The 576716-nt window shown below is 35.8% G+C and overlaps 1 protein-coding gene, 1 long non-coding RNA gene and 1 pseudogene across 2 annotated transcripts, besides 7 other annotated features; 1 reads left to right on the top strand and 2 right to left on the bottom strand.

Moving 5' to 3' along the window:
- Positions 109465-109965: an enhancer, noted in NCBI's record as "H3K4me1 hESC enhancer chrX:34175554-34176054 (GRCh37/hg19 assembly coordinates)". NCBI's record gives its function as "activates a minimal SCP1, AML or CMV promoter by ChIP-STARR-seq in primed H9 embryonic stem cells {active_cell/tissue: H9 hESC(primed)}" and the evidence as "EXISTENCE:reporter gene assay evidence [ECO:0000049][PMID:30033119]".
- Positions 119649-120362, bottom strand: FTH1P14 (ferritin heavy chain 1 pseudogene 14; annotated as a pseudogene).
- Positions 119724-119887: a silencer, noted in NCBI's record as "fragment chrX:34165632-34165795 (GRCh37/hg19 assembly coordinates)". NCBI's record gives its function as "represses an EF-1alpha promoter that drives an FKBP-Casp9 reporter gene in an ReSE screen in K562 erythroleukemia cells {active_cell/tissue: K562}" and the evidence as "EXISTENCE:reporter gene assay evidence [ECO:0000049][PMID:32094911]".
- Positions 119901-120441: an enhancer, noted in NCBI's record as "H3K4me1 hESC enhancer chrX:34165078-34165618 (GRCh37/hg19 assembly coordinates)". NCBI's record gives its function as "activates a minimal SCP1, AML or CMV promoter by ChIP-STARR-seq in naive H9 embryonic stem cells {active_cell/tissue: H9 hESC(naive)}" and the evidence as "EXISTENCE:reporter gene assay evidence [ECO:0000049][PMID:30033119]".
- On the top strand, positions 135088-137650 carry FAM47A (family with sequence similarity 47 member A). Its single transcript, NM_203408.4, has one exon. The coding sequence runs from the start codon at positions 135124-135126 to the stop codon at positions 137497-137499; it is 2376 nt and encodes a 791-aa protein (NP_981953.2). The 5' UTR covers positions 135088-135123; the 3' UTR covers positions 137500-137650.
- LOC105373153 (uncharacterized) lies at positions 190288-541036 on the bottom strand. The gene is made up of 3 exons (XR_950542.4): positions 540767-541036; positions 413687-413787; positions 190288-190936 (listed from the first exon to the last, which is right to left on the bottom strand). It is a non-coding gene; the product is annotated as an uncharacterized LOC105373153 (long non-coding RNA).
- Positions 297927-298426: an enhancer, noted in NCBI's record as "H3K4me1 hESC enhancer chrX:33987093-33987592 (GRCh37/hg19 assembly coordinates)". NCBI's record gives its function as "activates a minimal SCP1, AML or CMV promoter by ChIP-STARR-seq in naive H9 embryonic stem cells {active_cell/tissue: H9 hESC(naive)}" and the evidence as "EXISTENCE:reporter gene assay evidence [ECO:0000049][PMID:30033119]".
- Positions 358804-359356: an enhancer, noted in NCBI's record as "OCT4-NANOG hESC enhancer chrX:33926163-33926715 (GRCh37/hg19 assembly coordinates)". NCBI's record gives its function as "activates a minimal SCP1, AML or CMV promoter by ChIP-STARR-seq in naive H9 embryonic stem cells {active_cell/tissue: H9 hESC(naive)}" and the evidence as "EXISTENCE:reporter gene assay evidence [ECO:0000049][PMID:30033119]".
- Positions 437483-437984: an enhancer, noted in NCBI's record as "H3K4me1 hESC enhancer chrX:33847535-33848036 (GRCh37/hg19 assembly coordinates)". NCBI's record gives its function as "activates a minimal SCP1, AML or CMV promoter by ChIP-STARR-seq in primed H9 embryonic stem cells {active_cell/tissue: H9 hESC(primed)}" and the evidence as "EXISTENCE:reporter gene assay evidence [ECO:0000049][PMID:30033119]".
- Positions 449515-450014: an enhancer, noted in NCBI's record as "H3K4me1 hESC enhancer chrX:33835505-33836004 (GRCh37/hg19 assembly coordinates)". NCBI's record gives its function as "activates a minimal SCP1, AML or CMV promoter by ChIP-STARR-seq in primed H9 embryonic stem cells {active_cell/tissue: H9 hESC(primed)}" and the evidence as "EXISTENCE:reporter gene assay evidence [ECO:0000049][PMID:30033119]".
- Positions 541037-576716: the final 35680 nt, after the last annotated feature.

Here is a 576716-nt window from a genome sequence, read left to right as displayed (position 1 = left end):
CATGTATCTCTTACATGAATATTGCGTGTATCATGCCTACTAATTGTCTCGACATTGTGATATTTCTGCTGGGATATTCAAGGCACTATTCCACCTTTTTGGGTAGGAACATATCCCTCTAATATGCAAGGGTATCTCTGATGCCAGTAATTCAAGAAAGAGAAGAATTCTTAGATAGGAAATCAGAATTCTGAGATAGGAAATAGAGAAGTACAAATTACTAGTTTGTAAAACTAGTTTGTGACCAAATTGTTAACTTTGCATTAAAATACTTTATGCCAAAAAGGAATGCTGTCTTACATACAGATAAAACATGAGGGAAAAAAATGGTAACAAATAACTGAAACTGAGCCACTTCTTTCTCCTAATTACATTTTAGCATATTTATTTTAGTCATCCTCACATGTAATTTTCACAAAGTACTCCCTTTTTTCACTTTTATCTTGTTTTAAGAGCATTATTCTTAGACTTCAAGGTTTAAGGTTCAACCCTGAAAGTGCTCATACTTCCAACACCTTTGGTTTACATTCCAGCCACAATCTGAAACACTGGAGAGGTTGTAAGCCCTTAATAAGCTAACTGTGCAATGGCAGGTACAAGAACTTCTGAATCTGAGAAGCTCCTTACTACTTCTTACCGTGAAACGGGATAGTGATGCTTTCTTTCTCAGATTTTACATGACCTGAATGAGACAGTGTCTTTATAGTTTCTGACACATAAGTGCAACATCAAAATATTGCTTCTCTACTCCAATCCGCCTTTCACTCATGATCCATCTAAATAATTGTCCATTCAGAACACTGTGATTAGTAAGATAGCATATTTCTCTTTGTGTTTGTAACACATATGATTCAACTGCAGGTACTAAAAGTGAAGAAAATGCCAAAAATCGTATCACATTATGTTGTTTTCCCTCTCCAGTGTCCCACTCAGGGGGCTCCAATAAAATATCTGATCCTAATCTTTTCCTGTAGATGTTTGGATAGTGTAAATTTAGACAGCCTGGGTTTGTATTTTAAATGAGAAACATGTGTGCTCAGCCTATTCTGACACCCTAACCAATTTCTCTAATAAAGTCCATAAAGGATATCTTCATAATAAAGATCTGGTATAACATCTACTCTTTAAATATTTAGCTTAATGTATTTGTTAATGGGAATGCTTATGCACAGTTTGCCACAATACTTCACAGCAGTGGATATAAGCTACATTTTCCTTCTACCTTTCAGTAAACATGCTCTAAGGTAAAGAAATAATAAAATAATATATAAAAGATACTTACTGACCACATATCACCAGGAACACACCTGTAGAAAAATGAGATGAGGTTTATCATGCTTGCTGCAGCCAATTGGACCATATTGCAGGAAATCCGAGGAGTCCTTCAGAAATAGGACTTGGGAGGAACTCCTTACAGGATTAGAGCTTGTGCTTTGCGCTCAGGAGGGTTCAAGAGATCAGCGTCCTATTCTGGATATGATGTCATTAACAGGGATAGTTGAGTCATTGGATATCATATACAAGTATATGATATATTTCTAGGAGATGAGAGGTTTAAAGCTGGACTGCAGCTAACATTGGTTAAAAAAAAAAGTAGCAGTCAGTCATGTCTGTCACAAAAAGGAGATGTCTAGTTCCTTTTGCGTTTGCAGAGTGCGCTTGTCTCCTTTATCTTATTCCAGATAAGGTCACTGAGTGGCTTTATTTGAGGTTTTTTAAGATTCTATAAGTGTTGTGTATGTTCAACATTATGGGCTAGTAGTCACTGTTTTATTTTCTTATTATCCAATTTATACCTGAGTTATTACTGTCCCCAAACTTTCGCCATAAATAAATACTGGGAGCCCTGAAAGGCTAGTGCTCAGGGAAAGAGTGATGAAGATGAAAATGGTAATACAAAATAAGTTAAAAGAATAAGTTAAACAACAAGTTAAAACAATAAGTTAAATAATACAAAATAAGTTTAAAAAATTTGAACACCAGACTTGGTCCTCTTAGGAGAACAGCTGAGATAGGACTGAAGCAGAGTTTACATCTCTCCCCTGGGTTTCTCACAAAATAAGCCCACATGTATTTTTAAAAATTTATTTTACTTTTAATTGACAAATAATAATTGCATATATGTGTGGGTTATAATATGATGTTTTGATATATATTTACATTCCAAAATGCTTAAATCAAGCTAGTTACCATATCCATCACCTGACATATTCATTATTTTTTATAGTGAGAACATTTAAGATCTACCTTTAGTAATTTTGAAATATGCGAAACATTACTAGCAATTATAGTCACCATTCTCTGCAATAGGTCACTAAAGCTCATTACTTCTGTCTAACTAAAACTTTGTACCCTTTAACTGACATCTCCCCTTTCCTCATCCTTCTCCTGTCCCCCAGCCCTTGATAACCACTATTCGACTCTCAATTTCTATGAGTTCAACTTTTCCAGATTCCTCATATAAGTGAGATCATGAGGTATTTGTGCTTCTAGACACACATGTATTTTTTAAATTCAGACACTGAATTTTGTTTAAAATGTTTTCAATTCATTAAAGCAAATATTTAGAAAGTGTAGGAAATTTGTAATTAAACTTTCTAATGATAATAATCTTCAGTGAGGACAGAGAATGTATCAACTACCAACAGCATAAATTCTCTAAGGTCGTACATTTCTATACAAGTCAGTTAAGCACAGAATAGAATGGTGGTTGTCAGGTGCTGGGAGGATGAGAAAATAGGGAGGTATTAGTCAAAGGGTACAAAGTTTAGACAATACAAGATGACTAGGTCTTAGAGATCTACTGTACAGCATAGTGTCTACCATTAAAAATACTGTATTGTATACTTAAAAATTTGCTAATTGAGTACATCTTATATTGTGTTTGTATCACCATAATAATAAGAACAAATAAGAGGGCAGGAGGAAACTTTTGAAAGTGATGGACAGGTTTATGACATAGATTGTGGTGATGGTTTCATGCATATATACTTATTTCTGAACTCAAATTGTATACATTAAATTTGTGCAGCTTTTGTATTTTAGTTTACCTCAATGAAGTGGTTTAAACAAAGAACCTCCAGTATCTTGTAAATGTAATACGTATTCTCTATTAATGGATCTTACTGGTAGCAAACCAAATAAATAAAAGCAATTACTGTCTCATTTAGTTTAAGAGAGAAAATGATGTTCCATACCAGGTTTTTGTAAAGGTCTTACTGCTTCAGTTGAAGTCGAAATCACCATGAAAATCTATCTTGAAATAACATCAAACATGGTGAGCAATCAATAAATATGAGTAATTATTAAATGATCTTTTTTTGGAGAAGAGTTTAGTGCCTTTTGAAGCACTGTCCTGATTTAAACCAAAGTTTTAAAGAAAAAAATAATTTTTAAAAATCCTGGTTGATAACTGAAGGCTAAAACTATAAGGTTGACAAATAAGAGTAAGAATATTGGAAACATCCCCACCCAGTAAGGCAATTTCTCAACCTGTTTAGAAATATTAGATACATAAGAAGGAGGTGCCTATTGAAGCACTGTCTTGATTTCAACTGTTTTATTTATTTATTTATTATTAATTTATTTTTTGGGGGATCGAGTCTCACTCTGTCGCCCAGGCTGGAGTGCAGTGGCTCCATCCCGGCTCACTGCAACCCTCCATCTCCCAGGCTCAAGCGATTCTCCTGCCTCAGCCTCCGGAGTAGCTGGGATTACAGGCTCCCGCCACCACGCTCAGCTAAGTTTTGTAATTTTAGAAGAGATGGGGTTTCACCATGTTGGCTACGCTGGTCTCCAACTCCTGACCTCAAGTGATCCGCCCACCTTGGCCTCCCAAAGTGCTGGGATTATAGGTGTGAGCCACCGCACCCGGCCCTCAGCTAATGTTTTAAAGAAAAAAAAAAAGAAGGAAGTTTCAGCTTATGTGACTCACTAAAAGTGAGAAAAAATTATGGCTTTATTAAGTTTATTCACACACACTGACACTTTCTAAACTAATTATTTCTAATATCTATAATACATAAAGAAAAAATAGTGAAATGCCCTCGAAAATGGAAACAACATGTGAAGGTAATAGCTTAGTCATAGTTACAATTAGCAGGTCCAGTAATGCCCAGGAAGCAGAACTGAGAGGTGTTAGTGCACAAATCCAGCGAAGAGAATAATCTTTTGGCATCAAACACCTTTAAAAATATTTTTTAGTGAAAGGAAGAAAGTGTGCCTAGGAGAGTAGGCACAGCGATGGGTTGGAGTAGGGGGACAGAAAGAGGAAAGTACTGAGTAGTATTCAAAAGAAAGTATTTTGAGGCAGTTAGATCTGAATTTTTCTCACTATCTCTATCACCTTTGTAAGAAATACAACCTTCTTTAAACTCAGATTCCTCAACTGTCATGTGACAATAATACATTTTTAGAATTAAAAAATTTTGTAGAATTAAATATGTTATATATAAAGTTGTGAGTCTAGTTACTGACATTTGTTTGTGTTCAATAAGGAACAATTATGATAATGTCAATATTCCTTTGTGAATTTGTAATTATGATGATAGCCTTATATTTACAAATCTTTGTATATATATGTGTGTAAATATAGAAAAATATATACTTTCTGAAACTTACTACCTCAAGGAAACTTCAATTAAAGTTTTAATAACCATCCTTAACCATCATTCCATATATCTCTTTGTGCATATACATCATATATTACACACCTATAACTGAGATTACATAATACATAATTTCTTTTTTAACAAGGACACTGTTAAAAACAATTATCTTTCTTTCACTGGTTTTTTTTTTGTGCTCTCTCTTCTTTCTTCCTGCTACTCCCCACAAGAGGGTAACCAATATTAACAGACCAGTGTTTATAATTTCAAATTCTTCTCAATGCTCATGTAATTATGTACATGGGTGTACACACATACTCAAACATATAAGGGATTTATTTTATATATGCAACTCTGCACATTGTCTTTTCATTAAACAACAAATGTTGTAAATCTATCCAAAACAATTGGGATACCTTCTATTTATTATTTTTAATGGTCACATAATGTTCATGGTGTCTGTACTATGATTTATTAAAATCATTAGTTCTGTTTTCATTTTATAAATAGTGCTGAAATAAACATATCTGTACCAAGTGTCATTAAAGACCTTTTACTTTTACTAGCCTTCTCTTCTAACTCTAGGTTTGGGTTTATTAATTAAACATTTTTAATCTACACTATTACTTGTATTTTCTGCATTATGATTCTTTAATTTAAATATTCCATATTGTTCACTAATAGTCACTGTATCATGCATTATTTATATTCATATGTGCATGGCTGTATATATTATGTATCATATATTATATATCATGTATTATAAATGTATAGAGTCAAAATGAGTGAAAAAATTTAGATTTTCTCTTATTTCCTCTTCTATTTATCTTTTTCTGTCTTACATTTTCTGTTTGATTCAATAATTATTTGGTTAGATGGTAATTTTCTTCATAAAATGTGTATGCTATATTCTCTTCATTTTAAAAAATATTTTGACAGGTGAGCTATTTCTTTGGGTTCAGAATTTAAAAATTGTATCTTTTCTCTCATTAGCTTATAGATTGCTCCTCTAGTTTCAAGTATCTAATGCCTGATTCTTTTCCTTTGTATATACCTTTCCGTTTTTCACCCTCTTTCAGATTTTGTAAGGTTCTTCTCTTTATCTTGGAGTACAGAAATTTTATCAGGATATGCCTAAGGATCATTTCTCATCAAGCCTAAATAGGCTTAAATGAATATATTCAATATTCAGACTGAAGTCTTTTTTTTAACCTTAGGGGACTATTCTGTTATTATTTGTTTAGGGGAATATTCTGTTATTATTTGGTTAATCTTCCCCTCTTCTCTAATATCCCTGCTCTCTCATTCTGGAACTCTTTACATTTGTATCTTGGATCTTCAGATCCAATACGTAGCGCTGCTATTTTTTTCTCCTGAAATTACCACCTGTTTTTTATTATATCTGTATTTTGAAATATAGTTTATCTTGACTTTTCAGTTCACTAATTCATTTATCAATAATGAAGCTCTTCTCAGTTAAAAATTCTTTGCTGAATTGTTAAGTTTAAAAACCTTTTTCTGGTTTTTGCTTGTTTTGGTTTCAGAATTATATGTTGCAAATAAAAGTTCTTTAAACTATTAATCTATGCCTACTTGCCTACCTCCTGTCTTGGCTGTCCTACTTTTTTTTTTCTCTCTCCCCGGTTTCAGAATCTCTTATTGGTTTTGTTATTTGTCTTTTCTCTTGGCTCCATTCATCCTTGGGGGTAGCGTTTGATGTCTAGGGTACTTCAAGCAGAACGGTGAAGAATGAGTAGTCGCTGGCTATCTGGGCTGTCAATAAATACCCTAGGTCACAAAGTGTCAGTTCCCCATAGAAACATCAGAAGGAAGCCTCTCTGCTGCCTATTTATTCAGTTACAAAGACCGATGTTCTCTAAATTCAGGAGCAATGAGAATTCAGATAAACTCATCTGCAATCCTGAGATGCTTTTCAGCATTCATGGAGACCAGTAGGTCTGCCAGACACAATCCCAGCAGCCAGCATCACCATTCTGCTTGGACATCCATGGATACTGATGGCAAGTTCTCCCTAGGAATTGTGGTGTCCTAAGTCTCTTCCTAAAGCTTTCTGCAGCTGGTTACAGACTTTGGTCTCACCCAAATAGGAAAAGTCCATTGCCAGTTCTGTAGGATCAGATCCCAACAAAACAAGTGGCTGATTTTTCACCTTGTGGTGTCCACCTGCCTCTGAATCTAGCAACTCTTTCACACATAGGTGCTAGTTTGAAGTTGGATCAAAGTTGAAAGAGAGGGCTACAGCGACTGTCTAGGTTTACATCCTCCCCGGAAAGTCCTATAATCCTTTGCACTTTAATTGTTCACTTCCCTTCTCATAAAGCACTTATCACAGTGAATTGCAAATACGTGATTACTTTTCTGATTACCAGGTAATCAGAGCTCCATCAGGGTAGGGAGCATGAACATCTAATTCACTGTTTTATCCATAGCGTATAACATAAGGCCAGCACATACAGGGTGTTCAATAAATATTTGAGTCTAGGTTTCTGAATACGGAAATGATTATTTTTTCATCAGTTTAAAGAGACTAAAATGTGGCACATTCAGACAGAAACGTACGAAGTAGAATCCAGGTTGGGGATAGTTGTGGTTATTATCATTAAGTTTTTTCATACACATTCTCCTTTTCCTCTTTTCATTTTTCCTGGATAATTTCTTTTTAGCAGTAAAGGGCCTTATTTCAATGATACAGATGTACTATGGAGCTAAATACAACACTTTTGTTAAGAGGATTGAAACATTTTGACAACTTGATACTTTGGAAAAGCCTATTCTTTTCATATAATGCTCTGATGTGAGACAGGTGGATGGTGCCAAATTTGACAAAAATATAATAGACACATCACTCACACCAGCTGGGATGGTATTTGAAACTTCTCCCAGAGTGCATATTACTCTGTATCTCCCAACAATCTCATAGACTGAATTTGAACTTTTAGTTCTGACCTTCAAAGTTCTATTCTACTTGGCTGCTGATCCCAACAAATCTTTTACCCCTTCAAATTCAGTGACAGTTTCTTTGACTCTAATAAAAAATACGTCTTTGGAAAACAACAGTGAGTCCGATTACTGTTTCGTCTTCACTACCAGTTATTTTGAAATTTTAGACTCCTACTCTTCCTCTTCCTCTTGTCAGCTATGGCATATTTAATACCTATTATATGGAGGTACTATATTATGTATGTTAAATATTTTAGATTATTTAATCCTTAAAATAACAGCTCTTTGAACAAATATGCTTATCAAATTTTACATATGAGGTCATTAGACTAAACTAAAATTTAAAAGTTTTTAAACCAGTAAATGAAAGAGCTAGGTTTAAAATTCCAAGGGCTATGATAGTCCTATCATTCTGGTTTTCAAAGATTGCTGAAAAAGTGAAAACATGTTCAGGACTGGAAAAGTGAAAATCCATATTGGACTAAAAAAGAACAAAAGTCCTGTAATTAACCAGACCAGGAAGATAGACACATACAAAGCCAGGCATGTAGTTTACTGTAATCATTGTTGCTCCCAAAATCACAACGAAAGTGTAAAACGTTGTAGCATCCTTCTCTTTAAGTGATTTCTTATCAATGATCCCACCCTAGAAACAGTATCCAATCCAGAAATGATCCCCTCATAATGCTTCAGCAAACCTAACCTTTAGGAAGGATGCTTCCATCCTCTGGAATAATATTCCTCTGGCATATCCTCCCTTGTTGCACTGAGTGAATAAATCTGATTATTTTTCTGACTACAGTCTTGTTCCTGGTGGTCTTTGGCTGACTAAACTTTTAATTTAAATGTTAGTGTCAGGTATGTGCAGGGTTATTCACTGGAGTAGTAGGAAATTATGCCTATAATTTGACTGCATATTCATTGCCAAAAGTACATGGGAAGGTGAATTGATTTTTATGATACTGCTCAAACATTTGTGTTGATAATATGGATGTTTTAAATTATTTTGTGGCAATGTGGGTCATTTAGGGGTTAAAAACCAATGTTTGTTAGTTGTTGAATTAGGTTAGCTCTGACTTTCCAGTGTGTCACATACTTTGTTAGGGATTGGTGATACGAAGCTCAAAATTTACAAAAGAGTTTAATAAGTTCTTTGATGGAGTTGTACATAGAGTGTTGTGAAAGCTTGCAGAGAGAGAATAATCAAAGTAGGAACCGGAAAGAAAATCAGAGAGGGCAATGAGGCAGGATTCCTGGGGAAGATGTCTCTTGAGTGGAGATTCAAAGGGCGAATAGGATTTAGGTAAATGGAAGAGTGGGAGATTAGAGGAACAAATTTCCCTGTAGACATAATAGCATCTATAAAGGCATGGAAGGGTGAAATGAGAATTTCTCTTAAAGGGAGTGAAGGGAGATTATACAAGTGAGGTAAACAAAGCTTTCAGCTTGCTGGGTTTTGTGTGAAAAGATAAGGGGTTGGGACAGTATAATGAAAACTGTTTGCGACTATTCTAAATATTGTCAACAACTCTCCCATTACGTCTGTTTCAATGTATACTTTACCCACAATGTATAGACGGCCCCTGACATATGATGGTTCAAGTTATGAGTTTTTTTGACTTTTTGATGGCATGAAGGTGATGTACATTCATTATGCTTCTTGACTTACAATAGGGTTATGTCTAACTAAACCCATCGTGAATCAAGGAGCATTTGTTTATGAATGTCTCTTTTACACAGACTCGTATACAGACTACAATATCAAATTTTGGATTTTTGCCAATCCGTTCAGATGAAAAATGGTACGCCAGTGTAATTTTCATATGTGGTTGTCAATTGTCTTTTGACTGTGCCTACGGTATTTGTATCCAATATATTTTTGAAAATTATTTTTGCTTCAATTATCAGTCTTTCCTTTAACACGTGCAGATTCATGGTCGCAATGAGGAAGGCCTTATCAATTTCAAGGCCATACGGACATTCTTTATTCTAGTACTGTATGGTTTCATTCTTTATATTTAGGCCTTTGATACATTTGAAAATTATCCTTTTATCTCATAGCATGCAATATAGACATTTATTAATTTATAACATCTAGTTGTATAGATGTTATTCAACTAATTGAATAATCAAAATGTTTTTTTTCATGATCAAAGGTTCAAACTTCATCACATATTAAATGAATTGTCTGGGCCAATACCACACCATTATAATTGCTTAGACTTGATTTATTTATTTGTTTGTTTGTTTGTTTGTTTTTGAGACAGTGTCTGGTTCTGTCACTCAAGGTGGAGTTCAGTGGCATGATCCTGGCTCACTGCGACCTCTGCCTACCAGGCTCAAGTGATCCTCCCACCTCAGCCTCCCGAGTAGCTGAGACTACAAGAGTGTGCTGTCACACCCAGCTGATTTTTGTATTTTTTTGTAGAGATGGGGTTTTGCTATGTTGCCCAGGCTAGTCTTGAACTCAGTTATCTTCCCACCTCAGCCTCCCAAAGTGAGACTCATTTTATTTTCATTTATTTTCTCCTTGTTTTTATTTTATATATTTTCTCGGTTATTTTAAAACTGATGTTAACTAACTTAAGGATCAAGTTTTCAACAAAAACCTCTTAATAAGTTTAACTTGGATTATAGTAAAGTGTAAAATTACGTAGTGAAAAATAGATCTTTTTATGTAGAGCTTTCTTACCTAAGAACACAGGCTTTCTTTTGTTCGGGGTGTTTGCCCTTCACCTGAATTTTATAGTTTTCTTCATATAAGTCTTACATTATATGTCAATTTAGTTTTAATTTTTGTTGCCATTATAATTGGGGACTATTCTTCTATTAGATCTCCCACCTGTTTATTTTTGTATACAGAAAATCTACTGGAATCTACATGTAATTCTATTATGCAGCTATATTACTGAATTCACATATTTTTGTAGTGTTTTTAGTTGATTTTCATAGGCAATCTAAATATACAATTGTACCATCTGCGTGTGGTAATAATTTCACATTAGGAGTTATTAAATAAATTCATGAAAGACGGAAGTGGTGGGGATCTAAAGATGTTAGATATAGAGAAAAGAGACAAAGAAGGCTCTGGTTGCATTTAACTGGGTAGCTGGACATTACATTCTCTGAGATAAGTAAGACAAACAAATAAATGTCAGGCTTGTAGGGGAAGAAAAAGGTTGAAAAATGATGGAGTTGATTGTGGATATATTTTGTTCGAAGTATCCATGGAATATCCAACAGGCAATTGACTTTTTAGTCTGGTCTTGGCTGCAAAAAGAAAAGGTAAAAACAAAGTATTGGGGACGAATTGCAATGTAGGAAATGGTAAAATAATAGGATACTGTGGCAGACAGTTTTTAAGGTGAATTCTGTGGTCCTTGCCTTCTGGTATTCATGTCCTTGGGTACTACTCTCCCCTTGAGTATGGGCAAGTCCTGTGACTTGCTTCCAACCAAAGGTGACTGGATGCATATGATTACATTACACAAGATTGTTACATAAAATTGTAATTCCCAATCTTGCTAAGAGACTCTTCCTGGATTTGAAAAAGTTTTCAGACTGGGAGAATTTCTGGCCTACATAGCCAAAAATTGAGGGCAGTCTCTGACCAGCAAAAAAACTGAGAACATGAGTTTCACATACTGTAGAGAACTGAATTCTACCCATAATCACGTGAGCTTGGAAGCAAATCCTCCAGTGAAGCCTCAGATGAGACGATAGATCTGGCCAACATCTTGAGTACAGCTTTTTGAGATCATAAAGTAGAAGGCACAGCTAAGCTGTGCTCAGACTCCTGACCCACAGAAACTCTGAGATAACAATTGTGTGCTGTTTTAAGTTGCTAAGTGTGTGGTAATATTATTATGTAGCAATGGATAACTAATACTGCAACAATAAAAGAGAATGATAAAGAGTTTGTATGAGGTAGAGTGAAAACAAGTGTGGTGTTCCAAATGTCAAAGGAGGAGAGGATATCAAGATGAAAAAAAAAATAGTGAACTATGTTACAAATCACACAGTGCACCCAAGTAAGATAAGCCTATGTGGTATCAAGAGGGAATAAGAAATATTAATTTAAAAAATGAACATTAGCAAGGAACAGTATTATTAATGTGGTTTGGGAAAAAGCCAGAAGAGAATATGTTGAAAGTCAGAAAGTACAAATGGTATAAAGACCAAGTCAAATGATTATTTTTATAGTGTTTTCTCAACCCTTGGCCTTATTTACAGCTAAGATTGCAAGTGATTAATTTTAGGCCAGTTGCATTCAAATAATACCGTTCCAGCTAATTTTATGTAAATATTTAAAACTATCACAAATGTTATATTTTATTATATTTAGATATTATGTAATATTAAATAATTATTGTGAGATAAATGAAACAGTAATTATTACAGTAAATTATTACTGTAATATTTATTATAGCAAATATAACCAAATTGGTAAGATATTGAAAATGCAATTTCTAGCTGTGTTTATACATCTAAACAACTTGATAAAAGTGAACAGATCACAACCCCTGATCATGGGGCATCATGTAAGAAGAGAGATAATGGTCATTTTATTGAATTAAATCACTGATATTGACCACATCAATTAATTGAGGGTTGCATTATGGAAAAAAATGGTCTGTGCTAGCAGGCCCAGGAGGCCCAGCATGAATAAAAATGCCAGATGATTATCTAAGTAATCAATTATTTCATAGATATCAACAATATGATTCTTTTTAAAATTATATTGTTAAGTTCTGGGATACATGTGCAGAACGTGCAGGTTTGTTACATAGGTATACACTTGCCATGGTGGTTTGCTGCACCCATCAACCCATCATCTATATTAGGTATTTCTCCTAATGCTATCCCTCCCCTAGCCCCCCACCCCCTAACAGGCCCCGGTATGTTCCCCTCCCTGTGTCCATGTGTTCTCATTGTTCAACTCCCACTTATGAGTGAGAACATGCGGTGTTTGGTTTTCTGTTCCTGTGTCAGTTTGCTGAGAATGACGGTTTCCAGCTTCATTCATGTTCCTGCAAAGGACATGAACTCATCCTTTTTTATGGCTGCATAGTATTCCATGGTGTACATGTGCCACATTTTCTTTATCCAGTCTGTCACTGATGGGCATTTGGGTTGGTTCCAAGTCTTTGCTATTGTGAGTAGTGCTGCAGTAAACATACATGTGCATGTGTCTTTATAGTAGAATGATTTATAATCCTTTGGGTATATGCCCAGTAATGGGATTGCTGCGTCAAATGCTATTTCTGGTTCTAGATCCTTGAGGAATTGCCACACTGTCTTCCAAGATGGTAGAACTAATATCCAGAATCTACAAGGAACTTAAACAAATTTACAAGAAAAAAACAAACAACCCCATTAAAAATTGGGTGAAGGATATGAACAGACACTTCTCAAAAGAAGACATTTATGCGGCCAACAAACATGAAAAAAAGCTCATCATCACTGGTCATTAGAGACATGCAAATCGACACCACAATGAGATACCATCTCATGCCAGTTAGAATGGCGATCATTAAAAAGTCAGGAAGCAACAGATGCTGGAGAGGATGTGGAGAAATACGAAAGCTTTCATAGGATTCATTTTTTAAAATCTTACTTTGGAATTGGAAAAATGCAATTAGGTAATACATAGTGAGATATAGTCATAAAGTAACAAAATTGCCAGTGTATATTGGCCCAGAACTAATAGAATATTAATGTAACTAAATGAAATATGAAATTGCATGAGGTAGTAACATGAATAATCAATTTTGAGGGAAATATAAACATTATTTGGAGGTTGAAAGGAGTTAATTATTATGATTAAATATGTATTGGATATTTGGAAGTCTGTATTTCACAATAGCACACTTATGGTTTCAGAGGGCTATCAGTTAACAATTGAAAATATCTGGATTTAGGGGGAGGAGCCAAGATGGCCGAATAGGAACAGCTCCAGTCTACAGCTCCCAGCGTGAGCGACGCAGAAGACGGGTGATTTCTGCATTTCCATCTGAGGTACCGGGTTCATCTCACTAGGGAGTGCCAGACAGTGGGCGCAGGCCAGTGGGTGTGCGCACCGTGCACGAGCCGAAGCAGGGCGAGGCACTGCCTCACCTGGGAAGCGCAAGGGGTCAGGGAGTTCCCTTTCCGAGTCAAAGAAAGGGGTGACGGACACACCTGGAAAATCGGGTCACTCCCACCAGAATATTGCGCTTTTCAGACCGGCTTAAAAAAACGGCGCACCACGAGACTATATCCCACACCTGGCTCGGAGGGTCCTACGCCCACGGAATCTTGCTGATTGCTAGCACAGCAGTCTGAGATCAAACTGCAAGGCGGCAGCGAGGCTGGGGGAGTGGCGCCCGCCATTGCCCAGGCTTGCTTAGGTAAACAAAGCAGCCGGGAAGCTCGAACTGGGTGGAGCCCACCACAGTTCAAGGAGGCCTGCCTGCCTCTGTAGGCTCCACCTCTGCGGGCAGGGCACAGACAAACAAAAAGACAGCAGTAACCTCTGCAGACTTAAATGTCCCTGTCTGACAGCTTTGAAGAGAGCAGTGGTTCTCCCAGCACGTAGCTAGAGATCTGAGAACGGGCAGACTGCCTCCTCAAGTGGGTCCCTGACCCCTGACCCCCGAGCAGCCTAACTGGGAGGCACCCCCCAGCAGGGGCACACTGACACCTCACACTGCAGGGTATTCCAACAGACCTGCAGCTGAGGGTCCTGTCTGTTAGAAGGAAAACTAACAAACAGAAAGGACATCCACACCGAACACCCATCTGTACATCACCATCATCAAAGACCAAAAGTAGATAAAACCACAAAGATGGGGAAAAAACAGAACAGAAAAACTGGAAACTCTAAAACGCAGAGCGCCTCTCCTCCTCCAAAGGAACGCAGTTCCTCACCAGCAACGGAACAAAGCTGGATGGAGAATGATTTTGACGAGCTGAGAGAAGAAGGCTTCAGACGATCAAATTACTCTGAGCTACGGGAGGGCATTCAAACCAAAGGCAAAGAAGTTGAAAACTTTGAAAAAAATTTAGAAGAATGTATAACTAGAATAACCAATACAGAGAAGTGCTTAAAGGAGCTGATGGAGCTGAAAACCAAGGCTCGAGAAGTACGTGAAGAATGCAGAAGCCTCAGGAGCCGATGCGATCAACTAGAAGAAAGGGTATCAGCAATGGAAGATGAAATGAATGAAATGAAGCGAGAAGGGAAGTTTAGAGAAAAAAGAATAAAAAGAAATGAACAAAGCCTCCAAGAAATATGGGACTATGTGAAAAGACCAAATCTACGTCTGATTGGTGTACCTGAAAGTGATGCGGAGAATGGAACCAAGTTGGAAAACACTCTGCACGATATTATCCAGGAGAACTTCCCCAATCTAGCAAGGCAGGCCAACGTTCAGATTCAGGAAATACAGAGAACGCCACAAAGATACTCCTCGAGAAGAGCAACTCCAAGACACATAATTGTCAAATTCACCAAAGTTGAAATGAAGGAAAAAATGTTAAGGGCAGCCAGAGAGAAAGGTCGGGTTACCCTCAAAGGGAAGCCCATCAGACTAACAGCGGCTCTCTCGGCAGAAACCCTACAAGCCAGAAGAGAGTGGGGGCCAATATTCAACATTCTTAAGGAAAAGAATTTTCAACCCAGAATTTCATATCCAGCCAAACTAAGCTTCATAAGTGAAGGAGAAATAAAATACTTTACAGACAAGCAAATGCTGAGAGATGTTGTCACCACCAAGCCAGCCCTAAAAGAGCTCCTGAAGGAAGCGCTAAACATGGAAAGGAACAACCGGTACCAGCCGCTGCAAAATCATGCCAAAATGTAAAGACCATTGAGACTAGGAAGAAACTGCATCAACTAACGAGCAAAATCACCAGCTAACATCATAATGACAGGATCAAATTCACACATAACAATATTAACTTTAAATGTAAATGGACTAAATGCTCCAATTAAAAGACACAGACTGGCAAGTTGGATAAAGAGTCAAGACCCATCAGTGTGCTGTATTCAGGAAACCCATCTCACGTGCAGAGACACACATAGGCTCAAAATAAAAGGATGGAGGAAGATCTACCAAGCAAATGGAAAACAAAAGAAGGCAGGGGTTGCAATCCTAGTCTCTGATAAAACAGACTTCAAACCAACAAAGATCAAAACAGACAAAGAAGGCCATTACATAATGGTAAAGGGATCAATTCAACAAGAGGAGCTAACTATCCTAAATATATATGCACCCAATACAGGAGCACCCAGATTCATAAAGCAAGTCCTGAGTGACCTACAAAGAGACTTAGACTCCCACACATTAATAATGGGAGACTTTAACACCCCACTGTCAACATTAGACAGATCAACGAGACAGAAAGTCAACAAGGATACCCAGGAATTGAACTCAGCTCTGCACCAAGCAGACCTAATAGACATCTACAGAACTCTCCACCCCAAATCAACAGAATATACATTTTTTTCAGCACCACACCACACCTATTCCAAAATTGACCACATAGTTGGAAGTAAAACTCTCCTCAGCAAATGTAAAAGAACAGAAATTATACCAAACTATCTCTCAGACCACAGTGCGATCAAACTAGAACTCAGGATTAAGAATCTCACTCAAAGCCGCTCAACTACATGGAAACTGAACAACCTGCTCCTGAATGACTACTGGGTACATAACGAAATGAAGGCAGAAATAAAGATGTTCTTTGAAACCAACAAGAACAAAGACACAACATACCAGAATCTCTGGGACGCATTCAAAGCAGTGTGTAGAGGGAAATTTATAGCACTAAATGCCCACAAGAGAAAGCAGGAAAGATCCAAAATTGACACCCTAACATCACAATTAAAAGAACTAGAAAAGCAAGAGCAAACACATTCAAAAGCTAGCAGAAGGCAAGAAATAACTAAAATCAGAGCAGAACTGAAGGAAATAGAGACACAAAAAACCCTTCAAAAAATCAATGAATCTAGGAGCTGGTTTTTTGAGAGGATCAACAAAATTGATAGACCACTAGCAAGACTAATAAAGAAAAAAAGAGAGAAGAATCAAATAGACACAATAAAAAATGATAAAGGGGACATCACCACCGATACCACAGAAATACAAACTACCATCAGAGAATACTACAAACACCTCTACACAAATAAACTAGAAAATCTAGAAGAAATGGATACATTCCTCGACACATACACTCTCCCAAGACTAAACCAGGAAGAAGTTGAATCTCTGAATAGACCAATAACAGGAGCTGAAATTGTGGCAATAATCAATAGTTTACCAACCAAAAAGAGTCCAGGACCAGATGGATTCACAGCCGAATTCTACCAGAGGTACAAGGAGGAACTGGTACCATTCCTTCTGAAACTATTCCAATCAATAGAAAAAGAGGGAATCCTCCCTAACTCATTTTATGAGGCCAGCATCATCCTGATACCAAAGCCGGGCAGAGACACAACCAAAAAAGAGAATTTTAGACCAATATCCTTGATGAACATTGATGCAAAACTCCTCAATAAAATACTGGCAAACCGAATCCAGCAGCACATCAAAAAGCTTATCCACCATGATCAAGTGGGCTTCATCCCTGGGATGCAAGGCTGGTTCAATATACGCAAATCAATAAATGTAATCCAGCATATAAACAGAGCCAAAGACAAAAACCACATGATTATCTCAATAGATGCAGAAAAGGCCTTTGACAAAATTCAACAACCCTTCATGCTAAAAACTCTCAATAAATTAGGTATTGATGGGACGTATTTCAAAATAATAAGAGCTATCTATGACAAACCCACAGCCAATATCATACTGAATGGGCAAAAACTGGAAGCATTCCCTTTGAAAACTGGCACAAGACAGGGATGCCCTCTCTCACCGCTCCTATTCAACATAGTGTTGGAAGTTCTGGCCAGGGCAATCATGCAGGAGAAGGAAATAAAAGGTATTCAATTAGGAAAAGAGGAAGTCAAATTGTCCCTGTTTGCAGACGACATGATTGTTTATCTAGAAAACCCCATCATCTCAGCCCAAAATCTCCTTAAGCTGATAAGCAACTTCAGCAAAGTCTCAGGATACAAAATCAATGTACAAAAATCACAAGCATTCTTATACACCAACAACAGACAAACAGAGAGCCAAATCATGAGTGAACTCCCATTCACAATTGCTTCAAAGAGAATAAAATACCTAGGAATCCAACTTACAAGGGATGTGAAGGACCTCTTTGAGGAGAACTACAAACCACTGCTCAAGGAAATAAAAGAGGATACAAACAAATGGAAGAACATTCCATGCTCATGGGTAGGAAGAATCAATATCGTGAAAATGGCCCTACTGCCCAAGGTAATTTACAGATTCAATGCCATCCCCATCAAGCTACCAATGACTTTCTTCACAGAATTGGAAAAAACTGCTTTAAAGTTCACATGGAACCAAAAAAGAGCCCGCATCGCCAAGTCAATCCTAAGCCAAAAGAACAAAGCTGGAGGCATCACACTACCTGACTTCAAACTATACTACAAGGCTACAGTAACCAAAACAGCATGGTACTGGTACCAAAACAGAGATATAGATCAATGGAACAGAACAGAGCCCTCAGAAATTTTTGCAATCTACTCATCTGACAAAGGGCTAATATCCAGAATCTACAATGAACTCAAACAAATTTACAAGAAAAAAACAAACAACCCCATCAAAAAGTGGGCGAAGGACATGAACAGACACTTCTCAAAAGAAGACATTTATGCAGCCAAAAAACACATGAAAAAATGCTCATCATCACTGGCCATCAGAGAAATGCAAATCAAAACCACTATGAGATATCATCTCACACCAGTTAGAATGGCAATCATTAAAAAGTCAGGAAACAACAGGTGCTGGAGAGGATGTGGAGAAATAGGAACACTTTTACACTGTTGGTGGGACTGTAAACTAGTTCAACCATTGTGGAAGTCAGTGTGGCGATTCCTCAGGGATGTAGAACTAGAAATACCATTTGACCCAGCCATCCCATTACTGGGTATATACCCAAATGACTATAAATCATGCTGCTATAAAGACACATGCACACGTATGTTTATTGCGGCATTATTCACAATAGCAAAGACTTGGAACCAACCCAAATGTCCAACAATGATAGACTGGATTAAGAAAATGTGGCACATATACACCATGGAATACTATGCAGCCATAAAAAAGGATGAGTTCATGTCCTTTGTAGGGACATGGATGAGACTGGAAACCATCATTCTCAGTAAACTATCGCAAGAACAAAAAACCAAACACCGCATATTCTCACTCATAGGTGGGAACTGAACAATGAGATCACATGGACACAGGAAGGGGAATATCACACTCTGGGGACTGTGGTGGGGTGGGGGGAGGGGGGAGGGATAGCATTGGGAGATATACCTAATGCTAGATGACGAGTTAGTGGGTGCAGCGCACCAGCATGGCACATGTATACATATGTAACTAACCTGCACAATGTGCACATGTACCCTAAAACTTAAAGTATAATATAAAAAAAAAAAAAAAGTAGAAACAGGTGAGATTTATTATAATAAAACATTTTATTTAACCAGATAGAGCCGAAGTATGACCATTTCAATTCCTAGTCAATAGAAGAATAAATTGTTAAAGAGAAAAAAAAAAAAAAGAAAATATCTGGATTTATTATAAACTTTATTTGTTCTATTCATATCTTCAAAAGCAAGAAACACAAGAAAGAAAATGTCCTTGGAATTTCAATGGCTCTTTCTAAATATATTTGACTTCTTTCATCTAGAAAGCCATTCCTTTATACTAAAATTCATTGCAGACACAAAAAGATGGTAGGATTAAGGAATCCATAGAGATTGAGAGAAATAAGAATTTTCAAACAAGCATCTTCTAAAAAGTTGAATGACCTTTTGACATGGTATTTGCCAGCAATTTTTTCCCAGTAATATGGGAAGCTGAGAAATAGCAATAGCTTTGAAAACTTTCATTCTGCTTTTTAAAGCCTGCTCTGATGTTCAAGCAAATTAAATTTCTTTTTGGTGGTTTCTCTGCAGTCATTTTTCTTCATTGATAAAATATGTAAGACTTGAGCACTGGACATTAAATAGCATCCATTTATACAACGATGTTCCCATTATTCTTTTTGGTTTGCTGACATGCATTAAGGGAAGGGGGCTTTTTATTTCCTGCACTAAACTTGACTGTCACTTTTGAATAGTTCTATCTGTCCTTCTATGGTGTCTTATCTGATGTTTCTTTTAGATGGTATGTGAAGCATATTTGCATTTCATCCAGCTATAACATCAGAGAATAAGGGGTTTCACTGGGAAAATATGTATCACATAATTGCTTTTAAGATCAGAACACTAGAGACATGCAAAGACAAGGGCAGAAATAACTAGAAAACATGAAGACAATTTCCTGCAGATTGAGTTGGAGTAAATGATTCAACTGTACTGTTTCCTCCACAATGCCTGGTATGTGGGCTTGATTATAAGGCTGCTAATATGGTGGCCAATACATTTATGTGTCCAGTTTAAAGTCTAGAGTCTGGCTGAATGAAGGAACCTTGTTCGGATAGCCACATATAAGACTAGGATTAATTGGAGTTCAGTTTTGCAGGTATTTGTGCTTCAAAGTAATACATTTAAGTGATGATTCCTCTCATAAGTTCCAAAGCTGTAGTCCAACGGAGGCAGGCTAATCAGAATTGGTAGAAGTTATTCAGTTTCATACATGCTTATACTTCAAAGGCTATAAGCAACAGAGCTACTTGCTCTACAGTTTCTGAGAGTTCTGGTTAAGATAAAAGGCCAAGTTATATGTAGATAGGCACCACTTGCTAAATTCCGGGCACCAGCTACAGTCCTTGAACCTCATGAATCATAAAGATTGAGGCCCACTACCATTGACATTTCTTGAATGTTAAAATTGACTTCTTCTTAGTTAAGGCCATGTACTTCATAAAATGCTAACTAGGAATTTCACCAGCTTCCCAAGTCATCATGGCCTGGGCTCTAGGTTTTGATGATGCAGAGGTAAAGCCCATTTGGGAAACAGGTACTTGTAAAGATTTTACAATATAAGAGGTACCTTGATTCTGTGGGCCACCCCAATAACTTACTGGAAGTTAAAAAGATTAATTTCAAATTGGAAGCTCTTCAAGCCTTTTATCTGTGCCCTTTTGATAGAAACAGCATAGATTAATAATTAAGGGGAATACGGATAGTGTTTCCCATTTGGTCAGAATGAATGATATGCAAAATGTACCTAGGACTAGCTTGATTAATTAGGAGAAATACTACTTCTTAGTTCAGACTAGCAGTCTAATTTAATCCAAAACAAACACTATAGAAGTTTGTCTGAAATGACCCTCTTCACCTCACGTTCTCCTCCAAGCATACATACCTGAGCTCATTCATGAACACATGGTCACACACACGCACACACAGAACCAGACATACATCCTAGAATTATTTTCAATTTAGCAGAGAATCTACCCTGCATAAATTCAGCTTAACTTCACAATTACTAAAAGGTTTGTGTCGTATACAATTTGCTCAATGAACTGGAAAGAATGTTAGTATTTCAAATTTAAAATAACTGAATTTAGTGAATAATTTCAGTGAATTATGCCAGCTCTATGCCAGTAAGAAAAAAAAGGAAGAATTAAATATAGAAAATGAAAACCAGCTGACATACTTTAAAACTTCATGGGCTATAAGACACAAGGAATAAAAATATATGCATTTCTGTTACCAAGATTTTAATAAAACTGCAAAAAAACTTTACAAAGATCCTTAAGTAGTTGTGAAAGTAGTTTTTATTTTTTGTCTTCTGATTAAAAATGAAAATAAAAATAAAACACCTTATGTTGTCACAGGAAAGTTTATCTTCAATTTTTTTCCTGGCATTGGGCTGCTGCTTTTACAGGGAGTCAACACAGATACATATAAACAGGATGGAGTGATCGTTATATTATCAACATAACACATTACTCACTGTGTTCCCTGTGATTGGCTGACTTCTCTGTAGTCTCCAATCTATGCTACGTATTTTGGGCAGAAAGACCTATCAGAAGAATTAGTCACAGAAAATTAAACAGGACTAATAAGTACTGTGGATATTTATGTAAGGCCCAGGATATTGTCTGAAAATGAAAAAAAAAAAAGAAGGAAAGAGTGGAAGAACAATAGAATGAAGGAGAGAAATTCTCTTGTCTTGTTTTTATCCTGGTATTTCTGTATCACTGGAGAATGCTGCAGCTTAAATTTAAAGAAGAAGCATGGAGAAGAAGAGATACACAATTGATAGCTGTATTTACCATCATCTTAGTTTGGGTTCCTCCAAATGTGGACTCTTTGACAAGGATTTTGGTACAAGTGGTTTATTTGAGAGGTGATTTCAGAAAATATGGCATCAAAGTGGGAAAGTGAAACCAAGAAGGTAGTAAGGAATCTAAAGGGTGCATTAGTGATCAGGTTAAATCCATGGGAGAATAAACCTTCGAATTTCTACACTGAGGGGTCAGGGAGCTGGGACATAAACCCGCCGACTCCCATTCCTGATTGGTTGAAGATTGCATCTGGAGCATTCACTCTCCCTCATGGCATTTCTGGACTCTTATATCCAGAGAATAGGCAGAGGAATCCATAGACATGAATGGGAACTAAAGGTGACCTCAACAGCTTCTGCTATAACTATGTAATTTTCTTCTCAAAATTTTAAAAAGTTTTGCACTTTAAGGTGTATCTATGTCCTAGGACTGATTCCAAATTATGAATTTATTTCAAAATCACTATTATAAATCTTCATCAGGTAGAATGATTTCATTATAATCCAGTAGAATGTGGTCTCTATGAAGGTAGAAATTTTTAGCTTTTTTTCCCACTTCTTGTGTCACCCAACCCTTAGAACATTTCCTAGTTCATATTAATTGCACAGTAAATATTTGTCAGTGAATGAATGAATGTCTTCACAGAAAACAACAAAGCCAAAACCAAAATAGCTTAAACATGAAAATGTGTTGTCTCATAACACATAAGCAGTCTTCAGAGTTGGCAATTGTGTTCCTTTGCTCACAGATTCTCTTTGCTCTTTTCTCTACTGGTGGCTGGCTTCATTCATAGACTAGGAGCAAGATGGCTTACTCAAATTCAGACCCCATATCAAAAAAGGAACAGAGAAAAAAGAAAGGGGAGAGCTGCTTCTAAAATGCATAAATAAATAAATGAATAATAATTTCAGCCCTGATGTGGTGGCTCTGGTGACTGAGGCAGGAGGATTGCTTGAGGCCAGGATTTTGAGACCAGCCTGAGCAACATAGGGAGACCTTATATCTAAAGAAATATATATGTATAAAAAAATAGGCAGAAGTGATGACAGGAGCCTGTAGTCCCACTTACTGAGACAGGAGCACAGGAGTTTAAGGTTGCAGTGAGCTATGATTGTGCCACTGCACTTGAGCCTGGGTGACAAAGTGAGACTGTCTGTTAAAAAAAAAAATCAAAAGAATATAGAAGAGCTTTCCCAGAACCCCTGAGCAAAACCTTCCTTTGTGTCTCAATGTTCTAAATCACATTACACATCTATTTCTGAAACTAGCACTGGCAAAGAAGATGGGGTTACTCTTTCACCTATTGGGATGTAAATCTCTGAAAAAAAAAATAAAAGAAACCTTTGGTGTTTATTATTATTTATTTGTAGCCCTCATTCTAATTTCTAGGGGGTAAGTTTAGATAATTTGCCATCATTTCACAATGCAGCACATATATCTATAAATGCATGCTGGAGATGGACTTTTTTGCCATATGGAAAAGTGAAAATGGACTGAAAACAACTATCTTTCCCTTGACAAGTTAATTAAGCCTCCTGATCAGTCACAGTCATTTGAACAGCATGGTTGCTGGAATGAGAATTAGTAGGATAGCATGATGGACAAATGGGACACATTTTGTAGAAGGAAATACCTTTGACAAATACATAAATGTTATGGAGATATGATAAAAGGAAAGCCATGTTTTAAAACAGAAAAGGCAACTTAGTTATTAGGCAATGGGGCAGATATCAAGGAAATTTATTCAAAAATTCAAGAAATGGAACTGTGTGCTTGATATATTAATACTGTTCCACCCAATACATTATGATATATTATTTTATATCTATTTTCCCACTTGACTACAAATTTCTTGAGAGTAGATTGTTTTATCTTTTTCATTAGGCCCAATTACATTGTCATACAGATGTTTGTTGCATTAAATTAAATGAAATAATTTACTTTTATAAGCCACAGGCTAAATTACTTTATAGGATTCCACAATTTTTCAAAATTGTTTTAAAAGTTTAGCTACTGGTAATGACTAACATTAATATTTCCCTAATAGTTCTCACTATTTATCTTCATAAATTGTTTTTCTAGCTAATGAAATTGTGGAAGATGGAAGTGTTTTGTATTTTCCTAAGTTCATGTTTTACATATTTTGGCCTACAATAAATTAACTTATCATCCATATTTATTTCACAGATAAATATTATAATATTATGGGTAGAAAAGGTTGATTTTATAGCCATTTTCATACATTTCACAAACTAAAACTCAAGAGCAGACGACCTGATTTCTTCCATACTTATCCATACACATATAAATTTTACTAGGTTGCAAGACCTTTAATAAACACTTGTTTTCTGTTTTTAAGAACTAAACATTTTGTCCTAGAAATGTCAATATTGTTATGTAGTTTTGTAATAATCATTTAAAATGCCTGCATATAATGTAAAGGAAATGCTATACTATGATTTAAATAACTACTTCCTCACTTTTGTATATTTACTGTTTTCTCTCCAAGTTTTTGTGACCATATCAATATCCCAACATACATGTTCTCACAAGGTATACATTTTCCACAGAGTATATTTCTTGATATGAATTTATTGTATGAGTGACTGCATGGGTGCACATTCTTTTAGAATGATCTTGTCATTTCTGACTGGGGGCTGAGGAGTGGTTAAACCTCCTAGATACATGATCTTGGGTTAGAATTACTTAGAAGATACCTTGGTCTCAGTTTCCCCACCTCTTGAAAAGAATAACGGATTCTGAGCTTTCTTGTGAGGGGATCCTTTGGTTGCAAAAACAAAACAAAACAAAACTCCAGAAAATCACTGGAGTTAATTTGAAGGAAAAAATAAAGGAAATTTCAGGAAAAGCAAAGCGGCAAACAGCCTTACCTGAAACTCAACACAAAATATGAAAAGTCTTCCGTGACCAAGGTCGCTTCACCTTAACATCTCCTGTTTGCTTTATGGATTTTCCTTTTCTTTTTCTGCTTATGTCTGTGTTGCTCCCTTCTCTGCATCCTGCCTTCCTTTTCTTTTATTGACCACAATCCATAATGTTGAAATGCAAATGAGGTCACTTTCAACCCTTGAGGTTACATGACCTTCTATAACTAGTGTCCACAATAAGTTATAAATGAATCTGTCCTCCAAATTCCCAGAGGACAGAAACTATGTGTCTTGCCCTGGATAAGAGGTCTGTTTAGCCATAATCACAGGAAGAAGTTATGTATTGAAGCATTTTAGATTCCCACTTCTGTTAGTGTGCTAAAGATGGAAATTCTCTGAAAAAGGTACCCAGGCTTGCAGGCTTCCTAAAATGTATTATTTATAAATTTTGAAAGTACTTCACGTCTACTAAAGTGATAGATTCATTTTTTTATTCGGGAGTATTATTCATCAATAATATTATCAATATTATGTATTTTATCCACCAATGATCTTTTACTATATTTCATTTGTTGGTCATAGTAGTATTTATTGTGGAAAAGGAATGGTAAGGCAGAGTCCTCTACATCTCCATCCATTTAACTTGAGAACTTGTTAGAAATGTAGAATGTACTGAATAAGAATCTACATTTTGTCTAGATGCTCGATAGGTTCTATGAGTACAGTACCTACCTCATGTATCATTGCACTGGAAGTCAGGATACACAAAGTATTTAGTTCCTGGATCTGTCTCTAACCCAATTTGTTCAGTTCTATGTCTATTTCTAGTCCATATCAAACAGGTTCATCTCCGTGTTGCTAGACTATGGACTAATTTTCTTCTCTGTAATTACTCAGTGCTTTTAAAGTGTCAACTCGACTTGATTACCTAAAGTTCATCAATTTTATTTAGTGTATGTTATCCTACTGATGTTCTTAATTGCTCTGGTAAAAGTCTATGAAGTATAATAATGTCTAGAAATGTAGTTCACCCATATAATTATTTTTGTAAGTCTCTTCAATAAGAAACATGATGGAACTTTTATGTTTTCAGGTGGAGGAAAAATATATTTCTAGCTAAGTGTTTTTTAGAAATATTTCCCTCATAATTCAACTACCTTTCTCTTCATGGCATTTTCATTATTTTCATTATGAATGAAAATGTTTCCCTATTTGCTTGCTACAGTTAGAAATTTGCTGTTTAACTCTTCCCTAACTACCACATGTAGATTACACATATATAATTTCTTGTGGATTTTAAAGAAAAATAGGAGATTTCTTGAACTTTATATTTATTATGCTTAATTTTTTATTCTTCAATATTTTTGTTTCTCTTAGTTACTTGATGTAAACAAGTATATTTCTCAAGAATTTCTGTGTAATAAATAAGTTGGAATAAATATTATATTGAATTAATCTCAACCCTGACATTGATGTATTTATTCATTCCTTTTTTTTCAACAACATTGAACACCAATGGTAGGGAACAATGCCATTAGTTCTGGGATTTCAGAAAGTAAATGTAAGCTGCAAGTAACTGCAGCTACGAAGGCAAAATTTTTATACTGGTATTTATTTTATTAGCAGGAACAGCAAAGATATCTCTTCTTCTTTCCTGTTGCCTTCCAATCTTCTCTAGTGCCTTTGCTGGCCAAAGGTAAGCATTTTTTTTTTTTTTTACACAGGCCTATCATGTAAAATATTATTAAATGGTGGATTTGGAGTAGAGTATGCTACATAAGTGACTGACACAGTCCTCCCCTTTGGCTACGTTGCATTAAATTATAAACCACACCACATGTTTGAACTTCTACATAGCAGCAATAATGGCTTCTTCATGGTTCTGCTAACAAGATGTGCCAATGTTTTATACAAAGACATTCACCTCTTCTTTCCTAAAAGAGTCTTAACAAATAAAGTATGCGTCCCTGGGCAATGTGAAATCCATTTCTAGCTCTGTCACAAGCTATTCCAAATGCTCTGTAACCTAAACACTAAGTAGTAAAGTTAACTATACCCCAGATCCTCATATAAAATAGTAACTGGAAAGGATAAGGGATAAAAAAAATATCATTACATGTACATATATATACACACATAACAATCAAGAAAGAAAATATGCATATCTGATGTGTCTGTTATTTCTGTAGGTTAAAAAAGGCCTGAGTTGATATACGTTCCTTCTTTCAAACTATTCCGTATTATTTTTGTCCTCAGGAAAAGCTTTAATCAATCTGGATTCTTTACCTGTCAGGATAACCTAAAACTACATTACTAAAAGATTTGACTCCTCATTTTTTCTATGGGGGTGTTTTGGTTGCTAAACTTTTCTATTAGCATTTGCTATCGTACAATAAAGTAATAGAGAATCCTAAAGAATCTGCTGGGTTGCCAGCATAGCTTATTCTTTCCCATCATGTATCAGCAATACCATTTTTTTCTTGGCAGTCTCAAATAACCACTTCAGCCAGTGGAATAACCTCCTTGTCTGCCCATTGGCTCAGGGATATACACTAAATGCCCATGTATTTTACCAAAATATATCTTATTAATTGCTGTTCATCAGGTCCAGTCAATTTGATGTTATCAATATAGTGAACTATGGTATTCTGAGGCATATCATCATGAACATCCTGTTAACCTCCTTATGGCAGGAAGTAGGCACATTGACACAGCCCTGAAACAATGCAGTGAAAATGATCTTCTGCTACTGTGCCTCGCAAATCCATGTAGAGAAAAAAGCATTTGCCAGATCGATAATTATTTCTCCATGCTAGAGTTGTGTTGATTTGTTCCAGTAAAGGTACCACAGCTGTAACAGTGGCTGTAAATTAAATCAACATCTGTTAAGTTTACAATCAGATGTCAGTCAGTTACACAGTCAGTCTCCAAGATATGTGCAGGGCAAACAAATGAGTTAAATTGAATATATATATTTTTTCAAGTCTTTGACGGTAGGACTCAACTCAGCAGTTTTCTCTGGGAATCAGAAGCGCTTTTGGTTAATTTTCCTGGTGAAGAGAGGAAGTCAAAACAACTTGCATTTGGTCCTTTTTATTCTCACTGTCATCTATGGTTGAAGGAGGTAATTACACATTAAAGAACTGGGAAAAACATAGCCACAGAGTGAGTTTTTGCTCTACTGGCCCTATAAGAGACTGACTTAGGTCAATTCTACTCTTATCCCTAACCTCCATGTTTTTATTTAACTAATAGACCAGAGAGATAGTTTTGGTTCCCAGCAATTATTGTCAATTCATATGAGTGTCTAGTAATCTCTGAAACATCTGGATATTTCTCTTTCTCCAGTATGCAATAACCTTTGTAAATGACGTTAGATAATGTTGGAGATGGCTTCAAGAAATATTCACAGTCTTGCAGGGCTCTTCCTCAAGGGGGCCCGGACTCTCTATCAGTCCAAGGGCCTAAAGTTCATGAACTGGCTTAAGTCCAGAAACGTGGGAGTGAGTCACCATTTGACAACTCAAGTCCAGTTTCTGGCTAAAAGGCCTAGACATTTTTTTGTTATAGAGGTGAAGTAATATTTTTATAGACTGCTCATATATAAAATTTATTTGATGAATATCCTACTGCCAAAGATCCTATAGGTCAAAATATTGTAATTACCATTTTGTTTCTGCTGTCCGTTTTGTTAAATGTGTCCACCTTGTCTAAGATCATTAAACACTGTAACTTAGCCTTTGTCACTCTGAAATACTGTTAACCCCACTGAAATTGGTAGACTAATGGTGACATCTCCTACAATCTGCAGTACAAAAGAAAGATACCACAGAACATTTCCAAGAAGCTGAAGTTCCCACCTGAAGTTACAGTATGGGCCACTTACTGATGTTTCAGTCAGTAATGGACTGCATAAACCACAGTGGTTCCATAAGATTATACAGGAGCTAAAATATTTCTATCACCTAGTATTTACTATACTATATTTTACTGCTATTTTAGAGTATACTCCTACTTATAAAAAATGCTCATTGTAAACAGCCTCAGGCAGGTCCTTTAGGAGGTACCCAGAAAAAGGTATTGTTATATAGAAGATGACAGCTCCATGCATGTTATTGCCCCTGAAGCCCTTCCAGTGGGGGACAAGGTGTGGAGGTAGAAGACAGTGATATTGGTAATCCTGACCCTATGTAGGCCTAGGCTAAAGTGTGTGTCTGTGTCTTAGTTTTTAACAAAAAAGTTTCAAAAGTAAAAATAAATAAATAAAAAACACTAAACATGGAAAAAAGCATATAGAATAAGAAAATAAAGAAAGAAAATATTTTTGTACAGCTATACAATGTGTCTGTGTTTTAAGCTAAGTGTTATTACAAAAGAGTCAAGAAGTTAAAATGCTGGAATAAGTACTTAAGTACCCCTTTTAAGGTGTAAGCTCTCCTGTCAATCAAAAGTACTCGTTCTACCTTTATAAATTTAAAAGTTTATAAGGTAAAAACTTACAGTAAGCTAAGGTAAATTTATTATTGAAGGAAGAAAAATACGTTTTCATAAATTTAGTGTAGTCTAAGTGTACTGTGGTCATAGAGCCTAAAGTAGTATACAGTAATGTTCTAGGCATTCACATTCACTCACTATTCACTCACTCACTAAGAACAACTTCCGGTCATACAAGCTACATTCATGGTAACTGCACTATCCAGATACATCATTTTTAATCTATTATACTATATATTCACTGTACCTTTTCTATATTTTGATATGTTTAGATACACAACTACTTACGTTGTATTACAATTACCTACAGTATTTAGTACAGTAACATGCTGTACAGGTTCATAGTCTAGGAACAAATAGGTTTAGGTTAGGTGTATAGCTTAGGTGTATAGTAGGCTATACCACCTAGGTTTTTGTAAGTGCACTCTATGATGTTTGCATGACAACAAAACCCTCAAATGACATATTTGCGAGTATATATCCCCGTTGTTAAGCAATGCATGACTATATTTCACAGATCCTCAGTAAAGGGCATGGTTTCTGGGACTTATTGAAGATAGTGGTAGAGATAGATATTTAATATGTACATGACAAAGCCATTACAATATCCCTATCTCTCTAAATCTTTGTATTTCTTTCACTAATGTATGCCATAAAAGTTCTAGCATCTCAACATCATTGAATAAAAGCCTTCACAAGTCCAAGTTTCAATTAACCAATGAAATAAATTCTTAGAGTCATTTCCAATTCACTTTAATATATGTCATCTCAAATTTTTGCTTGGTGTATCCATATCAGTAAATTGAGCCTAGCCCAATAATTTATAATATCCTACTTGCTTCAAGACCAGAGATTCCCTCAGAATCTACTCTTGCAAATATTTCCCCAATTTCTGAAATACTTTTGGAATACACTGTATTTCTTTCTAGGTCTAACTTAGCACTTTTGCTTCAGAGCATACCCTTGTCTAAAGTTATTTATAGTTCTATAGCAAATAAGGAATGGTTGTGATGAGACTTGAGGAGAATATGTATCTACTTGCAAAACAGCTGCCTGAGTTGATGTTATTATATTGCCTTAACATAAGTAAAGCCTAGTCTCTTCAAGGGCAGAAGGAGAGTCAGCTTCCAGCAGCAAGGGAACATCAGGGAGACTTGAAAGTCTAAGTCTCTTATATCTTTTTCATCTTTAGATTTCTTTTTAAAAGATATTCACATTTAATTCCTAAAGTCCCACTACTTTCCAATGGATGCTATAAATTTTACATCTGAAACTTGACAATCTATGAATTAAATTTTCACTGCAATTTTACAAATATTGCAGTTAATTTGGGGTCCTATTTTTAGATATGTTGCTTCTGATGTTATAAGAAATAAGAGATGGTTTTTTAAGGCTGACATATAAACCCTCTGTTCATTTGACTGTCACTTGAGATAATTATTTAAAGTCCTGAATTTTAATTTTAATTTTCTTGTTGTAAACTCTCTTGTGCAATCAGAAGTACTTATTTCACCTTTCAAGTCCAGGGATCTTTAATATTAAAATACTTGTCAAGTTAGTCAGTGGTATCAAATGACAGACACTAGTCACATGTATCTATTTAAGTATAAAATTTAATCATAATGAAATGAAATAAAATTAAGACTTTGTTCCCTAGTTTCACTTGCTGTATTTAAAATGCTCAATAGCCACCAGCAGCTATTGGCTACTATATTGGACAGGACAAATAGATCATTTAAATCAATGCAGACAGTTATATTAGTGTTTCCCTGGAGACCTAAGTGCTTATATGTACCAGATACACATATCCAGTATATTCATAATATTGAATTTAATCGCCAAAAACCTGGAAACATCCCAATTACTCAGGACAGCAGAATGGATAAATAAAATTAGTGAAGATTGATGAACTATAGATACACACCACTTGATGAATTTTAGCAACAAAATAATGAACAAAAAAGGATGAGAAACAACATATACATTATACTTTATAACCATAGGAATAAAATATCAGTTAGTGATGCATCACTGGTGTTAAAATGACAGGGAAAAGAAGGAAATTATTACCAAAATATTAAGATAACTTAAGGAAGGTGCTCAAATTAATAAGGAATAAATTGAAATTTTCTGGCAGGTGGTTGATATTGTTTTTGACTTAAATGGAGGTTCCATGAGTGTTTGCTTAATAACTACTGGTAGAAATATCTTTTAAAATATGTGTATTATTTTTTGAAATAACTTATGCTGAAATAAAACCTAGAAAAAAGTATTTCAATGAGAGTTAAGGAATTATGGGCCCTGTTACACCCCTGGTAAGAGCACAGCAGCTCTTCTCTTGAATTGCTTTCCACTTAGAATGGAATAGAATAGAATTGAATCTGGGTATTTGTAGTCCTATATCATTCTCACTGGGTAGGAACCATAGAGGATTATCAAACACAGAATCTTAACTGGTATTCTTACTATATAACTTGCTTTAATATTAGCATGTGGAAGAGAATTACTGACAATATGATAATAATAAAATATTTTAAGACCCTTTTAACTTAAAAAACTCAGAAAACCTGATTAGTAGCAAAACTTCATAATACCTGACAATGATGGAATTTCTATATGGTTCTTTCACATATTCATTGTAGGTAAAATGATGAAAAAAATAGAATACATGTGTGCCCATTGTTCCTGAACTCCTGTGATTTTCTCTCTTTTCATTATTCTTTTTAATTGAGACAAGGTCTTTCCCTGTCACTCGGGCTGGAGTGCAGTGGCACCACCACAGCTCACTACAGCCTGGACCTCCTGGGATCAAGTGATCCTCCTGCCTCAGCCTCCTGAGTGAGACTACAGGCATGCACCACCATGCCTGGATAACTTCTTTATTTTTTATTTTTAGTTGAGACAAGGTCTTGATATGTTGTCCAGGATGGTATCGATTTCCTGGCCTTAAGTTATTTTCCTGCATCAGCCTCCCAAAGTGTTGAGATTACAGGCATGAGCTGCTGCACCTAGCACATATTTTTCTAATTACTAACAATTTGACATACATGTTCACATGTTAATATTATCTCTGAATCTGCAACTCAACATACGGTGTATGGTAAGTGTGGATTTTATATAATCATTATTAGAAATGTTTAATTCTTTATTTTGTGTGTGTTGGTATGTATATATATGTGTTGAAGAGAATTTTAAATTTACAACTTGACTATTTTATAAAACTTTAAATAACTTTATATATATATTCATATTAGTTGGACTATGGTATATAGAAAAAGGACATTCCAGCTTAAAAGAAATATTCGTTTTGCTCAATATATGTCTTACTCAAGAGCATATTTAAACAGATCATTCCTGGGAGGGAATAAAATATAGCTCCTATTTCTTTCTATGCTGTGCATTCTTCTCTGGGTTGTGTTAATGTTTAGTTTGGATATGCCAAAGAGCCAAAAATTAACAATAATTCTAAGAGATTAAGACTACTGGGACAGGAATTTAGATTTGGGTAAAGATTGACCAAAAAATGAAGGAGGGGGAGAGGCTGTTGGAATCATTCTCATCAGACACTTGAATCAGGAAGAGTTTTTATGGCTTTAAGAAGTCAGTAACAGAGCTGAAACCTTCAGTCCTTCAAATTCCTTCAGTCTGGTTAGGGTGGCATGGACAGTCCACCTGATGAAAAACTTGACTCTTCTGGGTTGAACAACTTCATTGTTTCATACGTTGGATTGGTTGTGAATCCAGTGAGATATTGTGCCATATTTACATATTAGTAGTTGGAAAAAATTGAAGAAACTATGTGATATAGCTAATTAATTTTATCAACTTGAATGATCCAATAAATTGTTGTACAGGGTTTGGAAGGGAGGGGATGTTGTAAATATCAGATGAGCCATGCATTTCTTCTTATGAAGGGGTTCTATGAAGATAAGGTTTGTGTTACTTTCTTGTGTATTAGAAGATGTCTTACAGAAATTAATAGATACCCTGTAGCTCCTCCAGTTTCTGATTGGTTAGGAGGACAGTACTGCTGTTGATATTGCAAAAAATATCAGGAGTGAAAGCCATAGGTCATGGGAAATTGTGGATTTGGGGTAGAGTACAAGTAGCATTTTTATGTATAAATTTCACAGGAATAATATAATATGAATTAGTCATGTTGTTTTCAAGAGAGACCTACGTAGTTTGGCCATTGTTACAATATAATGCAAGGAGGTTCACTAATGGATCTGGATAAGATGGGATTGGTAAGCAAGTTGTTTGGAATAAGGATATGGAATCTTTTATCATAGAGAATAGAAGTCTCAGTAGCTGACAAGGGAAAAGTACTTTTTGATGAATACACCAGAGTGGCATGGAAGAAAGGCAAGTGAAAGAGTTACTTGCCATATAGCTATCAAGTTGGGTTGTGATCAAACTCAGGAAAATCACTTCCCAAGGGTGATCAGGATTCCTGTATATATAACAAATATTAGAATACTTAGTCTGTAATCCCAGCACTTTGAAAGGCCAGGACAGGCAGATCACAAGGTCAAGAGATCGAGACCATCCTGGCTAACATGGTGAAACCCCATCTCTACTAAAAAAAAAAAAAAAAAAATACAAAAATCAGTTGGGCGTGGTGGTGCATGCCTGGAGTCTCAGCTACTCAAGAGGTTGAGGCAGGAGAATCGCTTGAACCTGGGAGGTGGAGGTGGCAGTGATGTAGGAACTTGTAGCTATAAACTTCTCTGTTAGTTCTGCTTTTGCTGTATCCTATAGGTTTTGAAATGTTGTGTTTCCATTATCATTTGTTTCAAGAAAATTTTTAATTCCTTTCTTAATTTCTTCATTGACCCACTGGTCATTCAGAAGCATATTGTTTAATTTGCACGTATTTGTAGGGGTTCCTAAATTCTTCTTGTTATTAATTTCTAGTTTTATTGCATTGTGGTCAGATAAGATGCTGATATTATTTCAATTTTTTGAATGTTTTAAGACTTGTTTTGTGGCCTAACATGTGGCCTATCCTTGAGAATGATTCACATGCTGAGGAAAGAATGTGTATTCTGTAGCTCTTAGATGAAATGTTCTGAAAACATCTATTAGATCCATTTTGTCTATATTGCAGATTACATCTGATGTTTCTTTGCTGATTTTCTGTCTGGAAGATCTGGTCAATGCTGCAAGTAGGGTATTAAAATCTCTGGCTATTGTTGCATTGGGGTCCATCTTTCTTTTAAGGTCTAATAGTATTTTCTTTATATATGGGCACTCCAGTGTTAGATGCATACATACATAAAATTGTTATCTCCTCTTGCTGAATTGAACTTTTATCATTACCTAATGATCTTCTTTGTTTCTTCTTATAGTTTTTGTCTGGCAATCTATTTTGTCTGATATAACTATAGCAAGTGATGCTCTTTTTTGGTTTCCATTGGCATGGAATAACTTTTTCCATTCCATTATTTTCAGTCTATATGTGTCTTTATAGGTGAAGTGGGTTTCTTTTAGGCAAAAGATAAATGGGTTCAAAGTTTATTTATTCATTTATTTATTTTTAAAATATGTCCTCCTGGTTAGTTCACTGAGGCCTATTAGAAACAGGCTGACATTCAGAATTAAAACTTAGGGAATGTGATAACAATCTTGCTACCTGAGTTTCCTCTGGCTCTGGCAGAAATCTGTGTAATATTTATCTGGAACACAAAAACAATATCTGTCTAATTTGTACTTGGAGTGGAATTAGATGGATCATAAGCCTAGAACCTACCTAGCTCAATGAAGATTCATTATTGAGATAACACATTGCTCTGAGCTGTCACACATCATAAAAATCCTAGTTTTCAAAGAACTGAGAGTGGGAACTCTATCTCACCACATTTGCTGAACTTCATCTGAGACTAGGCTATATTGGCAACACAAGGATAAATATGACTCCATTCTTGCTCTTTAATGTGGTTGAGGAAAGATTCTTATAACAAACAAAGTGGGAATAAGTAACAGAAGGAACAACAGTGTCATGCTTATGTGCATATTTGTGGAATAATGAGTAGGTTGACTCAGCAGAGTATAAGGATGAAGCAGAAAAGATCATTTGGCCTCAAATTAAACAGCATATGCAATTTGAGGCTATGGAATATAATCTTTATTCTGTAGTTTGTGGGAAGCCATTAAAAGTTTGTGGAACAATTAGCTACAAAATCTAAATTTGTCAGCAATATGTAGGATACACTAGAATGGGAAAAGATCAGAAAGAAAGAACCCTGATAAGAGACTATTATATCAACCAAGGACAATATGAGATATAACATGTGACAGTAAGAATGTGGAGACAAACATGGATTAAGGATATTCTATGAAGACAGAATTAATGGGATTCATCAATTATTTAAATGGAGGAGTGTTTCATTTCCCCCAGAAATAGCACCCTTTAAAAATGACACCAGATTTAAGTTTGAAAAAGCATACCATAAGTGCTACTGGCCCCTGATATTTATATATGCTAATTTATTCCATTCTTTGGCTGAAACATTGCTTATTATTGTATTCCTTGCTTTCTTATACCCAATAGTTTTTTTTTTTTTTTTTTTTTTTTTTTTTTTGAGACGGAGTCTCGCTCTGTCGCCCAGGCCGGACTGCGGACTGCGGTGGCGCAATCTCGGCTCACTGCAAGCTCCGCTTCCCGGGTTCACGCCATTCTCCTGCCTCAGCCTCCCGAGTAGCTGGGACTACAGGCGCCCGCCACCGCGCCCGGCTAATTTTTTGTATTTTTAGTAGAGACGGGGTTTCACCTTGTTAGCCAGGATGGTCTCGATCTCCTGACCTCATGATCCACCCGCCTCGGCCTCCCAAAGTGCTGGGATTACAGGCGTGAGCCACCGCGCCCGGCCTACCCAATAGTTTTATCATTAATTTTTCATAGCCATGTTGGTACCTACATTTTAATAACCTATCAGACTTAATTCACTGGCTTGCTGATATTAGCCTCCAATGTGTTTCTCTATGACACCCTTTGTGACTCAATTCCTCTAGGCATATGGTAAAGACACCAATTAATATTTTTAAAACATGGGCAGAGGAACTCATGTTAGTGTGTGTGAAAAGGAAAAGAATCAATGTGTAATTATATCTTCAGTTATTAAGAATTAGCCTGTTTGTAAATTTACTTCTATGAATCTTAGACTTGAACTAAAATATAAAAATTACTTTGAAAAATAAACCTAAACTTACACAAAAGATTCTAAATCTTTACCATTTTATTGGTGTCACCAGTTTACTCAAATATCTTTTTATTAAGACTCTAAAATAATTTATTAGGGAAGGTAGAAAGCCCAGTTAAAATAGACTTAATAGGAGTTTCACTTTGGCCATGGAGGAGAAGCTGATATTGTACTAACCCCCACAATAAAAAATATCAAATAACTTTGTTTAGATGTTTGACAATAAGTAGAATAAGACTGTGATCTTTGAGAGAAGAGAAACAAGATGATCTCTGCCATCTCTCCAACTTTCTGACAACAGATGTTTTCTTTTTCTAAAAAAAAAAGTATTTTTTTTTAAGTTCTGGGGCACATGTGCAGGATGTGCATGTTTGTTGCATGGGTAAACGTGTGCCATGGTGGTTTGCTGCACCTAACAACCCATCACCTAGGTATTAAGGGCAACATGCATTAGCTCTTTTCCCTAATGCTCTCACTCTGCCCTCCCGCAACAGGCCCCAGTGAGTGTTGCTCCCCTCCCTGCGTCCATTGTCAGGCCTCTGAGCCCAAGCCTGCACCTACACATCCAGATGGCCTGAAGCAAGTGAAGAATCACAAAAGAAGTGAAAATGGCCGGTTCCTGCCTTAACCGATGACATTACCTTGTGAAATTCCTTCTCCTGGCTCATAAGCTCCCCCACTGAGCACCTTGTGACCCCCACCCCTGCCGCCAGAGAACAACCCCCTTTGACTGTAATTTTCCATTACCTACCCAAATCCTATAAAACGGCCCCACCTCTATCTCCCTTCGTTGACTCTCTTTTCGGACTCAGCCTGCCTGCACCCAGGTGATTAAAAAGCTTTCTTGCTCACACAAAGCCAGTTTGGTGGTCTCTTCACATGGACGCACGTGATATCCATGTGTTCTCATTGTTCAGTTCCCACTTAGGAATGAGAACATGCGGTGTTTGGTTGTCTGTTCCTGTTAGTTTGCTGAGGATAATGATTTTCTAGACTGCAACCAAAGGAAGTGGAGTCCAAACAAATAAATATGGACTACTTGAGCAGAGCAGAAATAGATTATCATTCCAGGCTATTGTCATAACTCTAATTTTAGGGACTTGATACGGATGAGAAAGGAAAGTGTTCAGAGAGGAGCTTCAGAAAACTAGAGGGATGTTGCTGAACATCCTACAGTGCACAAGACAATCTCCACGACAAATATTAATAATTATCTATACTATAATAGCAGTAGTGCTGCTGTTATACTGAGCCAAAGAAAGCGGTACAAAAGTACTTTCTTCATTATCACACTTCAAGTTCTAGAAGTGTTGCAACACATTTTCTTAAAATGTTTCTTTTTTCTTAAAAAAGAAAAAATCAAAGCAGGATTTACCTCTTTAAAGGATGGGGCAGGGATTTACTGGGAAGGAAATGAGGAGTCTTCCTGGGGTAAAGAAAATGTTCTATGTTCTCAAATAAAAACAAATGTAGACCTAGGTTGCAGGGACTTTGGTTGAAAGGATTATTGCAATGAAGGAAGGGGACTATTGCAACAGGAAGATCACTGGAACCATGAGATCTGTAAATGTCTCAAAGTTTATTAGAAACAAAGCTTTTATTTAAAGAGAGAAGTAACAAAGGCTAGGGCTAGAGAGAAGCAGGCTGGCGAAAGTGGTATGAAAAAGGGTGTTGTGCTTGGATAGTAGACCAGAGAATGCTGTACCCTGAAGTCAGCTTATTTTCAGAAGGGGCTGATAAGGAGGGGCATTATACTGGCTCAGGGTAAAGGTAGGTCAAAGTTCAGGGATCTAGGAAAGGAGAGAAACTAAATCCAAGTTTGTTTAACAAGGATTTTGTTCCAATTGTTAAGTGGGGACAAGTGTTTGGTTAATCATTTATGAGACAAAGAATGGAAATTGGAAGGGTCTGTGACCAGCCTTGTAATAGGTAAAGAGGGGGCATATATGTGTCTTATCAAAGTCATATGAGGAATGGTGTTTCTTTGCAGTAAGCCAAATGGAACATAAATGATTAAAGAGATTTAATCGTAGCTGTTTACGGAATCATAGAGCCCTGGTGAAATTCAACATTGTCAATGTTTTGATAGCTGTATGGATTACATACATGTATGCTATTTTCGAAGTTCATCCATCTGTTCACTTAAGAAGTGTATTTTATTGTGTGCAAATTTTACGTCATTAAAAAACACTTATTTTCACACAGACACAACAAAGCAAAACATCAATTTTAGTAAATACATCTGTCCAGAAGAAATACTCCTTCTAAAATAAAATCTGAAATTTTAAAATGTATAATCTTCATGAATATTTTGCAAATTTTTATAATAACATTAGGATTACTTCTGGTTCTGGGTTTAGTTTTCTTCTTTAAGGCAGCACAACAGAGTAAGAGTATTGTATGTATGAATTTCTGTACATACATGTGTGTGTATATTTGTGTGTGTGAGTATAGGATTGTGAAAAAGAAATAGAATATTTCCCATTCCAATGATTTAAAAGAAAAATAAAATGATCAATCTTTACCTAAGACAAGTTAAGTTTTTTGACAGTCAATTTTTCTGGAAACTTCCAAGCTGTCTCTGTGTAAGAAAATCTTCATGAAGGATCATTGTACATTGACAAAGCAGGGTTAGTTGAAAGTTCTGTGAAAAGTAATAGTCTATATTCTGCATTTGTATTCAGGGATGAATTACTAATGCTGATTATATCTCTTTGATCTACATTTCTAGGTAATTTCTTTCATTGTGGCCAGCTTCTTTTGATTCCGATCATATTCACATTAAGCAGACTGATGGGCAACCCTCCTGACCTACATGATTATATTGGCTGTCTTTATGATCTGTGCAGCTTATTGCATGATTAGTCCAGCTGTGACCAACAAAGCAGAATTGAAGATGGAATTATTGACTCCGCTGTGTCACAGTCAGCACATAGATAGACTCAGTCCATGTGGTGTTCATTTTTTACCCTTGTATCCCATAGTATTTGCTTTTTCTATTTATTTTGATAAATGGACAGTTAATTCATAGTTCAATATATGCTACAGTAAGCATTTAAAGCTAAATGTTTCATTTGTTATTGTGTTTTATAAATAATAATGACCCAATTACATATTTTTGCATTAATAGAAACTTGAATCAGTATAATTTATATGCAGTTCATTTTTGACTATAATAATATAACATTTCAATTCCAGTTTCTCATTTTCATTAAAACTATGAACATTTTCTTCATGAAAACTTAAAAGATAAATATAATCATATGGTTTATAACCTGAATAAAGGGTTTTTTTCTTAGATTTTGTAAGCAATAGCTTTACTTTTCAAAGGAGCACTTCTTATATTAATTCACGATTTAAGGAATCTTTCCATGTTATTTGGTCACTAGATAAATAATGTTTTGGCAGTTCCTCTTAAGCCAACAGAGTTTCCTATATGTAGGAAGACAGGAAGACATATATCCCATTGTTTTAAAAAATGATTATTTTTAATATTATCTTCATGTTCATATATTTATATTCTTTCACATTTTATTTAATAGCAAAGTACCTAAAGGAAGGTGAAATCTGTACGAGTTAAATTTCTTTTAACAGTTCTCATTTTTCCACTATATTTTTCCATTACTCTAATACAGCTACTGTGTTGATGGCCAGAGTGAAGACTGATATGGGTTCGGGTACACTTATGATTACAGTTGAATATAACAAGTTTTCAAGTCACATGAGATTTCAGCCATCCTGTCAGTTCTTCCTTCCTATGAATATGAACATTCTCTTACTTTGTTGCGGGAAGTCAGGAACCCCGAATGGAGGCACCTGCTGAAGTTGTGACAGAAGAACATAAATTGTGAAGATTTCATGGACATTTATCACTTCCCCAATCAATACTCTTATAATTTCCTATGCCTGTCTTTACTTTAATCTCTTAATCCCGTCATCTTTGTACGCTGAGGATGTATGTCACCTCAGGACCCTGTGATGATTGCATTAACTGCACAAATTGTTTGTAGAGCATGTGTGTTTGAACAATATGAAATCTGGGCACCTTAAGAACAGGATAATAGCGATTTTCAGGAAACAAGGGAGATAACCTTAAAGTCTGGCTGCCTGTGGGCCGGGCAGGACAGAGCCATATTAATTAAGGAATATTAATAATTAACAGCCCTGGGAAAAGAATGCATTCCCGGGGGGGCCTCTAAAATGGCCGCCCTAGGAATGTTTGCCTTATGCAGTTGCAGGTAAGGGATGAAATGCGCCCTGGCCTCCTGCAGTGGCCCCAGGCTTGCTAGGATTAAGAAATTCCAGCCTGGTGAATTCTAGTCAGTCCGGTTCTCTGCTCTTGAACCCTGACAATGCGTGCACAGCAGGACATGGAAGTTCATTAGTGATTCTAGTTTCGCCCGGACCTTCTGCCTTGTGATCTTTTGTCGCCCTTGAAGCATGTGATCTCTGTGACCCACACCCTATTCATACATTCCCTCCCCTTTGAAAATTGCTAATAAAAACTTGCTGGTTTTACGGCTCAGGGGGCATCATGGAACCTGCTGACATGTGATGTCTCCCCCGGACACCCAGCTTTAAAATTTCTCTCTTTTGTACTCTTTCCCTTTATTTCTCAGACCGGCCAACATTTAGGGAAATAGAAAAGAACCTACATGAAATAACGATGAATTATCAAGGGCGGGTTCCCCTGATGAACTTTAAAGTTTGAGCTTCTAAACATAGGTGAATAATGTTCCAAACTATAAAGTTGTGATTAATTCATAACTTTTTATGGCTTTGCAAAATGAAACTGACCACAACTTTGTAGTAAGGTTCATTATTGCCTAGAATAAGAATGGACATGAGTCATCCTAGAGAAGGCTCCCACAGGAGAAAAGAAAAAAAAGATGGAGAAGGATTTATCATTTTATTTTTATTGCTGGCCTGTATTTGTAGGCCCCCTGGCTGAAGGACATCTAAGAATTAGAGATTCTTTCAATTCTAGAAATCAAAAAGGTAATAAAATAAGAAAATTATTTAAGAAGTACTCATTCAACATTATAAAATCAATCCCATATCAACATATAACAACTTAAACTTCCATATATACTGCAGGCATGAATCAGGGTTAAAAAAGTCAGACTACATGGTTGATACTTCTTATTTCTAATAGCCATGGCATAAGCTGTATCAATAGGAAGTATATATCTATTCTGCTCTCTTCAAATTACATACACTAATGGGGGAAAGAGAACAACATACGGAACTTTAGAAAATATATAGAATTTTATCATTTCTTCAAATTATTTTCAGATGCTTAAAGTAGAAACCTGGGTATTATGGTTTTTAAGTGTGCACAAAAATACATCCTTGGATATATTATTCAAATAAGTCTAATGGTAATTGATTCTGTGATAGTACACACAAAAAATTTCTGAAAATGAAGAAGCAGGGGTAGATGGGTTATCTAGAAGGACAGAATGAATTTAGTAAATTGTATTAGATCCTGAAAGTTACAGTTTCAAGAGTTCATAATCTTTTCTCACACAAATATAGAATGAGCACATGCCAAACATACTTTTAAATTTGCTAATTGATATGGGAACCAGTAACTAGTATGTTGCAACTAGTTCAAAGGACATTCAAAGAACCACACATATATAAGCATTAAATGATGCTGAAATATATTTATAATGAAATGTAACAGTGGTTTGTAGAGAGAGAGATTAATTGCATTTCTAATGGACAAAATATATTGGTATGATTATGGACAAGAATCATTCATATTGCTGTCAGTTTCTACAACTAACAGAGTTGTCAAAGAGCTCAAAAACTAGGAAAGGTAAAGTGACCCTATATGGGTCAGAAAGTCCAGAAGTATGTGCTTATACAATGCCTAGTTTTCTTTTAACGACACCCAGCAATCTTTTTAGAACATCTATTCTGAGAAAGCTTGCCAGTGGGAAAAATACCTGCGGAAGGGGTTTAAAAATCTTTTGCAAACATAAATTAATATGGAAATTTAAGATATTATTTGATAGAAATCTTCATGAATAAACACCCTTTAAAATATGCTACATACATTGATGATACAAACAAGTGCTTTTTTCAGTAATTAAGGAATACAGGCTGAGTTTCACATTTGCACATAACTTAGCAAAAGCAATAAGATATTAGATCTAAAGTTTGTTGGTGGAAAGTAGGAGGAACAAGAATTTACCATGAGAATAAAGATTCTATGCTGTTTGCATAAATCTGGGGAGGAAAGGGGATTTTCTATAGAATTAAAGGTATTAGGCTTGAAAAATTATGTATAAATATCAAAGAATAATCTTAATGGTCATATGAAGTTCAGCACTTCTGTTGTTAACTATTTGTATATTTCACCAGTGTACTGGCAAAACACTTAGTATTAAGTGACTAAGATTGTCTTTTTTTTCTGCCCGGTTTTATTTCACCATTCCGCTTGAGCATATCCAACAACATCTTTCTATTTGCATTTTTCTGTGGGTTGTGTAAAATGTATTATTCCAGGCTGAGAGCTTCTCTAGGTACAACTCTCCATCACTCATATTTCTTTACTTCTAGAGTTATTTCTTGTGTTTCAAATAGCCATGAAATTACTTGCCTGTGGTAATGAATTTATGCTCACCAATTGAACTGACACTTTGCTGTTTTGCATTTTTTTTACCAACTATATTTCTGTGTTTGGGGAATAGGGGTGGGTGGCTGGGTGTGTTTCTCATGTTATAAAGTACCTTGCAGAGCTGCTAGAGTTTAATAACATTTGACTCCCAGATTATATCTGCCTCATTTACTGCTACATACCCATTGCAGAACATAAAGCCTTATATTCAACATATGTTTAAAATGTACTACTTTTGTAAATGCTTGCAACAAAAGGTCAGAGACAGCAGTTGTTTACACAGTTAGCTCCAGGGAATCCACTGGAAGCTAGTGCCAAAGATATTGCTTTTTTCTCTTTCTGTTCGGACAATGGACGTACATGTGCTTGAGGAAAATAGGTAAATTAACAAATTTGAAGCAATCCTTCTTTATTACTTTCTCATATACGATTTGTTATATTTCAAGATGGTGTTGCAGAGGCATTCAATAAAATGTCCATGGTCAGCAGTTTTTTTCAGCACATGCAATGAATAGCAATCTATACCTCCCATGTCTGTATTTTGACAAATGGGACATGTTTACAAAATGGCCAGTAGTGTAAGAAGCATACTCAGCAAGAATGGATGAGCTTAAGGCTAATAGGCTGGGTTCTCTGGCACTGTAGATCATAACATCAACATAACATAAAAAAATATGAAGTCCTGAGTTTTAGTAGCTTAAGAGTAAGGACAGAGGAAAAAAATGATTTGATTCCTACTAGCACACACATCTAGCCTCTCAGAGTAACCTTCCCTTTCATTCTTAGATATTAGTGCATGCCATATTTGTCACATCTAAGAATGTAGAGTATTATTTTTAAACACTTGGCATACACATATTTATGTTGAAAATTAGCAACAAAATGTGAAGGATAAACTTGCATCTTGGCAATATAAGTTAAAATTCAATGAAGATTGTCATGTTAATCGCTTAAGTAGTCACTTTTTTAACAGAGCATAACTAGCCCCTTTTTTTCCAGAAAGATGACAAATATTTAGAAGTTTGAATTTTTCCGTGGCTAGTTCACCTCACTTGGGGTGAAAAACAATGTGGTATCTTAATATTGCCAAACAGAAAGGGCTTTGAGTTGTATATTCCCTTACATATAGCTTCCTAAGCTTTGATTTATACCTTATCACCTAAGAGATTGCAGCTCTGGTAATATCAGCCTATCTGCTGGCCTGTATATAGATCTAATAGTGTAGTGGGTGTTGATTTGAACTGACTGAACAGCATGATGTTGCATTCTGACTCTCTAAAGCCTACAAGCAATTATAGCAGTTTTCCATTAAAATTTGCCATCGGAGTCCCAAAATCAGTTTATGAGATCCGAGAAAAGATAGGGCAATGAAGGTCACTGAATCTACATTTCTATGTGATTAATATTTTCTGACACAAACACACAATTTTCTTCCTGGGTCAAGTTCCTGTCAGTGAGGTACACTTGAAAAGTCTAGTATAACAAGCAACTTCTCCATAAATAAATATGGTATTTTAAAATAACCAAGCTAAGAGAGTAAATAAGAATAAATAAGCAACAAGTGCTTTCTACAGCTCTTGTCCAATTTTAACAAAATGATGTTATTAACATAAACAGATGACGACAAAAAGTTTATACATGTCAAACCTCAAACAGATACATGCTAATTCTACTCACTTTGGGATTATCATATTTAAGGGCAAACTATTCTTAAATCTCAGAGCAGCAACATTTGATTGGAGTAAAATAGACTGAAATAAAATAACCAAGGTCCATTTTATGCAAAATGTTGAAGTCTGTGTCTTATATTTAGGGCAACTAGGCTACCTTTCACCACCATTATCATTTCTTCTCACATATAAACATTTTTCCTTTGCTGCCATATGAATACCAAATGATTCATTATAGTCCCCTTCGTATATAGGCCTTTTCTTTTCTCCTTTTCTCTGAAATATTAAGAAACAAGTACCAGATTTGTATTGCTCATTTGCCCTCCTTCATATGATGTCAACTTATTTCTTAATAGCTGATGACCAGATAATCTGATTAGTATATCTGTTATTCTGCATTTATGGATATGGAAATATTAATATTTTACCCTTCCTAGTTGACTGGCATGTGTTCTATAGAGATCTTCCCTGTACAATAACTGAAAAATTAAAGCATAATTTCTCTGAATTTAGACATTATTGCATCCAATGTGGGAGATGATCAAGAGAAAAATATGACCATAGGAAAACTTAATATACACCATATCATCAGTGTAGATGCAGAAGATTATATGCCCTATGCTCTACTTTAATCTCATTCTGGCCCTTTCTTTACCATGTTACAGAAGTTTACACTTTTCTTGCTGGCCTTCTTTCTTTTTAAATCCACTACTTGGCTTTAAAAACAAAAAGCTTTTTAGTTTTTCCGTAAAAGAAACCTCCACAAAATCAAGAGAAAATAGTCCCTTCTATAGGATACAAAATAGACACTCTTCTGCTGTCTTAAAGCTTTCCTTGCTTAAAACTTTCCTTACATGTGATAAAAATATTTAAGACACCCTGAACACAAGGTAGTTGCTATACCTTCTAAAAATAAACTTTAATTTTTAAAAAGCCTGGAATTCTGATAAAATATCTTACTTAATAACTATACTCCTAGCAATTCGTTTAAATTGATAGCACTCCCTGAAAGCTGCAAATTTATGTTTTCTTTGTTAGGCCAGAAGAGCATCATTTGTATGTCACTTTTCTCTCACATTCATGGGGAATTCAAGTCTGTAAATTTCCTATTGAAAAAGTGTGACTAAGATTTTTTTAATCACCCAAATTAATAACAGCTATAGTGGGGGACATTAGCTCAGTTCACCAATATTACCAGTTCTCCTTACAGACATACTGAAGGAGTGCAAGGACTGCATCTTACTGCCACCACTCCACACCCTGCAAAGACAGGAGTGGCCACATGACTTGCTTTGGCTAATACAAAGTAAATGGAAGTAATATGTACTAATTTCAGATCAAAGTAATGGATAACTTGAGTTTGACTCGTGAACCTGCTTTTGACTCTTTCATGACTTTCATGGAGGTATGATATAGTTTGGATATTTGTCCTTGCCCAAATCTCATGTTGAAACAAAATAACCCCGCATATTGGAGATGGGGCCTGGTTGGAGGTGTCTGGATCTTGGGGGAGGATCCTTCATGGCTTGGTGTTGTCATTGCGATAGCGAGTTCTCGGGAGGTCTGGTCATTTAAAAGTGTGTGGCATCTCCCGCCTCTCTCCGGTTCTTGCCATGTGAGATGCCTGCTCCCACTTCCTCTTCTGCCATGAGTAAAAGCTCCCTCAGGCATCCCCAGAAGCTGAGCAGATGCCAGTGCCATTCTTCCTACACATCCTACAGAATCGTGAGCCAATTAACTTTCTTTTCTTTATAAATTACCCAACATAAGGTATTTATTTATAGCAATGCAAGAACAGCCTAAAACAAGGTATCATAACATTTGTGCATCCTGGAAATTTGAGCCAACATAGCTGACCTGGAATGTCAGGGAGATGTACAATATACTTGGCATGAAATTATTTTATTGGATCAAGCCATTGAGATATTTGGGATGTCTATTAATGCAGCAAAACCCATCCTATACTACCTATTTCTTCTACACCTGTGAAATATTTATGGTGGTTTTTAGAATATATTTGGATATACTTGAATGTTCCCTATCAAATAATACATATTTAAGTATTCCAATGGGTGAAATTTGGAAATCTCTGAGTATTATGGATTTCCAAACCAATATAGTTATTTGAAGTATGTAGAATAATATATGAGCATGGCAGTAATATGCTAAATAATTTAGGAAGTCTCTCATAGTGTTTAAAATGCACATACAAAGTATTTTTATCTTCAAATGTTTAGTTTCATGAATATACTAGTAGCATTACACGAAAGAAAATATAGTGATTAGATAAGACGTAGTTATTCATTTTTTTTCTTATTTATGTATTCAACATAAAAGTTTCTTGTGTGTGTTCATTATTTGTAAACAGCTACTTGGTAACTAAGAGGCATTAAATTAAGAAATAAACTGATTTTGCCAGGTGATAACATTTTTATCTATAATGAACTTTATGTATGAATAAGAAACAGACCATTTCTTCCATCACAAAGTAGTTTGAATTTCTAAATCCAAGTAGTATGTCTCGATTTTCACTTCCTCTAGAATTTTTAAGTAAGTATATAAAGGTAAGTGCACAAATAGTCAAACATCTATAAGAGGGTATTGTGGATCATTTGCAATTGTGACTCCAGTTATTCCTGTTCTTCTACCCATGCACCTGTGAAATGTGACTTTGTCACTCATTCCACCAAAAGAAAGAGTCTATTTTCTACCACATGGATCTGTGGTGTTCTTGCGACTTATTTAACAAATAGAGTGCAGCAAGCATTACGTTGTGCCAGTTTTGAGGCTAGAACCAGAGACATTGTATGCTTCCACTCATTCTCTTGGAATCATTCATTATCAAGTGATCAAGCCCAGGCTAATGCCCAGGCTAATCTGTTGAATGATGAGATACCAGTCACCCTTATTGCCCCTGCCTACACCTATCCATCCAGTCATCAGACATATGAATGAGACCATCCTGTAAGAACCAGCCTCTGGCCAACTCACTGGCTCAATGCAGACATATGAGCAAGTCATTCCACATCAGTCATACCTGGCTCAGATCAGCAGAAGTTTCAGCTCAACCACAGACTAATATGTAATGGTAAATTTTTATTGTTTTAAGTTTTTTTTAATGCAGAATAGACCACTGATATAGAAAGTTAATTTATTTAATCATCCTTGTTTTTTTGTTTTTGTTTTCAGTTGTTTGTTTTAAGATTTGGAGTACTGGAACAGCATGCAAAAGTGTGGAAAACTTACGGGAACAAAAACAAAAAAAAGTGTATTGCTTGTATATATAATTATAAACATAATTACTTGATGATTGTGACCAACAGAAACATACAAATTAAAATTAGTCTGGTATACCGTATCATATGAAATAGATGTTCTTGGCCATAAAGAAGGTCAAAATTTTTCAAAATATTCAGATTAGAAAAGAATTACGTATTTTGTATAGGCCCCAGTGTTTTTTCAATTGTGGTTCTCTTGTCCAAATATTTACCTCAAAATATGTGAATGACTATGAAACTCTAAAGTAAAACAATAATTTGTTCTTTTTCTCCTCTTTATATAAATTTTTTTTCCAGAATGTAGGAATTCAAAATGCATTCAAAATGTAGGAATGCACTGATAGATAAAACAACATGACGGAAATATGGGAGCAGGGACCAGTGCAGATTTAAAGAGAAATTCAAAGCTATGGACTTTAGCAATAATGGTTTACAGAAAAATGTGCCAGTTACCCATAAGAAAATATAGCCCCAAAATAATATTAGTTATATTTTTGAAAGATAACAAATACCTTATTCCACTATCTCAATTTAGCAATGTTTTCATATAGTTAAAGCTTACATTTTAACTAAAAAAGTGCATTAATATTGGCCATCTTGCCAACATTAAATGTATTATACACACGCCAGCCTTTTTGTTGTTATTTTATTTAACATATTTTAACCTAGGAGAGAAAATCTGATTCATTTTACTGTCAAATCCCTTTACTTGGGGGTAATAAGAACAATTAATTAGAAAGACGTAAAGATTCAAAGCAATCCTTTGAAGTGGGTGCTATTATTATCTCCATATCACAGCAAAGGACAGTGGGGCACAGATATGTTAAGCAATAGAGGTAATAAGGACTCATATTAGAGACTGTGGTTCTAGACTCTGTGCTTCTAACACTAACACCCCAAAACAGATTCATGGAGTAATGTGTAAGAAATGACTACATGTCCTCATGTAGGTAAAGTGATGAATGTTGCAATTTACCAAGACTTTAATGGATGAAGGAGGAGGAAGTGGCAGTACTTGCTTAACATAATTGCTTCCCCTTTATATAATATAAAGCAGTATGGTCCTTACGCAAATCTATTCAACTCTTAGGTAAGTAGGTGAGTCATAGCCAGTTTTCTGTTGGCTTTTGAGGTTTTTGTTGTTTTGTTTTGGCCTTTCCCCTACTCCCTTGGTTTTTAAGTTATCAACAGAAACTGCTCTTAGAGTCATCTTCTGTTTTACTGACCACATTCTTTTACTTGCTAATTATACTTAAGAAAATTATTTAATTGGTTGAGCTTCAGTCTCCTAATCTATAAAATGATGAAAAAGAGAGGTTTTCTGTAAATTAGTTATGACTATCACTAATTAAATGAGATAACAGAAGCATATTTTGAAATGCAAGATTATATGTTGAAATGCTTATGATAATCAAGCATCTTGAAAGTTAAATATACACACACCCTATGTGTGTACACTATTCTGAGTGACTTACAGATGTTTGCTGTCTTATGATGGGATTATGTCTAGATAAACACATCATAAATTGAAAATACACATTAAAAATGCATTTAATACACCTAACCTATCAAACATCATAGGCTTTTTTTGTTTGAAAGGGAGTCTCGCTCTGTGGCCCAGGCTGGAGTGCATTGGTGCGATCTCAGCTCACTGCAACCTCCGCCTCCTGGGTTCAAGCAATTCTCCTGTCTCAGCCTCCCGAGTAGCTTGGATTACAGGCACCTGCAACCACGCCCAGCTAATTTTTGGATTTTAGTAGAGACGTGGTTTCACCATGTTGGCCAGGCTGGTCTCGAACTCTTGACCTCAAGTGATCCGCCCACCTCGGCCTCCCAAAGTGCTGGGATTACAGGCGTGAGCCACCGCACCAGGCCACCCTAGCCTATCCTAAACATGCTTAGAACACAACATTAGCCTACAGTTGGTAAAATCATCTAACAGAAAGCCTATCTTATAATAAAGTATTGAATATTTTATAAAATTTATTGAACACTGTACTAAAAGTGAAAAGCAGAATGCTTGTAAGGGCACTCGAAGTACAGTTCCTACCTATTGTGTATCGGTTTTACACCATTGTAAATTTCAAAAATCATTAGATGGAGCTATCAGAAGTTGTGTGCCATAGGTACATGTATTTATATGTAAATATGCTGCCATAGTTGACCAAGAGGATGCAGAGGAAGATGGGGTGTTTGGTAAATAGAATTGAAATGGTTGAGGAACTCAAAACTTGCAAAAGGTAATTTTAATTAAGCACAATAAAAAATTAATTTAGCTCCTTTTTTTTAGAGTTGGAATTTGGGAAAGCCGGGATATTAAGCCAGCTTTTAACCAACACCTTATACTGCCATTCAAGGTAAAAACAATTTCCTCTTGGAATATCATGCAAATATGCTGCATGCCTAGGATCCTTATATTCTTTTTTAAAAAAATACTTATTTTAGGTTCAGGTGCACATGTGCCAGTATGTTTCATAGAAAAACTGCATGTTGTAGTGGTTTGGTGTACAGATTATTTTGTTACCAAAGTAATAAGCATAGTACTCAATAGGCAGTTTTTCAATCCTTGCCCTCCTTCTACTCTCCACCCTCAAGTAGGCCCCAGTGTCTGTTGTACACTTCTTTGTGTCTTTATGTACTCTATGTTTAGCTCTCACTTGTAAGTGAGAACATGCAGTATTTGCTTTTCTTTTCCTGTGTTAGTTTGCTTAGGATAACGGCCTCCAGCTCCATTCATGTTGCTATAAAGAACGTGATCTCATTCTTTTTTTACGGCTGCAGAATATACCATGGTGTATACGTACCACATTTTCTTTATCCAGTCTGTTTATGGGCATTTAGGTTGATTCCATGTCTTTGCAATAGCAAATTGTACTACAATAAACATGCAAGTGCATGCGTCTTTATGGTGGAACAATTTATATTTCCTTGGTGTATTAGTCAAGTTTCTCCAGAGGGACAGAACCAATAGGATATATGTATATATAAAAGGAAGTTTATTAGGGAGAGTTATCTCACATGATTACAAAGTTCTACAATAGGCTGAATGCAACTGGGGAAGAAAGAAGCCGGTAGTGGCCCAGTCCAAGTCTGAAAGCCTCAAAACCAGGGAAGCTGGCAGTGCAGCCTTCAGTCTGCAGCCAAAGGCCTGAGAGCCCCTGGCAAGCTGCTGGTGCAAGCCTCAGAGGCCAAAGGCAGATGAACCTGGAGTCTGATGTCCAATGACAAGAGGAGCTGAAGCAAGCATCCACCAAGGGAAGAAGACAGCCAGTCACTGTGGCATGCATGCAGCCCCAGACATCTAAGAGCATCACAGACCTGTTACTGCTCAATCTGAAGTGGCTGAATGCCACTTTAGACAGGGTAATCCTGTCCATTACCCAGTTCCAAAGTTGCTTCCATATTTTCAGCTATCTTTATAGCAATGCCACACTCCTTATTATCAATTTTCTGTATTAGTCTGTTCTCACAGTGCTATAAAGAGATACCTGAGACTGGGTAATTTATAAAGAAAAGAGGTTTAATTGGCTCACGGTTCTGCATGCTGTACAGGAAGCATAGTGGATTCTGTTTCGGGGGAGACCTCAAAAAGCTTCCAATCATGGTGAAAGGCAAAGGGGAAGAAGGAGTCTTACATGGCAAGAGAAGGCATCTTACATTGCAGGAGCAAGTGATAGAGCAAGGGGTAAAGTGCTACACACTTTTAAACAACCAGATCTCATGAGAACTCACTCACTATCCAGAGGACAGCACCAAGGGGATGGTGCTAAACCACTCATGAAGAACACCTCCATGATCCAATCACCTCCCATCTACAGCACTGGGGATTACAATTTGATATGAAATCTGGTGGGGACACAGATCCAACCCATATCATTTGGGAATATACCCAATAGTGGGATGGCTGGGTTGAATAGTAATTCTGTTTCATGTTCTTTGAGAAATCAACAAACTGCTTTCCATAATGGCTGAACTAATTTGCATTCCCATCAACAGTATATGAGCATTCCCCTTTTCTCCACCACCTCACCAGTACCTTTATTTTTTAACTTTTTAATAATAGCTATTCTGTTTGATGTGAGATGCTATCTCATCATGGTGCTGATTTGTATTTCTCTTATGATTAATGATGTTGAGCATTTTTTCATATGCTTGTTGGTGGCATGTCGGTCTTCTTTTGAAAAGTGTTTGTTCATGTACTTTGCCCAATTTGTAATGGAGTTGTTTTTCGCTTGTAAATTTGCTTAAGTTCCTTATAGATTATGGACATTGGACCTTCATTGGATGCATAGTTTGGAAATGTTTTCTCCCATTCTGTAGGTTGTCTCTTTATTCTATTGATAGTTTCTTTTACTGTGCAGAAGCTCTTTAGTTTGATTAGGTCCTATTTCTCAATTTTTGCTTTTGTCTCAATTGCTTTTGGCATCTTCATCATGAAATCTTTGTCAGGCCCTATGTCCAGAATGGTATTTCCTAGGTTATCTTCCAGGGTTTTTATAGTTTTAGGTTTTACACTTAAGTATTCAATCCATCTTGAGTTGACTTTTGTATATGGTGCAAGGAAGGGGTCCAGTTCCTATCTTCTGCATATGCTTAGCCAGTTTTCCCAGCACCACTCATTGAATAGGGAATCCTCTCTCCATTGTTTGTTTCAGTTTATTTTGATGATGATCAAATGGTTTTTGGTGTATGGCACTATTTCTGGGCTCTCTATTGTGTTCCATAGGTTGATGTGTCTATCTTTGTACCAGTACCATGCTGTTTTGGTTACTGTAGCCTTGTAGTATAGTTTGAAGTTAAGTAATATGATGCTCCCAGTTTTGTTCTTTTTCTTAAGATTGCGTTGGCTATTCAGGCTGTTTTTCAGTTTCATACGAATTTTAAAGCACTTTTTTTCTACTTCTGTGAGGAATATCATTGGTAGTTTAATAGGAATAGCATTGAATCTATAAATTGGTTTGGTCACTATGGTCATTTTAATAATATTGATTCTTCCTATCCATGAGCATGAAATGTATTTTTTGTTTGTTTGTTTGTGTCATCTGTGATTTTGCTGAGCAGCGTTTTGTAATTCTCATTGTAGAGGTCCTTCACTTCCATGGTTAACTGTATTTATTATTTTTGTGGCTATTGTGAATGGGACTGCATTGTAGGTTTGGCTCTGAGATTCGATGTTGTTGTTGTATAGGAATGCTACTGATTTTTGTACATTGATTTCATATCCTGAAAATGTGCTGAAGATTTTTTATCAGATGAAGGAGCTTTTGGGCAGAGACTCTGGGGTTTTTTAGGTATAGAATCATATCATCTGCAAACAGGGATAGTTTGACCTCCTCTCTTTCATTTTGGACGCCTTTTATTTTTTTCTCTTGCCTTATTCTTCTGGCTAGGGCTTCCAGTGCTACAGGAGTAATGAGAGAGGGTATTCTTTTCTCAGTGTCGTTTTCAAGGGAAATGCTTCCAGCTTTTGCCCATTCAGTATGACGTTGGCTGAGTATGTTCCTTGAATGCCTAGTTTGTTGAGGATTTTTAACATGAAGGGATGTTGAATTTTTAACACAAAGGGATGTTTAATTTTTAACATGAAGGGATGTTGAATTTTATCAAATGCCTTCCCTGCATCTATTGAGATGATCATGTGGTTTTTGTTTTTAGTTCTATTTATCTGGTAAATAACATTTACTGATTTGCATATGTTGAACAAAGCCTGCTTAAGTAGATTGTGGTAGACTAGCTTTTCGATGCGCTGCTAGATTTGGTTTGCTAGTATTTTGTTGAGGATTTCCATCTATGTTCATGAAGGATATTGGCCTGAAATTCTCTTTTTCTGTTGTGTCTCTGCCAGGTTTTGGTAATAGGATAATTCTGAGCTCATAGAATGAGTTAGAGAAGAGTCCTCACCCCTCATTTTTTTGGAATAGTTTCAGTAGGAATGGAACCATCTCTTCTGTATAGAATTCAGCTGTGAATTAGTCTGATCCCGGGCTTTTTCTGGTTGGTAGGCTTTTTATTACTAAATCAAGTTCAGAACTCATTATTGGTCTGCTCAATTATTCAATTTCTTCCTGATTCAATCTTGAGAGGTTTTATATTTCCAGGAATTTGTACATTTCATTATATTCTAAATTCTTGCTTTGGGGCACCCCATTTTATAATTTGAAGGTGCCAAGATCTGATTTCTGAATAAATGAGGTGTAACTTTAATAACACCAGTTGTAACGTAACGGGTGTGAAAACTACCTTGTTCAATTTTGCATTGCTTAATTTTTTTATTTTTATTTTTTGTGGCTACATAGTAGGTGTATATATTTATGGGATACATGAGATATTTTGATACAGGCATGCAATGCATAAGAATTCTATTATGAAAAATTAGATATCTATCCCTTCAATGCATTGCATTTTTTAGCCAAAAAAAGATTTTAAAACAGAAATATTTGGAATCTATTTATGTCACATTTTCACAATGATAAAGAAATAGATTTTATCTAACATTTCGCTAAGCACAATGCCATACACGTAGTAGGCACTCAATGTTTGTTTTATTCATAGGACACATATGAACACTCTCATACGAACACACACATACAATTATTTTGTATTTTAAATTTGTGATACAAACAAGAGTTTTTTTCTGCAAATAAAAGCACTCAAACTTATGATTTATGAGTAAAGAAAAACTGTGCATAATAATGAAGGACGAAAAAATGCATTGATATCTGCTGAAAAAGCTACTACATACAGACTTACAAGTAATGTGCATAACCTATTTAAACAGACTGCCTAATGTCACGGACAAAAAAACAAATGAAATAAATTTTTAAAGTTTGATTCAATTAGATATAATACAGCTGGATGTGAAAGAGTGCCACAGTTGAAAACAATCTTACGCTTGTTAAAATGAACTAATGGTAGTAAAGAGAGTATACTCCAATCAGATGATGACTGGTAAATTTTAGAATGTAATGAATTCTCCTTTCAGTGGAATCAAGTGGAAAAACAATTATTAAAAAATTACTATGTATGTGATAATGATCCAGGACCAGAAATAATTCTTTATCATTTGTTCTTTTTAAGATAACAAAATTCTGTTCTTCATGGATGAAGTACAACTGGAAAAGTTCTATGGCATTTTGATTGATTTAATCTCTAGGTAATGAAAATGCTTATGAATTCAGTATCTAGTTCATATCTAAAAGCATATCTAATATTAGTATCTGCAAAAAGTCTATGCAAAGTTTGTCTGAATGAATATGTGGTAGTGACTTATTCACACATCCAGTTAATCCTTTTGGCATTTACAGCATTATAATTGTATTTATTAAAAAGAGGATAATAATGTTCATGTTTAATCTAGTGTAGTATCTAATGAGTGTCATTTCTAATATTTTTAAAATAATAGAATCCAATAAAATCTTAGAATTATAACATAGCTCTTTGATAACATCAGTACTACTTCTATTGTACATACGCTAATGGAATGTCAGATGTTAACGAATCCCTTTTTCATGTTGGATACATTGAACTGAATACCGACCAGCTAAATGATATTGATTAAAAAAAAAAAACCTATTTCCCCCATTTATTTATATACTCCTGTAAGATTTAGAAATGTTAGATATGGATCTACTATGTACAAAAAGAAACTGGAGTTTTATTGATTGTGGCTTCTTAAAGTCAATAGACAAAATCTAAAAAAGAGTATCTCAATTAGTTTTCCATGTAGCCACATTTAAATTTTTATTTGCAAGTTTTAAGTTAAGTTTCTCAATCATTTTAATTCTATTTACCAGGCATCCATACCTTTCTCTGCATCTTACCTCTTGGTTTTCATTCAGTCATGTCTTAACTCTTAAGAAAAACATCTAATTCTTCATCACGGAGCAAACACATGAGAATCCCAGAACCACCCATTGAAGCATGCATGGCCCGAGTCAAATCTGTTGAACATTCTATCCTGTTCACTACATAATAGGTTCATGTAATAATGTAATATGCAATACATAATAAAATATGTAATTTTTATTGAGTCAGTAAGTGGTGAATGAATGTGAAAGCCTAGGATATACAGTACACTCCTGTAGACTTTATAAACACTATACGTGCCAGCTTCACTAAATTTATACAAAATTTCTTTCTTCAATAATAAATTAGATTTTGCTTACTGAATGAATACCATTGTATACGTAGTCCATCACTGACCAAAACTTTGTTATGCAGTGCGTAACTGCATATATGTGTGAATGTGTCCGTGTGTATGTGTGTAATGTTGAAGAAGTAAGTGAATAGAGTCAAGGGACTAAAGCAGTACTAAGTATTTCCTATATGTAAGATGTTTTATATATTCTATGTTTTTAATCTTCAAAATACCTATGATAGGAACGTATTATTATCTCTTTTTTTTTTTTTTTTACAAGTAAGGGAACCTATGGGAAGTCCTAACCAGGCTACGTATCCACTTAACATTTGAACCAGCAGCCCAACTGGGGTATCTACTTTAAAGATGTACCTATAAGAACATGAAAACACATACACAGAAGGTTACTCATTGAAATTTTTTATAATAGCAAAATATTGGGAAAAATACTGAATGATCATACAGAGAAAATAACTGAATAAACTATGGCACATATACACAAATGAGTGTGAGGAGCCTATAAAATGAATACAGAATTTTGGTGATCCCTATGAACTGATATAGACTTATTTCCAGTATGTATTGGAAAGTGAAAAATGTCAAAGTGCAAAAGGTACCTATGGTAGGTATAGTACCTATAGTAGGCTACCATTCATGTAAGAATAAGGATATATATATATATATATATATATATATATATATATAGAGAGAGAGAGAGAGAGAGAGAGAGAGAGAGAGAGAGAGAGAGAGAGAGAGTACATACAATATACACTCAAAAATATTTTGGAAAGGAAAAGCCAGAATCTAACAAGATTGGTTACTAATAAGAGGTGAGTGGGAATAACGCAATAAGAATGGGGGCAGAGAACTGAGTACTAAGTATAGGGGGGTGACAATTTTCTCATAGAACATTTTCATATAGCTCTGATTTTGAAACTATGTTAAAGATTCACATACTCCCCAAGTAAATAAAAATTAAATTTCGAAATAATTAAAATAAAAAATATGGGAACCAAAAATACAATAAAAAGCAGTAATAAATAAACCAAACTATATTATGAATGAAAATTGTAACTACGCTAAAGAAAAAGGAGAAAAAAGAATTAACACAAATAAGTTTGAAAAACAGTAAATGTATCCTGTAAGGCAAAGCAAAATGAAAACAAAATAAAACAAAAACTGTACACAAATACTCTAGTTAGAAAATTTGCTTTCACAGGAGTGTGAATTAAAACTCTGAAGCTATTTTATCCTTATTTTATAAATGAGCAAATAAAGAAATACACTGTGGACCAGAGTCAGGTTTCTCCCCATTAGAGAAAATAGTTACAAATAAGAAAGAAAGAAAACTAGAATGAACACTTGGTGCTTTATTGCAATTGTAAGAGTCAGTATGAAGTCATGGATATTATTATGTATAGGAAACAATAGGTTTAGAAATAGAGATATTTGCGTGAGGATACACACACACACACACACACACACACACACACACACACACAATTTCTTAGCTCTCTCTGATGAAAGCTTTAGAAGCAATGACATCCCAGCAGCAGTAAATTGACAAACGTGGTACCTAGATCTTAGCTTGTAAATACTACTTTCCAAGTAAAAGAACTAGAGATCCTTGGATAAGCAGTTGATACCAGGATTGGGGTGGGGAAAAGATAACACGAACCAAGTTGATTTTGTGGTGCCAGAAAGTAACAAAGGGCTCAAAAATGATGGAGGTGTGATGAAAGGTACACAAGGGCCAACTTGTTGGAGCCACTAACAGCCAAATCTGGGAATAAATATCCATGACTCCATATTGACATAAATAAATAATTGTGTAAATAAATAAACAGAGATGGGGGAAAGGGCAGCTCTTCCTTACAGTAGAATTCCAGACAATAAATGTAAAAGGCATGACAGCAACAGAAAACGATAACTATTTAAACACCACAATAATAATTGTTACAGGCAGGAATCATGATAACGAAAATAAATGGGTAAAAGTATGAGAAATGTGATATTTACATAGTCTCATAGTATCTTCATAAATCATTAATGACAAAAGGGAAAATTGTAACTTCACAGAGAAAGAGACAAACAAACAAACAAACAAACCTTGGCCAATGCAAGCTTAACTAAGAGACTGAAGTTACTACCACCAGTAATAGTATATATTGACATCACATAGCTCCAGAAATGATATACTGGAAAGAGCATGACATTACTTCTGTTGTATTTGTGCCAAAAATGCTTAATCATAATCTTCTCATTTGGAGTAGTAGACTGGGGAGATGTTGGTAAAAGGACACATTTCAGTTAGACAGGAGAAATAACTTCAAGAGATCTATCATATATCATGGTGACTGCATTTAATAACAATGTATTGTCTACTTTAAAATTGCTAAGACAGTAGAATTTCAGTGTTCTTACCAAAAGAATATGATAAGTATATGAGATAATGCATATGTTAATAAGCTTGATTTAGCCATTTCACAATGCATACATATATTAAAACATCATGTCGTACACCATTGACATTATTTTGCCAATTAAAATAATAAATACATTTTTTAAAAAGAAAAAGGAATTCATAATTGTTAGCTGAAAACTATTTCGAATTTCACATTACGTAAACTGTCCTATGCAGGAGGGGCGATATTGGTATTTATTTCAAAACTATCAAATTATTTTCACTTTTTTAAAATAGATGGCATCTTGCTGTGTTTGTCAGGCTGGTCTTGAACTCTTGGCCTCAAACAATCCTCCCGCCTCAGCCTCCCCAAGTGCTAGGATTACAAGCGTAAGCCACTGTGCCTGCCCCACAACTATCAAATTTTTAATGCAAACTTTTACAAAGTCCTTGAAAACTTATTAGGAGGTTTTGGATTTTACTTGCTGATTTATCCCAATTTTGATATGAAATGCTAATATGACCTCCAAATCCTATTCAAAAAATCTTCCTGCTAAAGGTATTTCTTGAAGTAATATTTTGCCTCATAGCAAGAAGTAAAATAAGTCACACTTATATAACAACTTTCCTCCAGATACCTCAAAAAGTCTCCACAATTATTTTATATTTCTGAAATTTTGCTTATAAAAATAACATCTGGCCGGGCCTGGTGGCTCACGCCTGTAATCCCAGCACTTTGGGAGGCTGAGGCGGGTGGATCACGAGGTCAAGAGATTGAGACCATCCTGGCTAACACGGTGAAACCCCGTCTCTACTAAAAATACAAAAAATTAGCCAGGCGTAGTGGCGGGCGCCTGTAGTCCCAGCTACTCGGGAGGCTGAGGCAGGAGAATGGCGTGAACCCGGGAGGTGGAGCTTGCAGTGAGCTGAGATGGCGCCACTGCATTCCAGCCTGGGTGACAGAGCGAGACTCCGTCTCAAAACAAAAAACAAAAAACAAAAAAAAAACACATCTGCCTGAATGCTTTTTCCTAACACACATTTCCTAACTTACATTGTCTTCTCATTTAACTTAGTTACCATCACTTTGACTAGTATGCACCGCTTCACCTAATTCTCTTCTCTGTCATCTTTCACAATGTAAAACTTATTTCTCCTCCCTGTAATGTCTTCTCTCAGCCATATACTGAACCATTCTCCTGTGTAGCATGGCTTGCTAGAAACAAATTATTATTTTAGAAATCAGAAATCTACTTTCTTCTGTTCAGATGTGTTCCACTTATCCTGGAACTGCTGTCGATACTTGGAAAAGGACAACTATAAATGCAATTCATAGACCCTTTCAGGACTATGTATTCGTTTTATGTAGATTTGTCATTTTCCCATATGCTACATTAGATGTAAGTTTATAAACCCAAACAATTTTGGAAATTGATGTTTGTGTTAGAACAAACAGTTGGCTATAAATGTGGCATATCATAGCACCCACACTGCTGGGATCAAATCCTGCCCCTGCCACTTAATAGCTGTGTGGACTTGGGAAAGTTAGGTAAACATTACATGCTTCATTTGCCTCACTAATAAAATGAAGAAAATAACAGTACTTAACCTTGTATATTATTTTGAGTTAAAACAACAGTACTTAACCTTGTGTATTATTTTGAGTTAATACTTAAACAAAGTAACACATAATAAAAGGTATATGTGCTTGAAAAATGAATAAGGTCCACCACCCACCAAAAGTGGAGTAACTTGCAACATATCAATCCTGCCATACATAACTATAAAATCCAGACAAAAGTAAAACAAACAAATATAAACAAAACAAAATGAAACCGACAAAAGCACTAATTACAGGTACAAGGGAATAATCAAAAGCAGGCACAAACTCAGAAACTGGGGGGGTTTACGCTGGATAGAATCTAATTGTAAACAGTATTTTTTTTTCTAATAGGAGACACTCCAGTTCAAGGACAGCAAGGAGTGACTACAGATCAAAAAGAAAGCTAGAAGCAAGCAAGCAAGGAAGAAATGAGGAAAAAAGGCAAGCAAGTAGGCTTCATCAGGACTGCAAGAGCATCTAGAAAGTGATGGGGAAAATCAGGAAAAGAAGGGGAACACAGAATGGGGAACACCAAAAATGCACAGAAGCCTAGAAGCAAGCAAGAAATATAAGGTCGAAAGAACTGAGCTACTACCCACCACAAAGAAAACATATTTAACAACCTGTTAAAAGTAAAAATCAACACTCTTCAGTGGAAGAAAAAATTAGTAGTATCTACAATGTAATACCCACAAGACAAGGAAAAAAATGGGAAAACGTGACCTGTAATAAGGATTGAAAGCACTTAATAGACACAGGTTCTGAAATAACTCAGCTGTTTGAGTAAGCAGACTAGGACTTGAATATAATTATCATAAATGTGTTGAGATATTTTAAGAAAAAATGGGGAAAACGAATGAATGAATAGACAGAGAATCTCAACAGAGAAATTGAAACTATAAGAATGGAAATTCTAGAGCTAAAATTACATCATTTAAAAAAAATCTCTGCATATAACTTGAATAAGTTTGGAGTACATTAGTTAAGCAACATAAGTCAATCAGAGAAAGATAAATACCACATCATGTCACTCACATGGGGGAACTGAAAAAAAAAAATGAGCCCATGGAAGTAAATAGTTGAATTGTCGGTATTAGAGGCTGAGAAAGGTAGAGGGGAAGGGAGGATAGGGAGAGGTTGGTTAATTGATACAAATTTACAGCTAGACAGAAGGAATGAATTCTAGTGTTCTGCAGCACTGTTAAGGCAAATAAGGTAACTAATTTATTGTATATTTCCAAAAAGCTAGAAGAGAGGATTTTGAATGATCACAACATAAAGAAATAATAAATGTTTGAAGTGACAGATACTTTAAATACTCTGATTTGATCCCTACACATTGCATACACATATCAAAATACCACCTTGTATCCCATAAATATGTAAAATTTTAAATGCCAACTAAAACACGAGGAAAAATCTATGCATAGGATTAACAAGAAAAAGGAAAGGACAAAATAAAGCATCAGTGAATTTAAGGATAAATCAGCAAAAAGAATAAAATCTGAAGTAAATGAAGGATAAATATTGAAAATAAATGAGCATTGCTTTAGTGATATTTGGGAAAATATCAAACAGTTTAATATAAACACAATTGCATTTCTCAAAGGAGAAAAGAAAGAGAATGGGACAGAGAAATATTTGAAGAATTAATGGCTGATAATTTGCAAATTTTGTGAAAAACTGACTTACAAATCCTAGAGTCTCATCAAAACCCAAGAGGGATAAATATGATCAGACTTAGGTACAGCATGGCCAAGTGATAACAAGAAAAAAAGACAAAATCCTTATGGTAGCCATGAAAAGCAAACACACTGCATTCAAATGAACACAGAGTTATAGAATATTTGACTTATCATCAGAAACAACAGAGGCCATATATCAAAGGCACTGCATATTTAAAGTGCTGAAAGTCTTTTTTTCCTATACCCCATGATAATATCCTTCGAAATATATATTTTCAGATAAATGAAAGCTAAATGAATTGTTGCCAGCAGAACTGTAATATAACAATTTCAACAAAAAGTCCTTTAGACTATAAGGAAATGATACTAGGTACAAGTGGAATATACAGGACAAATAAAGAGCACTACAAATGATATACACATAAATATACAAAAGTATTTAGATTTTTTATTTTCTTAAGTTAATTTAAAAATGTACACAGTCAGCCCTCCGTATTCATGGTTTCCACATCTGTAGATTCTGCCAACTTCAGCTGCAAAATATTTCAGAAAGAAATTGCATTTATATTGAACATGTACAGCCTTTTTTCTTGTCATTATTTCCTAAACACTGTATAACAATTATCTGCATAGTACTTACATTGTAATAGTTATTACTGTAACTAATCTAGAGATTTATAGCATACAAAAATGTTATATGTAAATACTATGTTATATGTAAATACTATGCCACTTTAATATTAATATTAGAGACTTGAGATTCTAGGCAGTTTTGTATCCACAAGAGGTCCTGAAAACAATCCTCCATTGATACCAAAGGACGATTATAATTATTTGCAGGGGAAAACACAATATTGAGGGGTTTATAATATATATATATGTGTATATATATATGGATATAATATATACTGTAATAGCATATATACTAGATGGGGCATAATGGTTCTTAAATTTTATGTTATGTGGTAGACTATTAACTCTGAGAAACTATGTAACACAAGTTTGAATATTTCAGTCTATAGCAAACTACAATAAAGTAAGAGTACAAAGGGAATATTGCTAAAAGGCCAATAAATGAATCCCAAAGGGATTAGGAAAACATAAAAATAATCATAAGGAAGGCAGTTGAGTGGGAATGGAAGAACAAAAGTTGTTGGGATAGAAACTCAATAGCAAACAATAAATATAAATAAAAATATATTAAGAAGAGGAGTAACAGAAGAAACAATGTTAGATCAAAGAGTCATTTCATCAGAAAAACATAAAAATGACAAATGTGAATATGCTTAATAACAGAGCTTCAAAATGTATTGTAATGGTTTGAATTGCCTCCTTCCCAAAAGATTTGTTGAAGTCTTAATCTCAAGTACTTCAGAATGTGACCTTATTTGGAAATGGGGTCATTGCATATATAATTAGTTAATATTAGGTCATATTGGAGTAGGATAGTCCCTTAATCCAGTGTGACTGGTGTCTTTATAAGAATACAGCCATGTGAAGATACAGAGACAAACGAGGAACACCATGTGAAGATGGAGGCAGAGATTTGAGAGATGTGTCTACAAACTAGGGAGTACCAATGATTGCTGGCCATCACCAAATGCTAGGAGAGAAGTCTGGAACAATGTTTTCCTTAGATCTATCACAAAGAAGCAATACTGCTGATACTTTGATTTTTGACTTCTGGCATCCAGAACTATGAGACAATAACATTCTGTTTTAAGCCACCCAGTTTGTGGTGCTTTATTATGGCAGCACTCAGAAAGATACATGAAGAAAAAAGTAATGGAGTCAAAAAGAGAGGCAGACAAATCCATTATAAAATTTAGAGTTTTATATGACTTGTTCAGTGATTGACAAAAAAATAGTGAGAATATAGAAGAGGCATATACTATAAACCAACTTGACCATAATGCCATTCTGCTCAATAATGCTCAATAATTTTAGATTACACATTCTTTCAAGGTTCACATGGCATGTTCTACAAATTTAAAAATATTTAAATGTTATAGATTATGATTCATAGCCAAAAGGTAATGTAATTCAAACTAATAAGAAAAAGATAAATATAAAAGGTCAAAATTTAGAAATCAATCAAGACACTTTAAAATTACCATGTGTCAAAAAAAAATCATAATAGAAATAAAATATTTCAAGCTGAGTGATAATAAAATACAACATACCTCCTTTTGTATGTGATACAACTAAAGCAGAGATTACAGGGAAATTTGTAGCATTAAAAACTCATATTGAAAACAAAGAGATTATTAAAACTAGTGAGTTAATTTTCATTTAAGAAACTAGAAATGGGAAAACAAGCCTAAAACCAGAGAAAAGAGGAAACAATTTAAAAGTAGAAAAAATGATATAGAACACATGCAAAAATAGAGAAAATTTAACAAAACCAGAAGTTGGTTCTCTAAATATATAACCAATTTGTTAAATTGCTAGCAAGAATAATCAAAAGAAAGATGTTATAATTGGAAAATAAAGAAAGGTTATCACTACATATCCTACAGACATTAAAAGATAATTAATGGGATTTTTTTTACATTTTTAAGAGAATCATTTAAAAAAACAATCATGACAAGAAATTTGGTAACTCAGATAAAAAAAGACACATTTGTAAAAACCAAAATTTATCAAAGGTTACATAATTATTGAGAAAATATGGATAATCCTATATTTATTAAAGAAATTGAATATCTTGTTAAAAACCAAAGAAATCTACTGCAAATGGTTTAAGTGCAGGATTCTATGAATCACTTAAAAAGAAACTAATACCATTATTTGAAAACTATTTAAAATATTGAGACTGCAAGGAGACTTACTCACTTGCTTTATTTGGTCAGGAATACCTTGTAACAAAACCTGACAAAAATGCTATTACAATAAAAACTGTACATCAGTATTGTTCATGAACCTAAAATAAAAACTCTTAAAATAAGGAAATTAAATATAATATTATATGCCTTATGATGAACTGATATTTATCACAGGAAGGCAAGGTGTGTTTAACATTTAAAAATCAAGAATATATATCTCCATATTAGCAAAATAAAGCAGAAAACATTTGATCATTGAAGAGATACAGTAAAAAGCACTGGAAAATTCAGACCCGTTTATAATAAAAACTTGAAGAAAACTAGGAATAGAACACTCTAACTCTGATAGGAGGCATCTAAATATTATCTAAAATTATAGTGAATGATGAAATATTGAAAAAGTTTTCCCTAAGGTAAAAAAGAGAAAGAGTGTTCAGTGTAAACACTTCTATTGAACACTCTTCTGGAGGTTCAAGCCAGCACACTAATGAAAATAAATAAATATCTAAAGGTTGAATAAGAAGATGTAAAACTGAATCTATTAATAATATAATTATCTACATACAATATCCTTAGCAATCTACAAAGCAATGACTATAACTAAGTGAACTTAGCTTAGTCATAGTTTACTAGGTCAATATATAAAAATAAATTGTATTTTTTTATATCAGAGTGATAGCTCCAAATGGACTGCTATACTGCTTACTTACTGTTTCCAATACAAAAGCATTGCTAAAAATATTAAAGAAGATTTCATTATATGAAGTGATATATCCTTTTTAAAGATGGGAAAACTTATATTTGCAAGATGTCAATTCATCCCAAAGTGATATCAGTAACCCAATTCAATGACAATATGTGGTTTTATTTTTTTTAAAAAAAGGACGAACTGATGATGTTCAATTAATAGAAGAGAAAAACAAATATGCTTCCCCACAAAAATATGTTCTTTATTGCATAATTTCATTGATCTAATGTAATATAATATTTATATTTCTAAATGCAGTTTTAAAAAACAAATACATATCATATACAATTGATATTTTTCCCAATATTTTGTTGACTACCTGAGTAAGTTTGCATGCTGCATTAATGGTGAAAACATTAAACAGTTCCGTCTCCTAAAGGGAAAACTTTATAGAAAGTTTTCTTAAAGATGAGTAATTTGCAGCCCTGAGAGATATGTGTAACTAATATACTAATATTAAAAGAGCTTACATTGCCAAATAAGAGAACCGTAAAGGCTTAATAGGGATGCTCATTAGAAGGCTCCAAATTTATAACCACACAACTAAGCATGGATTTACATGTCTCATCAGATTTCTTCATGACTTGACATTCAGCCATTTCTAAAAAAACTAATCATCTTACCTGAGAGTATATCTTAAGAAAGGGGAAGTTAAATTTATCTAAAATCTTTTAATATTCTTACTAGACAAAAGCCTTCCAAAATGAATCAAGTCATTAATCAGTGTTCACTTCCTGTAGAACACAGGTCTCCTAACAACCATGTGACTAGATCATCCCATTTAATGATACAATTTATAATGTGACTTTTTTTTTTTTTTTTGCCTTCTTGGGTTTTTACAAATGCTGAATTGATAACTCCGTCAAATGAAGCTAGATAATCTCTTGTCACTGCCACATTTTCTGTTTGTCCTGTTCATCTCAACTTTCTACATTATGTGTGCACTGATGTCTGTAATTTGCACCAAAACTTCCTTTTGAGCATCATTAACACTCCGTTCTTCATAGCAAGACCTTTAAGGTATAACTCAGCAAATAACTGATTCTATTCTCCATGTTACCCTTATCCAGTCTATCGCATTGAAGGAAATACATATCTTTCAGATCTTAGTGGTCAGATATTTAAATACCTTGAATGTTTTGCTGCTCTATCAGACACTTAAGACTGTGAACTGAAGTGATGATATATAAACAGTGTTAATGTCACATCTCTTTTGTACTGAATTTTATCCTTCTTGTTTCCTACCTTCCAGTCAACTATTTTTGGCCAATGACAGTTTTAAATGCCATTGGATTAAACTTCTTTTTAATCTGTCACACCAAGAAAATGTGAATGTCTGCACCATAGGATGCTTCTAACATGTTTAACACTAACCTCTTTGCTCCACTTCTCTGAAGGAGTTTAGGCTGATTCTGCAAAATATATCTCACTGATAACATTTTGCTTGTAGGATGCCTCCTTGTTTTAATACTCCAGATTAATAGAATGTGTTTTTTATCTTCTACAATATTTCTAACTGGTGTTTATATAGAATGTTTTCCTCTACAAATAAATGTATTTGAAAAAAAAACCAGAAAGTCTTGAATTATACTCCCAATTCAATTGGTTCATTACCAAAATCATGAATAAATGAATAAACTTTTTTATTTTTACATCTTATAGATACATAATAGCTATATATATTTATGTAAGGTATGTGATATTTTGATTCAAGCATAAAAGGTGTAATAATCAAATCTGGGTAATTTTGGCACCCATCACCTCAAACATTTATCATTTCTTTGTCTTGGGAACATTCTAAATCTACTCTTCTAGTATTTTAAAATACATAATAAATTGCTAACTGTAGTCACCCCATTGTACTACTTGCTATCTATATTTTCGTGCCCATTAACCAACCCTTTTATTGCTCCCTCCCCACTACCCTTCCTAGAACCATTTTGAAATGCATACCAAATATCAACAAGGGCAAGGTCCTATCTGTTTTGTTCAACATCCCTAGATCATCAGTACCCAACTCAAAGTATGCACCCAGAATTGTTTCAAATTAATTAATCAGTTTAAAAGTAGTTATTAGGCTCAAAAAACTTTCACGTCCTCTTCACCCTGAAAAAGTAAATTCTTCCCATTTTGCTTATACTATAGGTTGATTATCTTGGCATTCCAACCTAGATACTCCTTTCATTTTAAGATGGCATTGCCCTTAGTACTACTGCATTGTAGGTCTCAAACTAATCTGTGAATCAACTTGCTGTTATCTGCATGAATTAATACTATAATTCAATTAACAGAGTTAGCGTACTCAGAATAAAATCTTAAATGAGGAAAATGTCCAAAAAAGGAACTGAAAATTTTATGAACGTGGTTCTCTGCAGTTAAGTACTTCATTCAGTACCATCAATATTGCTGCTTGGAACCATGTCTTCTAAGTCTCTCTGTCTCTTTTGAAAATTTCTCAATAATCGTTGAGAATCTCAGTATTCCATTTTGTGAACATTGCTCTTAATCTCTGGCATACCAAAACAGAGACTGAAACAATAAAGACCTAGATTATTAAAATAAATACTATGTAATTTAAAAAACGTATTTCAAATTTTATCATCTACTTCCATGTTGAAAGAAGTATGTTGTAATGTGAATGTGCAGTAAGCACTCACCCACAGCATCCTCTAGAACTCAAAACAAAATCAGCATTAGGTCTCATGATTTATTTTGTAAAAAATGATCAAGGCATCTCACTTTATCCCAGTCTTGCCTTGTGCCTCCATTTCTATTTCTCAATTTCACTCAATTCAAAATTCTTAGTTTTATTTCTGCTACTTGCTTGTTTGCAGCCACATAGGCGGATGACTAATTCAGCTCTTCTTGTTTTGACTCTCAATGCTTACTTGAACTTAGTACCTGGATCTTTCTCTCTTCAGCCACTAATCCTGGCAACCACTATGCTAAGAGAAGCTTGAGTCCCTAGTGGAGAGAGAACACGAACACACACACACACACACACACACACACACACACACACACACACTATACAATTTAAATTTTCTCTTTTAGGGCCGGGCACAGTGGCTCACGCCTGTAATCCCAGCACTTCGGGAGGCCGAGGCGGGCGGATCACAAGGTCAGGAGATCGAGACCATCCTGGCTAACATGGTGAAACCCCGTCTCTACTAAAAATACAAAAAATTAGCCAGGCGTGGTGGCGGGCGCCTGTAGTCCCAGCTACTCAGGAGGCTGAGGCAGGAGAATGGCATGAACCCGGGAGGCGGAGCTTGCAGTGAGCCGAGATCTCGCCACTGCACTCCAGCTTGGGCAACAGAGTGAGATTCCGTCAAAAAAAAAAAATTCTCCTTTATATAGCTACAGAGTTCTTTTTCAAAACAAATTATTATGCATAATTATAATACCTAAAAAATAAATAGTAAACTCAAAATGGTAATCTCTGTCAGTTCAGGTCCTCCCAGAAGCAGACACCTAGATAGATACAGAAGTACAAGAAATGTATTGAGGTAAATGCCTATGAAAGAATAATCTGCAAGGAACCAGGATAGAAAGGGAGAGACATAGACCATGAAGCATGTCTGACACCAATGAAGGGAGAGGGAGATGAAGATAGGTAAGAAAAGCCCTAGACTATATTTCATAGCTTCATGTTGTCCATTAATGAGGTCATATATTGGTCATGCTTCATTAACCTTGCTATGCTCAATCACTGACTAGGAGCAGTCATTGCTGCTCCTAGTCACTGACCAGGAACTTGCCACTAATGTAAATATTGCAGTGAATTCCAAAGGTTGCACCCGGAGGCTCTCAGTTAACCACTCCCTGCAGCTGTCACATATTTTAATGTTGAACTACTTATCAAATATTTTGGAAACCTAACAAATGAGGTTCTAGTCACTAGGGAAACAACAATGAACAAAAAAAGGTCTACAATTTTCTATACCCTCATTGAACTTTATTGTGAGATGACTAGATATTTAAAAACTGAAGGAGCGTATTTATAATATGACAAGTGATACAAAAAAGCATGAATCAGGTTAACAGAAATAAGGATATGATTTATCATTCTACATAGAATATTGAGGAAACCCATTTGTGATAAGGCTACATTTCAGCACTGACCTAAAAGTCTCTATGGTCAGTCACAGAAATATCTGAAGGAAGATCATTACTGGGAGTGGGGACAATTGCAAAGGCCCTGAGGCAACAATATGCAGAGTGAATTGAAGGATCAGAAAGGAAAACTCTGTGGCTGGATCCTGGTGAATGAATAAGGAAAAAAAATGTTAGATGAAGCACAGAGGTTGGGGAAGTTGGGGATGCAGATAATATAGAGCTTTATGTACGATAGTAAGAATGCTAGATTTTGCTCTGAGACAAGAAGACACTGAAAAATTTTGTGTAGAACAGTGGTATGATCAGAGTATGTTTTAAAATATCAGTGAAGAGGGGAGTAGATTGTGAAAAGTCAAGGTTAGAAAAGGAGTAACAGTTTTATCCAAAAGGGATAAGATGATATAAGACGGATAGATACCTTCAGCTAATATGGTAGCATTGATGATGGTGTCAATAACTGGTTGGATTTTTTTTTTTAATTTTGAAAGTAAAATCAACAGTTTGCTGATGGATGTGACAGGAGTTACGGGGAAAGAGAATAGTTAAGAAAACATCTAATATTCTGACTTGAGCAACGAGTAGATTAGAAATACACCAGTTTCTCCCACAGTCTTCCTCTGAGAATGACAAAGATTGTGCGAGGAACAGGTTTTAGTATTCAAAATCAATTAACTTTGAAATGTTAAATGTTTATTTACTTTATCACTTAATGAATAATATTTACTTGATATAAAGCCAAAAATGACAGCAAGAAGGCTGTTCTCATAAAGATAGATATTTTAAATAGACCTCTTTAGTTAATATTTTAGTATGATATTGGCCTCCTCATCAAATTTATTTTTGTATTTTTTCTACTTATACATAATCAAGAAAGTCTCAAATTACACAAATAAGTAGTTTTGTTTTTATCTCTACAAGTTTCAAGATGGAGATTTATCAAGGCCTAAACCTAAGAAAAGGAAATGGTGGATGCCATTTTCCTTGTCAACGGACATATTTTTAAGAAGTTTAATCTTATTATAGAGCACTGTTGTCCAATAGAACTTTATGTGATAATGATGGAAATATTCTATATCTGTGCTTTCCAGTATAGTAGCCATAAATATATGTGACTATAGCACTTGAAATGAGGCCAGTGCAACTGAAGAAGAACATTTTTAATTATGTTTAACTTTATTTTAAATTGCAAAAGTGAATGTGGCTAGCAGCTACCTATAGAAAAGCACTGGTGTAGAGAAACCAGAGGGTTATATATTTGAAAATAACAAAAGTTTCCTTAGTGATAAAGATAAATATTGGTGGTCTCCAGGCTGTTGAAATTAGAAAACAAAAGCTTTTAATGATGTGCTTGTAATTATAGTTTAAATTGCTTAAATACAGTTTAAAATTAATTTAAATTTTTTTAAGAACACACATGAAAGCCTCCCACTCCACGTTGGGGGCAGGAGCTAAAAGTAACACATTTAAAAAATTGAGTCATCTAAACTAAGTTTTAACATTTGCTTACCAATTCTGAAATGAAAATATGACTTGAATTTTCTTTGAGGTTCAAAAAAGATCTTCTCTTTAATTTTTCATTAAAAATATGCCAGGAAAATCATCCAAAGATATTTTATCTACCTATGCAATGTGGATAACAGATGCACTGATTGTTTATTGCCAGATTTGTAGCATTTACACTTTCTTGACATATTAAAATTGTAAGTCATTGAGTCAGGGAGTATCTGTTAATATTTACCCTTTATGATATGTATTCCAACTCATGATCATAATAGAGCAAGCATGGCTTAATGCTGAAATGGCACAATTATTGTGGTCAGTCTTTAGTGAAAAATGTAGGTCTTGGTTTATATATCATATCATATCATATCATATCATATCATATCATATCATAAATCTGAAGTGGGATAGTGAGCTCTGAGTCATTTCTAGGGATCTTACAATATTCCACTGAAATTTTAATTTTAAGGACCATATAGCTTGCTGGTCACTAGATTGTGATGTCCTTCAATACAGAACATGTACTTTGTCTCCTTTATTCTAGTACTTACCACAGAATTTTGCCTCCTTGAAGTTTAACGAAAATATTAACTCTTTAAATGTCACCTAATTTTATTGTAAATGAGCTAGCACTTATTTTTTATTTGCAATCATTTCATTTCCTGCCAGTTTGTTAACCCCTATTAGTTTATTTATATTATTTCTCTCTTCAGCAGTTGTTTGCACATTTTCTTAATTTCCATTCACTTCAAAGTTTAATTAAATGATACTATTATTTTCCAGATTGTTAACGAAAATATTAAATAAGATCAAGATAGCATTTCATCAGGACACCTACAAACAGACCCTTCAAAGGGAGCAGCTAATAGTTAGCAGTAATATGTTTATTTAGGTCATTCTGTTAGTTTCCATTTCAAGTTACCTTTGGCATATCTGGAGAAGACTTTTCATTTTAGACCAAGTTATTGATCTAATTATCATGTTAACATATGACTCTAAGCATTTATTTTAATGTCATAACCTGGCAATTTTTAACGACTATTGTCAGGGATCATAAAAGCACCCTGATTATGTTTGTCAAGTTGGTTACTATCAATTTTGGCAAAGTTCAGGGTAGGAAATAGATCCTGTAAGGAATAATTAAGGGAAAATATGACAGAATACGTAAAATAGCCAAGAAGTAAGCATTGCATAAATAATTTATGAAGAATACTGTACAGTTTTTTTGTTGTTGTTGTTTTGCCAAAGTGATAGTAAAACAGGAGAATGGCCTGAACCTACAGCTGTAAGAATTTAGGTTAGATATATAGTTTGCTTGTAAAAGTATTGTTAAAGAGAGTGAAATGGTTTAGTTAGGGGGGTTCTGGGGTGAGGGAGGGAGGGAGGGGGAGACAGGGATTGTGGAGATAAGTACATTAAGTAATAGAAGTATGAATGCAGAGAGGAGATATAAGCTCCATAAAGAGACAATAAACATGAGGGAAAACACATTGGGAATAAGAAAGGAGAAAAAATATGGACTTGAGTATAGTTTCGGTTCATAAAGATTAGTAGGCTGCTTTAAGCAACCCAACTCCTACATGAATGTGGAAGAGTCCAAGAAAAAAAATAAGAATGCAGAAAATGTTTCTGGAGGTTATTTAGTCAATAATACTTTGTTGTGTGTTTATTTTTATGTTTTGCTATGTGTCAATAATAAATGCTTGTATATTTATGAACCAGAATAGAGAGAAATATAAGTTAGGACATTCATGTAATATTTTTTGCTTAAAAGTATAATGAAATAAAAGGTAGATATATTAGCTGTCTATAACTTAACTAAAAAAACTTGATTTTTGTGAAAACAAAAAACATAGTATGAAACATTTTAGGATTAGTGTAGAAACAAACAACAAATTATCCACCTCACCAACTAACTAACAACAACAACAACAACAAAAAACCAGAAATCATAAAACATGAAATAAGTGAAGGTTTGTGGTAAGATATTATGATCACAGATAGGGTTATTTCAATTGTGTTTAGAAAATAGAAGTAAAGCAGGATTTGGAGAGAGAGAGGGTTTAATGTTACTAGAAAACTGAGATAAGAAAAAAGGAAAGTTAAAGCCCACAGTTCTTATGTGCTTCCTTCTTCTCTATCACAGAAAACAGAAGATACTAGTAAGAGGATTCTGACTTCCAAAACAATCAAGGTGATTGTGTAGATATGTCTAAAAGCTACCCATATTTTTTAATGCACTAAAGTACAGCTTAATAAGCTTGACATTAACCTAAAATATAAACATATGTGGTAGATTATTAAACATATTATTAATATTTAAAACTGTAGGAAGTCATATGTAGGGTGTAAGACACATTTAATAAGAACAATCAAAAGTACTGGAAGAAAACAAGACTGTGCCTGGTAATCCAGAAAATTCTCCTGGATCATATCCAAGACCATCAGGGTGATACCTCCACAAGTCAACTAGAACCACAGCATTACTGAAATGAAAGTGTCCCCTAAAGCAGTTACAGCACAGATAATAACAAGTAAGTCCTTTCAAACATAGGGAAAGCCCCTCTAAGAAGGATGGATACCAACAAGCACAGACAGGGAAGACTGTAATAAATAACTAACTCTTCAATGTCCAGACACCGAAGAAAATCTACTAGCATCAACACCATCCAGGAAAAGTTAACGTTACCAAATGAACTAAATAAGGTACCAAGGACCAATCCTGGAGAAATAGGGATCTGTGACCTTTCAGAAAAAGAATTCAAAAATAGCTGTGTTGAGGACACTCCAAGACATTCAAGATAACACAGATAAAGAATGCAAAATTCTATCATATACATTTAACAAAGAGATTGAAATAGTTACAAAGAATCAAGCTGAAATTCTGGAGCTGAAAATGCAATTGGCATACTGAAGAATGCATCAGAGTCCTTTACTATCAGAATTGATGAATCAGAAGAAAGAATCAGTGAGCTTGAATACAAGATACTTCAAAATACACAGTAAACAGAGACAAAAGTAAAAAGAATAAAAATCTATAAAGCACACCTACAGGACCTAGAAGATAGCCTCGAAAGCCAAATCTAAGAGTTACTGGACTTAAAGAAGTAAAGAAAAAGATAGGGGCAGAAAGTTTATTCAAAGGGATAATAACAGAGAACTTCCCAAATCTAAAGATATCAATATCCAAGTACGAGAAGGTAATAGAACACCAAGCAGGTTTAACCTAGAAAAGACTACCTCAGGGCATTTAATCGTCAATCTTCCAAAGGTCCAGGGTAAAGAAAGGATCCTAAAAGCAGCAAGAGAAAAAGAACAAATATCATACAATAAATCTTCAATACATCTGCCAGCAGACTTTTCAGTGGAACCCTTATAGCCATGAGAGAGTGGCATAGCCTATTTAAAGTACTGAAGGAAAAAAATCTTTCACCTACAATGGTATATCCAGCGAAAAATATCCTTCAAACATGAAGGAAAAATAAAGACTTTTCCAGACAAACAAAAGCTGGGAGATTTCATCAACACCAGACCTGTCCTATAAGAAATGCTAAAGGGAGTACTACAATGAGAAAGAAAATGATGTTAATGAGCAATAAGTCATAACTAGAAGGTATGAAACTCACTGGTAATAGTACACAGGTAAAAATAGTATAACTCTGTAACTATGGTGTGTAAACTACTCTTATTCTAAGTAGAACGAGTAAATAATGAAACAATAAGAAATAATAACAACAACAACTTTTCAAGACATAGGCAATACAAGAAGGAATAAATAGAATAAAAAGTTAAAGCACCTGGAGGATGAATTTAAGACTTAGTTTTTATCAGTTTTTTTTTCTTGTTTGTTTATGCAAAGAGTGTTATGTTGTTATTAGGTTAAAAATAATGGTAGTAAGATAGTATTTGCAAGCCTCATGGTAACCTCAAACCAAAAACTAAAAAATAAAAAGTGAGAAACTAAATGCTATCATGAGAGGTAATCACCTTCACTAAACGAAGGCAGGAAGTAAAGAAAGAAGACCACAAAACAACCAGAAAACAAATAACAAAATAGCAAAAGTCCTTACTTAACAATAATAACATTGACTGTAAATGGACTAAACTCCTCAATCAAAAGACAGAGTGGCTGAATGAAGTTTTAAAAGAGACTCATTGATCTGCGGCTCACCAGAGACACACTTCATCTGTAAAGATACCCATAAACTGAAAATAAAGGGATGTAAAAAAGATAATCCATGCCAATAGAAACTAAAAGAGAACAGGAGTAGGTATCCTTATGTCAGACAAAATAGATTTCAAGACAAAAACTATAAGAGGAGACAAAGAAGTTCACTATATAAAGATAAAGGAGTCACTTCACCAAGGGGATATAACAATTTAAAATATATATGCACCCAACACTGGAGCATCCAGATATATAAAGCAAGTATTATTAGAGTTAAAGAGAGAGATAGGCCCCAATACAATAATAGCTGGAGACTTTAATACCCCACTTTTAGCATTACACAGATCCAGACAGAATATCATCAAAGAGACATCAGACTTAATCTGCACTATAGACCAAGTGAATCTGATAGATATTTACAGAACGTTTCATCCAATGGCTGCAGAATACACATTGTTTATCTCAGCATACGGATTATCCTCAAGGATAGATCATATATTAGGTCACAAAACAAGTCTAAAAACATTCAAAAAATTGAAATGATATCAAGCACCTTACCTGACCACAAGAGAACAAAAATAAGTGAATAGCAAGAGGAATTTTGGAAACTCTGCAAATACATGAAAATTAAACAATATGTTCCTGAATGACCAGTGAATCAACGAAGAAATCAAGAAGAAAATATAAACTTTTTTTTTGAAAAAAATAATGGAAACACAACATAACAAAACCTATGGCATAGAGCAAAACCTGTACTAAGAGGGAAGTTTAGAGCTATTAGTGCCTGCATCAAAAAAGAGGAAAAACTTAAAAAAAATCTAAAATGCATCTTAACAAACTACGAAAGCAAGAGGAAACCAAATCCAAAATTAGTAGAATAAAATAAATGATAAAGATCAGACCAGAAATAAATAAAGCTGAAATGAAAAAGACAATACAAAAGAAACACAAAGTTAATTCTCTTTAAAGTTACCTTTAGCCAGACTAAGAAAACAGAGAAAATCAAAATTTAAAAAATCAGAAATGCAAAAAGAAACATTAGAATGATATTGCAGAAATTCAAAGGATCATTAATAGCTACTGTCAGCAACTGTATGATAATAAATTAGAAAAAATGATAAAAAATGGACAAATTCCTAAACAGATACTGCTATGGTCTGGCTATGTGTCCCCACCCAAATCTCATCTTGAATTGTAGTTCCCATAATCCCCATGTGTCATGGGAGGAAACTGGTGAGAGGTAACTGAATCATTGGGGCAGGTACTCCCATGCTGTTCTCGTGATAGTAAGTGAGTTCTCATGAGATCTTATGCTTTTATAAGGAGCTTTTCCTCTTTTTTCTGGGCAATTCTCTTTTCTACTGCCATGTTTAGAAGCACATATTTGCTTCCCCTTCTGCCACGACTGTAAGTTTCCTGAGGCCTCCCCAGCCATGTGGAACTGTGAGTCAATTAAAACTCTTTCCTGTAAAAATCAATTAAAAATTAAAAATTTCCTATAAAAATTGGACAGTTCTTTATAGCAGAATGAGAATGGACTAATACAGAAAATTGGTACCACAGAGAGTGGGGTGCTGCTGTAAACATACCTGAAAACGTGGAAGTGTCTTTAGAACTGGATAACAGGCAGAAGTATGTATAGTTTATAGGGCTCAGAAGAAGACAGGAAAAATGTGGGAAAGTTTCGAACATCCTAGAGACTTGGAGGGCTCAGAAGAAAGGAAGATGTGGGAAAATTTGGGACTTCCTATAGACTTGTTGAATAGCTTTCACCAAAATGCTGATAATGATATGGACAATTAAATCCAGGCTGAAGTGGTCTCAGATGGAGATAAGAAACTTGTTCAGAACTGGAGTAAAGGTCACTCTTGCTGTGCAAAGAGACTGGCAGCATTTTGCCCCTGCCTTAGAGATCCATGGAACTTTGAACTTGAGAGAAATGATTTAGGATATCTGGCAGAAGAAATTTCTAAGCAGCAAAGTGTTCAAGAGGAAGCAGAGCATAAAAGTTTGGAAAAATTTCAGCCTGACTATGCAATAGAAAAAAAAGAAAAACATTTTCTGGGGAGAAATTCAAGCTGGCTGCAGAAATTTGCATAAGTAGCAAGGAGCCGAATGTTAATCACCAAGACAATGGGGAAATGTCTCCAGGGCATGTCAAAGACCTACACGGCAGCCCCTCTCATCACAGGCCTCGAGGCCTAACAGAAAAAAATGGTTTTGTGGGCCACACCCAGGGACCCCTGCTGTGTTCAACCCAGGGACTTGGTGCCCTGTGTACTAGCCACTCCAACCGTGGCTAAAAGAGGCCAAGTTACAACTTGGGCCGTGGCTTCAGAGGGTGTAAGCCTCAAGCCTTGGTGGCTTTCACATCGTGTTGAGCCTGTGGGTACACAGAAGTCAATAATTGAGGTTTGGAAACCTCTGCCTAGATTTCAGAGGATGTATGGAAATGCCTGGATGTCCAGACCAAAGTTTGCTGCAGGGGTGGAGTCCTAATGGAGAATCTCTGCTAGGGCAGTGTGGAATGGAAATGTGGGTTCAGAGCCCCCACACAAAGTCCCCACTTGGGCACTGCCTAGTGGAGCTGTGAGAAGAGGGCCACCATCCACCAGACCCCAGAATGGTAGATCCTCCAACAGTTTACACTGTATGCCAGGGAAAGCCACAGACACTCAATGCCAGCCTGTAAAAGCAGCCAGGAGGGGGATTGTATCCTGCAAAGCCACAGGGGCAGAGCTGCCCATGGCCCTGGAAGCTCATCTCTTGCATCAGCGTGACCTGGATAAGAGACATGGAGTTAAAGGAGATTATGTGGGAGCTTTAAAATTTAATTACTACTTCTTTGGATTCTGAATTTGCATGGGATCTGTAGCCCCTCTGTTTTGGCCAATTTTTTCCTTTTGGAACAGGAGCATTTACCCAATGCCTGTACCCTAACTGTATCTAGGAAGTAACTAATTTGCTTTTGATTTTACAGGCTCATAGGCAGAAGGGACTTGCCTTGTCTCAGATGAGACTATGAACTTTTGGGTTAATGCTGAAGAGTTAAGACTTTGTGGAACAGTTCAGAAGGCATAATTGTGTTTTGAAATTTGACAAGGTGAAATCTTGGAGGGGCCAGCTGCTTGATAATATGGTTTGGCTCTGTGTCCCCACCCAAATCTCATCTTGAACTGTAGCTCCCATAATCCCCATGTGTCATGGGAGGGACTCAGTGAGAGGTAATTGCATCATAGGGGCAGTTACCCCTATGCTGTTCTCATGACACCAAGTGAGTTCTTACAAGATCTGATGGTTTTATAAGGAGGTTTTCCCCCTTTGCTTGGCATTTCTCTGTCCTGCCGCCACGTTTAGAAGGAGGTATTTGCTTCCCTTTCTGCCATGATTGTAAGTTCCTTGAAGCCTCCCCAGCCATGTGAAACTGTGAGTCAATTAATACTCTTTTCTTTATAAATCACCCAGTCTTGGACAGTTCTTTGTAGCAGCATGAGATGGATCTAATATACATACAAACTTACAATATTTAATGAGGGAGAAATCCAAAACCTGAACAGAAAAAAAAACAAGTAATCAGTTTAAAGTCATAATAAAAATAATCCTAGTAAAGGAAAGCCCTGGTCCTAGTGGCTTTACTGTTGAATTTTACTAAACATTTAAAGGACAACTAATACCAGTGCTACTCAAACAATTCCAAAAATAAAGGAGGAAGAAATACTTCCAGACTCATTCTATGAGGTATTAACCTGATTCCAAGCCAGATAATGACACATCAACAAAAGAAAACTATAGGCCAATATCTTTCATGAATATTCACATAAAAATCCTCAAGAAAATACTAGCAAACTGAACTCAACAGTACATTATCATTACCAAGTGGTATTTATCCCTGGGATGCAAGCACGGGTCAAAACATACAAATCAATCAACATGACTTATCATATCAACAGAATGAAGGATAAAAACCATATGATTGTTGTTTCAATTGATGCTGAAAAAGCATTTGATAAAATTTAACATCGCTTCATGATAAAAACCCTCAACGCTGTGGGGACAGAAGGAACATACCTCAACATAATAAAAGCCATATGCAACAGACCCACAACTCGTATCATACTAAGTGGTGAAAAACCTAGTCCTTCCTCTAAGATCTGGAACATGACAAGGATACCCACTGTCACCACTGTTATTCAACATAGTACTGGGAGTCCTAACTAGAGCAATCAGATAAGAGAAAGATATAAAGAGCATCTAAATTGGAAAGAAATAAGTCAAATTACCCTTGTATGCTGATGATGTGATTTTATATTTTATATTTTAAAGTTTCCACAGGCAAACTATTAGAACTAATAAACAAATTCAGTAAAGTTGCAGAATACAAAATCAACATACAAAAATCAGTAGCATTTCTATATACCAACAGTAAACTATGTAAAAAAATAAAATGTAAAAGTATTCCTATTTACAATAGCCACACATAAAATTAAATACCTAGGATTTAACTTAACCAAAAAAGTGAAAGCTCTCCATAATGAAAACTGTAAGAAACTGATGAAGGAAATTGAAGAGGACTCTAAAAAATGGATAAATATTCCACGTTCATGGGTGAGAAGAATCAATATTGTTAAAAGTTCCATACTACACTGAGCAATTTACAGATTCAATGCAATCCTTATCAAAATACCAATGACATTCTTCACTGAAATAGAAAAATCAATCCTAAAATTTGTATGGAGTAACGAGTGACCCAGAATAGCCAAAGCCATTCTAAGCAGAAAGAAGAAAACTGGAGGAATCACATTACCTGACTTCAAATTATACTGCAAATCTATAGTTATCAAAACAGCATGGTACTGGCATAAAATCAGACACATAGATGAATGGAACAGAATAGAGAACCCAGAGACAAATTCGTACACCTACAGTGAACTTATTTTCAAAAAAGTTGCCAAGAACCTACTCTGGATAAAAGACAGTCCCTTCAATAAATGGTGCTGAGGAAACTGAAAATCTATATGCACAGGAATGAAATTGGACCCCTTTCTCTCACTATATACAAAAATCAAATCAGAATGGATTAAATCTAAGACCTCAAACTATGAAACTACTAAAAGAAAACATTGGGGACATTCTCCAGGACATTGGTCTGGGCAAAAATGTCTTGAACTATACCCCACAAGTGCCAGCAACCAAAGAAAACATGAACAAATGGGATCACATCAAGTTAAAAAGCTTCTGCACAGCAAAAGATACAATCAACAAAGTGAAGACACAACCCACAGAATGGCAGAAAATATTTGCAAACTACCCATAATACAAGGGATCAATAACCAGAATATACAAGGAGCCCAAACAGCTCTATAGGTAAAAAATCCAATAATCCAATAAAAAATGGGCAAAATATATGAGTAGATATTTTTCAAAAGAAGACATTCAAGTGGCAAACAGGCATATGCAGTGGTAGTCAACATTACTGATCATCATAGAAATGCAAATCAAAACTATAATGAAATATCATCTCATCCCTGTTAAAAATGGCTTATATCGGAAAGACACACAAAAACAAATGCTAGTAACAAATGTGGAGAAAAGGGAACCTGTGTACACTGTTGGCGGGAGTGTAAATTAGAACACCCACTATGGAGAACAATGTGGAGGTTCCTCAAAAATCTAAAACTATTGCTACCATATAATCCAGAAATCCCACTGCTGGGTTATATCCCAAAGAAAGGAAATCAGTATATTGAAGAGGTATCTGCACTGCTATGTTTGTTGCAGCACTGCGTGCAATAGCTAATATTTGGAAGAAACTTCAGTGTCCCGCAATAGATGACTGGATAAAGAAAATGTAGTAAAATTTCCACAATGGAGTACTATTCAGCCATAGAAATGAATGAGATCCTGTTATTTGCACCAACGTTGATGGAACTGGAGTTCAGCATATTAAGTGAAATAAGCCAGGCACAGAAAGACTAACACTGCATGTTCTCACTTATATTTGGAATCTAAAAATCCAAACAATTTAACTCATGGACATAGAGAGTAGAAGGATGGTTACCGCAGGGTGGGAAGGGTAGTAGGGGCCTGGGGGGAATGTGGGGTGTCTAATGTGTACAAAAAGGTATTATAGTTAGAAAAAATGAATAAAATCTACTATATAATACCACAACAAGGTGCCTATAGTCAATAATAGATTGTACTTTTACAAATAACTAAAAGAGTGTAATTGAAATATTTGTATCAGAAAGATAAATTCTTGAGGGGACAGATATCCATTTTCCATGATGTGATTCTTTCACACTGCATGTGTGTATCAAAAGATCTTGTATACCCCATAAACATACACCTATGTTTCCAGAAAATTAAAATTAAAATTAAAATTTAATTTAAAATTTAATTTAAAATTAAATTTAAAAATGTAAATAAAATTAATAATTTTTTTGGAAAACCAATCAAACAGAGTGAACACATTGTTTATTTATTTTTTTCAGACGGAGTCTCACTCTATCACCCAGGCTGAAGTGCAGTGGCACAACCTCAGCTCACTGCAACCTCCACCTCCCAAGTTCAATAGATTCTCGTTCCTCAGCCTCACTAGTAACTGGGACTACAGTCCTAGGCCACCACGCCTGATTAATTTTTGGGTTTCACTGTGTTGGCCAGGCTGGTCTCGAACTCCTGACCTCAAGTGATCCGCCTGCCTAGTCTTCTCACAGTGCTGGGATTTCAGGTGTAAGCCATCGTGCCCAGCCGACATGGTTTATTTTTAAATATCATTGATAACAAGAGATATGGACTGAATATTTAAAATTGGGGTTCCAAATTTAGTTTTAATACAATATTTTAAAATGAAGGTCTATTAGTTAGAGGATAGTAAAACTAGATACATTAATAAGCAATTGAAATATGTTGTTGGTACATAAGTCTAATATGATACCTCAGTACCTGAGAATAGGATTTCTCACTTTTCGTAAAAGTATGGAATTAATAAATGTGACAAGTAATGATTAATATTTTCCATTTGTAAAAGTGTTAAAATTTAATAAATAATCATTTAACCAATTAAGCCCGTGTCAATGTATTAGTGATCTATTTTTTATAAAAAATTATCCCCAATTTGTTATTCTATGGCCTTAAAACAACAGATATTAATTATGTCATAATTCCTGTGTGTTAGGAATCTGGGAATGGCTTGGCTGGATGTATGATCCTTAAGTTCTCTCATAAGACTGTAGTCAAGGTGCTCACCAGGTCTGTGGTCTTATGTGAACACACGACTACGAAAGTAACTGCTTCTAAGCTCACTCAAATAGCTTTTGGCAGGCCTCAGGTGTTTAACCAGAGGGGTTACTAACAACAGGACAGCTTGCTTCTTCATAAAATAAGAACAGAGAGAGAGAGAGAAGAGCATATAGTCTTTTTGTAACCTAATCATGGATGTGATACTCCACCATTATCTATCACATTCTTTTTGCTAGTAGCAAGACACTCAACACAGCCCATTCTCAAGAGGGAGGTGATGTACAAGGGCACAAAGACAAAAATATCAGAAGGAGGAAATCACTGAAGGCCATCTTGGAGGTGCTCACTGGCTTCCAGTTATTCATATCCCTCCCACATGCAGAGTACACTTACTGCCTCCTAAGTTTCACGAAAGTCTTATCCCATTGCAGCATCATCTCAAAGTCCAAAATTATATCATCTATGTTAGGTTCAGAAATGAATTAGCCTTTTTGCATGTAGTTCCATAAGTATAGTTATTACTGTACAGTTTCTCTCAATTTGTAGACCTGTAAAACTAAAGAGATGAGCCACCTATCCATTACCCACCCAACATATAACAGTGAGACAAGCATGCAATAAGTGCTATAGGCACTCTTGATTAAAGAAAAGGAAAATGGGAGCCACAAAAAAAATCATTGTTCCATAGCAATTCTGAAATCTACCTGGCAAAGTTTCTGGATTAGATCTAAATTTCTGGAAATAATTGTCCATAGCTCTCAGCTCGGCCCTCTGAGGTCTACTTATGCAATTGTGGGAGTTTGTTAAGCAGTATCTGAAAGGCTGTTTACTTTGCATCTGATGCTGGTAGACCTGGAAGTGCACAGGGAAGGCTATCATGGAAAGAATATGGGTTCAAAGTGTAGAGAACAAGAATAAATTGTAGCCCACAAGCATGAAGTAGGGATGATGAAAACAAACCAAGAACTATGTTAGTTCTTGTTTCCTCTGACTTTGTGATGTGAATGTCCTGCTGAAGCTGCAATTCTTTGTCATGGAGGTAAAAATACACACGTGGTCCGGGAGCTGGAGAAGTTGAAGGAAGATCTACGGGGAAGTGGAGCCAGTGTAGGCTCAGTTACTGCTTCACGCAAGCAAGATAAGTCAGTCAATCAAAGGAAACATTGTGAGCTACAAAATGGGTGCTGATAAACTTCTGCCCTTCAAATCTTTCAGAAGACTCTGTCTTGGGGTTAATCCTTACCATAAACATACAGAAAATGGAATTCTTGGAAATTTAGTTCAGCCTATCCAAGTTGACATATTACAAAGTCACTAGAATCAGGATCATCCAAATTTTAATCAAGATGATTTGATTAAAACTGAAATTAATATGATTAGTATAGCTATAATAGGCACTTAGACAATTGTCTTCCCCAAATTTCCTTATGAAATGTTTGTTGTTCATGGAATACAGAATAAAAACACTCAAAGATAAAATAATTTGTCTTCTAAACTTCCACATGGAAAGACTATCCTGAATAACAAACTACAATTTCAGGTCACCCTGAGACTTACACAGCTTCAGTCAAGAACTCAGGCACAGATTTAAATGTTCAAATCTACCATTTAAAACTAAAAAAGTCACTATACTTGCTCAGATACTTCATATTTAAGGCTATATTATGTTCTTAATATGAGTTTTTATCTAAATTTCCTACAGGAATATCATGTACCAACTAAGTGAACTAGCTATTTTGGTATCTCTTATTATTATTATGTCCTCTTACAAAATTGGATAAGAGTATTATATTAACCTCTATATAAATGTATCTTATGAATTTGGTCTTTTTGGATCTGAATCAGTTGCTCTAAATTAAATAACCTCTGGATATATTCATTAAATCAAGCTTCTGAGCCTACTACCGTTCAAAGCAGATCTCAGAACATATTGATCCAACTCAGGGATTGAAGTCTTAGAATAATAGCTCTAACATATTATTTTCTAGCAGAACGATGTCATAACCAAAGGTGTGGGATAATTACACAGGAAATGAAAGTCTTCAGTCCTGCAACGCTTCAAGTTGTTCAACAGGGAGGAGGAATTACTAATGAGGTTGATTACATTCTATGGCATTAATTACACACTTTTTACTAAAATATAGAGTCACTGTATCCTAAAATGTTCCAGTTCCAAGTTCTATGATGAAAATACAATAAGTGATAAGGCAAAACGTGACTAGGAGGCTATAATGGTCTGAATGATGACCCACAAAGGGATATGTCTATTTCCTAATTCTAGAACCCGTGAATATTACCTTGTTTGAGAAAGGGTCTTTGCAAATGTAATTAAGTTAAGGATCTTAAGATGAAGAAATCATCCTGGATTATCTGGATAGGACAGACATCCAGTGACAAGTGTGCTTATAAGACAGGATAGGAGGAGTTGGACACACAAAGGAATAGAAGATATGAAGATGGAGGCAGAGATTAAAGTTATACAGCCACAAACTCAAGAATTCTGGGGTAGCCACCAGAAGTTGGAGGAGGCAAGGAATGGATTCTCCCAGAAGGCATGCAACCTTGCCATATTTCAGACTTCCAGCTACCAAAACTGTGATAGAATAAATTCGTGTTATTCTAAGTCACCACCAAATATGTGGTAATTTGTCATAGTAGCCTCAGGAAACAAATATAGAGGCCAGTGGTCCATAAAAGCAGCCTATCAGATTATATCACTATCTCTATTAGTGGTGTTCAGTATTGTCTTGTTCAATATACTTTTCAATGGTGTTAATGAGGATAAGATTTAACTTTTTAAATAATGAAAGCTGAGTGAGTTCATAATAATTTTAGATAATAGAAGGGATCTCAATTTCATCCATTACGCTATCAATTCTGTGTGCGTACTACTAATATTAGCAGATGTACTACTGACCTTATAGCAAATTATCTTGACTGGTGTTATCTGTTTTAGAAGAACTTCAGACAGAAATTTATGGTATTTTTCTGTCCTTACATCCAAGATTCAAATGGAAAGTATAATATGAAAAACATATGACCTAATAAAAGCAGTAAAGTTATTCAACTTATATGGTCTCAAACTAAGTATGAATCATCATTTTGACTGCATTAAATCACAATGGTGGTGATAAGAAGATGAGGTTTATGTTTTAGTGATCGGAATGCTTATATTTTCTATCCTTAGTATCTCCTTTCCACTAATAGGGCATTTGAGAAATCAAATAAATAATCACAAGTCTCTTGGTAAGCACTCAATTAGAAAAGCAGAAGGGTAGCCTCAAGAGACATCTCATCCAGGCCATTTCTGCATCCCAGATTCAATGTCCAGAACACTAGCAAATTCTTCACTTTCTTTTTAAAATGACATCCTGAATACTACCTTCAGTTAATACAAGTTTTGCTCACTTGGAATACCGTGTATTTATTTTTTTTTTCATTTTTATTAGTTTCAGTGATAGTTGTGTCATGCCTTCCTGAGATTTCATGGATAAAATATTAAAAGAGTGTGTGGGAAGTTAGCACCATTATCTTATTCTGCCTCAAAGTTCTGTTAATCACATAGTTGAGATTCTAACCTTACTTATATTTGGTTATTCCTAATTTTAACCTTATTAAGTGAAGTTTGAGATAATAAGGTACCCAATTTTCCACTCCTGTGTTTTAACTCTGTAGAGTAGAAAAAATAAACTCTTATTTGATCAAATAGCATGTGCACTTACTTTGGTTGCCACGTTTTAAGGACACTTTTAGAGAACATTCATAGGAGAGTGCTCAAAATTTTGAGGAATCTGAACATCAGGCTTTATGAAGATTGACTGAAGGTTTTAGGGACATTTGGCTTGAAGAAGAAGAAACCAAAGAAGGCTACTATAGCTATACTTTGAGTATTAAGGCTATCATGTGAAAGGGATTTACTCTGGGTAGCTAGAGACTTCAGAACTTCTGATTTCAGTTAAATAGTAAAATAAAAAGCAGAACTTAAAAAAAAAATTACAAGTATCAAAAAATCGAATATTTTTAAAATTAGTAATTTTTCTGGAACCAGAGGTATTTAATAAAGAACAGATTATCATTTATATATGTTATGAAGCCAAGAAATAGATTTTGTAGAATATAAGATCTGGCTATATCTAAGATAGGGATTTTTAACTTGGCATATACAATCTCTAAGAGATCTTCAGGTTTTCTACAAACTACCTAGAGTTAAGCAATTTTTTGTGTATTTCATGCATAGATTTTTCTAAAGAGAGGGTTCATAAGCATTCATTACATGCTCAAAAGAGTCTTGACTCTTCAAAAGGTTAAAAATGTTTTCTGTAAGTTTTCTTGGAACTCCAGGTTTCCAAGATTCTATTCAAAGTAAATGATGTGCTTTTAGATATACAGATTTATGGTAATTACTTTTCTTTGATCTTTTATGAGTTTAGAAAAATTTTAGCTTTTTCAACCCATATTGTTTTCAATTTATTCAGGTATTTTTTGGCCTCTGCCAAGCAAGTACTTATTTTGGTGTTAATTGGTTTGCTTGCCATAGAAAAGTATAGGGATTCTACTTACAATTACTTTAAGAATACAGGTTGTCTATTTTTGAGGTTATGAAAAGTCTAATGAATCTCAAATATGTATTAAATGAGCTGATATAATATACTCAATATCTCAGGAGTTTTAAGATTGTTAAATAAAAACGATTAATAATTGTCATGATTGGACTGAATCAGGGGACATAGATTGTTAAACTGTTAAATATAGCTGAGAGGCTACTAAAAATTACTACTAAAATGAATTCAAATTAAATGTAACATTTGTTTATGAATTTATATATGGAAGAAAATGTGTCTCCGAGGGCAAACATTTTCCCTACAGTACCCAATATCAAGAACATTATTGCATTTGTCCTTCTCTGTAATTATCGTTGGTATTTGAAGGGCTCTGTTTTTCTGTTAGCCACTGGGGAAATGAGATAAAAATGACCTTTAAATAAATAATTATAAACTAGGTTTCATTGCAATCTTCAATTGCTTCTCTCTTTTTGAATATATTTTTAATGTTTTTGTGAATATTCTGAAAAGTGGATTTTGAATAAATTTGGGCTTTGAAGTACTTTAGAAAGATTTCTATCTAGATTCCACAAATCTGTAAATAAGAGAAGAATATAAACCAATGCAGCAGCTTAAGTACATCTGGAATAACCAAGAAAGAAACACATTAAAGTTAATTAGGACAAAAAAATACAGCTTTTATCTCATACTTACATAGATGAAAATATGACTCTAAATTATAACTTTTCTTTAGCTAAATTGGCCAAATGCATATCCAGGGAGATACAGATTTTCGGCCTGTGATTTCTAGAACACTCAGCTAGATAAGCAGGTATACTGGGACTTACTGCTAACTGTGGGTTGTTACTTCTCTCTTCTTTCATCAAAAATGAGAACATCTGTAATCATCACAGCAGGATGCTGGCCTGTGCCTCTAAGTGGTGTCCAGAAAGACCTCTGTTGGGCTGAGTTTGGATAGTCCCACATGAGGAGAATAGTTATTTACTGAGGAATAGCTGGGAGGAAGCAACTTATGATTTTTGTAAAACAAAAGTAGCCTATACTATAAAATAAACTAGAATGCGCAATGTAAAATGTGACTTGGAAATGGGACGTACACAAACTTAGGAACATATTTTATGAGAAACAAATTTAAGAACTTCAAAAAGAAAATTTTCAGAATAATTGTCATTATTATCACATTAAAAACACACCACATAAAAATACATTGAAATCTTGAAATCTAAGTTGTGGCTTATTGTCTAGATACTGAGAAATGGTTTGTGAGAGAAGGGAGAGGGATGTGAGTGTGGGCTTAGTTTATATTTCACTTTGAAGATAAAGTGAGAAACATTAAGTGACTGCATTTGTGCTAAAGAACAGACAATGCTATTGTGTGATAGAGAATACAATGAAAGGCAAAACCAGGAGAGGAGAGATGAAGAAAGAGAAAAATTACGGAAGAGAATGATAATGAAAAGAGGTTTTCAGAAACAGAAGAGGACGAAAGAGGAGGTGGGAAATAAATGAGGGAGGTAGCAGAGATGTGAACAGAAAGAATGAAAAAGTAATATTTGTGTGTCTGGTTTGTATCTATACTAACACACGTCTCACACATGATATCTGCAGTCATAATGTTCTTATTAGATTATCTATAGTAGAGGTGACTATACCCTTTGTGAATAAAATGGGCAATAATGGCTTTTTCAAGGATTGTCCCAGCTAGACTTCCACAATTCTCTCAAATTACAACCATAAGCTGTAATTCAAATCAGATAAAACTTATATTTATATTAAAGTTCCAACAGAAAAAGCCTGCAGAAGGATAGAAAACCATATATTTTTCAACAATGACTATTTTCCATTTCCTGGAGATTTGACAATAATGGTTTCTCTTCTTGGAGAGTTCTTAAAATGCAAGGATAGATGACCTCTGAATTATTGCCTAGATCCCTTACCCTGAATGATTTTCCCCCTAAGCCTTCAGTATGCCTACCTGGATTCACCAAATTTATAGTTAAGGCACAGTCCGTCATCCTTTGTCCTGAGCTCTCTTTAGCTATATTTTATATGTGATATATCATAGAAGCAAAGATCTGAAGCTTAGAAAATGATGTGAATATTAATCCCACTTCTGCCTCTCATAGCTCCATGCACTTAGAAATGTATGCAATCTCTCTGTAAAATGGCAGTAATAAGAGGTACTTTAAGATATTGTTAAGATTTAAAAGTCAAAGAACATAAAATTAGCACAGTGTCAGAAACATAATAAGTGTTCAATTTATGTGAACCATTGTTGTTTTTATTCTTAAAGGCACTCTGCCTTCTTCTACTCCCCTTAATAGATTTCTCACTAAATTCTGCATGCTGGTCAAAATGATCACATTTTTTCAGACAGTGATCACATTTAAATTCTTGTAAAACTGGTGGCAGAAGGTAGGGATCAGTCTAATGAGTTGGGTACCTGGAGGAAATAGGCAAGAACTAAGCAGGTTTTCTAGATAATACTTTAACACTTCCAACAGCATTGATTTTAGTTGATTCCAAATTTATTGCAGTAGGTGATAATATGAACCCAAATGCAACATAATCTTTAAAAATACCCACTAGTAGTATGTTTGTAATTTTACATTGAAAGTTTCATTGAAATAATTATTACATAACTTACTGTAAGTAGGTAAATCACTTTATTATTGTAAGATATAATAAAAACATATTTGATGTATCTTCTACACAGTTTCCTACAATGATAACATGATATTTTAATTGTTTAATTTTTAAAAACTTTTGTGGATACACATCTTGCAAAAGCATAGTACAATATCAAACCAGGATATTGGCATTGATACAATCCACCCATTTTGCTTAGATTTTCTTAATTTTATTCATACTCCTGTGTGTGTTTGCACATGTGAGTGTGTTTAATTTTATCACATTTCATCAGATGTGTAGCTTTTTGTATCTGCCACTACAGTCAAGATGCTAAGCAGTTTCATCACCACAGGAATCCTGTCTCTTGCCCTTTGATAACCACAATACGCCTTCCCACTCTACCCTTCCCTGCCCTCTCCAGAAACCAGTATTCTCTCCATTTCTAAAATGTTCTTATTATACCCACTTTATATAGTTGTCAGACTTTCTTTTACAGAAAAGGAGAGACTGGGGACATATATGGATAAAGTAAGACTCTTTGCTTATAGTAATCTGGCCAAAAAAAGAAAGATCATGATACTCATGCATTAGTAAATTTAGTTCTGGTTACCATAAATAATATTTGACTCTACTACATATGTAAATTGCATGGCTTTTGACACATAGTTACCACTACTAACTGCTTTTTACTTTTGTCATCATCATCATATTATAATAATAGATATTATGTATCATTTCTACTCATGTTTCCTTCAGCCTATCATTACACTTCATGCTAATGTGTATTTGTTGTTGTTGGAGTATCTGACATTATTCAATGATATCATTTTTATCCCCAAGACCTAGTTCTTAGACACCCTCTCTGAAGCCTACCGCTTTCAGGCAGTGTCCAGATTGTCCCTTCAGGTGGAATCACTCATTCTTCTTGCTGCTGTTAAGTGTTGGTTGCTGACAGTCTGCCACTGTGTTTGTTTCAAGGCCTTTCCCTCTGCTACAGTGTACTGCTTTCCTGTGTGTCACATGCTCACCCTTCCAAGGATAACCCACATCCAATAACTGGGAAATGCAAGGGGGTAAAGCAGGTATAAAGTTCATGTCCCCTTTCCCCGATTCAAGCCAATTCTCAAGACTATTTCCAGCTCCAGGGCTTCCCCGGGCACAAGCTGAGGGCTTTATTGATGCTGTATCACATATTTTGCCTGTGTTCTTTATCCAGAAGTTACTCCAAACTAAACTGCAATCAAATACCAATTTAAGAGTTACCTCCCAGAAGCACAACCTATAAAAGCCATTCTCTTTCTCTCTTTTCCTTAGGTGTTTTTCCTCTGTGCTATCAAATGTTCATGTGAAAACATTTATGGGATTTTGTTTCCACCAAAGTAATATTTTCCTCTAAAGTATTAAGCTAGTCACATTTGCTTTGTCTTCAAAATTTTTGTTTAGATGACATTTATTCAATTATTCAACATATATTCATTGAAAAATTACTATGTACCAAGCACTTTTCCAAATTCTGGGGCTACGATAGTGAACAAAACCAATGCTGTCCATGTTTTCATGGAGCTTATTATCCAGTGGGAGAGACAAACATTTAAAAAGGGAAATATACAAATAACCTTGCTCTTTTTTGTGTGTTATATTTTCTAAGTTTGCTAGTTTGAACCATAATTTTTGTCCTTTATTCCCTGCCAAGAAGGAAGGGTCCTTTTATCCAAAGTTAGAAATCACCATTTTGCCAAGCAGAACAAGGCAATGAAGACTCACTTAACCATAGATTTTTTTTTTTTTTTTTTTTTGAGGCAGGGTCTCATTCTGTTGCCCTGACTGGAGTGCAGTGGCTCAAACTCAGCTCACTGCAGCCTCAGCCTCCTGGGCTCAAGCAATCCTCCCACCTCAGTCTCCCAAGTAGCTAGGACTACCAGCGTACCACCACACCCGGCTACTTTTTGTATTCTTTATAGAAATGGGGTTTTGCCATGTTGGCAAGGCTGGTGGTCTTGAACTCCCAAGCTCAAGCGATCCACTTGCCTTGGCCCCCCAGAGTGCTAGGGTTACAGGCATGAGCCACCATGCCCAGACTACCTAGCCATAAATTAATGAAGAAGTATGTCATCAATTTGAGACTTTGTCGGCTTCATATTCTTCATACTTGATATTCTTTAACTCCTAACTAAATGTTTGTGTCAGAGACCACTCCAGAATGAAGGAAGGCCCACCTGCTCTTTATACATAGTCTTCTCCATCTCTGTTCTGTCTCCCAGGTCATTTTAGCATTGGAGAGACTGGAACAGAAATTCCCTTACCTGTAATATGGATCCAGAGGGTAGAAAATGTCTCACAACTAAGCATGACATAGCCATCTTGGTCACAACGGATTATTCAACTCTAAGAATGGATTAAAGAGGAGATCAATAGGATACTTACAAGAGGTAGACATCAATAAGAGATACTAGAGAACAACATCACGGTTAATGTTGCAAGATGGGAAACTTTATATTTACCATTATTCTTTCAGGAAAAATCATATATATGGTTGAAAGGAAAATATAATAAAGTACTTGGGGTGGACACTTGACTTTCAGGGGTCATGGTCACATAACAATGCGTGGTCACTAACCTAGCCTTCCTAGGAGAGTAGGTATGGTCAACTGCATGAATTTATTTTATTGAATAGAGTCTGTAAATGTGAGACCAGGGTTGAATTTCTTTTTCTACTAGTCCTCCTTGTCAGCTCTTTTCCACATACCACTTTTGAGTTCTTTTATAACAAAATAAGCAATAGATATTAAAGAATAGTTACATGAAGGGACAACACAGTTTGGCTAGAATCTGCTCGGGACACCTACAAGCATCTGGTAGCAGCTCCTTTTGCATCTGAAGCACCTATACAGACCAGAGAGCAGGAGAGCAGATTCACTTTTGTCCCTGTTTACTTGGCAACCTTCAGAAACAGGAAACAGGATCTGTGATGGATGAAAAGCATTATTTCCCTCATAACAACTTCTAGTACAGTGAAAATGGTAGGGAGAGGAGAGAATATGGAGAAAACAATGAGCTTCACACATGCTACCTATAATAATCTCATTATCTTTCTAAGAGAAGGATGTGGTGATGATTTCACACATGAAAAATGAACATGGTGCTGTGCACGGTGGCTCATCCCTATAATCCCAGCACTTTGGGAGGCCAAGGCAGAAGGATCACTTGAGCCCACGGTTCAAGATGAGCCCAGTCAACATAGTGAGACCCCATCTCTACAAAAAAGACAAAAGTTAGCTGGGTGTGGTGGTGTGCACCTGTAGTCCCAGCTACTTGGAAGGCTGAGGTGGAAGGATTGCTTGAGCCAGGGAGGTTGAGGTTTCAGTGAGCTGTGATTCTGCCACTGCACTGCAGTCTGGGTAACAGAGTGAGAACTTGCGTCCAAAACAAATAAACAAACAAAAAAACAAAAATAAAGCAATATGGTGCCGAATAACACCCACCTCAGGTGAAAGGTATTATAGTATACCTCATATAAAAAAGATCCATCCTCAAATATTAAAATCATTTTTTTAAAATTATGAAATATTTTGATTTCATAAAATGCTTAAAAGTGTTTGTTATCCAGTTAAAGCTGAACATCCAGTGAAATAATCAGTCTTTAATTTCTTATTACATTTAAACATCTGAAGACTGTTGGTCTTATTTCTCCTCTTTATGTTCAACATCTATGGAATGAACATTTGACCTCTGTGCATTGAAAATTGTGTTTTATCTTATATTACTTTATATTCTGTTCTATGTCCAAATAGTGTGATTATAAAAAAATCATTGTGATGATTTACCAAATATAGCTTTTAAAAAGAAATGTATGATTATTATGGTCCAAAATTTAGAATCTACTATACCTAAAAACTTTAAAGGTTTTGAGCAGCCTTTTAGAATCTACCTTCTCTGTATTTTGCCACAGACTTTGATGAACCTGCCCCCTTATTTATTCAGTATTGTATTGTCTGAATTGCTAAATTAAAGGAAATCATTAAAATTTCTCAAAATAAATTTAGGTGGACGATAGAAAATAGGTTAATTTTGAACTATTAACAATGTAACTGTCTAGATTTTGAAAAGCTTCCTGAATACTTTGTAAATTTTCTTAATATCCTGGGTGAACATGTCAAGAAACTGTTATTAAAGTTGATAATTATATTACAGAGTGGTCAAGCTGGAAGTCAGCAGAGCCAAGGTAACCAGGTCTGATTTCAGGGCTTCTCAGAGACCTTGGAAGTTGGGTCAGGTAGGAGTCTCTTAGAACTTTCTACAACTACAGATGAGCTATTTTACTGTTCTTATATTTTATTCTTCATGCAAAGAGCAAGCAGAGAGGTTTCTTCTAGGTCCAATAGCCATGCTCAATCAAGCAGTTTTTATTATTTGCTTTTGGCTCTCCTACATTCAATAAGAGTCTACTCTCTCCATTCTTGAGGCTTTTTAATTTTCAGTTGAAATTATATCTTCAAATTCAATAACTTAAAAACAATGAGCTACAGAACTGTAAGAATCTTAGAGATTGCCATGAGAGGTTGATTTTTAAGCAGCTGCTTTTCCTTTTTAAATATCATAACATATTTTCGAACTATAATTATATCAAAGAGAGGCAAAATGTTTCTCAACATTAGCATCATATGGCAATGCATCTAGTGTATCCTGTGGCTTGTTATACTCGTGTATTTTTCTATCAGAGCACACCCTCACAATTTGTTTCTTCTTACTACATCCTTGAGTAATGTTATTGGAAACAAGGGGAATAAAATACAACCAATTCCACAATGATACACTATTCCAGTGATGATTAGGTTATGTAGAAGAGCATCAGAGTCAAAATCTATATACATTAGTCTCCCCTTATCCATGGTTTCCATTTATGCGGTTTCAGTTACCTGCAGCCAACTGCATTCTGAAAATATTAAATGAAAAATTTCATAAATAAACAATTCATACTTTTTAAGTTCGGTGCTGTTCTGTGTAGCATGATAAAATCTAGAATCTTGGAATGCGAATCATCCCCTTGTCCAGATTATCCATGTTGTATACACTATCCTCTGGCTAATGACTTAGTAGCTATCTCAGTAATAAGATTGAAAAAACAGAGGGCTTATAAGATTTGGTATCATCTGAGCTTTTGGACATTCACTGGGGGTCTTGGAATATATTCCTCACGAATAAGGATAGACTATTATAATGATGGAATACAGTCTATATATAAATACACAATTTTAATTTAGACCACATGTACTCACTTTTAAGTAGGCATAATATACCTGGGCATAATATACTCATGTAAGAAACCTGTGCATGTACCCCCCATATCTAAAACTTGAAATTTGCAAAGAAAAAAATATCGTACAGAATGTTGCGTATCTTATGTCTTTTTGATAAAATAACCCTTCCAAAATGTTCACCTCAGTTTTTCTTTTTCATAGTCAATCATTTTTGATATTCCACTCTCAGTGAAGCATTTCCTTAACAACTATCAGAAATGACATTATCAAGTTTCTGTGTCACTTGAACACACATATTCTTGAGATTACATTTCTCAACCACTGAATATGCTCTTGTCACGTTGTTTGTAGCTAACATAAATACTTTATTTTAGGTTTTACATCTCATATTTTCTAAATTGCTCTAATAGTGTAGCAGAAAGATTTGTTGGAATTGGAGTGGGAAGATCCATGGCAAATTCTACTTCTACAAGAATTTGCGACAAAATGTAGTCAATGTAAAAATATTCTTCTTTTAGGCCTTTGTTCTTTTGCTCATTTAAAACTGTCACTAATTTTGTGATGCTTTTTTACCATCAAAGGTGTCATAGTATCAAGTAATTAAATGTGTAGCTGAGAAAAATACTATTTAAAATCATAGCAGGCTACAGATATGTTTGCCTCCTAAGATTGTGGCATATTCTCATTCTGTGTATAGCCCTTTGTTACGGAAAATACCTTGATATAATGCTGTGAACATGATAGAAGAGATCTTTAGGGCACTCTCTGGGAGACTATAAAGATAACCGAATTACTATGTATAATGAAGCATCAATTTGGGCTGCCAAAATTGTCTAGGAAGCAGATACGTTTGGACGTCAGTATGTGGAAGGATGGCTTTAACAAAAGGTAAGATACAAATGAGACATGCAAGATAAAGGGGGCAAGAAAATAAAACCAGAGATGAGGAAGAAAAATGAGTTTTCCAAAGATCCTCAGAGATGCTATGGACACTGGATTTTATACAGCGTGATATGTGACTTGCTTTATTTCAATCTTAAAGCCCAAGGTGACTCCAGCAGGCTAGAGGACACAAGGCACCTTGGCAATAGACACTTGTGTCACAATGGACTTTATCAGTCAAGAGATTTATCAGTTTATTTCATTGATATACCATTACATTCAAATAGATACTAAGGAATATATTTCATAAACAGTGCAGTCATGTGTCACTTAAAGAAGTGGATACATTCTGAGAAATCCATTGTTAGGTAATTTTGTTGTTATGTAAACATCACAGAGTGCATTTACACAAACCTAAATGGTATAGTCCACTATACATCTAGGCTATATGGTATAGCCTATTGCTCACAGGCTACAAACCTGTACAGCTTGTGATTGTAGTACATACTGGAGGCAATCCTAATACAATGGTAAGTATTTGAATGTCTAAACATACCTAAACATAGAAAAGGTACAGTAAAAATATGCTATTAAAGATTTTTTAAAATGATACAACTGTATACTGTATAGGGCACTGATCATGAATGGAGCTTGGAGAACCGGAAGTCTCTCTGGGTGAATCAGTGACTGAATGGTGAGTGAAGGTGAAGGGCTAAGACATTACTGTACATTACTGAAGACCTTTAAAACACTTTAAACTTAAGCTACACTAAATTTATTAAAACATATTTTTCATTTTCAGTAATAAATCACATTAGGTTTCTGTAACATTTTTACTTTATAAAATTTTTAATTTTTTAAAAATTGATTCTTTGATAATAACAGTTAAAACACAAGCACGTTGTACAGCAGTACAAAAATATTTTCTTCCTTTATATTATTATTTTATAAGCTTTTTTATTTTGAAATTTTTTATGTACTTTTAATTTGTAAACTTTTCTATTGAAAATGAAGACACAAACATGCACATTAGCCTAGGTCTACACAAAGTCAAGGTCATCAAGACATCACCGGGTGATAGGAACTTCTCAGCCCCATTATAATCTTATGGGAACACCTTCAAATATGCAATTGACCCAAACGTTGTTATGCGGTTCATGGCTGTATTATGTGAAGATAAATATTTCAGTAAATAATGAAACAGTAAGTTATATGTGGGTAAATGAATGATAATTAATATAGGTAAATCACTAATGTCTAATACTAAAATTGGCAAAGAAGCCTTTGGAGAAATGGAAGAGATCTAATATTTTGATGGGAAGTCTTCCCTTGACATATTTAAGTCAATATATAATCTATTTTGTCTTAGAGATAGTTACAAATAAAAGTACATTGTCATTAACAAGTAATAATAAGAGTGACTTATATAGATATTTAAGAGAAGAGATTTCTTACTTATGTATTCTAAAATAGGTATGAGGAAGAGTCATATTTGTAAGAAATAACTTCCTTAATTTTATGGTTATTTTTACTTTTGTAATTTTTTCCCATTTATGATACCAATGAATTTTATAAAATTTTAAGAAAATACAACTGATGCTTAATATTTAATCTCAATATTTTAAAATTGAACGTCAGAGTGAGAAAGAATAGAAATATTTTTTCTCACATATATGTACTGCATATAACATATAAAATAATTTTTATTCATAGTATTAAAAATAAAAAGAACTATTAAATTTGCCTAATGTAAAATAATCTTTTTGTTTTAGATACAGAATCCAAATAGTAGATAGATTTTTGTGCCACTGTTCTCTTCTGTGTTAATATATTCCTTTGTGTCAATGTAATAACAATATACATTTGCTAACAGAACATCTTTAAAAATATTATGGTAGTCAAAAAAATTAGAAGATACTGCAAGATAACCTTACATTTCTATTTACACATTTGCATCTTAATCATACCATCATTAAAAGATTATAATCACCATCAGCAGAATTGTCTTTGAATAGGAAGCCCAGTAATAAATAGCTATAATATCATAAATATTACCTCATTTTTCAAATTCTAACAGTGATTTTAGTTCCCACTGTAGACTTTAGATTCTAATTTATATTTAATGTTAAATACATTACTCTGCTCTAACAAAAATGAGATAACCAAATATTTTATTATCAAGTAAGAACAATGATACACATTTACACATTTTATAATTACAATGTAAAAGTCAATGTATTTAGCTTGATAAGCATAGATGGATATTTTAAACCTCAATAAATACCGAATTTTATGTCCCATATTACAAAAATAAATCTCTGCATATGACTAGCCAGTTTTCTCAACACCATTTATTAAATAGGGAATCCTTTCCCCATTGCTTGTTTTCGTCAGGTTTGTCAAAGATCAGATGGTTGTAGATGTGTGGCATTATTTCTGAGGGCTGTGTTCTGTTCCATTGGTCTATATATCTGTTTTGGTACCAGTACCATGCTGTTTTGGTTACTGTAGCATTGTAGTATAGTTTGAAGTCAGGTAGTGTGATGCCTCCAGCTTTGTTCTTTTTGCTTAGGATTGCCTTGACTATACAGGCTCTTTTATGGTTCTATATGAAATTTAAAGTAGTTTTTTTCTAATTCTGTGAAGAAAGTCAATGGTATCTTGATGGGAATAGCATTGAATCTATAAATTACTTTGGGCAGTATGGCCATTTTCACAATACTGATTCTTCCTATACATGAGCATGGAATGTTTTTTCCATTTGTTTGTGTCCTCTCTTATTTCCTTGAGCATGGTTTGTAGTTCTCCTTGAAGAGGTTCTTCACATCCCTGGTAAGTTGTATTCCTAGGTATTTTATTCTCTGTAGCAATTGTGAATGGGAGTTCACTCATGATTTGGCTTTCTGTCTGTCCGCTATTGGTGTATAGGAATGCTTGTGATTTTTGCACATTGATTTTGTATCCTGAGACTTTGCTGAAGTTGCTTATCAGCTTAAGGAGCTTTTGGGCTGAGACGATGGGGTTTTCTAAATATGCAATCATGACATCTGCAAAGAGAGACAATTTGACTTCCTCTCTTCCTATTTGAATACGCTTTATTTCTTTATCTTGCCTGATTGCCTGGCCAGAACTTTCAATACTACGTTTAATAGGAGTGGTGAGGGAGGGCACCTTGACTTGTGCCGGTTTTCAAAGAGAATGCTTCCAGCTTTTGCCCATTCAGTATGATATTGGCTGTGGGTTTTTCATAAATAGTTCTCATTATTTTGAGATATTTCCATCAATACCTAGTTTATTGAGTGTTTTTTAGCATGAAGGTGTGTTGAATTTTATCGAAAGCCTTTTCTGCATCTATTGAGATAATCATGTGGTTTTTGTCATTGGTTCTGTTTATGTGATGGATTACGTTTATTAATTTGTGTAAGTTTAACCAGTCTTGCATCCCAGGGTTGAAGCTGACTTGATCGTGCTGGATAAGCTTTTCTATGTGCTGCTGGATTCGGTTTGCCAGTATTTTATTGAGGATTTTGGCATCGATGTTCATCAGGAATATTGGCCTGAAAGTTTCTTTTTTTGTTGTGTCTCTGCCAGGTTTTGGTATCAGGATACGCTGGCCTCATAAAATGAGTTAGGGAGGATTCCCTCTTTTTCCATTCTTTGGAATAGTTTCAGAAGGAATGGTACCAGCTCCTCTTTGTACCTCTGGTAGAATTCAGCTGTGAATCTGTCTGATCCTGGTTTTTTTTTTTTTTTTTTTTTTGGTTGGTAGGCTATTAATTACTGCCTCAATTTCAGAACTTGTTATTGGTCTATTAAGGGATTGGACTTCTTCCTGGTTTAGTTTTCAGAGTGTGTATGAGTCCAGAAATTTATCCATTTCTGCTAGATTTTTCTAGTTTATTTGTGCAGAGGTGTTTATAGTATTCTCTGATAGTAGTTTGTATTTCTGTGGGATCAGTGGTGGTATTCCCTTTATCATTTTTTATTGTGCCTATTTGATTTTTCTGTCTTCTTTATTAGTATGGCTAGAGGTCTATCTATTTTGTTAATCTTTACAAAAAGATAGCTCCTGGATTCATTGATTTTTTGAAGGGTATTTCATTTCTCTATCTCCTTCAATTCTGCTCTGATCTTAGTTATTTCTTGACTTCTTCTAGCTTTTGAATTTGTTTGCTCTTGCTTCTCTAGTTCTTTTAATTGTGATGATAGGGTGTCGATTTTAGATCTTTCCTGCATTCTCATGTGGGCATTTAGTGCTATAAATTTCCCTCTAGACACTGCTTTATTTGTGTCCTAGAGATTCTGGTACGTTGTGTCTTTGTTCTCATTAGTTTCAAATAACTTCTTTATTTCTGCCTTAATTTCGTTATTTAACCAGTAGTCATTCTGGACTCCTTCCTTACCCTTTATACAAAAATTAACTCAAGATGGATTAAATACTTAAACATAAAACCATAAAAACCCTAGAAGAAAAACTAGGCAATACCATTTGGAACATGGGCATGGGCAAAGACTTCATGACTAAAACACCAAAAGCAATTGCAACAAAAGCCAAAATTGACAAATGGGATCTAATTAAACTAAAGAGCTTCTGCATAGCCGAAGAAACTATCATCAGAGTGAACAGGCAACCTACAGAATGGGAGAGACTTTTTGCAATCTATCCATCTGACAAAGGGCTAATATCCAGAATCTACAAAGAACTCAAACAAATTTACAAGAAAAAAACGAACAACCCCATCAAAAATTGGGTGAAGGATATGAACAGACACTTCTCAAAAGAAGACATTTATGTGGCCAACAAACATACGAAAACAAGCTTATCATTACTGGTCATTAGAGAAATGCAAATCAAAACCACAATGAGAGAGCATCTTGCACATTTTAGAATGGTCATCATTAAAACGTCAGGAAACAACATGCTGGAGAGGATGTGGAGAAATAGGAAAGCTTTTACACTGTTGGTGGGAGTGTAAATTAGTTCAACCATTGTGGAAGATAGTGTGGTGACTCCTCAAGGATCTAGAACCAGAAATACCATTTGACCCAGTGATCCCATTACTGGGTATATACCCAAAGGATTATACATCATTCTACTATAAAGACACATGCACATGTATGTTTTTTGCAGCAATATTTACAATAGCAAAGACTTGGAACCAACCCAAATGCCCATCAATGATAGACTGGATAAAGAAAATGTGGCACATATACACCATGGAATACTACGCAGCCATAAAAAAGAATGAGTTCATGTCCTTTGCAGGGACATGGAGGAAGCTGGAAACCATCATTCTCAGCAAACTAACACAGGAACAGAAAACCAAACACCGCATGTTCTCACTCATAAGTGGTAGTTGAACAATGAGTACACATGGATACAGGGAGCAGAACATCACACACCGGGGCCTGTTCAGGAGTGGGGGGCAAGAGGAGGGATAGCATTAGTAGAAATACCTAATGTAGATCACGTGTTGGTGGGTGCAGCAAGCCACCATGGCACACGTATACCTATGTAACAAACCTGCACATTCTGGACATGTATCCCAGAACCTAAAGTATAATAAAATGCGTACACACATACATACATACATAAATCAGCAGTACTTGGGGATTTTATACAATTGGCAAATGAATTGCTGACTCAGGTAGCATTAAGAATGTAGTTCTGGAATCTCCATAAACACACTCATGTCATGTTCCTTTCACCACTCAGAGCCACTGAACTGCTGCTGCTTGGCCATGACAAACTGTTGGTGGCTGCTGTTCTATGGCTTGACGGACTTAGTTACCTAAGACTAAACATAAATATTTGTCTTCCAAATGAGTTCATGAAAATCATTTGAAGGAGTGAAGTCCAATCCCAGAACTCCTTGCTTTCTTTAAAAAACCCATTCATATATATTTTATGTTCCATTTATTCTTAATACCCTCAGGCCCCAAATCAGTGAGATGATGTATGTTTTCAACATGCCAATTTCAAAATGATTTTACTCAAACCCAAAAGATACTATCATACACAAATTTTCCAATGTTGCAAACGTCTTAATATTTTAATATCTAATATCTTGACTTCATCTTTCACAGTCTTAAGATGCTTTCACAGAGAAGAAGAGAAAACATCTGAATGAATGGGCTCCTGAGAAGAAAGAGATATTGTCCACTGTGACATCACATTATAAAGTGATATGGAAATGTAGTCAATTTATTATGTATCATATAATTATTATTTAAGGTCTTGGCATCTTGCAGGCATGGAATTCACAGCACAGAGCAGATTGCCTAGATACAGAAAGAAGAGTCCACATTGATGCTAATAACACTTTGGATAACCTCCTGACTTACTTCCTAGACCTTATTAGCTCTAGCAATCTCCACTTTTCTCCTTCTACTCATTATTAAGTTTCCACTTCTCTGACAGCAGAGCACCACCACCCAAATTTCAGAGTGAATATTTCCACCTTTCCATGTTTCTCACTCTTTGTGAACTTGTTCTTCACCTCCTTTGTTCTGTCTAGTCTATTAATCTTCATTACAATCCTATACACATGTACCTTCTATCCTGTATGAACCCCAAAATAGACAGTTTCAATATCTCTTCCTTGGTCTCCCAGATTTGCTCACCCCTTTCACCTACATTGTGAATTGCCTCTTCTTGGGTAAGCACAGAATTTAGTTGTCTCTGACAGAAAACAAAAGCCTTAGATTCATTTTTATAGAAAGTATTGGTAACCATGTGGATGTATCCTGTCACAAATTCATCCTTTCTAACTTCATTGGCTAACAGTAACATAATAACTGAATGATGACTAACATTATACAGTTGGCATTTCAACTGTATGATGTTTAGAACTAGAAAAAAGAAAAGCAAACTTTGGGAGAATGTAGCAAAAAGAAAAAAAAAACATGTTTCCTTGTACTCTCCTAGAGTCCTCTGGAGGAGTGAAGGAATTGAAAAGCTTTTCTCAAAATGTGAGTTTCAGATTGGTAGCAACATGTTAATTATACTCTGTTACTAATCACAGAATGTTGGATTGAAAAATCCATGTTCACTCATGTGCTGTTTATTTTTTATTAAGTATTATATTGACTGGTTAAAATATGTTTGATCTACTAGCCATCTAAAATAACCCCTTCTTATTTACATTTAATCTTTCTATCTTTATTGTATATCTCTAACGAAGTTCTTAAAAGGATCCCAGCAGCTTACTCCTGCTCAATCAAAGCCACAGTTCACCTTTTTAAGACCTGTGCAATTACTTTAGTACAAAGCAGAAGACGACATGCATTGGCTCTATGTTCAAATTAACTGCCCTTTTTAGACAAATCCCCCAAATCCTTGACTTTTCAGACTTTCGGTCATCTCAATCTGTGTTATTGGCACTTAACTGATTGAACCTGTTGTAGTTGTATCTCACTGGACTGAGATTTCTGTTAAATCAGCCTTCTAGGATCTCTCCCCTACTAACTTCTCACAACAGATCATGTCACATTGTCATAATCATAGGGCTTAGAAATTTCCGATTTACTCATTACCATATAGAACAATGGTTAAGTGTCCACGATCTCAGGTTAGATGGCATGTATTTAAATTCAAGCTCGAAGGGACAGATGTCAGCAAATAGGACTGTCTAGCACTTGTGCCCCTACGAAAGCACCAATAGGAACAATTATCATGTACAAATATATCTTCAGAAATGACAGGTGATAGATTATAGCGCCTTAGTATATCAAAGAAATAAGAAAAGTCACATTGATGAGAGTAGGAATAATAGCTTCACGTTACCCTCATTACCTCTCTACCAACTTGAGGTAGCACAGTATGGAAAGAGATACCCTCCATATGGGGGAAGGGGAAGGAAGTAAGCAATGGTCCTAGCTTTGGACCCCAACACTGAGAATTCCCCAGTAAAACCCAGTGCTAGGCAGAACCCCAGGGCCCCAGACTCTACACAGGTGCCTGTGTCTGAGCCTCCAGCCACCTCAGCTCGAGGCCAGATCCTGTAGCTTCAGGTTCTAGGCATACTAGATGGAGTCTGTCTCAGAGCCACCCCACTGCCAGCCTGAACCCAGTGGCCCCAGGCTCTGGACTATTCTCAGCACTGAGGTGGCCCTCATGGCCCCATGCTTCAGACCTGCCCTAGCACCAAGTCAGCAGCCCAACTTCAAATACAAGGTAGACACTCAGAGACATAGATTCCATGCCTTCCCAGTGCCAGGCTGGTCTCTGTGGCCCAACCCTCCAGACTGGCACCTGTGGCACTATGTTCTAGCAACCCAGGGATTAGGCCTGATCCAGCAGACCCAGCATCCAGGCCGGTCCCAGTAGATCACAATTCTGGACTGGCATGTGTGTACCCAGGTCCCTGGCCATCCCCCACAGGGCAAGCCTTCACAGACCTAGCCTCTAGGCTAGCACCTGCACAAGTCTCCAGACCAGCATCAGTGGACATAGGATCCAGGCTAACACCCACAGTCATACTCTCCAGGGCAGCCCCCATAGACACAGGCTCCATGCCAGCCCCAGCATCAGGTCATACCCAGGCTCCAGAAGACACAGGTCTAGGCCTGTTCCAGCAAACCCGAGGTCAGAACCACTCCAGGAAACTGCTTTGTCAGGTTGAATCCTATGAACTGAGACTGCATGAACACCCCTGAAAACCTAGACTCCAGTCTAGCCCTTATGGACTCAAGACCCACATGTACTATTGCAGACTTAGGGTACAGACACACCCCACTGCCAGGCCAGCAGTTGAGGACTAAAGTTAAGGGTTCACCCCCATGTCATATCAGCCCCTGTGGGCCCAGACTTCAGGCCAGCCTCCACACATACTGGGTTTTGGGCCATTCTCATGCTCTCAGGCTTTAGTCCCATCTCTACAGATGCAATTAACAGGTCCACCCCAATGAATCCAGGATTCAGGACCAACACTGCAGACCCAGGTGCCAGGCCTTCCCACCTGCTGACCAAGGCAGCAGGCCAGGCTGCACAATGACTCCAGCAGCAAGCCTACCTCCAGACATGCAGGCAGCTTGCTCAGAATCTCTGGATGGGCCGACTGGCAGAGGGCTGTCCCAGACAAAGCCAGTTTATAAAGACTAAAATAATTGCCCATGTTTTCGAAAGAGCAGGCATCAATGTAAGGAGAAAAGAAAAAGATGTACAAAGCTCATTTAAAGATATAATAGCAGAAAATTCTCCAAATTTGGAGAAATATATAAATATCCCACTAAAGAAAGACCAAAGGTTTCCAAACAGGTTCAATGTAAACAAGACGACACAAAGAAATATTATAATCAAACTGTCAAAAATCAAAGGAAAGAATCATGAAAGCAGCAAGGGAAAAGGACATAACATATAAGGAAGTTCAAGGTTAGCAGCAGATTTATAAGCAGAAAACTTATAGGCCAGGAGAGAGTGAGATGATACATTAAAAGTGCTAAATAAAAAAAAAAAAAACTGCCAACCAAGAAAACTGTATCTGTCAAAGATGTCCTCCAGAATGAAGGAGAAATGAAGAATTAACCAGACAAACAGAAACTGAGAGAGTTCATCACAATCAGGCCATTATTACAAGAAATGCTAAAGGGACTTCTACACACTGAAAGAACCTGATGCAAATTAGTAACACAAAAAAGCATGAAAATATAAAACTCACTGGAAAAAGAAAGTAGATGGTCAAATTTAATATACCATTATAATACTATAATGGTGGCATATAAATGACCACCATTATTCTTTAGTATGAAAGTTAAAAAATGAAACTATTAAAAATAAAAATAGCTATTATAATTTGTTAAGGGATACTATATCAGACAGGGTTCTCTGGAAGGACAGAACTAATAGGATATATATATATATATATATATATATATATATATATATATATATATATATATATATATGAAAGGGAGTTTATTAAGGAGACTTGACTCACACGATCACAAGGTGAAGTACCACAATAGGCCATCTGCAAGTTCAGGAGCAAGGAAGCCCGTAATGGCTCTGTCTGAGTCCCAAAACCTCTAAAGTAGAGAAGCCAACAATACAGCCTTCATTCTGTGGTTGAAGGCCCAAGAACCCCTGCAAACCACCAGTGTATGTCCAAGGGTCCAAAAGCCAAATAACATGGGTCTGATGCTTGAGGGCAGGAAGCATTCAGTATGAGAGAAAGATGAAGACCAGAAGATTCAGCAATTCAGGTTCTTCCACCTCCTTCTGCCTGCTTTTTCTAGCCATGCTGACAGCAGGTTGAATGGTGCCAACCCACATTGTGGGTGGGTCTTCCTGGGGAGGAGGGCAGACTTCCTCTCCCAGTCCACTGCCTCAAATGTTAATCTCTTCTGGCAACACCCATAAACACCCAGATACACCCAGAAACAATACTTCGTATCCTTCAACTCAATCAAGTTGACACTTAATATTAATCATCACAGATACACAATATACAAAGATATAAATTGTGATATCAAACTTCAAAAAATTTTTTATTATTATACTTCAAGTTCTGGGGTACATGTACAGAACATGCAGGTTTGTTACATAGGTATCCATGTGCCATGATAGTTTGCTGCACCAATCAACACGTCATCTACATTAGGTATTTCTCCTAATGCTATCCCTCCCCTAGCCCCCGACCCCCCAACAGGCCCAGGTGTGAGATGTTCCCCTCCCTGTGTCCATGTGTTCTCATTGTTCAAGTCCCACTTATGAGTGAGAACATGCAGTGTTTGGTTTTCTGTTCCTGTGTCAGTTGGCTGAGAATGATGGTTTCCAGCTTCCTCCATGTCCCTGCAAAGGACATGAACTCATCATTTTTATGGCTGCACAGTATTCCATGGTGTGTATGTGCCACATTTTCTTTATCCAGTCTATCATTGATGGGCATTTGGTTTGGTTCCGAGTCTTTGTTATTGTGAATAGTGCCACAATAAACATATATATGCATGTGTCTTTATAGTAGAACGATTTATAATCCTTTGAGTATATACCCAGTAATGGGATTGCTGGGTCAAATGGTATTTCTGGTTCTAGATCCTTGAGGAATCGCCACACTGTATTCCAAAATGGTTGAACTAATTTACACTCCCACCGAGAGTCAAGACCCATCGATGTGCTGTATTCAGGAGACCCACCTCATGTGCAAAGACACACATAGGCTCAAAATAAAGGGATGGAGGAATATTTACCAAGCAAATGGAAAGCAAAAGAAAAGCAGGGGTTGCAATCCTAGTCTCTGATAAAACAGACTTTAAACCAAAAAAGATGAAAAGACACAAAGATGGGCTTTACAAAATGGTAAAGGGATCAATGCAACAAGAAGAGCTAACTATCCTAAATATATATGCACCCAATACAGGAGCACTCAGATTCATAAAGCAAGTTTTTAGAGACCTACAAAGAGATTTAGACTCCCACACGATAATAGCAGGAGAGTTTAACACCCTACTGTCAATATTAGACAGATCAATGAGACAGAAAATTAACAAGGACATTCAGGGCTTGAACTCAGCTCTGGACCAAGAGGACCTAATTGACATCTACAGAACTCTCCACCTCAAATCCACATAATATACATTCTTCTCAGCACCACATTGCACTTATTCTAAAATTGACCACCTAATTGGAAGTAAAACACTCCTCAGCAAATGCAAAATAACATAAACCATAACATACAGTTTCTCAGACCACAGTGCAATCAAATTAGAACTCAGGATTAAGAAACTCACTCAAAACCGCACAACTACATGGAAACTAAAAAACCTGCTCCTGAATGACTACTGGGTAAATAACGAAATTAAGGCAGAAATAAAGAAGTTTTTTGAAACCAATGAGAACAAAGACACAACGTACCAGAATCTCTGGGACACATTTAAAGCAGTGTCTAGAGAGAAGTTTATAGCACTAAATGCCCACATGAGAATGCAGGAAAGATGTGAAATCGACACCCTAACATCACAATTAAAAGAACTAGAGAAAAAAGAGCAAATTCACAAGCTAGAAGAAGACAAGAAATAACTAAGATCAGAGCAGAATTGAAGGAGATAGAGAAATGAAACACCCTTCAAAAAATCAGTGAATCCAGGAGCTGTTCTTTGAAAAGATCAACAAAATAGATAGACCTCTAGCCAGACTAATAAAGGAGAAAACAGAGAAAAACCAAATAGATGCAATAAAAAGTGATAAAGGGGATATCACTACCGATCCCACAGAAATACAAACTACCATCAGAGAATACTATAAACACCTCTATGCAAATAAACTAGAAACTCTAGAAGAAATGGATAAATTCCTGGACACACACACCCTCCCAAGTCTAAACCAGGAAGAAGTCGAATCCCTTAATAGACCAATAACAAGTTCTGAAATTGAGGCAGTAATTAATAACCTACCAACCAAAAAAAGTCCAGGACCAGACGGATTCACAGCTGAATTCTACCAGAGGTACAAAGAGGAGCTGATACCAATCCTTCTGAAACTATTCCAAAGAATAGAAAAAGAGGGAATCCTCCCTAATTCATTTCATGAGGCCAGCATCATCCTGATACCAAAACCTGGCAGAGACACAACAAAAACAGAAAATTTCAGGCCACTATCCCTGATGAACATCGATGCCAAAATCCTCAATAAAATACTGGCAAACTGAATCCTCAGCACATCAAAAAACTTACCCAGCACAATCAAGTCGGCTTCATCCCTGGGATGCAAGGCTGGTTAAACTTACACAAATTAATAAATGTAATCCATCACATAAGCAGAACCAATGACAAAAACCACATGATTATCTCAATAGATGCAGAAAAGGCTTTCAGTAAAATTCAATACCGCTTCATGCTAAAAACACTCAATAAACTAGGTGTTGATGGAACATATCTCAAAATAATAAGAGCTATTTATAGCAAACATTTTTAATGTGTGAGAAAGTAAAAGTGTAAAGTTTTTGTATGCAATTAAAGTTAAGTTGTTATCAGATTAAAATATCCTTTTTTAGCAGGGAGCAACTCACTCTCACCAAGAGCCTCTGCAATCCTGACAGAAGGATAAATTATGACCACCATGGACACTTGAGTTGGCAGAGAGAGCTGCTTAGAGAAGGGGCGGGGCGGAACTCCAGCCAGTGTGAGCCCAGAGGGTTTGTTGCGGGAATGTCTGTAATGGAGTATAGGCAGGGACACCCATTTCCCTAGGCTCAACTTGCTGCCATAGGAGACTTTAGTCCTAGGGGAACTGACAGATCTCAACTCCACACGGTGGCCATGCTCATGAGATGGGGCTGGTCTGACTTGAGCACCCCTCAGTCTGCTGGCCTCTCCCAGGAGTCCTAGCCAGGCCATACCTGCTTGCTGTGCAGTCTCAGGTGCCCAGGGGAGGAGGACCTCCTGGGGTCCCACATCATAGCTCCTGTGCTGGTAGAATGCACCTCACAGACAGAGAGCTCCAACAGAGCAGCACCTGAGGACACACACCAGCCAGTCAGCACTTCCTGCACTGCAGCCTCCCCTGTGGCAATTTGCCTGTATGCACTTGCCCACAACCACCCCCAAATATCTTTGCCAGTGCACGTGTGTCCAAAAGGACCTGGCCTTCCCTTCCCTGCAAGCACATGTGTGCATGTGCACTCCGCTGTGCCACTGCTGCCAGTGTTAGTGCATTCTGCTCCCCACCCCCACTGCACTGTTATCGCTGTAGGAGCATTCTTGGGCATGGAATCCACCAGCCTCACCCTCGCCAGCACCTAACCCCTGTGCCAACACTGCCACTAGTGTAAAACTAGGCATGGAGACCAGCGGACCCACCCTCACCCTGAGCAACCACAGCCACAGCCACCCGTGTGATAGTGAACAGAGGGCGCACACAGCCCTGAGCCCACCAGAACCCTGCCCTCATGCTAACACCACCACAGGCGCAAATGCTCACACAGACACTAGTAGGGGGCACCACGCCCTGCTGTGCCATGCTAACACCAACCACTACTGTGAAAATCTGCACAGAGGCCAGTATCCTGCTGCACTGTCACTGGCATGAGCAAACAAAAACTGGTACTGCTGCCACCTCCCTACTAAGTGCTTTGGGTGGCACTACCCATTGGAGTGTTGTGACCAGCAGCCTGGGAGCACCTCAGCCCCTCTAGCACAGCTTCCCAACTTTGAGGGGCCAGAGAAGAAATCCAGGATTGGTAACATTCACCCAGGGTTAGGGCATGCAGCCCAGGATTCCTGAGTTGAGCCTCACCCCACAACTAAAATCTTTCGGAAATAAAGCCAGTTGACTGAACCCACATTATACCACTACCAAACTCCCAAGGGAATCAAATAGGATAAAGGAATAGAACAAAAACAAAAGGACAGCAACTTTAAAGACTGAAGGAACATCAGTCCACAAAGATGAGAAAGTACCAGTACAAGAACTCTAACAACTCGAAAAGTCAGAGTGCCTTCTATTCTCCAAACAACAACACTAGTTCTATAGGAAGGGTTCTTAACTGAGCTGAGATGCCTGAAATGACAGAAGTATAATTCAAATTATATACTGGACCAAATGGACCTGAGAGAGGTTTATGAAGATCTCCACCCCAAAACAACGAATATACATTATTCTCATTGCTACATGGTACATGCTCTAAAATCAACCACACAATCAGAGATAAAGCAATCCTCAGCAAATAAAAAAGAACTGAAATCATACCAAACACTCTCTTGGATGACAAACAATAAAAATAGAAATCCAGACTGAGAAAATTGCTGAAAACCTTACAATTAAATGGAAATTCAACAAGCATCTCATGAAACACTTTTGGGTAAATAATGAAATTAGGGCAGAAATTAAGAAGTTCTGTGAAACGAATGAGAACAAAGACACAACATAGCAGAATCTCTGAGACACAGCTAAGGCAGTGCTACGAAGGAAATATATTGCACTAAACACCCACATTAAAACATTAGAAAGATCTCAAATTAACAACCTAACATTACAACTGAAAGGAACAAGAGCAAAACAACCCCAAAGCTAGCAGAAGACAAGAAATAACCAGAATCAGAGCTGAACTGAAGGAGATTGAGAGACAGAAAACCATTAAAAAGATCAAAGAAGCCAGGAGCTGAATATTTGAAAAAAAATATGATAGGCTGCTACCTAGATTAATAAAGAAAAGATAGAAAATCCAAATAAACATGATTAGAAAAGACAAAAAGGATGTTACCACTGACTCCATAGAAATATGTTAATACAAATCATCATCAGATACTAGTTAGAACACCTCTATGTACACAAACTAGAAAATCTAGAAGAAATACACTCTCCCAAGACTGAACCAAGAAGAAATTGAATCCCTGAACACACCAAAAATGAGCAACAAGATTGAATCACTAATAAATATCCTACCAACCCCACAAAGCCCAGGACCAGATGGATTCATAGCCAATTCTACCAGATGTATGATGAAGAGATTGTACCATTCTTATGGAAACTATTCTGAAAAACTGAGTGGAAGGAATTCCTCCCCAACTCATTCTATGAGACCAGCATCATCGTGATACCAAAACCTGGCAGAGACACAATAAAGAAAGAAAACTTCAGGCCAATATCCTTGATGAACTTTTATGCTAAATCCTCAACAAAATACCGCAAACCAAACACAGCCGCACATCAAAAAGCACCACCATGATCAAGCAGGCTTTATCCCTGGGATTCAAGATTGTTACAACATATGTAAATCAATAAATGTGATTTATCACCTAAATAGAACAAAAGACAAAAAACATGTGATCATCTTAATAGAGGCAGAAAGGGCTTTCAACAAAATTCAAAATGTCTTCATGTTAAAGACTCTCAGAGAACTAGGCATTCAAGGAACAAACCTCAAAATAATAAGAGCCATCTATGACAAAACCATAGCCAACATCAGACTGAATGGTCAAAAGCTGGAAGCATTATCCTTGAGAACTGGCACAAGACAAGAATGCCCTCTCTCATCACTCTTATTCAATTGTAGTATTATAAGTTCTGTCCAGAGCAATCAGGCAAGAGAAAGAAATAAAAGTCATCCAAATAGGAAGACAGGAAGTCAAACTATCCCAGTTTAGAGATGACATGATTCTATATGTAAAAACCCCTTAGCCTTGGACCAAAAGTTCCTTAAGCTGATAAACAACTTCAGCAAAGTTTCAGGATACAAAATCAATGTACATAAATTACTAGCATTCCTACACACCAACAATAGCCAAGCTCAGAGCCAAATCAGGAATAAAATCCAATTCACAATTCCACAAAAAGAATAAAATACCTACAAATACAGCAAACAGTGGATGTGAAAGATCTCCACTCTGTGAATTACAAAACACTGCTCAAAGATATCAGGGGTGACAAAACCATGGAAAAACATTTGATGCTCATGGATAGGAAGAATAAATATTGTTAAAATGGCCATACTGCCCAAAGCAATTTACAGAATCTATGTTATTCCTAAAAGTACATTTATAAAACTATAAAAAAAATTTTAAAGTTCATATGGAACCACAAAAGAGCCCAATTAGCCAAAGCAATCCTAAGCAAAAGAAACAAAGCTGGAAATATCATGTTACCTTACTTCAAACTATACTCCAGGGCTACAGTAACTAAAAGAACATGGTACTGGTACAAACACAGACACACAGAACAAAGGAACAGAATAGAGAGCCCAGAAATAATGCTGCAAACCTACATACATCTGATCTTCCACAAAGCAGACAAAACAAACAATGAGGAAACAACACCCTATTTAATAAATGGTGCTGGGATAACGGGCTAGACCTATGCCGATGATTGACACTGGACCCGTTCCTTATGCTATATAAAAAAGAAATAATGCTGCAAACTTACATACATCTGATCTTCCACAAAGCAGACGAAACAAACAATGAGGAAAAACACCCTATTTAATAAACGGTGCTGGGATAACTGGCTAACAATATGCAGATGATTGACACTGAACCCATTCCTCACACACACACACACACACACACACACACACACACACACACACAAAATTCCTTACACTGTACACTATACTAAAAAACCCACAAGATGGATTAAAGACTTAAAGGAAATCCCCAAACTATAAAAACCCTGCAAGACAACCTATGCAATACCAGTCTGGAATTAGAAACTGGCAAAGATGTCATGATAAAGACACCAATACCAATTGCAACAAAAACAAATACTGATAAATCAGATCTTATTAGACTAAAGAGTTTCTTCACAGCAAAGGAAACTCTCAATAGAATAAACAGGCAACCTACGGAATACAAGAAAATATTTGCAAACTATGCATCTGGCAAAAGTGTAATATCTAGCATCTGCAAGGAACTTAAGCAAATTTACAAGAAAAAAATTAAACAACCCCATTAAAAATGGGCAAAGGACAAGAACAGACACTTTTCAAAAGAAGACATAAATGCAGCCAACAAGTACATACAAAGGAGCTCAATATCACTGATCATTACAGAAATGCAAATCAAAGCCATAATGAGATACTACCTCACACCGGTCAGAATGGCTATTACTAGAAAGTCAAAAAGTAACAGATGCTGGTGAAATTGTGGAGAAAAGGGAATGCTTATACACTGTTAGTGAGAGCATAAATGAGTTCAACCATTGTGGAAAGTAGTGTGGCGCTTCCTCAAAGAGCTGAAGACTGAACTACCATTCAACCCAGCTATCCCATTACTGGGTATATACCCAAAGGAATATAAATCGTTCTAACGTAAAGATGCATGCACGTAAATGTTGACTGCAGAACTATCTACAATAGGAAAGACATGGAATCAACCTAAATGTCTATCAACGGATGACTAGATAAAGAAAATATGCTAAATATACATCATGGTATACTATGCAGCCATAAAAAAGAATGAGATAATGTCCTTTGAAGGAACATGGATGGAGCTTGAGGCCATTATACTTTCACTTAGTGAGGGCTAAAGGATGAGAACACATGGACACCAAGAGGGGCACAACAAACACTGGGACCTACTTGAAGGCAGAGTGTGGGAAGAGGGAGAAGATCAGAAAAAATAACTACTGGGTACTAGTCTTAGTACTTTGGTGATGAAATAATCTGTACAACAAACTCCCATGACACAAGTTTGCCTATATAACAAACTTGCACATGTACCCCTGTACTTATAATAAAACTTTTTTTAATGTAGCCTTTTAAAACTATAAGATGTTTCTTGTAAGCCTTGTGGTAACCACAAAGCAAAGACAGCAATAGAGGAAGAAAAGAATGAAGTGTCTACAAATCAGCCAGAAAACAATAAACAAATGACAACAGTAAGTCCTCACATACTGATAATTACCTTGATTGTAAATGAGATTAAATTCTCCAATCAAAAGGCATAGAGTGGCTGAATGGCCAACAAAAATTACCGAGTCACACACTGCCTACAAGATACTAACTTCTCTTGTAAGGACTCACATAGAATAAAAGTGAAGGGATGGAAAAATATATTCATGTAAATAAAAACCAAAAGACAAAAACAGCTACATATATGTATAAAAAAATAGTTTTAAGTAAAAAACTCCCTCCAGAGAGAAAGAAGGTCATTCGTGATAAAGGGGTAAATTCATCAAGGGGCTATACCAATTGTAAATGTATATGCACCCAACATCAGACCACCTAAATATATAAAACAAATATTAGTAGATATGAAGAGAGAGATAGACTGTAATACAATAACAGTAGGAGAATTCAATATCCACTTTCAGCAATGGACAAATCTTTAAGAAAGAAAATAAATACCAAACACTGGACACATGCTACACCTTAGACCAAATGGACCTAGCAGATATACACAATGCAGTACATCCAATAGATGTACTGCATTGTGCAGAATACACATTCTTCTCAAGCACATAGAGAATACCTCCAGAATAAATAAAATGTTAAGCCATAAAGAAGTCTTAGCAAATTTAAGAAGGTGGAAATGGCATTAAATATCTTTTCTGACAATGGCATGAGTGTAGAAATAAATAACAATAGGAATTTTAGAAAATTCATAAATACATGGAAATTACACAGCATGCACCTGAACCACCAATGGAGAAACAGAGAAATTATAAATCAAATTTTAAAATGTCTTGAGATAAATTTCGCCTCTGCCACTTACTAGTTTTGAGACATGAGGAATTAATATAATTTCTCTGAGTTCACTGTCATCATCTGTAAAATGGGTATAACAATAGCACCACATTTTATGTTGCTGTGAGGCAGAAATGAGGTAATTTATATAAATGACTTAAGCTGGTGCCTTATACATGGCAAGCTCTCAATAACTGTGAGCTATTTTCATTAGTGAAAGCAAGTCATGATACTGTAAAAGACTTTAACTAGTACCTGTATTTTTTTCTGGTATAAAAAGCTGACATTTAGGAAGCCCTATTTTTTTTTTTAGATTACCTTTACCAATAGATTTCTTGCAGATTCATATCCACAGTAGAAATAACTTATTTCTAGTTTTGAAAACATATTTTTAAACCAGTCCCTTAGAAGACTCCTGTGTGATCCACACGAGGAAAACATACTTCCAAGTGCATTCTTTGTCTCAGGGCAAAAATATCATAAAATATGTAAACCAATTTGTAATCTCCTTATTTGCCAAAATCTCATCTATTACATTGTGTTGAGTTATTGCTCAAAATCTCCCTCTCCCTTAGGTAACATCCCCTCATTATCAGGAATAGGTAGTTCCTTCATACATTATTTCCATATTATAAATTACTCAGATAATTGTCATTACGATGATGCTTTAGATTTGTTTAGAGTCCACTGTTTTGATACGAAGAGTAACTGGCCTACGTTCTTCCACAAACCTTGTAAAAATTATTTCATTACTGTTTGTGAAAGTTCATTGAATGATTGTGTAGCATTATCTCTTTAATAAACATTGAATGGAAAATTATAAATGAAAACACTTCCTAAATTCACTCTTGATTTAATTGTTCATTAAAATAACCTCATATTGGATGTGTGTTTTACTCTTAAAAAATTGGCAAACTGCTAATACATCTCACTTAACTGGGCCAAGTCCATGTCTCATTTAACTTTGACTCCCTAGCACCAACTCATTTATTAAGAACAAATGTTTGTTGAATCGAATTAAACAGCCAAACAGCAGACAAATGAAAGTTGTGGTTAGTAAGATAGGCCAGACTCAAACGCTGCTCTTGTGAAAAAGCATTTTTAATCACCTTGTTATTTTCTAGGATAAAATAATCATTTATAAAAATGATTACATATTTTCCATATTTAGAAAATAATAGTTCTGTATTATGTTAATGTCTGCCTGGGAATAAAATAAGTACCTTATCAAATTCATTGGAATTATAAGAATATAAGTATACCCAAAAGTAGCTGTGAGGATACATTTAAATTAAAACAGCTACAAGAGTTTATGGTTAGGTGTTGCTTCATGTTCAATATTGTTTGGGAAAAATGCAGTTTCAATTTATAGAATTACAACATGTATTTTAGGGCTGGAGAGAAGCTTAACATGTCCTTTACTGAACCTAGAGAGGAATGCACTGCAACAGGATGTCCATTCAAAATTGAATAGTGACATAGAAAATGCTGATGATCTCTACTGGAGGAAAGAGGTGGACTATAAGATGCTGCACATTACTTGTATATTTATTTAACATTCCAGGACTTTATTATTAAAATACTGTAAGCCATATGTGCCTTTTTTTTTTCGCATAGCTCAGTGCCAGAATTTTGAGGAATTTCAGCATGCTTTGGTGAGAAAAGAAACAGGTATTTGTTTTCCAAAAGAGTTAAGGCACTGACTGCTTTTGTCCAAAGGATGTATTACTGACCAAAAATGAGCAATCTTGGAAAATCAAAAGGAAGAACTTTCCTGCTGATAAGATGAATATATAGGTAGAGAAAGGAAGGAGTATAAGCTATGTGGGAGCACTAAACCACCTCTCAACTTTAAGTATTAGATAAATATCAATGTCATCATTCTCAGAAACCATTCATTTAAAAATGAAAATTAGAGGATAACAGAAAAGAAATATAGTGTTAGGAGTAATCCATCAGGAAACAAAATGGTTCTGGGTGTTATCTACACACACTCATGCTGAGGGGCTTGAATTCCACTTTTTGCTTTGAAATTTACTGTGCTGGAATTTTCACAGCAAAAGCAAGTTTTGCATAATGACTTCTCAGTGAAAGAGCCGTTAAGCTGCCGGGTATATGCTTCTGGAATAACACGCCATGAGATTCTTTGATGTTGTTTACGGAGTTATTTTCTTTGGAGTATTGTTCTGTAAAATTTGGTAGAAAAAGCATCTCATGATTAGGAAGTTGGGAAAATGCTGAATATTTTATCCTCCTGTTGTAAATTCACAAAATATATTTTTATATTGAAGACTGAAAATTCCTAGAGTAAAAAATATAAACTGAAAACAAAGCAAAAAAATTTGCTAATTTAATAAACACAAATATGTTCTGCATATATATAATTTATATTTATATATAATATAAATATATATTAATAAATATTGATACATATTTATATATACAAAATATATAATTATGTATTATATATAAATACAAATATATTTAAAATATTGCCACAAATCCACTTTTTCACTGAACACCTATTGCTATTTTGTGTGATATGATGATAGGGAACAGAGTCTAATAAAACTGGTTTAAGGCCAGGCGCAGTGGCTAGTGCCTATAATGCTAGCATTTTGGGAGGTCGAGGCAGGAGGACCTCTTGAGCCAAGGAGTTTGAGACTAGCCTGGGCAACATGAGAAAACCACATCTCTACATATAATACACAGATTAGCCAAGTGTGATGGTGTGGGCCGGTAGTCCCAGGTACTCAGGAGGCTGAGGTGGGGCTGTAGTGAATAGTGATGGTGCCACTGCACTCCACCCTGGGTGGCAGGGTGAGACCTTGTCTCAAAAAAAAAAAAAAAAAAAAAAAGGAAAAGCTGGTTTAAGGAATTAAAACCCCATAAATTATGATAGAAACACATTTCCAGGTGATAAGGAGTGGCTGTGATAGCAGCATTCACTTCTATTTTCATGGAGACAATTTTTTCTATTTTTTCCTTTTCATTTTTCATGCTTTTTCCTTTCAGCATACTCTATTAGGAATAAAGTGAAAAATGTCATTTGCTACCCCAGAGGAGCCATTCACTTCACTATAAATAATTACAATAGAACCCGATAAAGGTGTATTGATAATGAGATTTATTAGCTAAGTTTCTCTTGGTAGCAAGCAAAGAAAACCAAATCGAAGTTAGATATATGAAACCTGAGCACAGAAATAAAACCAGGCTCAAAAAAGATCTAGAAAGCAGATGTATCATTTTCAATAACACAGTCACTGAACTGCTTTGAACAAAGGTGGCCTTCCTAAGCAAAAATTCAGAATCTTGTCTGGAGATTCAAAATGAAGCCCGCTGCTGGTAGAATGAATGCATATAAATAAATACATAAGAAATACATATAAACAAAATTTAAATCTATGCATATATAAGTATACTCGAATATCGTTCCTTCAACATTGATTTGTTCAACGTTGTTTCATTATAACGTTGATGAGGAAAAAAATCAATTTCCAGAGGGGCCACTGTCTGTGTGGAGTTTGCACGTTTTCCCCATGTCTGTATGCGTTTTCTCCGTGTACTCCCATTTCCTCCCACATCCTAAAGTTGTGCATGTTAGGTGAGTTGGGGTGTCTACATTGTCCCAGTGTAAGAGTGTGTGTGTGTGTGTGTGTGTGTGTGTGTGTGTGTGTGAGAGAGAGAGAGAGAGAGAGAGAGAGAGAGAGAGAGAGACCTGCTATGAGATGGCATCCTGGCCAGGACTGATTCCGGCCTTGCTCCCTGAGCTTCCCAGGTATGCACCAGCCACTCTCCCCCTGAACTGGAATACATGGATAAATAATTATTTTACTTGTTTCTATCAATCTTTTAAATGTACTTATAATTCAAATTTATTTCCATGTTTAATACTGGAAGTAATTTGGTCTTTCTTTACAAGTTTGGTGATGTTTTGTGATGGGAAATATGCCACAAAACTTAATTCTTGTTTATATCAATTAGCCTAGGGTAAAATGGGTTTCCTTACCAGTTCTTCTGTGTAAAGTTGCAGTTTCCAAAAACCTATCAACAACATTAACTGAGGACTTACTATAATATATATGTATATGTAACGACTTTATTGGAAGAAATAGTACAGATGCCCAGCAATGGTGACTATAGGGATTTACTACGAAGTCTATGGAGAAACCAGCCCATTCCCATTAAGTCACTGTCACTCAGCGTGAGTTTGTCAGAGAGTACTCTGTCATGCCATCTTCCAGGATCCCCAGCTTGCTACCTAGAATCAACAAATGTTAACATTTTCATATTTAAGAAACAAAAGTTTTCATGTCAAGATGAAGACCTCTTTGTGTATTTTAATCCCTGCCCAATCTCATTCCCCTCACTTCTTCCCCAGAGGTGGGGATGAATTCCGGACCGTGTTTCACACTTTACGATGCCCAAGCACCCCCAGACACCAGGGCCCAAGACTGCCCATCCCACCCCATCCCACTCCATATATCCACGTAGTTTATAAAGGGAAGACTAATGTGCTTTCCAGGGCCCCATGGAATACCTTCCTCCTCCAACCTTGGAGATCCTGAGCTGCATGCAGATGGGGCAGGGCTGGGTGGAGAGACTGCTGGATATCAACTTTAAACTTGTGTGAGGATGTGCCTTTATTCCTAAATAGTGAGAGTTTTGCAGGCACGCATCAACTGGACACCTTTATTGCTTTGAAAACCAGATAACTGTATTGCCAACAATGGTAAAACTGAAAGGAAAAAACTGAAGAGAACGTTCTGGAAGGGCAACATGCCCACCCTGTCTGGCGGCCCAACCCGGTGAAGGCACCCCGTGGCTGTGGGGCCCATCTGGGCTCAGGGCTCCTCCCCACTGCGGCCCAGGGTGAGCTTGTCACACAGGTACTCTGCCAGGCCGGTTTCCCGTGGCCCACATCTTGCGCAGGTTGCTCAGGTAGCCACTCAGCTCTTTGATGGCCTTGACCTGCTGGTTCAGGAAGTGGCTCTCCAGGAAGTCGCACAGCTGGGGGTCACCCTTCTCCATGGCCAGGTAGTGCAGCTCCAGGAGGCTGTAGTTGACACTCTCCTCCAGGTGGAAGGCACACTCCATGGCCTGGAGCCCACTCTCCCAGTATTCACGCTCTGGTTTCCAGATGTCAGGAAGGCAGATGCGGCCACCGCGCAGGTTCTGCAGCATTATCAGCTTCTGGGCGTGCTCCCTCTTCTCTTGCGACTGGCTCAGGAAGCAGCGGCTGAAACGCTCCAGGGTCACGTCGTCCCGGTCTAAGTAGAAGGCCATGGACAGGTACACACAGGAGGCGTGGAGCTCCAGGTTGACGTGGCTGTTGACGGCGGCGTCGCAGTCGGGGTGGTAGTTTTGGCGCACTTGCCATAGCGGGGCGGTCAGCGGTCGCTGGCAGTCGCTGAGTCTGTGACAGGACCGGAAGTGGGCAGTGGAACCGCTTCTGGGGGGTGGGTCGCGCTCCGCAGGGGCCGAGATATGTTCCATGTAGGACTTCAGTTGATTCAATGAAGCCCACCCACATTAGGGAGGGCTATCATCTTTACTCAGTCTGATTTAAATGCTAATCTCATCCTAATTCATCCTCAAAGGCACAGCCAGAATAGTGTTTGACCAAGTATTTGGGCACTCTGAGACCCAGTGAAGTTGAAACATAAAATTAACTCACAGTATTATTCATGATAAGTCCAGAGTGAACAGATACAATTTCTAGTATTATAATCTGTGAAAACTCTTTGTTTGGACTTTCACTTATCTTCATCATTTAAAAAACAGTTACACAATTGATAAGACAAAACACGTTCTGGCTCAGTGTCAGTGATTAGCTCTCATCTACGCATTCAATACATTTCTACTGAGTACCTATTAGTTACCAGATATTTTTACAGATACTAATATAAAAACTTGTTCTAAATATTCCTCGTACTTTCTTTTTTTTGTAGCTGAGCAATATTCAACGTTCTGCATCATCCCTTCTTGTGGTGCAAGTTTTCTTTTGAATGCGTCTATAGTAATACACGCAGTAGACGCCATGATGTACTCATAAGGAAGTGGACCATAAGTAGTTGGTGGCTTATCTCTTTCTCTTTCTCTCTCTGTGTGTGTGTGTGTGTGTGTGTGTGTGTGTGTGTGTATGTGTGTGCATATATTTACATATCTGTGTATATATGCATATGAATAAACAAAATCACTTTTTAATGAGAGTAGTGAAAGTGGTGCATCAATCCAAAACCAGTATTACCTGTCTCTGGGCTGTTCACTCTATATTAATTATTTCATTATCACAGAAACATTCTGAATTAATTTTTATTATTATCACCCATATCTTACAGATAAATAAATTGTGAATTAGAGCATTTGTAACATACTAAAACACACTTTTTAAAATTTTACTGGTATGAACACTTAACATGAGACCTACTCTAACATATTTTTTAGTGCACAGTAGAGTATGATAGACAGTAGAGTATGATAGTTGCAATGATGTGCTGCAGATTTTAAGAGTTCATTTTTTTTCTTTTTTCTTTGTTTCCCTCCCTTTGGTTTTTTGTTTGTTTGTTTCATTTTCTTCGTTTTTTGTTTTTGAGACAGAGTCTCACTCTGTTGCCCAGGCTGGAGTGCAGTGGCCCCATCTTGGCTCACTGCACCCTCCACCTCCCCAGGTTCAAGTGATTCTCGTGCCTCAGCCTCCCGAGTAGCTGGGTACCACCACACTGGTAAAGTTTATTCATCTTGATCAATGGAAACCTTGTAACCATGGATTAGTAACTCCCGTTGCCTTCTCCCCCAGCCCTTGGCAACCATCATTCTATTCCTTGATTCTATGAATTTGACTATTTTTGATACCCCATATAAGTGGAATCATGCAGTGTTTATCTTTTTCATTACTGGTTTATGTCGCTTAGCAATCCGTTGCAATCATTTGGCATAATGTCTTCCAGGTTCATCTATATGTGGAATTTTTTCTTTTTAAAGGCTGAATGGTAATTTATTGTATGTATATCCCACGTTTTCTTTTTCCGTGCCTCTGTTGATGGACATTTAGATTGTTTCCACATCTTTTGAGCTCACAACTTGTAAATAGCAGACAGTGACACTCTTAGTTGTATTCCTCCCTACGTAGTTTGGAAAGTTTTGCAGGACCATGAACTCCTCTAGGACAAAGACTGTGTGTAATTGGCTCAATGATCAATTCCACATAGTAAGGGTTCAAAAATATTATTTAAAGGATTGATCAGCCTGTTAAAAGTTTTAGTCTTATTATTTCTCCAAATTTAAACAATGAGTGGCAGTGGACGTTGATTATTTATTTAAACAGTGTTTCCTTTGGAAGAAAAAAGAATCAGTGACACTCAATGTTGAGAAATTCTTATAATTTTAATATTCACTGAGATAAAACTAGTATAAAAATGTGTATGCTTAAAGGTATGTTTTTATACCTGTAAAATAAACAATTTATAAGTATTAGAAATAAAACTGTAAAAGTAAAAACTAAGAAATTTCTATTGTATTTCACATTGTGTTTTTTGTCTTAAACACAATCACTTCTCGCTGAGAATAGACCTAGTTTCTGTGGTGCAAGTTTTCTTTTGAATGTGCCATGCCTATATACCCTGATATACTTGGAGTATCTTCATTCTTGAGCACTCTTTTTTACTGAAATGTTTGACACACCTTATTTTACATAATGATTCATAATGTAATTTTTCTTTCAGGAAATGTAAGCCATCCTTTAAATATTGTCCAGTCAAGTTCTTTTTTATGAAGTTGTGAAACGTAAAGTGATACTTTATTCTGATGAAGTTTGATTTCTTTCATAAATTACAATAAAGAGTCTCGAGAACTTCAATAACTGAAGGTGCTGCAGTTTCCTTCTGTTAATATATTATTCCTTTCCTAATCATCACTTTGCAGCTGGTAAAATAAGCCAACATGACCATATGGGTGAACATGAGACAACTTCATTTTTACACTAAGAAATGCCATCTGGCAGCAATCTCACTTAGCAGGATTGAAAACACACATCCAAATAAGAACACTGAATTTTTGTGGCTGTATTGAACTGTAAAGAGATCGAGATAATCCTGAAAATGCTTAGAGTAATTTTTCATTTAGATGTAACACAAGAAAAGATCTATGGGATTATCAAATACAGATATAGCATACTGAATTTTAATGGCATGAACACATCTGGTATTCAATAATTATTTTTTGAGGACTTAATGTATCTTAGTCTTTGTGCTAAATGCCAAATGATTGCAACAGACATTGGCTTTAATCTCATGGGCCCAGGAGCCTGTTTTGGTTCATTTTCTTTGCCAATAGAATATATATATATATATATATATATATATATATATATGACAGATATATATATTTATGTATGACAGATATATATATGACAGATATATATATATGACAGATATATATATATGACAGATATATATATGACATATATATGACAGATATATATATGACAGATATATATGTCAGATATATATATGACAGATATATATATATGACAGATATATATATATATATATATATATATATATATATATATATATATATACACATCTGACAAAAGCAATAGGGAAAGGATTCCCTATTTAATAAATGGTGCTGGGAAACCTGGCTACCCATACGCAAAAAACAGAAACTGGACCCCTTCCTTACACTTTACACAAAAATCAACTCAAGATGGATTAAAGACTTAAACATAAAATCTAAAACCATAAAAACCCTAGAATAAAAGCTAGGCAATACCATTCAGGACATAGGCATGGGCAAAGACTTCATGACTAAAACACCAAAAGCAATTGCTACAAAACCCAAAATTGACAAATGGGATCTAAATAACTAGAGAGCTTCTGCACAGCAAAAGAAATTATCACCAGAGTGAACAGGCAACCTACAGAATGGGAGAACATTTTTGCAATCAATCCATCTGACAAAGGGCTAATATCCAGAATTTATAAGGAACTTAAACAAATTTACAAGATAAAAACAACCCCATCGAAAAGTGGGCGAAGGATATGAACAGACACTTCTCAAAAGAAGACATTTATGCGGCCACCAAACATGAAAACAAGCTCATTATCACTGGTCATTAGAGAAATGCAAATCAAAACCACAATGAGATACCATCTCACGCCAGTTAGAATGGCGATCATTAAAAAGTCTGGAAACAACAGATGATGGCGAGGATGTGGAGAAATAAGAATGCTTTTACACTGCTGGTGGGAGTGTAAACTAGTTCAAACATTGTGGAAGACAGTGTGGTGATTCCTCAAGGATCTAGAACCAGAAATACCATTTGACACAGCAATCCCATTACTGGGTACATACCCAAAGGAATGTAAATAATTCTACTATAAAGACACATGCACATGTATGTTTATTGCAGCACTAGTTATGATAGCAAATACTTGGAACCAACCCAAATACCCATCAATGATAGACTGGATAAAGAAAATGTGGCACATATACATCATGGAACGCTATGCAGCCATAAAAAAGAATGAATTCATGTCCTTTGCAGGGGTATGGATGAAGATGGAAACCACTATCCTCAGCAAACTAACACAGGAACAGAAAACCAAACACTGCGTGTTCTCACTCATAAGTGGGAGTTGAACAATGAGAACACATGGACACAGGGAGGGGAACATCACACAACAGGGCCTGTCAGAGGGTAGGGGGAAAGGTGAGGGAGAGCATTAGGACAAATACCCAATGCATGCATAGCTTAAAACCTAGATGATGGGTTGATAGGTGCAGCAAACCACCGTGGCACATGTATACGTATGTAACAAACCTGCACGTTCAGCACATGTATTCCAGAACTTAAAGCAAATAAATAAAATTTAAAAAAAAGAAAATATATATGTCCATTGTCTCTCTCTCTCTCTCTCTCTCTCTCTCTCTCTCTCTCTCTCTCTCTCTCTATATATATATATATATATATATATAACTGATCCTATATATAGGATGAATAAATATGTTAGTTGCTAATAAATTGATAATCTATAAAATATGTGCTAATATATTTACTTTAAATTATTAAAATATATTCAATAATATTTTCTTTGCTATTTTTACTTCTATTGTCACAAACACAGAAATTGCTACAGAAGTTCTTATATCTTCTCCTACATATAGTGGTAAATTTTATGGAAAAATAGATTTGATGTAATTATGTTACTTAGCCTAAAGACCCGGAATATCTTGGTTGAAAGTATACATATTTTGCTTCACCAAAATCCAGTGTAAATTTTTCCTAACATGCTAGGAGAAAAGCATAATCCTTGCAAAACCTTTCCCTATGATTCCATAAGCTACTACGATATTAACCCAGTATGTTAAGAGAGTAAGTTATGTTTAATGTGATCATTATTTTTATAAGTTGACATGAGTAATGGCCTCTGAGTTTTTAATTTTCTGAACTTTTCTTCCACATTCTCAATGGTTTATTTGTTGACTTCACCTTTCATAAAAATATGATAAGGACTTTAACCAACTAATGTTAAAACTCAGTGAAACGCACAATTTACAAAAGTAAAAGTTTTGTAAAATGTTTCCTATGTATTATTTACATTTATTACCTTCCTTCTGAGCTTTTCATTCTTCAATTCTTGTTCATACATGAAAAATAAACAATATGATTTTGACTTGGTTTCTTGGAGTCTTTTGCCATTTTCCCAGTACGTCTTTTAATATTCAAGGACAGTTACATCTATTTAGGGAGTTTCAAATTTCTAGAAAGTATATTACTTTTAGTAGATTCCTGCCAATATGATTGTAAATCTCATTTATTTTAATATGAATTAATATGATACACTTTAGGTAGAAATATTATTAACATTTCACTTTTGCTTATGTGTACGGTGCTATTCAGTTATGCTTTCTTACATGACAAACAATCCATGAGGAAAGGCTTATTCATAATCTGCTAAGTGCTGGAGGCAGTAGGACTCCAGTCTCATTAGTAATCTTATCTATTGATTTTCTCCTGCCAGGAAAGAGGTGATTCTTGAAACGAATGGCAGTAATACAAATTTATACAGCATATGTATACTCAAGCAGTAATATGAATTTATACAGCATAGGTATACTCAAAGAGGAATTTGTGTGCAAAGACAAAGCCTAGCATTTCTTTATATAACCTAAGTTGAAGATGCATTGTAAAGGAACTGGTGGTTTGAGAAGGAAGGTGAGGCAAACGCAGACAATTTGAATGGGAAGAGGCTGTTGAAACTGAAAATTGAGAAGGGAACTATGAAAAATAATTCTTAAAAGGCAACCCTCTTCACTTTGACTGCCTGCAGGTATGGCAAATTCCTTGGCTTGGGGTGAAAGAGGAAAGCTGTGCTGAGAGCAGCTACTGGTAGCAGGGCATATGATTGTGCAGGGCATATGTACATGCAGGTGTTGCAACATTGCTTAGCATTCCTCAGACCTTAAATCACTGTCAAGGACTAAAAACTGCAATGATGACTGGAAATATCTGTTTCACATCCAAAATAATCTATTTAGAATTGCTTCCTTAGTTCACCAGGTCTCTATCAAATATCAGTGCTTTTAGTTCCTTCCAAATCATCACTCTGGCCTGTAATCCAATGTATCCCTGAATTATGCTATAGAGAAAAATGCAATTTCCTCCATGTGGGTCTCCTTCCTTAAGTTTTTCTTCCCCACATTAAACATCTCTAACATTTAGAAAAAGACAATAGTTTCTAAATGAATCCAGGTGCACAACTGTCCAAATCATGAAAATAACTTCCTAAATCCTTATTCATTGATAAATATGTTGATCAAATCAGTGTAAGTATTTCAGTTGATCAGTTTGTCTACAGAGATTGCAGCTACAAAATGAAAAATCACGTTCAGCTTATTCATTTGTTATAAATGTAAAAGGAGCAAAGGAAAGGATCAGAGGTAGCGAATATCTCTGGTTTTGCATAGAATATTGTGATTCCTATACCTTCTAAGAGGTAGAACATAAAAGGAAAGTCCACTTCCTTTTTTCCCGGAGACACCGGTTTTTAGACTATGGGGCTGATTTTCCTAGCCATGCTATTAAATATAATTGGTTAGATTACATTCTAAATTAAGCCAGTTCATTGGAGTAAACCTCTGTACAGGACACTTGGCATTATAAGGCTGTTACATAGCTGGCTGATGTAGCATACCCTTCAGACTCTTTGAAGGAGTACTGTTGTGTCAGATGAGCACAAAGGTAATAATATAATAGAACTATTTTTATAAAATCACAACTCAACACTTTGTTACAGGTTCAATAATATCTTAGAAAACTGTGGTGTGTTCACACGTGTATTGTGTACATACATTTGCCTATACATATTAGGCTTTGATCACTAACGTTAAAACTAGCTAAACTTTGGACCTTTATGTGAATTGTGGTATGAATATATGTGTGTATATGCATGTTATTTTTAAGAGCTGTGGTTTTAACATAGAATTAACAGCCCGTATTTCAAAATTGCGGTTAAAATTGTAACAATCTGTCTGTAAATAATACTAATATTGCATATTTTTGCCTGCTCGTCACACGTTGGACATTAGCCAGGTAAAGTGGACACTACTGAGAACATGGCTTTTAGCTGGTCATGTGTGTATGTGTACAATACTCTGTAAATTTTGAATTCTGTAAAAGACGCAAATGTTGCATTCGAAGCCAAAGAATAAGATTAAGACAGCACTCGTGGACAACCAAGATTATTGATTATTCTACATTATTCACACCCATGATATGAAGCGATTCTGGATTTTTTTTTTTTGCTAGCTACTAGGAAATAAGCTAAGATTTATGACAGCTTGTTGAATGCATCTACCAAAATTCCATCAATAGGAAAGTGAGACCAGTGTTTTTTGATTAAATCAGAGGATATGACACAGTAACATTTACCTGTCCTCAAAGTTTTATTACTTTAACCATAAACAAAATTGCGAAGATTTTAGCCATTTGTTGTCCTCTAATTATATACTAGATAATTTCATTTGTAGCTGAACCACCTTATAAAACAGAGCTGCGTCTGCTCGATTATTTTCTAAATATTACATTCTATTTATATTTGTGAATTGAATGGACCAGGTGATACATATGCATGCAAGGAGACAGGAATACTGTCATATTTTTGTATAATTGATCTATACAAGGAAATAGAGTGAATCTTCTAGAAATATAAAAATACTAGCCTGACATTGTTCATTTTTACTTTTTGAGAACTTGTGTAATTCATTTGTTCTCTTTTCGCCTCAAGTTCTTTATTAATATCAGTAGAGCTGGACTATATCCTGTCTGAGATACTGTGATCAAATTACTATGTATCCAGGGATTTCAGCCCTTGACTGTGAATCATTATCAATGGGAGGAATTTTGATTCAGCAAGCTCAGGGCAGAGCCTTGGCATATATACTTTTAAGATGTGCCACAAGTGATTCTGATAATTCAGCCAAGGTATGGAATAATTCTTCTATGCATTTTTATTCAAAGAACAAAATGGAAATCTTTAAGTCTATTATTTCTTAGGCCTTAACTATATTTTATACCTTGCTGAGAAAAACTATCAGTGGGTGTAGCAGTGGTAAAATTGCTGCAGTGTGTCTCATTATAAGACAAGTACATTGTTACTGGTAGAAAAATGATCAAAATGAATAGTGTATTCATCAGATTTCTCCAGAAAGATAAGAAAATAATAGGAGTTATACATATCTCCTATTATTTTACATATATGTAGAGAGAGCGAGCGAGCGGAGGGTGACATATAGGATAATAGGAAATAGTTGAATACATAGAATATAGAAATAATAGGATATATATATTATATATATCCTATATATTATATATAAATATATAATATATAATATATATCCTATATATTATATATAAATATCTAATATATAATATATATCCTATTATTTCCTATTATATAATATATATATCCTATTATGCATTATATATTATATATCCTATTACATATATTATATAATAGGAAATATATCCTATTATTTCTATATTCTATATATTCAACTATTTCCTATTATCCTATATATAAATATATATAATATATATAATTTATATATTATATATATATATACATAGAGAGAGAGAGAGAGAGAGGGAAATTTAAAGGAATTCATTCACGTGACTGCGGGGGTTGGCAAATCCGAAGTCTGTAGAGCTGGTTGTGGGTTAGAAATTCAGGCAAAAGTTGATGTTGCAGTCCTGATTCCGATGGCTGGAAACTCAAACAGATTCCTGTGTTTCAGTCTGGAGGGAGAATTCCATCTTCTTTGGAGAATTTTGTGTTTTTCCTGAAAGCCTTCAACTGATTGGATGATGCTCACGCCTCCTATGGAGGGTAAATCTGATTTACTCAAAATCTACTATATAAAATGTTAAATCACATCCAAAAAATACCTTCACAGCAACATCTAGACTGTTTGACCAAATATTTGGGCACCATAGCCTAGCCATGTTGACACAGAAAATCAACCATCACAGAAAGCAAACTTAGCAAGAGCTAATGAAAACAAAAGAATTCCAAAGACGGTTGGATCAGAGTGAACAAGATTGGGTATCTGAGAAAGGCTGGCAGGTGCCGCGTGTGGGTGGAAGAGACAGCAAGGTTGCAGATAACTGGAGTCTGCTGGAGCATGAAAATGGTGTCCTGAGTTAAGTATGCAGTAAAGGTTGTAGGTAACTAAGAGCAGTCAGAGGCACACAAAGATGTCAGAACTGGGAATACTTAGGCTCCATTAAACCAATGCACTTCATCGCATTGATTTTCATTGTTTGTTCTCATTCCCTTGTTTGCTTATTCATTACATGCTGCTCCACTCAGAGCATTTTGACTTGCTTGAACATTTCTTTATTAGCTTGTTGGTGTTGGTTTTGCTTGTCAGCTACACTATTCATTTCTGGAGTAACACTTCATACTAAGGCAGTTGGTGCTTCTTGACTGAACAGGCCAGTTGTAATTTCTCTGCACTCTACAGTGATGTCAGTTTTCTTCAACTCAAGAAGGGCAGTTTGCACGAGTAAGTTGCTTTCACTCCTAGTTTTTTTTTTTTTTTTTCACTGTCAGTCACCAAACTTTGTATCTTCTTTACTCTTCTATCATGACTTCATTAACCTGTGGGCCCACCAGGTATGTGCATGTTACCTAAGGGAATTATTCCGTTCTCAGGCTCCATCTAGTATATGCAGAAATTTCATTTTCCCCAAATTTGGTTACTTTGGATGATACCATTACTACTGTGGTTTTTAATCTCTTTGAAAGTCTTTGGGACCTATAAAAGGCAAAGGGCTTTAGAAAAGTAACTCTTACATATTGGTGTGTATAATTTAAAGACCATGTGAAATGTAGATTACTGGCTCCACTTAGAAAAAAAATATGATTTACTGTATATGCGGGGGGGACAACAAGTATGCATTTTAAAGAAGCTACAGCTTTCTCTCTTGTATGATTAATAGTGATTTGTTGATAATTCATCATGATGCAATCTATTGTTTAAAATGGAAACCTTTTATTTTAGAATAATTTCAGATTTATGAAACATTTGCAAAGGCTGTACAAAGCATTTTCATGCACATTTCACTCAGCTTCCCCTAAAATTAATATCTTACATTGTACATGCATTTAAACTAAAAAATTAACATTGAAATATTACTATTAACTAAACTTCAGACTTAATTCAGATTTGGAGATTTTTTACGCCCATGTCCTTTTTCAGTGCCAGGATCCAACCCAGCCTGCCACATTGAATTTAGTTTTCCTGTCTCTTTAATCTAAAGTCTATGACCGGTTCTCAGTCTTTACTTGTTTCCCATGACCTTTATGGTTTTGAGGAGTACTTGAGAACTTTGTAAAATGTCCCTGGACTTGAGTTTGTTAGATGTTTTCTCCTCATTAGACTAGGATTCCGGAATTTAGGGGAGAATACTACAGAAGTGAAGTGTCTTTCTCATCACATCCTATCAGAGAAGTGCATGATACCAATGCGACCTCTCACTGCTGATATTAACATTGATCACTTGCTTAAGGAGAGAACCGCCAGGCTTCTCCACTAAAAGGTCACTATTTTTTCCCATTCCATATTTTACTGTTTAGAATCCAGCTCACACCCTGGGGAGGACAATTAACTTCCACCTCCTGAAGGGAGGAGTATCCCTGTACATTTTCTGAAATTCTTTGTAAAAATATTTGTACCTTTTTCCTCATTTATTTATTTGTACAATTATTTATATCAGTATGGACTCATGGATATTTTATTTTATATTGTGTTATAATTTTTAAATTTTAATTCATTTTGTTGCCTAAATTGTTTTAACTTTGGCCATTGAGTGCCCTTTCAGTTTGGCTCCTGATCTGCTTCTATTCTTTTGTTTTCTGAGAACTTCCATATTTTCTGGCATTACATAATACTCCAGGCTAATCTTGTGTTTTCACTGCCCCAGGCCTAGAATTACTCATTTCTCCAAGGATATCTCTGTTTTGTTTTGCTTTTGTTATTTTAGAGAATGGTATTTAGAAACCAAGATTTGGGCACTGGATGTACTTGTTACTTGGGTGTCATTTTTTTCTAGTTTCTCAGCAGAGACAGAGCTATAAAACATAAGCATGTATACTAACCAATATGTACACACATCTATAATTATTTCTTTAGCTATATACCTCTATATGTTAAACTACTGTGTATTATACATTTTTTGTTTTCTGTTCTTTGTTTTCTTATTAAGTTTTAAGAATTATTTATGTATTCTAGATGTGAGTCCCTTGTATAATATTCTACTGTGAAAAGTGAAAAAAATGAAGTGGCTTTAAGGAACAAAAACTGTTTTAATGAACAGTCACATGAAAAATTTTATATAGGCGCAATTGAACTTTAGGAGATTAAATACATGTTTTTTTCTGGGATTATTTGGAATATAGAAGACTTTTTCAAACTCTCATGCATTTTAGATAAGTGAGTACTCACATGAGCTTGCTAGTTAGAGTATTGTTATAGAGAATTGTTGAAGCATTGGCTCTTGAATGTAACATACAGTCCATGGAATTTTTCTATTAAACTAAAGAGCTTCTGCACAGCAAAAGAAACTACCATCAGAGTGAACAGGCAACCTACAGAATGGGAGAAAATGTTTGCAATCTACTCATCTGACAAAGGGCTAATATCCAGAATCTACAAAGAACTCAAACAAATTTATAAGAAAAAAACAAACAACCCCATCAAAAAGTGGGCAAAGGATAGGAACAGACACTTCTCAAAGGAAGACATTTATGCAGCCAAAAGACACATGAAAAAATGCTCATCATCACTGGCCATCAGAGAAATGCAAATCAAAACCACAATGAGATACCATCTCACACCAGGTAGAATGGCGATCATTCAAAAGTCAGGAAACAACAGGTGCTGGAGAGGATGTGGAGAAATAGGAACACTTTTACATTGTTGGTGGGACTGTAAACTAGTTCAACCATTGTGGAAGACAGTGTGGTGATTCCTCAAGGATCTAGAACTAGAAATACCATTTGACCCAGCCATCTCATTGCTGGGTATATACCCAAAGGATTATAAATCATGCTGCTATAAAGACACATGCACACGTATGTTCATTGCGGCACTATTCACAATACCAAAGACTTGGAACCAACCCAAATGTCCATCAAAGATAGACTGGATTAAGAAAATGTGGCACATATACACCATAGAATACTATGCAGTCATAACAAAGGATGAGTTAATGTCCTTTGTAGGGACATGGATGAAGCTGGAAACCATCATTCTCAGCAAACTATCACAAGGACAAAAAACCAAACACCGCATGTTCTCACTCATAGATGGGAACTGAACAATGCAAACACTTGGACACAGGAAGGGAAACATCACACACGGTGGCCTGTCATGGAGTGGGGGGATGGGGGAGGGATAGCATTAGGAGATATACCTAATGTAAATGACGAGTTAATGGGTGCAGCACAGCAACATGGCACATGTATACATATGTAAGAAACCTGCACGTTGTGCACATGTACCCTAGAACTTAAAGTATAATAAAAATAAAAAAGGAAAAAAAAAAAGAAAGTTAAAAATAAATCCATATCAAATTTGGTCTTACCAACATCACATTATGAAATCTACTAAATACCTTGAGACTTTAACATAGATTCTTATAATCAATAAATGAAAATATTTGTGATATGTAAATGTACGATGTTGCTTTTCCTTTATATAGACATCAAATGTAGAATATTTTTATTTTCAAACTGTAGTAATACCATATAAATTAACAAGATTTTAGAGGATGCTTATTCTGTTCCAGACACTATACAAAGTCATGTTATATAGATTATTTTGATTTACACATAATCTAGTTCTTTGATTTAATGAGAAACCTAAGAGGAATATATATTGTGTCTATTTTACAGAGGAGGAGCCAAAACCAAGAGAGGCATTGATCGTACCTCATTTACAAGGAGGAACTAGGGTATACCTGCTTGTAATGGTAGAAAACATTGTTCAGCTGCACCTAACAAGGGAAGTAAGAAACCTTCTTTTAAAAATGAGTAAGAATGTACAGAAAAAATTATTATGTGATGAGAAAATGGTATGCTTAAGGAATAATGCAGGCTGAATTTGTCTATAATTAAAATTTTTTATAAAAATGCTTTTCATAGCGTTGTTTTAAGCACTATAAGAGAGATAAAAATTTAACTGATATTATTTAAAGGAAAATGAAGGGTTGCAACTGGACTGGTGGAGGTATAACGATATTCAGATTGGAAAGGAAGAAGGGAAACTGTCTTTATTCACAGATGACACTATCATATATATAGAAAATTCAATGAAATATACAAAAATGCTTCTGAACATAATGAGTGAATTTTCCAAGGTTGTATGATACCAATGGATATACAAACATCAATATTTATATATGCTAACAACAAAAAATTGGAAATTGCAACTAAAAATACTACATATAATAGTATGAAAAACAATATTTAGGAAAAATCTGGAGAGAAAAAGATGTGAAAGGCACATACACTAAAAAACACACAATATTCCTGAGAAAATGAAAAATCACGTAAACAAATAGAAAGCTGTACATTTCTCAGTGGTCAGATTTCCTATTGTTAACATGCCAATTATCCTCAAATTGATCTATAGATTCAACAAAATCCTAATCAAATTCCCAACAGGACTTTTTTTTTTTTTTGACGTTGACAAACTGACTTTAAAATTTCTATAGAAATTCAAAGGACCTAGGAAAAACTAACTTTGTAAAAGAACATTGTTAAAGGACTAATACAGCCTAATTTCTAGATTTATTATAAAGCTAAAGTAACCAACAGAATGGGAAATTTGTGTGAGAGAAAAATCAATGGAAGAGAAAAGAGTGTCCAGAAATTGACCTTCAAAAAACATACACAACTGATATTCTACCAATTTCCAAATGTAATTCAGCGGAGAAAAATTTAGTCTTTACAAAAATAGTTCTAAAATTATCAGATATATGTAAGCAATAGGTACATTTTTAAATAAAAACTTTGATCTATATCTTGTGCTGTTTACAAAAATTAAAACCTTGACCTTTGGATAGGCCAAGTTTTCATAGATACATCAAAAGAAGCACAATCCATAAAAGAACAAACTGATAAATTGGACTTCATCAAATTAAAAAAACTTCTCTTTGACACTGTTAAGACAATGAAAGGGAAAAGCCAAGGATGAAGTGAAAAATTTGCAAATCATATATCCGATAACCTATTTACATCTAGAACACAGCAAGTATTCTCAAAACTAAATATGATATCCAGAAACACAATTTAAAAATGGGGAAAAAATCCACAGAAACTTCAACCAAGGAGAGATAAGGATGGCAAATAAGCAAATATAGAGATGTTCAATATCAGTAGTCATTAGGAAACGCAAATGAAACCCGGAATGAGATTCCACTACACACCTGTTAGAATCTGGGCTGCGCAGGTGGCGTCAGCGCTGCTCCGCCTCCAGGAAGGAACCTGGGCTGCGCGTGGCTGGCGGTCTCCTAGCGACTAGAGCGGCAGGGATCTGGGACCTCAGAAGCTGGAGACGTGGCACCACAGCGAGGGCCACCATGGGGGACCAGAGGCTGCAGGACTGGCTGAGGTCCCCGGGCATGGACTCCAAGCCCTGGTACTGTAACAAACGGCCTTCCAAGTGCTTCGCGAAGTGCAAGCACAGGCGCCTGAGGTTCCCACCCATGGACACCCAGAACTGGGTATTTGTGAAGGAGGGCATGGACGACTTCCGCTACGGCTGTCCGTCTCCCGAAGATACTCTCGTTTGTCGCCGTGACGAGTTTTTACTCCCCAAAATATCTCTCAGAGGTCCCCAAGCTGACCCCAAAAGCGGGCAGAAAAAGCTGCTCAAGAAAGCGGCCCTATTTTCCAAGCTCTCTCCAGCCCAGCTAGCACGGAAGGCGTTCGTAGAGCAAGTGGAAGCCCAGCTAATGGCCAAGCATCCCTTGGCCATGTACCCCAATCTGGGAGAAGATATGCCTCCAGATCTCCTACTACAGGTGCTGAAACACCTGGATCCTGAGAGGGAGCTGGAGGACGCTTGGGCTTGTTGTGAGACCCAGGAGAAGACAACAGAGGTACCCACTGAGCCTGGTAAACATCCCTGTGGGGAATTCTGCCTGAAGCCTCCCGAGACTCCGGTGTCCCATCTCCTCCCAGAGCCTCCCGAGACTGGAGTGTCCCATCTAAGCCCGGAGCCTCCCAAGACTCCGGTGTCCAGTCTCCGCCCGGAGCCTCCTGAGACTGGAGTGTCCCATCTCCGCCCGGAGCCTCCAGAGACTGGAGTGTCCCATATCCGCCCGGGGCCTCCCATCACTCGTCGGAGATCCAGTCTCCTACGACAGCTGCTGAAACTGGATTCTGAGAGGAAGCTGGAAGACGCACGGGCTCCTTGTGAGGGCCGGGAGAAGACAACTGACGAACCCACAGAGCCTGGTAAATACCCTTGTGGGAAATTCTGTCCTCGGCCTTTCGAGACTCCACTGTCCCATCTCCGCCAGGAGCCTCCCAAGACTCCGGTGTCCAGTCTCCGCCCGGAGCCTCCGGAGACTGGAGAGTCCCATCTCCGCCTAGAGCATTCCAAGACTCGTCGGGGGTCCAGTCTCCGCTCGGAGCCTTCCGAGACTGGAGTGTCCCGTCTCCGCCTAGCGCCTCCCAAGACTCGTCGGGGGTCCAGTCTCCACGCGGAGCCTTCCAAGACTGGAGTGTCCCATCTCAGCCCGGAGCCTCCCAAGACTGAAGTGTCTCATCTCCACCCAGTGCCTCCCAAGACTGGAGTGTGCCATCTCCGCCTGGAACCTCCCGACACTAGTCAGGTGTCCAATCTCCTACTATACATACTGAAAGTGCTGGATTCTGGGAGGACGCTGAAGGACGTATGGGATCGTTGTGAGGCCCGGGTGAAGAAAACTAAGGAACCCACCGAGCCTCATAAATCCCCTTGTGGGGAACCCTGCCTGCAGCCTCCCGAGACTCAGGTGTCCCATCCCCACCCGGAACATCCCAAGACACGTCGGAGGTCCAGTCTCCACTCGCAGCCTCCCAAGACTCGTCGGACGTCCAGTCTCCGCTCGGAGCCTCCCAAGACTCGTCGGACGTCCAGTCTCCGCTCGGAGCCTCCCAAGACTCGTCGGACGTCCAGTCTCGGTCCGGAGCCTCCCAAGACTCGTCGAGTGTCCAGTCTCCGCCCGGAGCTTCCCAAGAGTCGTCGGGTGTCCAGTCTCCACCCGGAGCCTCCCAAAGCTCCAGAGTCCCATCAATTCTCGGAGCCTCCCAAGATTCGAGCATCCTACATAAAAGAACTGCTTCAGGAAGATACACCAAGCACAAAAGAGTGCGTTTCTGACTCTCTTCAATATAGATACACATCGGAAAAACTCCGTGAATTCTTCAAGTGGGCTGGAGACCTGGGAGCTGATGAAGAATCCATCAGGAATCTGTTTGACTTTACCCCCAAGTACAGAGCAACCCATGAGGACCAAAAGTTTAAGAAAGTAAAGGAGTGTTCCTCAGAGCTGAAGTACAGCATGGAGCTAGATGAAAAGGATGAGGACAAATTCTTCTCACAGGAAAAATACTGGGGCAGGAAATTCCACACGCCATCGAATTCTTATACCGCACAGCGTGTGAAGATGAAGTATGGAGCATGGTACCTCAAGCCTAAGTTGTGGAAAAAGCTAAGAAGTGATGAACCTTTGATTGACCCCAAGCTCTTACTTAAAAAGCCTGATGAACCTGACGTTCTTGACGATCTTTATGGACCAATTGCCTTTAAGGATTTCATTCTAAGCAAGGGCTATGAAATGCCTGGCATCATTCAAAGGCTGTTTGCCAGGAGGGGATGGACTTATGACTCTGTTAAGACTCCTATTCAACGTGCAATGATATTTTACAAGTACAAAGAAATCGTAGAGGCATCGGAAGAAGATTAGGCAGTTTTCAATTTACTACTCAATTGGGTATTTCTTGCTCTCATTTTAATCATCAATCATAATTTATGATGACTGGCCCCGTGGATGCACAACTTTGGCAACATCTGTAAATTCAATACCTAATGTTTATCAATATTTCTTAATGAACTGCTTTGGCTTCATTATTTCATATATTTTATCAATTATGTGATTAATATTCACATATACTTTTTCACATTGTTGAAGCATTGTGAATATTACATCATCATGTCAATTATTTGTAAAAATACATAAAACCAGAAATTATTATTATTAGAATTATTCTTTAAAAGAGAAATAGGGTCGGGCACATTTGCTCATGCCTGTAATCCTCCCCGCTTTGGGAGGCCCAGGTGGGTGGATTGCTTGAGCCCAGGAGTTCAAGACCAGCCTGGGAAACATAGTGAAACCTGGTCTCTATAAAAAAATCCAAAAATTAGCCAGGTGTGGTGGCATGTACCTTGTAGTCCCAGCTACCTGGGGGCTGAGGTGGGAGGATAGCTTCAGCCCAGGAGGTGGAGACTGCAATGAGCCGTGATCCTGCCACTGCACTCCAGTCTGGGTGACAGAGCAAGACCCTGTCTCAAAAAAAAAAAAAAAAATGTGCTGAGTAAAAGGAGAATTATATCCTTCTTATATTAAAATTGTAATGAAATAATTATGACAATTATTTTTTTAACCAAAATTGGAGTCCATAGCCAAAATAATGTTAACACTTGTTAATAGTAAAATTGTTATCTTCCCATTTGGGATTCCATCAAACCCCCAAAACAAGTTTGAAAACTACTTATCAAAATCATAGGTGAAACTTGAGTTATGCCATTTTATCATATCTCTCAATAGAATATATGTATTTCACCATGTTCATAAGCCTTCACTACAAAAGACTATTACCAAATCATATAAACAGGTGCAGAATAGGAGGTAGCTTCAATTCCCTGGCAAATCTCATGTGTAAAATAGGATCTGTATGAGAAAAGCTACCAAGCAACATCAAATATCCTTACATATCTGATAAAGTTCAAATAATTTTCATTTCATTCATAGCAATTTAAAATGCACTCATAAGTTTAAAATAATAAATCAAGTAACTTATTTACCTTACAAAAATAACATGTAACACTGGTGGAGGTAAATTTGTATCTAAATATATTTGTAGTGTAGATCTGAAGTGCACTTTTTCTTTCAGTGATGAAAGAGTCCATCTGTAAATGGAAGCACATATGCATATATTTCATCTAAGTAAGGAGTGATATATACATCTGTCTATGTACAAATTCTGTTTCTAGTGAAGTTTGTCTGTGGGCGTTGTGTTCCTGAAGAACGAGGTTTTTTATGTTGTTTTCTAAGGCAAGGCCTAGAATTTCTCTTCAAATTCATCATCATAAACTTAGGTTCATGGTTCATGTCACCACTATGTCTTATTGTATCTGCAACAATTTCCAACCCATGTCTCTTCTTCAGTGCATTTTTGTGAAATACAAGCATGACTTGTTAATTCTCCAGGCTCATCTAAACTTATCTAGTTACATAAACACAAACACATGCACACACACACATGCTCCTGCATTCCCGACTCCAGTCAATATTCCTTTTCTTACCTCTGTGTCTTTCTTGTTTGTAAGGACTTGACTCAGGCCATGTAATCCTGTTTCAGTGTCTCCCCACCAAGGTCAATTTTATGATTACTTTTATTAAGATCTTAAGTCTGTAGACAAGGACACTCATTTTCCAGTTGTCTTCCACTGGAGAACTCACTTCAATACCCTAGAGAAATGAGTCATTAATGCCTTCAAAATAAGGGAAATCTCCATACTTATTTATTCAGACTTCTGAGAGGCCAATGTCATGCCTCATGGCTCAGAGTTATCTGGTTTCTTTCTTTTTTTTTTTTTTTTTTTTTGAGATGGAGTCGTGCTCTTTTGCCCAGGCTGGAGTGCAGTGGCACGATCTCAGCTCACTGTGACCTCCGCCTCCCAGGTTCAAGTGATTCTTCTTCCTCAGCCTCCCGAGCAGCTGGGACTACAGGCACGTGCCACCACTCCTGGATAATTTTTGTATTTTTATTAGCGATGGGATTTCACCATATTGTCCAGGCTGGTCTTGAACTCCTGACCTCGTGATCCAACTGCCTCAGCCTCCCAAAGTACTGGGATTATAGGCGTGAGCCACCGCAACCGGCCAGCCGAGTTATCTGGTTTCTGAGGTTCTCCACTGAAGCCTTGGGCTTCATGCAGCAGCATTCAATGTTAAGGTCCTTTCAGCAAGAGACCCACCTACTTTTCCACATTTGGTTGTATGACCTTGCACTTCACGGAGGATGTATCCTCATCTACACAATGGACACCATATCATCAAACTAAAATTCGGGCAAGACTTAAAGGATTATTATTAAAGTGTCTAATGCCTCAAGCATCACAGAATTGATACTCAACATATATTTGTGGAAAAGGAGGGAGTAGGAAAGAAAGAAAGGTACTAAAAAAATCACAACAGAAAGACACCAATAAAATGACTTTTTGATGGTGTTTGTCTGGTAATAGCCTTCATCTATATTACACACAAACTTAGGCTTTGCTTAAGATGAAAAAGTGGTGCTTGCTTTGGCGGCACATATACTAACATCAAGATGAAAAAGTCTAATTGCAAAATAAGAGCCACTGGTTAGGGCTTCTATTGCTTATTGGCAATGACTTCTTCCAGTGAAATAAACTTTCCTCAGAGAAATTACGTGGGTTTCTCCACACTGTAATTACACACATTGGTATTACTTGTCACACAGATATAAAAAGAAACAATGTTTGATCTATTTGGATTTTTAACACCAGTTGGACTTCTGAAATCATCCTGACTTCAAATCCATAGGTTTTAGAAAGAGATGGAATTCAAGAGAGCTTGGTATATAATTGTCCCTGTGTAGCCTAAAGCTATGAATGGTATATTCCATAAATACTGTAGTAATCGATTGTATTGCAGCATCACATAGGTTTCATAAAAGCTTTGGAGAATTTGTCTGTAGGAACATGTGATTTAACGAAGATGAAGGGAATCATTTTTCATTTCTGAGAGTCTGCATGAATGAGCAAGGCCTTTGGAGCTAGGCAAAAATGAGTTCATATCCCAGTGCTGTCATGTTTTTATCCTGTAGCTTTAGTCAGAGGCAGAACAGACAGGGGGAAAACACAGAGGCTGGGCTGAAGGTGGACGAAGCTAGGAACACTTCCGAGGGCTACTGCACACTGGAACGTGTTCCTGGCCCCCAATGACTCCGACAAAGAGGATGCGTTTAACAGGCAACCCAAGGCAAGGAGCAACCCAAATTCACTGTGGGCCTTTGGAATCTCAGCAGGAGGAGACCCCTCAACTACCATGGACACTTGCATTGTCAGGGAAAGCTACTTAGAGAAGTGGTGGGGGCAGAACTCCAGCCGGGGGCAGAGCACAGAGGGTGTCCTGTGGGAGCAACTGTAGTGGAGCACTCTCAGAGACGTGCATCCCCCTAGGCTAGAATCGCTGCCACAGGAGAATTTAGCCCTAAGGGAACTTTTGGACCTGAACTCTATAGGACAATCTTATCCATGAAGCAGGACCAGTACAACCAGAGCACCTCTCATTCTGTTGGACTCCTGCAGGTCCCCAGCCTGGCCACGGCTGTTTGCAGCACAGTTGCCAGGTGCCTCCTGGGGCTCACATCACAGCTGGTGGACCACACCGGACTGGCAGAGTGCTTCAGCACAGTGATCTCTGCAGACACACAACAGCTCATTTGCACCCATGGTCGCCATCCAAATTGCTATGCCTGTGCATGTATGCCCAGGCAGACCTAGCCTTCCCTTCCCTGCCAGCACACTGGTACTGGAACTCCTGCACCCTGCCTTGACACTGCTGCTAGCGTGAGTGTGCCCCCTCACCCTTCCTCCCACCTCCCACACCGCCATTGTCTTCAGAACATTGGCGGGCTCAGAGCACCCCAGCCCTACCCCTGCCAGCACCCTGCCCCTGAGCCTGGGCCACCAGAGCAAAATTAGGCATGGAAAACAGTAGACTAGCCCCAGCCTTGAGCAGACTGCTGCCAGCATGAACATGCACAGAGGGTGCACACAGTCCTGCACCCACTGATGCCCCACCTCCACACTAAAACCTCCACCTGCAGGGACATGCACACAGTCCCAGTGGGGGCTCCTCACCCCACCAAGCCATACTGCCACCACTGCTGCCGCAAATATCCATATCGAGGCTAGCACCCCAGCACCCATGAGAACCCTGCTGCAGCAAATGGATAAGTGTGCACCCTCCAATGCTGCTGCTGCAGCTGCTGCTGATACATGGGAACAAGGACAGGTCCCACTGTCAAAGCCCTGTAAAGTGCTTTGGCTGGCACTACTCACTGGAATGTTGTGACCAGTGGTCTGGTAGCACCTCAGCCCCTCCAGTACAACAGGTTCCTAACCTCGAGGAGCCAGAGATCAAAGCTGGGGCCTGATACCAGTCTACCTGAGTTACAGCATACAATCCAGGCAGGAGTTCTGAGCTGAGCCTTGGCCCCCGGAAATCTTCCAGTCATGAAGCCAGTTGACCAAATCCACTTTATATCACAATCAATCCCCCAAGGTCATCAAATAGGATGAAAGTAAAAAAAAAAAAAAAAAATAGCCCATCCACAGTACAGAAACTTCAAAGATTTGAAAAACATCAGCCCACAAAGATGAGAAAGAACCAGCGCAAGAAGTCTGACATCTCAAAAAGCCAGAGTGTGTGTGTTTTGTCAAAAATGACAAAAGGGCTGTTACCACAGACCTCACAGAAATACAAATAACCATCAGAGACAATTATGAACACCTCTATGCAAACAAACTAGAAAATGTAAAAGAAATGGATAAATTCCTGGACACATATACTCTCCCAAGACTGAACCAGGAAGAAATTGAATACCCGAAAAAACCAATAATGAGTTCTGTAATTGAGGGAGTAATAAATAGTGTACCAACCAGAAAAATTTCAGGACAACACAGATTCACAGCTGAATTCTACCAGATTAACAAAGAAGAGCTGGTACCATTCCTACTGAAGCTATTCCAAAAAATTGAAAAGGAGGGACTCCTCCCTAACTCATTGTATGAGGCCAGCATCATCCTGATACCAAAACCTTGCAGAGATACAACAACAACAACAACAACAAATTTCAGACAAATATTCTTGATGAACATTGATGTAAAAATCCCCAACAACATACTGGCAAACCGAATCCAGCAGCACATCAAGAAGCTTATCCACCATGTTCAAGTCAGCTTAATCCCTGGGATGCAAGACTGGTTTGACATATGCAAATCAATAAATGTGATTCATCACGTAAACAGAACTAAGGACAAAAACCACATGATTATCTCAATGAATGCAGAAAAGGCTTTTGATAAAATTCAACATCCCTTCATATTAAAAACTGTCAATAAACTAGGTATTGAAGGAACATATCTCAAAATAACATGATCCATATATGTCAAACCCACAGCCAATATCATACTGAACAGGCAAAAGCTGAGAGTATTCCCCTTGAAAACAGGCACAAGACAAAGACGCCCTCTCTCACCACTCCTATTCAACATAGTATTGGAAGTTCTGGCCAGGAATGTCAGGCAAGAGAAAGAAATAAAGGGTATTCAAACAGGAAGAGAGAAAGTCAAACTATCTTTGTTTGCAGATGACATGACCCTATATCTAGAAAACCCCACAGTCTCAAGATACAAAATCAATGAGCAAAAATCGTTAGCCTTCCTATAAACCAACAACAGGCAAGCTGAGAACTAAATCATGAATGAATTACCATTCACAATTACCACAAAATGAATAAACTACCTAGGAATATAGCTGAAAAGGGAGCTAAAGGATCTCTACAAGGCGGTCTACAAACCAATCCTCAAAGAAATAAGAGATGACACAGACAAATGGAAAAACATTCCATACTCATGGAGAGGAAGAATAAATATTATTAAAATGGTCATTCAGCCCAAAGCAATTTATAGATTCAATGCTACTTCCATTAAGCCACCACTGACATTCTTCAAAGAACTAGAAAAAAATACTATTTTAAAATTCATATGTAACCACAGAAGAGCCCAAATAACCAAAGCACTGCTAAGCAAAAAGAATAAATCTGGGCCAGGCGCAGTGACTCATACCTGTAATCCCAGCAATTTGGGAGGCCAAGGCAGGCAGATCACCTGAGATCAGGAGTTCGAGACCAGCCTGGCCAACATGGTGAATCCCAAACTTTACTAAAAATACAAAAATTAGCTGGGCATGGTGGTGGGCAGCTGTAATCCCAGCTACTCGGGAGTTTGAGTCAGGAGAATTGCTTGAACCAAGGAGGTGGAGGTTGCAGTGAGCTGAGATTGAGCCATTGCACTCCAGCCTGGGTGACACGAGTGAAACTCTGTCACAATAAATAAATAAATAAATAAATAAATAAATAAATAATCTGGAGATATCATGCTACCTGACTTCAAACTATACTACAAGGCTACAGTAACCAAAACAGTGTGGTACTGGTACAAGGGCAGACATATAGATCAATGGAACAGAATAGAGAACCCAGAAATAAGAACACACACCTACCAGCATCTGATCTTCAACAAACCTGACAAAAACAAGCGATGGGGAAAGGATTTCCTTTTTAATATATGGTGCTGGGAGAATTGGCTAGCCATATGCAGAATATTGAAACTGGACCCTCTCCTTAAGCCATATACAAAAATGAAGATGGATTAAAGACTTAAATGTAATGTAAAACTATAAAAACCCTAGAAGAAAACCTAGGCAATACCATCAGGACATAGGCACAGGCAAAGATTTCATGACAAAGATGCCAAAAGCAATCGCAATGAAAGCAAAAATTGACAAATGGGATCTAATTAAACTACAAAGCTTCTGCACAGCAAAAGAAACTATCAACAGAATAAACAGAAAACCTACAGAATTTGATAAAATTTTTCAATCAATGCATCTGATAAAGGTCTAATATCCAGCATCTATAAAGAACTAACAAATTCACAAGGAAAAAACAAACAACCCCATTAAAAAGTGGGCAAAGGACATGAACAGACACTTCTCAAAAGAAAACATACATGATGAAACAAGCATATGAAAAAAGCTCTGCATCACTGATCATTAGAGAAATGCAAATCAAAACTGCAATGAGACACCATCTCACACCAGTCAGAATTGCCGAGACCAGCCCAGTCATGGAGATCCTAACCCAGCGGTGCTAGAGGAATTAAAGACACACATACAGAAATATTGAGTGTGGAGTGGGAAATCAGGGGATTCACAGACTTCAGAGCTGAGAGCCTCAAACAGAGATTTACCCACATATTTATTGACAGCAAGCCAGTGATAAGCATTGTTTCTATAGATTATAGATTAACTACAAGTATTCCTTATGGGAAACAAAGGGATGGGCTGAAACAAAGGGATGGGCTCTGGCTAGTTATCTGCAGCAGGAACAAGTCCTTAAGGCACAGATCGCTCATGTTATTGTTTGTGGTTTAGGAATGCCTTTAAGCAGTTTTCCGCCCTGGGTGGGCCAGGTGTTCCTTGCCCTCATTCTGGTAAACCAACGACTTTCAGCGTGGGCGTCATGGCCATCAGGAGCATGTAACAGTGTTGCAGAGATTTTGTTTATGGCCAGTTTGGGGGCCTGTTTACGGCCAGATTTGGCAGCCTGTTGCCAACACAGAATGTCTATTATTAAAAAGTAAAAACATAATAGATGCTGGCAAGATTGTGGAGAAAAAGGAACAGTTTCATGCTGTTGGTAGGAGTGTAAATTAGTTAAAACATTGTGGAAGACAGTGTGGCGGTTTCTCAAAAACCCAGAGAGAGAAATACTATTCAACCCAACAATCCTATTACAGGTTCTATACCCAAAGGAATATAAAGCTTTCTATTATAAAGTCACTTGCACATGTTTGTTCATTGCAGCACTATTCATAATAGCAAAGACATGGAATCAACCTAAATGCCCATCAATAATAGACTGGATAAAGAAAATGTGGTACATATGCAACACAGAATAATATGCAGCCATAAAAAGGAACAAGATCACATCCTTTGCAGGGACATGGATAGAGCTGGAGGCCATCATTTTTAGCAAGCTAACAAAGGAACAGAAAACTGAACACCACATGTTCTTACTTATCAGTGGGAGCTAAATGAAGAGAACACATGGACACAAAGACGGGAACTATAGACACAGGGGCCTACGAGAGGGTGGCGGTTAAAAGTAGGGAGAGTAGCAGAAAAAAAAACATTGGGTACCAGGCTTAGTATCTGGGTGACGAAATAATCTATACATCAAATCCCAGTGACATGAATTTCCCTATATAACAAACCTGCAAATGTACCCCTGAACCTATAATAAAAGTTAAAAAAAAAAAAACAAATCCTAACTGCCAATGTGACAGTAGAAGAGGTAGGGCCTTTGAGAGGTGATTAGCTAATGAGGACAGAGTTCTCACGAATGGGATTAGTGCCCTTATAAAAGACATGTTAGGAAGCAGGTCCTCACCAGACACTGAATCTACCAGTGCCTTGATCTTAGACTTAAGAGTCTGCAGAACTGTGAAAAATAAATCTGTTGTTTATAAGCCACCCAGTCTATGGTATGCTTGTTATAGCAGCCCAAATGAAGTAAGACATTGAGATAAGCATTCCTAAAATTTTATTTTTCCACAATATTTATTATTTATTTATTTATTTATTTTTGGGATGGAGTCTTGCTCTGTCACCCAGGCTGGAGTGCATTGGCACGATCTCGGCTCACTGCAAGTTTTGCCTCCCAGGTTCACGCCATTCTCCTGCCTCAGCCTCCAGAGTAGCTGGGGACTACAGCTACCTGCCACCACGCCTGGCTAATTTTTTGTATTTTTAGTAGAGACGGGGTTTCACCATGTTAGCCAGGATGGTCTCAATCTCCTGATCTCATGATCTGCCTGCCTCGGCCTCCCAAAGTGAATTTTAAAATATTTCATTGCTTATATCACAAAATATTTTCCCATCAGTGGCTCAGCAAATACTTATAAAAATAAATACAGCTTTTTATTACCATTTTCATTTTAGAGATGAGGAGTTGTAACTTAGAGAGATTAAGTGATTTTTTTCAAATGTTTGCTTTTCAAATATCATTTGATTTATGCCATAGAAACCTGAATTTCTGCCATTGTTTCTTATAAGGTGAAAATTACTAGTAGTTCTTACTTTAATGACCTCTAACCCTTTTTTTCACGCCCCTTCAACTCCACGGATCCTGGAAGCTCCTATTTCTTATCAATATCTTATAGATTCTAAGAAATCTGAATAAAATGATAATGATGTAGATTCTCCACCTACATATGGGTTTGACACATTCAATGCTGTTTATATTTTGAACTGACAATGTTAGAAACAGAGGCCATTTTCTCTTAAATAACAGGCTTGCAGTTAAGCTCTACTGCCCTGGGTGAGTAAAAATAAATATTAAATTAAGGCAAATATCAACATAAGCTATTTCCACTAAATTGCATACCAAAGACAATACTTTCATAAAATAGTGTTCTGTAACATCTGTTAGAATTATTTCAATCCTGAAAGTGGAAGATAGTGTTTGATAAATCCACCCTCATTTTAGTTGATGACTTTATTTGGTATGTATTAAAAAACTAAATTTTAAAATGTACTATATTTTAGTTTTTTGACTAGTATACTGTTATTTCTTAAATATAATCTCACTCCGATATTTTAATATAAGCATCTCAAAATTTACCAATATTTGATAACAGATATTTTACAAACAATCTTGAAACATAGTTACTCAAAATGTTGTCAAAACAATACCCATTTAGTCCATAGGAAAGTGGAAAGAAATCACAAAGTAAGCAAAGAATGAAATATGAATCTTCTAATTAATCAAGACACACATAAAATAACTCTAACACCTTTAATTTTTGTTTACTACCTGCAACTGTGTCATCTCTAAAATTCTGGTCATAATTATGAATTGCATACATTGACAACGAATTTAAAAACTTTTATAGTCATATTTTTCATGTAGGTCTCTTTATCTTTTTTTTTTTTTTTTTTACTGAAATTTGGCTTTTCTGTTTCGGCACTAATTCTGTTCTTCCATTTCAGCTCTTAAACGTGATGACTATTTCTCCAGTATCTTCCTAGAAGTATAACTAGAAGAAGGGTAAATGTCTTCTTTGCTTTTCTTTATGACTTCTGAAGCATTCCTTCACCCCTCTCTAAAAGGTTTCAGCTTTGAAGTTCCAATATCTTTATTAGAATATGAAACTTGATGTTGATGTTGCTTTGTCCTTGGGGAATTTTCCAATTCAAAATTAGCGGGCAATAGGCTTAGCAGTGAAGGGAATGTGACAGTTTCTTAATTGAGGATATAGCTTTCATAAGTTTTGCAGAGTTAAGGGAGAAAATGGCAGTTCTGAGACTTCAAATTAGAGGGACCTAGCTAACAACCTAAACTGTTGGTATCTCTAAGGGCTATTCTCTAAGAGTAAGAGAGAACTAGAAATAGCTCAATCTCAACAAGGACTGAAACCCAGTTTCTAATAATAAACTCATTACCACATGATTAAGGTGATCTTCTATTAGCACATCTGGTTGAGGGAAACAAAATGAAACCTCTTAGGAAGAAGTTAACATCAGATGGAGTTTTAAAGTATCTGTACATTTTCCGCACATACTATCCTGAATAAAAAATAACCAGACATAGGAAAAGACACAACTTAAGCAAACATTAATTGTAAGCATGACCATTGCAATTGACCCACAATATAGTCAGGTATTTGAGATATCAGGCAAAAACTAAAATTATCTGGAGTGATATTTCAAAAAACTGAATGGCAAGTTAGACAATTTTAGCAGAGAACTGAAGAAATTAAAAATGGACACTTTAGGACTAAGTATACAATAAGCAATTTTAGGAACTCAGTAAATAGATTTCATAGTACGTTAGACAGCTAAAGAGAAAATTAATGGCCTAGAAGATAAACCAGAAGAAAATATCCACATCCAGCTATTGGGAGAAAAATAGAACAGATAACAGAGAAGTAAGTGTAGGAGACATTTGGGACATGGTGAAAAGTATAAAAATGTATAATTCGAGTTACAGAAGAATAGAAGAGAAAGATGGCACAACAACAATATTTGAAAAACTAATGACTAAGAAACTCTTGAAGCTGGAAAATACCAGTGACAGATTTAGGAAATGCTACAAACCACAAGAATGATAAATATAAGGAAAACCACACCTAAACACATCATATTAAAATTTGTGAAAACCAAACATGAAAATAAATATATACTTTGGTTTGTTTTAAATTTTTTATTCCTAATTTTTGTGGGTACATAGTACGTGTATATATTTTAATATTGATACTTTAATATCAACAGAGAAATAATTTCACTGCCCTAATAATTCCTTGTGCTCCATCTACTCCTCCCTCCCTTAGAACCCTTAAATCTCTGAAAGTTACTGACCTTTTTACTGTCTCCATAGTTCACCCTTTTACAGAATGTCAAATAGTTGGAATCACACAGCATACAGCCTTTTCAGATTGGCTTTTTCCACCTAGTGAAATTAGTTCATCTATGTCTTTCTGTTTTTATCACTGAATAATATCCCACTGAATGGATGTGCCATACATAGTTCATCCATTCACCTATTCAAGGATGTCATGGTCACTTCCAAGTTGTGGAAATTATGAGTATGGCTGCTATAAACATGAGTTTTGTAAGAAAGTTTCAAGCTGTTTTCCAAAGTGGTGTACCATTTTGCATTTTCACCAGCAAAGAATGAGAGTTCTTGTTACTCAACTTCCTTGCCAGCATTAGGTGCTATCAGTGTTTTGGAATTTTCCATTTTAATTGTTATATAGTTGTTTCTTATTGTATCAATCAAGGTTCTTGAGAGTGACAGAGCCAATAGGATATATGTATACATAAAAGGGATTTATTAGGGAGAATTGGCTCACATGATTACAAAGGTGAATTCCCATGATAGGACTTCTGCCAGCTGGGGACTGAGAAAAGCTGATAGTGTGGCTCAGTCCAAGTGTGAAAGCCTCAAAACCAGTGAAGCTGACAGTGCTGCCCTCAGTCTGAGGCCAAAGGCCCAAGAGAACCCAGGAGCCTGTTGGTGCAAGTCCCAGAGTTCAGAGGCCAAAGAACCTGGAGTCCGATTACCAAGGGCATGAAGAGAGAAAGCTAACTTCTGGCAAGGGGAGGGACGGTCAGAGCAAGAGACCTCAGCAAGCTGAATACCTCCCTTCTTCTGCTCCCTTTGTTCTATCTCTGTTGGCAGCCAATTGGATAGTGCTTATCCACACTGAGGCTGGGTCTTCCTTTCCCAGTACTCTGACTCACATGTCAATCTCTGAAAACACCCCTTTGCACAAACCCAGAAACAATGCTTCAGCAGCCATCTAGGCATCCTTCAATCCAATGAAGTTGACACATAATATTAACCATCATAATGTTGTTTTAATTTACAATTCCCTAATTACATATGCTGTTGAGCATGTTTTCATTTGCTTATTTTCCATTTGCAGATCTTCTTTCATGAGGTGTCTGTTTAGATATTTTATCTGTTTTTAATATTGAGATGTTTCTTCTCTTACAGTTGAGTTTCTAGAATTCTTTATGTATTGTGAATACAAATTCTTCATTCTGTGTATGTTTTGAAAATATTTTGTCTCACTGTATGACTCGATTTTCATTCTCTGTAACAGGATGTTTCACAGAAAAACATTATAATTTTAAAGAATTCCAATGTATCTCCTTTTTTCCATAGATTATGCTAATGGTGCTGTATCTAAATAGTCTTGGCCAAACCGAAGGCCACCTATATTTTCTCTTATGTTATCATCTGGGAGTTTTATAGTTTAGCATTTACATTTAGGTCTACAATGCATTTGATGCTATTGCTTGTAAAATGTGCAAGGTCTGTGTCTACATTCATTTTTTTGCATATGAATGTCCAATTATTCTAGCACATTTTGTTGAAAAGAGCATTCTTTCTCCACTGAACTTTCTTGCTCATTTGTCAAATATAAATTGGTTATATTAATGTAGGTCTATTTTTGGACTTTCTATTCTGTTCCATTGATCTATTTTTCTGTTTCTTTACCAATACCACAATATGTTGATTATTGTAACAATATAGTCTTGAAGTCGGGTAGTATTAATCCTCTCATTTTGCTCTCCTTCAATGTTGTGTTGGCTATTTGGGGTCTTTTGCCTTTCCACATAAACTTTAGAATCAGTTTGCTGTAATCCACAAAACAATTTTGAATTTTGATTGGAAATGCATTGAATCTATGGACAATTTTGAAAAAGTTGACATCTTTAATTATTCATCAATGTTTTAGTTTCCCTTTATGTACATCTTATACATATTTTGTTAGATTGTACCTAAGTATTTCATGTTTTTGTTGTCAATATAAATGGCATTGTGTTTCTAATTTCAAATTCCAACTGTTCACTTCTAGTATATAAAAAAGAAAATGGGCCAAGCACGGTGGCTCATGCCTGTAATCCCAGCACTTTGGGAGGCTGAGGCAGGCAGATCATGAGGTCAGAAGATCAAGACCATCCTGGCCAACATGGGGAAACCCTGTCTCTACTAAAAATACAAAAATTAGCTGGGTGTGGTGGCATGTGCCTGTAGTAGTCCCAGCTACTCGGGAGGCCGAGGCAGGAGAATCACTTGAACCCGGGAGGCGGAGGTTGCAGTGTGCCAAGATAGTGCCACCGCACTCCAGCCTGGTGACAAAATAAAATAAAATAAGAAAAAAAAAAAGAAAAAAAGAGAAAGAAAAAGAAAATTGCTTTTGTATACTAACTTTGTAAACTGCAAACTTTCTGTAATCACATATTTGATCCAGAAGATTTTGTTGATTCTTTGAAATTTTCTACATAAGCAATCATCCCAACTAAAAAAAAAAAGAATTTTATTTTTTCCTTTTCAATCTGTATACCTTTACTTCCATTTCTAATTTTATTGCATTAACTAGGACTTCCAGTATGATGTTGATAGGAGCATTAAGAGTGGACTTTCTTACTTTGTTCCTCATCTTAGCATGATCTTGGTTTCTCAACTTTAAATATGACAGCTGTAGACATACAAACTCCAGGGGGACTCAGTTTTAGGACGCATGTTCACTCTTTTGTGAGCTTTACCTCCAGGAGCCCAACTATATTTTCACAGTGAAGATCGGAAAAAATTACTGTGTGCACCTTGGTAGGGGGAGGTAAAAAATAATCTCTTTGAAAAAATATGCCAGAAGAAGTAAAAGAACACCTTACCTATAAAATAACAAAGAAAAGAATTATATCTTATTTCTCCTCAGAAAGCATGCAAGAAGAGAGTGAAAATTTAAATTGTTGAGAAGAAAAAAAATACCCCTACCAGCCTAGAATTCTGCATCCTGAAAAACCATCCTTCAAAAATGAGAGAGAAATAAAGACTTTTGCAGATGAGATAAGTTGAGGGAATTTGCTGCCAGTAGATCCTCCTTGCAACAAATGTTAGAGGAATATATTCAAAGAGAAAGAAAATTATACAAGTCAGATGATCATATCTCCATAAAAAAAGATCTTTAGAGAAGGAATAAGTGATGATAAAATTGAAATGTTTAATTTTATTTTTTTAGTGACATGACAGATAGTTTTCTTTCAAAATGACCATAACAAAAATATATGATTATGCTTTATATATAAGTGAATGAATGACAGCAATGATGTAAGGGATGAGAGAAAAATTGGGAATATGTGTTATTATAAGGTGCTTGCATTACCTAGGAAGCACTATCAAGTTATTTTAAGGTGGACCTGGAACAAGTGCAAATGTATATTGCAAACCGTAGGGCAACCCATTTTAAAAAGTTGTAAAATAAGTATCACTGATATGCTAAAAAAAAGTAGATAAAATGGAATCTCAAAAAAAGCCGAATTAAGACGACAAAAGGCAGAAAAAAGAGTAGAAGAAAAAATAAGGATAAAGAACAGAAAAAATATGTACATATTAATTTAACTATATCAATAATCACGTTAATTGTCAATTGTTTACACCAATGAAAAGACAAAGATTGTTTTTTACAAGAAACTCACTTTAAATATAAATGTAGATATATAAGATAGAAGTAAAGTGATGCAACAAGATGTATCATGCTAACATCTATCAGAAGGAAAGTCAAGTAGCTATATTAATTTCAGCAGAGAAGACTTCAGAGCAAGAACAAGTATCAAGAATATAGACAGGTACTAATGTGATGCCCTACCTTGTTTTAACCTGATTGACTCTCCCTTAGCTGAGAGAGCCAGACAGACTCCATTTTGGCTCCTTCACTTGCAGCCCCTTACCCACCCCACTTCCTCAAGGTCTTAACTAGTGCAAGCTGACTCCAAGCACATCCAGGAATGCACTTACTAATAAGATATTGAGACAAGCTGCACCAGCAGCTCCTAGGGACGTGCTCGGTGGATGGTACCCAAAGCCCATGCATTATCTCTTTGTGATAGTTTCACCCCCTGCACCTGGAACTGTTTATTTTTCTGTTAACTATCTCTGTAACCATTAATTCCTTTAACTTTTTGCCTGTTCTGCTACTGTAAAAATTGCTTCAGCTAGGCTCCCCCTTCCCTTTTAGACCAAGGTACAAAAAAGAAATCTAGCCCCTTCTTTGTGGCCAAGAGAATTTTGAGTACTAGCCGTCTTTCGGTCGCCGGCAATAAAGGACTCCTGAATTAGTCTCAGAGTGTGGCATTTCTCTATAACTCGCTCGGTTACAACACTATGTAATGATAAAGGTTTCAAGATGAAGAAGAAATAACAAATCTTAATTTGTAAGCACCTAACAGCATCAAAATACACGAGGTCAAAGCAATTTATTTCCCTATTTCTGTTATTCACCATTTTCATTTCACCATTAAATTTTTTTTGGTCCACTGATCTTTCTGAATCACAGCTTTAATCAAGTTATTCTCTGTTTAAACCTTCAATGGCTCTTCATACCCAGAGAAATAAGAATAGTGCTTCAACCTGAATTTTAGGCCAATGCTCAGTGTGATAATTTATTTCATTTTTCACATTTATTTACTACTGGTTTACTTTATCCAAAATAAGGCCTGTGCTGTTCCCGTCTCCGGAGCTTTTATTTCTATTGCTTCATGCTGGACTAGCTACTTTTCTCTGTTTCCTAACCTTTCTTTTGAACACCATCCAAAATGCCATGTTTAAATACCATGTCGTTTTCCACAACTTCTCATTTATTTGTCATAACCACCTTCTTAGAACGTTGTTATACTTTTAATGTTTTTATTTGTACTATATAATATTCTGCCTTATATGAGAGTTATTTGTGAACCTGTCTCTTATCCTCCTGAATTATAAAATATTTGAGGACATGGTTTAATCATTTACATATATTCTGCACGATATAGCACACAATCACGCTCATAGTGATAAAATACATGGGTTAGATATTGTTTTAAAATTTACATCCATGACAGCAAAATTGACATCCTCTTTCATGAAGATTTCCTGATCATTCAAGTGCTTTTTAATTTATCTCTAGTCTGAAGTTCTATGGTACTCAATCTCTGCACCAGTTGTTAGCAGTTAAATAGTTATTTCATGGTTTCATGTGTCATCCTCAGTAGTTTAAAAGTTGCTTGAGGGCTGGGACCATTTTCATTATCTCTTTTGTGTTCCTTACAATAGCTTGAATATGTAAGTGATGCAATAAATACTTGTTGAATTAGATTAAACACAGTAGTCTTTTATACTTCTTCCAAAATGCCACCATTTGGCATGCAAATGAAGCATCAATAAATTAGTGGACAATTGTGAAAATATCATGAAAGTTACACATAAAATCCAGCTACTTGAGAGGGCAATTTCTCTGCATTAATCCATATCATTTGGCAACCACACTCCATCTTCATTTATATCACAGTTATCGAAATTACCCCCTAGAAGGCTACAGTTTGATATACAACTATAATTCTGAATAACCACCCATTTGTTCATCCTGTAAATCTTTATTACAAGAGGGCTTTTCTCCATTGCTCATTTATTTGCACTTTATAAAATATGTGCATTATATGTGCTCTCTTGCCTTCACATTCACTTTTGACAGGATTCCAGTCACAGTGAGATATGTTCAAAATAATAAGTACATTTGTCAATCAAGAGGAAAGAGAACTGTAAACACGTCTTCCTTCATATTACTCTTATTTACTAGTGTGAGGAATACATACTCATGAAGAAATATTGAGAATGGTTACAATGAAGAATATAATCCCCTGTCATTAAGCCTTCTTTTGCCTTTCATAGGTGCTTACAGGTTTATATAATATGCTACTTTGCAGAGATAACGGAGGGGTGGGGGGGTGCTATTTCTCCCACCTTGAAGTTTACAGTTATTGAAAGAATTAGAATTAACAAAATTCTATATTATTTTGCCATAGAAAAAGAATCAATTTAAAAATCTCCTTTATGGAATTTTGTCATATTGTCTTAATCAAACAAGTGAATATTGTATAAGTCCCAGAAGCTGTGGTGCTTTTATATCATTAGAAATTATGAAATCGTTGCATAATAATAATTTTAAATTTATGAATTACTTTTTAATTTGATATATCCTGGGTTTTGAATACCTGGCTTGGACCATAATAAAAATGCAAAAATATACATATATAACAGAAAATCATTGATTAAAAAAACCATATTTTTTGACACACATGTCACATTTGTAAATCATATCAGAATATCTGTCACAGACTCAAAGTTGCTTAAAATAATTATTCACCAATTAAAATTAGTCAATATACACAATTCTCTCATTGATATATATAAGTCAATATGCATATTAATATGTATAGATATATATTGATTTATATAACAATAAAATATCAATAATAATAGATATATAAATACAGATCAACATATATAAATATATATTAACAAAAGAATTTAGTAGAGACATAGATACATACAGAAACTCAAAGTTGCAAACAGAAAAAAACTATCAAGTTTTTTTTCAAGATTACAAGAGGAAGCAGGAAGAAAATTTGCCAAAAGTAATTTAAAATCTATATATATTTTAAGATATGTATATATATATCTTACATATATATATCTTACACACACACACACACACACACACACACACACACACACACATATATATATATATATATATATATATATATATATATATATATATATATATAAGTGGAGGTTAAGAGGAAGGAGAGGATCATGAAAAATAACTAATGGATATTATTAGGCTGAATACCTGTGTCAAAAAATAATATGTACAACAAATTCCTATAACAAAAGTTTATCTATATAACAAACCTGCATATGTTCCCCTGAACTTAAAATAAAAGTTAAATAAAAAAAAGAAAAATGCAAAAAAATCCAAACTAAATTACAAGTAGATAAGAGGAATAACTTCTAGTGTTCTATACCACTCTATTATGACAATAGTTAACAATAATACATCATTTCAAGTAGCTAGAATGACTATATTTAATTTTGGCAACATAAAGAAACGATAAATGTTTGAGATGATAATATGCTCTTCACCTTGATATGACTACTACACATTATATATATCAAAACATCACTGTGCACCTTATGAAAATGTACAGTTATTTGTCAATTAGAAAATATAAAATTAAAATAATAAAGTTTTAAATTTTAAAATGTGGTATTAAAAAAACACAATGAGATACCACCACATACCATTTGAATAGCTAAAATTTAAAAAATAGTGACAATAGGAAGTGTTGATGAGAATGAGGAGTAACAGAGTCTCATTTATTGCTGGTGGAAATGTAAAATGGTGTGGCTATTCTGGAAAATAGTTTGGCCATTTCTTATGAAGTTAAATGTATGCTTTCCATAAGATCCAGTAATCCCACTCCTAGTTATTTACCCAAGTGAAATAAAAACCCACAATTACACATACAAAAAAGAAAGAATTAGTGAGATTGAGGACAGGTTATTTGAAAATACAGTCACAGGACACAAAATAAAGAAGAATAAAAAACAATGAAGCATACCTAATATATTTACAAAATAACTTCTAAATGGAAAATTTAAGAGTTATTGACGTTAGAGAGGAAGCAGACAAAGAGATAGGAGCAGAAAGTTTATTCAAAGGGATAATAACAGAGAATTTCCCAAACCTAGAGAAAGATGTCAGTATTCACATGCAAGAAGGTTATAGAACACCAAGCAGATTTAACTCCCCACAAAGGCTATTTCAAGGCATTTAATAATCAAACTCCCAAAGGTCTATGATACAGAAAGGATCCTAAAAGCAGTTGAGAAAAGAAACAAATTGCACAAAAGGGAACTCCAATATGTCTGGCAGGAGACTTTTTAGTGTAAACCTTACAGGCCCCAAGAGAGCAGCATGTCATATTTAAAGTGTTGAAGGAAAAATGTTTTACCCTAGAATAGTATATCTAGCAAAAATATTCTTCAAACATGAAGGAGAAATAAAGTATTTTCCAGACAAACAAACCTGAGGGATTTCATCAACACCAGAAATGCTACAGGGAGTACTTCAATCAGAAAGAAAAGGATGTTAATGAGCAATGAGAAATCATCAGAAGGTAAAAGACTGACTGGTAATATTAAATACACAGACAAACACAGAATACTAGAACACTGTAATGGTGGTGTGTAAACTTCTCTTAAGTTCAAATAAATGATGAACCAATAAAAATAATAACTACAACAACTTTTCAAGACATATACAGTATAATAATATATAATTAGAAACAACAAAAGTTAAAAGGTAGAGTGATGAAGTTATGGTGTAGAGTTTTTATTACTTTTCTTTTTCCTTGTTTGTTTGTACAAAGAGTGTTAAGTTGTTATCAGCTTAAAATAATGGTTTAAAAGACAGCATTTGCAAGCTTCATAGTATCCTCAAATTAAAAAAAAAAATACAACAGACGCACAAAAAATAAAAAGCAAGGAACTAAATCATACCACCAGAGAAAATCAAATTCACTAAAAGGAAGACAGGAAGGAAGGAAAAATGGAAGAGAAGACCACAAAATAACCAGAAAACAACAAAAAGACTGGTTAAGTCCTTACTTATTAATAATAACATTGAATGAAAGTGAACTAAACTCTCCAACGCAAACACAGGATGGCTCAATGGATAAAAAAAAGACTCCATGATCAGTTGCCTATAAGAAACATATATCACCTATAAAGACACACACAACTAAAAATAAAGGAATGGAAAAAGTTATTCCTTGCCAATAGAAACCGATAAGGAGCAGGAATAGCCATACTTAGACAAAATAAATGTCAAGGCAAAAACTATAAAAAGAGACGAAGAAGGTTACCATATAGTGATAAAGTGGTCAACTCAACAAGAAGATATCATTAGGCAATTTTTGCACTGCTATAAAAAATACCTGAGAGTGGGTAATTTATTAGAAAAGAAGTTTAATTGGCTCACATTTCTGCATTCTATACAGTAAGCACAGAAGATTTGCTCTGGGGAGGCCTCAGGAAGCTTCCAATCATGGTGGAAGGCAAAGGGGAAGCAGGCACCTCACTTGGCAAAAGCAGGAGCAAGAAAGAGAGAACATGGGGAGAGGTTCCACATGCTTTTAAAATACCATATCTCATGGGAACTTACTGTCATGAGAACAGCACCAAGGGGATGCTAAACCACTCGTGAGAAATCTGCCCCCATGATTCAATCACCTCTCAACCGACCCCACTTTCAACGTTGGGGATTATAATTCAACATGAGATTTTGGCAGGGACAAATATATAAACTACATCAAAGATAAAACAATTGTAAATATGCACTCAAAAATGGAGCACCGAGATATATAAAGCAAATACAATTAGAGGTAAAGAAAGAGACAGATCTCAATACAGTAATAGCTTGGGACTTAAATACCCAGCTTTCATCATTGGAGAGATAAACTTGACAGCAAACCAACAAAGAAACACTTGTCTTAATCTGTGCTATAGACCCAATAGACCTAATAGACACTTACAGAATATGCACCCAAAGGTTTCAGATTACACATTCTTCTCCTCAGCACATGAAACATTCTCAAGGATAGACCATATGTTAGGCCACAAAAAAAAGATCTCAAAAATTGCAAAAATATTGTATTTATGTCAAATATTTTTCTGACCACAATAAAGCTAGAAATCAATAACCAAAGGAATTTTGGAAACTATAAAAACACATAGGAAATAAACAAAATGCTCCTGAATGATGATTGGGTCAATGAAGATGTTAAGAATAAAATTGTAAAATTTATTGGAAAAATAAAAATGAAAACACAACACACAACAACCTATGCAAAAGCTCTACCAAGAGGGAAATGTATGGCAATAAATGCCTACATCATAAAAGGAGAAAAATTTTAAATAAACAAATGAATTATGCATCTTAAAGAAATATACGAGAAAGAGCAAACCAAACCCAAAATTAAGTAGAAGAAAGTGAAAATCACAGTAGAAATACATAAAATTTGAGACTAAAAATTAGAAAAGATTAATGAAAGAAAAAGTTGGTTTCTTACAAAGATAAAGAAAATTGACACAACTTTAGCCAGACTAATAAAAAAGAGAGATCTAAATAAATAAAATTAGAGATGAAAAAGGAGACATTACAACTGATACCACAGAAACTAAACGGATTATTAGTGGCTACTATGAGTAACTATATGCCAATAAATTGGAAAACACAGAAGAAATGTATAAATTCCCAGATATTTACAACCTATCTTGATTGATCCAGGAAGAAATCCAAAACCTGAACAGACTAATAATAAATAATGAGATAGAAGTTGTAATAAAAGTTTTCCACACCAAACAAAAGCTAGGGACCCAATGGTTTCACTGCTGAATTTCACCAAACATTTAAAGAAGAACTATTACCAATACTACTTAGAGTATTCTGAAAAATGAAGGAGGAGGGAATACTCTCAAACTCATTCTGTGAGGTCAGTATTACCCTGATACTAAACCAGACAAGGACACATCAAAAAAAGAAAACTATAGGCCAATATCACTGATGTGTATTGATGCAGCGATCCTCAACAAAATACTAGCAAACTGAATTCAACAACACATTTAAAAAATCATTCAACACGATCAAGTGGGATTTAGCCCTGGGATGCAAGGATGGGTCAACATATGCAAATCAGTCAATGTGATACATCATATCAACAGAAAGAAGGATATAAACCATGTGATCATTTCAACTGATGCTGAAAAAGCATTTGATAAAATTCAACACCTATTCATGGTAAAAACCCTGCACTCCAGCCTGGGCAACAGAGCCAGACTCCGTCTCAAAAAAAAAAAAAAAAAAAAAAAAAAAAAACCCTAAAAAAATGGTGACAGAAGGAACATACCTCAACATAATAAAAGCCATATATGACAGACCCACAGTTAGTATCATGCCAAGTAGTGAAAAACTGAAACCCTTTCCTCTAAGATCTGGAATAAAACAAGGATGCCCACTTTTACCACTGTTATTCAACATATTACTGGAAGTCCGAACTAGCACAATCAGACAAGAGAAAGATTTAAAGAGCATCCACATAGGAAAGGAAGAAGCCAAATTACCCTGTTTGCTGATGACATAATCTTATATTTGGAAAAACCTCAAGACTCTACAGGAAAACTACGGGAACTTATAAACAAATTCAGTAAAGTTGCAGGATACAAAATCAACATACAAAAATCAGTATCATTTCTCTATGCCAACAGTTAACAATGTGAAAAAGAAATAAAAAAGTAATTCCATTTACAATAGCTGGAAGTAAAATAAAATACCTAGGAATTAAACTAGCCAAAGAAGTGAAACATCTCTACAATGAAAACTACAAAACTTTAATGCAAGAAATTGAAGAAGAAACAAAAAGGGAAAGGTATTCCATGTTCATAGAGTGGAAGAATCACTATTGTTAAAATATCCATATTATCCAATACAATCTACAGATTTAATGCAATCCCTACAACATTACAGATGGCATTCTTCACAGAAATAGAGAAAACAATCCTATAATTTAAATGTAACTACAAAAATTCCAGAATAGCCAAAGCTATCCTAAGCAAAAGAAATTAAACTGGAGGAATCTCATTACTTGTCTTTAAATTATGCTAGAGAGCTATAGTAACCAAAACAGCAGGGTACTGGCATAAAAACAGACACATAGACCAATGCGACAGAATGGAAAACCCGAGAACAAATCTACACACCTCAAACAACTCTACTGAAAAAAAAATCTCAAAAAAGATTAAAAATGGGGAAAATATGAGTAGATATTTCTCAAAAGAATACATACAAATGTCAAATAGATATATGAAAAGGTGCTCAACATTGTTGATCATCAGAGAAATGCAAATCAAAACTTCAATGAGATATCATTTCACCCCCGGTTAAAATGGCTTATATCCAAAAGACAGGCAATAACAAATACTGGCTAGGATGTGGAGAAATGAAAACCCTTGTACACTGTTGGTGAGAATGTAATTATTACAACCACTATGAAGAAAAGTTTGAAGTTTCCTCAATAAACTAATAATATAGCTGCCATTGATCCAGCGATCCCACTTCTCAGTATACTATGCAAAAGAAAGGAAATCATATATCTAAGAGATATCTGCACTCCCATGTTTACTGCAGCACTCTACACAATAGCCAAGACTTGGAATCAACCTTAGTGTACATCAATAGATGAACGATAAAGAAAATGTGTACATATACACAACGAAGTACTATTCAGCTATAATAAGGAACAAGATCCTGTCATTTGTAGCAATATGCATGGAACCGGAAGTCATATGTTAAGTGAAATAAGCCAGGCACAGAAAGACAAACTTTGCATGTTCTCATGTATTTGTGAGGTTGAAAATTAAAATGATTGAACTCATGGAGATAGAGTTTAGAAGCATGGTTACCATATTCCGGGAATGATAGTGGGGTACTGGGGGAAAATGGGATGGTTAATCAGTACAAAATGATAGCTAGAATGAATAAGAGCTAGTATTTGGCTGGGTGCAGTGTCTTGTGCCTGTACTCCCAGCATTCTGGGAAACTGAGGCGGGTGGATTACTTGAGCCCAGGAGGTGGAGACCAACTTGGACAACATGAGGAAACCCATCACTACAAAAAATACAAAATTAGCCAGGCATGGTGGTGTGCACCTATAGTCCCAGCTACTTAAGAATCTGAGGTGGGAGAATTGCTTGAGTCCAGGAGGTAGAGGTTGCGGTGAGTGGAGATCACGCCACTGCATTCCAGCCTGGGAGACAGAGAGAGGCTCTGCCCAAAAAAAAAAAAAAAAAAAAAAAAGAAGATCTAGTCTTTGATAGTATGACAGAATGACTACAGTCAACAATAATTTCTTGAACATTAAAAAAATAACTTAAAGAATATAATTGGATTGTTTATAGCACCAATAAAGAATAAATGCTTGAGGGAGATGGATGTCCCATTTACCCTGATGTGATTATTGAATGCCTGTATCAAAATATCTTATATACCCCATAAATATAAACACTATGTACTTACAAGAATTAAAAATTAAAAAAATATATATTTTTTTTAAATTTGAAAAGTACTGGTGGGAAAATAATAAAAAGTTACATTTGGGTCATTGGAGCACCAGAATAACACAGAAACAGTATTTGAAGAGATATAACAAATGAATAAGTTTGTCAAGTCACTGATTGGAAAATCTCTAAGAGCTCCAAGCCAAAAAACAAAAACAAACAAACAAAAACAAAACAAAGAAAAAACAAAAACACAAACAAACAAAAACAAGCAACCCCCAAACTAGACAATTTATAATAAAATCCTGAAAATCAAAGGTGAATAGAAACCTCTTAATGGCCAAAGTTAATCAACACGTGGCCTCCTAAGGCATAACAATCAAATTTAAAGATGACTTCTTATCAGAAAAATTGGATGCTAGAAGATAATAACTTGACAGCTTTAAAGTGGTAAGCATTAATAATTGGCAGCTTAGAATTATATAACCAATAAAAATATCCTCCAAAAATACAGGTGAAATAAATGTTTCTATGTGAAAAGGAAAAAAAAAATACTGAGATAATTCTCTCCAGTAACCTCTATGCAAAAAGCAATTCCAAAGTGAGATCATTAGATAAAACCAATAAAAAATTGTAGCAGTTCAAAACACAAAATTATGAAACGGAATAAAGAACCATGAAAAGGATAAATATGTGGGTGAATCTAAAAGTATATTAAATATGTAATGCAATAATATATATGGTACATAAGTTTTAAGTATATGCAGAATTAATATTCAGAAAAAACAATACAAAAATAAAGGAGCCTACATTACTTTTAAGTGTTGAAGGTCCTTGCATCATTTGGGAGGTGTTAAAATTAAAAATTTATGTTAGACATTAATAAATCTATAAGACCTGTTATAATCTCCAGCATAACTATTAAAAGTATTTTAAAATAATCTAATCAAAGATGAAATGATTCAATTATTGATTCACTAAAAATAAGTCAAGAAAATAGCAAAAAAAAGAGCATAGAAAATGGGACAAATAGAAAAGTTTGCTGGTGGATTCAAGTACAAATAAATCAATAATTACTTCAAATTAAAAAAGATCTAACTCTTCCAATTTAAAGACAAAGATATTAAGACTGAAGAAAATTCTAAGTGCATGCTGCTTAAAAGAGAAAAAAATTAAATATAAGGAAGATAATGTATTTTTAATTAAATGATAATGGATTTATATGATAAAAACAAAACAAGAAACAATGTAGCTATACAGATTTCAGAAAAAATTGTCTAACATCAATAATTATTACTAAGAATGAATAAGACCTACTATTGGATAGCACAACAGGGTGACTATAGTCAATGATAACTTAATTATACATGTTAAAGTAACTAAAAGAGTGAAATTGAATTCTTTATAACACAAAGGAGAAATGCTTGAGAGGATGGATACTTCACTCTCTATGATGTGATTATTATGCATTGCATGATTGTATCAAAGTATCTAATGTACACCATAAATATACTCACCTATTATGTACCCATAAAAATTAAAAATAAAAAACTATTAAAAAACAAGAATTAATACTAATTATAATGAAAAAAATCCCATAATGATAAAAGAGTCAATCAACTAGGAATATATAACTATCCTTAACTTGTATGCTCTGAATTACATATCCAAGCATGTATAAAGAAATAAAATGACATAAAAATAAAGATAAATTGAGAAGTTCACATTCAAATTGGAGGATTTTGATAGATGTCTCTTAGTGCTTGTCAGAAAAAAAGTCAGTAAAAATACACAAAATAACAATGATCAAACTTTAACTTTAAATGTATAAAACACAGTACAGGGAACCTGTAGAAAGTAAATGTTAATAAAGTGCACATTTCTAAAGTTGCAGCATTTATATGCTCGGCTATATAGCAAGTTTCAAAAAACTTCATAGGTTGGGAATCATACTGAGTGTATTATCTATCATCTGTGGGATTAAGAAACAAATTTTACAGAAATAAGTTAGAAGTGAGCCAAAATTAATAGAGTAGAAAACAATATGGAACAGAGAAAATCAACAAAAGTAAAAGTTGGTTTTTAAAATTCATAACTCCTTGGGGAAATTAATCAAGGTACAACAAAAAAAGTACAAACTTCCAATATCAGGAGTGAAAAGGGGGGAATAGTACATGTCATACAGATGTTAATGACACTAAAGGCTATAATTAAATTTATGGAATTTATTTTTAAATTTTGATGTAAAGAAACAAAATATGATATAAATTGTGCAATATCTATAATTAACCTTCTTACATAGAAGTTTCAAGTTCAAATGACTTGCTTTGATAATTCTATTACTTAATTAAGAAACACTTGACTCTTAAAGGAATTATTTTAAAAATAGAGAAAGCAGGAATATTTTCCAACTTACTTTACGATGCTAGCAAAGCTATGATTCCCAAATCTGACAAATTCATTGTAATAAATGAAAAATATCCAGCAAAATATTATCACCATCAATCAATATATGAAAGGGAAGAAGAAAGCTCATTATTAGCCAGTGTTTAGTGAAAGAACACGTAGTTAGTTTAACATTTGAATATCTGATGATATAATTCACCATATTAATTTTTGTTGTTCTACCTACCAATGTTGGGATATGCTCATTCATTTCAGCTTTAAAATGGTAGTCTTAAATTTACAGGCCTATATATTTTTCCACACTTTCCTTACCAACATTATTTATATAATCGTTTGTGTTCAATTCCTGCAGTCTGGCTTCCTCTATGGTATGTTTTTGAACCCACTTTTTTCCAAAGTAAAGAAATCCTGGGTTTTTTTTTCTGTTTTTTTGTTTGTTTTTGTTTTTGTTTTTGTTTTGTTTTGTTTTTTAAGACAGAGTTTCACTCTTGTTGCCCAGGAGTGCAGTGGCGCGATCTCGGCTCACCACAACCTCCACCTCCTGGGTTCAAGCGATTCTCCTGCTTCAGCCTCTCGAGTAGCTGGGATTACAGGCATGTGCCACCACACCCAGCTAATTTTGTATTTTTAGAAGAGACGGGTTTCTCCATGTTGGTCAGTCTGGTATCGAACTCCCGACCTCAGGTGATCCGCCTGCTTCAGCCTCCCAAAGTGCTGGGATTACAGGCATGAGCCACCGTGCCCGGCTGTTTTATGGTTTTGTTTGTTTTTTTGTTTTTGACAGTCTTGCTCTGTTGCCTAGGCTGGAGTGCAGTGGCATGATATCAGCTCACTGAAATTTCCACCTTCCAGGTTCAAGTGATCCTCCTGCCTCAGCTTGCCAAGTAGCTGGGACTACAGGCACATGCCACCACACCAGGCTAATTTTTGTATTTGGTTGGTGCAACAGTAATTGCGTTTTTTGCCAAATGGCACCAACCTAATATTTTTAGCAGAGACAGGGCTTCACCATGTTGGCCAGTCTGGTCTCAAACTCCTGACCGCAAGTGATCCACCTGCTTTGGCCTCCCAAATTTCTGGAATTACAGGCATAAGCCACCATGCCCAGCCAGAACTTCTTAAAGATAAACATTAAAAATAATTATCATTGTTTATCTTGTTGAAATCTCAGAAATATTTGACCGTTCAGATCAGTTATTTCTTAAAGTGTTTCAATTGCTACAAGTGTAGAAAAAAAACTATTTTTTTTTTGTTTTTTTGTTTTGTTTTGTTTTGTTTTTGTTTTTGTTTGTCTTTTGAGCAATGTAAACCCAACTGTTTACCCAAGGTTTTAGCAGGGCATGAACTCCCAACTAGAAGTTTCATGTCCTAGAATCCCATGAAGCTAGGTGTGGCCATTTGAATTTCTGCTACTGGAGGGTGAGTAGAAAGAATGTGTGCAACATTCTGCTCACATTATTTTAAAAATAAAATTGTTTTCTCTCCATTTTCCCTTTTTTAAAGGCTAGAATATCAATGTGGTCATAATGTTAATGCTGATCATGCTGATGAGGGCAACACCATTGCGGGTGGAGGTGGAGAGGTAGCAAAGAAATAAGATAGAATAAGCCTCGTTTCCTTCACGGCATTGTAGACCCAGCAGCCCACTCACCCTGAATAGCCCATGCATTGCTGAACTATTACATGTAGAGAAATAAAACCTCACCTGGTATGAGTTTCTATATTTTTAGTTCTCTTTGTTATAGCAGAGTAACTTATATCCTAATTTAAAAAAAGAGATAACAAAACTCCATAATAAAGGCATTTAATTAATATAATAAGAAAATTGAATGATTCCATATCTGGCAAAAAGCCTCAGCAATGACAACAAATAGCTAAGCTTTTTCTACATATCTTCAATGCCACACTTGGCTTATTTTTGTTAGTTTTATACGCTCATGATTTAAACATGACTGAAACATCTCCAAGTACCATCTTCTCTAAAATAAATTTTGGTTAAAGGAAAAAGGTGTGTTATTTTTTTCTAAATCCACTGTATCCTTGACCCTATGGCTCGAGACATAAGTGAGTTACTTATCCACCTCAAAGAAAAACAAAAACAAACAAACAAACAAACAAAACAGGCCCGGCATGGTGGCTCACACCTGTAATCCCAGCACTTTGGGAGGCCGAATCACGAGGTCAAGAGATCGAGACCATTCTGGCCAACATGGTGAAACCCCGTCTCTACTAAAAGTACAAAAATTAGCTGGGCGTGGTGATGCTCGCCTGCAGTCCCAGCTACTCAGGAGGCTGAGGCAGGAGAATTGCTTGAACCCGGGAGGCGGAGGTTGCAGTGAGCCGAGATCGCACCACTGCACTCCAGCCTAGCCACAGAGCGAGACTCTGTCTCAAAAGAAAAAAAAAAAAAAAAGCCCTCACAAAATAGTACTGGGATTATTTTGCTTGGTTTATATTAAATATGGCTTCCCTAAGGCTTGGAGAACGAACACACACACATTGCTACTTGAACAAATTGGATTTCTATAAATTGAGGAAGAAAGGAGGCTGATGGACTATTGGGAAGTCACCAAACGTGACATGCCTTTTTAATTCCTAGTTCAATATTCATACTGGTGCTTTCCCCAATATATACATATTAAATTTATTTACTTTTTTTCAGTGCATTTATATTCTTTCAAAGAGAGACATTCTCTTAGGCTCATCTAATTACCAAATCCAGCTTGAATTAAATGTTTGATCTATCCTCTTATTCATTAAGTCCAAATGTGGCGCCTTTATATCAAAAAGATAAATTACCTGCCCCCAATATATTCATTATAAAATGATGGAGAAGGAATGCAACAACTTTATTTAAGGGGAAGAGGAAGGAATTCACAGTAGCTTTTTCTCTGTAATATATAGCATAGCCTGCTAGAAAGGATTAGTATTGATTTTCTGCCTTCAGTGGAGAAGCCCTCTGGATAGCCAATCTATCAGAATGTAGTTCCATTTTATGGACTGAACTTTCTCATTCATTGTCTTCGATATCCATAATTAATATGGTCATTGGGGGAATGCCTTTTTGGGATATTGCAGAATATCTGCCATGAGATTCCTGGTGCCCAGGGTTTGGGCCTAAGAATACAAGAGTCAGCCAATGGGTTTCAATGTTTCTGGTCTCTATTGCAGTAAATTTTCTGAATCTTTTTGAGCTCCGGTTTCTTTGTTTTGATCTATTCTTTGTTTTAGTAACCATAGTTTAAAAAAATGTGTTAGGACATACCCTGTAAGCTTTAAAATGGCTATAAATTTGTCACTAGTCAATACAAATTTATCTAGTTTAATGTATCTTCCTTGATAATATACAGAAAAGTAGTTTATTAACTACTTAGTTTATTAACCTCGTATCCTGCAACCTTGCTAAAATTGCTCATTAGTTTAGGGCTTTTCTTGGTCTATTCTTAGGGGTTTTCTGAATAGAAGATCACACCAGCTGTGTAAATAACAGTTTTATTTCTTCTTCCCAATCTATGTATCTTTCATTTTCATTTTTTTGTCTTATTGCACTAGCTAGGACTTCCAATACCATGTTGAATAGTAGTTGTGAGCGAGGGTTTCACTGCCTTTTTCCCAGTAATATGAAGAAATAATATGGAGAATCTAGTTTCTCACCATTAACATTCCCTACATTATTATATAAATTTTATCTACAGTAACATTCCCGACATTATTTTTTGCAGGTTTCTTTATGAAGTTGAGGAATTTCTCCTGTATTCAGGTTTCTGAGAGTTTTTGTAATAAACCAGTGTTGGATATTGTTAAATTCTGTTTCTCTATCTATTGTTATGGTCATATGATTTTTCTTCTTACGCTGTTGATGGGATATGTTATTTACATTAATTTTTCAAATGTTGAACCAGCCTTGCATATCTGAAATAATTTCACTTAATGTACAATTACTTTATACATTGTTGGTGTTGATTTCCTAATAGTATATTGTGAGTTTTTGCAGCTATGTTCATTAGGGATATTGGTTTGTAGTTTTCCCTTCCTGTTATTTCTTTATCTAATTTCGGTATTAGGGAGGTGCTAGCCTTATAGGATGAGTTAAGAGTTAGGAAATATTCCCTTTTTTTTCTATTTTCTGGCACAGATTTTAGAAAATTGGTATAATTTCATCCTTAAACATTTGGTAGAAATCACCAGTAAACCTATCTAGATCTAGTTAGAAAAGTTATTATTATTTTTTTTCTATTTTCCGTCACAGATTGTAGAAAATTGGTATAATTTCATTCTTAAGTTTTCAAATATGCGGGCATAGACTTTTTCATAATATTTTTTGTTATCTTTTTAATGACTGTGGGATCAGCAATGATGTTCTCTTTTTCCTTTCTGGTATTTTCAATTCCTGCCTTTTTTTTCCTAATGGTTAGCCTGATTTGAGTTTAAAAAATTTTTTTTAATCTTTTCAAAGATCCAGCTTTTGTTTTCATTTGAATTTCTCCATTGATTTCCTGTTTAGTATTTCACTGATTTCTGCTCTAATTTCTTTTGTTATTTTCTTTTCTTCTGCTTGATTGAGGTTTATATTGCTCTTCTTTATATAGTTTCCTAAAATAGGAGTTTAGAATGTTGAATTTAGATATTCCTGTTTTCTAAAGTATGCATTCAATGCTACAAATGTCACCTTATTCTATATTCACTCTATCACACAAAGTTTGATAGGTAGTATTTTCATTTTCATTTAGTACCAAATGCTTTTAAATTCCTTTGAGACTTTTTTGAGACACATACTATTTAGAAGTATGTTGTTTAATCTCCAATGATTTTGGGATTTTACAGCTATCTTTCTGTTATTATTTAGCTTAATTCCATTATATTATTATTCAGCTTAATTCCATTATATTGTGACAGCATACTTTTATCATTTCTATTTTTTAAAATTATGGTGTGTTTTATATTACAGAATATTGTCTATTTTGTTGAACGTCCTATGTGAGCTCGAGAAGACTATGTCTTCTGCTGTTTTTGAATGAAGGTGTTCTATGTCAATTAGATCCAGTTAATGGCTTGGGCTGTCTATGTTTGTACTGATTTTCTGCCTGCTATATCTGTCAATTACTGATAGAGTGTTGCTGAAGTCTCTAATAGTGAATTAATCAATTTTAACTTGCAGTTTTTGTTTGTTTTTTATTAATTATATTTCAATAGCTTTGGGGGCACAAGTAGTTTCTAGTTACATGGATGAATTATCTAGTAGTAGATTCTGATATTTTCGTGCACCTGTCACCTGAGAAGCGTACATCACACCTAATGTGTAGTGTTTTTTCCCAAGCCCTCCTCCCACTCACCTTCTTCTAGTCTCTAAAGTTCATTATATCACTCTGTTTACCTTTGCATACTCATAGCTTAGCTTTTACTTATAAGTGACAACATACAATTTTTGATTTTTCACTCCTGTGTTATTTCACTTGGAATAATGCCCCCCAGCTCCATTCAAGTTGCTGCAAAATACATTGTTTCGTTCCTTTTTAATGGCTTAGCAGTATTCCATGGTGTATATATAACACATTTTCTTTATCAATTCATGAGTCAGTGGGTACTTAGATTGGTTCCACATCTTCGCAATTGTGAATTGTGCTGCTATAAACATACATGTTCAAGTGTCCTTTTCATATAGTGACTTTTTTTCTTTCTTTGTGTAGATACCCAGTAGTGAGATGGCTGGATCAAATCATCGATCTACTTTTAGCTCCTTAAGGAATCTCCATACCATTTTCCATAGAGGTTGTGCTAATTTACATTCCCACCAGCAGTGTATATAAGCATTCTCATTTCCCCACATCCATGCCAACATCTATTATTTTTTGACTTTTAAATAATGGCCATTCTTGTAGGAGTAAGGTGATGTCTTATTGTGGTTTTAAGTTTCAGCTCCCTTATGATTAGTGATGTTGAGCATTTTTTCATGTGTTTGTTGAACATTTGTGTCTCTTCTTTTGAGAAATGTCTGTTCATGTTCTTTGGCCATTTTTTGATAGGATTATTATTATTATTTTTTCTTGCTGATTTGAGTTCCTTGTAAATTCTGGGTAGTAGTTCTTTGCCAGATCTGTAATTTACAAATATTTTCTCCCACTCTGTGAATTGTGTGTTTACTTGATTATTGTTTCCTTTGCTATGAAGAGGCTTTTTTAGTTTAATTGGGTCTCATTTATTTATTTTTGTTTTTGTTGCATTTGCTTTTGGGGCCTTAGGCATGAATTCTTTGCCTAGGCTGATGTCTGGAAGAGTTTTTCGAATATTTTCTTCTAGAATTTTTATTGTTTCAGGTGTTATATTTAAGTCTTTGATCCATCCTGAACTGATTTTTGTATAAGGTGACAGATAGTGATCCAGTTTTATTCTTCTACATGTGACTTGCCAGCTTTTCCAGTACCATTTATTAAATAAGGTGTCCATTCCCCCAATTAATATTTTTGTATGCTTTGTCAAAGATGAGTTGGCTGTACATACTTCGATTTATTTCTGGGTAATCTATTCTGTTCCATTGGTCTATATGCCTACTTTTATATCATTACCCTGCTGTTTTGGAAAATATAACCTTGTAGTATAATTTGAAGTCCAGTAATGTGATGCCTCCAGATTTGTTATTTTTGCTCAGGATTGCTTTGGCTATTTGGCCTCTTTTTTGGTTCCATATGAACTTCAGGATTGTTCTTTATAATTCTGTGAAAAACGATGCTGGTATGTTGATGGGAATTGCATCAAATCTGTAGATTGCTTTGGATGGTTATGGTTGTTTTCACAATATTGATCCTGAGAGGTGAAGCTGGCTGGGCTTCTGGGTTGGGTGGGGACTTGGAGAACTTTTCTGTCTAGCTAAAGGTTTGTAAACGCACCAATCAGCACTCTGTAAAAACACACCAATCAGCGCTCTGTGCCTAGCTAAAAGTTTGTAAATGCACCAATCAGCACTCTGTAAAAACGGACCAATCAGCACTCTGTAAAATGGACCAATCAGCGCTCTGTAAAATGGACCAATCAGCAGGATGTGGATGGAGCCAAATAAGGGAATAAACGCTGGCCACCCCAGCCAGTAGCGGCAACCTCCTCGGGTCCCCTTCCAGTTCTTTTGCTCTTCAGAATAAGTCTTGCTGCTGCTCACTCTTTGGGTCCACACTACCTTTATGAGCTGTAACACTCACCGCGAAGGTCTGCAGCTTCACTCCTGAAGTCAGCGAGACCATAAACCCACAGGGAGGAACAAACAACTCCAGACGTGCCACCTTTAAGAGCTGTAACACTCACTGGGAAGGTCTGCGGCTTCACTCCTGAAGTCAAGCGAGACCACAAACCCACTGGAAGGAAGAAACTCCAGACACATCTGAACATCTGAAGGAACAAACTCCAGACACATCATCTTTAAGAACTGTAACACTCACCGCAAGGGTCCGCGGCTTCATTCTTGAAGTCAGCCAGACCAAGAACCCACCAGAAGGAACCAATTCCAGACACAATTCTTCCAATCCATGAGCATGGGATGCGTTTCCATTTGTTTGTGTTATCTATGATTTATTTCAGCAGTGTTTTGTAGTTCTCCTTGTAGAGCTCTTTCACATCCTTCATTTAGTGTATTACTAGGTATTTATTTATTTTATTTTATTTTAATTTAATTTAATTTTATTTTGCAGCTGTTGTAAAAGGGATTGTGTTCTTGCTTTGATTCTCAGGTTGGTCATTGCTGGTGCATAGCAGTGCTACTGATTTGTGTACATTCTTTTTGTAATCACAGACTTTGCTGAATTCATTTATCAAATCTAAGAGTCTTTTGGAGGAGTTTTTAGGATTTTCTAGGTAAATAAGCATATCATCTGCAAACAGAGATAGTTTGACTTTCTCTTTTCCAATTTGGATGCCGTTTATTTCTTTCCCTTGTCTAATTGCTCTGAGTCTAGATTCTTGGCAAGTTTGTCGAAAATGAGTTCACTGTCAATGTATGGATTTATTTCTGGGTTCTCTATTCTGTTCCATTGGTCTATGTGTCTCTTTTGATGCCAGTACCATGCTATTTGGGTTACTACAGCTTTGTAGCGTAACTTGAAGTCAGGTAATATTATTCCTCCAGCTTTGTTCTTTTTGATCAGGGTGGCTTTGGCTATTCTGAATTTTTTGTAGTTCCATATAAATTCTGGCATTTTTTTTTCCTATTTCTGTAGAAAATGTCATAGATATTTTCATAAGGATTTCATTGAATCTGAAGATTGCTTTGCGTAGTATGTACATTTTAACAGTGTTGATTCTTCTAATGTATGCAAACTGACTATCTTTTCATTTCCTTGTGTCCTCTTCAATTTCTTTCATTAACGTTTGACAGTTTTCACTATAGAGATCTTTCACTTCTTTGGCTAAGTTTATTCCTAGATATTTTATTTTATTTGTAGCTACCATAAATAGGATTACTCTCCTGGCTTCTTTTTCAGATTGTTCACTTTTGGCATATCACAATGCTACTGATTTCTGTACATTGGTTTTGTATTCTGCAACTTTCCTAAATTTATCAGTTCTAATAGTTTTTTTGGTGGAATTTTTAGTTTTCTCTAAATATAAGATTATAGCCTATGCAAACAAAGATAATTTAGCTTTTTCATTTCCAATATGGATCTCCTTTATTTCTTTCTCTTGTCTAATTTCTCTGGCTAGGACTTCTAGTACTATGTTGAATAAAAGTGGTAAAAATGGTCACCCTTATTGCATTCCAGAACTTACAGAATCACTTTCAAGTTTTCCTTTTTCATTATGAAACTAACTTTGGGTTTGTCATATATGGCTTTTCTCATATGTTGACGTATGTTCCTTCTATACCGAGTTTGTTGAGAGTTTTTATTATGAAAGGATATTGAAGTTGCTCAAATTGTTTTTCAGGATCTATTTAAATGATCATATGATGTTTGTCCTTCAGTTTGTTAATATGTTGTATCACATTTATTGATTTGTTCATGTTGAGCCACACTTGCATCCCTGGGATGAATCCCATTTGATAATGTTGATCTTTTTTATGTGTTACTGAATTTGGTTTTTTAGTATTTTGTTGAGGATTTCTGCATCTCTGTTCATGAGATATATTGGCCTTTCATTTTCCTTTGCCTGGTTTTGGTATCAGCATAACACTGGCCTTATGGAATAAGTTTAGAAATATTTCCTTCTCCTCACAGTTTTGAAATAGCTTGTGTAGGGGTTCGTATTAGTTCTTTAAATGTTTGGTAGAATTTAGTGTGAAGTCATCAGGTCCTGGGCTTATCTGTACTGGGAGACTTTTTATTGCTGTTTTATCTCATTACTTGTTATTTTTGTATTGAGGTTTTGGATTTCTTCATGGTTCAATTTTAGTAGGTTTTATGTGTCCAGTAATTTATTATTTCTTCTAGGTTTTCTGATCTATTGGCACATGGTTTCTCATAATATTCTTTAATAATCCTTTAAGTTTCTGTGCTGTCAGTTGTAATGTCTCTTTTTTTTATCTCTGATGTTATTTTTTTGGATCTTCTCTCTTTTTTCTTAATTAGGCTGGTTAATGGTGTGTTGATTTTATCTTTTAAAAAACTCTTCGTTTCATTAATCTTTCATATTTTTTTATTTTCAATCATATTTATTTCTGCTCTGTCCTTTACTTTTCTTCTACTAATTTTGAGCTTCGTTTGCTCTTTCTGGTATATGTCTTTAAGATGCATCAGTAGTTTATTTAAAATTTTTCTACTTTTTTGATGTGGGCATTGCTGTATGTTTCCCTTTTGGTACAGCTTTTGCATAGGTTTTTTTATGTGATATTTCCATTTTCATTTTTTGCAAGAACTTTTAAAATTTTCTTCTTAATATCACCTTTTACCCAATCATTGTTCAGGAGTATATTGTTTAATTTCTATGTGTTTTTATAGTTTCCAGAATTCTTCCTGTCGTTAATTTCTAGTTTTATTCCGTTTTAGTCAGTAAAAAACACTAGACATAATTAAATTTTTTTGAATCTTTAAGCCTTGTTTATGGCCTAAAATATGGTCTATCCTTGAGAATGTTCCATGTGCTGCTGAGGAGAAGAATGTGTATTCTGCGGTTTTTGGATGCATGTTCTGTAAATGTCTGTTAGGTCTATTTAGTCTATAGCACAGGTTAAGTCCAGTGTTTCTTTGTTAATTGTTTTGTCTATATTATGTGTCCAGTTCTGAAAGTGGGGTGTTGAAGTCCCCAGCTATTATTGTATTGGTGTCTATTTCTCTCTTTTGCTCTGATAATATTTGCTTCATATATCTCAGTCCCCCAGGGTTGGGTACACATATATTTACAACTGTTGTATCTTCTTGCTGAACTGACCACTTTGTCTTTATATAATGACCTTTTTGTCTGTTTATATAATTTTTGTCTTGGACTCCATTTTGGCTGATATAAATATAGCTATTCCTATTCTTTTTTGGTTTCCATTTTCATAGACTATCTTTTTTCATCATTTTATTTTCATTCTTCCTGGGTCTTTATAGGTGAAATTAGTTTCTTGTAGGAAGCACAGAATTAGGTCTTCTTTTTCAATCCATGCACCCACTCTGTCTTTTCACTGGAAATTTAGTACTTTTACATGCAATGTTAATTATTGGTAAGTAAGGACTTACTACTGCCATCTTGTTATTTGATTTCTGGTTGTTTTGTTGGTCCTCTCTTTACTTCTTTCCTGTCTTCCTTTGCATAAAAGTGATTGCCTCTGGTGATATGATATAATTTCTTACTCTTTATTTTTTGTGTATCTGTTATAGATTTTTGTTTTTTGGTTATGTGAGGATTGCAAATAACATCTGATAACTAATTAATGTAAACTAAGAAAAAAGAGAGAAGAGCTAAGTAAATAAAAATAGAGATGAAAAAGTAGACATTACAACTAATAGCACAGAAATTTAAAATATTATTACAGAATATTATGAAAAACTATATGTCAATTGATCTGAAAACCTATATTAAAGTCATTTATCCATTTTGAATTAAGTTTTATATATTGTGTAACACAGGTGTAAAAATCTATTCCTTTGAATGTAGATATGCATTAGCCTCAGTATTGTTTATTTTAAAAATTATTTTTCCCGACTGAATCATCTTGGCATCCCTGTTAAAATTTATTGACTATAGATGTAGGCCTTTGTTCTAGATTCCCGGTTCTTTTCCATTTTTCTACATGTCTGTCTTTCTGCTACTGTCACACTACTTTGATTACTAGCTTTGAAATTAGTTTTGAAATTGGGAAGTTTGAGTCCTCCAAATTTGTCCTTCTTTTTTAAAGACTGTTTTGACATTTGGGACCCCGTGTAATTTTATATGAATTTGAGAACTGGCTTCTTTGTTTCTCCCAAAAGTCACTGTACTTTGAATAGGGATTATCTTGAATGTATTGATCATTTTGGGTAGTGTTCTAATCCGTGAACATAGAATATTTTTTCACTTACTTAAGTCTTCTTTAATTTTTTAATCAATGTTTTGTAGATTTCAATGTACAAATCCATCACCTGTTTGTCTAACCTTTTCTCTAGGTTCTTTATTGTTTTAGATGATATTGTAAATTATTTGATTTCTTAACTTACTTTTTGCATTATTCATTGCTAGTGTATAGAGACACAATTGACTTTTCTGGGTTGCTGTTGTAAGCTACAACTTTGCCAAAGTTGTGTATTAACTCAAGGCGTTTTCTCTCTTTTTTGATGGACTCTGCAATATTCCATAGATAGGATTATATATTCTGTTAATATGATATTACTTATACCTTTACAAATTAGATGTCTTTTGTTTCTTTTAATTTTTTTTCTATTTGCTTTGGAAATTATCTTCCATACAAAGTATGTTATGAAAGCAGGCATTTTTTTTGTTCTTATCTAAGAAGAAAAGCTTTGTGTTTTTCACCATTGACTATGAGGTGTACTATAGGTTTTTCATTAATGCCCTCTCCCAATATTTCAGATTGTATTTGTGCTGAGATGCTCCTTCAATGTTTAGCCAGGACATTTACAACATGGCTTTTCCCTTCACTTCCTACTTACACTGAACCTATAGGTTAATGAGAGTTGAAAGTATAGGGCATTCTCAGGTCTTTTCTGAGTATGTACCCTGCCTTGGGCAAATTATCTCCTATACATGAGCACTTTTGAATGCCTAATTTCTCAAATAAACATCCTGTCTTTTCCTCTCAGTCTTTAGTTGCTCTATTGTATGCTTCAACCATAATATTTTGCCCCAGGGTTGTTCATTTGCCTTACAATGTTTTTGAGGAATGTCCACCATTTTCTACTGTTGTATGAGTTCTGAGTTAGGCAAAACAAAGGCAAGCACCTTGTGTCAATCCTGAAGGTAGATTCCAGACAGGTTACAGCACACAAAATTATTTGTGAAAAAAATAGAAAGAATGAATAAGATCTAATATTTGATAGCACAACAGGGTAACTATACTAAGTTATAATTTAATTGTACATATTAAAATAACTAAAACAGTAAAATTGGATTGTGTGTAACATAAAGGATAAAGGCTTGAGAGGATTAATAACCCATTTGTCATGATGTGATTATTATGCATTGCATACCTAATATCTCATTGTACCCTATAAATATATATGCCTACTATGTACCCGCAAAAATTAAAAATTAAAAAAAAATTGTAAATAAGTTCTATTCTGCTCTTTCTAGAACCAGGAACCATAATCTCACACTGGGATTATGGACTGCTGTCTTCTATATCACTGCTGAGCCATGGACGGAGTTGGACACAGGGCAAATAAAATGCCACAAAGTTTTCTACCATTATTGAGTTGTCTATTGATTGATAATATGTTAACTTGGTGGCTTTAAACTTTTGACTGTTTTCCAGAAGTGGCATGGGCATGGAGAACTAGGAAAGCATACTTAGAATTGGTATGAATGTTAACTGCTTTTCCTTTGCTGAATTCGAGTGCCCTTGTGAGGACAATTAGTTTGGCTAGTTGAGCACTCATGCCTGAGGAGAGAGATGCACTCTCAACAATATCATTCAGAGTAACTATTGCACGCCCTGCTTTATGGATTCCTTGTTTTACAAAAGAACTTCTGTTTATAAAAAGAATCCAGTCTGGGTTCTCTAACGGGGTTTCCTTGAGGTCCTCTCTGGCCACCTAGGTTCATACTACTATCTGTTTCTAGTCATGTTCAAGCTCCTCAGCTTCCTCTGGGAGGAAGGTGGCTGGATTTAGGGAGGGACAGGTTCTGAATGGGACTGCAGATCCCTCTAATAGCAGAGGTTGATACCTGAGGAGGTCATCATCTGTTAGCTAGAGACTCCCCTTAGAAGACAGCAGTCCTGCCACATTATGCAGAGTGTTAACAGTTAAGTTAGTCTCCATGGTTAACTTAGTAGTCTCTGGTACCAACAAGGCTACCGCTGCAACTGCCCGGAGGCATACTGGCCATCCTTTGGCTACCAACTCAAGCTCTTTAGGTAGCCTACAGGCTACCTTTTATACTCTACATAATGTGGCTGGACTGCTGTTTTCTAAGGGGAGTCTGTGGCTAACAGACAACTGCCTCCTCAGGTATCAATGGCCTGGGTTCGAACTCCCAGGGCCATTTCCTTCCTTTCTGATGCATAAAGATTAAATCTCTTCCCTATGGGGAAACTAAGGGCTGGTGCCTTAAGCAAGCCTTGTTTTAGTTGGTCCAAGGCCTTCTAGCCTCCAGTTCCCAAATTATCCAGTGAGTTTTAGCTGCCTGAGTCTCCTTTATTAGGTGATACGAGGGATGAGCTATTTCACTGTACCCAGCTATGCATAGTCTGCAGAATCCTGTAATGCCTAAGAATCCCCTCAGTTGCTTGAGAGTTTGGGGGAAGGGGAAAGAGGAGATGGGCTTAATCCTTTCTTTGCCCAATGCCCTGGTCCCCTCTGACAATACCAGGCCGAGGTGCTTCACTGAAGTCTTACAGAGTTGAGCTTTAGATTTTGAAACCTTACATCCTCTGTTAGCCAGAAAACTAAGAGTCTTACTGCCCTCCTGAGAGATTTCTTCAGTTGGAGCACTGAGGAGAATGTCATCTACATTTGTAAAACTTTAACCTCAGGATAAAGAAACTCGGAGAAGTCACTTGAAAATTCCTGCCCGAACAAGTGGGGGCTGTCTTGGAATCCCTGAGGTAACAACATCCAGGTTAACTGGGTGGTTTGGTTAGAGGGAACCTCAAATGCAAACAAATACTAGGAATAGGGGTATAGTGGTATGCAGAAGAAGGCATCCTTTAGGTCCAGGACTGTGAACCATTTAGTTCCCTCAGGTATCTGAGTTAGTAGGGTATATGGATTGGGAACCACCGGGTGAATTGGAACCACAGCCTCATTAATGAGGCAGAGGTCCTGAACTATTCTCCATTCCCAGTTGGGTTTTCGGACTCCCAGTATTGGGGTATTACAAGGGCTGTGGCAGGGTTTGAGGCCTTGCAACCTTAATTTATCAATGACAGCTTGTAGTCCTTTCCTAACTTCTGGTTTCAGAGGATATTGTTTCTGGTTAGAAAAGGAAGTGGAATCCTTAAGGTGGATCTGAACTGGTATGGAAGTTCTTGCTCAGCCAATTTTTCCTTGAATTGAACAAACTTCTGTTAATACCAGTCTCCACTAAAGGGAGACAAAGAGTTTGTCCTGGAGCCATCAGGGTGGTGGTCCTTATATGGGCCAGAATAACCCTGCCCAACAGAGGAGTTGGGCTTTCAGGCATAATTAGAAAGGCATGGGCGAACAAGAGATCTCCCCAACTACAACTAAAGGGTTGGGAAAAATATCAGGTTAAAGGCCTTCCTGAGATGCCCCTCTTGGTCATGCTAAGAGAGGAGAGGGAGCCTGGATTGGAAAGGAGAACTGAGAGACCAGCCCCAGTGTCCAGAAGGAGGTCCACTTTTCTTCCTTTGATTTCCAGAATTTCCCGTGCTCCTGGATGGTAATGGCTGCCTGTGATTGGCTGAAGCTTTCCTGTTTGTTATTGGCTAAAACCTGGCTATTTGGTACACAAAAATAATACACTTTTAAGTTAGGTTTTAGTTTGTTATGTAGAAACTCAAATTATGGAGACAGCTCAAGCTAATGGCCTCCTGCTTATTTAATTTATTACTACGTAGAGACAGACAGCATCTCTCTTACTTATTTCACACTCCTGTTTTAGACTACTCATATTTTACCCAAGTGCTACTCTTTCTTCTGTGAACTCTAAGAAAGGGACAACTCACGACAACACCCTGGAATTCCCCTACCACTTCTAATTTTATTTTATCATTTGAAATGTAGTCTACATCACAGAATACAACAAAAGAAAAATTGACCATGTGTTATGCTTTATATAAAAAGGGTAACAAATTCCCCAGCCTGAGATAATTGAGTCAGTGCTTGCCCCCAGTTTTCCTCTCTTACTCATCAAAAATCTACATTTTAAGAATTATAGCTTGTACCACCTAATTTTCTGTAGTCAAAGTGTTTATTAAGTATAAAATGTTTGGCTAAAAAAGAGAAGTGCCACTAGTACATGTCATAGAACATTGGTCTTTTCTCAGAATACCCAAGATTTTCCCTGACTTCTCATTGGCTAGCACTTTGTCATAAGCCAATATATAAAATAGCCACCAGCAAAGAAGTTGAGATTAGCATATTTTATTTAGGCCAATCATAATTCATACTCTGTGGGCTGAAGGTATTTTCTCCCCTCCCTGGGCATAAAGCTGATGGAATATGCTTTAGATTCTATAAATTATGTAGAAGGAGGGAATGACTTAGTTGAGCAATCAACTCTGTCCATCAGTCATATATTTCCTTTGTTTGTATTATATCACATTCTCCTCCTGAGCTTTCTCACATTTATCTAAGTGCTTATAGTCAGTCATTTTGTGATACTCTCTTCTATCTAACTCTTAAACGTTGATGTTTTTTAGAACTCTGGCTTTTGTTCTCTTTTCATGCCCCTACTCCACAGACTCCTCTATAACATTCTCACCTAGTCTCATGACTTCAATTATTTCACAAGTGAGATGAATGCCAAAGACATACATCCATAGAATATCTCCTGCTAATTAGGACTGTATACTCAATTGAGGACTATTTTTAATTTGAATAACAGGCACCTCAAACTCACTATGATCAAAGCTGAATAATTATTTTCTTACAAACCTGTTTTGTATGCTGTCATTCTAATAGGAATTAACTAAAATGTCCAATCAAGAATCTCAGGTGTCATCTTAACTCTCTATCCTTCCTTAACCTTTGTATCTACACAATCACCAAGTCCAGATAATTCTGGTTTTGAAAACATGGGAGAAGATAAGGCTAACCAAATAATATATATGGAGTAAGAAATAGATCTAGTGATAAGTTTAATAAATATTTATATGTAAGTAATAGCCACGGAAAGGAACTATAACAGAATACAGACGTGACAGAAAAACTTATAAAGAGGAAATATAACCTTGTGAAAAGCAAGTGAAGAAGGATTTTCAAGAAGGTGGAAATAGTTAACAATTCCAGATGAGGCCAAAAAAGTTCATTAACATAATCACAGAAAAATATCCATTGCGTTTAGCACAGGAAGTTGAGACAGAGCCTGATTTTGCTTGGATAAAGAGTAAATCTAGAAATGGGATTTTGGGATATGGTGGCATAAATACATGTACTACTTAATCTGTTTCTGTTCTCAACTCCTTGGCTCAAGAGTCTCAACAACCAAAATTTGCTTATTGTTAACGTTTATAGGAAATTGTTGTTGCACCCGGGGTCATGAGTGCAGATTCACACCTATTCCAGAGGCCCAGAGTTTCAATGTACAAGGATCCATAGGCAGTGATACTTGCTACATGCAATCCTTGAATATATCATTTTATCATAAAAATATAGGTAGCCCCACAAAAATTTAATCCTAATGAATTAAATGACCCTAGTGAGAACAGTTAGAAGGTGACTGTCTTTCTCTTGTATTAGTAAACAAAAAAATAGATGGAATACCTAAAATAAAATGAAGAAAATAAAATTAACTATATCAGTTATCACAATAAAGTAGAATAGACGAATTCCTCCTATCAAATACCGAATTTGAGGTGAAAAAAACCTCTGGCAAATATCTAGCCCAAAAAAAAATCACTTTAGAAAGTTAACACAGATGTTGAAAAATGAAAGGGTGAAATATGATTTACTTGACATACAAGAACAAATGTCAATCACAAGAGGCAATATTCATATCATATAAGACAGAATTCATTTCACAAAAGGCAACATTCAAGGTGAGAACCAAAATCATTGATTAGAACTCTAGGATGTGCATTTCCTAATCCCTGTAATCTGTGAATATGTCATATCACACTGTAAAGGAGACTTTGCAAATGTGACTGAAGTTAAGGACTGGAGAAGGAGAGATTATCTTGGATTATCCAATAAGTTTCAACCTAATTATGAACCTTTAAAAGCAGAGAACCCCTCCTGGCTGTGGTCAAAAGATATGATGGCAAAAGGATTAGAGACCTGCAATGATACTCATTTTGAAGATGGAGGCAAGGGCCATGAGTGAATGAATTTGTGAGTGGCTTCTGGAAGTTGTAAAAGTCAGAGAAACTTATTTTCCCTTAGGGTATCCAGGAAGGAAAACATTTGATTGAAGTCCAGTGACACTTGTGTAAGATTTCTAATCTACAGAAATATAGTATAATAAATGTGCATCATTTTTAGCCCCTGAGTTTTTGGTAATTTGTGAAAGCATCAATAGAACACTAATGAACATTTCTATAATAATAAAATTAATAACCAATGGATAATTTAAAAACTCATATTTTTTATGCACCAAACAAAAAAGCAAGAAAATACATATAGCAAAACTCCTAGACAATACCAAAATACTAGAATCATCACAGTAAAATATTTTAGTATTTTAAGTCAAAAGACTAATATGATTCCTTGGGATTTAAATAATATTACATAATTTTTTTTTTTCTGAGAGAGAAAGAGAAAAAGGCAGAAGAAGAGAGTGAGAAGAGAGATTGTCTGTAAGAATGAAAGTTTTTAACCTCTAATGGAGTATCCATTTGTATAGAACTCGCAACAAAACATTAAAGCATTCTACCTAAAGAGACATTTTTATAAGCCATATTTTCAGACCACAAAATATCAAATGTCAAAACAAAAGCAAAGCATCAAAAAATGTCATTATCCCCTGAAAACAATTATCTATTCATCTAAATAGCACACAGATCAAAGAGCAAATATATAAACTTTGAAACAAAATGATGTAATATAAAAATCTACTGTGTTAAAATGGAATTCTGTTTGGGTTTTCTAAGAGTGCATATTTTAACTATGTAACATTACCAGTTCGTGTGTGATTGATTGTGTCCTTTCAGGGTGATTGCTATTCTCATTTTATTGAATAGTCTTTGCTTCTTTTGAATGAGTATTAATTTTTTTTATTTCTAATAACTTATTTGTAAATTTTTCTAATTACATAAAACACTCTTTAGAAGTTATAGTTTAAAAGTTATTACCTCAAGAAAGATAATTACACTTTTTGCAAAATCCAAATCTATAACAAATGTTCAAATAAAAAGCAGATATATTTTAGTAAATTTCTCATGATTTAGAAATTATTTTTTACCAAAAGCTGGTTAATTATTAATTGCAAAAAGGACCCTAATATTTTTAACCTTATACTTCACAGAGACTGAAATTGTAATAAAACAGCCCCTTCTCCCATTTCCCAAATATCCAATGTCTGTTGGAAGGTATGTAATAATCTACACAATAGGTTAGTAGTGATTTTGTAGAATATCCTTAATTCACTCACAAAACACATTGTATGGAATATAATGCAAGTGTCAAAACAGGCTCACTTCCTCTATGGGCTTTAAAGAGATTTACACACTGCATAAAAAAATTATTGTCTAAACAGAAAAAAAATCATCAATTAGAGGTTTGAAATCATTGACAATTATACTATTTTCAGTAAAGAAACTAAGAACAGTAGCCTTAACACTTCTTAGACATCTGAATATCTTAAAATCTACATGCTTGGCCTTAATTTTAGACTTCCAAACATGGTTTTCTTATTATTATAAGAAAGAATAAAATAATTGGCGAGCTATATCTTACCATCTCTAGAAAGCTGAAGGTAGTGTTTTATGGTATTCTCCAGTAGGAACTCATTATCTTTTAAGATTTAAACATCATTTTAATATAAAGTGTATTACATATATAGCCTATAAATAGTATATCGAATTATTGACTTAATTCTTTACATTTAACAATTTATTTTAAAGAAAACTGCAAATATAAATACGGGCACATTCTTGCTCAGCTATGTGTCATTTTGCCCAGGCAATACAAGCTGGAAATCTTGGAGTCATTGTTGATTTATTTAATTTGTTCCATATATAGACATTGCTAAATATTGAAAGAATCTGTTCTTGAAGTTCCTCTTAATAATGTCTCTTCCTTTCTTTTTCCCTCGTCATTGCTGTCGTTCTGACCTGTATTTGCCCATATCTGGATTACTGTATCAGATTATTAGCTGAGCATTTCATATTGGTCTTCATTACCTTAAGGTCATCCCACATAGCCCCTGATTAATTGTCTTTACAACATAAAAATAACTTCAATACAAATGCTTCTCATGGAAGATAATTCCAGTAACATTCAAAAATATAAATTATTGGGTATCTTCATTTTACTTCCAAGTCTTAAGGGGCTCAGTACCTTTTCTCAGGCATCAGGGGCAGGCATTATTTCCAATCCACTGGAATATACAGGACTGTATCATCAAAGGCTTATACATAATGGTGCATTTGAATTCCTAGGCTAATGTGACCTTTCACATTTTCTGGTCAAGTTCCTAGAGATCTTTTTTTTCAATTGTATATTTATATATATATATGTCCTGCTACAGTCATAATTGCTTAATTTTTAGTTAAGTTATATATGTGTGGATGTGTCTGTATATACATATATCTATTTAAGCTTTTCACATATATGTGCTGCTAGAGCTATAATTACTTAATTACACTTGGATACAAAATACATAAACACACTCACCAGTTATAAACATGGAAATTTGGAAATTGTTCAAGAAACAGTTTATGGCTGTTTGGTATTAAGCATGGTGGCTGGGGTTCCTGCAGCCATCTTGTGATCATGAGTTTCACTTCTATGTAAAAAAGGGCAAAGGTAGAAAGATAGAAAAAGTCTAAGTCCTTGATGTCGTTTTGGAAAACAAGGGTAACCCTGGACTGACCACACTAGGCTTCTTTTCTGTGTTTAAGACATCACATTTGGGTTTCTGATAGAAGTCCTACTTCTCAAACAGCACAATCTACATTGTGTAAAATTAGAAACAGTCATTAACAGGCACATGATTTAGCATTAAGTCACATCTGCATAATATATTTTGGTTAAAAGATCTAGGAAAATTATTTTGCATGGGGTAATTGTCTCCCCATTCTTGAGTGTGACCCATACTCTGATCTCCCACCTAATCCACTGTTTCTATGCATCCTTTACAATAAGAATGGTGATGTATGTAGATACATACAAATATATTATACATATGGTATCTACACTATTATTAAAGTTATGCCAAATATCTATGTACATAGAAAAATACTGAGCACATATGTGCATAAAATGAAAATGGTTGTGTTTAGGTAGTGGGAACATGATTGATTTTCTTTTTTTACTACTTTTTAATTTTCCAAAATTGTCTTTACTATCGTTGCCTTCAAATTAAGCATTGAAAGATTTTTATAAAGAAGCAATTGATGGTTTCGACTCCTGGATTGTTTGACTGGGAAGATATAGTGGAAATCAGGAATTTTTTTTAAGCTGTATAATTATTTTAAGTTACTTTTATTTTTTGTTTTAAGACAGGGCCTTACTCTGTCACCCAGGCTGGACTGCAGTGGCATGATCTTGGCTCACTGCAGCCTCAACCTACCAGGCCCAGGTGTTACTCTCACCTTAGCCTCTCAGAGTAGCTGGGACTATAGGCTTGCACCACCATATGTGACTATTTTTTTTTTTTTTTTTGTATTTTTTGTAGAGACAAGGTTTCACCATGTTGCCCAGGCTGATCTTTAACTCCTGGACGCAAGCAATCTACCCTTCTCGGCCTCCCAAAGTGCTGAGATTACGGATGTGAGCCACCACACCCAGGCTACTTTATGCTATTTAATACTTAAATTTTAATTAAATGATGTGGTTTGGCTGTGTGCCCAGCCAAATCTCAAATTGAATTGTATCTCGCAGAATTCCCATGTGTTGTGGGAGGGACCCAGGGGGTGGTAATTAAATCATGGGGGCCGGTCTTTCCTGTGCTATTCTCATGATAGTGAATAAGTCTCGTGAGATCTAATGGGTTTATCAGGGGTTTCTGCTTTTGATTCTTTCTCATTTTCTCTTTCCACTGCCATGTAAGAAGTGCCTTTCACCTCCTGCCATGATTCTGAGGTCTCCCCAGCCATGTGGAACTGTAAGTCCAATTAAACCTCTTTTTCATCCCATTCTCAGGTATGTCTTTATTAGCAGCGTGAAAAAGGACTAATACAGTAAATTGGTACCACTAGAGTGGGTCGTTGCTGAAAAGATACCCAAAAATGTGGAAGTGACTTTGGAACTGGGTAACAGACACAGGCTGGAACAGTTTGGAGGGCTCAGAAGAAGACAGGAACATGTGGAAAAGTTTAAAACCTCCTAGATATTTGTTGAATGGCTTTGACAAAAATGCTGATAGTGATATGAACATTAAGGTCCAGGCTGAGGTGGTCTCAGATGGAGATGAGGAACTTGTTTGGAACTGGAGCAAAGGTGACTCTTACTATGTTTTAGCAAAGAGACTGGCCGCATTTTGTCCCTGCCCTAGAGATTTGTGGAACTTCGAACTTGAGAGAGATGACTTAGGGTATCTGGTGGAAGAAATTTCTAAGCAGAAAAGCATTCAAGAGGTGACTTGGGTGCTGTTAAAAGCATTCTGTCTTAAAAGGGAAAGAGCATAAAAGTTCAGAAAATTTGCAGCCTAATGATGCAGTAGAAAAGAAAAACCCATTTTTTGAGGAGAAATTCAAGCCAGCTGCATAAATTTGCATAAGTAGCAAGGGGCCTAATGTTAATCCCCAAGACCATGGGGAAAATGTCTCCAGGTCACATCAGAGACCTTCACAGCAGCCCCTCCCATCACAGGCCCAGAGGCCCAGGAGGAAAAAGTAGTTTCATGGTCTGGGCCGGGGTCCCCGTGCTGTGTGCAACCTAGGGACTTGGTGCCCTGTGTCCCAGCTGCTCCAGCCATGTCTGAAAGGGGCCAACATAGAGCCAACAGAGAGCTTTAGAGAGTGAAAGCCCCAAGCCTTGGCAGCTTCCATGGGGTGTTGAGGCTGTGGGTGCAGAGAAGCCAATAATTGAGGTTTGGGAACCTCCACCTAGATTTCAGAAGATGTATGGAAATGCCTGGATGCCCAGGCCAAAGTTTGCTGCAGGGGCAGGGCCCTCATGGAGAACCTCTGCTAGGGCAGCGTGGAAGAGAAATGTGGGGTCAGAGCCCTGACCAAGAATTCCTACTGGGGCATTGCCTAGTGTAGCTGTGAGAAGAGGGCCACCGTCCTCCAGACACCAGAATGGTAGATCCACCAACAGCTTGCACGTGTGCCTGGAAAAGCTGCAGACACTCAGCACCAGCCAATAGAAAGCAGCTGGGAGGAAGGCTGTAGCCTGCAAAGCCACAGGGGTGGAACTGCCAAGACCATGGGAACCTACCTCTTGCATCAGAATGATCTGGATGTGAGACCTGGAGTCAAAGGAGATCATTTTGGAGCTTTCAAATTTGATTGCCCTGCTAGATTTCGGACTTGCATGATCTTTGTAACCCCTTTGTTTTGGCCAATTTCTCCCATTTGGAACAGCTGTATGTACCCAATACCTGTACCTCTATTGTATCTAGGAGATAACTAGCTTGCTTTTGATTTTACAGGTTCATAGGTGGAAGGGACTTATCTTGTCTCAGATGAGACTTTTGGACTGTGGAGTTTTGGGTTAAAGCTGCAATGAGCTAAGACTTTGGGGGACTGTGGGGAAGTAGTGATTGGTTTTGAAATGTGAGGACATGAGATTTGGAGGGGCCAACTTGAATTCCCAGAATCCCTACCTGCTGTGGGAGGGACCCAGGGGGAGGTAATTGAATCATGGGAGCTGGTCTTTCCCATGCTATTCTCGTGATAGTGAATAAGTCTCACAAGATCTGATGGGTTTATCAGGGGTTTCCACTTTTACTTCTTTCTCATTTTCTCTTGCTGCTGCCATGTAAGAAGTGCCTTTCAACTCCCGCCATGATTTTGAGGTCTCTCCAGCCATGTGGAGCTGTAAAGTCTCTACTAAAAATACAAAAAAATTAGCCGGGCATGGTAGCCGGTGCCTGTGTAGTCCCAGCTACTCAGGAGGCTGAGGCAGGAGAATGGCGTGAACCCAGGAGGCAGAGCTTGCAGTGAGCCGAGATCATGCCACTGCACTCCAGCCTGGGCGACAGAGTGAGACTCCGTCTCAAAAAAAAAAAAAAAAAAAGAAATTATAAATGTTTGGGGTGATGAATATGCTAATTACCCTGGTTTTATTATATCATTGTATATATGCATAAAATACATGCATATTTATATAACCTCATAAATTTAAAGAATAAAATAAATGTGAACAGGAAAAAAATGATGTGGGGACAGTTGGACATGTAAATGAAAAAAAAAGTTAATTTGAACGTGAACCTCACAACCTATGCAAAAATCAATACAAAGTAGACTGCAGACCTACACATAAGAGCTAATACTGTAAACTTTAGGATAAACCATGGTATACATTTCTTTCTGATCTTGAGCTAGGCAATTATTTCTTAGAAATGACACCAAAAGCAGAGCAGTAAAAGAAAAAAAAATAGACTTATTCAAAATTAAATGTTTGCATTTCAAAAAAGTACAATCAAGAAAATAACAAGATGCAATTTTCCCATGTAACAAACCTGCACATGTACCCACTGAACACAAAATAAATGTCGGGAAAGAAAAATAATTAAGTAAATAAATGAAACAAAATCATTTTCTCTGAAAAAATAAAAGAAAAAAGTTTCCATTGTTCTACACAATCACCAAAACAAAAGAAAATGAAAAGACATCTCTCAGAAAGGGAGAAATATTTGTAAATTATATATTCAATAGGGACATACATTGAATATACAAAGAACTCTAACAACTGAATAATAAAAAGATTCATATTTTTAATGGGTGAAGAACTTGAATAAGTATTTCAAAAAAGAGTATATCCAAATGGCCATTAAGGACATGAAAAGATGCTTGATATTATTAGCCACTAAGGAAAAGCAAATCAAGACCACATGAAATACCACTTACTACCCACTGTAATGGCTATAATAAAAAGGACATGATAGCAAGTGTTGGCAAGAGTGTCATGAAAATGTAACCTTCATATGTTGCTGAGGATGGTGTAAAATGGTGCAGTCACATTGGAAAATAGTTTGGCAGTTCCTCAAAAATTTAAACATAGAGTTACCACGTGACCCAGCAATTTCACTCCAAAATATTCATCACAGACAAATTAAAACATATGTTCACACAAAGATTTTTATGTGAGTGTTTAGCGCAGCAATATTCACTGTAGCCAAGAAGTGGAAGTAACTCAAATGTCCATGAGTTGATGAATGATGGTTACACAAAATGCAGTAGATCTATATAACAAAATGACAGTAAAGATAAGTGAAATATTGGTGTATAGTACATAAGTGAACCTCAAAACATTATGCTCGGTGAAATAATGTAGATTCAAAAGAACACATACTGTATAAATCTGTTTATATGAAATATCTTGAATAGTTAAAACTGTAGAGATAGGAAGTAGATTAGGGGCTACCTAAAGCTGGAGCAAGGGAAGAATAAGGATTGACAGTTGTTGGGCAAATCTAATATTAGACTGTTGTAATGGCTGCACAATTCTGTGACTATAGTTAAAATCATTGAAATGCATTAATTTTATGATACATAAATTAAAACTGTTTAAAATAGGTAAAAAATAATACGATGGCAATAACTATTATTAAAATATATTATGTTAGATGATAAGTGGGTAAAAGAAGACAATACAACCATTGGTATATATTATATATACACACAAACATAATGAAATAAGACATCAAAATTTGTAATAATTACAATCTTCATTCCTGCAACTGATCACATGATCATAGCTAAGAGTTATAACTACTTTTTTCTACTATCCAATCCATATTTGCATTGTGCTCAGCAAGCCCCTAAACTGGTAATGGCTCTTTGCCTACTGGGATTCCCTAAATCTTTATTCATGAAGGGTTTGGGTCATTAGTAGTCCTTCCTGATTTGGGTTGTTATTGCTTTCCATTGAGTATAATCAGATGGTATGGTAGTACTAGGAGATATCCTAAGAGATTCTGTATGTCCTGTCTTCCAGACTTACATTTCTTTACCTCAATTGTGTAACTGCAGTCCAACATTCTCTCACTAATCAGGACAAATCAACCCAGCCAGCAAGGTAACTTCATTGCCTGTTGACTCAGAGGCATAAGTGTAATGTAGTAGGGTGACAGTCTTAGCTTCCAGTTCAGCAGAATCATTCTTATGTCTCTTAGTGGAAACATGTCTCCCTTTGAAATTGAGACCTATAGACCAGCAGAACTTAAGGTTTCAGGGACAGGAAGTAACATTTATTGCTAGTGCATCATTAGGGACACTAATAATGAGTGGTGCCACTACCATTTTCCCCCCTTGATTTTGGGGCCTGTGAAATCTGGCCATGAATGAAACACCAACATATATTTAACATTGATTCAGGGCATATACAGACTCCTGGTGAATGCTGCCCCAGTGCTGCAAGGAATTTTGTCTACCTGATCCTGTAGCTGGGTTTTCAAAAGGCCATTCCACCATTCTGTCAAGCCACTTGTTTTGAGATTATGGAAAACACAGTAATACTAGTGAATCCTATGAGTATGTTCCCCATTGCTGCACTTCATTTGCTCTAAAGGGAGATTTTGATCAAAAGCAACGCTTTGAGGAACACCATAGTGATGGATAAGGCATTATCTGTATTCCACAGATAGTAGTTTGGGTATAAGCATTGTGTAGAAATAAAGCAAATCTATATCCAGTGTAAGTATCTGTCTCAATTTGGCCTGCTATAAGAAAAATACTTTAGGATGGGTAATTTATAAAAAACAGAATTTTATCACTCACAATTCTGTAGATTAGGAAGTCCAAGATCAAGAGGCCTGCAGATTGGATGTCTGATGAAGGCCTATTCTTCATTGGTGATGCCTTCTTGTTGTGTCCTCACATGGCTGAAAGGATGAACAAGATACCTTAATCTTCTTTCATAAGGGCACTAATCCATTCGTGAAGGCTCTCTCTCATGACCTAATCAACCCCTAAAAGGGCCCCCTCCTAAATCATTACCTTGGGGGACAGGCTTGAGCCTGTAACTTTTGGGGAGACACAAACATTCAGACCATAGCAACATCTCTTCTAATAAGAAGAAAGTGCCTTCCCTTCCACGATGGAAGTGATCCATTGTAATTAGCCTGCCACAAGGTAGCTAGTGACCAACCCCAGAAAATGGTACCATATCATAGACCCATTGCTGGTACCTACAGTTGGTTTATTGCCTGCTCAGCAGTGGCTATAGCAAGTTTGGCCTTGGTTAGCGGAAATCCTTATTTCTAAGCTCATAGATAACCTCTATTCCTGCCAAACATGGCCACTTTGTTCATGAGGCCATGGGAGAATGACACAGGAGGTGGGATAAAGAGGCTGACTGGGATACACAGAGTAAGTAATCTTGTCCACTTAATTATTAAAAGCCATCTATGCTAAGGTTATCCTTTGGTGAACATTCACATGAAATGGACTTTTTAAAAACATTTTTCACCTGTTCAGAGAGGTCTGGATACATTCCTCTTCCCCAAATTTCTTAGTTCCCAATTTTTCAGTCATGCTCCTGCCAAGTCCCTGACCATCCAATAAAACCCTTGGCTACAGACCATGAATCAGTATGCAGTCACACATCTGGCCATTTCTCCTTCCATGAAACATAAAATGTTCCAAGCAAAATTTCCCCTCACTTTTTTTTTCTTCCCTGTCCTTCGGGAATGTCTTAGAGAGGGGCTGTAGTGCTGCAGCTGTCCACTTTCAGGTGATGCCTACTGTATTATGCAGAGCCATCTGTATACCAGGCTCAATTATTCTCTTCCTTTGTCACCTGATTGTAGAGAATTTACCATTAGGCCAGAGATGGAGATTGAGAGACAGAAGGCAGTGTAGCAAAAGGAAGACCATTAGCATATATGCAATTTCTTCATGTAAGTTACTTGTGCCTTCAGGACCTGCTCAGGCCCAATCTCATATATACCACTTCCATTTGCTTATGGAGTACTGCTGTATACACCCAACTTTACAGCTTGGTAGGTCAGACAACACTCAGTTCATGATGGGCAACTCAGGTCACATGGGAACTTGGTGGCCCATGGCTAGGTGTTCAGCCTCTACTAAGGCCAAAAACTGTTTCTCAGAAGAAAAGTAGCTATCCACAGAGGATGGCAAGGCTTTGCTTCAACTCACAGATGTCTGCAGTATGAGTTACCTATAGGACCTGCCAAAGGCTCTAGACAGCATCTCTACCTGTCACTGAAACTTCAAGCACCACTGGATCTGCTGAATCATATGGTCCAAGTGGCAGAGCAGCTTCCACAGCAGCTTGGAACCTGTTTCCAAACCTTCCCTTTTTCTGGGCTCCACTCAAAACTGCAACTTTTTTCATCATGCAATAAATGGGAGGTGGTAGCACAACCAAATGAAAAATGTGTTGCCCCCAAAATCCAAAGAAGCCCACTAGATGTTGGATCTCATTTTCCGGTGGTAGAACCAGACACAACCACTTAGAAATCTAGGATATATCAAAATTGTCACCACCACTAAGTACCTAGTAATTGAAGTGTAAGACCCATGAATTTTTGTTGGATGTATTTCCCACCATTTGACAAACAAATTCCCTATCAATAAGTCCATAGTAGCTGATAGTTCTTGCTTACTTGGTCCAATTAACATAATGTCATCAATTTAGTGAACCAGTCTGATGATGTCTTGTGGAAGGGAAAGGTAAGCAAGGTGGACTAAACTTTAACATAGATCCAGGGAGTTGATATACCCCTGCGTTAGGAGAGTGATGTATTGTTGGCTTGCCAAATGAAAGGAAACTGCTCTGGTGGGCTTTAGTAGCAAGTTTGGAGAAAAAAAGCATTTTTCAGGTTATTAGCTGTACACTAGATATCAGGTATGCGTTAATTTGCTCAAGCAACCAAACCGTATCTGGAACAGTAGCTGCAATTGGAGTCACCATCTGCCTATGTGTATGATAATCCACTGTCATTTTCCAAGATTCATCTGTTTTCTACATAGGCCAAATAGGTGAATTTAATGGGGTTGTTGTGGGAATCATCTCCCTTGCATCCTTCTAGTCCTGATTGGTGGCACTCATCTCTGCCAACTCTCCAGGAATGTGTTATTCCTTCTGACATACTGTTTTCCTCAGTAGAAGAAGTTCTAGTGGTTTCCACTTGGGCTTTCCTACCATAATACCCCTCACACCACAGTTCAGGAAACTTATATTTGTATTCTACCAGTTGCTGAGTATAACTACTCCAATTCTGTATTCTAGAAGTATGGAAATAACTACAGGATGTGGTTGGGGACCAACTAGACCCAGTGTGAAAAGGACCTGAGCTAAAATTCCATTACCTAACTTCTATGGGTCTTACTCTGATTGGCAGAACACAGTGACATTTTGAGTCTTGTAATTAGGGTCAGTTCAGTGTTCAGTAATCATCAAACATCTTATTATTTCTATTTCCTCTGTGTACAATCTCTCTGGTAAAATGCCATAGGTCCCTTTGGAGAAGGCTAGGAGACATAGTATAGGTTTAAATTTTTGGCAGCTTAGCAGGGTCTTTCCTCAAGGATACCCAGCTTCATCTTTAATCCAGGAGCTAAGCTGATGAGAAACTGAGGTTGACTGTACCAGAAAAATGTGGAATTAAAGAACTTTAAAAATTCTGCTCCTGTTGCTGACACTCATTGCCTTGGGAAAATTTTAACATGTTTCTTTGGCTGAGAAATGGCTCACATCAGTGGGGCCACTAGTGCTGCTGTCTGAGGTATAACATGGGCAATGAAAAAGACCTGCTGAGATAAGAAATTTACGAGCACAGGTAAAGGGGTTCCAGGGATGTTTTTTATCTCACCACTTTCCTAAAAACCAGGGAGTGTGCCTATTTCCAATGTCGATTCCTCTGAAGGCTGTAAAGGTGAATGTAATGACTATGTCTGTTTCCTGGGGGAGTGGTAGCCAAAAAAATTAATCAGAAGTGCCTTGATGGGAATTAAGCTCCTGACTATGATAAAGTATCTTGTGAAAAACCAATGTTACTGCTATAAAATTTAAAGAGCCAGATTAAGGAAAAAAATCTATCCAAACATATATGCCTTTAAAGGCATTCCATCAGATTAAAATTGAACCCCACAGAATTTAAGTAGTCAAATTTCTCAAAAGAAGTGAACTGCAAACAAGTGAGCAAATATTCTATGAGTTGAATTTTCCTAGGAACATTTGCCAATTCTTGGCATGGAGCAAGATGCTGCAAATCTAGTAAAATGCTACTGCTTAGAGGCAGAAAAGCCAACAGAGCTTTTTAGAAAACTCACAAAGCAGAAGGTACAAAAATTGAAGTATGTGGCTGCCAAGACAGACAGGACTTGAAAGACCAACATGAGAAAAAAGGGGCAGAGTGTGAAGTCAAGTTTCACTTGAAGGCATTTGCTAAATTATTAAACTGTTTCAGGGTAAAAAGCAGAAAAACTAAATTGAAAGCTTCTAAAAGACAAGTAGTAAAGGTTTCAACAATCTCTTTATTCTGAGGTGACACAACTGATGTCCAAAACACACCACGGAAAAAAGGATCTTAGTAAATGTCCTAATCTTTCATTTGGAAGTGGGAGGATGAATTTTGAAGAGCAGATAAGAACCAAAAGTAAAATGAACCTATAAGGCTTAGTTGGCTGAGTCCCTATTTGATTTAAGATCAACCGACCCTTAGTTTACCAAGGTATATGGAGTAAACGAACTCTAGAAAAAAATACCATTACTTAGAAACTTAACAGACTCAAAACAATGTCTTGGATTTAACAGAAACTTTACAAGTATAACAAAAGACCAAAAGAAAAATATGATCGACAATAGAAACAAACCAAGAGATGTCGCAGTTATTGACACTATCTTGCCAGTATTCAGACTGAAACACAGAGAGCAAACAGAAGTACAAAAAAAGACAACTACAAAAAAAGAGCATGAGAAACATATGGGGCACAGTGAAAATGACCAGTATAATGCAAATGAGAGCCATGAAGGAGAGAGGAGAGAAAAGTGCAGGGCAATATTGCAAAAGATAATGGCTAAGATTTTTTCCAAAACTGATTAATGATATCAAAACCCAAGTTCAAGAAATTCTACACTCCAAGTAGGGCAAACACAAAGAAAGCCACATCTAGGCATATTATAATAGAACTACTGAAAGTCAAAGTGAAAGAGAACAATCAGAAAAAATAAAAACATTGACTGCAAAGAGAGCTTTTTTTTCAACAAAACAAAAAAATAGAAGGAACAAAAATAATATCAGGAATGAAAAGGGGGTATAAATAAAGATTCTACAGATTTTAAAGATGAAATAAGAACATTTATAGACAACTTTATGTCAATAAAAAGAAAAACTATACTATTTCCTTGTATAAGGAAATAGTCCCAGAAACATAACTTGTTAAGACTGGCACAATAAAAAATACAAAATCAGAACAGCTTCATTCATATCTATTACATAATTTAAAACTGTAAATAAAGACTTTTGTACAAAGAAAACTCTAGGTCAAATGGCTTTGCTGGTTAATTCTCTCAAACATTTATGTAAGAACTAATATCAAACATTATTCATACCCATCCAGGTAATCAAAAGGTGGTAGAGGTGCATATCATCAAATCATTTTATGAGGTCTACATAACCCAAATAACAAACCCTCACAAAGGCACTGAAAGAAAATAAATCAACAGATACATTTCTCGCATGAATACATATGCTAAGTTCTAAATAAATCTCAACAAGTTAAAAATCAATCAATACAATTCACATTAAAAGAGAAATAGAAGGAATATCACATGATTAGCATAATGGATTCAGAAAAAAAAGCATTTAATGGAATTCAATATGAATTAATGATATCCATTCATGATAAAATCTATTGGCAAACGAAGAACAAAACAATTTTTTTTGACAAAACAATTTTTTTATTTTGAAAAAAGTTACTTGGGAAAACTAAAGCATATATCATATGTAATGAAATTAAGCTGAATTGTTTTCCTTGAAGAACAAAAACAAGAAGATATATTTTATATTTATTTCTATTCAGCATAGTTCTGGCAGTCTGATTAGGTATATTTAGAATGAAAATTTTAGCAATTAGAAAGGAAGAAACAAAATACTCATTAACTGAAGATGGCATAATTGTGAATGCATAAAATTCAAAATAGTGTACAAATATTTGAAATTAATTAGTGAACTTAGAAAGTTCACTGACACAATGTCAATATATAGTATTTAATTATATTTCTACATAGCAGCAACAGACAAATGAAAAAGGAATGCTAAAAAGGATATCGAGTGTAGCATAAACCACACCAATATATATTTATAAATTAAAAATAGTATGTGCAATGTCTATAAGACGAAAAATATAAAACACTATTTCAAATAATTGAGGAAGACCTAAGTAAGTGGAGGAATAGTCCAGGTTCAAGAATTAGAAGACGTATTATGGTAAGATGTAATTATCCCTAAATGTTCATCTGTAAATTCAATACCAGTCAAAATTATAGCAACTTGTTAAGTGAATGTGTGCACATATGTGTAAATTAAGAAGTATGTTATATATATGTATATTGACATGTATATATCTCAATGCAAAGGGCAAAAGTAGCTAAGACAATTTTAAAAATAAAAGTAAAGCTGGCACACTAACACTGTCAAATATCAAGATTTATTACACAGCTACAGTGATTAAAACAGTGTGTTATTTATATAAAGATAGAAAAACAGAACAGTGCAATATAATAGAAAATCCAGGAACAGATCTTTTTATATGTGGTTGCTTGAATTTTGACAAAGTTTACATTCTAAAATAGTTGAAAGAAGATGCTAACTTCAAAAGCTGCAATGACCTCTCCCATCATAAACTTGGTGTGCCCATTTCTTACTTTCATTTAAATGGAAGAATATATATGTATTATTTTGTGTCTAGCTTATTTGCCTTTCATTAGCCTTTCTACCTGGAAATTTTATACTCTCCTCTAATTAGACCAAATTGAATTAACAAAAATTAATTTCTCGTTTTTGGCATCTCCCTAGGGAATATTCCTTTATCTGTTTATGAAGCATTTATCTGATATCTTAAGGGGAACATTAACTCAAAAGCAAAACATCCAACATCATTTATATTTATTTTGAAGGAAAATCCAAAGTTAACAGCATACAACATCAATAGCAGAATTATTCCAACTAACAGTTAAGTAATTAAAAATAAACAGATAATGCTAGATTTAGATGATAATATATTAGTAATATACACATAAAAATATTTTTAGAAATTATAAAAATCAGGTAAGAAAATTATAATCATTAAAAGCAATAACCAAATAGATTAGATCACGTGTAGTGTAAAAAAAAACAGATGGAAAATGTAGTACAATGGAAGATCTGAATGAAGAATTTTTCCAAAAGTACCAAGAAATCATGCAAAAATAGAAGCTAGACTAAAAGAGAAAAAGAGGAATTTGAATAGCATTATCAATATTCAGATACTTATAGTCTTCAATAGAGCAGAAAATAATAACAGACAGAAGGATAATTTTTAAGTAATGGTCAAAATAAAACTCTTAGAAATAAAGAAAGATGAAATAACTCATGTCATGGATTGTTAAACAGAAAAGATATAAAATTAAAAATTATTAAAAGTTCAAAACTTTCAGACAGAAAAATACAAAATAAGAATGAGCCTTCTCAACACTATGTGAGATTCTAGCAGACAACAGAACAATATTTTTTTAACTGAAGGAAAATATTTTGTAACCAGAATTTTATATCCAACTAAACTGTCATTCAAATGCGAAAGTCAGGTATTGTAAGAGATGCTTCAGAAAGTTTTCTTAAAAAGACCCCAAATGTGTTGAAAACACCATTTTTTGAAATAATGAAATAGAGTTGTAAACACATTTAGAGGAGTTGCTTAGATAGGAGGATAAATAAATCTCAAAGTTGCAGCAAAAGATGCTAAATATAAGAGTTATACAATACATTGGTAAGGGCTTTGTTTTGTTTTTTTTAAAATCTAACACTGTTGAAAGCATTTATCCTCAACAATGAGGAACTATAATCATGGACAATATCCAAATTATAGGAGTAGACATGATGAAGAATGAAGAAACAGGAAGTTTAGGAAAACATTTGTGATTTTTGTAGGAAAATGTGAATTTTGTGGGTTTAAACTATCCATAGGGCTAATTATACATGAGATTGGTCTTAAGAAAGCAGCAAAGAGAAATACAACGTTTTACTTTCAAACTGGCAATGAAACATCTTACGTCTAGTTGAGATCGAGATATGAAAAAAACAAACAAACCAAAGAATGACACATGCCACTTATCACATTTCATCGGCCAAACAAGGTCCCCTAGTCAAGTCTGATATTAATGGAGAAGGGAAGTATACTCCTCCTACAGCAAAGGGCAGCAAATGCTTTGAACAATAATGCAATACATGATAACCAGTAAAAAACAGAATGAGATATATTATACAATAACAGTTTTGTATATTAAAACTACTTACACATAAAATATAAAGCACGTTTTTCAGGAAAACAAACAAAAGTGTATGTAACACATTATAAGTATTTCCTATGAATGGGAAAGAAGGTTGGAAATGGAAAATAAAAAAATTAAAATGGAGATAAAATTTTAAAACTGAAATTAAATAACATAAATTTCTCCAGAAAAACATTACTAAGGGAACATATTCCAGGAATTTGTTGCTTTGGCTATCAGGTAGATAAAGTCACCATGAAAATAGTTTGTCACTTTTTTCTCTAGAGAGATTATAAAGTATATTAAATAAAGAGGTCTGGGTGCGGTGGCTCATGCCTGTAATTCCAGCACTTTGGGAGGCCAAGGCAAACGAATCACCTGAGGTTGGGAGTTCGAGACCAGACAGACCAACATGGAGAAACCCCATCTCTACTAAAAATACAAAATTAGCCAGGCGTGGTGGCACATGCCTGTAATAGCTACTCGGGAGGCTAAGGCAGGAGAATCCCTTGAACCCAGGAGGTGGAGGTTGCAGTGAGCTGAAATTGCGTCATTGCACTGCAGCCTGGACAACAAGAATGAAACTCTGTCTCAAATAAATAAATAAAGAGAAATAATGCTGCTCCAAGGACAATTTCCCTTCAGAAGTAGAAACTGGAAACTACTAAATAGCTTGAGCTGAAGGAAGAAAGTAGATTATTTGTGGAAGATTTGTGGTCTTAGAAGCGGGCCTCAATAAACATGGGAATGCAGATATCTGAAATTCTAATCTCAATTCTTTGGATATATACCCAGAAGTAGTTTCACTGGATCATATGGTATTTCTATTTTAAAAAATTTCAGGGAATCTCCATACTATTTTTCATAGTGGCTAAACAATTTTACATTCCCACCGACAGTGTACAAGGGTTCCATTTTTTCCACATCTTTGCCAACAGCTATCTTTTTCATATATATAATAGCCAGCCTAAGAGGTCTGAGGTGATATTTCACTGTGATTTTGATTTTCATTTTCCTGATGATTAATGATGTTGAGTGTCTTGTCATATACTTGTTGGCCATTTGTATGTCTTCTTTGAAGAAATATCTGTTCCAGTAATTTGCCCAATAACCAAGATATGGAAACAACCTAAATACCCATCAATAGATAAATCAAATGTGATACATACATACAATGGAATAATATTCAGTCTTAAAAAAGGAATGAAATCCTGCCATATGTGACAATATGAATGGACCTGGAAAACATTATACTGAGTAAAATGAAGCAGTTACAGAAAGACAAGACTGCATGATTCTACTTACATGAGGCATCTAAAATAGTCAAATTCATGGAAACAGAGAGTAGAATGGTGGTTTCCAGGCAGAAATGGGAAGTTGTTCCTCAATGAGTATAAAGTTTCAGTTATACAAGATGAGTAAGTTATAGAGATCTACTGTATGACATTGTGCCTATAGTTAACAATACTCTATTGTACACTTAAAAGTTTTAAAGGAGGATAGATTTCATGTTAAGTGTCCTTACCACAATAATGAAAAAGAGAACAAAGCCTCTACATATAGGAAAGGGGAAATGAATACAGTATATCCTTGGCACAAGAGAAAAGTATTATTATGTTAGAGACGTTTGGTGAGGAGCTAGTATATTTAACCAAGAACAGAGAAATGCTCTAGATTTATAAATAAGTGCAATTACTGAAATTTACTAATAGGAGACAAACTAGAACATAAAACGAACACCCCCATTTTCCTTGATGACTATAAAATGGAATTAAAGAAATTATGAATATACTTGAAGGTAAGACAAGGAAATTCAGTACAAGATGCTTCAGGCATTAATTGAAAGTTTGAAAGTGTTGGAGCAATTTCAGATGATAGTAGTCCATGCTATGAGGAAAATGCTAGGGAAGTAATAACTCTAAGGTTGGTCACAGAGAAGATAAGGTTTATTAAAGTGTTAATGGGCAATATCATAATTAATTAACTCACTATGTGTTTGGAGATTGGAGTAAGAATGGTATAAGACATTGTGGATGCAATTACTCTACTGAGCCAGTTGACTGTTGGAAGACAAATGATCTGTGGGATACCTTTAGCAAACCCAACATTTATGTCTCTGTATTTCTCAGTACGAGAAATCCCACAAAGCAAAGTGTAGAGGAATACTAGAACAGCAAAATAAGCAGAGCGTGGGGGAATGTTGAGGGAATTACCAGGCTTTGAACAAGAAACAACTGGATTTCCCATCTGACACAAAGCAGAAATCTCATCTAGAACTCAGTATTCACAGATTCAAAGAAGTCTAAGGTAGAAAATAGAATCATCATCTACCCTGTCGTCATTGGCACCCTGGAATGCATAAGCCACACCTCTGATCAATTGTGAGTTTTATTGTGAAGTAAATTGAATTAGCAGAAGAAGCAAAAAGTAGGTACATATCTATAGGCAGTAGGATCTTAAGATTTAACTCCTCCTGACCCAGGGTTCTTTGTCTTTGGGTTTAGGCTCTAAGATAAGCCAAAAAAGAATAGCAGATTCTTTTCCTTGCCATTTATTTTGTTTTTCTGGGGAACATTGGAGGAGGAGTGCTGAGTGTGTAACATGGTGTAACGACATCAATAAATCACCAAGATTTTATTTAACAGAAAGCAACGAAGGACACCTTTTTAAGCACTTTTAGACTCTATATAGTTAAATCGTCTATTTCTGTTCTTTTCCAAAATCAAATTTTAAACACATTTGGCCTATCGAATATATTTAACATTGTGGTCAGTTACTGGAATATCAACAAAGGACATATTTTCTTTTTATCCACTCCTGTTGACTTTAAAGATATTGTTTCTCTAGGCACTAACAAATTCGTAACTGTGTATTTTCTTTCCAGTCTGAGTTATAAGAGATTATACTGAACATAAATCAAATTTGTGCTGCACCTTATGTGAGAAATTTCAGCTCTCTCCTCAGTCATGAGGTTAAAAATTACATCTCAAAATAAAGCATTTGGCAAAATTTATCTATCTTTTAGGCCTTTCAATTCAAGGAAAAGTGGCAATAACCAATAAAATATTAACAAATGCAGAATTTGTAATTGTTTTTACCAGCTAGAAGATTAACACCCTGGATCTTTTACTGCAATTTTAAAATGTATTTTATTACATGAATCAAAACTTCCACTATGGGCCAATACAATAAAATAGATTGTGGCAAGATGTGTACTAACTCTGTACTATGTTTCAGGTCAAAAAAGAAAAAAAACTATTGTACCTGTAGTTAACAATACTCTATTGTACACTTAAAAGTTTTTTTAAAAAATATATTTCATGTTAAGCGTCCTTACCACAATAGTGAAAAAGAGAATGAAGCCTCTACAAATAGGAAAGGGAAAATGAATACAGTATATGTTTGGCACAAGAGAAAGGTATTATTATGTTAGAGCAGTTTGGTGAGGATCTAGTACATTTAACCAACAACAAGAGAAATGTTCTAGATGTATAAATAAGAGAAATTACTACAATTTACTAATAGGAAACAAACTAATACATAAAATGAACACCCCCATTTTCCTTGATGACTATAAAATAGAATTAAAGAAATTATGAACATATTTCCAGTTTGAATCTGGAAACCAAGAAGACCAAATAAGTGTATATCCCTCAAAAAGAAAAATACTCTATAAATTGTAAAAACTAGCAAAAGATTTACAAAGAAAACTATTTAGCACAAAGTAGATTCATCATACATTCACCCATGATGATAATACCATTTATTTAAAAACCTTCATGAGTAAGTTTTAAGATCAAGCAGAATCCTAGGCACAAGTCTATAGATACAAGAGAAAGACATGCAAATGAATACGTAATTTAGGTAAGTGCTATAATAGAAACGTATAAAGCACACAAAAATGTAGTAGAAATGGAGAAAACATTACAGTCCATAAAATTGTTTGATTTTGTTATATATAAGAGTTCATAAATTAGTTTACTGTTTTTTTTACAAAATAATATCTACTCATGGGAAACATATTTTCATATTTATAACAAAAATTCAGACAAAAGAGCAATACTGAAACCTTCATGGAAATATCGGTAAAAAAATTAAATGACATCTGTTTCATTGTTTTTAAAAAGTCAGCTGAATGGTCTAAATGTTAATGTGTATAGATATCAGAATAAATAAAATATTAAAATGAATATATAAACACAGAAATATAGAAAAATAACTGCAAATGATTGAATAGTACTAGGATTGTCTGTGCAACTGTAATTTTAAGCATGAACAAATGAAACCTCCCAGAATCAATGGTCTGATGCCATAATTATATTATGTATTAACAATGTTTCTGTACTGAAACCTGAAAACATATTAGAATTGTTTTATTGAAGGTAAGCAGTTATATTCTGCTTACACATATCCTCCTGTCTTTATATCAAGAAGTAAAATGTACAAAATACTGTCTTATTTTGGGGGTAAAAAAATAAGTTTAGAGGAAAATAACAGTATCTGAGTATATTAACTCATCAGATTTAGCCAGCCATCTTCTATGCATCACAGCAAGGACTCTAGAGGATTATAAATGTGTGCCTCTGGATAATGAAGACACTAATTAAAGATCTACAGGTTGTAACTCTATGTGCTCTTTTGTTCAATTTGTCATGTGAATTAAACGGTGTAGTCAAGGAGTGATGAGGGAAAATCACTTCAAATCAGCCTAGACAGCTCTATAAAATTCCTAACAGTGTCAAATTGTACAATTTTGTGTAATATGAGAAAGAAATTTCAAAATGGGAAATAAAATTGCTGATGCATCTTCATGAAGTTTACATTCCATTAAAAATTGGGAAGGAATATTGTTTCAAATGAATAAAACATCATTACAAACAGAAACTAGATTTACCCAATAGGAAACCCAAAAGAAAGGAACAAAACATAATGTGGTAATCGTACATTTTCAACTAATTACTTGGATCCTTTTATAAGATTTTCACAGCAGTCAAGGCAGTGGTATACAGAAAAATATTGCTCAACACTGAATTCATTAATTGACTCAGCAACAAATATTTATTTTTTAAGCCACAAATATGTGCCAGGGGCAATTAAAATAGAGGGTTACAGCAATGAAAAAATCAAGCACAAATTCATGAGGAGCTTGCATTTCTGTGAAGACAACATAGCAAATAAAACATGTAAGTAAAATATAGAATGTGCTACAGTGAACAAGAAAACAAGAAGAAATAGAAGAGGTATTAAATTTAGAATAGGGTGATCAGAGAAACCTTCTGGAGGTGATATTTCAGCAAAATCCGAAGGAAATGAGGAAACAAACCGTTTTATAACTAAGCAGAGCGAGTTCATGACAGAGAACACTAAAAGTATAGAAGCCTGGGGGTTAGAACATCCTGGTTTGACAGAATTCAGCAAGGAAACCAGTGTGGCTGGAAAAAAGGTATGTAAGGGAGAGAGTGATACAAAATGAGGTAAAAGACATATAGGCTGTAAACTGTGAAAGCCGTGTAAAATCCTTGTAAGGCCTTAGTCTTTTATTCTGAGTGAGATTAAAGCTACGAGTAGGCTTTTAAGCAGAGATTTCACTTGCTTTTAAGGTTTCAACAGGATAACTCCGTACTGAGAGTAAATTGTAGAAGAAGTAAAAGTAACTACTTAAATTACTTTTCCTCAATTTTTATGTGGTGTTATACAATATAAATATCATATAATATAGAATCTAGAATCCTTCTATCTGGTTACATAAAATTTGAATGTTAGATGAAATAGAACAGATCATCTTCTTAGGGTGTTCCATGCAATTTGAATAACAATGTAACTGGCTGTAGGCAACTGGTTGCTGGTACAAACTGATTTAAAAATATGGAAAATATATATCATCATAGATACTGGTTATATGATTTGAACATAAACACATATATACATACTCTTTGGAGGCAATATACATGGTCCAGAATGATGGTGGCTCAGTCCAGGAATGGCAACAGGATTTACTGACAGGCTGTAAACAGTCATAAGTAGGAGTCAAGGATGACTCCAAGATTTTAAGGCTAAATAACTTAATGTGAAGTTGCTATTAACGGATATGGAAGGACTGTGAAAGAATCAGTTTAGAAGGGGGAAGATCAAGACCTCTATTTTGTACTTGTTGATTTAAAAATGCCCATTATCCAAATGTAGATGTTGAAGAGTCAGTTGAATACATAAGACTGGTGTTCATGAGAAAGGTCCAAAGTCTAAGCTAGAGGTATACATCTGAGATCAGGGTACAACTATGATACTAGAAAAGGTCAAAGATAACGAAGGGTGGAGAGTGCTCAATAGGAGAAAAGTTTCCAAAAATATAATCCTCAGTTCTACTGCAGTTAAACAAGCACATTTGATTTGGGGAAATCCTGAAATATATCTCATTATAATAATTTCAGGCAACCACAAATACCTTACTCTAATTATTATATGTGTACATATGTGGAATCATATTGAATATTCCTTGAAGTAGTTATTTGATAATTACCTGAGGATTGGAACTATGTTCTCCTACATGGGAAGCATTATGTTCAATGGTGACTAAGAATATCATTTTAACAATGCCAGTGTCTTATAAACTGACAAAATTAGAAAACTGATTTTCCTAAAAAATATAAATCTGTGAAATCACTCTGGTTTGCCGTGCTGACGTTAGTTTTGCATTTGAAAGTCATATTATTTTCTTGTATTTCCTTTCAATGGTATATGAAAAAGGCCCATGTCAACATTTCAATAGAGGCAGAGAGAGTATCCTTCTGCTTTGGAAAAAGAGCCAGTTGAGTGGTTGAACTTAAGCCAGTTATTGCTATACTTTTACACTTAACATTGATTTGGATTGTCACCTCCCAAACACTAAAGCAGCTGGAGTTATGTTACTGGTGGTCAGGCTGAGGAAATGTGAGGTCATATGGATATAGTGATTCCAAAAGCCACATGCATTTCCCAAAAGTTCAAGTTTATTCATTATGGGATTGATGACACCCTAAATGAAAGTTGTGACATTTTCTTTACTTCTTTACTCAATTTATATCTGGCCTTCACTGATTAGCATGAAATGGAGGCATTAGAAATGTTATGCAGGTTTTCCTGATTTTTCCAGGCTTCAAGATTCATAGCACCATGGAATGCCCAAATTGTAGCTGAGTCCTCATGCCACTTGACTGGAATTCCAGGCTTTTCCCAAATTCTCTTTGCAGTATTTTTCTAGGTATCTCAAAAGTATTGCATGTTCCACAAAAACATCCTGATTTTGGATCGTCACTTTAGCTCATTTTTTGGACTCCTCTTTCTCTATTTTTCATATTACTTCTTTCCTTCATACTGGTTTTCCCTGGTCTGTTATGACACCTATCCTATAACTTTTCTCCATCCATGGACACAAGTCCATATTTTTATTTCTCAGAGCAGAGCTATAAAATGCAACAGTATCTAAAACCTTATTGAATGCTCGGGGATATCAACACCACCACCACTACCACAAACAATGGGGATAAGTTAAAACTATATATTTGGTGTGATTCCTTCTCAAATACATAGAGCAAGGGATTCCACACATTTCCTAAATACATCTCTTTAACATTAACTTTTGGTTTGACACAGCACTATAGAAATCATTTGCTTCTGCCATATGAAAGAGAAGTCTTCAGTTCAAACCTTAGACAAGAACGAAGGAAAAAATATCACTTATATTTCAAAATGGAAATATAATTGCAAGGCTTTAGAAAACCTCCCTTTGCAAATAATGAAGAAAAAATATATTGGGATTTTTTTTCTTAGATGTTGACATGAATTTGAATCATCAGAGCAGGCTTTTCTGTTTTTAAATTCAGATGTCTGATGTCAATTCCTGTCTAATGAATCAGAATGCCAGGTGCCAGTATTTTTGACAAATTTTCCACGTGATTCTCACTCATGCCAAATTTGAGAGCTATTACAAATTATTTTGCAGAAGAGCACACTCTATTGCCTGGATCCTCACTATTTCAGAATACAATATTTGCCTTACATTTGTATAAATCAAATATTTTCTCCCCAACAAAGAAGTCTTCAAGTCTTCTTCTCTAAGTAGGTGCACACCTCTGGCAGCTTTTAACTGGATGTTTTTCTACCCTAGAACTGACTTTTTCAGGTGCACATATTCCTGTGCCATAATGGACATCACTTTTAGGATTTGTGTAATGGATAGAAGGTCGTAGTTGATCAGACAGAAGGATTGATTCACCTAGTCTACTATTGAATATAACCCATTCTTCCTCACAAGCTGAAGTAAACTTGGATTCCTTATTTCCATGCAGCGGAGTTAAAGAAATTGCTGTTCTTCCTGAGGGACACTTTCTCCCATCGAACCCTTTCCCGTGTTAGAAGATACACTGTGTGATTATTCACATCTTTATGACTCTCCTTTCAGAGAATTCTTGAGGGTCCTTGGACTCTTGCTAATTCCACACTCTGGAGCTCTACCTAGATTTCTCCTCTTTTCCCTTCAGGAGCTTTCAAACATTTGAGAGAGAAGTTAGCTGTGTTGTCTCTCTATTGGCTCAGGGAATTACAGCAGTTTATTTCTCCTCTTCTTTTAATTCTTGTTTCAGTCTCCAGGTTTTGTTTCACTGAACTTGCAAGATGGTCATAAAGTAGAGTCTTCAACATAATTAGTAAGATTTGTCTGACAACTCAATGTCATGACATACAAAATAGCATTGCTGATTTACATTTACATTATATAAAGAAAATATTTATTAAAAGATTTAGCTTTATGTCTTTAACAAAATTATGGAATAGTTGAGGACTGGATGCAGTGGCTTACACCTGTAATCCCAACACTTTGGGAGGCTGACGCAGGAGGATTGCTTGAGTCCAGGGGTTTGAAACCAGCCTGGGCAACATAGTGAGACCTTGTCTCTACAAAAACATCAAAAATTAGCTGGTGGTGCTGCATGGTGGTGCATGCCTGTAGTCCCAGCTACTCAGGAGGCTAAGCCAGGAGAATTGCTTGAGCCTGGGAGGTTGAGGCTGCAACAAACTATGATCATGCCACTGCACTGAGCTTGGGCAACAGAGTAAGATCCCATCTCAAAAGAAAAAAAAAAAAGAATAGTTGAACTTCAATCTCTAAAAACATAGAAGAAATATAGTAGTTTTTAAATCAACATGTACTTTTGTCATTTCCCCCCAAATATTACTATCTGAAATACATATACAATTTATATAAACATATACATAAATATATATTAGATTAATTAAAATACACATTTTCCTTTATTGAAACTAGAGCAATTCTTTACATAGACAATTATTGTTTTGTGTTTGCTTTTGCTTTTTTTTTCTGTAAAATGTCCTACACCCTTATTTTCTCTGACATTTTAAATCATACTCATTTAACAAGGTCTAAGTCTAGCTCAAGCAGATTTTTCATTCCCCAAATTGAAAATGCTCTTTCCCTAACATATAGTTTACAACATTATTGGGAAATTTTAAACTAGATAACCCTTACTGGCATTACTTCTCAATTATAATTTGAAATATTCAATAAATACAAGAATTTCCATATTAGCAAGAGGTTTGACTCTAGTATAGACTCCAAAGACAAGAGTGTAAGAGTAATAATTTTCTTCCACAGTAATAAATTATAAACTAGAAAAATTATTAAATCTTTCATAATAATTCCACTGGACATGTATATCACTTTTGCTTGATCCTATCTACTCTCTATTTGTCTTAAGTGAACATTTATCTTCATGGTCTAACATCTATTTTAAATGTTCTGAAATTTGGTGGCTAATATCCATTTTGTTATTCTAGCCACAACTCTGATGATTTTCTAAATCAAATCATTCTCAGATTTTAGCGTTCTAGAGTTGCTTTTTGCCTTTTCTCATTAGAAAAATCTCTCCGTTCAATTTATAATTTTAGTCACCCTACCTCAACAGTGTCAAACTGTTGTGACTTACAAGATCACCAACTGTAATTATGCAAGTTGGGTCCTAAAAAAGTATCTGGAAGATATCATTTTATGAACAATCAAGTGATTGGTAACACACAAGTTACTCAACCCTAAATGTTGTCCTTGAGGTTTTTGAACTAGAACTATGTGCTGCCTTACTGTAGTGTGTGAATAAAACTATCGAGAGTTAAAATGTATCTGAGTTACCAGTCTTTCACAGACTAGGTCTCTAAATTCAGTATGTTAACCAATATCTCCAATAAATGTATTTCTAATTTGTAGGACGTTTTCCTTTTTCAGCTAAGAGCCAGGTCCTTGTCACATGGCCATGAGAGATTAGGCTCGCAGACACTTTGAATGGTGAAAAAAATGGAATTATTTGGGCAAAAAGGGCAAAAAGGAAAAACAGGAATGTTCCACTAAGCCACAGTCCTGTTAGCGTGCTTCCTGCCTCACAGATTGAATCCCAGGTTAGACCCCGGAAGAGGAGGGGCCAGGCTCCTCCCCACTGCACACTTCTGTGGCTCCACCTGAGTGCACATTCCTCCCAGTGGGCAGGTCAGTCAGAGGTTCTGCCAGGGAGCCATTCCCACTTGACTGCCTCGTTCCCCCCTCTAAAGAAGTACATCTAACTCCTGTTAGAATAAGCATAGGAGTAAGGGTGAAGACTGATCTTAACTGCTTCCTACTGATAGGGGGTGCTGTTTTGAGGGAAAATGGCAATCAGATCTCCCTCAGAGGCCTATCTAAGGGTCCCTAGCAGAAAGGGCAATACTCCAAGGCTCCAGTTGCATGACTGTTTGAAGTTTGAGGGCATGAAGGCAAGAAGAGACAAACTGGGTTATTAGAAAACATTTATCAAAATGAAACAAGGGGAGGGGTAAGGAAAGCTCAAAAATCCCAAGGCCTTTTATGACTTTGCACAGGTAGAGGGAGGCCAAAAGCCCAACTCGTAATAAACTTTTCCGTTTTGCTGGTATGTTGGGTTTCTGAGTTACTTTACCCTGAGCCCAATCCTAAGCCAACCAGTTTAAAGTTTGGAAAATAAACTTTTGTCAGTTTGGAGGATGCATCTCAGGTGATTGTCCTGTAGTATGAAGACATAATTACCTATCAGTGAAGAGAGGACAGAGGAAGAGAAAGGAAAAAGAAGGCATTTTTTCAAAGGAGTCCCGGGAGTTCAGGATGCATTTGAAATGGGTACAGACTGAAGATGAATGGCTACCCATCTAGAAAGAGGGGAGCAGGCATCCCTGGTTCCCTTCTCTTCCTAGCAGATACCCAGAGTACGTGGGGGAGAGAAGGAAGAGCATCCTGTTTCCGTCTTTCATCCTTGTAACTCTGAGTCCTGGAGACCTTGGCAGGTGCCACCATGGATGCCAAAGTGGCTTGCACCTATGAAGCAGGGAGGGCCTGGAAAATAGAAATTATCCACTCTCACCTATGTCTCTATCCCACCTACTGTCAGTAGCCTTGGTGTTCCCTAGACCTCATTTATGCCATGGATACTAGCATAACCTTTATCCATGAAAGAGGAGGCTTGGCTTAATAGGCAGGAATTAGCCACGTTCACTTGCACTGTGCCTTTTTTCCTCTGTTATTGTTTGCCTCTGGATGCCTTAGATCAAGTTTTCCTTCCTAGGGCTTTGACCTGAAGCTTAGAATTGAGTTTGGGACAAAAATGTGTCTTGGCAGGGGTTGCCTGGACTCCTTATCATAAGACAAACGCTAAGGCGAAGCTGTGGAATTGAGACATCCTCCAACAAGGGAGAGAAAAGGGTGTCTTGTGACACACCCAGATAACTGGTGGCTATATTTATGCTCGCTACGATTTGGGTGCATGGTACTTGGCTTTGGTTAGCTCCCTTGGCCTTACTTTCCCAAAAAGGAAACCTCTGAGTGATTGGCACCCTATTTATTGTCATCACCTGGCAGCATTTGCGGGATAATTGCTCAAAACTAGAATATTGATCCAGATGTTTACATTACCCATCTCCCGTGTTCTTTCTGAGCTGCACCCAGAGATTGCTGGTTGGTTCACAAGAACAAGCAGGGCTAGTCTAAAAATGTAGGCAAAAACTTAAAAGCAACTAATGAGTCTAGAATTTAATGAAAAATGTATGATAACTTTTGAAACATAACTTATCTCTCTCCAGTGCTCATTTTTGTCAAAAGAAAACAAATCATCATAAGACTGAGTGGTTTGCAAAATAGACGTTAGTCTTAAACACTTGACCTGATTATTTGTATAAATTGCAGCACGAATAATTATTTCTACATAGGCCTTTTGGATTGTCTTTGAAGGAACTCTGTTCCACAAGGATTCTCAGATAAGACCTTTTAAGGCTGAGCCCAGTCATGGATATATACTCAGATACCTGTGAGTTGGGTGATCCTCTCCTCTTAAGGTCCCGAGATAAAGTTGGAGCTCCTGGACCTCTGAGAAAGTGACATTCTCTACTAAGCACAAGTCAGAACCCTATACAGGGATTGCATAGGTAAGGGTATGAGGCCAGTCTCCCCAAGGGGCTTTTATCAGCTCTGCAAGTCAAGACTGACCCCTTAAAGGGAAGCATACCCTTCCAGTCAAAGCCTTGGCAAAGTAAGCAGTTTCTCTAATTACATTCTGTTGCAAAAGAAAAATAGATTCTTATTGCACTGATGCAAACAACTATATTGCTATAAGTTATGAATACTCAGATAGTTTTCAAATTCTAGAGGAACTGGGCAGAGAGACACAAACATGCACCAAATTTGGTTCACAGGAGTATACCATACTCAATTATTAAAGGTCACAAATGGTTCAAAATAAGTTTTCTTGACTCTGAAAAAAAAAAAGACAAGGATCAGCAATATTCCAAGAAAACTCAAAAAGATTTGCTTTAGTTTCCTGAGTTCAGTCCTCTTAGTTAACTCTTGTTTTGCTTGATATTTGTGAACATTTCAGCTCTTCATGAGTCCTGTCCATTTTTCTTTATTTCAATGTCACAATCTCCAAAGTTATCAGAAGCCTGTAGTTGAGAGCACCTGTCAAAGTGCTATAGCTGATTATAAACCTTCCTTTTAAAAAGATTTAAACAAGACAATTGTCTGTGAATAGCAAAATGTCCAGGGTAGTTACAGTTACAAACACAATTGACAAAGAAGTTTGATTACCTCCGTGGTTTACGATAACTTAAACTAACAACCTTAATTATGATTGATAGTATATACTCAGACATTCGAATTTTAGAAATCCCATAAAATTTTGGAACATATATTACCATTATTCACAAAAATATAACCTAAAGAAGATTGAACATCATTTTGGCAATCCCATGTACCTAAACATGCCAAATAATCCTATTTGCCTCTTTTCTGGACATTCCAGGGGCCCTTCTGGAGCCTCCAAAAAACCAGGTGTCAAGAAAGACAATTTTGAAACTGAAGTTTGATTTTGGGAAGCCTGTTACATATGTTAAAGGTTTAAAACACTTGATTTATGAAATAGAATTCCGGGTTACCATAAATTATTTATTTTGCCTAAATGATGACTCAAATTTTAAAGAAGCAAAATCCTTTTACAGCCTTTTACAAATTTTGTTATAAGAGCAGATTAGTGCCTTAAGAAAACCTTGTTGTGCTTTTATTTCAATGTTCAATTTATAGAAAAACCATATAATAACCTCTTTAATTTAGTCAGTGTTCACACACAGAATTTCTTTTACAAGATTAGTTCTTACAATCCTTCCACCAGTTGTTTGAATTTTTACCTTTATCTTATCTAATTTAAAACAGTCCTTTAATAATAGGCAAGAATTTATATCTTTAGGCCTTTTTATAATCTTTTACTAAAAAAACACATTTTACTATTCCTACGCACCTCACGTGTAAATCTATTTCCAGTAGTTTCAATTACATGCTATAATGGTAACTCCTACCAATTTTTAACGTTAATGTAAAACCTGGTAAGTTGTGTTAATTGTGTGCTAAGTGCGACCAAGGTTTGACTCCTTTCAGCATAATTAAGGGTGTGGTTAATTCTGTATGTCCCCGTATGTACCAACTGTGAAACCAGCAAGTCAAATAGTTCTCAAAACCCAAAAAGCACTTTATAACCTTAAAACACTTAGCAAACCTTGCATCTGACCTGCAAAATTTAGTTGACCTGTTTACATTTTGATGGCATCTGCATTTTACCAATAATCTTTAAAGCTGTTTTTATTTCTGAAAGATTAAAGTCACGTGAACTGAAAAGTACTACAGCTTTTATATTCCCTTTAAAAAATATTTGATCCAAGTGCTTGTCTTCCTTTAGGCCAAATTAATTAAAGCTCTTTTTATAGACGTTACACACTCAACACATATACAGCTACACAGACAGACGGGAGAAAACCCAGTCCCCACAAGATCCCTTATCACAACCAAAACTTTACAGAGAATATAAACAGTGATCCTTATCATTCCTAGCTTAGTAAAACATCTTCCAAAAGGAAAACAAACCCATTTAAAAGTTAACTGCTGATGGGGTGAAGAAGAAAAAAGGATGCATGGGGGAAGAACCTCTTATTCTTATGCAAATGTTCCTCCACCAGGGAGAAAAACTTAATTGCTGTCCCAAAGAGCTGAACCCCTTGTCCAGGGTAGGGAAGATGCCAGGGACACATGATGTTCACCAGCCCCAGCCAGGAGGAGAGGGGGAGCGAGGAGCTGCCACTCGCCTGTCTGTCCCAAAAAAGGAAGGAAAAGGCCATGGAAAGGCCACCGACCCCTGGGAGCGACAGGGGTTTCCCCTACCCTCAGAAGTCTGAGGATGAAAAGGCTTACAAGTGACAGTGAGAGGTTTTGATCCCCCATTTCACCCACCCCTTCTCAAGCTTTAGCTTCTGGGCACCAAAGCTGTTGCAGGACTTTTTCCTTTGTTCAGCTAAGAGCTGGGTTCTTGTCACACAGTCATGAGAGATTAGGCTCACAGACACTTTGAAGGGTGAGAAAAGTTGAATTTATTTGGCAAAAAGGGGAAAAAAGGGAAACAGGGAACTTCAGCAAAGCCAGAGTCCTGCTAGTGTACTTCCCACCTTGCACTCTGAATCCCAGGTTCCACCCAGGAAGAGGAGGCCCTGGTTCCTTCCCGCTGCAAGCTTCTGTGGCTCTACCTGAGTGCACATTTCTTCCAGCATGCAGGACGGTTGGAGGTTCTGCCAGGGAGCACTTCCCACCTGGCTGTCTCATAATCAAATCAAACTTAACCATTGTTTGAGCTGTTAGTTGTTACCTACAAAGAAGCTAATTTTACTACTCAAAAGAGGTCTGCAAGATGGAAATATTCTTTTATCTTCTTTTTAAATTATTTTATGTTTTTACTTTTGAAGAGTTCTTTTATCCTCATTACTGCCTTGAATATGCTCATATCTATTTTGCCAGGTATTCTGTGAAATATGTTATGTCCTTAATTTACAACACAATATTTTGCATCACTTTCTGAGTGCCTGATATATGTAAGAAATAAAAATGAATTTTAAAAAGTAGACAAAACAATGTATTGTCTTCTGAGTAAACACAACGATGTGTTTAATTATCTCTATAGATCAACAGTCTAGCACAGGAATCAAGGCCTAGAAATTATTTATTATGTGATAATTCAGAGCTTGTGTTTGGTAGACAATTAGTTAATTAGCATAATTCTAACACTCAGACCTAGAGATACAACAGGGCTGACGGGAAATATATACTTATATTTACAAGTTAAAATTTCTAAGAGTTGTTTATTCTTGATTGTACGCCTTGTGGAAAATTTGATGAAAGATTCAATGAGCAATTGCTCTTACCATTCTAAAACAAAATAACACCCTGACCTAGGCATCATCTTTCTTTGAAGAAAGGCCCACCTTTGGCCTGATCTTCAGTGAGAGAAACAACTACCTAACAGTACATTGTTATGTAATCAATGATCTGAAAAAGCCAATATACTTGTTATTGAAAAAGAGTCTTTGAAAGCTCTTAGAGTATATTAAATAGTGAATTACCATAGACAGGATATGTGTAGTTTGAATATCTGGTTGTTAAAAAAATATTTTATATGTAAATCACATGAGACAAATTGTTCAAATAATATGAAAATATAAGGATAACGGATTACATGACATTTATGTAAATTTAATAGTAAATGATCTTTCTAGTTTTTTTTCTTATCTGTAAAATTATGGGGTAGGTTTATATGACTTCTAAGGTCCCTTGAAGCTCTAAAATTTAACGTTTCTTAAAAAATAGTTAAAAGTAAAGAAAAATAATCCAAATTAACAAGGAACTGTAATCACTTACATATGATGCTTTAAACTTAATAATGTGACCAAAGAGTCATCAAATGTATAGTTTTATTATAAATCATTTAAAATATCTTTGGTTATCCTGTCTAATGATTAATATTTATAAAGTAATAATAGTGCCCCAGTGCACTATTGAATAAAACATGCACCCCTTTTTCTGCACTAATTAAATAGAACTTAATTTCCTAGACTCACAATTTTGCCATTCCAATTCTTGCCCTTTTCAATCAGATTAAAAATTCTTTATACTTTTCTTGAAGATATTACCTAATGGACTTGTTTCAACTTGCATTTTTCTACAGCTAAAAATAAAGCAGTTTTTATGTCATATTTGCATTCATTGTGTTTCTTTTTACATTCTTTTAGTGGTATGTCAAATTCATTTATTCATTCATTCATGTGCTTTGACAAAATAAACAAACCAAGAAGCAAAAATATTAAATGCCTATCAGGGTCTTAGTTTGCATTCCTCAGAAGCATAGGCTGAGGCAGGGTCTCAGATGTATGTGTTTTACTGAAGGTGTGCTCTTGAGGAAAGACCTGTAAGAGAAGTTAAACAAGCAGGATAATGAAAAAGAAACAACCCATCAAGGATACAGTATTGCCTAGAAATCTTGGCTCAGCCAGATCTGCTGAAGTGGAGTGATGAGGTATCTCTGGGACATAAATCATACCAAATGGGTGGCCTGCCTTGAAGGAAGGAGGCCAGCTTTATGTATCTTTATATCAGTTAATCGTTGGCTATTTACAAAGGGGAGAAGGTAATGGAGAGGCATAACCTTTCAAAGGAAAGATGAGCTCCCACCAGCCCAGAACAATCCTCAAGCAAAGCTTGCAGGTGTAAGACATTAATTGGGAGCCAACATTCACAGCAGCTGAGGTGTACTAATCTAGGAAATTGGCTCTGGTAGGGCACCAAATGGCATCTACCAGACTCTACCCTTTGACACTGGTACTGCACAGATCCATTTGTTTTTCAATTCAAATTGACTCCTTCTAGGTATAGCTGTCCATATAGTCACTATTCCTGGATAAATTTATAAGAGGATGATTAGTGGGCTAAACTACATCCTTCACTGTTATTGTTGGTCCTGAATCCATAACTAATACATGTCTTCCCCTTCCACTATTTGTTCTACATTTTCCTCACCCTCACAGGCAATTCCGCTGGATGAGAAGGCTTGCCTGATTTGATCACCTAGACCCCTATCTACTGGTGGTGGGGATTGGGGACCGGGTTTGAACCACTCATTATTACACCATTCCCAGACCATCCTTATTGCACTTTTATAGTTAAAATTGGGCATGGAAACACAAGAGATCTCCAGTGAATCGCCTAAGCACTCAACTTATTATTTCCTACAAGTATTGTTGTAACAGCAACCTGTCTCCTCCTAATTTCAGGGTAATTACCCTTGCCAGTATGGTGGCTACCTTCTTTGCCCACTGCTCTTTTAGCAGAAGGAGCCAAAAATCTTCAAACAGGAGCCATAGCAAAAAGTTCAATGAAACTCTTATTGTGTCTTATGTTGGAAATACCCTCTGGGAATGAAGACCTTCACCACAACTATGGTTTTACTTTATCTACCTGCAGGACTTAAGCTATCACTACTATGAGGATTTATAAGGTATATTATTTCCAGGTATGATATATCAAATAACTTAACCTTTAACCAAGGAACCCATGGTACAGCAAATTAGGTACACCATGATCACATAACCATGGAACCCAATGTTCCTATCATGGATATCATCAACCAGAAACTACTGTCATAACAAAAGGTAGTGGAATGATGTATTCGAGATGAATCTGTGGTACCTGGGGGCAAATAATACCTAACACATTAGACTAATGCAATGATTTGCACAATGTTCAAATGTTCCAAGTCACTTCAGTTTAAGTATCATTACTTAAATTAAACCAGGGAATTCTGGTTAACCCAACCTCTGGGGCAAGATTGTTAATATATATTCATTCCAGCCCCAACTGAATATGAACTGTTTCTGATTTGCCTTTGTGATAGGAATGGTAAAAATGCATTTTTGGAAGCAGGAACCACATAACACACATTAGAATCCATGCTAATTTTCTCTAGCAAAAATGCCATGTCCAGTCCCAGAGCTGCAACTTAATTTCCTACTTGCTTAAGTTCATGAATCGTTCCTTGTTGTATGTGCTATGTTAATTAAATTGTATTTGAATGTGCCACTAATTTCTGCCATTTTTTCTGGGATGAGGTATTATTTTTGATTGGTTGTATTGGCTGATAGGTTGATTATATCATAGGTGCCTACTTGGCACCCTCTCAATAAAACAGATTTTACTTCACAAATCATGGAACTAATATGAGGGGTGTCCCTACTACAAAGTAAGTTCATTTCAGTTATATATTTTGAGACCAGGAAAATGACCACCAATTGAGTCTATGGACTCCATTTATTACCTAGCTCTCACCGTGCCCCATACTAAAAGGGCTGTGGCAGTTTTTAAATATGTCCACATACTACTTGACATTCTTCCCTTCAAAAAGTACAGCCTAATTTCTCTCCTTTGAATAGGGGTTCAATTTAGTGAATTGCATCTAACAAATAAAATATGGTGGAAGTGACGATGTGTGTCTTCTGAGGTTGAATCACAAAAGACATTGCCACTTCCACCTTGGCAACTTGGATCCCCCTCTCTGAGTAAAGCCAGCCAGTATGTTTTAAGGTCATTTAAGCAGTCCTGGAATAGATCCACCAGGGAAATGTTTGAGGCCTCCCACCAACACTTAGCACTAACTTACTAGTCATGTGAGTTAGTCACTGTATGGACTCCATGTTTGGGTACGCCCTCCCTAAAATTCATATGTTGAAACCATAACTCCCAATAGTATAATATTTGGACGTGGGGCCTTTGGGAAGCAATTAGATCATGAGGGTTAAGCCCCCATGATGAGATGAGTGCCCTTAGAAGAAGAGGCACACAAGAGAGCTTGTTCATGCTCTCTCTGTCTCTGTCTCTGTCTCTCTTTCTCTCTGTCTCTCTGCTATGTAAGGACACAGCAAAAAGGTGGCTCTCTACATGCCAGAAAGCCAGCCCTCAACAGACTGGATCTACTGGTGACTTGATTTTAGACTTCCTAGCTTCTAGGACTGGGAGAAATGAAATTTGGTATTTAAGCCATCTAGTCTAGGGATTTTTTGTTATAACAGACAGAATAGACTAATACAGTCACCACTAAGAAGTGAATTGTCCAGATCCAGTAATGTCTTGAAATAACGTGACCCCCAGCTAACCTCTTAACTGCAACCTCATAGTAAACCCTGAGCCAAACCACCTACCTGAGCTACTTGTGAATACCTAACCCACAGAAACCATAAGATAAATTAATATTATTGATTTAAGTCATTGAGTTTTTGGTGATTTCATTGGCAGCAATAAATAACTAATACAGATTAGTCCAATCTTGGCACTTTGGGTCCCTGTCTACTATCCTATATCCAATCATCCTTGAAAGATTTTGGCATCCCCTTTCCCCAATGTATAACTACCTTACTACATGATAACAGCTAACCTTAGGGAAAGACTGGGGAAATTGCTAATGAATACACTTATTAGGGTGCTTCAGGACGGACTACTTCACATATGGACACAGTATCTCCCTCAGCAGTGAGTATCATTTTGAGAATTGGTTCAGCTCCAGAAAAGTCACAAAGGACTGTGAATTTTTGGATGGACAACTGCCCTCAGACTCCTAATAATCCATTTTGGATTTCTTTCGATTGCATATATTTACCAATAATCTCATGGGCTATCTATCTATCTTCAGACTAGGACTATCATATTTTATTAAACATCTTCTTAGCTGTCTTGGAAGCCACTCTGATGTTGACATTTATTGCAATAATTGTGCCCACTTGTAACAGGTGAGGACCTCAAACTTGCCTCTGATGTTTTGTATTCCTATCTTCATCATTGCTATCAGAGAAGTGAGTTCTGTAACAGAATCTTCTACCATCAGCCCTGCCCAAAGAAGATGGCAAATACTGAATTTCTCAGTGATATCCTTGTTTATTTTTCCAGTACATTCTTTATCACTTTAGTCAATTGAAGATACTTCAGGCTTTCTTTTGAATCATGGTCATCTTATAAGTTTTCCAACATTAAAGATATTCATCTAGCATGTCCACTTCTCTGAGCTTTTTAATCATCTGCCTCACTGTCTGTCACAGCATTTCAGGTATTTTCACTTTGTTTAGTGTGGTCCTTCACTTTTCCCAAGATTCCAAGAGCCATCTCCAAAGCATGTTAATGCCTTCACTTGGAGTCCTTGCTATGGTGTTAAAATCCTGTATCATGAGAAAGAACTTACATATCTATACATCGTCCATTAACCAACTCTATTTTCTGCTCCTTTAATCTAGAACCCTCAGCATCCAGTTCCATACGCATTATCCTTGCTCCTTCCAGTACATACCAGCCACCTGCTTCCACATATAGTTCTTCTCTGCACCTATCAAGCTTAGCACATCTCCACACAAGTTACACTGGAATTTCACCCTTGTTCTTGTGTGCTTTCCAGGAAGAGAGGTGACAAGGGAGGTTGATGAGAGAGGCAGATTTCCTTTTCATTGCTTTTTCATGCCCTTAAAGGGTGACAAGGTGTGCAGTAATTTCTAACATAGGGGAGTGGAACTATATTCAAGTTCATCCAGAACCCATATAATTTCTACGAGGGCCCTGACTTTGACATAAGACACTTGTTGAGGCTGAGAAGTCTACACTCTCAGAAGCTCCATGACTCACAGAATTCAGTTTAGAGCCTGTTCCTCTGCTTTGTCTATTTTTGGGGGGCAGCAGATTAAGGTCTCATTAAATACTTCCAAGGATATCCTCTGACTTTCAGGTTTTGCCTTGAAATGGTGATTAATCTCTTTCAGACTGATATTATCTCTCTTCCAGGAATAGTTGATGCATAGCAGCAGCCATTCAATTCTATATTTATGGAATTTTTTCTTTACACCACTTAAACATCAGAGATATTTCACCTGCCAGAGGGTTCTTTTATACCAGTATCACGTTTATGTCCATCATTGGTGAATATTTTAACAAATGTACCACTCCAGCGTATGTCAGGAAGTAACCATACTCTACCTATTATCAGTGTCTGGATCTTTTCGCCTGCTGGCCAGCAGGTAACATATTCCTCAAATTCCTGTTTAACATTTGCTTCCAAGGACCACACCTGGTACAAATTGTCTTCGAGATAGTTCCTAGGAAACAGACTCTTACAAGGTTAATTATGAGCAGATTTATTAAGGCATACTTTAAGGAGATGCTCTTAGGAAGATTTTCCTGTGAGGCAATTGTGGAAGGAAGGACTAGGTAGAGAGGTAACGTGACCCATAATCCCATGGCAACAGAAGCCTCAGTCAATTTTATAAGGAGCTCTAAAGCTAGATGATACTTCAGCATTGTCATAAATTGAGGGAGGAAGGCCAGAACATTTTTTATCACTACATTAACCAGTCATTGGCCAAGGGTTGTTTCCTGAGCAGGGATCTAATTTTGCACAAGCCATTTCCCTAAAGTTGAGTACATTTTCCAGTGAGTTATGTAGCTGTGTGAGTTGGCAGCTGATGTTCTTAGCAGGTGGTAGAAGACAGCCTTGACCCAGAAGACACCACAGCATCCACTGCATATACTATTATTACTATAGTACATAACAACAATAATAACAACAGGAAAAATAATAATGGTAATTAAGTTATTACTATTATTGCTAACCATTTAAGGGTAAATTGCAAATATGCAGATGCTTTATTCCTGAAATCTTCATTATGAATGTCCTAATATCTAGGAGATTATATTGCATTACAACACCACAATGATCAATGTCAGGAAATTTGAAATTGATACAATATTATTATAAAATGTAGAGTCCATGTTCAAATTTTACAAATTGCCTCAACATTATAATTTTTAGCATTTTTTCCAATTCAGGACTGAATTCAAGATCATGCATTGCATTCAATTATCATATCTTTAACCACTTTAGCTTGCTAAATATCTCCTCAACTTTTCTGAAGGTAAATGCCAAAATTGCCTGGATTGAGGTATCATGAATCTCTCCATAACTTTGATATGGGATATAGAAGTGGAAACATGTCACATGATTTAGTATGACAATTCTGAATTTGAAACCCAAGAGATTATTCTAGATTTGTACCTATCTCCTGTGCTACTTTAAATCGGATATAAGAACACACACGCTTCACAATGATTGATGAGGAATTTAGGACATGATAACAGATTCATGTATGTGTTTGTATGTGTGTTTGTGTGTGTGCTCCCTGTTAACTGAGAGGCTTTATTATTTGAACTACATTACGTGTCTCTCACAATTGAAAAAAAGGAACAAAACTAGAATTATGGTCCAGTAGATGTCAACATATACATATGAAATCATTGAAGATTTCAAAGAAATTTAGTGTGCAACTTGGGAACTTGCTATTATAATATGTGCATTTGCAATTAGCAGGGAATGTTTATATGTCTGAGTAAGCTAATCTTAAAATTCTAGGAAGGTAATTTTCATCTCATAAGAATGTCTAAGCAATTTTCCAATTTATATATTGCTGCTCCCATATTTATTTTTAAACTTGACTAACTTTATTTTTTTATAGCTGAACAGCATATGAATATTTTCATAACCCCAGAAAAAGGCTGCCGTCTTTCTCCTTCTTTACTCTCCGCTCTTTGGAAGGCTTGTGTTGAGGCTGGCCTCCCCATAAATCCCAGTTGGTAGAAAGAAATTTGGTTTTGCTTAGCACTAAGAAGGACACTTTAGCCTGGATATTTAAAATTTGGGAAAATGCATTATTTTATGTATTTTTTAGCTTTATTTATACTTGATGAATAATAATTGTGTATGTTTATGGGTTAAAATGTGATGTTTTGATCTATGTATATACATTACAGAAAGACTCAAGCTACTTAACATATCCATCACCCTACAAAATTCATCTTTTTTTTTTCTGATGGGATGGTTAAAAATGTGTTCTTTTTGGCAGTTTTGAAGTATACAATTTACTGTTATTAACTGTGATCACAATGCAGTGCAAAAGGTCACTAAAATTAATCTCTCAAGTCTAACTGAAATGTTGTATACTTTCATCAACACCTTTCCTTTCCCCATCCCTCTTCCTAACCCAAGCCTCTGGTAACCTTTCTATTATCTGTTTCTACGAGATGGACAATTTTACATTCCATATAGAAGTGAGATCATGCAGTATTTGTCTTTCTGTGTCTGTCATATTTCACCTAGCATAATGTCTTCCAGTTCCATCCATATTGTTGCAGATGACAGAATTACTTTATTTTTAAAGGCTGTATAGTATTCCATTGTTTATATTTACCATATTTTTTTATTCCTCCATTCATCCACTGATGGACACTTAGGTTGTTTCCATAACTTGACTTCTGAGAATAATACCACAATGAACATGGGAATACAGACATCTTTTTTACATTTGGACTTCAATTACATTGGATACACATACAGAAGTGGGATTGCTGGCACATACGGTAATTCTATTTTTAGTTTTTTGAGAAACCTCCATACTATTTTCCTAAATGATTGTGGTTACTTGACATTTCCACTAAAAGAGCACAAGAGTTTCCTTTTATCCACATCCTCACCAACATGTGCTATCATTAATCTTTTGATAATAGCCACTTTAAACAAGTATGAGGCCATACTGTGGTTTTAATTTGCATTTCCTTGACAATTAGAGATGTTGAGCACTTTTTCATGTATCTCTAACCTATTCTTATCTCTTCTTTTGATAAATGTCTGTTCAGATAGTTCTCCAATTTTAAGTTTTGTTATTTGTTTTCTTGATATATTACATTGGTTGAGTTCCTTATATATTTTGGATATTAGCCCCTTATCAGACATATGGTTTGCAAATATTTTCTCCTAAGTTGTGGGTGGTCTCTTCATTCTGTTTACTTTTCTGGGCAGAAGGTTATTAGTTTGAGGCCATCAAACTATTTGTTTATTGTTAACTGCTTTTCAAGTCCTAGCCAAGAAATCATTGCCAGAACAATGTTGTGCAGTTTTGCCCTATGTTTTCTTCTACAAGCTTTAGAATTTCAGGTCTTAGGTTTAAGTCTTGTGTCCATTTTGAGTTGGGCTTTGTATAGAAAAGGGTTCAATTTCATTCTTCTTCATGTGGACTTCTAGTATTCCCAGCATGATTTATTGAAAAGACTGTTCTTTCCCCCTTGTGTGTTACTGGTGCCTTTGTGGAAAATCAATTGGCCATAAATACTTGGGCTTATTTTTGAGCTTTCTCTTATTTTGGATAACTAATAACCTATTATTTGTATAAATTTAAGGGGTACAAGTGCAATTTTTTAGTTTTTAATGTTTTAATTTTTAATTTTTGCAGGTACATAGAGTTAGATGGGTATATTGCATAGTAGTGAAATCTGGACTTTTAGTATACCCATCACCTGAATAATGTGCATTATATCCATTCAGCAATTTCTCATCCCTCACCTCCTCCCTCTGCCTCCCTTGAAAGTCTGCAATATCTATTATTCCATCCTCTACGTCCATGTGTAAACATTATTTAGCTTCCACTTTAAGTGAGCACATGCAGTATTTGACTTATTATTTCTGAAGTGTTTCACATGAGATAATAACCTCCAGTTCCATCCAGTTGCTGCAAAATACATGATTTCATTCTTTTTTATGGCTGAGTAGTATTCTGGTGTGTGTGTGTGTGTGTGTGTGCGTGTGCACATGCACGTGCGTACAACACATTCTCTTTATTCATCTGTTGATGGACACTTGGGTTGATTCCATATCTTTTTTATTGTAAATAGTGCTGCAATAAACATATGAATACAGTTTTTTTAATATAATAATTTCTTTTCCTTTGGCGTTATATGCAGTAGTGGGATTGTTAGGTGAAACGGTAGTTAAATTTTTAGTTATTTGTGAACCCTCCATAGAGGTTTTCCGTAGAGGTTATACTAATTTATATTTCCACCAACAGTGTCTAAGTGTTTCTTTTTCTCTGCAGTCTCACCATCATCTGTTACATTTGGACCTTTTAAATAACAGCCATTCTGACTGAGGTAAGATGATTTCTCATTGCGGTTCTAGTTTTCATTTCTCTGATGATTAGTGATGTTTATCACTTTTTCATATGTTTGATGACCATTTGCATATCTTCCTTTGAAAAATGTCTATTTATGTCATTTGCTTGCTTTATAATGAGGTTATTTGTTTGTTGTTGTTGTTGTTATTGAGTTCCCTGTAAATTAGGGATTATTAGTCCCCTGTGGGACATACAGTTTGTAAATATTTTCTCCCATTCTGTAGGTTGTCTGTTCACTCTGTTGATTATGTATTTTGTTGTTAGGGAGCTTTTTCATTTAAGTCCCAATTGCCTATTTTTTGTTGTTGCTCATGCTTTTGAGGTCTTAGTCACGAATTATTTGCCTAGACCAATGTCCACAAGAATTTTCCCTAGATTTTCTTCTAGTATTTGTATAGTTTCAGGTCTTATATTTAAGTCTTAAATCCATCTTGAGTAATTTTTTGTATGTGGTGACAGATCGGTATCCAGCTTCATTCTTCTGCATATAGATAGCCAATTTACCCAGCATCATTTATTGAAAAGGATGTCCTTCCTCCATGTTGGGGGGCTTTTATTGGCTTTGTCAAAGATTATTTGGCTATAAATATGTATCTCTATTTCTGGGTTCCTTCTTCTGTTCTATTGAAATGTGTGTCTATTTTCATCCCAGTACCATGCTGTTTCAGTCACTGTAGCTTTGTAGCATAATTTGAGGTAAGGGCCGGGCGCAGTGGCTCATGCCTATAATCCCAGCACTTTGGGAGGCCGAGACAGGTGGATCACAAGGTCAGGAGATCGAGACCATCCTGGCTAACACGGTGAAACCCTGTCTCTACTAAAAATGCAAAAAATGAGCCAGGTGTGGTGGCGGGGACCTATAGTCCCAGCTACTCGGGAGGCTGAGGCAGGAGAATGATTGGTGTGAACCTGGGAGGCGGAGCTTGCAGTACACCAATATTGCGCCACTGCACTCCAGCCTGGGTGACAGAGTGAGACTCCGTCTCAAAAAAAAAAAAAAAAAAAATTGAGGTAAGGTAATGTGATGCCTCCAGCTTGTTCTTATGCTTAGGACTGCTTTGGCTATTTAAGTTCTATTTTAGTTCCATATGAACTGTAGAACTCTTAAATTGAAATGTAATCAGAAGAGGGTGCCAAATTTTTCTTTTAAAGCCTTTTAACATTGTTATTGCCAATGAAAAACTTAGAATATTGGCATTATTTTCAAATTCTCTCATAGGCACTTGGTTAGAAATTTAAAAAATTTCTCCTGCTCAACATTTTCTAAATATTTACCTCTTTATTTCTATCTCACCCTAAGCCTTATTTTCTTTTTTAACATGGCTTAGTATAATTTCCTATTTATTAACTTTCTTACAGCCCTAGCATAATTTATAAATATTTGGTGATGATTTCTTATATCTCACTGTACATTAAAAAATAAGTTAAGTCCATAGAAATAACTAGAAACTTTACAACTCAATAACATATTTTATCTTGTCTTTTTATTTAGCTTCCTCAGGGCTAGTTACTTTAAATAGTATAAAAGGGGAAAAAACAGCTTTTCAACTACATTATGTGTAAGCTTGTGTCAAATTTTTTTCAAGCCAGCACTAAGGGGAGAGGTCTCAGGGTGGACTATTTCAAAAATTCCCTTTTTGGATGAACATATTACCGAAAAAGAGACTGTCTAAAGTAGAAACTTTTAGCCTTGGCATTTTGACATTTTGTACTGGGTAATTTTGTACTAGATAATTCTTTGTTTTGTGGGGGTGGGGTGGGCATCTGGTGCATTATAGTATTAGGTTGGTGCACAAGTAATTGCGGTTTTTGCCATTTGGCAAAAACCGCAATTACTTGTGCACCAACCTAATATATTAACAGATTCCTTAGCATCCAGCCATGAAATGCCAGTAGCACCCAACAGTTGTGACAACCAAAACTATTTCCAGATATGGTCAAATTTCCCTTGGGGGACAAAATCACCCCTTGTACTAGTCTGTTCTCACTGCTAATAAAGACATACCTGAGAATGGATAATTTACAAAGGAAAGAGGTTTAATTGACTCACAGCTCCACAGGACTGGGAGGCCTCAGGAAACTTACAATCATGGTGGAACAGGAAGTAAACATGTCCTTCTTCACATGGCAGCAGCAAGGAGAAATGCAGAGCAAAGGCGGGGGAAGCCCCTTCTAAAACCATTGGATCTCATGAGAACTCACTAAATATCATGAGAACAGTATGGAGGTAACTGTCTCCATGATTCAATTTCCTCCCACTGGGTCCCTCCCATGACACATGGGGGTTATGCAAAATACAGTTCAACATGAGATTTGGGTGGGGACACAGCCAAACCATATCACTCTTGATTGAGGCGATTTAAGCATTTGGTTAAATATAAGAAAAATCAATCTTTAGGCTATTCAGCCAGTAAATTGGGTAATCTTAGGCCTTATAAATTCTTAATCTCATTTAGAGGCAACAGAAAGATGCACAAACATTGTATCAGGAATCGAAAATCCTTTCTAGAAGGAAGTTTTGAAATTATCTTACAAAAAGTTCTGGCCTAGAATGGTCTAAGATAATTCTTTCTCAACATTTCTTATCTTTGTCACACCTAATATAATCTTTTTCATGAAAACATTTTGTAATATTTTCTTTATAATCCTTAATCCAAAAAATAAATGAGAAGTTAAAAAGCTTTAACTATAATATTAATGATAAATAAAAGGAAAGTAACTGATAATATTAATGACATGTATTTCAGTATGTTGATGCTCAGGCCTGATTACACCAGAAGATCTAATGAAGCATTTACAGGCTTTCACCTATGCATGGAATCACCATAAATGCAACAGCTACAAATGCAGCCTGAGAGAGGAGCACTGTATTGACAAATCAAATATGTGGGCAGCATTACCACAACTGATGCAGTTTTCAAAAATAGCAGACAACTTGATAAAATTCTAAACCAAACAATGCACAGCCTTCTTTAAATTTATACAGTAGTGATTCCAAAATAAAAACCTAGTGTATTAGAACCTTGCAAAGAAGTTTTGTTTATATCAAAAACAGAAGTGGTCTCTGTTATCAGATGATTGTAAATATGATTGTATTAGGGTTCTCCAGAGTGACAGAACTAATAGGATATATGTTTACATAAAAGGGAGTTTAGTAGTGAGAATGGGCTCACACGATCACAAGGCGAAGTCCCAGGATACGCCGTCTGCAAGCTGGGGAAGAAGCCAGTAGTGGCTCAATCTGAGTCCCAAAGCCTTAAAAGCAGGGAAGCCAACAATGCAGCCTTCAGTATGTGGCTGAAGGCCTGAGAGCACCTGGAAACCACTGGTGTGAGTCCAAGAATCCAAAGGCTGAAGAACCTGGAGTCTGAAAATACGTACACTTGAAAATATGTAAACCTCCTTTGTGAAAAGCATCCAGCACAGGAGAAAAATGAAAGCTAGAAGACCTAGTAAGCCACGTTATCTCACTTTCTTCCATCTGCTTTGTTTTTGCTGCACTGGAAGCTGATTGGATGGTGCCCACCCACACGGAACGTGGGTCTTGCTCTCCCAGTCCACTGACTCAAATGTCAATCTCCTCTGACACACCCGGAAACGATACTTTACCAGGTCTCTAGGCATCCTTCAATGCAATCAAGTAGACACCTAATATTAACCATCACAACAGTTTTCACTTTTACGAATGCCAAGTACAATAATCAAAAGTTGCGAGGATGTGGGATGGTTATGTATAGTGCAGGACTGTCCTGCTCTGTCCATCTCAATGCCAGTCATAGTGCACCCCAATCATTATGACAACCAAAATTTTCCTGAAAATTTCCAAAACTCTAGGTGGCAGAACTCCGCTCTAAATAAATCCACTCAGGATTTGGATTCTGCTCTGGTGTAAAATGCATGTTTCTTAGATTCCTATGAATACAGTTAACCACAGAAGATGGTTATAATTAAAGATCTTGTATTCTAACCTTCACAGAGTCTAACTTAGTAGGACTCAAGTGGGGTTTAAAAATCTCTGCTTTTTTAACAAGAGTTGAAGATGAATCTGATGCAGATCCTTTGTGGAGATACTTTGAGAAAACACTTGAAAATATGTAAACCTCCTTTGTGAAAAGTAGAAACTTCCATGGGAGTATTAGTTAAATACGTCATGCATTTGGCAAACGACAGTGGTCTTCATTTTCTCCTTATTTATCTTACAGTCTTACAATCTTTAATTTGTCTTTAAGTTATTCATCAAATTCTGTGAAATGGTCTCCTAATGAAGGTCTTTTCATTACTTGTCAAGTCAAAAGAATGAAGCACAGTGATGCTATTTTTTTAAAACTCACAATCTGGCAGATTTATTTACTGCCTATCACGTACAATTGTTTTGAATTAATTTTGTTATGATCCTGACAACTCAAAAAGATTTATCAAAAGGTTTTACACCTGGTACAGGATATAGTGATATTTAAATAAATGACAAATTTATAATTGACAAATATATTTCATATTGTCGTTTTCTTCTTGCACACCATGAATTAAAAAGTAGACAAACTTCATAGGGAACCTTCCGCAAAGAAAAAATATGGATTATGACAAGTGTAAAGACTTGAGGAAGGCTGATAAGAATCCATGCTTATGAGCTTAATGGTTTGCATGACAAAGAGTTAAAATATCAGCTACTTTAAAGAAATCTTACTATATAAATAATCTTATTGAATTGATATTTGTGACTGTAAAGTTATTTAAATCGGTATCATTATATCTTGTTTGGGAGGAGTATAACACATTTTGAGTATCTTTGTGTGTTTTTGTTAATTCTACAGAAATTGGTATCCATTCTTTTTTAAGCCATATTCACCTAAATGTAAAATGTATCATTAAATTTCAACTTCTAAGTCCACTTCTAGTTTCTTATTACTGTAAGTCAGTTCAGGAATGAACAGGATTTGTTTCACTTTCGACATGCATTGTTGAATTTGAGCGAGATAAATACAGGCTATTTTAAATACATCTAAAATATAATTACTTGTTGAAATAATTTTATACAGAGAATTAATCATCTATTACTTTTCAAATATGCCAGATTAGTTCTATGAGACTCAAAATATGAAGGTCGTTAATATGTGGAAATTTGCTACCGATTTTGGAAGTTCATTGATTATTTGCCTATACTATATACAATAAAGATTATTTTCAAAAAATCAATCTACTTTAAAAGTGAGTGAATGCTGTGAACTCATATCTAGACTACCTTAAAATTGGGATATGATAATAAAAAATTTAGATATGTGCAAAATACTTCAACAAATTAAAATGAAAACAGACTAGGTAAAATAACATGTAGAAAATTGTTTTATAATAAAATATATAAGTATCGACAGTTTTCTTTGGGTTAAATCATCACTTTATATTACGATGAAAATTGAATTTGTACTTTTCTTGTCTAAATAATATTTTACATTTGTATAGTATTTAACACTTTTCATATCATTTATCCTTTATCAGTTCTGTAATTTAGGTCCTCCTTTTATGTAGCCAACCTTATTTACAATCTTGGTCCTATCAATTTTTAATTTCAGCATTGGCAAGTTTATAAATCATGTTAAATGTGTATCTTTTTGTTATTGTGAAAATTAAATGAATTATTCTACTAAAGGGTTTAGCAAAGTAGGCACATGCATATTGTTTGCTGTTATTTTTATTTATATTATATAGATAAGAGATCTGAAGCTCCATGAGAGAAAAGAAATAGTTCAAATCAGTGTTTCTCACACTTTCAATTTTTTTTAAAAAAATTGATGTATAATACGTATACATATTTATGGATTAAATGTGATATTTTGATATATGCATATAATACGTAGTGATCATGTCAGGGTATTTGGGATAGCTATCACCTCAAACATTTATTATTTCTTACTATTGGGAATATTTCAAATATTATTTTCTAGCTATTTTGAAACACACAATATATTGTTGTTAACTTAGTTACTTTACGGTGCTGTTAAACACTAGAACTTATTCCTTCTCTCTGATTGTATGTTTGCATCCATTAACCAGACTCTCTTCATCATCTCGGAACCCCTACCCTTCTCAGCCTCGGGTAACCATCATTCTACTCTCTGCCTCCATGAGATTGACTTTTCTAGCCCCAACATATGAGTGAGAACATGCAATATCTGTCTTTCTGCGTAGCTTATTTCATTTAAATTAATGAGCTCCAGTTCCATTAATGTTGCTGCAAATTACAGAATTATATTCTTTTTAAGCCCTAATAGTATTTCTTTGTGTATATATACCACATTTCCTTTATCCATTTATCCATTGATGGACACTTCGATTGATCAGGACACTCAGGTTGACATGTAGGTTGATGTGATTGCAATGAAAAGTATAAAATACATTTTATTTCACTATCCAATATGTATATTCATATACTTTATATGTGAGACAAATGTTTCACAAAGCAAATTTACTTTTCCTGCATGCAATGAACTCAAGATTTTTTTTCTATTATATCACATTCTATCTGCTTATGTCCTGGTATTTTTTAAGTTGATCATGACCCAGTAAATTGACTTGCCAAAGTATAATTGACTCACAACAAACAGTTTGAAGAACACAACTGTATTCAGATAGGAAATTGCAGAGCTGGCCCTTGAACCCCTAGCTACTGTAGACTATGAGCACCTTGAGGGCAACAGCTATGTTTTAGCCCTGATTCTTCACAACACCAAGAATAGTGCTTTGAAGAGTTGAAGTTTAAAAGGCCTGCTGAGTCATTTGTAATTCTAAACCTTTCTGACATGAGAACTTTTTTGTGGGTGAATATAGCCTTTTTCACACATAAATGTTAATTTTTGTATTAGGCATAAAGGACAGGGAAGTTACATGAAAAGAAGTAAAAAGGACTACACTTGAGAAGCATTAATAAAACACATAAAAAGGTTTGGTTAGGAGGAAACATCCACAAAAAATAATTCTGCAAGAAAGTGAGGAACGGCTTTGAATCACAGACTAGACATGAATCGGCAATGTAACGTGGCAACAGATCAATACCCTTTTGTGCTTCAACACTTCACAAAACAAGGATGTTCCATTTGCTTTCTAACACTCCAGAGCTGATCAGTAAATGATTGGTGATCATGAACAATAATAAGGACTATGGTGATAAAGTGCATATCTGTGATAATCAGTGTTTAGCTGAGTTTACTAGGATGGGAGTATGAATCAATAAATTACTCAGCAATCCTAAAATAGCATTTCTATCCATATTTCCCTCTAATAAACTTTAATTGATATTGCTATAAAAGTTTATATGAACCCTCTATAAGGTTGACTCCATTTCTCTTCCTGTCCCTCAGTAACACTTTTTATTCTCCTTAAAACAAAAGAAAGAAATAAAATGAAAGGTATAAAAATCTAAAAAGTAATTGAAATAGCTTGGTATTATCGCAAGAAAAGAGTGCTTCAAATTCATATTGCTTGTTACAAGAAGTAAAATATCATAATCAAATACTGTATACATTATAATCACACACATGCACACACACAGATACAAGAAGCAAGAAGTCTGGATGATATAGAAATTTTGCAAGATGTTTTTCTATTATGATTTGTTTAAAATGTCTAACTTTTAAACAAATTACTTGAAGTACTTGAAATACACTTTTTAATGATTGAAATTCTCTGTTGTAAGTGAAAAAGTGGGTTAACCAATATAGATAGATACATAGATAGATAGATAGATAGATAGATAGATAGATAGATGATGGATAATATAGTAATCCATAAGAGTTGCATGTGTAGATGAAATATAAAAACTCTTTTTAACAATTTCACTCAATTTATGACCTCTTCTGAAATATTAAATAAAGCAGTTTTCCTATAACTTTTGACCCAGGCTGGGTGCAGTGGCTCGCACCTGTAATCCCAGCACTTTGGGAGGCCTAGGCAGGAGGATCACTTGAGCTCAGGAGTTCTAGACCAGCCTGGGCAACAGGGTGAAACCCTGTCTCTACAAAAAATACAAAAATTAGCTGGGCACTGCACTCCAGCCTAGGTGATGAGAGTGAAACCCTGTCTCCAAAAAACAAGCAAACAAACAAAAACTTTTGACCCAGCCACTAACTCACAGGGTCCCATGATCTCATAGAAAGTAGCTGAAAATAGTCAGACATTTAAAACTCACCAACCAACTTGTTTTAGTGCAATTTTCCAAGTGACATTAGATAGTTAGCACAAACACAGTCGTAATGGAAGTCCTCAATATCTACTTGCTTTATTTTCAAACTACTGAGAAATTAAGTCCGTTTCAATGAAAGTGTATTTCGGGCCATATTTCACAGCAATTGGTGAAACAATGAATTAAGAGGGTGCAATTTTATCAATGATTTAGTGAGAATATGAAGAATTTCCTCCATAGAAGACAAAGAAAATATTTGTCTTCATAAATTTTATTCTCTATTTAATCTAGCCTATTTTCAACAATATTTATTAAATGAGCTTTTCAACTGCAAGACCCATTAATAGAGTGGAGTAGAAGACAATATTAAAGTTCTTGGCCATAGTAAGGAAATCATTTATAATTTTTTTCCATTTAAAGAAATAAATGTATGTGTGTGAAAATCATTATGTATGAAGTATTTCTTACTGTAGGCCGTGCTCAAAATCTGTAAAATAATTCTGTATAGATAAAATAAAGAATGGCTGACAGTGATATCCTGAAATTTGAAACTTGAAATATTTGTATATTAAAAACACAAGAGGTTTACATTTCAGAATGCATGTTTTGGAATTTAATGTGTTGGAAGGAGAACCCACTGTAAGTTACAGTCTTTTTAAAATTGTTTTTATTGAATTCTAAAATGGATGTCCTAGTTTAACCCAATGTTTTATTAAAAAAGAATAAAAAGAAAGCTGAAAGTTTAAAGTTAGATTTCATACTGGTTCACATTTAAAGCCCTGAGCTTATTAGAACGTAGATTGACATATAATGACATACAAATAGGATGTAATGAATAATCAACAATATTCAACAAATGAAGAATGAAGACTGTAATCGATTCATAAAAATGTAGAACTGCGATGAAATTTCAACTATCCAATATTTTTCACTAGCAGTGAGATATGTACTTCACCATCCTTCAATATATTACTATATTTGAATACTGTTCAATTAAGTTTAACTTAAAGCTGCCTCCTTATAAGTTTGGCATAAAGTTTTCTCCACACATAGTGAACTGTAACCTAATTGGACGTGAATACAGACTGTAACCTACTTTTTGCCAATCATCATGTTTCAGCCAGTCAAAGGTGGCCAACTGCTCACACCATGTTCAAATAAGGCAAATGCCATGCCGAAACCAGTCCAGCTATTTTTGTACCTCACTTCAGTTTTCTGTAAGTCACTTTCCTTTTTCTGTCCATAAATTCTCTCCAAACACGTGGTAGCGCTGGAGTCTCTCTGAACCTATTTTGGTTCAGGGGAGTGCTCTACTTGTGAATCATTCTTTGCTTAATTAAACTCTGTTAAATTTAATTTGTATCAAGTTTTCCTTTTAATAATATCAATGTCTTAATATAATTGAGAAAACCTCAGTTAACATCATAGCATTTTTATTTTCATTCAACTTGTGTCTCGCGTGTCAATTCCCACCCCATCTAAGCTTGGAACTATATATTTAATTTATTGGCAGAGATTAATATTTCTAAGTTTTAACCTGCTTACAAGTGTAATTTAAAAACAATTAATGAGATTATTATTATTATTTTTGCTTGATGATTTGTTGAAGTTCCTTATAGATTCCAGATAGTAGGCCTGTGTCAGATGCATGGTTTGATAATATCTTCTCCCATTCTGTAGGTTATCTGTTTGCTCTGTCGATAGTTTATTTTGCTGTGCAGAAGCTCTTTAGTTTAATTAGGTCACACTTGCCTATTTTTGTTTTTCTTGCAATTGCTTTTGGGGACTTACCCAAAAATTCTTTACCAAGGTCAATGTCAAGAAGAATATTTCCTAGGTTGTGTTCTAGGCTTTTTATAGTTTGAGGTGTTATATTTAATTCTTTGACTCATTTTGAGTTAATTTTTGTGCACGATGAAAGGGAGGGTCCAGTTTCAATCTTCTGAATATGGCTAGCAGGTTATCCCAGCACCATTTATTGAATAGGGAGCCCTTTCACCATTGCTTGTTTTTCTCGACCTTGTTGAACATCAGATGGTTGCAGGTGTGAAGCTTTGTTTCTTTTTCTTCTTCTTTTTTTTTTTTTTTTTAGCTTTGTTTCTGGGCTATTCTGTTCCATTGGTTTACATGTCTGTTTTTGTACCAGTACCATGCTATTTTGGTTACTGTAGCCTTATATTGTAGTTTGAAGTTGGATAGTGTGATTCCTCCAGCTTTGTTCTTTTTCCTTAAGATTATTTTGGCTATTTGGGCTCATTTTCAGCTCCATAGGAATTTTAGAGTAGCTTTTGTTTTTTCTAATTCTGTGAAGAATGGCATTGGTAGTTTGATAGGAATAACACTGAATCTGTAAATTGCTTTGTGTAGTATGGCTATTTTTGATATTGATTCTTCCGATCCAAGAGCATGGCATGTTTTTTCATCTATTTTTACTGTCTCTGATTTATTTCAGCAGCGTTTTGTATTTCTCCTTGAACCCCACTAAAAATGAGCAAAAGACATGAACAAACACTTCTCAAAAGAAGACATACAAGCAGCCAAAAAAAAACATATGGAAACATGCTCTATATCACTAATCATTAGAGAAATACAATCAAAACCACAATGAGATACTATCTTACACTATTCAGAATGGCAATTATTAAAATGTCAAGAAACAAAAGATGTTGGTGAGGCTGTGGAGAAAAGTGAACACTTATACACTGTTGGTGGGAATGTAAATTGGCCCAGCCACTGTGGAAAGTAGTTGGGGGACTTCTCAAAGAATTTAAAATAGAGCTACCATTTGATGCAGCCATCCTGTTACTGGTTATGTACCAAAAGGAGAATAAATCATTCTACCAAAAAGACATTCACTGTTTATCACTGCACTATTCACAATAGCAAAGATATGGAGTCAACCCAGGTGCCTATCAGTGGAAGATTGGATAAAGAACATGTGGTACATATACAGCATGGAACTCTACACAGCCATAAAAAAGAATGAAATTATGTCCTTTGCAGCAACATAGATGCAACTGGAGGCCTTCATCTTAAACAAGTCAATGCAGGAACAGAAAACCAAATCCTGCACATTTTCACTTATAAGTGCCAGCTAAACATTGAACACACACACTCATAAACATGGGAACAATGAACAACAGCCACTACAGATTACTAGGGGGGAAAGGAAGGAGGGGGAATGGGTTGAAAAAACTACCTACTGAGTATCATGCTCATTACCTAGGTGACAGGATCCATACCTCAAACCTCAGTATCATGCAATATTCTCATGTAAAAAACCTACACATGTACCCCCTATATCTAAAAGTTGAAATAAAAAAAAATCCAAAAAATAAATAAATGAAAGCAATTAAATGAAATGATGGATATTGAAATTATCCTGATTTTATCATTATACACTCTCTACAGGTATTAAAATATCACATATACCCCCTAAATATGTAATACTCCTATTGATATATATCAATAAAAAAGCAATGAAAACCACTTTATGTTTTCCATTTCACCAGTTTTCATGGTAACTATAGTACAACTAGTCTGTAAGATACTTCCTAAGCTGAAAACTCTAGCCCAACCTCTAAATAGGTACTTACTATAGATATACTTTATTATCAGCAGAAAGCAAAAGCTTTTATAGTCAAACACATAGAAAATAAATGAAGGATCTCTAGAAACTAATCGTTTGTCCATTGTTAAATCTGTCAAGGCTAACTTAGAAAACAGAATCAACAGATGGTATTAATCTTTTGAGAATAAGATTTATGTAGACATTTAAGCATATGTTTAGTGCCTGTGTCTTATTAATTTTGAAGCTAAACTGTAGTTTAATAGAGGAGGTGGGCCAAACAAACCAACAAAAAAGCACAGAAATAACTTGTTGGGCACAGGCAAAAAGTGGCATTCTAATTTGACACACCAGCATGTATTTTTTTATTTAAATGCATTGTTGTGCCTTCAGTCCTATAAAGGAAATCTTTTGCATAGTGCTGTAAAGTGCAATTAAAGGGTATAATGAAATGCAACTATTTTGCATTTCTTATTCTGCCATTCCAGTGTCAGTAACATCCAGCATCTGTTGTAAAAATGGAAGATTAGAAGTGTAGTACCAATAACCTTGTGAAGAATAATATTAGCTCTTCTACATCCCCCTAGTATCACCCAGACCATTCTGGCACTAAAGAATCATCACTGAAAAAAAGGCAAAAGCCCCTCGAGGCGTATCACATGTGAGTCCACTGTTTTAATGGATGGAATGGGTTACTGCTTTTCCTCCTTTTCTTTCTACACATTGTACACTGAAATTGGCTTTTGTGTGGACTGATTTTGCTGCATAGCTTGATTAATCATGGACAGCAGGAAACAGTTGTTCAGAGCCCCCCACCCCTACCCCCATTGAGCTAGGGACAAAGAAAACACAGCATAATTCCTATTGAATGCCTGGACAGATAAGTGACAACCTGGAAATTGCAGGTTACTATTAATCAGAGAAAAAAAAATGTGGCATAACAGGAGATAGGGTGGCTCCCAAACTAGCACTAGCCCTAATACAGTGGAAATAAAACAGGAAGAACAGGGTTGGTATTGAAATATGGGTTCAAGTGAACAATTTATGATTTATTATCTTTAACTTATCACAGTCTATATTAATGTAATAATAGATATTTCACATACAGCATATTTTCTCCCAATATTTAGGTTGTCTTTTCACTTTCTTGATAGTGTCCTTTAATGCAAAAAAGTTATTTTTTAAATTTTATTGATGTTCAATTTATTTACTTTTTAAAGTTTGTTGTCGTTGCTTGAACTTTTCATATGTTATCTAACAATCTATTACCTAATTTAAAAAAATGAATTTTACCCATATGTTTTCTTCTAAGAGTTTTATAGTTTTACCACTTACATTTAGATTTTTCCTCTGTTTCAAATAAACTTTTATATATGGTGTGAGGAGACAGATGGTCTCACTTCAAATTTCTATATGTAGATACATAGTTGTCCCAGAAATATTTTTTGAAAAGACTATTTTCCCCATTAAATGATTTGGCACCCTTGCCAAATATCATATGACTGTAGATATAACTTAATTTCTGGACTTTCAACTCTATTTCATTAAGCTAAACGTCTATCCTTATTATAGTTACTAAACTGTTTTGATTACTATAGCTTTGTAGTAAGTTTTGAAATTTGGAATTGCAAGTCCTCTAATTTTGTTATTTTTCATGATGAATTTGGCTACCTGTGTCCCTTGGAATGCAATATAAATTTTAGGACAAGCTTGACAATTTTTTTCAAAAAAGGCCACTGTGATTTTGATAGTGATTGCATTGAATCTATAAATCACTTTGGAAAGTATTGTCATGTAAACAATATTAAGTCTTCTAATACATAAACGTGAAACGTCTTTTCATTTTTTAAATCTTCTTAGATTTCTTATAGTTAAATTTTATAGTTTCCAGTATGCAAGTTTTGTATTTCGTTGGTTAATTCTAAATATTTTATTCATTTTGATGTCATTGGCATTCGAATTATTTTCTTAGTTTCTTTTCAGATTGTTCCTTGCTAATGTACAGAAATATAACTGTTGTTTGCATATTAATTTTGTATCTTGTGCTACTCTGCTTAATTTACATATTAGCTCTAATAATTTTTTGTGAATTCTTTAGGGTTTTCTATGAAAATCAGGTGTTAATCTGAGGATAGCCTTAAACGGGACAAACCACTTCTCTTTTTCTGCTATCAAGAATCTCTCTGTCTTTTAACAGTTTGATTATAATGTGTCTTGGTGTGTATTTCTTTGTGTTTATCTTACTTGGAGACCATTGAGTGTCTTGGATGTGTTTATTTGTGTTTTTAACATCAAATTTGGTGAGTTTGGGGTCATTATTTCTTTAAAAATTCTTGCTTCCCTTTTCTCTCCCTCTTTTTTCATCTCAGACTCGTACTATCCCCATTTCTTTTATTCCTTAGTTCATGGTTTCCTTTTTCTTTTTAAGGATATGAAGACAGTTGATTTAAAGTATTTGTCTACTGAGTTCAATGTGTGAGCTTCCTTAGGGACAGTTTGCATTAATTTATTTTTTCCCGTCGTTTGGGCCATACTTTCGTGTGTGTGTGTATTTATTTAGGTTATTTTTTTGCATGTCCCATAATTTTGTTGTTGAAAACCGTAAATTTTCAATGTTATAACATAGTAATTATGGAGATCAGATTCTCTCCCTCTCCAGTGTTTGTTGTTGCTGCTTTTTGTGGTTGTTAGGTTGTGTTGTTGTTGTTCACTGACTTTTCCAAATGACTTTTGTTAAAAATACATTCTGTGTTGCCTGTGATCTCTGAAATCTCTCTCCTTTTAGCTTAGTGATAAGCTAGTGGCCTGATAAATTTCCTTGAACACCTGGAGCAAAGTAAATAAAATAAAGCACTTTCCTGGACTGTGCTAATTGGTTCTACGTTGAATAGCTTCTTTTACGCTTAGCTAGTCTGTTTACAACACTGCCTTATCTTTTGCTTCCTATTTTCCATGAGCCTAAAGATGAGCCAGATGGAAAAGCTTAGGATCTTATCAGGTCTTTTCTGAGCATACATCACGTGATGGGTATGTGTGGCTTCCTAGATTCAATGGTATAGGTAGGATATTTTAAAATTTTTATCTCCCACATTATCTCATTGCCCAGCTTATTTTCCCCAGGCTTTCAGTGTGTCTATTATTTGACAAAACTCTTATCTTTCGCCCAGATGGCAGGGACTTGTTTATTTGCCTTTTAATGTTTTCTAGGCATGCCCTCTGTGTAGCTGCTTTTCAACTCTGAGAAACGTCCTGGGTAGGTGAAACAAAGGCAAGCCTCTTACATCAATACTTCAGGAGGGAGCCTCCGGACAGATCCAAACAGACATAATTCCTTGAGAACAATTATATTCTAAATCTTCTAGATTTAGGGACCCATTCAAGAATGTGGGCTTCCACCTTCAAAATTGCCACCAAGCAAGAGAGAAGAATGGGAAAAAGGGTAATTAAAAACATCATAAAGTTCTTTATCAAGTTTCAATCACCTATGTTTTAATTGAGCATTTGCTTTGTTGTTGTAAGCACTTGACAATTTTCCAGAGCTCCAAGTTGATTTAGATTTTACTCCATTTTTTTTGGTGTTTCTGTAGAGGACTGGAACCTTGGCATTCCCTACTCTACTGTTTTCACTGATGCCACTCATTAATGGATAGGTTTTGATTGATTTATCTCTTTATCATGAGTTATGCTTTCCTGTTTCTTTGCATGCCTGATGAATTTTTATTGGATACCATACATTATGAATTTTATCTTACTGGGTACTGGATTTTTTGTATCTTTAGACATGTTCTTGAATTTTATTTTAGGACTCAATTATGATACTTGAAAATATTTTGATTCCTCCGGGTTTTGCTTTTAAGAAGTCTATGAACTGTAAATATGTAAAATTACCTTGTTTCAACTAAAAAATAAATAAGCAAATTTCTTGACATAAAAAACTCAAATTTTAAAAATAAAAATAAATAAGTAGCTAAATAAGTAAAAGGATGCTATTATTAAAAGGAAAAGAAGTCTAGATGAGTCCAGATCACTGCACAGTTTAGGGTTAAATATTCCCCACTGTTATGGGCTGAATTATGTCACCTCCCCACCCCCTTTCATATGTTGAAGCCTGTCTCAGCTTGGTCAGGCTGATATAACAAAATATCATAAGCCAGGTGGCTTGTAAACGGCAGAAATTTAGTTCTTAAAGTTCTGAAAGCTGAGACGTCCAAGATTAAGGTGCCAGCCGATCTACCATCTGGTGAAGGCCCACTTCCTGGCTCATAAACAAAAGTCTTCTTGCTGTGTCTACACATGGTGGATGGGGTAAGAGAGCTCTTTGGGACCCCTTCTATAAGGGAGTTAATTTCATTCATTAGGGCTCCACCTTCATGACCTAGTCACCTCCCAAAGGGTAAATTTCCAAACACTATCACATTGGGGATTAAATTTCAACATATGAATTTGATGGGGCTCAAAAATATTCAGTCTATAGAAAAGCTCTAATCCTCAATGGCCCTATAGTTGAAGATAGGGCCTTTAGGGAGGTAATTAAGGTTAAATGAGGACCTAAGGGTGGAGAGATCATCCAATAAAATTAGTGGAAAAGACAGAAAAAGAAAGAAGAAGAAGAAGGAGGAGGAGGAAAGAAGAAGAAAAAGAAGAAGAGGAAGAAGAAGAAGGAGAAGGAGGAGGAGGAGGAAAGAAGAAGAAGAATAAGAAGGAGGAGGAGGAGGAGGAAGAAAAAATAAGAAGGAGAAGAGTCACCAGAGATCTCTCTCTCTTCATGCAACTAAAGAGGCAAGGCCAGGTGAGGACACAGTGAGAAGGTGGCCATCTACCAGCCAGGAAGAAAGCCCTCACCAATAACCAAGTTTGCTGGCACCTTGATCATGGAATTGTATCCTCCAGACTGTGAGAAATTAAATGTCTCTTGTTTAAGCCACCCAGTCTGTGAATTTTTTTATGGTTGCCCTAGCATAAACCCACATTGATATAAGACACCTTTGGGTACTCTCTCAATATCCCATGAGTCATGGTGTTTTTCTATGTTGCTTATAGGAAAATGCAGTATTAAATAACTAATGGATACTAGGCTTAATACCTGGGTGATGGAATAATCTGTACAACAAAACCCCATGACAAACATTTACCTATGTAATGAACTTGCACATCTTGCACATGCACCCCTGAACTTAAAATAAAAGTTAAAAAGAAAATGGAAAAGGCACTATTCCAAGCCCTATTTGAGAAACAGTTTCTGTTTCTGTCAATACTGTTGGTGGTTTTTTTCTGAATCTCCAATTGTTTCCTCACACATATGTGCTAATCAGTACTCAGCTGAATACTTGAGTGTTCACTTGAGAATTCTTGTCTCAAATGAATACTGCAAATCTCTGGAGTTCTCTCTTACGAAGCTCCTCTCTTCTCTCTTACTCTGCACTGTGAACTATAGCTGCCTTCGTCTTGCCACTTTTCTGTTCACCTCAGCCAGTATGCTGAGCTCAGCCTGCATGCTGCCTCCATACACTGTGTTCATGAAACTCTTTTAAGGCAATAATCTGGGGTAATCACGGCTTACTGTGTTTGAGTCCTATTTCAGTGGGATCGATGTCTTTTTTTGCCTGATAATCAGTGTTGTGAAAATTGTCAGTTTATATAGTTTTCCATTTTGTATGTGCTTCAGAGAAGAAAGTAAAGCTGATCCCTGATAGTCCTTGGTTAAAAGTGGAAGTTCCTGCCATTTATTATCAACTTGATCTTAAGCAGTGATTCTCTGTTTCCACATATATTAAATAGGAGTAATGACTTCACAGGAGTATTGTAAACATTAAATATTATATTATACTTGTCAGTAGACGACCATAGTGAGAGAAAAATAAAATTTGACTCTGGAAAACATAGGTAAAATCACCAGAGATTCTAAATATTGAGATAAAAAGGAAACTAGAGATTAACTTAGTTATGGAAAATAATTTCAAATATAGTAGACCATTCTTGAAATATCTGTGACTACCTATGGTTTTGTAAAGAAAACATATATTGGCAATATATATTTTTCAATAGAGAACATACATTTTTCTTTTATTACAGTAAAAAAAAAAAAAAAGGGTCTCATTTTTGTTGTGGAGTGGCTGTTCCTTGTCAAGACTTTTAGTGATGCTGTAAACACATTCGTTGCCAGGTCTCTTTAGGAAGGAAGTAGTTCAGTGTTAGACTGATTATTTAAGTGACATTGGTTGTTCCAAGTTGATTCCTCCCACAGTTATTTTTCAGGTCTATTTCTACTTGTGATTAGGGAGTGACAGCTTATGTAATGTTCATTTGAGGCAGAGGTGAGGTTCCTTTCTTGTTTATGTCCCCAGGTGAAGTCCTTCTTTCTGACAAATAAAGACCTGGAACAAGAATCTGATTGTTTCTACTGTTCAATCTTACTTCAAACTTTAGTTCTCTGCTAGAATTTATGTTCTGTATAAGAGAGAAAGCACTATTTAACCAGACCCAACAGAATAATTCTCATGTAGGAAAATACTCTCTACTGGCTTCACTTCCATTGTTCCATATTGCCTTAAGCTTCATTTTCCATCATGGGCTTGGAAAACTTGCTGCTGACAAAGAATGAAAAAGTAATGCTAGTCTCGGAAAAGTTATCTAATTTTTGTTACCTTTATGACAGTTGCATTTCTATCCTTGTCACACGACTCTATTTCTCTTCCAACATGTCCCATATTTTAAACTCAGTCTAGGACTAACTTGATGAAGCTATTAGTATCAAGGATTTGGAATCCAAGTTTCTGTCCAGATTTTACACATGGGTTATTCCCACCTATGTTGACTCATAAAACCTCACAGTTACAGGGGATTGTAGAAGCTGCTTGCTGCATTGTCTGCTCTTGTAGGAATCTCTTGCACAAATTATTTCATTCATTGTAACTCAGTCATTACGTTAGTCATATGTTATTTTAGTAAGAAATATTTTTCACCCTTACTAAGTGATAGGCCATATGCAAAGTGATGGAGATAAATCAGTGAGCAAAAACCGGGAGTGTTTCAACTTCAGCGTCAAAATGCCCGGTGATGCCTATTCACCATGCCAAACAGCACTATCTCTCATTTTTCAATTCAAATTTTGAAATAAGTTTTATGTAAGTATAGCTAAAATGTCTCTTTTTAGAATTTCAACCATCATCTTCCACCACCATCCCTAGTGCTAGCCTCTGGAGAATAATTCTCCTTATTTTCTCAGTAGGCAATACTTTTATTTAACTATAATTATACCTTTTAGTGTCATGACACTTGGATCCTCTAAAAGCGGCCCAAGAGGCAAAGCTGGAATCATGCAGCAGGACAGTCAGAAATTCGGCGGAAGATATAAATAACACTGTAACAGCATCATTTTCTAATGTATGGAGAGTTTGTTAGTACAGCTGTTAAATAAAATGAGATGGCTTGGGATTAAAGTTATACTGCTCTATTTGTCTCCAGGAATTAGAATCTCCATGAATCGAATCCCTATGCTTCTGAAAAAAAAAAAACAACAAAAAAAAAAAACAATGTTTTTTCAACTTATTACCACCCAGCCTACTTTTACAAATATTTTATTTTGAAATAATTATAGATACACTGGAAGTTTTAAAGAAGTATACTCTAATGTTAATATCTTGCATAAATATAGTACAATATAAAACCCAGAAAATTTACAATTTACAGAACTGATTTAGATTTCATCAGTTTTATTACATACACACTTACAATTACTTGACATACTTTTATCTTCATAATGATTCTGTAAGGTAGGTTTTTATAATACCATTATACATGTGAGAGAACTGAAGCTCAGAGGCTTATTAACTTTGCTATGATCAATTAAGCCTATGATTTGCCTGCATCAAAAGTATGTATTCTTTCCTCTAAGGGATTAGTTTTACACTGAGAGATTCAAACTTTTTAATCTCACTTTTGTTCTTAGGTTTCTATCTCTATTTCTTGACTCTTATGTCTTTTTTGTTTTTCTTTTCATGTGTCTAACTCTGCGCCTCACTCTCTTAAATCTGTTTTATTCTTCCTTTCTTCAAACCCTTAGATCCTCACTTCTTTCTCGACCTTTGTAAAATAGCAATAGAAACATGAACTTCTTCATTGTCTCTAAGGAAATCATTGGCACATCCTTTAAATCACTTCCCTTTCCTCCTTCTCTAGGTATTACTTCCCTTTCCTCCTTCTCTAGACTCTTTCTTATTCTCACAGGAACTTGCTCCAGATTATTATAACTTTCCTTGTTCCTATTTGTTTCTGAGCAACAACTCTTTACCATGTTGCAAGATAAAATCTTGTCATTATGTGAAACTCTCTTTGTTAACACTTAACCCTAGAATAATTTTCTCTTCCATTTAATATAATTTCAAAATACTCCTTGAGGCAACCTTTAATATTATATGAGTTTATGTATTTTTTGTTAACCTAATATTTTGATTTATATATGCAACTTTGTTTTTAAAACACTTATGAATTTTGAGTTTTCATTTTATATAAAAATTAAACTACTTAAGATTAAAAAGGAAAGTGTGAATTCAGCCAGTGACTGTTTCATGTAATCCACTGTGGCTTTTCTAAAATAACAGTTAGAGGACATAAAACTATCCTACAGATCTTTATAATTTCTACTCTTAGAAATGAAATAGATATTTTACATTTAATTTTTTCATGTCAATATTTGTGGCCAGGTCACTATAGAATGATGCAACATTAAGATAACTTTGGGAAGTGGCTTTATTCATTTTATTTATTTATATTTTTATTTTTTGAGACACGGTATCACTCGTCTCCCAGGATGAAGTGCAGTGGCTCGATCTTGGCTCACTGGAGCCTCAACCTTCCAGGCTCAAGCAATCCTTGCACCTCAGCCTCCCGAGTAGCTGAGACTATCAGCGTGTCACCACACTCGGCTAATTTTTGTATTTTTTGTAGAGATAGGGTTTTGCCATGTTGCCCAGGCTGATCTCAAATTCCTGATCACAAAGGATCCACCTACCTCAGCCTCACAAAATGCTGGAATTACAGGCACACGCCATCATGGCAGGCCAGGAAGTGGCTTTAGGAAGTATCTTTATAGTGATTCATGAACTTAGGAAATATTTCACCATAGTCAGTGGCAGACTAGGAATATTAGTTAAAAATTGAAATGCCAATATATGCCCATTTTTGCAGACAATAAACACTCAGATAGATCATTGACAAAATGTGTAAGCCAGACGCTTCAGAGCATTAAGTTACAAAATGTCCAAAAGATAGTTTTTCATCATCCATTGACATTATCTTAGCATATGAGAATTGGGAGAATTGTAGAATAATTAGCATATCAGGGCATTCCTCCCACCATATATGTGGCATTGTTTTACATATGTGTGCTGGAAATTTACCTTTTCATATCCAATGGTAGTTTCTGTTTCTCGTATCTGTTGTTTCAACATCTATTTTTAAATTTGTCTATACATGTAACCTTATCATTAAAGACCTTTTTTTAAAAATGAGGCAAAAAGTTTTGGCATATTTTAAGAATCAATTGATTTTGTGACTGTAGGGATGATCAAACACTTAAAGATACAATGTTTCACTCTGTTTCTTTAAAAATAAGAAACACATTGGTAATAAAAAAATTAACAATTTAAAATTTAGCATAGAGATACTACATGCCCTGCATTCGGGTTCAGAAACCCAAAGTTTACAAGCACACATATTTTAAGAATTAACTTATCAGCTATTAACTTGAAAGAGATCCAGTGGTTTTATTTGTATGAAAATAGAACAGTGTGATGTTTGCCAAAAAAGTGATATAAACTGCATAAATATAAATAGCATCAAAAACAAGGTTTGTAAGTATTACATAGTCTGCTAGACCATATGTTCTACAATATAGTCATGGTTTCCTGAGCTTTAGATATAAATCTCCCTTTTCGTCTGACTAATGTTCATGTAGAGATTTATTTGGTCCATCAAACATTACTGGATCAGAGTATATCACCTTTTAAATCTCTGATGTCTTCCTACATTGACATCAATATTCATCTATTCATATTACCTTGAAAATCACAATTATTTTTTAAAGGTTTTCCTCTCTCAGAAGGCCCTAACTTCTTTCTCATAACCTTTCAGTAAGCAAACATGTTGATTTTACTCTTCTAGTATCTATTGCATCTAACCCATCAACTTTCATCCACAAATTTCATAGTATAGTGCAAAGAGCACTAAATTAGAAATCAGAAGAGTAGAATTTACTGTGATTCTTTAAGTGTATCTCCAAATCTACCCACTATTTTTAGGATATTTTGGAGATATGCATTATGCTATGATTTGAGTGTTGTTCCCCTTCAAAACTCATCTTGAAACTTAATTGCCATTGTAACAGTATTAAGAGGTGGTACCTTTGAGAAATTATTAGACCATAAGGGCACTACCCTGATAAATGAGTTTAATATATTAATAAAAGGACTTTCGTGAGTGGGCTCTCTCTCTTGCTCTTCTGCCTTCCACCATGGAATGACACAGCAAGACCTTTCCCAGATGCTAGCCTCTAAATCTTGGATTTTCCAGTCTTCAGAACTGTGAAAAATAAATTTCTGTTCATTATAAATTACCCAGTCTGTGGTATTCTGTAAGAGCAGCACAAACCAGAATAAGATACATTATATCCATAGCTCTCAGCAAAATATATTGCCCACAGGCTTCAGTGATTATGGGATTACACTGAGTTTCAATTTGAAAGGGTTATTGGAAAACCAGAAATGGGGTATTAGAATGCCTTATTAACTTGTCTTTTTATCCCTACATTCACTTTTCAGAAGAGTCTGTTAACTTCAAATTCAACAAGATCAAAATCCAACACTTTACCTTCCCTGAAAAAGACTATTTTTCCTACTAATTTTTCTTGTCTTGAAAAAATGTCTCACCATGTACTCAATATTTCAAGCTTAGGATCATGTCATATCCATAAGGTAAGGACTGACATAAAACCTCATCTCTTTTCCAATTATCAGTTAATTCTTTATAAAGACAACTAAAAACATGTCCGTATTACCTTATCTCTGTTTCGAATGCTCTAATTCACACTCATCAACTTTTTTGCAGTAACTTACTCTCTGATATGCTTACTCCAGTTTACCTCCAGTGCAATCAATTTTCCACATAGTCACCAGGATCATCCCTTGAAACTATAGATTTAATCGGTTTTTGTTTTCTGGCTGCAAACACCATAGCCTACATTTGTGATAGGACTGTACAATTCATTCATACTACAGTTACATGTGCCAAGTAAACAAAGATGGATTATTTCATCAAAAATTGATCTGAGAACAATGGTGAAAGAGGTTTTTCATATTAACCACACAACTGATAACTACTAGAAAACTTTAGACACTTTCTTTTTAATTTTGAAGAGAGTAGAAAGCTAGTAAAGTATAAGAATCTTCAGATCATTGTTCACATGACAAAGAAACCAAGACAAGTGAGCATAGTATATGGTGTCACTTTTCTCCTCAAGGAATTTTCTTTTTATTTTTCAACTGTACTACTTTTATTGACTTAATATTTGTGTTAATTTGACTTTAATTATTGAGATATTGAGAATATATAACCAGCAATATATTTTAATTTCAATGGATAAATTTGTTTTCAACTTTAATGGACAAATAGAAATTTTGTTTATGGTATATAATGTGATTTTTAAATTTCCATTTATAGATACAGGAGGTACATGTGCAGATTTGTTACACAGGAATATTGCATGATGCTCAGGTTTGGAATACAGATTCCTATCCCACAGGTAGTGAGGATAGTACCTAATAGGTAGTTTTTTAACTAACACCTCCTCCACTCTCTAGTAATCCACAGTGTCTATTGTTTCCGTATTTATGTCCATGTGTGCTCAATATCTAGCTCCCACTTATAAGTGACAAAATGCATTATTTGATCTTCTGTTTTTGCATTAATTTGCTTAAGATTATGGCCTGCAGTTTCATCCATGTTGCTGCAAAAGATATGATTTCACTTTTAATAGCTGCATTGTATTCCATCGTATATATGTACCACATGTTCTTTATTCAGTCTACCATTGATAAGCACCTGGGTTGATATCATGGCTTTGCTATTGTGAATAGTGTATTGATGAACATGTGAGTTTATGTGGGTTTCTTTTGGAGAATAATTTATTTTCTTTTGGGTATATACCCAGTACTTGGATTGCTGGATCAAATGGTAGCTCTGTTTTAAGTTCTTCGAGAAATGTCCAGACTGCTTTCCACAGTGGCTGAACTAATTTACATCCCCATCAACAGTATGTAAGTGTTCCCTTTTCTCCACAGCCTTGCCAGTATTTGCTGTTTTTTGACTTTTTAATAATCACCTGTCTTCTTCTGACTGAAAATTTAAGATAGCTATGACTTAAGTGGTCAGGAATTTAAAAGACAAGGAAGAAAATGACTCTACACTATAAGATCCGAAGGATGTTATGAACTACAAAATAATAATTAAAATCAAGACCTTCAATATGGTTTAATAGCAGATTAGGAAATGTTGAATAGAGGATTAATAAACTGGAAGATAGAGCAGAGGAAAGTATCTGTAGAGGAACAGAGAGAAAGGGGTTGGAAATATTTTTAAAAGGCACAGGGAGCAATGAAATGTTCTATTTTATAATTAATTGGATTCCAAGAGGCGATGAGAAAGAAGATAGACCAGAAGGAGTAATTGAAGAGATACAGTAGAACCCCCCTTATCAGTGGTTTTGCCTTCTTTAGTTTCCATTACCCACCATCCACCACAATGTGATAATATTAAATTCAAAATTCAAAAAATAAACAACTTATAATATTTGAATCACATGTCATTCTGAGGAACATGATAAAATCTCTTGCCATCCCACCTAGGATACGAATAATTTCTTTGTCCATTGTATGTACATTATATAAGCTACCTGCCTGTTAGTCACTTAGTAGCCTTATCAGTTATCAGATCAAAAAAATATATAGGCTTTGAAACTATCTGCAGTTTCAGACATCCACTCAGGGTCTTGAAATGTATCTTCCATAGATAAAGAAGAACTACTGTACTTGGTAATAGAAAATACATAAACTGGAAAGTAGAGCAGAAAAATATCTATAAGAGGAACACAATACTGCAAAACTGAAAATGCCATCAAATCCATTGATTCAACAAGTACTGTTACACCTAAGCAGGAATAATGAAAAGGTCACATCAAGCCATATGAGAGTTGAACTGCTGGAATCTAAAGACAGAGAAAAGTTTAAGAACTCATAGAGTAAACAGGACACCTTATGTTAATAGAGACATCAATTACTCTTTTAAGTAAAGCTCATATTTTCTGGTAATTTCTACTGTAGCCTCTGCTTCTCTCCAAGGGGGTGTGTAAATAAGTATATGGGACAGGATGGGCTTCATGTGGCTCATGTATACACAGATTAACTGGCCCTCACATCCTCATATTATCTTCTGGCTTCTCTGGGTTTAGTGACATCTTATGTCTTTGTGAACATTGTTTACTCAAGTTGGAGGATGATAAAAGTTATGGTGGTATACATTTTAAGTTAACTATAGCTCAGTTGTACTATATGCCTACCTTGTTTTCATTTTGGACTTCTGAATTTCTCCTATGGCTTCCATCTGGGCTCATGTACGATTTTTTAAATCTCTATTTCTATTCTAAATATTCTTTTTTTTATTTTTTATTTTTTATTATTATACTTTTAGTTTTAGGGTACATGTGCACATTGTGCAGGTTAGTTACATATGTATACATGTGCCATGCTGGTGTGCTGCACCCACTAACTCGTCATCTAGCATTAGGTATATCTCCCACTGCTATCCCTCCCCCCTCCCCCCCACCCCACAACAGTCCCCAGAGTGTGATGTTCCCCTTCCTGTGTCCATGTGATCTCATTGTTCAATTCCCACCTATGAGTGAGAATATGCGGTGTTTGGTTTTTTGTTCTTGCGATAGTTTACTGAGAATGATGATTTCCAATTTCATCCATGTCCCTACAAAGGACATGAACTCATCCTTTTTTTATGGCTGCATAGTATTCCATGGTGTGTATGTGCCACATTTTCTTAATCCAGTCTAAACTCTTCCATGCTCAAATCCACTCATACAATCAAGTCAATGCCTCTAACCTAGGAAAAACACCACGCATGAAGTCATGCATTCTTCAAAATAAAATTTATTTTGCACAGGATAGACTAAAAAAAATCCTACATGTTCTTTCAAAACTTGATTGCAGATTGTATTGGTAGTCACCACCTCAATTATACCCCATATGTTAAATACATTGAACTATTCCCTCCTTCCTGAAAACTAGAACTAATTTTATGGCTCCAAGCTTGGTTTATACTGTATCCTCTTCCTATAACGTCATTCTCCAGTTTTCTTTCTGAAAACCTTACTTCAATAGCATGATCTATCTGTAGTTAACACTTGATAATTTCAGACAGAAAAGTCTTTCCTACATGTTTTTCTAGTTTTTTGAATATAATACTAATTGAGTAACTGTCACATGGTATTAAACTTTTCTCATGGATTCTCTAAACTGTTTGTCTTTGGGAGAAAGTGTGCTTTATTTTTTGTGTCTTCATTATATAAAACACTATTAGACCCAAATTAATGCTTCATGAATGTCTATCAACTTTTAAATAGTGATAAGAAACCTCTGCTGTTTGGTTTCCCATAGTTTTTGTATTGTACTATAACTGAATTTAGTCAGATTTAAACACTTATGCATTGCAACAAATTTCAATGTGTTTAAAAATTGAAATTGTTAAATTTGCAGTGTATTTATCTGAATTTGTTTATATAGGGATGAATTTAAGAAATTCAGTAATGTTGGTAGCAATCAGATATGATAAGAAAATGCAACTGTTTAAATTAATGGAAAATGTGGACATTTCTTCAAAAGAATCACTCAACACTAACGTTTATTAATAAGGCAATGCATAAGTTATTATAGAAATGAAATAGTAGGAGACAGATTCTTATTTTTCAGTAACGTCTTATTATTAGGTTTCTGTCTTTCATGGGATCAGAAAATTCTAGGTAATTATGCTCCTTTTATCTTTCTAAATTTTTTTTCTGAAATGTGAATTACTTAGCTGTTGTCATGGGAATGTGGCTAAGAGGAAATGAACTGCATAGTAACATTATTGTTATTTGCTGCCACTAATACGTTCATAAAAATAGGGAAACACATGAAGTCTCTGAAGGACAAGCCTCTCACTAGAAATTTTTCTATTTATGCTTTCGAAAAATCTATCCCCAACAAAGTTGAAAACGATAACAACAACAACAAAGAGTCGGGTAAAACAATAGCTTTACCAGTATGCACCATAATATCATATCAGAACTACAAATGGGAATTGGAAGCACATTACATATGCAAGAAAAGTATGTATGTACTTATAAAGATTTCCATAAAATATTGCAGCACAAAAAGGCATTGTTAATTTATCTTCACATACTGTCATATATTATTTCAGAATTATTTTTAAGTGCTTCCAACTTAATAAAATATGCCATTTTTTCTATTCTTCTTCACTATTACTTAATTTCTTTATGATATTAACAAAAAATTGAGTTACCTACTTAATTAGCCATAACAATATTTCAGGAATTTGAGAGAACGTTTCTGGAGAAGTAGAACTACAAATGATGATTTAGAAACGCAAGCAAGAATGGCAAGATAAATTTTAGTACTGCATGCACACATTCTTATATACGCACCCTTATATTTATCTTTTATTGTGTACCTATCTCTGTATACATGAGGAATTTAAAACAGAATATTAAATTACATAGTATATATGTATACTAAGGATTTAAAGGGCACATATTAGATGGGCCCAGGAGTCCCTTTTCGTCCAAAGACTAATGAGGTCCCACTTTAGCCTCTTGGATGTCTGCCACAACCCCTTCTCAGTTTCAGGAATATTTGAATATCCACAATTCTGACAAATGCAACAACTCTAATAACTTCTAAGCTATGGTACATTTGTATTTAGAGATTTTGCATAAACACCTCTGTAGACATTCACTTAGTTTGCTAAAACAAAGAAACAACTACAGAAAGCAAGATACCATTTTAAAAACGCTAGCTTGTCTCCATTTAGACCTTTGAGTTCATCTTTCTCTACTCTACTATATTCCCTTTGAAGTTGAGTTGTGTGAATTCTATTATCTAGGTTCCTTTGCCATTGTATTTCTTTTTGAGATTGCAGTGGCAAAAGATCAGAAGATGGAAGAGAGAGAGCTTAAGGTATTCAGTCCCCTTTGTTACTTTCTTAAAAGGCCTTGGTGAATGTACTCTCGAGGCCTTGTACTCCTTTATCTGTGCTTCCAGCTCTTAGCAAGCAGTCAATTACCCACAATTACAAACTCTACAGGTTCTGATAAAAGTAAATTTATGTTGTCCCTTCTGGCTGACAGGTCGTATAAAAATTGAGATAAACTTTTCCTTCCACAAGATACCACACTAGTCCTTTACATTGATGACACTATGCTGACTGGAAGTAATAAGAACTAAGTAGCAGCCACTGTAGACTGATTGGGAAGATATTTGTGTGTCAGACCGTAGGAAGCAAATCTGACAAAATTCTGGGGTCTTTCACCTCAGTGAAATGTCTAGGGGTCCAGTGGTGTAAGGCATGTAGAAATATCCCTTCTAAGGTGAAGGATAAGTTGTTGTATCTAGCCCTTTCTACCACCAAAAAAGAGCCATGAAGTCCATTGAACCTCTTTGGATTCTAGAGGCATGATACTCCTCATTTGGGTGTGTTACTCTAGCCCATTTACTGACTCAAAAAGCTGTTAGTTTTGAAGGAATCTCAGAATGACAGAGGCTCTGTAACAGGTCCAGGTTTCTCTGCAAGCTGCTCTGCCAATTGTGCCCTATGATTCAGCAGATCCAATGGTGTTTGAATTGTTAGTAGCCTATAGGAATGCTGTTTGTACCTTTAGGCAGACCTGCATAGGTGAATCACAGTTCAGACCCTTAGTATTTTGAAGGAAGGCCCTGAAATCCTCTGTATGTAACTAACCTCCTTTTAAAAATCAGCTTTTTGCTTGCTACTGGGCCTTAGCAGAGACTGAACACTTAGCCATGGGTGACCAAGTTACCTCGTGACCTGAGGTAAACATCATGAACTGGGTATTATCTGATCTATCAAACCATGAAGTTGAGTGTGCACAGTAGTGCTCTATCACGAACTGAATGTGGTATATAGAAGATTGAGCCCAAACTGGCCCTGAAAGCACAGGTTGCATGAAGTGGTACAAATGCCCATGGTCTCCACTCATAATACACTACCTCCTATTTCCCAGCCTGCATCTATGGCCTCATGGGGAGTTTCCTATGATCAGTTGACAGAAGAAGCAAAGGCTTGGACCTGGTTTACAGATGATTCTGCATGATATGCAGGTACCATTCAAAAGTGGATAGTAGCAGCACTACAGTCTCTTTCTGGGACATCCCTGAAGGACAGTGGTGAAAAAAAATTTCTCCCAGTGGGCAAAACTTTGAGCATCCACTGGTTGTTCACTTTGCTTGGAAGGAGAAATGTGATTATGTACCATTTCATGGGTTGTGGCCAATGGTTTGCTGGACAGTCAGGAACTTGAAAGGAACTTGATTGGAAAACCGGTGACAGGGAAATTTGGGGAAGATGTATGCAGATAGAACTTTCTGAAGGAGCAAAAACCATAAAGATATTTGTGTCCCACATGAATACTGACCAAAGACCAACCTCATCAGAAGAAGATATCAATAATTAAGTGGATTGAATAACACATTTGTGGATACCAGCCAGCCTCCTTCCCAGATCACTCCCGTCATCACCCAATGGGCATATGAACTAAGTGTCCATGATCTCAGGGACAGAGGTTATTCATGGACTTTGAAAATGTGGATTTCTACTCGTCAAGGCTGAAATGGCTACAGCCACTGCTCGGTGCCCAATCTGCTACCAACAGAGATCAACACTGATTCTCCCATAGTGGACCATTCCCTGGGTTAGTCAGCCAGCCAATGTGGCAGGATAATTACATTGGACCACTTCCATTATGGAAGGGTTTCACAAAGGAAAATTTATTACATCAACATAGTCATCCTCATACCACCAATAAGAGAGTCTTCTGCACCCATATCTTGGAATCCATTTGACAGTTGCCTCCTAAACTAAAGTACTGATTTTACTCTCTCATTCATCCTCTAATTTTTCTCCTTCTATTTATTATTATAGGAATTTCCTTGACCAAATGCTTCATCAATAGAATCTCCCAATAACTATCAATCAAACTGCATGTCCAACAGAGGGTACAACTGCTCCTTCAGGAATGATATCACCAAGAAAAATCTGACTATGATGAATATTTCACTCAGTCATTCCCTACTTAGGATTTCCCTAATCCCTGAGTTTTTCAAAAACAATGTCTCTGAGCCTTTCTTAAACATGAAAAGGAATTTACAAGGCTGATCAAAGGCTGTGTTTCACATAAATTCAAGCTGGCTTGACAAAGGCAGTTGACCGTAAACTTTTTACATGAACTTTTTGCACTGTATATTAGTTGCTCCATTTCAGGCCCAAACTCCCTCCCATGCACCTCAACCTTCCCCTTATTACAATATTTGATACAGTTTGTTAAATTTCAAGGCATCATCCTAGCAGTTTTGGCAGCATACCCTTCTTTCCGCACTCATGGTCTCTGTATATAAAAGCTGTGCTCATGTACCCTTTACTTGAGACTTTTATGGCCTAGGCTTTGAACATCTCCCTATTGCAATAGTCCTCCTGAGTAAAGTATTTTATTATTAACATCTGGACTCATATGTTGATTTTGACAACAGATAATCTGCCTTAATCTGTAAAGACATTTTTTGCTCCCCAATTTAAATGCATTCTCAAATGCCTATTAATAATACAGTATGCATTTTTTTACAATCCAACTAAACTTTGTCCAGCTTTCAATCAGTTCTGAATCCAATACATGATTGCTGCTTTCTAGACTACCTTAGACCCGAGTGTGTCATAAAATCTGATAAGGCAGTGCCTGATACTTTCCTAGTATCTTGGAATATAAATGCAAATTGTAAGCAGTTTACAATTATGACTTCTATCCAGAAAAGCAAGAATAATTTATCCAATTTAGGTGTCATAATGAGAGCCAGCTAGAACTTGTGCTATGAGGGAATATTTATCACACTTTACATTAAAACTACTCAAAGTGAAAATTAAAACAAAAATAATTCTATTTTGAAAACTAAATGCACCTGTCAAAGAAACCTATACAATATAACTTACTCCTAAATAATTAGTTTTTATTGATAAATAAAGGCATACAACTATACTTGTATGACTCTTAAAATTTTATTAGATTATTCATATTTTCTGATTTTTTTCTCCTGGGTTTTTTCTTTGCACATTTTCTATGTTACTGATAATTAACTTAGGCATCAATATAGCTACAAGTTTCCAGGGAGATAGTCGTCATGTAATAAGACAGAAATAAATGTTGATTAGTCATACAAAAATTCTTTATTTCTTTATATAATAAGTGCTAAGGAACCTTGATTTCATTAGACGCACTATTATGAAAAAAAGAGATAATTATAATCTCATGGGCAATAAAAAAATAAAGATGTAAACTATTATTACTCCTCTTATTAAAGTGACAAGCGATGGTTTTTTAAGAAACCTATCAGGCCTTTGTTTAAAAAAGACAATATAGCTCTTGAAAATAAAGTAGCTCTGAAGATTCTTAAACATGTCTTTTTCTGTACATGTTCTTTCATTTCTCTTGACTAAATATATAGGAGTAGAATTGCTTGATCATATACCAGGTGTATGTTTAACCTTATGACAAACCGTGGAACTGATTTTCAAATTTTATACTCCAACCAACAATATATAAGAGTTCAGTTTGCACTAAATCCTTGACAACATTTGGTGGTGTCAGTCATATTTCAGTCATTTTATTAAAGCCATCCTAGTGTGTACTTAGTAGAAAATTCTGTTGAGCATGTTAGACGGTGTCTGTCTACAAGCTAGCTTTTCTAATGCCAGGTTCTATAGGTTAAACATTAGCTATAAGTTTAAGATTTTTAAAAAATGTAGATATAGGAGGGGCGTGGAACAAGATGGTGGAAAAGAAGGCTCCACCAATTCCAACTAGCAAGGACACCAGCTTAACAACTAACTACACACAGAAAAATATCTCCTTCATAAGAATAAAAAGTCAAGTTAGCGCTCATAGTACCTGCTTCTAACTTTGTATCATTGAAAAAGGCACTGAAGAGATAGGAAAAACAAGTCGTGAATTGTGGACACCACCCTTCACTCACTCGCCTGCAGCTGTGGCATGGTACAGAGAGGGCTTCCGTGTGCTGGAGGAGGAAGAGTACAATCCTAAGGCATTCCTAGGCTTAGGAAAAAATCAAATAATCCCATCAAAAAATGGGAAAAATATTTGAACAAACATTTCCCAAAAGAAGACATACAAATGGCAAACAGGCATATGAAAAAGTACTCAACATCACTGATCATCAGAGAAATGCAAATCCAAACTACAATGAGATATCTTCTCATCCCAGTTAAACTGGCTTTTTTCCCCAAAAGACAGGCAATAACAAATTCTCGCGCCAATGTGGAGAAAGGGAACCTTCCTAAACTGTTGGTGGGAATGTAAATTAGTACAATCACTATAGAGAACAGTTTGGAGCTTACACAAATATCTAAAAATAGAGCCACCAAATGATCTAGCAATCCCATGGCTGGATATATGCCCAAAAGAAAGGAAATCAATATATCAAAGAGCTATCTGCACTCCCTTGTTTCTTGCAGCACTGTTCACAGCAGCCAAGAAACCTAAGTGTGCATCAACAGATGAATAGATAAAGAAAATGTTTTACATATGCACAATGTACTATTCAGCCATAAAGAACAATGAGATCCAGTAATTTGCAACAACAGGGATGGAACTGGAGATCATTACGTTAAGTGAAATAAGCCAGACACAGAAAGACAAACATCTCATGTTCTCACTTATTTGGGGATCTAAAAATCGAAACAATTTAACTCGTGGGCATATAGGATAGGATGCTTACCAGAGGCTGGGAAGGGTAGTTGGGGGCTGCAGAGAGGGGAGAGATGGGGATGGTTAATAGATACAAAAAAATACCAAGAATGAATAAGACCTATTATTTTATATACAACAGGGTGAATATAGCCGATTATAACTTAATTGTACATTTTTAAATAACTAAGAGTATAATTGGGTTGTGTGTAAAACAACGAGTGAATGCTTAAGGGGATGGATCCCCATTCTCTATGATGTGAGTCTCATACATTGCATGCCTGTATCAAAACATCTCATATCCAATAATACATACACCTACTATGTACCCACACAAACTAAAAATTTAAAAACTTTAAAAATGTAGCTATATTTGTTTTACAGCTAAAATTTAAGGAGACCTTTAAATAACAACAAATATAGTACACCTTAAAAATAATCTAATGCATGTCATATTTATATGTATGTGTGTGTGTATATATATCCATTTGTAATTGCTATGCATGTACATGTATGTGTGTATACATATGCTTTCATTATATATACATAATATGCATTTTGTGTGTGTATATATGCATATCCAGTTGTAATTTCCTAGACAAAACTTATTAGAGTTTCCTAAAACATTTTAGATAGTAGCTTTCTTTAATCATGTTCTTCTCTGTGTGTCAATATCCTTGACTAAAATAGGAATCTCTGAAGATATTCTTGAGTTTTTCTTTCAGGAAGAATGTTCTGTGACTTTATTTTGTTTCTGTTCCAGACCTTCTATGATACCTCAAAAGTCTTTTCATTTCTGGCCATTCTCAATATAGATTATCTTTTACCCTCTTAGACCTATTTGTAGGCAAACAATTTTATATATTGATAAACAATCTTACAGATTAAGACAGCCATGGAATTTAAAAACTGAAGAAAATACATATGTTAATACAAAATCACTGCAGACAAAATGAAACAGAATTCAAAATATCAAAAAGAGAAATTACACAACCTGTATATCAGCAGATTTTATTTTGGTAAGCATCAGCAGCTAATAAAATCAGTTTGTTTTAAAATCTCTAAATTGATCTAACTAAATAGATGATTTTTAGGAGCCTCTTTATGTTAAAAAAAAAAAAAAAAAGAATGTGCTTTACTGCAGGATTATAAATGCTGCCATTTTTATCAAATTAATTTGCCAATCGTTTTAAATGATTTTTAACTTAATTAAAATGTAATATTATATTTAACTATGATACTAAATGTGATAACACATTACACTGCCATTTCTATTTTGTAGTTGTGCCATTTCCTTTGCAATGTGTCAGAATTCTTTCATATCAACAAATTAGCCTTGCAAAATACTTATAAAAATTATAATTTAAGATTTTTTGGGGGGGACAGAGTCTCACTCTGTTGCCCAGGATGAAGTGCAGTGGTGCTATCTCGGCTCACTGCAACCTCCGCCTCCCAGGTTCAAGCAATTCTCTGCCTCAGCCTCCCAAGTAGCTGGGATTACAGGCACCTGCCACCACGCCCTGCTAATTTCTGTATCTTTAGTAGAGATGGGGTTTCATCATCTTGGCCAGGCTGGTCTTGAACTTCTGACCTCGTGATCCACCCGCCTTGGCCTCCCAAGCCTTTTTTAAAGCATGATTTTTTTAAATCTGCAACTGGCTATCCTTTGGTTCTCCCAGTAATTCAACAAATCAAACACCTAATTTCAAATCTTATTTTAACTATTTTATTTTATTTAAAAATAATAAGGATATTTTCTTTTTCCATCAGAATTTTGTTTAGCTAAATATGAAGCAGATATGATATGGCTACAATATTATTAGGTACATTATATTCTGTATTGGTACAAATTGACAACACGAAAGTTGATTATTTTTTCTCATCAACCCAGTCACTCCCAGAGCTGAAATTGTGTGCAATAATTTTAGAAGTAAATGCAGAACCTGGGCACATGTCAAAGTGAGCCACCTATGTAGGGACTTGAAACAGAACAATGTCTATAAAAGTTGAAATTGAAAACACTGAGCAGAAACTGTTAGTGGACTGATTTTGTTTTAGTATAAGAAAGAACTTTCTATTGGCAATACCTGAAACTGAAGTTGAATGATCTAGCAGAATTTGTCACATCTGTCCTTCAAGTTGTTCAAACACAGTTTATGGCATTCTGTGGTTTGTGGAGGGCTTTTGCAGAAAAAAAAATTAAATATTCAAAATGTTCTTGGATTTGATGGATTCTCCTTCCTTTACAGATAAATTCCTTGGTTTAAAACACAATTTTCAGATATTTTTACTCTTTTACTCCTTCCATACAATATTTTCTAAATTAAGTGATCGTAATATCTTATAGGTTATGTACAGACACATTTTTTATTTTTTTGGCATAATTATAAAATCTAATATTTGTTGCTTTCAAGGGCTGCAACCACCTTTATAGATCTACACTACTTCCTAACAGGTGATAAACACACATCAGACTATTTTTCTTTAATTTTAAATTTTGTAACACTCTTCTCATAAAAAAAGTAGTGAGAATGTTTTGTCCTGAAAGAAAACTTTTAAAATTATGGTTTAGTCCATAACAAAATCCTACATTCACAAAAATTGCTTTGTCATTATAAGAATATGAGAAAATTTGGAGTGGCTTTATTATCAGAAATATTGGAGAAAATTTCAAGTAACTATTTTCACACACCAGTCTTTCTAGGTGCTATCTAACATTTCTCTAAATTAGGGAATCTCCCACAGATATACGTTAAATAGTAAGTATATGTGAAATTTTAAGAGGGAAATTAAAAAGCAATGAAAAGAAACTTATTAGCTTACATACTGGTTCATCATACTTATGTCTATGGCACGCAAGTTTAATTTATAAGTATACTGAATGTAATACATATTACACATTATATATACAGTCTATATTAACACACAATTATGTTCAATGTATGTGTATGCAGGAGTACATATGAATGTGAATAAAATATCACACATTATCCAGAGTTACAAAATGTGATTATATTTTACATTCCTATCATAAACTCCTACAGAATTCCTTAATGCTGAATTTTAAAATGGTTCTTTTGTTTTTTCACTGATAGAAAACATGAGTTTCATTACTATGAAATGAGAAGCTCTCAAAACAAATGGCAATTAAAATTTCTGGGTTTGGCTGAGAAAGTTCTAACATATAGAGATCCCACATTAGGTAAATAAAAGTACTCAGATACTCCCCAAGCAGGCTCATTTCTAAGGCCAAGGGTTCCTGTACAGAAACTGTAATACCTGTCTTGTCCTGTGAAGTACTCTAAACTAAAATCAATTTACCAAGCGATTATTGTTTGTTACAAGTTTTTCTGTAGTTTTAGACTCTAGAAACTTGGCCTTAGGTAACAAATATTCTTTGTGTGGTTATTTTACAGAAAATGAAATATGAAAGTCCTTTGGATCAATGTTACTGTCCTAGATACATATTTTAATTAAGCTATTGGTTGGTGTAATATACTGTACTATAAATGATTCCCAATTGAAACCCTCATAAGTTTACTTCCCCAGTTCCCCAGAGCTAATTTTCAAAGAATAACATGGCTCTTTCCTCCCTTCTTCATTCAACTATCATTTCAAAAAAAAAATTTAACAAATTTTCTAAATAATGTATCAATCCGTAATATTGGGGAATCTTGTATGACAAGCATCCCCCCCACACACCGGCAACATGTTGATACTTTATTTCTATTAGTTTCAATTGATTTACATTAAGCAATAGTTTCAACTGATGTATTCTAGCTTTAGAATGGATATTAATGTTACTATCCCAATGAATTTAAATAAAGAAAATAACTTGAATGTCTAGTCGGCTCTTCATTATAGGATTTTAGCTTGAGTTTTCATGTAAGGGCTCAGGAATTTAAAATAAAATAGCAGATGTAGCATAAGTGCAATATTACAGCTATCATAAAGCTCAAAGTTATTACAACTGTATTGTAAATGTAAAGGTTTCTTTGCCTAATTCTTGACCTAGCTTTAAAAACATTACTTCCCTGTGGTCTACAAGGTAGATAATTCCCTCTTGTTATTTTCATAGACACTTTCTGGTTGGCTAACTCCTTGATAGTCCCCTGCTGACTAAAAGAAAAATCACATGCCTTGTGAAATGTGGAATTTACAAAAAGCAAAGACTAGAGGGAATAAAATGCCAATTCTTACTTTTGCTGACCATTTTGTTTTGCTTTCATTCCATTGTCGTATTTAGTATATTTGAATGGAATCTACTCCAAATATCATAATAAAGGAATTAAAAATGACATTCTTCTTTTCTCAAGATGTACAAAGATATGAAGTATTTACACTATTTATTAACAGCAAGGATCACAGGCATCCAGAGGTCTGTATTTTAAAATAATTATAGCTGGTAGTATCATTATACTGCCATAAACTACAGAGTGTTAGTTTATCAATGTTCCAAAGTTTTCACAAATGAAGTAACATGGCCAGATTCAACTTTCACTAAAAAAATAAGAATTTCATTTTTTTTGAAGAACCATCGTATTAAATCATTTCCTTATTGCTTTTGATGTTTCAGACAGTAGAAATAGAAATAGAGAAAGTATGATTAATTCTCTTATGACACATCTAACAGGAAAATGTTTATGGTTTTCCTGTTTCCTCCAGGAGGAAAAGTGGTTTATTTCTTTGTTGACCCAAATACTTCAATTCCTTGTTTAATCTATGATTATTTTGAAATAAACATCAACTCCATAATTCTCTAGGGCAGAAGCACAAAGAGATAGTTGACTTTAATTTTGTTTTCCTTCAATATGTATGGAGCACACACCACTGTTAATCCATCATAAGTGAATGTTTAGGATTACTTCTAAAGGATAGGGGAAATTTTCTACCAGGTTATAGTTTTGAAGTTGAATCTATTTGATGTCAATGTGCTGAAAAGTCTTGAAAACTCTAAAAAGAAATCATGTCCCTTGCAGAAACATGGATGCAGCTGGAGGCCATTATCCTAAGCAAATTAACGCAGAAACAGAAAACCAAATACTGCACGTTCTAACTTATAAGTGGGAGCTAAAGAAGAGTACACATGGACATATAGAAGGGCACAACAGACATTGGGGACTACTAGTTGGGAGATAGTGGGAATGGGGCAAGGACTGACAAAATACCTATTGGGTACTATGCTCATTACCTGAGTGACAGGATTATTCGTACACCAAACCTCAGTAACATGCAATTTACCCATGTAACAAACCTGTACATATAACCCCTGAACCTAAAAGTTGAAGACTAAAAAATTAAAAATAATGAATTTTCATGGTCACAAAAATAATGATTTTTCTTCTCTGCAGGGAAAATCACCAGAAAATGGGCCTCATGGATTCAATATGTCTTTTATTCTAAAAAAACACCCACTTTACTGAGGAGTAGCATTGCTATTTTAGTCTGTATTCACATGCAAAGAGACACATGGACTAGCTACAATTTCTTTTAAAATCAGGCATCAATTGTCTACAATGTTTTAGGATGTTTGAAATAATTGATAGGGAAAATATGAATAATGTCCTTTAAGAAGTTACATAGGTTGTGGGAGGCTAAAATGGGAGGGTAGAAACATGAGGGGATGAAAGAGGAAATACATGCAAATTTAGCCATAATGCTTATTCAAATTCAATTACAATTCCAAGAAACAAACACAAATAAAGTGCCGTATGAGAAAGTCATTGAATACTCTATCATTTGCTACTGACAGAAAATCAACCAAAATGGATTAAGCAAAAGGCAAAGCTTAATGATGTACAAACCTGAACATTTAGAGATACTGCTGACTTTAGAAATGACTAAAGCCCAGATTATATCATCACTACTTGTTCTCATGTTCTCTAGCCCCAGGATCTGCTTTCCTCTGTGCTGGTTCTCTTTGCTTACATCTCAGACTTTCTACTTTCTCAGGGTGACAACATGACTGCTAGCAGGATCCGGCTAATATTTCATTCCCTCAGAAACCTGAACAGAAAGATTGAATATCTTTTCTAATCCTTGTCCCCGAATTTAATCTTATTAACATAAATTCACTCATGTACCCAAATAAGACATAATTGCTATGATCAGGATTATATCATGCTCTGATTTATCAGGTCTGGGAATCAATTGTCAAGCTGTGTAGAATCAGAGTGAGAAAAATGGCTTCTCATGATAAGTGGGAGTTCTCTCAGTAGGAGAAGGAAACATGGAGAGGAAAAGCAGTAGGCATCGACTAGAGGGAACTTGAAGAAGACACTATGTCCAAATTTAGGGAAAAAAGGAAATATTTCAGAGAGTCCATATCATTTAATGTATGCCTTCAAAGTACATCATGAGGTAGGTCAGTAAGAATTGCATCCCAATCAGAAATATACAGCAGGGTATCCCATGGTGTATATGTACCACATTTTCTTTAGTCTACCATTGATGGGAACCTAGGTTGATTCAATGTCCTTGCTGTTTTGAATAGCATGGCAATGAATATGTGAGTGCATGTGTCTTTTTGATAGAACGACATTCATTTGGATATATACCCGGTAATAGGATGCTGTGTTGAATTGTAGTTCTGTTTTTAGCTCTTTAAGAAATTGCCACACTGTCTTCCACGATGTCTGCTCACTACCTGGGTGACAGAATCTATACTCCAAACCTCAGCATCACACAATAAATGGTTGAATTAATTTATACTCCCACCAACAGAGGATAATCGTTCCCTTTTCTCCATAGCCTCGCCGGCATCTATTATTTTTTGACTTTTTAATAATAGTCATTCTAAATGGTGTGAGATGGTATTTCATTTTGGTTTTGTTTTGTATTTTCTGATTATTAGTGACACTGAGCACTTTTTCTTTTCTTTTTGCCATTTGTATGCCTTTTTTTGAGAAACGTCTGTTCATATAAATAAAAACAAATGAAGAAGTCGTTCTTTGCAGCAACATGGATACAGCTGGAGACCATAATCTTAAGTGAATTAATATAAAAACAGAAAACTAGATACTGAATGCTTTCACTTATAACTGGAAGCTAAATATTGAACACATATGAGCAGAGACTTGAGAACAATAGACACTGAGAACTACTAGAGCAGTGAGGGAGAGAGGGGGTGTGGGTTGATAAACTATCCATTGGGTTGTATGCTCACTACCTGGGTGACAGTATACGTACTCCAAACCATCACACAATATGCCCATGTAACAAACATGAACATGTATCCTCTGTATCTGAAATAAAATTATAATTAAAAAGAAGGTATAGCAGGAACAAAAATATGGACAAAGAGAAATACAGGGAGACTTTCACCAAACAAAGGGAGTCAACCTGACTGAGAATTTGGAAATTTACTTTTTGAAAGCCTTGAATGAGATATTGAGGATTTTGTATTCAAGTTTATAGATGATATGGAGCCACTGAAGGATTAGGTAAACGGGCCAAGAACTGTGCCTTGGGAAGTTTAGTCTCTGAGACTTTACAGGGTAGATGCAAAAGGGAGGAACTGACAATAGGGAGGACAGCTAAAATTCTATTATGAAATGAAAATGTTAAAAAATACTTTGAATTGAATACAGTTACCTAAATTGAAATACAGTATTTAAATGGTCTTGAGTAAGAAGGGAGAAAAAAGTTAATAAGTAAGGTCGGCATAGCCAATGCCTGACCTTCCCCCATCCCAAGTTATAAGAGGGAATGGCTTCTTTTGTTATCTGCATTGCATATAAAAATTTCACTACAATTTTATTTGGAAATATATTTTCTATTGCTTTTTAGCAAATCATTGGTTAGGCTAACTGATTGCTAATATTGTATGTACTAAGTCATCCTCCTGGCAGACCTCAATTTTTCATTGCCTGTTATGCAGATGTTTACTAAGGAATAAAAAGATACCTGTGGGTAGGTTTCTGTGATGACAGCACTTTAGTATCACTAAAATATTGTTGAAAATGTAAGAATATGGAGAATATTTAATTAATGGGATGACAAAGATTCTTTGCTTGATCAAACTTTAGTCAGGCTTCTAAACCTTCTCCTAGGCCTATCTGTGCATTTCATTGTAAAATCTAGATTTTGCAAGAAACTTGCTAAGTTAGTTTAGCAAGAATCTTCATCCTCAATATCTGATTAGGTCCCTCCTCTTGCACCATTCCCCAGGAGGTATCTGATCACCCTGGACTGTCTTCACAAGAATCCTGTTAGATTCCTTTAGCCAGAATACAGTCCCACTCCCGATGTTTCCTCCTAGTAACTTTCCATCCATCAACTTCTACTCTGCTCCTTGGCTATAAATTCTCACTTGCCCATGCTATATTTGGAATTGAGCCCAGTTCTATACTGTGGTCTCTTTTCTCCTATTGCTATAGGCCTGAAAACAGTCTGTTTTTACCACATTAACTACTGTCCAGCTTTAGTTTTCTTTGACACTGGCCATCCATCAGGCTGAATATATTATTGATAGGACATTTAGGATAGAGGTTGAAAAAAAGTAAACCCTCTTCAAGCTGTAAGTGCAAGGAAAAGTTGACAGTTCATAAATTGATTTTAGGGAAAACTGATTTCACTTGATTACTGGGCTTTTGTTTAGACGAGTGAACTACGAAAATTTGGAGACTGCAAAGAATTACTTAGGACAATAGTGAGGAGGCTGAATTATGCTTCCATGGTCCTATGTCTCTCATTTCTTCTACAATGACCACACTTGCGTCTGTATAGATACGTGCTAAGAATATATTTATATTGAGTATATATGAGAATATATTTATATGTGGAAGGTACACAAACATGGTGCCATATATCTTGATTATATCCTTAGCACATTATTTTAAGAATATAGCAGTCATATTGTAGGAGGAATAACAATATTCAAGAGAAGTCTAGCAAAGCATCACCAAAATATGACCTTCCTGGCAGAAAGTAGGTTAATTAGAAAAAGGAATACATGTGAACTTTTGTGTGCGTGTGTAACTACAAAAAACAAGTAGAGGAAGAAGTATTCATAATCATGCATTGTACCCTAGGAGAAACAGTTCCCATAAGTCAAGCCTTGGAGACAAGAGAAAATATAGAAATTTCTAATTAAAATGCATCCAATAAATGTTAATTTGTATATATTCTATCTCTCAAAGAGTTAGTGAATTAACTATCTGGAAGAAGAAACAAGCCCATCATAATTTATCAGAACAGCTTTAGTTGCAAATCCACTCAATATTGGAAACTCAGGGCTAGGTTTTGACCTGGAAGTAAGATTCTATAAGCAAAGTACAATTTAGATCTGTGTATCTGTATTAATCCTACCTTATACAAGGATGAGCAATGTAAGGGAAAAATTAACAAAATATATAGAAAAGAGAGATTTTTCTATAGAGATTTAGATGAAGAGTAAATATCTAAAAACACTTTTCTAAAGTGAATGGACTGAATTTAAAAAACATCTGGTTTGCATTTTCCTCAAGAAGAAATTCTCTATAAAATAATCATTGTAAGTATAAACACAGAAATAGGAAAAATAAAAGACTACAGAAATAGAAATGCATAACTTTCACAAACCTACTTGAATATAACTTGTAGTCAGAAAAATGAAAGGGTAAGCAACAAAGCCATGACAATTTTATGCAATAGATTCACACAATTTTAAAAGACTAAACATGTGTGGTGTTTGCAAAGATATAGAGAAGAATATGCTCTTTATATTTTGGATAGAAATGTAAATGGATAAAGCGTTTGAGGAAGGTGAACTGACAGAGTCTGTAAGTTTGGAATGTGAAAATCACTTGCAGCATTTTTACTTCAAGCAATCAATTTTACAAAAATACTCTGTTGTTCAAGTAGCTGGACTTTTGTCTATTAACACCTCAATCTTGGTGAAAGCACTTCTCCAGTCCACGTGTTTCTGGTAGGTATAGTGGTGATGGTAGCCTATACCTCTGGAAAACAAGTAGTATATATCCAAGTTTAAACAACATAAAGCCCTTCCATGAAATTCCATATATTTTTATTTCTAGTTGTATTGTGAAGGTAGACATTTCTATTTTGATGTACATATCTCCATATTGTCTATATTGTTTAAGCAAGAAATACATTTGTGAATTATTTCTATAATAATAAGTAATTAAAGAAAATGTCTTCAGAAATATCGAGATAAATGACAAAAATTATGTAAAGTCAAGAAATAAAAAGACAAACTGCAAAGCTCACTAAAATATATCATAACAAATGGAAATGATAATTAAAAATGTGTAATGGGGCCAGGCGGGGTGGCTCACGCCCGTAATCCCAGCACTTTGGGAGGCCGAGGCGGGCAGATCACTTGAGGTCAGGAGCTCAAGACTAGCTTGGCCAACATGGCAAAACCCCATCTCTACTAAAAATACAAAGATTAGCTGGGCATGGTGGCACATGCCTTTAGTCCCAGCTACTCAAGAGGTTGAGAAAGGAGAATTGCTTGAACCCAGGAGGCAGAGGTTGCAGTGAGCTGAGACTGTGACACTGCACTCCAGCCTGGGTGACAGAGTGAGACTCCATCTCAAAAAAAAAAAAAATGTGTAATGGAAGTACTAATAGGATTTGGAAAAATGTTGATAAATTACTCAATAACAAATTTCACTATACTACAAACAGACATGCTACAAGTCTCATTTTCTGAGCAAAATGAAAAAATAAATTCTAGAAGTTAAAAGAAAGGTTTAGGATCTTTCAGTTTCAGAAAAGATAGAATAGACAATTTTTTCCCTATCCCTCTTGGTATGTGCAGCTAAACCCTGTAGACATCATATAAAAACCAGGGAACAGGCTGGGTGTGGTGGCTCACACCTGAAATCCCAGCACTTTGGGAGGCAGGCAGAGGCAGGTGGATCACGAGGTCAGGAGTTCAAGATCAGCCTGGCCAAGATGGTGAAATCCCATCTCTACTAAAAATGCAAAAATTAGCCGGGCGTGGTGGCAGGTGCCTGTAATCCCAGCTACTCAGGAGGCTGAGTCTGGAGAATTGCTTGAACCTGGGAGGCGAAGGTTGCAGTGAGTGGAAATCACACCACTGCACTCCAGCCTGGGTGACAGAGTGAGACTCCATCTCAAAAAAAAAAAAAAAAAAAAAAAAAAGAAAAGAAAAGAAAAGAAAAAGAAAACAAACAAACACAAAAAAGGGAACATTTCTACACTGCTGGTGGGAATGATGTAAACTAGTAGTACAACCACTATGGAAAACAAGGTGGAGATTATTTTATTTTATTTTATTTTATTTTATTTTATTTTATTTTGAGACGGAGTCTCCCTCTGTCACCCAGACTGGAGTACAATGGTGTAATCTTGGCTCACTGCAACCTACTGCGGAGATTTCTTAAGAAAATAAAAGTAGAACTACCATTTAATCCAGCAATCCCACTACTGGGTATCTACCAGAGGAAAAGAAGTCATTATACAAAAAGATACTTGCACACACATCTTTATAGCAGCACAAATCGCAATTGCAAAACTGTGGAACCAACCAAAATGCCCATCTATCAATAAGCGGATAAAGAAACCATGGTATATATATATATATATATGATGGAATATTACACAGTCATAAAAATAAATTAATTAATGACATTCACAGCAACCTTGATGAAATTAGAGACTTTTATTCTAAGTAAAGTAACTCAGGAATGGAAAACCAAACATCATATGTTCTCATTCATAAGTGGGAGTTAAGCTATGAGGATGCAAAGGCATAAGAATGACACAGTGGACTTTGGGGACTCAGGGGAAGGGGGTGAGGGATAAAATACTACAAATTGGATGCAGTGTATACTGCTTGGGTAATGGGTGCACGAAAATCTGACAAATCACCACTAAAGAACTTACTCATGTAACCAAACACCACCTGTTCCCCAGTAACCTATGGAAATTAAAAAAAAATATTTCAGTAAGTTGAAGCAACTTGTATACAATCTCACTGTGTTCTGGTTTCTATAGTTTTTATTGGGAAGACAATTAGGATTCTATTTGTTGCATCATTGAAGGTAACACGTCTCTTTTCTCTGAAATTAGTATTTTCTCTTTTTTTCTATTTGTAGCAATTTTTTATTATGTACTATGATATAGTTTGGCTATGTTCCCCACCCAGATCTCATCTTGGATTCCCATGTGTTACGGGATGGACCCAGTGGGAGGTAATTGAATCATGGGGGCAAGTCTTTCTTGTGCTGTTCTTGTGATAGTGAATAAGTCTCACAAGATCTAATGGCTTTAAAAAATGAGAGTTTCTCTGCACAAGTTCTCTCTCTCTTTGCCTGCTGCCATCCATGTAAGACGTGATTTGCTCCTCCTTGCCTTCTGCCATGATTGTGAGGCCTCCCCAGCCATGTGGAACTGTAAGTCCATTGAATCTTTTTCTTTTGTAAATTGCCCAGTCTTGGTTCTTTATCAGCAGCATGAAAACAGATTAATATATACTGTATGCTGGGATTTGTTTTTACTTATCTCACCTGGGCTTTATAGAACTTCTTGAACCATTATTTGATGGTGTTTAATAAATATACCAAATTGAAAGTTTTAACATATGCAAGTTATCCATTTAGAAAATGTAATAGATAACTATTTTATTACACCAACAAAGCAGAGCAGAATTATGCTGCTTCTGAAAAGAAATACACATATCTTGCGTGCATAAAACTGTAAAAATGTATTGAGGTAACAAAATTATCTGAGCACACAAAAGTGGAATAAAGAGAGAAAATATACTCTTGGATGGAAATTGTGTCAGACCATTTGTGCTGCTATAAGAGAATACTTGCTTGAGACTGAGTAATTTATAAAGAAAAAAGTTATTTCTTGCAGTTCTGAAGGCTGGGAAGTGCAAGATCAAGGTACCAGCAGATTGTGTATGCAGTGAGGCTCTCTGATTCCATAAGAGTGCTTTGTCGCTACATCCTCCAAAAGGGAGAAATGCTGTGTTCTCACATGGTGAAAAGGGTGGAAAGGGCAAAAGAGTGCTCCTTTCAATCTCAAGCTCTTTTATAAGAGTGGTAATCTCATTTACGAAGGTAGAGTCCTCATGAATAAATCACTTCCCCATAAGGCACCACCTCTTAATACTACCAAATGGGGATTAATTTCCGTATAAATTTTAGAAGGGCATCATGATCCAAACCATAGCAGGAAGTATGCACAAGGAAATGACAGAATTTCTTTCAAAATTATTGTATACATTTAAATCATGTCTAATAAATGTAACAATGGAATCCATTTTTAGATTATCAACATATTTCTAAATTTTACTTGCAAAAAATAAGCAAGTAAAGTCAAGACTACTTTAGAGAAGAGTAAAAACATATGGTAAAACTAACACTACAAAATACTGTGAAGCTCAATGATTTGAAGCATGGTATCACTTGTGCAGGAGTCCCTAGCTAAATCAATCAGTCATAATATAGGGTCCAAAAAGGGATGCTGCTAAACATGTACAAAAACTGAATAATCTTAACACTATCAAAAAATTAAGTGAAATGTGGTTGTTAATAAATGATAAAAAATCGGGGAATATTTTGTAGAAACTCAATTTAGATCCTCAATTCCTAATACAGACTAAAGATAATTGTTAAATGTTTTATTTGTAGTAGATTAGTGGCTGTGTTGGGAAGAATTCTGAGTAGACATCTAGGTTAATTGAAAATAAAATGCCATATTTGATCACAATTTCTATAATTTGCATTGATGGGCAAAGAAAGTTTATTGTTTTGGTGTAACAAAAATCTACAAAATAACTCATACATTTTAACACTACTTCTATGTTTAAGACTGTCTCCCAAGAAAATGAGAGCATTGCTATTTATGTACAAAGACTTTATCAAAACATTATTTATAATAACAAAAATTGAAAACAAACTACATTTCCACAGATAAGGTAGTTGATAAGTTACATGTTTCTTTGAAATTATGGATCTTATATTAATATATACAAAAGTGATTTTGAGGAAATATAATGCCAAGAAGAAATGGTCAAATGTATTGGCATCATTTTAAATGGAGTGTAGTATTTTATTCAATTACAAATCACTGGTTATGGCTTTTAAATCATTTTGTGTTTTTTTTTTAACCATTCCAAGTTTTCCGAGTTTACAATAATGAGAATGCACTCCTCTGATCATCATGGAGAAAAGGAAAAAGGAAATCAGCAAAACTTGTTGAAACAATGAAAAATCATCCTTTCACATTTAAAGTCTCAAGAAAAGGCAGATACTAGGAGAGAGATACTCTCACAAAAATTGCTATATTCAAAAGCATACTATCCGAAGACTCCTTCATGTAATAACTCCCTCTTCACAGAAATTGACCTATGCAGAGTATCTGCTGTCACAGGAATCATTATCAGGAAACAAGATAAATTAGCACTCATGTTCTTTTTTTTAATTATTTTTCCAGATTTTTTTTGTGATTATGCAATCTAAAACATAAAAAATAGCCCAGAAGAGAATGTTTTGTTTCCCCTAAACTCACCAAGAGGGCCTCAGGTTAGGGCCTGTACTATCTAACTTCCCTGCAACTACTTATTACCAGACTAAGTAGCAATAGCGAAGAATATATATGTCCATGGGAAAAAACAAACAAACAAACAAAAGGAACGAGAAGAAGCTCATGTAAGGAGCCCAGAAATCATGAAAGAAAGACAACAAATAAATGGAAATACCAGATTCAACAGACCAGAGATAATAAGAGTTAAAATGAGTTTAACAAGTGAGTTCAAAATGACATGGAAGTATATGTGAAAGCTGAAAGAGAGAAAACAATTAAAATAACTGATCAAATAGGAAGAATCAATACTGTTAAAATGACCATATTCTCCAAAGAAATTTACAGATTCAATGCTATTCTTATCAAACTATCAATTACATTTTTCACAGAATTAGAAAAACTATGCTAAAATTTATATGCAACCATAAAAGAGCCTGAATAGCAAAGCAACCCTAAGCAAAAAGAAGAAAGCTGGAAACACCACATTACCAGACTTCAAACTATACCACAGGGCTACTGTAAACAAAACAGCATGGTAGTAGTACAAAAATAGACACATAGACCAAAGCAATCAAACAGAGAACCCAGAGATAGAGCCAAACACCTATAACCATTTGTATTGGCCCATTTTCATGCTGCCATAAAGAACTGCCCAAGACTGAATAACTTATAAAGAGAAGAGGTTTAATTGACTCACAGTTGCACACATGGCTGGGCAGGCCTCAGGAAACTTACAATCATGACGGAAGCCACCTCTTCACAGGGAGGCAGGAGAGAGTATGAGTGCAAGCAGAGGAAATGCCAGACACTTATACAACCATCAGATATGGGGAGACTAACTCATTATCACAAGAACAGCATGGAGAAAACTGCCTTCAAGCTTCAATTACCTCCACCTGGTCCCACCTTTGACATGTGGGGATTATGGGGATTACAATTCAAGGTAAGATTTCGGTGGGGACACAGAGCCAAACCACATCACCATCTGATCTTTGAAATAGTCAACAACAACAAACAATGAGGAAAGTGTTCCCTATGCAATAAATGGTGCTGGGATAACTGGCCAGCCATATGCAGAAGATTGAAACTGGACACCTTTCTTTCACCAAATACAAAAAATCAAGTCAACATGAATTAAAGACTTAAATGTAAAATCTAAAACTAAGAAAACCTAGATGGAAACTAAAGAAATACAGTTATGGACATAGGCCCTGGCAAAGGCTTCATGAGAAAGACTCCAAAAGCAAATGCAACAAAAATAAAAATTGACAAATGGGACCTAATTAAAGAGCTTCTGCACAGCAAAAGAAATAATCAACAGAGTAAACAGACAACCTACAGAATGGGAGGAAATATTTGCAAACTATGCATCTGAAAAGGTCTTATATCCAGAATCTATAAGGAACTTAAATTAACAAGCAAAATCAAACAACTCCATTAACAATGGGCACAGCATAGCTGAGTGTGGTAGTACACACCTGTAGTCCCAGCTATTCAGGAGGTTGAAGTGGAAAGATCCTTGAGCCCAGGAGGCAAAGTTTGCAGTGAGCTGAGATGGCACAACTGCACTCCAGCCTGCGTGACAGAGTGAGACAATGTCTCAAAATAAATAAATAAGTAAAATAAAAAATGGGCAAAGTATATGAACAAACACTTCTCAAAAGAAGACATACATGCAGCAAACAAGCATATGAAAGAAAGATAACATCACTAATAATTAAAGAAATGCAAATCAAAACCACAATAAGTACCATCTCACACCACTCAAAATGGCTATTATTAAAAAGTCAAAAAATAACAGATGCTGGTGAGGATACAGAGAAAAGGGAATGCTTATACACTGCTAATGGGAATGTAAATTAGTTCACCATTGTGGAAAACAGTTTGGTAATTTCTCAAGGAATTAAAAAAAAAAAACTACCATTTGATTAGCAATCTCGTCACTGGGTATATACCCAAAGAAATATAAATTGTTCTACCATATAGACACATGACATATAGTATGTTCATTGTAGCACTATTAATAATAGCAAAGACATGAAGTCAACCTAGATACCCATCAAGGTTGATTGGATAATGACAATGTGGTACATATACATGATGGAGTACTACACAGCCATACAAACCAATGAAATCATGTCCTTTGCAGCAACATGGATGCAGCTGGAGGCCATTATCCTAAGTGAAATAATGCAGGAACAATAAAACAAATACTGCATGTTCTCACTTGTAAGTGGGGGCTAAACACTGAGTGCACATAGACCCAAAGAAGGAAACAACAGACGCCAGGGTCTACTTGAAGGTGGAGTGAGAGGAGGGTGAGACTTGAAAACTACCTATTGGGTACTATGCTCGCTACCTGGGTGATGAAATTATTTGTACACCAAACCCCAGCAACATGCAATTTAACCATGTAACAAACATACACATGTAATCCCCTGAACCTAAAATAAAAGTTGGAAGAGAAGGATGAGAATAAAACAACCTATCGGTGATAATTAGCAATAAAAAAAACAGTGAAAAGTCTCCCAAATGAAAGACAAGACAGACATAAAAATCACTTTAAGAAATAGAAGAACAGTTTTAGGATACCTCTCAGAAGGCATAAAAGAGGATAAAAATGGGAAGTAGAGTATGTAAGATAACTAGAGGATAAGATTAAGAGCATTAATATCATCATATTTAAAGTCCAAGAAAGCGAAAAAAAATGATGACAGCAAGTTAACAAGTAGAACTTTTTGAAAAAATACTAATGGGAGCATCCTGGTAAAATAATACATTAAACAAATGCATGTAATTTTTCATTCTCCTGGCATTCTATTAAAAATGAGGAAATTTTTTCAAAGATATAAACAAAGAGAACAGCACAGAAGATTAAAAAAGGCAACAAAATTTTGAAAGGTGAGCAGCAGATGGATGAGTGGAAATTCAATTAGTTTTGTTACAATGGGTGAACCTGATAACCAATCTGACATACACATCTCTATTCTCCAAACTGGCATTGCTGGGTACTAGTGGAACTAAATGTTGGGAAGGTTTATAAAAACGGAGAATTATTTGAAAAATAGTAAAAAAAAAAAAAAAAAAAAAAAAAAAACAGTAGAGATGAGAAAGTAATCATGAATATATGCACACAATAACATGCCCTCAAATTAAGTAAAGCAACAACAGGGAAAATATGAAGAGAACGGATATATTAATAATTTTCCTTGAAATTTTTAATTTTTTTCTTAGAAACTGATACTCATCAGAAAAAGATAAGGTTAACATAAGATTAAAATGTTCAAACAAATAGATAAATGCTTATTACCTTAATGAAAACAAAAACCTCAATGTTCAATTCCTTAAATGACAACTATGACCAAAAGAGAATTTACCACAACAAAAGCTATCATTAAACAAAACCCATCTATATATTTAAAAATTATATTAAAACAAAGAAAGGGACATTAAAATCTTTAGACCTAATCAGTTTGAGATTTAAAACATAAAAATGGTTCCTGCTGCCACTTATTCTATTTGATATAGAACTGTAGATCCTGGTCGATGGAAGAAATAGGGAACAGAATTATGAAAAATAAACGAGGAAAAAAACTGTTAAATTCTCACATGATGTAATTATCCACACAGAAAATTGAACAGCATCAATAGGCAAACTATTGGCTCTAACAAGAGAGATTAGCAAAGTTGTCCAATCCACAATCTTCTTCCATTCTGTGTCTAACTAACACTAACAGCTGGAGTTTCAATGCACTTAAATATCTTATAGAATGTATCTGAAAATCAGGTGCATGTAAATACTATGTATGGAATAAATAAGAGGTTTCAAAGAACAGAGGCTCTCCGCTATATATTTCACAACAATCTACAGAGTCATAGCAAAACACAAAACGAAACAATCTGACATTGGTGCACTAAAGAATAAATAGAGCAATGGAGTGGAATACAAGTTTAAACACAGTGCTATATGTACATAGGAATGAATGTATTACAAATGGACCACCAAAAGTGGATATGGAAATGTTGTAATATTTAGTAGTTGGCTTTGGGAACCTGGATCAATATGTAAACAAAATAATAAAGGTAATCCTTTACTATTATTCCAAAGTGCACTTTAGATAATTAAATATTTTAATATGTAGTAAACAAACAGTCAACTTAATAATAAAATAAATTACAGAAAAATGACTTTGTTATTTTGGAATGGGGATACACTTCTTCAATAATATTCCACAAAGGAGAAAACTTAGGCCAAAATATTGATTAATTTGATTGAATGCATCAAAAGTTACAGATTTTTATTCAATAAAGGACATTATATACAATGTTAACAGATATATAACAGGCTAAGGAATGGTATTTATAATATCGAAAATTGAAAAGTGGTTAATATTTAGAATATAAGACAGAACATCCAATATAAAATGCACATAGGCAATAAGTAGTTAATTCACAAGTGGAAAACCTTAAAAGGCTAAAACTAAATAAATTAAAGTACCACCAAATCTCCGTAGCAATTAGAGAAACATGCAATTTAAAACTGCAAAGAGAGACTTCTTATAGCCATCAGAGTTGCAGAAATCTGAAAGTCAGTTACTGGTAAATCTTGATAGAATGTGTTGAAACAGGAATCCTCATGTTCCGAAAGAAGTATAAAGTATTAGATATAATCTAGAGACTGCTTAGCTAAATTAAATATACACACATCCCGTGTCTAGAATGATTCTATAATTTATCATACAAACTGTGACACTTCATAACTATCCTAGGATAATTGGCATAAACTGAGATTATTCTGAATAAACTGAGAAACATCATCATACAATCCATTACATCAATCCAATCTAAATATATCTGAGAAAAATTAGCATATAGATCAATATAATAACATATGTGTGTATGTACTATGCAGTGGTTAGGTTCAGTGAAATGAATCCACATTCAGCAACATTAACAACTATTTTTTAAGTGAAGTACTCAACTCTATTAATCTATCATCCATGACTATCAGGTGTGTGTGTATATATATATTTGTTGTGTACATACATATATATATATGTTGAGTATGAGTTGGGTGTGGACTAGAAAGGCAAAAATGTAATATATATTGAAGGAGAGAAGATAAATTAATCCAGGGAAAAGATTGGAGTTGAATTAGTGAATATTAACTCCTTCAGAAAATAAACTTTAGATAGAATTGTTTCCTCAGAGTTGTAATATATATGTAACCAAAACATCCACTTTTTCTGTCTAACACTGCTAATCGATGCATTACAACATATAATGTTGAAATGAACTCTCAATCTTTACAATATTTTGTTAAAAATCGTTAACAGGTGTCTCAGTGTTTGAGAAATCCTAGATGCAACATTATTGTGGATATCTTTTGGCTACAAAGTCACCTCTGGGTATTTATTGGTAAATTGATTGCAGAACACTTTTATTTTCTTGGCTGCTTCAGGGAAAAAAAAAGACAATGATGGCAAGAAGTAATCCTACAAGCATAAAAGGTTTTGATTCATTGGGATTTTCAATCTTCTGTCATCAACATACATAAGAAGTGAATACATTCTTTACAAATTTGTGCTTTTGATGGTAAACCTAGTCAGAAAAGAATGCAGATTTAAACTAACAGTTAACAAAGACTAAAAAAAATTAAATTTGTGTTCACAAATGTTACAAATTATTGATGAGATTCTTTGTTGGTCTTGAAAACACCAAATTCAAATAAAAATTTTACCGGGATTAGAAGGTCAAATTTGAAACATCAGTCAAGGTTTCACACATGCACAAATCCACATTTATATATTCAGGGAGTTGACTGTATAAACTTCATGACTCTCACCTTGCTGTACAGATTGTTTTTCCCTAAACTGAATAGTGTTTTGATGTCATGGAAACAAAGTCACTATAAAGGAGAAACTAATGTGTTTGGATTTGAATGTAGACAATGAACAAAGCAATAGAATCGAGTTTGCCAACGGGGCCTGCTTCAACAAATCTGTTCCATATGTCCGTTTTCCATTTGCTTTCCCTCCCTTGCATATTAACACAAAAAGCACTAAAAATGGTTATTTACTCTAACAACTTCCTGATTTTTTTTTTTGCCTATTTTACAAATAAACTGCAGATTTACTTAGGAAAAAAATGTTTGATTATGCTGCCCTGTCCTGTAATTGTTCCTTTATTTTCTTTAAGGAAGACCCTAAGATGTAAAGTAGTGCTCACAGAAATGCTTATATCTTTGTATTCATACAGCTGAAAGATACTGGTTTTTACTTCATCGTAAATTTATTCAGAAAAAAATTAAAAGATTACATGTCTTTGCCAAGTGCTTTTTGTTTTATTTTTGGTCTTTGTTTTTCCTTTTGGACTTTAGTTTCACAGTTTACTTGATATATATAATACCCCAGATGTTTACAATACATCATCATCTTTCCTGAGTGCTCGCTTTCCTTGTTTTGTTTTGTCTTATTTTATTTTACCTTATGTTATTTATTGCTTTATCCATAATACCACTTCACTTTCTCTCCATTCATGAACAGTCATTCTAATACTGAACAGGCATAAGGTCTTGAAAACATTATGGTGTTTACTTTGTGTGGTTCTTTGCCTCATTCAGAGGTGAATCGATAATTTATTCACACTTAAAAGGTTAATTTTACTACATGAAGGATTCAGAATACCATGGCTCTGGTATCTGACCATTTATTTGTTCTGACTTTATATATTCTCTTTAGATCCAGCTATTTGTATGATTTGCTATTGGTAATTCATCTAAAATACAATATATTAGAAAATAGTAACTATAGAAACACACAATCATCCTGCCTTAAATGTATAGTTTTAGTCCTCTGATGAATTATTTCCATATTAAAACTCTGCACTCTCTTACATAATCCAGGCACTCTTTGTCACAAATACTTCTAAATTTTTTTGGAAATAATTTTAGAATTCCAGGAAGTTTTGAAAATAATACAGAGAGGTCCATGTACCCTCGACCCATTTCCTATAATGGTAACATCTTATATAATACAAAATCAAAACCAGGAAATCAACTTGATACAATGTGAGTATATACTTCTATGTCATTTTGTCATACATGTAGATTTGTATAAACACCACCACAATCGAGACACAGAACATTCCATCACCACAATAATCTACCTTATCCTATCTTTTTACAGTCACATCCACCATTCTCTTTTCCACCATGGCTAATCCTTGACAACCACTGACCTGCTTTCCATCTCTATAGTTTCATCACTTATAAAATGTTATATAGAAAAATAATACAGTATGTGACCTCTTGAGGTTCTTTTATCATTCAGTATAATATCCTTGGTATTCACTAAAGTTGTTGAGTATAGCAATAATTTATTTTTATGTCTGAGTAGTATTCTGTGGCATGAATATACCATCATTTGTCAATCATTCAGGGACACTGTCGTTATTTCTAGTTTTTGAATATTGCAAATTAGCTCAATAGTAACAACCATGCACAGGTTTGTGTGTGGATAATCATTACTGTGGTATGAAACTCAGGAGTACAATTGATGGGTAATATAACAAATGTATGTTCTACATATAATATGTTTATTTTCCTCAGATTCATCTCATTCTTTCTTTATGTTTGGGTCTGTATAAATCTTTTTTTAAACAAGGATGAGCTATGCATGGGAAATACTATAACTTGGGGCCCAGGGAAAATAATAAAACATAAAGCAAAAAGAGCTTTATGATCCATGACCTGCTTATCCACCCAGCCCATCATTGCCCCTCGTTCTTTGGTTGACTATCTTGAAATTTTTCTTTCAGCCAGCTGATATACCACCACACTACATATTTATCAAAATATATACATGAGCTCAAAGTACCCAAAATGATCCATAGTTTCACTCTTCTATCTGAATTACACTCTCTACTCCCATCCAGTTTCTGAATCTTCGTTTAGTTTTTCACAAATTATTCTCCGACTTCCTTCCAGATTTGGCATTGCATCTGTTACTTTGGATTCTAAACTTAATCTGGCACTCAAAACTTTAGCTTGAGGAGAGGATTTCCAGTGTGGGGAAAGAGTAAGTGAGAAATCCCTAGTCATCTACATCCCCACCACAGACTCCCAAAATCCTAGCCCTGCAAGAGCCCCTCGACCTTTGCAGGCCCTGAGACTAACATAGAAACCTGCCTTGTTGACTGTGTAAACACACTGTTCCACAAAAGAGGCTCACACTGGGTCCTACACACTCCCAAGTCCTAAGCAGCTATAGAACAGGGCCATTTTGAGAGCCCAGCACCCACTAGACTAAATCCTGCCATGAGGCCCAGCAATGCCGGTATCTCCGCAATTCTGGAGCACTATTTGCATAGCCCACTTGTAGTCACTGTGATGGCCGGATGCTGCCACAAGGGCTGAAGCCTGAGCTACTGCCAGTGACCCCGCTGACCCCATAAAATGAGGTCATCTTGCATTTGCACATGCCTTAAGGCAAGGCTACCCTGCCCACTGCCACCTCTACCTCTGCTGCTGCTGGTATTAAAATATGAACCATTGACAATGACCTCATTGTCCCCAGAAGTGGGGCAACTGTTCATTTACATGTACTCTGAGGACAGGTTCCCCCATGCACAGCTGCTGTCTGGGGCTGAATGGCATGCTTCACAGTCATCAGTTTATGGCTGCTTCCACTGACAGCAGCCCTGTCCTCCCCAGCAGCAGGGCTGCAGAATACTTGCATGAAAATTGAAGGCAGGCTCCCCTCACCCATCACTAATACTGCAGCCTCCACCTGAGCCCACTACTGGAGGCCTGAGGATCACCTCACCCCTGGCACCATCATTGGCACATAAATACTCATCCCAGGGGCCTGAGAATGGACCCAACCAGCCAGTTACTACCTCACAGCTGACAACCACCCACATATGCCACCTGTGGGCCTGGAGACTGGCCCACCCAGCCTGTCTCAGCCACCAATGACACCAGTGTGAACCACTTCAGAGAAGTGTACCATCACTAGTGCTACCATTGCCTATGCCATGCCTACTGCCTAGGGGATCAATGAGCTGCTCACCCAACCAGCACATTACTGCCATTGTTTTCCCTTGAGCAAGCTGCTTGGGAGGCCCAAGAACTGGCCTGCCTGGATCCACTAACACTGGTGCCAGTGTATGCCATGGAGGACCCAAGAAAAGGCATGCTTGGCCCACCACTGGGGCCTGAGGACGGACTCACCTGGTGTCCTAATCACCAGGAAAACTTCACCATAGCCTCCTCTAATAACTGCACTCTAAGCCACTGAGGAAATCAAAGACACCACTGATGCTATTTGTACAAAATAAAACTACACAAAGACTACACTACTGCATGCACCTATAACCAAAGCAAAATTGCCCTACTCAGGCAACACCATATATACATCTTCAGGAAAAAGTCTTACCCTACAAAAGCAAGTCTAAAAAACTAGAAGAAAGAACTGTTACAGCAGATGGACTGTAACTATATGAAACATGAGAAAACAAGGAAATATCACAACTCCAAAGAAACATAATCATTCTCCAACAACAGATTCCAATAAAAATATGAAATCCTGGGAAAAATTCAATACAATGATATTAAAGAACCTGAGTGAGATAAAAAAAAGAACAAATACAAATAATACAAAGAACTAGAAAACAATTCAGGACACAAATGAGAAATTTACCAAATAGATATTAAAAAGAACCAAACAGAAATCATTGAACTAAATAACTGATTAATGAAATAAAAAGTTAAATTTGTGATCTTCAACAATTTACTAGGATGAAGCAGGAGAATTTCAGAACTTAAAGACAGGTCTTTTAAAATAACACAGTCAGACAAAAATAAAGAAAAAAAGAATTAAAAAGCATGAACAAATCATATGTGACATATGGAACACCATAAAGCAACAAAATATTTGAAGTTTAAGGGGCCCAGAAGGCAAAGAGAAGAGCAAAGGAAGAGAAAACTTATTTAGTGATATAATAGCTGAAAAGCTGAAAATCTTCCAACTCTAGCAAGAGATTTAGACCTCCAGATACAGAAAACTCAAGATCCTCAAATAGACACAACCCGTAAAGTTCTTCTACATGTACATTATAGTCAAGATATTAAAAGCCAAAGACAGATCATTTTAAAATCAGCAAAAGAAAAGCATCTAGTCGTTTATAAGGGAATTCTCATCAAACTAGCAACAAATTTATCAACAAAACCTTACAGGCCAGGAGGGAGTGAAATGACACATTGAAAGTGCAGACAAAAAAAAAACTGCCAGGCAAATTTACTAAACACAGTAAACTTAGCCATCATAAGTGAAAGATAAGTGAAATACTTCTCAGACAAGTAAAACCTGAGGGAATTCATAACCACTAGGCTGGTCCTATAAGAAATGTTTAAAGAGTCCTGCACAAGAAAGTGAAAGGATGATATTTACCATTATGAAAATACATGAATGTGTAAAACTGATTGGTAGAACAAACACACAAATAAGGAAGGGAAAGGACTCAAATGTTACCCCTACAGAAACTTCCAAACTACAATGATAAAAAATAACACAGAAAGAAAAGAACAAAGAATATCCAAAACAACCAGAAAACAATTAATAAAATGACAGGAATAAGCCCTCACATGCTAATAATAAACTTGAATTGAAACAAATTAAACTTTTCACTTAGAAGATATAGATTAGCTGAAAGGATCTGAAAAACATAAACTATATGCTGCTTACAGGAATCTCACCTTATCTATAAAGACATATAGACTGAAAGTAAAAGGGTTGGAAAAGGTATTCCACATAAACAGAAACCAAAAATGAGCAGAGGTACCAATACTTATATCAGATAAAACAGACTTTAAGTCAAAAACAGTAAAAAGAGACAAAGAAGGTCATTATATAATGATAAAGGGATCAATTCGGCAAGATGATATAACAATTCTAAGTATATATGCACCCAACATTGCACCCAGATATATAAAACAAATATAATTGGAGCTAAAGGGAGAGATAGACTTTAGTACAGTAATCGCTGGGAACAACAACATCCCACTCGCATCATTAGACAGATCATCTGGAAAAAAAATTAACAAAGAGATATTGGTTTTAAACTGCGCTTTAGAACAAGTGGACCTAACAGACATTTACAGAACATTTCATCCTACAGCTGTAGAATACTCATTCTTCTTATCAGCATATGGAAACTCCTCCAGGATAGACCATATGTTATGTCACAAAACAAGTATCAACAAATACAAGAAATTCAAAATCATATCAAGTACCTTCTTAGATCATAATGGAATAAAATTATAAATCAATAAGAAGATAAACTTTGGAAACTGTACAAATACATGGAAATTAAACAGCATGCTACTGAATGACCATTGGGTCAATAAAGAAATTAAGGAGAAAATTTTAAAAATTAAAAAAATAAAAATTCAAACAAAAAACCATAAATCTATGGAATACAGCAAAAGCAATGCTAGGAGGAAAGTGTATGGCAATAAACATCAAAAAAGTAGAAAGATTTTAAATAAACAATCTAACATTGAACCTCAAGGGACTAGAAAAGTAGTTCTTTAAAAGGACAAACAAGATCAATTGACCACCAGCTAAATCAACCGAGCAAAAAAGAGAGAAGATCCAAATAAGCACAATCAGAAACAACAAGACATTTCATCCAATCCCACAGAAATACAAAAGATCCTCGGAGACTACAATAAACACTCCTATGTAACAAACTAGAAAATCTAGAGGGAATGCATAAATTCCCAGGAACACATAACCTCCCCAGACTGAATTAGGAAGAAATTGAAACCCTGAACAGACCAATATCATGTGCTTAAATTGAATCAGTAATAAAAAACCTACTAACTAAAAAAAAGCCCAAGACCAGATGGATACCCAGTCAAATTCCATCAGATATAAAAAGAATAGCTGAAACCCATCCTACTGAAATTATTTCAAAAAGTCAAGGAGGAGAGACTCCTCCCTAACTCATTCTGTGAAGCCAGCATCACTCTAATACCAAAACCAGGAAAAGGCACAATGAAAAAAAAAAATATTTTAAAGAGTCTGCAGAAGTTGTTCTGAAGATTTAAATTAATTTGATTAAACAGCATTTCTGAATTGTAATACATTTTAATAAAGGTATACAAAATATTTGTGGGGATATTTGATAATGGTGCTAGGTTTAAAGACTTTGAAAGTTGGGAAGTCTTTGAAAGAATTTCTTCTGATTTCTCAAAGGAAAGCTCTTTGGGTGCCTTTAAAATGCAATTCCGCAGAGCCAGGGAAACACTTTTTGCATTCCATTAAAATAATCACTTTTGTATCTTAACCCATGCACCAGCATTTACCTACTCCTAAGTGTGCTGCACAGAATAAATTTGTTAAAAGAGGTGACCATCTCACAAATTGAATTCTAACTGTTCCATGTTGCCTAAATTGTCCTGGCACAGTCACAAAATAAATACAAGATAAACTTAGTGAAATAATTGCTAAGATTTATATGTATTTATAGTTTTAATACAATTGAAAATATTAAGGCATTTATTTAAATAGGACATTTTATGAGCAAAATCATATTTAGCTTATTACATAGGTGTATATGTCTGCAATCAAAATATTTTAAAATATAGTATTGTATGACACTATTATCTATAGTTTCTGTGCTTATTTTTTAAGTTTTATTTGACTTTCAATGGACAAATATTAACTTTATATATTAATAAGGTACAATTTGATCTTTTAATACTTGTATACATTATGGAATAATAAAATCAGGCTAATTAACCTATTCGTCACCTAAAATATTTCTTATTTCTTTGTGGCGGGAACATTTAAAATCCTGTCTTCTACCAATTTTGAGATCTACAATATAATATCATGAACTATAATCACCATGTTGTCCAATATATTACCAGATTTTTTTCTCTTGTGTAACTGAAAGTTTGTACCTTTTGACCAACATCTTCCTTTTTCCTGTGTACCCCCACCCTTCAGCCTCTGCTAACCACCATTCTACTCTCTACTTCTATGAATTTGACTTGTTAGGCTCTATATATAAGTGAGATCATGTGGTATTTGTACTTTGTGACTGGCTTATTTAACTTAGCATAATGTCCTCTAGGTTCATCCATGATGTCACATGTGACAGAATTTTTTTTTAAGGCTGAGTAGTATGCCATTGTATATATATACCACATTTTTCAAATCCATTTGTCTGCTGATGAACACTTACGTGGGTTTCCATTCATTGGCTCTTGTTAATAGTGCTACATTAAACATGGGAGTGTCAAAAAATATTTGTGCTTTCCAAGCAGCATATATATTTACATGGAAATTAATGTAAAAAAGCATTTTTTTTATTGTTACAACTAAATAAAAACAATATTAGAGTATAATTATGAAGAAATATTGATAAAATACATTCATAATTCATTCAAATACAGATTTAAAATATTTATTTTTCCATTCTTTATAGATATGTCATGATCCCTTCACTACCATGCCAAATAAATTTTTTAAAATTCAATGAAAAAATTGAGAAAAACAATCAAAGTGTACTTTAAAGCAAAAATTTGTATATAATATTGTAAGTCACCACGAATATATTTTTCTTCTTTTGTACTGTTAATATACATGACAATGAAATTGTATTATAGATCAGTCATTATGATTTTATTAATACTTTTCATAGAAAGTGATTTATTTTCATTTTTAGATGTGATTGTTATATAAATATACATTTACTTTCAATATCATATATTAGCTGACTTAAATAACTGCTATTTGCTTAACAACCATCTTCTGAAATTAAGAGAGTAATTAAAATAGTGAGACCTGGCTTGCAGGGATTAAGTTTATCCATTAAATTTTTAAGATGTCATAATTATAATGTATGTGATAGGTATGTCAAAATTTGCTTATGTTAAATATGTTAAAATATTTGCCTCTCACTAAAAGAATAAACTTTTACAATAATGGGAAGACTCTGATCAATTTGATGAGTTGCTTTGTATAAGACTTGTTTCCCAACAGAAAAGAACAGTGTGTTTACCTCAACATACCAAGAGAAATGAATCTCTGTAGAACTGGCATTAAGTCTTGTGGCTTGGCTTGTCTCAATTTGGATTGATGCCCTATCCCTATTGCCTATGTTCCCATAAGTGAAATAATTAAAATAAAATGGCTAAATTTGATGTTTTAAGGTTATCATGACATTAAATACTCTCTACTGTCACTAAAAAAGGTTGAACTAAATCTTAAACTATAATGATGCAAATTGACAATGAATGAAATAATTAAGCTAAGGAAATTTATTATTAACCCACCACTTCTAAGATTACTCAACATGTTTTAAACAGTTCTTAAAGTCAAGCAAAGAGAGTAGACTGCAGAACTTGCCTATTGAACAATTAATATTTGTTCACTTTCCTTAAACAACAGTGTTTTAAAAAATGGTCCATGAGTGCTTAGGACATCAAAAGGCCTCCGAGGAAATAATTATTCTAAATGCTCATTATTTCCTGTGGGATTCTCACTTCTAACATTAAAAATACGTACATTTAAAGAAAATATAGGCCCATTTTAGAAGAATTTTCACATACAGTAACTGGTCTGTAGCAAAAATTAGCATTGCCATTTGGATAAATAGACTAAAATGAGAAAACACAATTTTTCATTAAATATCTTGCTTCTTTTCAAACCTATACCTGGTGTTTGTGTATGTGTGCATGTGTGTGTCTTTGTGTGTATGTGTGTATTATGTGGCTTATGACGTTCTGAAGTTGAAGGGCTTGAAAGAGTAGTGGATATATTTTATTGTTTAAATACATTGTACTAGAATAAAGCATGGTTTATCATTTTTCAATAGTTATTGCTACTCTTTTTCAATATTCTTAAAGATATATTATTTTATGGAGAATTATTTCAAATTCGTTAAAAATAAAATGAATGGAGATTACCTGATTAGGAGCGAAACATCAAATATAGTTTTCATATTTCTAAAATAAGCTGAACAAATATAAAATGAAAAATATTCTATAGGGAAAATAAACTATGTTACATTACCTTGTATTTAGTAGCTACTAAACAAGTATTCATGAAAAGTAATTGAAAGCATTATAGTTCTAATTTAGCAGCTGATAGGAACCAAAGGATTTATTTTTCTGAAGTTGTAGTATAGGGATTATAAACTGTACATTAATCATTTGCCCACAAGCAGTAGTAAGAGTGCATTAACTAAAACTGAGCAGTATCTGTTTGTCACTAAAGAAACTGAGCAGAGTCACATGAGAAAATAAACCATCCAGGAAATGGACTGGGTCCAATTAAGAGGAAAAAAATCACAAAACATCACTATGTTTTTTGTTTGTTTGTTTTACTGGAGGAGGTGTGATCTACTTAAAGTGCTTGATTTTAAACTGGTCTACTTGAAACAATAATAGTGTGTGGAGCTCAGTCAAGAGATATTATAGTTTCAGAGGTTCCATTAAATGCTCTCATTCCCTATATTTTCAATAAAAGATTTTTAAATTGATTGGCTTTAAAGTTGATCAGACCAAAGGAAATGTGACAAAAAATAACCTTGTAAAACAGGGAGTTAAATGACAAATGCAAACACAAGTACACATGTATATAATTTTGCTAAACATTTTCCAATAAACCTAGAAACCACTGGTACCCCACAGAAGTTTTGGAAGCCTTGAGAAGCATGTAAAAATAATACAATAAAAGTTAAAATTTGGAGAAAGAGGTGTCTCTTATGTTTAAGCTATTATAGTCTGCTCTGAGATGATTTGTCCAAGCTTCCATTAGCGTTTGTTCAATGACAAATAAGCTCCACTCTGTCTGTGCCACATTTGACCATGAGAACCTTCTTTGGGTCCATTGATGGTTGGTATTCATACCTCAAGCATTCACCCACTATCACATTAGTGACCTGGCCACATACTGGGTTGTTGTGTGTAACCTGGGCAAAAATACCTTTCCACTAGAGACCACTTCCCAATGTGTATCACAGAAGCCACATCTACCTTTGAGCCCTTCAAGTCCATAAACTCAAGATTTTAGTCTTCTCTTCCACCTAAAAGCTGAAAGAATTTATTATCTCTTCATGTTTCTAAAATATAACATCTATTCACTGGTTGTTGGGAAGACTGGGAGTAAGGAAAGCCCAGATTTCTTAAGATTTCCATTCTCCTTTTTGGTATGTAGGTAGAAAACAGATTTGCTTTGTTTTCCCTCAATTAATCCACAGCAAGTGATATAAGCCAAGACTGAGTTCCTTGTCTCATTCTCTCTGCATATATAGTCAATCCTCATTACACATGGTGGTTATTGTCTACAAAGTCCTTTAAAAATGGATATAGGGAATCCTGAACCATTGCTCCTAGGCAAAATACAGAGTCAGGTTACTGCAATCCCCTGGTCACATTTTTGTCACATTTTTGGGATTCTGTATTATAACTCATGCCTGACTTCTGTAACACTTCAGCACTGTTCTTGGGGCCATTTTCAAAAGTGAAATCACCAACAAATATGTGAAAAAGGTGGCACCAAATCGAGCACAAAACGAGTTACAGTATCAAAGGTGAGAGAAGAAGGCAAAGTGGCAGCCTCAGCTGAGAATCTGCACATTGGGTGACACAATTCTTTTGTTGCTCTGTGCCAGTCCACAAATAACTGCTAGAGTATTACAGGTATTGATTTGCGGGTTACACAGAAATATAAGTGAGTTGGCAAATTTACAAATATGAATTCACAAATAATGAGGACTGACTGTATATATACACATACCAATGATTACATATAACATATACAACTTATAATTATTATATATAGATAGATAATTACATCTGTGTAAATGGCTTTGACCTCATCACTAGATTAAGCAGGAATAATTAAGGGGAAGAACTGAATTATATGTATTAAAATAATCTTTGATAACTATACTTATTTGCTTTTCGCCGCCAAAGAGTATTACCAAATCTCAAAAAAAGGAAGTATAGAGCTCAGTGAGCGAGAGAAATGAAGACTTGAATATAAATGGGAAATACAATTTTATAGCTCATAATAAAAACTAACTTAAAATAAACTCCAACAGAATTGAAATACCATTTGTTCAAATAAGAAATGACAGTTGGGTGAAGCTGAGATGTGTGAGAACTGACAATCAGAATTATAGAAAAGTACATGAATATTGCTGTTGTTGATGGAAAAGGTGATAACTGAATGTCAGTTCACAAAGAAGATAGAAAAATTAACCTAAAAATCCTCCAGTGTAATTTCAAAGTCTGTATCTTATGTGACATAAGCCAAAACAATTTATTTACTCATTCATTGATATATTTATTTTTTCAGTGATACAAATATCATCATTTCCAAGAGCTGTTGACTATAATTGAAAAAAAAATCGTGTGGGAAGAAGTTTTTAAAATTCAAAGAGGAAATGTAAACAAAAGAGAAAAATCCTTTCTATAATATTTGCTTCTTCTAGTTTATAGGAATGTCATGGATAAGTTTTCATCATTTCTTGCTACCCTGATTGCACTCTGCCAAAATTCAGCATTTTGTCCCATGGCAGAATAAGAGGCAGATTTTCAGGTAAACCTACTGTATAGAACAGGCAAAGCACTGGGACAGCTAGTACAGTACAAATCATGGTGATAAAAATTCATTATATCTGAAAAGTATGGTGACATTATAGGATCTAATATAACCAGTGAGATTTTTTGTGACAGATGCATGGAGTGGAAGGATGGTGAATTCTGGTGTATCAACACTCAGAATGTTGTTAGACAGGCCATTAACTGCATAGTCTACTGGGACATTCAGAAGAGTATGACACATTATCTGTACTATAAGGCCAACAAGGTAATAATTTCAAAACAGGCAGGACAGAGGGTGATCAGAAACAGGTTACCAGGATCAAATCCAAAACTTAATGACCTGATATTAAAGCAAAGCAAAATAACCTCCTAATTCAGACTCAGTTCTTTCAAGAAATGTGAAGAGTGTTACTTGAATAAAGAAGTACCATGGATATCATTACTCTGATGGGGTTAACAGCAGCAGTTTTGGGGAAAAAGTTCCAATAGATACTTCCTGTGCCAACCATCACCACTGAAAACCGCCCAGGAAAGGGAACAGTAATAAGCAAGACTTGCATATGTGTAGAACATTTGGATATCAGATATTTTCAATTCATAGACTAAATTATATTTAACTCATTTTTCCTGATGTTTTCTATATCCACTGATCTACATAATGAAAATAGATAATCATAATGTTAAATGTCAAGCCATCTAAGATTTTGGTAACTTAATGTTTTAAAAATTCACTTTCTTTGTTTCTAATCCTACATCATAACAAAAGCAGAAAAACAATAAATAGCAGTCAGAGCATAGTAAATTCCTATTGAGTACATAGACCTGAACTCTTCATACTTGTTGAAATAGATATTATTGATAGCAACAGGAGGCAGGCAAATTCCTAGGCAAACAGGAATGGGTTCTGGTGAAACTCAACCTTCAAGCCAAGGACCATCTAAAGCCTGAAAACCAAGCTACCAGCTCCAGATAAAATCCATGGACTGGAGTGAGAACTCCCATTCCCATTTGGCATGCTTCCTCCTGATTGGTCCTTATCTTTCACCTATTTTACTTATATCTACCCTCCCCCAATTGGCTCTATACCCTTTTGTGCCTCCTTCTGAATGGTGTTTTTTCCAAGCCTACCCACAAACCAGTCAGCACATATTTCCTCCATTCTAAGTCCATAAAAACCCCTAGACTCAGCCTCACAGCTGACAACCAACTTTCAGGTCCCCTCTCACTACCAAGAGCTTTTCTGTCATTCAATAAATTCTACTCTGCCTTACTCACTCTCTAGTGTCTGTGTACCTCATTCTTCTTGGTTATGGGACAAGAACTCAGAACTCACCAAACTATGGGAGTAAAAGAAGAGCTGTAACACTCCCACTCACCGAACTATGGGAGTGAAAAAGCAGCAACGTTATTATTTTACAAAATAAATGGTACTCTGCTTATGATCTGGGAGAGAAATATGTGACACATACTTTTATTAATTTCTGCCATATCAATAATTCAAATACTTGAAAACAAAACCAAATCTTATAACTTCATTTTAGAGTAATCATGATCTCTTGATAAATATTAACTACATCCTGGGGACATCCTGCTTTAACCAATTAAACAGTTTGTCCTCAAATTTCAAAGCTTTTTAGTATGATTTTGTAGTACCCTCATTTAAATATTTCTTGCCATCTTGCTGTACATTTTATACACATGAGATAGCTTTCCTTCAGCAGGCATATAAATTTCATTCGTAACTTGTAAATCTCATTATGCTCTCTGCAGATGAAAGTACTAATACCACAGAAGTGAGACTCAGATTCCAAAGGGAGGAAATATATATGAAGCCACTTAATAATCTACTCTATTATTTCTCTCATAAGATTAGCCATAACACTGAAAATGATGAAAGTGTATGACTGAATTTCAATGTTATTTCAAAATTTGCATGTGTGTTATATATGCTAATCAAATTAAATTTATTTAAAATTCCATAATAGTGTGTCAACTTTAAAAAAACTGAACTAGTATCAATATATTTTTGGATTTGAGAAATGTTTGCAATACAATTTTCAACTTAATTGCATTTGGTCTCATTGGTTCAAAGAATAAACATAAAAAGTCACCCTTGATTATTTAAATTTATAGAGAATATACATTAAAATCTTAATTTGCTTACATTGAATATTTTAAAATAGCATTTTACTCTTATATTTTTCTAATTTAATTTTTTTAACTTTTATTTTAGTTTCAGGAGTATGTGTTCAGGTTTGTATACAGGTAAATTGTATGTTGAGTGGGTTTGGTGTAGAGATTATTTTATCACCCAGATAAAAGTATAGTAATAAATAGGTAGCTTTTTGATATCCTCCTCCCATCCTCCACCCTCAAGTAGGCCCCAGTGTTTATTGTTCCTTCCTTTGTATCCATGTGTACTCAATGTTTAGCTGCCACTTAGAAGTGAGAACATGTGATATTTGGATTTCTGTTCTTTTGTTACTTCACTTAGGATAATGGCCTCTAGCTGCATCTACGTTGCTGTATAGAACATAATCTCATTTTTTATTATGACTGTGTAGTATTCCGTGGTATATATGAACCATTTTCTCATTATATAGTCTACCATTGATGGGCATTTAGGTTGATTCCATGCCTTTGCTATTGCAAATAGCACTGCAATGAACCTATGTGTGCATGTGTCTTTATAGTAGAACAATTTATATTCCTTGGAGTATACACCCAATAATGGGATTGCTGGCTCGAAAGGTAGTTCTTTTCTAAGTTCTTTGAGAAATTGACAAACGGCTTTCTTCACTGGTTGAACTAATTTACATTCTCACCAGCAGGGTATAAGCACTCCCTTTTCTCTGCAACCTTACCAGCATTTGTTATTTTAAATATGATAACAATAGCCATTTTGACTAGGGTGAGATGGTCTCATTGTGGTTTTAATTTGCATTTAATTCGCAAACAGGGAAAGCTGTTTCGAGATGTAGCAAAGACAGTACTCCAGCCTGCATGGAGCCCAGAAAGTTTGGCTTGAGAATGGCTAAAAGGGAGCATGGACAGAAAGGCCCAAACCCTAAGGTTCACCTTGCTCCTCTAGGTGGCTTTGGCTTTGCTTGACTATCAAAATTCAACAGAGCAGGGTGGTCATGTCCATGGAATGGGGCCAGTCTGATTTGAGCATTCCCTTGTCTATTGACTTCTCCTAGGGTCCCTGCATGGTTGCACCCATTTGCAGCACAACCTCAGATGACCAACCAGGGTACGTCTTGACAGTCACTGCCATAGCTCCTTCACTGACAGACTGAACCTGACCATCAGGGATTCAAGCAGATGGTTCCCTGTGGACATGCACCCAACCACCTGCAGCCTCCCCCTACTCCAGCCTTACCCAACCACTTTGCTGGTGCGCACTTGCCAACAGCCCCACCCTACTGCTTTGCCAGTGTGCATACAAGCACCTCACTGCTCCACTCGGCTGACACATACACCAAGCAAACAGCTGCCACTGGCACGTGCATACATGCGAATGCTGCCACCCCAAATTTGCTGAGGCCTGCACACCACACTGAGCTGACACTGCTGTTTATACACTCGCATTTGTGGACACCACAACCCCAACCCTGTATAAGCACCACCACCACCACCCCACCAGCACATGCATATATCCTGCTGTGCCACCACACCCACTGGGGTGGCACTCCCTATCAGAGTGTTGTGGCCAGCAGACAGAGAACTCATTGGCTCCTCCAGCACAGCAAGCGTTTAACCTCTAGGGGCCAGAGAACAAATATGGGGACCTGATACCAGTCATTCAAGGTTATAGCATGCAGCCCTGGAGTGTTGACCTGAGCTTTGGACCCCTGAAATAGTCCAGAAATGAAGCTAGTCAACTGAAGCCACCTTATACCATAGTCAAACCCCAAAGGGTATCCTATAATATAAAAACCCATACAAAGAACAGCAGCTTCAAAGATTAAAGGAACATCAGCCCACACAGATGAAAATGAACCAACACAAGAACTCCGGCAACTCAAAAATCCAGAGTGTCTTCTTACTTCCAAAGAAACAACTGCCCTAGTTTCCTAGTAATGGTTCTTAACCAGGCTGAAATGTCTGAAATGACAGACAGAATTTAGAATATAGATAGGAATGGTGATCATCGAGATTCAGGAGAAAGTCAAAACTCAATCCACAGAATACAAAATATTCAATAACATAATATAAGACCTTAAAGATGAAATATCCATTTTAAGAAAAAAAATCAAACTGAACTGATAGAGCTAAAAATACTCACTATAATGATTTTATAACACAATCACAAGTATTAACAGCAGAATAGATGAAGCTAAAGAAAGAATCTAAGGGCTTGTAGACTGGTTCTCTGAATTAACTCAGTTAGACAAAAGTACAGAAAAAAGAATAAAAGGAATAAAAAATACCTCTGACAAATATGGAATTATGGAGAGTCCAAACCTATGATTCATTGGCATCCATGAAAGAAAGGGAGAAAGAATAAGCAATGAAAACAAAACAATAAAATACAATACAGTACAACACAATACAAAAAAAACTTGAGGATATTGTCCATGAAAATTTCCACAACCTCACTAGAGAGACCAATATCAAAATCCAGAAAATGCATAAAACCCCTGGGAGATACTATACAAGACAACCATCACCAAGACATGTTTCCTTTCTTTCTTTTTTTTTTTTTTTTTTTTTTGAGATGGAGTTTCACTCTTCTTGCCCAGGCAGCTGGAGTGCAATGGCACAATCTCAGCTCACTGCAACCTCTGCCTCCCAGGTTCAAGTGATTCTCTTGCTTCAGCCTCCAGAGTAGCTGGGATTACAGGCAGGCACCACAGCACCTGGCTAATTTTTGTATTTTTAGTAGAAACGGTGTTTCACCATGTTGGTCAGGCTGGTCTCGAACTCCTGACCTCAGGTGATCCACCCACCTCAACCTCCCAAAGTGCTGGGATTACAGGCATGAGCCACCACCCCTGGCCACCAAGATACATTTTCATCAGATTCTCCAAGGTGGACACAAAAGAAAAAATATTAAAGAAAGCTACTTAGAAGAGGTGGGTTGACTACAAAGGGAATCCCATCAGGCTAGGAATGGACTTTTCAGCATAAACCCTACAAGCCAGAAGATATTAGGGGCCTATATTCAGCATTCTTAAAGAAGATATATTTCAACGAAGAATTGTGTATCCAGGCAAATTAAGCTTCATAAGTGAATGAGAAATGACATTCTTTTCAGACAACCAAATGCCAAGGGTATTAATTATCACCAGACTTGCTGTACAAGAAATCACAGGGAAGTGCTAAGTATGGAAATTAAAGATCACTACTGGCCACAACAAAAATACACTTAAGGACATAGACTACTGACACTGCAAACAAATACACAGTCAAATCTGCATAACAACCAGCTAATAGCACAATGATATGACCAAATCTACACAAATCAATATTAATCTTGAATGTAAATGAGCTAAATGCCCCACTTAAAATGCATAAAGTGGCAAGTTGGATAAAGAAGCAAGATCAAAATGTATCCTGTCTTAGACCCAACTCACATGCAATGATATTCCTAGTCTCAAAGTAAGGAAATAGGGAAAAATATCACAAACAAATGGAAAATAAACAGAGCAGAGGATGCTATTCTAATTTCAGACAAAAAAGATTTTAAAGCAACAATAATTCTAAAATGACAAGAGCATTACATAATAATAAAGAGTTCAAATCAACAAGAAGAATTAATTATCCTAAATATGTATGCATCCAACACTGGGGCACCCAGATTCATAAAACAAATTATTAGTGACCAATGAAGAAACTAAGATTACCATATAATAATAGTGGGAGACTTCAACACCCCACTGACAATAGTAGACAGATAATTGAGACAGAAAATAAACAAAGATATTCAGGATCTGAATGTGACACTAAACCAAATAGACATATAAAACATTTACAGAACACTTCACCCAGCAACAGCAGAATATACATTCTTCTCCTCTGCATGTGGTACATACTCAAAAATTGACCATATGATCAGCTAAAAACAACTCAACAATGTCAAAATAAACCCCCAAATTACACAAACCACATGCTCAGATGGTAGTGCAATAAAAGTAGAAATTAATACTAATAAGATCGCTCAAAACCATAAAATTACATAGAAATTAAACAACCCGTTCCTGAATGACTTTGGGGTAAACAATGAAATTAAGATTGAAATCAAGACATTTTTTGAAACTAATGATAACAAAGATACAATATACGAGAATTTCTGGAACACAACAAATGCAGTGTTAAGAAAAAAGTTTATAGTGCTAATTTTGATATTTTTAGTAGAGACGGGGTCTCACCATGTTGGCCAGGCTGGTCTCGAACTCCTGACCTCAAGTGATACACCTGCCTCGGCCTCCCACAGTGCTGGGATTACAGGCGTGAGCCACCGCATGTGGCCGTCTTTCAATTTTTGTAGTGTTTCATTTTCTATAAAGGCTACTCATAATTGTTTTTGAATTATTATATTTTCTTGGATGTTTTTGATGTTTAGATTACCAAGTTATATTGATTATCCTTTTTAGTCAGTTAAAAATGATATACATCATCCCAATTATTTAAATGAAAAATAAGGGGATTCAAGATTAAGCAACTAGTCCACAGAAATCCATCTAATAAGTAGGAGAGACAAGAAAACTCAGTTATATCTAATATCAAAGTCAATGTTATTAAATACTTCTATATACAATTCCAAGAATAATGAGGGAAAAATTCTAACAAAGCTATGGTTAAATGCTGATTATACACTTACTGACTTGAGAGAGTATTTGAAATATAAACTGAAACTGTAGTTATTTACATAAGTACATGTGCACTGACACTGAGAGACACTGACAAAACTTAAGTATTTTAGGGCTATCTATCACTATCTGTGCATTTCATAAATCAATGTGCACGTGTCTTAGAGAGAAACTTTCTCCACAGACACACAAAAACAGAAATATTTAAAACTAATGACCTCACTGTGAGTAACATACTTGAGTATCTTTCATTTAAGCGTGCTTTGGAGCATTTTGATTATTATGTTTTTCTATAGATAAGGAAGACTGAAAAATATATATATTTAATTAGTTCCAGAACAAATTTTGAGTAGGTGGACTTAAAGGTCACAAGTTCTCACATGAGAAGAATCCATCAATTTAATTCTAGAGTGAAGTAAGGATGCAATAATCTCAATTATTCCTGAAGAACTAGAAGTAATTAACAAAACTAATTATATTAGTCTGGCCTCAGGTTAACAGCTGGCAAAGAGGGACACTTGGATCTCTACAAGACAAGTAATTATAAATGTTTGCTTGAATTCATTGCAAATGGGTGTATAAAAATAAAATTTAACTTAATATGCACAAAGTTCCGAGTAAACATTTCAATGAGTAATATGTAAAATTTTAGCCTCAGAGTATCAGGTACATTATGGATTGATAGCAAAATTATACACTTGCACAGAGTAAAAGGTTATGCTAACTTTCCAAAATAATTTTCTTCAAGTACAAATTGTTATCAGATGTGAAGTGACAGCTTAGGGCAGAATTAGATGCATCAATTTTCTGCATAATTTATCTTGGTCCCCAGAGTCCCTAACAAGAGGAACACAGATGCTGGTGACATGTATTGTGCAAGGTAAGATCAACTGTTACTATCAAATTTCCTCTTTTGACTCACATCTTGAATCACCAGACAGAAATAACTTACACCAATAGTTGAAACACTTCTGTTTAAGGACATTTTTATTAACCTTGTGCTCTCCCTGTTCTTGGATAAAACTAAGCATCAGAAAGGGAATATCTTTTCATAAAGAAAAAAAGTAGACTTTCCTTAAGTGGTATTTCTCACTCTATCCTTCACACTTATACTTTAATTGTGATTAATTACCCTTGACCTTTCATTGTGTTACAGGATCCTTAGGGTGTTGCTTCACCAGCCAGAAACCTCTGTGGCCAGCAGAGCCTTTGCCCAAGTTTCTGCTCTGGCCCACTGGGCTCATTCCACACACTCGGCCTCACAGCCTGCACTCAGCTCCCACTGCTGGCCTGGATCCCATGCCTGACAAGGGCAAGCCAGGTACAGAGTGGCAAAGGGTGTGTGAATAAGTGTGGGGTCCAAGCACTGCACACAGCCAGGCATGCCAGCCGCAGCAGGGCAGGCAGGTCCAGGCATGGGCATGGGCGCTGGCTCCCTGCAAGGCTGTGGCTGACCAGGCATACTATAAGCAGCTTCCAAAGCTGATGGTGGGGATCACAATGTGGCACCCAGAAGCTTGGAGACACCAGGAACTGAAAAGTCCTAAAGAAGGTGTCACAGCCCTGGTTTGGGGAGCTCATAGGTCTGGGCTCCCTGAAGGGCCACAGCTCTTCTCTCATTCTCTCTTCTCTTTTTCTTGTCACCCACAACCTGGCAGACAAGGGGCATGTTTTAGCCCTGTTTGTGTTATAGCCCTTTTAGCCCTGCCATTCTGCAGGTCCCAAGTGCTTGTCCTGAATCCAGGAAGAATGAGGTACACAGACAAGTGGAGGGTGAGCGAGAAGAGGAGCTTTATTGAGCAATAGAACAGCTCAGAGGAGACGCTCAGTGGGCAGCTCCTCTCCATAGCCAGGGTGTCCCAATGAGTATTCAGCTCTCAGCAGAGAGGGTAGCACCTCTCTGCTAGGTAGATCATCCAAATGAGTGTCTAACTCTCAGCAGAGATGGTAGTTCCTCTCTGAAGCTGGTCGGCCATTGTCTCCTCAGCTCTCAGCAGAGGGGATAGCTCCTCTCTGTTGGACAGGTCATCCCAGTGAGGGTAGTTCCTCTCTGCAGCTGGTTGTCCCATCATCTCCTCGAGTCTGGCTGAGTCTGGGACTTTTATGGGCCTCAGAGGGGAAGAAGAGTGCACCAACTGGTCCATGGGCAGCCATGGGTAGGCCCAGAAAAGGCACCACAAGTTTCCCCTCTGGTCCATGGGACCAGAAGCACAGCCCCCAGACTTCAGGCTTTCCCCAGCTTGAAGGTGGGGCTTCACCAGGGACCCACCCCATTGCACCCAGGGTGCTGCCATCTGTGATGCCCAGGCTGTTTGTGCCAAGGGGCACCTGAAGGCCAGCGCTGAGCTGCCCTCAACCCCTCCTTAGGCTCCCCCCCATGCTCCTTGGTACCCAAAGTCTGGAGGGGGCCAAGATGGCAGGGGGCTGGCATATCAGCACTGCCCTGAGGATGTGCACATCTGGCCAGGTTGCAACAGCACCCAGGCTTGGCCTCAACTTTGCTCTGTGATCAGAGTGGGCACTGACAGTGGAGAGAGGCCAGGCAGCAGGAGCAGACATCTCCAAACCCACAGGGGCAAGAAGGGACCTTCCTGGGCCCCCAAGAGTGCAGAGATGCCTGGGTCCTCAGTTGCAACTTGGGCAGCTGCAGCCATGCCCAGGAGGGCAGGGCTCCTGCCTGCTCCCAGCTCCCACTGGCTCTGCAGAGCATGGCACCCTCTCAGGCCCAGCTCTACCTCAGGGCCCTGCTCTGCCTGCCCTTTTGTGAACAACTGCACTGCTCCCCCGCTGGTGGGTGACTTGGCTCAGCTCCATTGCTGCGGCTCCCAGGGCAGTGGGTGAGGTGCAAGTGTCTTGGTGGCCCCAGCCAACCCCATACAAATGAACCTGATGCTTCCAGGGGCAGCCCCACGAGTCCTGGCTGCACCTTTGGCCAGATGCTCGCAGGCCTCCAGGATGTGGTGGGGAGTGAGGTTGAGGCCATGGTGGAGGTTCCAGACCTGGGAATGGGTCCTGTCCAGCCATGAGAGGGTGGGGGTGGCACAGTCAGCTGCCTCAGGGATGCAGGGCACAGGGAACATCCCACCACCTAATAACACCATCCTTGCTCCTGCAGTCACTTCTGCCATCATCTCTCGCACCTCTCTGCTCCAGTCAGCATCATGGTAGTAGCTGCCCTGGACGGCCCATTGCTGTCATCAATTGTATCTTTTTGAAAAATCAATTGCCCCAGAAACAGCCACCTATTTCCATCATGCTTGTGACTATTATTGCCCCTAGACTAACCATATCCTTGATGCATTGCCCTAGCTAGTGCATACCCTTCTGTGGTACACCATTCTAATTCACCAGAAGTAAATGTTTTAACCATTGGCATACCACCATGTGTCATGTGCCCTCAGGGTTCCATCTACCATCAGTGATGGAGTTTTTATTGCTTGCTGGGTCACAAGTGATCAGTTCCAAAGTATCATGTTAGCATCTGCTTTCTGGTAGCAACCCAGGCACCAACTGTTGCAGTTCAAGTCCCATATGAAGGAGACTCGGAGATGGAGATTTGCATTCAGGAATTACTCTTAATATTATCACTAGCGCAGGGAGCAAGTAGCTGTGATGTGGTCATAACAAAGGCCTCAGTCAATTCCACAAGAAGCTCTGATGCTAGGATGGGCCCTGCAGAGTATACCCAAATTAAGACAAGGAATTCAAGCTTTTCTGCTTTTGCATTGACCAGTCATTGGTTGTGGGTGTGGATTCAGACAAGTCAACACTCTTCAGTTGAGGGCAATAATCAGGTGAATTCACCTGCAAGCTGTTTGCTACTAGTATTTCTAACAGGATGCTTAGTGCTTCAGCACTGAAGATGAAGGATCGTTGGCACACTCAGTATTTACTACAATATATATTCAGAATTGTGTTATTTTCCTGACAAGTTTTGCGTGTAAAAGTTGTTGTATCTATATCCCTACACCAGCATTCTTGGTTAGTATTGTCTCATTATATCTTTATTCTGTCCATATACAAATTTTTCATTCTCTTGGCTTTTATTTGCATCTCTTTTAAATAGCATACCTTAAAAGTGATCTATGTCATCCTCAAAAACCACAAATTTTATTATCTTTTCATGTCCGTATCCTAGGACTCACTCACCTTTCATACTGGTGCTATGTGAATATTTTATAGATATTAAGGCTGATTTGTTATGGAGACTCTCTCTTTTTTCTTTTCTCTTAGGTGTGTACCTACATATGTATGTATGCATTTTTAGATAGCCAATTTTGTCAAGATATTTGTTTAAACTTACTGACATAAGTTCATAAGTTACCTGGAGGTATTTTCCTCTTTGTATTTAAATAATTCACTCAAAAGGTTTTGCTTATGACTTTTATGTTTTATGTGGTAAATCTTCTGTGGTCTTTAATTCCTAAAAATATTTAAATTATGTGCTCATATTTTAATGACGATTTCATTAAAAATTAAATTTAAGTTTCAAATTTCCTATCCTTCAAATCATCAAAAATATGCCTCCATTTCATCTGGAAAGTGCTTTAGTTAAGAAGTCTAATGCTCTGTAGTAGTTCTGTTCTTTCTTATTGAATTATCTTTACACATTTTCCATTGTCTTCTGTATTCACTAAGTTTTAATAATAAGTTTTATTTTTCTTAATACTCTTTGGGACTTGTAAACAGAAAACATACCTTAGATGAGGGTTAAATTTTAACTGAGTTTGAGCAAAGGAAAACAATACAAACCAGAGCAAATCAAAGCAAACAAAACATAAACAATTCTTAAATGGGCAGTCCTCTGAATCAAAGCAAGTTCAGAGAACTCCAACCAATAACACGATCTGACAGCATTTATAGGAAATGAAAGTGTGGTGTAAATACAACTTAATTAGTTACAGCTTAATTGGGTACAAAGCCTCCTGCAATTAAGTAGAGCTCAGCTACTGTAGTTTAACTTTATATTGGTTTGGCCTTTTAGGCTTAGTGCAAAAGCCTAGTCCAAATCAACTGTATCCCATAAATTTTATTTAATAGCACTTGATAATTTTTTTCAATCAGACATTGTTTATTTTTTAATGTCTATACATTTATTTCTGAATTATATTTTATAAACTATATCTCCCATGTTTCTTCAAATATTTCTAACTCTTCATTCTTTGTTTTTATTTCTCCAGGATTTCTGTTATTTGAATTTTGGAATTTCTATCTTCCATATGTTTTAAACTCTTCTTTCATAAATATATATATATATATATATATATATATATATATATATATATATATATTTCTATCTTTACTTCTGTGGCTATTTCTCAGCCTGGTTTTTTAAATTGAAAAATAGTCTTTTTGCTTTATACATTCTACCATTTGTTTAGGCTCTGGTATCACTTACTATATCATTTTCATATTAATACTTGCCTTTTAATTATAAATTCTTATTCTCTCATATTGCTAATATATCCTATTGTTTCTGTTAGTACGTTTTTTGTTTATTTAAAAACTTGTTTTCTATCTGCATTCATTTTACAAGTTATTGGTTTTCTTTCCATGTAGTTTTACTTCCCAATTTTCATTGTTTTGGATCACGAACTAATATTACTATCTTAATCAGAAAGCTACTCAGTATAATTAAGTGTGTAGATAAAGAGGTGAAGGACCTACAGATGCAGAAAACTCAAGTATAAGGGAATGATGGAGAGCCTGATGCACCAGTAAACTATACCTGTCACTTCTCACATTGTCAATAAATTCACTAAGTCTGAGCTTCAACTCAAACCATGAAGAAGTTGCATTGGGAGGGTGCTGTCACCCTATAGTATAATCCACTCAACACCTGGAGAAAAATACTGTGAATTAGCATGAAAACTACAGATATATACTTATTCTATAAACTTAAAACTGGAAAGAAGATGGCCACAGATGCAGGATATTTAGCATAGTCTCTTTTGGTTACCAGGGGCCCTAAGAGAAGAAACCTGGTTTCCAGTGATGCAAATGTGCAAAATAGTGTCTCACCAGATCTAGAAAGATCAATTATGGTTTTTGTATCGCCTTTTTATATTTAGCATTTAGATATCCATTCAGGAAGGACTCACATAAATAATGCAGAAGATATGCTGATAATAATAAATGCTGGGCTCTCTGGTTCTTGAGTAAAATTCAGCATCAACAAGAAAACATCCTTATGTGAGAAAATTATTGGAGTCTATATTCAGATGTCCCTGAAAAACATGCTTGCACAATGCTATGGCCATTGAATGGTCATTGTCCCTCAGCAGCAGTTACTGGAAATTTTAGGTGTTTCAGATATTCTTAAAGTAATAACGTATTTTTAATTGATCTTTAAGAGTTTATATTTAAAATGGCAAGTTGCAGTCAGAATGACTATTATTAAAATGTAAAAAAATAACAGATGCTGGGAAGGTTACAGGAGAAAAAGGAACACTTATCCACTGCTGGTGGGAATGTAAATTAGTTCAGCCCCTGTGCAAAGTGGTTTGGAGCTTTCTCAAAGAACTTAAAACAACCCAGCAATCCTATTACTGAATATATACCCAAAGGAAAATAAGTCATTCTACGTTAAAGACACATGCACACGGAGGTTCATTACAGGACTATTCACAATAGCAAAGACATGAAATCAACCTAAATGTTCATCAATGGTGTACTGGATAAAGAAAATAAAGAAAGAGGTTATGTCCTTTGTAAGAACATAAATGGAGCTGGAGGCCACTATCCTTAGCAAACTAACACAGGAACAGAAAACCAAATACCACATGCATATTCTCACTTGTAAGTGGGAGCTAAATGACGAGAACACGTAGAGGGAAACAACACAGGCTGAGGTCTATTGGAGGCTGGAGCGTGGAAGGAGCACAAAGGTCAGGAAAAATAACTAATGGGTACTAGGCTTAATACCTGGGTGATGAAATAATCTGTACAACACACCCCCACAACACAAGTATACCTAGGTAACAAACCTGGACATGTACTCTTGAACTTAAAATAAAAGTTAAAAACAAGGGAATTTTAAATGGGGGAAAATAAGACAGTGTTGTACATATACACCATGAAACACTGTGCAGCCATAGAAAAGAATAAAATCATGTCCTTTGTAGAAACATGGATGCAGCTGGAGGCCATTATCCTAAGTAAATTAATGCAAGAGCAGAAAACCAAATAGCACATGTTCTCACTTGTAAGTGGGAGCTATATATTGAGTACACATGGACACAAAGAAGGAAACAATAGACACTGGGACCTACATGAGGGTGAAGAGTGGGAGGAGGGTGAGAATTGGAAAACTACCAGTGGAGTACTATGCTCATTACCTGGGTGATGAAATAATCTGTACCCCAAATCCCCAGGACATGCAATTTACCTAGGCAACAAACTATGCTCATTACCTGGGTGATGAAATAATCTGTACACCAAATCCCCGGGACATGCAATTTACCCATGTAACAAACTATGTTCACTACCTGGGTGATGAAATAATCTGTACACCAAATCCTAGGACATGCCATTTACCCATGTAACAAACATGCACATGTACCCCCGAACCTAAAATGAAAGTTGGAAAGAAAAAAAAATGATTTGCTCTATTCTTGCAAGTTTCTGTAAGTTAAAAATTATCATAAAATAAAAAGATTAAGAAGTATAAAATTAAAATGGCAAGTTGAATGTCATTACAGTCGATCTTAAAATGCAAAGCTTACTATTTATTCTTTTTATTTAATTTTTATTTTTATTTAAATGGCCTGGTACTGTTATTAATTTACTTCCTTAAAAACATTTTAAAATCTTTTTTAAAAGCTACTCTTAATTAATTATAAGACATTATATTTCTCATGTGGACTAATAATCGCTTGCTGAATGAAATAGAAGTATTTATTTTTATTCAACATCAAAATGTAAAGTTTGTAATTACAAAAAAACCCCAGCTTAAACAGAAAACCTTTCTAGAATAGTAGATATTTGTGGTTTGCTTGTTAGAGAATTTTTTAAGACAAATATATCAAAATTTTACACTTAAAGATCTTAAAATTATTGCCTTGCAAAATCTTCTATTTATTCTTTTTCTTTAATTTTTATTTTTATTTCAATAGTTTTGGGGATACAGGTGGTTTTCAGTTACATGGATAAGTTCCTTAGTGGTGACTTTTGAGATTTTGGTGCACCTGTCACCGGAACAGTGTACACTGTACACAAAAGATAGTCTTTTATCCTTCAACCTCTTCTTCCCTAGTCCCCAAAATCCATTATATCATTTTATAGCTTTGCATCCTTGTAGTTTAGCTCCCACTTATAAGTGAGAAAAATACTATTTACTTAAAAATAAAATTTCGTAAGTGATCTGTTTTGAAAATATTCTAAATAACTTTTAGTTAGAAAGAACACATGGCTTTTACATTTCTTTTAAACATTGATTTTTTTGTATAAGAAGGATTATTTATCTTTAATTATGAAAAAATGAGATATTTTCAAAATAAGGAATGCAAGTCTTCAATGAACAAATTAAATAACTTTATATGCTGAAGATTGAGACCAGATGCCTTTTATGACCTTAAATTACATGATTATGATCCTGTGTTTCCATATTTTGTGGGTAACAGACCCAATAATTTCCTGAATTTAATTTATATGTTATCCTATTAACATGGATAAAATCGCATTTTCAATTAGGTATTGCTCACTATATAATTCAGACTGTTTATACTGCTGTTTGATAAGGTATTGAAATGTGACTCAAAACATAAAAGGAAAAGACAATCCCAAATAAACAGAAAATGCCTTGTTTTTTCCTGATTTAGGATTTAATTATATACCCTCTATTTTATCACTGTCTTTCAAAAACCAAAAGCTGTATGTTATTGCGTACCCTACTCTAAAAGCTCATGGTGTGATTGTTGCTTTGTGTCCTTAATTTGCTTTTTCTTTTTCTTCATTGTTTTTCTAATTCAGTGTTTTGACTTTTCAAGTTCATAAATTGTTTTAGCCCTCCTACTGTGTAGCACTACGTGCCTTGAAGAAACTGAAAGTGTTTTGCATAGCATTGTTCTAAGGAATCACACTATAATGGCAACAAAAATTCAATAGCCAAATAAATGTAGATAGTATTATTTTATTTCTGAATGGATTTCAGAGACATTTTACAGGTTAAAATTTACTTCCAATATAAATGTCAACTAGAAATGTTATTGGAACAGATGATATGACAGAAGCAATATTTTTTTAAGTTATTTAAAAAATAAATCAGCCCCGATATGTTTATTTTTCATACTCTAAAAAACCTTCCATTATCTTTGTTATTGTTAGTTAAGATCAATAAAGCTGACAAAGATATTATATCTGTGAATAAGTCTTTTTTCTTGAAGGCTGATGCTATCGTTAAAGCAAACTTCACTTTTGTTTAAATTATCCAAATGTAACATTAGTATTTTCTTTCAGAAACACTTGTTAAAAAAAAAAGGAATAAACTGATTTTTATGGCTTTCCAGTTCACAAAGAACTCACACATACAATGCCTTTCACGCAACATTGAGCTTACTACTCGAAACAATGTGTCAACTCATAAAATATGCTACAAAATTTTATGCAGGAATTCAGTGTTCCCTTGAAGCATCCATTAGAGTTGTCGAATAGCAGTATAATAAATAAATAAATAAAAATCCTTTAGCCTATTTTCTTTAGCAACAAGCTAAATGTATACGTTAAAATAATAGTAGGCTATTAGAAGAGCAGTCTTGCTTTTTAACCCTGACACAAGATAAATCTCAGCAATTGAATAAATATTTACAGTTGTGAACAGATAGATTTATCATTCTTTGACCTTGTTTAAATAATTATTTAAACTTACTATTACCAACAAAACACAATAAGGCATTTGACACAGAATTGTCCTTACTAACTGAAGTGCATTATTGATTTCCTGAAGCTTTATTTTTAATTGTTTTTTAGAACACTGACAAATTTAGTAATGGGTAGGTATAAAGAAGTTAAAATAACAGTTAAATTTAAAAAGCCCATGTCTCTCCTCACTTGAGCAAGTGAAGAGAGACATATACTGAAAATGGGGGACAGGATCTTCCAAGGGAAATCCTTCCCAGCAAGTCACAAAGTCCAGGAAAGCTAACATTCAGAGTAAATAAGAGAATTCTTCAGGGGTAGAGGAGAGGGGGTGCAACAATAGTAGTATCTGGAAAATACCAGAAAATACCGAAGTTCTTTATTTGACACAAGGGTTTTCATTCAGAATTGCGGATTCCTTTATAAAGCTCTTGACTGAACTGAAGCTGACTGTATTAGTCTGTTCTCACGCTGCTAATAAAGACATACCTGAGGCTACATTATTTATAAAGGAAAGAGGTTTAATTGACTCACAGTTCCACATGGCTGAAGAGGCCTCACAGTCATGGCTGAAGGTGAATGAGGAGCAAAGTCATATCTTTTATGGCAGCAGGTAAGAGAGCGTGGGCAGGGGAACTCTCCTTTATAAAACCATCAGATCTCATGAGACTTACTATCATGAGAATAGCAAAGGCAAGACCCGCCGCCATTATTCAATTACCTCCATCCCAGTCTTTCACATGACACATAGGAATTATGGGAGCTAAAATTCAAGATGAGATTTGGGTGGAGACACAGCCAAACCAAATCACTGACCTGGGATTTTATCTTAGGTCTTAAAGGTGTCTATATCTTGGGGATGTTTATTTCCTAAAGATGTTTATCTCTAGAGGTCACTTATTAACAGCTATGAACAGTCTAAGGTTCATATAAAATCAGGCTGAGGACTATGTTAAGAGGTCACTCAACCACATCATGACTCCTCAGTCTATGAATATATGTAACATAGACTGCTTTAAGTTTGAAAAGACAAACTGGGAATTGGAAAGACTTCAGCTTCATATAGAGGCTAAACCAATACTAGTTCTGCCAGCTAGCAGAGTGGACACTGATAAGCTCAAGTTATAAAAGAGGTCAGTCCCTCCTGTCTGCCACAAATGAGATTCTCAGATGACCATGGCTTTTTCAGGATATGGTAAATGTATAATACATAGAGCATATTAAGTACAAAATTTTTTAAATCCTCAAATTTGACCCTTGTGACAGACAGCTCCCAGGTAGCTTAAGGTAAGTTCAGACAGGAGTCGTATGGCCCAAGCATAGCAGTTATCAAGTCAATTAAACAACACAAGGTGACCCACAGAACCAAACTGAAAGCATTAATTTGAATATCATAGGAACAGGTTAAGTTTGAGTAATCTAGACCATAAATGAAGTTTTCAGAAACTAGTTCAGGTTTTCTAAGGACAGTGTGGTCATGAATGTTCAACCAAAAGAGGACATGAATTACAGGAAATATTAGCAATAGGTAATAACCAAAACAGTGTTGTCATACATATGTATTTAGAGAGTTTTATAGATTTTGTTTTGGGGATCACTGGTCCTTCCCTCAGTGAGTGTCACTTGGCAATATACATTCCCACTGGAGAAGCCGTAAGCCAAGTAGAAATCCAGCTCTTCTAGACTAGGTCTCTCTACTAAGCTTCCTTACATTGTAAATTCATGGTATATCAGGGCCCAAATCCAATCCCTACTAAAGTTTATGAATGGCTGTTTTGTTCATTATGTTGTTGGACCATCAAAGATGTTACTTAGTTCTATATCAGTATGTTCACCATACTATATTATATTAAACACATCTGAAAATAAATGAGGGTCTATAAAGAGATTTTTTAATAAAAATTATCAGCAAGAAAATTTGTTTTATTATGTCAATGAACATATAAGATGTTTTATTCAAACAACTTTTCGAAGTTAAAACTTTCTAAAAATAACATATACAACACTGAGTAAATTAAAATATTTTGAAAGTATTCATATGAATTATTTGAATGCTACAATAATACAATTCAATACATTAAAAAATAATATTGGCATGTTTAATTCAGTTTCTTAGATTTCCTCTCTGATATTATACCACTAGTATGTTTCTAAAAATTTTATTTTTGTATAGATGTGTAATTTTAATTTTTTCATAACATTTGGCATCATAGTATTTAAAGCTGTATTTTATAATTAGCAAATTTACAATGTTTATATTTTTAATTGACTGTTCTTGTATGCCATAACATTCTTAAGAAAATATGGTAACTATAAATGTGGAAATATAAGCTTAGAGAAAATTCTGCTATATAGAGGATATTTGCAATTCTATTTCTGTAGTTAAATATATAAACACTTAAGCCCCAGTACTTTCATAGATTTTTGCCAGGATTCAAAAACTTTCTTAAAAATGTTTTTGCAACTAAAACTTGTCAAACAAATTGTGTATATTTACAACTATTTTGAAGGATTCTGGATTTAGATACTGCAAACTCCTGTGATCTCCTTCTAATGCAATACAGGGTATATAGGTGTACCCAAATGAAAATACATGGTTAATCAAAGGATTAATTCCACTGGTTAAGATGTTCCAAAGTAGCAATTTCAGAATTAACTCATGGACATTTGCACCTTCATTTTGTTTGCTTTTGCTTTTTTGTTACTTCCTACTTGCTTTAGTAGGAATCAGTACCACAAAGTGTATAAGCTCTGTTTACCATAATTTTTTATTTTATTTATAGCTTCAAGATATGAACTCCTTTGTGCTGAATTCCTTGAATGCTCTCATTAAAGATTTTCAAATAATTTTGAACAAAAGTCACCTAAAATTTAAGAATATGTTTATGTGTATACAAATAAGTTCAACAATCATTGTATGATACCTAAGATGATTTATAAAGTAGTTCTTTTAAAAATTCAAATATCATTACATTCTTATTGATAATAGGTAACAAAGATAGAAAATACTGTTATGCTGAATAATTTTAACTATTCAACCTCAATTTCATTACAAAAAACAAGTGTATTACATTAATCGTGTATATAAGCAGTTTCTAAATTTTGGTCACTTAACATTTGATTTTGAACAGTAGAATACTGCATCTTATTTTGACACAGTTATGAATTAGTTTTATGCTACAACCAATTCCAAGCATATTTCTGCTCCATAGATTTATATTGCCTATTATCCCCTTCTAATAACTAATATTACCTTTATTGCTGAATTTGTACTTAAATTTTATAAATTATTTATGATAACTTCAGATATTTCACCTTCAAGGAAATGAACTTTCAGGAATTTGACTTAGAATTCATCACTTAGAAAAAAAAAATTAAACTACTTATACGACAGGGAAGAACTTAACTGACTTTCTATTTGCAGATGTTTCATTTGATAATATCACTAATATACTGGTATCATTTAACTATTTGCAAAGTTGAATATGGAGCCATTAACAATGCTTGCTTCTGTTTTTATGTGCACAAGCAAACTTTTAGTAAAAAAAAAAAATAAGAGGCTGGAAAGGGAAGGATGAATGGGGGAGATGAAGAGAAGTTGCTTCAGTGGTACGAAAATACAATTAGATAGAAGGAATAAGTTTTAGTATTTGATAATACAGTAGGAAAATTATAGTTAACAATAACTTATTATATATTTATATATAGCTGGAATAGAAGAATTGTAACATTTCAAGATGAAGAATAAATGTTCAAGGTGATAGATATCCCAATTACTTTGACTTTGTTATTACACATTATAAACACATATCAAAATATTATGAGTAATTCATAAATATGTACAACTATGATATATCAAAAAAAATCCCACATCAGACCCAGAAAAATAATCTACGGTAAATGGTGTGTCACCTTTGAGTATCATTCGTTGTCATCTTCTCTCAAAAATCTATGAAAATTCAACACAAAATATATCATCCTTTCAGCAGATGATATAATTGATTTTCAAAATGATTCATCTATATTATAATTAAAACCTGAATATTTTTCCGTATTCTAGAATAAAAATAATTAGGTTGGTGGGATGCTCTGTGATCTCTAGTAATATTTGTTTAAGCTGGCTCTTACATGTAAAATTTCTCTCTGTTTATATTTTTCTAAATTTCTAAATAATGAGAAGTTCTCAGGGGATAAGGAGATGCTATTACAAGTAGAAAGATCAGCATATAATAAAGACTAAATAACAATAGGTAGAAAGTAAGATTGCAGTGTGTTAGCTCTTAAATATTTACCTAATGTTACTTTAAAGACTTTAATGCCTACCGCAGTACGTAGCACATCAAACCCTTGAGTAAACCTTATTCAGTAAGCGAATGAACTTTGAAAAAAATGAGTGAAATTAATTTAGAAGTATAAACATCTGATATAAGAAAAACTCATGATTCACAGAGGAGTATGTAATTGCACCTTCTGTATCTGCAGGTTAAATTAGGGCTTGCAAGAATACGTTTTTAAAATAACCATCAATTTTTAAAGTAGATGCTACTCCGTCTCACTTTCATCTGTCTTCTGTTTTGTGTTTTCAGTGATATTATAGCCCTCTTGGAGGATGATTATGTCAACAAAACTCTGTGCAAGATACTTTTTCTTTATTAAATTACTTGAGATATATGTTTAATATTTAATGCTTTATTAAATTTATACTTATTGTTAAAGTTGGGATTCTAAAAGGACTTATTATAAAAGATGTTTACCAACAATAGAGTAGATTATTGTAGATTTATATCATAAAACAAATAATAAAATAAACAGTAGAGGAATACAATTTATTCTGTTTTATACATACTCTATGGCAGGACTGCTTAGTTTCCATGTTTTCACACACATATTTCTTCTAAATTAAGGTATAATTTCCTATGTGTGTCTCTAATCCTGCTGATAGCTACCCTCACTTGCTTGTTTTATATTGGAGGCCAAAGCTTGTACCAGTGAGAGAGGGCAAAGGAAGAAACTGGTCAGTCAGACAGTTAGGGTGGGTCTTTGGTTTTACAGTGGGTCCTCAGTTAAATTCTTTCAAACAAAAGAACAGCCTGAAAAATAATGTTGTAGGCACAGATAAAGGACCTTGCCCAGGGGACTCGCCTAAGACATCCCCATGGCCATGTGGATAAGAAAGGCTACACAGGAGACTTGCCCAGACATGCCTGCAATGGAAAATTCTGTCCCCTGGCACATGTGTGGCACATGTGCAATAAGGGGAAACAAAGCAACATGGAGTAACTCAAGCTAAGGGCCCCTATGCACACTAGGATGGGGTGGAACTACCAGAAATGCATGCCTTATGCAAATGAGACACCCAGCCCCCTATTGGTTTCTTATAAAAGCCTCTGTATCCAAACTGTAAAAAGGCAACCCTTTTTTCTGGGACCCCTGTCTGTAGCAGAAAGATATTTTCTTTCTCTTACCTATTAAATTTCTGCTCTAAACCTCACCCTTTGGGTGTCCATGTCCTTAATCTCCGTGGCCATGAGACAACAAACCTCAGGTGTTACCCCACACAATGAGACCACTTCACCATATCACAGATGTCAAGTACTCCAAGAAACCCCTGCCACCCAAAAATGAAATAAATTTGACTTTTCTAGTTACCAGTAACTGAAAGACTCATCGTTGCTATTACTTTTTCAGATTTTGCCAATGGTTAGAATATTCTGATCACTACAGATTTGTCTTACACATTACCAAACAATAACAAGAAAGAAGTTAATGTGGAAGTGTATCATACTCATCCTAGGTTATCTTCATACAAATAATAATGTAATAATTATGACTACAATGATAATATACAACTAAAAATGAAAAAATCCAGGACATAGGAAAAATAGGCTATAAAAATCAGTGCAGAATCCTTAGACAATGTACTCCATGTGATGGCTACATTTAGGCCTCCATTGGTGAGTAGGGGGTAAGGAACATAATATGTACTTTCCTATCCCATGTAAGTTTAGAGCTTAGTGTCTTCTGATCTGCCCTCATCTAAAGAAAGAAGAATATCAAGACAATAGTCAGTGGTCAGTGCATAGGATTGAGTTGTAGCAGTAGGGCGGATCTCAGACCTGTAGGTTGAGTTGAATCTGAATGGAGGCAGACAAAACTGTTAACCCAAGGAAGGGAAAAGATGTTCTCCTCTAACTTCTGTGTCTCCATGAAGGGAGACTGGATGTGACTAAATACAAAAGTAAAAAGAAGGGTAATAGAATTTTGTAGCCTACCGCTTCACAGCTACTTTTGAGATAATTTTAGCAGAGTTCAGCTGAGGGTTTATTCATGATTTCATAAATGGTTGAGAAATAATCTTGGATAAATTGAACCTCATTTAAAAACAACTTTGAAGTGTAAGGAAAAATAATGCCCCCAACTCCAAATATGTCCATTTCTTAACCTCTAACATCATGCCAGTGAATATAATAATGGAAAAGGAAGTTAAAGCTAAAGATGAAATTACAGTTTCCAATGAACAGACCTCAAGATAGTGAGATCATTCTGGGTTATCTACGTAAACCCAATGTAGTCACATGGGCAATTAAAAGCAGAGAAAGAAGACAGAAACGTCAGTTAGAGAGATGTGATAATGGTATACGAGAGAGGAGACATTTGAAGCACGAGAGGGACTTGAAAATGGAGGAAAGGAGTTAAAACATGTAGACAACTTCTAGAAGCTGGGAATAACTCTCAGCTTACAGCCAGCAAGAACACCAGACCTTAGTCTCACAACTGCAGGAATTTAATTGTGTGAACAATCTAAGTGAGCAAGAAAAAATTTCCCCTCTAAAATCTACAGAAAGGAAGGCATCCTTGCCAACACCTTGATCATAGCCCAGTGAGACCTGTACAGGATTTGTGATATATAGAAATACAGAATAATAAATTAGTGGGTTTTTTCCAGGTGCTAAGTTTGTAGTAACTTATGAGAACAGCATTAGGAAACTAATTTTGATATTTTGATATTATAAATGAGGTGCTAGTTATCTAAAAATGTTTAAATAACTTAGGAATGTTTAAATGACTGGGAGGGGGTGGAAGCTGGAAAAACATTGAGGAGCATGTAGACAATGCTAGACTGACCTGAACACACAGCTTGTAGAAGTCTGCACTTGGAGAATGCTTCCAGTAAAGGCTCAGAAGAAAGGGATAAAATTATTACAGTAAGCTAGAGAACAGGGAATTCTTCTCACATAGAAGCAGAAATCTTATTGGAATTGTGCCCTGCATTTATGTGAAAAGCAGAAGGCACTAGGATACCTAGCTGAGGAGATTTCCAAAAAAGTGTTAAAGGTGCAGCTTGATTTGTTCTTGATTTGTTTATAGTAAAATGCAAAAGGAAGGAGATAAATTGAGAGAAGAACTAACTGTTAAGCAAAAAGGAAACAGGTCTTGATGACTAGGGATCTTTTTGGCCTGTCCTGATTGCAAAAGACACTAATATTAGGAGATCTACTTTGAGGAAAGTTGATTCTGGAAAGAAAGCCAATGGTGTGACCAGACAGCATTTTGCTTGATATGGTTTGGCTGTGTTCCCACCCAAATCTCATCTTGAATTGTAGCTCCCATAATCCCCATGTATTGTGGGAGAGACCTGGTGGGAGGTAATTGAACCATGGGGGTGGGTTTTTCCCATGCTGTTCTTGTGATAGTGAATAAGTCTCATGAGATCTGATGGTTTTATAAAGAGCAGTTCTGCACACACTCTCTTGCCTGCTGCTATGTGTGATGTGCCTTTGCTCTTCCTTTGTCTTCTGTCATTATTGTGAGGACTCCCCAGTCATGTGGAACTGTGACTCCATTAAACCTCTTTCTTTTATAAATTACACAGTCTCGGGTATGTCTTTATTAGCAGTAGAAGAACAGACTAATATAATAAATTGGTACCAGTAGACTGGGGTGCTGCCGTAAAGATACTCAAAAATGAGGAAGCAACTTTGGAACTGGGTAACAGGCAGAGGTTGGAACAGTTTGGAGGGCTCGGAAGAAGACAGAAAAACGTGGTAAAGTTCGGAACTTCCTAGAGACTCGTTGAATGTCTTTGACCAAAATGCTGACAGTGATATGGAAATAAAGTCCAGGCTGAGGTGGTCTCAGATTGAGATGAAGAACTTCTTGGAAATTGCAGTAAAGGTCACTCTTGCTATGCAAAGAGACTGACAGCATTTTGCCCCTGCCCTAGAGATTTGTGGAACTTTGAACTTCAGAGAGATGATTTAGGGTATCTGGCAGGAGAAATTTCAAAGTGGCAAAGCACTGAAGATGAAGCAGAGCATAAAAGTTTTGAAAATTTGCAGCCTGACTATGCAACAGAAAAGAAAAACCCATTTTCTGGGAAGAAATTCAAGCCAGCTGCAGAAATGTGCATAAGTAACGAGGAGATAAATGTTAATCACCATGACAATGGGGAAAATGTCTCCAGGGCATGTCAGAGACCTTCATGACAGCCCCTCCCATCACAGGCCCAGAGGCCCAGGAGGGAAAAGTGGTTTCCTGGGCCAGGTCCAGGGCCCCCCTGCTATGTGCAGCCTAGGGACTTGGTGTCCTGTGTTCCAGCTGCTCCAGCAGTGGCTAAAGGGGCCAAGGTACAGTTTTGGCCATGGCTTCATGGGGTGCAAGCCCCACACCTTGACAGCTTTCACATGGTGTTCAGCCTGTGGGTGACCATAAGCCAAGAACCGAGGTTTGGGAATCTCTGGCTAGATTTCATAGGATGTATGGAAATGTCTGGATGTGCAGGCAGAATTTTGCTACAGGGGCAGGGCCCTCATGGAGAATCTCTGTCAGGGCAGCGAGGAAGAGAAATGTGGGGTTAGAGTCCCCACACAGAGTCCCCACTGGGACACTGCCTAGTGGAGCTGTGAGAAGAGGGCCACTGTCTTCCAGAACCCAGAATGGTAGATTCACCGGCAGCCTGCACTGTGCACCTGGAAAAGCCACAGACACTCAATGCCAGCCCATGAAAGCAGCCAAGAGGGTGCTTTATTCTGCAAAGCCACAGGGGCGGAGCTGCCCAAGGCTGTGGGAGCCAACCTCTTGCATCAGCATGACCTGGATGTGAGACATGGAGTCAAAAAAGATCCTTTCGGAACTTTAAGTTTTAATGACTGCCCTATTGGATTTCAAACTTCTGTGTCCCCCCTCCCCCTTCATTTTCACCAATTTCTCTCATTTGGAACCAGTATATTTGCCCAATGTCTGTACCCCCATTGTATCTAGAAAGTAACTAACTCGCTTTTGACTTTACAGGCTCATAGGTGGAAGGGGCTTGTCTCAGATGAGACTTTGGACTTGGATTTTTGAGTTCATGCTGGAATGAGTTAAGGCTTTGGGGGACTGTTGGGAAGGCACAATCGATTTTGAAATGTGAGGATACAAGATTTGGGAGGGGGGAGGGGCAGAATGATATGGCTCAGCTGTGTACCCAAATCTCATCTTGAACTGTAGCTCCCATAATCCCCACATGTCATGGGAGGGCCCCAGTGGGAGGTAATTGAACCATGGGGTGGGTTTTTCCTATACTGTTTTCACAGTGAATAAGTCTCGTGAGATCTGATGATTTTACAAAGAGCAGTTCTTTTGCACAGGCTCTCTTGCCTACTGCAGTGTAAAACGTGTCTTTCCTCCTCCTTCACCTTCTGCCATGATTGTCAGGCCTCTGCAACCATATGAAACTGTGAGTCAATTAAACCTCTTTCCTTTAAAAATTACACAGTCTCAGGTATGTCTTTATTAGCAGCATGAAAACAGACTAACATACTGTTAATACCTTCATCAGTAAAATACAAGGTCACAATGTTTTGTTGTTATTACTCATGTATACTAAATTAATTCTTTTTATTGATACATAATAGTTGTAATATTTGGGGTACATGTGATACATGCATACATTGTCTAATGATCAAACCAGAATAATTGGAATATTCATGACTTCAAAGATTTATTTTTTCTTTATGTTGGGAACATTCCAGTTTTTCTCTGTTAGCTACTTTGAACTGCACAATAAATTATTGTTAACTATGGTTAAACTACTGTACTATCAAACTCAAGATCATATTCCTTCTAACTTCACTTGATACCCATTAACCAATTTCTTTTCATCGCCTTTTCACACACCCCCCTCAGTCACTGTTAACTATTATTCTACTCCCTATCTCCGTAAGACCCACTTTTGTAGCTCCCACATATGAGTGGGAACATGCAGTATTTGCTTTCCTGTGCATGGCTTATTTCACTTAACATAATGACCTCCAGGTTCATCCACAATGCTGTAAATGTCAGGATTTTATTCTTTATTGTGGCTGAATATATTTTTAGATTTTTTGAGGAACTTCAATACTTTTTTTCATAGTGATTGTACTAATTCACAATCACACTAAGAGTGTACAAGTATTTCCCTTTCTCTACATCTTCACCAGCCTCCGTTACTTTTTTATCTTTTTGATAAAAGCCATTTGAACAGAAGCAATGTAATATCTCATTGTGGTTTAATTTATACTTCTCTGATGATGATTAGTGACACTGAGCATTTTCCACATACCTATTGGCCCTTTGCATTCTTCTTTTGAGAAATGTCTATTCAAATTATTTGCCCATTGTTTAAGCAAATTTATTTAATTGTTTTTGCTATTGAGTTGTTTGCAGTCCTCATATATTCTGGTTATTAGCCCCTTGTCAGATGAGTAGTTTGCAATGTTTTTTCTACCATTCTGTAGGTTGTCTCTTTACTTTGTTGATTGTGTCCTTTGCTTTGCAGAAACTTTTCAGCATGATATAATCCCATTTGTCTTCTTTTGTTTTTGTTGCCTGTGCTTTTCAGGTCTTGCTCAAAAATCTTTGCTCAGATCAGTATCCCAAAGTGCTTCCTGAAGGTTTACTTTTAGTAGTTTCACAGTTTTTGGTCTTCAATTTAAGTTTTTCATCCAATTTGATTTGGTTTTGTATATGATGAGAAATAATGCCCTAACTTCATTCTTCTGCATGTTTATCCAGTTTTCCCAGCACAATTTAGTGAAGATATTACCTTTTCACAATGTATGCTCTTGGCAATTTGGTTAAAAATGAATTGGCTGGGCCAGGCATAGTGGCTCACACCTGTAATCCCAGCACTTTGGGAGGCCGAGGTGGGCAGATCACCTGAGGTTGGGAGTTTGAGACCAGCCTGACCAACATGGAGAAACCCTGTCTCTACTAAAAATACAAAATTAGCAGGGTGTGGTGGTGCATGCCTGTAATCCCAGCTACTTGGGAGGCTGAGGCAGGATAATGGCTTGAACCAGGGTGGCGGAGTTTGCAGTGAGCCGAGATCTGGCCATTGCACTCCAGCCTGGGCAACAAGGGTGAAACTCCATCCCAAAAAAAAAAAAAAAAAAAAGAATTGGCTGTAAATCTACGCATTTATTTCTGGGTTCTCTTTTCTGGTCTATTGATCCATGTTCTCTTTATATTATAGTACTGTGCTGTTTTTATTGCTATGGCTTTGTGGTATATTTTGAAATCAAGTAGTGTGATAACTCCAGCTTTATTCTTTTGGCTCAGGATGATTTTGGCTATTTGGAGACTCGTGGTTCTATATTAATTTTATGATTTTTTTCTATTTCTATAAGGAATATCATTGGTATTTTTATAATAATTGCATAATTGCCCTAAATCTGTAGATCACTGACCTTTTAAAAATATTAATTCTTCCAGTCCATGAGCATTTCCCTTTTTTGTGTGCCCCATTTAATTTTTTAATCAGTGTTTTATAGTTTTCCTTGTATAGCACTTTCACTTCTTCGGTTAAATTAATTCCTAGATATTTTATATATTGTGTCTGTTATAAATTGGATTAGTTCGTTGAGTTTTTTCATTCATTTGCTGTTGGCATCTATAAATGACAATTTTTGTATATTGGTTCTGTATCCTGCAATGTTACTAAATTCACTTTTCAATTCTAAAAGTTTTTTGTTGATGTCTTTAGGTTGTTGTAAATATAATATCATTTTACCTGTGAACAAGATCAATTTGACTTCTTCCTTCCCAATTTGGATTCCCTTTTTTTTTTCTCTTGCCTAATTGCTCTGGTCAGGATGTCTAGTACTATGTTGAAAAAAACTAATGAAAGTGGGCATCCATGTCTTGTTTTAGATCTTGGAGAAAAGGTATTTAATTTTCTCCCATTCAGTATGATGTTATCTGTGACACTGTCATATATGGTCTTTTTATTTATTTATTTATTTATTTATTTATTTATTTATTTATTTATTTATTTGAGACAGCATCTTACCCAGTCACTCAGATTAGAGTGCAGTGGCATAATTGTGGCTCACTGCAGCCACGATCTCCCAGGTACAGGTGATCCTCCCCAGGCTGGTCTCAAACTCCTGGGCTCGAGTGATCCACCCACCTCTGCCTCCCAAAGTGCTGAGATTACAGGTCTGAGCCACCACACCCGGCTCACATATGGTCTTCATTGTTTTGAGGTATATATTGAGTTTGTTGAGCGTTTTTATCATAAAGTGATGTTGAATTTTGTTGAATGTTTTTTCAGCACCTATTAAAATGACTGGATGGTTTTTACACTTTATTCTGTTGACGTGATGTATCTCTTTATTTATTTGTGTATGTGCAGCCAACTTTGCATCCCTAGAATGAATACCACTTCATCATGGTAAGTAATCTTTTAAATTTGTTATTTTGTTAAGGATTTTTCCATTTATGTTCATCAGGAATATTGTCCTGTAGTTTCATGTTTTTGTTGTTGGATCCATGTCTGATTCTGGTATCAAGAGTAATGTTGGCCTTATAAAATGAGCTTGGAAGTATTCACACCTCTTCAATTTTTTGGAAAATTTAGTAGAATTGGTATTAGCACTTCATTAAATAGTTGGTAGAATTCACCTGTGAAACTGTCAGGTCCTGGGTTTTCCTTTGTTGGGAGACATTTGATTACTGCTTTGATGTTGATACTTGTTACTGCTCTGTTCAGGTTTTTTATTTCTTCATGGTTCAATCTTGATATGTTGCATGTGTCTAGGAATTCATTCACTCCTTCTAGGTTTTCCAATTTCTTGGCATATGGTTGTTCATAAAGTTGCTAAAGATTCTTTGTATTTCTGTGGTATCAGTTGTTATGTCTCCTTTTTCATTTCTGTTTTCACATAGCTTGTCTTTGAGCTTACTGATTTTTTTCTTCTGCTTCATCCATTCCTCTTTTGAGAGACTCTAATGCATTTTTAGTTCAGCAGATATATTTCTCAGTTCCAAGATTTCTGCTGGATTTATTAAATTATTATTTCAATCTCTTTGTTGAATTTCTCTAATACATTTCTGAATTACTTTTTTGTTATCTTTTAGTTTGCTTGGTTTCTTTAGAACTGCTATTTTGAATTTTTGATCTAAGACCTTGCACATCACTATCTATCTCATTAGGGTTGGTCTTACTGTTTTTGTCTGTTTGGGGAGTTCATGGTTCCCTTGCTTCCTGTTGTTTCTTGTGAATATATGTCGATGGTTTCACAATGAAGTATTAGTTAAATTTTTTCCAGTCTTCACTGTCTTGCTTGTTTTAGTCTTTCTAGGGTATGTTTGCTTACAGGTTCTTTGTAATTGCCTCTGATTCTCCATAATCCTAAGCCGCTACCTCCTAAATGGCACCATAAACCCAGGTTTGCCTCTACTCTCACAAATGTTAAAGCACCACCTGTCTGAGATTGGTAGGTGGGGGGATACCAGAAGGAATATGTGTGGGAAGACTGGCTATGCATTCATGCCCAGAAGACCCATGGAGTGTGGCTGCTACAGCACGGTGCTGCTGAATAGCCATTCTGATTTGAATCCTCCTTTAGCTGAGATAAAGAGCAGAGTTTCAAAAACTTGGGTTTCCATTCCTGGTTCCTCTCTGTCTCCAGTTGTCTTCAGGGGATTTTTCCCCTACAGGTTGAATTACCATTCGATCCAGCAATTCCATTATTGAGTATATACCCAAAGGAATATAAATCCTTCTACCATAAAGACATTTGTACACGTAGGTTTATCACAGCAGTATTCACAATAACAAAGACATAGAATCAACCTAAATTCCCATCCACAGAAGACTAGATGAAGAAAATATGGTACATATACACCATGCAATACCACAGAGCCATAAAAAAGAATGAGATCATTTCCTTTGCAGCAACATGGATGAAGCTGGAGGCCATTTTCCTAATTGAACTAACACAGGAACAAACAACCAAATACAACATGTTCTCACCTAAAAGTGGGAGCTAAACATTGAGAACAAATAGACACAAAGAAGGGAACAACAGTCACCAGGGCCTACTTGAGGATAGAGGTAGGAGGAGGAAGGTGATCAAAAAACTGCCTGTGGTATCCGACACTTATTACCTGGGTGATGAAATAATCTGTACATGAAACCTCCATAATATGCAATTTAACTATATAACAAACCTGCACATGTATCCCTGAACCTCAACCAAAAATTTAAAAAAGCAAAAGTTAAAAAAAAAAAAAAAAGAAATTGTGAGTCCTAAAGCAATGATCAATATGCAATGCTGGCAGATTGGGAGAGGGGCCTCAAGGATGGAGAATTCCTTTTCTCTTTTCATCTGGTTGGAGTTTTTCCATTTTCTATGGCCCAGAAATCCTCTCATCCTCATATTTGAGCTCTGGAATACTGCTAGGGATGATCTTAGTGTTGAAGATCATTTTGGTTTTCTTTGAAGTACAGTGAAGCCAGATTGTATCTACTCTGCAATTTTGGTGACATCACTCCCCAAAGTCACAGTATTTTTACACAAAAGGCCCTTTTATGAGATTCTGGGTGTGACTCACAGAACTGTCCAATCAAAGTAGACAGTATCTAGGAAGCTCAAGAATACTGTCCCTCAGCCACCTCAGCAAAAGTTAAATATAAATTTGAGATTTTCTAGGAAAGATCAATGACAAGTCCAGAGAGTGGAGCTTTGAGCCCCAAGGTCAGAGGCAAAAAACACATAGGATAATTACAAGGCCTTGAAAGCTGATGGAGTTTGCCTAGATACATTTTAAATTTTGGGAATCCTTTCTCTTTTGTTTTCTCTGGTTTTAAAGCAGAATGTCTGTAACTATTACTTATGCTTTTTCTGTCATTGCATTTTGGGATAAGGTAACATGATTCTTTAATTATGCAAGTCCAGGGATGGAGAAGGATTGTTTCCCAAGTCAGATTACTCCTAGAGCCTCACCCATAGGTGATTTACATAAATTAAATTATGAGACGTGGGACTATTGAGCTGATGAGATTTCAATGAAATTTTGGACTTTGAGTTGATGCTGTAATAATGAGACTTTTGAGGAACTTAGGATGACATAAATCTATTTTGTAGATGTGCTCTACATGAATCTTCAAGGGACAGAATGTGGACTCTTTTATGCTAGTCTTCCACCAGGATACTTAAACTAAAAAAGAATGACTGTTTTAAATATTAATTGCCCTGATGAACAATGACATGGAGCATCTTTTCATGTTTATTGTCCAGTTGAATTCCCTGGTTTGTGAAGTACCTGTTCAAGTCTCTTGACCATTTTTACACAGTGCTATATGACTTTTTAACTGACTTGCAAGAATCTTCACATATTTTAAATACAAGTCCCTTATTTTAATGTGTGTTGCAAATATCTTTGTCCACCGTGTGACTTACTTTTTCATATTATTCGGAATACTAGAAATTTTTAATTTTAATATAGTTTAAATTATTCATACATTTTGTGTCATATATAAAAAAATCTTTCCTACTCCCAAATAATAGATACCTTTGAATATTTTTCACCTAGAAAACTTGTTTGCCCTTCACATTTAGATCGACACTTCACCTAATATTGATTTTTGTGAATGGTGTGATGTAGGTATGAGGTTTATTACGTTTTGTATATAGGCTTTCAAGTAAGCCACTGTCATTTATTTTAAAAACAAACAGAAAAGACATATATCACTCTCCTCATGCTCTGCATAAACCACTGTCATATAGCAAGTGTCCAAAAGTTTCCTGCCTCTCTATACTATTCCACTGGTGTATTTTTTGTCCTTGAACCAAGAACACACTGTATCAATTGCTGAGGTTTTACAATAAGTCTTGGGATCCTGTGGAATTAATCCTTCCGATTTCATTTTTCACCTACATTGTTTTTTGTTAGGCTTCATCACTCGAATTTTCATATAAAGTGAAGAATTAGCTTTTCAGTTTTCACTAAAAAGGGTCTTTGTAAATTTAATTAGGATTTCATGGAAAGTATACATGAAATTATAAAAAAAAAAATTTGACATTTTTACAATATTGGTCCTTCCAAACCATGAACATGATATCCTTAAAAAATTACATTGTTTAATCCTTAATAGTTTTCCATACTTGTCTAACACATTTTTGAAAAAACTTATTCATACTTGACATTGTTATGAGACCTGCCTCAAAACAACCCCACTGTATTCACAATATTTATGTATGCTATTATAAATGGTAGCTTTAAAAAGCACTGAAATGTTTATATTAACCTTACATTATGCAATGTCGCTTAAAGCTTTTAAAATAAATATCTGCCCTCTGTTCTCTAAGAAATGAGTACCAAGGCACCAACTCAAGCTTGGATTCTAAGAAATACTTAGCTAGTTTTATGCCTAGCCACTAGAAGTTCCTAAGATCACAACTTTAAAGCAGACAATGAAAGACATGTAATTATCTAAGAATTACCAGCTAGATCATTTGGCGCTGCTCTAGCCTTACACAAATTACCTGTACTTAGAATAAAATCCAAAATCTATAATGTCCTACAAAGCATTGCACAATCCAATTATTGCCCAACTCTTCACCTTCATCTCTATTTTCTCCTTTACTTGCTGTGATCTAGACACATTACCAATTTGTAGCATTTCCAACAAGTTTGTTCCTTCCAGAGTTTTCTCATGTGTTATTTTGTATGCCTAGATTTCTCCCCTTTTTTTTACTTCTTACTTGTGGCAAATTTGTATTACTTACAATTGGCTTTGCCTAAATATGGATTTTATGCTGAAGATTTTTCTGCCCTTTTAGATTTGATAATTTCCACAACATTATAATCTTAGTTCTATTGTTTTCCTTTATAGCACAAAGTATAATGGACATTAAAGTATTAGGTTTGTAATAATGATTAATGGTTGCTAAAGTGCCATGAAAGATAATGATTGTGCCCTATTCATCGATGTTTGTCTTCTTGACTTATACTGTATCTGATACATTATGAGAATCAATAAATAGATGTCGATAGAATGAAAATAATAATAGATCATGAATGAATGAATGAATAAATGAGCAAAACAACAACAGACAGTAAGGAACAAAACTGCAATGGAAATTCAGGAAGAATGATCATGTGAGGCATCAAAGTAAAGAATCAGAGCCAATTTATAATTCAATAAGAAGGTAATGGGAGGGTCATTAAAGAATGTGAGTCTAATTTGCAAATATTTTCTCATACCCTGAGACAGAGCCACAAATATTTTCGGTAAGATTCCTGCACTGCTAGTGGTAATAGGGAAAGTAATTAAAAGCCACCTATAGGGTAAAAGAAGCATTAAAAAAATGATCCATGAAAGGATGAAAAGAAAGTGAAAAAAAAATTCTAAAGAGAGAGATTTCCTCAAATTCATGAATTTCCACACACTTGATGAAGTTAATCGTTGTGTCTTTCAGTCAAGTAAAATTATACTGTACTCTTTCAAAGAAGAAAAATATAATATACAGCTAAAAATACTGCCAAAATGTTCCTTGTTGTTAAGTTGCTAGGTCTGTATAATTCTTTGGAGTTAGTAGTATTGGATCCATGCTTAAATTTATTGTCATCAGCAAATGTAATTAATGTGCTTTTTACCAGGGCCTCTAGACCTTAATGGAAATGTGTTGAACTTTTAATGTCATGATAGATCAAAAAGTCTGTTTTGGAAAATTATTGTCCATCAAATGTATGGTTTTTCCACATAAAGAGTATCAGTCAATTGTTTTTATTCAGAATAAAAATACAAATTCAAGTACAGTGATATACCTGGGCTTTTGTCTGTCTTTTAGTAGATTGTTGGGAGAGTAAGTACTGTGGTAATGAGAGTTATAGGCTTTATAAGGTAGAACTGAGAAAGCAGAGAAACAATATGTAAATGTTGAATCTTTAAAAACATTTTAATGAGTAAGCAATAGAAATATTTTGGCCTTTATAGTTTGTTTTCTCATCATAATTTTACTGAAATATACAAAAACATAATTCAAGCTTATTCTGATGAAATAATAATGAATGTGTTTCAGATGATTCTTATTTCACCTAGACAAAATTCTGGCATTTATATTATGACATAAATCTGGCAAGTTAAAAATACAAAATACTAAATGACAAGTAGTTTTTTTGTATCTTAAAGTCAAGGTATTTGTATTTATTTAATAGGAAAATGTTATTGACATCTATTCACAGATTAACCTTAATTTATACTAAAATATGTTTTGAGTGAGATTGAGAGAGTTGTCACCTAGTCCAAGCTTAGGAAAACTGTGAGCTGCTTAGAGGTGAAATCTTCAATGCCCCTTAATTTCTTCACTTAATTACAAAAATATAAAAATTAAAACCATATGCTTTCAAGCATAATTATGTGGATTTCACCTCTTTCATCTGGATAGTTCAGCCTTGAAACATCTTTCAAAATTAAAATATATAATAATTTTATTACAGAATTGTGAGTTTTTTATTAGGGATATTTATGCAATAGGCACACTGTTTTTACAATGGTCTCTGATCTATTAAATCCAAACAGATATATGTATTAGTTTATATATTGTATTTTAGAATTTACTTTATCAAAAATATCCTTTCTTTTCATTAATATGCAAGTTTTACTTGCCAAAAATATTCTTTTCTTCTGTCTTTCTGTATCTCTCTCTCTCTCTCTACACACACACACACACACACACACACACACACACACACTCCTATTGTTGCAGAACAACTTATCCCAAACTTTAGCATCTTACAACAACAAATACAGTTTATTTTAGATTCAGTGGGTACATGTGCAGGTTTGTTACATGGGTGCATTGCATAATGCTAGGGTTTGGGCTTCTACTGAATCTGTTACCCAAATAGTGAACATAGTACCCAACAGGTAGGTTTTCAACCGTTACTCCAGTTCTTTCCCCATTTCGGAGTCCTCATCATCTATTGTTTCCATCTTTATGTCCATGTATACCCAATGTTTAGCTCCCACTTATAAGTGAGAACAGGCAATATTTGCTTTTCTGTTCCTGTGTTAATTTGCTTAGGATTATGCTCTATAGCTGTAACTATGTTGCTGCAAAGGATGTGGTTTCATTCTTTTTTATGGTTGCATAGTATTCCATGCGTTATATGTGCACCTTTTTTATCCAATCCACTGTTGATGGGCACCTAGGTTGATTCCATGACTTTGCTATGGTGAATAATGAAAACAACAAATATTTATTATTTCACACAATTTCTGAAGGTCATAAAACCAGAATTTGCTTAGTTAGGTGTTTCTGGCTCAGTGTCCCTTATGAAGTTTAGTCAAGTTCTGGCCAGGCTGTAGCTACCTCAAGACTCAAAGGAAGCTGAAGAATTAACTTCCAAACTCATGTATGTGGTTGCTGGCAGGCCTCAGGTTCCCTCTGGCAGCCTCAGCTTCTTGCCACATGGCCTCTCCGTAGGGCTCATTATAAATGGCAGTCTGCTTTCCAGGGCAAGTGATGAGAGAGAGAGAGAGGGAGAGAGAGAGAGAATGAACCCAAGATGCAAGCTGTGTTTTTTTAATAAGTTAAATTCAGAAGTGACACGCAAACACTTCTAAAATTTAGAACAGTTACTAAGTGAGTCCACCCTCAAAAAGAGGGGAATTAAGCTCCCTCTCTTGAGGAGAGGAATGACAACACTGTGGATTTGCTTTTTAAAACTGCCACAATATACAATGGAAAGGGAGATAATATTCAAACCTTAGTACTTTCACTTACCTAATTGTTCGAAGTGGGAGCTATGAATGAGGCTTTTATATATGAAATAATTCTCAAGTTTCTTAATGTGATTTTTGTTATTTGATTTAGTGCCTTTCTTCACTGAGTGTAGTGCATAGTGCAAATATTAGTTCTGAGATCTAAATCAAGATATTTCTGCTCTTACAAAATAACGTTATTTTAGTATTTTGATGTCACCCTAAGATTCAATGAGGAAGCATGCTATTAAATTATTTTATTATCAAATATTTGGGGAGATAACTTGGTTCTCAGGAATACTGGAATTATGGAGATATATTATTTGAGGATTTCTGGACAATATCACCTGACATTTAGTTGGACAATATCACTGTGCATCTGGATATTTTGTTGTCTTCCTTCTTCCTAGGGAATGTAGCCTAGCTGATGCTAAGTTTGGCTGGAGAACAGAAACGTTCCAGTTCCTGAAAGTCTCTTAATATTTCAGATCATGGCTATTTTCTTCATTTCTGAATGATACAACAAAAAATAGCTACTCCAGTGAAGTAGGGCATAAGCCTCGGTGGGCATTATGTCACACAATCAAATGCCTTCTTTAGAGATTTTAGGAACCAAGGGCAATTGCAAAAAAGTAATACTTTACTTCTGCTATCTGTGGCTGCCTCAATGCTATAAAAGGCGGTAATCTTAGCTAACTACAATGCTATCTGTCTCTGTATGTGCATGGATGCTTCTGTGCATGTCTGTGTGTGTGCATGTATGTGTATGTGTATGTGTGTTTATGAGGGTCTTTATAATCAATCCAATGTTTTACCAAAAACATTGACATTGTTTTCTGAAAAGGTTAATAAATGTATTGGCAAAACCAAATAATCAACAATGATGATAATTCCAAAATCTAGACATTCTGAAAATCATCTCATACTTGGTGATTTTGAGGGACAAAAAAGAGAAATGTACCATTAAACTTGTTCATTGCTTTTCAGTTCTCACCACTAAAGCAATTAACAATTTGTTACTCCATAATGTGAAGGAAAAAATTACAGAATTATGACAATCTCGTCTAGATTCAAATTTTAAAAGCTTGATGGTCACTAGACTATTAGAAAATAAGTCTGTTAACTATACTGACACCAATATATACTAAGTAAAATTCATGATAAAACAATTGTGTTCACATGTAACTTCATCCAAAGAATTGTAGTGACTGAAAAATTAAAAGGCTATTGTTTATGATACATTTGTTTAACATTTGAATAATCCCTAAGGCATAGGGTGTGACAGAGGTTCCTGTAAAAAAACACTATTAACATATGATAGATAATTTTTTTTTGTTTTTATAAGATCAATATTGTATTTTAACTATTATATTTTACACACTATTTCCCAATTTCATTCATCCAAGGAAATGAAACATGAATACAAAAGTCTAGTACAAGAATGGCAATACAAGAACAGTAGATTTATTCATTTGAGCCTCCAACATGAGGTACATGACATGGTTTAATACAGGCATGCAATGTGAAATAAGCACATCATGGAAAATGAGGTATCTATCCCCTCAAGCATTTATCCTTTCAGTTACAAACAATCCAATTAAAGTCTTTAAGTTATTTTAAAATGTAAAATTCAGTTTTATTATTGACCAAACTTCAAACAGTCCAGTTTGCTCATCAACAAGAGCATGGTAAATAAACTGTAGTATGAATATAGAGAGAAATAATTTTGATTTGATTTTTGTATATGTTGAGAGACAGGGGTCTAGTTTCATTCTTCTGCATAATGATATCCAGTTTTCCCAGCAACATTTTTGAGTACAATGAAATACTACTCAGCAATAAAAAGGAAAAATAAGTTGATAAAATAACAATGTGGATGAATCTCAAAAGCATTATGCTGAGCAAAAGTAGTCAGATACTGTATTATTTCATCCATATAAAATTTTAAAAAGTGAACAATAATACATGCTGTTGAAAAAACAGATCAGTGGTTATGTAGGGATTAGAGAGAGGGAGGGATTTCAAAAAGATCTGAGAAATTTTTTTGTGGGTGAAACAAATTTTCCGTATGTTGATTGAAGTGTTGGATTCCTACATGTATACATACTTATGTCAAAACTTGTAAAATTGTGTGACTTGAATGTGTGTAGTTTATTGCATATAAATTATACCTCATTCATATTGTAAGAAAAATAACATAAATATGGATGTCAAGTAAATAATATGCATATTGAAGAGTTTAGGTGTAAGATTTACTGATGTATGTAACTTCTTTGGAACTGTAATGTAAAAATAAGATAAACTGACAAATTGATGGAAGTATAGATATATATATGGTAAAGAATGTAGAAAAAATTATAATTATAGAATCTAGATGGAAGGTATGTAGGTATCTTAGGCTCTTCCCGCATTGCTATAAAGGAATATCTGAGACTGGGTAATTTATTAAAAAAAGAGGTTTAATTGGCTCACAGTTTCGTGAGCTGTACAAGCATGGCACCGGTATCTGCTTGGCTTCTTGGAAAGCTTCAAGGAGCTTTTTACTCATGGTGAAAGGCAAAGTGGAAGCAAGCATGTCACATAGTGTAAGCAAAAGCAAGAGGTGGTGGGAGATGCCACAAACTTTTAAACAACCACATCTCCTAAGAATTCACTCACTTTGGTGAAGATAACACCAAGCCATGAAGGATCCACCGTTGTGACCCAAACTCCTCTTACCAGGCCCCACCTCCAACATTGGGGATTATAGTTCAACATGAGATTTGGGTGGGGACAAATATCCAAACTATATCAGTGGATTTACTATAAGAATATTTTAGATTTTTCTTTGTGATTGAAAAAAAAAATTTGTTGTAAATGGTTTAAAAACCTAGAATGCCTTATTATTTTTAAATGTTGAAAAAATGTAAAAATTATGGTAAATTTTATGTACGCTATTTCATTAGCTGAAAAAAATCTAGTTTCTTTCATGATGTCAGTTTTGTTAGGTATCGAAAGATTGTTTCTTGATTTACTTGGTAATTCATTTGGTCCAAAAAAAGCATTTAGAAAGATTAAGAATACATCACTGTATACTAAGAGATAACTGGAAAATGTTGACATTTCAAATCCTTACTTTCAAGCACCTCTATATTAACCTCTCTCAAAGAGAATGTATCCATTAATGAAAATGTGCAAAAGGTTAAATCTGGTTATTCCATCAAGATCTGTTCATTGTAATTTCTAGGAACCCAGTGTATTCTGACATCTCTTCAAGCACTACATCTCATTCTCATACAAAGGACTCTACATTTAATGTTCTCCAACACTCTTCTTGACAAATACCAACTACCTTACACAGAATACAACAGCCATTATCTCCAGAACAATCTCTTAGACTGAACTTGGCATACAATAGCCATTAAATACATATTTGTTGAATGGGTAAATAAAATAACATTTTCTTTTATCCTTAGTTATTCCATTGACACACCAATACCACTTGTAATTCAGTGAGAAATTTAATAGGACATTCACAGATATGATGCATATACAGATAAAATTCATTTGGCAAAAAAGATATGTGATTTTAAATAGCCAGTTTTATTAAAGACTTAAATAAAAGACCAGAAACTCTAAAAGTATTAAAAAAAACACAGGAGTAAAATGATACTACATTGATCTGGGCAATAATTTTTTTTGTTTTGATTCGACTCTAAAAGCACAGGCCACAAAAACATAGGCAACTGGGATTACATAATACTAAAAAGCTCTGCACAGCAGAGGAAACAATCAACACTATGCCAAGAAAATCTATTAATTGGGAGAGAATATTTGCAAGCCATACATATGATAATGGGGTAATATAAAAAATATATAAGGAGCTCAAACAACTCAATAGCAAGAAAACTGAAACTCACTTAAAAGTGGGCAAGGGGTACTGATATGGCTTGGCTGTGTCCCCACCCAAATCTCATCTTGAATTGTAGTTCCATAATCCCCATGTGTCAAGGGCAGGACCAGGTAGAAGTAACTGAACCATGGGCATGGTTCCCCACGTTGTTCTCATGATAGTGAGGAAGTTCTCATGAGATCTGATGGTTTTATAAGCATCTGGCATTTACCCTGCTGGCAATCAATCTTTCTCCTGCTGCCCTGTGAAGAGGTGCCTTTCTCCATGATTGTAAGAGCCCTGAGGTGTCCCTAGCCATGCAGAACTGTGAGTTAATTAAACCACTTTTCTTTATAAATTACCCAGTCTTGGGTATTTATTTTTAGCAGTGTGAGAACAGACTAATACAGGTACATATCAACATTTCTCAAATGAAGATATACAAATGGCCAACAGACATGAAAAATGATCAGCATCACTAATCATTAAGGAAATGCAAATTTAAAACACAATGGGATATTGATATGGTTTGGCTTTGTGTCCCCTTCCAAATCTCATCTTGTAGCTCCCATAATTTCGATGTGCTGTGGGAAGGAACTGGTGGGAGATGATTGAATTACAGTGGTGGGTCTTTCCTATGCTGTTCTTGTGATGGTGAATAAGTCTCACGAGATCTGATAGCTTTAAAAAGAGGAGTTCCCCTGTATAAGCTCTTTGTCTGTCTTTGCCTGTTGCCATCCATGTAAAATGTGACTTGCTCCTCCTTGTCTTCCACCATGATTGTGAGGTTTCCCCAGCCATGTGGAACTGTACATCCAATTAAATCTGTTTTTTTTTTTTTTTTTTTTGTAAATTGCCGGGTCTCAGGTGTGTCTTTATCAGCAGCATGAAAATGGACTAACACAGTAAATTGGTATTAGTAGAGTGGGGTGTTGCTGAAAAGATACCTGAAAATGTGGAAGCGACTTTGGAACTGGGTAACAGACAGACGTTGGAACAGTTTGGAGGGCTCAGAAGAAGGCAGGAAAATGTGGGAAAGTTTGGAACTTTCTAGAGACTTGTTGAATGGCTTCGACCAAAAGCTTGATAGCAATATGGACAATAAGATCCAGGTTGAAGTGGTCTCAGATAGAGATGAGGAACTTGTTGGGAACTGGAACACAGTTGACTCTTGTTATGTTTTAGCAAAGAGACTGGTGGCATTTTATCCCTGCCCTAGAGATTTGTGGAACTTTGAACTTAAGAGAGGTGATTTAGGGTATCTAGCAGAAGACAGTTCTAAGCAGCAAAGCATTCAAGAGGTGACTTGGTTGCTGTCAAAGGCATTCAGTTTTATAAGGGAAACAGAGCATAAAAGTTTGGAAAATATGCAGCCTGACAATTTGATAGAAAAGAAAAACCCATTTTCTGAGGAGTAATTCAAGCTGGCTGCAGAAATTTGCATAAGTAACCAGGAGCTGAATGTTAAACCCCAAAACAATAGGCAAAATGTCTCCAGGGTATGTCAGAGGTCTTCAGAGCAGCTCCTCCCATCACAGGCCTGAAGGCCTAGGAAAAAAAGTGGTTTCATGGGCCTGGCCCAGGGTCCCCCTTTTGTGTGCAGCCTAGGGACTTGGTGCCCTGTGCCCCAGCCACTCCACCTGTGGCTGAAAGGGGCCAACATAGAGCTCTGGCCATGGCTTCAGAGGGTTCAAGTCCCAAGCCTTGGCAGCTTCCCCATGGTGTTGAGCCTACAAGTGAACAGAAGTCAAGAACTGAGGCTTGGGAAGCTCCATCTAGATTTGAGAAGAAGTATCCAAATGCCTGGATGTCCAGGCAGAAGCTTGCTGCAGGGGTAGGCCCTCATGAAGAACCTCTGCTAGGGCAATGGCGAAGGGAATTGTGGGGTTGGAGCCCCCACACAGAGTCCCTACTGGGGCACCACCTAGTGGAGCTGTGAGAAGAGGGCCACCATCCTCCAGATCCCAGAATTGTAGATCCACCGACAGCTTGCATTGTGCTCCTGAAAAAGCCATAGACACTGAATGCCAGCCCATGAAGGCAGCCAGGAGGGAGGCTGTATCCTGCAAAGTCACAAATGCGGAGCTTCCAAAGACTATAGGAACCTACCTCTTGCAACAGTGTGACGTGGATGTGAGGCAGCGAGTCAAACCAGATTACTTTTGAGCTTTAAGATTTGACTGCCCCACTGGATTTTGAACTTGCTTAGGCTTGTAGCCCCTTTGTTTTGGCCAATTTATCCCATTTGGAATGGCTGTATTTACTCAATGCCTGTACCTCCATTGAATCTAGGAATTAACTAACTTCCTTTTGATTTTACAGGCTCATAGGTGGAAGGGACTTGCCTTGTCTCAGATGAGACTTTGGACTTTTTAGTTAATGCTGATATAAGCTGAGACTTTGGGGGACTGTTGGGAAGGCATGAGTGGTTTTGAAATGTGAAGATATGAGATTTGGGAGGTGCCAGGGGTGGAATAATATGGTTTGACTCTGCGTCCCCATCCAAATCTCATCTTGTAGCTCCCATAATTCCCATGTGTGGTGGGAGAGACCTGGTGGAAGATGATTAAATTATGGGGACAGGTCTTTCCTGTTCTGTTCTCATGATAGTGAATATGTCTCACAAGATCTGATGTTTTTTAAAAATGGAACTCCCCTGCATTAAGCTCCCTCTCTCTCTTTGCCTGCTGCCATACATGTAAGCTGCTGACTTGCTCTTCCTTTTCTTCCTCCATGATTGTGAGTCTTCCTTAGCCATGTGGAACTGTAAGTCCAGTTAAACCTCTTTCTTTTGTAAATTGCCCAGTCTCAGGTGTGTCTTTATCAGCAGCATGAAAACAGACTAATACAGATATCATCTCATGCCTGTGAGAATGTATATTATAAAAAACATGAATGATAATAAATGTTGGCGAGGATATGCAGAAAAGGGAACCCTTGTACACCATTGGTGGGAATGTAATTTAGTAAAGTCATTATGGAAAACTATAATAGTTTCTTAAAAAGTTAGAAATACAATTACCATATAATCCACCAGCCCCAGTTCTGGGTAATTACTCAAAAATATTTAAAAACAATTTGTCAAAGAGACATCTACACTACCATGTTCATTACAGCATTATTCACAATAGCTATGTTATAGAATCAACTTAATTGTTCATCAGCAGATGAATAAAGAAAATTTAGTATAAATACACAATGTAATACCATTCAGCCTTAAACATTAAAAACAAAATTGTCATTTGTAACAGCATGGAAGGAATTGGAGAACAATAGGTTAAGTGAAATAAGCCAGGCACAGAAATAAAAAAATACTGCATGTATGGAATCTAAAACAATAAAACTGACAGAGGCAGAGAATTGAATGGTTTACAGAAGCTGGGGTTGAGGGGAATAGGAAGATGATATCCAAAGGACATTGAATCTTAGTAGAACAGGAAGGATATAGGGTTCTTTTTGAGATTTATTGCACAGTATGGAGAATATAGTTAATAATACAGTATGGAGAATATAGTTAATTTTCAACATTGCTGAGAAAGTAAATTTCACATGTTCTTACAACAATAAAATTTAAGTATTTGAGGTAACGAGTATGTTAGCTAGCATGATTTCATTATTCCATACTGTGTTCATAAATTTTAACATCATTTTGTGCCCCCAAAATGTATACAATTATAAATTGTCAATTCCCAGGTTTTTAAAAGAACCAAATATTGAATTGACCACCATTTCATTTCTGTAATCAAGCTTCTGCCAAGTTAAATTGAGACAAGTAATATATGAGAAAGATAATCAAATAGCAAGACTAAAAAGTCATTGAACTATGTGTACTAAGCTCTTTTTCAATATCAAGTCACAAGACCTGTAATGATTTAAATTTCTATAATAATACTTAAATGGAATAATGGTTTAATAGTTTGATTTGTATCAAGAGTAAATATAAGAACATTTGAAGGTATCTATGATTAATTATGTACATTTATGCAACTCACATAAAACTACTGTTAAAAACATTAGCGGTTTGCTTTGTACAAAGATCATAATAAGAAGTCTTAGAATTAATTACAGGAAAAAATTTCTATCCTGAAAACATAAATATTCTCAGGTTTCTTTATCTGTTATTTCTTCAAGAAAGTTCAGACCTAAATTTAATTTCACAATGATGATTTTGATTCTAATTATAATCATAGGCTTCATATCTACATACACCTAAACATACACAAAAATACAGATATGTGTGGGTATTTTTATGTATGTATATGTTTATATATGTATGTATACACATATACTTTTTCCCTAGATGTTTCTGCTGAAAGACTAGAAGCAACATCTCCCCAATAACAATCAGCATACCTACTCCTCAAATCTTAGTTTGTAAAGGCATTTTCTACTAAAAGGAACTGGGGGTATTTAAAAAGGGTAGCTGATACCAAGGCTGGAGGAGGGACAATTACAAGAATCTAAAATATCTTTTTGCCAAAAAGTAAAAAAGTACTCAACTAATGATACTGACATGTTAAAATAACAAAGAACATATTAAAAACAGCATATTTTGTCCAAATCTGGGACAATAAGAACATCAAAATAAATAATAATATGAACTAACAATATTAAAACATTATAACCTATTAAATAATCCATCAGTCTACACAGAAACAAACAACAAGTTGGAATATCCTTACACATAGTAGAAAGCCAACTGATAAGAAGAAATGATAGAATTAAAAAGTACCCCTTAGCAACTGCCAAAGTTTGAATGCATCTCTAAATTTCATATGTTGGAAACTTAATCCCCTGTGCAACAGTGTTGCCAGATTGAACCTTTAAGAGAATTAGGTCATGAGGGCTCTGCTCTTGTGAATGGATTATTACCATTTACCGGGAAGTAGGTTGCTTACAAAAAAATGGGCTTGGTCCCCTTCCCTCTCCCTCACCCACTTGATACCTTTCACCATGGGATAACACAGGAAAAAAGTGGCCCCTCAACCTTGGACTTCCAGCCTCTAGAACACATGAGCCAAATAGATTTCTGCTTGTTGTAAATTACCCAGTCTGTGGTATTCTGGCATAGCTGCATACAATGGGCTATGACAGCAATCATCATGGTAATAAATAATTCAGGCAGGAATCATCAATGGATTCTAAATCTCTTAGGTAAAAACTTAAGAAATAACAATGTATTTACATGGTCTCAAATTATCACCTTACAAATACTTTTTAATTACTAAGGGGGAAAAATAGTAACTTTATAGTGGAGTAACCTGGAAGACAACATTTTACCAAGATGATCAAAGATAAGATTATCAGTAATGCATGTACCTCTGGATACAATAACTTAGCATAACTCCTGTGGTATTCCTGCCACAATTGTATGACCTGAATCTCATCCTATGGAAACATAAATAAAAAATTTGAAAAAAATATTTAAAAAAAACTCAAGTTGGATAGTCTATGCTATAGGCTAAATGTATGTCCTGATCCCAAATGTGATGATATTTGGAGGTGGGGCCTTTGATAAGTCATTAACTAGATCATGAGGGTAGTGTACTTACAAAAGAGATCCCAAAAGACTCTCTTTCCCTTTCCACCAAGTAAGGACACAGTGAGAAAACAGCCCTTTATGAACCAGAAAGCTAGCTTTCACCAGACACCAAATCTGTCGGTGCCTAGATTATGGAACTTTCCAGCATCCAGGACTGTGAGAAATAAATTTCTGTTTTTCATAAACCACCCAGTCTATGGCAGTTTCTTACAGAAGCTCAAGTGGACTAAGACAGTCTACAAAACAATTGGTCTGTGCAATTCAAAAACATCAATGTCAAGAAATACAATAAAGGATCCAGAAACTGTTCCAGTTTAAAAAATATTAAAAAGGCATGGCAACTGAAAATAAAACAAAATTACCCAATTTTATGTTTGTTTCTTGTATCTACTTCTTACTGGATATGTGGTCTTGATTAAGATGCATAATTCCTTCTGAACTTCAATTTTTCTGTAAAATGTGAATAAAATCTTATAGACTGGTTATGTGAATCAAGTAGAATATGTAATAATTAGCTTTATTAAGTAAAAACAAAAGTCTGTGAGGGATATGGTTCACCATGCTTCATTCTGGGAATCAAAATCTTGATTAAAAGTTAATAAAGGATCATCCAATCCAGTTATCTATTTCAAACAATATTTGGATGGCATGCTTAAGTAGGAGATTTATAAAGAAAAAAAGGTATTTGTTGGGACTAGCAGAACCTTCATCAAAGATTAATAGCATAATCTAGCCTTACAAATGGCAAGAGTGAACACCTTACAGTGAAGGTTTTATCTAACTTTGCCATTACCCCTCACTAAAGAGCAATGGAAAATCCTTGACCTAATATTACTACAAGTAGCGATTCTTTTATGATAGTCTTTATTCCTTTTTCTTCTGTTGATGAATCTACTTCAAGAATATTCTTGTTCTGGTCTATTCTGCCCTTTGTTAACAAGGGATTATTCTTGATGTGACTTTTCGTTTTGTGTGCCTCTATAAATGCTTTTCTATTTTAATAACTTGGTGGCTTATGTACGTGTGTTATATTTACTTACTCACTACAACAAAACACATTCTTCACATGTTGTGCCATCTGAAATAACTTTAACAATTATTTAATAAGAAAGGCTATTTCTTTATTGTGGTTGAAAATCAAACATATAGTCCCTTCAGGCTGAAAAACAAACACCATCACATATTTGCTAAAAAAGCAGTAACTCTATCCCTAGATATAGCAGCTAAACTTTTATTTCTGTTTAACTACTTCTCACTGAATATCATTTAGGTAGCTATAAATTAAAAGAACCTAGCAGAGTACATATTAAACAGAAAATGGTCAATAAATATTGTCTTTCTCTCCTTCTGCCTGCCACCACCGTGACTCAGTATACTAGATATAAAATAGGGCTTTATAGTCCACATGAAATAAAGGACAACAGACCTGTAATAAAAAATACATGCTCATAAAAACAAAATGTAGAAGATAAATTATTATGAAATATTAAAAATAGCAACAGCTGGGTGCAGTGGCTCAAGCCTATAATCCCAGTACTTTGGGAGGCAGAGGCAGGAGGATTGCTTGAGCCTAAGAGTTCAAAACCAGCTTGGGCAACATATTGAGACTTCGTCTCTACAAAAAAAAATCAAAAAATGAGGTGGGAGGATCACTTGAGCCCAGGAAGTGGAGGCTGCAGTGAGCCATGATCATGCCACTGCACTCCCACTTGGGTGACAGGGCGAGACCCTGCCACACACACACACACACACACACACACACACACACACACACACACACACAAAGCATAAATAAAATAAAAATAGCAATAGCAGAAGTTTCTTAATAATTACTTACAACTATATTCAAAAGAACCATGTATCTTAGTTCTAATTACACTTCAAGCAAGACTCAAGGTCTATAGCATTTCAAAGGTCTCTTTTCAGTCTGAACATCCTTGATCACGGCACAGAGTAATCTTTCTAAAATGCAAATCTTATCATTTCCTTCATCTCTTTGAAATTCCTCAATGGAGATTTAAAAATCTCTTTGGCCTAGAGCAGTCATCCCCACCCTTTTTGGAACCAGGAACTGGTTTCGTGGAAGACACTTTTTCCGTGGGACGGGAGGTGGGGGATTGTTTCAGGATGAAACTGTTCCACCTCAGATCATCAGGAATTAGTTACATTCTCTTAAGGGGCACAGAATCTAGATCCCTCACAAATGCAGTTCACAATAAGGTTCGCACTCCTTTGAAAATCGAATGCCGCTGCTGATCTGACAGGAGGCAGAGTGTAGGCGGTAATGCTAGCTTACCTACTGCTCACCTCCTGTTGTATGGCCCAGTTCCTAACAGGCCATGAACTGCTACTGGTCCGCAGCCCAGGGACTGGGGACCCTTGGCCTAGAGGATAAAATCTAATAGATTTCAAGTGAAAAGAATTCCTTGATGATATAGAAATTTCCTAATTCTCCAGCCTTATCTCATCATTGATCCTTCAAATTCATCTATAATGACTTATATTGTTCAGTATTTTCATGTTTAAAACAATTTTTTATTGCTAGATATATACACTCACACCAATATCCTGGCCCAAGCCTGGAATTTTTTTTACTCATCTTTCAAGACTCATGACTCCACCTGAAAACAATTTGTCACAGATGAGAGTCTATTCTCACCATTATACTTCCCATTTACAATATGAATTGTTCACCTTATAACATAACACAAAAACAGCTAATGGAATTGGTGTGGTAGCAAATTGTGACCACTGCTTTGGACTCATACAAGTATTGGGACTAAGAAGTTTAGAAGTGGTTTCCCTTCTAAACAGTTATAACCACCACCAACATGTGTAGTCTGGATATTCAAGATCCTGCCCTCTGTTTTAGGAGCCTCAAGACCATATATTACTGAAAGAGATTTGTCATTATAAGCAGATAAAGTGGACTGAACAAGTCAATCACAGGTAGTTCTGATTTAATCTGGAAAATCTTTTGGGGATTCAGAGAGCTGTCATGATTGCCTCTCAACAGTGACAAAAACAATGACAGCAGCTACTCATCATAGGCAAGCCTCACTCAAAGGCCTGTGATAACATATTATCTCTGTGTTAGTCTGTTTCTGCTGCTATAAGAAAATACCACAGATAAAATAATTCAAAAATAATAAAAATTTACTTCTCAATAATTACTTAAAAGTATATTCAAAGCTGGTACAAGATCAAGGTGCCAGAAGATTTGGTGTCTGTTAAGGGCTCACTCTCTACTTTCAAGTTGGCATCTTGTTGCTGTATCCTCCAATGAGGGTGGACACTATATCCTCATATGGTCAAAGAAGAAAAAAAGGGCAAAAAAGGACTAGGTCACTCCCTTCAGTCTCTTTTATGAGTTTACTAATCCCATTCATGAGGGCTCTTCACTCCTGACTTAATCACATCCTAATGGCCTTACTTTCTTAATACTATCACATTGGTAGTTAAGTTTCGACACTGTGAATGTTAGGGGACGCATTCAGACCAGAGCACTCTGTAGGCACCAACTCCCATTTATCCAACTTTCTGGTGCTATAAACAAGAGTGCTTAATAGTCTAAGCAAGAGTGTTCAACAGTCTCTTTGTACTGAATCTCCTATCCCACTCCTCCTCCATTAGATGCGATTCCTTCCTTGTCAGTTTCTATAGTCCTACTTACCCTTGCTGCATCAACTACTCCTGTCTTCCTCAGCCCAGGTACTCTCCTCCAGTCTTTCCTAAAGATTACCTAGTCTACGTGTCTATTGATTCTCTTCCCCAATTCTTTGAAATGGAATAAACTCAAAATTTTTCATGTACAGGCTTTTGATTGTCAAATACCTTTGATCTAAACAAACCTATATAAAAAAAGAAAATTTTGGCTTCCGAAACTGTTGTGTCTAATCAAGGTATATTTTGGAAAGTAAAAACTAATAAATTATGGAAATCTTAATTTTTTATGCAATTTATTTTTTCTAAGTAGGAGAGAAGTTCATACATCTGGAAGAGCAGGAATAAAAATGGGCCAAAAAATTAATATTTCAAGTTATCTTGCTAGTTGGCTGTTAGTTTACATATGTTATGAAGCAATCAACCAAATAATTACTGTATTTTCTTTTACAAAAACAAAACACCAATTTTTTAAAAGATATAATAAACACATTGTATTTTTCTTTTTTAATTTTTTAATTTTTGATTTTTTAATTCTTGTGGGTACATAAATGCAATGTGAAATAAGCAAAACATGGAGAATGGAGTATCCATCTCTAGGATTTATCCTTCGATTTACAAACAATCCAATTATACTCTCTGAATTATTTTAAAATGTACAATTAAGTTATTATTAATTTTAGTCACCCTGTTGTACTATCAAATACTAGGTCTTATTCATTCTTTCAATTTTTTTTTGTACCCATTAACCATCCCCACTTTCTCCCACAGCCCTCATTACCCTTCCCAGCCTCTGGTAACCATCCCTCTACTCTCTATGCTCATGAGTTCAGTTGTTTTGATTTTTACATCTCACAAATATGTGAGAACATGCGATGTTTATCTTTCTGTGCCTGGCTTATTTCACTTAACCTAATTATTTCCAGTTTCATCAATGTTGTATTTTTCTCTGATAAACTTCAAAGTGAAAATATCTACTTGGTAGTTCCATTTTTAGCTTTTTGAGAAAACTTCATATTTTTTCATAATGACTGTACTAATTTACATTAACACTAATAGTGCACAGGGTTTCCTTTTCTTCTCATCCTCACCAACGCTTGTTATCTTTCATCTTTCTATACTAGCCATTCTAACTGGGGTATGATTATATCTCATGGTGGTTTTCATTTGCATTTTCCTAATGCAAAGTGGTGTTGAGCACTTTTTTCCTTTTTATTTGAGACTGAGTCTTGCTGTCACTCAGGCTGGAGTGCAGTGGTGCAATAACAGCTCACTGCCACCTTGAATTCCTGGGCTCAAGGGATCCTCTTGCCGTAACTTCCTGAGTATCTGAGACTATAGGCATGTGCCACCATGCCTGACTAGTTTTCTAATTTTTGTAGAGACAGAGTCTCACCATGTTGCCCAGGCTGGTCTTGAACTCCTGGGCTCAAGTGATTCTCTCACTTTGGTCTCCCAAAGTGCTGGAATTGTAGGTGTGAGCCACTGTGCCTGGCACTGTTTCTTATACCTATTGGCCATATATATATGTCTTCTTTAGAAAAAAAATTGCTAAGATTGCATGTCCCAAGTATTCTCAACACAAGAAAAAAAATACAACCACGAATGTTAATTCACATTAACTGTACTGTAGTAATGAGTTCACCATGTATATGTATATCAAAATATCACACTGTACATTTTAAATATATACAATTTCATTTAAATTTAAAAAACTAAAAGATAAAAAGAATAAAACTCCACTCAGTTTCTTTCAACTTTTCCTTGTTATCAGGGGAACCAGCCCCCAATATTTCAAGGTAGGTTCTTTCCTATTTTCCCTAAGTGTTGGCTGGTCTGAGAAATAAAGGGAAAGAGTACAAAAGAGAGAAATTTTAAAGCTGGGTGTCCGGGGGAGACGTCACATGTCGGCAGGTTCCGTGATGCCCCCTGAGCCCCAAAACCAGCAAGTTTTTATTAGCGATTTTCAAAGGGGAGGGAGTGTACAAATAGGGTGTGGGTCACAGAGATCACATGCTTCAAAGGCAATAAAATATCACAAGGCAAATGGGCAGGGCGAGGTCACAAGGCCAGGGCGAAACTAGAACTACTGATGAAGTTTCATGTCCCACTGTGCACACACTGTCATTGATAAACATCTTAACAGGAAACAGGGTTCAAGAGCAGAGAACCAGTCTGACTAGAATTCGCCAGGCTGGAATTTCCTAATCCTAGCAAGCCTGGAGGTGCTGCAGGAGACCAGGGCGTGTTTCATCCCTATCTACCACTGCATAAGGCAGACACTCCCAGAGTGGCCATTTTAGAGGCCACCCCCTGGGAATGCATTCTTTTCCCAGGGCTGTTAATTATTAATATTCCTTACTGGGGAAAGAATTCAGCGATATTTCTCTTACCCATTTTCAGCAATAAGAGAAATATGACTCTGTCCTGCCCCGGCTCCCAGGCAGTCAGACCTAATAGTTATCTCCCTTGTTCCCTGAACATCGCTGTTATCCTGTTCTTTTTTCAAGGTGCCCAGATTTCACATTGTTCAAACACACATGCTTTATGAACAATTTGTGCAGTTAACGCAATCATCACAGGTTCCTGAGGGGACATACATCCGCAGCTTATGAAGATGACGGGATTAAGAGATTAAAGTAATCAGGCACAGGAAATTGTAAGAGTATTGATTGGGGAAGTGATAAATGTCCATGAAATCTTCACAATTTATGTTCAGAGACTGCAGTAAAGACAGGCATAAGAAATTATAAAAGTATTAATTTGGGGAACTAATAAATGTCCATGAAATCTTCACAATTTATGTTCTTCTGCCATGGCTTCAGCCAGTCCCTCCGTTCAGGGTCCCTGACTTCCCACAACATCTTGTGATTTTGTTAAACTTTATTTCAATGATACAGTGCGTGGATGGCTCCTCTTATTGTTACTCTCGCATAAAGTGATGCCTTCAAACCCCCTACTCGTCTCCATGTCTAGACAGGTCTTACATGTAGATGGGATCTATTAACATTACTCCTGTGGAGTAAACTCCTGGAGTTTATCTCCAGGAGTACAGACAGAGAGATAATTATCATCAGCAAAAATTTATTAAGTCCAATCACGTAATTCATTTTAGATAGAACTTTAAGGGGTTAAACAATGGAAAAAATGAAATATTTGGTGATAATTATGTTTGGATCCAAATAAATAGACAATAATTGAATAAAAGAAATAGAGCCTCTTAAACCCCTTAATATTATTGTAAAATTACTAATTTGTAATAAAACTGATCATTTTTAAACTGATGATTAAAAAAAACTAAGGCTGGGTGCAGTGGCTCATGCCTGTAATTGTGTATATCAATACACAATTTGCAACATTATAAAGATTCTAAAATTAGTCATGTTACCATTTATTTCATATTAACAAATGTAAATTTGTTTACAAAAGTTTATAGAACATGTCTAGTACATTGTTTTTATTTTATGCTAGCATTTAAAAGATGAAGACAAATAATATTTAAAACATCCTCATTTGCACAGAAAAAATTATAAGATTCTATTTATTACCCACCTTACATTTCCCAACTTTGCTATTAATAAAATTTTGAAAAAATCAATTAAACCTATACATTTTGCTTAAGTTAAAACTTCAGCTGCCACTAACATTGTTTTGCTTCAGAGTCACAGTGTTAATGTCAAGATAAATTACATATAATAGCTAAATTTTATGAAAGTAAACAATTTTTTAAATATTTCTTTTATACTAATTTCATAGGTTACAGGAAAATAGGTTTTTTTAACATTGATTTTTAGGTCTTTTGAAGAATCTCTCCATTTCTAAAATCATGATTGGGCTGACAATACTCAAATACATTTTGTTACAGGTAGTTAGACAGGAGAGGGCTCCACCCACCTACCAGGAATATCAGGTGATGATTTGACAATTATTACATTGGTTCTCTAAAAATGATAATTGGCATCTGGCTCCAAGGAGAGGCCATTTCCTGATGGTCCACACCTGTTGCCCTAAAGTGTTAATTGAATGTAGACTCCAGGAATAAGTAACTTCCTGGGCATGTGCATTAAGAGGCAAAATGGCAGAGAATCGTCTTCTGTTGGGCACTCCACTAGAAAAGGGAAAAAGCCTCAGATAGCCATGCACACAACTTCCTAAACACACAGTGCGTGCTGACTTTCAAACAGTAAGGAGGGCACTGAGCATGCAGACAGCCCACCCTACGTGAAGAATCATGGGAAAGGGGTGCAAAACACCAGAGATGGGTCAGCCTATAAAGTCCTAGGATCATGGTTCAACACTGCACTTGTCCTTCAAGTCACCTGCTTGGGTATCTTCCAAGCATACTTTCCTTTCTTTCCTGTTTGAAAGCCTTTTAAAATAAACTTTCACTCCTGCTCTGAAACTTGCTTTGGTCTCTTTTGGAGAATATGTTCCTCAAATTCTTTCTCCTGAGGAGGGAAGAATTGAGATTGCTGCTGACCTATACAGATTCACCACTGGTAACACAGATACCTTCCACTGGTAACATATTTGATGCCAAGTGACTCAGATATTGATATTTGCCACCACTAACATATTTGGTGCCACGTGACTCAGATATGTTCCTTAGTGGTAAGATATCTCTATGCCTCGTCTTCTTTGGCTGGAGGCATCCAACTCCGTGTGTGGTTTTTCCTCTCTCTCTCTCTCTCTCTCCTGCTTACTAACCAACCCCCAGAACAATTCCTCTTGGCCTTAGGTGACGATGCTTTCCCCAGCAAATTTCTCAGCTCACCCTTATAGGTGGCTCCTGTGGGTAGGAAAGACCTTAGGGTTCACAATGAGAAGATTAGAGGCACTAAATGGCCCTCTTAGACAGGAGGGTCCTGAGAGTGGTGAGGCTAAGGCTTACAAACTATGCAATGTCTGGGGATGCTTCTGCTTTTATTTCTTCCATCTAAAATCAGCTCTTTTCCAAAAACCTGAACTGCTCAATTTCCTGTTTTCTCTGTATGTGTGTTCTGAAATGGCTTTGGACATCCACTGGACCTTCCACCTTGGGGACAAGCCTGCTTCTTTGCTTTTACTTTGCATGCCATGTGACTTCTTAAATACACACTCCCTGTTATTGATGCCCCCATGGTTCTCTGCGTTTGTGCAGCAGCAAAGTCATGGACTCCCTTGCGAATACCTCTGGAGGTTTATATTTGTTTTTTGCCAGTTCAGATGACCTTCAATCCTTCCCATCCCTGCTGGCACATGGCCAGGACACTAACTGGAACCTCAGCTCTGCCAGCTTCTTAGAACTCACCAGGTGCTTTTCATTGCTGTTATGCCCAAGGGCTAAGTTTTCTGATAGCTATCATAACAAGCTTGTCTGGCTGCATGTGGCTTCACTCTGGCCCTTTAAGGATTCCACCCTCTTGCCTTTTTAGCCAGCACGACTTTGGGAAGAGGAGAAATTCTTACCCCAAGCCCCAAGTCCTCCGGAGGTTACTGCTTTATGTCCAGAGGGTGAATACACATGACCCTCTGGAATCCAAGAGCAGCTATTTTCAAGAGCATATGAAGCCTTTCCATGAATATTTCTCTCACTTCCTTCTACTTCCTCCTGCAGCCTCCATTTCTCTAATTACTTCCATGCCCTTCTCAACCTGTATCAAGATCTTCAAGGTCATATTCTAAGGGAGGAGGGAAAGAAGTCCAGTCCTTGCAGCAGTTAATGGAGAAACATTCTTCTAAGAAAAGGGATAATCATTTTATTCGTAAAATGCTCTGAGTGAGGGTCACTCTAAGGTTATGGAGACAAGGAGGCTGGCCCAAGGCCACAGATGCAAGAGACCCATAGAACAGAGATGAAGGGTGGTCCCAGGCTAACAGATTACCATGAGAACAGAGATGAAAGGCTGGGGGGTGGTACACAGTGAGGACCACTTAATTCTGAAACTCCAGGAATGAACAGGGACCAACTGTTCATTCCAATATCTCCTCTGTTCTCAAGTGGGTAATTGTGACAAGATGGGACCAATGGTACATGGTAAAGACTGCTTAAGTCCAGAACCCAGGATGATGGGGGACACCCCATTTGGGATAATAGGAAGAAAGGGGAGATGCCTTCTTTTTTCTTTTTCCTCTTTTTTTCCCCTCTGTTCCCTCTTCACAAATGGCAGATGAGTAACTGTGTCTTCATACCACAGGACACACCCCTTGGATGCATTCCCTAAAAATGGGAAAAGTTTAATTTTCCCTAACCTTAAACTGTTTGGCTTAAAAATGAACTGGTAGGAAATTACAAAAGTCAGCCTTGCAACACAGTGCTCCTGTGCAGGGGGTCTTCAGATTAGGTTCTTTAGTCTTTTATAACCGAGAGCAGAATAAGGAGGACAGGGATAAACCTGTTGGGTGAGGCAAATAGCATCCCCTCCCTCAAAAAGAGATTCACACCCCTTTATATCACTTAAGGGACCAATTACCATTCTCTCAACAGTGCCTTGTAAGGTCTGGCTACCCCTCACCTCTTTGGTGCAAAAATGTACCCTCCAAGATGGGTGTTCACTTAATATTTGTCCAATTCATCTTCCTCTCTAATAGCCCTAGCAAAAATCTAACCAAGTAATCACTTGAGGAGAGCTAAATTCTACAGTATGTAGATAATGTCTTTACTCTCCCTTCACAGGGCCTGCATAGCAATGTGCAGTACAAACTTTAATTTTTTAACAGAAGGAAAATGACTTTTGCCTAATTCAAAGGTTATAAAGGCAAAGAGGTATTTTTGGTAGAGAGGTTATAAAGAAAAGAGATTTTATATAAGAAGGAATCTTATTGTCCTAAAGTAAAATGACTGGTTGTTTAAAAAGAGGGATATTTAGGACAAATCAGAATGTCCGAGCATGTCAAAGATGGTCAGTGTAAGCCGTGAAAGGATTCATGAAAGGTAATTTATACAATAAATGTTATACAATTTAATTGTTATTAGACCTCCTCAATGCTTCACTATGAATCTTAACTATACAACTTGCCTGCTTTACAGGTAGGTAAGACCTGGGGATATGTGGAGTTAGCCACACCCCTAGCTATTCTCAAAAGAGTCAGATCTTATCTGTACCTCTTATCTGCTCCAAACCAAGCACATAATTAAAATTGCTTACTAACTAGGTTTTTCACCAAAAGTTGCTAAGAGTTCTTTCTCTGAGCTGTATTCATATAAATATGTTATTGGTATGTGCTCCAAAACTATGGAATTCTAATACAACTTAGTATATGTTATTAATAATTAAAATTGTTATGTAAAACTGTTGTGTGCCACAGAGGTAACACATTTCTTTGTCAATTGTTTCTTTAACTGTGGCTGCCCTAAGACTCTTGGTCATTCATAGACAATTGTTGTCTTGTTTTAATCCTCTTTAAATGGTGGTTTTATAATCAGCTATACAACATTAACAGGTGTTCTTAAATGCAGATTTCTGATAACTTTGGAGATTGTGACATTAGAATAAAAGAAAAATCCTTCATGACTCTCATGGAGAGCTAAAATGTTCATGAATATAAAGCAGAATAGCAGTTAACTGAATGAAGTGAATTAACAGAAGACTGAAGTAATCTTTTTTGACTTTTTGTTTAAAATGTTGCTGATCCTTTGCTTTGTTTTTCAGAGTCAAGGAAACTTTTCTTTTGAGCAATTGACAGATTGTAGCAATTGAGTACAGGATATTCCTGTGAACAAAATTTGTTGCATATTTGCTTCTCTCTACCTGATTTCTCTATAATTTGGAAACTATGTGTGAGTATTCTTAACTTACGGCAATATGGTTATTTGCATAAGTGCATGAGAATGTTTTCTTTTGTAACAGGACAATTGGAGAAAAGGGTTGTCTTACCAAGGCTTTCACTGGAATGGCATGCTTTCCTTTAAGGAATCAAATTTGACTTATAGAGCCAATAAAAACCCCTTGGGAAACCTGGCTTCATACCTTGTCTACACAGTCCTGTACAGAGTTGCTGACCTGTGGTAAGTAAAGAATGTCACTTTCTAACAGATCAGGAGGTCAAAGTTATTTTGGGACCTCAAGAGAAGAGAAATTTACCCCACTAGGTATTTGATGGTACAAATCCATGGCCGGCCTGGGGTTTAAAAAAGTCTTATCTGAGATTCCTTCTATGGAACAAAGTTCCATCAAAGCCAAGTTAAAAGCCTATGTGAAAAATAACTATTCTTGTTGCACTTTATGATAATAATGAGGCCAAGTATAATAAGACTAAAGTTTATTTTTTGGACAAATCAATCCTATCATGATTTGTTTTTAACAAAAATGAGGACTAGAGAGACAGAAATTATGTTTCAAAAGTTATGGTACACCTATCATTAGATTCTAGTCTCATCAGTTGTTTTTAAGTTTTTGTCTGCATTTTAGAACAACCCTGCTTATTCCTGTGAACCAACCAGTGATCTCTTGCTGCAGCTCAGAAGAAATAAACAGGATGGGTAATGTAAAAATCTAGATAATATTCTAATTACGGGCACACATTGGAATTGGCTAGCAGCTCAATGCATCCAAGTTTTAGCAGGCATGTCTATAGCTACCAGTTACCTTAGCATGTAGTGTTGACTGCCTCAGGATTTTTTGGAGCTGTTTTCACTACCTTATTTCATTTTAACATTCTTCTAATTATAATAACCTAATTTGTCTCCTCTGCTTTAGGCCATCATGCTCCAGAAGATTCTCAGTGAGGGATACTGTCCTCTAAATTTTCAAGAGGCACCCTTCTACAGGGGACCCCTAGGCTGCCCATCAGTGGGACAGGAAGGATGTGAAATCCTGCCCATCTCCCTTTGACCTGGCTATACACTGCTTTCACCAACACACAGAGTCACCCTCCTGCCCTCACAGCTAGCAAGAGGCCAAGACCCAGAGAATCACCACCACTTTGTCAGTGGGAGGTAGTTATAGAACACTGACCACCAAGTTTACCCCAAAGATGTGGGGTATTGGGCTCTTGACAGGGGGAATGTTACAGACAGTTAGATAGGCATGAGTAGGGCAGAGGAAGGCTTCCCCCACCCACCAGGAAAATCAGGTGATGGTTCGACAATTATCACATTGCCTCTCTGAAAATGATAATTGGCAGCTGGTGCCAGGGGAAGGCCAGTTCCTGATGGTCCACACCTGTTGCACTTAAGTGTTAATTGAATGCAGGCTCCAGGGAGAAACAACTTCCTGGGCATGTGCATTAAGAGACAAAATGGGCCAGGCGCAGTGGCTGGCGCCTGTAATCCCAGCACATTGGGAGGCTGAGGCGCGCAGATCATGAGGTCAGGAGATCGAGACCATCCTGGCCAACATGGTGAGACCCCCCCGTCTCCACTGAAAATACAAAAATTAGCTGGGTGTGATGGCACACACTTGTAATCCCAGATACTTGAGAGGCTGAGGCAGGAGAATCACTTGAAACCAGGAGGCAGAGATTGCAGTGAGCTAAGATCACGCCATTGCACTCCAGCCTGGCAACAGAGCGAGATTCTGTCTCAAAAAAAAAGAAAGAAAGAAAAGAAAAGAAAAGAAAAGAAAAGAAAGAAAGAAAGAAAGAAAGAAAGAAAGAAAGAAAGAAAGAAAGAAAGAAAGAAAGGAAAGAAAGAAAGAAAGAAAGAAAGAAAGAAAGAAAGAAAGAAAGAAAGAAAGAAAGAAAGAAAGAAAGAAAGAAAAGACAAAGAAAAAGAGAGAAAATGGTAGCGTATGATCTTCTGGTGGCACTCCCCTGGAAAAGGGAAGAAAGTCTCCGATGGGCATGTGCACAACTTCCTAAATACACTGTGTGTGCTCACTTCCAAAGGATAAGGAGGGCACTGCACGTGCAGGCAGCCCAGCCTAAGGAAAGAATCATGGGAAAGAGGCACAAAATGCCAGAGTTGGGCCACCCTATAAAGTCCTAGGATCAAGGTTCAGCACTGCGCTTGTCCTTCAAGTTGCCCACTTGGTTTTCTTCCCAGCATAATTTTTTTCTTTCCTGTTCTAAATCCTTTTTAAATAAACTTTCATTACTGCTCTGAAATTTGCCTTGGTCTCTTTTTCTGCCTTGTGCTCCTCAGTCAAATTCTTTCTTCTGAGGAGGCAAGAATTGTTGCTGTAGACTCGTACAGATTCACTGCCAGTAACTTGGATACCTTCTACCAGAAACAATTTGAGATATCATGTTTAATAACTATAATGCTTCTTTTCCTCCAGTCCATTAACTCTATGTAATTAATATTACTTATTATATAGGTATTTCAATTATTTTTTGTGTTTATTCTAGGAAAACTTTTAACACAGCAATTATGGCTCTATGATGCTTGTTTCTTCAGATAGTTCAGGTTATTGTGCTTTATCTTATCAAAAATGCAATACTGTCACTAAAAGGCAAATCATTTTATTAGAAAGACTAACATATCAAAATGGTAAAAAAAAAAAAAAAAAGTTGAGAGAACTTATAAAAGCCCAATATAAAAAAACATACTGTTTCTGGAACCCTACTCTTTTGACTCAAAACTTAGGTAACCTTTCATACCAGCACACGATGTGCTACCACTATGAACATATTTTTCATTCATTTTACAGGCCAACAATTTGAAATCCATTAAATTCCTCCAGATTTATAAAAATTTAGTCTAGCAATGATGCTTCTATCAGTCAGCTTAATATTGCTATAAAGCAAACTAACCCAAAACTCAGTGGAATGTAAGAATAATCATTTATATCTCACTTACGCATCTGCAGTTTTTCTGGGGGTCATCTGATCACCAACACGTGCCTTTTCTGTGTAAGGATTAAGCAAAGGGAACTCCATTATGCTGAGTGAAGATTTAAACTTGCCTGTTTGGAAAATTGGCTGTTATCTCTTTTTTTCCTGATTTCTCAGAAGGTCACATAAGAACTTAGTTTGGGTATGTTAACATAGAACTTTAGCACGGGTGGCTCTACTTTCATTTCTAGTCTGGTCTGTTAAGGCCTAGTGCAGAAGCTTAGTCCAAAATAATGGTCTCCTAAAATTTTTATTTTACAATTCCCTTCTTTCTGCCAGGTTCTCACCTAGGTGAGACATCACCATAGGACATCATTGCTACTCCTGGTTACCATAATTTTGTGTTTGTTGTCTTAGCATGTCATTTATGGGTTACAGTGTCCTCCTCATTATTATGCATTTCTTTGAGTTTTGTTGTTATAGCCAGAGAGAGAATATTTGATGTTTGACCGATGGCTATATAGAAACATTCAAAACTTTTTAGGTGGATACGGCACACCAGGAAGACTACTGTTATGACTACCAGGAAGATAATAACAAGAGTTTGGAGTATGCTTCTTAACCACCGTCCCCGTGAACCAAGCCAACTAAAATTAAATAACCAGACAAGGAGCTTACACATTTGAACCAAGTAGTCCACTCTATAATACCCACTGTATTTATCCATGTTGACAATAAAGGTCATCATCTGCATAGATTTCTCTCTATGAAAATAATAGGTAATCTAGCATCCCATGACTGGGTTAAATTAAAGCAGGAAGTACAAGTTACTTGCTAAATCTACTGAATGTGAAATTTTAACTACAGCATTTTCCTGCCAAGTGAAAGAGGCAGGCATAAGGAAATATTAAGAGGGGTAAGAGTCTCAACATGACAGAAAATCTTGTTCTGATGGTCTTGGAAATGCTGTCCACAGCATGAAGTCAGCAACTTCTTGTATTGGTTTGAAGTTTAAATGTCTCCAGTTGTGGCATAGGATATTCTGGTGAACTCTATGGAACCCACAGATCTGGCATGAGACTTGTTCCTTGTAATTTACATAAAATTTGTCCAATTTTGGCTTATAGGGCTTCAGTAACTGAGCAGTTTTCATTCTTCATTGGAAAGTTGTAGCCATATATTAGAGAAAAGTAGAAGAATTTAGAATTTAGAATCCAGTTACCTATAAGTAGACAGGAAAAACTAAAAAACAATGAACAGCACTGCAATCTAATAACAGGTGTACTGAGTTTTCTTTTGGAAAATAATTTTTATCTCTATAGTGACTCCCATTTCTACCAAAGATGATCATAGTAAGACGAAAGTGGTTGCAAAATAAATTTAGTGTCAAATTTAGCCTGATTATTTATGTATTTATGTGGCAAGAATAATTAAATACATCCCTTTAAAATTTGCCATGCTGGAAGTTTTGACAAGGAATTTCAGATTGAACTTTTAAAAATCTCTCAATGCTAATAAGCCAAACCAAGGCAGACATTCAATGTTTCATTCTGTATCTAATGTCTTGATGTTTCTGAGCCTTCCAGGAAGTGAAAACTTTTGCCCACTCACTCTAAGGCCAGAAATTTTTGAAGCCAGGCATTCTCAAATGGGAAATTTTCAAATATAACGTTCCAGTCAAAGCCTTGGCAATATAACAATGTTTTCAAGAGTATCTTGTTATAAAAAAACATATTTTGTATTGAACTTATACAAATAATCATATTGCCATAAAAATAAGAATACTCACAAATACTTTCTGAATTCTGAAGAGACCAAGGAGAGAGGAAAAGAAAATGTTTCAATTTTTGTTTAGAAAAGTATGTTTTTCCAAATTTTTGTAAGCTATAGAGAGATTAAAGGAAACAGCTTCTTAAATCTTGAAAAGAAAACACTAACAGAACCAGCAAGGTTTGAAATGAAGCCTTAAAAGCCCATTTTTTGGTCATCAGTTTATTGTCTCATGTAATTAATTCTAGCTCTGTTCTTGTTTAGCAGTTTAACAAACCCATCAGTTTCTTCATTAGAATTTTGAAAATTCAAGTAAACTTATTAGAAACTTGTACTTTTCAGAGGTTTTTTTATTCTTTCCATGAAGCTGCTTAAAGACAGAAAACTTCAGGATTATAATTGCTTGCAAGAAGCTTTCAGAAAAGCATAAGAATAAAGGAATTCACAGTAGACATCAAGAATTACAATGGACATGGCTAAAAACCTGATGAGAGTTCATTATAATAATAACACAATTGCCAAGACATTTTGTTATTTCTAAAGCAAAATTATGACTAATAGCATCTCTACCAAGTTATATTAGATTTCTAGGAACTTTATACAGTTTTAGAACACATATTAATAACATATTTATATTAATATAACTTGTAGAAGCTTAAACATCATTTTTTATTTTGTCAATGCTTCCCATGTAATTTAACGTATCACATTAAATCAACAGGTTTAATATCTCTCTTTTACAGATCCTTGGAGAAATTCCAGGTATCACTGGAATGTCCCAACTTTGCTTGGAGATTAAAATGATTTAACATTGATTTTTGAGAAGTTTGTCAAATATCAAAGATTTAAAACATTTGATCAAAATAGGATCATAGGTCACTAGGAAATCAAACCAAACTGCTAAAATATTTAAAGCCACAAAGCACAATAAATTATCTTAAAAAATAGAATCTCTGCCTCCTAGGCCAGTTATCTAAAAAGTAAAAATAGACCTCTCAAAATTTCCTCTTAAAGAGCGTTTCAATGCTCTGAAAAAATTCTGTTGTTCCAACACATGGGCTCAAACTTTATCCTTGCATTAGTGTATTTTGATATTAACATTCAATTTCTAGAAAGAAACATAAATAATTCCCTTCTCATTTTACCCATCTTGATCACACATAAAATTTCTTTCATGACATTTATCTTCCACAAATCTTCTACAACTTGCTTAAACGTTCGGTTTTGTCTTATACTTCTTTTATAAAAAACATCTTGGCATTCTACCTTATTGTTCCCAGACAGAATGGGGTCTGACTGCTTATTCTTGAAGTCCAATAACGAGATGCAGACAGACTGGGAAAGAAGGGAGTTCATTTCTGCAACCAGTTACAGGGAGAAGGTTGGAGTAACTCACCATACCAACTCAAAATTACAAGTTTTTCCTATGGTTTATATACATTCAGTGCACCTACAAGCTGAAAGCCAAAGTGTTTCACTCTGTGTAATCTTCATCTGGAGTCTGGGGTCTGTTTAGACAATTACTTCAGAGATTTGGAAAAATTACTTAAAGTGGGTCCTGGTACAAAGTGTGCAAGAATGCCTCCATTATTTTAATTAAACTCAAAGGTCTGAGAAAGCCCAGGTGGGGTCTTAACGGGCTTGTTTTTATATCCTAGCCTTTGTACTAATGCACCAGTTTCTCCATTTCTTTAATGTTTAACTTATACATTCATCAGAGTTACAGTAAGGTGTCAGTAAAGGCTGGCGGCTCTGGTTGCTGATGGAGACCCGGCCTGCCACAATCATCACTGTCAATTTGTGCATGATTTCCATCATGTTAGTTTCAAGCATTAATCTATTATGGGTTAGTACAGAGTATAAGCTATAATATAATAGCAGTAAGGGCAGGTGGATGACTTATTCTCTCTGGCTACTTCCTACTGAAGAGGGTCATCGTCAAGAGACATTGGAGTGTTAAATATCTACTTGCCATTGGTAGTGTTCTTGGTTTCGGGGACTCAAAGCCAGTGCCTGTTGAAACATGATTTTATGAGCTCAGGGAATGTTTTGGAACAGCGTACAACAACAATATAGTCCACAACATGGTGTTATGCCTATGCCTATGCCCAAGAGGGTGGCTAGGACAACCAGAATTTTCTGCCACCAAGAAGGTCCTTCACCCAACCAAGATGCTATTAATTTATTGAGAGACAGTGCAGAGCTATAGAGGGCTTCAATCTGTTGGTTCATATTCTTTAAAGCTAAATAAATGTTTTCTGAGTTATTGGGAATATACATACAACATTCAGTTTTACCTATAGCTCAAGAAGGAACCTGTGCCCTGGATTATTTAAAGTTTTATTTATAGGCCATTCAGAAATACTTTTTTTCTAGTTATCCCCCTCACCTGCGACCCTGCCCATTTTTTATGATTTTCTAGGAAGTAACCCAATTTTCCTTGTATGGGGGGAGACCCACCAAAGCAGTCCTGTGGTACTAGAGAGGGGTAATAGATCCAGCAAGAGTCTTGCTGTAGGCTATCTGCATATTCTTGTGCCCATTATAGGAAAAGGTTAGAGGTGTAAGCAGAAACAACAAGAGGAACAGTGAAGAAAAATATTATAAAAGAATAGCTTATCATCTTTTGAACAGAAACCTTAGGCCTTCCATGGGTTCCAACTCCCATTTGGGGGCCTTGGTGTCCTCTGTCATGGATGTTTCATCTAGTAGAAACTTCTTTACCCATATGTGGTGGCTTGATGCCCACCAGTTTCAGTGCCGAATTGGTGGTCAGCAACACGTTGTAGGGTCCTTCCCATTTCTCCTGTAGTTGTTGAGTTGGGCCCTCCATTCTTTAGCAGTACTTGATCACCAGACAATGCTCCAGATGGAAGCAAGCTTATGCAAAATGTTAAGAATTTGTCCCAAATGAGCAACATCCTGCTTAATAGTTGACTTTCTATTAAGGACCACCCTAGTAACCAGAGACAGATTAGCGGCAAAGGTTCTCGTAATATATAATTTCATAGGGACTTAACTTACTCCTACTTCTGAGGGTCACTTTTACCTGGAGCAGTGCAATGCCAACTACCTGAGCCTATCTTGGTTGAATTTCCTGGCGCAGTTTGGCAATAATTGTTTTTAGTGTTTGATTTATACTTTTAGTCTGTCCAGAAGATTGTGGTCTCCATGCTGACTGTAGTCTCCAATTTATTCCATGTGCCTTGTATACTTGGGACAACTGCAAGTCTCTCACAAGGATAATCAGTTCTGCCTTCTGTGCAGAGGTTCCCATTGGTACAATCTTTGCTTCTATTACCTCTGAAAAGGTTGCCATGGCATATGCAGCATTTCTTTTCCCATTGGCTACCAGGCTGTTCCCATCCACAAACAATATCCAGTCTGCATGCAGCAAGTCCGTATCCTTTAAATCAGGGCAGCTGGAAAACACTTGATAATGATTTCCAAACAATTACGCATGGGGTCCTCTGATTCCTTGGTAGGATGTAGTAATGTAGCTGGGTTTAGAGCTCTGGTGGTTTGTAATTTCATAGTGGGGTCATCTAAGAGTCTGCCCTGGTATTTGCCTAACCCATCAGCTGTCAGTCAATAGCCTCTCTTTTGCTAAAGTAGCACTAGTACCTGATGAGGCATGTAGATTGTAATAGGCTTTCTCAAGGTTAGCTTTTCAGCCTGCTTTAATAATAGGCAGTTGGTGGCAAGTGCTCTCAGACAGGGGGGCCAGCCTGTAGCCACTGTGTCCAGCTGTTTAGAAAAGTAGGCCACCAGCTGTCTTATTTCTCCTAACTTCTGCATAAGGACCCCGAGCACTAGACCCAGTCTCTCATGCATACACAGTTGAAATGGCTTATGAGGATTTGGGAGCCCCAGGGCTAGGGTGGGGGTTAACTTATGTTTCAGTTGTTTGAATGCATGCTGGTGTTTTGCTCCCAGTCAAAGATGTTATTGTTAGCTCCTTTAAACAGTTCAAACAGTGGCTTTACCAGTAGTCCATGGTTAGGAATCCATATCCAATAGACAAAACCCTGCCACATCTAGAAATCCTCTCAGCAACCTTCTGGTAGTGGGTGCTGCAATGGAAGTGATTGTATTTTACCTTTCCATTGTTAGAGCTCTGGTTCCCTTCTGTAAGAAAAAACTTAAGTATTGCACAGTTTGTTGGCATATTTGAGCCTTTTTACTTGAAACCTTATACCCACAGGTTGCTAGATGGTCCAAAGTTTTAATAGTATTATTGTGATATTCCCATTCACATGGGGTAGCTATTAGTAAATTATCCAAATATTGTAACAGTATTCCATTTCCCAATCTTAAACTCCTTAAATTTCAAACGAAGGCTTTTCCAAATGTAGTCGGAGAGTTTTTAAATCCTGGTGGGAGTACAGTCCAGCAATATTGAAACTGCATTGCGGCTTCAAGATCTGTCCATTCAAAGTTAAACAACAATTGACTTTCTGTGTCTATGAGAATGCAAAAGAAAGCATCTTTTAAATCCAATAGTATAAACCCTTTATGATCTCCAGGAAAATAAGGGAACTTAGTATACATGTTAGTTACACTGCGATGTACGTCCTCTACAATATCCCAATTTGGGTCCATGTGGTGAATCGCCCTGTCAGGATCTGGAGTGTCATTTGGATTTTCATTATGAAGATGTTGCGCCTCTTCCTTTGCTTTATTTAAAACCAGATACCTTAATGTTTAGGAGAGCCTGCACATCTTAGGTGGGACATTGTGTAGCAAATATAGTGGTATTATAGGCCCAATAACATCTGGCTGGAACTCCTTGCTGATTGACTCCTACTGGGTATTATCGTAGTGGGAATAGCCCTGCTTTGGACTCGGTGACTCCCCAGCCAAAATTAGTACCTTGGTTAGTCCGAGAAGAAGACAGTAGCTCTGCTACTTCCCTGTACTCTGGCAGTGACATTCCTTCTCTTTCCTGAGATGGGAGGGCAGCCACTATGGGGTTTAGAGTGTTCATTAACTGTTGGATTTCAGAGGTTTTTTCTCTCTCCCCTTGGGAGTCGGGACAGACTTTAGCAGTGTACTGCACCATTAGCTTATTTCCATTTTCTTTACCATCCTTATTAAGCAGTAACATAAATGCCTGGACATAATGTATTTTGCCTCATTTTCCTGACCTCTGGCAGAACAATTCTAATTGATAGAGGGTATGAAAATTTAGAGATCCAAAACTGGCCACCATTTCACAGACCCCAAAACATACATTGACCAAGCTCTGCTACAATAGATTATTTTTTTAGTCATGGGTGGATAACCAAAGTGCTTCCAATCTGACAAAATTCTCCCCAGAGGACTATTTGTAGGAATAGATGCAGTGTTGCCCATAGTGAGTACTCTAAACTTAACAAATATCAGACAAACAGAACAAATTTTCACAAACAAATGCAAATGAATCCTCAAACAAATGCAAAGCAGTTACACAAACAAGTCATATTGCTTTCTCAATGGTACCAAAACAAATGGCTACGTGAGCCCAAATAGAGGAAATAATAGTCTTCTGGCTTACAATCCACTTACAATCCAGTTTGAATGATCCTTCAAGCATGTTTGCTCCTAACCTCTGCCCTTACCCAGCAATAGAAGGATGGGCAGTCTTTGCATCAGGTAAGCTCAGGACAAACTGTACCTGGCAGGTGCTGGGAGTTTCCCAGTGACCATCTCGTTGCAAGAGGCTGGCCACTGAGGGCAGCTCCCTCCTGTCTGGCTTGCTAGATTTGTTCCTGGACAGAACAAGGTCCGGCTGCTTGCTCTCACGGTTCAATAACAAGATGCAGACAGACTGGGAAAGAAGGGAGTTCATTTCTGTAGCTGGTTACAGGGAGGAGGTTGGAGTAACCCACCAGACCAACTCAAAGTTACAAGTTTTTCCTAGTGCTTATATACATTCAGTGCACCTACAAGCCGAAAGCCAAAGTGTTTCACTCTATCTCATCTTTAACTAGGGTCCAGGGTCTGGACAATTACTTCAGAGACTTGGAAAAATTACTTAATCTAAAGTGGGTCCTGGTACATGGTGTGCAAGTATGTCTCCATTATTTTAATTAAATTCTAAGGTCTGAGAAAGCCCAGACAGTATCTTAATGGACTTGTTTTTACATTCTAGCCTCTGTACTAAGGCACCAGTTTCTCCAGTTCTTTAATGTTTAACTTATACATTCATCAGAGTGACACTAAGGTGCTGGTAAAGGCTGACGGCTCTGGTTGCTAATGGAGACCTGGCCTGGCATATTAGGACAAACACCTATTTTCCCTTCTTCCTCATCATTTTAACCATGCAAAGTTTTCTCTCATACAAAAGTAAATATTACTCTCACTTTTCATCCCTCTTTACCAATAATGCCTCCTCATACTTATAACTTCTTTTCACATCTCTCCTACTAACTAGTACCTTCCTGCCTTGTTTCTATTTCCTTCCCAATTCTGTATTTTGGAACAATCTGTAATAATCTCTGAATTAAAAAAATGCTCTTTCTAAACAAAAATATATCCTTCTATTTTTTACAATTTTTCTCAGCAAAAACACATCTTACTTTCCTTCTATACTTTGCATACAGAATTTTCCCCCTACTTCTAGTAGTTTTAATTACACATATAGTTAGAATTCTTAACTCTCAGTAACTTTAATTTTTTGTGACAACCTAGGAAATAAGCAATTTTGAACTCTATCAAACCAACATTTTTTAAATGCATATTTTACAATATTTAGAAACATGCACTTCCTCACAGAACAATTTTTAAAAAAATCTTTACTTATAGACTCAAATATTTAGCTGCTCTATACCATATAAAAACAAAATGCCAAAGTATATAAACTTTACACTTAGGCTTAATCAAAATGTTTTCGTATTTTAACTTTTTTAGAAAATGACCCAGACATTTAATGAGTACCTATTACTCAATTTCACTTTAACGTTTCATGGTACTGTGAAAGAAAAACAAATCTTGGGACCCAAAATTACTGAGCTAAAGGGAGAAGTCAAGCTGGGAACTGCTTAGGGCAAACCTGCCTTCCATTCTATTCAAAGTCATCCCTCTGCTCACTGAGATAAATGCGTACCTGTCTGCCTCCTTTGGAAAGACTAATTAGAACCTCAAAAGAATGCAACCCTTTTTCTCTTATCTACCTGTGATCTGGAAGCACCCTCCCCACTTCAAGTTGTCCCGCCTTTGCCTTTGCTTCCAGTTGTTCCACCTTTCCAGACTGAACCAATGTTCCTCTTACATATATTGATGTCTCATGTCTCCCTAAATGTATAAAACCAAGCTGTGCCCCTACGACCTTGGGCGCATGCTGTCAGGACCTCCTGAGATTGCATCCTTAACCTTGGCAAAATAAACTTTCTAAATTGACTGGGACCTGTCTCAGATATTTGGAGTTTACATTATCAAAAAAAAATTGCTTTTAAATTATGAAGAATTTATGAATGTTTATGCCATTGATACTTACCTAATATACTGATTTTTAACAATTATGTTAGAACTCTTTTGGCAAATTTTATGAGACGTGAAACAAAACTAGCCATTATTGTTGATTAAAAAAGACTCAAACTCTGTAAAATATTTGAAGAGATTTATCCTGAGCCAAATATGAGTGAGAAATGGCCCAAAACACAGCCCCAGGAGATTCTGAGAACACGTGCCCAAGGTGATTAGGCTACAGATTGGTTTTATACATTTTAGGGAGACATAAGACATCATTCAATACATGTAAGATGTACATTGGTTCACCCAGAATTCTGGAAAGGCAGAACAACTAGAAACAGGGAGTTGGGGGCTTCCAGGTCATAGGAAGATTCAAAGATTTTCTGATTGGCAATTAGTTGAAAGAGATATTATCTAAAGAGCTGGAATCAGTAGAAAGGGTTAAGATAAGGGTTTCTGGAGACCAAGGTTTTATCATGCAAATGAAACCTCCAGGTAGCAGTCTTCAGAGCTGTAATTAGACCTAAAAAGTTGCCTGAGTCTTAATTAATTCTCTCCTGGATCAGAGGAAAGACCTGGAAAGGAAAGGGGATTCTGTACAGAATGTAGGTTTTCTTCACAAGAAACAGCTTTGCAGGGCCATTTCAAAATATGTCAAATAAATATATTTAGGGGTAAAATACTTCTTTCAGGGCTTGCTTTCTGTTATGTGATGCTATACTAGATTCAGGCTTGAATTGGGTGTCTTATTGCTATAAAAAGTCTGTTTTGTCAGTCTTAAGATCTCAGTTTTAATGTTAATGCTGGTCAGTTGTTCCTGAATTCCAAAGAGAAGAGGGTATAATGAGGCATGTCAGATCCTGAACTAGATTTTCAATTTTACTTTCAAATGCCCTTGGACTAAAGGGGGTATCTATCTGTAGGTTGGGGGGAATCTTAGAATTTTATTTTTGGTTTACATCATCTTAACCTATTTCCCTCTTAGCCATTTTCTACAGCATGTAAAAGTTAGGCAGTCACCACCTCCTAAAGTCAAATATATGTTGTTTTCTGATCAGAAGACACAGCTCTTTTCCAGTCTTATTTACCAAAATTTTACCCAAGTCACACGAACCAAAGCATTTGAGTTAGGTTCTTTTTTTATGGTAAAACATGTTATTTAAGCACTTACTTTTTTCTTTAAGTAAATTAATTAGAGCTCTCTCACACATTTTGGCAGAAAAGTATCACATATACATAACACATGTAGACATACAGACACTCAGGCAGAAGTGTAACCGCCCAACACAATCACCTTGCCCGCTGCAGAGACAGAGCTGATTTATTAAAACAGGGGAATTGCAAGGGAGAAAGAGTAATTCACACAGAGCCAGCTGTGTAGGAGACAGGAATTTTATTATTCCTCATATCAGTCTCCTTGAACATTTAGGTAACAGAGTTTTTAAAGATAATTTGGCAGGTAGGGGCTTGGGAAGTGGGGAGTGCTGATTGGTCAGGTTGGAGATGGAATCATAGGGGGTTGAAGTGAGTTTTTCTTGCCGTCCTCTGTTCTTGGGTAGGATGGCAGAACTGGTTGAGCCAGATTACTGACCTGGGTGGTGTCAGATAATCCATCCAGTGCAGGGTCTGCAAAATAGCTCAAGCACTGTTCTTAGGTTTTACAAGACTCTTGGAGCCAGAGGCTGCATTACCCCTAAACTGTAATTTCTAATCTCGTAGCCAATTTGTTAGTCCTGAGAAGGCAGACTAGTCCCCAAGACAAAAGGAGCTCTTTTCAGGAAAGGGCTATCATCAATTTTGTTTCAAACTATGAACTGAATTCCTTTCCAAAGTTAGTTCTGCCTACACCCAGGAATGAACAAGGAAAGCTTAAAGGTTAGAAGCAAGATATAGTTGGTTAGGTCTGATCTCTTTCACTGTCATAATTTCCTCAGTTATAATTTTTTCAAAGGCAGTTTCAGATGCACATCTTATAGCTCCAATAAGATTCTTTGTCATTTTTCAAACAGTTTCCCTCCTTTAGACAAACATCCCGGATGAAACCATGTAGTCAAATTTACAGAACATAGATCTAAACACTATTAGTTGCAGAAAAAAGAAAGGTGTAGATAAAGGCCCAATTAAGACAAGCCGACTAGGAAATGTACCTTAAAGAAAGGTAAGGTTTGTTGTATAAATTTTAAACCAATGTATTTTCCATTGTAAAAGTTTCTAGTGTTTTAGGTGCAGAGAGTGAAATGCCCTTATAAATGGAGATTGCCTTTATAGGTGTAAATATCTTCTACAAAGAGTTTCAAAATAGCTAGATAAATGTCAGAAAGTTGTATTTTGGAGACCATTCAGTTTAATAGTGGTCACTTTAATGTTGCTTATTTTTACATTAAATTACCAACTTCAAGGCTGAGCCCTTTAACAAGCAGGGCAAAGCATAACCAATAGAAACTTGCAGGAGCTTCCCTTGGAGGCCACTCAGTCCTGGTGTTTATCACGGAGATTATCAGAGGGTAGTAGCCTGTTTTCAGGGGCTTTCTTTGAAAACTTTGGGGTAGTCCCTTTTCCAATTTACTGGTTGTTTGCACAAATGGCAAAAATTCTTTAGAAACTGTTGTTTTATGGGTTGCTTATTGGACAAGCGGCCTAGGGCAGGCCTAAAAGTCATTCTCAGTTGTTAATTGCCATGGAGCTGAAACACTTTGGGAATGGCTTTCTTTTTTTTTTTTTTTTTTTTTTTGAGATGGAGTCTTGCTCTTATTGCACAGGTTGGAGTACAATGGCACGATCTTGGCTCACTGCAACTTCTGCTTCCTGGGTTCAAGCAATTCTCCTGCCTCAGCCTCCTGAGTAGCTGGAATTACAGGCGCCCACCACCACGCCTGGCTAATTTTTTTTTTTTGTATTTTCAGTAGAGACGGGGTTTCGCCATGTTGGTCAGGCTGGTCTCGAACTCCCGACCTTGTGATCCGCCCGCCTCGGCCTCACAAAGTGCTGGGATTACAGGTATGAGCCACCGTGCCCGGCCGGGAATGGCTTTCAAAAAATCATTTGCAATTGGGTCCTTAATACTATTCTCAGGAGAACACTATTCTGCCTTTTTTATCCTTTTTGGAACTCCCCAGTTCTCACCAACATGTTGTATGGTTAGCAGAGGTCAGGTATTTCAGGTTGAAAAGTTACAATTAAGGCCCTCAATTCTTTAGAAAACTTTTGAAGGTTTTCTGTAAGTTTAAGAAAATTTTTAACTATGGCTTTGAACTCAGTTTTTTTCTAGGGAGGGTAAGTCACTTGGGGATTACCTCCTGAATTTTTGTGTGGTTCTATCATAAGGAGAGTGTTTAACATTTCTTTTCAGGGGAAAAAATGTAATTCAGACAGAGAGTGAATAGACTGTTGTATTAGTTCATTCTCACACTGCCATAAAATTACTGAGACTGGGTAATTTATAAAGAAAGGGGTTTTAATTGACTCACAGTTCCACATGCCTGGGGACACCTCAGGAAACTTAAAATCATGGCATAAGGTGAAGGGGAAGCAAGGTGCATCTTACTTGGTGGAAGAAGAGAGAGAGAGTGTGCAGGGAAAACTGCCACTTTTAAACCATCAGATCTCATGAGAACTCCCTCACTATTGCATAGATAACATCACTATTTTAGAACCTAAGATTGATCTTTTGGAGATGTTTTTAAGACTTTTGAATTCTGGCAACAGACTGACCCCAACTAGACTTGTGATTCATGACTCAACTGGTCCTGTGCACCCCGACCCCGACCCCCGCCCCAACTCAGAGGCAGACTTAGCGCATGAAGACTGTTTCCCACACCCCTATGATTCCATCTCCAACCAATCAGCAGCACCCATTTCCTAGCCCCCTGCTCACCAAATTATTCATCAAAAACCCTAACTTCTGAGCCTTCGGGGAGACTGATTTAAGTAATAACTTCATCTGCCATGTGGCTGGCATAATGTTAATTAAATTCTTTTCTTACTGCAATAGCATTGTCTCAGTGAATTGGTTTTGTCTGTTCAGTGGGCAGGAAGAACCTGTTAGATGATTACAAAAAGATCAGAGGGTTCAAACGCAAAAAACAGCAGAGCTCACACCTGAGAGGCATTTGGGGCTCTCTGGGCCCCATGAGGAAGAAAAAATACCATCACCCACAACAAAGGGGATTAGTGGTGCCTTTATGTGTGTTCCTCAAGGGGTCTCAGGGCTATCAGAAGTCTTTATCAAGTCCCTTGATTGGTCATCAATTCTGTCACAAGACAAAATTACAACAAATTTAGTTTAAAAATCTTAATTGGCTTTTTTAGCAATTCTAGAATCAGGCAACACTTCATTCCATACATTTCAGAATAAGTGTTCTGATGAGTTGAGCACAAGAAGTGACTTTATAGACAGAGAAGGGTTGAAGAAAGCAGAAACAAGTAACACATAGTGTTATTAGTCCTACTAAAGCTACTTTTCTTGTAAGGCAGGGAAGGGGAGACATAACAACGCAAAAAATTAGGTAACATCAGGTTACACTAGGCTACCTTTTTTGTGTAAGGATTAAAGTAGAGGAAATTTTATTATCATGACAATTGAAGATTTAAACTGCCCTGTTTGGGAAATTGGCTATTATCTCATTCTGACTGGTATGAGATGATACCTCATTGTGGTTTTGATTTGCATCTCTCTAATGATCACTGATGTTAAGCTTTCTTCACACGCTTGTTGGCCACACGTATGCCTTCTTCTGAAAAGTGTCTGTTCATGTTCTTTACCCACTTTTTTAATGGGAGTGTTTGGTTTTTTTCTTGTATATTTGTTTAAATTGTATATAGATGCTGGACATTAAACCTTTGTCAGATGCATACTTTGCACAATTTTTTTCCCATTCTGTGTGTTGCTTGTTTACAATGTTGATAGGTTCCCTTGCTGTTCAGAAGCTCTTTAGTTTAATTAGATCCCATTTGTCAGTTGTTGCTTTTGTTGCAATTGCTTTTGGCATCTTCATCATGATATCTTTGCCCGTGCCTATGTCCTGAATGATATTGCCTAGGTTTTCTTCGAGAGTTTTTATAGTTTTGGGTTTTATATTTTAGTCTTTAATCCATCTTGAGTTGATTTTTCGTATACAGTGTAAGGTAGGGGTCTAGTTCCAATTTTCTACATATGGCTAACCAGTTGTCCCAGCACCATTTATTGAATAGGGAATTCTTTCCCCATTGCTTGTTTTTGTCAGGTTTGTCAACAATCAAATAGTTGTAGTTGTGTGGTCTTATTTCTGGGTTCTCTGTTCTGTTCCACTGATCTATGTGTTCTTGTACCACTATCATGCTGTTTTGTTTACTATAGCCCTGCTGTATAGTTTGAAGTCAGTTTGGATGATGCTTGCAGCTTTGTTCTTTTTGCTTAGGATTGCCTTGGCTATTTTGGCTCTTTTTTGGTTCCATATGAATCTTAAAATAGTTTTTTCTAGTTCTCTGAAGAATGTCAAAGGTAGTTTAGTGGGAATAGCATTGAATCTATAAATTGCTTTGGGCAGTATGGCCATTTTAATGATATTGATTCTTCCTATCCATGAGCATGGAATGTTTTTACATTTGTTTTTGTCACCTCGGATTTATTTGAGCAGTGTTTTGTAGTTCTCCTTGTAAAGATCTTTCACTTCCCTTGTTAGTTGTATTCCCAGGTATTTTATTCTTTTTGTGGCAATTGTAAATGGGAGTTTGTTCATGATTGGGCTCTCAGCTTGCCTGTTGTTGGTGTATAGGAATGCTAGCGATTTTTTCACATTGATTTTGTATCCTGAGACTTTGCTGAAGTTGTTTATCAGCTTAAGAAGCTTTTGGGCTGAGACAGTGGGATTTTCTCTATATAGGATGTCATCTGCAAACATCTGATTTCTTGAAAGGTCAGATAACAACTTACTTTGGGATTGGGGATATGGAACTTAAGCATGGGTGACCCCATTTTGATTTTTAGTCTAGTCTGTAGGTGCCTAATGTGGGAGTTTAGTCCAAAACCATGGCCTCCTATAATTTGTATTCAATGCTTGCCAGTTGAAATTTAGATTTTCTGTAATCTTTTAAAATCTGTAAGAGTGTATATTTTTTGAATTTTCTATGTACTGGCTTTAAACACAGGATTGCCATGTTCTAAAGCCACACATCTACATGCCTCTCTCTCAAGACTTAATTATACATACCTTGGACCCATAAAGTTTTATTTTGTTCGCTATGTCTTATGGGCATTAGTCTAAATTTGTTTGATTTTTAACCTGAAGCTGTGTCATAACATCATTTTTTGTTTGTATATCACCCAGTTTTCCACTTTCTCATCTTTCTCTTTTAGTGCCTTATTATACGTAACTGGCAGCAATCAGTTTATGCTTTTAGCCATCTGCCTAGAAAATTCCCTCACCCAGTGTAAATGGTCATTCTGTTCATTTCATATCTTACACATTATGTCAAGCAACTCTTTTACCAAAACGCATTGCCTCTAAATAATACAAATTGCCTTTATCCCAGTCTTCTAAGTGAGCTTCCTTATTGCCTGCTACCTGGTTCCAAAACAAACAAACAAACAAACAAACAAACACAATAATTAAGTTTCTGTGATGGCACTCTCCTGCCTCTAGTATGCATTTCTGTATGAGTAATATATACTCACCATAATTTTGCCTAACAAGTCATTCCACTCTGTGGCTTATAGTAAGAAACATTAATTTTACATTCTCACATCTGTGAATTGTTTGGCATTCAGATGATTTAGGCTGGTTTAATCTGGGCTTTATCTCCAGGGCTCAGATTGGTTGAGGTCTGCTTCACATGCCCCTAATTCTTCTGAGACCCGCAGGCTATCTGGGCTAGCTGGACCAGCTTTTATCATGGTGATGGCAGAACATCAAGAGGGCAAGACTAATGCAAAAGAACATTTCAATCCTCTGCTTTCGTCATGCCTACTCATATCAGATATGCCAAAGCAAGTCACATATCCAAGCCCAGAAGGGGTTTGAGAGAAGCTAATCAAAAGGTAGGGATCATGATAGAAGCATTTAGCAAAAAGTAATAATGCCTCGAGTATATTTAATCGATACCTAATTATTTGACTTAACAAGTTGAAAATTACTAAGATTCAATATTGGGAAAAGCTTCGTGCAGAATAATAATTCCTCATATTTTTATAGCAATTTATAATGTTCAAGGAATTTGCATAAAGTACATGTCATTTGATCCTTATAACAATTTATTAAGGTAGATGGGACAGGTATAATTTTACAAATAGGTAACAGGCATGACATGACCTAAATGTGGCAAAGCCAAGACTCAAGTATTCTGAGACCCTGCATGTCTACCATAGCATGTCGCTTTTTCCATAGCCACTTCCAGAAGAGAAATGTCCTAAGAAAACAAAAATAATGAGAACATATGGGAAAGTTGCCATGGAAAAGCAGGCATGCTTCTTCTTTAGTCTGTATCATCATGGACAGTTGAACTTGAAGCTGCCTTTTCTTGGTAGGTTTATTCATAATGATTGGTAGAGTCCTAGAATTTCTGTTCTATTTCTTGAAGTTATCATAATTTTTTGATTCCTGTCTACCAATTTGTGCAATTAAATAGCTTTCCATTTTGGCTGCAAATCACCTTTTTAAAATTGTTTCAATAGAAAGATTTCAATATATATTGAAAACATTCTTCTAATTGTTAATTAGAAGAACAATTATTCTAATAATTGTTAATAACAAGGATATACAGGTGAACATATTCAAATTTCTAGCTAATAAATCTGAATAAATGTAGGACAGGAGAACATTGTAATACAGTGTTGACAAAGGCAGAACACCACATTTCAAATGCTTCCTCTCAAAAGTTTTTTTTAAATAGGAGAGATGACAAAAACAGCTCAAAAATCTATATTTTCATTATGGACCAAGCTTACATCCTATCTGTACTAATATAATTTATTTCACAAAGACATACTTTGTTTGTACATAGTGTTTGGGAGGGCAAATGTTAGTTTCCTTGTGTTGGAGAATTTACAGTTAGATTAGGAAACTCTGAGTCACATTGACCATTTTTGGCACTTGAATAGCTAGTATTTTTTTCTATTAAACACAAAGAAAAACAGAAGTCCATATTTTACTGTAAAGAAGGAAATTTTTACTCTATGTGTTGCAGTGCTTTATACTGAGCAAACATTTTTCATAAAAATAAGCATTCAATAATAAAATTATCAAAAGCAATTTCTTCAACTCACTTATTAATCAGATAAATTCTGATTGAGAGATATCTAAGAAACAGGAAGATCAGAACTGATGTGCAAGTTAGTTGATAAGAATTCATGAGAGTTATGTATAGGCACATTTAAAAGAGAAAATATAAGCTAAATAAGAATGAGCACTACATTTCAAGGCAGGAGCAATTTTTAAAAAAATAGTATGTCATGAACACTTTAGCAAGGTGGGTAAGCCCTAGGATAGCAACACATGAATGCTGAGGAAATGTGTCCTATTTGCTTGCCACTCTTACTTGTAATGGGGTTTTCTAAGTGCATCCTAAAGGCTTCCACTAAAGAACAAACTCAAAGAAACTTAAAATTTGTGATTGCTTGAGCAGAATAAAAAAAATCACATTGTAACTTCTGAAATGGAAGGTTAAATAAATTTAAAGTGAGATCTCTGCTTTATGGCATCAGTCTGAACATGATTTTGGGGGGATTAGAGATAAGTGAAGCCTAAGGCTGATTTAGATGAATGAATCTTTGGAAGCTGAGCCTGAAGAAGTCGAATGAAATACCTAAGCAATAAAACTATAAAATGGCACTTGAAGTTATTTTCTTTTCCCTCCTAACTATCAAAAGACTAAGAGGAAGAAAATCTACTCAAGGTGCAAGAGATATCAGTATGCTTACATTGGAAGTACATATAAATATACTGTTTAAGCTTGCTGATCAGCTTAGTTCCAAATGTATAGGGCAATAAATTTTCTGAACACTTTGAAGGTGCTCCATGTTTTTTAGCTACAAATCTCATCATTTTCCATCAAATATACAATCTTCTTTCGTACTGTCTCAAATATTTCTGGAAACATTTTGCTGCTTAGAATAAAAACAGTTTGGGTTTAAAAAGATTGTCTTTCTAAAATACACCCTTTTCCTCAATCCAGTCAGTCAAACATACATCTCTTTCAGGTTGATGTCATCAGAATACAGTTCTTATCAAAAAGAAATACTTATTAAATAGCTATCATATACAAAACATTGTACTGTCGATTTCAGGCAATATAAAATACAATCAATGATTACTAATAACTGATCATTTACTATATATCAGGAGAAATACCAAATGCATTATCTATAATATTTCAATTAATGTAAGAAGAGAACTATTTGTCAGGTATATTATGCTTCTTATTTCATACTCAGGTTAAGAAATCTAAAATCACACCTTTGTGAAAAGACTGAGCCAAGATTAGAATCTAAGCTTTCAAGGTCACAGTCAGCCCTCTTAAATTCTCTTAAATTTTGGTTGATATTAATAACTAGTGAGGCCGGTAGAGGAATAAGACAAAGCCCCAAAGCACAGATGCCAAGTACAAAATACAGGTAGATTTCTCAACAAATCCGACTTCCAAATAAGGTCACATCATCAAATATCCAAAATACATTGGACAAGTGCTGACAGGCCTGTTTAGCAGCAAATCTAGCCTGTAGTAAGGGTCAGAGTCAAAATAAAAATGAAGAGACTAATCTCTAAACTTAATGTTTTACTTGGGAAGAAAGAATTGCATGGTAGGGCATACATGCAGACCAGGTGGTCTTTGGTATGTCTCAATAACAAAGAGAAGGTTAAAGGTTTTATTAAAAGGAGAAATGTTACGTATTGCTCTTTGAGAAAGTTCTTTGACACTAGTAAGGGTTTGGGGAGTTGGTAAGCTCCAATTGGTGAGTTACAGTGGTAGGCGAAATTAGTCCCAGAGTTTCAGCAAGTTATCTCAGAAGCTATAGAAAAAAACTGGTTTTAGCTCACAACAAGCAGTTTTACCAGTTAGGCTTGCAAAGAGTTACTTGGAGCAATGTTTTGTACCCTGAATGCCTTTTCGCTTCAACTCTGTTTTAGTTGGTTGTGACAAGAATGACCCAATTCTTATGATCAACTTTCACATGTGGTGCCTCTTTTCACATATTTCAAAGAGTCCCCAAGTTTGAGTACCAGTACCCAGTGGGCAATCACCCACAGCTTTCAGGCACCTTTTTTGACTTGCCTAAAGCATACTTGTGTATGAGGCTAGACTGTGCATCAACTGACTCCTTGAGGATTCCAACTCGTAGGTTCCACCTGTCCATGCAGCTGCATGGATGCCTGTCTTGGCAATTATAGTTTCTGATCATACCATTGAAATCCTGGCCACAACAGAAAGATGAGGTCCTGAACAAGCCACCCACACCACACATACCCCTATTCCACTCATGTGCACTATTTGTTACTAGAGGATATCTTTGCTAGTTTTCTATAACTTAAGTGATTTGACAAGTTACAATAGAACATTCTTAGTTATGCACAATCAGTAGGGCCCAACAGCAAAACTCACCCAGCCCCAATTGATACAGTTCTTTAGTCTTAAAAATTATTTTGAATTACACAGCTTCAGGCCTTTTTTCTGGAGTTGACATGAGGCAAAATGGTATCTGGTCAGGAAAGGCATTCAGCAAGATTTTCCCAGTTGGCCTTCACACCAAAAATAGCTCAGATACTCAGCCCCAAATCTTGGAGTACATTTTTCTTAAGAATGACGGCTATTCCTTTCTACAATCGGAGTTTAAAGGGTATTACCCTAACTTATAAGACAAATTTAAATATCTTTACCTCTCATTTGTGGAAGAAGAGCTACGACCCTAATTTAGTGGTTTTAGTTGAGTGTGCCCAGCTCACACCTCAGATAGAGTAAATCAGAATTTTTGAAGTAGGAGCCAGGCATCAAGATTTTTAAAGAAATCCAGATGATATAATTCTATAGAAAAATTTGGGAACCATTCTCTTTGTCCTTACCTTAAAAAAAAAAAATTTCTCCTTCTGTCACCTAGGCTGGAGTGCAGTGGTGTGATTATAACTCACTGCTACCTGGAACTCCTGGGCTCAAGTGGTTCTCCCACCTCAGCCTTCTGAGTAACTAGGACTACAGGCATGCAGTACCATGCCTGGCTAATTCTTTAAAACTCTTTTTTGTAGAGATTACATCTTGCTATTTTGTCCAGGCTGGTCTGGAACTCCTGGGCTCAAGTGATCCTCCTGCCTCAGCCTCCCAAATTGCTGGGATTACAGGCAAGAACCACTGCACAATCTATGCCTATGTAAATGTGTGGGTGCAATATTGATCATCTTTACTTATATCATTTAGGCTAAAATGTCTGTCTTTATCAATCTATATGTCATGTGAAGGATGGCACTTAATTTCAACTATCAACAACATGAAAGTTTCAAGTTTTATGAGAATATCTTATTAAAATCTTAAAGAACTATAAACATTCCAAGAAGAAAGACATTCTAACCTATTTATGGATCACAAAACATTTCATGAAGAAGGTAACAATTGAGTAGATATTTGAACATGGCTAGAATGTCCATTTTGATTCACCCAGGTGTTATGTATAAAGTTTTATTTGTCTTTTAATTATATCCTAGTATTTATGCTTATACTTTATTTCTAATTCTGTATCCCGAGAAATAGAGGAGGAGACTCTAACAGAAACGCAGTAGTATCTCATTTTCAGAAAGCTAAAAGCTCATTAGAAGAAAAATGGAATTACACACACACACACTCACACACTTCTCAGCAAGCAAGCATAAAGGAATGTCTGTTTTGGGTGATCCTCTGGGAGCAGGTAGCCTCAACAAACAAGGGACAGAAGAATTTTCTCCCAGAGAAGCAGCTGTAGCAAGAGCTAAATCAACACAGCTGAGCTTTTACTTAAAACAGAAAAGAGAAAATTCACTAGACCTATGGAAAGATTCTACTGGTTAGATAGGGGAAACCTTATGAAATTTTTAGAGTAAATATCTCTGTCTAAAGGCACAAGACCAGTGTTGTATTCACAATATACGGGTCATTGCCTCCTAGTACTTAAGAAGCAGTCAATAAATATTTGTCAAATTGAATGGGATTATTGATACAGATTTGTAGCAAGAGATAAAGAGAGGGAGGGAGGGAGGGAGGTGAGAACATAGAAAAATTCTAGATAAGAATGTGTTTTTTGAAATTTCATTTACTTCCCCTAGACAGTCAGTGCAAGGCTGTTATTTTTATCACTCAATCCGCAGTCCCTAGGATATTGTCTAAAACATGAAAAGGTACAACCTAACTCTTCTTGAATAAATGTGGTCTTAGTCTGTTTTCTGCTACTATAACAGAATAACTACAACAGACTGTGCAGTTTATGAAGAAAAGAGGTTTATTTGGCTTATGGTTCTGAAGCCTGGGAAGTTTCAAGACTGAGGGGTTGCATCTGGTATGGATCTTCTTGCCACATTATCCCTCAGTGGATGGTGGAAGACGGAAGGGCAAGTAAGAACACAAGACACAGAGCCTGGATTCCTGCAAGAACTAACCCACTTCTGTTATAATGGCATTAATCCATCCATCATGAGCTAATCACCTCTTAAAGGCTCCACCTCTCAATATTATCACAATGGCAATTAAATTTCAACATGAGTTTTAGAGGGGACATTCAAACCATAGCAAATACCTAAATAAGAATCAAGAAATTCCATGAAATGAGCATTCATTAATCCCAAGAAAAGAACATTTGTAGGTCAAGAATAATTTTATGAATGTGAAACATTATAAAAATTTTTAAATATGGTAGAGGCAGTGAAGATAATTGAACACCATGAGGTCCTCAGTTGTATTCTACTGGCAGTTCACGATACACTCAGGCACCCATAGATCATATAATTAAATCAAGAGCATGTGACCTGTGTGATATCTAATTTTTGGAACTTATTAAGGTACATTTTTATGGCCATGTATATGCTCAATATTGGTAAGTATTTCGTGGACATGTGAAAAGTATGCTGAAAATTTTTCTTTTAATTCCACTGCAGTTTGAAAAAACTCTAAGTTGCTACCATAGCTTAATGAGGCCTATATACATATATTATCTCCTGTGTATTTTACAGGTTGGGTGCTGAGGCAAAGTGTAGTCTGCAGTATGTTTATTAAGGAATGCCCTTGTTATTATTACCTGTAGAAAGGAGCAGAAAAACTCAGAATTGAGCAGAAGGAGAAATGCAAGTCTTATCCAGGCCTGACAGCTCAGCTAATCTTATGGGGTGCTCTGGAAAGTACATCACCTATCAGAGTTGTCTAGCACCTAGCCAAAATGTCTGGGCCTTCATAACCCTACCTTGATCTGTCATAGGAAGTGGGCTACCTTGAGAAGGGTGTGCATTGGGGGAAAACAGCTCTGCAGCTCAAGGAGACCCCTGAAGGTGCTGAGAACTAAAGGGGCTGAGAACTAAAGGTGATCTTCACCCTGACTCCTTGCTTTCTCCACACACCGTGCATTCCATTCTAATTTGTACCTAAGGGGCCTTGTTACTCTATTTATCACCTTTAACAGGTGATACAATTTTATCACCTGTTTATTTGTAGGTCTTACTAAAAACTTTAAATTTTTGAAAATATTTTAAAATTTATTTTCTGTTTCTTCAACTTGAATGTAAGCTTACAAGGTCATGGAACTTGTCAGTTAACTGAATTATTCCCTTGCCTCAGAGTATATACTATATACTATTATATATAATACCATTAGTGTAAATATACTGTTCTTTATTTGTATTGAAATAATAAATCTTCAGCTGACTTGCTTATTGCATTCCTATCTTTTATATCTTTGCTTACATTTTGTACACTTGACAGATCAAATTTTAAAAGGAGTATAATGAAGGTTACAACCATTACAGAGACTTTAACTTTTTATTTCTCGGAGAATTCTTTCTTGTGTTTTTCACAATTATGTCTTTTGTCGCATAAAATTTTATGACTGCTATGTATAATTTGCACAGCATCTTTTTTTATGATACCAAAATACTGTTTTTGTCACATTTGATGCATGTGGCCTTCAATGGCATTATTTCTGATATTGAAATTCCTAATTCTTTGTTTTTTGATACACAGTGATGGTTTTCTTTCTGAATCATAACATGTCTGAGAATTTCTCTTTTTTGTTCCCAGGACAATGTAAATAATTATAAAATTTTATTTACTCTCAAATCAGTATATATCTTTATTATTATCATGTATGTGTTAGTGTATATCTATTGAATACTTCAGGGATTAAAATAATAGAAAGGCCTCTGAACTTGCAAGTAACCTACTTGTTATCTGAAAGCTTATAAGGTTTTCTCTCCAATAAGGACCTATGGAATACTTTCAACTGGAAAGCTTAATATTTTTTCAGTTCAGAGACCTTTCTATTATTTGAATCCTAACTATTTTAAAAAGAGTCTTGAATCGTCAACGTAACCCCTCTCCCACCACTTGGTAGACACAGCATGGTATGGAGAGCATTTTTGTGTACTGGGAGAGAGAGAGTACAGCAATTTTGAGACATTTAACTCAGTGATGTCCTGTTATAGCAGAAAGGAAAATGAGACCAAACTCAGCAGATGCCTGCCAATGGAGGGAGCATTTAAACCACCTCTAGCCTTAGGGGAATTACTGATCTCAAAAAGTTTCCACAAACTTTACCACCGTGGGCTAAACTGCTCTGTGGCTCTAAATAAATGTGAAAAGCAGCCTAGGCCACCAGGACTGCTACTTTTAGGAAAGTTTTAGTGCTGATCTGGGCCCAGAATAGACTAGGGGGGTCATGTGACCCACTGGGACAACAGACGACAGCTTTGGCAGCTAAGGCAGTGCTGGCATCACCCCTCCCATAACCCCAGGATGAACAGCTCATGGCTCCAAAAAAGATCCCTTCCTTCTGCTTGAGGAGAGAAGAGGAATGAATAAACAGGACTTTCTCTTGCACCTTGGATACGAGCTCAGCTGCAGTAAGATAGAGTAGTGGTTGGAAGCATAAGGCCTTCTTTCTAGGCCGCAGCTCCTGGATGACATTTCTAGACATGCTTCAGGCCAGAAAGGAGCCTGCTGCCTGGGAAAGAATGACCTAGTCCTGGTAGGATTCATTACCTGCTAACTGAAGAGTCTGAGTGCCTTGAATAACCAGCAGTGATACCCGGGAACTACGTTGAGGGCCTTGGGTGATAATTTGAGATCTGCTGGCTTCAGGAGAGACTCGACACATTCTCAACTGTGGTGGCTATGAAGTCAGACTCTCTGCTTGAGAAGAGTAGAGGGAAAAGTAAAGGGCACTTGGTCTTGGACTTGATCTGTGACCAGATCAGCCACAGGGAGCTAGAGCACCACGTGGGCTCTTGGGGTCACCAGTTCCAGAACTTGGCTCTTGGACAGCATTTCTGGACTTGCCCTGAGCCAGAGGGGAGCACACTGCCTTGAAGGCTGAGTCTCTGGTCAGGATGCATTCATGACAAACTGACATAAGAGACCTTGGGTCTTCAGGAAACAGCAGTAGTCTGGCAGAATTCCTCATAGGCTTGTGGTGGCAGTGGCCACAAGGTGAGGCTCCTCTGCCTTTGAAAAGGGGATGGAAGGGTGGAAACGACTCCATTTTGTGGTCTCAGTGTCAGCTTAGCTGCAGTATAATAGAATACCAGGTACATTTCTAAGGTTATTTACTCTAGTCCCTGTCTCCCAGAGAGCACCTCTTGAACTCCCTGGAAACTGGGAGAACTTGCTGCCCTGGAAGAAAAGACAGAGGCCTGGCTGACTTTGCCACACACTGATTGTACAGCTCCAAGGACTTGAGCAAACATAGGCAGTAGCCAGAGAGTGGTCAACAGCAGGCCTTGGGTGAGACACAGTGCTGTGCTGGCTTTGGGTCTGACCCAGCACAGTCATAGTCGTGGTGGCCACAGAGGTGCTTGTGTTACTCCATTCCCAGCTTTAGGTGGCTCAGAACAGAGAGAGAAAGACTCTATTTGTTTGGGAGAAAGTAAGGGAAGAGAACACGAGTCTCTGCCTGGTAATGGAGAAAAATCGCCTGGATCTTGTCAAAGACCAACAAGGTGGTACACCTCTACAAATCTCCAAGAACCATCTGCAAGAAACATTACTGTGAGAAAAATAATAGCATACAGATATATTTTTTCTCACAGGTTTCAGAAAAGGTTTTGTTTCCATAGGATGTTTGTTGTTTCATTTCTTCTTCTTATTTTTTTTTTACTTTTATTGTCATTTAAGGAGCTGAAAGTATCTGCATATCAAATGTAAATTTCAGGAAAATTAATATACACAGAAGTTATTTTAACTAAAAATATGCAGCATCCACTTATTAAGAATGGAAACTAAATATTTGGTGTTTTATTTTTTTCCACTTCCTGACTTTCCAAACTCATGGAGAATAATTCTGCTACCAGAATCCTTCCAAATTATACCCCTGACATTGGCAGTTTGTGTATGAAAAACTACACTTCCCAGAATGTCGTTGGCTATCACCAATCCACTTTCACAATCTGGCTTCCGGAACTACAAACTACAAGTAGCATTTGTCAGAGAAATATCTACATGGGCTTATTTTCACTGGAGCCAAGGAAACACCAGGGAGAGAGTCGCCTATGTAGCTCCCTACCATCTTCTTTTACAACCAGTGTAATTGCTTCACAGTTCTTGATGCTAGTGAAAATTTTTCGTGGATTCTTACACCAAATTAACCACCTACCTCTGTTCTTGTTTGTTTTCTATATTCTTGCAAGTATTTTAGTCACAAGTCGTGAACATGGAATTTAGGGTCTGCTAGACATGGTCTAGTTGAATACATTTCAGTATTTCACAATAATTGAAATAATACACATCCCAAAGTGATTTTATGTATAGAGACAAAGGCAACCTTCATTTTAATTAATAGAAAAATACATTATCCAGAAATAGAATTTTAAAAAGGTGAAATTTTGTCATTGTTGCTATATGTTTTGCTCATTTAAACTCGAAAAAAGGCTATTTTGAGAATTTCTTTTCCAAGGTACACTCTAATGTGATAGGGATAGTGGCAGAGGATGACACATTTCCTTAATAATAAATAAGTTAAACGAAGAAAACCTAATTAATTTTCCTTGAGTAATGTTTAAAGGTGCTCTACTTCACTTTTCAAGCTTGTCCCTACTTTTCCAATATTACCATTGCTACTTATAACCTTATTTACTGACTCTGATATTTTGGAAAGAAATAAAAGTAAAACCATTAATTGCAGTTCAAAATTTAAAAAATTATCTGCTAATATGGGTTCCATTATTTACATGGCCTAAATACATTTAATAATATTTATAAAACCTATGTTCTAATGCTTTCCTCTATATTCAAGCCGCTCTTAATACTATAATTTTATCTAAGTCCACCTTAAGTCCTTCTTGATGAAAAAGAAACTCCAGAATAGATTTTGTACCAATCATCATACTGAGAAAAATCAATGATACTTTCTAATTACTCAGAGACCACATTTTTATTCCTTCCGTGAAACTAAATTTTAAACATATACTCTCTTTGATCTGTCTTATTTTATCATGAACATGCTATTTCTGAAGGAAAGAGAATTAAAACCTTGCATGACAAACCAGCTATCAAAACCATACAATGATGCCTATTTTTGTGTAAGATAAATGAAAATTATAACTGTTGAGACCATTACATATTTAAGAGTTTATCGAAATGAAATGCAAAATACACATGTAACATGGAAATATGGCTAATTCTCAGCAGCAATAGAACAAAACTACTTATATCAGCAGTGTACATTATAAATTGCATATTTAATCAGTGGTTCTCAACTATAATACCAAATAATTACCAGCCATGCTTAGCTATCACTGCATGTGATGTTGGCATTTTCCTACATCTATTAATTTTGGAAGTTAGTTCAATGCAGTGGATATACCCAGCATGTTTATATGGAATTTTTCTTAAAAACATGTGGTTTCCATTATTCTGGTTTGAATTCAAAATCAAACCAACTTATATATGTACAAAAGGAGTTGTCATAATTTGTCACCAAATATATATTTGTGTGTACAAATATTAGTGCAACTAAATAACAAAGTCACAATGCATTAATGTTTATTTATGAGTAGATGAAAAATAGAAATCTAGATATGTTACAACTTTGTGAGAACATTTTAGAAATACATTTTTCATTAAAATATAAATATACTTCCTTAAGGAAATCATAAACTGGGAAAAAATAAGATAATATTTAAATACTCATATAAGTCACATTCTAGGCAGGAAAAGGAAACCCTCACCAGATAGTTCTATAGCAAATACGTACATATGTTGGAAGAAATGAAAATGCACACGCACGGCCAGGTGCAGTGGCTCACGCCTGTAATCCCAGCACTTTGGGAGGCCAAGGTGGGTGGATCACGAGGTCAGGAGATCAAGACCATCCTGGCTAACACAGTGAAACCCCTCTCTACTAAAAATTCAAAAAAATTAGCCGGGTGTGGTAGCATGTGCCTGTAGTCCCAGCTACTCGAGAGGTTGAGACAGGAGAATGGCGTGAACCCGGGAGGCGGAGCTTGCAGTGAGCCGAGATCGTGCCACTGCACCCCAGCGTGGGCGACAGAGCAAGACTCCGTCTCAAAAAAAAAGAAAATAATATATAGAAAATACACACACACAAAAGCAAAGTAATCTAAAGCAAAGTAATCCAGAGATTTTCAACATCAGGAAGGTCTTACTTCTTCTAGGACTGAAGGAACAAAGGGGGTAAGAAGACATGACAAAATTAAGGCAACACAGTGGGGAATGAAAGGTATGAGCTAAGACCATGAATGAAGATAATTTCCACTGAAGGCTAGAATCACAGAGGAAACATACTGCAGAAGCAACAACTTTGTGGAGACACTGCTTAATCAGAGAGAGGTAACGGAAATACTCTGGCTTCTTGCTTCCTCCCTTGTTTTAATCAACTGCCAGTACCTCTTCTTGGTCGAACCCAACAGGAATCTTTTTGACAAGGAAACCTGAGACATATAGTCTTCAGTGGTCTATCTCCGGTAGTGAAGGGGAGAGCAGGGAAGACAGTAATTGATCTGGGGACAAATAGGACATGACTGGTCCAATCCTTAAAAACATGACAGAAGCAGACATTCCATAGGAAATCTCAGGAGATCATAGATAGGAACTACAGTTAATCTGAGAAAAGGTCATATAACTTCAATAGATGTTTGGTAAAGTATTAAAGGCAGAAGCTTGGAATAACAATTTTATTTCTAATGATTTTGATGCAGAGGAGTTTCTGCCACTGGAAACGTCCTTCATGCAAAGATGAATGAGAGTTAAATAAAGAAATGGTTTTTGTTCTGATAGCTTTGACTGGAAAAGAGGCATTTTCATACTCAAATGGTAAGATTTCCTGAGGAGAAAAAAAATGGCCCCAGCTGAGGCTCAGAATGAAAAGCATAGAGTCACTGGAGCCAAGGGTAATTACAGATAGCCCAGAAGAGGCATGAAAAAATAGGAGGCAGTGAATTCCATTTATAAAGCTTACTTCTATGCCACGTCTCTGAAATGGTTTGTAGGGGCTTCAAGTAAAACCTATATACAATAAAAATACAGTATAGACTCTGAATATTTGGTCCAAGAAAAGAAGAAAAATTAAAATATCCAACAGTGAGAGCTTTTACGATCTGCAATAAGTGTGCATAAAATTTGACTTTTGATATTTGAGCAAGGAAGGCCAAACATCATGGAGCGACATAGCTCTCATAATCAGCATGGAAAAGCATAGCACTTATTTAGAGAACTTGTAAGTATCTCTGGAACTAAAGTCCTACAAATTCTCGATAGAAATTAACCTACAGATCATTTTATGATAAGGTGTACATTGATGAAAATTACATATCATAGCAAAGGTGAATGCTATATATTATAGAGATCTTTCTTATAATTACCTATGAGAGATACTGAACACAAAACATTAAAGTGCATTTCAGAAAAGTCAGTTGTTCTGGAGACTAACTTGATATGGTATAAGCTAATGGTTTAAATGGATGTTTTTCAAAATGTGTTCCAAGGAATATCAATTCCATAATATAATAAGATGTTCAAAATACCCAAATTAAGTTGTTGAAATGCTGTATACTATATTATAACCCTTTGTATATTCCTAATAAAACCACACTATAGGCTCTGAATAGGCCATCACAAAGGAACCTACTAAAAGTTACTCAAACTAGTATTTTTCAAACGCATTTTATCACAAGAATTATTTGAGACTAAAGCTGGTTAACATTCTGAGGGACCAGGCTTTTACACTTCTCACTTCAAGAAACTCTAAGCTCATTTTATCACATGAATAAATTTAGAATATCTAGAAGCATGTATGAATGCCATGCTCATTAGCATATCAATAGTAAATATATTTCTGCTCCTTATTAGATGTCGTTGATAAGATAATCAATATTAATACTAAGAATTACCATACTATACATCTCCTGTAGGTCCAGTAATTATAGCTTATAAATAATTCATATCATTACAACCAATAAATTAGACATTATGCCTATTTAATAGATGATAATTAAACTTCTTTGAATACTAGAAAATATAAATAATTTTATACTAAAAAAATTGACAACAATAACTTGAGCGGAACTTTTATTTTTGAGATAGGGTCTCACTCTGTCAACCAGGCTGAGTGCAGTGGTGTGATCGTAGCTCACTGCAGCCTCGGTCCCTTGGGCTCAAATGATACTCCCACCTCAGTCTCCCAAATGGCTGGGACTACAGGCATGCATTGCCATGCCTGGCTAATTTTTTATTTTTTGTAGAGGCTGCCCAGGTTGGTCTCAAACTCCTGGACACAAGTGATCCTTCTGCCTCAGTCTGCCAATGTGCTGGGATTACAGGCATGAGCTACTGCACTTAGCCTGAGTGGAACATTTTTTTTTCTCTCTTTTTTTTGGAGATGGAGTTTTGCTCTGGTTGCCCAGGCTGGAGTGCAATGCCATGATCTTGGCTCACCACAACCTCTGCCTCCCAGGTTCAAGCAATTCTCCTACATCAGCCTCTGAGTAGCTGGGATTACAGGCATGCACCACCACACCCGGCTAATTTTGTATTTTCAGTAGAGACAGGGTTTCTCCATGTTGGTGAGGCTGGTCTCGAACTCCCAACCTCAGGTGATCCACCTGCCTTGGCCTCCCAAAGTGCTGGGATTACAGGGGTGAGCCACCACGCCTGGCCTGAGTAGAACTTTTAATAGCAGGAAAAGTAATCCATCTCCTGTCCCAGAATTGGATGCATCTTCATGAAAATCCACGAATTTACATAGCACTCAATTTTATAACTGTTCTAACATTTCATACCTCTAGATTGCATATGTTATAGCAAGATACACATGAGGTTACCCTGGGAGCAATATGGAGCAAGTGTTACCAGTTCTGTTCCTTAGCTAGGAAAAATATTATGAATGATAACATGATCCATCTTATTCTAATAACCATAAATTCACGGAGATCCTTACTCCACCAAATAACCTCATCTGCATCATGAAAAAATATCTAGCTCAAGGGTGTTGTGAAAATGAAATAAGAGAATTTTTAGTACTATTTATTTCCAGTTTTTCACCAAGTATTTATTAAACATTAAAAGTGTACAGTTATAGCACTAAACAATAAAATGAGAATGCACAGATGGAACTATTAAGGGGTTTATACACAAAAGCATTTTACAAGTTCTATACAACCATTTATCCTTTTCTGTTTGTCTTTTAAATTTTCAGACAAGATAAATAAACCCATAGGCTCTCAATCCTAGGTGCACATTGAAGTCATCAGCAGAATATTATAATTAAAGAAAAAAAGGCATATTTGAAACTACCACAAATAATTGAATCTTATTCTCTGGCATAGTACCCAAACATCAGTATTTTTTAAGTTTCCCATATGATTCTAAAGAGCAGCTAAGGTGAAAAACTGAATTATTTGTAAATATAGTCTCAGGTAGAAGGATCAAGTAAGGAAGTGGCAGGTGAGTGAAAAACATGAGATGTAAAAGTACAAGACAATAAAGAAAATAGAACATAGAATTCAGTGGTAATTGAGAAAACAAAGAATCAAAGTGAAATGATAATCTTTACAATTAGCACAATAATCTTTATAAGGGCGGGGCATTGAGATACTATAGAAGAAACCTAGAAACCTCTTTAAATCTAACTCAAACAGAAATAACAGCAGCATCAAATCCTGTTACATAATTTAATCAGCTGGAGGAGGGTGTGAAGTGCCCGTTTCCCAGGCTGTACACCAGACTAAAAAAATCACTATTTCTGGGGGTGGTGCCTTTGGTTTTTAGGTATTAATGTTTGTAAAACTTCACAAGTGATTTCAATGTGTGGTACTGTATCACTCCATTCTCATACTGCTAATAAAGACATACCTGAAACTGGGTAATTTTTAAAGGAAAGAGGTTTGACTGAGTCACAGTTCAGCATCGCTGGGGAGGCCTCGGGAAACTTACAATCATGGTGGGAGAGGAAGCAGGCACACCCTTCTTCACATGGCAGCAGCAAGGAGAAGTGCAGAGTGAAGTGGGGGCATGTGCCTTATAAAATCATCAGATCTTGTGAGAACTCCCTCAATATCATGAGCACAGCATGGAGGTAACAACCGCCATGTTTCTATTACCTGCCACTGGGTCTCCCCCAGGGCATGTGGGGATTATGGGAACTACCATTCAAGATGAGATTTGCTTAGGGACACAGAGCCAAACCACATCATTTAGGCCTAGCCCCTCCCAAATCTCATGTTCTCACATTTCAAAACCAATCATGCCTTTCCAACAGTCCCCCAAAGTCTTATCTCATTCTCAGTTTAACTCAAAAGTCCAAGTTCAAAGTCTCATTTGAGACAAGGCATGCTCTTCCACCTATGAGCCTGTAAAATCAAAAGCAAGTTAGTTACTTCCTAGATACAATGAGAGAACAGGCACTGGGTAAATCCACCCATTCTAAATGGGAGAAATTGGCCAAAACAAAGGGGCTACAGGCTGCATGCAAGTCTGAAATCCAATAGGGCAGTCATTAAACCTTAAAGTTCCAAAATGATCTTCTTTGATTCCATGTCTCACATCCAGGTCGCACTGTACAAGAGGTGGGCTCCCACAGCCTTGAGCAGCTCTGCCCCTGTGGCTTTGCAGGGTACAACCCCTCTCCTAGCTGCCTTCAGGGGCTGGTGTTGAGTGCCTGTTGCTTTTCCAGGCATGCAGTGCAAGCTGTCAGTGAATCCACCATTTTGGGGTCTGGAGGACCATGGCCCTTTTCTCACAACTCCACTAGGCAGTGCTCCAGTGGGGACTCTGTGTGGGGGCTCCCACCTTACATTTGCTTTCTGCACTGCCCTAGCAGAGGTTCTCCATGTGGACTTTGCCCCTGCAGTAAACTTATTCCTGGACATCCAGGCATTTCCATACATTCTCTGAAATCTAGGTAGAGGTTCCCAAACCTCAATTCTTGACTTCTGTGCACCTGCAGGCTCAAGACCACGTGGAAGTTGCCAAGTCTTGGGGCTTGCACCCTCTGAAGCCACGACCCAAGCTGTACCTTGGTCCCTTTTAGCCAAGGCTGGAGTGGCTGAGATGCAGGTCACCAAGTCCCTAGGCTGCGCACAGCTGGGGAGTCCTGGGCCCCGCCCACAAAACTATTTTTCTTCCTAGGCCCTAGTGGCTGTGATAGGAGGGGTTTCCATGAAGGTCTCTGACATGCCCTGGAGATATTTTCCCCATTGTCTTGGTGATTAACAGTTGGCTCCTCATTACTTATGCAAATTTCTGCAGGAGGCTTGTAATTTTCCCCAGAAAATTGGTTTTATTTTTCTATGACATCATCAGGCTGCAAATTTACCAACTTTTATGCTCTGCATCCTCCTGAACGTTTTGCTGCTTAGGAGATTCCTTCTGCCAGACACCCTAAATCATCTCTCTCAAGATCAAAGTTCCACAGATCTCTAGGGTCGGGGTACAATGCCACAAGTCTCTTTGCTAAGGCATAGCAAGGGTCACCTTTGCTCCATTTCTCAACAAATTGCTCATCTCCATCTGACACCACCTCAGCCTGGATTTTATTGCCCATATAACCATCAGCATTTTGGTCAAAGATATTCAACAAGTCTCTAGGAAGTTTCAAACTTTCCTAAATCTTCCTGTCTTCTTCTGAGCCCTCCAAACTGTTCCAAACTACCTGTTACCCAGTTCCAAAGTCGCTTCCACATTTTGGGGTATCTTTACAGCAGCACCCTACTACCTGGTACCAATTTACTATATTAGTCTGTTCTCATGCTGCTAATAAAGACATACCTGAGACTGGGTGATTTATAAAGGAAAGAGGTTTAATTAACTCACAGTTCAGCACAGCCAGGGAGGCCTCAGAAAACTTACAGTCATGGCAGAAGGGAAAGCAGGCACATCCTTCTTCACATGGTGGCAGCAAGGAGAAGTGCAGAGTGAAGGAAGGGGGAAGTACCTTATAAAATCATCAGATCTCCTGAGAACTCACTCACTATCACAAGAACAGCATGGAGGTAACCACCCCCACGATTCAATTACCTACCACCAGGTCTATCCCAAGGCGCCTGGGGATTATGGGAACTACAATTCAAGATGAGATTTGGGTGGGGACACAGCCAAACCATATCAAGTACTAAATCTTCTCAAACTTAAATGTTCATGTGTATAACTGGGGGATACTGTGAAAATGAAGATTCTGATTTTTCAGGTCTGGGCCAGGCCCAAGATTCTGCATTCTCAATACTTCCAAGATGCTGCTGGTGTTGTTGCTGCTGCTCTAAGGAACACACTTTAAATATTAAGTTTTTGAACGCTGGCTCTAACTTGGCTGCATATTAGAATAACCTGGGGAACTTTAAAAACTGCTGATGCTTTGATCCCAATCCCAAAAAGGCTGACAAAACTTGTATGAGTAAGCCACTCATTAATATGCCTTTGATTGCCATTCTCTCTTCCCCACCTTAGTGTTCCCTACTTGTGCTTTCTTAGATAACTTTTCAGATAAATTACTTACACCCATGCCTAGAATCAAAGTTGACTTTTAGGAGAATCCATATCAAGAGACTGTCTTCAGTCTTACAACACAACTCATTCTGAGGGAGATATTATTTTAGTCTCTCCTCTTGTTTTAAAGTTCAATGTTTTCATTGAATTATTTGTTCTATCCCCTCCAGTCTGATGCTCTTTCACTCTGGCAGAAGAAAAAAATGAAACAAAATAGAAGCTAAGGCATTTTACTTTTTTTTCTGTCACCTCATAACATTGCCCCATCTACTCTCAATAAATTAGACTGTGATCTTTTTGCTGTTGTGAGTCATGCTCTGAAAATGATTCTAAAAACCCTGCAAGTTATTCTTAACTTTAGTTTTTCAAGCTTCAGATCTGCGTTTTGTGAAATTACTCCTAGGAGTCTAGGTCTTCCAGTTTGTATGCATTCTTGATCATTTTCTTACAGTTCACTAACCTGGCATTCTCAACATTCTACAGTGTAAAAGGACAGGTAAATAAGGGACAGGTAAATGTGTAAGTAAAGTTGATGCAATAAGGACACACCCATGCATTCATCTATTCAATCATTTTATCAATGTATATTGAATATGTACTATGTGTCAGGGAGGTATCTAGATACGGGGAAATAGATCAAAGAAGAGGCCAAACAAGGATTTTGATTAATGAAGATTTAGTCCCAGTGAAGAAGCAAAAAAAAGATAATTTCATATCGTGCTTAGCACTGTAAAGGAAAGATACAGTGTGATGGGGTGGGTGTATGTTGGGAGGTGCAACTTTATAGACAGTGGTCGGTGATGGCTGCTGTGAGAATGTGACGTTTGAAATAAATTGTGAAGACTTAGCTACTTGATTCATAGGAGAATGTTTTAGACAATCACTCTCATCCAGTAAGTAAATACAGTGCAATTCTAAGTGGTGCAATCTTTGATTTACAAAATCAGATTAAATTAGAAAGTGGAAAGGAGCTGTTAGTTACAAGTCTGCCTATAATACAAAGAAGTTAAAGAATATAATAAATCTCTATGTACTGATCCAAAAAAATATCCATGATGATTTTGTTCTATTTTTAAATGCAAAATTATATGAACTGTAGAATTAAATTTGTATTTAAAAGACATTATATGCCTATACGCACACTCTCACACACACATATGTATATATATAGATGAAATGTTTGCCTTTGCTTTAACATATGTATACTGGAATACTCATAAAATATAGTAAGACGACTGTGCAGCAAACTCCTAGAAATAGTTACCTTCAAAAGGTGGGACTGGGGGAAAGTGGTATGGGGATTTTACTCAGCAATAATTTATGCCTTCCCAGTTTGATAGTATATATGTTTGTTTTAATATGCATAATAATTATCAGAAAGTGGGGGTGGAAAAATAAGGAAAAAAAAACAGGTGATAATAAGCAGGTAATATGAGTGAAAATATGAAATTAATTTTGAAAATGAAAGTCAACATCATACAAAATCCTGAAACACAGCTATTTTTATTGTTTTAACCTGTAGATAAATAACCCATAGCCATAGAAGGTAGTAAAGTTGTAGGTCATTATTGAAATTCAATAAAAAATTTTGATTTTTTTCTTTTGGGAATAATCCTTATAGCAATCTGTTGTTACCATTTAGGAAGCATTCTGTCACAAATATTAAAATAATTATAAAATGTTTGGCTGTTGGCTGGGCATGGTGGCTCACACCTATAATCCCAGCACTTTGGGAGGCTGAGGTAGGCAGATCAACTGAGGTCAGGAGTTCAAGACCAGCCTGACCAACATGGAGAAACCCCATCTCTACTAAAAATACAAAATTAGCTGGGGGTTGTGGTGCACGCCTGTAATCCCATCTACTCGGGAGGCTGAGGCAGGAGAATCACTTGAACCCGGGAGACAGAGGTTGTGGTCAACTGAGATCGCGCCATTGCACTCCAGCCTGGGGAACAAGAGCAAAACTCCATTTCAAAAAAAAAAAAAATATGTGCCTGTTCACAGGGGTAAGTTTTAAATGTGTAGAAAATGAACTCAGGGGGAGCATCTCATTACTTGACAATGAGAGATAATTATGAAATATAGGTAAGAGACCACAAAGGACTTAATATTTCCCACTCTGGCACCGACATATTTTTAGGCCCTAACTGTTCCACCTCACCATTCTTGAAAACACAAATTGCCCAGCCTTTGACAGCTAATTCACAACATAAATTCCTCCCTCTTTTAAGAACCAGTTTGGAGTAATTATTCCCCAAACCAACTGATCTACAACTGACTCTGTTGCTAAACCTCCATACAAAATCTGTCATTCTTCTCCTGAAGCAGAATATTTGTTTGGAGTATTCTCATGACCCACATTTGCTCTCTGAGCAGTAGAATACAAGAAGGGCAGTTGTAGGCATTTGTATTTTACTCTTTATACTTCCGTATCATTTGGATCTTTTACATGTACTTATTCGTGGAATACCTGTGGAAGGAAGGGAGGAAGAAAATAAAAAAGGAAGGAAGGGAGAAAGGAAAGGAGGAGAAGAAAAAAAAAGGGAGGAATGATATATTCCTGAATTACATCTTATAATTGAAAGAAAGGAAGGCAGAAAGAAATGAAAATGTAATGAAGAAAAGAAGACTGACTAGTCTGTTTTAAGGGTAGGGATTTTGACTGATGTTGTACGTTGATACATTATAAGCACTTTATATATCTAATATTTATATATATTATGTATATGATGAAAGAAAGGAAAGGATAAAGGAGGGAGAAAAGGAGGGAATAATTGATTGCTATTAAGTCTTTTCAATATTTAGAAAATATAAGCATGATGAGGCCGGGCGCGGTGGCTCATGCCTGTAATCCCAGCACTTTGGGAGGCCGAGGTGGGTGGATCACGAGGTCAGGAGATCAAGACCATCCTGGCTAACATGGTGAAACCTCATCTCTACTAAAAATACAAAAAATTAGCCGGGCATGGTGGCAGGCGCCTGTAGTCCCAGCTACTCGGGAGGCTGAGGCAGGAGAATGGTGTGAACCAGGGAGGAGGAGCTTGTAGTGAGCCTAGATTGCGCCACTGCACTCCAACCTGGGCGACAGAGCGAGACACTGTCTCAAAAAAAAAAAAAAGAAAAGAAAATATAAGCATGATGAGGTATATATCGCTTGTCATTGCTTACATTTATTCTACCTAAACCAGATAAAATAATCTAATATACATTCCTGTCTCTCAAATAGTTTTTTAAAAGACCTGTAAGTCATAAAAACATTAGAATCTTATAAATCATATTTGGAACAATATAACAATTCACCTAGATTGTTGTTTTAATTTTCAGTGGTAAGACTGTACTTCCTTTAAGAAAATTATTTGGAAAGCAATACTTATTTTTGTTCAAATATTTTCGGCTAACAGTGTGATAATATTGAAGTATATATTTCCTTTGTCATAAATTGTGTCAAAGTTACAGCTTAAAATATATACAAAGGAGGTGAAACTGAATTGTGAATAAGGAAGTAATTGATGATAAAATGATGTTAAACTAATTTGCTTTAATAAAAATTTTATGTGTCACATATTTACCATATATCCTCCATTTTATGCTTCTTTCTTGGATTTATATTAAATTAGCCTATCACATTTTACATAAACATCATTATTAAATGTAATTTCCTTTTAATTCTCACATTCCTTGTTCTCTATTTCTGATTTTTGTCTCAGATCTCTAGACAAATGATGATGAAGTTTAGTTGTATTGTGAAGATATAAATGCACATTGTATTTTAATTTAGTTACTCCACCTTTTTATTCATATTCTCCTCTCTTTCCTTATCCCCTTCTAACTATCATATATTCCTTCAGTGTGAAATTAGATGATTCTAATCATGAGGTTATGATACATAAGTTTTGTATATTAACTAATTAATTCAAAAAATATCTATTGAGTGCTTTATGAGTACTTGGTAGTATTTCAGGGGCTAGTGATCCCATATACTAAAACAACCACTGTCCATTGTAGAGCTTCTATTCTAGCAGGGGATGAATGACCACAAACATAATAAATTAATATATGCTCCATCAGGTTGTAACAATTTAGTAAAATAATGACACTATAAACGGAACATAGAGTGCTGGTGAAGGGCTAGGGTGAAGCTTCTCAAAGTGATGGGAAGTGACAGGGGGAGCCAAGTTGATGTCTAGGGAAGAGGCTTCACTTCTGGCAGAGGAAACAGGTGCAAATGACTGAAGGAAAAAAAAAAAGTTTGCTGAGTATTTCCAGAAGAGTCAAGAGGCCAGTGCCCCTAATTGGAGCTGGACAAGTATAGAGGAATAGCCATGGAGGCCTCTTTAAGCCATGGCAAGCACTTTTTATTTTTACTCTGGGATGTGAAATCATTGTAGGTTATTGCACAAGTTATGATATTATCTATCATGCATTTATAATGACCTCTCTGACTGCTGTTGGAGAGTAGATTCTGGAGCAAAGACCGAAGCAGAGCAATAAAGAGGCTACATTATTATCCAGAGAAATGATGGTTCTTGGATCACAGTGGTCATTTAGATGCTCTGAGACCATGTCAGAATTAATGATATCCCTGTTTGATATAAACAACAAGAACTCATTCCGTTTAACTCAGAAAAAAAAATTATTGTGGAGACATCTACGCAATAAAACTGGAACTGGGCTGAAGTTTCATCAGGATACGTGATGGTTCTTAGTGAGTGTTTTTCTATGCTCTTTTGAAACCTTACTTAGTCTGCTTCCATGTACATTTTGGTCATAGCACATTATAGTTGTTTCTGTCTTTTATTCTACATCACATACCTCTTGTTCTTCAGCTCCTACTATTAACTGTCACATTCTATTAAAATTACACATTCAAAATGCTAACAGAGGAAAATATTTCTTATGAAGCATTGCTTAGCCTTTATGGAATAGCTGTCCTTGGGTGGTTAAGGGGAAGACAGTACAAAGTGTGGCCAAGTAAATAGCCAGCCTGAAACACCTCTGGGATGGCCAGTTTCTCTTCAATGGGAAAAGCATAGATGGTACTCTGAAGTGGTACCTGCCCAGCCCAAGATTTATTTGTTGAAGTGTTGTTTATTTGTTTGTATTCTAATTTCTTATTTATTTTCAGTTAGTTGCTATAAATATAATAGGTTTTAACAACAGAAAGAATATTTGAAAATAAGTGAGAGTGATCTTGAGAACAATGAAAGAAGAAATGACAGAACCTTGAAATAGCAATCAATAATGAGAACGTAGAGATAAAGAGCAGAAAACAGAGTATGTAAGAAAAATACCTTTGGGACCCTTCAAGCTGGGAACTGCTCAGGGCAAATCTGCTTCCTATTCTATTCAAGTCATCCCTTTGCTCACAGAGATAGATGCATATTCTGATTGCCTCCTTTGGAAAGACTTATCAGAAACTCAAAAGAATGCAACCATCTGTCTCTCACCTACCTGTGACCTGGAAGCCCTCAGTGGGGTGGGGTAGGGCTTGCTTTGAGCTGTCTGTGTCTTTCTGGATGGAACTAATTTACTTCTTACATATTGATAGATGTCTCATGTCTCCTGAAAATGTATAAAACCAAGCTGTGCCCTGACCACCTTGGGCACATGTCGTCAGGACTTCCTGAGGCTGTGTTATGGGTGTGTCCTCAACCTTGGCAAAATAAACTGTCTAAATTAACTAAGACCTGTCTCAGATTTTCTGGTTTTGCAACAGTGAGAGAATCAGAATAGACCTGCTAGAATACTCTTACAGCATCACTATTCTGAGCATGGCAGCTACAAATATGACCTGTTTATATTTAAATACTTTGTATTGAATATCAGTTATCAGTCTCACCAAAAGGAAGTGTAAAAAAAGGTCAGATGGACTATATATATTGGTAATCCTAAATGTCAGCCCACCAACTGGAGTTTTGTTACCCTCTGACACAAGGTCTTACCAGCTGGCTCAAACATTTTAAAAAAATATATCACATAGCAAGCTCAGTTGCTGATCTTCAGAATCATTCAAGCCAATATCATTTCCCCTACCGGTTATTCACATTTTCACCAATTATCATTAGTAATAAAGTAATTATGCTTTAACCCTAAAACAGGGACTATTTCTAGGGCCAAGGTAACTAGTGTTATGGTATTCACTTTGCCAGATACAACTTCAATATTTGGAAACTTCGAGGTCACACAAGCTAGTGAATTTCAAATATGTGGAATTGATGCAGGAGTGGGTATCTGGCATTTATAATGATACTACTAATGTTCTCCTGACACGTTTGGAACACAGTTGCTTTATTCTCTATTCAAAATTTGCTACTACTGCTGGTAAAGTCACTTGTATAATTTATTGCTTATATATTCACTGCTGGAAATCTAAATTCTACGGTTAAATTGTAAGTTTTATTCTTCATAGTATATCATATCTGTTTGTGTCCACTAGGAAGTATTTGATGTTATTGTAGAAATTTTAATCTCTAGAGTGTAATAGATTCATAAGAACATCCACATCCACTGTAAGAATATTTGTCTAGATTCTGGTCTAATACACCATAATAAAATTCACTGTATTATTCTTAATAAAAGTCTCTGTACTAAAATAAGTTTCATTATATCTTAAGACAGAACTACTATGTAAAACACTAAGGGTTTGAGACATAGTGAGAAATAAAAATCCAACAGACATAAAGGTGATGAAAGATACTGTATTGGAAAATATATGCTGCTGGTCATGTTTTCATGGTTAATTTTGTGAAATCTTTCAGAAGTTTTAAAGCAAAGAATCCCAAGTAGATGCTGAATACATCTTTTCTAGAAGGGAGATTTAATTTCATGGAAATGGTAGGGCTTTTTTTTTGGTCTCTTTAACTTTGAAATAATACAAAATAATATTTTAAAAGTATGCTATATTTAAAAAGGAAAGTAGGGATGAGTTGGAAGGCAAACATACTATTATATTTGAATGATCTATTTTATATCCTATTATCTAGATAAAGAGCTAATATACATATCTAATTAATATTCTCTGTAACTTTTCTGAAGAGAGCTTCAGGAAATTTGGGACATACATACTTAGAATTGTGGGTATTACCTAAAAATATATACACTGTTTCATGAAAAACTTAAATTATGAAATGAATGAATATAAATATTATGAAAATAACACTGTTAATATTGAAAATTCAGGTAAATAAATTAATTGCTCCAGAATAGCTTTTTAATTTCAGGTTCTACAGATATCATTAATCTAGGAAATAATATTCATGAATAAAAAGAATTAAAACATTGCTGAAAACACATCATTTATTAATAAAATTAGTAAAAATTAGAGTGAGGGTAAAGTGAATTTTACCCTCACAAATTGTGATGTCATGCAGTTTGATCATAATTAACACCTTAATTAAGGAAATGTAAAACAAAACAAGATTATTAAATTTTCTTTGAAACCTATATTCAAAGTTTATACATGCAGGAGAAACAAAAAGTTCAAACACTGTAGGAACATTAATTTTGTAGTGCAAAAAGACCAAAATGAGTTTCTTAGAAACAATATAAAAGGATTAAAAATCCAAAATCTCTTTAAAGCTTAATGTACATAAATAATTCTTTTTTTTTGTTTCCACCGATACAAATCTTTCATACTGAATTTTTCACTTCAAAGCATAGGATTTTAAGGGGAGAGTATTTGCTCTTAATGAATATAATTTCAAAGTAAGTAGAGTATTATTTAGTGCTAGTAAACTTCAATTTCTCTAATTCCCCACCTTCCTTTAAGGGATACCTTCTCCCACTGGGATTCACAGCATTCTTATGCTGAGGCCACATCTCATGCATCAATATGTCTGAGAAAACTATCTAAAATGAATTCACACTGAGGTGTTGATGACTATATCAGTATGGTTTCTTCTCATGCATCTTCTCTGACTGTGAATTACTTAAAAGCAGGACTTATGTTTTATTCATGATTATTTTTTCAATCTCTCATGGTGCTATGGCTAGAGTACAGTCAATTCACCAAACAATTTGCCTCAACAATTCACCAAAAATAATTCCTTAATAGAATGCTGAACAACTTATTTCTACCCTATTGTAAATACTCTAGGTACTTTCTAAGTTGTGTTCTGAGATCTGAAAATATAAAAAAAGGAAGAACAAAATACAAAAATTTGAGTGATATTGAGGAAAGGAGAGTGGGTATTGAAATAAACATGGTTCAATAAGAAAATATGCAAGGGATGTTTGTCTCAAATTGTTCCCATTTATTACTAGGAGAGAATATTTGAAAAAGGGGAAAGTAAGGGACATGTATTGAAGATCTCATGCAACTGTTCCTCCTGCAGGTACCCAAGACTGGGCAATTTACAAAAGAAAGATTTAATGGACCTACAGTTCCACATGGCTGGGGAAGCCCCACATTTATTTATTTATTTATTTATTTATTTATTTATTGCTAGGAGAGAATATTTAAAAAAGGTGAAAGGAAGGGACATGTATTGAAGATCTCATGCAACTCTTCCTCCTGCAGGTATCCTCAACATGTTATCTGTTGCGTATTGTTAACCATATTTCACCAATGGGAACACTGAGGTTCAGAAAATGGACCAAGATCATATAACTGGCAAAAGGCAGAATTAGGAGGGCAATTTATATCTTTCTAAAACCTGTCAAAGGAAAGACAAAGATCACTAAAACATGAGTCAATGAGTACTGGCATTATTGTTTGATTTTCTTAGATTAACAACCAACTTCATTTTCTTATAGCAGTTTTAGGTTCACACAAAAAATGAGCAGATTGTACAAGAAAATTCCCAAAACTCCTCCCCACCAAAATTTTCCACTATTATTAACATCTTGAATAGTGTGATGCATTTGTTAAAACTGGTAAACCCATATTGATACATTGTTATTAATTAAAATTCATAGGTTATCTAAGGGTTCACCGTTAGTATTGTAAAGTTCTATGGGTTTTGACACATGCATAATGTTTTGTACCTACAATTACAGTACTACACAGAATAGTTTGGCCACTGTAAAAATCTCATTGCTTCACCTATTCCTCCCTCCCTTTGTCCCCCTGAACACTTGAAAGCCACTTATTTTACTCTCTGATAAGGTTTGGCTATGTCCCCACCCAAATCTCATCTTGAATTCCCATGTTTTGTGGGAGGGACCCAGTGGGAGGTAACTGAATCATGGAGGCAGGTCTTTCCGTGCTGTTCTCATGATAGTGAATAAGTCTTGTGAGATCTGATAGTTTCATAAGGGACAGTTTTCCTGCACAAGCTCTCTTCTCCTGTCTGCCGCCATGTGAGATGTGCCTTTTACCTTCTGCCATGATTGTGGTGCTTCCCCAGCCATGTGGAACTGTAGGTCCGTTAAATCTCTTTCTTTTGTAAATTGTCCAGTCTCACATATGTCTTTATCAGCAGTGTGAAAATGGACTAATACAGTATATTGGTACCAGCAGTGGGGTGCTGTTGAAACGATATCTGAAAATGTGAAAGCGATGTTGGTACTGGGTAACAAGCAGAGGCTGGAACAGTTTGGAGGGCTCAGAAGAAGACAGGAAAATGTGGGAAAGTTTGGAACTTTGTAGAGACTTGTTGAAGAGCTTTGCCTAAAATGCTTATAGCTATACAGACAACAAAGTCCAGGCTGAGGTGGTCTCAGATGGGAACGAGGAACTTGTTGGGAACTGGAGTAAAAGTAACTCATGTTATGTTTCAACCAAGAGACTGGTGGCATTTTGCCCCTGCCTTAGAGATTTGTGAAACTTTGGACTTGAGAGAGATGATTTAGGGTATCTGGCAGAATAAATTTCTAAGCAGCAAAGCATTCAAGAGGTGACTTTGGTGCTATTAAAGGCATTCAGTTTTACAAGGGAAGCAGAGCATGAAAGTTTGGAAAATGTGCAGCCTGACAATGTCATAGAAAAGAAAATCCCATTTTCTGAGGAGAAATTCAAGCTGGCTGTGGAAATTTATATAAGCAATAAGGATCCAAATGTTATTGCCAAAGACAATGGGAAAAATGTCTCTAAGACATGTCAGAGGTCTTCACGGCAGCCCCTCCCATCACAGGCTCAGAGGCCTAGGAGAAAAAAACGGTTTCATGGGCCAGACCCAGGGTCCCCCTGCTGTGTGCAGCCTAGTGACTTGGTGCCCTGCATCACAGCCGCTCCAGCCATGGCTGAAAGGGGCCAAAGTAGAGCTCATGCCATGACTTCAGAGGTGCAAGCCCCAAGCCTTGGCAGCTTCCACGTGGTGTTGAGGCTGCGAGTAAACAGAAGTCAAGAATCAGTGTTTGGGAACCTCTGCCTAGATTTCAGAGAATGTAGGAAATGCCTGGATGCTCAGGCAGAAGTTTGCTGCAGGGGTGGGGCCCTCATGGAGAAGCTCTGCTAGCGCAGTGCACAAGGGAAATGTGGAGTCAGAGCCCCCACCCAGAGTCCCTACTGGGGCACTGCCTAGTGGAGCTGTGAGAAGAGGGCCACCATCCTCCAGACCCCAGAATAGTAGATCCACTGACAGCTAGCACTATGTACCTGGAAAAGCCACAGACACTCAACACCAACCTGTGAAAGCAGCTTGGAGGAAGGCTGTACCCTGAAAAACCACAGGGACAGAGCTGCTCAAGACCATGAGAACCCACCTCTTGCATCAAGGTGACCTGGATGTGAGACATGGAGTAAAAGAAGATCATTTTGGAACATTAAGATTTGACTGCCTTGCTGGATTTCAGACCTGCATGGGGCCTGTAGCCCCTTTGTTTTGGCCAATTTCTCACAATTGTTATGGCTGTATTTACCCAGTGACTATAACTCCATTGTATCTAGGAAGTAACTAACTTTCTTTTGATTTTACAGGCTCATAGGTGGAAGGGACTTGCCTTGTCTCAGATGAGACATTGGGCCGTGGACATCTGAGTTAATGCTGAAATTAGTTAAGACTTTGGGGCACTGTTGGGAAGGCATGATTGGTTTTGAAATGTGAAGACATGAGATTTAGGAGTGGCTGGGGTGAAATTATATAATTTGTCTATGTCCCCACCCAATTCTCATCTTGAATTCCCAGGTGTTGTGGGAGGGACCCAGTGAGAGGTAATTGAATCATGGGTGCAGTTCTTTCCTGTGCTGTTCTCATGATAGTGAATAAGTCGCATGAGATCTGGTGGTTTTATAAGGGGGAGTTTTCCTGCGCAAGACTTCTCTTTGCCTGCTGCCATTGATGTAAGAAGTGACTTGCTCCTCTTTGCCTTCCACCATGATTGTGAGGCCTCCCCAGCCACTTGGAATTATAAGTCCATTAAACCTCTTTCTTTTGCAAATTGCCCAGTCTTGGGTATGTCTTTATCAGCAGCATGAAAACGGACTAATACACTCTTGCCATAGTATTACCTTTTACAGAATATCATATATTTGAATTCATACCATGTATAGCCTTTTAAGATAGGCATCTTTAATGTAGCAATAGCCTTTAAAGTCCCCTCATGTATTTTTATAACTTGATAGCTCACTTCTTTTTATCATTGGATAATATTCCATTGTATGGATATATCACAATTTGTTTATCCATTAATCTATTAAGGGATATCTGGTTGCTTTCAAGTTTTAGAAATTATAAATTTCTAAAGCTGCAGTAAACATTCATGTGGAGATTTTCATGTGACATAAGGTTTCAACTCATTGGTAAATATTAAGAAACGTAATTGCTGGATTGTATAGTAAGACTATGTTTAGCTTTGAAAGAAACTGCCAAACTGTCCTCCATCATAGCTATACCACGTTGCATTCCCACCAGCAATGAATGAGTGTTTCTGCTCCATATCCTCACCACTACTTGTTTGGTATTATCATTAAAAAAAAAAAAAAAAAAAAAAAAGGTTGGCCATTCTAATAGATATGTAGTGTCATCTCATTGTTGTAAGTTGCATTTCCCTAATAACATATGATGATGAGCAGATTTTCATGTGCACATTTGCAATCTGTTTAACATCTTTGGTGAGGTGTCTATTCTGATCTTTTGTGATTTGTAGTTTGTTTGTTTCTATAATCTGAATGTTTGTGTTGCCCCAAAATGCATATGCTGAAACCTAATTCCCAATACAATACTATTAAGGGGTGTGGCCATTAAGAGGTGATTAGGTCATGAGGACGCAGCATTCATGAATGGGATTAGTGTCCTTATAAAAGATGCCTGAGGAAGCTTGTCTGTTGCTTCTATTATGTGAGGGTGTAGTAAGAAGGTATCATCTATGAGGAAGAGGCGCCTCACCAGACAGAGAATCTCCTGGTGGCTTGACCTTGAACTTCCCAGCCTCTAGAACTATAGGAAATAAATTTATTTTGCTTACAAATTACTCAGTCTAAATATTTTGTTTAGCAGCCTGAATAAACTACAACATTTGTTTTCTTACAGCTGGATTTTAAGATTTCTTTGCATATTCTGGCTACAAGTCCTTAATCAGATAAGTCTTTTGAAAAGATTTTCTCCAAGTCAATAGCTAGTCTTTTCATTCCCTTAACATTCACAGAACAAAACACGTTAATTTCAAAAATGTTCAAATTATACATGTTTTTTCTTCCATGCGTCATGCTTCTGGTGTTCTAACTAAAGACAGTCTCTTTAAAAATTTTTGCTGGAAAAGGTGGATATCCATATGCACAATAATGAAATTGGACCTTTAACCTACAACATACACACACACAAAAAAACTCGAAATAGATTAAAGGTTTAAATGTAAGAGCTAAAACCATAAAATTCCTAGAAGAAAACTTAGGAGAAAAGCTCCTTGACATCAGTCTTGGCAATAATTGTTTTTGGACACAACACCAAAAGCAAAAATGAACATGTGACACTACATCAAACTTAAAAGCTTCTGCACAGAAAAGGAAACAATCAGCAAAATGAAAAGATAACCGATGGAATAAAAAAATTTGCAAATCATATATATGACAATTTTGCAGTAATCAAGAGTATGATATTGGTAAAAGAATACACAAATATATCAGTGAAACAGAATAGAAATCCCTGAAATAGACCCATATAAATATAGTCAACTGATCTTTGACAAAGAAGCAAAAGCCATTCAATGGAGAAAGGATAGTATTTTCAAAAATTATACTGGAACAAATGGATATCAACATGCAAAAAATTAAATCTAGACACAAACCTTACACCTTTCACAAGAATTAACTCAAAACGGATCACAGACCTCAATGTATTATGTGAAACTACAAAACTTCTAAAATACAAGACTTTAAATCAAGTAGTATCAGTTCTCCAACTTTGATCTTCTGCTTCAGTATTGTGTTGGTTATTGTGGATTGTTTGTTTTTAGCTTACAGCCAAGAGAGCATACAGCAAGGAAACTAATTCATTGAGTGACTTTCCAAATAAAAGTTTTTCTATTCTCTTTCTCTTATGATTATATTAATCAAGAAGTGAAACCTTACATGCTAGTTAATGCAGAATAAATCCAAGAGCCTATATTTAGTTGATTAAAAGAAATCTTGATCTTCATTTTCTGGAAAGAATCTTAGGAGCAATCATTATGTTTGCCACTCAAATTTCTTTTCAAAAGAGAACTTGGAGAAGAGTAATTATCTGAGAGCCTCCAGCTGACACACACATTGGATTTGCCTCCGCATTCATGCAAAAGCCATGCTCTTCTCAGGTTGGTCTTAGCTAGTGACTGAATACAGTTGGTATACAAAAGCCAGTCCCATGTCAACGTGGGACTCCTGGGGCTCATCTAATGGGCATCTATGTTCTGAGACTCACCTTTAAACTGGCCAAGACTTTCTCAAACTGCATTGCACTCTAAGGCTCCTTCTGCTGATCCTTCTTACTCTCTTTTCTCCCCTTTCACAAGTGTAAGATCTGCACTGGAGTCTAAAGTGTGTCCACATTAATCTGATTCCCAATCCCCTTTATCCTTCAAGGGCATTTCTCTCAATAAGTCTTGCACATATCCAATACTATCTTATCATTTGTCTCTCAGGGGACCCAAACTGACAGTCTTCCATTATATCTGTTGAGGTAGAACTATCTAGGATGGCTCAAAATTCATGGATTCAAGGCACATGGAACAGAGCTTTGCAGCTAAGCTTCTTGGCTCCCAGCCTAGAGCCTGCCATTCAACCTACAGATACATAAAGGAGTTAAACCCAAGACCCTCAGTTGAGTCTAACCTAAACCAGGTGACCTCTAGGAAACTCTAATAATGACTATTTTAAGCCATTGAGATTGGGTTGGTTGTTCATATAGCAAAACTATCTAATTCCATGTTTCTCACTAATCTCTATCAGTCAAAAATAATAGAATCAAACAGTTCTGATGCAGATGGAATGACTTTGTAAATACAAATGATTCTAGATTCATGGTATTTTCTCTAAGTTACCAAAATCAACAGGAACTTTAACACAGAAAAATAAGCCTAATAGAGGGAAGCTAAATGGGGATTCAGTTATAACACAAAGGTCTCAGTGAAAATACATGACCAATCTAACAGGGCAGATTTAGAACAATGGAGGAAAATTTCAAAGGAGCCAGAAATCAATAGTAATGTGTTTAGAAATACAACCTATCCCATGCTCAGCACCTGACAATATATATCAGTTTGCTAATACAGGAAGTAAACAGAATTGCCATTTAATAGGAATTCTAAAAAGCTCTGATAGAAAAAGCACAGCATTAGAAAAATAGAGGCAGTCGGCCGGGTGCCAGTGGCTCACGCCTGTAATCCCAGCCCTTTGGGAGGCCGAGGCAGGAGGATCACGAGGTCAAGAGATCAAGACCATGCTGGCCAACATTGTGAAACCCTGTCTCTACTAAAAATTGTAGTCCCAGCTACTCAGGAGGCTGAGGCAGGAGAATCGCTTGAACCTGGGAGGCGGAGGTTGCAGTGAGCCGAGAACCCTCCACTGCACTCCAGCCTGGGCGACAGTGTGAGACCCTGTCTCAAAAAAAAAAAAAAAAGAAAGAAAAAAAAGAAATAGAAAAATACAGGGAGTCAATATATTGCACACACAATGCCAACCCACCAGCAGGAGGTTAATGAGGGGAAAAGGTACTAAATTTTTATTTTTATTTTTACTCAAGTCAGTCCCCTCTCTCTCTCTCTCTTAGTATTAGGAGAAAGTTGTCATATACAAAAAATAAAAGAGAAAAAGTGACTCAGCTTGATATATTCACTATGATTTTACTCTTTGTACATTCTGAACACTCAATATCAGTACATTAGGCTATGGCTATCTATATGTGAAAAAACATCCATGAACTCTTGAAAATATTATTGTGAATTTAGAAGAAAAATATCACATTGCCAGAGCTTGAAACATGTGATGCAAAGATGTCTACAACATACGCCTCATTGAAGTAAACTATTGTACAAGTATTGATAATCACAATAAAATGAGAAGAAAAAAATGATAAAGACATGCATAGAATGCTACAGGGAGAAAAGTGGAACACTTGTCTTTTTTTCTTCTTTTTAAGAAAATTTATTTTGTTACATACATAGGTGGTGTAATAACTCTTCAAGTCAGGGTATTTGAGGTGTTCACCACCTTGAGCATTTATCATTTATCACTTCTCTGTGTTAGAAACATTTCAAGTTTTCTCTTCTAGCCATTTTGAAATGTACAATACATTGTTATTGACTACAGTCATTTTACTCTGCTATCAAACATTAGAACTTACACCTTTCATCTAACATACTTGTAACCACTAACCAATCACTCTTTATCTGCTCCCCATCCATATACTCTTCCCAGCCTCTAGTATCTATCATTCTATTCTCCACCTCCATGAGATCTATTTTCTTAGTTCCCACATGAGTGGGAACGTGTGATGTTTGTGTCTTTCCATGTCAGACTTATTTCACTTAAAATAATGACCTCTAGTTTCATCAATAGTTACAAATGACATAATATTTTTATGGCTGAATAGTATTCTATACCACATTTTCTTTATCCATTTGTAGCTATTGTAAATGGGATTGCTTTCCTGATTTCTTTCTCAGGTAGTTCATTATTGGTATATAGAAATGCTACTTATTTTTGTATGTTTACTTTCTATCCTCCAAATTTACTTATTTATTAGATCTAAGAGATTTTTGGTGAAGGCTTTAGGGTTTTATAATATAAGATCATATCATCAGCAAAGAGGGAAAATGTGACTTCCTATGTTCCAGTTTTACTCTTCTCTCTTGCTTGATTGCTGCGGCTAGGATTTCCTCTACTGTGTTCAATAGGATTGGTGAGCGTGGGCATTGTTGTCTTGTTCCAGTTCTTAGAGGAAAGACTTTCAATTTTTCCCTGTTCGGTATGATGTTATGATGTTAGCTGTGGGTTTGTCATATATGACCTTTACTATTTTTAGATATGTTACTTCAAGGCCTAGTTTGTTGTGTTTTTATCATGAAGAGGTGTTCAATTGTATCAAATTTTTTTTCTGCAGTACACTTTTAGAAAAGAGTGAAAAAGAGTGTGTTGAAATGGCTATCTGGAAGAGAGGAGTTACCATTGCTTTTGCTAACACTTAAATTATAAGACAGAGTGTTGCCAGATAAGCCTGGACAGAAAGGCAGGGACAAGGACTTGGAGCCCATGTGTGTTGTGCTGAGGAAAATAACCATTTTACTAGTAAGTTACTAGGGATCATTGCAACAATTAACTATATGTATTGGGGAGGGGACTTTTGGGCAAATAGAAAAACCCAATACTTGAAAAATTTTAATTTGAGATACATTTATTAATAGATGTTAGATAAGGAGGCCTTAATATTTCTTGTTTAAAGGTGCTTAGGGATCTGGCGGAGTTAAGAGAGAATATTGTTTTCAATCATAGGGGCTGCAAAATATACTTAATTTGTGTTTGAGAAAATTGTATAAATGAATAAATGTGCTAAAAAAGTCCTGGATCAAAGTTTCGCTGAAAATGTGTTATTTGGGGATGCATTTGAATATTCTGGAAATTTTCACTCTAGAGACTAATTAAAAAGATATCCTGAAGATGTTACCAGAGTGTAACACTTCTTAATTTACAAGCCTTACCACAGCTACAATTTAGAGAGAGAGGGAAATAAAAGGGAGATTCTGTACCACATAAAGTTAGTTTTTTTAAAGATAATTTCCTTTAACAATTATTAATTCTTTTAAAAGAAATTATCCAAGGTAATTACTTGACACAAGGAAGAGTTAAGTTTTTAAAACAAGGTAAAGCCATTTGGGAAATATTAATCAATGAAGAGTGTAACTTTAAATAAAAATATATAATAGATGTGTATATTTTTAGGGTATATGTGATATTTTAATTGATATAATGTGAAAAGAACAATTCAGAGCAATTGGGATATCTATACCTTAAGTATTTATCTTTTCTTTACACTAAAAACATTTGAATTATTATCTTCTAGCTATTTTCAAATGTACAATACATTATTGTTAACTATAGTCATTCTGTTGATCTATCAAACACTGTTTTATTTGCAAATTTACATATTTATAGAAATATCTGTTACTTTTTCCATTTTTATTACCTAATCATACTTCCAAATTTTACCATTATTGTTTATTGAGGTGGAATCTAGACATAAATCATCTAATTTTGAGGTATTTTTAGGCACACTGTATTAATTCATTTTTACACAGCTATAAAGAACTACCTGAGACTGGGTCATTTATAACGAAAAGAGGTTTAATGGACTCACCATTCTGCATGGCTGAGGAGGCCGCAGGAATCTTACAATAATGGCAGAAGGCAAAGGGGAAGAAAGGCATGTCTTATGTGGAGGCGAAAGAGAGAGAGAGAGAGCAAGAGAGAAGAGAGCGAGCACAGGGGAAGTGCCACACTTTCAATCATCAGCTCTCATGAGAACTCACTATCACAAGAACAGCAAGAGAGAAATCCACCCCATGATCCAGTGATCTCCCTCCAGGCCCCTTCTCTGACACATGGGGATTACAATATAAGATGAGATTTGGGTGGGGACACAGAGCCAAGACATATACCACACCAAGCAGATTTACAGAGTTTTAAAATTTAACTGCTTAAGGTAATGATCAGTTTTATAGATGATATCCAGTTCAGTGTATAGTTTTTGGACTCTTAATTCAAGCAGTTTTATCAGATAGTTCTCAGTTTCATGAACATGGATCTAATTACTTAACCCATGAATACATGTTTTCAACAAACTGCCCTATTTATTTCTTGCATATTTAAGTAATAAAATAATTTCAATTAAAAATAAAAAAGTCAAAAATGAAAATTCAGGCTTTGAAGTGTTACATGTTTCACTCTCTTTAAAACTTTAAAATACTGTTTTTAGTTTATTTGAAAATCTGTAAAAGCCTAATGATTAATAGATATACATAAATGTTTGTAGCTCAATACTTAGAATTATACATGCCTGTAAGCATGCACATCCCTCAATAAATTTTGTTTGGAGGGATTATTAAATGACATGTATTAATTTCTATTTAAAATTTTGTGCTATTTTTATGCTAGAATATAATTCTAAATAAATTACCCTCGAAGTTAAATGATTTCAAATCAGAATATGCTACTAAAAATGCGATATTCCTTTCTAAACAATGTATTTTTGTTGTTAACATTTCTTAGTGCTCAAATATGACAATTAAAATCATTGACAGTAAAAAGATTCAGTTCGTTTATTTATAATTTTCTCCTCTTTGGATTGAGGAAAATGGGGGAAAAAGAGGATAATATTATGAACTGTTAAATAGTCTGTGGCACATATTAACTAAATATGTTATAAATTATTACCATTACTAAAATATTTTGAATGGTTTTGTATTTCTTTCCCTTTTCATATATCTTTTTTTTTCTTGTGATTTAAACTTTGTGACAGACCTACGGATACATCACTCATAGACCTCTTCAAGAAAGAACTTGCTGTCCAATTCTGAAGGCTGTGGTTAGTTGACAGCCTCCAACCGTTAGCTTTAACAGAATCCCTATCAACTTCTGAGCCAAAGTCATGCTCTCCTGAAGCAATCAGCCAATGACTGAGCATGGTGGTGGTACAAGGGCATAGGCAACTTCCAAGGAAAGATATTTTTATTGAGTAATCTTTATTCCAGAGTTCTCAGTTGATGTTCAGAAGTTTTGTCAAGTACAAATCATGTCCTAACAACTCCGCATGTCTAAATCTGCCTTATCTCCCTTTTCTTTCCCCATCTGTTGTTATTCTACAATAAACATTTTCCCTCATAATTCCAGCTCATCATTTACTTCCCAGAAAACTCAACCTCTATCAAACATCAAGTTTCATTTTGCAAGTATCTGAGAGATATGGGCAATATGAAGTTTGAAAGAGTTGGTCTAAGTATTTTTTTTTTTTTTGGAGTTGGAGTCTTGCTCTGTCACCAGGCTGTGGTGCAGTGGGACGATCTCGGCTCACTGCAACCTCTGCCTCCCGGGTTCAAACGATTCTCTTGCCTCAGCCTCCTGAGTAGCTGGAACTACAGGCACCCGCCACCATGTCCAGCTAATTTTTGTATTTTTAGGAGAGATGGGGTTTCACCGTGTTGGCCAGGATGGTCTCTAACTCCTGACCTCAAGTGATCTGCCCACCTCGGCCTCCCAAAGTTCTGGGATTACAGGTGTGAGCCTCCACGCCCGTCCTAAGTATTTTTTAAAATAGAGAATGGGGAATCAACATGCCAAATATTTATTTGTGTAACCTCTAAAACTACCAAGGCATAAATTTGGAAAAAAAAAGCTAAAAAACATGATTCTCATGTTATGAACTAAATTGTGTTCCCTCATAATTCACATTTTGAAGCCCTAACACCCCAGTAACTCAGAATATGATTGCATTTGACAATACAGCCTTATAGGCCAAATATTTATTTGTGTAACCTCTAAAACTACCAAGGCATAATTTGAAAAAAAAAAGTAACAAACATGATTTTCACATGTTATGAACTAAATTGTGTTCCCCCAAAATTTACATTTTGAAGCCCTAACCCCCCTGGTAACTCAGAATATGATTGCATTTGACAATAGAGCCTTAAAGAGATGATTAAGTTAAAATACGGCTATTAGTGAGGGCCTTAAACCAATCTGATGTTTTTATCAGAAGAGGAAATTCAGATACACACAGAGAGACCAGGAATGTGCATACACACAGAAAAGACCATATGAGAACACAGTGACAGGGCAACCAGTCAAGGAGAGAGTTCCCAGGAGAAATCAAACTTACAGATACCTTGATCTTGGCCTTCTACCCTCCAGAATCATGAGAAAGTAAATTTCTGTTGTTTGAGACCCCCAGCCTGTGCTATTTTGTTATAGCAGCCCTAACAAACTAACATATGATAAAAATATAGAATAAATAAATATATGTCAAATTTATTGAACTTAGAGTTAATCGGCAGAATAATAAGCCTGATTCAAAGAACATTTGAAGAGCTGAGGAGTATTTATTAAAACTGAAGAAAGACTTTTGGAATGAAATTGCTATATTAGATTCAGAACTAGTTAATGCCCTATAGGACAATAAAATCGTATTGCTTTGTTCTACCAGACAGAAATCATTTGCATCTTTATCAGATAAAAAATACAAATTAACATTTAACTTCATAGGTGTATGCACAAACAATAGTATGTTAATAAAGGTACATACCTTAGAGAATTAAATAATACCTGGGGTGTCCTTTTAGATGATGCTTCAGTATGTTATTAAAAGAACACATGCCTATCTTTTTGTGTTATTTTCAAGTCTTTTATTGTTTTTATTAATAGATCAATGTCATTTCCTACATCCTCTGATATCCATTTGTTCAAGCAACTGAACTCATGGAGACAGAGCAGAAGGATGGTTACCAGAGGCTAGGAAGGATAGTGGGTGGGTGTGGAGGGGAGGTGGGGATGGTTAATGGGTACAAAAAAATAGAAAGAATGAATAAGACTTAGCATTTGATAGCACAACTGAAACTAGATTTGCAAAAATCATAACTGAGAAAATTATGACAGTGAAAGAGGTCTGACCTAACTGAATCCATCTTGCTTTTAACCTCGAAACTGTCCTTGTTCATTCCTGGGTGTGGGCTGAACTAACTTTGGAAGGAACATAGTTTATAGTTTAACTTTAAAACAAAGACGGTAACAGCTGTTTCCAAAACAAACCACTTTCTTGCCTGCGGACCAGACTCCCTTTGTAGAGCTAACAAATTAGCCACCAGATTAGAAATTATGGTTTAGGAGTCATGCAGCTAGAGGCCACAGGATTTGAAACCACCCCAGTTGCTCCCAGGGAAGACATCACTGTTGTAAAACCTAAAATTGGTGCATGAGATATTTTACAGATTCTGCATTCGATGAATCAGGAGGTGCCACTCTCATCTGGTCTTGTGGCCCCCACCCAGGAACTGACTCAGCACAAGAGGACAGCTTCGACTTCCCATGATTTTATCTCTCACCCAGCCAATCAACACTCCCCACTCCCTAATCCCCTACCCACCAAATTATCCTAAACACACACACACACACACACACACACACACACACACACACACACACACACACACCACAAACAAACAAACAAAAACAGTCTCTGAATTATCAGGGAGACTGATGTAACAATAAAACTCCATTCTCCCATTCAGCCGGCTCTGCATGAATTAAACTCTTTCTCTGTTGCAGTTCTCCTGTCTTGATAAATCATTTCTGAGTAGTGGACTAGGAGAACCTGTTGGGTGGTTACACAACAGGGTGTCTATAGTTAATAATGATTTAATTGTGCATTTTCCTTTGATTTTAGACAAGCCATTAATCCAATTGGATTTTTTTTATATTCAAGCCATCCTTCAGTCAATTCACTCTAGCATAACACATATCACCATTCTACATAAGCTGTTCTGTACAAAGTCATCAACATCCTCCTTGTTGCCAAAATCTAATGGATTTTTCTCTGTTTTTACGATATTCCACTGCTCAGCTACCTTTGCCAAAATTCACCCTCTATTTTTTGAATAATCTTTTTTGGCATTTTTGCCACCACATTTACTTGTAAATCACTGGTCATGATGTTCTATGTATTTTTGGCTTCTTCTATCCAAACACTAAGTATTAAAATAGTTCCACAGGTATTCTCTCATCCCTCCTCTTTATGTTCTCTCTCAGCCTAGGTGATCACACTTAATATCCATGTTTCAAATACCATCTACATTCTTATGACTTGAGAATTTTTTGTATCCCCTATATACCACACTCTTGAGTTTCAGACTTATACATCAAATGGCCTACTGAATGTTTCAGTGTGGAAGCTTACTATACATCTCAAAGAATATCAAAAGCAGAGCTTTCAACACACACTCTCCCCCCAATTTTTTCTTATTTTCCACAAGCATAATCAACTTTACCAAAATATAACCCAACGCATGAAACAAAACAAAAACACTAGGTATTAGTCTTCATTCATCCTCTTCCCTTACTCTTTACATCTCATATTCAATTCCTCAGCAAGTCCCATGAGTTTTAACTCCAAAATATATTTAAAATCCATTCACTTTTCTCCATCTCCACTGCAAACTTACATGTTCTGGAAACCATTATCTAACAGAGTATTAAAATGACATCCAAGGTTCTACACTTGCTCTTATCTGATTAATTCTTCACGGAGCAAACACAGTAATGTCTTGAAACAAATATCTGTTATGACATTCTTTTAATAAAACATTTGGTAGTTTCTCATTTAATTCAAAAGGAAATACAATATATTTCATAATTTATCTGTATTCGCTGGTTCAGCCTCCATCTCCAAACACATCTTCCACTATTCTCCTATGGCTCAGTAGGCTTGAAGTACATCACTCAAGTTTATTCTTTCAACACGGCAAGCCCATTTCCATTTCCAGCTTTTTATACTTACTATTCCCTCTGCTTGAATTACTATTTGCCTACACTGCGCGTAGATTGCTCATATTCTTCTTAAAATATCAGATCACAACGACCTCTTCAGCTAAGTCTATCCTGACCACCTTCTTTAAATTTCTCTGCACATAAATGTACTCTCCATTAAAGCATAAGGTGTACTTCCTTCTTTTCACTTACTAGCATATACAATTACTTGTTTATTTAATTTGTCTGCTTCAGTAGACATTAAAACATTTTTGTCAAACATAACTTCTACCTTGCCAACCTCTATGATCTGAGCTTAGTCAGCCTGGTAGTAAGATCTAAAATGAACTCAAAATTAAGGGAAATAGAGGCAACCATTTTCTTTAATACTTTTTGGAATCCTTGAAGCAAAGGCTGTGTTTGAGAGTGTTTGTGGACTTGATGCTACTATCTATTCTTTTTTCCTGTATATTGATGAGATCCTTGAGGATGTCGGGCTGCTCTTTACCATGAGGATTTATGTGAAAAGATTATGGAATTTTGCACAGAAAGTATGTCCGAAAGAGAGATATTGTAGTTTATTTGCAAACTGAAGTTTGTGTGTTAAAGCGGAGTGCCACTGAATAGTTCAAAGGACATTGTCAAGGCGAACTGTTTCCAGTTTTAACTGTTAATAGATCACATCAATACCATGCAATATTGCTATGAATCAGATTCTACTTTATCTGGAGAAAAAATATAAGAGAGCTCAATGATAAACCCACAGTAGTCGGAAGGAGTCAGAGAAGACCTTCTTAATAGAAACATTCAGCACTTCTGTCAATATTGAGTTAACCATTTTGAGTCTACTAGACTTTAGTGTGAATCAAGATAATGCTGCACTAGGTACTACTGTACTTATTGAATGGGCTAGACAAATTTTTCATTTTCTTATAACCTAAAACATTTACATCATGGTTCTGAGGACCAGGCATTAAAACTGGATTTTCAGGATTGGGTAAGACATTGTGATTAATGTGGTCCAAGATGGCAGAAAACATTCAGTGTATTTTCTCAGTTCGTGGGAAAAACTGAGGGACTATTGTAATAAATGACAATTTTCTATGCATTAGAAAATCTTGAATTATTAATTGTACTCCCAAAGCTGGATCCTAAACAGAAAGTCTCCAATAGACCTTTATTGATTATGTTGGTCAATATGCAGATGAAAAGATGTAATGGGAACAGTGTGAGGCATTTGTAGTTTATGCATACAGTGCAACAAAAAAAAATGGTGCTACTAATTGATCATCATGTGCATTGCTATTTGGGCAGAGTTCCAGATGTTTATTCAATCTCTGATACAAAGTAAATGATGGGGTGGAGATGTCTCCTGTCCAACCCAAGTACAGATAATCATATTAGCTCAGAGGTTAATGGTTTGATAACACTATAGCATTCATTCATATACAGTCCTGATCTTAAACTGTATCTTTTGAGCCACTGAACATGTTCAGGAGGCCTCCTTGGAAAATAATGTTGCTACAAAGGAAGAGAAAAGTATTTCAGGAGAGTGGGAAAGTCCTATATAATTATGAAAAATACATTCTTGTGATACTTTGTGTCAAATAATATGAGCTGAATGAAGCTGGATAAATAGATGCTATGTGCTGCCTAATACATGGGGGTTAGCTCAAGCTTAGAGTAATGAATCTGTTAGAATAAAGAGTCAACATTCTCAAACATTGTTTCATATGTCGTTTTGACTTTTTGGAACTGAGGTAAAGACCAACTATTTAGTTCAGTCCCAAATGCCCAGGTCTAATCTGCCAAGGCTCATGACTACCATCCAAGTAGAATTACATAATTTCAAAGGCTGAACTACATATCTTGAAATACAAGTATTATAATTATAGGAGAAATATTGTTATGTTTGATAATTATTATTTTTCTTGGTAATGCTTTGTTTTCATTGTTACATTTACCTTCATATGAAACATATTGACACCTTTAAGGAGCATTAAATGGCAAAGCCAGAAAAAAATGAACTGAAACACTTCATTATTTTCTTTATGGGTATGACAGAGACTGTAAATGTTAATCAGTACCTGGTTTTCTTGGTCTCCCTGGGCATACAGCTAAGCTATAATTACCAGCTTCTTGCAACTAGGTAGGCCCATGGGTTTAACTATTACCAAAAAAGAAAAAAAGAAATGCCATGTGTCATTCCCAGACCAAGACAGTTAAGAGAAGCTATGTGTATTCCCCAAGATAAACTTTTTTTTTTCAATTATAAATTAAGGGGTTACAAATGCCGTTTTGATACGTGGATATATTGTATAGTGGTGAAGTCTAGGCATTTAGTTTAACCATCATTGAAATAGTATACATTGCCCCCATTAAATAATTTATCATCCCTTACACTGCTCTCACCCTTCTGTGTCTCCCAGATGGACTTTCAATACTGGATAACCGGGCCAGTTGATCATAAACAAACACATTGGGCTGTTGTTTCAAAGAACAATTAATTATTATTTTGCTAAGTTATTGACTTTCTTTTTTATAGCAGTTAGACTACCTTGAATATGCAGTGAAGACACAGTATTTGTTCTATTTATTATCACGAAAGGACTGGTTAAAGACAAAAGGTAAATACTACGTTCACTATTTAAATAGAAATTATTTTGTCTTGAAAACTTTTAGATAGATGTCATTATATTAAGATTCTATATTATTAATTTGTTGATATCCCCTTATATATTTATCTTGTTTCCTGATATTAAGATGTGAAAAGACCTTTAAAAATTTAGGTGTGTACGTGTGTACATGCATGAGCACTGGTTTGTGCATTTACCTCAATGACTCATATTTTTATTTTTCCCATTTAATATTTTCAGTTTAAAATATAAGGAAAATTGTAATCGTGTTCACCTGATTCACTGCCACTACCAAGCAACTAACATTAATTTAAAAAACCCTTTTAACAATTTACTAGAGTGTGATGATCCCTCCAAGTTACTTTTGTCATCTACAGAAGTATTTGATAAGAGGATTTTCTGAAATACTATTCCAAATTTTCTTTCTGGGAATTTCACAGGCCAAAATCATGTTTACATTCTAGGGTTTCATTTTCAGTAGATAACTGTTGGTATAAAACATACTATATACCAATACAATATAAAGAGTAAATAAATACTTTTAAAAATGTGCTTATTTGTACAACATATTTTCATCAGGCCATTTTCTTCATTCAATGGATACTATCTCTCTCAAGCCTTCAGGGTCAGATATGGGACAAGCCCACTTCATAGCCCATATCCCCTATGTAAAATTGAAAGAAGAGTAAAAAGAGGGAGGAACATCTAAATGGTATTTATAAATATTAATGTCAATAACACTAATCCTCCCTGTTAATCTGGGGACTGAAGTGGGAGAAACTGTTTCCATACAAACATCTTTTGGACAGCATATTTGTAACTTCTCCCTTGCTAAATGAATCAAGTCAAAATAGCATAAGTGGTCACTTCCTTTCATAAGAGTTCGTACTAGGAACATGAAATGAAAGAAGAAAATAAATTGTGTTAAAATATCAAATTATTTATACTTTGGAATTCTTAGGAACAAATATAATTAACTAAATATTATATTTAAATATTAAAAATGTTTAAAATAGATTTATAAAACTAATCTGGTTCAAATAACTTAGTAGATTATTAGTGGAGTAAGACTGAAGATGGAAATGTGTTCTCAATATTTCCTTAACAAAAAGTGCTATAGTAATCCCCATCTTGAAAAATGAGATTAAAATATTTAAAATATATATATATTATATTGTTGTTGTTATACATATTATATATATGTATTATTATTATTATTCCCAGTTTACAAAAGAGGAAATGTAGACTTATAGAAGTGAGATAACTTGCCCAAGTCAACATTTCTTACAAATGTAGAAAGTGGGTTTCCTATTTGTCTTACTCCAGAGGCCACTATAATTACACCTGGAGTTACAAACCAGTGCTCCATGGATTCAGACTATAGAAGTGTGTGTGTGTGTGTGTGTGTGTGTGTGTGTGTGTGTGTGTGTGTTTGACAGAGAGAGAAAAAAAAAGCCAGACACACTGTCTTTTCACAGTCTCCATCACCTACTTTTGTGATACATTCATTTTGCCTTTGCCTGCTTCATCCCTGACGGCATTTGAGTTTGTGGGCCCTTAACTATAGTTTTAAGAAGTTAGTACAGAAGTAAAGAGCAGGAAGAGTGGGGAGAAATATACAGAGAGAAAAACACAGGAAATGTTTAATATTCAATCACTGGTGACAGTGGTAATATTCTTGAAAAGTAGCATAGATTACAATGCAATGCTCAAAGAGGTTTAAGGTCTCAAAACATAGTTTAGGAGACTCTCGATGATATTACATTAAATATATTGCTGTAATAAAAATCTTTGTAAATAAAATTTCTTTGAGGCTTTCACTTCAAAAACAATTCTATTTTATTGGCCTTAACCCACAGCCCCCTTTTTCCTCCTGATTGACCTTATGTACTCAGGATCCCTGTGACTTTGTACTGCTGTGTTGAATACAGTTCCTTTTGAAGATTTTGCCATCCAAACTATATTTCTTGTTTAAGTTTCTAATAATTTGTTGTTGTTTTTCCTCAATATTATTTTATGTTATACTTTCCATCTCCCTGGTTTTGTTTTTGAAAGTCTCAGCAAAATACTTACATTACCTTCACTCCAGGCCTTTTCAGAAATTGTTGAGGTGCTAAAGAACACATTTTTCAAATCTCCTTAGCTTTTGCTAACTGCATAAATTTTCTTCAATTTTCATTCCATAGTCTGTGTAACCCAAAACTCTCCCAAAGATTTTAAAATCCCCTGGAACCTTACATTTTCATGTTGATTACTGGTTTCTAACTTTGTCTTCTCAGTTTCTGGTTTCTCTTACCAGCCCGACCCTGTTTATTTATATTTTTATTTTATGTCCGCCCCCTCCATGATTGACCATCAGGAAAGATTTTGTGAGGATTGGAGGTTGGTGGTTGGTTATGAGGATACAATTTAAATGGGAAACTAACATCATAGAATCTAAAAATAACTGAATGTTGAAGATCTGTTTTTATTAAATGTAATGTAGCTATACCACCTCTGAAGTAATATTGCTGGCTACCTATGCCCCTTAGCTTCACACTGGGCTCCCAAGTTTTCAGGTTGTTATCCAACACTGGTTACTTTCAAAGCAAATTTTGGTGGCAATTGAAAGTCTTTGGCTTCAAAATAAAGATTGAGTTGCTCAATTTAGAGCCCCAGGGATGACTGAGGAAACAAAAAGGACTACATTCCTAACAATTGTAGGATCCTCAGGGGGGGATTCTTAAATATTTCATGGAGTTAGAAGGAAAGTAGAAGAGAGGAGGAAGCAGGAAATCCTCCTAACCTGGGCTTTAATGGGCTTCAGTATTGTAAGTGTGAAGGTGGGGGAGGATGTTATTCACACTCTAACTTTAAACTTGGAGCATTAAAATAGCAAGCACAAATAAAATGATATACAATCTAACAGAATTCATTGACATTTACACTTAAAATTAAGTAAATTAGTTCATGTAAATGACACATTGGTAATAATGATATTAAATGGTATGTAAATAAAAAATCATATTACCTCAAAACCAAGATTGGAAAGGAATGAATACACTCAAACTCAACTTGAATTATTTTATCAGTGGGAATAATAAGTGGTAAATTAAAAATTCTAAGAGAACTCATGGTAATGTAATGTAGAACAAGGAAAACAAACAAATCCTCTTTGTCTATAAAATATACAGGCAAATTGGCTTCTACAATTGGCAATTAATAAACTTTTTGCTTTGGTAAAAGCAATATCTGATTATCATAGAGAAATCCAAAGTTATAATCAAAAGTTAAAAATCACTCATAACCCATGATTTCTCAGTTAATTATTGTTAATACTTTTAACAATTTCTTCTCAGTCATTTCTCTTAGAGATTTTATTAACTTTATTATGTATTTTATCTAATATTATATTGCAATCATGCTAAAGAATAGAAACATTTTAAATTGGATTTAAATGTAATGTTATTGGCCAGGCACTGTGGCTCATGCCTTTAATCCCAGCACTTTGGGAAGCCAAGTCGGGTGAATCACTTGAGGCCAGGAGTTAGAGACCAGCCTGGGCAACATGGTGAAACCCCATCTCTACTAAAAATTACAAAAATTAAGTTGGGTGTGGTGGTACACGCCTGTAATCTTAGCTACTCTGGAGGCTGAGGCAGGCGAATCACCTGAAGCCAGGAGGTGGAGGTTGCAGTGAGTGGAGATCACACCACTGCACTCCAGCCTGGGTGACAGAGCGAGACTCCATCTCAAAAAAAAAAAGTAATTTTATTCCCATTTTGTGGATAAAATGTATCGACCTTTTCTTTATTTTGGCCACTGTGTCTGTATCTTAAAAAATTAATACAAGTTAAGCTATAATCAATATAACTGATAAATTTTTCCTAAAATCTGTTAATTTCTGTAAGTATAGACATTACTTAACACTGACATTACTTAACATATAGACATTAAGTTGTCTATACTTAAACAAATGAACAGATTTCAGGTAAAGTTTATCACAGTATCAATGGCTATAATTTTTTTAAAGTATAGGCTAACGATTTCTAGAATAGCGACCCTTTTTATACTCCCTGCTTGAGTGTATACAACTGTCTAAACTCTAAACAATCATAGTTTCAACAGTAATGACTTTTAGACATTTTTAAATATGGTAATTTGATAGCTAGGAGTGATCAAAGTTGTTTTTTCTTTTTTCATTTACAGTTCTTTAACTAGTTAGCAGTTTAAAACCCATTCATGGTAATGATAAGTAGAACCTTAGAATCTTAATGATAATTTTGTCCAGTCTCTAATATAAACATATCGTAATATGTTTCAATTCAAATTTGAAAATGCCTAATGATATTCATCTCATTACTTCCTATCATATGAGGATTACATGAAAGAATTAGATCTGGAGGTACACCCAATTAGTAAACCTCCACCATTAAGGAAAACATACCTTAGCAAAAGTGGAAACTTCCAAATTTTAAGACCAATATCAATGATTCCGGATACCTGCATGCAATGCCTATGTCCTTCCATGTGTAGATTCCATGTGACCTAAAAGTAGTCAAATAATAATACTCATATATAGAGATGGCATGAAGTTGAAAAACAATTAAGAATTTGTTACCTGATTTTAAAAAGGACTGTTAAAAAGGAATTAAGAACTTCAGTGTTGAATGATTTCATATGGACAATTCAAATATCTTTACTGATATTCTGCAGAATTATAGCTCAAAAGTGTTGAAGGAGAATTTAATCTCTCAATATTATAGAACAAGTGCAGATGCACTGAGATCAGGCAGTTCTAGGTTTAAACCCTATCAACTGCTCATATGACTTCAATTTCTATGAATCTTGGTTTGTTTTTCTAAAAATAGAGATAATATTATTTTCTGGACTGATGGTAGGATTTAAACAGATAACATACACAAATACCACAGTGCCTGGCTTATAGTAATTGCTGAATAAATGTTAGTTCTCTTTGCTCTCATTCTTCTCCTGTTCAGAAACACCAATTTTGTTTTTCAGATATCTTGTGAATAACTTTCCATCTTGTTGCCCTCCATACATACTCAATTGTATTCCCTGACAGTTCTTAACAAAGGGCTGGGTTGTCTCCTGAATCTCCCCAAGTGACCTCTTTTGTTATTTCTCCTGCTTAGAGTGATGGCCTGCCAATTTAGATTTCTCAACAAGTGTTCCCTACTAACTGTACCTCAAATTAATTGCATATGTATTTTAAGTTTGTTTGACACCTGTCTCTATCATTTTTAATCATCGTGAAATGTTGTCTTTTAACTCAAGGTCTATTTTCCTTAAATTCCAGCTCTTTGAGCACAAGGAGTCAACAAGCATTTCTACTGAGAACATTTTCTTTGTCATTCAATGAGTTCGGTGATTTTGGGGACAGATAGAAAGGCAAATGAATACAACTACCAACAAAATGAGGAGGTCAGATACAAAATTCATATAATATAAACAGTATAAGTGAGTTAAAAGGTAACAGGAAAATTCAAATAAAAAATTATGCTCATACTGGTTGTTTTCACTTGGCACAAACCTACAAATAGGTTTAAGTTGGAAAAAGCTCATTCTCAGTTAGAAAAAGTTCTCAATCGAGTAAAGCACACACAATGGCTAACTGGCATTTTTTTTTTTCTTTATTGAGCTCAACCTTTATATGTATGTGTATATATATATGTATATATATATACACACATATGCATATATGTAAATATGTGTGTGTGTGTGTATATATATATATGTGTGTGTGTGTGTAGTCTACAAAGAAATAGATTGTTTAGACTTCCCGTGAATCATACTACTTTGCACACTGAGTCATTGTGGCAGAAACAGACAAAGAAAATGGTAGCTTGTTTTTTTTTTTTTTTTTTTTTTTTGAGACAGTCTTGCTCTGTCACCCAGGCTGGAGTGCAGTGGCACGATCTCGGCTAACTGCTGCCTCTGCCTCCTGGGTTCCAGCGATTCTCCTGCCTCAGCCTCCCAGGTAGCTAGGATTACAGGCATGCATCACTATGCCCGGCTAATTTTTGTATTTTTAGTAGAGACGGGGTTTCGCCATGTTGGCCAGGCTGGTCTTGAACTCCTGACCTCAGGTGATCTGCCCACCTTGGCCTCCCAAAGTGCTAGGATTACAGGCGTGAACCACTATGCCCGGCTGGTAGGTTGTGATTTTTTAAGGGTAAAAAGTAAATCTTTTCTTCATGATGAATGTATATTATAGTTAGTTTATGATGCTCAAAGTCTTGAGAGAACAAAGTGTGGGCAGTGGGAATTTCAGAACCACTTGATAATCAATGTTGCAGATGCCCTGTTTCTTATGAAAAAGTAACTGGCATTATCACTGTAATTTGGGTAAAGTTTGTAAAGGGAAAGCTTGAGTATAAAAATAAATATGGACTGGGCACGGTGGCTCATGCCTGTAATCCCAGCACTTTGGGAGGCCGAGGCGGGCAGATCATGAGGTCAGGAGATCGAGACCATCCTGGCCAACATGGTGAAATCCCGTCTCTACTAAAAATACAAAAATTAGCTGGGCATGGTGGCCCGTGCCTGTAATCCCAGCTACTTGGGAAGCTGAGGCAGGAGGATCACTTGAACCCGGGAGGCAGAGGTTGCAGCGAGCCGAGATCACGCCACTGCACTCCAGCCTGGCGATGTAACAAGACTCCGTCTAAAAATAAATAAATAAATCTGAAGGATTGGTATTTTGTCTTGCACATAGACCCTCTAGTTAAAGTGACACAGAAACAAGAGGAGTTCATTTTGTGTATATAATTTTTGGAATTGCAAAGTTGCCCCAATAAATAAGACTAAGACATGGAACATCCTTCAAATCTCAGATGACTTAGAATGCAAGCTAAAATCAATTTCATGTGTTTAAACTAGAAATTATTTCATAAAAATAAATATCATTCCAGAATGTTCTAAGAATCTTTAGTTTAAACTCACAAGTCCTATCTTGTTTTAAAATAAACCCACTCCAATAAAAATATGCAGACAAAATTTGTAAGAAGAGTGTATTCATTTTCTATTGCTGCCACAAACTTAGAGACTGAAAACAGCACAAATGTATCTTTCAGCTCTGTAGGTTGAAAGTCTGACATTGGTTGCACTATGCTAAACTCTAGGTGTCATCAGGGCTGCATTTCTTCCTGGTGTCGCTAAGGGAGAATCTATTTTCTTGTTCATTCAGGTTGTTGGCAGAATTCAGTTCCAGGCAGTTTTAGAAGAGAGGTCTCCTTTCCCTTGGTGGTTTTCAGCTGAGGGTCATTCTTAGCTTCTAGAGGCTGTCCACATTCCTTGGCACATAGCCCATACCATGGTCTGAATGTTTATGTCTCCCCAAAATTTACATATTGAAATCCTAACCTTCAAGGTGATGGTGTTAGGAGGTAGGGCCCTTGTGAGGTAACTGATTAGATCACAAGGGCAGAGGCATCATGAATGAGATTAGTGCCCTTATAAAAGAGCCCCAAAGAAGCTCCTTGCCCCTTCTGACATGTGAGGACACTTCAACAAAGTGCCATCTATGAGCCAGACAGTGAGTCCAGACACTGAATTTGCTAGGACTTTGATCTTGGACTTCCTAGCCTCCACAACTGTGATAAATTTCTATTGTTTATAATAATTCAGTTTATGGTATTTTGTTATAGCAGCCTGAACAGACTAAGACTGCCTCCTTTCTTCATCTTCAAAGACAGAAACAGTAAGTGGAGTCTTCCACACGTTTCAAATCACCTCTACCTCTTCTTCCATCACCCAGTCTCTCCGACCCACATCAACAATTCTACCCTCCTCTTCCACTATTAAGAACTCATGTGATTTTATTGGGCCCATTTGAATAATTAAGAATAACTTCCCATCTCAAATTCCTTAACTTTAATTATGTCTTCAAAGTTTCTTTTTGCCAATTAAGACAACATATTTACAGGTTTTCTTGATTTGGGCATAGACTTTTTTTAAGGGGGAGGGTTATTCTTCCTGCCTACCACAGGGAGATAAAAAGATGGCTGATGTTCTCCTTCTGGTTTTCCTAAAATGCTAGGTGGTTAATTCAGAAGCTGTATTGTTCACATGATTGGGGGGATAAGTAACTGTTTAAAAATGACCTAAATGTCTTGTTCACAGTGGTTGACATGCTGTAAACTTTTTATATTATATCAGCTTTTCTAGTGTTTATATTCTCAAAACCATAGTTGAATTAATATTTGTGTATGGCAGGTGAAGGCAGTAGATGGCTCTGCCTTTCCTAAAACTCTCAAGATTTTGCTTTACTTTTTGTGAAATTATCTATATACAGCAAAATGAAAAACAAATGCTTTAGTAGATATAAATGATCTATGAGTGTGTTTGTGTATGTATGTGCACAGAATGGGTATGGAGGCCAACATAATTTGGTAATTTTAGGTTCAGACATAATATTAATTGGGTTAAGAATCTAAGTTTGTTTTAAAATGTTAAAAATAACTCCATTTCTGAACACATGGCAATAGCTGACAAGCAAATTACATATCTGACTACATTTGCCTGCAAGATAAAGCTTGACTTATAGAGAGGACTGAGTAAGATTTTGTCTACATTTAAATTAGCAATGAGTATATATATTGAAATAGAACTAGACAACAGCTTATTTGTTTTTCAAATCTGTCTACTAGAATTGGTTGCTAAATAGTAATACATTATCCGTTGTTAAGCCTGTCAAGAAAATTAGTTATTATATGTGTGTTGATAGGCATTCATTGGAGAAAATTTGTGTTTCCTCTTATACAGTGTTTATTAAAATATAAAAAATATTAGACAGTTGTGGCTAGTCATGTCAAGAAAATCTGTAGCTGAAAAGAAAGTAATTGCACTAGTTTAAAAAATTTTTTTCCAGTGCTTAAATCTTAACAGGAATTTTGCAAAATGACATCTGAAATGAATCTTATTTCAACATATAATGGTTTAGTAAAAATGGGATAGAATGTTACTCTTGAAGTACTGGTGAGTAAAAGTAGACTGCAATTATACTATGTTCCCCTATGCCCTTCCCCAAATCTAAATTTCATGGGTACTTTCCCTGAATCATCAAAAAAAAAAAAAAAAAGTGACAGGAATCCTCCAAATGTATTTTTTTCTTGAATACGAGTAGTATACTATTTAGATTTCTAGACAATTACATGTTAATGTTAGTTAGTCAAGTGGCTCATTTTGGACCATTTGCTTAGTGACAGAAAACCACTGACAGAAAAAATTAATCTTGCTATATAGGTTAGCTTCAAATACAATTGGTCTTCAGACTGATAGACTAACTTTAGCATCTTTTGTAGAATGATAAAAAAAGAGAAAAGAAAAATATCAAAAATACTGACCTTTAATTTTCTTCTTGTCAAATAAAGAAAAATAGAGAAGAAAATGTTGTACCTAATGTACAATGCATATTAGAAATTATTATATAAAAATTACATCAGAATTATTTCCTTTCATAGAGTCTCTAAACTAGTACATTTTCATGGCTTCTCTGAAAATTCCAGTTCAAGAAGCTCCTTATAATTGGAATACAAATAGAAAAGCTATTGATAGCTCATGCTTAGAGACATATTACCTGGAGAAACATTCTGTGTGCCTTAGCTGAGGCTGTACCACTGGTTTGAGATCTTTGAATTCCTTTCTACTTTTTAAAAATACTGAACTCAAAGAACATTTAAATTTAATACAAACCATAGTATAAATAGTAAAATATGTGGCTCATGTACCTACTATAGTACTCAGGACTATTAGTATTTAGTTTTAGTTAACTGTGACATAACATAGAGGAGTGTGATTTTTTTTTCATTCAGGTAATGAAATATTTCTTCAGTTTTACTTTGCCTTTAATCAGCATTGGTATCTGTCAAAGTATAATTACTGGTGACATGTAATGGGAAATGTATTGGTAAAACAGATTTCAAATGAGACAATAAGAGATATTAAGAGAGCGATGTCAGAAAGATGGCTGACTAGAGGTGCTCGGTGCTTGGTGCTTGTCACCCACCACACAAAAGGACAAAAACGACAAATAAACAACTATAGTTTGACAAGAGTATTTGAATGAGAATGCTAAAGTACAGCAGGAGACTGGCAGAAATTCTGTGGAACACAGACACTCAAGATTGCCACATAAAGAAAGGAGTGAGACATCTTGACATTGCCATGCCACCTCTCCAGTTAGGATCAGCTCAGAACCAGGAGGGACTTTCCCATGTCGGGAGAAAGTAAACAGAAGGCCCTCAGCACTCCTCATCAATGCTGTAGACACCTGTAGGTTTTGCTGCTGGAGAATCTTGCAGTTTTCTCAGGCTCTCCATCCAGTTTTGGGAGCTTTCAGGAGTTCACACAGCTGGATTGCTCCAGAAAAGGAGCTAACATCATGCCCTTTTCCCCACATTACCCAAACCCCTACTGCAAGATGCCATCCCTAAACCAGAGTCAGTAATAAAATATGTCCTTTCCGGGGACCAGTAGCTACTGCATCTTTCCATCTTTGAGGCTCCACCTCCATTACGCCATGCTTGCACACAATAGCGCAGCATTACCCAGCTGAGCTGTTACAGCTTTCTACTCCTAGGAAAAAGCTGCCTAGGAGGTACAGTACCTTCCTTACTTCAGGGGCTATAGCACCCCAACCCAACCTACTTGAAATCTATATCCAGTGGAACAACCATGACCCCATCACTCCACCCTCAGGGGAGCAGCGACTGAGCTGAGCTGCTTGCCAGCCATCCTTGCACTTCCTTTAAGCATGGATCAGCTTGGAACTTTGCCTTCAGGAAAGCAGATCTCAATCCAAGCTGCCAGTCAACCAGTTTCATGTTTTTCCAGAATATGGACCAGCTTCGTACCCTACCTTAAGGGGAACAACTCCTGAGCAGAGCCATCAGATATCCAGCCCCATGCTACCCCACAGCATGGACCAGCCCACTGTCCAGCCCCTAGTGAAGCAAAGCCCAAGTCACAAGTTGACCAGCCCTAAATATCCCCAAAACACAGACTATACCAGTGCCCCACTATCAAGGAGCAGTAACTGAGTAGGTAGACCAGCCACAAACACTGTTACAGCATGAACCACTGAGGCACACTGAGGCACACTCAGGCATCACTGATGTTGCCTATAGCTGAAGAAACTGGATGGAGACCACATTACGGCATTCACCCAGAAGCAAATCCAAAATACCCTGCTCAACCAACACCCTACAACACATGGGCAGGTGAGTCTTTCCCCATGAAAGACACTGTATGAGACTGGAAGTGGTTACTGTTCCATCAGATGCACAGATATCAACACAGTGATACAGGAAACATAAAAAAGAAAGCGAATAGGACACTACTAAAGAAACACAATACATTTCCTATAATTGACCCTCCAAAAATAAACATTTATGAGTTTCCTAAAAAGGAATTCAAAATAATGACCCAAGGAAATTTACGATAAAAGATAATACAGACAGACAAACTAAATTAGATGAACAGTTTGGGATCCAAAAGAGAAATTCAACAAAGAGACAGCTATGACCAAAAAAGAAACAAACAGGAATACTAGAGCTAAAGAATTCAATGAATGAACTAAAATATACAATTGAGACTTTCAAGAGCAGACTGTATCAAGCAAAATAATGAGTTTCTGAACTTGAAGACAAGTCTTTTCAAATAAGCCAGTCAGCAAGAAAGAAAAAAAAACAATCAAAAGGAGCAAATAAAGCCTACAGGATGTGTGGAACGTTATTAAGCAATCAAATATTTGCATCTTTGGAGTTTAAAGGGAGAAGAGATGAAGAAGTGCACAGAAAGACTATTTAACAAAACAATACCTAAAAACTACCCAAGATTTGGGAGAGATATGGACATCCAGATTCACGAAGCTCAAAAGATTTGAAATAAATTCAAGTCAAAGAAGCCCTCTCCAAGGCATATTATAATAACGTTGTCAAAAGTCAAAGAAAAAATTCTAAAAAACAGCAAGAGTAAAGTGTCAAGTCACATATAAGAAAATTCCCCTTAGACTATCAGCAGATTTCTCAGCAGAAACCTTGCAGGCCAGGAAAGAATGGGATGCTATATTAAAGGTACTGGGGAAAAAAAAATTGCCTGGCTAGCATGGTATGCCCAACAAAGCTTTCCTTCAGAAATGAAGGAAAAATAGTCATCACTACTAAATAAGCCTTACAAAAAATGCTAAATGGAATGTCAAAAGTGGGAGCAAAAAGACAATAATTACTATCACGCAAACATATGAAAGTATACACCTCACTTTTATGGGTAAATTCATTGTAAAATTCAGAATACTTCATTACTCGAATGCTGATATACAATCTTTCAGATGTCTAGTATGATAATTAAAAGTCAAAATGGTCAACAACCACTAAAGAAAATTAACGAATATGATACATCACATTACAATAATCAAAGACAAGAACCTTATGATTATTTCAATAGGCACAGAAAAAGCATTTGACTAAATTCCATATCCCTTCATGATAAAAACTCTCAACAAATTAGGTATAAAAGGAATGTATGTCAACACAATGAAGGTCATATACAACAACAGACAACCAACATTGCACTAAACAGGGAAAATTTGAAAGCTTTCTCTCTAAGATATGGAACAAGACAAAATGTCCGCTTTTATCACTATTATTCAGCATGCCTCTGGAAGTCCTAGCCAGTGCACTTAGGAATGAGAAATAAATAAAGACAATTCAAATTGGAAAGCAAGAAGTAGAATTGCCTTGTTTGCAGTTGGCATAATCTTATATATAGAAAATCCTAAAGACTGTACAGAAAACAACTGTTAGACTTAATAAACTCAGTAAGTTGCAGAATAGAAGATAAACATACAAAAATCAATAGCATTTCTATAAGCCAATAGCAAACTATCTGAAAAAAATCAAGAAAGGAATCCAATTTACAATAGCTACAAAAAATAAGATTCTTAGTAATAAATTTAACCAAGGAAGTGAAAGATCTTTACAATGAAAAGTATAAAGCATTGATGCCAGAAATGTAAGAGAACACAAATAAATAGAAAGATATTACATGTTCATGGAATAGAAGAACTAATATTGTTAAAATGTCCAAATACCCAAAGCAATATACAGATTTAATGCAATCCCTATGAAAATAACTATGACATTCCTCACAGAAATAAAAAAAAAAAATCCTGAAATGTGCGTGGAACCATAAAATACCCTGAATAGCCAAAGCAATCTTAAGCAAGAACAAAGCTTAGAGGTATCACACCATCTAGCTTCAAAATATACTACAAAGCTATAGTAACATAATAGTATGGCACTGCTTTAAAAACAGACATATAGATGAATGGAACGAAATGGAGAACACAGCAATAAATTAACATATTTATATCTAAATGATTCTTTAAAAAAGGCACCAAGAACTCACATTGGTGAAAGAAGGGTCTCTTCAATAAATGGTCCTGGTAAAGCTGAATATTCACATGCAGGAGAATGAAACTAGATCCTTATTTCTCACTGTATACAGAAATCAACTCAAGTGAGCTAAATGCTGAAATTTAAGGTCTAAAACTACAAAACTACTAGAAGACAACATAGAGGAAATGCTTCACAACATTGGTCTGGGAAGGATATTTTTTCAATAAGACCTCAATAACACCAGCAACAAAAGCAAAAACAGACAAATAGGATTACATCAAACTAAAAAGGTTCTGCACAGCATAGGAAGCAATCAACAAAGTGAAGAGATAATGTACAAAAATAAAGGACAGTATTTGCAAACTATGCATTTGACAATGGGTTAATATACAGAATATATAAGGAACACAAATAACTCAATAGCAATAAAACTCCCAAATAATTCAATTAAAAATATATAAAGGGGTGGACTGCTGAATGCTCAAAATTTATGGCTGGAGTAGTAAAAAGCTTATTGAAGAAAAAAAAAAGTTCACCTTGTAGGAATTTCAACTGAAGATTCCCAGCAGGGGAATCTCTCACAAGTTCACATTAATTAAAACACCCTATGAGAAAATATGCCAACTTAGTATATCTGCCAAAAGCCAAACTAGAAAACATATGCCCTTTCCCTTTTAATCCCTTCTATTTGTGAGCCTAAACCTAAAAGGTTCAGCAAATATATCCTGTGAGTTAAGGGAAAAGAAGTGCTCTGTGTAGCTTAAAAAAAGAAAGGAATGAACAAAAAGGATAAAGGGACATATATTGCAATGTGGCTTTTTTTTTTTTGAGACTGATACAAGCAGAAAAGGGGAAAAGTTTTAATTCTCAGTGAAGTTTGGGTTTTGACTATGAAGCTAGATCTATCAACAAATTTGGAAAGTTTTTGACTATGATTTTTTCAAATATTCTTTCTGCCCCTTTATATCTTCCTCTTTTACCCTTTTTTAGAATTTCATAATGCATATGTTGGTCCACTTGACAGTGTTCCACAGGTTCCTTAGCCTTTGTACACTTTTCTTCATTTCTTTTTTCATTTCACTCTACAGACTGCATAATTTCAATTAACCTATCTTCAAGTTTGCTGATTCTGTCTTATTTCTACTCACATCTACTTTTGAGTGCCTCTAGTGTTTTTTCATTGTAGCTATTGAGCTTTTCAGTTCTACAATTTGTTTGCTTATTTTTTAAAAATTTCTATCTTCTAATTGCTAATCTCATATTGTTCATACGTTATTCTCCGAAGTTTCATTACATGTTTGTCCATGTTTTCCTTTAAGACTTTGAATATATTTAAGACATTTTAAAAGTCTTTGTCTAATAAGTCCAATTTCTGTGCTTACTCAGAGATGGTTTCTGTTAATTCATTTTGTTTCTTTGTATGGGTCATGTTTTTCATTTTCTTTGTATGCTTTGTTATTTTCTTGTTGAAAATGGGCACTTAAGTATTATAATGTGATAACTGTGGAATCAAATTCCCCTCCTTTCCAGGGTTTATTGTTTTGATGTTATTATTGTTGAAGGCTATAATACTCAACTATTTCAGGGACCAGTGTATGCATCCATGTGTTCCTTGTCATAAGTCATCACCGAAGTCTCTGTTCAGCTAGAGTTTTGACAGAGATTTTCTTGAATATAAGTTTATAAAAATGACAACAAAATACACACACACACATACACACCCCACCACCACCACCAACAACAACAAACAATATTACCCTCCCAGTATTTGCAGATTGTCCCTGTGCTGGTGCTCTTCCTTAACACATATCCAGGATTGCAATGAGCCTAGGCCTCAGCCTGAGGTGAAAGTTTGGAGACTTTTCAGTTGTTTTCTGAACATGCCTTATGCTAAACATATACAGGGCTTTCTTTTTCTAATGATAACTTGACAAAAATCGCATATATTTATGGTGTACAATATGTTTTGTCATATGTATACATTGTGGAATGACTAAATGAAACTAATTAATATATCCACTACCTCACATACTTATCCTTCGTTTTTGTGGTGAGAACACCAAATATCTTAGCAATTTTCCAGCATACAGTATATTGTTATTAATTGTAGTCACCATGCTGTACCATGGGTCTCTTGAACTTCCTACTATCTAACTAAAATTTTGTATCCTTTGACCAATATCTCTCTCCAATCTCCCCAAGTCCCAGGTCTGGTAATCACCACTCTATTGTTTCCTTCTATGAATTCAACATTTTTAGATTCCATATATAAGATCATACAGTATTTGTTTTTCTGTGTCTGGCTTATATAACTTAGCATAATGTCTCCAGGTTAATATACGTTGTTGCAAATGACAGGATTTCCATCTTTTTTAAAGTAAATAGTATTACTTTATGTAAATACACCACATTTTCTTTATGCATTCATATATACACAGACACTTAGGTTGATTCTATATCTTGGCTATTATGAATAATGCTGCATTATACATAGGGTAGCGGGGATCTCTTTAAGATCCTGACTTCAAATCCTTTGGATATATACCCAGTAGTAGAATTACTGAATCACATTATTTGTATGATCCTTCCTACATTATTATATCTTATTCATTTTAACAGTGGAGATATCTTAAAAATATTATAACCAAACTAAATAATAAGAAAAATTGTAATTTCACCAATGAAAGTAATCATGCCAATTATAAAATTTTTAATTTAATTGATTAAAACTCCTTTTGACATTTAGGATGAAATTCAGCAAAATGCTTGGTACTGGTGGAGATACAGATAGCACAGGGGCTTGTGGTAGCCACCTCTGGAGTGTGAATTTTTTTATAAAACACCAGATAGACCATCCTGGACTGTGGATTTTCCATTAGAAGTGACCGTCCATAGAATTGAAGCTTGAAATAATTCGTAAATGCCTCATATGATACAGTCTATGATAAAGTAGTTTACAGAAAATTATATATAGACATTAGAATAGCATGGAAGGTATCATGTAGGAATAATGTGAAGTCAAAAATCACTGCATTACAGTAGAAAAAAGAGGGCTCTCACACCACTGCAAATAGAGTTACTTACCATCACCTCCTTGGCCAAGAAAAAAAACAAAAGGCAGAGATCAAGTTACTTTACTGTCTAGTCCATTATTAGGGGTAGATAAACTGCTTATAAAAATCCTTGGGTTCTGGTAAATTGTGTTGCTTAATTGAAAACATACAATGGAACTGGTTTTTGCTAGCTTTGAAAATGGAGAGTAGTTAACTTTTATTTATCCTTCAAATAATTATTCTGTGAAGTGCTCCACATAATAAAGTACAGATGATCTATTTTGGTCACCTAAGTTTTAATTGGTCAGAACCATTATCAGATTTATGCAGAATGAGATTTGAGAGGTTTTGCTTGTTTACTCTTTGAATAAATTCAAATAATGAAGCCCCATGATGAGTGAGTTGGAAGACTATAAGCATTGCTTTTTTTAATCTTCTTAACAAGAAGTGTACACCTTACGTGTTATTTTTGTAGCATACTTTAAATATTCAAATGGTATGCTACTTATAATGAAAATATTTGGTTTATTTTAGTTTTTCAGATTTCCTGGATATTTACAAGTTAAATAACTAAGTAAGTCTCCAAAAGAAGTGCACCACAACCATGCTCGAATACAACTCATATTTTTACTTAAAAATAGGAAGGAAATGTTCTTTTTCATTATTTATTAAATTGAAACATAATCTTCCACAGAACACAAAATAGTAAACCAGCTATTAAATGCTTCTATTTGCTTTCACACTTTTTCAAAAAATCCCATGTTATCCTGAATTTAATCATTGAGATATTGCTAATGAATAACTTTATTTCAAGAGCTTGAGGAGGTTAAATGTGCTTTACAAATTCAGATTCATTTTTGTTGTCTATTATTTTGAAAGGTGGAAAGTCAATCTATAGCGACTATGTAATAACTTTATACATGTACTAGGCAAAGCTGTTTGTGTTTTGTTTTCAAAACATCAAGTAAATTCACTTAATTTTTTTCTACTTTGTCAAATTCTGAGTTTGAGAATTCAGGGAACTGCAGTATAACAGGATAAAATAGGAGCAGAATAGAGATGTATTAAGAAACACCTCTTGGATATTTCACCTACTGATCATTTTCTTAGTTAAGTAAGAACGCTTTCTTCCCTATCTCTCAGGACCAATGATTGCCATTTTAAATAAATTTGTAAATATTCTGTTAACATGTTCACTTGTCTTGGAGGCAAACTGCATGGCTTCTCAAACTTCAGCCTTTGTTACTTAAGTCATTTTAGTGTCTGAACAGCTGGATGAGAACACAGAAACTGGCATGCAGCCACTTCCCTTTAAAGCCCCAGTGAAAACAATGCCACAGCATTGAGAAAAAAGCAGGAACTGCTGATTTGTTCTACTAAATGGACAGCTGCTATTGAAAATCTTCCAAGCTGTCTTTCTATTGTTCCCTTCCCTGCCAATTCACTGAACTCACCTATAAGTTATTGCCATTTTGGAAGTGTGCTTTTAGTCTGTATCTTAATTCATCACCTTCAAAAAATTCAAATTTACATAACTGCTGCAATTATAGAGCAAACGATTCTTGTATAATATTCACCTAGATTCTTCAAATGTTAATCTGTTACTACGTCTTCTCCTGTGTACTCTTACGTTGCAGACATGATGCCTTTTATTTCTAAATGTTGCAGTGCTTCCTTTTTTTAAAAAAAACCAAGGAAATTCTTTCACTTAGCCATAACAGGGGTGTCCAATCTTTTGGCTTCCCTGGGCCACACTGGAAGAAGAATTGTCTTGGGCCACATATAAAATACACTAACACTAATGATAGCTGACGAGTCTCAAAAAAAAAAAAAACTCATAAGGTTTTAAGAAAATTTAAAAATTTGTGTTGGGCCGCATTCAAAGTCATCCTGAGCTGCACGTGGCTGGAGGGTGGCAGGTTGGACAAGCTTGTCATAGGACATTATCAAAATCAGGAAATTAACTTTGATACACTATTATTATTTAGATCTAAAAACTTTTTCAGATTTCACCAATTAATTTCATGTCCATTATTGCAAAAGAATAACAACAACACGCCGGGCACGGTGGCTCATGCCTGTAATCCCAGCACTTTGGGAGGCCAAGGCAGGCAGATCACAAGGTCAGGAGATGGAGACCATCCTGGCTAACACAGTGAAACCTTGTCTCTACTAAAAATGCAGAAAATTAGCTGGGCGTGGTGGTGGGCGCCTGTAGTCCCAGCTACTCGGGAGGCTGAGGCAGGAGAATGGCGTGAACCCCGGAGGTGGAGCTCGCAGTGAGCCAAGATCGCGCCACTGCACTCCAGCCTGGGCGACAGAGCGAGACTCCATATCAAAAAAAAAAAAAAAAATAGAATAACAACAACAAAAAATCTTTTTGTTTTCCTTGTTTAGGATCCAAATCATATGCATTTAGGTATTGTATCTATTAAGTCTCCTTTAATCAGGAAGAGGTCTGTCTTTCATGACCTTGATAGTTTTGAAGAGTGCAGGCCAATGTCCTTCATGTTTTTTATTCCAATACTCTAGAGTAGATACATTACAAAATAACCAGGCATATAAAGTCTTATTTGTACTTTAACTATCAATTCTATTAAGTATCTGTGAACTTTCCTTTAAACCTTAGTTTATATAGGCAGCTTACTCAACTGTGTAGCAAAATTATATGTTGTAGGCATCAGGGGTAATAATTTAAATAAGACATCGTTACTGCCCTTGGGCATGGCTATATACAGAAATATATTTTTAACTGTGGTACATAACATCTCTTTTCCTCCCAAATTTTGAGCAGTAGATAAGTACAATTCTTTGTTTGCTTGCGGATTTTTTTGTTAGGTAGTTTATTTTGTACCTCAACCTAACCTCAATCTTCCACTCATAAAAACAGTAGAAATTCTCATAGTAAATACATTAGCTGAATGTTCTGATATGAGGGAAGAAAAGTTAAACTGTTAAATCACTATGCATATTTGCTCAACAAATTTTGCAGTCTAAGCTTTTCAGAGATAGGAGGTATTTTATTTTATATCCTTGACTTAGACACTGACTCGTATCTTTTCCCCTTTACTCCATGCTTAGTAGTTAAATACGTGGTAAAGGGAACAGATAGCTTACAAAGAAGATGTAATTTCATCTAAAGACAATCCATGTTAGCTACATTTGAAAGCTGTCACATGAACTTCAGAGAATATAATCTTATGTAAAATAAGCGTACATAATAGTTTATTTAAATATATATTTATAAAAAGATCATGCCGTTGACCTCTGCTTGCATATTCCATTAAACTGACACTAAAATCTGTAGATTTTGAAATTCAATGCCAATATTAGTTGTTTTAAATCATAGGTAACTTAAAATATATGAATTAAAATGAGGGATATTATATAAAACAGTAGCCACAGAGATGATTTTGTATATTCAAATATATTGATAGACTATATAGATTCAAAGATAGATAATTTCATAAAAAATAAATATGAATCACTTTAAAAAGTAGAAAAAGACATTTTGTAGCAAGGAGAAAAATAGTATCAGAGTGCTTATAGGAATATTATCCTGGTTTTCCTGTTTACTTATGAGATTCTTCTCTTCTCAATAGCTCATACAATTTAATACATGTGGGCAGCAAGACTAAGAATTCAGAATACACATAGACGATGCTCTCCATTCATTAAAACACTGATGATATTTTACAGCAATAATTTTCAAATCTATGACATAATACCAAACAGTAAAACATCCTTTAATTGCTATAGCAGTTTTAAATAATGATTGAAAAGAAATCTTAAATAGGATTAATGTAGTTAAACATTACTTTCTACTCTGAAAGAAACAGAAAAAAGTAAGAGCACCAACACCAGCCATCATGTATATTAATCGCCCAAAATTTCATACTTGGAAAATATTGACACATTTGTTGAGAATTTTTAACCACTCTCTAGGGGAATTTGAAAGTGTACTGTGGTTAACTTCTAGAAATTTCTTCTTATCTGTGACTCAAAATTGAAACTACAAGATTCTGGACAAGTTTCATTTTTTCATTTGCCCTGCTATATACCAAAAGAGTTATTCCAATATCAGGATCCATACGTACTTTCAATTCTGGAAAATTTTTATTTATGATTTTTTCAATTATTTTGGACCCATCAGTTTTCAACCCTTTCATTCAGAAATCTTAGTTAAAAAATTAAGGTGATCTATATATTTTTCCAGTCTTCTCTTTCATGGCTTCCCTTTTTTATATATATTTTAAAATCTGTTTCAGAATACTGCTACACCTGACCTTTCTGCCTACTAACTTATTTTTTGGCTGTGTTTATTCAGCAAAAAACTTGTGTTAATATTTTTACTGTATTTCAACACATTTTTTTTCAAAATACCACAATAGTTATTCTTCATAAATGTCTACTTATTGTTCCCTGGTTCATTTTTTTTTCGTAATTTCTAACTAATAACCAATACAATGAACTTGATCCCTTTGTTTATTGAGGGTATTAAATGTATTTAAGTCAGTATAGAGTACTCTAGTATTCCTAGTGTGCCAGTATGAGTGTTAACACTTACTGGAGTGTTTCTACCAATGGCATTGTGCTTCCTTGGGTAATCTATGTTTCTGGGTTAAGCACTCACTTTCAGAATGAGAATTTCTTATGCCTTTGTATGCATTCTGGATTATGACTGCTTCCAAGCCATGCTATTAGCATCAGCTGCAACTTTACAGAACCATATCAGTCCTGTGTATTGGGGGACATCAATCCTTGCTTATGTTGTGGCTTTACAAGTACTTTGGTTTATTATGTTGCTTTTGTTATTTTATTGTTTATATAGAAATGCCTTTCCATTTCTCCTTTTTTTTAGGAGGGGGGTGGTAAAACTATCTGTGTATGTGTGTATCTAATATATATTATACTGTATTTCTGATGTTAATGCAAGCACGTGAAATTCAATGTAATAACAGCAAATTGGAAGCTTGTCACAGTTGATATAACTATGTTGTCTTACGCTCATATTTCAGTCTGGAATTGTCATAACAACATGCTCCATGGCTTGTGTAATTTTTACAAAGTTATTACCAACAGCACTCATGTGTCAAATTTTCTTCCAAATATCCTCATGGCTGCTGTTGCTTTTTTTTCTTTTCTTTTCTTTTTCTTTCTTTTTTTTTTTTTTTGAGATGGGGGTCTTGCTTGATTGCTATGCAAAGGAAATATTATTAGAGCTAAAGAGAGAGAGATAGACCCTGACACAATAATAGTTGGAGACTTCAACATATCACTTTCAGCATTGGACAGATCTTCCAGACAGAAAATCAATAAAAAAAATCAGACTTCATCTGCGCTACAGACGAAATTAATCTAATTGATATTTACAGGATATTTCATCCAAGAGCTGCAGAATACAAAATCTTTTCCTAAGCACATGGATCATTCTCAAGGATCGACCATATGTTAGGTCACAAAACAAGTCTTAAAAACATTCAGAAACATTGAAATAATATTAAGCATCTTCTCTAACCACAATGGAAGAAAACTAGAAATTAAGAACAAGAGGAATTTTGGAAACTATACAAAAACACTGAAATTAAAAAATATGCTCTTGAATGACCAGTGGGTCAGTGAAGAAATTAATAAGGAAATTGCAAATTTTCTTGAAACAAATTATAACGGAAACACAACACTCCAAAACCTATGGGATACAGCAAAAGAAGTACTAAGAGGTAAGTTTATAGCTTTAAGTGTCTACATCAAAAAGGAGGAAAAAATACAAATAAACAGTCTAACTAAAAATCTTAAAGAATTAGAAAAGCAAGAGCAAACCAAACCCCAAATTAGTAAAAGAAAAATAAAATAATGAAGCTCAGAGCAGAAATAAATGAAAGTGAAATTTTAAAAAATACAAAATATCAATGAAAAAAATTGGTTTTCTGAAAAGCTAAACAAAATTGGTAAAACTTTAGCCAGACTAAGAAAAAACAAAGAAAATCCAAATAAAATCAGATATGAAAAAGGAGACATTACAACTGATACTGCAGAAATTCAGAGGATCATTAGTGGCCCCTATGAGCAAGTATATGCAAATAAATTGGAAAATATAGAATGGATTGACAAATTCCTAGATACATACAACCTACCAATATTTAATTAGGAAGAAATCCAAAACCTGAACAGACCAATAACAAGTAAGGAAATTGAAGCTGTAATACAAAGTTTCCCAGTAAAGAAAAGGTCAGGACCTGATGGCTTCAATGATTCATTCTACCAAACATTTAAAGAACTCCTAATATCAATTCTACTCAAATTATTCCAAAAAAACAGAGGAGGAGAAAAAAATTACAGGCCAATACTTTTCATGAATATTAATGCAAAATCCTCAACAAAATACTAGCAAACCAAATTCAAAACTATATTGGAAAGATCATTCATCATCACCAACTGGGATTTATCCCTGTGATGCAAGTATATGTCAACATATGCAAATCAAACAGTGTGATACATCATATTAACAGAATGAAAGATAAAAACCATATGATTATTTCAAGGGATGCTGAAAAAGCATTTGATAAAATCCAACATCCCTTCACGATAAAAACCCACAAAAAAATTGGGACTAGAAAGAACGAACACCCACATAATAAAATCCATATAAAACAGACTCACAGCTAGTGTCATACTCAATAGAGAAAAAATGAAAGCCTTTCTTCGTGATCTGGAACACAACAAGGATGCCCACTGTCACAGCTGTTATTCAACATACTACTGTAAATCCTAGCTAAAGCAATCAGACAAGAGAAATAAATAAGGGGCATTCAAATTATAAGGGAAGAATTGAAATTATCTCTATTTGCTAGTGATATGATCTTATATTTGGAAAAACCTAAAGGCTCCACAAGAAAATTATTAGATCTGACAAACTAATTCAGTAAAGTTGCAGGATACAAAACCAATATACAAAAATCAGTATCATTTATATATGCCAACACTGAACAATGTGAAAAAGAAATTTAAAAAGTAGTCCCATTTACAATAGCCACACATAAATATCTAGGAATTAGCCAAAGAAATGAAAGATTTCTATATTAAAACTATAAAACACTGATGTAGAAAATTGAAGAGGAAACCAAAAATATGGAAAGATATTTCATGTTCATGGATCGCAAGAGTGAATATAGTTAAAATGTCCATACTGTACAAGGTAATCCACAGATTCAATGCAATGTCTATCAATATACCAATGACATTCTTCACATAAATAAAGAAAAACAATCCTACAATTTATATGGAATCATAGAAGACCCAGAATAGCCAAAGTTATCCTAAGCAAAAAGAATAAAATTGAAGAAATCACATTACATGACTCCAAATTATATAACAGAGCTGTAGTAACCAAAATAGCATTGTACTGACATAAAAACATACACATAGACCCATGGAGCAGAATAGAGAACTCAGAAACAAATTCACCCACCTACAGGGAACTCTTTTTTTTTTTTTTTTTTTTTTTTTTTGGGGACAGAGCCTTGCTCTGTTGTCCAGGCTGGAATGCAGTGGCATGGTCTCGGCTCACTGTAACTTCTGCCTCCCGGGTTCAAGTGATTCTCCTGCCTCAGCCTCCCCAGTAGCTAGGATTACAGGCATCTGCCACCACGCCCGGCTAATTTTTTGTATTTTTATTAGAGACGAGGTTTCACCACGTTGGCCAGGCTGGTCTCGAACTCCCGACCTCGTGATCTGCCTGCCTCGGCCTCCCAAAGCGCTGGGATTACAGGCATGAGCCACCGCCCCTGGCTGAACTCATTTTTGACAAAGCTGCTAACAACATACACTAGGGAAAAGACAGTCTCTTCAATAAATGGTGCTAGGAAAACTGGATATCCATATGCAAAAGAGTGAAACTAGACCCCTACCTCTTGACATATACAAAAATGAAACCAAAATGGATTAAAGACTTAATTTTAAGACCTCAAACTATGAAACTATTACAAGAAAACTTTGGGTAAAATCTCCAGGACATTGGTCTAGGCAAAGACTTCTTGAGCAATACCCCATAAGCACAGGCAACCAAAGCAAACATGGACAAATGGGATCACATCAAGTTAAAAAGCTTCTTCACAGCAAAGGATACAATCAAAAAAGTGAAAAGACAATTCACAGAATGGGAGAAAATATTTTCAAACTACCTCTCTGCCAAAGGATTAATAGCCAATATATATAGGGAGCTCAAACAACTCTATAGGAAAAAAAATCTACTAATCTGATTAAAAATGGGCAAAAGATTTGAATAAACCTTTCTCAAAAGAAGACATACAAATGGCAAACAAGCATAGGAAAAGGTGCTCAGCATCACTGATCATTAGGGAAATGCAAATCAAAACTGCAATGAGATATCATCTCACCCTAGTTAAAATGGCTTCCAAAAGACAAGCAATAACAAATGCTGGTGAGAATGTGGAGAAAAGGGAACCCTGGTACACCGTTAGTGGGAATGTAAATTAGTACAATCACTATGGAGAACAGTTTGGAGGTTCCTCCAAAAACTAAAAATTGAGCTACCATAAAATCCAGCAATCCCACTGCTGGGTATATACCCCCGAAAAAGAAAATCAGTATATTGAAGAGATATCTGCACTCCTATGCTTGTTGCTGCACTATTTACAATAGCTAAAATTCCAAAGCAACCTAAGTGTCTATCAACAGATGAATGCATAAAGAAAAATGTGGAGTACTATTCAGTCATAAAAAGAATGAGATCCAGTCTTTTGCTACAATATGGATAGAACTGGAGATCATTACATTAAGTGAAATAAGTCAGGCATAGAAAAACAAACACCTCATGTTCTCACTTATTTGTGGGATCTAAATATCAAATCAATTGAACTCATGGACACAGAGAGTAGAAGGATGGTTACCAGAGGCTGGGAAGGGTAGTGGAGGCTGGGTGGGAGATGGGGGTAGGTTTGGTTCATGGATACAAAAACAAAAAAATAGAAAGAATGAATAAGGCCTACTATTTGACAGCACAATAGGGTAGCAATAAGTCAATAATAACTTAATTGTATAATTTTAAATAACAAAGAATGTAATTAGATTGCTTTTAACAGAAAGGAGAAATGCTTGAGGGGATGGATACCCCATTTTCCATGATGTGCATATTTCACATTGCATGCCTGTACCAAAACATGTCATGTACCTCATAAATATATACACCTACTATGTACCCACAAATATTTTTTGAATAATAATAAAAAGAAATACAAAGAATATAGCAATGGATAGGACAAGAGCTCATAGCATCTAAAAGACATGAGTTTGTATCATACATCTACTCATAACTTCTGTCTTGCTTTGAGTAATTAGTATCTCTATGCCTTATCTACCTCTAGGTGAGATAAAATCATATTACAAAAGTTTTAATCCGTTAGGCATTTGATGAATTTTACTTCTCTTTCCTAACAAATCAGTTGTATTTAATGTTGATGAGCCTTTCTTGATGCTATTATTTAATATCAAGTATTCCTGCTCCACGTTTTTTACCTGATGTTGTAGATAATAAGTGTGACAGTGATATGACTCATTCTCTTTTGTGGAGACTCTGCATGTTTTTGCTTTGTTTTTGTTTCATTTTTCTGTGTGAAACCATTTAAAGGTTTTTATCTTTATCGTCACTGTTCTAACATTTCATCACTATGTGTCTACGTGTGGATAGTTAACATTTATCCTTTTTGCCATCCAACTTGCCGGTGGTCAGCAGTAAGTCTGGGAAATTTTCTTCCATGATTTAGTTACTTTTCCTCTTTACATTTATTTTAACCTCTCTCTCTGGAAATCTACCTAGAATAACAATAGTATATCTGGATCTCTTTTCACCAAGGTTCGGTTTTCCCTCTTATGTTCCAGCATGTACCCATTTCACTTGCTTTGGTAAAGAATTATTTGGTTCAATATTACTTGGTAATTCACCAATTATCAGAGAACATTCTACTCTTCAACCACACCATATTAAGTGTCTCCCCTCCCCCTCATCTGGTGAAGGAGGGGAGTGTTAAATCTCCTGTTGCTTAATTTTAGCATTTTGCTTTCTATGATATTTATTTCCCTCAGATATTTGATAGTTCATGTTGGTGTGCTCAGAATTGTTTTGAGCACTTCTGTCTCCATCTCCTGCCTAATCTGTTTACCACGGTCTGCTCTGGCAGAGTGAAGGGAAAGGGAACATGTTCCTGATACAGTTGTCCTCTGACTGTCAGAGATTCCCCGCCTCTTCTGGGTGTCTAAAGGCAATATGAGCTCTGCTGTTCATTCTCAGCCTCAGGACTAATACTCATGGCCTTCTGCCAAGTATTCAACACAAATAAAAGAAGTGGAGAGGAAAAAAAAAAAAAACTTTGCTGCTCCAAAGTTTTCTAATTAATCACCCTGATATACACTTCAAGACTCTCTTCCATTTCTTCATGAAGTGACCCCATGCTTAGAGCTTCCACAGAACCATTCTTACCTATAAGAAGCCTCTCTGCATATTTTGGGATCTAATTTTCTTTGCCAATGCCATTCTACCTACTTTCCTCTTGTTAGAAGTCTCTCAACATTTCTAGACTACTGGTGGTACCATTTCTTATTTTCCACTGCTTTAATGACTTTTTCCCTTGCAAGGCTCTTTTTCCCCATGTCTTGAAAATTCAATGCAATAGGAGGTAAGAAATGCATGCCCAATTCACCATCTTGTTCTCAAGCCCCATTAATCTATTATTAGATGATTCCTTGCAATCTATTCACCACTTCATATGCACTGGCAATTTGGAAAGCTATTCCCATAATTGGTAAACATGTTCTGTTAACAGATAATGTCTTGAGTAGTACTGCCAGAGACCATTTTGCCCAGAAGTGCCTAGAAAACAATCTCCCTTATCACCTCCCCAACCCACTCCTAACTCCCAAGGACGGCCCTTAACAAATGACTGGTTGGTGTGCAGGTATGAACATCACAGTTCCAGCATCCCATAGCTGGGATAATGTGAAAGCATGCATTTTTGAAAAGTTTTACAGGATTTGCTTGCAAGATTAATATTTGGTTGTCCATTGTGGTAACTGGCTTAAGAACATACTCATTATCAGCTGCCTTGCCTTCCCTGTCTTACACATCAATGCCTCTGCTGGTGTTCCCTGTCCCACCCAAGTAAATTCTTTGCGTTTAAATCTCCGACTTCAGGGAAACAGAAACTAAACTGTCACCATGCAGCAAATAGCCATTGGCTTATGAAATGTGTCCAATCAGCATCCATCTAAGTATTATTTGAATAAAGTAGCCAACCAGATACACATAGAGAAAGAAATCATTAATTTTTCCCCATGTATTAGGATTATTTGAATCTGAACATAAAAACAACACATATGGAGGGGAGCAGCCAAGATGGCCAAATAGAAACAGCTCTGCTCTGCACCTCCCACCAAGAAGGATGAAAACTGCGAGTGAATTCTGCATCTTCAATTGAGGTACCAAGGTTCTCTCATTGGGACTGACTAGGTGGTTGGCGTGACCCACAGAGAGCAATAAAAAGCAGGGTGGAGTGAGGGCCCACCCGAGAGCTACACAGCGCAAAGGGAGCTCCCTCCTCCAGCTAAGGGAGGTGGTGAGGGATTGTGCTAGCCTCCCTGAAGATCATGCTTTTCCCACGGATCCTTGCAACCTGAGGATCAGGAGGTCCCCACGTGAGCCCACGCCACCAGGGCCTTGGATCCCAAGAACACTGCTGTGCAGACTCACAGAGGCTGCGCAAGTGGGCAGAAACTCGAGCAGGCACTGAGACACAGGAGTATTTGCATACTCTGGCTCTGGGAACTCTAGTAAGGCAAGAGATCCATCCACTCCAGTGGGAAGGGGGCTGAAGCCAGGAAGCCAAGCAGCCTCACTCCCATGGAGCCCCACAAGGTAAAACTCACTGGCTTGGAATCCCAACTGGCCAGCACAGCAGGCTGGAGATTGCCTAAGAAGACTTAGTTCCTGGGGGAGAGAGACAGTCGCAATCACTGCGGCTCCAGTTGGCCTTTTTCCCCTACTGCTGGTGCCAGCGAGACTGGCCAGTATGGACCAGGAGCAATTCCCCACAGCATAGCACAGTATCTGAAGCAGGTAGTGGCCAGAATATTTCTTTAGGTGGGACCCCAATCCACTCTTTCTCACTGGGCGGGGCCTCCCTACAGGAATTTCAGCATCCCCAGCCAGGGGTTTATGGACAGAACTCTGATATCCCTGAGAGGAGCACCTAGGAGGAGGGATGGCTATGGTATCGTGGATCAATCGTCTTAATCTTTTCTGCCTGCTGGTTTTTGAGAGTCAGAACAGGTTGGACGAGGGGGAATCCCCCCAGAGCAGCACACCTGCTCTGCCGAGGGGCAGCCGGACTGCTTATTTAGGTGGGTCCCTGATCCTGCTCCTCCTGACTGGGTGAGACCTCCCAATGGGAGTCTCCAGACACCTCATACAGGTTCATTCTGGCTGGCATCAGGTCGGTGCCCCTCTGGGACAGAGGAGGGATCAGGCTGCCATCTTTGATGGTCTGCAGCCTCCACTGGTGATACTTCCAGTTGCAGGAGGGACCCAGGTGAATAGGGTCTGGAGTGGACCCCCAGCAAACTGCAGCAGCCCTATGGAAGAGGGGCCTGACTGCTAAAAGAAAAACAAACAGAAAACAACAACAATAACCATGAAATCAACAAAAAAGACCCCACAAAAACCCTATCCAAAGGTCGGCAGCCTCAAAGATTAAAGGTAGATAAACCCATGAAGATGAGAAAAAAATCAAAGCAAAAATGCTAAAAACTCAAAAAGCCAGAGTGCCTCTTCTCCAAGTGATCTCAACACATTTCCAGCAAGGGCACAGAACTGGGCTGAGGCTGAGATGGATACATTGAAAGAAGTAGGATTCAGAAGATGGGTAATAACAAACTTCACTGAACTAAAGGAGTATGTTATAACTCATTGCAAGAAGCTAAGAACCACGATAAGACATTACAGAAGCTATTAACTAGAACATACAGGAGCTATTAACCAGAATAACCAGTTTAGAGAGGAACATGAATGACCTGATGGAGCAGAAAAACACAACATGAGACCTTCACAATGCAAACACTAGTATAACTATGTAACTTCTGTTAATAGCTCAATAGACCAGGTGGAAGAAAGGATATCAGAGCTTGAAGACTATTTTGCTGAAATAAGGCAGGCACACAAAATTAGAGAAAAAGGATAATATAAAAGAACAAACAAAACCTCCAAGAACTATGGGATTATGTTAAAAGACCAAACCTACGACTGATAGGGGTACTTGAAAGAGATGTGAAGAATGGAACCAAGTTGGAAAACACACTTCAGGATATTATTCCAGAGAATTTCCCCAACCTAGCACAAGAAGCCAACATTCAAATTCAGGAAATCCAGAGAACTCCGGTAAGATACTCCATGAGAATATCAACCCCAATACACATAATCATCAGATTATCCAAGGTCAAAATGAATGCAAAAAATGTTAAGGACAGCTAGAGAGAAAGCCCAGGTCACCCATAAATAGAAGCCCATCAGACCAACAGCAGACCTCTCAGCAGAAACCCTACAAGTCATAAGAAATGGGGGGGGTGGTGGCTATATTTAACGTTTTTAAAGGAAAAAAATTTAAGTCTAGAATTTCATATCTGGCCAAACTAAACTTCAGAAGCAAAGGAGAGATAAAATCTTTTTCAGACAACCAAATGTTGAGGGAATTCATCAACACCAGGCCTGCCTTGCACAAGCTCCTGAAGGAAGCACTAAATATGTTTAAAAAAAAAGTAACCAGCCACTACAGAAACACACTGAAGTATACAGACCAGTTACACTATGAAGCACCTACATAAAGAGGTCTGTAAAATAACCAGCTAGCATCACGATGACAGGATCAAATTCACATATAACAATATTAACCTTAAAGGTAAATGGGCTAAATGTCCAAATTAAAAGACACAGAATGGAAAGCTGGATAAAGCATCAAGATCCATAGGCATGCTGTATTCAAGAGACCCATCTCACAAGCAAAGACACACATAGACTCAAAATAAAAGGAAGTAGAAAAATTTACCAAGAAATGAAAAGCAGAAAAAAGCAGGGGTTGCAAACCTAGTTTCTGATGAAACAGACATTAAACCAACAAAGATAAATTATCATTACATAATGATAAAGGGGTTAAATTCAACGAGAAGATCTAACTATCCTAAATATATATGAATCCAATACAGGAGTACCCAGATTCATAAAACAAATTCTTAGAGATCTACAAAGAGACTTAGACTCCCACACAATAATAGTGGGAGACTTTAACACCCCACTGTCAATATTACATCATTGAGACTGAAAATTAATAAAGATATTCAAGACTTTAACTCAGCTCTGGATCAAGTGGACCTGATAGATTTCTACAGAATTGTCCACCCAACAGAATATACATTCTTCTCGACACTACATGGCACTTACTCTAAAATTGATCACATAGTTGGAAGTAAATCATTCCTCAGCAAATGCAAAAGAACTGAAGTCATAACAGTCTCTCAGACCACAGCACAATCAAATTAGAACTCAAGATTAAGAAACTCACTCAAAACCATACCATAACATGGAAACTGAACAACCTGTTCCTGCATGACTCCTGGATAAATAATGAAATTGAGGCAGAAATCAAGAAGTTCTTTGAAACCAATGAGAATGAAGTGACAACATACCAAAATCTCTGGGATGCAGCTAAAGCAGTGTCAAGAGGGAAATTTATAGCACTAAATGCCCATATAAAAACCTAGAAAACCTCAAATTGACCCCTTAACATCACAACTGCAAGAACTAGAGAACCAAGAGCAATGAAACTCCAAAGCTAGCAGAAGAAAGGAAATAACCAACGTCAGAGCGGAACTGAAGGAGACAGAGACACAAAAAACCCTTCCAAAAAAATCAATGAATCCAGAAGCTGGTTTTTGGAAAATATTAATAAATAGACCACTAGCTAGACTAATGATAAGGAAAAAAGGGAAGAATCAAATAGACACAACAATAAAAAATGATAAAGGGGATATCAGCACTGACCCCACAGAAATACAAACAACCATCAGAGATTACTATAAACACCTCTATGCAAATAAACTAGAAAATCTAGAAGAAGTGGATAAATTCCTGGACACATACACCCTCCCAAGACTAAACCAGGAAGACGTTAGATCCCTGAATAGACCAGTAACAATTTCTGAAATTAAGGCAGTAATAAATAGCTTACCAATCCAAAGAAAGCCCAGGACCAGATGGATTTACACCTGAATTCTACCAGTCATACAAAGAGGAGCCTTATACCCTTCCTTCTGAAACTATTCCAAACAATTGAAAAGGAGGGACTTCTCTCTAACTCATTCTATGAGGCCAGCATCACCCTGACACCAAAACCTGGCAGAGATACAACAAGAACAAAAAGGAAACTTTAGGCCAATATCTCTGATGAATATCAATGTAAAAATTATCAATAAAATATGGACAAACTGAATACAGCAGCACATCAAAAAGCGTATCCACCACGATCAAGTTGGCTTCATCTGTGGGATGCAAGGCTGGTTGAACATATGCAAAAATCAATAAACATAATCCATCATATAAACAGAACAAAAGACAAAAACCACATGATTATCTCAATAGACACAGGAAAGACCTTCAATAAAATTCAACATCCCTTTATGTTAAAAACTCTCAATAAACTAGGTATTGAAGAAACATACCTCAAAATAATAAGAGCCATTTATGACAAACCCACAGCCAATATCATACTGAATGGGGAAAAGCAGGAAGCGTTCCCTTTGAAAACCAGCACAAGACAAGGATGCCCTCTCTCAACACTCCTATTCAACACAGTATTGAAAGTGCTGGCCAGAGAAATAAGGCAAGAGACAGAACTAAAGGGTATTCAAATAGGAAAAGAGGAAGTCAAATTGTCTTTGTTTGCAGATGACATGATCCTATATCTAGAAAACCCCACCATCTCAGCCCAAAAGGTTCTTAAGCTGATAAGCAACCTCAGCAGTCTCAGGATACAAAATCAATGTGCAAAAGTCACAAGCATTCCTATGCACCAACAACAGGCAAGCAGAGAGCCAAATAATGAATGAACTCCCATTCACAATTGCTACAAAGAGAATAAACTACCTAGGAATACAGCTAACAAGGGAAGTAACGGACCTCTTCAAGGAGAATTACAAATAACTGCTCAAGAAAATCAGAGAGGGCACAAACGAATGGAAAAACATTCCATGCTCATGGATAGGAAGAATCAATATTGTGAAAATGGCCATACTGCCCAAAGTAATTTATAGATTCAAGGCTATTCCCATTAAACTACCATTGACATTCTTCACAGAACTAGAAGAAACTATTTTAATATTCCTATGGAACCAAAAAAGAGCTCATATAGCCCCGACAATCTTAAGCAAAAAGAAGAAAGCTGGAGGCATCACACTACCAAACTTCAAACCACACTCCAAGGCTTCAATAAACAAAACATCATGGTACTGGTACAAAAACAGGAATGTAGACCAATGGAATAGAATAGAGAAACTACAAATAAAACTGCACATCGACAATCATCTGATCTTTGACGAAACTGACAAAAACAAGCAATGGGGAAAGGATTCCCTATTTAATAAATGGTGCTAGGAGAAGTGGCTAACCATATGCAGAAAATTGAAACTGGACCCCTTCCTGACACCTTATATGAAAATTAACTCAAGATGGATTAAAGACTTAAATGTAAGACCCAAAACTATAAAAACCTTAGAAGAAAATCTAGGCAATTCAGGACATAGGCACGGGCAAATATTTCATGATGAAATCACCAAAAGCAATTGCAACAAAAGCAAAAATTGACAAATGGGATCTAATTAAAGAACTTCTGCACAGCAAAAGAAACTGTCATCAGGGCAAACAGGTAACCTACAGAATGGAGAAAATCTTTGCAGTCTATCCATTGGACAAAGGTCTAATATCCAGAATCTACAAGGAACTTACACAAATTTACAAGAAAAAAAACAAGCCTATTAAAAAGTAAGCAAAGGACATGAACAGACACTACTTAAAAGAAGACATTCATGTGGTCAACAAACATATGAAAAAAAGCTCAACATCACTGATCATTAGAGAAATGCAAATCAAAACAAAAATGAGATATCATCTTATGCCAGTTAGAATGGTGATTATTAAAAAGTCAAGAAATAACAGAGGCTGGCAAGGTTGCAGAGAAATAGGAATGCTTTTACACTGTTGGTGGGAATGTGAATCAACTTAACCACTGTGGAAGATGGTGTGATGATTCCTCTAAGATCTAGAACAAGAAATATCATTTAACCCAGCAATCCTATTATTGTGTATATATCCAAAGGAATATAAATCATTATATTATAAAGATATGTGCACACATATGTTCTTTGCAGCATTACTCACAACAGCAAAGACATGGAATCAACCCAAATGTCCATCAGTGATAGACTGGATAAAGAACATATGGTACAGATACACCAAAGAATACTATGCAGCCATAAAAAGAAATAAGATCATGTGCTTTGCAGGGACATTGATGGAGCTGGAAGTCATTATCCTCAGCAAACTAACACGGGAACAGAAAACCAAACACTGCATCTTCTCACTTATACCTGAGAGCTGAACAATGAGAACACATGGACTCAGGGAGGGTAACAACACACACTTGGGCCTGTTGGTAGGTGAGGTTGAGGGAGGGAGAGCATCGAGAAAAATAGCTAATGCATGCTGGGCTTAATACTTAGGTGATGGGTTGATAGGTGCAGCAAACCACCATGGCACACGTTTACCTATGTAACAAACCTGCACATCCTGCACATGTACCCTGGAACTTATAATAAAAATTTTTAAAAAACACATATTACAAGAATTTTTATTGTATGGCATACAGCGGAATATTCAAATATATTTTATAGCTTAATATTTGGGTAAAAAGTTTACATAATAAAGGATTCTGTGATATAATTTTAAGAAATACTACATACTATATTATTTTCTTAGAAATTTGCAGTGCATATGGGCATTTTAAACGTGAAGAGAAAGTTTATAATAAAAACAAAACAAAATGAAAATCTGAAGTTGGTATTTTGAAGTAATTCGCAGTAATTTTGAAGTTAGTACTTTCTCAAACTAAGTTGTCCAGAGAATCTCTTTCTAACATAATTCCTATCAATATCTAATGAAATCAGTGGTTTGTTGAGCATAATTTTCATCAATAGCACTGAGAAAAGATGGTGTGTTTATCTGTGGAAAGCTAATCGACTTATACAATTACAAAAATATGTAATTTTGCTTTTATTAGCCCCATAATCTTATCAGAAAATTATGGAGACATCAGTAATTAATTATTAAATCTCAGCTATAATGGACAGAAACATTGCTTAAAAGAGTGCCTTTTAAATTTGATTTTTAGTTCAGATCAAATTTTATCGCCTAGACTTGTAAAATCTTTGATCTTTTTATTTTGCTCCAGATTCTTATCTATTAACACATTTATAACATAAAGTTGAGGTGACAAAAATTGGTGTCTATGTAAGCTCGATTAAAGACCATAAATAATTATAGGATTCATTCAAAAGAGAGGTCCCTTGGATTAGGTGAATCAATCACATTATTAGATAACTATAGTTTCTTTCTTTTTTCAAGGATTGAAATATAGTCATCAAATACTCATTACTTAATAGATATAATGTAATTATCAAATAATGGCATTTTTGAAGATTTTTATGTGTTTGATAGCAAAAGACATTTAAATATCCGGCTTTTTAAAAGGGGACATACATGTCATTGGCTTCTAATTTCACTGTACCTTGAGCACTGATGCATAACTGGACTATGGATTTGTAGACTTGCTTAAGTTATAAGAATTTATAGAGTTATTAAAATCTGCAATTTTCAGTTAATGTGCCAATTATTCATTAAAGATGCATTTAACATTTAATTTTATTCTTCTTGATGAGAGAGTTATTTTTACTCTCTGATCTTCAAACTTCTATCAGAAATCTCTTCAAAGTACATTCCTAATCATATTAACCCCTCACAAATCTCTTGTTATTTTGATGCCAATAACATTGTATTCTCCAAATACACCTCTAAGTTTCCCACCCATTTTAATAAAGACCTAGTTTAAATGTTGCTTCATTAATGAGGAAGGTCTTAATCCCACCCCACTCATGTTAATCTTATCTTTCTCTGATTTTTTATTTCTACTGAAATGATAACAACAACATCACTAGTTGTTATGTGCAATAAATAAGTTAATGTATATGAAGTACCAAGCATGGAGCTTGGCAGATATTAAAGTCTAATAAATTGTAGCTATTAATATGTCTTATTATTATGGCACACAATCTGCTTTGTGTTAGAGTTATTTATGAACAAATATGTCTCTTCCTATTAGCATATAAACTCATTGAGGGCAGATTTTACATGTAAATCCATCTTAGTATCTCCCAAGGTGTTGACGATTTCTCTGGTATACATTCCTTATTTGTTTTACTTTTAATTCATAGTAAATCAATGCAAAAAAATGAACTTACATGAATTCAAATGTAATATCTCTGTCTTGAAGAGAGCAGAACCAATACATTTTTAAATTCACAAACATACTGAATATGTACTATGTGTTTATCATATTGTATGTTCCATAGCAATATTAGAATAGGGTTAGCTGTGACAAAGTTATTTTTTGAAATATTTACCTATGTGTGCATGTGTCTGTGCACATCTACCTGCAATAACTTTGTCTCCCAAATTGTTGGTCACTACTCAAGCTAGTCTTTGGCTGCCACTGTCCAATGGAAGGGAGGCCACGGCAGACATTTCACTAAAACTGCTTGGCTTGGCAAGAGGGGGCAGAGGCTGAGTAAGAAAAGAAACATACATATTAGATGCTGGAGAGTGTTTCTTAAAAGGATCTTGAATTATGCCTCACTTAAAGCACATTCAAGTTTTGAGGAAGGTGAGGGGAATAGAACTTCCAAATAGAATACAATTTACAAAGAGTAGAAATCTGTGCTTTGTTTATCATATGACTTAGAGATCTTCAAGACTCCAGCCTTTACTACACTTCAGCATCGTGTAACAGCAGACAAATTAGGCAAAGAGGTCAAGTTTTACTAGAAAGATCAGTTTGCTCTGAGACAGTTTGTGAAGCTTTTTGTGGCTGCAGCGTGACAGAAGAGAGAAGCAAGATTTTTCTCTGCTCCCAGGAAAGGCATAAAAGTAAGCAAAGAAAAAAAAAAGGATTTGAAACAAGCAAGGAAGTTAGGTGGTAGATTCTAAGGATCTCATTGTTGAAATAATGTCATGTTGTAGTAGAAAACAGCATTAATCTTACAACTACGATTTCAGAGATAGCATGACTATCTTAGGTAATATCAGGATGAAAAATGATTACAGCTGAGAGCAATACAGAACGATATTTATTGCAAAGGATACATGAGATGGACACATGACAATCTAGAATCAGATAATTCCTCTCTGAATACATCTTTGATTCTAAATGAGCCTGTCATCTACACCTGTAGTTAAATACCACCTTAGAAAAAAAAGGAGAGGGAATGTAAAACCTTTCCTAATGTAGAAAATTATGGATTGAATTTAAAAATTACGGAGTTGCCGGGCGCAGTGGCTCATGTCTGTAATCCCAGCACTTTGGGAGGCCGAGGCAGGTGGATCACCTGAAGTCAAGAGTTTGAGACCAGCGTGGTCAACATGGTGAAACCCCACCTCTACTAAAAATATAAAAATTAGCTGGGCGTGGTGGCGGGTGCCTGCAATCCCAGTTACTCAGGAAGCTGAGGTAGGAGAATCGCTTGAACCTAGGCGGCGAGGTTGCAGGGAGCAGAGATCGCACCATTGCACTCCAGCCTGGGTGACAAGAGTGAAACTCCACCTCAAAAAAAAAAAAAATTACTGAGTTAACAGTTCTACAGAAATGACTAGGTTCAGTTATGTTCTACCAGACCGAAGAGACTCAATAAATGTAGGTAAAAATTAAAGTTTTTGTTTTGGCTTGTCATTCTCTAGGCTGTACAGAAAGCATGGCACCAGCATTTTCTCTTAGTGAGGCCTCAGGAAACTTTCACTCATGGAGGAAGAAGGTGAAGGGGAAGCAGGTACATCAAATGGTGAAAGTGGGAGCAAAAGAGAGAGGGGAGCAAGAGTGAGGGGGGAAAGCGCCACACTCATTTTAAACAACCAGCTCTCACATGAGCTACCAGGAGGAGAACTCACTCATAACCATGAGGATGGTGCCAAGACATTCATAAGGGATCTACTGCCAAGACCCAAACACTTCCCACTAAGCCCACCTCCAACATTGGAGGTCATATGTGAACATGAAATTTGGAGAGACAAAACATCCAAACCATGTCATTCAAAATAGCTAAGATATGAAAACAACCTAAGCATCTTTCTACAGATAAATAAATAGAATGTTTATATATGTTTATATATATATATATATAATTAGTCATTGTTATTCAGCCATAAAAATAAGAAAACCATGCCATTTGCGACAATATGAATGAAACTGGGGTATTTTATGTTAAGTGAAATAAGCCACTACAGAAAGACAAACAATGCATGATCTCACTGATACATGGAACCTAATAAAGTCAAACTTTGCTGGGCATGGTGGTTCATGCCTGTAATCCCAGAAATTTGGGAGGCCGAGGTGGGCAGATCACTTGAGGTCAGGAGTTAGAGAGCAGCCTGGCCAACGTGGTGAAACCCCATCTCTACTAAAAATACAAAAAATTAGCTGGGTGTGGTGGCACAGGCCTATAATCCCAGCTACTAGTGAGGCTGAGGCAGTAGAATCACTTGAACCTGGGAGGCAGAGGTTGCAGCGAGCTAAGATCATGCCACTGCACTCAAGCCTGGGCTATGGAGCGAGACTCTGTCTCAAAACAATAAATAAATAAATAAAGTCAATCTCATATAAACAGAGTAGAGGGGTGCTTGCCAAGTGTCAGGGGGTGGGTAAACTGGTAGACGTTGTTAAATTATATGTATTTTCTATTATAAGTTTTGGAGATCTAATGTACAGCATGGTAACAATATTTAACAATAATGTATTGTACACTTGAAATTTGCTAAGAGAGTAGATCTCAAGTGTCCTCACTACAAAAAAGAAAAAAAGGTAACTGTGAGGTGATTACTGCATTAATTTGATTGATTTTGATAATCATTTCACACCGTATATGTATATTGAAACAACATGTTGTATGTCATAAATATATGTGTGCAAATCAGTTTTATTTCTGTCATCAAACTTATGAAGTATAAAATTATTATAACTATAAAACTATGTTATTGAATACAAAAAGTAAAAATATGTAATTTGTGATGTTAATAACACAAAGTGGGGGAGACGTAAAATGGCAGAGTTTCTGTACACTGATGTAGTTACATAGTTATCAGCTGAAAACAAATTGTCATAAGTATAAAATGTTTTTTATAAGTTCCTGGAAACCTCAAAGAAAATACTCACAGATGGCATAGAACAGAAAATGAGAAAATACTGGAAAGATATCACTACAAAATATCAACAAAACACAAAGGAAGGCAGCAAGAGAATAAGAGGAGAAGAAAATAGCTATGTCAAGAAAGTAAACAGTACCAAAATGAATGCAGCAAGTCCTTCCCTATCAGTAATTCCTTTACATGTAAATGTATTAAACTCTCCAATCAAAAGAGGTAGAGTGGTTGATTGATAGGAAAAGAATAAAACAATATCAAACTATATGCTGTCTATAAGATACTCACTTTAGATTGAAGGACACACATAGACTGAAAGTAAAAGGGAAAAAGTTGTTGCATGCAAATAGCATCAAAAGAGAGTACAGGTTGCCATACTTATTAGACAAAAAGTACTTTAAGTGAAAACTCTTACAAGAATATAACGATAAAAGGGCCATTTATCTGAGAATATATAACAATTATATATGCACTTAACATAAGAGAACCCAAATATATAAACATTAACATAATTAAATGAAGAAATAGTAAAACAATAATAGAGTATTTCAAACCAAAAATTAAATAATGGAAATAAAAAAACAGTTTAATGAGGAAATAAAGGATTGAAAAATATTAATAGGTCAAAAGACATATTACACTGAGCAGCAACAGAATACACATTCATCTCAATAGCAAATGAAACATCTTCCAGGATAGATCACATGGTAGGTCACAAAGCAAATCTTAACAAATTAAGAAGACCGAAATCGTAACAAGTACCTTTTCCAAACACAGTGAAATGAAACTAGAAATCAATAGTTGAAACTTGGAAAATTCACATATATATAGAAATTAATCAACACACTTTTGAACAACAAATGTACAAAATGAAATCACAAAAATAATTAGAAAACATCTTGAGACTAATGAAAACAAAAATAAATAAAACATACCAAAAGTTATGGAATGCAGCAAAAGCAGTACTATGAGGGACACTAACAGCAGTAACTACAACCATTGAAAAAGAAGAAGGATTTCAGATAAACAACTTAACTCTGTGCCTCAAGAAAGTAGGGGGGAAGGAAAGATGGTCAGCTAGACACAGACAAGTGGAAGACCTCCCATGGAGAGACTGAGGCAACTGGTGTCCTTTCAACAGATCTTCAGAGGGAAGGCACTGAAAGTGGACAGAGGAAAGACACAGGAGCTGGGATTAAGGGGGAGAAAGTTGGAAACCCTGCATGGGCTGCCACACACTGGGATTCATTTTTGAACCACAACCACCTCAGGAGAAAGGGTGAGTTGAACTGGCAAGGAGCAACCCACTCTCATCACAGGCCTCTGGAAGCCTGCGAAGGAGACCCATCGTCCACCATGGACACTTGAGGTGGTAGGGAGAACTACTTAGAGAACTGGTGGAACAGCAAGGCCACTGATGTAGAGGGTTTGGTGCAGGAGTGTCTGTAGTTGAGCATGGCCAGCGATAGCCATCCCTATAGGCTTGACTTGCTCCCATAGGAGACTTTAGCCCTAGGGGAACTGTCAGACCCAATCTCTGCAGAGCGGTCTTGCTCATCCAACGGGCCTGGTCCGACCTGAGCACTTCTTGGTCTATTGGTCTTCCCAGGGCCCCAGCCTGGCCACACCTGCTTACAGGTCAGTCTTGAGTGCCCTAGTGGCCCACACCATAGCTTCCATGCTGGCAGGCTATGCCTTACCAGCGTAGAGCTCCAGCAAGGCGGCCCCTAGGGCTGTGCACCACCCCAGATGTACCCTCCCCATACTGCAGCTGGTGCGTGTCTGCAAGAGTGGGTTTTTTTTCACCTGTCCCATCAGCACACATGAGTGTAGTCTCCTCCCTCTGTCCCCCAGGACCACCACTGCAGTTGGAGTCTTGGCAGGCACAGAACCAGCAAGCCCTACCTCCACCAGCATCCAGCCCTACCTCCACCAGCATCCAGCCCTCGTGCTAACACTTTGAAGAGAACAGAGGATCCTCTCACACCCTGAGGGATCACTCCTGTTTGTGAGGCACAGAGAAGGCACCCAGACCTGTACTGGCCAGCACCCAGCCCCAAGGCAACATCACCTCCAGTTCAAGAGCGCACAGTATCCAGAAGGCGCCCCTTGCCCCCCTCAGCTGCCTTGCTTGTGCCACTGTGGTTAATGCCTGCAGTGACGCAGCCACCCCTACATCCACTAACACTCTGCTGAAGCTGCTGCACCTTAGGACTGCCAGCGCAGTGGACTCCAAACCTCAAGGAGCCAGAGAACAAAGTCGGGGCTCGATACAAGTCCCCCAGAGTTAGAGCACACAGCCCAGGAGTTGGGAACTGAGTGTTTGCCTTCTAACATCTCCCAGAAACAAAGCCAGTTGGCTGAATCAACCTTATGCCACAATCACGCACTCAAGATAATCAAATAGGAGAAAATAAAAGAAAAACCCATCCAAAGGTCAGCGATCTCAAAGATTGAAGGTAGATAAGCCCACAAAGATGAGAAAGAATCAGCACAAGAATGCTGAAAATTCAAAAAGCCATCTTTGACAAACCCACAACCAACATAAAGTGAATGGGAAAAAGCTGGAAGAACTTCCCTTGAAAACCAGCACAAGACAAAGATTCCCTCTCTCACTACTCGTATTCAACATAGCATTGGAAGTGCTCACCAGGGCAATCAGACAAGAGCAAGAAATTAGGGGGCATCCAAATAGGAAGAGAAGAAGTCAAACTATCCCTGTTTGCAGGCAAAATGATCCTATATCAAGAAAACCCCATAGTCTCAGTCAAAAAGTTTCTTAAGCTAACAAACAACTTCAGCAAAGTCTTAAGATATAAAAATCAATGTGCAAACATCACTAGCATTTTTATACACCAAAAACAGTCAAGCTAAGAGCCCAATCAAGAATGTACGACCATTCGCAATGGACACAAAATGAATAGAATACTTAGGAATACAGCTAACAAGGAAGGTGAAAGATCTCTATAAGGACAACTACAGACCAGTGCTAAAGGAAATCAGAGATGACACAAACAAATGAAAAAATATTCCATGCTCATTCATAAAAAGAATCAATATTGTTTAAATGGCCATACTTTTCAAAGCAATGTATAGAACCAGAAAAACTATTTTAAAATTCATATGGAACCAACAAAGAGCCAAAATAGCCAAGGCAATCCTAAGCAAAAGGAACAAACCTGGAGGCATCATCCCACCTGACTTCAATCTATACTATAGGGCTACAGTAACCAAAACAACATGGCACTGGTACAAAAACAGACACAGAGACCAATGGAACAGGATAGAGAACTCAGAAATAAGACTACATACCTACAACTATCTGATCTTTGACAAACCTGACAAAAACAAGCAATGGAGAAATGATTCCCTTTTCAATAAATAGTGCTAAGATAACTGGCTAGCCATATGGACAAGATTTAAACTGGACCCCTTCCTTACACAAGATACAAAAAATAACTCAAGATAGATTAAAGACGTAAATATAAAACCCAAAACTATAAAAACCTTGGAAGTAAACCTAGCAATATCATTCAGGAAATAGTCACAGGCAAATGTTTCATGACAAAGATGCCAAAAGCAATTAGAATAAAAGAAAAAATTGAGAAATGGAATCTAATTAAACAAAAGTGCTTATGCACAGCAAACAACACTATCAACAGCACAGACAACCTACAAAATGGGAAAAAACATTTAGACAAAGTTCTAAAATCCAGAATCTATAAGGAACTTAAACAGATTTATTAAAAAACACCTAACAACCTCTTTAAAAAGTGGGCAAAGGATATGAATAGACACTTTTCAAAAGAAGACATATAGGTGACCAACAATCATATGAAAAAAAGCTCTACATCACTGATCATTAGAGAAATGCACATCAAAGCCACAATGTGATACCGTCTCACACCAGTCTGAATGGTCATTATTATAAAGTCAAAAAATAACAGGTGCTGGCATTAGATCGTCAAGGCAGAAAACTAGCAAATATATTTCTGAACTTAAACTCAACACTTGACCAATCGGACCCAGTAGATATCTTTAGGATACTACACCCAACAAACACAGAATATACACTCTTCTTATCTACTCATGGCACCTATTCTAAGACCAACCACATGCTTGGCTATAAAGCAAGTCTCAACAAATTTCAAAAAATAAAATAAAATCACAATAAGCACACTCTCACACCACAGTGCAATAAAAAAATAGAAAGCAATTCCAAGAGGATCTCTCAAAATCATACAATTACATGGAAGTGAAACAACTTTTTCTTCAATGACTTTTGCGTAAAGAACAAAATTAAGGCAGAAATCAAAAAATTATTTGAAATTAATTAAAAAGACGTGATATAACAGAATCCTTGAGAAACAGCGAAATCAGTATTAAGAGAAAAGCTTACAGTACCGTATTAGTCCATTTTCACACTGCTATCAAGACATACCTGAAGCTGGGTAATTTATAAAGAAGAGAGGTTTAATTGACTCACACTTCCACATGGTTGGGGAGGCCAAACTTACAGTCATGGCAGAAGGGGAAGAGGCACGTCTTACATGGTGGCAGGCGAGAGAGAACAAGTGTGTGTGAGTGCGGAAAAATACTACCATTTATAAAACCATCATATCTGAATATTTGCTCACTATCACAAGAACAGCATAGGGGAAACTGCCCCCATAATCAAATCACTTCCCACCACATCTCTCCCTCAACACCCGGGATTTACAATTCAAGATGAGATTTGGATGAGGACACAGCCAAACCATATCAAGCACTAAACACCTACATCAAGAAGATAGAAGGATCTCAAATTAAGAACCTAATGTCACACCCAGAGGAACTAGAAAAACAAGAGTAAACCAAAATCTAGCAGAAGAAAATAAATAACCAAAATTCGAGAAGAACTGAAAATTGAAACATTAAAATACAAAAAATCAATAAAACCAAAATTTGTTTTCTGAAAGAATAAATAAGAATAGACTACTAGCTTGAATAACAAAGGAAAAAAAAGAAGATCCAAATAAGCACATCAGAAACAACAAAGCTACATTATAATTAACCCCATAGCAAAAAAAAAAAAAAATCCTCAAACAATTATCAACTCTTATAAGCACACAAACTGCAAAAACTAAAAGAAATGGGTAAACTCCTGGAAACACCCAACCTCCCATTATTGAGCCAGAAAGTAACTGAACCACTGAACCAACCAATAACAAGTTCTAAAATTGAAACACTAATAAAAAAACCCTACCATCCAGAAAAGAGCTATGGGCATGATGAAGTCACAGCCAAATTCTACCAGACATGCAAAGAACTAGTACCAAAAATCCGTAGGACAATCTTTCTTCATTTTTAACCTTTTAAACTATGTAGTCATTTCTGTAACTGTAATTAATCACGAAGGGATAAATATTTGAATGGGATACAGCAAACTGAATGCACTATTTTTTTGAATTCTGTATAAACATAAATGTGAAAGCATGCCTAATATGTACTTAAATACCATTTATAATCCCACACATAACCTCTTTACATTCTTTTAAACACAGATTTTCATTCTCTGTAAAAGATTCTCTATAAACCCCACAGAGATTGTAAGTTGAGTAAAAGGGACTGAATTTTCTCAGAAACTATTAAGATCTTTTCTTGTTAATAAGCAAAGCGGCAACTGAAAATGGCTCTCCACCAGTAAAGACTGTGAAGTTCCACTTCCTCTCTATTATACAAACAACATGTTAACAACCACTTGCTATAAAAGACCAAAACATATTTTTAAAACAATGGCCTGGAAACTTTGGAAGGAACACCGGGGGAAGCCACTAAGGCTACCATTAGCAGTGAGATAATAGCGTACCAGCATCCCAAAGCAACAAAAAGCAGCCCAGCATGTAACTTATGGTCCAATTTGATCACGGAGATGGGAGAGCAATGCATTTCTGAACCAGACCCCATAAAATGAAGCATTTTATGTTAATATCATATTAATTCTACAAGAAGTTTGTGCTCCTCCAAAATGTGGCTTTTTGGGTTAATGATAGTCAACACTTATCAAATAACTATAGCATGAATCTAGAGAGTCATTTATCTCAGATCATGGATTTGTTAATAAATTCAGATGACTTGAGATTAGTCCCCAGAAGCTATAAGGATGCACTTCATCCAAGAACTCACCTAGAAGCAAATAAAATTAGATATTATAAGTGTCAATTTTAGATAGAAATGTCACTCAAGGTAATATTAGAAACAAGAAACAAGTCCCTTAACATTGAAATGAATCTAGGTTCAGAAAATTTTCTCTCCTAAATGTAACTTTCAAGGGGATTTCTTCCATAATTTGTGGTTTTGTCTAATGTTTTAGTCAGGAAACTAAACCAAAATTTATTCAAACTCTTTTCTCACAGATTTTGGTCCCTTTGAACTTATATTTTATAATTTAGAAAAAATATTTTTAAGTCACTACATGGTTTGAATTTTCTCATCTCTGCAATGTAAATCTAGATCTTTTTCTAATACATAAAACTCCCATATATTAAATGATAGGTAGAGATCAGAATACTCAAGGCCTTACAATTTTGGAGTTTATCCTAAGGATGATATGTTTAAAAATTACAACAAATAATATTTACTGAACATCAATTACATACCAAGTATTATAACAAATTACATGGACTGCCTTATTTACAAAAACCTTATGAGACAGGTACTATTTTACAGATGGAGAAAGAAATATTCATTAAGAAGTAATTTGAGTAAGTTCATATAATCAGTGAATACCCAAGTGGGGTTTCAACTTTGGCTAACAGAACCCACAAACCATAATCTTAACAGCTCTATTAGTAAGATATTTGCTATGTACTTCTCAAATACATATGGCATACTTAGTATAAAAAATGTAAAAAGATCACACTACATTCTGTTTTTTCTTGTCTATTATCTTTTGATTGAATTATAAATTTAAAGCTATTCATATGAAAGCCTTAAAAGATTTTTTAATTAAAAATGATTGTAGATTTATAAGCAAGAATAAATTGATAAGAAAAGCTGCAGTTAATTTAACAGTTTATTGTTGTTTCCTTTAAATAGATAAAACACAGTATAGGAGGGGGATTCACAATGTCTAAATAGAGGTGACCGGGACTTGCCTTCTCCAAAAAAGAACAACTTAACAGTGAGCTAACCACACATTAAATAGAGCTTCTAAGAGAGAACACTGGAATTCCAAAGTGAAGTGACAGGGAAACTCTGAGGCACAGAACAAGAGGGAAGCAAAGCAACCAGCCCCACTGGAATTGGCTTGTAGCCAGCAGGAACTCCCTATTGCTGGGAAAAGGTAAGCAAGATATCTCCAGCCGTCAACATTCGCACCTTGGATTCTTAGAATTGTAGCCACAGGAGAGCACTTCCAGGCCCTAAGGTTAGTACGCAGAGGTGCGTGGAATCCACGTGATGGTGTTGTTCCAGAGAGAAAGCTCACACTGAGTCCCACACAGCCCCTGAGACCCAAGCATCTGCAGCACAGTGCCATTTTGAGAGTCCAGCACCCCAGACTGCATCCTGCCCTAGGGTCCAATAATCCCTGCATTTCCTCATTTCTGAAACCCCACTGACATCTCTCCACATACACTCAGAGGGCTGCAGTATCACACCACCAACTGGATCCAGTGGTGCAGGAGGGTCCCCAGCACTCTAGCTCACACAGTGTCTTACACTCTGGGTAATGGATGGTTCAGTCCATCTGGAAGGCTGCCTCCAGGACAAAGGGAACCAATGTGTATGCTCCCCAGATCCTGAGAGTTGTTTGCCTGGGACCACTGCCATTGATAGCAATCCTTCCCCTACCAGTGGCAGGACTACCAGGCACCTGCAAATGCCGCCAGGGGAACTGGGAATCAATCTAATCCATCCGTCACTACTAAAGACCACACATGCTGATCAGTGGCCTAAGAATAAATCTGTACCACTGATGACCACTACTGCCACCAGAGACCCAGTAAACCATCTGGAGGCTTAGGGATCAACCTGCCCTGCCTGCCACATCAGGCACCTGTACACATGATCCAGGGACATGAGGAAAGATGTGTTCCACCCACCATCACCACCCCCCAGTGCCCACAAATGTTATCTGAGGCCTAGAGATAAATCCACCCTGCCACTGGACGCTGGTGCTCTTGCACATTCTCAAGGGCTTGAGGACAGGTATGTCCCACTCAACATGACCACCACCCACAAACGTTATCTGGGTTCCTGGGGATTAATGCAGCCCAGCAACCACCACTGGTACCCATCTACACCTTCTGGGGACCTAAAAATAGGCCCATTCAAGCCACATCCAGTGACTGTATGCACATCCCAGGGGCCAAGTGACCAGTCTACCCAGCCTACCGCCACTGGTGCAGTCTCTGGCACTCTCCTTTAGGCACCACCTCATGGCCTTGGAATAGTCTGTCCAGCCTGCTGCTGCCACTACTGGTGCTCGTGTGCTCTGCTCAGAGGCCCAACGGTTGACCTACCACTGCTACTGCTACTGCTAATGCCTGGACAACACGGTGAAACCCCATCTCTACTAAAATGCAAAAAATTAGCCAGGCATGGTGGCACACACCTGTAATCCCAGCTACTCGGGAGGGTGAGGCAGGAGAATAGCTTGAACCCGGGAGGTGGAAGTTGCAGTGAGCTGAGATTGCACCACTGCACTCCAGCCTGGGTGACAGAGCAAGACTCCGACTCCAAAAAAGAAAAACAAGAAAGAAATGCCTAAAAAAATAGAAATAATGTTATCAAAAAAGCTCAGTAAGATAAAGACAATATGGAAAAATAATACAAAGAAACGAGAAAAACAATTCAGGATATAAATGAGAAATTCAACAAAGAAATAGACATCTTAAAAAAGAAACACATGGGAACTCTAGAACTAAAAAATTAATGAATGTAATAAAAAAATACAAACAAGAAAATATATGAGAGAGAGAGGAAGCAAAGTGGCAGAATAGAATGCTCAATTGATAGTCCCCCATGTGAGGACACCAATTTTACAACTATTTATACAGAAAAGAAAAAAATATATAACTTCATAAGAAACAAAAATCAGGTGAGTCCTCAGAGTACTGGTTTTAACTTCATATCACTGGGATAGGCAGTGAGGAGACAGAAAAAGTAGTTTTGAATCATTGACATGACTACTTTCCTATCCCCCAGCAGGATTGGCATGGTGTGGAGAGCATCTCAGGGTACTGGGGGAGAGAGAGTATAGTAATTGTGAGGCATTGAACTCAGAGCTGTGCTGTTAGAGCAGAAAGGAAAACCAGACCAAACTCAGCTGACTCTTGCCCATGGAAGGAGCATTTCTAGCTGAAGGGGACTTGCCATCCCAATGGTGAAAATTTGAGTTCTTACATACCTTGCTCACCACTGAGGGCTAAAGTGCTCTGGGTCTAAAAGTAAACCTCAAAGACAGGAGAGGCCACAAGGACTGCGACGCTGAGGCAAGTCCTAGTGATGAACTGGGCCAAGAGACAGTGAACTTGGTTGGTGACGGGGTTGGGGGTGGCCTGTAACCTACTGAGACTCCAGCTGGGGTGGCTAAGGAAGTGCTGGCATGACTCCTCCCCTAACCCCAGGAAGCACAGCTCACAGCTACAAAAGACACCCCTTCCCTCTATTTGAGAGGAGAGAAAAGACTGGGATGGACTTTGTCTTGCATTTTGGATACCAGTTCAGCCACAGTATAATAGGGCACCAGTAAGAGAAATGAAGCCCCTGTTCCAGGCACTAGCTACTGGAAGAAATTTCTAGATAACATCTGAGATACAAGGGAATCCACTGACTTGAAGGGAAGAACCCATTCCTAGCAGTATACATCACTTGTTAACTAAAGAGCTCTTGGGCCCTGAATAACCAGCAGTGATACCCACGTACCATGTTGAGGGCCTTGAATGAGCCTCTAAGACATAATGGCTTCAGGTGAGACTCAGTGCACTACCAGCTATGGTGGCTATGGGGCAAAATTCCTTCTTCTTGAGAAAAACAGAAGGAAAAGTAAAGGGCACTTGGTCTTGAACCTTAGGTACCAGCTCAGCTGCAGGATGGTAGAGCAACAAGTGAGCTCTCGGGGTCCCCAATCCCAGAACAGGGGGCATAAATGGCATTTATGGACCTGTCCAGGGCCAGATGGGAGCTCACTGCCCTGAAAAGTGACTAACAGGCCAGGCAGCATTCACCAGAAACTGACTTACAAGTCCTTGGGCTTTAAAAATACATTGGTGCTAGTCTGGCAGTACTCCCTGTTGCCTGTGGTGGCAGTGACTACGGAGCGAGGCTCCTCTGCATTTGGAAAAACGTGAAGAGAGTGGAAAGGACTGTGCCTTGTAGTTTCAGTGCCAGCTTAGCTGGAGTATAATAGAACATGAAGTAGATTTCTAAGGATTTGACTCTAGTCCTTGACTACCGAACAGCACCACTGGACCAACCTGGGACCTCAGGGAATTTGCCACTCTGAAGAAATGGATATAGCCCTGGCTGGCTTTCATACCTGCTGATTATAAAGCCCCAGAGTCTTGAGTGAACATTGGCAGTAGCCAGGAAATGGTTACAGCAGGCGTTGGGTGAGACCAAGCACTGTGCTGGCTTCAGGTCTGATCCAGTGCAGCCATAGTGCTGGTGGCCACAGGGGTGCTTGTATCACTTCATCCAGCTTTAGGTAGTTCAGCTCAGAGAGAGAGAAACTCCATTTGTTTTGGAAAAAGTAAGGGAAGAGAATACATGTCTCTGCCAGGTAAACCAGAGAATTCTCCTGGATCTTGTCCAAGACCATAAAGGCAGTACCTTTACAAGTCTGCAAGAACCACACTGGTACTGGACATAGGGTACTCCCTAAAGCAGATACAGCTTAGATCACAACACCCAAGTCATTTTAAATATCTAAAAAGACTTCCTAAGAATAATGGCTACAAATAAGCCCAGAAAGTAAAAACTACAACAAATACTTAACCCTTCAATGCCTAGACACAGAAGAACATCTACTATCATCAACATCATCCAGGAATACATGACTTCACAAAATGAACAAAATAAGACACCAGGGACCAGTAATGGAGAAACAGAGATATGAGACCTTTCAGAAAGAGAATTCAAAATAGCTGTGTTGAGGAAACTCAAAGACACTTAAGATAACAGAGAGAAGGAATTAAGAATTCTATCAGAAAAATTTAACAAAGAGATTGGAGTAATTAAAAATAAGCAGAAACTCTGGAGCTGAAAAATGGCATACAGTATGCAACTGGCATACCGAAGAATGCATCAGAGTCCTTTAAGAGCAGTATAGATCAAGCAGAAGAAAGTATTAGTGAGCTAGAAGATGGGCTAATTGAAAATACACTCAGAGGAGACAAAAGGAAAAGGAATAAAAAACAATGAAGCACACCTATAGGATCTAGAAAATAGCATTGAAATGGTAAATCTAAAAGTTATTGGCCTTAAAGAGAGAGTAGAGAAAAAGACAGCAGTAGAAACTTCATTCAAAGGGATAATAAAAGAGAACAAACCTAAAGAAAGATATAAATATTTTTTTTAGCTGCACTGAAGCAGAAGCTTTATTTTTATTATTATTATTATTATACTTTAAGTTTTAGGGTACATGTGCACAGCGTGCAGGCTTGTTACATATATATACATGTGCCATGTTGGTGTGCTGCACAGAAGATATAAATATTTAAGTACAAAAAGGTTATAGAACACCAAGCAGATTTAACCCAAAGAAGACTACCTCAAGGCCTTTAATAATCAACCTCCCGGCTGGGTGTGGTGGCTCGTGCCTGTAATCCCAGCACTTTGGGAGGCCAAAGTGGGCAGATCACCTGAGGTCGGGAGTTCGAGACCAGCCTGACCAACATGGAGAAACCCCGTCTCTACTAAAAATACAAAATTAGCCAGGCGTGGTGGCACATGCCTGTAATCCGAACTACTCGGGAGACTGAGGCAGGAGAATTGCTTGAACCCGGGAGGCGGAGGTTGCATTGAGCTGAGATTGCGCCATTGCACTCCAGCCTGGGCAACAAGAGCAAAACTCAGTCTTAAAAAAAAAAAAAAATCAAACTCCAAAAGGTCAAGGATAAAGAAAGTATCCTAAATGTAGCAAGATAAAATATATAAATATCATACAATGAAGCTCTAATACATCTGGCAGCAGACTTTTTAATGGAAACTTTACAGGTCAGGAGAGAGTGGCATGATATATTTAAAGTGTTAAAGAAAAAAAGTACTTAGTTTCAAATGGTATATCTGCTGATAACATTGTTCAAACATGAAGGAGAAATAAAGACTTTCCCATACAAACAACAGCTAAGGAATTTCATCAATACCAGACCTATCCTACAAGAAATGCTAACGGTAGTATTTCAATCAGAAAAAAGGATGTTAATGAGCAGGGAGAAATTATCTAAAAGTACAAAACAAATTCAATGTCCCTTCAGAATAAAACTTCTCAAAAAACTGCTTATAGAATGAACATATGTCAACTTAATAAAAGCTAAATACAACAGACTCACTACTAGTATTATACTAAATAGGGAAAATATAAAAATTTTTTCTCTACAATTGGGAACATATCAAGGATGCCCACTTTCACCACTGTTATTCAACATAGCTAGAAGTCCTGGCTAGTGTAATCAGACAAAAAAAAAGAAATAAAGGGCATCCAAATTGAAAAGGAAAAAGTCAAAGTATCCTTGTTTGCAGACGATATGATCTTATATTTGAAAAAAACTAAAGACTACACAAAAATACTATTAGAACTGATAAATTCAGTAAAGTTACAAGATACAAAATCAACATACAAAAATCAGTAGCATTTCTATATGTCAAGAGTGAACAATCTGAAAAAGACATTAAAAGGTAATCTCATTTACGATAGCTACACATAAAATTAAATAAAATTAAATACCTAACAATTAACTTAACCAAGGAAGTCAAAGACCTCTATAATAAAAACTGTAAAACACTGATGAAATACCTTGAAGAGGACACATAAAAATGAAGATATTTCATGTTCATTGATTTCAAGAATTAATACTGTTAAAATGTCCATACTACCAAAAGCCATCTACAGACTAAATGCAATCCCTATCAAAATACTAAGGATATTCTTCACAGAAAAAGAAAAAAAATCCTAAAATTTACATGAAAGCACAAAAGACACACAATAGCCAAAGCTATCCTAAACAAAAAGCAGAAAACTGAAAAATCACATTACCTTACTTCAAATTGTACTATAGAGTTATAGCAACCAAAACAGGGTGTTACTCTCATAAAAACACACAGACCAATACAGCAAAATAGAAAACCCAGAAACAAATCCACACACCTACAGTGAACTCATTTCTGACAAAGGTTCCAAGAGCATACACTGGGAAAAACACAGTCTATTCAATTAATGGTGCTTGGAAATTAGAAATCCATGAGCAAAGGAATGAAACTAGACCCCCTTTGCCATATATAAAATCATACGAAAAGGGATTAGAGATTTAAATCTAAGATCTCAAACTATGAAACTACTAGAAGGAAGCTTTGAGGAAAATCTCCAGGACATTGGTCTGGTCAATTTTTTTTTAGCAATAACCTACAAGTAAGGGCAAGGAAAGTAGAAACGACAAATGGGATCACATCAAGTTAAAAAGCTTCTGTAAACAAATAAAAAATCAACAAAGTGAAGAGACATTCCAGAGAATGAGAGAGAATGTTTGCAAATTTACTGTCTGACAAGGGATTATTAACCAGAATATGTAATAAGCTCAAACAACTCTATTGAAAAAAATCAAATAATCTGATCAAAATATGGGCAAAATATTTGAATAGATACTTCTCGAAGACATACAAATGACAAATGGGCATATGAAAAGGTGCTCAACATCATAAATCATCAGAGAAATGCAAATCAAAACTATAATGAGATATCATCTCACCCCAGTTAAAATGGCTTATATCCAAAGAAAGGCAGTAACAAATGATAGTGAGGATGTGGAGAAAAGGGAGCCCCTGTCTACTGTTGACAGGAATGTACATAAGTAAAATCACTATGGAGAACAGTTTGGAGGTTCCTCCAAAAACCAAAAATTGAGATACCAGTATGATTAAGCAGTCCCACTGCTGGGTATATACCCAAAAGAAAGAAAATCACTATATTACAGAGATATTTGCCCTCCCTTGTTTACTGCAGCACTGTTCACAATATCTAATATTTGGAATCAACCTAAATATCCATCAACAGACGAGTGGATAAAGAAAATATGGTACATATACACAATGGAGTACTATTCAATGATAAAAAGAATGATATCCTGTCATTTGCAACAACATGGATTGAAGTGGAGATCATTATGTTAAGTGAAATAAGCCAGGCACATAAAGAGAAACATTGAATGTTCTCACTTATTTGTGGAATCTAAAAATCAAAACAATTGAACTCTGGACATAGAGAATCGAAGGATGATTATAAGAGGCAGGAAAGGGTACTGGGGGGTTGAGGGGGAGGTGGGGAAAGTTAATTGATACAAAAAGTAGAAAAAATGGATAAGACTTACTGTTTGCTAGCCCAGCAGGGTGACTACAGTAAATAATAACTTCATTGTACATTTAAAATAACTTAATTGTACATTTTAAAATAATAGAATGTTATTGGATTGTTTGTAACACAAAGAATACATGCTTGAGTGGATGGATACTCCATTCTTTACAATGTGATTATGTTGCATGCCTGTATCAAAACATCTAATGGACCTCATAAATACATACACATACTATGTACACACAAGAATTAACAATAAAAAAAACGTAATTGAGTACTTCAGTAATAGAATACATCTAGCAGTATAAAGGATTTCTGAAATTAAAGATAGGTATTTTGAAATAACAGTCAGAAAAAGAAGAAAGAATAATAAATTAAAAAGATAAAAAAAGCCTATGAGACATATAAAAAAACATAAAGCAACCAAATATTAGTTTTAGAAATTCCAGGGAAAAAGATGGGCAAAGGCATAGAAAATTATTTCATCAAGAGAATAGCAAAAACATTGCAACTCTCCACAGGAAGCTCAAAATCTCTAAATAGATTCATCTCAGTAAAGTTTTCTCCAAAGCAAATTAAAATCAAAATGCCAAAATTCAAAGACAATGAGAGGATTCTAAAAGCTACAAGACATAAGAAACAAGTCACATATAAGGGAATCCATATTAGACCATGAGCAGATTTCTCAGCAGAAGTCTTACAGGCCAGGAGAGAATGTGTAATATATTTAAAGTGCTGAAAGAAAAAGTGTCAGCCAAGTATAATATACCTAGCAAAGATGTCCTTAAAATGGAAGGATATGTATAGTCTCTCCCAGACTAGCAAAAAATGAGGAAGCTCATCACCACTAGACTGGTGCTAAAATATGCTTTAAGAGCCCTAAACCTGGAAGTAAAAGGGCAATATCCACCATAATGAAAACACATGAAAATATAAAACTCACTGGTAAAGCAGATGCACAAATGAAAACAAGAAAGAATTGAAAAGTTACCATTACAGAAAGCCAACAAACATAACTATAAACAATAATAGAGAAACGATTATTCCTTATTGAATAGAGAAAGAAATAAAGGACATTCAAAACAACCAGAAAACAATCAACACAATGATAATTATAAATTCTTACCTATCAATAATAATAGTGAATGTAAATGGATTAAATTTCCCACCTAAAAGACACACATTGGCTGAATAGATTACAAAAACATGACTGAAGTATATGATGTCTACAAGCAAGCCACTTCATCTGTAAAGACACAGAATAAACGTAAAAGATTGGAAAAAGACAGCCCTCACAAACAGAAATCCAATGTGTGCAAGAGTAGCCACACTAACATAAAATAAAACAGATTTAAAGTAAAAAATGATAAACAGAGACAAAGGTGGTTACTATATAACGATAAAGGGATCACTTCAGCAAGAGTATATAATGATTGTAAATATATATTCACTGAACACCAGAACACCCAAATATATAAAGCAACTTTTATTAGATCAAATGTGAGAGGAAACTCCAATATGAAAATAGAGGGACACTTCAACATCCCAATCTCAGCATATGACATATCATCTAGATCTAGACAAAAATAAATGACCAAAAAACATTAAATTGCATTTTGGAGTATATGAACTCAACAAATATTTACAGAACATTTTATACAACAGCTGCAAGGTACACATTCTTCTCATCAGCACATGGAACATTCTTTAGGATAGATCACATGGTAGAACACAAAATAAGTCTCAGGATTTTTTTTTAATTGAAATCATGTCATGTACCTTAGACCACAAAAGAATAAAACTAGAAATCAAAAATAAGAGGTACATTGGAACCTGCATGAAATTAAATAACCAGATCTTAAATGACCATTGTATTCATAAAGAAATTAAGAAGAAAATTTTTAAATTTCTTGAAATAAATAATAATGGAAATATAATATACCAAAACCTATGAAATAGAGCAAAAGCAGTGGCAAGAGAAAAGTTTATATAAATGCCTACATCATAAAAGTAGAAATATTACAAATAAAACTCAAGAAAATAGAAAAGTAAGAACAAACCAAAATCAAAATTAGTAGGAATTCAATAATAAAGGTCAGAGCAAAACTAAACAAAATAGGGACAAAGAACAATACAAAAGATCAATGGAACAAAACTTTGTTTTTTTGAAATGATTCACAAAATTGCTAGAATACTAGATAGCTTAACCATAAAAAAAGAAAAAAGAAAACGTCCAAATAAATAAAATTACATATATAAAGGAGATATTTTAACAGATCCTACATTTAAAAAATTTAAAAATTATAAATGACTATGTTTAAAGTTAGATAAAATCCAGAGAAAATATATACATTCCCAGAAACATATAGTCTACCATGACTGAACTGTGAATAATTAGAAAACCTGAGCAAACCAATAGTGACTAATAAGACTGAATCAGTAATAAAAAAGCTCCAAACAATGAAAAGCCTAGGGACAGACAGATTTACAGCTGAATTCTACCAAACTCATAAAAAAGAACGAAAACCATTTTTTTTTTCTCAAAGTGTTTCAAGAAACTGAATAGGTGGAAAATGTTCTTAATCCATTGTACCAGGCCATAATTTCTTTGATATAAAAGCCAAGTAAGGATGCAAGAAACCAAAAACTATAGGCTAATAACCCTGATAAACATAGATGCAAAAATATCCAACAAAATACCACTAACGTGAAGCCAACAACAAATCAAAAAGATAATACAGGTGAATCTAGCAAAGATGGCAGATAGAAGACAGGGCTAACATGCAGCTACCACTTAGATAGACAGAACAGTGTGTAGAGACTCACACCATGAACTTTTGCTCCAAGAACCATCACAGAAATGTACCAGAAAACTGAAATAATTTACAGGTCCTTTTAAAGAAGTGGCACACTATTGCAAATTCCATGAGACAAGTGAAAAACTGTGAGTTCCCAAAGTGTGAAAGGGAGAAAGCCTACCTTCAAACACATATCCCCACTAGGGAATCTGAAAATCCAGATCATGGGAAAAGGATTTAACCTTACCTATAGCTGAAACAGATTTAGGGAGTTGCACAAAATACAAAAGTAGAAACAGAAGCAAGAAGAGACTTGTAGGCACTTCCAGTCTCCAGCTCGTTCCCAGGGAAGCCATCCCAGACTATATCTCACAGAGGCCCTTGGGGAAGGCAGCCAGCAGGATTAGGGAGGGGTCACAGTGTGAAAGACGCTTCGAACTAAATTCGTAATAATTTCAACTGGGCATAAATTTTCTTGAGCAGAATCCAGGGGGCAAATGAGAACTGATGCAGATACGAGTACAGGGAGACACAGCAAATACTGCGGGTAGATGAGATAGGGGGAGGCCTGAAAGGCAAGCTTGCTTTCTCAACAGGGAAGCTGATAGCTTGGGGCAAGATCTGAGCAGGGCACTGTGGGAACAAGACCACCTTGCCAACCGCGTGGAAGCTGAGTGAAGTTTTTTGCTACCAGCCATCCTGGACTTCTCTGGCAAATTATATAACACAGCAGAGGCAGCCATAATAATCTCCAGAGCATAACCCCATTGGCCTGAGAACCACATCCCCATCCTTCACAGTGGCCATAGCAAGCCCTTCCCAAGGAGAGTCTGAGCCCAGACCCACCTAAACCTGCCCCCAGCCGATGGTATTTCTCTACCCGCCCTGGTAGCCAAACACAAAAGACATAAACTCCTGGGAACTTTATGACCCCACCCACCACCTGAGAAACCAGAATACTTTCCCTGGCCAACTTAGGGCAAGCTTAGATCCTTCTGCTACCATTGTGGCTGGTGCTCTCTTGAAAGCACCACCTCCTGGTTGGAGGCCAGCTACCTCAGGCCATTACAGCAACTCATGACAGAATAACCCTGCTCACAGGGATGAAAAACAACAGCCAATTCCACTGCCTGCAACCTCTTGGCTACCTGAAGACACTCAAAAAGATATAAGGGTATAGATAATTTTAAAGCAAAGCAATTACCGTATCCTGAAATACCATGTGTTGTCTGTCCCAAAATGGATTTGTATGAGTAAAAGTGAGCATACACCTTTCACAGGGTGAAGGCATCATCTTGGTTCCCACTTCCTCTTCACCTTCACTATTTTCCTATTTTATAAAAGAAAGCCTTCCCTTTGACTAATTATATTAGAGTTGTCCAGTGGTTTAATACCTATAGGTTTAACAATTCAACAGTTTGCAAAATTACTGCTTATGTTAAGGAAATTAATTCCACCAGTGACTAGGTATCAAAGCATTTTGCAATTTGAGGGATTTCCAATTATTTGCTTACAACAAAATTGAAGAAGGCCTCATTTAGTTACAAAAAGTGGCCGGGCGCAGTGGCTCACGCCTGTAATCCCAGCACTTTCGGAGGCCGAGACGGGCGGATCATGAGGTCAGGAGATCGAGACCATCCTGGCTAACATGGTGAAACCCCATCTCTACTAAAAAATACAAAAAAAAAATTAGCTTGGCGTGATGGCAGGCGCCTGTAGTCCCAGCTACTCAGGAGGCTAAGGCAGGAGAATGGCGTGAACCTGGGAGGCAGACCTTGCAGTGAGCCGAGTTCATGCCACTGCACTCCAGCCTGGGCGACAGAGCGAGACTCCGTCTCAAAAAAAAAAAAAAAAAAAAGTACAAAGACTTGAGAAACATTGCTGTAACATCATAACTGTATTATCATCTATTTGTTTATGAAGAGGTTTACTCAGCACTTATCCCTATTAAATGAGAAAAAAAACAGAATATTGTGTTTTGACTCACTGTAGCAATAAGTAATATCTATCTACAGATACATAATAAGTCAATTGAAAAAACAAAAGCGTAACTCATCCATCTCATTTAGAAATAATTATAATAATTTTTATACTTTGGTTATTTCCCAAAATTGATGAAAGATGCATGTTGTTTTGACCTATTGTTTACTACTAAGAATTACAATTGGCAACCAAACAGAAGAAAATTTAGCATTTAGAGATTTATGGTAACTGAAAATTTACAAAATATAATTTCAATTTAGATACATATTATTTTGCTGAAGAAACTTAAGTTGCTTTGATCAATAAGAATTTTCAAATACAAAATGTATTATATTAAGTTTATGTGAAAGAAGTGCACTGTTTATATAATTACAAGGGGGAAAACAAATAATACGTAATTTCAGATTTTGAAATAAGAGTTTGTTTATTCATTATATTGTGTAACAGTTTGGTTGTATCAGATCATTATGGAATTTGGATGATCTGAGATATTTTAAGCAAATGTAACTGTTTTATTTAAAATGACAATGTATGCAATATGCCAAAAATTCTATCTTTTGCCACTTCTAGATAATAAAACTTAGATAATAAAAATATATGACATCATAAATGTGCAACATCTAAAATGTTCTTTAAAATTCTTTTAGAGAGGACATGAACAAAAGGTTCATGAAACTGAAATAGAGGGGTTGAGCCATCAAAGAAAAAAAGTGTGCCTCCATCTATGTTCCCATTATGTGAAGCGTTTGAAGTGCCATTAAAATACTTCAGCCTTTTCTGCTTGTATGTCTTCTGTTTTGCATAATATAATTCATTGTTCAGTATTCAATTTCAGGATATATTCAGCCCAGTGTGGAAACATGGAAATTTCTTTATTGTTAGCTTTTATGCATGGCCCAATATCACAGATAACACTAAACATAATAGAAATTATAAAAAGTTAAAATATAATAGGCATAGTGAATCTTACTGGAATATTTTTAAATGTAAATATCTTTCATTTAAAGAGATTAAACAAATGGCACTATACCTGTTATAATAGTATAACTTTAAAAATTTTCATGCATAAATAACTTGCATGTGCTATGCTGTTTATGTGCATCTCTGTGAATCTATGTATGCATGGGTGTGTGTATGTGTACATGTGCCTGCCTATATTATTTATTTTATCTACCCAATAAAATAATAACAATTGAAGATTTGTTTTATTACTTGTAAAGTTTCTGAAATTACTCATATTTTTTGAGATTTATAATTGAAATTGAATGCAATACTCCAAACCTGTATTTTAAATTTGACAATTTACTATATTTCAAGTTAGTTTTAAAAATACTACGTGCTCATGTTAAAGAGAATGATATACATTTCTTATTTATGTTGTACATTCACTTCAAGATTCCATCATCTTTAGTACATATCTGTACAACTGATTCTTATTCCAATGTGTCTATAAGAAGGTAGCAAGATTTAGAATAGCTCACTATTAACATATAAAACTTCCTCAGAAATTACATCTAAGTCATTCGTTTATTTTCATTCATTCCTTTTAAACCAATTCAAAACTTTCTAAATTAAGTCAATCTTAAACATTTTAGCTTTTAGATTATCTAGATCTATTAACATAAGTTCAACATTTTTCTTATACTAAGTAAAACTATAAAATTATTTGGCAAATAATTTATATTACATTTGTTAATTGCTTCTGTTTTATTTGTGTATCTTTAATTTACCCAGATGGAAATAATTTTTTTACCTCTTGTTTCATTGGCATGGAAAACCCTACCACCATGACTTTTGTCCAAATGTAACTGAGTTCATATGCTATCTCCTCCTTCAAACTTCCCTTGAAGCTTTCCTCCCCCAAACCACACCACAGCTGAAAATAATACTTCCTCTAAATTCTACAATTGAAAATATTTTTCTCTAAACTCCCAAAGCTCTAATTTTTACTTTTTATTATAGGATTATAAGGATTATAATATTTAGAACTAAATTCCATATATTAGTCTACAAGTTTTTGAAGACAGAATGAATGTTGAGCTAATTTGCATCCCCAACAGGCCCACAGTGCAATGTGATGTACTATGACACTAAAGAATTATCCAATAGATTAGTAAAAATTAATAGATGGAAGAATGATTCCATTCCTGTTAAATTTTAATGGTCCCCAATATTTTTCCAGTTGCAAATGCTAATTATAATAATATGTGCTCATTATATTTTCTATTTCAAAGAATGAATACTTAATTTCTAATTTTTTGATTAAGATACAAAACTTACCTCCCATATTGTTTGCCAGCAATTGTTTCAGGCCTGATCCAGAGCCAGTCAAATTTACAGAGAAAATAAAACAGCAACTTTCCTACTTTCCATAAAACTTTCATTAGTTATTGTCATCCCTTAGGAATTCCCAAGTATTCATTCTTTCTAGCTTCATTAAAAAAATTCTACTTCATAAAAACTAAAATGTTTACTTTTTAAATAAAATTGTACTTATACATAATAGATGTACATGTGTTTGAGGTACACGTGAAAATTTGATATATCCATATGATCAAGTGGGTGTAATTTGTATATCCATGACCTTAAACATTTATATATTTGTATTCCAGAAACATTTGAATTATTTTCTTCTATTTTGAAATGTACAATAGATTAATGTTAATTATAATCACCTACTGATCTATCAAACTAAAGATCTTATATTTTCTATCTAACTATATATTTGTACCCATTAATCAACTTTGCTTCATCACCCCTCCAGTAAGTTTACCAAATAATTAATCTACAACTATAAATGTTCAGGCAACAACAATAAAAAATGACATTATTATTACTAATAGAATTAGTAAAAGTTTACCATTCATAAAGCATTATATGTTTTACTAAAATTATAGCATTTAATGGTCATAGCAATCCTAAGCACTATTACCATCTCCATTTACTGTAAAGAAACAAACTCACAATGCTAAAGCCTTCTCTATTATTTCTCTGGTTTTCTTGACAATAAATTTTCCTTATATTATTCTGGTCTTCTGCTACACTTCTTTGCCTCTCAACAGTGGCTAATTGAATTGTCAGATATACCTTGGTCCAAATCTATGAATTTGGTGATGTTAATGTATTGAAATTCCTAAACTTTGAAAATTTGCACTCTACTCTCCTTCTCAACCCCCTCCTGCAGTGAAAGGCAACAATTCTGTGCAAGTCTTTCCTGAAGACTCAAGCTTTGCCTGCAGTAGACTGTGCCAATATCTAAATTGGTGGGGTCAGGAGTATCATGAAGCTCATTATTGCCACATATCTAATTCATATTCTCCAGCCCAGGTTTTATCAGCAATTAAACTGATATATTGTTTTCTATGTGCAGAACTCTGGTGACTTTTTCGATTATTGTTATTTATAGATGGCCATAAAACTACAAAGGTTGTAAATATGAAGTGTTAGAATCATGACTCAAACCCAAAGAATCTGAGCCCAAAGACCATGCCCTTCCTGGGCTTGTACTTTTAAGGATATTATCTTATAAGGTAAGAAGGTGGAAAAAGAAACCTGAAGTTTCATCATGGCTTTTTCACTGTGGATGCATTACCATGAGAAGTTTCTATTGGACTTTTTTCTTGAATACACTACATCTTAAAACATTCTACTTTAAAAAAACATATTCTATATTGTTTTGATTTTAAATGTAGAAAAAAACAAATAAAAAAATAAAAGGAGGTAGGAAATCTTCCAAATGTCTAAAAAGATGTTAAAATATTTTTAAAATTACCACTTAGCTTCTATGTCAACTAGGACAATCTAAAATACTAAGAAATAAAGACCGCCAAATATATAGATGTACACTGGACTAAACTAGAAGTTTATTTCATGCACTCATCAGAGGTGAATAGCTGATTGGCTCTCCTCACTAAGATGCAATGAACAAGGCTCTCTGCATCTTATCTCTACCATTATCTAAGTCAGTGCCCTTCAATAACAGATTTTGCAATAATGACAATATAACCTTTATATTTTTGAAATGTGGCTAGTGTAAATGAGAAACTTAATTTTAAATTGTATTAAATTTTAATTATTTTAGATTGAAATAGTCACATGTGGCTAATGGCCACCATATAAAACAGTACAGCTCATAGGCCTTATCATTTTAAATATACAGCAAATCAATGAAGAGAAACAGGAAAAAAGGTGGCACATTTATATTTTCAAAGTCTTGATCCAAAAGTGGCACTCACTATGTTCACCTACATTCCATTGATGAAAACTAATCATATGTTCATAACTATATGGGTGCATGCAAATATGAACTTTTCCTGGCCAGCTGCTACTCACTTATAGTTGTATACTATGAAGATGAAATGTATTTTACTGATCAAGGGAAATCTCTATTACACCTCACAAAAAATAATTTATAGATTTTAAAAAATGTTAACATTTAAATAAAGTAGAAACTTAGAAGTAGGGAATTAGAAGAATGACAAAGTAATGGCTGGTGATGGCCATGGGGTTTCTCTACATTTCTGGTCTACTAAATAAGAAAAAGAAAATATATGAGAAGCGAGAATTGGTTAAAAAGCTCAAAATGGAGATGACATCTAGGATTTTCTGGAGCTCATTATGGATCCCCTAAGGCAAAATAATCACATTTCTGTAATAAGCTACAAACAGATGGTTGGAGACAATTGATGTTACCAAATCCACTAAGTATTCATGAAGTTGCAGAACTGATAGAAGTTGTACTTAAGTAAAAGGACCCAGTTGTATCAATATTCCTTTTCATAACAGTATAAAAAGTAGATGTTTTCACAAAGAAAGAAGAAACAGCAGAGGCAGAAGAAAAAGCATCAAAAAAGTTTTAAAGACATATTTAAAATAAGAAGACTGAATATTAGGATATTTGGTGATTTTTGGAACATTCACTAACTAGTAGACTAGCAAGGGATAATTTTCTTAACTTCTCTCAAGTAAATTTTATCTTCTGTAAAATTAAGGGTATTAATACAAATGCGGAGGGATTTCATCAACACCAAACCTATCCTACAAGAAATGCTAGAGGAAGTCCATCAATCAGAAAGTAAAAGACATTAATGAGCAATAAACAATCACCTGAAGGTATAAAACTCACTGATAAAAGTAAGTACACAGGAAAACATAGGATATTATTAACATTGTACCTGTGATGAGTAAACTACTCTTACCCTAAGTAGAAAGACTAAATAATCGACCAATGAAAAATAATGACCACAACAACTTTTCATGACATAGTACAATAGGATATAAACAGAAACAATAAAAAGTTAAGAAGCAGAGGGACAAAGTTAGGACATAGAGTTTTTACTAGTTTTCTTTTTGACTTTTTGTTTGTTTATGAAAATAACATAAGGTTTTTATCAGGTTAAATAATAGGTTACAAGATAATATGTGCAAGCCTCATGATAACCTCAAATAAACAAAGCATATAGTAAATACAAAAAAAAAACCAAAAAACAATACCATATTACCAGAGATAATTATTATCACTAGAGGAAGGTGGAAAGAAATGAAAAGAGGAAGAGAAGACCATAGAACAACTAGAAAACAACAATATGGCAGGAGTAAGTCCTTGCTTATCAACAATGGCATTGAATATAAATGAAATAAACTCTCCAATGACAAGGGATAGACTAGTTGAATGGATGAAAAAAAAAGGTCTCACTGAACTGTTGCCAAAAAGAAACACACTTCACTCATAAAGACACACTTAGACTGAAAATAAAGGGATGGAAAAAGATATTCCATGCCAATGGAAACCAAAAAAGAGCAGAAGTCGCTACACTTACATCAGACAAAATAGATTTCAAGGCAAAAACTATAAGAGACACAGAAGGCGACTATGTAAAGAAAATGGGTTAATTCAGCGGGAGAACATAACAATTTTTTTTCTTTTTTGAGACGGAGTCTCGCTCTGTTGCCCAGGCTGGAGTGCAGTGGCGCGATCTCGGCTCACTGCAAGCTCCGCCTCCCGGGTTCACGCCATTCTCCTGCCTCAGCCTCCCGAGTAGCTGGGACTACAGGTGCCCGCCACCATGCCTGGCTATTTTTTTGTATTTTTAGTAGAGACGGGGTTTCACCGTGTTATTCAGGATGGTCTCGATCTCCTGATCTCGTGATCCACCTGCCTCAGCCTCCCAAAGTGCTGGGATTACAGGTGTGAGCCACTGTGCCTGGCCTAACAATTTTAAATATATATGAACCCAATACTGGAGCATCCAGATATATAAAGCAAATACTATGAGAGCAAAAGAGAATGAGAAAACACAGAACAATAATAGCTGGAGACCCACACGCTACCTTCAGCATTGGACAGATCTTCTAGACAGAAAATCAATAAAGAAATATCAAACTTAATCTACGCTATAGATTAAATGGACCTAATAAATATTTACAGAGCATTTCATCCAAAAGCTGCAGAATATATATTCCTTTCCTCAGCACATGGATCATTCTCAATAACAGAGCAAATATTAATTCACAAAACAAGTCTTAAAACATTCAAAAAAATAAAATTATATCAAATATCTTCTCTGACCATAATAAAATAAAACAAGAAATTAATAACAAGAGGGATTTTGAAAACTATACAAATATATGAAAATTAAACAGTATGCTCCTGAATGACCAGTGGGTCGATGAAGAAATTGAGAAAAAACAGAGAAAAATTTCCTTAAACAAATGATAATAAAATAACAGCATACCAAAACCTATTGGATACAAAAAAAAAAAACTGTACTAAGAGGGAAGCTTTTATCTATAGGGACCTACATTTAAAAAGAGGAAAAACTTTTTAAGAACAATCTAATGATGCATCTTAATGAACTTAAAATCCAAGGTCAAACCAAAATCAAAATTATAGTAGTAGAAGAAAAGAAATAAAGATCAGAGCAGAAAGAAATAAAATTGAAATGAATAAAACAATAGAAAAGATCAATACAACAAATAGTTGTGGTTTTTCTTCTGAAAAGTTAAAAAAATTGACCAACCTTTAGCCAGACTAAGAAAAAAAGAAGTTCCAAATAAATAAAATCAGATATGAAAAAGGAGATATTACAACTGAAACTACAGAAATTCAAAGGATCATTAGTGGCTACTATGAGCAACTATATATCAATAAATTGGAAAACCTAGAAGAAATGGACAAATACCTAAATACATATAACCTACCAACGTTGAACCAGGAAGAAATCCAAAACCTGAACAGATCAATAACAAGTAACGAGATTGATGTCATAATAAAAATTCTCCAAATAAAGGAAAGCCTGGAGCCTGTTGGCTTTACTGCTGAATTATAACTAATATTTAAAGAAGAAATACTACCAATCCTACTCACGCTCTTCCGAAAAATGTAGGCAGTGAGATTACTTCCAAACTTACAAAACAAGGCCAGCATTACCCTCCAAACATCAAAAAAAAAAAAAAGAAAGAAAATTACAGGACAATATATCTCATGAATATTGATGCAAAAATCTTCAACAAAATACTGGCAAACAGAATTCAACAATACATTAGAAAGATTATTCATCATGATCAAGTGGGATTTATCCCTGGGATGAAGGAATGTTTCAACATGTGCAAATCAATGTATGTGATACACCATATCAATGGAACGAACTAAGGATAAAAACATATGACCATTTTAATGGATGTTGAAAAAATGAAAAAATTCAACATGTATTCACATTAAAAACGCTAAACGAACTGGACATAAAAGGAACATATGTCAACCCAAGAAAAGTCGTATATGACAGACCCACAGCTCGTATAACATTGAATGGGAAAAAAGTGAAAGCCTTTCTTCTAAGATATGGAACACAACAGGGGTGCTAACTGTCACCACTGTTATTCAGTACAGTACTGGAAATCCTTGCTAGAGGAATAAGACAAAAGAAAGATATAACCAACATCCAAATTGGAAAGGAAGAGATCAAATTATTCTGTTTGCAGATGATATAATCTTACATTTGGAAAAACCTCAAGACTTCAAAGGAAAACTATTAGAACTGATAGACAAATTCAGTAAAGTTGCAGGATAAAATATTAACATACAATATCAGTAGCATTTTCATATGCCAACAGTGAACAATGTGAAAAGAAAATAAAAAAGTAATCCCATTTACAATAGCCACACATAAAATTAAATACCTAGGAATGAGCTTAACCAAAGAAGTGAAAATTGCTATAATGAAAACTAGAAAACACTGATAAAAGAAATAATTGAAGAGGACACCAAACAATGGAAGGATATTCCACGTTTATGGATTAGAAGAATCAAAATTGTTAAAATGTCCATATTACCAAAAGCAAGCTACAGACTCAATGTAATCTCTATCAAAATAGCAATTACATTCTTCACAAAAAAAGAAAAAGCAACAATTCTAAAATTTATATGGAACCACAGAAGTCCCAGAGCAGCCGAGCCTATCTTAACAAAAAAAAAAAAAAAAAAAAGGAGGAATTACATTACCTGACTTCAATCATATTACAGATATAGTAACCAAAATAGTATATTACTGCAATAAAAACAGACACGTAGATCAACGGCATAGAATAGAGAACCCAGAAACAAATCCACACACCTACAGTGAACTTATTTTTGAAAAAGGTACCAAGAAAATACACTGGGGAAATGACCGTCTCTTCAATAAACGGTGCTGGGAAAACTGGATAGTTACATGCAAAAGAAGGAAACTAGATCCCATATTGCTATACAAAAATATAAAATCAAAATGTATTAAAGACTTAAATCTAAGATCTCAAACTGTGGAACTACTACAAGAAAACATTGGGGAAAATCTCCAGGACATTGTTCTGGGCAAAAATTTCTTGAGCAATACCCCACAAGCACTAGCAATCAAAGCAAAAATAAACAAATGAGATCACATAAAGAGAAAAAGCTTCTGTAAAACAAAGGAGCTAAACCAGTGGTCCTCAACCTTTTTGGCACCAAGGACCAGTTTCGTGGAAGCCAGTTTTTCCCTGGGACAGGAGGGGAGTTGGTTTGGGGATGAAATTGTTCCACCTCATATCAGGCATTAGATTCTCTTAAGGAGCACGCAACCTAGATCCCTCAAATTTGCAGTTCACAGTAGGGTTTGTGCTCCTATGAGAATCTAACGCCAATGCTTACCTGACAGGAGGTAAAGGTCAGGTGGTAATGCTCACTCTCGTGCTGCTCACCTCCTGCTGTGTGGTCCAGTTCCTAACAGGCCATGGACCAGTACCAGTCCATGGCCCGGGGGTTGGGAACCCCTGATCTAAACAACAAAGTGAAGAGACAGCACAGATAATTAAAGAGAAAATTTGCAAACTACCTATCTGACAAGAAATTAATAACCAGAATATATAAAGAGCTCAAAAAACTTTGTAGAAAACAATCTAATAATCTGATTTTTAAAATGAGTAAAATATTTGAATAGACATTTCTCAAAAGAAGACATACAAAAGGCAAATGGCCATATGAAAAGGTGCTCAACATCATTGATCATCAGAAAAATGCAAATAAAAACTATAATGAGATATCATCTTACCCTAGAAAAACAAATGTTGGCGAGGATGCAGAGAAAAGGGAACCTTCGCACACTGTTGGTGGGAATGTAAATTAGTACAGCCAGTATGAAGAATCATTTGCATGTTCCTCAAAAAACTAAATATTGAGCTACCATATGATCCAGCAATCCCACTGCTGGGTACATACCCAAAAGAAAGGAGATCAGTACATCCAAGAGATATCTGCACTTCTATGCTTGTTGCAGCATTATTTGCAATATCCAAGATTTGAAATCAACCTAAGTGTCTATCAACAGACAAATGCAAAAAGAAAATGTGGTACATATACACAATGTAGTACTGTCATTTGCAACAACAGGGATGGAACTACAGAACATTAAGTAAAATAAGCTAGGCACATAAAGACAAACTTTACATGTTTTCATTCACATGTGAGATCTAAAAATCAACACAATTAATTTCATGGAGATAGAGTAGAAGGATAGTTTTCAAGGCTGGAAAGGGCAGTGGAGTGGGTAATATTTAACCTGATAACAACTTTATGTTATTTGCATAAACAAACAAAAAAGCAAAAATAAACCGAGTAAAAACTCTGTCTTAACTTTGTCTCTCTGCTTCTTAACTTTTTATTGTTTCTGTTTATATCCTATTGAACTATGCCATGAAAAGTTGTTATGGTCATTATTTTTCATTGGTTGATTATTTACTCTTTTTACTTAGGATAAGCATAGTTTTGTGTGATCTAAAATTCAAAACCTTTGAGCTCATGGAGATAGAGAGTAGAAGGCGGGTTACGTTACTAGAGGCTGGGATGGGTAATGGGTGTCAGGGTGAGAGAGGTGGCAATTGTTAATGAGTAAAAAAAAGTATTTAAAAAGAATTAATAAGACCTAATATTAGATAGCACAATAGGGTGACAATGGTTAATTATGATTTTATTGTACATTTAAACATATCTAAAATAGTGAAATTGGATTTTTCATAACACAAAGAAAAATGCCTAAGGGTTTGGATATCCCATTTTCAATGATGTAATTACTATGCATTGCATACCTGTATTAAAACAGCTTATGTACCCCATAAATATATACACCTACTATGACCCACAAAAATTAAAAATTAAAAAAAGAAAATCAATGAAGGCTAATTTTTACAAAGAAGGTAGTTTATTAGTACATAGAACTGTGCAAAGCCAGATTGGTATATTCAACAATCTGAAACTGTATAATTGGAACTTTCTCTCTCGGCAGTAATATTGATGAACATAGTTGGTTAAGCCTGGGTAATGTGGCTATCCCGGTAACCAAAAGGCAGTTTATTGTAATTCATAGCTTTATGAGAACCATCTGTCATGGAAAAAGATGATAAGTAAAAAACAAAACCAAAAAAAGGATGTGTAGTAAACTAAATAACTTTTAAATTATTTGTATAATTATAAAATACTTTATGATAGAATTTTACTAAACTGCACCATACATGAAACTACTGGTAATGTTCACATGTATTAAATTTCTTTAATATAGTTCTATGTGACAACTATTTGCTATTGCAAGCAAATGAATTGATTTATTATACTCTAAGTTTCAGTTTCTAAAGATTCTTATTTTAAAATATATCTCTGCATAAATATTCTAACTTTATAATATCACTTTTCTGGTATGCTTAATAACTATGCTTTATTAAAATATAGACATCTTAGTTAACTTTAATAAAACTTGTGAGTTTTATTTTACTTGAGAAAGAAGCAAGTAAGCAGGTATATTTATGGGTGGTAGAAGCAGCATGATATACTGATCAGGATTTAAATTATTAGAAAACAGAAGCCCCCAAGATGTAAAACAAAGAACCTGTATATGACATAAGTCCCCTAATATTAATTCAGTCATTCAATAAATGTGTATTGAACATCTGACAATGTTATAGTTGCTCAAATACAGCAATGAACAAACATGAGAGAAAGCTTTGCCTCAATGGAGTTTACATTTCAGTAGGGAGAGAGAGTAGTAATTTTTCCACAAAATATCTTACTTTTATTATTTTCACGTCACTCTGGCATATTGACTTTAGAAACAAAAGACAGAATTCTATTTATAGCATTCTGTTTTTAGTAGTGGTATTTCTATTTACAAAATATAGTAATTATCAATCACTGAAAATGTGAAATCCTAGAAAACACAGCATTTCTACGCATGATGTTAACATTGTTCTCAAAGAGTTGTTGGCCAAAGATTCATTTCATGAATTTGATTTTTCCAAAATAGACAATTCTGATTATTCAGACGATTGTGATATTAGTTCTGTTTAGAAATAACTCCAAGAACAGTTTTTATATTTTATTTTCATATTGAAAATCAGTCAGATTTGCTTCAGCCTCTAAGAGTGTCTTTATATAAAATTAAATGAGCACTGGCAGCAAGCTGCACTTTTTCTTTTTCTAAGTGGGAAAAGGGTCAAACCAATAAAAATAAGAAGGAAAAGGAAGGGCATTACATAATGATAAAGGGTATAATCCAACAAAAAGACTGAAGTATCATATATATACACCCAAAATTGAAGTAAGTAGTTTTACAAAACGTGTTATTCACGGCCTATGAAAAGACTTAGACAGCCATATATAACAGTTGGACACTTCAACACCCCACTGATAGTGTAAGAAAGGAAGAAATCAAACTATCTCTCTTTGCTGATGATGTAATCTTACACCTAGAAAACCCTGAAGACTTTGCCAAAGGGCTTCTAGAACTAGTAATTTTAGTAAAGTTTCAGGATAAAAAGCCATTGTATGAAAGTCAGTAGCATTTCTATACACCAATAATGCCCAGGCTAAGAGGCAAGTTAAGAACAAAAGCCCATTTTAAGTGGCCACAAAGAAAATGAAATACCTGGCAATACAGCTAACCAAGGAGGTGAAAGATCTCTATAAGAAGAACTACAAAAAACTGCTGAAGGAAATCAGAGATGATAAAAATAAATGAAAAATTATTCCCATACTTATGAACTGGAAAAATCAATATTGTTAAAATGGTCATACTTTACATGCCATAAACTTCACCCCTCGTAAATGTACAATTCAATGATTTTTAGATGTGCAATCATCATGGTAACCCAGCTTTAGATCATTTGAATCACCTCAAAATGCTCTCTTGTGCCCATTTGTGATCATTCCACATTCCCATCCCCAGCTGCAGGGCAAACATTGATCTGCTTGCCATCTCTATAAATTTACCTTTTCTAGAAATGCCGTACAAACAGAATCATACAATATGTAGTCTTTTGGATCTGGATTCTTTCACTTAGCATGACGTTTTTGAGGCTGAATGTCACATTATACTTCAAAATATCTGTTTAAAAATAAGAGAACTAAAGCCTGACAAAAATTTAAAAAAAAACTATTTCTTATTGTACATTCAAGTTTTAAGCAATGAAATAATTTTTGAGTTTTAGTCCCATGTTTCCTAAATCTTAGATATATCAGCAATTTCTCAAAAACAATAGCTGTACTCCCCAAAGCAATTTAGAGATTCAACAGTATTCCTATCAAACTACCAATATCTTCTTCAAAGAATTAGAAAAACTATTCTAAAATTCACATGGAACCAAAAAAAGAGGCCCAATAGCCAAAGCAATCCTAAGAAAAAGGAACAAAACTGGAGACATTAAACTATTCAACTTCAAATTATACTATAAGGCTACAGTAATCACAACAGTATGGTCCTGGTACAAAAATGGACACATAGACCAATGGAACAGAACAGAAATCTCGGAAATAAAGCCACACACCTACAACCATCTGATCTCCGACAAGGCCAAGCAATAGAAAAAGGACCCCCTATTAAATAAGTGGTGCAATAGGAAAACTAACTCCTATTCAGTAAATGGCCCTGGGATAACTGGCTGGCCTCACTCAGAAAAATGAAAGTGGACACTTATCTTTCAACATGTACAAAAATAAACTCAAGATGGATTTAAATGTAAGACTTCAAACTCTAAGAATCCTAGAAGAAACCGTAGGAAATACCCTTACTGGTACTGGCCTTGGCAAATCATTTTTGGCTAAATCCCTAAAAGCAATTGGAAGAAAAACAAAATTTGACAAGTGGGATCTAATTAACTAAAGAACATTTGCATAGCAAAAGAAACTATCAACAGAGTAAACACAACCTACAGAATGGAAGAAAAAGTTCACAAACTATGCACGTGACAAAAGTCTTGCATCTGGAATCTATAAGGAACTTAAATTGACAAGCAAGGAGCAAATACCACCATTAAAAAATGGGCAGACGAAATGAACAGACACTTGTCAAAAGACACATAAGAAGCCAACAAACATATGAAAAAAACATGAAAAAATGCTCACTATCACTATCATTAGAGAAATGCAAATCTGAACCACAGTGAGATACCGTCTCACACCAGTCAGACTGGTGATTATTAAAAAGTCAAAAAAACAACAGATGCTGGTGAGGCTGTGGAGAAAAGGGAACACTTATACACCGTTGGTGGGAATGTGAATGTAAATTAGTTCAGCCACTGTGGAAAGCAGTTTGGAGATTTCTCAAAGAACCTAAAACAGAACTACCACATGACCTAGCAATCTCATTACTGGATATATACCAAACAGAAAACAAATCATTCTACCAAAAAGACATGTGCACTTATAGGTTGATTGCAGCACCAGTCACAATAGCAAAGACATGGAATCAACCTAGGTACCTATCAATGGTGGACTGGATAAAGAAAATGTGGTACATACATGCCATGGAGTATTATGCAACCAGAAAAAAATGACAAAATTCTGTCCTTTGCAGCAACATGGATGAAGCTGGAGGCTATAATCCTAATCAAATTAACAGAGGATCAGTTAACCAAGTACTGTGGGTTCTCACTTCTAAGTGGGAGCTAAACATTGAGCATACATGGACATAAACATGGAAACAATTGACAACCTGGACTACTAGAGGGGGGAGGATGGGAGTGGGGCATGTGTGATAAAACTACTTATCGGGTACTATGCTCACTACCTGCATGATGGAATCCATACCCCAAACCTCAGCATTGCAAAATATACCCATGTAGCACAACCTGCACATGTACCCCCTCAATCTAAAATAAAAGTTGAAATAAAAAAAAAGAAGTTTTATAAAAAGCAACTTCAATTAATCTGATCTCTACAAGATTACCAATTTTATGATGTAGACTTGACTTGTCCCTTGGCATCAATGATCCAATAAGGTATACATTTAAAACATGAATGTACTGTATTTCCCTAGAGAAATTCAGAGTGTTGTGTCAAAAACTATTCTTTTTAGGAAGACAGAAGAAAGGAGTAAGAGAAGGAAGAGGCAGAGGAGGAAGAGGTAAGAGGAAGAAAGGAAGGAAGAAAAAGACAAAGGAGGAGGAAAGAAAGGGAGAGAGAGAGAGATAGGAGAGAAAGAAAGAAAAGGAAGGAAGGGAAGGGAAGGGAAAGGGAAGGGAAGAAGGAAAGAAAGGAAAGGAAGGAAAGGAAGGGAAAGGGAAGGGAAGGGAAAGGGAAGGGAAGGAAATGAAAGGAAAGGAAAAGAAAAAGAAAGAAGGAAAGAGAGAAAGACAAGGAAGGAAGGAAGGAAGGAAGGAAGGAAGGAAGGAAGGAAGGAATGAAGGAAGGAAACTCTTGACAAAAATGAGGTCATTTCTTTTCTACTCAGATTTTCCCTGACATGGAGATTTGAGCCTATCTTCTCTGCTTCTTTTTCCATTATGTAAACGCTGTATTCCCACACTTTTTGTTCAAGATGGTCAACTGTGCATTATTCTTATTACTCTCATTTTATCACATTAGAGAAAAAATTATTTAAAAGCTGGAGAAAATGCCACAATGTGAACTTGATAAGATTCATCAAGTAAGAAAGCATTTTCAACAGCCAGACTGACCTACACAAGGAGGAACAGAATGTAATAATCGTCTGGATACGTTGGGCTAAGAATTAACCTTGAAATCACTGTCATCTTAAGATAAGCTATATAATTGCTCTGATATATTTTTACCATATCTCTAGGTTCAAGCTCCTCCCATGCATATGTAATATTCACTTTAAAGAATAAGTCTTAAGTTATTATGCCAAATTAAAAATTCTTACATATGTACAAATAATATGTCCTATATCTTGAAACTGACTAAAAAACTGTGTTTAATTATTTTAAGTGATTTCTAACAAAGTAAAATTTAAAATGATAAATTCCCTTTTATAGCAAGAGTAGGCTTTTAAAGCACCAAAACCTCATTGCCTATGGTCAAATTAGAGGTAGATCTTAAGAAACACATAGCTTAACAACGATGTATGATCCTAGATTACTAATATATGAATTTGATAAATTTTAGACTCAAGCAGTAGCTTGTGTATCCAAGCATAAAAATACATCAGGAATTATTTTGTGGGAAACAGAATAGCTTTATCTTATTTACTTTTTCTATGTTTTCATGAACATGTGTTTTGCTGAACTTACTGTCACATCTCTGAATTTGTATATCCATCCATTCATCCATCCATCCATCCATCCATCCATCCATTAATTCTGTCATTAAATTGTTGGGCAATCTCCTAGGAGTTAAGAATACAATGGTAAAAACTGGCAATGTCACTGCTCACATGGAATTTAATAGAAGGAAAATAGATAATAAACCAATAAAGAAGAAAACTGGATTTTGTGATAACAGCCATAAAGGAAATAAATACAGTATTGAAACACACAAAAATACTGTAGTCAGGAATGGTTGCCCTGAAGACATGACCTTTAAATTGAGACTTGAAGAAAGAGGATGAACAATGAAAGGAAGCAATAGAAAATGTTGAAAAATTGCAAGGAACAAAGGAGCATATAGTTACATAGACTAAAGCAATATTACACTTGCAATCACATTTTTGTACAAATTAATCATTATTTTAATATTTTGTAAATTCAGATTAGATGGTAAATAACTTTGCTGTCATCTACCACTTTCTGTATCACAATAATTTAACTATAGTTTGGATTATGTTTTTACTATACAAAATGTCTAAAACTTTATCAACTTTTGCTTTATATACAGTTATTTACTGAGCCTCTATTATATGCAGAGTACCATGCTAGGGGCTGGATATCAAAAAGACAAGAAAGACACATCTGCTATTCTCATAGAATGAATAGTCTGGTGAGGAAGTTACACAGTTAAACAAGTAATTTAAATAGAATATGGTCATTTTATTTAAATTGAAAATGTATTTAAAATTAAAAGAAAGACAGGCTTGAAGGAAGTCCACTATAGATGCATCCAACACAGTCCAGCAGATTTGAAAGAGATCTTTTAGTAAGATGTTTAGGAAGATGTTATTTATTTTAGAACAAGGACAATCTCTGCAATTAAATTATTTTATTAGGTAAATTTCTCTTAGGTTAGCAAACACAACTTTTTTATGGGCAGTGCCATCAGCAGAGATTTAATAATTGCAAATTTTAAGTTTTTTGTTGAAAAGAGTCTTATTTCTAAAATAAGAAATTAAATTATATATAATTTCAAATACAATTATGCATATAAAAATAATAAGTATAAATATCTGAACATACTCTAAATTATCTTATGTATTTCTTAGAATTCTTACTACTATCAAGATCTAATCAATGAAGCTGCTTAAAACCTACAGGAAATCTATGAAAGGTTATTTTTTTCTGCTTTGTTACTTTATATTATTAATTAGTAATGGCCTTAAGTTCTTTCATGACACCTATTTTGCCCTAAATAAAAGTTTGATGAAGGGCCTTCTCACCCTTTTTAATTGCAAAATGAAAAGTCATCCATCTAAGAGAAAGCCCCTCATTATTTTTGTGGGTCCCTTTAGGGAATGTAAGATTAATAGTCATCCTATATATCTAGATTTGCATCTAGATATTTTCTTTCTAAAATGTTAATTCTCAAGAATCCTAAAGATAAGAACTTATATATAAATATCATAATGTATATTATAAAATAATTTATAGTTTAAAAAAATCAAGATATTTTATTGATATATAATATTTTTAAAAACATTCATTGCCTATATATGTAAAATAACTATAGTTTTAAGGTCTAATGTGCCATCAATATTCACAGTGGTAAAATTAATAACTGTTTTAAGAATATCATAGAATCCTGATCTTTTCTTTCCAATATCTGGGCATTTGCTTAAAGACTCTTTCCATCCATACATTACACTGCTCATTAATCAATGTAAGGCATTGTTTTTCCAGGTTAAGAGTTATTTACCAGGGCTAACAGTAGGGTATCCGCTTGTTCCGTTTAACCTAGACTAGTAAATGTTTTTATCAATAATTACATTGATGCAATGGGCATAAACCAAGACTGTGCCCAGGACATAAGGGCATCAATGTTCGGAGCCACAACGTAGGTTCGCTTCTAGTAGAAAACTAAATTTAACAAATTCCTTAATCTTACTTTTTCCTTTTGCCCTGATTTCCGTGTTTCTTTTAATTTAACTTATTTTAAAATATCTGATATTTCTCTATGAACAGCGTTGAATAACTTTTAGAAGTTAGAGAGATAGATAGATGTGATAAATAAAAGTAAGCAAAATATCTCTAGGCTTAAGGGCAAACACAAGTAAGATACAGCCTCTTCTTTTAGAAAGCTTACCATATACTAGAGTCTTGCTAGTCACAGTTAATTAAGCAGCAGCATTAACTAGGAACCTTATAGAAATGAGGAATCTTCGGCCATGCCCAAAGTGCATCATAATGTGCATTTTAACAAGGTCTCAAGTCATACCTATGTACAATAAAGTATGGGAAGTACTGTGTTAGTGGATGCTTCAGGTGTAATTAACATCAAAAGCTTCACTGGAAGTTTTCTACTTCCCATTGAAGGTATTTCTTTGCTTTCCACATGACAACAGAAACTATTTGTCTAGAAATTTGTATTAGTCAGGGTCCTCTTAGAGGGATAGAACTAATAGGATATATATATACGTGTATATAAAGGGAAGTTTATTAAGTATTAACTTACACCATCACAAGGTCCCACAATGACTGTATGCAAGCTGAGGAGCAAGGAGAGCCAGTCCGAGTACCAAAACTGAAGAACTTGGAGTCTGATGGTCGAGGGCAGGACACATCCAGAATGGAATAAAGATGCAGACTGGGAGGCTAGGTCTGTCTCTCCTTTTCAGGTTTTTCCACCTGCTTCATATTCGCTGGAAGCTGATTAGATTGTGCCCACCAGATTAAGGGTGGATCTGCCTTCCCCAGCCCACTGACTCAAATGTTAATCTCTTTTGGAAACATCCACACAGACACACCCAGGATTAATACTTTGCATCCCTCAATCCAGTCAAGTTGACACTCAGTGTTAACCATCACATTAGCACTACAGTATTTTTGAATGAGTGAGTAAATTACAAGTACACCATCATTATGCAAGGTGATAAATCTAAAGAGGGTCTTCTGACTTTTCTATAGTTTCTGTGTCTCCAACTACGAGCAGAGTTAAAACCGCAATCATTTGGAATTGAAAACAATTGATGCCACATTTCAGCGGGATACCATGTAATGCTCTAAGCCACAATCTTGAGGCAACTTGGCTGCTTTGTGGAAATACTTACGGGTGCCTTTTCTCCTTCAAGGTACTTTAGTAGAATGCAGTGACAAATCAAATTTCTGCTTGATCATTACCAGAGAAGCTATCTTCTGCAACTTTATTTAGATACCTCTGTTTTGTGATTAAAAACTGCTTTCCTACAATGTATAGGCTTACAAATTAGCACATTCCAAATAATTTTGAAAAATATTTAAAAATAATTAATGAGAAGGTTAAATGAAAAGAGTTGAGTCGTTTCACTAGAGGCAGTTATTTTCTGTAAATGAGATAGTTCATATGTAAAATATAAAATATGATGTTTATGTAGCTTATGATTTTCAATGACACTGGTTGGGTTGCACTTCAAGAATAACAAAATAGGTCTTAGAAAATGATTTAGGCATTTGTTTTTTTTCCCTACAGGTATGTATAAAAACAAACACTATACTGGTGTCTAAACTTTTACTTCTGTGAAATGTAAGGCATGGAATTGTATAGATGTTTTTATCTCCCGTGGTGGTTAATAAATTCCTGGAAAGCGGCAAAAATATTTTCTTTTTCCTTCTATCCTCTACTGCTACTTAATAAACGCTTAAAATATGTGTTGAAGAAAAAGAATTATTGATATCTTTATAGACTAGAGATTATACACACACATATATACACATTAGAGATTTTATATATACATATATGTGTGTATATATATGTGTGTGTATATATACACACGGAGAAAGAGACAAAAAAAAGATAGGAGAGGTAGAGAAAGAGAGAAAGAAAAGAGCATTATAGTCAAATGGCAAAGGGATAGAAGGAAAAAGTGGGAAGGATAAAATATAGGAATGAATATAAAAATATTTTTAAAATAATAGAAAATATAGAGAGAGCAGAATACAGAAAATAACATTAGAAACTTGGTGGAGACAGATTAATTCAAACCTAGAATTCATGGTAAAGAGTTTAGAATGTATCCTATAGGCCAGTACTTCTCAAAATCAAGTGTGCATCAAAAGCTCCTAGAGGTTTTCTAGTTTCTAGTCCAAAATGTAAAGAGTTTGACATTTCAGAGGAAAATTCCCTCAAGCTTTCAGCAGGGGAAGGGAAAAAATAAACACTTGAAATTTGTCCAGAGTGTTGGATACTTCTTAACAAAGGCCTGGCCTCAAGGAAAAGTATTTTACCAGAGCCTAACCTGAACTAGATTTTGACTACAGGCTAACCCATCTGGTAGAAGGTAAATACCAAACTCTAGTTCTCTATAGCCTTCCTGTATTACCTAAGGAGTGAAGAGAGGAAAGCTGAGAAGCACCTGTGAAAGGCACAGCCCAAAGACACATCTCACTGAAAACTGATTCTTTGAAAATGGATTAACCTCTAGTAAGGCTCACCAAAAAAATAATAAGAGTGAAGACATAAATTACTACAAATCACTAATATTACAAATGAAAGGAGAGCCATCACTACAAATCCTATAAATATTAAAAGAATAATAAAGGGACACTATGAACAACTCTATATTCACAAGTTTTATAATTTAGATAAAATGGACCAATTCCTCTAAAGACACAATCTATCTAAAGTCATACAAGGAGAAATAAATAATCTTAATGAATATATATATATATATATGAAATTAAACCAATAATTAGTAACTTTATAAAACAAAAAGCAACAGGTCCAGATGGCTTCACTGATGAATTCTACCAGTCTTTTGAGGAAGAAATTAGACCAATTATCTTCAACCTCTTCCAGAAGATAGAAGCAGAAAATAGAACTCTTTCTATGAGGCTAACATTACTCTCACCCAAACAAACACATTGCAAGTAAAAGAAAAGCACAGACCAATATCTCTCATGAACATGAATGTAAAAGTCCTCAAAAATATTACTAAATTAAATATATCACTATAAAAAAAGAAATATACACTATTACCAAGTGGCAGTTATCTCAGGTATGCAAGACTGGTGCAACACTCAGAAATAAATTAACATAATTTCATCAATAGGCTAAAGAAGAAAAACCATATGATCATACGAACAGATGCAGACAAAGTATTTGAGAAAGATGCAACACTTAGTCGTGATAAAAATCATTCAGCAAACTAGAAAGAGAACTTTCTCTATTTGATAAAGAACATCTGCAAGAAACTTACAGCTAACATCACAGTTAACGGTGAGAAACTAGATTATTTTTTCTTATGATCAGGAATAAGGCAAGGATGTCCACTATCACCACTCCTATTCAATATTATACTAGAAGTCCCAGCTGATGAAACAGAAAACAGGAAATGTAAATAAAAGGTATACAGACTTGGAATAACTAAATTAAACTGCCTTTGTTAACAGATGACATAACTTCCTACATGAAAAATACTAAGCAATCATAAAAAACACTCCAAAGCAAACAAACCAAAACAAACAAACAAAACACCTCTTAGAACTAATAAACAATCATGGCAAGGTTGCAGAATAGAAGGATAATATACAAAAGTCTCTTGTAGTCCCACTCAGGAGGCTAAGGCAAGGGGATTGCTTGAGCCCAGGAGGTTGAGACTGCAGTGAGTCATGATCATGCCACTCCTTTCCAACCACTGTCCAGAGTGATAGAGCAAGACCTTGTGTGTGTGTGTGTGTGTGTGTGTGTGTGTGTGTGTGTGTGTGTGTATAAAGATGCACAAGTTCTATATAAGTAAAACCACAAAACACTGATGAAACAATTGAAGATCTAAATAATTGGACAGCTATCTCATGTTTACAGATAAGAAGACTAAATATTGTTAAATTGTCAGTTCTTTCCAAATTAATCTATAGATTGAATGCAATCTCAATAAAATCTCACCAAGTTACTTTGTATCCAATTGATAAATCAATTGATAAATTCATTCTAAAATTTATATTGAAAGGCAAAAACATAAAAAAAAAACAGAATAGCCAAAACAATATTGAAGAAGAGGCACTAAGTTGAAGGGTTAATACTACCCAACTTCAGTAATTACTATAAGAGCATGATAACCAAGAGAGTATGGTATTAGCAAACAACAGACAAATAAATCAACAAAACAGAATGGAGAGTACAAAAACAGACCCAGACAAATATAGTAAATTTATCTTTAACAAAGGAATAAATGCAATTCTAAACAGACAACTATCCTTAAACTGAGGAAAGATTTTTCAACATATGATCCTGAAACAAATGCATATCCACATACAAAATACTGAATGTGACACAGGCCTTACACATTAAGGAATTGACTCAAAATGGATCATAGACCTAAATATAAAGCACAAAGCTTTAACCTCTTCAAAGGTAAATGTAAGAAAATCTTACATTTGGGGTTTGGTGATAAGTTTTTAGATATGTTGATATAATTGATAAGTTGGATTTCATTAAAACTATAAAAAAGTACTTTGTGAAAGAGACTGTTAAAAGCATGAAAAGACAATCATAGACCAGGTTAAAATGTTTATGAGTTACATATCTGACAAAGTACTTATATCCAGAATATACAACATACACTTAAAATACAATGATAGGAAAGTGTACAAGGAAATCCCCATAAAACCATCAGTGGATTTTGCAGCATACATAGAGTGAATGAATGAAACAAAAAAACAAGATATGACTATATTCTGTGTATAAGAAACTCGCTTTATACTTAATGATTCATATAAGCTGAAAGCGGAAGAATAAAGAAAAAATATTACAGGCAAATAATACCCAAAAAAGCAAAGGTGGCAATACTTGTATCAGGAAAAATAGATTTTATGTAAAAAGTTGTCACAAGAGACAAAGAAGGACATTACTAATATGTAATGACAAAAGTGTAAATACACAAGGAATACATAATGATTATAAATATATATGTGGCTAACGTTAAAGCATTTAAATATATAAAGCAAACATTTACAGCATGGAAGGGATAAGTAGCCAGTAATACAACAATAGTATTAATAAAAGCTTTCAAATAATGAACAGAACAACCAGACAGAAAATCAACAAAGGAATAGTGGCTATGAATAACACTATAGTTCAAATGGATGTGACAGACCTATACAGATCATTCCACAAAAAAGTAACAGAATATACATTCTTCTTAAGCAGACATGGTACACTCTGCAAGATAAATCACATGTTAGGTCGCAAAACAAGACATAAAAAATAAGATTGAAACCATACCAAATATCTTTTGTGACCACAAAAGGAACAGAACTAGAAATCCATAGCAGAAGGAAAACTAGAAACTTCACAAATATGTGGAAATTAAACAACTCATTTGATCAACCATGGGTCAAAGAAGAAATAAAAAAAATTTAAAAAATGTTGAGACAAATGAAAACAAAAATACATGATACCCTAACTTATAGGATTCAGCAAAAGCAGTAGTAAAAGGGAAGATTATAGCAGTAAATGCCTACGTTTAAAAATAAAACAGATCTCAAATCAACAACCAAACTCTATACCTCATGAAACTAGTAAAAGAATAAATTCAACCCAAAATTAGCAGAAAGAAGGAAATAATAAATATTAGAGAATAAATAAATGAAATAGAGCATAGAAAAACAATTGAAAAAAAAATCAACAAAATTAAGAGGTAGTTTTCTGAAAAGAAATAAAATTGACAATATTTTTGCTAAACTAAAAAAATGAGAGGAAATTCAAATAAATAAATTCAGAAATGAAAAGAAGACAAAACTGAACCCATAGACATAAAAATGATAATAACAGACTACTATGAATGATTATATGCCAGCAAATTGGATAGCCTAGAAAAAAAAAAATCAATGGATACATTCCTAGAAACACCCAACCTACTAAGATCAAACCATGAAAAGAAATATAAATTTTCAACAGACCTATAAACAGCAAGGAGATTGAATTAGTAATCCAAACCTCCCAACAAGGAAACTTCCAGAACCTGGTGACTTTACTGGTGAATTCTAATATACACGTAGATGAGAATTAACATCAAATATTATCAAAATCTTCCAAAAACCTGAAGTGGAATGAACACTTCCAAATTCATTTTTTGAGGTGAGTATTATCCTGATAAAAAAGCTAGTCAAAGGCATCGGAAGAAAAGAAAATTACAGTCCAAAATTAATGATAAATATGGATTCCAAAATCCTCCAATATTATACTAGCAAACTAAACCCAACAGCACATTAAAAGGATCATACACCATAGCCAAGTGAGATTTAACTTTGGAATGCAAGGATGATTCACTATATAAAAATAAAATAATGGGATATACCACATTAACAGAGTAAAGAATAAAAGCCACAAGATCATTTCAATAGATACATAAAAATCTTTAAACAAAATGTGACATCTTTTTACAACCAGAAGACAAAAACCTCTCAATGAACTAAGAATAGAAATAAATGACTTTAACAGAAAAGTTCATATATAACAAGCCCACAGCTAACATCATACTCAATAGGAAAATCTTAAGTCTTTTCCTCTAAGAACAGGAAATAGGCAGGATGCCCAATCTCACCATTTGTCAACATAGTACTGGAAGTTCTAACCAGAGAAATCAGGCAAGATCAAGAAGTAAAAATCATCCAGATGAGAAAGGAAGAAGTGAAATTCTCCCTGTTTACAAATGGCATAATCTTCTACCTTCTATATAGAAAACTCCAAAAACTCCATAAAAACCTAGTAAAACTAATAAACAAATTCAGTAAAGTTCCAGGATATAAAATCAATGAGTAAAAATTAGTTGCATTTCTATACACTAACAATGAATTATCTGAAATGGAAATCAGGAAAAGAACCACATTTACAATAGCATCAAAAAGAACAAAATAATTATGAGTAAAGTAAGTAGGTGGAAGACTGGTACGTTGAAATCTATAAAACATTGATGAAAGAAATTGAAAGAGACACAAACAAGTAAAGAGATATTCTACATTCATGGATTGGCAGACTTAATGTTGTTAAAACAACCATACTACCCAAAGCTATCTAAAGATTCTATGCAATCTCTATCAAAATCTTAATGACATTCTTCACAGAAATAGAAAAAAAAAAACCCAAAGTTTATATGGAGCCACAATAAAACACCAGAAAGCCAAACCACTCGAGAGAAAAAATAATGAAACTGGAGGCATCACACTTCCTGATTAGCAATATATATTACACGGCTATGTTAATTAAAACAGTATAGGATACACAATTGGGAGAGAATAGTCTCTTTAATAAATGTTGTTGGGAAAACTGGATATACACACGCAAAAGAATGAAATTGGACCCTTAACTTACACCACACACAAAAAAATCAACTAAAAATGAATTAAAGACTTAAGTGTAAAACCTCAAATTAGAAATCTACAAGAAGAAAACAGTGAAAAAGCATCATGACATTAATCTTAGCAATGATTTTATGCACATGAAACCAAAAGCGTAGGCAAAAAAAGCAAAATAAACAATTGGGATATCATTAAACTAAAAGCTTCTGCATTGCAGAGGAAATTATCAACAGATTGAAAAGGCAACCTAAAGAATAGGAAAAAAAAATTTGCAAACAATATATCTGATAAGGGTTTAATTTCCAAAACATATAAGGAACTCCTACAACTCAACAGCAAAAAAAAGCTAATCACCCAATTTTTAAAATGGGTTAAAGACTTTTAACAGACGTTTATCCAAATAAGACATACAAATGACGAACAGGTTTATGACAAGATGCTCAAAGTCACTAATCATCAGAGAAATGCAAATCAAAACCACAATGATACTGCCTCAACCTGTCAGGATAGCTATCTTCAAAAAGACAAAAAATACTGGTGAAGATGTGGGGATGTTGCCACCCTTCTACACCATTGCTAGGAATGCCAAATGGTGCAGCTGCTATGGAACACATTATGGTCATTCCTCAAAAAGAAAATGAAAATATACGTGCGATATGATTTAGCAAACTAATTTTTAGTTAATTCTCTAAAAGAACTGAAATCAGAATGTTGAAGAGGCGTTAGTACTCCCATGTTCACTGCAGCACTAATCATGATGGTCCAGATGCAGTAACAATCCAAATGTCCATGGATGGTTGAGAAAATGTAAGACATATATATGTATGTGTATGTGTGTGTACACATACACACATGCATGGAATATTATTCAGCCTTCAAAACTAGAAAATTTTGTAATATGTGACAACATGTATAAATTCTGTGAACATGATGTTAAGGAAAACAAGCCGGGAATATGAAAACAGATTCTGCATGATTTCACTTATAGGAGATATTTAAAATAGTCAAACTCATAGAATCAGAGTGGAATGAATAGTGGTTGCCAGGAGCAGGGAGTAGGAGAAATGGAGAGTTGGGAGTTGTTAATAAACATACAGAAAGTCATACAAAATGAATAAATTCTAAAAGTCAGCTAAGCAACATTGTACCAATAGTTAACAAAACTATTTTGTGCTTAAAAATTTAACAGGATAGATCTCATGTTGTGTACTTACCACAGTAAAATGAATTTTGAAAAAAATGCAATATGTTCTAATTGGTTCATCTACTCTAAAAAATGTACCACACTAACGCCAGATGCTAAAAATAGAAAAATAATGTATGTGTGGGGGAGTTGGAGTATATAATAACTCTCTGTACTTTCTGTTCATTTTGTCTATAAACCTAAAACTGCTCTAAAAATAAAGTCTCAACACAACAAAATGTAAAACTGGAGGGCTTGTTCAAATACAGATTACTAGGCTTCGTCCTCAGAATTTCTGAATCAGTTGTTTCCGGGTAAGACTTCACACACTGTATTTCTAAGAAGCTCCAAGGTGATTTTAATGTTGCTGACTCTGGGATGGCATTTTGAGATGTCATGCTTTAGACAAACTTAATTCACTGAAAATTTTAAAGTAGCACTTTGACAATAAGAGAAAATTTTAGAGAGGTAAGTATGGCCACAACATGCAATATAAATAATGGGGTTTAATACTACAAGCTGAAATTTAAATTTAAATGTAATTGGTGAAATTAAGAGAGGTGGAATTAAGAAAAAATTAATTGGTAGAATTAAGGAAAGATAGTACAGTGGTCGATTCAATGGCATTTAACCAATCATTTGGATGTAGGAGTAAAGGAAATGGAAGGAAAAGTTAAGTAGGTTTCAGAGTGGGCATATCTGGGAGAATAATCCTGCCATAAATAGTAATAGAGAAGATATACGGAGAAACAACTGAAGAGGAAATAGTATGGATTTGGTTTTTATGTGCATAAGAGGGAAAGTATACATCTGCTAGTTTTTAACTTTTAATTGCAATCACTCACTAGAGATGACTTTTTCCTTATACAAATAAATTAACTATTGTCTTTTCAAAAACTTACATTTAATTTCTCTTTTAAAACTTTTAAAAGAATTAAAGTAGAAAGATAATAGCATGTCTAAACCTAGAAAATACATCTCATATTCCAGGACTTAACTAAGGCAGGTACTCATCCGTCCAGTATTAAATATCATAAAGGATTCAAAGTCCAAAACATTAATGGGAGTTTCTTTTCCAAATAATCTCCTTGACTAATTTTTTATAAAGTCATACTGGACCTTTATGATAGATGTAAAGAAAGAATTGTTTTTTAAATGCTTTATCTATGCTGGCCCATTTATAAAGTCATACTGGACCTTTATGATAGATGTAAAGAAAGCATTGTTTTTTAAATGCTTTATCTATGCTGGCCCATTTCCCCCCAAAATTGACTGCAAAATCCTACACGGCTTCCTTGGGAAGGACTATATTTAATTTTTTAGTTGGTGTTATTTTTGTTAAATCTGGCACAGTGCAGTGTTATGAACATAACTGTATCAGTATATATGGTTGGTTAAAATGAAAATGATTAAGAAGAACAGGCAGGAATCTCAATAATTATCTAGTGCTTGAAAACTGACACTAAACTTTTGACCTTCCATATTGTTCAATTCTCTAACTCATTTTCTTTAAATAATTGTATTTTCTCCCCTTTTTCATGATATGAACTCTGCTCAGTTTCTATCGGTTTCTATAAATTATCTATAAAACATGGAAATCAGTACAAAACTGTGTCTTAATGAAGGTCTGATTAATGTCCAGTGAGGGTTACAGATGGGCACCTATGTTAATAATTAAATTCAATTATCATTTTCTGTTTAGCCTAAGTGATTCAGTTTAGCTCTTTTTCTAATAATTAAAATCTGGCCTATATTTACCTGAGGTCTATATATATGAGATTACCATTGATGCTCAGTAATTTTCTTCCAGAAAAACAAACACCACCATGCATCTAAACAAATTTATTTGGAAGCGAATCTAATATTTCACAATTGTCTTGAGTGCTATAATATTCAATATAGGTTTACAGAAATTAACTTGACAATTGCAGCTACCTGCATAGTAAGAAAGAATGGATACTCCTGTTTTCATTATTTAGAGGAAACTGAAGGGCCACAAAATTTATTGTTTACCCAATTTCATAAAGCTAGTGACGGCTGTAAAACCAAAATTCCATAAGCTGGTACTCTTTGTGGCCTACTGTGCTGTCTCCACACATTGGGTAGTAATACGGGACTGTTAAATGTAGTAAGATGTTGGTAAAGGCTGGCTGCTTGTTTATGTCATTAAAGTTACTGAGTGTTGATTGGGTCAATTTGATTTATGTCTCACTTTAGTTTGGGTGCCCAAGGACTACTATAATGATTAATCGCAAGGATAAAGAACATGTTACTTTATTGTTGGTAAAATGCATTACACACAGTTTGTAATTCTTAAGACCTAGATCACTTTTCATGTCTCAAATGCCCTTACTTTCAGTTTTAATCACTTCACTTAAAGCTTTACCTACCTTGTGATTTTTTAAAATTCACCACTCTTGGGTGCATTTAAGTTATTTTTCTAATTAATTTATTAGAAATTTAAAAAATTGTTATTAGAATTTTAAAAATCTACCACCATGGGATCCCCTTTTAAAATTTTCCACAAAAATATAAATTTCTGACATCAGTGTCACACATAGCTCTACTATGTACTTTTTGTGATTGCCCATAACTTCTTTTATTGCCCACTAAAATGTATAAATGGATTAACATGAGAGTGATATCAAATTAAAATTCTGTAGAATGGATGCAGTCAACATTATATAATGCTAAGGGACTTGGATTTGCTGAATTTGCTGCATTTGCCACATTTAGCCTCTGGAGCTGTTTATTTCCAGTATTGATGAGCCGTAGGCAGGCCAATTGAAGAGAAAAACAAGGGAGACTTAGTACCCCTTCCCTATTTTTCTAATATATAATATAATGCGCAATCCCATCTGCCTTTTGAAATATAACATCAACGTTTTGTACTCTGAGCTTGATTCTCCAGCATTGTATTAGAAAGATTAGTGCAATGTGTAGGTTCACAGAAAATCAACCATACTCAATGATATAAGTGGCTGGGCCAGAAGCACTCAGTCCAAAAACCTGTACATAAAAGTCATTAGTGTGCTATAGAATAAAAATGCTAAACACATTAACACGATAAAGTAGGTAAAGATAGTTATTTCTTATTCTTCTCCTATGAGAAGATAACAGACATTCCTTAGATGCTATCATACATCCTAAGGAATTAAACTGAGAAATACATACACGACTGCAAAGTTAAGTGTGTGTGTTGGGGGGGGGGCATCAACAATGTGTTCATTTAAAGGTGGTAAATTTTCTATATGATGAAGGATCATAAAAAAACTCATTATGGTCAAGATAAGTATTCTGGGACATCTAGGGATAGTAAATGTGTCCACTCCACTATTTTTAATGGTAAGAATATGGGCATTTCACCAGTAATTATGTATCATTTATACAACCACCTTAGTCTGGTATTGAATCTAGATCTCTGATTTGTTAACATTTTCTTATACAGGAAGGCAATAAAAGGAGAGGCTCATCAAAATGCAAGAGTTCAGAACACAGCTAGTTTGGAATCACTGAGGTTCTAAAGTTTAGCCTCCACAGAGTATTTATGGAATTTAGATAACAGCTGTCTTCCTCAGCTGCCAGTGTATAATGACTTGAAATGAACAGGTATGAGTTTTCTGGAAGAGAAGATGCTTCTGAGATTCACTGAAGTATGTCTTTGACTAAGAAAAAATTTGCTGGAAAATACATTAAAAAATAAAAAGCTATGGACAAATAAAGCTACATTGTGGTAATTCATAATTGAATTGCTTAATTTGAAGAAATCAGTGTGAAACTAACAAACACCTATAATTTTTATCTTGGCATGTACAAATGGTTACATTCTGGTCAATGGTTTCTGTGTGCTTGGGGACTTTTGATTAGAATGAAAAATGGCATATGTCTAACATATCTACTCTTTTGGACAAGAAACTTATCTCCCCTGCTTCTTCTCTCCCCCTTGTGCTGAATTTGATATTTCTTTTTTTCCCTCCTCCCCTCGCCTCTCCTCTCCTCCCCTCCCCTCCCCTCTCCTCTCCTCCCCTCCTCTCCTTTCCCCTCTACTCCCCTCCTTCCTCTCTCCCTCCCTCCTCCCTTCCCTTTTCCCTTCCCTTCCTTTCCATCCATGCATAACTGAGAATAGGCTATGTTTGGCTGCAATAAGTAATAAACACTGATATCTCAGTGGTGTAATAAACATAAATTTAATTTTTCCTCATGGCACATGCCAATATGGGTTGGGTTGTTAATCTGGGTGGTATTGGTACTCAATGTGGTGATTTATGAAACCATGTTCCTTTTATAAGGTGACTAAACAGTTTAAAACACATGACCTCCAAGATTGCCACAGTACAGGGAAAAAAAGAATATAGATAAATTGTATGGGCAGTTTTATGGCCATACTTGAGAGTGACACTTGACCTTAACTGAGCTGTGAAAGAGGTTGGGAAATACAGTCTTATCAAGAAGATGAAACAAATACAATTTGGTGCAAACATACCATTTTCTCTAACACAGTATCTATTTACCCACAGATTTGATTTGCTTCTCTATATTATTTTGGCTCTATCAAACTAGCCAATAGTATATATTCTGTCTTTCTTGCTAACTTATTACCATGATGTGAAAATTAGTAACAAAGAGCTTAGCACTTTGTAGATGTATGTATGAACACGTGTATGAAAAATAGAGACTAAATATAAACATCCCAAATTCATTCTCATTCTAATCTTATATCTTCTGGGATTCCTAATTTGTGCTCTAGTCCCTGTTTTTAATAATAATGTATGAATTAATTACTAGGACATGGAAATATCACTTTTAGTACCTATGATCAAAGGTATCAGGACAAATAGATCATAATTCTCCTTTAGTTATGTTTCACTAATAATCCATAAAGAAAACTTCTAACCATGTTCTATTGTCTAGTAATCACCCACTTATCCACACAATTAAACATGTATCAAAACCACGATATTAAACAGATTCCTCAGTGTTTGAGGTCTTGAGTGGGTCATGTCTTACTAGAGGAAAGGTTTATAGGATCTGATAAATTGAAGAAATAAATATAATGGTATGGGAACAAAATTAGTATAAAGAACATGTGTAAACTCCAATAAGTTTGATTTAGAAGTCATGTAAAGAAGACAGAGATTACATGGACATAAGTACTTGGAAAATTTTAAGTGTGTGCCAATATTGTCTTGGTCATCAATATAACTAGAAAGAATGTATATGGTTGAAAGACAAAATGAGATAAAGAAGACTCAATTATGTCCAAAGATAAGCCAAGGACATGGGAAGAATCTGGACAAGTAAATTTTCTCAAAGAAGATTAAACTATGTATGTTTAGTTCCTGGTCACCATGGCTACAGCCTGGCATTATATTCATATTACAATTAAAAAATTCACATGCTGATGAGGTTAACAGTAAATAGGATGGTAGCCAATACTTTAGTCCCAACTGGGAGGGTTGTTTGGAGGAGGGTGAGATTTGAGAAACAGAAAACAATTGAAATCATAGGGGGATGGTCTTGAGCAAAAGGCAGTGTAGAAAGTCTGTATGTTTAGCATCTGTGTAAGTCCAGCAGACCTTTCTTTCTCTAATCTGGTAAATATTTAAATGAGTTAAATGTCATATTCATCACAGGTGCACAACCTTTCTACCTGCTGCATGGATATTATCCATATCAACTCCATTTTGAGATATATCCTAAACAGACATTTTACTATATTAATCACCTACACAAGAGCCACATTAGGCTACATCATCATCTTCACTGACCTGGACTACTGCAGAAATTAGAAGTTGTCTCTCTTTTTATGGCCCTACCCTCCTACACTCTTTTCTCTCTCCATCACCCAGAGAGCGTCTTTTAAAAGTTAAATCATGACATGGTACTTCTCTATTTAAAATTCTACAATGATTTATCTTCTCATTGTGAATAAAATTAAAAGCCTTTTACCATCTTAAAAGCTTCTACATGGTTCAGGTCGGGCGCGGTGGCTCACGCCTGTAATCCCAGCACTTTGGGAGGCTGAGGCCGGTGGATCACGAGGTCAGGAGATCAAGACCATCCTGGCTAACATGGTGAAAACCCGTCTCTACTAAAAATACAAAAAATCAGCCGGGCATGGTGGCGGGCGCCTGTAGTCCCAGCTACTCAGGAGGCTGAGGCAGAAGAATGGCGTGAATCCGGGAGGCGGAGCTTGCAGTGAGCCGAGATCGCGCCACTGCACTCCGGCCTGGGCGACAGAGCAAGACTCCGTCTCAAAAAAAAAGCAACCTTCGACATGGTTGAACATCTTGTTAACCTACCTGAAGATACTCTCTGCTTCTTTCACTGTATTCACACCATTCTGACCTAGTTGTGGTCTTCCTCAGACATACCAAAAATTTGCTTCTCTTTAGGTCTCATTTTACTTGTAATGTTCTTTCCTCAGATACTCATATAACTTACATTCTCATTTTATTATGGACTCTGATTAAATAACGTCAAATAAGCCACTTATGGCCATGCTATATAAAATAGTAACTCACCTCTGGTACTCTCCAATATGTTGTTATCCTGTTTTATTTTTGCTTTATCTTTTCAATAATCACCAATTGATACATTGCACATATTTTATAACATTTTTATTGGCTTTTACTGTGTAGAATATAAATTCTATGAAAATAGGAAGGTTAGTGTTTTATTTACCATTATATTCTTACGGCCCCAAACAGATATAGCACATTGAAGACATTCATAAATATCTGTCGTATATATACATGAATATAAAACTTAATGAATGATGGGAGAGGCAAAGCTTATTTTCCTGAAGTCATGGTGTTTAAATTATCTATTGTAACATAACAAACCACACCAAAACTTGGTGTATTAAAACAATCATTTTTTAATCTCATAAGTTAGTGTGTCAGAAATTCAAACAGAACCAATGGTGTCTACACAAGTCTCTAAATAGTATTTAGCTGATAGAAAAACTGGTCTACTGAAATGGCTTCATTCATGTATCTATTGCCTTGACACAGATGACTAGAAAGCTGGGCTCAGTGGATTCTCAATTCTGTCAGCTGGAACACATAGATATGGCCTACCCAGCAAGACAATGTCTGGGTATTCAGACTTCCCATATGGTGGCTCCAGGCTCCTAGAGAAAGTGCTCCAGTAAATAAGAACAAAGCTGTATGGCCTTTTACAAGCTAGCTTCAGAAGTAATATAGCATCACTTTTTAAATACTACACGGATGAAGCTTTGCAAATCAACCTAGATTTAACATGAGGGTATGCATACATCCAATTTCTCACTAAAATTGGTACTAAATAATTTGTGGTCATGTTTAAAAACCATTACAGATGGCTTCTGTAAATTGACTTAGATTAGGAGCAGTCTTTGTCACTTGATGCTTCAAGAGATTAGGCTTATTAAAAGTAGATAAAACTAGGTGGTCAGAAATGTACAAAAGTTAAATAATTTGCCACTGAGTTCTGAACTTTCTGAACTATCTCCTGAACTTTACATTTTCTGTGTGCCAATCTGTCCTATATCCTTAACCAATAAACTGACCTGGGCCATGTTAGGGGTATGGAGTGGTCTGGGGGAGTGTTAAATGGCAGGAAGCCTTACTAACGTTTCTAAGTCCAAGAAATACATTCTCATGCAGATTACCAGAGAAGTGCTATATTAGAAATTATGGGGTTGCTTTTAATAAGGTAGTACATTTTAAAACTTTGCCGTTGTATTTATTAGCACAACCATCATTATCAAAACCATCATTCTTGAACATTTAGCTGTGAGGAACTCTTATATAGGTGAGAGGTCAGTGGTAAGATTTGCCAATCACATTCCCACTCAAATGTTAGTAAGAAGTCAGAGTATCATAAAAAACAAAATAAACTAATTTTAATTTTAATCTGTATATGATAATAATTCATCAAAACTTACTTCTGACCACATGAATATTTTCCCTAGTAAAATTAGTTTTAATAAATAGTTGTATATTATCATTTTAAATACTCTAAATATTGAGTGTAAATACTGTTATATTATTATGATTTACATATTGTGAATATTATACATAAAAGCTTAGAATATTGATAACTTTATGTAAAATACAGTCTCACAATTATTAAAATATAAACCCATAATTAAAATATGTAAATAATATATAAATGTGAGGTAGCTTCTAGTTTCAGCTTTGCCACTGAATTGGGAATCTTCAACTCACTTTACTTTTTTGCTAAATCTTGTCATCTTTACGTGGAAATAATAATCTCTAGTGTCAAAATCCCCAGGGCAAAACATTTCAGAGCACTGTGCCATGTATATACAGCAGTTTAATAAATACTTCATGATGTTAAAGTATGTTAAGTTTTTTGGAAAAATGTACTAATGATAAATTTCCACTGTTGGTATCACCTTCGAGAGGACATTTAATATCTAATCTGAGAGAGTACATCAAGATAGCTGACTAGAGGCATTTTGTACTCACCTCCTCCACTAAGAATAAATGAAATAGTGAGCAGATAATCACATTTTGCATAGCTCATTCAAGACAGAACTCTAGAATTCAACAGAGAGGTGACAAGAAATACCTAAAGCAAGGAAGGAAGAAGTAGTGAGGCAGTCTACTCTGTTGGGACTGGCTAGAAGTGAAGAGAGACTCCTCAAAACAGGGAAAGGGGAAGTGAGAGACTATCAGTAGCCTACATTCTCTTCTGGCTGCCTACAATCCTAACCCTAAGAGAGCCCCTCGACCCTCGTGGGCCCTGAAACTAACATAGGGAGTTGCCAGAAGATCGTGCGATGGTACTGTTCCAGAGATAGAGCTAATGCTGGGTCCCACGCATTCCCTGAGTCATAAACAGGTACAGAAAGGCTCGATTTTAGAGCCCCATCCCCAACATATTGCACGCTATCCAGGAGCCCAGAGGCACTGGGGCTGAGGCACAAGAGAAGTGTGGGCTGGTGCTCCCAGGGCTGAGGTGTGAAGTGAAGTATAGGATACCACAACAAGTGCTGAGGTGTGATTGAGGTGTGGGCTACTGCACTTGGGGCTGAGGCACAAAACAGGCAATGTACTGCAGCAAAGTGTAAGGCATGAGCAGGGCCAGGGCTGAGCTGTGAGCGGCACATGCTTTCTACCTTCTGGCAGCATCGCCTTGCCCAGCAGCAGGGCAGAAATGTGGCTACTGCTGCCCCCCACATGAGAATTCCATCAGTGGCATTGCCCTGACCCTGCCTATCATGGCTGGTGCCCGCACACACCCCTGATGAGGGGCATGAGGACAAGCCTGGCTGACCCAGCTTCATCCCTACTCTTGGTCAGGGCACAGAATCCAGGGGCCAGAGGACTGCCCATCCCAGCCTACCACCATTGACACTGAAACACTCCTCTGGGGGCCTAAGATAAGACTTACCTACCCAGCTATTAACACCTTAACTGGCAGCTACCTGCATGTACTACCTGCAGGTCTGGGCAGTAGTCCACCCAACCCACTGCAACAACTGCTAACATGAGCACACACTGTTTGGCACCCAGAGGATCACTCCACAACTGCCACTGCCATTTTCCATGTCATGCCAGCTGCACAGGGGCCTGAGAATCTTCACACCTACCTAGGTCATTACTGCCAGTATCAGCATCCAAGTAAGCCACCTAGAGGCTGATCCACCTGGATCTGCTAGCAATGGTGCCAGTGTATGGCACCTTGGGCCCCAAATGGCCCAAAGACTGGCTTACCTGGTGTCACAGCCCCAGGGAAGCTTATCCACAGCCTCCATGAATAACTGTACTCTAAGCCACCAAGGAAATAACAGATACCACTGATACTGTTCACAGCTGAAGAAATCATAAAGAAAATACATGCTATTACATATACTCAGAATCAAAACCAAATTGCCTTACCCAGCCAACATAATAGATATATCTTCAGGAGAATGTTTCTCCCTACAAAAGCAAATATAAAAAATTAGAAAAAGGGACTGTTACACCAGATGCACAGACATCAACCTAAGAATATATGAAACATGAAAAAGCAAATAAAATAACACTTCCAAAGGAAAACAATTATTATTTAGTAACATTTACCAATCAAAAAGAAATTTATGAAATTCTGGAAAATAATTCAATTATTGATTCTAAATAGGCTCAATGAGATGCAAGAGAATTCTGAGAGACAACACAAAGAATCATAAAAATAATATAGGATATGAAGGAGATATGAATAGCTTACCAAAGAGGTAGCTTTCTAAAAAAAAAAAAAGAACCAAACAGATATTCTAGAACTGAAGAATTCATTGAATGAAAAATAAACTATATTACACAGCTTCAACAATAGACTAAATAAAGCAGAAGAATCTTATAACTTACAGAGATGTTCTGAAATAATCCAGTTAGATAAAAATTAATGTAAAATAATAAAAAAAATAAGCGAAGCCTTCATATCATAAAGGATACCATTAAGTGATCAAATATACAAATTATTGGTGGCCTATGAGGCAAAGAGAGAGCAAAAGAGTTAAAATAAATGTTTAACAAAATAACAGATGAAAACATCCCAAGGTTAGTGAGAGATTTAGAAATCCAGATACAGGAGCATCTGAGATTCTCAAACATACAACGCAAAAAGGTATTCTGCATAGCACATTACAGTCAAACTGAAGTCAAAGACAAAGACAATATTCTAAAAACATGAAGAGTAAGGCATCTAGACATCTGTACCTATATATGTACCCCTCATCAGACTAACAGCAGATTTCTCAGCAGAAACCTTATAGCCAAGAAAGAATTAGATGATATATTCAAAGCACTGAAAGAAAACAATTGTTAGCCAAGGATATTAAATCCAGCAAAATTATCCTTTATAAATGAAAGAGAAATAAAATCTTTCCCAGACAAGAAAAGTTGAGGGAGTTGATCACCACTAGGGTGGACCTACAAGAAATGCTAAAGGGAGTCCTAAACATGGAAAGGAAAGGAAGACATTTACTATAATGAGAACACATGAAAATATAAAACTGATTAGTAAATCAAACATACATAAGGAAGAGAAGGACTCAGTCAGTACCAGTACATAAAACCACCAAACTACAACAATATCAATAAGAGAGAAAGAAAGGAACAAAAAATAGATAAAATAATCAGAAAACAATTAACATTGTTACAGGAACAAAACTTCACCTATCATAATAAACTTGGCTGTAAATGGATTAAAGTATCTACTTAAAACAAATAGCCTTGTTGATTAGTTCCAAAAATGTATTAAAAAACACAAAAACATCAACCAACTACATAGTACGCATAAAAAAATACACTTTACACGTAAAGGCATATATAGACCGAAAGTAAAGGGATGGAAAAAGATCTTCCATGCAAATAGAAACCAAATGTGAGCAGAAGTAGCTATAATTATGTCAGAAGAAATAGACTTTAAGCCAAAAACATTTTTTTAAAAAGACAGTACTATATGACAACAGCAAATGATCTGAAGAAGAAATAAAAAGTAATCCCATTTACAATAGCTACAAATAAAATAAAATATCTAGGAATAAACTTAATGAAAGGAAAGAAATACTTCTATAATGAAAACTATAAAACACTGATTCAAGAAATCAAAGAAGACACAAAGAAATATAAAGATATTCCATTTTCACAAATTAGAAAATACAGTATCGTTAAAATGTACATACTACCCAAAGCAATGTACAGATTCAATGCAATCCCTATCAAAATACCGGGTGTGGTGCCACACACCTGTAATCTCAGCACTTTGGGAGGCTGAGGCAGGTGGATCACCTGAGGTCAGGAGTTTGAGACCAGTCTGGCCAACGTGGCAAAACTCCGTCTCTATTAAAAATACAAAAATTAGCCAGGTATGGTGGCAGGTGCCTGTAATTCCAGCTACACAGGAGGCTGAGGCAGGAGAATGCTTAAACCTGAGGGATGGAGGTTGCAGTGAGCCAAGAGTGCGCCACTGCACTCCAGCCTGGTGACAGAGTGAGATTCCATCTCCAAAGAAAGAAAGAAAAAAAAAATACCAGCGATGTTCTTCACAAAAATAGAAAAAAAAAAAATCTATTTTTTTTTTTTTTTTGAGACGGCGAGACGGAGGCTCACTCTGTTGCCCAGGCTGGAGTGCAGTGGCACGATCTCAGCTCACTGCAACCTCTGCCTCCTGGGTTCAAGTGATTCTCCTGCCTCAGCCTCCCAAGTATCTGGGACTACAGGTGTGCGACTACGCCCAGCTAATATTTGTATTTTTAGTAGAGACGGGGTTTCACCATGTTGGTCAGGATGGTCTCAATCTCTTGACCTTGTGATCCGCCCGCCTCAGCCTCCCAAAGTGCTGGGATTACAGGCATAAGCCACCGTGCCTGGCCAAAGAAACAATTTTAAAACTTACATGAAACCACAAAAGACCCAGAATAGCCAAAGCTATCCAGAGAAAAAAAGAACAAAACTAGAAAAATCACATTACCTGATTTAAATTATACTATAGAGGCATAGTAAACAAAATAGCATGGTACAGCCACAAAAACAGACACATAGACCAATGGAACAAAATTTAGATCCCATAAATAAAAACATACATACATAGTGAACTCATTTTCGACAAAGGTGGTAAGACATATATTGGGGAAAGGACAGTCTTCAATAAATGGTACTTGGAAAACTGGATACCCATATGCAGAAGAACAGAACTAGCCCACTATCTTTCTCTCTATATAAAAATCAAATAAAAATTGATTAAAAACTTAAATCTAAGGCCTCAAATTATGAAACTACTAAAGAAAATGTTGGATAAAGTCTCCATGAAATTGGTCTGGGGAAAGATTCATTGAGTAATACCCAAAAACCACAGGCAACCAAAGCAAAAATATATAAATAAGATCACATCAACTTAAAAGGCTTCTGCACAGCAAAGGAAGCAATTAACAAAGTGAAGAGACAACGCACAGAATGGGAGAAAATATTTGCAAACAATTCATCTGAGAAGAGATTAATAACCAGAATATACAAGGAGCATGAACAATTGTATAGAAAATATCTAATAATGTGATTTTAAAATGGGCAAAAGATATGAATAGATATTTTTCAAAACATGACGTTCAGATGGTAAACAGGTATCAGAACAGGTGATAACATCACTGGTCATCAGATAATGCAAATCAAAACTACAATGGGATATTATCTCACTTTAGTTAAAATGGCTTATATCCAAAAGACAGGCAATAACAAATGCTGGTGAGTATGTGGAGAAAAGGGAACCCTTGTACTCTGTTGGTAAGAATGTAAATTAGTACAACCATTATGGACCAGTTTGGAGGTTTCTCAAAAACTTAAAACAGAACCACCATATGATCCAGCAATCCCACTGCTAGGTATATATTCAAAAGAAAGGAAATCAGTATATAAAGACATATCTGCACTCCCACATTTATTGCAGCACTAGTTATTGTAGCACTATTCACTATAGGCAGGATTTGAAAGCAACCTGAGACCATCAACAGATTAATGAATAAAGAACATATGTGTACATATACACAATGGAGTACTATTCAGCCATAAAAAACGATTGAGAACCTGTCATTTGCAACAACATGTATGCAACTGGAGGACATTATGTTACATGAAATAAGCCAGGCTCAAAAAGGCAAACAAAACATGTTTTCACTCATTTATAGGAGTTAAAATTAAAACAATTGAACCCATGGAGATACAGGTAAAATGATGGTTATGAGTTTGGGCAGGGTAATGTGAGTAGAGGGAAGTAGAGATTGTTCATGTATTAAAAAAATATAGTTTGACAGAATGAATAAGAACTAGTATTTGATTGCACAACAGAGTAACTACAGTTGCCAATCATTTATTGTACAATTTAAAGTAACTAAAAGAGTATTATTGGATTGTTTGTAACAGAAAGAAGGGATAAATAATTGAAGTGATGGATGCCCCTTTTACTAGGATGTGATTATTATGCAGTATTGCCTGTATGAAAATATCCCAGATACCCCAATACTATATATACATACATAGCATCTACCCACAAAAAGTATTAATCCTGCAACAGGATACATTACCCAATAATAGGGCACCCAGATTCATAATTCAAATATTACATCTTTAGCGAGAGATAGATTTCAATGCAATAATTGTGGGGGACTTCAACACCACAATCTTGGCAGGAGACAGATAATCTACACAGAAAATCAACAAGAAAAATGAGATTTGAACTAGGCTTTAGACCAAACGGACCTACAAAGCACTTACAGAACATTAAACCCAATGACTATAGAATACACTTTCTTCTACAGCCCATGCAACATTCTCCAGGATAAACTCTATGTTAGGCCACAAATAAAGACTCAAAAATGTTTCCAATTCAGTACCTTCTCAGATAACGAAGAAATAAAAGTAGAAACAAAAAAGCAGAGGAATGTTTTACAAATTTGTATACAATTTACATACAAATTTGTATACAATTACAAATTTGTGTATAATTTGTATACAATTGTGTACAAATTGTATACAATTACAAATTTGTGTACAAATACAATTACAAATTTGTGTACAATTTACATACAAATTTGTATACAATTTACATACAAATACATACAATACAAATTAAATACAAATACATACAAATTAAACAGCATGCTCCTGAATGACCAATAGGTCAAAGAAAAAATTAAGACAAAAATAAAAATAGTTCTTGAAACAAATGAAAATGGAAAAACAACATACTAAAACCTGTGGATTACAGGAAAAAAAGTACTTAGAGCAAAGTTTATAATAATAAAAACCTACATCAGAAAGTAAAAAGATTTGAAATAAATAATCTAATAATACATCTCCAGGAACTAGAAAAGCAAGAACAAACCAAATCCCAATTTACGAGAAGAAAAGAAATAATAAATATCAGAACAGGACTGGACAAAATAGAGACTAAAAACAAAAAAAGAATGAATGAAAGGGAAAGTTAATTTTTCAAAAAATAAAGAAAATAAATCACTAACTAGACTAACAAAGACAAGAAAAGATCTAAATAACCAAAATCTGAACTGAAAAATGAGACATTTTACCACTAATACCACAAAAAAGATTACCAGAGACTATTAGGGACAACTATATATTAACAAACTGGAAAACCCAGAGGAAACAGATAAATTCCTAAAAACATACAACCTATCAGAATTGAATACGGAAGAAATAGAAAACCTTAATAGACCAACAATTAGTAATGAGATTGAAGCAGTAATAAAAAGCCTTCCATTAAAAAAAAAAAAAAAAAGCCCAGGAGTGGGTGGCTCCACTGCTGATTTCTATCAAATGCATGAAAATTAATATGAATCTTCCTAAAATTATTCCAAAAAATGAAAGAGGGAGAAACTCTCCCTATCTCATTTTATGAGGCCAGCATTACCCCGATACTAAAACCAGATACGGACACACACAAAGTAGAAAACTACAGGGCAATATCCATGATGAACACCGATGCAAAAATCCTCAACAAAATTCTAGCAAACTGAATTAAACAGCACTTCAAAAACATAATACACTATGATCAAGTAGTATTTATATCAGGGATGTAAAGATGGTTTAACATCTACACATCAAGGAACATAATACATAATATCAAGAGAATGAAGGACAAAAACTATATGATCATTTCAATCGACACAGAAAAAGCCTTTGGGAAAATTCAATATCCCTTGTTGACAAAAACTCTCAACACACTAAGCATAAAAGGATTATATCTTCAATTCATTTGTCCATATGTGACAAACACACAGTCAACAACACACTGAATAGGAAAAATGTGAAAGTCTTTTCTTTAAGAACTGGAGCTACAGAAGGATGCCAACTTTAACTGCTCCTATTTGGCATGGTAGTAGAGGTCCCATCCAGTGCAAACAAGCAAGAAAAATAAAAGAGACCCAAATTGTAAATGAGGAATGCAAATTGTTCATCTTTGTAGATGACATGATCTTATATATTTGGAAAAATCAAAAGACTGCACCAAAAATCTCTGAGCTGATAAGCAAATTCAGTAGAGTTGTAGAATACAAAATCAACATACAAAAATCACAAGTGTTTCTATAATGTAATAATAAATAGCCAAAAAAGAAATCAAGATGACAGTTCCCTTTATAATAGTGACACACAGAATAAAACACCTAGGAATAAATTTAACTAAGAAGGAGAAAGCTCTCTAAAAGCAAAACTGAAAAATGCTGATGAAAGAAATTGACAAGGACAAAAATAAATGTAAAGACTCATCTCGCTCATAGATCGGAAAAATTAATTTCATTACAATAATTATACTGCCCAAAGCAACATACAGATTTAATACAATTCCTATTAAAAATGTCATCATTTAAACAATTTTTAAGCCCTAAAATTCATAAGAAACTAAAAAAAATGTCTGTGTAGGCAAAGCAATCTTCAGCAAAAAGAACATAAGCTGGAGGCATCACACTACCTGATGTAAAAATAGATTACAAGCCTATAGTAACCAAAACATCACGGTATTGGTATAAAAATAGACACATAGAACAATGAAAGTGAATACAGAACCCAGAAACAAATCCACCAACTTACAGCCAGCTGATTTTAGACAAAGGTGCCAAAGATTTCCTTTCCCACTGGGGAAAGAATACGCTCCTCAATAAATGATGCTGGGAAAATTAGATATCCATATGCAGAAGAATGAAACTGGAACTCTCTGACATTATAAACAAAAATCAACTCAAGATAAATTATTAAACTTAAGAACCAAAACTATTAAATTACCAGAAGGAAACATACATAAAATACTTCAGGACATTGGTCTAGGCAAAGATTTGCTGGCTAAGACCTTAATAGACAAATAGTATTATACTAAAGTAAAACACTTCAGCACAGCAAAGAAAACAATGCAGAGAGTGAAGAAACAACCTACAGAATGGAAGAAAATATTTGCAAACTATTCATCCAAACTATTAAGACAGAATGGAAGAAATATTTGCAAACTATTCATCAAACTATTAAGACACTAATATCTGGAATATACAAGGAACTCAAACAACTCAACAAATAAATAAACCAATCATTCCATTAAAGGGTGCGCAGGGCCGGGAGTGGTGGCTCACACCTGTAATCCCAGCACTTTGGGTGGCCAAGGCAGGTGGATCACCTGAGGTCAGCAGTTCAAGCCCAGCCTGGCCAACATAGTGAAACCCTGTCTCTACAAAAAAAAAAAAGAAAAAAAAATTAGCTGAACATGGTGGTGTGCACCTGTAATCCCAGGTACTTGGGAGGCTGAGGCAGGAGAATATCTTGAACCCAGGAGATAGGGGTTGCAGTGAGCCAAGATCATGCCACTGCACTCCAGCCTAGGCCACAGAGTGAGACTTCATCTCAGAAAATAATAATAAAAAAAATAAAAAGTGGGCAGAAGACATGAAAAAGCAATTGGCAAAGAAGACATACAGATGGCCAACAATTATATATTTAAAAATGCTCGGCTGGGCGCGGTGGCTCACGCCTGTAATCCCAGCACTTTGGGAGGCCGAGGCGGGTGGATCACGAGGTCAGGAGTACACAACCAGCTTGGTCAATATGGTGAAACCCTGTCTCTACTAAAAATACAAAAATTAGCTGGGTGTGGTGGCGTGCACCTGTAGCCACAGCTACTCAGGAGGCTGAGGCAGAAGAATTGCTTGAACCCAAGAGGCAGAGGTTGCAGGGAGCCGAGATTGTGCCACTGCACTCCAGCCTGGGCAACAGAGCGAGACTCCGTATCAAAAAAAAAAATGCTCATTATCACTAATCATAAGGGAAATGAATATCAAAACCACATGCAGGTATCATCTTACCCAAGCTAAAATGGCTACTACAAAGAATATCAACACGATGATGTTTTGGTTACTGTAGTCTTGTGGTATAGTTTGAAGTCAGGTAATGTGATACCTTCAGCTTTGAATTTTTTTCTGAGTATTTATTCTTTATTTTATGTTCCAAGGTACATGTGCAGGCTTGTTACATAGATAAACCTGTGCCATGGTAGTCTGCTGCACCTATCAACCCATCACCTAAGTATTAAGCCCAGCATACATTAGCTATTTTTCCTGATGCTCTTCCTCCCCTGCCACACCCCTCCAACAGGCCCGCATGTGTTGTTCTCCTCCTTGTGTCCATGTGTTCTCATTGTTCAGCTCCCACTTATGAGCGACAACATGTGGTGTTTGGTTTTCTGCTCCTGTGTTAGTTTGCTAAGGATAATAGCTTCCAGCTCCATCTATGTCCCTGCAAAGGACAGGATCTCATTCCTTTTTATGGCTGTGTAGTATTCCATGGTGGATTTGTACCACATTTTCTTTATCCAGTCTGTCATTGATGGCCATTTGGGTTGATTCCATGTCTTTGCTATTGTGAACAGTGCTGCAAAGAACATACATGTGCATGTATCTTTATAATAGAATTATTTATATTCCTTTGGGTATATACCCTTTAATGGAATTGCTGGGTCAAATGGAATTTCTGGTTCTAGGTCTTTGAGGAATCACCACACTGTCTTCCACAATGGTTGAACTAATTTACATTCCCAATAGCAGTGTAAAAGCATTCCTATCTCTCTGCAGCCTCACCAATATCTGTTGTTTCTTGACTTTTTAATAATCGCCATTCTGACTGGCATGAGATGGTATCTCATTGTGGTTTTAATTTGCATTTCTCTAATGATCATATGTTTGTTGGCAACATAAATGTCTTCTTTTGATAAGTTCCTGTTCATGTTCTTTGCTCACTTTTTAGGGTTTTTTTTTTTTTCTTGCAAATTTGTTTAAGTTCCTTGTAGGCTCTGGATATTAGACATTTGTCAGATGGATAGGTTGCAAAAATTTTCTCCCATTCTGTTGGCTCTGTGTTCACTCTGATGACAGTTTCTTTTACTGTGCAGAAGCTCTTTAGTTTAATTAGATTCTGTTTGTCAATTTTTGCTTTTGTTGTAATTGCTTTTGATGTTTTTGTCATGAAATCTTTGCCCATGCCTATGTCCTGAATGGTAATGCCTAGATTTTCTTCTAGGGTTTTTATAGTTTTGGGTTTTGCACTTAAGTTTTTTTTTCAGCTTGAGTTAGTTTTTGTATAAAGTGTAAGAAATGGATTCACTTTCAATTTTCTGCATATCAGTTTTGCTCTTTTTGCCTTGGAGATTTGGCCTCTTTTTGGGTTCCATATTTATTTTAATATAGTCATTTTTTCTAATTGTGTGAAGAATATTATTGGTAGACTGATAGCATTGAATATGCAAATAGGTTTTTGCAATATGGCCATTTTAACATACTGATTCTTCCTATCCAATGGAAGAGAATAGAGTGCCAAAAAATAATGCTGGACACCCACAAGAAGCCGCTCTTCAACAAAATCTACAAAAACAAGCAATACAGAAAGGACTTTCTATTTAATAAATGGTGCTGGGATAACTGGTTAGTTATATGCAGAAGATTTTAACCGGACTCTTTGCTTATGCCATATACAAAAATCAACTAAAAATGGATTAAAGACTTACATGTAAAACTTAAAACTATAAAAATCCCTAGAAGATAACCTAGAAAATGCCATTCTGGACATAGGCCTTGGGAAAGATTTCATGATGATGATGCCAAAAGCAACTGCAATAGAATAAAAAGGAACAAATTAGACCTAATTAAACTAAAGACCTTCTGCACATCAAAACCATCTATCAACACAGTAATCAGGCAACCTACAGAATGGGAGAAAATATTTAAAAAGTATGCATCTGGCAAAGGTTTAATATCCAGAATCTCTAAGGAACATAAACAAATCAACAAGCAAAAAACACTGCCATTAAAAAATGGGCAAAGACATGAATAGACACTTCTCAAAAGAAGACATAAACGTGGCCAACAAGCATATGAAAAAAATGCTTCAACATCACTAATCATTAAATAAATGCAAATTAAAACCAAAATCCGATACTATCACACACCAGTCGTAATAGCTATTATTAAAAAGTCAAAAAATACCAGATGCTAGGAAGGTTGCAGAAAAAAAGAAATGTCTGCACACTGCTGGTGGGAATGTAAATTAGTTAAGCCCCTGTGGAAGGCTCTTTGGAGATTTCTCAAAGAATTTAAAAACAGAATTACCATTTGACCCAGAAATCCCATTATTGGGTATATCCAAAGAAATATAAATAACTCTACCATAAAGACACATGCATGCTTTTGTTCATTGCAGCAGCACTCACAATAGCAAAGACATGAAATCACCCTAAATGTTCATCATGAGAATAATGAAGAAAATATGATATATTAAACTAGAAAATCTAGCAGAAATAGATGAATTCTGAGACACATACACCCTCCCATGGCTGAACCAGAAAGAAACTGAATCCCTGACAGACCAATAAAGAGTTCTGAAATTGAAGCGGCAATAAATAGCCTATCAACCAAAAAAAGCCCAGGACCAGATGGATTCACAGCTGAATTCTACCAGATGTAAAAGAAGAACTGGTACCATTTCTACTGAAACTATTAAAAAAAAAAAAAAAAACTGAGGAGGAAGGACTCCTCCCTATATCATTCTATGAAGCCAGCATTATTATGATACCAAAACCTGGCAGAGATGCAACAACAACAACAAAAACTTCAGGTCAATATCCTTCATGAACATCAAAGCAAAAATCCTCAATAAAATGATGGTAAACTGAATCCAGCAGCACAACAAAAAGTGTATTTGCCATGATCAAATAGGCTTCATCCCTGGTATGCAAGGTTGGTTCAACATACGCAAATCAATAAATGTGATTCATCACATAAATGGAACTAAAGACAAAAACCACATGATTATTTCAATAAATGTAGAAAAGGTGTTTGATAAAATTAAACATTCCTTCATTTTAAAAATGCTCAATATACTAGGTATTGAAGGAACATACTTCCAAATAATAAGAGCCATATATGACAAACCCATAGCCAACATCATAATGAATGGGCAAAACCTGGAAGCATTCCCCTTGAAAAGCAGCACAAGAGAAGGATAGCCTATCTCATCATGTCTATTCAATAAAGTATTAGAAGTTTTGGCCAGGGCAATCAGGCAAGAGAAAGAAATAAAGGGTATCCAAATAGGAAGAGAATAAATCAAACTATCCCTGTTTGCAGATGACATGACCCTATATCTAGAATACCCCATCATCTCAGCCCAAAAGCTTCTTAAGCTGATAAACAACTTCAGAAAAATCTCAGGATACAAACTCAATGTGTAAAAATTACTCACACTTCTATATGCCAACAACAGTCAAGCGGAGAGCCAAACCATAAGCAAACTCTCATTCGCAATTGCCACAAAAAGAATAAAATACCTAGGAATACAGATAACTAGGGAGGTGAAAGATCTCTACAAGGAGAACTACAAACTAGTACTCAAAGAAATCAGAGATGACACAAACAAATGGAAAATAATTCCATGCTCATAAGTGGAAAGAATCAATATCGTTAAAATGGCCATACTGCCCAAAAGAATTTATAGATTCAATAGTGTTCTCATTAAACTACAGGTGACTTTCTTCACAGAACTAGAAAAAAACTACTCTAAAATACATATGGAACCAAAACAGAGTCCATGTAGCCAAAAAATCCTACACAAAAAGAACAAAGCTGGAGGCATCACAGTACCCAACTTCAAACAATACTACAGGTCTGCAGTAACCAAAATAGCATGGTACTGTTACAAGAAAAGATACACTGACCAATGGAACAGAATAGAGAACATAGAAATAAGACCACACACCTTCAACTATCTGATCTTCAGCAAACCTAACAAAAACAAGCAATGAGGAAAGGATTCCCTATTCAATACATGGTGCTGGGATAACAGGCTAGCCATATGCACAAGATTGAAACTGAACCCCTTCCTTATACCACGTACAAAATTTAACTCAAGATGGATTAAATACTTAAATGTAAAACCCAACACTATAAAAATCCTAGAAGGCAATCTAGGCAATACCATTCAGGACATAGGCACAGGTAAAGATTTCATGATGAAGACGCCAAAAGCAATTGCAACAAAAGTAAAAATTGACAAATGGAATAAAACTAAACTAAGCTTCTGCACAGCAAAAGAAAGTATCAACAAAGTAAACAATCCACAGAATAGGAGAAAATTTTTGCAAACTATGCATCTGACAAAGGTCTAATATCCAACATTTATAAGGAACAAATTTACAAAACAACAACTGCAATAAAAAGTGGACAAATGACGTAAAAAGACACTTATCAAAGAAGACATACATGCAGCCAACAAACATGAAAAAAGCTCAACATCACTTATCACTAAAAAAAAAATGCAAACCAAAATCACAATGAGATACCATTTAACCCCAGTCAGAATGGCTATTATTAAATAGTCAAAAAATAAGAGATGCTGATGAGGTTGTGTAGAAAAAGGAATGCATATACACTGTTGGTAGGAGTATAAATTAAGTCAGTCATTGTAGAAAGCAGTGTGGTGATTCCTCAAAGACCTAAACACAGAAATACTATTTGACCCAGCATTCCCATTGCTGGGTATATACCCAAAGGAATATAAATCCTTCTGTTAAAAAGACACATACACACATGTTCATTGCAGCACTATTCACAATAGCAAAGACATGGCATCAACCCAAATGGCCATCAATGATAGACTAGATAAAGGAAATGTGGTACATATACATGATGGAATTCTGTGAAGCCATAAAAATAGAATGAGATGATGTTCTTTGCAGGGACATGAATGGAGCTGGAGGCCATTACTCTCAGCAAACTAATGCAGGAACAGAAAACCAAATACTGCATCTTCTCACTTATAAATAGAAATTAACTGATGAGAACACATGGACACATAGAGGGGAACAACATACTCTGGGGCCTTTCAGAGGGTGGAGGGTGGGAGGAGGGAGGGAGAGGATCAGGCTAAGCAAGTTGGATTGGTTGAGCCCAGGAGATGAGACCAGTCTGGGCAACATAGCAAAACTCTGTCTCTGCAAAAAAAAATACTGAAAAATTAGCCAGGCATGGTTATGCATATCTGTAGTCCCAGCTATCCAGGAGGCTGAGGTGGGAGGATCACCTGAGCCTGAAGAAGTCGAGGCTGCAGTAAACTGTGATTGCTCTACTGCACTCCAGCCTGGCTGACAGTGAGATCCTAAATCATAAACAAACAAACATTGAGTACATATGAACACAAAAAAGGCAACAACAGACACCAGGGCCTACTTGAGGATGGAGGGTGGGAGAGGGTCAGGATAAAAAAACTACCACTGGTACTATGCTTAATACCTGACAGACAAAATAATCTATAAACCAAACCCCTGTGGCATGCAATTACCTATTTAACAAACTTGCAAATGTACTCTTGAACCTGAGAAACAAGTTTTAAAAGAAGAAAAAAAAATGATGCTGGATATGATGAGTACAAAAGGGAACTCTTGTGCACTGTTGATGGGAATGTAAATGAATATGTCTACTGTGGAAAACAGTATACAGATTTCTAGAAGAAAAAAAAAAGAATTACTGCATGATCCAGCAATCCCACTACTGGCTGTCTCTCCAAAGAAAAGGAAATCAGTATGTCAACATGATACATGCATCCTCATGTTATAGCAGACTAGGGTGACTGGAGTTAAGAACTATAGGGAGTGCTAAATATGGAAAGATCATTATCAGCCACCATAAAACACACTTAAGTACATAGATCAGTGATAATATAAAGCAGCCAAACAAACAATTCTGTTTGTTAATAACAAGTAACCAGTTAACAACATGACAGGATCAAATTTGCAAATATCCATATTAACCTTGAATGTAAATGGGTTAAATGCCCCAATTAAAAGACACAGAGTGGTAAGTTGAATAAAGAAGCAAAACCAATGGTATGCTGTCGTTAAGAGATCCATCACACATGCAATGACACTCATAGTCTCAAAGTAAGGGGATGAAGAAAAATCTACCAAACAAACCAAATACATAAAAAGGCAGGGGTTGCTATTCTAATTTCACACACAAAAAAACAGACTTTAAATCAACAAAGATCAAAAAAGACAAAGAAGGGTACTACATAATGGTAAAGGGTTGAATTCAACATGACAACATAACTATACTAAATATATAGGCACCCAACATAGGAGAACACAGATTCATAAAGCAAGTTCTTAGAGATCTGTGAAGAGGCTTAGATAACCAAACAATATAAGTGGGAGATTTTAATACCCCACTGACAATATTAGACAGATCACTGACACAGAAAACTAGCAAAGATGTTTGAAGCCTTAACTCAGCACTTGAACAAATGGACCTAATAGACATGTACAGAACTCTCCACCTATAAAAAAACAGAATATACATTGTTATCTGCACATGACATATACTCTAAAATCAACCAATCAGGCATAAAATGATCCTCAGCAAATGTGAAAAATCCAAAATCATACCAACAATGCTCTCAGACCACAATGCAATAAAAATAGAAATTAATGCTAAGAAAATCACTCAAAACCATATAATGACATGGAAATTAGACAATTTGCTCCCAATATTTATGACTTCCCGATAAATAATTAAATTAAGGCAGAAATCCAGAAATTATTTGAAACTAATGAGAAAAAAGATACAACATACCAGAATCTCTGGGACACAGCCAAAGCAGTGTTAAGAGGGAAGTTTATAGCACTAAACACCCACATCTAAAACTTAGAAAGATCTCAAATCAACAATTTAAAAGCACAATTAGAAAAACTACAGAAACAAGAGCAAAACAATCCCAAGGCTAGCATAAGACAAGAAATAACCAAAATCAGAACTGAACTAGTAAAAAACCATATAAAAGATAAATGAATTCAGTAGCTGGTTACTTGAAAGAACTAATAAAATAGACCATTAGCTAGCCTAATAAAGAAAAATAGAGAGAAGATCCAAATAAACAAAATCAGAAATGACAAAGCGAACATTAACACCAACCCAACAGAAATATAAGAAAGCCTTAGAGACTACTGCAAACATCTCTATGCACACAAGCTAGAAAACCTAGAAGAAACTGATAAACCTCTGGAAATACGCAAACTCCCAAGAATGAACCAGGAAGAGATTGAATCCCAGAACAGATCAACTATGATTTCTTAAAAAGAATCAGTCATAAAAAGCCTACCAACCAGAAAAGGCCCAGAACCAGAAAAATTTGTCGTCAAATTCTACGAGATGTATAAGGTAAAGCTGGTACCATTCCTACTGACACTATTCCGAAAAATAAGAGGGAGTCCTCCCCAAATCTTTCTGTGAGGCTAGCATCATCCTGATTCCAAAACCTGGCAGAGGCACAACAAAGAAAGAAACTTCAGGCCAATATCCTTGATGAACATCGATGCAAAAATCCTCAACAAAATACTGGCAAAGCGAATCCAGCAGCATATTAAAAAGCTAATCCACGAAGTACAAGTAAGCTTTATCCCTGGGATGCAATGAAGGTTCAGCATATGCAAATCAATAAATGTGACAAACCATATAAAGTGAACTAAAAAGCAAACAAACAAACAAAAACCCTGTATGATCATCTCAATAAACACAGAAAAGGCTTTTGAAAAAATTCAACATCTTTTCATGTTAAAAACCTTCAACAAACTAGGCACTGAAGGAACATACCTCAAAGTAACAAGATCAATCTATGAAAAATCCACAGCCAATATCACATTGAATGGTCAAAAGCTGCAAGTATTCCCCTTGAAAACCAGCAGAAGACAAAGATGCCATCCCTCACAAGGATGCCCTCTCTCTTGGAAGTCCTAGCCAGAGCAATTAGGCAAGAGAAAAAAATAAAAGGTATTCACATAGGAGGATGAGAAGTCAAAATATCTCTGTAGATGACATGATTCTATATGTAGAAAACACCATAGTCTCTGCCCACAAGCTGCTTGATCTGATAAACAACTTTAGAAATTTTCATGATATAAAATCAATGTACAAAAATCAGTAGCATTCCTATACATCAAGAACACCCAACCTGAAAGCCAAATCAAGAATGCAATCCCATTCACAATAGCCACAAAAGAATAAAATACCTAGAAATACAGCTAATCATGGAGGTGAAAATCTCCACACAGAGAATCACAAAACACTGCTCAAAGAAATCGGAAGTGACACAAACAAATGGAGAAACATTACATGGTCATAGATAGGAAGAATCAATATTGTTAAAATGTCCATACCACCCAAAGCAATGTACAGATTTAATGCTATTCTTATAAAACTACCAATGACATTCTTCACCAAATTATTAAAAATACTATTTGAAATTTCATATGCAACCGAAAAAAGAGCCTGAATAGCCAAGGCAATCCTAAGCATAAAGAACAAAGCTGGAAGCATCACATTACCTGAATTCAAACTATACTACAAGGCTACAGTAACCAAAACTGCAATCAAATCCCTTCTCATCTCCTTGTCTTCCCCAAATAAATAGATCAGATAAAGCTACATAGAATGCCATGAGTGGCCAGGCGCAGTGGCTCACACCTGTAATCACGCCAGCACTTTGGGAGGCCGAGGTGGGCGGATCACGAGGTCAGAAGATCAAGACCATCCTGCTGACATGGTGAAACCCTGTCTCTACTAAAAATACAAAAAAAAAAAAAAAAATTAGCCAGTGTGGTGGCGGGCACCTGTAGTCCCAGCTACTCAGGAGGCTGAGGCAGGAGAATGGCGTGAACCTGGGAGGCAGAGCTTGCAATGAGCCAAGTTCGCGCCACTGCACTCCATCCCGCCTGGGCGACGGAGCAAGATTCCTTCTCAAAAAAAAAAAAAAAAAAAAAAAAGAATGCCATGAGTATAACCACCATTTCACATAAAGCAAACTTTAAATCCATATAGAGCCAATAATCATTTCTCAAAAGGAAACATGATCCCTGCCTATACAACCTTGGAAAAACCACAGCATCTGAAATCTCCCTATTTCTGAGGAGGGTGTGGATCTCACATTTATGAAATTAAAAGATTTTTTCAAATGTTCATTTTATTTCCCAAAACAATAGAACAATGAGGCTTCAATTCTTGTGACTGGAAAAACTTGTTGCAGCTTTGAAATGGCAGTTTTTTTATCTTCTACTGAAAAAGGTTTAAGAAAAGAATACCATAAAGCTTTACAGCAGAATTTCACATGCTGGAAAGTAGAGATATTAACTCTTTGCTGTTATCTAAAAAATAATAGGGTTTAGGTTACATATGTGGTCTAAAATGTGCTTTTAATGAATCAGAAAATATAGATTTTTTTTAACACCCATGGTTTAAGACAAGTGATTTTAGTAGTCCGTTTATGTGAGATCTTTTGCAATTGTTGGTTTTGTTCTCTATGGTCCCTTTGATCCACCTAGACCTACTGGGGATGGATTCAGGTATTCACAAGTAAGGTACAGTAGGTCCTATTGAGGTAGATTAGTTAATATTCTTCTGGGTTGTTGTCTATTGTTACCAACTCCTCTCGCCAGTCACATTTACACTCTACTATTTTTAAACTCCTCTTGTATAACTTTTACAAATTACAACGTAAGAGGAAATTGCAGTAACCATAGATACACAGAAGGACATATACATTATTCATATGCACAGTTATTCAGCCCACTGATGGTGCATGTTTGGAATTAATATTTGAGATTTCCCTGATTAATTGTCCCTAATAGAGCGATAAATACACATTTTCACATGGGGATAAAAATTTAAAGAACTTCTGGAGCCAAGATAGTTATTACATCTTGATTCACATATATCCAAATAACAATTTGAAAATAAAGTCCTTCAAAATTTCCTTGCAGCACAATGTGAATGACCCTTACCATGAGGCTATTTGAACAACAGTTAAGCACAGATTTACAAGTTGCATAAATGATATCAATATAAATAATATAAATAACTGCCTGAATATTTGCACATTGGAAAAATCAATCAACTAGGTGTTTTCTTATTTTTATCTCAATATTTGATGTGTGAAGAAGTTAATAAAAATTTTTCTACTACTCCTCTGCAGAAAGCAACCATTACTGTATATAAGTTGTTTTTACAAATTATGTGTTATAACGCATTAGTTGATGATAAAATCAATTTAGTAGTATATAGTCAGTATTTATAAAAATGAGATAGAATAAGATAAGACATAATAGAAGAGGAAATACTAGCATGCCCAACAAAGAAAAGGGTGATCATTGCTTCAGGAGACTTTAATTCATTTTTCACATATGTGTGTAAGTTTGTGTGTTGTATGTGTAAGTACAAATAAAATGTATTTCCTATGGTAGGTGATAGTCAGAAACACTTGAAGGTATCTATGAGTTCATTATAGTATCTTGCAAAATCCCAAAGCATAGTATTATAATTAGTCCTTTATGAAAAAACATATCAATCATTCATTGATTTCCCATTTTGATTAGTAGCAATTTTCTGAATTACAATATTATCCCATTCATTTTAATTTTAATTTTTTATTATTTTTTTAACTTTTAAGTTCAGGGGTACATGTGAAGGTTTGTTATATAGTTAAACTTGTGACATGGGAGTTTGTCATACAGATTATTTCATCACCCTGGTATTAAGCCCAGTACCCATTAGTTGTTTTCCCTGATCCTCTCCCTCTTCCCACCCTCCACCCTGAGAAAGGCCCCAGAGTGTGTTGTTGCCCTTTGTGTGCCCATGTGTTCTTATCATTTAGCTCCTACTTATAAGTGAGAACATGCAATGTTTGTTTTTTTTTGTTTCTGTGTTAGTTTGGTGAGGACAATGGCCTCCAACTTCATCCATGTCCCTGCAAAGGACAGTATCTCATTCTTTTTTACAGCTGCATGGTATTCCGTGTTGTACATGTACCGCATTTTCTTTTTCTAGTCTAACATTGATGGGCATTTAGGTTGATTTCATGTCTTTGTTATTGTGAATAATTCTGCAATGAACATATACATACATGTGTCTTTATAATAGAATAATTTGTAATCTTTTAGGTATATATATCCCATAATGGGATAGCTGGATCGAATGGTATATCTATTTTTAGGTCTTTGAGGAACTGCTACACTGTCTTCCACAATGGTTAAATTAATTTACACTCCCACCAACAGTGTATAAGCATTCCTTTTTCTCCACAACCTTGCCAGAATCTGTTATTTTTTGACCTTTTAATAATAGCCATTCTGACTGGTGTACAATGGCATCTCATTGTGGTTTTGATTTGCATTTCTCTAATGATCACTGGTGTTGAGCATCATGCTACCTGACTGCAAACTATACTGTAGGGCTACAGTAACCAAAACAGCATAGTACTAATACAAAAACAGACACATAGACCAATGGAACAGGATAGAGAACTCAGAAATAAGGCCACACACTTACACATATACGATCTCCGACAAACCTGACAAAAACAAGCAATGGGGAAAGGATTCCCTTTCAATTAATGGTACTGGCTAGCCATATACACAAGATTGAAACTGGACCCCTTTTTACACCATATACAAAAATTAACTCAAGATAGATTAAAGACTTAAATGTAAAACCCAAAACTATAGAAGCCTGGAAGACAACCTAGGCAATATCTTTCAGGACATAGGCATAGGCAAATATTTCATGAAGAAGACACCAAAGGCAACTGCAACAAAACCACAAATTGACAAATGGGATCTAATTAAACTGAGCTTCTGCATAGCAAAGGAAACTATCAAGAGAGTGAGCAGACAACCTACAGAATGGGAGAAAACTTTTGCAAATTATGCATCTGACAAAGGTCTAATATCCAGAATCTATAAGGAACTTAAGCAAATTCACAAGAAAAAGACAACCTCATTAAAAAGAGGGCAAATTACATGAACAGATACCTTTCAAAAGAAGACATCGCATTTATTTTAACTTCATTACTGCATTAACACAATAAAAATAAAACAATGTAGCTTATTTTTCATTCACTCTACTTATAGCCCACCAGGCTAATTGTGTGTGTGGAGTGTGTGTGTGTCTGTGTGTGTGTGTGTGTGTGTGTCTGGTATGTGTTAAATTGAGTACGGTTTTTTGTCTAAAGTATAATTATTTCTTTCCTTTTATTTTTACTTTTAGAACTCAATCGTTATTGAAAGACTATTTTATATTTAAATTTGGATAATACAGCAAGTTCTTTGGATAATACATTTATAATTGAGCCCAAAGCTAATGCTTTCAGTATACTATAATCTTCAAATTATAGATATAGGAAAAACTTGTAACTGAAAATCATAACATCTGACTTGCATCTTGCTTAATAAAGTACATTAAATAAACCGACATCTCTTCTTGGAATAATGCCATGATCTTTATATTCTCAGGGTTTCCAGAAGCATAAATTTGAAGGGTTTCTCACATGTCAAGGAATTAGGAGATGGAGGGGATTATGGCGGATGGGAGGCAGGACTACATTGCAGCTCCAGATAGAACAGCATCTGGAGACTTGCACTGTGAATTTTAGCGCCAGATCAACTAAAAGAACAAATCAGCAATCCTGAGAGGACTCACAGACCCTCTGAAGGAAGCGGACTACTGCAGGACCTGGGAAACACCCTAAATACTGTGAGTGCCCCAGCTACAAAAGTGGGAAAGGGAGACCCTCCTCTCCCGAACACATACCCCTACAGGAGAAGTTGAAGGTCTGTTTGCAGAAGTTTCTGACTTTACCTGAAGCTGAGTCAAGTTACAGAGCCGAGCAAAATACAGGGGTAGAGGAAGCAGCAGAAAGGCCCTGGGAGCTCGGTGGGTCCCTTCACAGGCGGCGGAAGGGGCGGGGGTGGGGGGCAGGGAACTAAAGCCCTTTCTTTGGCAGCTGGGAGGCGGAGAGCCTCAGGCAAGTTTCAAGCCCCTCTCGCCCTCCACCTGTAAACATACTCAGGGCTGTTGGGGAGCCGTGGACATGTTAGAAGTGAGACAGGCCCTTCGGTTTGTGTGGGAGCTGGCTGAGGCCTGTAACTGCTGGCTTTCCCCCACTTCCCTGACAACCTGCATGACTCAGCAGAGGTAGCCATAATCATCTTAGGTACACAATTCCAGTGACCTAGGAATCTTACCCCCATTCTCCACAGCAGCTGCAGCAAGACCCGCCCAAGTAAAGTCTGAGCTCAGACACGCCTCGCCCTGCCCCAACCTGATGGTCCTTCCCTATCCACGCGGCAGCGGAAGACAAAAGGTATAGAATCTTGGGAGTTCTAGGGCCCCGCCCACTACCAGTCCCTCTCCACACTACTACAGCTGATGCTTTCTAGAAAGCGCCACCTCCTGGCAGGAGGCCAACCAGTACAAGAGTAGAACATTAAACCACCAAAGCTAAGGACCCTCAGGGAATCCACCGAACTCTTCGCCACCTCCACCGGAACAGGCACTGGTATCCACAGCTGAGAGACCCATAGACGGTTCACATCACAGAACTCTGATGCGAACAGAGTGTCACAACCGCCAGTACCAGTCTGGAGCCGGGTAGACTTGCTGGGTGGTTAGAACCAGAAGAGAGACAACAATCACTGCCGTTTGGCTCACAGGAAGCCACATCCATAGGAAAAGGAGGAGAGTACTACATCAAGGCAACACCCCACTGGACAAAAGAATCTGAACAACAGCCTTCGGCCTTAGACCTTCCCTCTGACAGAGCCTACCCAAATGAGAAGGAACCAGAAAACCTGGTAATATGACAAAACAAGACTCTTCAACACCCTCCCCCCCCCCAAAAAAAATCACACTAGTACACCAGCAATGGATCCAAACCAAGAAGAAATCCCTGATTTACCTGAAAAAGAATTCAGGAGGTTACTTATTAAGCTAATTAGGGAGGGACCAGAGAAAGGTGAAGCCCAATGCAAGGAAATCCAAAAAATGATACAAGAAGTGAAGGGAGAAATATTCAATGTAACAGATAGCTTAAAGAAAACACAATAAAAAATTCAGGAAACTTTGGATACACTTTTAGAAATGTAAAATGCTCCAGAAAGTCTCAGCAATAAAAATGAACAAGTAGAAGAGAAAAATTCAGAGCTCAAAGACAAGGTCTTCGAATTAACCCAATCCAATAAAGACAAAGAAAAAAGAAAAAGAAAATATGAACAAAGCCTCCAAGAAGTCTGGGATTACATTAAACAACCAAACCTAAGAATAACCAGTGTTCCTGAGGAAGAAGAGAATTCTAAAAGCTTGGAAAACATATTTGGGGGAATAATTGAGGAAAATTCCCCAGCCTAGCTGGAGACCTAGACATCCAAATACAAGCAGCACAAAGAACATCTGAGAAATTCATCACAAAAAGATCTAGGCACGTTGTCATCAGGTTATCCAAAGTTAAGACAAAGGAAAGAATCTTGAGAGCTGTGAGACAGAAGCACCAGGTAAACTATAAAGGAAAACCTATCAGATTAACAGCAAATTTCTCAGCAGAAACCCTAAAAGCTAGGAGGGATTGGGGCCCTATCTTCAGCCTCCTCAAACAAAACAATTATCAGCCAAGAATTTTGTATCCAGAGAAACTAAGTATCATATATGAAGGAAAGATACAGTCGTTTTCAGACAAACAAGTGCTGAGAGAATTCACCATTACCAAGCCACCACTACAAGAACTGCTAAAAGGATCTCTAAATCTTGAAAGGAATCCTGGAAACCATGAAAACAGAACCTCTTTAAAGCATAAATTACACAGGACCTATAAAACAAAAATATAAGCTAAAAAGCAAAAGCAAGAAACAAAACAAAAAAACAACACAAAGTCCACAGGCAACAAAGAGCACAATGAACGCAAAGGTACCTCACATTTAAATACTAACACTGAATGTAAATGGCCTAGGTGCTCCACTTAAGAGATACAGAACTGCAGAATGGATAAGAACTCACCAAGGAACTATCTGCTGCCTTCAGGATACTCACTTAACACATAAGAACTCATTGGAAAAAACCCTTCTAGATATTGGCTTAGGCAAAGATAAATAGCTGGGACTTAACTAAACTAAAGAGCTTTTGAATGGCAAAAGGAACAGTCAGCAGAGTAAACAGAAAACCCACAGTGTGGGAGAAGATCTTCACAATCTATACATCTGAAAAAGGAGGAATATCCAGAATCTACAGCGAACTCAAGCAAATCAGTAAGTAAAAAACAAACAATCCCATCAAAAAGTAGGCTAAAGACATGAATAGACAGTTCTCAAAAGAAGATAGACAAATGGCAAATAAACAGATGAAAAAACGCTCAATATCACTAATGATCAGGGAAATACAAATCAAAAGCACAATGTGATACCACCTTACTCCTGCAAGAATGGCCATAATCAAAAAATCAAAAAACAGTAGATGTCGGTGTGGATGCTGTGAACAGGGAACACTTCTACACTGCTGGGTTGAATGTAAACTTGTACAGTCACTATAGAAAACAGTGTGGAGATTCCTTAAAGAACTAAAACTAGAACTACCATTTGATCCATCAATCCCACTACTGAGTATCTACCCAGAGGAAAAGAAGTCATTATTCGAAAAAGATACTTGCACACGCATGTTTATAGCAACACAATTCACAATTGCAAAATTGTGGAACCAACCCAATTGCCCATCAATCAATGAGTGGATAAAGAAACTGTGATATATATATCTGCATTTAATATATATCTATGTGTGTGTGTGTGATGTCATCTGCATTGTATATATATTATAATACATTATATATTATGTAATCTGAATTAAATATATATGATATAATGCATTTATATATCTGATGGAATACTACGCAGCCATAAAAAGAATGAAGTAACGGCATTTGCAGTGACCTGGATGAGACTGGAGACTACTATTCTAAGTGAAATAACTCAGGAATAGAAAACCAAACATCATATGTTCTCACTGATATGTGGGAGCTAAGCTATGGGGATGCAAAGGCATGATGCAGTGGACTTTGGGAACATGGGTGAAAGAGTAGGAGGGGGCGAGGGATAAAATACTATAAATATCATGCAGTGTATACTGCTTGGGTGATGGGTGCATCAAAATCTCATAAATCACCACTAAAGAAGTTACTCATGTAATCAAATACCACCTGTACCCCAATAACTAATGGAAAAATAAAAATAAAAATAAAATAAAATAATAAAAGAGTCAATGAATTATACATCTAAGCAAAGAACTGACTCAGAAATGTGACTAGGACCATTTAGGATCTAGAGAATGTTATGAACTCAGATTAAACTGATGAGAGATATAGTTTCTCTCACTAGGCCTAAACCATGTTTATGAATTATCGTTTTTCCCTATCACTTAAAATGTAAATAAGATAATGACATCACCCATTGTTCTTGATCCCTCCACCGCTTTCCCAAATTTAAAAGCCTTCAAAGGCTTCCCAGTATTTTTAGGATATAGAGTAATTCCCTTAGTTTTGTGTTTTGGTGCTTTTTGGTTTACTCCTGAATACCTCTCTAGCCATATATTCCTCCATCCCAATCCTTACTTCATTCCTTCCTCTCCAGCTACACTGGCCTCTTTTCAGTCTTTCTCATGGCCATGGACCAAAGCATCCTCCATCCTCTGTTGACTCTCCAGCTAGAGAGTGTTTTGTTCGTTTGTTTTGTTTTTGTTTTTGTTTTGAGCTGGAGTCTTGCTCTTGTCACCCAGGCTGGAGTGCAGCGGCGCAATCTTGGCTCACTGCAACCTCTGCCTCCCTGGTTCCAGCGATTCTCCTGCCTCAGTCTCCCAAGTAGCTGGGATTACAGGGGTGCACCACCACGCCTGACTAGTTTTTCTATTTTTAGTAGAGATGGGGTTTCCCCATGTTGGCCAGACTGGTCTGGAACTCCTGACCTCAGGTGATCTGCCCGCCTCAGCCTCCCAATGTTCTGGGATTACCGGCATGAGCCACCGCACCCAGCCTTAGAGAGCTGTTTTACGTCTCATTCCCGATCCTTGAAATTCTATTTCTTTCATTTGTTTTTTTTAATCCATCCATTGATCCAGCCTCCCTCCTTTTCTCCTTCCCTCCATCCATTCAACAACTTATTGATTACCTTCTACATAATAGTGAGTGTACTAGTCATTGGGAATTGTGCAGATTACAGTATAGACAAAACTAATTACCATATGAAGCTCACAGTCTAATGTGGGTCAAGGGAAACAGAAAATAATCAGATAAGTAAAATGCATGGTACATCAGAGATTACAAGCGTTATGGAGAAATATAAAATAGGCAAGGATGATGGGGACTGTAGGGCATTGAAGATAGATGACAGAAATTTAAAATAGGCAGGCTATGGATGACTCAATGAGAAGGTAAGAAACGTGAAAGAGGCGAGGGAGGACGACATGAACTTACATAAAGGGAAGTAACTTTAGGCAGGTAAAATAGTAAGTGCAAAAGTTCTGAAGTCGGTATGTGCTCGGAGTGTTTTACAAACAGCGAGAAGACCAGTTTGACTGGGTTTGATGAGCAAGTGTGAGATTAGCAGGAGATGAGGTTAGAGAGAAAGGGAGAAGGTATGGGCTGAATATGTGACTCACAGGCCATTGTAATGACTTACAATAGGCTTTTATTTTTAACGAAATGGGAGTCCATTAAGTATTTTGAATAGAGATGTATCTTTATCTGCCTTATATATTTAATTAATTAATTAAAATGTATTGCCTGTAGAGGAAATCCCTCTGATTACTGTTTTCAGAGTACTCCCGAGTGAGGCTACAAGTTGAAGCAGGAAGAATCCAAATACCTTTCAAAAATTTTAAATTCATACACAGTAAGAGTATTTTATATTGAGATTCAGGATATATGGACACACACATGTGTACATATACATCTAGACATATATGTCTACATGTTTATATATTTATAAATAAAACTGAAATACGTTTTACAAAAAATTGATCTATGCATTATGCAATTCAATATTTTCTATTATATTGCAAGGCATTGTTTTACTGCTATTTACAAGGCATAAATTAATTAATTTTATGGCTCACTAATGGGTTACAAACCAGTGAAAAACATATAGAAGGGTATGCAACATATCAGCAGAGTGATGATGATGGTTTGAATCAGGGAAGCAGCTATGGAGGTAGGAAGATATAGTCAGGTTCTGGATATATTTGAAGGTAAGGTATGAAAAATAAAGTGAATATTAAGGAATGATATTAAGAATGATGTTAAGAATAATTAAGTCTTGTGTCCTGCAAAACTGGAATATTGGTGCTGCTATTCACAGTGATGAAGACAGCATTTGGAAGACCATATCTGGTGGAGATGGGTAGGAGAGATTGAGCCATGTTTTCAACATATTAAGTTTGAAATATATATATATTTTATATTTACAAGAAGATCATGAGTAGGCCATTGACCCTAACAGGACTTCAAAAAAAATCTTTCAGTGAGTTAGGTCTTATTTATAGATCTCAAATGAATCATCTCTTCCTCAAATAAGCCCTCTCTACCCTCTTCCAAAGAAGCCAATTGTTGCTATTATAGGCACTAAAGCAACATGTATATTTCCTTGACACATCTGAAAGGTTATATCTCTGTGATTATTTGAGCAATGTTTTCCTACCTCCCCAAAAATACTGGAAGTTCCATAGAACGAGACTGTCTACTTACCGCTGTATTTCCAGCACCTAGGATATACCAGATGCTGAATAAATATCCTTATATTGCACACATATGCCCAAATACACATAAAGCGATCAGGTTGGAATGAGATACTGGAAAAAATTAGCCCCTATTTCAGTAAGGTAAATCATTTATGTCTGTTTCTGAATGGTTTAGGTTTTTGCAAGACAAGACACATAATCTTTGAGGATAGAATATTTTATGAGGCATGGGTATAGCTGGAGCAAACTGAGAAAGAGAAGGGGGTAGTAGGAAATGAGCGCAGAGACATGGGACTTCAAGTATGAAGCCTTGGTGATGGGCTTCCTGATTTTAATGTGGCTGAAGTGACGTTGGATGACTTACAAAGTTAGGTCATAAAAGATGTTATAGATTCTTCCTGGCTTTCTATTTTCTAACTATCAACTTGGACGCCAGCCTCTTTACTATGAAGAAGCCAAGCAGTAACGCAGAAAGGCCATGTATAAATGTTCTGATCACAAACCCAGCAAAGGTCTCAACTAGCAGCTAGTATCAACCACAAATACATGAGTGAGGAGGGAATACGTTTTTAGAAAATTCTAGTCCTCAGCCTTTGAGCCTCTCCCTATGATACCATCTGGGGCAGAGATCAGCTGTTTATGTCAAATGCTGCCTAAATTTACAAACTTGTAAACAAAATAAAGGCTGTCATTGTTTTAAGCCACTGCATTTTGAGGTGGCTTGTTATGCAGCAAAGTATTACCAGGTATTGCCTCCCAAATAAATTACGTTCCTTCAATTTCTTGTCTCAGAATCTACTTCCAGTTATGGATCTGTTACTAATTTTCTGTGTGACCTAGAGAGCATTCTGAATTTCATTTTCTTTTTTAAAAGTCTGGAATAAACTACTAAGTAGCTACTACCATCAGCAGTTCTAAAACTATTATCGTTTGGAGACCCAGTATTTGCCAAAAATTATCAAATGCATAGCCATTCCTGATTAAATAACTGATGAGGAGTAAACATTTTTGAGATACAGTTATAGCACAGCTGTTTCCAGAAGTCCATAATGTCAAGTCAAAGGCCAGCTTAGTGAGTAACAGAAGGAGGAAGCATACTAGTTTCTGAGTGAAAATTTCAGGCCAAGATAAAAATCCAAAAATTAGAATTGCAGACAGTAGTGGTCTCTTTAAGATGATCTATATAAATAGGAAATAAATTTGATATGGACCAAGTCTAGAAAGAAATGCTGATCATTCATTTTTATCGCAGACAGAAGCCAAAAGTAAAAATAAACAACTTCTACACACAGATTCATTTTGCCAAATACAACTGGGTTGTTGCCCAAATCTTCTCTTAACCATACAGAGCATCATTTTTTTCTTTACCATGTGACAAATTGCATTTCTAAAAATTATGACAGGAACATCTTCAATTCCACACATTCTTCCAGAACTTCGGTACTACCCGATCAAGAGGTATAATTTCTTTACCATTCCTTACCTCTGGGACTTAGCATGATGATCAGTGAGGATGAGAAAAATTAACCTCTTTACAAGATTCAATCTACGAAACTGATCTTGAGAAGCAAGGGATATTGATCATTTTAGATAGTTAACAGAAAAGTCTAACACATAGGTTTTAGCTCTAGCATTAGTAGATCATCATTACTGAGGCAACATTCCCTCTTCTCCCAGAACTCACCCAGTCTGAGGACACACCAGAAGGCAAGTGCATGCTTAAATTTAGATCATTCTAGTAGTCAAAAATTTCAAAGAGATCCCTAAAAAATATACATTTGGAAGAATAAGAAAATGTTGTGATTCAAATTATCCTTGATTGTGTAGAAAATGTTTCTTAGAAACATTTGCAGAACCCATGACAGGAATCTAAAAATATAAACTAAATTTCCAGTCTCCTAGGGAAAAATGCTTTCTCTGCATCCCTAAAATACACATATTTCTAACTGTGTTTTCTAAAATATCTCTGTTAAGAGAAAACTAATAGCCATGTTGATTCATGAAAGTTCTCTCATGCAATCGATGGATATTTCTATATAAAGTGATGACAGTACATAAAACATACATCTATAATAGAGTTCAGCATTCTCTGCTAAAGGAAACTACATGAAACTTCGTGGAAGGCTTATTTTTAGTGTAATACATATGTGCCATATTTGAGAACTTCTAAGATATAATAATCCATTCACAATTAAATTGGCGGAGTTTTGGTTAATTATACTATATTGTTCATATTCTAGTTGGACAGTTCATAAAATAAACGGCTTCACATATAAACCATGGAATACTATGCAGCCATAAAAAAGGATGAATTCATGTCCTTTGCAGGGACATGGATGAAGCTGGAAACCATTATTCTTAGCAAACTAACACAGGAAGAGAAAACCAAACATTGCATGTTCTCACTCATAAGTGGGAGTTGAACAATGAGAACACATGGACACAGGGAGGGGAACATCACACACCAGGGCCTGTCAGAGGGTGGGGGAGCTAGGGGAGGGATAGCATTAGGAGAAATACCTAATGTAGACGACAGGTTGATGGGTGCAGCAAACCACCATGGCACATGTATACCTATGTAACAAACCTACACGTTCTGCACATGTATCCCAGAACTTAAAGTATAATTTAAAAAATAATAATAAATGGCTTTAGCAGGTAATCTGAAAAAAACTCTTTGACATGATATTATTTGAATGTCTCATATCTCCTTAGGTGCAAATGCATTCTGTGGTGTAGAGTAACTGAACATTCTGCAGGAGTCCATGGAATTCTTTTACTCTGGACAATATCCTAAGGGAACAATATCTGAAATTTGTATGAGCCAGTTAAGCAGTCATCTAGATGTAAATGGCTCATCTAAAGAGAGGTATTCTAACCTCTCTAACCCCAACATTTTTGAATAAGAAAATGTTAGGAAATCTATTTTTATATTTGTTGAAATAAATACAACAGTTTAGAATTGGAATATGGAAGACTATAAGATGATTATTGCTTGATCATCTTCACAGACAGTTTCCAGGCAGACTTCAAACTAACTTTTGAAAATGTTTTCAATAGAATAAAATAATGAGCAACCTTTCTAGCTACCTACTCTATCAGCCTTTAGAAGCTTAAGAAGCTCAGAAGCTCACAAAATCTTCCTTCACTTTTATAATGTCATAGTTTCCCCTTTGTGTGTTCATACACATTTTTATACAGTTGCTTAAACAATATATACACTCACATAATACAGGGTTTTATTTTTTCCCTGAAATACTATAAATATCAAACTATAATTTGCTTGTTTCATACAGCATTCCACAAATATATCTAAAAATATTTACATGTAACTTTAATCTATGCTTATTTTAAAAAACGGAATATGACACAGAAAGATACATACATAAAAATACATGAATCATAAATGCAGAGCTTCATTACTTTTTACACAATTAACATTGAGTATATCGATCACCCAGATCAAGATATAGGCATTTTAATAATCTCACAAGCATTTTTGTTACCTGGTCCCGAACATTGCTTCCCTCTAAAGGTAACCACTTTTATCGTGTAACACCATAAATTGGTTCTACCTGGTTTTCTATTAGCATAGGTTGGGTTTTCTCTACTTTTAACCCTTGCATAAATATAATTACATAATACACACCTTCTATGTTTGGTTTCTTTCACTCAAATTATGTCTGTGAAGTCCACGCATGGTATTGCATGTATCAGTAGTCCATTCATTTCTATTTCTGTATAGCATTCATTTATTTGAATAGAGCCATGTATCTTTATTAATTTTAATGTTGCGGCATATAAGGGTTGTTTCTAATTGTGGCTATTATGACAAACACTGCACTGAACCTTACTGTTCCTATCTTTTGATTAATCTATCTTAAAGGTGGAATTTATATGTCATGCAGAATGCAACATTTTTGTTTTAGTATATTCTACCAATAGTTTGTCAAAGCAGGAGGGTCAATTTTCACTTCCATAAACAGTGTGGAAGGGTTTTCCAATCACATCACACTTACAACAATACTTAGTATTTTCAGTTCTGTTTTTTTTTTTTTTAATTTTGATTATGGCCATTACAATGGGTATGTAGTTGTTTTGCTTTGTGGTTTTAATATTAATTACTTGATGCTTTTACAATGTTAAACATCCTTTCATTTTTTTTTTTAAGAGACAAAGTCTCCCCTAGGTTATCCTGGCTGGACACAAACTCCTGGGCTCAAGTGACTCTCTTGTGTCAGCCTCCTGAGTAGATGGGACTACAGGCAAGTGCTCTGTATCTGGTTCTTTCATATTTTTATTGGTCATTCTGATATCTTTTTGGTGCAACATATTTTAAAATCTTTCACTTATTTTGTTAAAAATAGATTTTTATTGATTGTTATGAGTTTTTAAAATATATTCTGGATACTAGCTTTTTTTTTTTAAACGTATACACAAATATCATTTCCCATTCTCTGATTTCCTTTTTCAGTCTCTCTGTCTCTTAGTGAGGTCTTCTGATGAATAAAATTTCTTGTTTTAATGAAGCCAATATGACAATACAACAGTGTGGATTTGGAATAAGGAAGATTTTAAAGATTTTAATAGTTTCCTTTTCATTGCCTTGATCATCTTCACCAGACAGTTTCCAGGCAGACTTCAAACTAACTTTTGAAAATGTTTTTAAAGAATGAAATAATAAGCAACATTTCTAGTTACCTACTCTATCAGCCTTTAGAAGCTTAAGCAGCTCAGAGGCTCATAAACTATTCCTTCACTTTTATAATCTCATAGTGTCTCTTTTGTGTGTTCATATGTATGTTTTCTGTAGTTGCTTATTTAAACAAAACACACACTCATATAGAGTTTTATTTTTTCAATGAGATACTATAAATATTAAAGTATAATTTGCTTGCTTAATATAACATTTCATTAACATATTATTTCCCACTCTGTGATCTCCTAGTGAAGCCTTCTGATGAGTAAAATTTCTTGCTTTAATGAAGCCAATATGCCAATATTTTTAAGCTGGTGATTTTATATCTTGTTTAAAAAATGTCCCCACCAAGGTCATGAAACTATTCTCTTATGTTATCTTCTAGAATTATTTCTTTCACAGCTTTCACATTTAAGTCTAAAATCTAATCTCCAGTTGATCCCACATAATTTATAGAAAAGACGATTCATTCCCTACTGAACTTCAGTGTCACCTTTGCTGTAAATCAGGTAACTATATATGTGTGAGCCTGTTTTTAGACTCTCTCTTATGTTCCATTGTTCTAGTTATCTGTATTCACACCAAAAACACACTGTTTGAATTTCAATTGTTTCATAATAATTGGTAATATCTGTTAGTATAAAATTTCCCACTTTGTTCTTTTTAAGATTGTCGTGGCTATGTTGGACCTTTGCATGTCCACATAAATTTTTATAATGTGCGCACACACACACACGCACACTCCTGATGGGGTTGATTAGGATTTCAGTGACTCTACAGATCAATTTTTGAGAGTTTACATCTTTATAATGTTGATTCTGCCAACCCATGAGCATGACATAGTTTTCCATTTAGATACGTTTTCTTTAAATCCTCTCATTCATAATATATGTTTCTGCTTAGGTATCTCAAACATATTTTATACATTTATTTATTTTTGATTTATTGATGGCATTATTTTAAAAAAATACCACTTTCTAACTGTTTACTCTTGAAAATTACAATTAACTTTTGGATATTCACATGGTATCCAGAAACCTCATTAAATCCACTTATTAATTCTAATATTTTATCTGATGGTTCTTCGAATTTTCTATGCATGTTTAGTCTGTAAATAATAAAAGCTTTTTTCGCTCTAACTGTATACCTTTAATTTCATTTTCCTGACTTATTATATTAAGTAGTATATTAATTAAATACATTGTTGTAGATTACTTATAGATACTTTTTATCAGATCAAGTTACATCTCTTCTACTTCCAGTTTCCCAGGAAGGGTGTGTGTGTGTTTGTGTGTGTGTGCACGCGAGAGTGCACGTGTTCATGTGAGGGAATTAATTTTTTCCAATACTTTTTTTATATTTGTTTTCATCCTTCATATTTTTAATGTGATGGGTCACATCAATTGGTTTTCAAGTGTTACAATGAGATAACATCTCATCCCAGTTAAAATGGCTTTTATCCAAAAGACAGGTGATAACAAATGCTGGTGAGAATGTGGAGAAAAGGGAACCCTCTTATACTGTTGATGGAAATGTAAATTAGAACCACCACTATGTAGAACACTTTGGAAGTTCCTCAGAAAACTGAAAATAGACCTGCTATATAATTCAGCAATCTCATTGCTAGGTATACATCCAAAAGAAAGGAAATCAGTATATAAAAGAGATAACTGCACTCTCTTGTTTATTGCAGCACTAGTCACAATAGCCAAGATTTGGAAGCAACGTAAGTGTCCATCAACAGATGAATGGATAAAGAAAATGTCGTGCTTATACAAAATGGAGAACTATCCAGCCATAAAAAGAATGATACCCTGTCATTTGCAACAACATGGATCGAACCGGAGGTCATTATGTTAAGTGAAATAAGCCAGGCACAGCAAGACAAACTTTGCATGTTCTTGCTTATTTGTGGGAGCTAAAAATTAAAACAATTAAACTCATCAAGATAGAAAGTAGAATGATGGTTACCAGAGGATGGGAAGGGTAATGGGATGGAGAGTGGGGATGGTTAATAGGTACAAAAGTATAGTTAGATAGAATGAATAAGATCTGTATTTGTTTGCAAAACAGGGTGACTACAGTAAACAATAATTTGTTGTACACTGTAAAATAACTTAAAGAGTATAATTGGATTGTCTGTAACACAAAGAAAGGATAAATGCTTGAGGTGATAGATCCAACATTTACCCTGATGTGATTATTATGTATTGTGTGCCTGTATTGAAATATCTCATATAACCTATAAATAGATATACCTACTCTGTACCCACAAAAATTAAAAATTAAAACAAAATTCTGAAATGAAAAAGAAAAAAAATGACGTTTCCTTGCCCAAATACACCCAGTTTTGTTGTGATATATTGTTCTTCGAATATAGCACTGTATTTAGTCCGATAATAATTTGTATAAGGTACATAACATACTTTTAGCAGGTACTAAATACCCCATTATTTGGTATAATCAGATTGCTTCAGTGAGTTCTGAGTTGAAAGACATTTAGAGTGATTTCAATGAATGTATTCTTTTAGACACGGCTTCAGTAAACAATCTTACATATATCCTTACATACTAGTGATTTTATTTTTGATAGATTCTTAAGGAGGGATTGATGGGCAAAAGATTGTGGACTTTTCCATAGCTGTTCTCAGGTTACTTTCTTAAAATATTGTATCAATACTTCACCAGTAGAGATTATTAAGAGCTTCTTTTCTCACACCCATTCCAGCACTGAATGTTATTCCATCTGTTTGTTTTCTCGTCCAGCTCATGGGCAGGAAATGTTATTTCATTTTGCCTTTTTGACTATGAGAATATTGACTACTTCCTCATAATTGTATTGGTTATTTGCCTGTCCTCTTTTGTGGTTTTTCTGTTCAGATTATATATTTTTTAAATTGTATTTCTGTCTTCAAATCAATTTGTAGACTTGTATTAAAATAGAGATATTAAGTCTTTGTGATAGATATTCTAAGTGTATTTTCTCAGTTTATTGTCTTTTTGCTCTATTGTAACATCTTTGGCTTTATAGAAATATTTATTTTTTATGTAGTAGCAAGTGTCATTTTTCTTTCTTTCTTTTTTTTTTTTGAGATGGAGTGGCCCAGGCTGAAGCGTGATGGCCCAATCTCAGCTCACTGCAACCTCTGCCTCCTGGGTTCAAGTGATTCTCCTGCCTCAGCCTCCAGAGTAGTTGGGATTACAGGCTGGCGCCAACACGCCTGGCTAATTTTTGTATTTTTAGTAGAGATGTGGTTTTGCCACTTTGGCCAGGCTGGTCTTGAACTCCTGGCCTCAAGTGATCTGCCAGCCTTGACCTCCCAAAGTGCTGGCATTACAGGTGTGAGCAACTGCCCCAGGCCCATTTTTCTCCTTAAAGTCATCTGGAATTAGTGTTTGGGTTAAGAATGCCCCATAACTCAAACTGCTATAGATTCATCACTTATTTGGTTTCATTTTTGTATAGTTGAATCTGTAATCTATCTAGAATTTTTTTAGTTTAAGTTAGGAAAGTCTAACTTTATGAAAAGATAATCATTATATATTCAGTTTTTTAATGAATGAATTAAAATGTCATATTTAGTACATTCCCTTTGGCTGGATCTATTTCTGAGTACTACTTTGTTTTTCCATTTTGTCTCTTCCTGTTCCAATACCATATTCTTCTAATAGTAGTGGCTTGATGATATAAAATGTACTATGTCACAACCCTTTTTTTTTTTAAATTCTGGATAATTTTCATACTTTTATACCTCTCTTTAATAGGAGCTGTGCTATAATTCTAAATATTTCCCACTTGAAATTGCTAAAAATAGAACTGACGAGTCTAAAAAAAATGGGCACTTGGGAAACCTAAGAGGTCTTCTGTCAACAAAGATTTCCAATAGGCATAAATTCTCAAGATCAAGATCTAATTGAAAGGTACCCAGTTGACAATCCATCCTGAGAGTCAGCGCAGGTTGAATCTAAGAAAATTCTGTAGTCAAGACTAACCACTAAGTTTTTGTCAAAATAAAGTATCCACTGCCATGAAAAGGGTCAACTTGGCAATGAAAAACAGGACGGCAAACATATTAGGTTTTTATTAAAGGTATTATAATAGGAATGGAACAGAGTCGCTGGCAAAATTGTCTTAAAGAAGGCGCCAAATTGACTGTGTACAGGCCATTTTATCAATGTTTTTAAAACTTGGTTGCACATTGGAATCACCAGAACAATTAATCGGCATCTCTGGGTGTGGAAACCAGGAAACAGTTTTTTGGTAAAACTCCACAGATGATTCCAATGTCTAGTCATAGTCGAGAGCCAGTGTTTTAGAAAAGGATAAGCATCTACTTTGAATGAAAATGCAGACGAAAACAAGAAAAGAAAATCCTTAGCTATTGCTAGGTCCCTTGCCAAGTTCCTCTTGCAAAGTTAATTTTTCTTCAGTAGATGATGGATAGGATTTAAAGTTATTGGGCTACTGCAGGAAGAAATGCAGGATGAGTTATGTGTGTGGGGAGGTGGGGGAGGGAGTAAGGATACTAACCAAATGAAAGTCACTTCTGAAATTTTTAGAAAATAAAGTCATACGAGCTGTTTATAGTCCAATCTAATTCTAGCCTCAGTGGTGGGAGGAAGGAATGGAGGAGGCAGTCAGAGTGAACATATGCACTGAGAGAAGAGTGGGTAGCTTTGGTGAAATCTCCTAAGAAAATGGATAGTCCTTGGCATATATTACCCATGTCTGGTCAGTGCACTCAAGTCAGGATACAAAAGTGGGGTACACACGTGTAAGTGACCCAGATAGCTAAAACCAGTGACCCTTCTTGTCAGTGTAGTCATCTTCTAAGTGGCAATGCTAAATCATTCATGACCTCATGTGCTGCTTTTGGCAAGCGGCTCCCTAATTGCTCCTGTTTTTGCATCGATTCTGCGCAGCGTGGAAAAGCGAGTCGTCAACTTGCTTGTGGGTGTATTGACCACCAGGTCCCTCCTCAGCTTTCACCTTCCAGGCCTCGCCCACTCTATTTTAGAGCCAGGAGCTGGGAACAGCACCTGTTTTTCGTCTCTAAGGATGGGGTGGGCATTTTGACGGCGCCCTCTTTCAACCAACCCACGCTAAGGTGTCTGTGTTTCTGCGTTTTCAAGCTCCCCCCAGCCGCCCCGCGCCCCCCGCATCCCCATCTCCGTGGCTGAGGGCCTAGGGAGGAGGGAAAATCCATCCTCAGACACACTAGATCCTCAGCGAGACCTGCTGTGGAGAGCATCAAACGGACCGCACGCGGACCCACCTGCCTTCCAAAGTTTGGGGCGTGAGGAAGCTGAGGCACGTGGCGTTTGGTTATGGCACAGCTGAGGGGTCTGCAGGAGACCCCAGAAAATGCCGCTGAGGACGGATTCACCGACGTCATCAAAAGCCGCGCTGGTAGGACCCCCGCTGCCTTGCTTTTTAGTGTCTGGGTTATTCACTGTACCCTGCTACTCTCCGCAGAGGCTGTGCCCTGGAAGTTGGCACGGGTTGGGGAAAGTTGTGGCGCCCAGCAGAGGAGCAGCAGGGGACTGTCAGGGCGCCCCCGCGCGTGGGGAGGGCGGGGAACCACGCAGGGCGCGGCGTTCCAGGGATAAGGGAGTGCTGCTCTCAGGGAAAGCAGAAACCCAACTTTTCCTTTTAGGCCAAGTGGATATCAGTGGGGGGTTTATTTATTATTTTTTAAAGAAAGCCCACTGAATATTGAATTTTGTTATAGGATGGTAGGCTGTTTTAAAAATTAAACACAAAGGATTGGTCAGATTGAGTTAAAATAAATATTGTGGTAGCTTGAGGAAGGGAGGGAGGGCCGGCGAAGGACAGCTTGCCTTGTCAGGGCGTGGCCAAGTGCAGAGTTAAGAAATCTGAGAAGTTTCACCTCAGCTGTGCTGAAGGAAAACGTCAGAGCGCTAGACAGGAAGACTTGCATGCCCGAGGTACAACTATACGAGTTGAAAATCAGTAAAGCAGCAGAAGTGAGGAGTCTAAGGTTTTTGCAGCGCTTCCCACCCCCATGCACGTGTAAATTTCATTTGTAATAAATCTTCTGGTGTTTGGTAGTCTGGCCTACATATGCAAACTCTTGTAAACCAGGATACGTTTTTAAAGCTGTAAATGGAAGCAGCTGTTAAGCTCTCTCTAAGGATGAAGTTTTTCAGCTGCCTGAGCCCGCTCCTTTCGCCTTTGGACACGCAGCAAATTGTGGACGTTAAAATCACAGGACCATTCAAGATTTCTTTATGTACATTGCTGGATGCTGAAGAGGACAGAGGTATGAAGTCACTGTCCAAGTATATTTCTGAAGTGAGGTTAAAGGAAAGATCACAAAAGAAAACGAAAGTTAGTAAGAAACACCAGGAGTTGTGTAAATTGCACACCAGCAAAGTGTTCAGAAGATAGCAGAGCAGAATTTCTTCAGAACTTTAGTAAGGTATTTTTACAAGTAGTACGAGTTGATAATGATAGCTATAAGTCACAAAACAATGGTGCTTCGGACAGTTTTGGGGAGAAATCAGTTATTTCGAATTTAAAACCACAGTTTCCTTCTTTTTTCACTCCATTATTTAGGTTATTTAACAAGCTTCTTAGATTTTAAAGTGAAGAATGGAAAACTTTCTTAAATAGAATGCCCTTAGCATTCAGCTCCAAGGTTAATAGAACTGGCTTTAAGTAGATACCCTAAAATAATAATGTGAAAAAAATATGTTGGGTAGTTTCATACATTGCTTTAAAATTGCTATTGTTTATACATGTTATTGGACGATAACCTTGCAGCTATAATTATCTGAAAAATGCAGAGGGATATCTACTATAAATCTGTTGCAGATCATTGTTTTGGAAAAAATGTGTTAATTTAGGAATTAATTCTACAAATTAATTCTATTTATCATTATGCTACATCTAAACTTGCCAGAACATGGGGGAAATAAGAAAAGGATCCACAAAGATATTCTGAAAACGACATTCATGCAAATTTGTGTGTCTTGGAAATGGGTAGTTTAAATTCATATCTAAAGAAAAATTAATCTACGTATATGTAACATTCCATACTAGATTCTACTATTGAGAGTCACTTTAAAAATGCAATAATTGAATTGTTATATTTTTATCTGTGAAATTCAGCTTTTGTTAGGAATCTAAATCAGGTGGGGTGTGTTGTCACTCATTACAAAGAGTAATATATAGATGGTCCAACAGGTTATCTAATTTTCAATATATATCTTTGTATTTTTGATAGGTCATTTCCTTTAAGGGTTTAGAGTCCCTCAAGTAAAGGATAAACTAATATTTGCTTTGAATATTTTAGTTTCTGTACATTTATAAAACCAGCATTTTTGTTATACATGTATATATATATACACACACGCACATATGTGTATATATATAAATATGTTACAGTTTTGATATTGTTTTGTTAATTCTAAAGTTAAAGGGTGGCTACTATTACTAAAGATTTTTTTTCTTTTGTAGCCACTTGTTGTGCACAGCAAAAATATAATGTGGTGGGGCAAACAGTAATACCAGAAAAAGCACACTTAAAAATTTGTTTAGATTGTGTCTAGACCTAGTTAAATGTCAGGGGAAATTTAGACAACAAGAGCGTGTTGTAACAATGCCTCGAGGGATATAAAAATAAATTTTATGTAAGGTGTTTAAACATATTTTTGTAGCGCTATTGAAGATTTTTTTACGTTGTAATCAGAATTTTTTAAAATTGAAGACAGAGATGATTATAATGTACATTGATAATACAAGTTTGTGCTTCATTAGATTGATTTTATACATTAGTCTCAGCTCATCATTTGATGAGGAGTCATAGCAATGTGAAACTTTGACAATTATTTTTTCTCCCGTCACAACTGCATACTCTTAATTCATTTCCTCAAGGAACAATGCTTTTGACTGATTATGGTTGATGTACGTGACTTCAACAATCATAATGTGAGTACTACCCATGGGAAGCCCTGTGCTTTGGGAGAAAATTGTTTATTACAAAATGAATAACCTGAAACAGAAACAGAACTTTTACACTTTCAGACATAAACTACAGTTAACCTAAGGGTAAAATCTCAGTGTTTAAAAGCATTTCAAGACAATGAATTTGCAATTGTCTTTTCTTGCTTGGAAACAGCAAATATGGGTATTTGATCTATTGATTTGGATGCTTTCCTGTAATTAGAAATATCCCAGTGTAACATATACAGCTCCATGCTGTTAATCTTTTAAAATCAGTTGTAAATTTAATTAGCCCTGATTTCTCTTATGACATTTTTGTGGTTTGTAATCATTTAGCATCTTGCTACATCTTTAGATCTTTTACTGGCATAGGATAATACATGAATAATTGAATAAAATGTACCTATGGGTTTGTGTCATGAAAGGTTTTTTGAAATAAACTCAGATTTTTTTTTCAGAAGAAAATCAGCTAAGTAGTTTTTATCTTTAAAAAAAAGGAATAAAGATTATCTTTGATCTGATCTTGAGGTCTACTATAAAAAGATCTTTCTGGTGACCAATTTCACATTGATATAATTCATATTTTATTACAAATCCCAACTATAAAAGATTGCTATATCCAAAGGTAGGTAGATAGATTTTATTTTATCCATACATCATGATTATAAAGAGCTCATTACAAAGAGTAATATATAAATGGTAGACAAAATAACTATTTTGAAACACATTAGATTTATACCTTTAGTATTTTACCTATCCTTACTTAAAACAAGAATATAATGTAATTGAACTTATTTTTTCAGTTTGAGCTAATGCTCTTAAATTGTAACCTTATAGTACTATACCACTAACAATTAGATACTCTCAGAATAATACAAACGTCAAATTTGACAAAGCTACTGGGGATTTTACAAGGGAAAATGTGAGCGAGAAATCAGAGACATTTTGAAAGGCATGTTCTTTTCAGAACTGCACACTATTACATTTGAAAATATTTTCTTACTAGGCCATTCAATATCTGTAGTCACTTTGGTAATGAAGCCTGTACTTATCCATCCCAGGAAAATTATATTCTCGTATCATCCCAAAAAAGCAGGTAATTCATTGTTTATGTTTGTAGAAGACCTGCTTTGGTGAGTAAAAACAAAAACAAACAAAAATCTTCAGTGTTAAGATTTCGCTTTGCGTGAATATGTGAGAATTCTTCTGCACAGAGACTTTACTAGGGAAGTTGTAGGTAATACTTTTCATAGATAATAACTACTAAAGTATTTTGTACTATATTGTAAGTTTCACTCTCATTAGGTAATTGGGTATGAGAGCAGTCCTATTGCAAGATTAGTTAGAAGACTAGAGAATCGTGCATTCTCATTCCCGATCACAGATAGAGTTACGGATATTTGTGAGAGCTAAAACATTTTTCCATGCAAGTTATTTAACGTTATAACCACATTGTTTTCAAATCTATGTATTAAATTTTATCTGATATGAGAGTGAATTAGATTATATTCTTTCCTACGAGGAGACATTTGGAAATTATGCGTATTGAGTTAATGAGTGCATTTGGCTTGAGACAGGACAACTTCTAAGTTCCTACTGAAAGTTTTACATAAATTATGATAGCTACTTTCAATTTAATAAATGTAGCCAATTTATCTTGACAGTCAATAATTCTGAGCTCTAAGTTCCTGTCTATATAAACTCTGTTCTCTGTTACAATGAAATTGAAAGTAAAAACAATGAACTCTAATAGTTTCGTGAAACTGTAGTTAGTAATTAGGGGACTATCTAGTGGTGTGCTGAGGCTGTTTGGAATTGACTCATGAGATTCAATGGTGTGAATCTTTTCCTAACTCTGCATTCAGTGACATCATATTGGTATTTTAAAATTATCATGGTGGGTGACATGGTTTGGCTCTGTGTCCCCAGCCAAATCTCACCTTGAATTGTAATAAACCCCACATGTCAAGGATGGGAACAGGTTGAGATAATTGAATCATGGGGGTGGTTTCCCCCATGCTGTTCTCCTGATACTAAGTGAGTTCTCACAAGATCTGATGGTTTCATAAGGGGCTTCCCCGTTTGCTCAGCACTCATTCTCTCTCATGCCTCCCTGTGAAGAGGTGCCTTCTGCCATGATAGTGAGTTTCCTGAGGCCTCCCCAACCATGTGGAGCTGTGATTCAATTAAACCTCTTTTCTTATAAATTATCTAGTCTCAGGTATTTCTTTATAGCAGCGTGAGAATGGACTAATACAGTAGGGTTATTTATAACATAAAAGTTGGCCAATATTACTGATAAGGAGTTTTTTTTTTCTTTTTCGAGAGATAGTTATTAAATATTTATTTGTTAAGTATGGCAAATATTTCCAATACTGGAACTATTAATGATGGGAAAAATATAAATTTGGAATAAAAACTGTTTTGTTGAGGCTGGATTTAAGTTAGGTATGCATTTTACTACAAGTAAAAGAATAACCAACTAACTATGTCCTCAATAAATTTTACGTAACAAGAAATCTAGAGGCAGGCCTTTTCTGGCATTGGTGTGACATTTCAGTGCTATCAGGACTGGTGTCTTGATGATTCTCTTTGCCTTTTCTTTCTGATTACAAGCTGACAGCCACCGTTCAGCTACTATTTGAGGCCTGAAGAAAGGAGAAGAAACCACCAATTGTATCTCTTTCAGACTCCCTTCAGCAGACTGCTGCCTATGTCTCATGGCAAGAACTGCTATGCTATGTGGCCATCCTTAGCTGTAAGAGATGCTGAGATTGTGAATATTTACTTCTTACAGTCTCTGTATGAATTTCTGTGAAGGACAAGATAATTTAGGAAATTGAAATGGTGTTAGTATAGCCAGTCATCCAAATTTGTTTACTTTGTTGCTTCTTAACTATTGAGCCTTGTGTTATAGTAAAGAATATAGTACCTCTTAAACACCTAAGTTGTTCCTGATTATACAGTCATAAATTAGATTAAGCTTATATCATGAATTCTTCTTTTTCCTTTAACAGATAAAGCCCATCACAGCACATGGATTTAAAGATTTAATAGTTGTGACCTTTTGTCCCTAGTTAAGGAACATGAAATCACCCTTTGATTTCTGTCATGCTAGTAAAAGCTGACCTTTATAATCCCTTGGAACTGATGTGCTATTTTGAGAATGGGCATAATTTAACTATGACAAATGACCACAACTATAGGACTACCCAAAGACAAGTATAGGACGTGCATTTCTGTGGAATATTTAATGGCTATATTTTAATCTAATAAAGTTCATTGGGAGGAACACTTATAAACACCTTTGGGTTATGTCCTGTGACTATAGTAACTGAAAACTGGTCCACTTGAGTAGCCTATTTTAATGTAAAATGCCCTCATCTACCCTGCCCCTCCTTCAAACTGTCCTGTTCCTACTGTCCCTTCTTGTAACATCGTTTGAGGTACTGAAGATGAGCTATTCATTCCAAATTTTATTATATAAAGTAGAAAAGTCTATTATCATCATGTACATGTCCTATGGAATTATCTTTCCCTTGTCAAACCATCACAAATGAATAGAAAACAGTAAAAGAAACCACATATTATTTTGTGGATTGAATATATTTCAAATGTAATAATTTGACATGAATGTAATTAAAGAAATTTTGAATCAAAGCAAATAGTAACACAGATTAAATCCATAGTATGAGTTTGCTGAAGATTAAAGGGGGACTGAATTTTAATCCAAGAACAAAATGGCAGATAGTAGATTTGGCCTGGTGGGGATGTCATGGGATATCTAAGGTGTCATATTCTAAGTTAAAGAAATATTTGCCAACCCCTTCAGAAGAATTACAAGGAGGAATTTGCTTTTGTGCATGACTGGATTTGGAGGCTGGAGTAACTCTGATGCTCTGGCAATAGTTTTCTATCCTGAGAATTACAGCTACACAGGGAAATTTTTAAGAATATATGAATACCTGGGCCCCTCCTACAGAGCCTCTCATTTATTTTGACTGGAGGGTGGCACCTGGCTACGGAGAATCCACCAAGAATCCTAATGAGCAGCCAGTTTTGAGAAGCTGTGAAATCTGGTTTTGAATCATCACAGGAACCTTCCTTGGTTGTTTGCTCTGTGGTGATGATTGAAGATTCCTGTCTTTTCCATGATTATATTATGTGAAGAATCATTGGCAGTTCTCAAAACTTACAAACTTTCTATTATTTATACTTACAGAGATTGTTTATGTCCTTCTTCTAGACTCTGAAAATACCACCCAATGTCTACTGTATCTATTGTGATAAAATTCAGAGGTAAGAAGACCTGATGGTTAGAAGAAGAGCAGGGAATAACCTGAAAATCAGGAGTAGCTGCCTAAACTTGCCAGACAGTTAGTAGTCTTCTTAGTCATTCATAGTTAAATGTGAAGTAATTAACTTTAGTTGCATTTTCTCTAGAAATCATGTAAGATAACCTGCATCACCCAAATTGGAATTTTGGTTGGGGGCACGTGGAAGAGAAGAGCTTTTAGATGTTGCACTCACAAACTGGCAAATAACAGGGAAAATTAATTCCAGGGATGTATGTGATTTGTTTAGCATGGAGAGTGTCAAGAAAGGATTCATTAGAGCATGCACTTCTAATTCTTTAGAACCCCAGTACTCTTTAGTAGATTGGAGCAATATATACCACTACTCCCTGTTATATTGCTTAACTCATATTTCCTCCTTGAACCCAGAAGGCATATTTTTTTCACCAGTTTCAAAGCTTAGAAGCAGAATATACACACTCTAATATTATGATGTAAGAATTATGGAGGGAGAACAGCTCTACTGAAAATGAGGCCAGCTAAAAGTTGGAATATTGATATAGGTAGGTAGTTACAATGGAGTCAAAGAAAACTGATTTTTTTTTTGCATTATACCTGTAGTTATCACTATACCAAATAAGGGGGGGTAACCATTTCTCCTCTCTCCTATTTATTTTTTTCCTTCTTTACTTTCCTATCCTTTCCATTTCTCTCTTGAACCTGATTGTCACTCATCTCAGAATTCAAGTTAATGCTATCAATACTGTAGTACAATTAAAGTACAGTATAAATAGACTTCTTTGGAATGGTTTCTCTTGCCACAATTTCGTTGCATTAGGCCCATGAGGAAATATGTACCAAGTTTTATTATGCCAACTTTCAATTCCATTTTCAGATAAATCCTGTACAAATTTTGGGCTGCTCGTACTTTATAACATAAATGCTATGTTTAAAAAATTTGGCTTATTTAAAATTAGATTTGTGATTTGATACAAGGACTGGCTGATATCATTATTAGAAACATCCTAGGCAGGCATCAATTGTATTCTTCTACTGCAGTAGATTCTCAAATTTGAGTGCGCATCAGAATTCTCTGGAGGGCTTGTTAAAAATGCAGGCTACTGTCCCATGCCCTCAGAGTTTCTTGTCTAGTCGTCGTAGGGTAGATCCTGAGAAGTTGCAGTTCTCACAGATTCTTAAGTGTAGCTGATCCTGCTGGTCTAAGGACCACACTTTGAGAAACACTGTTCTGATATAAAAGTTAGGAAGGAATTAGTGAGCAATCACTGGTTAGTGAAAATATGAAGGAGTGAATAGTTCTTTGGTCTAGGAAACAACGAATGATATAAGGCATTTCAGAGCTTTTGGAGATGGAGTTCCTTTTAGTATATAGTCTTACAACAATAATACATACAAAGAGAAAAGCAATAGATACTGGGGACTCCTTGGTAGGGGGAAGAGTGTGAAGGGGTATGAGTTGAAAAACTACCTGTCGTGTACTATGTTCACTACCTGGGTGATAGGAACATTCGTACAACAAACCTCAGTGACACAAAATTTACCCATGCAACAAAACCTGCACATGTACTCCCTGAACCGAAAATAAAAGTTGAGAGAAAAATAATATAATAAAATAAAATATTGGGGTGGGGGGACGGGGGAGGGATAGCTTTAGGAGATATACCTAATGTAAATGATGAGTTAATGGGTGCAGCACACCAACATGGCACATGTATACATATGTAACAAACCTGCACGTTGTGCACATGTACCCTGGAACTTAAAGTATAATAAAATATATATATGTATATATATTTATATAAAATAAAAAATTGTTTTGTACCTTCATCCTTTCTGGCTTAACCTCTATCTGTCCACAGACAGGAGTACTTGTTAACTGGAACTTTATCATAAGTTCTATGTGGCTTTTGTTCATCTTTTTCTTTTAAATTACTATTTCATTAAATGGAGCCTGACTCATTTTATATGGGGTATGTAGGAGGGTGTTTGATATCACAGATGAACATGTGATATTACAGGTGTCCCAGGTTCTCAGTTATGCTGTTTGCCATAACAAGTGTTTTCTCTTCACATTCTGCTCTGCTTAGCAGTGTAGCAGCCTTCCCTTCCCCACATCCCCTGGGCCTAAGACCCCCCAAAACATCCTTAGCAACAAATTTAGATGAATATAGAATATATTTTTAATAACTCCTAAATTCCTCAAAAGAAATATCACCTGCTATAATTACTTGATTTCAACTAGTATTTTACTATCCACCACAATGTCAAAACTCTCTCTTTAAATTCTTTATTAAATTGTCCTCTACTGTTACATGTGAACATAATTCCTTAGCTTGTACTTCATAGAACATTTATTTATTCCATGGGCTGTTAATACTATTTAATGATTAAATAAGTTTGGGACACATGAGTTAAACATAGTTAATAAATTTCTTTTATGCATAATTCCTGAGAAAATTTATTATACTAAAGAGCATAAAAGAAACTTCAAGAGAAGACTAGAGTTCACCAAATTTATTTTAGCATGGAGTCTTTTTGTTCAGAAATATTTTGTGGATTAGTGTTTCATAGGACTCAATTTGGAAAATAGAAATTATATTAATTAGAATATATCAACCCATTAATCTATTGGGTTATTCCAGCTGATTTACCTACCCTATTTGAAATACCCTTCCCTTCCACACTGCTCAATCATTTCTTTCCTAACAGACGATAGTAACCAAAGACAGTCAACCCAGTTTTAAGATGGTCATTCAGATTATTCTTGATGGCATACAGTTTTTGTAATTGTTTGTATAGCATATTCTATAAAAATTGACATAATGTAACTAAACATCTCAGATAAATAACCATAATCTAAACCATTAACATTGTGAGATGTGGGTGTATGCACATATATATTTGCACATATATATTTACACATACACACATGCACATATGTATGAAAACATAAGATATAACACATTAATAATACCTATATGTATTTTGTATAAACAGGATAAAAGTGATTTTTATTCATATGTAGTATATGATATATAAGTATAATAATAAATACATGTTAATATAAACATACTATGCATACTACTTTATAAATTGATTATTATAACCTGGGTGACAGAGCAAGACCCTGTCTCAAAATAATAATAATAATAATAAATTGATTATACATTGATGTAATATGAACATATTATCACTTTATTAAATATTCTTTGATAATAGTTTCTTCAATCAGGTATGGGAGGCATATTGGAATTAAAAAGGTGGTGTCCAAAAAGGGCTACCTATGTCCACAGATTCTTCAAAACTACCGTACAATAAGTATTGGGTGGAGGATAGGAGGTGAAAAGATATCACATCCACCCATGAAAATATGTTTTTCTAGAATATGTCTTGTAACTGTATTTTTTTCTACTCTGACTTGGTTACCTAAGCATGTGAATCATTTAAATCTTGTTGAACATCTGCTTCTCTATTCTAAAAGACAGATAGTGACTGGATGGTTAGAGATACATACAGAATAAAATGTTTAAGTAGATCTAAAAGACAGTGAAAAATGAAACTTAGTGGATAAGAAGGAATATACAAATATTGGCATGTGGCATCAGAAAGACAAAAAATAAATGGGATAAGCCTCAATTCTGCAGTATTTCTGAAGAAAGGCGGGTAACTGCAACAAACACTGAATGAAAGGTGTAGACGCAGTAGTGCGTGAGGCAGACTTGTAGAAAAGAGTGCTCAATAGGGGCATGAAACCATATTTGTCAAGTGATTTGAACCAGAGAATATTGTAATCATTACACAGATTTTAATCAGATAGTTATTAGCAATACGAATACGAGAACTTACCTACAAATGTGAAAAACAAAACAGATAATATATCTTACCTGATGTTGTGATATCATTTTATTAAATATGTTTTCCTGTCTATATATTATGACTTTAAATAGAGGTTTATTTTAAAATTAAGAAGCAGACTTGACAATATTTGGCTTGGCCTAAGTTACATATTATGTAAACTACATTAAATTATTAATATATTAACCAACATTAAACATCTAAATACATTTTTTCTTTTAAATTTATGCATAACTAATTAGTGAGGTCATGCCACTATAGGTCTGGGAATGGACTGGTTTTTAATCACAAATGGAAATTTCTTATAAAGAACATTTCTAAAATGAATTCCATGAAAAATACATTATTAATTATAGCTAGCCAAATGTGAAAAATGCTTACTTTTTTATTTTATAGAAATACATGTTTCATAATAGAGTAGCTCATATAGTTTGGCTGTGTCCCCACTCAAATCTCATCTTGAATTGTAATGCCCATAATCCCCATATGTCATGGGAGGGACCCGGTGGGAGGTAATTAAATCATGGGGGCAGTTTCCCCATACTGTTCTCATGATAGTCAGTTCTCAGGAGATCTGATGGTTTTTGAGTGTCTGACATTTCCCTGCTGGCACTTATTCTCTCTCCTGCCACCCTTTGAAGAGGTGCCATCTGCCATGATTTTAAGTTTCCTGAGGCCTCCCCAGCCATGTGAAACTGTGAGTCAATTAAACTTCCTTTCTTTATAAATTACCCAGTCTTGGGTATTTCTTCATGGCAGCATGAGAAGGAACAAATACAGTAGCTATTATATTCTGTAACATTTTTAAGTCAATTAAAATTTGGTTCATAGTAATGGTAATATTACAGATATTGCTTAAAGATTTGGATTAAAATTCTAGACACAAAACAATATACTCATTGAATCAAAACAATGGCAATATTTTAAAAATATTGATGGAATTGGAACAAATTAGGTTATAAAGCAATTAAAATTTGTATCTTGATTTGGACTTTAATTAGATGTAGAAACATAATGCAGAGTATTATAATATACAGAAGAAATCATGCTTTTATTTACTGCTTCTTTCTGTTCTAAGAACAAAAACTTAAATGAAACTAACTACTATTTGGTACTAGTAATCATTTTTTTTTTTTTACCAAAATAAATGACTGTCTCCAGTGTATTCTCTTGCTATTTTCTCCAACTATCTGTCTCTGATAAAAGTAGGCAATGTTTACATTGAAAGCAATGAAGAAATTGTGTTCAAGATGTCCATGGGAGATGGGAGAAAAGTAACAGAAACTTTCAGTTATAATTAAACCAGATTATTTTGAGAAAATCATAATTACTGATTACTAAACATTTCCTAAATGACACTAAGTTCGTTCAATGAGTATTTCCTTAGTCTTGGCAATTTACTATAATTGTAGTAGTTTTTCTCTATCAAGTCTATGATTTTTTTAAAAGGATGAACAAAGATTTGTTTTCTTTTATTTTCACTTAAACCTGGGGGCGCACAGCAAGTTGTCACTTACATCACATGATCATACTCTTACATGCTTGTATCTAGGAATGAGAGTTGGTATTCTGAATAGACTGATTAATCCCCAGTGATACCAACTAACTAGGGAATTTCAAAGTCTCCTTCCTTATTCCCAACACCTCCTCACAAAGATGTGCTGTTTCCACCACATCACATCACTTGAAAAAAACATGTATTTTCTCATTTTATTTTCTGAAATATATTTTCATATTCTTGTTTTCCCATCCTTTCTTTCTCTGTATTTTTTTACATACTTATTATCCTCTTATATTAATATACCGCTGAAGTATACTTTTGACTCATAGTAAAATTTTATTTAATAAGATTTCAGAGGTCATATGTAGAGGAGTAGAATGGCATGACATCAAAGCAAAGATTACACTAAGGCTTCAGTACTACTGGTTTTAAACAGCAATTAATAAGTCACCTATTGAACATTCACAGCACACCTCTTACCAAACTTAGTAAAACGGATTTCCAACATGATGTTATCGAAGTACCTCCAAACTAAAAATTTGGGGACCTAGCAGGTCTGTGTTCTAATTTGTTGCTGCTGTTAACAAACCGATTGATTTTAGCCAACATCAGAACTATAACATTCTTCTTTAAAAAATGTTTTAAATTTATTGAGGTGTAATTGACATACCATATTGGACTCATTTAATGTCTAAATCTTGATGAATTTGGACATATGCATACACACATGATAACATCACCACAATCAAGGTACAAAACATGTACATCACCTCCAAAAATATCCTTGTGTTTCTAAGGTATATTTTTGTTTTTTTTTTTTAGTAAGAGCACCTAACATGAAATCTATCCTTTTAATATTTTGAACTGCATAACACCGTATTGTTAACTACAGGTAATACATTTGTACATCAGATCTCTAGAAGTTATCTTGCCTAACAGAAACTTAACATCAATTGAAAAACAATTCCCCATTTCCCCTTCCCTTAGCTCCTGGCAACCACCATTCTATTCTCTGCTTTTGTGAATACAACTATTTTAGAACACTCATATAAGTGGAATCTCTATCTGAGACTGGCTTATTTCATTTAGCATAATGTCCTCAAGTTGTTGTTACAAATGGCAGAATTTCCTTCTTTTTAAAGGCTGAATAGTATTCCATTCTCTCTCTCTCTCTCTGTCTCTCTCTCTATATATATATATACATATATGTACATATGTGCATATACATATATATGTGTGTGTATATATATATATATATGGACTGCTTCCATATCTTGTCTATTGTGAACAGTGCTGCAATGAACATGAGAGTACAAACATCTCTTCAAGATCCTGACCTCAATTTATTTGGATATATACCCAGAAGTGGGATTGCTGCAGTATATGGTAATATCATTTTTAATATTTTGAGGAACCTCTATACTGTTTTTCCCAGTGGCTGTACCATATAGCATTCTCATCAACTGTGTATAAGGGTTCAAATTTCTAATTTCTCCACACCTTTTCCACCACTTATTTGTTCTTGTGTGTGATAATAGCCATCCTAACAAAAATAAAGTGATATCTCATTGTGGTTTTGATTTGCATTTTCCTGATAATTTGTGATGTTGAGCATCTATATACCTATTGGCCATTTGTATGTTGTCTTTGGAGAAATGTCTATTCAAGTCTTTTGCCTATTTTTTTAATCCAGTTGCTTGTTTTTCTCCAAATGAGTTTGTGACTAAAAAGGAAGCATAATGTTTGGGAACCTGAGTATGATGGATGTGGGCAAAGATGATGAAAATAGAAAGAAACACTTTTTGATTTTAATAGCTTTAGGGGTATAAATGGTTTCTGGTTACACAGATTAATTATATCGTGATGAAGTGTGAGATTTTAGTGCACTTGTCACCCAAGTAATGTACACTGTACCAAATATACAGGTTTTTATCCCTCACCTTCTTCCTACCCTTTCCCTTCTCAGTATCCAGTGCCCATTATACCACTCTATGTGCCTTTGCATATTCATAGCATAGCTCCCACATGTAAGTAAGAACATATGGTATTTGGTTTTTCATTTCTGAGTTACTTCCCTTAGAACAACGGCCTCTAGTTCCATCAAACTTGCTGTAAGAGACATTATTACTTCTTTTTATGGGCGAGTAGTATTCCATAGGATGTATATACCACATTTTCCTTATCCATTCATCAGTTGATGGGCACTTAATTTGGTTTCATATATTTCAATTGTGAATTGCACAGTGATAAATATATCTTCAGGTGTCATATTTGCAAGTGTCTTTTTGATATAGTGACTTATTTTCCTTTGCATAGACACTCAGTAATGGTATTTATTGATCAAGTGGTAGATACAGTTCTTTAATAAATCTCTATACTGTTTTCCATAGAGGTTGTCCTAATTTACATTCCCACCAGCAGTGTAAAAGTGTTCCCTCTTCACCACAACCATGTTAACATCTGTTGCTTTTTGAATTTTTAATAATGGCCATTCTGGCTGGGGTAAGGTTGTATCTCAGTGTGGTTGTAATTTACATTTTCTTGGTGATTAGTGATGTTGAGCATTTTTTCATATGTTTGATGGCCATTTGTATATCTTCTTTTAAGAAATGTCAATTCATGTCATTTGCCAACTGTTTGATGGGATTATTTGTTTTTGTTTTGCTTGCTGATTTGTTTGAGTTCCTTGTAGATTCTAGATATTAGTCCTTTGTTGGATGCATAGTTTGCAAATATTTTCTCTTCTGTGGGTTGTCTGTTTACTCTGATTATTCTTTTTCTGTGCAGAAGCTAGAAAAAATGAATATTCATGCAAGGCTTTATGATAAAAAATGAGAAATGTCAGTATGGCAAAGCACAAGGTATAGCATCGTGTAACTAACAGTGAAATAGGATACAGATCAAGCTCTGATTTTTTTTTGAAAGTTGTTTATTTAAGATGAAGTATTGTATTCCTGAGCTATCTTAAAAGGCTGGTCTTCTTGTATTAGTTTCAAAGGTAGTTTTTGGAAGCAAGGCAGGACCCAGATTGCTGATTTTCAAAAGTAGTATTTGTGCCATAGGAAAAAAAACAGAAATTTCATTTTTCTTTAATTACGCCACTTAAAAAACTCTTACCTTTTTGACTAATAAGGTTTGTAAAATATAAATATGCTGATACACATGTTATATACAATATATAAATACATAAGCTATATATATAAGCCATATAAATGTATGTTATATTAATATGTATAAGATATATATAGATATATATATATCTCCCCAATTTTAGGGGTATAGTCCAAAGTGTTTTACTGTAAAGAGTGCATACTAAAAAAAAAAAAACCCACTTTTTACATGGTATTCAACATTCTTTCAGAAACATCAGTAATAGATTAAAAACTTCTGGCAACCATATAGAGTGTAGTCAGAAAACTATGAATGGGTTTCATCTATCATTATTTTGAAGTCATTCTGAGAAAAAAAATGCTAACCATGATTTAGAAACATGTTCTGTTTTGAGCAAAATAAACTAAATATGGTAGATGCTGTGATGCACTGCCCAGATTTCTGTTCATAGAAGGACATTTTACCCAAACTGATGGAAGTACTGTTGGTAGACAGACTTTGGTTGTTAGCCCTTTTGAGGACCGCCTCAGTTGAAGAGAAATGCCCTGGGTCATGGGACTTTCTTGGGTTGACCTCATACAGGAACTTATCTATGAGGGCATATAAAGGCCATTTTATCTCAGTTAAATTTTAGTCTATTCTGTAGGGCAATTCTAGCTCCAGAGCTTCTCATAGGGTTGGCAGAAGCTGCTGTTGGGCTAAAGGTTCAGTTGACTTTTCTGTGTCCACTCCTACTTCTTTCCTCTTCTCTCTAGAAGTGTTGAGCCCCAGGGAACTCCTTAATAAACATTCTAAACTTTATATCATAGTTGGATTCCCAGTGAACACAACCTGTAACACTTAAAAACCAAAGTAAAATATATCAGTTATGTGTTCTGAAATAAACTAACTTTAGGCCTGGGAAAAATTACAATAAGAAGACTTCACTAAAAATTTAATCTTCTGTACTAGATCTATCCCTTATATACTTGGCTGTCAGATCCATCATTATTATGACATAGATGAAATGGTAAACTTGGATGATATAATATTGTGATGAACACGTTTATTCCCGTTTATATTTCCTCATTGACCTAGAATCAACACTTGCCTCCTAAAAGCATTTTCTTATTGAATGCTCCCTAGATTGGAAAGTTCTTATCATCTAGGGGCCCTGTATATAGGATCCACATCACTCTCCATAGGGGTTTATTAAACTGCCTCCTTTTCAGTTCTTTCCGTTCCTACCTCACAAAGCATTTATTTGTTCCATTATGCACCATTATTTTTAAATTTTTTAAATAGTAGAAGATCTGCATTTTAATTAGGTATAATCTACTTTTAAAGTCAGTTGAAAAATTTTCTAAAATAAAACATCTGTAATATCCAAAGGTGTCTGGCCTAGGGCAGAAAAAGTGAGAGTGCACATCTGTATTATTGCCATCATCAGAAAATGAAGTCCTATTAAAAACATGTTCATAATGTGCTCTACTCTCTAGGAAGCAAAAGTTTATATCCTGGAAAACTACTAGCATTTCTTATAGGCAATAAAAGTTTCATGACAGCCCAGACCTGAGTTATTAAACATATGCTCAGGCATCTTAAAAATGTTATTACTGATTAATCTATAGTTATAAATAACTTTCATTGGCACCAGATGCCTAAATAAATATGGTAATTTACGGTTTGTGTTGTTTCATACAAATATGGCCCTCTGTCTTTTGTCAAAAAATGAAGTTATTCTTGTATATCATACAGTTCTGCAATAATGTATGCTAAAGCGATAGGATGAAGTTAGCACCCAGAAATAGAATTATCACTATTTAAATTTCATCATTTTTAGATATTAACCTTAGTTGCTAAATATAGTATGATGTAAAATATTTACATTTATTAATCCATATTAAGAATCCACATTTCTTAAATCTATATTAAGTAAATTGACATTAAAAGAGTAAAGTGATCCAGCTTTCCATCAAACATGATTTTTTATTATTTATACATAAATTGTCAAATTTAAAATAAACCCTCACCACAAAAAAGTGATGCATTTGATATGAGGAACAATAAACAAGCATAACTAGGGCAGGAATACAAATCAAGAAATTATTAAACATTACAGTTTTATTATGTTAAAAATGCTTACATAAATTGTATTTTATTGCAAGGCCAGAAAATATTGAAAAGCAGTTTGCAAAATACAAAAGGTGGCAGGCCCAAGAAGGTTTCTTGAAGATTTCTATAATGATGAATTAGAAAACATGTAAATATACAGCAATAAGTAATAGTGTTGTCTACGCAATAGAATATAATACAATCATAAAAACAATTGATATATTCTATAAATTTATTGACAAAATTGCTGATGAATCAACATGCATAACATATTGCATGTGTGCATAAATAGTACAACATCAAGTGTACACATGAGAGGGATTGCCTGGAAGTAATTGTGAGCAATCTATAGGTAGTGAGGTTATAAGTGCTGCAATACTATTTTATCCTATTATCTACACAGAGTTTCAATTTTCAAAGAAATATGGATTATGTATTAAGAAATTAAAACTAATATTGAAAATGAAACCTAATATAAACAAATATTTAGTTTCAAATGGTAACCTCCTTTCTTCTAAATACTTCTTCTCTGTAATGGAGGTAAGGCCGAGTTATGATTGAATCCTGTGATTGAAAGTTCATCTTCAGGGCTGGCCTTAAACCCTCTAATGTGGTGAATAACCTACACACGTGTTCTTCAATAACTCACAAGTAATTTTCAGTGGTGTTTCCATGTGGGAATTGCTTCCTAACATTTCTTCAGAAATATACATTTTTTTCTGAGTCTGGAATAATGAGAAAGATCAATCAGGAGCTTTAGAACACAGGAATAATGTACTATTATCCCCATGAGAGAACTGCAGCTTAGAAGTGAACAGAAAAACATTACAAGTTTGAAACTTCAGAATCCACCAAAGTCAAGTGGAAATTAAGCAAAATCAGGAAGCACAGACTCCAAGTCAGTCAAAAATCAAGGTTGACATTACTGGGAACCAAGTTCAGAATATATATAGAAGAATGGTGACAACGTAATCATTCAATCTTACTTTCAGTTATTGTCATGTTTTAAAAGTGTGTTTTTGAATGTCTGCTATTGACAATGCATCATTCCAGCCAATAAAATAAGCATTAATAATTTATATGCATAGTATACTTGATTAAAATCCTATAAGTGATGTTCCCAGAAATAGTAAGTTTGGGAACTAAAAAATTCTCAAATTGGTGATTTCAATCCATGATTCTGTGTAGTGATTTTGACACTAATATTGCCAGGAAGTCTGAATATTAGCTAATCAAATCCTATCCAATACTACTCACTAACATGTTCAATGTTTTAACATTTCCTATCAGCTATGTTTCCTTGTAAACTTAATTTTTTAAAATGTATTAATCATAGTTTGTATATATCCCTACCAATATGTAAAAATAATGTAGAATATTGGAAGCATGTTAGGAGTAACTTATTTTTAGTAATAATAATGTAGAACATTGGGAGTATGTTAGGAGTAACTTAGGATTTTAGAAATTTATGAACATTCCTGGGAATTCTGATTTCCAATTCTCAGATATCAAATACTAATTTCTGTTGGGATTTTGGAAACCTTCAGCCAGCAGCAACTCACAAAAATGGTGTGGCAGACAGAGGGAGCAAGGTGGTATTTGCCAGATCATGTGACATCTTTTCACACGTACACTACATAGCCTATGACACCTGTTTTTAGTTTAATACGGTGTTAGTCTTTGGTATATAAAATTGTGACATTAAACACAAAGTCATTAACTTAAAAAGATTGAAATAGATACTTTTTTCTGATATTTACTTGCCTCTTTTTGTTAAACTTTTGGAGTTATAGATCTTTGTGAATCTAATGAAGTAGAGACGAGACTGTCATCAGGTGTTTTCATTAAAAAAATCTATACACCTCTTACACTAAAATTTGTGGTTGGGTTTTATTAAAATAATATGAGGGGTTAAAATTAGTACTACAGGTTGCGATTAAGTACTGAGGGAAAACAGATAATGAGTTGTAATTTTTAGATGAAAGAAAATCTTCCATAATTATTTAAAATGCTTCAATAAACCTGGCAAAAGGCTAGTCTTTGCACTGTGTGACTCAGCAGGAAAATGGAGACATTTCTAACTTTAGGTATAAGCTTAGCTTTAAAAATACTTGGAAAATAAACTTTGAATGTCTACCATCTTATACCTTTTAAGATACAGAAATGTGTGTATTAGAAATAGATTTTTTTTGTAAATGTATAAAGAAAATCAAAATAACACACGTGTGTAGCTGCAAAAAATGTCACCTTCTAGTTCCCTTGCATGTCAGTACGTAGTCCATGTTGTCCAGAGAGAGGTAATGTATTTATCTCAGGGTGCCATTTAGGATTTATTATGAGAACAGAGATGTCTCATCTCCTGCCACCTAAGATACCTTGTGTTCTTTCACTTTCTTACCCCTTTCTTGAGCTTAGGTTTTAATGTTGTGATTTGGGGGATTTATACAATGCCGTGATTAACACAGGCCCAATTTCCATCATTAATTGAATATTATCTTTCTATGAGGAAAACAAACTGAATTTTAACTCTGTTCCTCTATAATTTTATTCTGCCTTTTGCTGCTAGCTTATCTCCAGTCAAGTTCTCACTGTAATTACAGTTAGCACAATTCTAACAGGTCTGGTAGTTAACGAGACGTGAATTTTCAGGTACATTATGTAGATAGCTACTAACTTTGTTTTAACATTAATGCCCCTCTCTTTAGGAAATAGCATTAAATATACATTTTAAATTATGATTATGACATAATAAAGCATTATTTTTTAGCTATCAAATATTTATCTTTTAAAACAAAAATAAATGAAAATTATTGAACTCAAATAGTTTTTGAAGTAGCTACCTATTTTTCTATTGCTAATCATCAGTACTGAAAACTGCAAAAAATCTGTAATTAACCTAGAGATTAAACAAGTGAAAAGTATGTTTGAAGCACAATGAAGGTCCAGTTTAACACTTTTAGGAAAAAAACAAACTAGTCCTTATGTTAGACCAAGTGTATACTTCTTGTTTCTGTGATAATGTAAATGTTTAGGAATCACAGTACTTGTCTTCTCTGAATTTGAGCTGTGCTGTGGGCTAGCTTCACTTGCGATGTTAAACTTGGATTTATCCTTTGAGGCAGCGCAGCAGTTTTTGCAGGTACAGAAATGGTCTTTATATTTAAATGTGCTGCCTGGAACACACTTCCATCTGTTTTATGTAGTTTACACAAAGCATTAGTTCATTTCCAGGGGTTCAAAAATTCTAATTCTAAAGGTTAAATTCACACACAGAGAAACCCAGTGGGATTAGAATTCCTATTTTAGAAAATGCTTGTCCTTTTGCACTGTGAACATGACTTGCTATCTCTGCATTATCTGGCTGCAGAGCCATTACACTGGTGCTTCTTTTCTCTGTTAATTTGTTCCCCATCTTTATCCTGATGCGATAGCACAAAAAGATGAGCGAGTCCCAGGACTAAGAATGAAGACATCTGGAGCTCATGATAAGAAAACTACCTAAACCTAGGAGTTCTGTGTATCTATCTTTGTTTATTTCAGGTCCCTTTCTACTTTCTAGACTTGTTGAAATTTTCACTATTAAAAATTACATGTTATTTGGGAAACTGTCTATGAGCCTGCTTTGTAGCTACAGATAGGGTAATTATACTTCCCAAATTTTCTGGGATAAATTAAATTTAAAATCTTCATTTCTATTTTCAGACCATGCATCTAGGTGTGGCATTAGGAAAGTAGGTTTCTTGTAACTGAACACTACCATTTCAACTTTATTTTGATAAAATCAGATCTTTGCTTACCTGGTGGCTTGCCATTTGTACTTTTGTACAGCTAAACATTAGTGTAAGGAATTGTTCCATTATATGTTTTGTGTTTTTGTTACTTCAAACAGAAAACCTTAGAATTAAAGCTTTCTATAGCTGCTTTATGTCCCACTTATGAGGAAATTTACAGAGATGCTTTGGTCAGAGAATAGTGGCTTAGGAAGTATTTAATACATTCAGTTTACTGCAGACAGTTGTTTTTGTGCCACCTCTGCATCAGTCTAAGTAAATTTTGGTCTTCAGATTAAAGCTCTATGAGCAAATTGCCACTCATTACTTCTCACATTGAAGATGAAATGACATCAGTGGTTATAGATGGCCATATTTCCATATGTTGGAAAAATATCAAATAGTTTTGAATCTCTTGAATAGAAAGGCAGATAAGATTTTCTCAAGCTGATAAGAGCAAAATTAGATATACAAAATCATAGTAATTGAGAAATGGGAATTTGATAATTATGAGGAGAAAATGTGTACATATCTAGACATCAAACATTGTCAAGTATTTATTTGGGTATATACCCAGTAATGGGATTGCTGGGTCGAAATGCACTTGTCTTTAGGTCTTTGGGGAATCGCCGCACTTTCTTTCAATCATTCTGTTATAAAGACACATGCACGTGTATGTTTTTTGAAGCACTATTCACAATAGCAAAGACATAGAATCAATCTAAATGTCCATCAATGATAGATTGGATAAAGAAAACGTGGTACATATACACCATGGAATACTACGCAGCCATGAAAAAGAATGAGATTATGCCCTTTGCATGGACATGGATGGAGCTGGAGGCCATTATCCTTTGCAGACTAACACAGGAACAGAAAACTAGCATGTTCTCACTTTTAAGTGGGCACTAAATGATGAGAACACATGAACACATAGAGGAGAACACACACTGTAGCCTTTTGGAGGGTGGAGGGTGGAAGGTGGGAGGAGAGAGAGGATCAGGAAAAATAACTAACGGGTACTAGTCTTAATACCTGGGTGATGAAATAATCTGTACAACAAACCCCCATGACACAAGTTTATCTGTGTAACAAACCTATACTTGTGCCCCTGAACTTAAAATAAAAGTTAAAAAAGAGGCTGGGCATGGTGGCTCACGCCTGTAATCCCAGCACTTTGGGAGGCCAAGGTGGGCAGATCACTTGAGCCCAGTTCAAGACCAGCCTGGCTGACATGGTGAAACCCCATCTCTACTAAAAATACAAAAATTAGCTGGGTGTGGTGTCATGCACCTGTGATCCCAGCTACTGAGGAGGCTGAGACAAAAGGATCACTTGGACCTGGGAGGTGGAGGTTGCAGTGAGCTGAGATCATGCCTCTGTACTCCAGCCTGGGTGACAGAACGAGACTCTGTCTCAATTAAAAAAAAAAAAAGTTAAGAAAGAGCCCCCCCAACACACAAAAGTATTGCCAAGTAAAAATGCAAAAAAAGGTAAAATAGGCCAGATTTTCCCACTGAAGAAAATAGTTGAAATAATTTATATGTTTTGGTATCAGTTTTGTCACAGAGTAAGAAGTAGGGGAAAAGGACTGAGGTAAAAAATACCTCTTATGGTCACGGGCCATTAAGAGTTGTTTTATTTAAAGGGGGATTAACTACAAAATTCTGAGTTATGTTGTTTTCTTTGGAATCATAAAATTGGAAGCATTATATGTAATCTTTAAGCAATATTTTGGGAAGATCACTTTTTAAATAGTTGATGCTTATTCTTTTATTTTGTAAGAAAGCATAGAAGCTAGAGTGTCCATAGCTTCAAAGGGAGAAGAAAGGCATTGGATTTTTGATTATCTCTCTACAGTTGTAACTTTTATTCCCAGTGTCCTGATGTCGCAATTTTGTGACTTTGTGTGGCCCTCTTTCCATTCATCCTGCTTGACCCTCTGGGCAACTTTCAATCTACAAACTCATGGCAATTTTCTTTTATTATTTCCTAGTAAATTCCCTGCCCAACATATTTTCCTTTCATTCTGTAAGTTCCATTATTTGCATATTTTATACCTGTATATATAGTCTAAGTTTCTTATCTTTCTCTATTGTTTCCCATTTTTCTTTTTATGTTTTATCCTAACTTCCTCATATTTACCTTTTAACATTTCTATTGATTTTATTTTTCTTATTTTTGCTATCATATATTGAACATACAAGAAGTTATTTTAGCTTTATCAGCATTTCATTTTATAGTCTGTTCTTTTCTGGTATGCCATATCTTGTATATCTGCATGCATTAGAAATAACTTTAAAGCATTCTTCAATTTTCATATTGTATTTTCTTTCTTTTCTTTTCTTCTTCTTCTTTTTTTTTTTCTGAGACAGCATCATGTTCTGTTGCCCAGGCTGACTGCAGTGGCATGATCATGGCTCACTGCAACCTCTACCTCCGAGGCCCAGATGATCCTCCTACCTCAGCCTCCTGAGTAGGTAGGACTACAGTCACACACCATGACACTTGGCTAATTTTATTTAGTTTCTCTAGAGACAGGGTCTCACTATGTTGCCCTGGCTGGTCTTGAAATCCTGGACTCAAGTGATCCTCCTGCCTTAGCCTCCCAAATTGCTGGAATTATAGGTATGAGCCACCACACCTGGCCGACATTGTCTTTTTTTTTTATTCCAAGTATATTTACTGTTTGTTTGATTTGATCATTGTTTCAAGGTGAGGCTTTCCTCAGACACCTGGTTTTCTCTGGCTACCAATTTAAGTTGAAGACCTAGGAAACAAAACGCTGATTAAAATCTCTATGTATGTGATGTATGTGGGTAGGTCTTGTTAATAAGTCTAGTTTACTGTAAAGTGATTAGGTGTAGTCCTAGATGTTTTCCCAGAAGGTTCCCAGATGTCTGTAGGTTTCGTTTTTTTCTGTTGGGACATCTGTTTACCCAGAGGGAAACCATCTGGCTGCCTGCTCAAGCATAGGGGACAGGAGTCAAGCAAGAATGGAGACTCGTTTCACCAGTTTCATTTATATCATTCTCCTGTTTTCAGTCCAGTACCTCTACCATTCCCTCAACTGTGCTCAGTTTCCTGAAAGCAAGTCCTCTCTGGTTCAACAGAATTAACCTCCTGTCTTCTATTGAAATGGGTGAATTGCGGTTGTGTGAAGTTGGGAAAGGAATTTGAAACTGAGCTGGTCCTTATACACACTTCTGAATATTCATATATTTAACTTAACCCATTTATGTCCATGGTTTCAGAGTACATGTTTCCTCGAATTTTTGAGACATGTCAAGGTTCTGTGATGCAAATTAGCTTGATTCTTGTTGTCCTCTCTTAATTTCTCATGCTGCTTCCTTGCCCCATATGTAATTATCATTTTTCTATTTTTCATTGGTAATTATAATTGAAGTCTATTGAATTTGTTTTGGCTCCCAAGATTTTGTTGACATTTTAATATCTATTTTCTTTTTTGTGTGTGTATCCTTTTGAATATTTGCCATGATTTTTCCTTTACTTCTATTAGAGTTTGGGGAGAGCTGTTAAATATGTATGTTCAATTAGACACGTTTAAATCACAATGGAGTTTATAGTATTTCTAATAGTTATAGAGTCATGTGTGATACTCAAATGTTCACTTTCTTATTTTGTGTTCCCCCTGGACTACTAAGTATATGATGTGAAAATCTAAACTTTTTGTTCTATAATATCATCACATGTGAGGAGCTTCTAAATGGTCCTTCGTTCTATTCATTACTTCAATTATTTTTATTCACAGAAGGGCAATGGTATAGAGAAGCCCAAACTATGGGTAACCTGAATATAATTTACATTTAACTTTGATATGATTATGCAACATTTTCCACATGTTGATTTTGGTTTGTGTGGTATGAAAATTCACCAACAGGATTAAACATTGTACTATCCCTCCAATCTGCACTTATTTGTTCATTTGTCATGCAGTATCCTCAAGTTTGGCAGCCTTGGAGGTTAACCTGCATTTAGTACCCAAATTCAAAGGATACTCTCCCATACATTCTCTAGCCATATGATTGCAGGAAGTCTGCTTCCTATCTTTTATTAAGTTTGTACACCCTTAATAATTTTGAGAAATGCCCAAGGTTCCAACAAGTCTGTCTTACTAGTTGCTTGTCACATATTTTTTCAGTCTGCTACTCCGGGCTTCTCTGTTGGCCATGTTCTTTCCCTTCTTGTCAAGGTTTTTCTAGACTGCTCTATTTTCTTCCCCAAATGCTTTTTTTTTTTCCAAGCATGGACACAGACTCTCTTTTCATTCTTCACATTACAGATAACACCAGGCTGTAATGTTTGATGAAGATCTAAGAATAACTGAAAGTAATTGCAACCAAGGATGAGAACATGTAGAGTGAGATATAAGATACTTCTACTCCTGAAGTCAGTTGTCCATACCCCATCACCTAAAGCTCACCTCTTAGTTTGCAGTCCACTACCCTGTTGCTGAAGCCTACTCTCCCCTTTCGTATTGGGAGTTCCTTTTGGCTTTCCAAAAATATGGAGACAAAATAATAGCTTTCCCTGGTTCCAACAAATGGAAACCAGAAAATCCACTTTATAGTTTTTCACCAATATACTTAATTTCTCAGTTAGAAGTAGTCCATATTAGGTTGGGCCATCTCTCCAAAGAAAGATTTCAGGATCTGTCTTCCAACATTAAATTTTATGTCACAGATAACAGAAAGCTCTTTAAATAACACTCTCTCCTTGATGCATGATGAATATACACACTATATGAAAACCTTCGTTCCCTTATTGTTTTCATGTTGTCTTCATAATACTTTTCAGGTACTTTTCATAGCACTTTCTCACTTTTATCTTACGTGATCTTCACTTATATGATTTAGATACTATTGATCCCCCCATTTTTACAGAGAAATAGTTGATATATAGAACAAACGAATTGTTTATTCTAAAGTTTCACAGCTATTAAGTCATAGAGCTAGGATTCAAACTCAGTTCAAGCCTGTGCTCTTAAGTACTTAAGTACATTTTCCTCCCACTATCCTAGTAGATCCTACTTGATAGGTGGGATTGTTTCAGTAAAGTCTTTTATGGGCAAGAAATCTAAATCCAAAGATGTAGATTACAGACTATACCATTAAAATCTTATAAACCAACTTTCTAAAGATTGCCAGAGCTCATGAAAGATAGCAAGGAACTTCCTCAGGACAAAAAAAAAAAAAATAAAGATCACAGTGGTTTGAACTACTATACTGCTTCTCCTGATGTTTCTCCCCTTCCCAACTTCCATGTCACGATATAGGGGTGGATAAGATATTGTGGTGGGAGGAAGTAGAAATTGACATGGAATTTTGAAGTGTGGCAGGGAAGAAGGTTTTTTGTTGTTGTTTGTTTGCTCAATTGTTTTGACCTAGGCAAGTCTTAGAGAGTTATCTCTATTGTGTTGCAGCTTTTACTTGTGGCTGATTAACAAGAGCCCTACTATATCTCTGAAGTTCTTGCTAGTTAATCCTTTTTTTGGTATGGAATTTTTCTAGGGACCCCCAAAATGGTACTAACTATTGAGAAACATACCGGCACTGGAAGTTTGTATAAAATATGTAAGCCTCATAAATCAAATATTGAAAGGTATGGATGATCATCAGATGATTGTGGCTCTCAACAAAGAAAGGTTTCAAGTAAAATTTAGAAGAAGTACAGAATAAAAGTAGGGGTGTGGTATTTGCATGTTCAGGATACGTCATTAAAGAATTACTGTTCACTTTATCTTTATATGTTGATCTTGGGTTACGAGACATCAATATCGGGAGCTTATTCCATGCTTTTCTTAAATGCAGAATGGAATTTTAAAGTGCTGCAGGGAAAAGAGGATTTTAATTTTATAAATTATTTAGCATATTTACTCAAATTTTGTGTAGTTTAAAATTAGATTTAATTCTCTCAAGCACTGCACATATAACTCTGTTGTACATTTTGTGTAGCTAAAATGTGTAAAATTAAATCATACGTATAATATCTCTAATGTCATTCTCACTGGTTAATGCCACTTTATACTTTTATCATTGTCCAATAATATTTGGAGATAATGAAAAGACGGGCCCATATTAGCTATGATTGAACTGTTCTCTAAATAACAGAGGCATAATATGGTGACTATTCTATGAGTGTTTTTCTAAAATGTACAAAAATATAGAGTACATCACCTTTGTTGTATTGAAATTAAAATAAATGCAAATATAGCGATGCATTCAATTGCAGTTAATGTTTCAAAACCTACAAGGTCAAGATACAAGAAATTAGCCTTCATATATGTTACTTATGTTTTTCTTCGTCACTCTATTCACTTTTTGTTTTTCTATTTTTCTATTTTGCTCTACTAAATTATTTTCTTTCACATTTTTCGTTTAAAATTTATATCATGATTAAAATCCTGGATTACCTTTTGCATTCTTTTTATGCCCTTATTTTAAGGAGCTAACTTAACTGTAAATCAGTCATGGACTTGGGACACGAGTATATTTCTCTAAAGTTGAGAATTATTCAAAATGGGACAAATGGAGTCGCCTAAGTAATTTTCTCTACCAACGAGATAAATGAAAGGCTGAGAGAGGACATTGTGTTATTTCTCTGATGTTGAGTAAAGCTAAAGTCTATTTTAATGCAATAAATTGAATTTTGCAATACCACAATATTTGATTTTAGCAGAAACTAGTCTATCATCTTAATGCTTCTCCTGTCTCTACTTGCAGCTTCTAGCATTATTCTTCCAACTTAAAGATCTACTTAAATCTTTCTCTCTCTCACACATACACAAATGTTTAGAGCATTCTTATACAAAATACTTTTATTTCTTCATATTTTGCAAATATGTGCAAAGATTAATGGAAACCTGCAAATGGTAGTTGCTTCCTGTACATTTGGATTGTGAGTCAGAATCACTATGCATGGGCTAGCTCATACAAACAGGAATTGTCCTTGGTTGGAAGAAGAAATTGCTTTGATCAACTTATTTGGTTTCCCACATAAATAAACTCAAATGTCAGGTCTCTAGTGTAATGATTGAAATGACTTTTTAAAAATCAGTGTTTAATATGAAAAAAATGGCTTGTTGAGGAGAACTGAAACAATACTGGACTAACTAACCACATTCTATCTTATACCATTTTGTTGTATATATATATATAGCTGTATTAGAATTGTGGGAATGTATGAAATATAAACTTTCTCAAAATTGCTTGAACTGCCTGTCCACTGCTCATTTCTCCTCACAGCATTCCTGCTTTCCCCCACCCCAGTATACCAATTATCTTTGTTAAGTCCTATAGCAGAAAATAAAAGAGTTTGCATGTTTCATGTCCGGCAATGGACAAAGATTTGTTACACTCTTAGCCCTATTTGTAATTTCACAGAGAAGAGTAACTGATAGGCTCACCTTTTGTCACGTATCCAGATATGGTACCATCATCTCTGGTCAAAACAATAGGGACCCATCTGTGTAAGTTGGAGAAAAATAGATCACATGTTTGCTTGATGGGAGAAAACCCAAAGAATATCTAATAGTAAATTTTTAAAAATATAGGTATAACTTTATTGTGATAATTAACAATGTCTTCTTACTGGCTATTGATGAAATTCTTAGCTAGAGAAGTTCCTCAGTTAGATTTCTCTCTGCTTCTTTTGTTTTCCTTGTTTATCTTGTATGTCTCATTAATGCTTAACTTCTTTCACTGGCTATTGCAATCTCATTACTTTCCATGGGAAGAATCACAATTGATATGCAGAAGACACAATTTGAAATGACATGAAAAACAACAAAAAATTATTCTCTTACTTAATAGGATGAGCCAATATAAAGGATAAGATTATCAAATCAGAATCATCTGAAGTAAAGGTTTTACCCAGTATCACCATTATTAATAATATCGAGGATGCAGATGAAAAGGAGGATCAAACAAATCAGGTAGAAGTCTTGGACATCCTGTGCGGCTCCCCAGGACTTTTCTTCCTGCATTGGACATGCACAGTAATCAAAGAGTTTTCAAATAAGGTTCACATATTACCTTATAAGCAAGGAAGTGGTTAGACTATGAAATAGCTTCATTTTAGACTTTGACTTAGGCAGTATATTTGAGGGACATATGCCTCACAGTTCCACAGATTATGGGTTTATTTGTTATTAATAATTCTTAGCTGGGCACATCCTGCTAAGAACATTCTAGATGTCAGGACCTTTTATTCTAGCAAATATTATTAGTCTGTTTACAAAGAGGCCTAGATACAAGCGTGTTTACAGGGAAAAGAGACCACGTCACCTTCTTTATCTAGAAACATCCCGTCAGTAAAGGAAGAAACCCACAGGAGTCCTTCATTGCCCAAAGGACCTGCACAATCATGTGGTAGAGTAGTTAAAGGGTTAACTCAGGGGTTCATATATACCACCAAGGGCCCTAATTCTTTCTAATCTCTCTTTGTCTTTCTCTCAATCTTTTTCTCTCCCTCTCTGCCTCCATCTCCCTCTTTCCATTTTCCTCCCCCTCCCCTTCCCCTTGCACCCTCTTCCCTCTCTCTCCCCTTCCTTCTTCTCTCCCTCCCCTCATCCCTCTCTCTTTTCAATCCTTATAATATAGTATTTATTTTTGTCTCTCGTCTTGTTTTTTTATGTTTGCAAAAGAGTTACCATAGATTCAAGCATCATAGCCCACAAAACAGTGTCTAGAAGCCAGAATACAAAGGAGATTATTCTTAGAAGCTCCTCACAGATTTTCTTTATTGCTTCATTCGTCATAGTTTTTAGATACACGGTGTCACTGTGTCACCCAAGCTGAGGTACAGAGGCAGTGGCAGGATCATAACTCATCTCAGCCTTGAACTCCTAGGCACAAGTAATTCTCCCACCTCAGCCTCCCAAATAGCTAAAACTACACGTGTGCACCACTGTACACAGTGTGTATGTGTGTGTGTGTGTGTGTGTGTGTGTGTGTGTATATATATATATATATATTTTTTTTTTTTTGAGATGGAATTTTGCTCTTGTTGCCCAGGCTGGAGTGCAATGGCACAATCTCAGCTCACTACAACCTCCGTCCCCTGGGTTAAAGCGAGTTTCCTGCATCAGCCTTACGAGTAGCTGGGATTACAGGTGCCTACCACAACGCCCGACTAATTTTTTGTATTATTAGTAGACAGGGTTTCACCATGTTGGCCAGGCTGGTCTCGAACTCCTGACCTCAGGTGATCCACCCGTCTCAGCCTCCCAAAGTGCTGGGATTACAGGCGTGAGCCACCGCACCGGGCACACAGTGAATTTTTAAATATTTTGTAGAGACAAGGTCTCTCTGTGTTGCTTAGGCTGGCCTCAAACTCTCGGCCTCAAGCAATCCCCTGACCTTGGCTTCCCAGAGCTCTGGAATTACAGGCATGAGCCACTGTGCCTGGGCCCATCAAAATTCTATTCGTGTCTTTTCCTCAACTAATAACTAATGAAGGTAATATAATTATCTTGATTAGAATGGGATAACAAAGATTCATCCCTGATGTTAAGGAGAGGCATAGATTCTACTCAAGAAGAGGCTGATAATGGAACATATTCTGGTTCTCACTAAGGGAGAAAGGATGTGTGTATTGAAGGGAGGAGGGCTGTAGTTTCTGGGTAGCTGGCCAAATATGTCTGCTACAGTCTTTTAACTTCCTGGTATCTACAGATGTGACAGTTGAACAGAGTTCACAAATTATATCTGCAATTACTAAAAACAGGAGAATTCCCTAACAGTTGCTAAAAGTTTTGAGTTTTGCCTCTGAATAGTAGAATGTTTCTAATGTTGCTGCTACCATTTTTGTTTCTCTTATCTGTGTTACAAGAGGTTGTTTAACACAGAAATTAGGTTTCTCATAATTGTTGCTTTAAAGTTTAATACAGGATCTTCCATGCTACATTCTGAAACTGTTATTGCATGTGACTTCCCTCTGTGATGGTAGTGGAGGATGAGTTTCTTTCTCTAAATTAGTGACTCTCTAATTTTGAAACGCATAAAAATCATCACAATTACTTGTTAAAATTGAATTTCCTGGCCCTTACTTTCGAAACTCTGATTGATACATGGGCCTAGGAATCTGCATTTTTAACAAGCACACCTGGTGGTACCAGAAGACATGTTATTTGAACCCCTTTTTAGAAACACAACCAGGATGCTTGGAATGAGGGTATGAATCTTTCAGGCTGAATGCTTCATGGAATATTGATTCCTTTTACCCAAGGGCCTTTGCTTCTGAAGTTATTTATTTTCCACTACAAATATTCCCTTTCAACACAACATTCCCTGGGCCATTCCTCTTTAGTAGGCTCCTTTTGTATGAAATATGCATTGCATATAGGGTTTTATAAAACAATTTACATCTTCATTATAATTGCAATTATTTCCCAGGACATTATAATATGTATTTGGGGCCTTCCTCCCATTCCTTTATTATGTATTTAGTTTCTTGATCTTTAAAGAATATTGTGGGGAAAAGGTTTCTAGTTATAGTCTAACAAAAAGAGCTGAGAGGTATTCTTAAGCCAAATATTGTGGGGAAATGGTTAAAAAAAACTTCTCAGCTCTTTTTGTTTGACTATAAGTAGAATCTAATGTAATTGTCATTCATGTAAACAGTGTGCGTGACTGTTAATGACTTGATCTTTTACAGGCATCAAATAACCTTGTCCACCTTCCTCACCTTTGAGCTTCAATCACCTTTGAGCTTTAATCTCGTCACTATTGAAAAGTCAAATTTCCTGTGATCAATTTAGTGAATGCTCATTCCAAGAACAAGTTCTGTGATGCTCATTCTTACTGCTCCTTACCCTCTCCCTGGCACACCCATATTTCTTATTTTACTTATTTGTACATCATTTTTTGGCATGTATTATGTTGTAGTTCCCTAAAAGTAATATGCTGTGTGTATGCACAATGCATTGGAAAACATTTAAGTGAAATAAGACATGAATATGACTATCTGTCTCACCTAACATGCAACCCTAATAAATAGCCTAATAGATTCCCAACAGCATGTCATATATTGAAAATTAAGAATCTATATGTGGAACAAAGAATTGCTTATTGATCAATCAAATTACACCTTACATATATAATGTAGCTAATACTATAATGTACTATCCTGTAAAGGATGATTAGGTAGATGGATAGGGGTCTGTGTGTGTGTGTATCTGTGTGCTTTTGTTTGTGCTGGTTTAGTCTCTGCCTCTATTTAACCTACAGATATGTTTTTATTATTCTCAAGATAAATTGTATAATTTTCTAACATTTAAAAAGTGTATATGTTTCTATAAAATTTTGATTTCTGGTCCCTCTTTGGAAATTGAAATAGCTGGCAACATTGTACCCACCTTCTCAAACTGTTAGACTTGACTAGAGCTATCTGCTTGCAGCTCCCTTCAAACTGGAAAGAAGTAGAAAAGTTCTCCACAGTCCTCAGCACTCCCTATGTTGTCTCTATACTAAAGTATAATATCGATCACCATTTGTCATTACACTTGAGCTCTTCTCTGTATCAGACTCAAGCTGTTCTACTCTTTTCTGCAACTCTCTGGCCCTGCACAATCAAACCCCTCGACTGTGGGAAGGCAGATGCAGTGAGGTGTGTGTGGATTAATGAGTGTATACTAGTTAAAAGTATAAACATTGGGGATAAACAGAATGGACTTAGTTCCAGTTCTACCACTGGCTGTGATGGTTAATTTTATGTGTCAGCTTGACTGGGCTAAGGGATGCCTAGATAGCAGGAAAGACATTATTTTGGATATATCACTGAAGGAGTTTCTAGAAGAGATTAGCATTTGAATCAGTAGACTGAGTAAAAAAGATCCATCTTCACCAATGTGGGAAGACATCATCCAATCTCTTGAGCACCTGAATAGAACAAAAAGGCAGAGGAAGGGCAAATACTCTTTCTCTTCTTGAGCTGGGAGATCCAAATTCTCTTGCCCTCAGGCATCAGAGCTCCTTTATTTTGGCCCTTCAGACTCTAGGACTTATATATCATCAGTCCCTCATTAGCCCACACCTGTTTCTCAAGCCTTCAGATGTGAACTGAATTATGCCGCTTGTTTTCCTGATTCTTTAGCTTACAGATGGCATATTGTGGGATTTCACAGCCTCCATAATCATATGAGCCAATTCCCTCAATAAATTTCCTCATACATATATATGATATGCATATATGGCAATGTACTCCATTCCTAAAGAACTGAGGGTCCTGGGGATTTAACTATGTCAATGCTGTCGTTTTACATTATTAACTGAAGACAATGGCTGCCCTTAAATGTTTCTTAAGATTAGGAAATAAAACTAAGTCAGAAGAAGCTAAATCATGATGGTAAGGTGGATACCTAACGATGTCCCATCAAAACTCCCCAAACATTTTCCTTATGTAATTAGAGGAATAAGTAGGACTATCATCATGGTAGAGAAGGACTCTGTGGTGAAGGTTTTTAGAGCATTTTTCTGCTAAATCTTTGGCAAACTTTCTCAAAACCCTCTCATAGTAAGCAAATGTTATGGTTCTTTGGCCCTCTAGAAAGTCAACAAGTAAAATGCCTTGAGTATCCCAAGAAAACTGTTGCCATGACCATTGCTCTTGATTGGCCCACTTTTGCTTTGTCTTGGACCACTTTCACCTCAGGGTAGCAATTGCTTTGATCATGCATTTTCTTAATGATTGTGCTAGTAAAGCCATGTTTTATCTCTTGTTACAATTCTTTGAAAAAATGCTTCCAGATCTTGATCCTACTTGTCTAAAATTTCTTTTTTTTTTTCCCCAAGATGGAGTCTCACTATGGCACCAAGCTGGAGTGCAGTAGCGCCATCTCAGCTCGCTGCAACCTCCACCTCCCGGTTTCAAGTGATTCTCCTACTCTCAGCCTCTCAAGTATAAAATTTCTTTTTAAATCCCTGCTTGTGTCTAGAGCTGATTTAGGCAAAATACTTTTGATACCAATTGAGTGGGAAGTTTACTTAACTTTAATTTTTCAGTCAACACTGTGTAAGTTGAACCAATTGAGATGTCTATGTCATTCACTTATCGTTTCTGCTATATTAATCATTGGTTCTCCTCAATGAGGGCATGAACAAGATTAATTTTGTTTTTGCAAATTGATGTGAATCATCTGCTGCTGCAAGCTACATCTTCAACATCATATTTTCCCTTCTTAAAATGGGTTATCAATTTTTAAACTGCTGATTTCTTTGGGGCATTGTCCCCATAAACTTAATCTAAAGCGTCAATGATTTCACCATTTTTTTCACCCAAGCTTCACAATAAATTTGATGTTTGTTCTAGCTTTAATTTTAGCAGAATTAATGCTGCCCTTTTAGGAGCTCTTTTCTAACTGATGTCTTATCCTTTTTAGTGCCTCAAACTAGATCATGTCAGACATGTAATAACAAGTTAACACAAGTTTATTTTGGTGCAAAAATTTTTGATCTTCACGCATAGATATTTCATAATATGTATTTTCCATGAACTTCTTGAACACCATCATGTGTATTTTTTATTATATGATCCATCATCTCTTTAAGACTATAATATCTACAACTTGAGGGTGTAATAACAGCTAACTGTATTAGTCAGGCATATCCAAATAAATGGAGCCAACAGGGCATATGTATAGATAGATGGATGGATGGATGGATAGATGGGCAGATGGGCAGAGGGGCATGCTTGTACTGGGTGGGGGTGGCAAGATACTTATTATAAGAAATTGGCTCATTTGATTATGGAGGCTGAGAAGCCCAAGACCTACAGCTGAGGAGCTGAAGAACCAGCAAAGCCAATGGTATAAATTTTAGTCCTAGAGCTGGCAGGCTTAAGACACAAGAGGAGCTTACTTCAGTCCAAGTCCTAAAGCTGGGAATAAAAACTGAACAGTGTCTCAGCACTTGCCGTCAGGTAGGAGAAGTTCCCTCTTAGCCTTTAGGCTATTTAGTTCTTCAACTGATTGCATGAGACCCACCCATGTCAGGAAGGCCAATTTGCTTTAGTCGGCCTACTGATTCAAATGTTAATCTCATCTGGAAGCACTCTCACAGACACATCTAGAACAATCTTTGGCCGTATGTCTGAGCACCCCTTGGCTCAATCACGTTGACATAAAAACTAACGATAATTTAATGTATTTGAAATGAGGTAATTTAATGTATTTGAAATGAGGTAATGGATGAAAAGTACTTGGCACAATGCCTATCTCATAGCACCATTCAAGTAATTATTAGTTGTGATTACTAATATCATAATGAGTTTTTTCTGATATTTCAACTTTTGCCTTTTTGGAAATAGTTTTAGTCTGATTTTCTTATACATTATTTGAAATCTTGTCAAAGAAGAGAGGCTCTTAGGTAACTGACTAGAGAGAGAAAGGAAAAGGAAGTGCTGGGCACCTTCCTGTTTTATTCCAGGTATCTTTTCTATTTGATTTACTCAAAATCACACTGAAACGAGAAGCATCCCTCATCCCCATTTTACAAATAAATACCTTCAATGCATGTGACTGAGCAAATTCAAACATGAAACTGGTGAATAAAATGTCTTCCAAACACAGGCCTCATTCCAGAACCTATACTT

The sequence above is a fragment of the Homo sapiens genome, chromosome X, assembly GCF_000001405.40.
Source record: "Homo sapiens chromosome X, GRCh38.p14 Primary Assembly".
Taxonomy (NCBI): domain Eukaryota; kingdom Metazoa; phylum Chordata; class Mammalia; order Primates; family Hominidae; genus Homo; species Homo sapiens.
This window is presented reverse-complemented; position numbering and strand designations above follow the sequence as displayed.

Excerpts from the sequence above, each read along its gene's own strand:
- FAM47A (NM_203408.4), top strand. The coding sequence starts at position 135,124 with ATGGGGGACCAGAGGCTGCAGGACTGGCTGAGGTCCCCGGGCATGGAC.